We start from the raw sequence: 530,906 nt of genomic DNA, 5'->3' as shown, positions 1-530,906 counted from the left end.
GGAGAAATGGCTCCCTGGTTAAGGGCTTCCCTTGTAGAGCACGTGGGTTTGATTCTCAGCACCTCCATGGTGGTTCTCAACAGTTAGTAATCCAAAGGACCCATTGCTTCTTCAGATACCAGGTATGCCCAGTGATGCGTGTACATACATGCAAGCAAAACTCATACACATAAAAAATTTTAAGACACAGGTAGCTCGCCAGGCATGGTGACTCATGCCTTTAGTCTCAGCACTCAGGCAGCAGAGGCAGGTGGCTCCACACTGAGTTTGAAGCCAGCCTGGTCTACAAAGCGAGTTCCAGGACAGCCAGGGTTACACAGATAAGCCATGTCTCACTGTAGAGAAAAGGAAGAGATTGAAAAGGGGATATGGAGCTAAGCCCTGAAGGCTGAGAGCAGTAGGCAAGAAGAGTGCAAATGCTGGCAGGTGTAATGAAATGGAAGATCCAGGAGAGATGCTTCAAGGACTAGCCAAGACGTTCGGGGGCATAAAGACTTACAAGACACTGCTCAGTTTTGTTGCTGTTGAGATCATTTTTATGAGAATTCAAGTTAAGAAAGTGAGAGGTAAGGAAATAGAAACTGCCCATGAAGAGGAGCTAGCTACTCAAGGGGAGATGCTGTGTTGTTGAACATTCTGTATGCAATTCCTCTTTAAATTGGAGATAAAGCTGTCCATATTAGAGGGAAGCTCTTTATGGCACAGGGTACTTTAAAGGGAAGTGAAACACTCCATCTTGCAAGGAAGCTAGTGAGGACACAAGAGAATATTCTTTTTTTTTTTTTTTTTTTTTTTTTTTTTTTTGGTTTTTCGAGACAGGGTTTCTCTGTGGTTTTGGAGCCTGTCCTGGAACTAGCTCTTGTAGACCAGGCTGGTCTCGAACTCACAGAGATCCTCCTGCCTCTGCCTCCCAAGTGCTGGGATTAAAGGCGTGCGCCACCACCGCCTGGCTGCAAGAGAATATTCTAAGGACAGGGAACACATTCCATCTTTCAGAGGGACATCTTAATTTAAGCTCTAAACAACTCAGAGACTACTTCTACAAGTCCCTAACACTGATCAGATTCCCTAGGGTCCTCCCTCTCCACACATGTATAAGCAGTAAGCACAACTGAGAGACACTCTCCGACTAGCAGAGTTGCCTAGAAAAGCTCACATCAACTGAACTGCCTGGAAGAAGCTAAGCTACCTGTAAGGGACACTACAACCTGTTGAGCTTCCTGTGAGTTGTGCGGTGCAGTTCATGTTTCCAGCTTTCGTGCACTGACATGCTGGAATAGGCTTTTAGCTATACAGTTGTCTTTGAGTCATTTCTGCTCCTGTAAGTCATCTCTATAAAACTCTTTGGTCCACCATGTTGGACTTTGCTTTGGTCTGTCTTCAGTTTTCTGAGATAAGCAGGTGTTTCATAGCTCCCCAGGGAGAGTGTCACACATACAACATGGGCATAGCCTATGTGCTTAAGAAAGTGGGGTTTAACCAGGAAATTATAGCCTCCTGGTAGAAAACGCAAATGATGTTTTCTAGTATTTTTTAAGATACAATTGTTCAAGTGAATAAATGAAGCTTGCTGCTATAAATACCTGCACTGGATAAATCATCATCAGAGATTTGATCAATTATTGATCAATTATGGAGGCTGTGAAGTCCATGGTAAAGGCTAGAGAAGACCACAAATCTTGGGTTTTTTCATTGATGGTGTCTTTTGTGTGTCCTGGTGTGGCAGAGGAGCAAAGGGGACAAACAAGCTCCCTTCATCCTCCTTTATAAGTATAGGGCCCAGGATGCACAGCTGCTATAGCAGGTTCCAACCAAAAGCCATAAGCTGGCGCCGCCCAGGAACAGGCCATCCAAAGGAAATTACTAACATTTCAACCACCTGCCAGCACACACCCATTGCTTTTCACCAGGACACCCCTAGACAAATGTCAGCTAATCAGGGATCCTGAACCTTAGAAATCCCTCACCTCTACTTTGCTTCTATGAAAACCCAACCCCAACTAAGCTCAAGGCTCTCCGATTACTCCAAAACCAATATGTTGGATACACGGAGAGTCCGAGTTTGTAAACTTGTGTAAGAATAAAGGCTCTTTGCCTTTACATACGGTACTCAGTCTCCTAGTTGTTTTGGGGGGAAGTCTGTGATCTGGGCATAAGACATTTTGCTATTTAAAGGATAACTGAAGGGCTGGAGAGATGGCTCCATGGTTAAGTGCACTTGCTTCTCTCATAAAGGACAGCTCTACTGTCCTGTCCAGGACGCAGCCAAAGCCCCTCCTCACAATACTAATACATCTTGCAACGCGTGAACTTTGTGGGTGACAAGACTCAGGTGATGGCACCAAGAGCTGAGGCTCGTTTGATCCCCTTCCTGTAACTGTTGACTTTTCTCCTCACTCCAGTCTTCACATACCCCACACCCTCTCTCTTGCTTATCTTGCCACTGCTTAGTTCAAAACTTCTTGATCTCTTGTGTGGTGCGGTCCTCAGAACTATGAACTGATCCCACCTTAATATGTCCAGTTCATGGCATTGCCAGTGACCTTTCAAAAATACAGATCTCACCAACTTTTCTTTTATTGAACAAATAACAGTGTTGCTATGCCCTGCACTGAAGCCACTGCCATGCAAGACAGTCTCACTTTTTTTTTTTTCCCCAAATGGGGTTTCTAGGGCAGATTTGCCTTGAACTTGCTATGCAGCCAAGAATGACGTTGAACTTTTTCACCTCTGATAGTGCTGGGATTACAGGTGTGGACCACCATGCCTGGCTTATGTGGTGCTAGAAATGGAACCCAGGGCTTTGTTCATTCTTGGCAAGCTCTTTACTAACCAAACTACATCTTCAATCCATCTCACCACCTTAGAACTTAGATAAGGAGATATTCTCACTCACATCATCACATAAGTCTTCCCATTGTGCTTATTCTCCATATTGCTGCCTTCAAACCACCCTTTGTGATTTTTTGTGTGTGTCTTTCTGAATTCCTTTCTTCCAGTCATAATAGTTTGCTTGCTTCTGGAGAGTTGGGAGGGAAAGCTGTGCTATCAGTACCCCTTGTACATGTCTGCATGAAGCACCCACTATACCATACTAGGATTGTCACTGTATATGCTACTAAATTTAGCTCTGAAGTCAAAAGAGCATGCTTATTTATTATTATGGTTTGGTGCAGAACAGTGAATACAGATTCTTTTTGAATGATTGCTACAAAGCATCACAATAATTTAGTGAGATAAAGACCTTTTTGTCAAGTCAGAATAACCATATAGGTCTGGAGAGATGTCTCAGTGTTTAAGCACATTTATTTTTCTTTGGGAGTATTTGAATGGGTCCCTGCACTCACAACGTGACTCACAGCTGTTTTTAACTCCAGTTCCAGGGATCCAGGACCTTCTTCCAACCACTATAGGCATCAGGCATGCATGCAAGTTGCTCACATACATACATGCAGACAAAACATATTTAAAATGAATAAAACTAACTTTAAAAAAGAATAACCATGGCTAGGCGGAAGTGGCGCACGCCTTTAATCCCAGCACTCGGGAGGCAGAGGCAGGCAGATCTCTGTGAGTTCGAGGCCAGCCTGGTCTACAAGAGCTAGTTCCAGGACAGGAACCAAAAAGCTACGGAGAAACCCTGTCTCGAAAAAATCCAAAAACAAACAAACAAACAAAACAAAAAACAAAACCAAAAAAAAAAACAAAACAAAAAGAACAACCATGTAGATACACTTTGATATGTTCTTTGTTACTGTGGACACCTCTGTTGTGGTATGATACTCTTGTACCCTGTAAAGATTTGTCACTTGTATTGATTTAATAAAAATGATTGGCCAGTCGCCAGGCAGGAAGTATAGGCAGAATGACCAAATTAGAATTCTGGGAAGAGGAAAGGCTCAGTTTGCAGTCAGCAGCCAGCCAAAGAGGAAGCAAGATGAGAATGCCTTGTTAAGTAAGGTACCAAGCCATGTTGCTAGACATAGATGAGAATTATGGGTTAATTTAAGTTGTAAGAGCTAGTTATTAATAAACCTGAACTAATAGGCCAACCAATTTATAATTAATATAAGCTTCTGTGTGTTTTGCTGGGACTGAACGACTGCAGAACTGGGCAGGACAGAAACTTCTGTCTACATACTTCAAATTCAATATTCACTGAGTTTGTGTTTCAAGCGAGACTGTACAAAATATTTCCATCTTCTTGAGTATTGTACCTTTTAACTGGCATTAATTTTATTGTCTCAGACCAAATAGTTTAATAAATGTCTACCATTAAAAATTTTACACAACAGTCTCCTGTGTTCTGGTAAGAATCAGTGGTAACTAAGTAGTAGACTCATTATAGTCATAGTTTTCACTTTCTTACCCATTTTGCAGGTTTTTTTCTTGTGTGTGTGTGTGGTGTGTGTGTTTTGCTTTTGGTTTTTCGAGGCAGGGCTTTTCTGTGTAACTTTGGTGCCTGTCCTGGAATTTGTACAGTAGACCAGGCTGGCCTCAAACTCACGGAAATCCACCTGCCTCTTCCTCCCAAGTGCTGGGATTGAAGCATGCTCCATCACAGCCCAGCATTGTTTTTTAATACAGGAATAATAAAAAATAGAAACAACCCCGTGTCTAACACCAGGTAAATGAATAAGCAATGTGGTCTTGGCAACAACTTGTATGGGACATACAGCTTGTTTTGAACTTTCTATGTATCCTTCAAGTGCTGGCAATAAGGTACAAGTGCTGAAATAGATCAAAGAAAAGAAACAAAACCTAATGTTACTGGTGAGTGCTTCCCCCACCCTCTGGAGACAGGTCTTGCTATGCAGTCCTGACTGCACTGGAACTTGCTATGTAAACTCAAAACTCAAGAGACCATCTGACTCTACCACCCAAGTGTGATAGCACACCTGGCCATGTGTGCTGTTTTTTTAGTCTGGTCAAAAAATATTATGCCCCTATGATATACTTAAATGCTAGTTTCTTAAAGTATTATTTATGAATTCATTTTTATATATTAATGTTAAGGGGGTATTTTTAAGCCTTATTTCTCTAGTGTTCTTTTATAATCTTCCAAGTGGTCAGTACTATAAGGGTTTTTTTTGTCTTTATAGTTTTATTGAGGGATAGATGTCATATTGTACTTCAAAATATTTTTATTAGTTTTGTGAGTTGGGCATCTTTAAATACTACTGTCAATCATATTTCACCCATTTTAGGTCATTAGTATTTTTTATATAATCCATATATATTCTTGTACTTAATCACTATTTTATCCCACCTGTGATCAGGTTTTCACTCTTACCCATTTTTTGCACCTTTTTTTAAAAAAAAAAAATACAGGAATAATAAAAAGTAGAAGCATTGAGTGTCTAACATCTGGTGACTGGATAAACAATGTGGTCCATCCATATGTTAGTATTTTCTCTGAAGAAGTGGAACATTCCCTCCTGGAGAGGAAAGGGAAGCAGCTCATGAAACTGCAGAGACAAAGTTTTCAAGACTCACCAGCCTTTCCCCAAGGTTCTACATGCCAAAAATGAGTTGCCAGGAGAGGGCTTTTCAGTGGGGCCACCTATAGGTTGAACAGGGAACCCCAAAGACGCAGCTTTTTTGAGTTGTTGCCTGTGCCAGGGTGGGCTTTTTAGTGTTTTAGCTGCTTTGGAGTCACCCATTCTTCTCAAGTGACTCCAGTAAGCTTAATGTCCACCAGGCTACACCTGGATAGAATCATGTCTGTAGCGTATTGTCAGTGCCCCTGCGTGGGGAGAATAAGTTCACATTTTCCCAGGAAATCACACAGCACCATACAAGGAGCATTTGGTCATTAGACAAGTGAAACACTGGCACACACTGTAACCCAGAACCTAAAGCAAAGCAGAAACCCTGTGTAGGGAATCCACACAGGCCGTGTCAGATGAGCAGTCATCTGAACTACCTAGAATGGGCTCTACCACTGTGGGGCTGTACCACCGCCAAGAGAGCACAAGTCTTAAGTTTTGATTAAGTATAATTCACTGATCTTTGAAAAACAATACTGTGTGTTTTGTTTAGGAAATCATTGCCAAATCTAAGGCTTCTTAATTTTTAATGATTTTACCAAACAAAACCCTAGTACTGTCCTTTAGAGTTCCCTGGAAGCACACTTTCTGTAACAAGATATTTGAGGCCAGACAACTTTTAATAGAGGTTCATTTTTGCTCAGGATTCTGAAGTTGCAACGTCAAGCAAGGGACACACTCAGTGTTTACCTTCTTGTTGCCAGTTCTGAGGTGGTGTAAGGTATCACAAGACAAGAGATACAGCTCTCATAAAACCACCAGGAATTCAATTACAGATGCAGTTCCCTGTGATGCACAGTCTAGTCCTAATCACTTGTCAGAAGCTCTACTTCTATGCACTGTTATTCTAAGATGTCCCCATTGTTTTAATGGTTCACAAAGACATCAAACTTGGACACATGGATGATGTGGGATTCCCCTCTGTATGCTATGTTTTATTACCACTGGTTATTAAAGAAGCTCTTTCGGCCAATAGCTTAGTAAAGTCAGGCAGGAAATCCGAACAGAGATACAGAGAGAAAGTAGGTGGAGCAGAGAGATGCCAGGGAAACAAATGAGCAGTCTCATCCTACAAAACGGTGTGCCAATGTGCGCCACTGCGTCTACAGAAAACCCGAGACAGTCTGGGAAGGAATTCTAGACACAAAAGAACAGAGTTGAGCACAGCTTCTTGGTAGCAGCCTATTTTGAGATAGGCTCTGTTTGCTGGCGGTGAGCAGAGGCGCTGCTCCTTTAAGCAGCAGTCTCCACCTACACACGAACTCCTGGGGGACGCTGAAACCATAGCATGTTTGGAAAATGTTTGGAAAAAAAAACAGTAGTTATGACTTCATAGTACTGTAATCCAAAGAGAGAAACAGAAAATTAAATGCTAAGAATAAATAGGATACCTATGTAAAAAACATGCTCAATTATAGTTTTTGATTTTTTTTGAGCCATGGTCTACACACACACACACACACACACACACACACATCCTTAGTGATCTAGAACTTACTATGTAAATCAAGTTGATGTTGCATTTGCAGCAATCTTTCAGCTTCCTCATAAATGCCAAGAGTACAGGCTTGTACCACCACACCTGGCCTCAAAAGTCATTTTTTAAGTCAAATTGTGCCTGATAATGGAAGGTTACCTCAATAAAATACAAAAGATATAATAAAAAGTGTAAAAAGAATTACACTTTAAATTCTTCCAATTAAATAATAAATGTTTTATTTCTTCAATGACTTTTAAAATGTGAACATTCTGAGATTTAGCCTCAGGCTTTACTTCCAAGTAACTTCTTCATTGGGCCTCAGTTCCCTGTGTGAAAAGAAGGAAAGGAAAAACAGTAAACCATCTTAAAAATATTAAAATTTTATTTTATGAGTATATGTGTGCCTTCAAGTATATATATGCACCATGTGTGTGCAGGTGTCCTAGCATGCCAGGAGAGGGCACTGGATTCCCTGGAACTGGAGTTAGGTAGTTGTAAGTAACCACGTGGGTACAGGAACCAACCTGGGTCCTCTTGAAGAGCAGCAAATGCTGTTAACCACTGAGCCATCTCTCCAGCCACCATGTAAATATTCTTTTTATGAGAGGGCCAGAAGTTTATATTTGTTTACATTCTATCAAATTGGCTTATTTACATTTACATTAGATTCATCATAAACATTCATTCAGTTCTCCCATAAACTTTTACTGTCTCTTCCCCAGCTCAAAGAACAGTAATCTCTTGATTTACAAAGTACTCTCTTCTGAGTACACTTAATTGTTTCTGGATCCTTTGTAGCTCATTTCATCTTTCTTGAAATACCAGTCTTGTGAACCACACCTGCATAGTGACACTGGATGCTACTTAAGTCTTTTTACCCCTTGAGCTTCCAATCCAGATAGCTCTATCCACTGGCAGATACTACCTGGTCTGGTTAGGCACACCGTAGGCCCAGGTAGCTGCTGGGTGTTACCATTCAGTCACCATATGCAAAGCTCTCAAGCAGTGATGCCAAACCATTACCATTTATTTCAGCTATATCATGACTTAAGACATACATGATATACAATAACATATAATGAAAGCACATAATAGGTTTTGGGGAGCTGGCTTAAGTTTTGTTTCTACGCTAAAATATTCTACCCTAAAATGGGTTTTTTTTTAAATATTTATTTATTTTGTATACAATATTCTTTCTGCATTATGCCTACAGGCCAGAAGAGGGCACCAGACCTCATTACAGATGGTTGTGAGCCACCATGTGGTTGCTGAGAAATGAACTCAGGACCTTTGGAAGAGCAGGCAATGCTCTTAACCTCTGAGCCATCTCTCCAGCCCCTCTACACTAAAATTTTGACTTTGTAGAAGGGGGGCACCACGAGGGGAGACCTCAAGGAAAAGGGTAACAATAAAGGGTAATGAAAATTAGAAAAGATAAAATATTGCATGTTTTCTAGCATGCAAAAATTTAGATTTAAATACAAATGACATGTGGGAGAGGAAGGGGACCAGTGAGAGGGGGCGAAAAGTACAAAGATATGCATAATGAGGCTCGGTGGTTGAGTGCTTGTTGCTCTCACAAAGGACATCCACACTGGGAGACTTACAACTGCCTGTAACTCCATCCAGATCCAGGGAATCCAATGCCCTCTTTTGGCGTCTAAGAGTACCCACACACAACATGTGACACACACATAAAGAAAACCATTTTTAAAGTGACTATGAAAAGATTAATAAAGATTTACATTCCAGAGATAATCATACAGTTTCATACAATAACAAGCCTAAAGTATCCATCACTTGACTGTAAAAAAACAGAAACAAAACAAAACACAAAAAACAACACCAATTTTTTTTTTTTTTTTTTATCTCTGGAAAAAAGAGCCCAAACTCCCCAGAACTATGTGAACTAACCTCCGAAATAGCATACTCTTATTCCGGAAGGCAGTTAGCTTTTCGTCATCCCTCCTGTCTAGATAGCATCCAAAGACAAATCCCATAGGGACAAGTATATGAACCCAGTGTTCACGTACAAGCTGAAGCAAGGTCATCGTGGCTGCTAAAACAGAGGGGAAAAAATGATTATACAACTGCTTTGAAATATTGAAAGGTGGATAGGGATCACTAGGTGCTGGGAACAATATACCTTAGGAATGGGGACAAGAGCGGAAGAAGGATGGATATAACCCATGCACGCTACAAGAATGGGGATCCCTTTAATATGTACAAGTAGTATGCTAGTCAATAATTGCCCTTTGGTTTGGAGGGTTTGTTGTTTTTTGAGACAGACTCAACCTTGCTACAGTTACATTCTGGAACCTACTGTGTAGACTAGGCTGACCTTGAGCCTGCCGCAGACGTTCCGCCTCTGCCTTCCTAGTGCTGAGATTACAGGTGTAAGCTACCACACCTGGCTTAAAACAAATCATTTTTTAAATTGCTTCTGAAATAGGAAGACAGCTGTGGGCATGCCATGTTAAAAGCATACCTCTTTAAGTTTGCTTGACATCAGAATGCAATTAAAACCTAGATTAGGCGGTAACGGTTAGTATAAGGTTCACTGTACTTGGGCCAGTGTGATGCATTGTGTGAAGGTGCTTACTGCCAAGCCTGGCTGAGACTGATCCCAGAACCCAGAAACATGGTTGAGGGAGAGAACCACTTCCACAGGTTATACTCTGACCTCCATGCATGCACACGCACAGAAATAAACCTAATAAAAATTATACTGCATCACACTATTCATGAAATCTTACTTTTTTACTTCATCAGTGATTTGATATGCTATTCATGAAATCTTATTTTTTACTTCATCAGTGATTTGATATGCTATAGAGCCAAAAAATGGAGAATTTAAAAAAATTTTACCTGAAAAAATGAGTATTTGCACTCTTTATGTTGCTTCAGAACTTCCACATAGGTAAAATATTCCTAGATGCTCTCACAATGCAAATACAAAGTTAATACTATTTTACTAGGTTTTGTTTGCTTTTTGGGTTTTGTGTTTTTGTTGTTTGAGACAGGGTTTTTCTGTATGTAGCTCTGACTGTCCTGGAACTCACTCTGTAGACCAGGCTGGCCTTGAAATCAGAGATCCGCCTGCCTCTGCCTCAAGTGCTGGGATTAAAGGTATGTGCCACTACCACCTGGCTAGACTTTTTGAGTAAAGATAAATTTATTAAAAGCTATTTTTTTAAGAATTAAAAAAATAATTGACAAGAACATAATGTCACAAGATCAGAAAATTAAATGACTATAAAAGATAAAAAGAGGAGAAAATTTTTTGTTTTGTTTTTCGAGAGAAGGTTTCTCTATAGCTTTGGAGCCTGTCCTGGAACTAGCCCTTGTATACCAGGCTGGCCTCAAACTCACAGAGATCTGTCTGCCTCTGCCTCCCGAGTATTGCGATTAAAGGTGTGTGCCACCAAGGCCTGGCGAACATGCAGTAACTCTTATCCTCATTTTATACGGTATAAAAACAGCTTAACTCGGGACTGGAGAGATGGATCAGTGGTTAACGTACTTGTTCATACAGAGGATGCAGGTTCTGTTCCCAGGACACACATGCAAACTCACAACCATCCATAACTCCAGTTTCAGGGGGTCCAATGACCTCTTTTCACATCCAAGGACACTAGGCTCAAATGTGGTGTACACACAAACATGCAGACAAAACATGCAAAAATAAAATACACTAAAAAAAAACAACGGCTTAACTCAAGTAGCTATTAATAACAAGCTACTATTCCAATTCAGCAAACTCCAAACAATGCCTCCTGTGTCACAGCACACTTTCTCTCCTTGAGTTGATATTTCTCTTTAGCTTTGAACCTTTCCAATGGGCAGTGTTCTAGGAATCAAGTAAAAAATAACAAATGTGTGCTGAATTCAATAAAAACACCACTGAACTGCCAATTTTCTGTTAAGATTTGTATACACAGATGGAACAAAAACACATTCACATGCGAATGAACACATCACGTACAGTGTCTGAGAGGACACGACAGCCCTAGGAGAAGCAATACATTGCTGCTAGAAGTGCTCAGCATAGCCGCTGTTTGTCTTATGTAGATTCCATTCCTGCTTCATCTCCTGATATTGGTCTCTATATTAACACAATTCTGTTTGTCAGATTATAAGAACCTAGTACCTAAAGTCAGTGTTAGACGATAATCATGAAGTTAAACATTGCAGTTACTATATAGTTCAAAAATATGTAATATTCCTTATAGCAAATTCCAGTTTGAACATCACTGATTTTCTAGATCAGTTATGATGTAGCACGTGAGAAGAATATATATTTACAACTTGTCCATCTGTTTTATATTGTAGTCTGTTGCTTAGCACAGCTGAAATTCTCAACCTGAACTACACATCAGAACCACCTGGGGAGTCTTTTTGAACCAGGGAATCTTTGGCCTTACCTCCAGGATGAGACTGGAATAGCAGAGCCATTCCTACTGGCATTCTAAGAGATGGCTTTGGTCTGGCTCCATTCGGAAGAAAGATGAGCTAGGACTATGGGGCTCTTGCCACATAAAGGCTCTTACAGACTCCAGAACAACTCACCCACTGATTTGGATACAAATGCTTCTTGGAGATATAAAAGTAAAGCCAATCTTACTTTATTTCCAAGAAGACAGTGGTTCTCTTCGCCTTTATTAAGTAGCATAGCATATTTAAAGTAGTTCTTGAATGCTAACCAAGGACTCACCAAGTGAACTGTTTACCTGCTTTGTAAACCTGAGCCAGTCAAGAATGGAGATGATAATAAGGTGACGTTACTTTAAAAGCACTTAACTACAAAATACTAGACAAATGCCGGGCGATGGTGGCGCACGCCTTTAATCCCAGCACTCGGGAGGCAGAGGCAGGCGGATCTCTGTGAGTTCGAGACCAGCCTGGTCTACAAGAGCTAGTCCCAGGACAGGCTCCAAAGCCACAGAGAAACCCTGTCTCGAAAAACCCAAAAAAAAAAAAAAAAAACAAAAAACTAGACAATGTTTATATTCATGAGACTGTGTTCAAGTTCAGTAAACTCAGTGGTCACCTACACTTCCCATGCTTAATTGAAAGTTGTCCTCTAACCTCTGCACCACCATGTCACCACCTGCGGCATGAAGGCGCACACACACACACACAAACACTTGCATGCGCACACACACAAATATTAAGTGTTAGCCTTATCGTTTATACAGCTGTTGGACATTATTTTGTATTAATGAGTACTTGCTGATTCCCAGCTCAGAACAGTTTAAAATAAGCTCAGCCACCTGTAGGCTACGAGACATTACTACTGGTATTCTAAGAAACGGGCTTGGCCTGGCTCTATTTAGAAGAGACGAGATACGCTGTGGGGTCTTGCCACATACCGGCTCTTACAGACTCCAGATGTAATGACAGTGAAGCTAAGAAAAGGGTTCTTTATAGAATCCATGGTTGGATTCGATCACCTTGAAGGAATATCCATAGAGATAATGACAAATCTTAGTCCTAGAGAGGCGTCTCATATTACAGCGGTACAGTATACAGTCAACGGGCTTGGGGAGCAGTGCAGTGAATACTATCTGTGTGGATGGTTTCCTGCAGGTAGATGAGCCGGGAGGGCAAAGATGGACATCTGAGTCAGAATGAGGAAGAGGGGAAGTAGAGGAAGGAGCTAGGCCATGGGCCCAAATCCTTAGAGCTTCATCCAGTGTAGACACAGGTGGTAAGGACCTGGACAAGCTTCACTGGGCAAATCTAGATTTTGGGTGAGCTAAGAATTTTATCAAGGGGACAGGGCCAGTTAACTATTTTAAGGAATATATTCCTGGCTGGTACTTAAGGAGAACACTATATTAATCATCACCTTTTACGTATTTAGATTTATTTTTATATTAATTTTTTTTTTAAAGTGTGTGTGTGCATGCACATAAGTACAGCTGCCTGAGAAGGCCAGAGTCAGAACCCTTTGGAGATGGAGCAGTGAGCCACCCAAAATAGGTGCTAGGAATCAAGCTCGGGTCCTCTGGAAAAGCAATAAGCACCGAGCCATTTCTCTAGCCCTATGAGGGCCCATAAAAAGAATTTTGTTTTTATTTCAGAATTTGAAGTAACTGTAGTATTTTGGGGGGATTGTTTTGTTTTGATTTTCTAAACAGGGTTTCCCTGTGGACCACTGGCTATCCTGAAACTCTGTAGACCAGGCTGGCCTTGAACTCACAGAGATCTACCTGCCTCTGCCTTCTGAATGCTGGGATTAAAAGCGGGCACACCATAGTATTTTAACAAAAAGAACTGGGTTTCATGTTAGGACATTAAGGAGTCTTATGTCTTTTCCTCCTGTGGGGAGGGAGAGGAAGGAGGAAGGAGGAAGCTAGGGGTTGCACTTGGCTTTCTCTGTAAAGCACACGCTTCAATACAGAACTGCACACTCAACCCTGGCCATGTATCTTTTAATATTAAAGTGCTCTTTTTTTTTTTTTTGCAAGCTTCTAACGAGCTGAATCTTTTTTTTTTTTTTTTTGAGACAGTTACTGTATGGCATTGTACCCCTCCCCGCCTCATCCTCACAAATAGTTGGAATTACAGATGTGGGCCACTTGTAAGAGGTGTTTCTGCCTAATCACTAAATCATATAATCCTTACCACAGCACTGCAGGTTTGTTAAGTAACAATGTCTCAATGCAGTGGACATTAAGTTTTTTTTTCAGATGAAGAAATCCAAGTTCAACTATGGTCAAGTAACTTGCTTTAGATTACAGAGTGAAGAGTCAGGATTAGCATAATACCCAGCCAATCTTTACCCCGACACGACTTAAACTCTGTGTACTATTGTCTCCATGTATATACAAAGATAAACATTTAAATAACTTTTTTTTTTTTTTTTTTTTGGCAGAGCCTCGCTGTGTAGCCTAGAACTCAATATGTACACCAAGCTAGTTTCAAACTCACGAGCATGCACCTGCCTCTGCCTCTTTGGCACTGGGATTAAAGGCGTGCGTCACCACACCTAGCATTTGTTTGTTTTTAAAAGAAACAAACAACAACAAAAAGCCCACATTTTCTCTGTATTTTTCTCTAACACAATTTTCTTTACCCTTCCAAGAATAAAACAGAAACCAGTGTCTTATTTTGGTGAGTCCACTCCGGACTCATAGACATTTTAAGAGATATACCATGTATCTAACTGGATCCCACAGTTCCTTATAAACACTGCTCACAAAGTGTCGCCTAAGCCATGGAAAACAGTGCTAAATGCGTAGAGCGATGGCACCCTTGAGATCGTGACGTACACAAGCCGGAAACTAAGCATAAAGTCGTGTTTTTAAAAGACAAATGGGTTTCCTATTTAGGAATGTGAAGTTGGGCGAGGAGGCAGGTATCTGGGCCTGTGCAAATGTGCGCTGCTTCTGGTTGGGAGCAACGGTCCCTGCTGTGCCCTCTGCAGTCCCGGCGGTCCCCAAAGACGCTTGGGATAAGGCTCAGAGCACCCTTGGTAAGCGGTGTGCAGCGGGCAGCCAGTAATGGTCCCCCGGGGGCAACCCTGGTTTCCCTCCACGCGAGCCTTCCCAGGACGCTCCCTCCTGCACCACCGCGACGGGTCACACCCGGGCCCCCAGACCCACCTGCAGCCGGTGCCGAGCACGACCCACGACCAAGGGCAGCGGTAGGCAGCTAGGCCACCAGCGCCAGCGGAAGCGGGGACCTCAGGAGCTACCACTCCCCGCGCCAGCCCCGAGGAGAGGGGTGGCGACGTCAAGTCAACGCCTCTCTGTCTTCTCACGAGCGATTCCTCTGATTTTTAAGCTTTCATATACTCACGAGAGGTTCTGAATAAAACTTGGATCGACGCTGAGAAGACTGGTGAGCTTCTGCGCTGTCGTCTTCCCCAACCCGGTCCCCCGCCACCCCCACAGATGGTGTCGCCCGGGTCGTCCCCGCCTCAGCCGCTCGCCTCAGGCCCAAGATGGCGGCCACCACACAGGGGCTCCTGCCGGTCGCTCTCCGCCGCTGAGCGCGCGCCTGCTCTGCTCGCTCTAGAACCTGCGTTTTACTGGGGGTTGGGAAGGGCGGTGGACGGTGCTGGGGGAGCACGACCAGGCAGGTGAGGACGGGAAAAAGAAAGGAGCCTTCGGGTCTGGGTGGAGGTCCTCGGGGGACTGGGTTCCTGCACCGGCCCGGTGTCTCCCTGACGCGCTCCCGCGGTTTCGGTTGTGACCGTCTCCGTGGTTCCTGGAATAAGCGTTCCGCGAGGGGGAAAAAAAGTGAATTTCCACGGGTCGAAACCTCGGGATGTTTGTAACGCTCCTATGGGTCCTCCCTCTGACCTTCCATCGTGTTGGAGCTAAGAGTCTAGCCGAGTCCAGCCTGGGCTCCTTGCCGTGGTGCCGCGGTACCCGCAAGCCTTCCCTACCCTTCTTGGGTTCAGAGACACGAGGCCAGGTGTCCTCTTCGCTCCTTAACTTCAAAGACCCTTGAGATGTTTATGCCTCACCTTGTTAGAATTGTTGCTCGCAGTGCTTCCACGGCCATTGTGTTTCCCGAGACCTTATTCTTATTTTCCTTGTTTATATACTTTTCAGGAAACCAGACGTCAGGCGCTCTAACCCCAATAATCTTCCTGTCACCGGGAGAGTTTAAGCCACTATCTATGCCTACCCTCCAACCTTTAATGTACAATTCCCTTGCGTGTTTCAAAGCCCTTCTTTACCTGAACCACTAAGGAGAGACTTCTCCCACTCTCTAAGCCCCAGGACTAGTCCAGACCCATCTTTGTTCTTGGATTTTGCATACTTCTCATTGGTTGGCCTCAACAGGCACGATCATGCTTGAGAAAGCAAGTATATATTTGGGATAAAGCAGAGAAAGTCAAAATCACTACCCTGGAGGAGTTTCACTGCTTTCTGCTTGCGTTTATTTATATTGCTGTGAGTTGTGAGTGCTGTGCTTGGTTTGGGTGAGGTGAAGAGGACCACTTTTAGACATTCGGCATCCGTTCTGCACGTATTTTTTGTGTCTCCTTTGTGCTAAGTAATCAAGCAATCAGCTTTACCTAGGGACAGTGAAAAAGCTACACCTGAGCTGGAGCAAAAGTAGTTTGCTAAACCCGGGAAAACAAAGTCACTCCTGGATGCAGAACCAGGATTAAAAACTTGAGAAGGTTGGGCATTGTTAAGGGAGATTTAAAAAAAAAAAAAAAAAAAAAAAACCTGCAAGAGTGGTTAGCGAAAACTGAAGGTGAGAATTGAAGGTTGAGGACAGCTTGTGAGGGGCCTTGATTTCCACTTTGGGTTGTATTCAGGTAACCGGAAGCCAAGCCCCTGCATACTTGGGGGGGTGGACATAAGGGTATGGAGGATCAACTTGAGGCTAGAAAACTAGATGAGATTGCAGTCATTCAGGTAAGGCAGCAAGCACCTCCACTGAGGCAGAAAGACCAAGAGAAATGAAGTAAATGCTGCACAGTGGTCCAGCTAGTGAGAACTGATTTGCTGGTGGGGGTGGCTAGTTGTTAGTTGGGGAGACTCAATGCTTGGTGATACCTTTAAAATCCAGTCTGAGACATGTACCTAAAAACAAGGTGGTGCCAACTTTGCTCGTTAGCAGTGGCAAAAACACAATAATTCCCCAGTCTAAAGTATTGATTTTGGAGTATAGACCTCTGCTATTACAGTAACCACTAGCCACATGCAATATTGAGCTCTTGAAATGAGGCGGGTTTGAACAGAGATGTCCTGGAATTTGAAGACAGTACAAAGACGATGGACACTGACTCATTAAGTGACCACATGTTGAAATGATGATTCGGACACTGTTAAATAAAAAATTAGGCTTTTTAAAAAACTTAACTTCTTTATTTTTAAATGTGGCTATGAAAAATTTTAGATTACATCTATGGCTCGAATTATTTTAGTCTAATGATGGGAGAGGGATGAGTAAGGGGGTAAAATTTGATCTAGACCCTGAGAGAAGAATAAACTAATGTCAAGGCAACGTCCTGATGACGCCTCACCCCACATGCCGGTAATAACACTCTGTTATTTATCTTTATCTTCCCCCCCTCAGCCAATATGACATTTTTAAGTTTTTTTTTTTAATTTTAAACTTTGTGTGCACGCGCGCGCACACACACACACACACACACACACGCACGCGCGCGCGCGCGTACCACAGCACACAGATGAAGGTCAGAGACAGCTTGCTGGAGTAGATGCTCTCCTTCTACCATTTGGGTACAAGGGATTGAACTCAGGTTCACGTTAACCACTAAGCTATCTTGCCATCTCTGCCTTCAAGGACTTTTGAGCAAGGGGTAATGTGTGTAGGGATGTTTTAGATGAATCTGACCATTTAAAAAAAAAGCTACAGGGAAAGAAATGGAGAAAGCCTGACCTTGGGGTTTTGACAGGAGGAACAGAAAAGGGATGGTCTATGTGCGAGGTGTTCAGAGGGAGAAAACTTAGAATTGAGAGGGGACAAATTGATATTTCCCAGAGAAATAAAGGGAAGGCCTTCAGCTGTGGCTCCTTAGCGAAAAACTAATGAATTGATAAAGAAATACGAAAATACAGTCAGGACAAAAGACGAGAATCAGCGAAGTGGAGAGAAGAGTTTAGGAATCTAATTAAGTACTCTCCCTTTTCTGTCTGCGTCCGTTAGTGTTCAGTCATGCACGTCGCCTGTTTTCCTCCAGTACAGAGTTGCCTCTGTCGTGCCTTCTTCCTGTTAATGAATTTTTAAATTAAATTTATTATTGCCTGTGGAACTAGATTCAAGGTATCCAGGGCCCATCAGCTGGGCCTGTCCTGCACATTAGGCCAGTCTGTGTTTCTGTGTAAGCATGGCAGGCTGAGTTCTTGCCTGACACCTGTCTCTTGCTTTGTGTTTTGTGTCTTAGCTGATGTTATTCCGAACTTTTGAACATCTTTTCTTTTTCTGCCCTGGCCTTATAAATCTTTAATAAGTAATCATAGTTGTTTTTTTTAATATCAGAAGCAATTGAGAATTTTTAAAATTTACTTTCTACACTGTGTATGTAAGCAGTTTACAACCAATTTAAATTGTTTTATTTATATGTTTTATCCCTTTAGTAAATTTAACTCCTTACATTTGTTTCTCTTTTTTAGATTTATTATTTTATTTAATGTTTGTGAGTGTTTTATCTGTATGTATGTGCGTCACGTATGTGTCTGGTGCCTTTGGAGTTTAGGGCTTTGGGTCCTCTAGAACTAGAGTTATGGTTGATTGTGAACCACTGTGTGGGTACCGGGAACTGAACCCAGGTCTCTATGAGAACAGCAAGTGCTTTTCACTGCTGAGTCCTTTCTTCAGTCCCAGTGTTTCCTTTTTAAAATGGAACATATAGGCCCAGTCATGATTGCACATTCCTGGAATCCTAGCATTTGAAAGGCTGAGGCAGAATAAAGAACCTGAGGCCTTTTGGACTATATAGTCCATTCAAGACCAAACTTCATAGTAAGAACTTGTCTCCAAAACAGACAAACAAAAAGCATGTGCTCCTTCTGATCCTAGGGAAAGACAGAGATTAAAACACCATGGTTATAAACAGAAGTAAATTATATTACATTGCCAAGACTTTTTTTTTTTTAAAGATTTATTAGAAAACTTTTCTGAATTTGTATTTTATCATGTCTTTGGCTGAGATATCAGTAGGTAATGAATGCCTGATAAGGATACGTATTTACCATAAGGACCTACATGATACTTTCCATATGTTGAATTCTGGTCTTTCTGTAAAAGTTTTAATGGGAGTTCATTCAGTTATATCTGCAAGCACTTTGTATTTTGAGTTTATAATTAAATAACACTGAGAACTGAAGTATGTTTAAAGAGTTGGGTGTTTAGCTCAGTACTAGAGCACTTGCTTAACATACATGGAACCCCAAGTTTGAGTTCAAGCACTGCCCCCTCCCAAATAGAAACTTTAGGGGAAATAGTGCCTAGATTATCTTCAAAACTGTATTTATAGGCATTTTTATAGAGTAGAAAATTAAGCCAGCCATAGTGCTGCAAGCCTTTAATATTGAGGCAGAGGAATGTAGATCCCTGTGAGTTCAAGACCAGTCTGGTCTATATAGTGAGTTCCAGGACAGCCAGGGCTACATAATAAGACCCTATCTTGAAAACAAACAAACCAAAAGAATAGAAAATGTATTTGTTTATTTCTCATACCTCAGGTAAGTAAATCAGTAAATAAGTAAGTAAATCAGTAAGTAAGTAAATCGGTATTTCAGAGTTTAACTTACTAGAACAGCTACTATGTACTTCTGCTAATTAATACATCAGATGGGTCAAGTCTAGTCAGGTAGATTACCCAGGCCTATGATCCTAGCATTTGGGAAGTGGGGAGGTAAGTAGGAGTATGAGGCGTTTTTTGCTACATAGAGAGGCCATCTACATTGTATGAGACCTTGTCTCAAAAAGATAATAAATAAACCAAAGAGAACTGGAGCTGTTAACTGTAGACCCCACATTACCTGCTGAGCCATCTCACTGGCTTTTACCAGTTTACAACAACACAACACTCATATTAATCTTTCTGGAAAATATATGGTAGGCATCCCCACATACATTGCATTAGGTGTGTGTTGAGTGCCTACTTTGTGTCAGGTTTTGTTTGTGGAATTGCAAACACTGTCAGAATTAATTGCAAACCTTAAGATGTTTTTCAGTTGCTTACAACGCAGCACAAGTGTCAACATTAGCTTCCTGAACAGTATTTGAGTTTCTATGAGTATATACATTTCATGTGTGTGTGTGTGTGTTGAGGATTGTGGGAGAAAGGAGGAGCCATGGTTTTTAATCAGATTCTCAAGAGAGTCCCTGTATTTAATACCTCTTGTATAGAGAAAAAGACAGTCATCGAGCTAGATAGAGGAAAAACAGATTAGCCTTGAAGACTGAGTTCTTAATTTACTACCACTTAATACTGAGCAATACGGTCTAGATAATTACCACATTATTTGGAATCCTCCATTCTCTGTATATGCATATTAATGCTAATGTTTTATTAACTGGAGCCCCTAGGTGAGGAAAAGTTAATTAACTTGCCCTGAATCATGTAGGAGTTGATTGAAATCTCCTACTACACAGCCACCCTGGGGAGGGTGTGAAGGTCTCTGAAAACAAGGTTGTACTTTTAAATATAGCTGTGATGGAAATGCTAGCTTTTAATCAAACTCTGGAATTGAAAAATTGAAATAATTTGCCTATTACGTGGACTGTGCTTTATGCTTAATTTTATTTTTATTTGTAAGCACCTTGTAGGTAACCATTACTGGACCAGAAGGATGACATCTATCATCAAATTAACTACCCTCTCCGGGGTCCAAGAAGAGTCTGCTCTTTGCTATCTTCTCCAGGTTGATGAGTTTAGGTTTTTGTTGGACTGTGGCTGGGATGAACACTTCTCTATGGACATTATTGATTCCCTGAGGAAGTAAGTTACAGTTTGTAGTTCTAGCTTTTATTAAATCAACTTAAAAAACAGGGTGGTGGTGGCGCACACCTTTAATCCCAACCACAGGGAGGCAGAGGCAGGCGGGTCTCTGCGTTCAAGGCCAGCCTGGTCTATAGAGCTAGTTCCAGGACAGGCTCCAAAGCTTTAGAGAAACCCTGTCTTGAAAAAAACAAACAAACAAACAAAAAAACCCAAACCAAACAAACAAGCAAACAAAGCTTAAAAAAAAAAAAAACCAAACCAGATCCTCAACTTTACACTTTATAATGTCATTCTGATGTTATATACTGTTGCTGTCATTTCTTTAGTTTATAGAAAGTTTTATTTATGACAGAAAGCTAAATTGTAATTGTTGTGATTTTAGTTAATAGTAAGTATGTAAAACAGAAAGCTACATTGTAACCATTGTAATTTGCAAAATTTGGATTGGCTGAAAGTTTTGGTTTTGAAATTCAGTAAAGCTCTGTTGTTACTTTGCTAGTGGACCACAGAAAGTGTGCTATTTAATTTTTGGAAAGAACATGAATCTGTCAAAACCTGAAGAAAACTGGTAGGTCCCCGTGAAAGCTGTCCCCAAATGACATTACCTCACTTTCTGTGTCGCCTTAGTCACTGTTGTAACTTAATTCTTTGAATGGTATCCACCTAAATATGCCAGAAAAAAAACAAGACATTTACATTTGCTGCATACTATTAATAAAATAAAAAAAGGAGAACTTGAAGGCCAACCCCCCAAAATCTCCTTTAATCCTGAGGACTTTCCTGGTTAATGATATTTATGACAACTATCACCAAGCTAGAAAACTGAAGCAAAGTCAGTAACAACTATTTGAGCATGTAAGTCTTGTCCCTTTAACAATCTTGTCGATTCCAAGCTGACTTCTTAAGCTTAATAGCATATGTGGTACCCATCCAAGATCAACTTAAATGTGGCGTCTTCATTTTCTCTTGTGCTTTCAATACAATTCTCAGGGGTCATTGTCTTAGCCTTGGGTTTGCTCTTCTGCCTCAGTGTAGCCTCGAGTAGACCCAAGTAAATGGGTGCATCAGGATGGCAGTTCCGCCCTTTCTGCTTCAGAACTGATGAGCTGCCCTCTTGGTTGTGTTCACAGGCATGTTCACCAGATTGATGCGGTGCTCCTGTCTCACCCCGACCCACTCCACCTTGGCGCCCTCCCATTCGCTGTGGGGAAGCTGGGTCTGAACTGTGCCATCTATGCCACCATTCCTGTTTACAAAATGGGGCAGATGTTCATGTATGATCTCTATCAGGTAATTGAAGAAGTTAACAAGAGCGACGTTTATGCTCCATTCATCATCATTTTTAACTTTGAATTATGTTTTTTTTTAGTCTCGCCACAATACAGAAGATTTTACCCTCTTTACATTAGATGATGTGGATGCAGCCTTTGATAAAATCCAGCAGCTAAAATTCTCTCAGATTGTGAACTTGAAAGGTAATGTAGTAAGTTGGTAGACTAATGGAGTGGAAGTTCTGTTTTCTTTTTTCTTTCTTTTTGTTTTGAGTTTTTTAGTTTTTACAGTGCTGGAATCTAACCCAGAGCCTAAAGCATGCTGGGCAAGGAATTCACCCTTAGCTGCGTCCTACCCAGTTTGGAGTAGTGGAGTGAGTTGCCTTCTGAGAGGATTATATTATACAAATTATAGGCATCGTGGTGTGAGAATAAAAATTAGCACTTTCTGCCAGGAGATGGTGGTGCACACCTTTAATCCCAGCACTTGGGAGGCAGAGGCAGGCAGATCTCTATGTTCGAGGCCAGCCTGGTCTACATAGTGAGTTCCAGGATAGCCTGGGCTACAGAGAGGGAACCCTGTCTTGATTGGGGGAAAGGGAGGGACTAGTACGTTCTACCTAAAATTTCCATTTGAATTTCAAAATATTTCAGACTAAATACTAGTGATATGTTAATGGCTTGGTTATCCTCATATTTGGGTAGGAAGCAGTGTAAAATGAAAAAAGCTAATATGTCTGAATCCTCGTAACTTATAGTTAGGTTCAGGAGACAAAATGACTCAGAGCCTTAAATGTAATAACTAAAGCAAATTAAATAGGTAGAAAATGTATTACTTAATAATGTCAAGTATCAAATCTGCAAGAGGGAATCCTGTTACAGGTTTTCTTAAACTTGAACTCTAGCATTAAAAACATGGCACAGTAGCTAGTGTGGTGCTCATGCCTGTAATCACAGTTCTTGGAGGCCTGAGAGAAGGATCCTGAGTTCAAGGCCCATCTAGGATACATAGCAAGTTCAGGCAGCCTAGGCTGTACATAGTAAAACCCTATCTAAAAAATAAAAATTAAAACGCCCAAGAAAAGTGACAGAGCAGCAGTTGATGCTGATTAAACCACAAAATGACGACTAGTGGTATGGTCTTCATAGTATTGCTTGGGTTTAGCTTTTCTGTAGATAAATTCTTCATTATAATGAGGTTTGAGTTGTTATTCCATCAGTTAGGTTAACAGAGGTGGTAACAACTTGGCAATTACCTGTGCAGTACAAATATCAAAACTTAGTCCTGAGGATGTAATGTAGTGGTGTCTGGTATACAAGGGGCCCTGGGCTCAGTCCATGACACTACAGATGCAGCGTACAGCTGAGTAATAGTGTGCCTGCTGTTCGGTCTAGTCTCTAGCCTTGTGTTTGTGAGCTGCACACAATGAAATGAGAAAAATGATTGTCTCTGTTAAGGGAGTAGAGTAGCTGGAGACATGAGAGGGGGTTTCTTTTCGCTGTAAGCATTTTAACATCTGAATTATATGCCAATGAGCATGTTGCTATTAACATAACTTTGAAATACATCTGTCTTTGGGATTGTGAAAAAAATCTGAGTATTGTCATCATTTTGTTATGTAGGCAAAGGACATGGTTTGTCTATCACACCCCTGCCAGCTGGCCATATGATAGGAGGAACAATATGGAAAATAGTCAAAGATGGGGAAGAGGAAATCGTGTATGCCGTTGACTTCAACCACAAGAGGGAGATGTAGGTATATCTAGATACGCGCTGAAGGCAGCACCACCGCTGTTCCATTCCCTGAAGGAAAAATCAGAAGCAACTTTTTAGTTTCTCATCAGAACTCTACAGCAATTTTAAAATGTCAAGTACTAAGTATTTTCATTGTAGATTGACAGGTTCATTATAGGACATAAGGGTTTTAAGCTTTATATGTCAGTATCTATCCTATAATGCAGATATTTCCCTGGAGGTGTTGAAAGTGGATTTTTTATACATTAAATTATATTTTATATGATCTTGACTTACTTTTTGATAGAACTTTGTGATTCTTTTCTTTGGAGGCTGGATAGTAATTGCCATCTAATTTAATGATACTTGATGACAGATTTCCTTTAAAGGGTAACATAATGGTTATAATTTTACATTATTCATTTGATATTCAGAAAAATACTGTAAATTTTGCGAGTGTGTTCACTGTCCTTTGCTACAACTGTACATTAAATCCGTGGCTATTTTGTGTTAGATTACAGTCATCTTAAGGTCTAAACATTAAGGACTAACAGATTGAATTTAGAGTTGTAATCATGGGTGGATGAGAAGGTCGAAAATGTAAATGAGTAAATGGTGAATGAATTCAACCACTTTAGAAGTACAAGAATAAATTTTAGGCAGTTTTAGAGTTAACTGAAAAAGGAAGCAGTGTTGCTGTGCCCTGCCCACACAAAGGTGATGTGCTTACAAAAGACTGCTGAATTTGATTATATACAGATTTAAAACAGTAACCCACACCATAAAACCATAAAAATACTGTAGTAATTAGCCAAAGATTTACATACATGTAAGACTAGGAATTATTCAAGATATTGTGACATCACCTGGGCTGCATATAGCCCATTCCTCTAAAATCAAATGTCAGGCAGAAGGTTTTTATAATTCTAAAAGTTGGGTTTAGAAAGAAAAATATTAATGTCATGGGAAAAATCCAGAAGAAAGAAATGAATATATAGGAATATCTATAAGATATCTATGTTCTAAATACATATATGGATACACAAGAAAATTTGTGTGTTTAGAGGGATATGTCCAATATATATCATATCATTGGTCTTTAAGTGATCCTCTAGAATATTTTTAGTTTCCTCTAACTTTTCTGAATTTATGAGATTTTTTTTTTAATCAAATACATGGTGCTGGAGAGATGGCTCAGTGGTCTTCCAGAGGACCCAGGTTCAATTCCCAGCACCCATGTGGCAGCTCACAACTGTCTGTAACTCCAGTACCAGGGGATCCAACAGCCATGGCAAAACACCAGTGCATATAAAATCAAGCATGCATAAGTTTATAGTTGGGGGTGCTTAGAAAAGCAGTACTTTTGTAATAGGTTAGCTATCAATGTTCATTAAAAATGACAGGTATTCTTCATCTTTAAACTTTGTTATAGCCACTTAAATGGATGTTCCCTGGAAATGCTAAGCAGACCCTCTCTACTTATCACAGATTCATTTAATGCTACGTATGTGCAGCCTAGAAGGAAACAGAGAGACGAGCAGCTCCTGAGTACGTATGTCCAGTGTTCTGTCGGGATAGCTATTCAAGTGTGTAGACAGCAATTCCTGATTATTCTGTCTAGCTATGTTGGAAGAGATTGGCTAACTCTAATAATTAATTTCTAATTATATCTTTTAAATTTATACAGTGTATGTATGTATATGTGTATGCTTGCCACAGAGTGCATGGAGAGGTCAGAGGACAACTTGTGGACGTGAGGTGTCTCCTCCCACCATTTAGGTCTTCAGGATCAAGGCTTGGCAACAAGCACCTTAACCCACTGAACTGTTTTGCTGGGCCCATAACTCCTGTGGTGTTGGTTTGGTTTGGTTTGGTTTGATATGATATGGTTTGGTTTTGAGAGATGCTAATATGCTAATATGACCATGTCAGGATGCTCTCTCTCTAAACGTTGGCTTCCTTGACACTCAGCACACGGATAGCTCTCCGAGGCAATCGCTGGTCTCTGTATAACATGCATATATATAGCTCCAAAGAACAGTGGGAGGGTACCCAAGAGAGGATGAGAGTGCACAAGGTCTGCTGGCGGCTTAGAGTTAGCTTGACTTTGCTGAGGTGCTTCTGCTTTGACGCTTTCTGCTGTGCTTTGTGTTATTTTTTATAAGCCATAGGTGATGGCAACAGGAAAGCTGTTCCACTTTTAAACATGGGAGCAAGCTCTCTCATCTGTCTACTTACCAACTCACTAACTTTAAGAAGCTCCTCAGTTCGTGTGTATGTGTGTGTGTTTGCTAGGTAGAGTTTGCTTTTACCCAACACTTCAAGCTGACTTTGAGAACAAGGACATCTATTTCTAAGGATGCTTTTCTTCTTGGAAGGGAAAATGTTCTGCGTTTTATTCTACATACATGCGTACAAAACATGTATCGTGTGTTTTATTCTTATACATTTAATCAAGTCAAAAGTAATTATGTTGATTGAACAAGTACTTTTTATATGTGTCCTAGTAACTACTTATACAATCTTTATAAAAGACACTGGGGAATTGTGTTTAATTTTGTTACAAAGCACTTGTTTTATAGGGATCTTCTGTTCTTGTTTAAGCAAATGTCCTGGAAACTCTTCGGGGTGATGGAAACGTCCTCATAGCGGTGGACACAGCAGGCCGAGTTCTGGAGCTTGCTCAGCTTCTTGATCAGATTTGGAGAACTAAAGATGCAGGGCTGGGTGTTTATTCACTGGCACTCCTGAATAATGTCAGTTATAACGTGGTGGAGTTTTCCAAATCACAGGTTTGTTCTCATGTGACATTGAATAAAGAGGTTAAGTGTAGTGTCTTAATTGCCCATCAGATACTATTTTTCTACAATTGATAATAATAGCAGCTGAGTATTAACTGTTTACTGTCCTGTGTTCTTCACATACATTTCATTTAAGCCTAAAGTTTGTATTTTTATCTCCATTTTACAGGTTGATGAAGTTGCTTGTTTTCTAACTCTTGGTTTTCTGATCTGTAAAATGAGGGTAAAAATAAAATATCAGTGCTAGAGTTTCTCTGTAGCTTTGGAGCCTGTTCTAGAACTCACTCTGTAGACCAGGCTAGCCTCAAACTCACAGAGATCTGCTTGCTGGGATTAAAGGCGTGCACCACCACCGCCCGGCCTCATCCTTCTTAAAATGAATTCTTTTCCCTCCAAGCATTGATACCTGGGTTCCAATATTGATTTAGAACACCATTCTCTTCTCAGAAAGATTTAAGCTGACATAGTGAAACACTGCAAATTGTTATTGTTTTTCAAGACAGAGATTCTCAGTGTATCCCTGGCCTTGGAACTTGCTCTCTAGACCAGTCTGGCCTCAAAGTCAGATCTGCCTGCTTCTGCCTCCCGAGTGTAGTGATTAAAGGCATGCTCCACCACACTCAACAAAATTGTTTTTTTTCTTTTTATTTGTTTCTTTGTTTAAGGATTAAAAACTGGAGTAGGAGAATCTATGGGGGGAAAACCTATTAGCTACTTGTCCAAATAGCACAAATTTAATCAACTAGTTGGGGGAAAGACTTAAAATTTGATTATTGTTAAATATCTCACATCTATGACATTTTCTAATTATTGTCATTTTCCTCCTTGTTTTAGGTAGAATGGATGAGTGATAAATTAATGAGATGTTTTGAAGACAAAAGAAATAACCCATTTCAGTTTCGCCATCTCTCTCTGTGCCATGGTCTTTCTGACTTGGCTCGAGTTCCAAGCCCCAAAGTTGTACTTGCCAGCCAGCCTGACCTTGAGTGTGGATTCTCAAGGGACCTCTTTATTCAGTGGTGTCAGGACCCGAAAAACTCAATCATTCTAACTTATAGAACAACTCCTGGGACTTTAGCACGTTTCTTAATTGATAATCCTTCTGAGAAAGTTACAGAAATCGAGGTGAGCACTTATATTCAAACTTTATGTTTATTGTATTTATTTGGCACTGGCTCCAATTAATGTTGCCTGCGTGTGTGTGTGTGTGTGTGTGTGTGTGTATACATATATATATGAATGAATATATGAGTGTGAGTGAAACCATCTACTGAAGCATGGGCAACACGCTTGTGCCATATCCCCGAAGAACAATGATTCTCTCTCCCTCAGCAGCCATCGTAGCTCTTCTGCTAGAGGTGGGCCTGTCCATGCTGGATTTTTGACTGGCTTGATCGTATGCAGGTGACCACAGCTGCATTGAGATCATCAGTGCAACATACATTATATCCAGAAGACAACATTTCACAGCATTCCTCCCTATCCTCCAGCTCTTAAATTCTTTCCATCTCCTTTTCTGCCTGGTTCCCTGAGCCTTGGAGGTGTGGGGTAGTTGGTCTAGGTCTCCCATCTGGGGATCAGCACTCACAGTCTCAGTTGCCCAGCAAAGAGTCTTCATTAACTGTTTCCTTTTGCAAAAAACGTCTCTCAACACAGTTAAGAGCAGCATTAATCTGTGGGTACAAACATAAATATTTGGAAGGCAGTCTGTCAACATGACCATTTAGCAGAGCAACAGTAGGCTCCCCACAGCGGCCAGTGACCTCTCTAGTCAGGGCCTTTTGACCAGTTTACATTGCCAGTTATGAATTCCTTCTTGTAGGACAGGCCAAATCCAGTCAGTTGGTTAGACGTTATAACAGTCACGCCACTATTGCGTTATTTCACCAGTGGCCACATTCATGTAGATATTTTTTACCTGTTTCTGTACTGTGGGTAGGTGTACTTATTCTATATCATAGCCTTCAACCTGTTTTTCTTTCCTTTGCAATTCATAATGTGAGTCATGATGATTTCCTAACCCTTCTCATTTTAGGCATTTATTAATCTTCCTGTGACCCTTATTTCCCATGCTGAAACCAAGGACCTTGGCCGTTCTAGACAGGCCTTGTACCACGAGCCGCTCTTCCAGCCCCATTGCAGACTTTAGACCTTGATTCTTTCAGGTCAGAGGACAACTTTCTGGAGTCATTTATCTCCTTCCACCGTGTGGGTCCTGGGGATTAAAATTAGGTCTTCAGGCTTGACAGCAGGCAACTACACACTTTAGCTGTCTTTATAAAGAAAACACACACACACACACATTTTAATTTTTAGTTTGTGTGTTCACATATACATGTGTCCTATGCAATCACGGCCTTGGTCTCTGTTTTGGTTTTTTCTTTGTTTTGTTTGTTTGTTTCTGAGAGCCCTGTAACTCTGGCTGGCCTAGGGCTCACAGAGATCCACTTACCTCTACCTCCTGAGAGCTGGGATTAAAGGTGTGTGCCTTCACACCCAGCCTCTCTGTATTTCTTGAAGAATACCTTATTTCCTAATGGCCTTTTGTGTACTCTGCCTGGGCTGCTTCCCTGTCTACTTCAGGTGTCTGAGTCCGATCTTCCAGCTGGCTTTCTCTGACTCCAGGGTTGGCAGCTTGTCAGTCTCATTGGGTCTTTGAGTTCATGAACCTCCCCTTGTCCTATGTGTTGTCCTATTAGCTTGGAGACAGTGTCCCGTGAGTAAACACTGTGCTGGCACTGTTAGCAAACCTGCCTTTCCTCTCGTCTGGCCACACCTTTGCCCTAGTGTGTGCCTGCATTCCAGCATCTTTATGCCCTGTGAGCCAACCTTTGTCTTTTTTCTCTTCCAGCATCCCATAACTAACCTAGTCTCATCCATAGCCCATGACCTACTCAAGTATTTAACAGAAAAATAGAAGGGGTCCTACCACTCACTACACTACACCGCCTCTGCACTCTCATCCACAGACAGCTAGCAGAACAATTAAGATGTGGAAAGATTTTGCTTAATAACCAAGCCATCAAATCTGTCAGTTTCCCACAACCAGTATTGACAGAAGTCTATAGCCATCTTTTCAAGTGGGTCGACTCATAACTGCAGGACAGTACATAGTTTTAGATGGCCATTTTGTGTTTTGTCCTTATAGCAGCATTTGAAGGAATATTTACTTTGTGAAAAGCCATACGGTATCCTTGTCTCACATAATAAGTCGTTTAAGAAAAGCATCATTATCAGCAACTAAAGTCTGATAAATACTAACTACAGCATTGCTGATGGAAGAGTCCAAGCAAGCGTATCAAAATAAAACACTGTCTTGGGTTATTTAATAGCTTAGAAATATCAAGTTAAAATAACTCAGAAGTACTTAAAATGGTTTCATGAGAGATGAAATATTGAATATGAAAATTTTAATTACTGGAAACTCAATTAGGGTTGATATGCCATTGAGGAATTAAAAGGACATTAAAATTTGGGAAAAAAAAGAAAAAGAAGATGACATTCCAAAGCATCCTCCTGATATCAGAAGCAATGGGAACAACGTGAAAGGCTTTAGTGTAAAAGGCTACTTAGTGTGCTCAGGTTCTGCCCCACTCACCACCTCCTCCTTCTGCCCCTCTCTGTTCTGCCTTTATGTGGTCGCATCCGCCTGCCTCTGCTTCCTGAGTGCTAGGACTAAAGGGTGTGCACCGCCACACCGGGCAAGCATCCACTATTCTGACCTAGGCACATTCCACACTCTCCCTAACAATTCTGTCTGTAGGGAAGTGGCTGTTTCCTTGTCGTTGCTGTCTGTTTAAAGGGCCCTACTATGAATCTAAAAGAGCTATTTGGTTAGCTACAACTTTGTATTCTTTTTCTTAGTGTTCATTACCACATGTTCTTTGTTAGTTGTCTTCTTTTTGCTACCAAACTGAATAAAGTTCCAGAAGAAGAGGGACCTTCCTAGTGGCCAGGGTAGTGCAGCTGCACTGGTGGCCTTCAGTGAATGTGCTGGTCGCTGTCATGATGACGTAAGAGCGAGGTCATACAAGCCAGTCACCTGCCACATTAGCTTCTTCGTGTGGATGAGCGCCCCAGGAGATTAAGCCTTGTTCATTTGGAAAAAAAATCAGTAATTTAAAAAAAAAAAAAAAAGGTGAACGAAGAACAAACTGGAGGTTTATATTAGGGAAAGGTATCATTTGGAGTGGTACTGTGAATGTGGAGAAGAAATGCCTCATAGAGTTGGTTGTTCCAGAAACTGTTTATAAATATAGCAGAGCTATATTTCAGAGCTCAGAAATGGAATATAGGCCGGGCGGTGGTAGCGCACACCTTTAATCCCAGCACTCGGGAGGCAGAGACAGGTAGATCTCTGAGTTTGAGGCCAACCTGGTCTACAAGAGCTAGTTCCAGGACAGGCTCCAAAGCTACAGAGAAACCCTGTCTTGAAAAAAACAAAACAAAACAAAACAAAAAAGAAAGAAGAAAGAGAACTGGGACAAAATATTTAATTATTTATTTTTGAGGTGGAGTCTTGCTATGTACTAAAGCCTAGCCTAAAACTCACTTCTCCCTCCTGAGGCTCCTGGGTTCTGAGATACAGGCTTGAGCCACTGCATTACCCTAATAACATTTTTATAAAAGGTACATGTTAAATCCGGGAATTAAATACTTAATTAAAATTGATTTTTGTGCAAGGTATCTAAGTTGCTAACAGTTTTTTATTTTAAAACACGTTTTGAGGAAGCTGATAGCCAGATGTGAGATGCCACATTTGTTGAGTGTTTATCACTTGATTTTGGTTTAACTTTTATTTTGAAATAGTTACAAATTTAGCCAAAAGTTGGAAAAATAGTGTGAATACTCCAACGCCCTAGTTGTTGAGGTTTTAGCTGGGTTTGCTGTATCGTATCATGTATCTGCACAGACACAGAATTACACACACATTTTTTCTAAACCATTTGAAAGATTACGGTTATTCCAGCATTACCTTGGATAGTACCGCAGTGTGTGTTATGTGGAAACAAGTGCCGTAGGAAACAGGAGATAAACACGGGCACCATGCTACTATTTAATCTCCTGGCCCTGCCGACTCTAGCTGGTTGGCACAACAGTGCTCTTTTTAATTACCTGCTCCAATTTTGTCTGTGATTCACCGGGGAGTACATGTTGCATTGAGTTGTTATGACTTAGCATTTAAAAATTATCAGGACAGGCTCCAAAACCACAGAGAAACCCTGTCTCGAAAAAACAAAACAAAACAAAAAAAAAATTATTAATTTTTAAGTTAGCATGCAGTGCAAAGTGGTGAGTTGTAATATGGCATTTTGATGTACAAATGCACCAGTACACTTTGTTCTCCTTGATCCTTCCCCCTCCACCGGTTTCCTTCCGCCCCCAGATAGTTCCTCTTTCTGCTCTTACCTAATATACTCTGTTGCTATCTCTGTTTCTTCTTTCACATCTCTTCTTCCTTTCTTCATGATCCTTTCTGAATTTCATGACTTCCCCATATACCAGTGCATATATACATACAATTCAAAATCTCGGCTGTTTACATTAAATATTTTTTCATTATTTCATGTATGTGGATGCTTTTTCTGCTTGTATGTCTATACCATATGCATGCCTGATGCCCATGGAGGCAAGAAGAGGGTGTTGGATTTCCTGGAACTGCAATTACAGACAGTTGTAAGCTACTGTGTGGGTTCTAAGAACTAAACCCAGAAAGAGGAGTCAGTTCTCAGCCACCTCTCTAACCCCTGGGGTTCTTTGATTATATTTTTAATTTATTGTTTATGTGTGAGTTGTGTATACACATGGTGCATACATAGAAGGCAGAGGATAGCTTCCTGGAGTTGATCCCTCCTTCCACAGTGGATTCTGGGGTTAGAACGTTGGTCCTGAGGCCTTCTTGGCAAGTGCCGTTCCCCACTGAGCCATCTCATCAGTTTTTAAGGTACTCTGATGATCAAAGAATGAAAACTAGGAGCTGGAGAGATGACCCAGTGGTTAAGAGCGCTGGCTGCTCTTCCAGAGAACCCGGGTTCAATTCCCAGCACCCACATGACATCTCATAACTGTCTTTAACTCCAGTTCCAGGGAACCCAACACCCATGGCAAAACACCAATGCACATAAAATTAAAAAAAAAATTTAAAAGAATACTTGTGTTTTAAAAAAAAGAATGAAAACTACTAATTCGGTTGTTCCACATTGATGGATTTGCCAGTTTTTTTAAATTTTTTTAAACATTACTGCTATATACTTTTAACATCTCTGTTTCAGTAGAATAAATTCCTAGAAATAGGAAGAACTACATCAAAAGAGAAGCACATTTTTATTTATAGTTTTTCATTTTTAGTTGTTAGCAAATTGTCTTCTAACAGTTTGCTAATATCTGCTAACAGCAGAAGGTGTCTCTTCTCCAGGTAATTTCCAGTCTTGCAAATTAAACAGATTTTATTCACTGTTCTATGTTGCCTGTGTCAATAACCATTCTTATTTTTTAAATTTCCTTTAAATATTTTGTCTTTTTTGATGTGTAATCTCTCTTGATTTGGGAAGTTCTTAGGAAAACAGATTCTGACTGTCATATTACAGCCAATATTTTCACCTTTTCTTTTAGTTCCGAGGGATATAAAATCGGAAAGATGTTTTATTTTCTCCATGTTGTATAATTATTCACTCTTTCCTTATGATTTTTGGCTTTGGGGCTTATGTGGCTTTTCTACTTCAAATTATAAAAATGCTTAACTGTTTCCTTCCCCTAGTTGACTCTGGTGTATTTTAACCAGTTCGATTTAAGTTCCTCTTCTCTAATAACTCGGTTTTAGTACTAATCTAATTAAGATATGTAAGTCTGTGTCATGGAAACGTGATTAATTTCAGATGAGAACTGAAAGATCACTTTAGAGAAGCAGTGTGTCTCACACCCACTACCCAGCTCTCCTGACACTGCCTTTTCTTTGGTCTGTTTTTCATTAGCTGAGGAAACGCGTGAAGCTTGAAGGGAAAGAACTTGAAGAATATGTGGAAAAAGAGAAACTAAAGAAAGAAGCTGCTAAGAAACTTGAGCAATCGAAAGAGTGAGTGACTCACATAAAGAGTCAACTCATAAAGAGTTAACTCATAAGGTTAAGTCTGCATCTAGTGTACAATGAACACATTGTAGGATTCAAACTTTCAATGGAAACAACTGAGATTTTCTTAGGACTCTATGACTTTTATTAAACTTTTTGAATGGCAAGAATAACATCCTTTTAGTGCTAAATAATACCAATTCATTAAAGAAGTTAATGTTATGTTTTTACAAAACATTGATCCACTAATGCTGATTATTATGATTTGGGTTAATGCTGGTGAGTAATTCATTCATAGTTTTGACTTAGGAACATTGTGACCCCGCTGTGTTCCTAAACCTAGGGCAGACATCGACTCCAGCGACGAGAGTGATGTGGAGGAAGATATCGACCAGCCTTCGGCTCATAAGACAAAGCATGACCTCATGATGAAAGGGGAAGGCAGTCGCAAAGGCAGCTTCTTCAAACAGGCCAAAAAATCCTACCCTATGTTTCCTGCCCCAGAAGAAAGAATTAAATGGGACGAATACGGAGAGATCATCAAGTATGTGAGCAGAACAAACTCTTGACTCAGTGACTTGGTCTCTGGTCACCACGTGCTTTGCTCCTGAGTGCTTTGTCTTGAAAGATACAGGAGGCTTCTAATTTGAAGTGTAAAAATAGAAACACTGAGGGGCATCCAGAGAGTTAGTAGTGAAAGGAAAGTCTCTTTTTGTTGCTCAGTTGCATGAAGGGTGATTTAGGCATCCTTTCCCCGATTAAGAGGTAAGGGACATGCTATGGAGAAGACAGGAAAAAAAGAACTTTGGTTAGTGATTGTATTTACTTGGGAAATGACTTTTGATGCTTTTGACTAAAAAGGGAATATGAGATAAAGGATGGAACCATAAAAACACTGAAATCACTTGCTCAAACTGCAGTTTTGAAGACACTGCTAATCTGAGTAAAAGGTTCTGAGGGTTCCCTCTCCCTCCGCGTCCCCAGAAACAGCCAGGTGCCTCAGCCGAATGCACAGTGCTTTATGCTGCTTCCCGTGGTTTCCCTTCCTTCTCTCTCTGACCATTGATCCCGCTTTGGAGCCAGAGTTACAAGCATGTAATTTACACTTGCCTAGTACTTCCATGATGCTGTTGAGCAGATTGTAGACTTAGATCATCCTTGGGCTTGCTTAGGAAAGTTCCATTGTCTATATAGTTCCCTAAAAAAAAAAGAGAGAGAAAACATGGCAATGTAAACAATGCTGGTGTTTGTTTGGTTTCATCTGGTAAGTGACCAGTCTGCTGCTTAGCTGCTTACTGTTGTGCGTACACGCATGTGCGTATGCACACCTCATATACATGTCCATGTGGAGACCAGAGGACAACTTGGAAGAGTCAGTTCTTTCATTCCACTGTAGGTTCTGGAGAGCAAACTCAGGTTATCAATTTGGGCAGCAACTTCCTTAACCCAGTGAGCCATCTCACTGCCCTGGACACTACTTGACTTTGCTGAGAAAGTGGATACAAATTAAATGAAGTTGTAGGAGGTTTTTGTTGTTTTTGCTTAGGGTTTTTTTTGGGGGGGTGGGGGATGGGGGTAGGGCTTTAGTAATCAAACCCAGGCCTTGTACATGCTATGCAGTTACTATCATTGAGTTACATTCCAGCCTGTGAGATTTTGTTTTTAAAGTCTCTAGCCTGGATTCATGCTAAATGTACTTTAAGTGGTTGTTACTGTTATTCTTATTCTGTGATTTACAGTTGGAGATGTTAACTATGGGAATAAGAAGCTGTAACAACCTGGTTGTTAGAGAACAGAGCCTGGGTTCTCAGAGACAAGTGAGAATGAACTAGAAAGTTAGAAGGCTGTTCACACAGTGTTAGAGAATTGTAAAAACAGGTATCTTGCTCTTTTCAGTAATACAGGGAGAACTGTTTTGGGTCACACATACATACATTCACACTAATAATTATAAAAAGAATGCAGGGCTATCGGGTAGTGGTGGCACACACCTTTAGCCCCAACACTCAGAAGGCAGAGGCAGGTGGATCTTTTGAGTTCGAGGCCAGCCTAATCAACAAAGCTAGTTCTAGGACAGCCAGAACTTCAAAAGAAACCCTGTCTCAAAACACCAAAAAAAAAAGAAAGAAAGAAAGAAAGAAAGAGAAAAAAGAAAAGAAAAAAAGAAAGAAAGGAAAATGAAAGAAAGAAAAAGAAAAGAAAGAAGTGCAGGCCCAGATTTCAAGAGTGCTTGTGCTTGTTAGAGCCATTCAGATTGTCTCTTGACAAGTTCAGGGGCCTCAGCAGTCTACAGCATCCTTAAAGAGCACTCCTGGGCTGGGGGTGTAGCTCAGAAATAGCATGCTTGCCTAGCTTTTGCAAGGTGTCCTGGGTTCCGTGCTTAGTACTGCCAGCTAAATAAATAAATAGCACTCTTCAGTGGTTATGAAACCATAATACATGTAATCATCTGATGATTGATATTGTATATTAATTAGCTTTGAGTTAAATTATTAAGTCTTAAAAATACATGAGGAGTCTTTAAATTATGCCTCCTATTAGTCAGTTACATATGTTACATAATGTTAGCATGCCTTCCACATGTCTAATTAGAGACTCTTTGTTTAGACCAGAAGATTTCTTAGTGCCAGAACTTCAGGCTACTGAAGAAGAAAAAAGCAAATTAGAATCTGGTTTGACAAATGGAGATGAGCCCATGGATCAGGACCTGTCTGATGTTCCCACCAAGTGTGTTTCTGCAACAGAGTCTATTGAGATAAAGTAAGTACCTTCATGGGGTTTGGAGATTAGGGTTTAAGATACAGTTTCAAGCCCTTGAGTTATATAACGTACATTGTTTCAAAAGTGAGATTTCAGCAGGGCCTCTAGTTAGTTCATGCTTTTAAAATTCCCTTTTCTGTGAAAAGGTCTGTTAAGTATGGTGATATTCTCATTGATGATCCTTGAATACCAAAGCAATTGGCTTAGTGGTCGGATGGGGAGAAGCTGAACATTAAATTGTACATTTATATGAAGGGACTTTATTTCCGGCCTTTTTAATAAGTCTGGTAGCGGGTGGGAGAACGGCGCAGCTGAGAAGCTAGTTCTTCTATGTTGCTGCTTTTTTCATGGAATGTCCTCCTTGACTTAAACATTTAATGCTCGGGGGTAGAAAGTGTTTCAGGACCGGAAGTAATTGAGAAACTCTTTCCTGCATAATACAGTTTATATTGCCAAGAGGTGATTATTTTAGAATTGGAATCACCAGAGAACAAATGATCTTTTTGTCCAGTGATATCTTTTGTATATATTCTTGGACAGAGCTTTTTGGGATACATACTGTAACATGCATTTCACAGTCCCCTCATAAGTTACGTGCATTTGGGATACACACTGTAACATGCATTTCACAATCCCCTCATAAGTTACGTGCATTTGGGATACACACTGTAACATGCATTTCACAATTCCCCTTCATAAGTTATCTGCATTTGGGATACACACTGTAACATGCATTTCACAATCCCCTCATAAGTTATGTGCATTTGGGATACATACTGTAACATGCATTTCACAATCCCCTCATAAGTTATGTGCATTTGGGATACATACTGTAACATGCATTTCACAATCCCCTCATAAGTTATCTGCATTTGGGATACATACTGTAACATGCATTTCACAATCCCCTTCATAAGTTATGTGCATTTCTTTCCCGATGATATAAGCTTAGTTTTAGAATAGCTTACCAGGAAAGTGAGCTTGAATAATGATGTCTCATTACAGAGCCAGGGTTACTTACATAGACTACGAAGGACGCTCTGACGGAGACTCCATTAAAAAGATCATCAATCAGATGAAACCACGGCAGTTGATCATTGTCCATGGCCCACCAGAGGCCAGTCAGGATCTGGCTGAGTGCTGCCGTGCATTTGGTGGGAAAGATATTAAAGTATACATGCCAAAGCTACACGAAACAGTTGATGCCACAAGCGAAACGCATATCTACCAGGTAAACATGAAGAAGTAGACATTGCTGTTGTACTATGTGCTAGCTCAGGTGCGTTGGGAATATGGTGCATGAGATGCAGCGCTCCGCCCTAACAGTCCCATCGTTGGGATGTTTTAACCAGTCTAATTCCCTTTACTCTTCCTCCTTTGACAGTGTGCAAGATGCTAGAAGAGGGTTCCTCCTCGAGTTTGGAAGTTTGGAAAGGCTTTCTGGAAGAGATGATAACTAAACGGGCTCTTATTGGATGCTTAGCTAGTTTGTCAGTGCAGAGTCGGGAAAGAGTCTTCTAGTTAGATAGACAACGTTGGCCAAAGTACTGATGTGAGGGAATGATAAGTGTTCTCAAAATGAGAGAGAGACATTCATTCATGAGTGACAGGTTCTGGCTGTGTAGCCCATGCTACTCTCAGGCTCGATTCACCTGCCCCAACTTCCAAAGTGCTGCTGGGATTATAGGCATGTTCAACCATACCCGGCCTCAAGGAAACTGTTTAAGGAACTCAGCAGTTGCTCTCCTAACTGAAAGAAATAGAGACAGATACAGAAAATGGCTAGTTAGAAGAGAGATAGTCTTATCTGGTTGTGGGAGATAGTGACTGTTGAAGGTAGGTGTGATGTCTCTAGACGTCTCTATCTGGAAGAAGTTAGAACTTGCCAGGCAGAAAGTTTTTCTGGATTAGTAAGAGAAAGAGATATGGAGGTGTGAAATTACATGGCACATTCCAGAAAGCACAGGCGCCAGCACTCTAAGGCAGCAGACATAGATGCTCCAATCTTAATTTCAATAATTACACTAGAAATACTAGAGGTAACACCACAGTGTTAGTATCGGGGTGGGAGTGGGGACTCCCCGTGATTCTGTTGTGCAGTCAGATTGAGAACCTTGTTATGGAAAGTGGCTAAGGATCCCCAGGCCCTTACAGATAACTATGTCACTGTGAAGGTTGACATCTGAGGAGAGGGGCTTTCAGAGTTAGAAAATGGCAAAGACTGTGTTTGATTTGTTAACATAAACGCTGTAGGTTTTGTTCCTCCCCTCCCTTTGCGTCTCCAGGTCAGATTAAAGGACTCACTTGTCAGCTCCCTTCAGTTTTGTAAAGCCAAAGATGCCGAGTTAGCTTGGATAGATGGCGTCTTAGACATGAGAGTTTCCAAAGTGGACACAGGAGTTATTCTGGAAGAAGGAGAGCTCAAGGACGATGGAGAAGACTCTGAAATGCAGGTGGATGGCCCTTCAGATTCCAGTGCCATAGCCCAGCAGAAGGCCATGAAGAGTCTGTTTGGAGATGATGACAAGGAATTGGGTGAAGAGACTGAGATCATCCCCACCCTGGAGCCTTTGCCGCCTCATGAGGTGAGAAGTCTCTGCTTTCTCTGTCTCGCTGTTTAGTGGTCTGGGGATTGATGGGGCCTCACACATGCTAGCCATGTGCTCTGCCATTGAGCTACATCCCCAGTCCGACTGTCTCCATTTGTCCGCCTGCTAGTTCCCCATTGTGGCTTTAGCTGCTTAAATATTGTGTGGGGGCCAGTGTGGAGTTCTTACAAAGCACTACCCAGGGCATGTGTGTCAGTCTTCGCAGCCAGAGGATGATAATTTAGAGGGCACCTTTACCAAATCTTGTTTTTAGTTATTAAACATTTTAAGTAGAATATATAGTATTATGTTTTATTATTTATTTTTAAACAGAATTTTTTCATCAATTCTCCCTTTCTCTTCTCCTTCATACCCTGGCCCTCTTTTCTGCTTTCATTTCATGTGTGCCATATTACCCTCCTCTAGCTGCTAATGCAGTTGTTTGTGATTTGTGTTTTTAGTGTGGATTTTGAAATACAGAGTCAGATTGTGAGGCCCACCAGTGATGAGATGGGAGTTTACTAACAATGCCATTTTTCTGTCTTGTCAGTTCCATTCAAATCAGTTTGGTTTCGATGCAGTTAAACATCTGCCATTGAGTGCAACTTTAATGCTAGCCTAGGAGGTACATGTTCTCAAGAGGGACCTAGTTAATTAGAAAAGCTCCTAGGCAATAAAATAGAGGAATATTAATACTGAAGAGTCCTACAGGCTTGTCAAGTGAAGTCTTTAGCACACCGTGGAGTTGAGAGAGAGAGAGACAGCGAGAGAGACAGCCCCTTCTGCTGGCTTCTGATATAGCACTACTCTTAAAGTTGGGAGGAGGAGGAATAAGGAGATTTTCTCTGTACTAAAGCTATAGTGCTCTTCAAAGCACTCTCAGAGTAGGCAAAAACACTTGCCTTTCTGGTTCTCAGCCTGTAGCATCCATTGCAGTCACTCTGAGGAGGAGGGAATGTGGAAGTGGGATTAGGGAGGACGTAGACTCTGAACTAAGCAGGGGACTGGGGACCTGGAAATGAGGTTTCAGTGCAGTTCTGCCTCTTGACACTCTAGTTGACCCCTCCAGCAAGTGGGTAGGTGAAGAGCGTAATATTACCTTGAGTCTCTGTTATTAGGAGGCATGACTAATAAAATTGAGAAACATCAGGAAATGTGAAGGGCTTTGTAATGGTAAAGTAACAAACTTGGGATGTGACTTGGTCTTGATGTGAACTGTCAAAGGACTTGAGGGAATAATGAAAATGTCTCAGAGATCATGCTGTGTCCCACTTTATCCAACACACGCTGTGCCTACTGTTTTACTGAAGCTAATCTCTCCCCTCTGACTTTGTTCAAGGTTCCTGGACATCAGTCCGTTTTTATGAATGAGCCAAGACTATCTGACTTCAAGCAAGTTCTTTTGCGGGAGGGGATTCAAGCCGAATTTGTAGGGGGCGTACTTGTCTGCAACAATCAAGTAGCGGTCCGCAGAGTAAGTTTATTTTTTGTGAGGGCTGCATTGAACATGTATGTGCTTCTTATAATTTCATAAAACTGAAAACCAGCCATTTATATTCATAATGATGGCCTTAAAGGCTTATAGTAGGGCCTTAAAGGCTTATAGTAGTGATTCAGATATGTGGTATAAATTTTATAAGTAAATTTTTCTAATTTGAATCCTCTGACATTTATGTGTCTATAAAAACTCATTACTACAATACTGTGTCTGTGTTCCAGAGTCAGGGCACCCGATTTCCTGAGCAGTCATAAAGTGGTCCGTGTTTTAGATGTTGTTTATTGTTTCTGAATGTTGATGAACGGGAGCTATACTAAAGAACTTTTTAAACTGTTTTTCTAGACAGAAACTGGACGCATCGGGTTAGAAGGCTGCCTTTGTCAAGACTTTTATAGGATACGAGACCTTTTATATGAACAGTATGCCATTGTGTAAAGGACATGATGTCAGGAAGTGTCTGCTTGACCTTTCTCAGGAAGAAAGGATTCTCATCTGAGGCTAAACTTTCACTGTCTTGTTTTGTAACATACAAAAAGAATCTGCCAGAAAACGTGAGCATGTATTAGACTTTGAAAAATATGAATCAAGAGCCTGGGGTGTAGCTCAGTGGTAGAGAGCTCTTGCCTAGCATGTGCAAGGCCCTGGGTTTGATTCCCAGTACTGAATAAAAAAAGAAAGAAAATGTAAATAAAACCCATTTTGTAAATTCTCTACCTTGCAGAATGCTAGAGGCCTCATGAAGAGACAGGCTCAGAACTGAAGGTGTTGATTTCCTCTGCAGAGCCCTTGCTCCAAAGGGTTCATTACTTGAGAAAAACAGACAAACAGTGCAACCTAGCGGAGCAGTTCATGGCCTTACAGAAACTGGTGTGGATGCATTCGTGCAGACAGTTTCTTATGTTTTCTGGAATGAAAAGGGAGAATTACATAGAAAAGATGTGCTATAAAAGATATAAACACAAACAAGAAACTGGTGAAACATTTTTAAAAATAGCGTGCTGTGCTGTTCCTCCTTTTTGAACTCTGATATGCAGTTGCCTCCACACGGAGTCTCTGCCCTCTACCTTCATCCTAGTGTGAGGCAGCACACATGTTTAGTTTAGAATAAATGTTTATTTCTCCCATTTCTTATGTATGAAGATTTTTTGTTGTTCAATTTGAATTTATAACTTCATCATTTGAATAAATGTCATCTAAAAGAAAGCCTTGAAGCTGAGTGTGGTATGTATGCCTGTAATCCCAACAGACTCAGGGAGCTGATGTAGGAGGATTGTAAATTAGAGGCTAGCCTGAGCCTACATATTGAGACCCTGTCTCAAAACCTGCAAAAAGAAAGCCTGGTGTGTTTCCAGTTCTGCATATATTTTGTTTAGACACATTTTAACTGTTGACCAAGCAGCTGTATTTGAAACTATCCAAAGCTCTGTTTTTAAAGAACAAATGTTGACCCTCACATTTTTATAAGGTAACAGTGTAATTTAATTAAAGGGTATAAATGTTTTCCTTTCTTAGCTTGTTTTCTAAGTTTATGTAAATAGCGGTTGGATTTTATGCTCTAACTACAGAAATAGTACTTAACTGGGGTAATTGCCGCTCTTGATGTCGTACAAAGAATCCTGCTTAAGAGTAAAAACTGAAAATAGGCAACTCTATTCACTTGAACAATGAACCATGTTGTCCCATTGTAGCCTGTTGCTTTATTTCTTAGAAGGCAGCGTAATCAAGGCAGTCCTTGATGCTCGCTGAAGCTGTAAGCCCTCCTCTCTGCACAGTAGCATTTAGAGAAGTCTCAGTCTTGTTTAACCCAGCGGTCCACTGTCAGACTAGAATCCACCAGTTATTCAGTTTCGTGTGCTGACAGAGCCTCTGTTGTGGGTTACAGCACTGAAGCAAGTTTTGTAGCCTTTGATACTGAAAACGAGATGTACAGCATAGTGTTCAGAGACAGGTAAAGATTGTGCCTTTTTTACCAGTCATGAAACATTCCTGGTTTTCCCATTATGATATAGAGAAAGCCCGTATTCTGTTTCTATCCCAGGGGAAGATAACCTGCACTTATTACATGGTATAAAGTTACCTGTTACATGGTAATATCTATACCTAAAATTATTTCTTGCCTCACCTTTCTGCTGTCCTGTGAACAGGAATTAAATTTTAAAGCAGTGCTTGAACATGGCTGTTCTGCATAATGCCTTCAGAGAACAGCACTTCTGCCTGTGTCTAGATGACAGTATCCCAAGGTTCCCGAAACGGAGACCTTCATCACAGCCTCAACTACGTAAGACAATAGTGAGACAGGTCATGAGTGTAGAGAAGCTTTGAGAAGCGAGGATAAATACAGCATGTGAGCTATCAGCTGATAGCCACAAACAGTTTTCTTAAAAAGAAATTTTGTCTGGGCATGATGGCATGTGCCTGTAGTTGCATTGCTTCATTTAGACCTGGTTGAGGGCCAGCTTGGACAACACGAGACCCTGCTAGAAGGAGGAGAAGAGGGCCTGGCGATATAGGTCAGTGAAGAACACTTGCCTAGCATGTGTGAGGCCCAGGGCTGGAGGTGGGGGTTGCTTGTTGCATTTGTTGCAATGCAGTTATCCATGTCAAGTATTGTTGCAGTTATTTCTATATTTTTGTGACTCAGTAGTTGACCTGAAACAATAGTGAAGAAAACAGTTTTATAAGGTGACTTGTTCACCTATTTTTGTGTTTGTGCAGTTTACATATCATAAAATACTAACTCTTAAAATACACAATTCACTGATTTTGGTGTATCCAGAATGTCCAACCACTACTATGTAATTCCAGAATACTTTTTATCATTCCAGAAAGAAACCCAGTAACCATTTGCACCTCATTTCTCTTCTCCCCAGTCAATCATCAATCTATCTCCGCTGGACATTTCATAAAAAAGAATCATGCGGCATGTGGGCTTTTGTGTCTTCTTTCATCTCACTTAACCCTTCTTTTTCCAGATTCATTAATGTAGTAATGCGTTAGCATCATTTTTGTTTGCTTTGAGACTTGGTCTTCCATTGTATAGCTCATGCTGGTTTCAGACTCATAATCCTCCTGCCTCTAGAATGCTGGGATTATAGGTGTACACTCTCCGTATCCATTTTACGGTTATGTGCTGCTCCGATGTCTGATGCCATGGTCATCAGTTGCTGTACGTTGAGTGGTTCCTAGTTTTTGGCTGCTATATAAAGTGTTGCTTTGAACACTCTTGTGCAAGACTTTTAAAAATATAAACATTTGTATTTCAAATTTTCTTGTGTGTATGCTTAAGAATTGGCTTGCTGGACCATATGGTAACTCTGGGTAACCATATAAGGAACTATGGACTGTCTTTTGAAGTAGCTGTGCCATTTTGTGTTCTCACTGGCATACGTGTAAGGGTTCCGTTTTGGTCACATGTATTCTTGACTCCATCTTCTATTCTTACCATCCCTAGCATGTGAGGAGGTATTGCCTGGAGGTTTTACTTTGTATTTTGTTAATAAACAATGATGTTGAGCATGCTGTGTTTCTTGTGCTTATTGGGTGTTTATATGTCTTTGGAGTAATGTCTCCCAACTCTTTTGTCCATTTGTAAACTGTCTTTTTCATTGTTAGAAGCTTGTATGTTATCTAGATACTTATATATAAGTGGTAAATATTTCTGTGGCTTATCTTCACTTTATTGGTCATGTGATTTGAAACAAAATTTATAATTTTGAGGTCCATTTTTTTACTCTTTTCAATTACCTGCATTATTGGTGTCATTCTTAAAAATCAATCTCTTTATTTTGAATGTTTTAATTTATTTGTTTTAATTTAATTTATTTAATTTATTTATGGAAGCAGGTGGACAATTGTCATAACGTGTGGAGGTCAGAGGTCACACGAATCTGTTTTCTTCTTCCTGGGATCAAACTAAGGTGGGCAGGCTTGGTGACTAGTACTTTACCTGCTAAGCCATCTTGCTTTTATAAACCATCCTTAAGAAGCATCACCCAAAGTTGCAAAGATAGTCTTGTTTTTTCCTAATAGAGTTTCATCTATTACAGGTAGGTTTTTGTTTTGTCCTTGTTCATTTTTTTTAGCCATTGTTGAATTATGAGGTAAGCATCTAATTTCATTTTCTGCACGTGGATGTCCAGTTGGCCTGATGTCACTTGTTGAATTTCCCATCAAATTACTTTGCCTTATTGGAAATCAGTTGACCAAATCCAAGTTTGTGTCTGCTCGCCCGGGTCCGTTTCATTGCTCGCTGTATTTTGTGCCAGTGTTCACACCATCTGGGCGACTCCGTGTTTGTAAGCTGTGAGGTGCGGACATTTGACTGCCCTAGCCTGTTTCCCTTTGGGACTTTCTTCCTCTGTTTGCAGTCCTTTGCCTTCCCATGTGAATTTTGGAGTCAGTTCATCAATTTCTGCTAAAGCTCCCTTTTAATAAATAGGAAAGGAGGGCTATTGAAATGTATTACTTCAAATTTTACAGTGCAGTTTCTAGAAGGGTCTGCGTACAATTTATCTAGTCCAGCACAGTGTTGAATCAACAAAGCTGTGGACTAGGAAGAGTTGTTGGAGAGGCACAAGGTTGGCTAATGACGGGCTGGTTTGGAGTCCAGCTGTGGAGAGTCAGGTCCCCAGAGTCAGGCACAGGGGCCACCCTTAGTTTCTTAGCCTGCGGAGGCTGAAGCGGAGTCACAATCTGAAGCCAGTCTGAGTTCCACAGCAAGACCGGCTCTGAAAGAATTCAGTTCCTCAGTCTGTTTACTTTGCCTAGGGATAATACATCCAGTTTGCTCCAGGAATGGCACCTGGTAGGACTCTAGCATGAGAAGATTGACTTACATCCTTCCATCATGTTACAGCCGTGAAAGGTGAGGCAGTGTCTGACCCTGCTTTCCCTTTAAAGTGTTGAACTGGTCGTCACTTGCGGCTACGGATGTCAGTAGTAAGCACGGATTCATTGAGAGGCAGATCGGTTTGGGGGAGACTAAATGATGGAGGAGTTACTTTCATTTAATAAAGAAACTGCCTTAGCCCTTTAAGAGGACAGAAAATTAGGTAGGCGGAGTAGACAGAACAGGATGCTGGGAGAAAGAAGCCGAGTAAGGAGTCGCCATGATTCTCCCACTCCAGACAGACGCAGATTAAGATCTTCCCTGGTAAGCTAGCTCATGGTGCTACACAGATTATTAGAAATGGGTTAATCTAGATATGAGAGCTAGCAAGTAAGAGGCTAGAGCTAATGGGCCAGGCAGTGTTCAAAAGAATACAGTTTCCATGTAATTATTTCGGGGCATAAGCTAGCCATGTGGGCGGCCGGGTGCCGGAGACGCAGCCCTGCCGCTCTTATTACAACTAAACCCTTCTAGATTTATTTTTCAAATCTTTCTGTGGTTTGTCTTCACCATGTTGGTGAGTAAGGGGGTGAGTGAGTGAAGATGCAGGGGAGCTAGAAAAGGAAGGAAAACTTGTGTGTGCCCAGCCGAGCAGGTTCAGCAAAAGTTTGAACTTTTTCTGTTTTTAGTCTTTCTCTTAAGCCACTTCAGTTATATTTTGAGGAACTACCCCAAATCAAAATATTTGAAACAGAACTTAGGTAAAGGTGATGAGGTAAGGGTAATTAATAATGCCAGTCCCGTCAGGCGGTGGTGGCGCACGCCTTTAATCCCAGCACTCGGAAGGCAGAGGCAGGCGGATCTCTGTGAGTTCGAGGCCAGCCCGGTCTACAAGAGCTGGTTCCAGGACAGGAACCAAAGCTACAGGAAAACCCTGCCTCAAAATAATAATAATAATGCCAACCCCAGGGGATTTGGTGATCATCTGGCCTCTGCAGTTTCCAGGCATGTATGTCCAAAATTATGATTTTCAACATGTATGTAGTGCCCAGTGAAGCCAGGAGAAAGCATCCAATCCCCTGAAACTAGAGTTAGCATGTGGTTATTAGTGGCCTCATGGGTGCTGGGAACAGAACCTAGGTCTTTTGCAGTAGCAGCAGGGACTCCATCACTGCCTCCACTTCCCAGGTACTGGGGTTACAGACCTGTGTCACCACACCGGTCTTTCAGTGTGTATTTTTGAAAAAATAAAAACGAACAAAAAAAAAGGGTGATCCTTACCACACATCACTTCTCTCAGAAAATGAACATTGATAAAACGCTACCGTTTCATCCACAAAGCCCTATCCAGATGTTGCTATTTATTTATTTGCAGCCTTTCTTTTTTCCTAAGCACAAATAAAACATGCCTGTGAGTTGCATGTTTTTTCACTTTCTTCATTGTACAGCTTGCCAGTGTTCGGTAGCTCTGACAGTCAGCTGTGCTGCTGTTTCTGCGCTGGTCTTGAGCACCTAGAGGAAACACTGAGTGATCCCAGCACAGCCAGAGTTGTTCACATCCGGAGTTCTTCCACATCCTGATACTGTGGACCAGGAACCTCTAAGCCACTGGTGGGCATGTGCCTGGTTTTCCTGTCCTATAACCAATGCTGGGCATCAGGATCTGGCCCTTCAATCTTCTGACACCCTGCTGTCAGTACCTCTGGGTTTCCGTCAGTTGCACCTAACTTTGACATATTGGTCTGAATTGTGCTGGATGAACTTCTGGGACCTCTTTTCGACTGTCTTTGGCCTCTCCAGAGGCGGGAAAGCAACCATGATGGTGAATACCTCACAGGCAACCCCAAGGATATAGCTGCCATTGGTTTTTCAAGGACTCTTTTAATAACTCCTCCTACTGACCAGAGTTATGTATGCACCTAAATTCCCTTTAGTCTCCCTTGGTTTCTCTCTCACAGGCCAATTTGAAGAGTGCAGGCCAATTACTTTATAGAATGAGCCTCACTATATATGGGTTTGTGGGATATTTATTAGTGATTGGATTCAGAAAAGCCATTTTCTATATGATGTCAGGAGGTACATGGGTCAGTTTCCCCCATTACTAGTCATGCTAAAGTTTAACAATTGGGCATGCTGTCTTCTTTGGTGTTTGTTTGTTTGTTTTTTGTTTTTGTTTTTTTGGTTGGTTTTTGGTTTTTCGAGACAGGGCTTCTCTGTGTAGCCCTGGCTGTCCTGGAACTCTATAAACCAGGCTGGCCTCGAACTCAGAGATCTTCCTGACTCTGCCTCTCGAGTGCTGGGATTAAAGGTGTGCATCACTAGCAGTTGGCTGCTGTCTTCATCGTATTTATACTAAGGAACTAATGCATGCCTTCCCCCACCCACATGGTGTTTTGATATCCTAAGTGAAATGAGCCCCACAGGTACGTACTAAGGAGGAATAAGTATTGGGGTGGGGGACAACTTTGAGACTGGTAATCTCTTTTTCAAACTTTATGCTCTAGTTTTAGCATCCATTAATGATTCTTATTTGAATCACTTATTGCCAAACGGCATTTTGTCGCTCTACCATTGTGTTCACAGTTGATTGACATTCCATCTGTCAGGTACTTTGATCATCCCATTTGTTCCTATCAGTAGGCAACACTGCTCCCTACTTTGTATCTGCAGGGCTCCTGGGTACTTTCAGGCAAGCTCTAGTGTCCTGACATGATCTTCATGCTCCTCGGAATACTTTGTTACATTTCTGGTACCACAGGATGTCATCCTGAATGCTCCAGTCCTGGGATCACCCATTTCCCCACAGACACCTCGGTTACTTTAGAGAAGAATGATTTTAGAGTTGAGGGCAATGCTGGGCTGAGCTCATGGCCACCTGTGCTGTCACAGCTGCTGTAGCCTTTCAGTGGACAAAGAAACTTATGTGTGAATCGATACCTATTTCTTCACCCATCAGTACCTAGTAAAATCTCCAAGTTCTGGGTTCTAATCTCCTTCACAGAGTTTATTCCAGCCTTCCTAACTACTCCTTAATGTTTAAAGGCTCACCCTCCATACTCATCCATATGGGCTGGGTCCCTCACTTTACTCGGCACCCACCAGCACCTAGCAGTGAGCCCCACAGGGGACATCCTCAAGCTGGCACCTTAAAGTCAGCCCGGTTCACCCAGTGAAACAACATACTGGCTCTGAAGGTTTCTATTCTGGTTCTGTAGTCTTTGGACTTTGTTTTGGCTGGGTTTTGTTGGTTTTGTTTTTAAAGATTTATTTTATCTTCTGTGTATGAGTGTTTTGTCTCTATGTATGTCTGTGCACCATGTGGGTATCTGGTGCCCACAGAGGTCAGAAGAGGACATCAGGTCCCCTGGAACCAGCATTACAGCCATAGTGTGGGTGCTGGGAATCAAACCTGGGTCCTCTGGAAGAGCAGCCAGTGCTCTTAACCACCGGGCCCTGTCTTCACTCCCTCTTTTGGCTGTTTTGTTAACCGTTTTCCTCATAACTCTCTACTCTGTCAGTAAGCCTTAAATTGACTGTTCAGGCAAGCAAAGATGGAATAATGATTGCTGAGGAGGGGGCTTGGTGGAGGAACGGATGAAAGGGAAGGAGCTGTAGTGATCTCGGTCTGGTTTTCTAAGCTAGAAAACCTTGGCAGGTCTTAAGCAGCATGCTAGCATGATTTTATAACTGTCCTTGCCAAAGAACTTTGACTGTCAGTTCATCTGGATCATCCGCCCCCTTAACAAGTTTCAGGGGTGTCAGGACCAAGTGCACTATATCGAACACTGTTCTTTTGTAAAACATTCATGTTTCAGTCTTAACAGTTTGGAGTGGGTGGAATAATATGCCCCTGGACAAATGCTTCCTTAGGAAGCTCAGGATGGAGCCCAGTTACATAACTGATGTGGGCAACCTATGAGAACTTGTTCTTACCTGTGGGGAAAATGGGTTCTATGACCATAATTATTTTCATTCTACAGACTTGGCTCACTAAATAGGAATTTTTTTTCCTTTTTTTTTTTTTTTTTTTTGGAAAAGACAAACAAACGTGAACCCCAAGCCCCTAACCTCTGGTAGCTCTCCTGAATCTTGGTTGTAGCCCATGCTGTGCTAAGGGTTTTACATTGCCTCTATCTTCACAGTTGTGGGCAGTATGGGCAACTTGCAGTCCCTACTGCTGAATGAGGAAAATGAGGCCGACAATCTGCCATTGATTGCCCTCCAGTTCTTACACGTGATAAGCATTTCAGTAGATGATGGTCTTTAAAAATACTCTTTAAAATTGTATTTATTTATGTGTGTCATCGTGCATGTGTGGAGGTCGGAGAACAGTTTGTTGTTGTTTCTCACCTTCCACCATGTGGGTCTCAGGAACTGAACTCAAGCCTCTGAGACACCTTAATGCCCCCAACAGTGTGTAATAGTTTTTTTAGTTTGTTTTGTATAAGACAGAGTCTCCATATATAGCCCTTGTTGGCCTGGGTCTGGATAGGTAGACTAGGCTGTCTTCAAACTCACAGAGAAGTACTGGGATTAAAGGTGTGTGCTACCATGTCCAGCCCAATGGATAATTTTCATGTGCTATCTGAATTCTTCAGATATGAGCTGAAGAAACTACCCCTGGCCATACTAGGAACCAAGGGACCTTATGGAGACAATAATCTCAGTTGTCTCTGAGGAGGGCAACAGGTCTAACAGTCTTTGATGGTACTAGTAAAAGAATGGATTGGCCCTTCCCTTGATGACATACTTTTATGGCGAATGTGGTGTACAGATAGGGAGACTTTTCCGTGAGGATTTGAGTAGCTGTTATCAAAAGGTAGAAGAACATGCTGGGGGGTGTATCTGGAAGTTTTTCTGTATTCTGCCCAATCCCGCAGTGACTTATAAGATAATCACTCAGAGGCTTAATATTAATTATAATTATTTGGCTGTTGGTTCAGGTTTATTTCTGGCTAGCTCTTACATTCAAATTAACCCATTTCCAATAATCTTTGTATCACCACGTGACTTCATGGCATTACCTGTTCTCTGGTCCATCTTGCTGCTCCACTGGCTTCTGATGTCTCCTTGACCCCACCCTTCTTCACCCGTCTCTCTGGTTAGATTTCCCGCCTAGCTATATTCTGCTCTGCCATAGGCCAAAGCATCTTTATTCATCAACCAATAAAAGCAACACATATTTACAGTGTACAGAAGGGCATCCCACATCAGGGAGGCAAGATAAATATCTATCATTCCATAAGCATAGGGTTTGAGAGTGAAGGCTCAAGAGTCAAGGGTTTCAAATACCATGGCCATCATTTTGTGACGCTTCAAGTCAGTGAGGATGGTGGTTGCACTTCCCAGGATCAGTGGTATGAACTACCCAAAGCCCTTGGTATGTGCACAGGAAGCATGCCAACACATGCTCATGATTAAATGCCACGCTCACAGGCATTGCCTCCTGGCTCCAAGGCTAGGTGTCACCTCCGTTTTCAAATTTAAAAGAACTTGCTCTGAGAGGGTCTAAATAGCTTTTCAAAGTCACAGAGCTGGTTCCCGGTGAGCTGGAGCTTTTAACACGCCACTTTGTCTACAGAAAAGCACTCTTAGGTTTATCCTTTCAGCTTCTAGACAAGAGCCTTCTAAAATAACTTCCAGTGGTATCGCTCACAACGTCTCCTAAACAACAGGGGAATTCCTACCATGTGGCCTAATGTAGGTCTAACACATATAATGCAGCAAGTTTTCTAGTTTGATCAGTGAGATAATGCATTCATCTTAAAGTTACTGAATCTTGTCTCTGCGGCTCATTGTATTCTGTTTTCCACAGAATAAAAGAAAATTGCCCTCTGTTGTTCAAAACAGAAAATCCACAGGCTGCATGAGAATCATAAAGCATGTTTACCCAGGAATGTGGTCTCTAGCAGCTTCCCATAAACTCTTTATGGGTGAGTGAGGGATGTGCTGGTTTGGAGTCAATCCGTGGGCTTCCGGTCCTTCCTGCACTGTCTCCAAAGGCTGCTGCTTGGTGGATCTGTGCTCATCTGACTGTGCGGGCTATGGCTTCATCTCCCTTCTCTTGACATTTTTATAAATCCTGGCTGACGACAAGTTACGAAACTTGGCAAATGACCTGCCACGGGAAGAAATACTCCTTGTGCGAGATGCCCAAATCTTGACAAGTTTGGGCAATGGGCTAAATCTAAGAAAATGAAATGTCACCGTCTTTCTAAACCAGTGGCACAAGTATGTAATGTAGTGTTAAATCTTAGGATTATAGATTTTAAACAAGAAGCATTTCTTGAGACTAAAAGTCAAGTATAAATATGGCTGCCAAAAAGTGGATGAGTGGGGGCAGGAGATGGCTCAGCAGTTAAGAGCATTGCCTGCTCTTCCAAAGGTCATGAGTTCAATTCCCGGCAACCACATGGTGGCTCACAACCATCTGTAACGAGGTCTGCTGCCCTCTTGTGGCCTGCAAACACACACAGACAGAATATTGTATACATAATAAATAAATAAATAAATAAATATTTTTTTAAAAAAGTGGATGAGTGGGCCATATTGCTAACAGCCCAACGGACTCTGTAATTACTAATAGATTTTACAATAAAGCTGGACTGATCCTGTTTCATTTTACTGGTAAACCTCCATTTAGAGCTCTCTATTCCGTACCCCTCCTAACCTTTTATTTACACCCAAATAAGTTGTAAAGACTTGTTATAGAAAAGTTTAGGTACAAGAAAACATGAGTAGAAGTGTCCTATATTAGATATAGTGTCCTATATTATCAGTTTGGCCAATATATAACTTTTTTAAAAAATGAAATATTACTACACATACACATATATGTATATATTGTGCTCTTAGGGGGAATTTTCCCATCTTTATAAGCAAATACTTTATCAAATGCCTATAACTTTATTTATTAATTTCTTCCTAATCATTGGATAAGGTTTCCAAATTTTTACTTTGTAACTGGAAATACAGATAGTTGTCAAGTCAGGCAGCATGGTAAAATACATACTAGCAGACAAGTTCAAATGGCTCAAGTACAGCTCTTTCAGAACATTAATCACGGATGTAGGTCAGAGGAGAGTTACCAGCGTATTGGAAGGTCTGGAAACTACATCAAATAGGAACTAAAGATTGTTAAGTTAGATGTACATTAGAACTCATTTGGGAGAGACACCATCCTCCAACGATACAAGCTAAGGATCAGCAAGCCTCCATAAAGCTGATGATCAGGTAAGCTTTACCCCCAGCAGTATCCACCATTTCTGTAGTCCATGTGTAGTAGACTGGAGAAGATAATAGTTTTCATCATTTGACAGCAAAAATGAGAGGCCTGTAGATCAATGATACAGAGCTTACCTTGTACCACCCATGGGTTTTCCCACCTCTGTGAACATAATTCAGATAACTCCTCACAGACACAGAGGAGAGCTGGGAAATGCTGTCTTCTGGAAGCGACATAGCTGCTATGCTCATTAATTCACAGCCCTTGTGGGTTACCTGCACAAGACGAAGCCTGGCAATATTCTTGCATGGACAAGTAAGGGGCTCATGAGGCCCCACCCCAACCTGAGGGGCAGTTGGCAGTTGATAGCTGCTAGAGAGAGAGAGTTGTTTTCCTTGGGAAGTTCGGCCACTGGTAGGCTGCCCAAGCTCCAGTGAATCGCCTCACAGCCGTATGTATATGGGCTGCACTAATTGATCTTGGAGTAAATAAAAATATATTTAAAACAAACAAAATAAACATAAAAAAGGGTGTCCGAGACTGCTAGACCTAACCTCATGTGGCAGTAGGAGCTGAGCATGGTGGCACATGAGGAAGCTAAGGCAGGAGAATTAAGAGATCAAGGCTATCCTGGGCTGCATAGTAAAGATTTTATGATAGATAGATAGATAGATAGATAGATAGATAGATAGATAGATAGATAGATAGATAGATAAATAGATATGGATGGATGGATAGATAGATAGAGATGGATGGATAGAGATGGATGGATAGATAGATAGATAGATAGATAGATAGATAGATAGATAGATAGATGATAGATGATATAGATAGATAGATAGATAGATAAGTAGATAGATAGATGATAGGTAGGTAGATAGATAGATGATAGGTAGATAGATAGATGATAAGTAGGTAGGTAGATAGATGATAGATAGGTAGGTAGATAGATAGATGATAGGTAGGTAGATAGATAGATAGATGATAGATAGGTAGATAGATGATAGGTAGGTAGATAGATGATAGATAGGTGGGTAGGTAGGTAGGCAGGTAGGTAGGTAGGTAGGTAGATAGATAGATGATAGACAGGTAGATAGATAAATACATAGATACATAGAACAAGCACTGGGCATGTGCTCAGCAGTAGAGTATTAACCCAGCATGTGTAAGACCCATGGATTTCATCTCCAGCACCACAAAAAGGAAGGAAGGGAGGGAGGGAGAAATAAGGGAAGAAGGAAAACAGGTTGGCTCAGAAATAGGAACTGAGGGAGGCAATATTATATAGTTGGGAAGATAGGGCTCAAATAGCTCAAAAATTCCATTTCCTACCTTCAGAAAAAGGAACCTCCAAGTTTCTCTCTGTTGGATTGAACCCCAGGATCTGTTTATATCTGGGGCTTTCCTCGTTCCTCAGCTTCTCCACTCACCATAGGAACAGTGGACGTTTTAGTTCAGGCTGGGATTTAATTCACACTCAGTCTCACCTGTTCCAATTGCGTTTGCAGCCTTGTACTTGCTCACCTGTCCCTTTGTGGGCACATTTTTCTGCTGCTGGCAGAGCTGCTGGCAGATTTTAACATTTTGAGATTTCGCCTCTGAAATACAGTAAGGAAAAGACTGATGTCAAACGCAAATCAGAAATCAAGGGAAAACTTACCAGCTCAGAAAGGGCAGAAGCACCGAGTGATTTCTAGGAGGCTTTGTACTGGGACTCATCTCCTTTTGCATTCTGATTCCATCTCCTTGTAGAGGGTGGGGAGGAGAGGGAGGGGAGGATGAGGAGGGAGGAGCTGAGCAGGGAGGCTAAAGGCTACATTCAACCCTCTGGCTGGCACCTGCTGGGCCCTTTAGGTAATATGACTTGGCAACACTGTGGTATATTTAAACCTTCTTAAAAAAAATAATTTAGTTGGGCAGTGGTGACACACGCCTTTAATCCCAGCACTCAGGAGGCAGAGGCAGGCAGATCTCTGTGAGTTTGAAGCCAGCCTCATCTACAAGAGCTAGTTCCAGGACAGGCTCCAAAGCTACAGAGAAACTCCATCTCAAAAAAACCAAAAAAAAAAAAAAAAAAAAAAAAAAGCTTTATATGCAAATGGCCAAGGGAAGATTCTAGCCTCCACCCGTACTGAAAATGCATTGTTGGAGGAAGCCGCTTGTTGGTTCCTGGCCACTCAGTCCAGAAATAAACATACAGAAATTCTATTATTCAAATCACTGCTTGACCCATTAGCTCCAGCTTCTTTTTTTTTTTTTTTTTTTTTGGTTTTTCGAGACAGGGTTTCTCTGTGGTTTTGGAGCCTGTCCTGGAACTAGCTCTTGTAGACCAGGCTGGTCTCGAACTCACAGAGATCCGCCTGCCTCTGCCTCCCAAGTGCTGGGATTTAGCTCCAGCTTCTTATTGGCTAACTTTTTTTTTTTTTTTTTTTTTTTTTGGTTTTTCGAGACAGGGTTTCTCTGTAGCTTTTGGTGCCTGTCCCAGAACCAGCTCTTGTAGACCAGGCTGGTCTCGAACTCACAGAGATCTGCCTGCCTCTGCCTCCCGAGTGCTGGGATTAAAGGCATGCGCCACCACCGCCCGGCTTGGCTAATTCTTATATCTTAATTTAACCCATCTCTACTAATCTGTGTATCACCACGAGATCGTGGCCTACCAGCAAAGTTTCAGCGTGTCTGTCTCCAGCAGAGGCTCCATGGCTTCTCTCTGACTCTGCCCTTTTTTCTCCCAGTATTCAGTTCAGTCCTCCCTGCCTAACTCTGTTCCCCTATAGCTCTGCTATAGCCCAAAGCAGTTCCTTTATACATTAATGGTAATCACAGCCTAGAGAGGGGAATCCCACATCGATGCATGCAGTTTATGACAATCACTACCTTTTGCTTTTGTCCTAGAGAATAAGTACTTTAAGGATGTGACACGAAAATCCTGAACTTCCTTACTCCCCATGCTGACGTACAATGGGTAGAAGCGGTGGTAGAGGAGGTCACGGGGAGAGCCTGGCTACCTTCGGCCTGTACTGTTATTCTTCACCACCTACCCTGTCAAAGTGGCCCCTCTTTGAGAACATCACAATGTCATCTAATCTGCGCCCCCTCCGTTTCTGATTGAGAACCCTTGCCCTTTAAGAGGACTGGATGAGCTCAGACACTAACATGGTTTCAGGAAGCTACTTGAAGGACGTGCCCACTCATGTGACTCATTTGACTGTAGCTGTGTGCTTGCCCTTGCAAGCATGATGAGGGACTACAAACGAGTATCTATGCAGAGTGGATTAACCGAAGAGGTGGAATGTTTGATGGCTCTGGGCCTCTCGGATCCTCGGTGTATTGGTCTGTCAAGTGGAGACGGGGTTGGGGTTAGACCAAATAATCAATAAGACCCCTGTTTACATTCTGATTCTGTCATTTGTGCCACACACACTGGGTTGCTGAGGGCCTGCCATGTTTTAAATGCAACACACTGGGGAGCAGGTAAGGAATGTGAGACCTGGCAGATGAATGCCTTCCTGGGTCCCCGCTGCTGCCACCCTCACTCAGCCCTCCCTCACCTCTTTGCCATGAGCTCCCAGTGAGCATAAACAAATCCTGCATTAATGCAGCTCACTCTTCAGCTAAGGGGGAACCGTGCACAGAATGTCAGCACTTGCAAACAGTGTTCCTATGTGGGACCAGTTTACTATCTGCCTCCCACAGACCTGAACTAGGGACGCTCTTTGTTGTACAAATGGCCATCCCCTGTGGGTAATTTCAGATTGAAACCACATTTTCTTTATAATAAATCAGTTTTATTAGTACTTTTCAATGGTGGTAAAACCGAGGATTTTGACTTAACGTCTAATCATTAGGAAAGGGTAATTAGGTGGCGTCCTTAAAAACTCAGCAGCTACGGAGTTTTAGAATCTCATATAGGGCTTTGAAAAACATTGGGTTCCCCTCTAAAAAGTGTGTGTGTCTGTGTGTGTCTGTGTGTGTCTGTGTGTGTGTCTGTGTGTGTGTGTGTCTGTGTGTGTCTGTGTGTGTGTCTGTGTGTCTGTGTGTGTCTGTGTCCCGGCATTTCTGTCAAGGTTTGCATGTGGTTGGTTGGCAACTTTTGGAATAGGTTTTCTCTTGTGGAGGTCCCATTGATGGAACTCGGGTTGTCAGGCTTGGTGGCAGGCGCCTTTACCCTTCAAGCCATCTTGCCTGCCCCAATTTCCTTTTAAATTCTGTCCTGCAAAACAACCTAAGCAACCGAGAGTCCCCTTGGAGTGAGAGGAGTTCTCTAAAGAGCAGCGGAAGTGATACATCTTTAATGCTCTGACTTCTCTAACATTTGAGGAGAGGGAAATCCATGGCTTCATCTGTAGCTATCTGTCTCCAGAAAGAATGTGGAAATGCCGAAGAGGAAGTTTTTACAGTAAGGGGCTAGGCTAGGAAGAACATTATCAGAAGAGATTATTTAAAAAGCATATTCTGGCCTAGAGATGGCTCAGTGGTTGAGAGCACTGGCTGCTCTTCCAAAGGACATGGATTCGATTTCCAGCACCCAAATGGCAGCTCACAACCTTCTCTAACTCCAGAGCATTTGAAGCCTTTTCTGGCCTCTGCAGCCACCAGTCATGCAGGTAGAGCACAGACATATATGCAAGCAAAACACCCATACACATAAAAATAAATCTTTTTTAAAGCATATTCTGGTAAGCCAGTGGAGGAATGGGTAATGGATCTGACCACAGATCAGGAAAAAAAAAATAACAAAAACAAAACAAAGAACATATTGTACAAAACAATCAGATAACACACTGATTAACAACCCAGAACAGATCTATGTCCTGCACAGTGCTTATGGAATTGCTCCCATTTGAACAATCTATGATTAGAAAAGTTAAAAATAGGAACGGGTAACACCTGTTGTCTTTCGTGCTTTCTAGCCTGTGGAATATTAACCCTCAGGGAACCCCCAAAGAGGGACTGCTATCAGACAGAACAATTTATCAGAAACTGACTCTGGGGAGCATCCTGGGTACTCTAGAGGAGGAAGGCATGAGGTGAAGTCCTAGCTTTGGATGATGATGTGCTAAGGCCATGAACACCGGGCTGGGGATACAGCACAGTGGTAGAACCCTTGTCTTGCTTGCCTTGCGTGGTCAGAACCCTAGGTTCGATCCTCTGCACTGAAGAAAATATTGACAGAGAAAGGAAGAACATGGACAGTGCAGTCTCCTCAACAGATCAGAAAAGAGCAGAGGGATGCCCGAGCTGACATGGGGGTGGGGAGGAGGTCCAATGGCGAGAAAGCATGCCTTGTACAGGATAGCTGGTGCAAGGTAGGGCCAGACTGGGAGGAAGGAACGGGAGATGAAGGAACAGCAGGTGGGCTCTGAGACTTTTCTTTGCCTCCTGGAAAATCTAAAAGAACAGGAGAAGTTTGCACAGTGGCTTGCTTGTCCTTGACACTATCTAGATAAATGGGATGGCAGAGATGGTGGAAGCTCAGCTCAGGATGGAGACAAGCAGGGTTTCTCACAGCAGGTATGAGGGCTGGAGCGGGGCAGAGGCATTGAGTTAAGGTGTGAACGTGGGTTTCTCTCCATCAGTGTGAAAGTGAACTCCAAGATGTGTAGCCACACTTGGCTGTGAGCCCCAAGGACAAAAACCCTTCTGCTTCACTTGCCCGAGAAGACCATGGATGTATATGGACTCATTCCCACAGTTTTTACCTCCTCAACATTAATTTCCCCCTCTGCTAACAAGAACAGTAGGTTTTGCTCTAAGAAACCTGTCTCTTCCCTGCTCTGAAGAGGAAGGACCACACTCTCGGCTCCAGGGCTGAGCATGTGACTGAAGAGTCGGTCACAGTGATTGGTGTAACCTTACTCAGTCTGGAGCCACAAGACTTCAGTCCCAGACCAGAGTTTTGTGTGGATATGCTGGAGACTGACTCTAAGACCTTGTAAGTGGCTTTCAAGGTTGACACTCACCCACTGAATTACATCTCCAGACCCAGACCACATGGGAAAGAACACTCCACTTCCCTTTAGGCTACTGATTTGGTGGGATCTAGTCCCGGGGAAGGGGTCATCTTTACCTCTTCCTGGGGGAAAAGTCTGCCCCAGAGAGAGATCAACACAGAAGAAAGCTAAAAGGGAGGGAGTAGAGAGAAAGCTCCCAAACTGTCTAAAGAAAGCCCACTGCATAGAAACCAGCAGTGGCGATCATCCCCCATTTTATTTGTTTTTTCGAGACAGGGTTTCTCTGTATAACAGCCCTAGCCCAAGTTGGAACTTGCACTGTAGACCATGCTGGACTTGAACTCACAGAGATCTACCTGTCTCTGCCTCCCGAGTGCTGGGATTAAAGGCGTGTGCCACCACCGCCTGGCTGTCCCACCACCACCTGGCTTATCACCCAATTTTGAAAGCTCAGCCCCTCACATCTACAGACTGGAGCTAATACCAGCCCTGCTCATCCCACAGGGCTGCCAAAGAATCAAGGGATCACATAGGACAGACAGACAAGTCTTTCAAAATTATTAAACTACCCCATAACAGCGCCAGGAAATAACCGGCAAGCGGCAGTTCTCACAAATCAAGATTCTTGACAATTCCAAATGGAAAAATTTCAAGCCATGAAACCAAGCTGCTTTAAAATTTTCTTCCTGTCATGAAGAGAAGCAATAAGTAGAGGACTGGGGTGAAGGCTCAGTGGATAAGAATGCTTGCTGTGCAAGCATAAGGAAGGACCCAAGTTCAAATCCCCAGTCCCCACATAAAAAGCCAGATGTTGCGGTACACCTGTAATCCCTGTGCTGTAGGATGTGATGTCTGCTAGCTAAGCTCCAGGCTCAGTGAAAGATTCTGTCTCAGAGAAGGAAGGTACAGAGGGATAGAGCAGACATTGATATCTACATGGGGCATGTGCACATTGTCACACACGCAGATACCATACACACATATACCAGAGGGGACAGAGGAGAGAGAGAGTCAATGCTTGGTCCATACATTCTCACTGAACCTTAGAAGAGAGGACATTGGTGACATGAAGACAGCTAGGCAGGCAATAGTTGCTCAGCTCAAGGATCCTTGTGACTCCTGTGCTTTGGCTCACTTGCCTTCTCCTCCGTCCTTCTTTCTCTCTAATCAGATGAAAGATATCTTGAATAGCCAGGGCTCTTATCTCACTGCAAGGGACATTTTTTCTTTAGAAAAAAAAAGACAAGAGTAATTAAACTCACCCCACATAGCAATACGTTCAGTCTTCTGCTGATCTTGCAAAGAGAAGGAATTCCCAACCTCCTGCTTCCAATGATAGTAAGATCATTAAGATCATCTGAACCTTTGAAACCCTGAAGGTTCTGTCACTCTTCAGTCGCCACTCGACAGAAAGGTATCAAGATAATGACCTGGTAAAAGGAGGTTCTCCAGCGACCAAGTTGGAAAGGTTCTAATGGAGCCCCAACTGTCCATCAAACACAGGCTTCCTTCAGACTAAGAGGGACACTCAAGGCTTATTAACTCTGTCCCTGTTCCATGCGGCTCAGTCATGCTGCAGTTCTAAATAGGAAATAATTTTTCATTTTGTCCTCAAGGAGATTTTACATGTGTGTGTGTGTATATGTGTTTTGCTTGCATGTATGCATGTCCATTTGTCCATTACATACATGACTGGTGCTTGAGGAGGTCAGTATCCACAAGTGTCAGATCCCCCTGAGAATAGTGGGGCCAGAACCAGGGTCCTCTCCTAGAATAGAATGTTCTCTTAACCTCTGAGCATCTCTCCAGCCCCCTTAAAAAGATTTAAAATAATGCCAAACAAAAGTCAACATTTTTAGCCAAACTGAAAATACATATATGTATATATATACATATATAGGTATATATATGTGTGTGAAAATAAAATAGTTAAGTGTTTCTATGATTAATTATATTTATTTTGACTTTTTAAGACAGGATCTTACTATAGTCCAGGCTGGTCACAAATTCTTTGCAATGTTTTGTCTTAGCCTCAAGAGTGCTAGATGGAATTACATGAAATACCTCCATGCCTGACTCTAAGATTTTAACTTTTAATATAAAAAAGTCATGTCTAAGCCAGATATAGTGGTGCACACCTTTAATCCCAGCACTGAGGAACAGAGGCAAGAAAATCTCTATGAGTTTGAAGCCAGCCTGACCTACATAGTGAATTCCAGGACAGTCTGAACTACATAGTAAAACCCTGTCTCTGGGGTGTGTGTGTGTGTGGGGGGGGATGATATATCTAAGTTGCATAGCATAATATATCTCAAAGTGTGCTCTCCAATACCCTGATTCGAAATGTGCAATTTGATTCAGACTCTGTTGCAGGTTCATGGATGCCAACATTTCTGTCCTCATTCCTGGAAATCCTTTAACAGTTTAAGGCTGGGGACCTCCAGGGTTCTAATAATGTAAGCCAGGTAGTGCAGATCTCAGACCTTATTTCTGTGGATGATAAGGTGGGGTCTCAGGTAAACAGTAACTGTTTCAGTTAAGTGTCAAGGTGCTGTACAGGACTGCCCTCTGAGCCAAACTGCCACCATCTTCACTTCTGCTGGGTCACGCTATAAGATCACCACAGCTGGGACTGCTGACTATTTACCTTCCCTCAAAGAAGGGGCAAGTGGGGAGGGTCATGGGACCCTCACCCGAGTATCCAGCCACCCCTCCTAACCAGCTGCATGCAATTCATGTGTTCTTGGGGGAGGAGCTTAGAGGATATACAGGTGGGAATGATGGGGATGGGGCTCTATCTACACAGCCATGGGAAAGTCATTATCCTTGCCAGACGCAGACCTTCCACTGTGGATACTTTAAGATCATCTATTCTCCTGCCAGAAACATCTCACCCACTGCCCTGAAAGTATGTTCAACACATTCTGGCTCTCTCGGTGAATTTTGGTGGAATCTTACCTCGCACTGTCGCTGTAGCTCACTGGTCAGCTGGTCAGCCAGCCAAGCCAGATCATGAGCTCCAGGTTCAGTGAGAGATCCTGCCTTAAAAAAAAAAAAAAAAAAGGTAGAGAGTTGTGCTCAGTAGTTAAGAGCATTTGCTGCTCATCCCAGGTTCAGGTTCAATTCAGTTTAGTTCCCAGCTCCCACAACACAGCTCACAACCCCCCTGGAACTCCAGTTCCAGGGGATCTGATGCTTTTTCTGACCTCTTCGGGTTCCTGCAAGCATGTGGTTTATGTACATACACTCAGGAACACAGACATACACATAAAAATAAATAAATAAAATTTAAAATAAAATTTAAATTAAATTTAAAAATAAGGTAGACTGTAATTGTGGAAAACACCCAACACTGACCTCTGTCCTCTATACACTTAATGTATATACACAAACCCTGGACACACAGGGACACACACACACACACACGTCCATATACAGAGACAGAGACAAAAGTACAATTAAATGTCTTCCTTTGCTGCAGCTGGAGCTGCTGCTTCCAATCCAGTGGAATCCCATATGGGTCCTTTCTCTTTGATCACCTCCCTTCTGATTTGGACAGCGCCTTTACTAGCATGTGGTTGCTTGTGGATCTTTTATTCCAGCCTCCTTGCTTTTCAGTTGGGAAAACATAGGCCTGGAAAGGGAAGGAGACTCGTCCAGGTCCTAGAGCTAGAGGCAAAACAGAAAATGCCCCTCACCTCCCAGGTCCCCTTGCTCCCAGCTACTTGTGGGTGGCCTGCAGAAATGACCAACACTGGGCTTTAACCAGAGACTCACGCTCTCAGGAAAGGGAAGAAAGGCAGAAGAATCTACCCGACTGCTTTAAGGCTCAAAGGAGCCCCTCAGCTGGCCCGAAAACTCCTCCCACTGACACTACCTCTTCCCCCTCCCCCTCTCTGTCCTTCCAAAACACGGAGAGCAGCTGCACTCCGCCTCAGTTGAAGGTGGCACCTATTCCTGGCAGGTGGAGCTGCTGAGCCCTAGCTGGAAGGTTGCTCTAATCCTCCTCTCTCCCACGCTAATTCCCTGCAAATAATCTCCCAGGCTGGCCTTAGCCTACTTCCAAGGTTAGAAGGCACAGGAGGTAAGCCAGTGGCTTAATGACCCGCAGGAGACAAAGACCCATATCACTCCACAGGCACAAACCGGATGATGGGCTGGGAGCTGAGATTCAGCAAGGCTGTCAAGGTCCGGGGCAGTATACTCAGCTTCAGGGACTTGAATTCTGCTGTTGCACCACAGGTCTCCCCCGGGGAAAATGGGAAGCCCTCTGTGTGGTGAATTATGAATGAGTTTGCTCCTGCCTCTCTCAGCGCCCTTCTGCCTTCCTGAAATGTAACTGCGGTGGGGTGACTTTGCTGCAGTCCCGAGGGGAATGTCAGTGTGTCTTCCTTGAAATGACTTGTGGGTCGGTCTGCTCATCTCCATCGCCGAAGGGTTATTTGGAAACAGGAGCCGCAGTGTGGGGCTCTGCCTAGCTCCCACACAAGCTCACGGTACAGGCCAGTGCGTGGGTGGCTGGCTGCTTCAGGTTTCCGTGTGGCTCCCAGATCCCCCCTCCCCAACCCTGTGATGAAAGCTGCAATTCGTTCAAGGCTTGAGGCTCCGTGCTTATCCTAGAGACCCCAGGCTATCACCTGCTGTGTTCCGAATGCTGTCCCAAGAGCCTCACAAATATTAGCTCCCCTAATAAGCCTGAGAAGCGTCTAGTCTTAGCTCCAGTTCCTCCATTTCTAGATGGGTAAACTGAGGCAGGGAGACATGTGGTCACCAAGATCACATAGCAGGTAGGTGGAACTATGATGTGAAGTCATATTAGCAGGGTCAGCCCTCATGCTCCAAAACACCCTGCTGTATAGTCACCGTTGAACGCATGCACCCTGTGTGACCTTCAGAAGGGACTAGGATAGAAATAGCATGACCCCCAAAATGCCAGCTGGAATAAACACCAGAAGTGAAGGGCAGAAAGGGGTGTGGTACTCAAAGCCAAGTACAATCGGATTCTAGAATTGGAGACAGGGACATTTATTAATTAATATGTAATTAACATCAGTCATATGCTTGTTTAGCTTTATTATTTGCTGACATGCCTATTGTCTACAGACGGACAATAAAATATAAGTTTGATGAGCGTAGGAATGTTGAGCCAGGCCTGGTGGCCTGGGCCTGTGAGCTCCACTACTCAGAGGACTGAAGCAGGAGGATCCCGAATTCAAGGCATGCTTTTACTATAGCGTGAGTTCAGGGCCAACCAAGGCAACTAAGAGAGACCTTGCCTCACAATAGGATGTGAGAGGAGGCTGAGGATATAGCTCAGTGGTAAAGCACTGGCCTGGCATTTCAGAACTCCTGGGTTCAAGCCTCAGCACTGAAGCAAGGAGCTCTGAACCGTCTCTGCATCTCCAGCACTGACAGTAACATCTGGTATGCAGTAGGTGCTCAATATTTGTTTGAACTGGTTTGCTAAAGGTGGACATGCATTCGTTGTGAATTCTCTAACTGAGAGGTGGGTCTGCCTCTCCTCACGTTGCATGGAGGCTTACCTCAGTGGCCCACTTGCCTCAATGGCTCGCTCAGTTAACACAACCAAGCAGAAACAATGTTCTAGGACCTCTGAACCTGTTGTAAGGAGTGTTTAGGGTTCGACCTGGAGTTCTTGGAATGCTCACTACTCCTGGATGGCTCCGTTTGAACTCTTCTTCCTCTTCCAAGCATTCCAAAGTCTCAGAAGAGACTGTGCACAGACAGTCAGCAGCTAAACCCAACCCCGGGTTGACTGTCCCTGCCAATGGCTGGCCACAGCAGAGACTGGGGTAGGCACCCAATTTAGATGAGAATTCAGACCATCACAGTCGCAAATATTAGCTTGTAATAACATGACAGATCCCAAGTGAGAGCCACCCAGTGGGGCCTGGTCACTACAAAGAGTCATGGAAGATGGGGTGGAATTTTATATATGTGGATGAAGAGAGGAAGTGAGAACATGCTCGTGATAAAACAGCATGTATATTTCAGGCTCATTCATGTGAAATCATGTACATATGATTATGCATAAAGAGAACCCTAGAAGATGGCCACCAAATAGTTAATGGTTATTAGTCTCAAGATGGAGACATCCAGGGTACCTTTAATTGTCTTCATGTTTTGAAGACTCATTCAGGTTGCCTAGAGTGTGTCTAAGTTATTTATATAATTAAATATAATCATCAAGGTTATTGAAGGTGAGATGAAAGAAAAATTATCAACTCAGAGTTTTTTCTATGACTCAGTGGACAGCCTCGAAGATTGCCATGACTGTTCTTGTGAATATTGCCCTTGTGCAAGGGTCGTGTTAGTCTCTGGATGAGTGGTTTTCAACCTGTGACCCTTTCCCAGGGGTCGCTCGCATATCAGATATCCTGCATATCAGATATCTACTTATGATTCATAACAGTAGCAAAACTGCAGTTGTGAAGTAGCAATGCAATAATTTTATGGTTGGGGGTCACCACAATGTGAGGAACTGTATTAAAGGGTCATGGAATTAGCAAGGTTGAGAATCACAGCTCTGGACCATTCCACTTTTAATATATGTGCTGCTCAAGAAAGCATATGCCTAGTCTTTTGGGGTAGTAAAATTAAGAGGACTTAAAATTTCCACCCCCAACCTTCTCTTTAGACCCTGGGTCAGATGAAATTGAAGAACTTGCCCAGCCTTACAAGACTGCTAAATCAGTCAGAACTTTTATTTGAAACAGAAGCCATCTCTGGTTGATTTAAGCATAAAAGAGATGTATTAAAAGGTCAATGGACATCTATTTATGACAAGAACTCTCAGCAAACTAGGAATAGCAGGGACCTCCTCACCCTAATACAGAATTCCTGCAAAAATCTATAGCTCCTGTTATACTTAATGTCACCGACTGGAAGCTTCCTCTCAAACTGGAAAAGGTAAAGACGTCTGCTCTCACCACTCCTAGTTAACGTGTAGCCAGGATAAAGAGTTGAGAGAAAGAGAGAAGAGGCACAAGGATAAAGAAGACCTTAAAACAGCTAACACTATGTCTACACAGGAGAGCTCAAAGCATTTGGAGTCCCTCTTAGCTCTAGCATGCAAGTTTAGAAAAACGTAAGATACCAGCTCAATGTGCTAAAATGTACATTTGTCATTGCATCCCCTACATGTTAGCAATGAACAGGGGACACTGAAAAAATTCAAATGATGTCATTTACAGCAACCCCAAAACACAAGATACTTGGAGATAAAGAGTGTGCAAGCTTTGGGAGCTGAAAACTGCAAAATACTGACGAGAGAAATCCCAGAAATCTTAGATGAGATACTGTGCTCATGGACTGGAAATAATGAAACTTATAACATGCCAGTACCTCCCCACTCCAGTCTCCACTATCCTGTTGATCTCCAGTTTCAATGCGATTCTAGTCCTTGAATCTAATACGAGCAGGCTTCTGTTGAGAATCAAAAAGGTGATTTTAATATTTTTATAAAAGAGCAAAGTGCCTAAATGGGCCCACATGGTATTGATAAAAAACAAAATTATAGGACTTATAATAATAAGTCTGATTTTAAGGCTTATTGTGGATAGAACTGTAGTGATCAGCACAGTGTGGTGCTGACAGAATAGACACGGGTCAGCACAACAAAGAACAATCAGTCTGGGAAAATGCACAGCCAAAGGCTTGTGATGCCAGTGCCAAGGTAGTTCATAGAGGGAGGTTGGTGTTTCAGCAAAGGACAGGGGAACCATCCCTATTTCTTTGCAAAATGCAGGGAACTTCATGCCACATGCCAAAGCTATCTTGGAACACTTAACTCCAAGAAACTAAAATTATGAAACAGGAGAAAATCTTTGCTATTTGGGGCTAGATAAATATTTCTAAGTACACAAGAAACATGAGTCACAAAAGAAAAAAAAGATAAAATGAAATTGCACACAAATTAGAGCCTCTATATTGAAAGACACTTATGAAAAAAAAAATCAAGCCACTGACTGGAAGAAAAAAAATGTAAAACATATCTGATAAAGGACTGGTACTGGAATGTATAAAGACCTCTAAATAAAATTCAGTAATAAAAAAGATCCTGCAGGGGTTTAAAAGAGAAATATCACCCCTCCCCATGAGTTTGTGTGTCTGAACACTTGGTCCCTAGCCAGGTGCCACTTGCTGTTCCCTCTGGGCCTCCTGAGTGTGTAGGCCATGTGACCAGGCAGCTTCCAGATCCTACCTCTATGCCTTCTCTGCCTGTTGCCACATCTGCCCCACCATGATAGACTCTTATCTTTCTGGAACCAGTAATCCACGATAAACCTTTTCTCTTTATCTTGCTTATAGTGGGATGATTTTTCACAGCAACAGAAGTGAAATGAATAGAAAGATCAGTACAAAATCAGCGAAAGATTTGAACAGAAACTTTGCCAAAGGTTGCGTGGGGAATAATAACAGCTGCAATCCACAGTTACAAAACATGCGTGGAGTCTACAATTACAATTAAGCGAATGCAAGTCAAGACTATAAAGAAAACGGTACTGAAGGTTGAGGCAGGAAGATTGCTTGAGTCTAGAAGTTCAAGGACAGCCAGGGAGCAGAGGAAAATCCTATCTCAAATAAAATTTCTTAATTAAAAAAAAAGCTATGATGAAGTACCACAGAGAGCTAATGGAGTGCTTGACTTTTTCTATCTGATGACATCCAGTGCTGGTAAGGATGCTGAGCAGCTGGGACTCTGGCCGGTGCTGGCAGAAATGGGGTGATCTGGCCATGTTGGATAGCAGCTGGGAAATTTTCTACATAGATATGTAATCCCACCTCTCTATGTCTAACAAGGTGAAGTGTGTGCACCAGGCTCCTATGTTCCTCGTATACAGCCCTTTTATTAAATTCCTGTGCTTTCTTTGGGTGTTTTCTGTGTTCCTGTTGGGCACATCTGTAACAGATAACTTGCTTTATCTTCTCAGTTAGGAGATTTACCACAAAAGGAAAGGTTCCGATTCTAGAGGCTGAGAGGGATTGCAAAGTCCACTATGTCAGTGTGTGTGAAGGGTGCTTCTCAGCTCTTATCTTTCCAACCAAGGCCAAGAGCTTAATTGCCACTTAGCAGGTGGCTATCGACTCTTCACAGGCTCTGAATCAATTAAAAGCCAGGGGCACATTATTGTACATACTTTAGCTGGATCTGCTGGCCTGTCCACCTGAGATGAGAGTCCACCTGGGCCCTGTAGCACACGCGTAGCCCATGGGGGCAGACAGTCTACCCCCAAATAGAGGAGGAGAAGGAGGCATGTCTCCCTACTGTCCCCAGTCTCAGAGGCTAGAATTTCCAGTAGTCTTGGTGCTCTGAAGGAGCAAGAAAGAGGAGACAGAAGCTGGGAAGAGCAAAGGGAGGATGAGGAGAGGCCAATTTGAGGGTTGGAAACTAAATCCTTTTTCCTAAAGTATCTCACGACCCATTCACTGCTTCCTGTCCTGGGCTCTGCATCTGCTGACCCCACCGTCTCCTCAGCACCCTTTCTTCCCATTCCAGAAACATCTGGACTTCTCTGCCCAACTGTCTCCAACCCTTGACATATCTGCTGAATGCTCAGAGGATCTAGGTCCTCATCCACTGTACACCTACGCTTCAATAGCACAGCATCCCTAGGCTGCTGTCTCCACACAGACGGCCAGTTCCCAACCAAGGATGGAATTCGGGAGGATGCTTGGGAAAGGAAATGTGGGAGACAGAAAATATGGAAAGAAGCAGGGAGAGGGGTGGAGGGAAACAGGTGCACCCAGAAAACAAAATCAGAGATGCCCTAAATGAATTATAGAAGTCAGAAAGTGGTTCAGCAGTTAAGATCTCTGGCTGATCTTCCAGAGAACCATGGTTGGATTCCCAGAACCCACTTGGCAGTCTGAAACTGTATGTCACTCCAGTTCCAGGGGATCTGATGCCTTCTTCTGACCTCCTTGGGTATCAGACATGTGAGTGGTGCACAGACATACATGCAGATAAAACACCCCCCACACATAAAATAAATAGTAAGTTTTAAGGAAGGTGGGGTGAATCAGTGAGCAGCTACCTCTGCTTTTCCCATCACTACAGGCCAACTGCCAGGGCCATCACCTAGTTCGCCATGAACTTCTGGGACTGTTAACTCCGACCTGTCTAGAGCCATCAAGGACTTCTGATAAACCACCCCCAGCACCTCTTGGCTTCAGCCACTGTAAGCTACAAGCTCTTCTTTCCCATGAGTTTCCAAGAGCTATTGTTTGTCCTGGTGCAGGGGACACCTTCCAGTTGCTACCTAGCCCTGGCTGCTGGTTGCAGGAATTTATCTCAGGACTTGGTTTTGCTCTTCTTGGTTCACATCCTTAGTGGTGCTGAAATCTCTTTGGACTTCCAAGATGTCTTTAGACTCTTGGTATACCAGCCACCAACCTTTCCTCCGTCTTTCTTCTCCTCCCACAAAGAGATTGAAATGACCAGGTACTTACTTCTTCCCCTCCCAAGCCCATCTGTGACAAACTGGGGGACACATGCTCTTATCCAGCTCTGTGGGACTGCTAAGGAGGGTGCTTTTTAGTGTCTCCTGGGTAAGGTTTTCCTCTCTAAGATCAAGAGTTGAACAAGCAGCGATCCTCTTTTCATGTGTATGTTGCTCTGCACCTGTGTGGCGTTGGACTTGTGGCAACCATTTGTGACCACAGGGACAACACAGGAACAAGCCATTACACCGACGAATGCACAGACCTAGAAGCCCACAGGTTACTAAATGAAAATCCCAGTGTCAAGTGTAGGATGGCTCCTTGTGCATTGTTGGTCAGGGAGGCCCTTGAGGCCTCTGACACAAGACAAGCCACTGCCCTTATTCTTCGTTGTTTACTGGAAGTAGGTGATAAGAGCATGTTTTCGAAGACACCACGTGTTTTAGTTGTGGAACAAAGAGAGGTCAAACCCGAACTGAGGTGAGAGCTCCTCCCATGGGCTAGCTTTTGCAATGCCTTAAGGGCTTCTGTAGGGAGCCAAAGGAGAAAGGTCTTTAAGGGTCTCAAGCAGCTGTTGATTCCCTGTGCTATGATACCAACACTCCTGGACCCAAGCATGCTCAGAAGTGTGTCCGCCATCTTTCATTCTTGAACTATGACCTGGAAATGAGCATGCTCAGGAACACACTGGCCCCATAAGAATATATGTAAATATACACATATGTTTTTCTTGGAATAAAACCCCCACACTTCTGTTAGGAATATTTTCCTAAAGCGAGCTCTCTGCTGATGTAAAATCCCAATCAAGCCAAATCAAAACAAGCCAAATTAAGGAATATCCAGGTTTAATGGGAGTTCTGTGCTCTTGGGTGGGTGGTACTGAGGGGGAACCGGGAGGTCGAAAACACTGCCTGCCCATAGGAAAAGAGACCACGGTGTTCCTCTTTTGGGAGTTCATTTAAATACTCTGTGGGAGTGGTCCTGACCCGTCCGCCCGCCCCAGGGAGGGGTCAGGACCTGGACTGCTGGGATTTGGAGTCCAGACCAATACAACTCTCAGGCCTGGGATAGATGCGAGAGTCTGGAGCCTATGCTCCCAACTTAACAACCTCTTTTTGTTTGGGGAGTGTATTGCCTTTTGTTACTGCTCGTTTTGCTTGTTTGAGACAGGGTCACACTATAAAGCTAAGTTTGGCTTGAGCCTTGGACCTCCTGTCTCCACCTCTCAATATTGGGATTACAAGTGTGTGCCACCGTGGCCTGTGCGGGCATTCTTTGGAAATAACTCCCTTGCTCTCCTTGGGCACTGCAGCTAATAGATCTTTCTCCACTCTTTTATCTCTTGGCTGTGCTATTTTTGGCTTTGTGCTCACAGAGATGCAAGCCCATTATGCTCAGTTTCAAAACTTCTGCTCTAAAAAAAAAAAAGGATGGATTCTGAGCACTGGCGTTACTTCCGACACTCTCCCCTCTCCCTGGAGCCGGCAATGCAATCCACTGGAGACAGACACTGTCAGCATTGTCAGGCTGGCTGTGCTGTCATTCTAGTACGTTGGGGGGTGGAACCTGGGTGGAGTCAGCTCTCCCTTTTCCTAGCCCTCTCGTCTAGCTGTCTCCATTCTTATGCTGTACATTCTGATTAGCGGCAATATAATTATAGATTATAGATAATTCCTATAAAGGATAAGCAGGGTGATACACTGGGAAATATTTGGGGTATCTGGTAGTGAGATGAGGGGGCATTTCAGACAGGAGGATAGCTAATGAAGGCTTGGTCATCAAAGGGTCACATTTGGAATGAGATGCGACATGAGAAGGAGTTATGTCATGGTGTGAAGACCCCAAAAGGTTTTCTGAAGCAGAGAAAGCTGTCAGTGCAAAGGCCCTGTGGCAGGAAAGAGCTGGGACACGGGAGACACTAAACAAAGGCAGCGGGGACAGAAGTACCCTGGGTGGTGCTAAGAATGGAGGAAGCTCAGGTTGGACGGGAGAAGTCAGAGTCTGTCAGGCCACGTAGGCTGTGACAGAGGTTCTGCATATGATTCTGACTGAGAAGTAACTGTTATGTGTTGTTGGACAGAATCCTGCTATATAACCTAGCCTGGCCTCAGACTGGAGCCACCTGCCTTAGCCTCCAAATAAGGGGTTACAGACTAGAACACCATGTCCAGGTCACTGGAAGATTCTAAACAAAGACACAACATAATCCTGCTTGCTTTTAAACTTTTTAAATTGTTTTGATGCAGAGTCTCCTACATTGAACTGTATCTCCAGTTCCCAACTCGCATTTCTAATAATTCTTTCTTTACTCTGTGTAGAAACTGGCACACACCATCCATCCATCCTTCCTTCTTTCCTCTTTTTCCTTCCTCCCTCCCCCCTCTCATATATGTTTATGGGAACACACGTGTGTGTGTGTGCTCATGTGTACATGTATGTGTGTGAATGTCCACGTGGAAGTTCGAGATCCACCCTGGGCATCTCCCTCAGCCATGCTCCACCTTGTTTGTTGAGACAGGGTCTCTCACTGGATCTAGAGCTCACTGACTCTGCTACACTGACTGCCAGCAAGCCCAAGGATCCACCTGTTGTGGACCCCAGGGCTGGGATTATAGGCACCTCACTGTATCGGGCTTTAAGAAAATCCTGGGCACTGGGCACTCAAATCCTTATGCTTTCGTGACAAGCACTTGACCAACTAAGCCATCTCAGCAGTACCTGTGTGAGCCTGATGCTGACTGTACTCCCCAGTTCCCAGTGTTCCAGGGGACTCCCAGCGCCCTGGTTTGTACTGTTCTTCAAGAGCCTTACCCACTGCATCCTTCACTGTGGGGTGAGCTGCATTCTGGGGGCATGGGCAGCATACCTCACACGCCCTGCTTTGAGGAGGAGCAGGTGAGGGTTACTTCCCTCTACCCAGTTTGAAGTACCTCTTCTTGCAGTTCCTCCCATCCACATTCTCTCTTTTCTCCTCAATTGTGACCAAAGAGACCATGATGCATTTCTTCACCAAACCCTCAGGATAGTTTGCATCACCCTTCCTAGCATCTGTCACCTGGGACCTGGCAAAGGTAAAGCAGTAGCTATGCTGTCCAGGAAAGCATTAGGAATACCCACTGCCCACCGAGTTCTCAGCTCTGCAGAGAAACTGCAGCCAAGCCCTGGACCCCATTGTTTGCACTCCTATTGGGAATAATTTTGCCTCGGGTTTCATCAGTAAAAATCTCTATTTCTGGTAGTAGTCCCTTGGCTTTTGCAAAACAGAAGGAGCAACATGCCTGTCAAAGCAAGGTTGTTTTGCATGTACAACTCTCTTTCTTTCTTTCTTTCTTTCTTTCTTTCTTTCTTTCTTTCTTTCTTTCTTTCCTTCCTTTCTTCCTTCCTTCCCTCCTTCTTTCCTTCCTTCTTCCCTTCTTTCCTTTCTCCCTTCCTTGTCTCTCCCCCTCCCGCCCCCCGTTGTTGCTTACCCTCTTGCCTTCCTTTTTTTGCCTTTCACACACCCTGAGGAAGTGTCAAGAGACTCTGATCAGCTCTGTACTCTTTATTCCGGACAGAGGAAGTCTCTGCATTGTAGACGTGTTTTGTCACAGTTCAAGAACGTGAGCTTTGAATGTGAGACGTGGCAGCCCAGGCAGTCAATGTGAGGTGCTTATGTGAAGATGGGCTGCTGCTGGCTGGTTCTGCGCAGAAAGACACTGGCAGCTTCAATGAAGGCTGATTAGACAGCAGGGCAGAAATTGGCTCACAGTTGTCAGAGGTTCCTGCAGAAGTGCTGAGTGTGTAAACCCACCATCGTTTACAAACGAGGCTCTGGCTTCAAAGAGCTCAGCCTCAAAGGGCAGCAGGGAAGCTGGGAGGCGGTGCTCGCCTGTGATCATGCCACACTAAAAGGGTGCACTCACACACTCTCTCTCCAGTTACAGAAGATAACAAATCATGGAGGACTGGTCCTGCTTAGAGCCCGGAAGACTGGCCATGCATGGAGTTCAAAAGATAGAGGGTTTGGGCAGTGGAAAGCCAGAGAGAGAAACCAGAGGACACAGAATGAGGACAAAGAGCAGTGCTTGACACAGCACAGACACACAATTACTATTTGTTGCATGAACATGCACAAAAGGATAAATGGATGGTTAACACACCAGCATTCTAAGGACTGGTGGTCTGTGGACACGCAGTAGAGTGAGATTCCTGCCCTGTGTAGTGGCCATTCTAGAGGCAGGGGAAGTGGACAATCAAGAACATGCAGACATCTGATGCTTCCCTGAAGGAAAGAAGCTGCCAGGGGTAAGGGTTGTAGAAGCGCACGGCAAGTGGGTCTGGAATTCTGCACAGGGCAGCCAGGGCAGGCCTCCACAACAGGTTAAAGAAACAGAAGCAAAATAAAAAGCCAGGCATGGTGGTGCACACTTATGATCGCAGCCCCTAAGAAGCAAAGACAAGAGGATCCCTGAAGTTAACCAGCCTGACCCACTCAGTGAGGGAGAGGGGGTGGAAGGGGAAGGAGATAAAGGGAGGGAGGGAGACCCTGTGTCAAAAAAAAAAAAAGATGAGTAGCAACATCTGAGCAATCATGTAGCCTGCACACCACACACACACACACACACACACACACACACACACACAAAGGAAAGGCCAACTCTATGTGACAGAGACGCCCTGGGTGGCACTCAGCTGTGGGCTGGGCTCTGGACAGTGAGTCGGTTCTCCTGAAATGGAGTGAGATAAGTGAGAGGACCCAAGTGAGAGCATGCTATTCATCAGGCCTGGTGCCTGGTCTCCCTTTGACACGACTGATTTGTTTATCCTGTGTGTCTTTTGTCTTGATCCCAGTTAATGCCCCTGCTGAAAACTTGGATGAAGATTTCTAATGAGGAAAACAGGTCGTCTCGGGGGACAGAGAAGGACTCTGTGACAGAACCCTTGTCCTCCCTTTATTGAAATGAAGCTGTCCCAGTTACCAGGAAGACTGTTCGTGTCGGGGTTTCCCAGGCAGCTGGCTTAGTTAACAAGGGCAGTGCAGCATGGGTTGCTCACTGCTCTTCTGAATAGCCCTTGGAGGTGGCAGCCTGCAATGTTGACTGACATTTGTGACAAGGTGGTTCTAGCTAGGGCCAGGCCTTCTGCCCCGTGGGTTGCCAGCTGGCTTTATCAGCTCAGCAAGATTCTCGGCCCCAGTGAAAAGATGAGTTCCCTGCCTCTGCGGTCCTCACGCACATCTGCTTTACTGGACTTCTTCTGACAACGCAGCTGTGATATGAAGAAGAAACTGGGGGTGTTGATTTAGTCTAGAAAACAGAAGGGCTCAATGAGCACAGTATCTGATAGAGAGGAGGTACTCAGTATATTCTAGAAAGTTTCCGACCCAGGCAGGGGCATAGCTTGGCTTCGTACATAAGCGTAGTCTGGAATAATGTCAGAATGGGTGGTTAGCGAGGAGAGTTTTCCCCACCCATTCCTCTTTTGTGATTGCTATCCTGGGTCAGAGCTCTGCCAAAGGAGCAGGTACTATATCCCCACACACCCTCACCCTGTGCAGCGGATAAGGGGTAAGGTCTACCACCTTACCAAGACCACAGGTCTTCTGGCTGGCTCCTGTCCATCAGTTGCTTTCCCTTGAGAATTTGATCTAGTCTACTGCATGAGGCTGACAGGTTGTGTTGGGGTCCCACATGTAGCTCCTCTGTATCATATACACACATAGCTTTGTGGACATCTGTCTGCTCTGCACAAGGACTTTTGCCTAATACTAGAGATGCATTCCACCCATGCCCAAGGCCAGCCAGAAGCACCAGGGAATGAATGACCTCAGAGCAGCCCTTAGTATGCCAGAGATAAATGTACCCAGCTGCCTTGACACTCAGCTGAAAGAGCAGCTTTCCAGGATTTTCTAACAGGACCCAGTTCAGTTGCCCATAACAGCTGTTCATTTGATAAAGCCCCATTTACCGACTTCTTGTCCCTGCCTCACTTACTCCCTTAGAGATGTCTTTGGGGCTATCTCTCCCAAACAGACAACTCGTCTGAAATTCTTTTTTTCAGAATCTGCATCTTTGATAACCCAAACTGATATGGGATTGACTCTAGGAATTGGTGTAGGTATGAGCTCAGAGACTCTTGAGTCAGATGTTAGTGCGGTACCAAGCCAAGAGAGTCAGTTCAAGAGTAGAGTTACTGAGAGCCAAGGGGCAGATGACACAAGACACCCAAGCAACATCTCTGTCCCTGTCCACCATCCAACTGCTTCCTTCTGCTGGTAACTCTTCCCAGGCCACTTACAACCTGCCAGACACTCCCTAGCTGGTAGATCTGTGCAGTAGCGAAGATTTAGCCAACAAAAATCCCAAGATGCCCAGTTAAACTCAGGATATGCTCACACTAAAAATAGCTGTTCATCTGAATTCCAAATGTGTTGGTTTCTAACTTTATCTGGCAAGCCTATGGCCAGTAAGTCAAATGTTCATCCCATTTTAAAGATAGGAAGTGGAGTAAAGGATCCACACAGCTGCTCAGTAGAGGGCTGGACTGGAAAGTCTCAATCCAGAACTTCCTCCTCTGTAGCCTTGATGGGGTCTTTGCCATCCAGCAGTGATCCAAGCTTATAGGAATCATGTTAGTGTGTTGGAAAGAGAGGCTGTGCATTGGTCAGATAGAGGAGTGGGTGTGCTTGGCCACAGTGCTGTCAATCATCGACAGCGTCCCTTCCCAGGCTTTGCAAAGGAGTGACTTGAGTTACAGGTGATTGTCAACCCCCCTGTTGGAGCTAGGAACCAAACATGGTTCTCTGGAAGAGCAGTACGTGTTCATGACAGCTGAGCTAGCTCCAACCCATGAGAACACTTTAATCTGTGGTCCGGTTTAGATGATTGCTAGCAGTAGCCCTCATTTTCTGTGGTACAAATTATCGACACCCCTTTTCAAGGACAGTATGCAAGAGCTATAGCACATGTGACCGGGGAAAGCTAACTGTTGTCGCTTTGACTGGTATGCAGAAAAAATATTTGATTTGATGCACTGGGCCTTATGGGCACTTGTACCAGTGGCTTGTGCCTGTAGTCTCTGTGGTGGCCTGTGACATCTTGGAGCCATTAGGCTGCCAATGGATGGTATTAGTAGGAAATATGTGTTGGAAAGAGAAGCTGCACACTGGGCAGACAGCAGAATGTTCTTGGCTTCATTGTTACAGCTGTCAGTCACTGAAAGCATCTCTCTTCCCAGTCTTTGCCCTGCTTAGTGATGCTTTCACGTCATCCAGAAAGACCATCTGTCAGCATCCAAAGAACACTGAAATCTGAAGTAAGCTGATGGTGACTGTGGACTCGACACAAGATATAACGTTATAAGCATCTAAGTCACTGACTACATAAAAAGAAGACATAAATCTGATGGCATGATATCCATGTGTGCTGAAAGATCAAAATTGCTAGCATTTGGACAGGATGCCCAAGGAGAAAGGTTTAGCACCAGCAGCTACTGAAAGGATATTTATATAACTCTGTGTACCAGGGATCTTGATTTATCTGAAAAGACTGTTCTTTAAAATTAATCCTGTTTATTTGAGGAGCAAATGAACTGAATAGACATATCTTCAAAGAAGATATTTTGTGGCCAATAAGCACGTGAGAAGATTCGTATCACCACCCACTAGTAAGGAAGTGCCAATCAAAGGTGACAGGAACAAACACATCGTGCTCAAGAGGATGACTGGCATCCAAGTTTGGACCACTAACAAGAGGTGCAGAGCTGAAGTCCCAGTGCTTGAGAGAGGCAGCAGAAGGGTCAGGAGTTCAAGGTCAGACTGGGATCCAGGAGACCCTGTCTCAAAATCAATTGTTGACAAATAAAACAACAAAATAGTTGTTTTAAAGAAGGGTGGAGATGGTCTACCAGTTCCTCAGAATCCTCCAAGAAAGTTAAAAGTACAGCAAAGAATGAGCATCTGCCCCAGCAGCTCTGCCTTTGGGCAAATGCCCCACAGAATAGGGTTAGGGACTGAAGCAGACGTGTTCTGGTTCTGAGCACAGCAGCATTGTTCACAAAAGAGAGAGAGTCGTCCACGTGCCAAGAGTGGACGGATGGATAAACAAAAGGTGTTACCGATACTCCCTAGAGTATTACTTATCCTTTAAAAGGGAGAAACTCCAATCCTCACTGCAGAATAACGAACCCCGAAGACACTAAGCCAGCAGTGAAGCAGCAGCTCTGACATGATCCGACGTGTAGGAAGCATTGTGGAGTAGAGAAATCCCCAAGGCAAGTGTAACAGTGGTTACCGGAAGCTGGGGTGGGGTAGGAAGTAGAAGGAGTTACTATTTCCAGTTAGGATAGCATCTTGATTACTTTCCTGTTGCTGAAGATAAAATGCCCTGACAAAGGCAACTTGAGGAAGAAAAGATACTATCTTGTCTTGTAGCTCCAGGGAGAGACAGTCCATCACCTTGGAGAAGGCACTGTGACAGGGGCAAGAGGCCAGCCAGTCACATTACGTCCATGCTCAGGAAGCAGAGAGTGAGCAGGAAGTAGGGCTGGGCTATCAAGCTTCAAGGCCTGTAGCCAGTAACCCACTTTCCTCCAGTGAGGTTTCACCCTAAAAGGATCAACAACCTTACCAAACAAGGTCACCAGCTGGGGACAAAGTGTTCACACACACGAGTCTAGGGAGACATTGCACGTTTAAACCAGGACAGATGGGGCCAGCAAGATGGCGCAGCAGGTAAAGGCACTTGACACCGCACCCAATCACCTGAAGTTCAGATCCTGGGACCCACATGGTGGAAGGATGATGGAGGTGGGCCTTGTATTTATCTGTTGCATTCATTGGTTAATTAATAAAGAAAACTGCTTGGCCCTGATAGGACAGAAAATTAGGTAGGCGGAGTAGACAGAACAGAATGCTGGGAGAAAGAAGCCAAGTCAGAGAGTCACCATGATTCTCTCACTCCAGACAGACGCAGGTTAAGATCTTTCCTGGTAAGCCAGCTCGTGGTGCTACACAGAATATTAGAAATGGGTTAGATCAATATGTAAGAGCTAGCCAATAAGAGGCTAAAACTAATGGGCCAAGCAGTGTTTATAAGAATACAGTTTCTGTGTATTTATTTCGGGTAAAGCTAGCCGGGTGGCGGTGGGAAGCAGCCCCGCAGCTCTTATTACAACAGAGTGGCACCCAACGTGCTAATGAACTCCACGTAAAACCTGAGAGGGCTTAAAAAGGAGAGAGAGAGAATTTAAGACAGCTTTTTGCTGTTTGTGGGTTGCGTGCGGCAAAGAAATTGTCCTGACTCAGCAACAGGAAAAAAACTGGCTGTTTTAAAATGCCGACTTTCTGCACTGTGCCGCCATTGCGATCTCTGTCTGGTTCGTGCGGGAGAAAGAGTCTTTGAATGGAGCATTTGGAATAAAGTGCTACGATTTGTTTGATGGCAACTAGACTCGCTGTGTGCCTAAAAGGAAGTCATTGCGTGCTGTGGCTCAGGGGCACCAAATGGCTCTGAGGCAGGAGCGGCTCAGCTCTGCCATGCTGAACTGTGCTGGTCTCAGGCAGGAACTACCGTAATTACTGTAATAACAGCACAGTTAAGGTTTCGACTGGGCAGGACACAGGTGGTACCGTATTACCCCTACATGGTGCAACTTAAGTTTTTGAGAAGTGCTTAACATTTTAAGAAATGCTCCTGGATAGTAAAAAAATTACAGATTCACAATAGTACAGATTCAGACACTGTTGGATGAATGTACGTAGGCTTGAGAGAGAAAAATATATATATATATATAAAATAAAGTTAATGTCTTTAAAAAAGAATAAAGTCTTTAAAGAGACAGAGTACAGATAGTTATAGATTAAAAAAATAAAAAAAATAAGCCACGTAAAAATGGAAAATTCACAAAGAGTCTGGATTCTTTATATTATTATGTTTTCTTTAAAATTTTTGACTGTAAAGGAGCTAAGTGCAGAGACACATTTCATTATATGGGCTGCCAAGCTAAACCAGAATGGATATAAGGGTATTATGATTTCAGAATATGGGTCTAAGGATATGATGCTTTGGAGAGGGTCTTCTTTTGTTTTCACAGAGGATGAGACTCTGTGGATTGCATCTATACCAATATGGTATGATAGACCACGCCCTCCTGAAAGGTTGCTGTAAACACCTTCAGAAAATTACTTCACTCAACTGCCGACTGAGATGACCCTGACACACAGGTTACACCATGAAAGATCTGAATACAGCGCCCCCATTCAGCAGGAAGCAGTTTGGAGAAAAAAACTGCGCCCATGTCCCCAAATATTGTTTATAAATGTTCTTTTACATTTAAAGGGGGATATGATATAGATATGAATAATTTGCATTGGTGTGGATTTTAAGGTTAATTTTGTTGTATGTATATGCATTTCTGATATTGATTAAGGTATTGTGATTTTGTAGTTCATTTAAAAATGTAATGTATAATTAGGAAATATAGGGTGCTAATGGATAATCATCAATAATAGTCAACCTTGTAGTTAGATTTTCTAGATATATAGAGATATATTTCAGTTAAATAGGCATTCTTCATATCTTTCAAAGACTACAGAATATGGCATTTTAAATGTTTTAATAATTTAGGGTTTTTCATGGCAATGAGACATGTCTGCTCCTGGCAGCACCAATCTACTTCAAGAGGAAGATGGGCATCGAAGAGGATCCTTTTGGAGTTTGATAGCCATTTGGGCAAGAAACTGCTCTTGCCTGGACTATTGCATAAACTGGACACAGAGAACCCACAGAGAGAGGACTGCTGAACTTGCCTAAAGGTGAGATGATCTTTCGGGGTTCCTGATTTATGAAAGAGTCTATGAGGCATTCTGCAGGACACAGCAGATAGTGACTGAACTGTCTTTGAAATTTCCTGCTTCATGGAAATGTCTGCTGAATACTATGGCCTGTAGGCTGAAGATGGATGCCCCAACGGTACAAAAGAACTTTGGATGACTGTCCAGGCAGCGAGATGTCTCTGTCATTTCTAGAGCTTAGGTAATATTTTATCCTTCTGGAGTCTTTGATGGAGTTGAAGAATGGATACATAGTTGTAGTTTTTCTTAGTTATGATAAAAGATAAAATAGATATAAATATTATAACTGTAATTCTTGCTTGATAACTGTTTTGCTATATATAATTTTGCTATGTTAAAGTGAAAGCCTTTCTTTTTTGTTTAAACAGAAAAAGGGGAAATGATGGAGGTGGGTCTTGTATTTATCTGTTGCTTTCATTGGTTAATTAATAAAAAAAACTGCTTGGCCCTGATAGGACAGAAAATTAGGTAGGCGGAGTAGACAGAACAGAATGCTGGGAGAAAGAAGCCGAGTCAGGAGTCGCCATGATTCTCTCACTCCAGACAGACGCAGGTTAAGATCTTTCCTGGTAAGCCAGCTCGTGGTGCTACACAGAATATTAGAAATGGGTTAGATCAATATGTAAGAGCTAGCCAATAAGAGGCTAAAACTAATGGGCCAAGCAGTGTTTATAATAATACAGTTTCCGTGTATTTATTTTGGGTAAAGCTAACTGTGCTGGCGGCCGGGCACCAAGAATACAGCCCACCACAGCTTCTTACAACAGAAGGAGAGATCCAGCTCCCACAAGTTGTCCTCTGACCTTTATATGTGCGTACACGCACATGTAATTCAATATAGTTAAAACCCGCATACACTCACATGTAATTCAATATAGTTAAAATCCAATACAATAGATAATAAAAAGAACTCAGGGGAAAAAAATCTCCAGAGAGAACGATGAGGTGGAACAGGAATGTGAATTTATTGAACTTGGGTCATCTCAAAGCAGAATGTATGCAGTGCTTTTTACAGTGCTGTGGGTGGAACCCAAGGCCTTGAGCCTGGTTGGCAAGCACCATACCACTGAGATTATCCCCATCCCCATCCAATTATTATGTGTTGATTACAAATAATAAAAACAGATTAAAAATGGCTAAGTGAGAAATTTTGTAGTATGTATATTTTACCCTACATAAAAATTCTCTTTCTCACTTTTTTTTTTTTTACTCCAAGCTTTTCTGCACATGTGCACTGAGAAGTGATCACTGCTAATGTGTGGGCCCCACCGGCAGCACAGCCTCACAGACAGACAGACAGATGGTGCCAACTGGAGGGCAATGCCAGCTGCTGTGCCAAGTGAAGGGTCAGGTAGCTTTAAAGAGAGTTTGCTTTTTCTCAACCAATTCATGGATTCAAAGCAAGGCATTAGGAAGCTCATCCTGCCAAATAAGAGGCATCCAAAGGAATGTAAACATGACCACAGATTTAGTTAAAACACCTGGCATTTGAGATAATATTGGCTTTGTGGTCTCAAATATCCATTTTGGTGGAAGGCAGTTTCATAATAAAACAAATGGTGGCTTTGCTAAATTTAACTGTCGCGTAGCAATGACCCTGGAATTGGTTGTGATGGACTTGTAATTTCTAATTCATTCAGAACAGCTGTGATAATCTAACCAACTGAAATTAAAGCTGCAGTTGTTAAATGAGACAAATATTTTTATATATACCCAGAGTAACTGCAATAAAGCTGAAGTCACATTAAACCAGCAGCAACAACAACAAAAATCTGGCACAGAGCATGTTTGCTTGCTTTTGCTAAAAGCCATTAATCAGAGTTTAAAAATGCTTGAGCTTTGGCAGAAATATAAAATTGAGGAGGTTCCGGGAGCCCCCGTGAACACCCAAGCTTGGGCATGGATGCTCACATCCCTTGTACAAAATGGCAGAGTGGTTGCTTGTGACCTATGTGTTTCCTTCAGCATGCTTTCTAGAAGGCTTACAGCACATTAGCATGGGTGTCTCACTCACCGCCTGTGTGTTGTAATAGGCGCGGCGGGGCTGCGTCCCCGGCACCCGGCCGCCTGCATGGCTAGCTTATGCCCCGAAATAATTACACGGAAACTGTATTCTTTTGAACACTGTCTAGCCCATTTGCTCCAGCCTTTTATTGACTAGCTCTTACATATTGATCTAACCCATTTTTAATATTCTGTGTAGTACCACGAGCTGGCTTACCAGGAAAGATCTTAACCTGCGTCTGTCTGGAGTGGGAGAATCATGGCGACTCCCTGACTCGGCTTCTTTCTCCCAGCATTCTCTTCTGTTTACTCCACCCGCCTAAGGGTTGGCCTATCAAATGGGCCTAGGCAGTTTCTTTATTATTTAACCAATGACCTTCCTCCATCATTTCCCCTTTTTCTATTTAAACATAAAAGGCTTTCACTTTAACATAGTAAAATTACATATAACAAAACAGTTATAAAGCAAGAATTACAGTTACAATACTTATATCTATTTTATCTTTTATCATAACAATGGAAAACTGTAACTATAACTAACCATTCTTCAACTCCATCAAAGACTCCAGAAGGATATAATATTACCTAAATAAACAAGAAATCCAAAACTCTAGAAATGACAGAGACATCTTGCTGCCTAGACAGTCACCCAAAGTTCTTTTGTACTGTTGGGGCATCCATCTTCAGCCTTCAGGCCCATAGTATCCAGCAGACATTTTCATCAAGCAGGAAATTTCAAAGACAGTTCAGTCACTTTTTGCTGTGTCCTGCAGAATGTCTTGCAGACTCTTTTATGAGTCAGGAACCCCGAAAAACCATCTCACCTTTAAGCAAGTTCAGCAGTCCTCTTTCTGCGGGTTCTCTGTGTCTAGTTTATGCAACAGTCCAGGCAAGAGAAGTTTCTTGCCCAAATGGCTATCAAACTCCTTAAGGAGCCTCTTTGGTGCCCATCTTCCTCTTGAAGTAGATTGGTGCTGCCAGGAGCAGACATGTCTCATTATCATGAAAAGCCCTAAGTTATTAAAACATTAAATGCCATATTCTGCAGTCTTTGAAAGAGATGAAGAATGCCTATCTAACTGAAATATATCTATACACATCTAGAAAATCTAACTAACATGACTAAAAGCTTGACAATTATCGATGATTATCCATTAACAACCTATATACATTACATTTTTTAATGAACTATACAATCACAATACCTTAATCAAGATTAGAAATATGCATATACATATAACAAAATTGACCTTCAAATCCACACCAATGCAAATTATTCATATCTATATCACCTGTGGACCTCCTGTGTTCCAACATGAAATCACGAACATTCTTAAAGCATCGAGATTTTCTGGGCATGATGGTACAACACCTGTATACCCAGCTCTTGCTAGGCTGAGGCTGTAGATTTCTGCAAGATCGAGGCCAGCCGGTGTACATAGTAAGACCTTGTCTCAACCAACAAAACACTGGAATTTTTTATTTTTGGCTGTGTGTGTGTGTGTGTGTGTGAATTGATTGCACAGTTCTCAAACTTTGTAGGTGATAACACCATGTCATGATGTCATTCGAACATGCATGCTCTCACAAGCCAAGGGCTGTAGGCTACACTCTCCTGGATTTAATGTATGGCCCAAAGCAGTTTTTCATCCCTTGTAGTGAAGAGAAACAAAAAGGATGGATACCTGATCTAAAATAGCATAAATTCCAAGCCAATAGTTGCTCTAATCACCTGTTGTAAAGAAGGAACAAATAAAACATCTACACATGTTTGGTAAAGACATAGTTCTTCTCTGAAATAGTTTTGATTCATAGTTGGCTCAATCTTTGAATGTGAAACCTATACCTATGGCGGGCTATCTATGCATGTGGCGGGCTGCCTATGCATGTGTGGGCTGCTTGTGCATGTGGTGGGCTACCTCTGCATGTGTGGGCTGCCTATGCATGTGTGGGCTGCCTATGCATGTGTGGGCTGCCTGTGCATGTATGGGCTGCCTGTGCATGTGTGAGCTGCCTGTGCATGTGTGGACTACGTATGCATGTGTGGGCTCCCTGTGCATGTGTGGGCTCCCAGTGCATGTGGTGGGCTGCCTATGCATGTATGGGCTGCCTGTGCATATGTGGGCTGCCTGTGCAAGTGTGGGCTGCCTCTGCATGCGTGGGCTCCCTGTGCATGTGTGGGCTGCCTGTGCGTGTGTGGACTGCCTGTGCATGTGGTGGGCTACCTCTGTATGTGTGGGCTACCTCTGCATGTGTGGGCTGCCTATGCATGTATGGGCTGCCTGTGCATGTGTGGACTACGTATGCATGTGTAGGCTGCCTGTGCATGTGTGGGCTCCCAGTGCATGTGGTGGGCTACCTATGCATGTGTGAGCTCCCTGTACATGTGTGGGCTGCCTGTGCAAGTGTGGGCTGCCTGTGCATGCGTGGGCTGCCTGTGCATGTGTGGGCTACCTATGCATATGTGGGCTACCTGTGCATGTGTGGGCTGCCTGTGCATATGGTGGTCTACCTGTGCCTTGTGAATCAGCCTAAGTCTGGCAATCATACCAGACTTTTGATCTTCTTCCAAGAGTCTCCTCTATATTTTGATCAAAAATTCTTTGGAAATATTTAAAATACTCAGTGTGTGGAACACTAATAAAGCTTTAAAAAATTGCTGATAAATTTGCAGTGACTGAAATCAAAGTGTACAGGACAAAAGGTCAGGGGGTCAGGTACCATGATAAAGTGGCTGCCCTTGAGGCACAGGGTTCAATTCTCAGCATGGGGCAAAGCATGGAGGTGCATCCCTGAGGAGAACAGGGAAGGAGCTGAGCGGAGCTCAAGGCAAGCACATCTGTGGCTCTGCCTGCACTCTGCTCCACACAACCTTAACTTGATGCAGAAGAGCTGAGTGTTTGGGTACTGTGGATAATTGTATAAATTCATATTCTTTACCAGAGTGGGACAGAATTGAGAAAGCTAACACTCTAAGAGTGACAAATATTCAAAATAATAAAATATTTTAGTTGATGATTTTAAAAAAATCTTGTAACAGTATTTATCAAAAAGAGGTGCTCTAAAAGCAGATAAAAGACAATTTCGGTGAAAATACTTGGGTTAAAATAGTTACACTTTTTAAATATGGAATAGGTTAAAAATGAGATCATTTTCCTTGGAGTTCACTAGAAATCTTGATACCTGTAAAACATGTTTTCTGAACTGGCTATGGTTGTACATGTCTATAATTCTGGCACACAAGAGGCTGAGGCAGGAGAATCACTATGGCTATTAGGCCTGCCTGAGCTACAGGGTGAGTTGCTGTCTCAAAGGGAATTCTTTATCAATTAAAAAAAAAAACATGATCTCTAGATAAGAATATTTGGAAAATGTCAACAATTTCAAATTTATTATCAATTCAATGCAAATTTGAAGACAACTTCAGTCTACTTTATAAAATTCTAATAATAATGAGGCCAAAACCCCAAATTCATTCTGTAGAAGCACAATTGTGAGAGGGTATTGAAATCAGATACATATACATCTATATGCATGTATCAGTAATTAATAAACATGAACTCATAAATTTGAAAGACTGCAATAAGAGGAATAGGGAAGGGTCTGGGGGAAGGAAAGGGAGGGAGAAATTATGTATTTATATTATAATTTCAAAACATAAAAAGATACAATGGAAACCCTAGAACTAAGGCTAAGAGTGAAGAGGATGCCTGTGCTGATCTCTGGCCTCTGCACAGCCATGCACTTGAGCACCCATGAGCACAGCCACACAGATACGGACACATACACATGCACATCAAAGCTCCTAATCAATTTTTAGCTTAGAACTCTCCATGATTTTGTTCAAACACGGAGCACCAAAGTCCTAGAGGCTTCTCCCAGCTCAGAAATAACACTAAACAAGACTCACCCAAAAGTCTAAGGACGCCGATTTGTATAGACATGCTTCCTGGGGCTGGAGCGATGGCTGAACAGTTACGAGTACTTGCTGGTCTTGCAAAGGAGCAGGGTTACTTCCCAGCACCCACGTCTCCAGTAAGTCCAGCTCATGAGGATCTGTAGCCTCTGACCCCCAGAGGCACGTGCACACACGTGCACATACTCCCTAAATACACAAAATTAGACAGAAAGTAAATCATTTTTTAAAAGAATATCTTCCTCCCAAGGATCACAAACGTCCTGCACAGGCTGTCTGCACCACCATTCTGGGCTCCTCTAGCCTGGATGACAGATAGTTGAACTCAGGATTTTAATAGGTGTTAGTTTCTCAAATGGTTCTGGTGAGTGCCAGTGTGCAGAGGCGAGGATCCCTTTGCCATCTGAGGAAAGGAAAGAGGGACTCTCTTTTGCTCTGTCAGCACACAGACACATTGAATTTCATGGCTGAGTGACACGTTAGACTTGGCCTTGAGCCCCATTTAAATTTTTCTCTGTTGTAGTAAAACACACATAATATAATATTACCATTTTAATCATGTTTAAGTGTATAATTCAATGGCATTTGCAGTATATGACACTCCCGATCCACCTCCAGAACATTTTCAACCTGTCAGACTAAAAGTGTCTGACAGACTGAAACACGAGCCCTCTAGTCCCTCCTTGCCAAAGCCTAGTAATGGCTGTTTAACTCTTTGCTTGAATAACCTCCTGCCAATTTGTTCTTTGGTCTTCCTTCCGAGTACCAACTAGGCTGGACACTGTTTAGCTTCCAGGATCAGACACATTTAGGGGTTACACCATCAACTATTTGTTCTTCTGTGACTGGATTATCTTGAACAATGTCCTCACACAGCTTGTACCAGAATCTGTCTTCTTGGTTTGTGAGCACCCCGTGTCTTTTGTGAGCTGTGTTTCTGTAAACATGATGTGTAGTATCTGCTCGCGTCCATTCTTTTGGACGTGTACCCAGAAGTGAAATTTCTGAATTATATCTAATTCCATATCTAATTTTGGGGCGCTTGCTAAACCATTTTATATTTTATATTCTCACCAGCAATGTGGAAAGGTTCCAGTTTCTTCCCACCACCTCGTATACTAGTGTTTTGTTTTCTGATAATGACCATCCCTGTGGGTATAAAATGGTATCTCACCGCAGCTTTGATTCCCATTTCCCTCTTCATGTCTGTGTTGGCTCTTTGAGTATTTTGTTTGAAGAAATCCCTATTGAAGTCCTTTGCTCATTTTTAGTTGTTGTTGGAATAATACCTCTTTTTACATAGGAGAAAAATTGATGATAAAAGGGCTACATAGAGAATAAAAGCCCAGGCGTGGTGGCACACACCTTTAATCCTGGAGGCAGAGACGGCAGAACTCTGTGAGTTCAAGGCTAGCCCAGCCAATGAGTTCTAGACCTACATAATGAGACCCTGTTTCAGGGGGGTGCTATGTGGGGACTTAGGATGTAGCTCAATGGCTTGTGCAGGGCCTTAGTTTCATCTCCAGAACCACAAAAAGCACAAGAACAAGCACACACACACACACACACACACACGCCATATACTTTGGGCCTGGAGATAACTACCCGTAAATGTATACCTCTCAGGAGGCTAAGACATCACCAAGTCAAGGTCCGAATGGGTTTCAGTGTGAACTCAAAGTCATCCTGGGAAAATCAGTGAGACACTGTCTCAAAATAAAAAGTTAAATGTGGGCTGAGAATATAGCTCAGTAGTAGAGCGTCAGTCTAGCAAACACAAGGCCCTAGATCTGATCCCCAGCAACACAGATGCAGACACACAGACCACACACACACACACACACACACACACACACACACACAAACACACACGGCCCTGTGAATTCAGGAGGACTATAAATCTAAGATGTCCTGACCTCTCAAGAGGGTTCTTTTGTCTGTTGTTTGACTTCAATCTGTACAGAGGAAGAGCCCGAGGTTTGGACGGTTCAGCACATCACAGGCTTGTCTCGCTTTTTCCTGCCCAATAATCACAGCCTGCTTCTCAATCTCGGGTTATGTATTCAGTCGTTGCTCTTCCAAGTGGAAGAGTATTAATCAGTATATGGAGATAGGGCTTTTAATGAGATAATTAAGGCTAGTTGATACTATACAGTAGAACGGTTTCATTTCTCAGACTCTTCTGGAAGCTCCTTATTTCTCTATTCTTCCTGTCCTTACATGGCTCACCCACCCAGTCTGTCTCACTGCATCATGGATAACCCATTGGCTCTCATTCTGCATGCTGAGGACTCTAATCCAATAGGACCACTGTCCCCATTAGAGGAGACGGACACCAGGAGTGTGTACACCACGGACCACAGGAGAACACAGCGAGAGATACCATCTCCGCTAGACTCACACACACCCTGCTGAGCCCTCACCGTGGACCTCCAGCTTCCAGAATGGAGCTGGTTGGTGACTGCATATCACCCCGCCTGCGATACTCTGCTGTGGCAGACCCTGCTGAAGAGGACGCCTGGATTCCAGAGAGATCTCCTAGGGCAGGAGGATGGGCAGGATCCTCTCTAGGCTGGGGTCATGTTAGATCTTCCTGGAATCTTATAGGCATAATCTGGCAACCAAGTAATCCTCTCCTGGCAGAACCCAACTTCCTGCTGTGGAAAATAACTTAACAATGGCTACTGAAGTATCTCCCAAGGCTTCCTGGATATCAAGGGGCTGTCATCGAAAAGGGACGATTTCAAAACCCCAGGCACATGCCTATTGGATTTCCTCAAAGCTTGTGTGGTTTTACCACGACCAGTTTTCTTCTCCCAACCTTTAGTTTGGATTGCCTTTCCCTTGGCCCCTTCTTTTTTACTATTATTATCATTTGCTTTTATTTTATGTCTATGAGTGCTTTGTCTGTGAGTATGCAGGTATACCACATAAGTGCCTGGTGCCGGCAGAAGCCACAAGAGGGTGTGAGATCCCCTGGAACTGTAGTCGCAGATAGTTGTTGGCCATCATGCAGGTGCTGGGAAGTCAACCCTGGTCCTCTACAAGAGCAGTAAGTACTCTTAACTGCTGAGCCATGTGTCTTGCCCAGAAGATTGGCGCTAAGGATGTGCCTAGGGCAGAGGCAGGACGCAAGGGGGCAAATGCAAAGACTAAGAAAACGTTCCAATCCAGTCCTAGCATTGAATTGGGTACCATCAGGATTGCCCTGCACAGCACAGCCCCCCATGTCCACAGACTGAAGTTTCTGAGTCATCAACTTCTTCCTTTCTGCCCCTCCCCCTTTACTCTTTTTTTTGTTTGTTTTTGGACTGCAGTCCCCTGGCCTCCCTGCCTTCCTTCCTGTTGCTGCCTCGCTCACACCTCTCCCAGCTATATTCTGGGTAACCTTGTGTTTCTTCATGTCTTTGCTTGCTGATGACAGGACTTCACAGGGTCAAGGGCAGGACCCCAGTAGGAGACCAGGACTGACTGAGACTCTCTGGGTTCTCCTGAAGCCAGAACTGAGTGGGATGAGAGCCCTAGACGGAAGGCTGAGGAAGGGGTAAGGCTGGACTTTGCTTAGGAATGAAGATGTTAAGCCTGGTACTCACTTCACTCCATCATGTTCTTTAGTGTGCATCTGGAACTTCATAATACACGGTCCTGCTGGGGCAGATCCAGGGGTGGGTCCTGGATCCTGCATTTCTAGAAGCTCCCAAGAAGTATCATCGCTGCTAGAGGTGCCTGTACTCTAAGTATCAAGGTCCCAAGTCATTACCTAACTGTGCTGGGATTTTAGGGTCCTTGAAGGCAGGAGTGCTTCTCAGCATCATGACCTCTAGGACTATGACCCCTGGGAGGTGAGAAGCCCTGGCCTTCCTTCTGCACCTGCATTTGATCAGGTGTGGGTCTGCACACAGATTGTGCATTACTATGTGTTAGAACCTCTCAGAGAGCAGAACACAGCAGCTACCGCTCCCAGCCTGTGACTCAGGCTGCATCTCGGCCATTTTCCAGCTGATGCTAATGCTGCAGGTTAGAGGAGTGCTGTCACACAGTGTCTGAAACCCGGGTACCACGTAGGCTCTACACGAGAGGATCACACGGACATGGGTATGACACGTATGATGCTGGCTCTGTCTTTAATGCGCAGTGTGATCTGGGCACATCCCTCCGTTTTCCGAGATCCTATTTTCAGGCTTCAGAACCACGATGATGCGCTCACTCTGTGGAGCTACTGAACAGATGGCAGCAAATGTTGGCAGGTACCTCACAAGTGCTGTCCCCACACTGATTATCCAGCCCACACCAGAGAGTTGTCAATAGTGTCACATTAATAAAAAAAACTGCTTTTAGGGGCTGGGGTGTAGATCAGAGTCTGAGCATAGGACAAGTGAGGTACTGGGTTAGATTCTCAGCACCCCAAGACCCTCACCCCACAGTTATTTTAGTTGTTTGTTTTACCCAGTTCATGGATTAGAGTGTAGGAATTGAATGAATTGGTTTTGTCTTGTTTAGGGGCACTGTTTGGGAAGGCGGAATCTAGATAGGGAGGGCGTCTCAGCTCTTCAGGAGCCCACATGGCTCGTAGATCTTCAAATACTGCTTTTCGTGCAGTAGGGCTGGGATGAGAATTTGAACGGTTGCATTTCTAACAAGCTCCCAGGTGGTTTTGGTCTGGGGACCATCTTCAAATATGCAGATTTTTACAATGGGGCTGAGCAGGTGGCTCAGTGGCTAAGAGCACTTGCTGCTCTTGCAGAGGACCCCAGTTCAGTTCCTATCGTCTACATGTCAGCTCATGACCATCTGTAACCCTAGTTCCAGGGTACCCACGCCCTCTTCTGGCTTTCATTGATGCCAGGAACGCGTGTAGTAATACACATCCATCCATGTAGGGAAACACTCAAACACATCAAATTTTTAAAGTCTTAAAAAGAAATTAGGATGATATTAACACAAAAAGTCCACAGACCTGTCCCATCCTACCCTGTGATTTCCTGAGTGACTTTTCGGGAAACAGGGATTTGAAATCTCGTCTCGGTGTCAGCCGGGTCTTTCACTCCGAGTGTACATTGACATTTAGACCCTCGTCATCACTGGCCTCACCTGCTTCAAGGGGCTTTGGGCCCTTTGTTTCAGTCAGGGCTGTGTACCACTGCGAGAACCATTCTAATTGATATAATTCTCGTAAAATAATCTGCTGATCTGTAAAATGGGGAAAATATTATCCGTCCTTGTGATGAGTCACCGCAGATCTGGATGACCTACTGCATCCAAAAGCACTTTGGAAACTGCAAATTTGTAAATATGAGGATTATCTTTTTAAAAAAACAAAAGAAAAAGGCAAGCTCACAGAAAAGTTTTCTGTGCCAACTTCCGAAAAACAGACTTCAAGGACTTTGCTAGGGGGATCATGGGATGGATGCAGACAACCAAATATTTTTGGAGGTGCTCCTGACTTAATCCAACAATAAATTGGAATCTTTTAATTTTGACCACTTCCCAGAAGAAGAAGAAGCTGGGAGTGAACACCCTTTAACGGTTCCACTTAAATGACTGTTAGTTAGATTGTTAATCGTTAAATTGTTAACTGTGCCACATTTACAACAGCTGGCCACACATACCAGCATGCCAGAGCAGAAAATCCACGAGAATGGGGCTGCAAATGCAGGGTGGCCACTGGAGCAGAAGGACCAACAGCAACGTTGCTTGAGTTCCAGCACTAGTCCGGGAGCCCATTGACTTCATCCTGCAGCTAGATCCAGTCATAAGAATGTAACTGTAAAAACGTGCAAAGACTGTGAGAGCTCCCAAAGCGTCTCAAGGTCAGTTTTCGTCCGAAGCCTCCAGCTGTGCTCTGGTAGGATTTTACATCCTTTCCATCTCAAAGAAGAGGAAGCTGAGGCCGAGAGAGGTTAAGGGTCAAGACTATAAAGTTATTAAGTAATGGGAGCGATTGTGGTGGGTCTGCTGATTCCAAAGCAGATGTGCTTTATGGTCTTTTGGAAGAAGCTTCAAGGAGCAGTCCACCTCATCTGGTGCATTGTGGGTTCTGTACTTCTTCTACACTAAGGAAAGGGGGAAAAGCCCTTCAGTTTTGTTTAAGCGATCTTTGGTTTGAAAGTGTCCCTTCCTGCTGTTTTCAGCTAAAATTGGATAAAATTCTCTGTGTGTGTGTGTGTGTGTGTGTGTCTGTCTGTCTCTGTCTCTCTCCGTCTCTCTGTCTCTCTGTGTGTCTCTGTGTGTCTGTCTCTCTCTCTGTGTCTCTGTCTGTCTGTCTCTGTCTCTCCCTCTGTCTCTCTCTCGTATGTGTGTACATGGGTGTGGTGGGTGTGTTCTGGCCCATGTATGTGTGTGTAGAGAAAGTGATTCCAGGTGTCTGCAATCACTCTCTGCCTCATTTTTTAAGTCAAATTCTCTCAGTTAACCCAGAGCTACACAGAGAAAAACATGACCTTGGTCCAGGCAGCCATGTTAACACACTGGAGACCTTATCTTTTTGTATTCAACTATCCCTGGAACGGATAGGTGGCTTAATTCTACCTGTAAGATGCAACTCTGGTTTGCTAAAGAACTCTGGATAAATGGCCTTGCCTCTTGGGGAAAGCAGAGAAACCAGATTTGTTCTCCCCACTTTGCCTTCCTGTCTCTATTTCTCTCTCTCCTTTGCCTGGGGTGCAGGTAGCCATTACCCCAGAGGTCCAGTCTGCACTGAAGGAAAAGAGATCAGACAAGACCCCAGCCTTCTGTTACATCCTTGAGTTTGGGGTGGGGCAGAGGAGAGAATAACGATCTTGATATTCAGACTCCCGACATCAAGACAATCCTGTGGATCAAGTCTCAGCTTGCTTCTGTTTCAGTATGGAGGCATTAGACACCCCCAAACCCTATTAACTTGGATTAAATGGGGGGGGGCTGAAATGCAGCTTCAGTCCTAGGAACACAATTTCATTCTATTGTCAAGTGCATTGTAACTGGACCAAGCTCGGCCAAGAGGTCCCGCTGGGATGTTCAGGGGAGATGCAATTAACATATTGTTGCTATGCCAACACTAATAATTTCTTCTGGGACTTGTTTTCTTCATATAGGCATTGTGGCTAAGTCAATAGTGTAGAGGAGGTAACTGGCACTGGAAGGGAAGGCTAACCTATTTCAGGGAACAGTCTGTCTTCAAGGATTTGAGTAGTGGCCCTTGGCAGGACAGCAGAATGCTAATTGTGCATTTATTAAAGAAGGCTCTGCAACACCAACCTGGCACTGCCCAAATGCCCACAGTTAAGTCTGAGGAACCCTGAGTGCTGCCCTGGAAGGTGACATTGCAAATGGCTGGATACAGGCCTCAATCATTTTCAAAGGCACTTGAGTGTACCCTGGGCATGCTAGGGAATTTCTCATTCTGGGGAGAATGACTGAGTTTGGGCTGCTTTAGCAACTACTGGTTACCAAGGGCTTTTATCTCTCTCAAATTAGATTTATTTTTTAGTCTTTGACCCTTCTTCAGTTCTCCTAAGTGACTTCTCAGATTGTTAGCAGAAACCTCGAAGACAGGAGTAAAATGGGCTGCTTCATTAGCAGAGAAGGGTGGGCTCGCTGTTTACAAAGCTGCTGTATGATCTCCATGTGCATTCAGATACAGGTGGGGAGAAGACCATTTTACCCAAGTAGGAAATGGCTGAGGTCGATCCTCAGCTGTCCCATGTGTTAGAAGTCTCCCTGAGCTCTGTGGAGTCCAGGCTTCTCTCTTTCTTCCTTCAATACTACATCTGGAACACCTGCTTCATGTCAAACATGGAGTAGCATTGACTGTGAAGATGAATGTGATGTAGAGTGTGGTTAAGGGACTCTGAGTCTGATGAGGCACATACAGACATATGTATATCCACACACGGCTCTAGTATGTACAGGAGAACACAGAGTCAGAGTCTTCTAGCTGGAAATTGAAGGTCAAGGTAGGTGGTCTGTGCCCAGCAAGGAAGAACAGACCAAAGGCTTGACGGCCTTGCAGTGTGAAAGATGAGCAGTCAGGACCAGGGAGGGCCTGTAGCTTACAGTGCAGCGATCTTGAGAATGAGTTCTGCAAGTGGTTTAGCTGGGTGTGAGCTCATCAGCACCGTGGGTACATGAACCTGTGTAAGTTTGTTTTCTTGTGTGTAAGAGGCAGAGTGATCATATACACCCGAGGAGGGCAGGGAAGATGAAGCAGCTGAGCAGCACCTGGGCAAGTGGGAAGTTGCTCAGACATTGGTTTCTGTGGGTCTCCCCTCTGTAGAAGACTTGGCTTAGGTTTTCATCTTTTATAAAACACACACACTTTTTTATGAGTGTAGGTGTTTTTCCTGTTTGTGTATCTTAATGCCATGTTTATGCAGTGCTCACGGAGGACAGAAGAGGGGATCGGATCCCCTGGAACTGGAGTTGCAGATGGTTGTGAGCTGCCGTGAGGGTGCTGGAAATCAAATCCAGGTCCTCTGATGAAGCAGTCAGTGTGCTTAACTGCTGAGAAATCTCCCCAATCTCCATCGTTGTGACCTTTTATAAGCAGGTGCTTGGTTTCTTCCTCGAGCTATTTTGGTTCTGTTTGGCAAGTCTTTGCCACAAGAACCGTAGGCCATTTTTTAAAATGTTGTTCAAGGGTTGGGAATAAGGCTTGGTTGGTCAGTAAAGTCCTTGCCATACAAACATATGGACCTAAGTTCATGTTTCCAGCACACATGTAGAAAGCAGGACAAGGCGGCACATGGCTGTAATCTCAGGGCTGGGAAGCAGAAATAGGGAGGTTGCTGGAACTCACTGGCCGGCTGACTTCACAAAATCTGAGCTCCAGATTAAGTGAGAGACCGTGTCTTAAATCCTCAGGTGGGGAGCACTGAGGAAGACTCTTGACAGTAGCCTTTGGCCTCTGTATGCATGCACACATGTGTACACACAACAGAGCACACAGACATGAAGACATGCTCATACCACGAGTGCTAAAAACAAGATTAAGGCTCAGTGAGACACTGTGAAGAAGTAGAACATTCAGTGTAATCTCATGATGTCAAAAATAAATGTGTCTGACTTTGCCCATACTAAACGCCTTACAGTCAGACTTTCTTTTCCTGGATCCAGGGCCTGTGTCTGCTTGCCACCGGCTCCACCATTGTCTTCACCTCTAACCACTGGGCTACATCTCTAGCCCTCCAGTCAGACGCTGACCTCCTTCCTTTCCCCTCCTCCCCTCCCTCTTTCCTTCTTTCCCTTCCTTCTTTCCTTCCTTGACAGAATCTTTAAGCGAATCCCATGGTTATATACCTTTTGTACCCCCTGCGTCCACCTCCTGAGTGCTGTGATTATAGGCATGTACCTCCATGCCAGGGCCAGATTTCAATTTTCCACACTGTCCATCAACAATATCAGGATGACCCTGATGACTCTCCTTACTTGCGTCAAAAGACAAAGGGGATGGAAATTTGGGGATCACTACTTACTGTTATCAGAAGGGAATCATTCTTTCAAAACCACCAGGAGCATGCCCCAGTGCTCACATGGACAAGCCTGACAATTTGACCCTCTCTGAATGTGGTCAGCTGGAGCAAACTCGTGAAAGGCCATGCGTCAAGAACACTATGCAAGTGAGAAAAGCTAGCCTAAGGATTAACAAAAGGGTAATTGAGAGCTTTGAGGATGGTGACACGTAGTAGTTTCTAAGGTTACAAGTCAGCGTATTGAAAGTCGTGGGCAGTTTGTTTCTCTGCGTGTGATGGTTTGTGGTAACCAGGATGTGCATGTGAGCCTCAGCTGTACCTTCTCCAGGAGACAGACCCTGAGAGGCTGACCTTCTCAGGCTTCTGGGCGAGTCAGGACAGTTGGAAAGAGGCTGGGAGTCAGGAAGACTGTCTCTGCCTTCATTCTGCTTTTTCTCCAGCAAATGTGTCTCCTCCCGGCATTGACTCTCTGGCTATAGCTGTTACCCTTATGTGAGATTACAGGGGCCAGCTTCTCCCCTTAGGTGCTGGGGCAGAGACGAAACCCTGCTAAACAGTACTGATCACAGCCAAATGCCATCATGATGCCAGGTAAGCCTTTGTTAGTCTTGTCTCACAAGCACCTTTAGATATATTTTTATGAATGAATGAAACTGCCAGGACAGTCTGTCTAGTCAACAGACTTCAGCAGGTCCTATGCATTGCTCTGCACTCCAGCTACAAGGAACATGCTAACCACAGCTGCTGAAGACCCCTGTATCAGGAGGCGTTGCTCCAGCCAGATCTGCAGCAGCGTGGGAAGCCTTCACCCGATGCAGGACAAACCTTGATAGACTCTAAGTGACCTCATTTCTGGCTGTTCCAGACCTTGACAAGGTGTCTTCTACCAGGTCTGAAGGAGCAAGTACACACCCCTAGTGACTCAGAAAAGGCATGTGATGGACAGATGTGAGGGCTGGACCAGTGCTTGGCTGTGATGGATCTTGGCACAACTGGAAGTGAAGCTGTGAGTGGTGCAAGTTTTAAGTACCACATCTACATGACACACCCATGCTATGCCCCTCTTGGCCCTATAACCAGACAGCCCCATCTACTTTTGGGGTCACCCAGGAAGTTTCTTCTGTGTGGCCCACCCTGGTGTTGCAACTCTTGGCCCCCATAAGAGACTTTCTCCCAGATCTTTTGGTCTCTGCCATGAAGTGCTACTGCCCAGTCTGCAGCAGGGGCAGCATCAGCAACTGCAGTGCAGGAGGGTAGCAGGGAGTGGAGGCAGTGGAGACGACCAAGGGCTGTGGGTGAGTAAAGAGGGCCGGAAAGACTGAGTCTGTGGACAGCCCGAGATAAAGGGCTGCAGTCATAGAGGCTGAAAAAGTTCCAGAGAGCTGCCAAGCCCTAAAGGCTAAGGACCACCCTCTCAGTTACGTTTCTGTTGCTGTGATAAGCACCATGACCAAAGACCACCTAAGGAAGAGTTGATTTTGACTTACGCATCCAGGGGGATGAGTTCATCACGGGTGGTGGTGAGGGGAGGCACGGCAGGCAAGTACAGGAAGCTAACCGATCAGATTGTCATCCACACAGAAAGCAGAGAAGAGCATCAGAAGGTGGGGTGAGGCTCTAAACCCTCAAAGCCCACCCCAGTGATACACTTGCTCCAGCAAGGCTCCGCCTCCTAAAGGTTCCGTAACTTCCCCAAGCAGTGCCCACAAAGGGATCAAGTATTCAAATACACGAGACCATGGGGGCATTTGTCACTTTAACCTCCACAGCTACAATACCCCAAGCCCCAGAGCTGTAACAGGAGTCGCTGTTAGAATTTCCAAATCCCAGTTCTTCCCAGACAGATTGCCGTAACAATGGCCCTCACTTGCTGCTGCCCTGATGACAGATTTAGCAGGTAGAATCAGGCCTCAGCAGGACTGGGCACACCTAGAGAAGAGGGTGCTTTTGCAGGACCCATTGTTCCTCCAGGAACATGGTCTAATATTAATGTTAATAAAACTCTAACAAAAAATGTGGATGTTTTAAAGAACATCAGACCTGCTCAAGATGTTATTACAGTAGAATGGTGTGTTTGACGCCATCATTCAGGAAGCAGTTATGGGCTTTCAGGTAAGATGTTGAGATCAGTGGTGTTGCCAGCAATCGACCCATCTGTCACATATTCTAGCTGTCAACAGGACAGTGTCGAGCCGTAAGCCCCACGGCTTTGTCAGGACTTCCTCTAGTCACTCAAGTATCGGCCACACGAGGCAGACTGGAAGCTTCTGGATTCTGGTCACCCTCCAGCAAAGGCTGCCAAGAACAGAAGATAAGAATCCTAGTATCTTTGCTTCCTGGAAGGTAGCTCTGAGCTGCCTGCATTACCATCTCCTAGGATTCCAGGGAGGCCTGAGTCCTGGAGGCCCACAGGGATGACCCGCTTGCCCTCTGCTCACTTCCCCTTTGAACATCTCATGTCCCTACTTTATCAGGTAAATCCTGGAATGGATTGCCAACTTCAACTCACCCCCCTTTCCACATCTGCTTCTGGGGTACCCCAACCTAAGATATTGTTTTCCAAAATAAATAAATCTGGAGTATTTTGGATTCACAGACAAGTTGCGAAGATCACACAGAGAGGTTGTTAGGTCATTAGTATCCCTTTCCTGGCTCCTCCTGTGGTCCCTCCTGTGGGCCAGTCACCATCACCGAGAGGCCCACACTGGTTTACTCCCACCAACTAAACTAGACTTTATTGGGATATCATCCAAATTTTGGAGAAAGTCTGTTTTCTAGGGCAGGGTGAAGGGATGCAGCCCACAGGCCTCCCTAGTGCCTCTGCTCTATCACAGTTTCTCAGTCCTTGCCTCCAGTGATCTTGGCAGTTTTGAGGAATCACATCAGGTTTTTGTAGACTGTCGCTTGGGTTTGGCTACTGGGATAGGTTTGGGCAAGGTCTCACAGGCCAGGTACTCACCCTGTTCTGTCAGACCAGGGGTGACGTCACATTTTAGAACTTAAAGAAAATGCTTTTAGTCCTCAAGCCATCGCCAACAGCCCCAAGGGACCTGGCTGGAGAGTGGCGAGCGTTTGAATTGTCCCAGCAAGAATCAGTGACCATAATCCTACATTCTCTGTTTGTCTGGGAATATGCTCTCTGTGTGTTGGGGTCTGTTAAGATTCTGATTTTCCTTAGGGATACAACATGATGGAAATGCTAAGATGATACAAAGGCCTGCAAATCAAAACCACGCAGTGAGATTCCATCTCTCCGGTCAGAATGGCCATCATCATGACAACAACGAATGCTGGGGAGGATTTGAAACAGTACAGTTAGTCACTGTGGGGTTGTAAATTAGTCTAGTCACTATGCAAATCAGGACAGAAACGCTGCAAAAAAAAAAAATCCAAAAACCAGAAAACTAAGACTAGAACTTCCTTATGATCCAGTCGTATCACTGTTGGATCAAGAATCAGAGTTGACTTGTTCGGCTCACCTGTGTTTATTGCCATGCAAATCGCAATAGCCAAGTTATGGAATGACTTTAAGGTATCTGTAAACAGATGGGTGGCATCTATACACAGTGGAGTGTGCCGAGCAATAAAGAAGGATGGCATTGTGTTTTGTTTTGTTTAAATGGCTGGGTGTAGAGGTATACAGTTGTAATCTTAGCATTCTGGAAGGCAGGAGGATGAGGAGTTGGTTCAAAGAGAGCCTGGGCTATGTGAGACCCTGATTCAAACAAACATAAATCAAGGTAAAAAGTGAGAAATGAATGTTCCAACTCTCTTTATTTTGAGTCAGTGTCTCACTAGCTGTCCAAGCTGGCTTTGAACTCACTCTATAGCCCCGAAGACATTGGCCTTCAGCTCTTACTGACTCGGCCTCTTGAGTATTATGGGTTTGCGTCACCAGTCTAATATTTTTGGTGTGTTAGTGTTCGACCTGCATCATTTGTGTGCCTGGTGCCCATAGAGGCCAGAAGAGGGCATCAGAGCCCACGGAACTAGAGTTACACATGGCTGTGAGCCATCCTGTGGGTGCTGGGTATTGAACCCAGGTCCTCTGGAAGAGCAGCCAGTCTTCTTAACCCCTGAGCTAGCTCTCCAGCCCTATGTATGTAACTTCTGAGAAGCAGTGGTACCAACCTGACCACGGTCCTCCAATAATAAAATTACAACATACTGGAGAGGGGTCTTTATAGAGAAAGACGGTTTATTTCGCTTACAATTCTGGAGGCTCAAGAACATAGTGCTGGCATCTGCCTGGCTCTGGAGAGGGTCTCATAGTCCATGCCACCACAATAGAGGAGGGCATGCCGAAAACATTGTACAACAAGGGAGATGCAAGAGAGTGAAGAAGAGGGAGGTAAGGAAGGAAGCTCACTGTTTACAGTCAACTCTTTTGGTAGGAGGTAATTCACTCATCCCAGACCTGACCCTTCTGGGGGTGATCATAACTCAGTCACCTCCTACCCTGGGTCAGCTCTCAAAGGTCCCTCAGCCTCTGAACATTGCCACACCGGGAACCAACTTCTCAGCATGTGAATCTTTGGGGACATGAGCCACATCCAAAGCTTAGCATTGACCTAAGATGCAATTTCCAATTGCAGGCTTCCACATGGAATTGGTCAAAGGTGTGGTGTCTTTTGGGACAGTCATGTGGCCACATGCAGGGACAGTGAGTCTGAAGTTACAGGGCATATGTTTAAGTTGCTCCACTGAAGCAATAGAGGACTCAAAATCACCGTGTTCAAATGGAGTCACGTGTGAATTGTCAGCAAATCATAGCGTGCTGCCCAACCTGGTCAGTCCCGTGTCTCCGAGTATAGCTTACTTCACAGGCTGTTTTCCCTTTCTATGTCCACATCCCTCCACGGTCTGAGCATTCCTCCCAGCCCAGCTCTGCCTCGGTCATCTATTAATCTTTGAGTCACCTAGGGCTTGACTTAAGGTCAGGCAGATTGTTGTAAAAATGACTGTGGTGGCCTGGAGGAGGTGGCTCCGTACAGCATTTCCCTGAGCAAGCCTGAACCTGGGGTTTAAATTCCACCTGGAGTCTGACTCTAACTGGAGTCTGAACTGCTTACATAAAAAGCCAGGTGTGGTGGCTCACCTGCGATCACAGCTCTGGGGAAGTAGAGACCGGAGGATCCCCAGGGCTTGCTGGTCAACTGATTCAACTGAATTGGTGAACCCCAGGTTCAGTGAGCCCCTGCCTCAAAAGATAAGGAGGAAAGCTATCGGAGAGGACACCTACCCATACACATGTGTGTGTACCCGCATGCAAGTTTACACACACAGACAGAAACACGCACATACATAACAAAAATGAATATTGAACTCCAAGATATAGCACTTACTTTACATCAAACATAGCTCATTTGCATGTCACCTCGTTTAATCCCCCACAAGGTCTGTAGCATTGTAAGGAGATTGCACACAGCAGATGCCTGGGAAATATGAATGGAAGCAACCGTGGCCAGCATCTTCTACCCTTACGTGAGGTCTGCCGAGGAGTAGAGCTGGCTGAGAAGACTACACTTGTACTTCTAACAAAGCTCCAGATGGCTTCCTGTATTCCTGTACCTTGGGGGTGCAGGCAGGGCTGGACAACACAAGGACCAAGACCCACCTCTTCCACTGCTCGGGAGAGGATTACAGAGTCTCAGCTTTGATGTTTTGAGGCCATGAAGAAGCCAATCGAGCCAAGGACTTCAAAAGCCTCATCAGAATCATCCATGTGTACTGTCTCTGGGAAAGCAGGGTGAGTACTTTCCAGCACTGGGGCTAGAGTGTTAGAGTTTGAACTTAACGTGGAGCCCAGTAATGGTTGCCAAGTGGTCCAGAGCCTGCTGTCCAGACAGGACTGTGATCCAAGGCTGCCACAGATTAGGTAGACATGGGAATGGTTCCTTAGAGACTGGGGAATGTTCAGGGGTAACGGGGAGGTATATGGTGGAGGAATGACCTTTGGGTCAGGCAGCACTGTGTTCAAATCCAGCATCACTGGCTATCAATTGTCCAACCTGTGGTGAGCCGCTCACAGATTCTGTTTGCTTGGGATAGATGTGGAGAATGCGGGCCCCACAGGGCTGCCCAGGAAACGGGAAGCTATGGAGATTTGGAAACAGCATTCTGAACAGGGAATTGGACGCACAGGTGATGGATGGTCTGGGGAGGCCGTGGGGAAAGTAAAGCAAACCAAAGGTGACTAGAAGATAGTTCTGGGCCTGAGGGTCCTGGGAGGAGGTGATGTGACCTTAACCTAGGGTCACACAAGCAAGTATGCTAGAAGCCTGGGGCTGGCCCTGTCACTGCACATAACCCAAGGCACAAGGTCACTTGAGACAGGGAGAAGTCCCTGTCCTGTCCGGGTCTCTGCATCGCACTCTCCTGGCTGAACTCAGAAACTGAGCAGGGAGACTCAGAACCTGCTTGGCAGGCTCAGAGAAGGCACACATAAGACCCAAGATGCCTGGACACATCTTAGGGATCATCAGCCCTAGGGCAAGACCATCCTCAGGAGCCAGCTGGCTTCCTTAAGTCATTGCTGTCTCCTTGGCTGACTTTCTAAAAGTCATTCATTGCCTTCTCTATATCCGTGTGTGGGATGCACCAGTAACATAAGACACCTCATCAGTAGCATTTTATGGAGGGGTTCTTCAGACCGAAGGACCACCAGGGCCAGAGAACTAGGTGAGGCTGGATGCAGAAACATCATGAGAAGTAAGGATTACAGGTACATCTCTGCCTATCTCTGCCTTCCTCTCTCCAAACCTTCCCTCTACGTTTTTTTTTTTTTTTTTTTTTTTTTTTTTTTTTTTTTTTTTTTTGTATAGGAATCTTGCTGCATAGCAAATTGACCTTGAGACTCTTGATCCCACCCCCCAAGACCTGAGATTATAGATGAATACTACCAGGTTTGGTGGAGTGTTTTTTTTTTTTTTTTTGAGACAGTGTCTCTATATTGTCCTGGCTGTTTTGGAACTTACTATGTAGACCAGGCTGACCTCAAGAGGATGGCTGCCTCTGCCAGAGTGCTGGAATTAAAAGCTAAGCTACCACTCTTGGTCAAGCTCTCTTAAAGAAGCGTTTGAACATCCAGAAACCGCAGGCGTATCTAGGAATGCAGAAGGTGTGCCCAGACTGGTGGGTGAGATCCACACACTAACATTCAATTAGAGCCACCAAAGTGTGAGAAGCAGACATCCACTCAAGTTCTCCTGAAGTCAAGGGTCCTTCTCGAAAGATAAAGGGCTCTGATAGGACCAAGTTTAGCAAGTGCACCTTGGCTGCTCTTTCCTTCCGCCCCTCCAAGCACCAGTTCACCCACTCTCTATGAAGCACGCCCTTCCTGCTCCAACACAGCCCTTGGCTTTTGACTTTCCAAGATGTCAGCTGACCAAACTCATTGAGTCTCAGAAGCCTACAAATTCTGCACGTCCTCAACTGGCTCTGTTCACTGGGCCCTTAGGTTAAATGACAGGGGAGGGGCCTTCAAGCTGGCCTTTGGAGGAGCAGGTTGTGGCTGGGCAGGCTATGAAGCATGTTTCCCGCCAGAAGCAATTGCACATCTGGCCCAGGGGAGAGCTGCCTGAAACAAAGGCTTCAAAAGGACACTAGCAACCAAGCCTTTCTGGGTCCAGTGCTATGTCAGCCCCTTTTATGGATCAGACTCTTTCCCATGGTGACCCTCAAAAGTCAGTGTTCTAAGCACTGACACCCCATTTTATACAGATGAGGAAACTGAGATGGACAAGGGTGACCCCTGTGTCTGAGATGCGGGGAAGGGTTCGCAGCTGCTTCTTAAACCTCATGCTTGAGCATCAGATGCTGCAGCTTCCACCAGTGAGGCTGGACATTCCTTCCCACCAATTTCTATGGGATGCTTTTCTACCCACTGCAGTGGGAGACATAGCCCCAAGCGGCAGGCAGCTGGATCCCAGGTTCACAGTGTGAGGAGCTGGCCCCCTAGCTTAGAGCTCACCTCCCATCCCCATGCTCCTGTCCTCTTTTCAGTTCTTGCTTACTTGAGAAAGTCTTTAGTTTCTTTCACTTTTAATGGAAGATTTTGCTGGATATAAATTTCTTGATTGGTGATTTGTTCTCCCTTTTAATACTTCAAGCTCCACTCTTCCTGCTTGCTTGGTGTGTGCAGAGCTGGCTAGCTTTTATCCCTGTTTGTCCTTGCTTTGCTGTATTTTGGATATGTGTGCCTAGCTAGATATGAGGGTGTCTTTGTATTTCTCATTTATTTCGAGCTTATTCTGCCTAGTATATTGGCTTAGGGTTGTGGCCATTATTTCTTCAAAAGCTTCTCCATTTTCTTTTTCCTGTCTTTCTGGCATTCTAATTATTCACTTGCTATGGTTTTTAATATTATCCCAATGCTCTTTGAAATTGTTTTTTACATTTATTTGTGTGTGTGTGTGTGTAGGCGTGCATGTACACACGCACTTATTCCAGAGTGTGCATATGGAGGTCAAAGGACAACTTGCAGGAGTTGGTTCTCTCCTTCCCCCATGTGGGTTCTGGGGATTGAACTCAGATCCCCTGAGTCATCTTGAAGGCCCGGCCCCATAGTTTTTGATGACCTGCTTTGTCTTAACCACTCCCTCTTCTCTTTGCATTCCAGTTAGAAGTAATTCTACTCACCGGTCTTCAAGCCGCCTGAGTAGACTACTGTCAGTCTCCTGATGAACCCTTGGAAGGTATTTCCTTCCTCCTTCCCTCCCTCTTTCTTCCTTCCCTCTTGCCTTCCTTCCTCCCTTTCTGCTCCATTCCCCCTCCCACCCTCTTCCCTCCTTTTCTTTCCTTTCTTGCCTTTTCTTTTTCCATGCTGGTGACTGAAAACGCTCTACCACTGAGTGCCATCATCCCCAGTCCTGAACGCCAGCCTTCATTTCTGTCACTAGATCTTTAATATCTAATATTTCCCTTTGGTATTTTATTAAATTTCCATTCCCTTGCTTACTTAGCTGTATGTTCTTATATGCATCGTGCATGCATAGCAATTATTTTTCTGGAGTTCCCTTGTCTGGCATCCCACATCTGCCCTGTCAGAATGAGTCTGGTTCTGGCGACTGCCTGTGGGTTCAGGGATGTTTTCTTATCTTTGGGAAAACTTGTAACTTCTGGCCGGGGGCTGGAGGTATATTGGAAATAGCAATGGAAGTAAGCAGGCAGTTAGTGGAGGGTTTCTGTTTATTTATTGTCTAACAGTGGAGTGTGCTTAATATTTAAGATGGTTGTGCTCTCTAAACCCTTTAGATTCCTTTGCTGTCCTTGTTTCATCTCCGTTTGACTTTGCGCTTCCCCACTTAGCCATCCTGCTTAGGAGAAAATCCGTCCTGTTGTTCCTGTGTTGGACTCTTGGTGTGGTAGCCTGGCTTCTTATTAGTTTTGTGACTGTGGACATGTTCCTTCACTGAGACTCTTTTCTCATCTATAATATAAAGCAGAAATAATGTCCCCTTGTAGTACTGGCCTGAGGATTAAATGGAATACTAAATTAAAAATGATGAGCGCCGGGCCCAGGATAGACCACACTCTTGATCGAATCAATGGATCCTTCGGGCTCTGAATCGCTAATTGCTACTTGTTGAGCTGGATGCTTGCAGAGTGTTGCTCTGCGTCTTTCAGCTGTGTAGTTAGAATAGAAACTCATCTCTCCTCGTCCTCGTGGCTCTGCCGTATGGATGCTGCAATAGGCAAGTCTCTTAAAAATAAATGAAGGTGCCTTCCAGGTAACCCAGATACTTTAGGCAGCACCTAATGACATATTTAAGAGCAAGACCTGCCGGAACCAGGGAAAATAATAACCTCTGTAATTGCAGACACATCCAAGCTACATTCTCCCATGTAAATAATACGCCCTCAGAAACATCCTAATTAGGTATTTACCTCAGTGATTGCAGCGGCTTCACCTTGCTCCCTAGGGTCGTATTAAACATTCGTGTCAGGGTGGTTGGGACTGAAAACAAACTGGCATCAAGAAAATAAATGGTGTCAAAGATTTTTTTTTTCCCCGAGAAGATAGAGGGCTGGGTTTCTAGTGGGGGAAGTAGTGGGAGTCCCACGGGTGGGCAGCCTGCCTGTGTGTGGAAGCAACTTCCTGTCAAGACTCCTGTAGGGCAGGGAGAAACAGCCCTGTCCCTCCATGTCCACTTTCCAGAATTAGGATTTGGATCTGCAGGGGGATGGCTCCATCCAATCGTGTGCTGGTAGGGAGAAGGGCTCTCACCGTGAGGAAACACTGGTTTGGGAGATGTGAAGAGGTCCTACCAAAGTCCTTATTCTCTTTGTCCCGGGTCATCGTCAGTCCCTGGAGAGACAAGGGAGCCTTTGATTGCTTTGGCTGCAGCTGAAAAGGGACCTGCCCTCCGGATCACTTCTTTTCTCTCTTCTTTGTGTCTCCCCTGTTGCTCCCCTGTCCCTCCCCTCACCCAGACCTCATTTCCTCTCCCTTTATCCCCTTCTGGCCTTCTGCATTTCTTCCTCTTCAGAACCCCAAGATGCCCAGGCCATCATCACTGTCCCCTGGCTGGGAGAAGGCATACCTGGGGCAGATATCTCAATGCTTTGAAAGTAGTGACAGTTTGGGGATATCCAGACAGTTCCTCACGAGGACCTGGCATGTAAACTCAGTTCTTAGAGCCTATTCTGCCACTTGCAGGTGCCATTATTGTGCCTCAGGGTCAAAGCCAATAGCCTTGCTTGCCGGCCTGGCTGTCTGTAGATACACAGTGAAGTCCACAGGACTGCCTGCCATTGAGGTTATCACCCAGATTCTACACTCAGAGGTGTGAGGATTCAGGACTATCTCACAGGGACAGCAGCAGCCACAGTCCAAATGGGGTCCCACAGTGTTTGGGTCTCGCTGCACCCCTGACTTGGGCTGTAATAGCCCAAAGTCTTGACCTCTTTGTTTGCATCTCTAGCACCTGCTATGGTTCTACTATAAAACGTGACTCAAAGGCTCATGGTCTGAGCCAGTGGTCCCCAGCTGGTGGCTCTGTTTTGGGAGTTTCTAGGACATCCAGGACATGGAGCCTAGTTGGCATACATAGGGTGGAGGCTTGTGGGTTATAGGCCAGAGCTGGTTCTGCCCTGAGCCTACTTTCTCTGCTACCTGGTTGGTGCTGAGATGTGAGCAAACTTCAAGCTGCTCTTCCTGCTGCAGCATGAGCCTCTCCCACTGCCATTTCTTCCCTGCTATGACAGGATACATCTCACTCAAACCCAGAGCCCAGAACTAAATCCCCGTTGAGTTGCTTCTTATCGAGCATTTGGTCATAGCAGCAAGAATACTGTATCCGATATCCTCCTTGCCTGCCACAGGTGCCTTGGTAGCATGAGAAAGTTGAAAGGATCTATGGCATTGTCTCACTCTGTAGTCCATGATCCGGGATCTATTGACTGGAGCATTGTATCAGATTGTGGGTGCTGCTATAACAAAACCCTGCGGGCTGAGTGTCTTAAACAACAAAAGATGTATTTCCCACAGTTCTGGAGTCCAAAGGCTCAAGGTCAAGGTGTTGCAGGACTGGCTTTTTCTGAGACAGAGCCCTTTGACCTGATATGTCTGCCTCCCTGTGTCCTTGCACGGTCACCACATTTTGCACACCTGTGTCGTATTCTACTCTTCTTATAGGATTAGCAAGGCTCCACATGACATCACTGAACTATAGCCAACTATTTAAAGTCCCTGTCTGAAGAATCACGTCCTCAGCTACAGAGTTTGGAACTTCAGCATAGGAGGTATGGGGGTGTGTGAGGATGGGGGGGGGTTCATGTACATGCATTCAAGTGTACCTGTACATGTGTGGACTATGCACATGTGCATGCAGGTATGTGTATAAGGTGTGCATATGTGGGAGTGTGCCCATGTGCACAAGTATATATGCACATATGTGGAATATGCATACATGCATGCAGGTGTGTGTATGTATGTTTGTGTATTTGCCTGTGTGTGTACATGCACATGTGTAGGACAGAGGACAAGTCAGGTGTCTTCTTCAGTCTCTCTGTTTTGTTGTTGAGACAGACTCTCTCACTCATCCTGGAGCCAGTGAGCTTCAGAGGCCGCGTGTTTGTGATTTGCTCCTTGCTGCCCACTGGAGTTAGAGATGTACATCTGGGCCTCACGTCAGGGACCCGAACTCAGTTCCTCACTTTGTGATTTGGCCATCTCTGTAGCCCCTAAACTTCAGTTTTTACAAATGAAGAAAGTAGAGCCCAGAAAGGGTGACCCACCCTCTCTTCCCTGTGGCACACAGTGGGTCTGGCGAGGCTGGGAGTGGCACTCAGGGGATTGGGGTTCCTAACTATGTCTAGGCTTACTCTGTTACCTTTGCTAGGTGTTTTCCACAATGGGGACTGCTATAAAGTCACTGGCCTCAGTATGGGTTTGAAAACACCTTCAGATTGCTGAGATACCTCCTGGGCTCCCCAGATGCCAGCCTTCAGTTTTGGCTTTTCCTTCAACAGCTAACCAATTTTGTCCCCCTTCAGAGCACAGTTGGGGAGCACTTCATTGTGCTCACTCCTGACATATTTTGGGGCATCTCAGGGGGCTGCTTATACATGCTACAAATGGGTCCTGTCTCTCATCACTCACCCTGAGTAGTAGAACGGTCAACCTCTTCTGGTCTGCCAGCGGCTTTGCCAGCATTGGCCCTAGACATCCTGTGTCCTGGGTAACCTTGGTCCCCCAAACAACAGGGACGATTGGCTCAACTCTCACATTCCCCCATTGACCTGTCCAGTCTCCTCCCTCTCCCACCATGGTTCTCTAAAGTCCAGCTAAAACCATGGCCTCGCCAATGTCTTCAGAACCTCGGGAACTGTGTTGGGAAAGGGGACACATGGCATCTGGGAGTGGGTCTCCATGCTCCTGGCTGGCTGCCCACGACTCTGGCCAGTAGGCTGTCAGTCTCTCTGGGGTTGCACCTGCTGCTGTTGTGCTCATGCGTGGGTTACCATCCGTCTCTCCCTAGCACGCTTCCTGCCTCTTAGGGTGCCCGTAGCTAGTCAGCATCCTCTCCCTGTCCCGAAACCTCTCCGAGGGGTTCGTTACCTTGAGTACCACCACACAGCTTAGCTTCCAATTCTCACCCTCCCCAACTTGGCTTTCCCTCTGCACAGTGAGAAAGTTCATTGACGTGGATTTCTCAAAGCAATTAGCACTTCCTCCCCTCAGAGGCAGACTGCTACAGGCAGCGTTGAAGCTGCAGTTCATCCTGAAGGTCGGCTTTGCATCACTGTGAATGACGGCCTGATGTGAATGTTATAAAGGCATGTGTGGCAGGCTGTCATTCACCCACTTGAGAGTAAGGACAGCTATCAATCAAGCTCTGCCGTGCTCCCACACCGAGCCGGAATGTGCAGGCACAGAGATGCACGAGACCACATCCCTTGCACTCCAATCGTTCCCTCTCCATCAAGGAGACAGGAGGCCCTCAGCACCTATCAGATGTCAGGGTCAGGGTTCACAATCTACCAAAGACTGGGTGATCTTAGTGGGGATGTGATCATCCTTGCTGAGGGGTGGGTGGCAGGGAGAGATGGCGTGAAGACATTCTCAAACGGTGCTTGGGAACTGGTTGGAAATGCAACTGCCTAGCCCAGCCCAGTCCAGCCCAGGCTCCCTAGATCAGAGCTGCTGGTGTGAGATTCAGCAATCTGTGATGAGAAGTTTCCTGGGAATTTGAAAGTCATCGGGTCATCCCTCAGTGCCCTCAGCAGGTCATTACCACTTACCCTTCACCACAACCCCTGTGCTGGAGAATTGGCCCTGGTAGCAGGCTGCCCCACTTGTCGAGGGGACCCTCTTATGCTTCTACAGCTTCAGAGCAGCAGTTAGGCTGAATGATTGTACAGTTACATTCTCTGCCTCCTCTGTTGAGGAGTGCTAGTTTGGGATGCAGACCCCAACCCAGGATTCCGCATATGCTCAGCCTGTGGTCCCTGTGCTACTTAGCCCCGTTCTGTTCATTTCTGTTTCCCCTCACATCCATCCGTGTTCTGGAGATCAACCAGTTAATTTCTTGAATGAGACACCCTGACTGGGGTTCTGCTTCTCAGAACCAAAGTCATAGACTTCTCTAGGAAAGGAAATCTTTTGCTGGTCCCTTGGCGGGACCAATAAAAACCTGCCAATCAGGATAGCAGAGGACATATATAGGTCGAAGGAATCCAGTGTGCGCGGGCCTGAAGGTATGACCAGCATAGGAAGGTGGGGTTCTGATGGCCTTATAATGACTGCAGTGTGGGTGCCTGGGAAGAGCGTGGGGAATTGGAATGGAAGTCAGGTGGGAACTAGAGACTGACAATGTTATGAACTATCATGAGGGTTTGAATGTCACGGACAATGGGTGGGAGGCCACAGGAGAGGAAGGAGCATGGGCAAGACTAGATATGCATTTTGGGCAGATGACTGAGCTCTAAGGAGAGAGGTTGGAGAGTGGAGAGACAAGAGGCTCAAGCCTCTTGGGAGGAGCATCCAGAAGTCCCTAAATGATTCAGGCTGGACCTTGGGAACTACGGGAGGATCAAGAAGCATTCTGTTGGTGAGAGACACAGCCTGGGGATGTAGGCAGCAGGGGATGGCAATCACTCTGGCCTAGGTGGCTGGACAGAGCTGGCTGGCAGAACTTAGTCCATGGTAGTAACTATTTCTGGAAGAGAACTGGGCTCAGTTATACATCGCACATGGTCAATAGCAGGGTCTGGGGGTAACTTAAGGCATCCACTCAGTGTAGAGCTGTCTCTCAGATTTCTGAGGTGTAGAGGGAGAGGTTTGAAGAGCAGGCAGAGGATGAAAGGGAGACAGACACAGAGCTTGTGTTTGAGGAGCTGGGACGATGTGCTGCCATGGGAATCAGGGACAGAGCAGGAGGTAGGGGAGAGTGGTCATTGGAGTCACAGCCAGTAGCTGACGATTGGCTACTGGCCACCTTAACTGCATGCATTGTGACCTGGGTGTGTAGACAGCCCACTGGCTGTGGATTGAATGGAGGCTTGAGAGGTATAGAAAGGTATGAAAGTAATTCCTCCCTTCCCCCCACTACCATCCTGGAGCCTCCTTGAACTGGTAGCATGTCATTGTCAAGCAGAACAATGGGTCAGCTAGCAGGAGTCTGTACATCAAATCCAATCACAACCTCCTAGATACAGGGAGGTTCTAGGGGTAACCTCCACCTAGAATGCCCAGCCTTTAGCATCTAAGCTACCTGCCACATGGAGGGTGATGATATAGAAATGTGCACACAGGGAGAGGGAGAGGGCACACTCCAGAATTTCTCAGCCTCCCAACTCACCTGGTCTTCGCATCAGCAGAGCAATTTGTATCTCCCTGGACAGATGGTGGCCCAAATTATTTAAACACACAGTTTTCACTTGAGATGCAAATAAACTCCCAGAGGCAGTTGTTACCCACCCCCCCCCCCAACCCCCAGGCTTTGTAAAAAGCCAGGCTAACCAATCACTTCTGATTCCCTGGCTGCCTATTGGAGCCGTCAATCACTGAGAGGCCTCCTGACATTAATGAGAATGCCAGTGAAGCTTCTGTAGGGTTCTCCCAGAGACTTCAGTTTAAGTAACAAGGTTATTATTTCTGACGTGCTATTAAAGCTGTAATCTTTCCCCACATTGCTTCAAAGCTCCTGTCCCCTTGGGATCATGTCTCCCAATCCAGCAATGGGGAGTTGTTTGCCTAAGATTTAGAGAAGAGGGTAGAACTAAGCCAAGATGTCTTTACACAGACCGATTGGGGCCGGGTCTAATTGCCGGTGTTTCCATATCTTTTTCCATCACTGTGCTTCCCTCCCTTGATGTTAAACATTTGTCCTTTCCTCAAGACCTGGCTTCCTCCAGGGATCTGATAGATTGCCAGAGCTTACAAGGAATGCCCCCCAAAGTTCAAGTTTTGGAATTATGGATAATAATGTCTTAGAGCAGGGGGTATATCATTGTTCCTCCCTTTTCCCCTTTCTCTGAGTAATGTAGGAACATAATGTCGGCCCACACTGGTGGTGCCCGGCTACCTCAGTTGGTAGAGCCTGAGATGCTTAATCTCAGGGTCGTGGGTTCGAGCCCCATTTTGGGTACCATTTGTTGACAGAAGTTTCTCTCCCACCTGGTCCCACAACTGTTCAGTCCCAAAGAAACACACAGAGGCTTATATTAATTATAAATTGTTTGGTCTATTAGCTCAGGCTTATTATTAACTAGTTCTTACAAGTTAAATTCACCCATAATTCTTGTCTATGTTTAGCCATGTGGCTTGGTACCTTTTCTCAGTAAGAAATTCTCATCTTGCTTCCTCTGTGTCCGGCTTGCGACTGTGCCTCTGCCTTTCCTCTTCCCAGCATTCTCTGGTCTTGTTGTCCCGCCTATCCTTCCTGCCTGGCCTCTGGCCAATCGGAATTTTATTAAACCAATATGAGAGACAAATCTTTACAGTGTATGAGAGTGAGGCCAGACTTTCCTTTGCATGCTGATCTAATGGCACAGTCTCCGGGAACACTACTCAGAAATAACATTTCACCAGCTTTCTGGTTACCCTTTGTCCTAGAAAAGTTGACACGTGACATTAACCATCATGCCATCCAAGCTCAACTGCAGCAGGTGTTCAGTGAACATGGGCTGAGTGACTGAATGGCTGTGGCTTATACCTTGCTTAGCTTATTCCTCACATGGACCTTCATCTCTTCCTCCCTGGCTTGTCCCCATTGGCTCTGTTCCCTAGGCCCCCACCCCGTCTTTTGAGATTTGATTCATGTATTGTTTCTACCTGTCTCTTGATGTAGTCACTGTTCTGCTGATGTAACATAACACCATGTCCAAGGCAACTTATAAATGAAAACATATAATTGGGAACTTGCTTACAGTTTCAGATATGAGTCTATGACCACGATGGCAGGAATCATGGAAGGAGGCAGGTGGGCATGGTGCTGGGGCAGTAGCTGAGAGCTTATATCTGATCAAAAAAGATGAGGCAAGAGAAGGAGAGGGATGTAGAAGGAGAGAGAGAGAGAAAGAGAGAGAGAGAGAGAGAGAGAGAGAGAGAGAGAGAGAGGAGAGAGAGAGAACATGGGCTTTGAAACCTCAAAGCCCTGCCTCCCACCCCACCCACCCCTGTGACAAGTCCTTCCCGAACGGTTCCACCAACTTCAGACCAAGCATTAAGATAAATGAACCTATGGGTGGTCCGCCATTTCTTCTAAGACTTTAAAATATCTTTTCATTGTTACCAACTCATTTAACAGGTGTGTTCTGGACTCTTAGTTAAAAACCGTATTGGTCTTTTGGAGCCTGGCACAGAGCCAAGCAAGACCAAATGGTCACACTGTAGTGGAGGAGAGGAATGAACAGGGAGTGACAGCCCTGCAGACTGTTTCCCTTGGAGCACAGTCTCAGGATCGCCTGTGACTGAAGCCCCGCACCAAGGTTCATAGACTGTCTCATTGTGCTCACCTCCACAGCCCCTGTCTCTGAACTGCTTTCTCTCTGATACGCAGCTCTTTTTTCTCAGAAGGTCACAGGAAACTAGAGGTGGCATCGAAGATGGCAATTTACACACACAGGATCAACTCTTCTGGGATGTGTTTTTTTGAGACAGTCTTCTCACTAGTCTGGAGCTTGTCAATTAAGCTATGTTGGCTGTCTGGAAAGTTACAGGGATTCACCTGTGCCTGCCTCCCTAATGCTGGGATTATAAGTGTTCTGCTACCATGCTTGTTTTGGTGTGTGTGTATATGCAGTGCATACATAAATGCATGCATGCATGCATGCATGCATGCGTGTACATGTGTGTTATGGAAGTTGACATGGTTCTGGGAGTTCAACTCAGGTCCTCTTGCTTACCATGTAGGCATTTAACCAACGCAGCTGTCTCCACAGGCTGTACTTTGATTTCCTAAACTTTTCATAAAATGACGTCTATTTTCTGTTTCTACAACAAAACACCAGAGGTTAGAAATTATACAAGGAAAAGATGTCTGCTTCATTTACAAGGGTATGGTGCTGGGTCAGCCTGACTCCTCTGAGTTCCCCTGTGGCGGGATCGTATGCGAGAGGGAAACAGGAAGGCAGGCAACAACCAGGAGCCCTGTGTTAATCCCTTCCTAGAGCAAACCCCCAACGGCCTAATGGCCGTCCACCAGGCCATGCCACCTTAATGTCCCACCACCTTTTAACATTTTCACACTCAAGCTAAGCTTCCAATTCACAAACACACGGCGGACACACTTAGGCTACATCCAAACCATCTGTGGTAAAACAGATGGGAGAGAAAGTTTTGACTGAAACAGTCCAGAGTTTTTCCTGACTTTCACCTTGGATGGCTGTAAAGACCTCATAGAGGGCTTCAAAGCAAAGTTCCAAACTGGTCTATAGTCTAAACTTCTAAAGCCTCTGTGTGTGGCCCTTCTGTGCTGGTCCAGCTGTCTGCATTCCTCTCCTTTGGTCCTACCTTTCCACGGCATCCCCTTACAGTAAGAACATAAGTTCACTGCAGTGACTCTTACACTGTAGTCATCTTCCAAGACAGTTCTAAAGGCAGGAAGCAGATCCAACTCAGCGTGTGGGGTTGGCACCTTTGTGCGCATCTTTGCCTTGGGGTCTTAACCACTTGGTAGTCAGCCTGCTTCTCCACCCAGCAGAGCTGTGAGCTCCCAGGGACAGGAACGACACTGCTTAGCTTTGCAGGTGGAGCACATTAACAGAACAGGGAGCCTTGGTGGGACGAATGGGTAGGATCTGAGTGGAGCCATGTGCCGTTCTACCCAAGCAAGCTCTTCCTAACCACTACGTGAGCTACGTGAGCTCAGCCTCGTCCCTGTTACCGGATAGTGAGGTAGCTTGTGGTGTTCAGATCTGCCACTGTCCTGAGGGAGGAACACTATGGCAGTAGGACCTGGAACTCAGCAACATCTCATTGTTCCTTCCTATAAACATTTGTGGCCTACTTGCTGTGTGCTCTGGTGATACTTTGTTTCTGACAAATAAAGCTTGCCTGCAGATCAGAGGGTAAAGCTAAGCCACTGATTAAACATAGAAGCCAGGCAGTGGAGGCACACACCTTTAATTCCAGCACTTAGGAGGGTGGAACTGTAAGATCAGGAGTTCAAGGCCACTCTGGGCCACAGGAGATTGAAACAGTCTAAAGGAGAAACAAAACCAGGCGGTGGAGGCTCACACCTTTAAACCCATCACTAGGGAGGTGGAGACCGGAGGTGGGAGGAGACAGGATCTCGGTGCATTTAGTCTGAGGATTCCTGGAGACATGGTCTTGCCCCCTTGGGTCTGAGGATTTGGTAGAAGTAAAAAGTCTCTCTAGTGCCTGTCTCCTTTACTTCGCTGATCTTTCAGCATCTACTCCAATATCTGGCTCCAGCTTTTTATTAGTAAGCCTAATTAGTGTGCCTCGAAAGGACTGGAGATAGAGCCTGACCAAGCAACATGATAGCTCACCCCCAGAGAGCTGACGTGCTATGTACATAAAGCAAGACGTGCACTGTGTCAAATGGCACCTGTGAGCATGCGTGGGAGAGGGAAAGGCGAGGAGGACAGAGCAGTGTTAAGGGGTCGTGGTTTTCAGCAGAATAAAACAGTTGATCTCAGGGGTAATGGAGCACTGACTTGAGGGTCATGTGGTGAAGGAACCATGTAAGGCTTGGGGAAGAGGAGCCAGCAAAACAAAAGCCCTGGCGTGGGTGGGTGCTGGACATATTTGAGGCACATTGTACTGTGAGTGTGAATGCGGGTGCATGCGCATGGGTGTGGAAGCAGAGGCCAACTCAGTTACTCTCTACCTTTTCCTTTAGTTTTACTTTTTTCTTCCTTCCCTCCCTTCCTTCCTTCTTTCCTTCCTTTCTTTTCCCAGGATTTATCACTGAGCCTGGAGCTCACTGATTTGGTCACACTGGCTGACCAATGAGCTTACTGATTCCCCCATTTCTACCCCCCAGTGCTGGGATTACAGGTTCATGACATTGCACCTGGCTTTTTGTGTGGACTCTGGGCTCTGAGCTTGGGTCAGCGAGCACCTTTACTGACTGAGCCAACTCCCCAGCCCTCAGACTTCACTTTGAATCCATCAGCAAATCTTCTCTGCCACATCCACAAAATAGTACCTGACTAGTTCCCACCGCCCGCTCTGTCACCTCCCCGGTCCAAACCAATGATTTTTTCTTAGAGTAAATTTCTAGTTACACAACTGTTGCCGCCACAGTCTAATTTTAGAACATTTCCGTCATGTCTCCTCTAGCCGCTTGACATAGGTAGATCATACCACATGTGGTCTTCCGTGTCTGGCTTCTTCCTTTACTCATAATGTTCCGAGACACAATTGAGCAGAGCCTTGTGGCTTCTTGCTGTCTATTAAATCATGTTTCCTCCCTGCATCCTTCGATTGAGATCCTAAGCCCTGGTGCAGTGTATTAGGAGTCAGGTGTTTGGGAAACCACTGAGGTCTTAAAGATGATGGAGTACCTTTACTGAGGAATGGCCACTTGAGGACACAGATGTTGTAATAAGGAGCCCACTTGTTTCCAGTCGCCCGGAAGCTCAGACCTGAAATAATCACACAGAAACTATATTATTTAAAACACTGCTTGGCCCATTAACTCTACCTTCTTATTGGCTAACTCTTACATATTAATGTAACCCATTTCTAGTAGTCTGTGTATGGCCATGTGACCATGACTTACCAGGTAAAGTTCCAGGGTCTGTCTCTGGCGGGGCTACATGGCTTCTCTCTGACTCTACCTCCTTTCTCCCAGCATTCAGTTTAGTTTTCCCTGCCTAACTAAGTTCTACCTTGTTATAGGTCCAAAGCGGTTTCTTTACTCATTAATGGTATTCACAGAATACAGAGGGGGAATCCCACATCACACAGACGGAAGGTGCCAGGCATTCTATAATCCAGCAGGACAAATCTCACTAGGACCCAGACAGGCTGGCACCCTCACTTCAGACCTGCATCCCCCAGAGTTGTGAGGGAAAAGGTGTGCTAGATAAGCCACTCATAGTACCTTGTTATGGTGGTCTGAGCTAAGACACCTCTACCGGGAATCTGACCTTTACTCTACACTGGGAATCATGCATATACTAAGTAGATTTCAAATGAATCTGTCTGGCTTCTATGCTCAGAGCTCAGGGAGTTCAGGGAAGACATGAAGAAGCAGGAAGACCCATGAGAGGGCCGTTCCTAATAAGTATCAGACATGATTCATCATTAAGATGGCATCATCTCATACACGTCACAACATGGATAACCTCAGAACATTATGAGTAAAGGAAAAAGCCAGACACGGAAGACCACATGTGGTATGATCTACCTATGTCAAGCAGCTAGAGGAGACATGACGGAAATGTTCTAAAATTAGACTGTGGCGGCAACAGTTGTGTAACTAGAAATTTACTCTAAGAAAAAATCATTGGTTTGGACCGGGGAGGTGACAGAGCGGGCGGTGGGAACTAGTCAGGTACTATTTTGTGGATGTGGCAGAGAAGATTTGCTGATGGATTCAAAGTGAAGTCTGAGGGCTGGGGAGTTGGCTCAGTCAGTAAAGGTGCTCGCTGACCCAAGCTCAGAGCCCAGAGTCCACACAAAAAGCCAGGTGCAGTGTCATGAACCTGTAATCCTAGCACTGGGGAGTAGAAATGGGGGAATCAGTAAGCTCATTGGTCAGCCAGTGTGACCAAATCAGTGAGCTCCAGGTTCAGTGAGAAACCCTGCCCAAACCAAGATAGGTAGATAGATAGATAGATAGATAGATAGATAGATGATAGATAGATAGATGATAGACAGATAGATAGATAGATGATAGATAGATAGATAGATAGATAGATAGATGATAGATAGATAGATAGATGATAGATAGATAGATAGATAGATGATAGATAGATAGATAGATGATAGATAGATGATAGACAGATAGATAGATGATAGATAGATAGATAGATGATAGATAGATAGATAGATGATAGATAGATGATAGACAGATAGATAGATAGATAGATAGATGATAGATAGATAGATAGATAGATAGATAGATAGATAGATAGATAGGAAAGGAAGGAAGGAGCTAAGAAGGAAGGGAGAGAGTAAGGAAGGGAGAGAGGGAGGGAGAGGGGAGAAACAAAAAAGAGAGAAAGCAAGCAAGGAAGGAAATAATGAAACAGAGAATGCCTGAGGAAGACACACGATGTTGACCTCTGACCTCCACACCCATGTACATGTACCCACACCCTCACACACAGTAAAATGGGAAAGGAAAAGAAGAGTGTTGGTTTAATGGAACAGATAGTTAAAGCAACTTGTAACACTTTCTATATCTCAGACCCAGGTCCTCGTCCTTCGTAAAGGTACAAAGACTCCATTCTCTAACAACCCTCTGAAGCACGTCATTTCACAGACGAGAAACAGGAACTCGTTAAAGCGTAGAGTGCTAAGTGACTTACCTGGATCACATTGTTAGGGTGACCCCAGGAATGGAGCTGACAGACGGGCGGATGAAAAGCAGCGGTGAGAGGAGGGCATGCGTGTGGGGTGGATGGGGCTGCATGGGAACATCTGGGAGAGAGAGAGATCAGTTTAGAGACGTCAGCTCCTAGATGGTATTTACAACCATGAGACTTACCCAGGGGCTGCACATAGACAAAGCAGAGAAGGGACCCCAGACCTGATGGTCTCTGGAATTCTCCAAAGTGCTGCTGAGAGGAATGTGTTAGTTGTCTTTCTGTCACTGTAGACGGAAAAAAAAATCAACCTGAAAGAAAGAGTTATTTTGGCTCGTGATTTGAGAAGTTTTGGTCCATGGTCATTTGGCCTTATTCCTTCAGGCTTGGGGCAGCTCAACACTTCATGGCTCAGGAGCACATAGAGGAAGCTGCTCTAGGAAGGAAAAGGAGAGACAGAGAAAGAGCCTGGGGTCCCGGTGCCCTCGATGACCTAACTCCCTTCCTCTAGGTGCCACCTCTAAAGGCCCAGTCACCTTCCAGCGGCACCACAGGCTGGGCATCACGCTTCAAGCAAACGGTCTTTGCAAAGCATGCGAGATTCACACTGTAGTGGGAGAGACGGCCATGGGCTCATCAAAGAAGCTAGTCCAGGAGCCCATCTAAGGCCAGCTCCTGAGCTGCCTGGGGCTTTGGGAGGGCAGCTCTCTATCTGTGGAGAGAAGGGGAGAGAGACCATGTGAGGGCAAGGCTGCTATGCCAGGAAGCCCTGTGAAGCATAGCATAGAAGGTGGTTTGGCTTAGAAAGAAAACGCAGTTTTTCCTCAGGGGGGAGGGCCGCAGATGGGCCCAGGAGACAACATGTGCGCACTCTGGCTTCCACGGGCTACCTGGTTTTCACTCCAACTTCAGGATAAGCAGAATGTGGAGGCAAAAATACTAGATTCTAGACATGAGTCACCAAGCCAGGTGAGCCTGCCAGCCCAGGCGGTGACTAGGGTTCCCTTTTGGTCAAGTAGACAAGGTCTCAACACAGAGATTTGGGTAATTCGTGTAATTTGGGTAATTAATTGGTCTGATTTGCTCTCCTCTGACCACACAGGTCTGGAAAGTGTTTGAGATACAATTAGAGGTTGCTACATGATTTCTTACTGACTCAGCTTGTGGGAGACTCTTCTTACATTTACCTGGTGTGGTGTGAATTACTTCATCTGATTTATACAGTAAACATGCAGTGTCTATATTTTCAGCTCTGCAGTATATGGAGAACAGCAGACGGGAAGCCACAAGACTGACTTCTGGTCATCACAAGGCAATTTATACAGGGCAATCGGGCAAGCTCATCTGCAAAATACCCTATGAGTTTGTTAGGGCTCACCAAACCAAGAACCACAGACCTGACATTAAAGAAGTCTATTTTCTCACAGCCCTGGTGGCTTGAAGTCTGCGTTCAAAGTGTTGACAGGGTGTATTTCTGTGAGGCCTCTCCCTTGGTTTGCCTATGGCGCTTCTCTGTTTTCAGGCCATCTGTGTGAGCCCATGGCCTAATCTCCTTTTCTAGCAATACTAGCCATACTGGATGAGGTCCCACCAATACGACCTCATTAAACCTTAAACACATCGAGGTGCTTATGTTTTGGGGTTTTTTTTTTTTGGTGCATGTATGTTCATGTATATCTGAGTTCATCTGTGTGAGCACACACATGCATTTGTATGAAGGTCAGAGATTGGCATCAGGTGTCAATCTTCAGGTCATTGCCCATCTGGTTTCTTTTAGACAATCTCTTACCGGCCTGTAGCTTGCTAGTTCTAGATTAGCTGTGTAGTGAGCCCAGGGAAGTCTGCTTGTCTCTGCCTCCCTACATCTGGGATTACAAATGTCTACCATTATGCCTGGCTTTTTAAAAGTGTGGTTTCTGGGGATCAAACTCAGATCCCTCTGTTTGTGTGGCAAGCGCTTTGCCTGTATAAGCTGTCTCCTGGCCCTGTAAATCACACTGAATCCCAGCGATGCTGTGAAGGAGGAGGCGCTGAGAAGAGAGATCTGAAGAGGATGCAGGTAGGCTCATAGCACCCATCCTGCCTCAGGATTCTGGGATCCTAGGTCCCCTCTGCCTTGCTAACTTCCCAGGTGGGAACCCCTGCTCCTCAGCTTTCATGGCTGCTCTGCCCTCCAATGGAAGCAAGTGAATCAGGAAATGTCGAAGAAGGGCCAATGAGAATTCTCCAGCTAGGGTCCTTCAAGGGACAGCGCCCCCAAGGGGAAGTTTGGAAATCTGTGGTGTGTGTGTTAGACTGTTAAGGTGGTTGGGCCCCTGAACTTTTAGTGAACAGGAACTAGGGAAAATCATAGCTACAGGAGGGATAGCCCCACACAAAGAGCTGAGCTGTCAGTCACAACTGTCTCTGTATATTCATTCATGTGGTGAGGAAAAAGCTGTTCATAATAATCCAGCATCTGATACTATTTCACATAAAACCAAAAAGTATGGTGAGCCCCTGGTATCCATGCATTCACCAACCTCAGAGACAAAGCATTAGCAGAAACATTGTGCCTGTGCTGAACCCAGGCTCTTCTCCTTGTCATTTTCCCCTAAACAATTCGGTACAAGAGCAATCACATTCTCCTAACATTTACTTTGTAGTAAGTGTCATCAGCAGCGTCAAGGCCACTTCAGGTATCCAGGAGGATGTCTGCAGATTATGTGCAAACACAATACTGTTTTATGTAAAAAAAAGGAGTTGAGCATCTATGGATTAGGGCATCCGTGGGGAATTCTGGAGCCAATTCCCTGTGTAAAGATCATCTTTCCCTTTGCAAACTGTTAATGTCCGCACTTTGTAGACATACCTAGCCAGTCAAACCCGGAGAGGCTGTGTGCTACTTGCTTTAAAACTTTTCCGACACTTACAGTTAGTTTAGGGGACACTTATGTTCTGTGGCGCAGGTTCCTGAAGGAGGACTCTGGCAGCAATGCGACTGTGGTACCTGGTCCCAAGGCGGCTCTCTTGTCCACAGGCATCGTCTCAGTCATGACAGTTCTGCCCATGCCTGCAGGCATCTGCCTCACTGTGTCCTCTGGTTTAGCTGGGACAGGAGTGATTACGATTTCCCCTCAGTCTTCCGCAGTCAACACATGCTGTAGGAGAAGTTTTAAATAGATTTTAAAATCAGGGTTGTGACAGGATTGCAAAATATTCTAAGACTCCATTCAGTGCCTCCTTTGTCCGGGCAGTGGCTCTCTGGGTGAATGACACTTCTCTGCCTGCTTGGTGACTTTCTACCTGGGTGGCTTTGACGCAAGCGGACCCTTCCTGGAACCAGTGTTGTGCTGTCATTTGCCCAGACTGTGACTCAGGACTTAGAGGGTAGACTGGCCACCGCACAGATTCCAGAACAAGCTCTCTGATGTGGCAGAGCTAAGGACGAGGGCAGATATCAGAAAGACTAGGCCCGCTGAACCCAGTTACGCATGCCAAGCAGTTAGTAACAGCCTGAGACACCCGAGGGTCCAGACTGGGGCAGAATGGTGGGGACTGGATTGTCATCAGCAACACCGCTAAGTGGGGCCACGGTGTCCACAGATGCTGCGCTCAGGGACAGGCCAGCTTGTTGTTCCAGTTTTGTCCCAAGCCCGGGAACCAGCCCCTGCCTCACCTTGGGGCTTTGGGATTAATTAGTAACACACATATAAATGAGGCCTGGGTCCCTTGGGGTGGCAGCTTCCCCTGGGTACTGAAGAGGTAGATCCTGTTCCTTCCTCTCTGGCTCCTTGGCCTACGCTCCTTTTCCTTTGTGCACCGATTCAAGACATCATGGACCCTCCACCGGAGGGAAGTCTCCTTGGCATCATGCCAGGAGCCCTCCTTGACATCAGCCTATGAGTGCCGTTGGGTGCCTGTTTGTGGCAAACATCATGAGGGCCCGCTCTCCATCCTTCCTCCTCAAGTCCCACAGGAGACCAGTGAGCGCTACCAGATGCACTGGCCTTCATCTCTCAGCTCTCCCAGACAGCTACTTCCCTGACCCAAAGTGTTGCAGGTCACATCGCAGATTTCCATCTTCTACCACACACCTACGGAATCCCAGTTGCTGGAGCTACAGTCTCGGGATCAGCATTTTGTTGATTTGTTTAGACAGGGTCTTGTCAATAAGTACTTTGGTATGAGCTCCCGAAGTCCTATGTGTTTGAGAGCCCCTGGCTGTGGATCACAATCCCAGAGCCTTCCTGGCACCCATGACATTTACAGTTGGGAGCTAGTCTACCTGTTTAGTCTCCTTTCTCACAACCAGACTCGGGTCGACCTTGGCCTTGTTCCCACCCCGTGTGCTTTCGTGAGCTCCCTTTCCGGAGCTCTCTGTGCATGCTCTGTCTCCTGTCTGGGTGAACTCATCTCTTTGTCCTTCTGGACTGTTCATATATTTTAGGACAAGGTCAACAGCACAGTTTCCGGAAGCCCTCTCTCCCTCCAAGCTGTGTTGCTGCCCAGCACAGTCATACATCAATCATAGTTGTTCTCACCTTCTTTTGTCCTCTTCATCTGGTCCCACACAGCACCAGCCCCATCGGGTACCAGGCCCCCTGGAGTGTAAGGGAAGCACCTTCCCTCTCAAATTCCAGCAGCCTGGCCCATTCCTGGTGTATGCCCACGTAAGTGGTCTCTTTGACTCTGGTTTCCCATCTCTTCTTAATTGGAGCTTTGCTGTCTGCTGTTGGGCTTTGTGTAAACCTCTGCCATTAAAAAGCAGTTCCTTTGTTTTGTTCTGTGTGGTTCATATTTAGCCAAAGAGATTTATCTCTCCAATAAACGCCACTCTGCAGGGCGCCACATTCTTCTGCTCTTCCTATTGGGAAATGAAAGCAAGGCCCAGGATGTACCCAGAACCCCTGTGTTGTTGAGTGCAGGAAAAAAGGACCATGGGAATTTCCCGAAACCTTACTGCCAGCTGGGAATCAAGGCAATGTCCCTGGCATTTATCTAGTTTACAGGGCTACATGAGATTCCAGGTGGAGGTGCTGGTGGTGGTGTGGCATGGAGCTATTTCCTTTGTCCTGTTAACAACTTTAATTTTTAATATGAGAGAAGATGGTTTATGATCTAAGAGATTGACTCACCTGCCAGGGAAGGTAGAACATGGTTTTCAACAAGCCCATCATTCCATAAGGGACCAACTTGGTCCTGCAGACTCCAAGCTACAGAATGACGTAGCTTCAGAGAACACCTATCTCCTGGTAACCCATGATGCAGGACAGTTTCTATCTTCTGTTGTACATTTGGGTACAAGGTCAGTCTAAAGAAGTCACTGGGTTTGAAGTCCACGTGCACATGTGCACACATTTGTGTTACCAGAGAACAACCTTGGATGTGGTTCCTCAGCTGCTCTCCACTTGGCTATTTTTGAGACATGGTCTCTTTCTCTTTCTTTCACCAGCCTGAAACTTGTTAAGTAGGCTAAACTGGCTGTCCAGCAAGCCCCAGGAATCCACCTGACTCTACCTCCCCAGTGCTGGAAATATAATCATGCCACCAGCTCTGGATGTGTTTGTTTTTGAGATAGAATTAAACAGAGTCCAGGATGGCCTCAAACTCTCTATGATCCTGAACTCTCCTTTAAAACTTCCATTTATTTATTTATTTATTTATTTATTTATTTATGTGTGTGTGTGTGTGCGCGCGCGCGTGCGTGTGCATAGGCAGGTTGCTTGTGCCATGAGGTGCGTGTGGCAGTCAGAGGTTAACTTGTGGGAGTCACTTCTTTCCTTTCATGTAGGACCTGGAGATTGAATTCAAGTTGTCAGGTTTGGTGACAGACACCTTTATACCCCGAACCATCTCCCTGCCCCTGGCTTTGTTTTTAAATTTTATTATTTTTATATATTTGAGACATGACCTTACTATATAGGCCTGACTAGCCTGAGACTGGCTATGTAGATGAGACCGCTGTCAAGATTGCAGAGATCTGCCTGCCTCTACCTCCCAAGGGCTGGGATTAACAGGATGTATCACTACACCCAATTGGTTGAAAAACAACAACATGGGGGTCTTGGGATACAACTCCATTCCTTGTGCTTCTAAAACAAGCACTTAGATGGAAGCCATGCCCCCAGGCCTGGCTCTCCTGTCTAAGCATCTCTGCAGCTAAACTGATTGCATAGACGTGAGCAGCTGGCCTGAAGACAAGGTTGTCATAGTCTCTGCCATCTGATCTGCTGCTGCATCAGAAGCATGCAGGAAGCGGAGGCATGCTTGGGTGGCACTCACTGGTCTGGCTGTGTGCTGGGAGGGACACAAGGCGCTGTCTTCTCCCAGCTGTCTAAAGCTTCTGAGTGAGAAGGGAACTTTGAAGATCACCTTGCCTGACTTCCCTGTCCCATACTTGAATTCCCTCTGGACAGCTCCAGCAAATGATGGTTGTCTCCCCCTTGACCAATCATATCTCATGCCAGAAAGCTCATCACCTGCCCCGGTGGCCCATTTCATTTCCAGCCCCCTCTCCCAGCCAGTGTTCGCAGACGTGAGGCAGACTGTTGGTTTCTGTAACTGTAGAGGACAGCAGGCTGCCATGGCCTGTAGAGAAAACCTTCAGATTGAAAGTCCCCCCATTCCTGGGTCCCCACCCACTACTTCTGTGGATGGGTGGCAGGAACTTGTAATTTTCACCCTTTTCACGCACGATGAAGATGCCTGGCAAAGTCACTTGAGGCAAGATTCCTGTGGGAATAACTCATGTCTTTATATTTCCTCTCCAAGGTAAGGACTGCGATCCACACCACCCACACCACAAAGCTGGCTGACACCACCTCGGGACTTGGTGCCATGTTGGGTACCTTAGCACACTCTTGATATGTGTTGAATGGCTACAGGGATAGATGGAGGAGGGGTTGACTGAGTGAATGGTTGGATGAATGCAGAGATTGATGGATGGAATGGAGGGACAAGCGACTTACTAAGAAGAGGACGCCAGCCTGGAAATGCGTAGGGGCAACGACACCTGTGGAACCTTTTCATATCAGTACCAAGATGGGTAAGAGAGCTGAGACAACAATGAAGCTTTTGCAAAGAATATACCTAATACATATCTGAGTGTTGAGAGCAAGCTGAATCTGATTTGCCCCCTCCTGTTGCCTGTTAAAATCTGTCACATAGTCAGTCATGGAAATGGTGTGGGAAGTCCTTCTGTACTTGTGTTTCTTGTATTGGTTAGTGAATAAAGAAGCTGCTTTCGGCCAGCGGCTTAATAGAATTGAGCCAGGATGGAAGAGATATATAGAGAGAAAGAAGACAGAGTCAGGGAGAAGCCATGTAATCACCGCCAGAGAACGATGCCTCTGCTGGAGCCTGCTGAAACTTTGTCATGGTGATACACAGATTAATGGAGATGAGTTAGTTTAGGATATAAGAGCCATAAAGATGCTTTAGTGATTGGCAAAGCAGTGATTTACTTAATAGAGTTTCTGAGTGATTATTCTGTGCTCTGGGCAGCCAGGAACAAACAAGCAGCCTGCCCCAACAACCACTGACATAGAGAAGAGGCAACTGGAAGGCATATTAGTGGCCAGTGGGTTGTACCATATTGTACAGTGAGAAACTGGTGATGGAAGCAACTTCTCCAAATCACATGGGACATTTTCAGTGCCAGAGATAGCTCTGTGGTCCCCGTCTCCCCATTCTTGATCTAGTCCCTCTTTGCAACCACACTTTATTTGCTCGGAGATTATTTTGTTTTACCCCAAATCTCTTCTGTGTTTGTTCCAAAATCTCCACTGAGCATTGATCATGCAGACCCAGGTTTGGATTCTGTAGAAAGCATCCATTTAGCCGTCTCCTGCTTTCCATTTGGCCACACATGGGGACTAGCTATAACGAAGCAGGCTTTGGGAATACACGGATGAGACATGACCCCTTCCATAGAAGAATCTCTCTAGAGAGAATGAGTCATGAATAAAAAAAGGCAATGTGTATGAGGGAAGTGGGCGCTCCAAGGAGAGACACAGAGGAGGTCTTCTCGGTCAGATAAAGTTGTAAAGTTGTCTTACTCTGTTTTGTTCCTCCATCACAGAATAGCACAGACTGGTTAATTTATGATGAGAAGAAGTTTATCCGTCTCACGGTTTTGGAGGCTAAGAAGTCCAAGAGTAAAGGGCTGCACTGGGTGAAGGCCTCAGGATGCAGTATCACCACACAGTAGAGAGCATTACATGATGTGTGTGGGGGCGGGGAGGAGAGAGAGTGAGAACAAGATGGAGAACATGAGACAAACACACTCTTCTTTTATTGATTGATTGATTGATTTCTTAAAGATTTCTGCCTCGTCCCCGCCACCGCCTCCCATTTCCCTCCCCCTCCCCCGATCAAGTCTCCCTCCCTCGTCAGTCCAAAGAGCAATCAGGATTCCCTGTGCTGTGGGAAGTCCAAGGACCACCCACCTCCATTCAGGTCTAGTAAGGTGAGCATCCAAACTGCCTAGGCTCCCACAAAGCCAGTACGTGCAGTGGGATCAAAAACCCATTGCCATTGTTCTTGAGTTCTCAGTAGTCCTCATTGTCCGCTATGTTCAGTGAGGCCGGTTTTATCCCATGCTTTTTCAGACCCAGGCCAGCTGGCCTTGGTGAGTTCCTGATAGAACATCCCCATTGTTTCAGTGTGTGGGTGCATCCCTCGTGGTCCTGAGTTCCTTGCTCGTGCTCTCTCTCCTTCTGCTCCTGATTTGGACCTTGAGATTTCAGTCCGGTGCTCCAATGTGGGTCTCTGTCTCTGTCTCCTTTCATCGCCTGATGAAGGTTAATATTCAGGAGGATGCCTATATGTTTTTCTTTGGGTTCACCTTCTTATTTAGCTTCTCTAGGATCACGAATTATAGGCTCAATGTCCTTTATTTATGGCTAGAAACCAAATATGAGTGAATACATCCCATGTTCCTCTTTTTGGGTCTGGCTTACCTCACTCAGGATAGTGTTTTCAATTTCCATCCATTTGCATGCAAAATTCAAGAAGTCATTGTTTTTTACTGCTGAGTAGTACTCTCATATGTATATATTCCATACTTTCTTCATCCATTCTTCCATTGAAGGGCATCTCGGTTGTTTCCAGGTTCTGGCTATTACAAACAAAGCTGCTATGAACATAGTTAAGCATATACTTTTGTTGTATGATAGGGCATCTCTTGGGTATATTCCCAAGAGTGGTATTGCTGGGTCCAGGGGTAGGTTGATCCCGAATTTCCTGAGAAACCGCCATACTGCTTTCCAAAGTGGTTGCTCAAGTTTGCATTCCCACTAGCAATGGATGAGTGTACCCCTTTCTCCACAACCTCTCCAGCAAAGGCTATCATTGGTGTTTTTTATTTTAGCCATTCTGACAGGTGTAAGATGGTATCTTAATGTTGTCTTGATTTGCATTTCCATGATCGCTAAGGAAGTTGAGCATGATCTTAAGTGTCTTTTGGCCATTTGAACTTCTTCTGTTGAGAATTCTCTGTTCAGCTCAGTGCCCCATTTTATAATTGGGTTGATTAGCCTTTTAAGGTCTAGTTTCTTGAGTTCTTTATATATTTTGGAGATCAGACCTTTGTCAGTTGTGGGGTTGGTGAAGATCTTCTCCCAGTCAGTGGGTTGCCTTTTTGTCTTAGTGACAGTGTCCTTTGCTTTACAGAAGCTTCTCAGTCTCAGGAGGTCCCATTTGTTCAAGGATGCCCTTAGTGTCTGTGCTGCTGGGGTTATACGTAGGAAGTGGTCTCCTGTGCCCATGTGTTGTAGAGTACTTCCCACTTTCTCTTCTATCAGGTTCAGTGTGTTCCGACTGATATTGAGGTCTTTAATCCATTTGGACTTGAGTTTTGTGCATGGTAATAGATATGAATCTATTTTCATTCTTCTACAGATTGACATCCAGTTTTGCCAGCACAATTTGTTGAAGATGCTCTCTTTTTTCCACTGTATACTTTTAGCTCCTTTATCGAAAATCAGATGTTCATAGGTTTGTGGGCTAAAGTCAGGGTCTTCTATTCGATTCCATTTTTTTTTTTTGGTTTTTCGAGACAGGGTTTCTCTGTGGCTTTGGAGCCTGTCCTGGAACTAGCTCTGTAGACCAGGCTGGTCTCGAACTCACAGAGATCCGCCTGCCTCTGCCTCCCGAGTGCTGGGATTAAAGGCGTGCGCCACCACCGCCCGGCCCGATTCCATTTGTTGACTTCTCTGTTTTTATGCCAATACCAAGCTGTTTTCAATACTGTAGCTCTGTAATAGAGTTTGAAGTCAGGGATGGTAATGCCTCCAGAAGATCCTTTATTGTATAAGATTGTTTTGGCTATCCTGGGTTTTTTGTTTTTCCATATAAAGTTGATTATTGTCTTCTCCAGATCTGAGAAGAATTTTTAAGGGATTTTGATGGGGATTGCATTGTATCTATAGATTGCTTTTGGTAGAATTGCCATTTTTACTATGTTGATCCTCCCAATCCATGAGCAAGGAAGATCCTTCCATTTTCTGGTGTCCTCTTCAATTTCCTTCTTCAAAGACTTAAAGTTCTTGTCAAATAGATCTTTTACTTCCTTGGTCAGAGTTACCCCAAGATATTTTATGCTATTTGTGGCTATCGTGAAAGGTGATGCTTCTCTGATTTCCCTCTCTGCTTCCTTATCCTTAGTGTATAGGAAGGCAACTGATTTTTTTGGAGTTGATCTTGTATCCTGCCATATTACCAAAGGTGTTTATCAGCTGTAGGAGTTCTTTGGTAGAGTTTTTGGGGTCACTTATGTATACTATCATATCATCTGCAAATAACGAAAGCTTAACTTCTTCCTTTCCAATATGAATCCCCTTGATCCCCTTATGTTGTCTTATTGCTATTGCTAGAACTTCAAGCACTATATTGAAGAGGTATGGAGAGAGTGCACATCCTTGTCGTGTTCCTGATTTTAGTGGGATGGCTTTGAGTTTTTCTCCGTTTAATTTAATATTAGCCATCGGCTTGCTGTAAATAGCTTTTATTATATTTAGGTATGACCCTTGTATCCCTAATCTCTCCAAGACCTTTATCATAAATGGGTGTTGAATTTTGTTGAATGCTTTTTCAGCATCTAATGAAATGATCATATGTTTTTTTTCTTTCAGTTTATTTATATGGTGGATTACATTGATAGATTTGCGTATGTTGAACCAGCCCTGCATCTCTGGAATGAAGCCTACTTGATCATAATGGATAATTTTTCTAATGTGTTCTTGGATTCGGTTTGCCAGTATTTTATTGAGAATTTTTGCGTCGATGTTCATAAGTGATATAGGCCTGTAATTCTCTTTCTTGGTTGGGTCTTTGTGTGGTTTTGGTATCAGGGTAACTGTAGCTTCATAAAAGGAGTTTGGCAATGACTCTTCTGTTTCTATATTGTGGAATACATTAAGGAGTATAGGTATTAGCTCTTCTTGGAAATTCTGGTAGAATTCTGCATTGAAATCATCTGGTCCTGAGCTTTTTTTGGAAGGGAGATTTTTGAGAACAGTTTCTAATTCTTCACGACTAACAGGTCTATTTAGATCGTTCACCTGGTCTTGGTTTAGCTTTGGTATATGGTACTTATCTAAAAAAGTGTCCATTTCTTTTGCATTTTCCAGTTTTGTGGCATACAGGCTCTTGTAGTAAGATCTAATGATTCTCTGAATTTCCTCTGTGTCTGTGGTTATGTCCCCCTTTTCATTTCTGATCTTATTTATTTGCGTGTTCTCTCTCTGTCGTTTAATTAGTTTGGAAATGGGTTTGTCGATCTTGTTGATTTTCTCCAAGAACCAACTTTTTGTTTCATTGATTCTTTGGACTGTTTTCTGTGTTTCTATTTTGTTGATTTCCGCCCTCAGTTTGATTATTTCCAGTCTTCTACTCCTCCTGGGTGCGTCTGATTCTTTTTTTCTAGGGCTCTCAGGTGTGATGTGAAGTCCCCAATGTATGCTTTCTCCGTTTTCTTTAAGTGGGTACTTAGGGCTATGAACTTTCCTCTTAGCACTGCTTTCATTGTGTCCCATAGGTTTGAGTATGTTGCCTCTTTGTTTTCATTAAAATCACGGAAGACTTTAATTTCTTTCTTAATTTCTTCCTCGACCCAGGTGTGGTTCAGTAGTTGACTGTTCAGTTTCCATGCGTTTGTCGGCTTTCTGGGGGCAGCATTGTTGTTGCCTTCTAACTTTAATCCGTGGTAATCTGATAAGACACAGGTGGACACTGATTTTTTTTTGTATCTGTGGAGGTTTCCTTTGTTACCGAGTATGTGGTCAATTTTCGAGAAGGTTCCATGAGCTGCAGAGAAGAAGGTGTATTCTTTCCTATTTAGGTGGAGTGTTTTATAGATGTCTGTTAAGTCCATTTGCTTCATTACCTCCAACAGTTCTCTTAATTCTCTATTAGGTTTCTGTCTGATTGACCTGTCCATTGATGAGAGAGGTGTGTTGAAGTCTCCTACTACTAGTGTGTGTGGTTTGATGTCTGCCTTGAGTTTTAGTAATATTTCTTTTACATAAGTGGGTGCTTTTATATTAGGGGCGTAGATATTCAGGATTGAGACTTCATCCTGCTGAGTTGTTCCTGTTATGAGTATAAAGTGTCCATCTCAATCTCTTCTGATTGATTTTAGTTTGAAGTTAGTTTTGTTAGAAATTAGTATGGTCACACCTGCTTTTTTCTTATGACCATTTGCTTGAAAAACCTTTTCCCAACCGTTTACTCTGAGTAGATGCCTGTCTTTGTGGTTGAGATGTGTTTCTTGCAAACAGCAGAATGTTGGATCCTGTTTTCATATCCAATCTCTTAGACTGTGCCTTTTTATAGGTGAATTGAGACCATTAATATTAAGTGATATTAACGACCAGTGGTTGTTTACTCCAGTTATTCCTATTGCTTTTGGTAGTAGAGTTTGTGTGTCTCCCTTCTTTGAGTTGTGCTGTTGAAGGGTCGCTAGATGCCTGAGTTATTGTAGGTAGTGTTGGCAATGTTGGATTCCTTGGGTTGTGATTTTCCTTCTATTACTTTCTGTAGGGCTGGATTTGTGGCTACGTATTGTTTAAATTTGTTCTTATCCTGGAATGTCTTGTTTTCTCCATTGATAGTGAATGATAGCTTGGCTGGGTATAGTAGTTTGGGTTTGCACCCATGGCCTCTTAGTTTCTGCAGTACCTCTATCCAGGACCTTCTGGCTTTCATGGTTTCCATAGAGAAGTCAGGTGTAAGTCTGATCGGTTTACCTTTTTAGGTTACTTGGCCTTTTTCCTTTGCAGCTCTTAATATTCTTTCTTTAATCTGTATATTTTGTGTTTTGATTATTATATGGCGAGGGGATGCCTTTTTTTGATCCAGTCTGTTTGGTGTTCTGTATGCTTCTTGAATATTCAAAGGAATATCTTTCTTTATGTTTGGAAAGTTTTCTTCCATAATTTTGTTAAAAATATTTTCTGGGCCTTTGAGCTGTGACTCTTCTCTTTCTTCTATCCCTATTATTCTTAGGTTTGGTCTTTTTATTGTGTCCCATATTTCCTGAATGTTTTGTGATGAGAATTTGTTGGTTTTGTTGTTTTCTTTGATCAGTGCGTTTATTTTCTCTATGGTGTCTTCAGAATCTGAGATTCTTTCTTCTATCTCTTGTATTCTATTGATTATGCTTGTTTCTGTAGTCTCTGCTCGTTGACCTAGATTTTCCATATCCAGCTGGTCCTCAGTTTGTGTTTTCTTCCTTGCTTCCATTTCAATTTTCAGTTCTTGAACTGTTTCCATTGCCTGTTTAATCATTTTTTCTTGGTTTCCCAGGGTATCATTTACGTATTTGCTCATTTCTTCAAACTTTTTATTATACTTTTCATCCATTTCTATGAGGACGTTTTTACATGTTGTTTAAGGGACTCTATTGCTTTCATAAAGTCCATTTTTTCCTCTTCTTCTGTGTTAGGGTGTTCAAGTCCTTGTGTTGCAAGATCATTGGGTTCTGGTGTTTTCATGTTGTTTTTCAGATTGTTGGGTGAATTCTTGCCTTGGCGTCTGCCCATCTCCTCCTATCGATGCTATCTAATGGGTTTGATTTAATTGTAGTGGGTCGATCTGCTCTCAGTGTGGGCTTCACTGTTTCATGCTTGGAGTATCCCATTCCCGCTGGGTCTGCTCGCCGGTGTCTCCGCCGCCTGGGCCTGCCTGCGCCTACCTGCGCGCTGGTGTCTCTGCCTAAACCCTTCTTTTTGAAAGCAGGAATCCACTTTACCATCACAGGATGTCCTAAGTTGTCTTCTAGTCCTGTGGTAAACACCGCGACTGAAGGCAACATGAGGAGGAAAGGCTTGTCTGGCTGACGTGGCCTAATCACAGGCAGGCCAGGAACCTGGAGACACATACCAAGCAAAGGCCATGGATGAATGCTGCTTACTGGCTTGCTCCTCAGGGCTTGCTCAGTCTCAGTCTGCTTTCTTACACACGCCCAGGACAACCTATCCAGGTGTGGCAGCACCTACGGTGGACTGGGTCCTCCCCATCAATCATTAATCAAGATGTTTCATAGACATTTTAATGGAGATAATTTGGTAACTAAGGCCCCCTCTTCCCGGACAACTTCAGTCTGTGTCAAGTTGATAAACTGTCCAGCACACAACATTAAATCTGTTTCACTCATTCAAGTGCCGACTCTCAACACTTTTACGCTGAAGATTCTAACACACCAGAATGGAGGATATAGGTACACCATGGTAAGGACCTTGAAGGACCAATAAGAGTTTGCTAACACCTATAGAGGGCAGGCATTTGAAGCAGAGGAAATGTGTCCTCTAAGGCAGCAAGCTGGAAAAGACTCAGTTTATCTACAGTTCAAGGTCAGGAACAATGTGGGCTCTGACTCCACACAGGAAGCGGGGGTCACAGAGTCCAGAGTCTTCAACCAGGGAGAAGTGTGCGATTGCCACCACCATTCTATGACTGATTGTCCTTGTGTTCTGATGAGATTCTGGGCAGCGAAACCTGAGAGAATGAACACAGTAAAAGGAGAAGTCTCCCCAAAACCTCCTTATGATGTGGTAGCTAGAGTGTGTGTTGCCAGCCTCAACTACTGTGCGAGACATATTGGTTTGCAGACATTTGGAAATGTAGTTTTGACTTTCACTTTGAGCTTTAGTATGGAAGCTAAACAAGTCTCCACTTGTGTACCTTATAAATGAGCAGACAGCAGGCATTTGTCTCTCTTTTTAATTTGTGTGTATGTGTTCATGTACATGTACCTATGTGTATATGTATATGTCCATGTATGTTTGTGTCTTTCCCAGTTGTTCTCCACTTTGGGTGTTTTATTTTTTTGTTTTGTTTTGGTGTTTTTGTTTGTTTGTTTGTTTGTTTTTTGAGACGGGTTTTGCAGCTAGCACACACTGATTCCACCAGTTCTGCCAGCCAATCTGTGCCTCCTGTGTTGGCATCACAGCTATGGACTGCTGGGCCAGGATTTTTCTGTGGACACCGAGTATCTGAATTCAGTCCCTCGTATTTGCATGGCAAGCGCTTTCCCAATTGATCCATCACCCCCTTCTTTCTTTCTTTTTCCCAAGCCCTCTAACAATCTCCATATGGAATCTAGGCTGCAAATTATGAGACTGCGATTTTAATCCAAAGACGGGCCACATCTGACCTGTGACCGATTTCCAGCAGCCATTGTGCCTGTGGGATGGAGAGACATCCAGGGAAGCTTGTAAGTCACCTAACAGAGCACTTAAAAAAATCTAATAAATAAGAAATACAATGCCACCATCAGAGGCTTTCATGGAGGTTGGAGCGAGTCAGAGAAGTAATTTGGGCAATAAATCCTGTGAATTCCCATTACCCACCCCGCTTCAGATGAGTTAAAAATAGAAGCCTCAAATAAATATATATCAGAGGAAGGAAAAAAAGGAAGGGGTGATTTAGAAGGAATTCTTGGTGGTCAGGCTAAGCCAAAAGTGTGGAAATTAGAACCAGATTACGATCATGAGATACTACAGTGCTTTCCTAAGAGGTAGTTGGGGAATAAATGTCACTCTGCCCTCTAGAAACAAATCAAGATGAGCAAGGTGACAAGCCAGGGACGTGTGAGCTGCTAGCTGTCCGCTGGCTCCTTGACACGTTGTATGGAAGTTCTAGCAGGGGAGCAGAGCTACTTTACCCCAGACAGAAGGTCAGTCAGCAGCTCTGGCATAGACACAGGGAGACAGAAGGCAGGAGAGGGGAGTCTGCTGTCTTGGTGACCTGTCAAGGGACATTAACAAGGGAGAGGGTTCATTTTGGTTCACAGTTCCAAGGTATCATTCACCATGGTGAGGAAGACATGGTGGCAGGAACTGTGGAGGGGGGCACATTGCATACAAAGTCAGGTAGCAGAGAGTGATGTTGCTAGTGGCAGCTCTCTTCAGTTCTGGATTCCAGCCTATGAAATGGTGCCACCCACAGCTACTGCTGCTCTTCCCGACTCAGTGAACCTATCCTAGGTAATCCTTCACCGTATGCTCAGAGGCTTGCCTCCTCGGTGATTCTAGTCATTAGTTGTCAAATTGACAACCAGTATTCACTCTCACACCTGCCTAGCCCGCCAGATCCGCTGAACCAATCCTGACAGCTAACAGGTGACAGGTGTTAGCTAGATGCCCTTACTTCTTGGCTGCCACCACCTGGACATCCTATGGTCTGAATACAATTGGTAATGACCACGACAGGGGCATCTTAGTTCTGGTACCGAAACCCATCTATCTGGCTTCCCCATCCACCCATTCAACGATCACTAGTGACCTCTGTTGATGGGGTCAATGGACACTTTCCTTGGTTTTCTCTCCACTGCGTGTGACTCTGCTGTGGGCCCTTCTTTCCATGGGTTTCAACACGCCTTGCCTTACCTGTGTCTCACTTCTCAATCCGTGTTCTCGGTAGCCTTTGCCGGCTCCCCGCCTTCCGCTTGTGCGTGGATGTCATTAGAACACTGCCCTTTACTTTGTTCTTTGCCCTCCAAGCGCCTTCGAGACCCCCGAATTCCTGCCCCCACCCAGTGTATGTCTTAGCTCCTCCCAGATCTAGTTACTCCGCACAGCTGCCGCTAGCCCCATGTGGCTACTCAAATCCCAATTCTTCTCAAAAAATGTACTATTTTAAATTTTGATGTGTATTTTAAAGGATTTTATATACATTTTAAAAATGTGTATGAGTTTTGTTTTGCCTGCCTGTATGCTTGTGTTCTCCATGAATGCCTGGTGCCGTCAGAGGTCAGAAGAGGGCCCTGATTCTCTTGGAACTGGAGTTAGAGGGGTTATGCAAGCGCAAGGAATCAAATCCAGACCCTCTACAAAAAAAAATACGTGTTTTAACCACTGAGCCGTCTCTCTAGCTCCTCCAATACCAATCCTTTAAATAAAATTGAGGCCTCGCAAGACGGCCCAATAGGAAAGGGCACTTGCCACCAAGCCTGATGACCTGAGTTCAATCCCTGGGACCCACATGGTGGAAGGAGAGAACCAGCTCTAGCGAGTCGTTCTCTGACCTCCACACCTGTGCCATGGTACATGTACACCGTCACCCACACAACATACATACATGTGCATACAAAATTAATAAATAAATGCAATTTTTAAAATTAAAAGTAAAATAAATTTGAATTAGACATCCAGTACCTTGGTCATTTAAGCTGCATCTTGAGGGTTTGTTAGTGGCATAAAGCCACTGTGTTGGACAGCATTATGCAGGCTTTATTGCCCTTGGATACTCTGCAAACACCTCGCTGCCATGACTCTAGTATATTACTCATGGAATACTGGGAGTGTGAGAAAGGGGTGCCTAAACCAAGAGAGATAAGAGAAAGGGCTAACAGGTCGGCTTCTAGTTTGAAGTAGCATGCAGCCCACTATGAACCAGCTTGGATCACTAGGGAGAGTTTATTGTGTCTTAAACTAAACAGAGCATGGTTTTTGCTTGAAGCTTTAATCCAGTAATTGGCCAGTGTTTTCAGAGGCCATCTTTCTGCCTGGTCTCTCACACACACATGCACACACACAGGCGCGTGTGCGCACGCACACACACATGCGCACACACACGCACACATACATACACACCACACAGTGTAGACTATTCAAAAGCAAGCATCACCTTGGCCATAGAGTAGCTGCCAGTAGCTCCTGGAGTAGGGCTATTCCCCATTTCATCCTGTCTGAAGAGGACAATGGTTCTTTTTAAATGTCTCCCTGTACCTGAGCCTCTCACCATGGCCCACACCAGGGCCACTGAACGCAGTGTTTGATTCCGTCTTGGGTTTCACTTTGGTCTCTGGAATCATGTATTCTGTAGCTATTTCTGACTCAAAAAAAATCCTTGGGAAGAAACTGGAGGCTGCTGGGAGTGAAAAGAAGAACATGGATGCCAAGGAAGACCCAAGGATACCCAAGAGAGAGGAGGGGGGGTCTGAGAGGAGATAAGAAGTGGGGTTGCACTCCATGTGCTGCTGTTTTAGAATCTGGTGAGGACTTGGCTCTTGGGTCAGCCGGAACAGCCAGTCCAAGGCTGGAGCCCAACCAGCAGATCCAGGGTATGGACGGCTCCTTCCACCTTGTCTGTGTCCTCGGAAAAGCTTTCTTTCCTCAGATGCAGAATCAATGGTTTTTCAAGGTGACCAGAGGACCCGCAAATGGGTGTTTATTTCAACTCTCAAAACACACAGGCTGGAAAGGTGACTTAGCGGTTAAGAAGACTTGTTGCCCTTCTAGAGTACCCGAGCTCAAACACAGTATTACACAGGGCAGCTCAAAACCATCTGTACCTTAATATTCAGGAGACTCGACATCCTCTTCTGGTATCTGTGGGCCACCTGCACACCTGTAGCACGCACATGCTTGTGCACACGTGCGTGCGCTCACACACACACAAATAAAAACATTTTTTAAAATACAGTGATGAAGTTGAGTGATGGTGGGGCACACACCTTTAATCCCAGCACTTGGGAGGCAGAGGCCGGTGGATCTCTGTGAATTCGAGACCAGCCTGGTCTACAGAGTGAGTTCCAGGACAGACAGGGTTACACAGAGAGACCCTGTCTTGAAATACCAAACAGAATACAATGATGAAAAAAGAAGCCATGAATTTGATAGAGACCAAAAAGGCATATATGGTAGGATTTGGAGGATGAAAAGGAAAATGTTTATATTATATATGTAATTATATTTTAATTTTTAAAAATAAAAGGATGTTAGATGTTTTCTATTTTTTCTTTCTCAAAATGTGGAGATACATACAAAGATTCAGGGAAAGAATTGAAGAATTGGGTGAGTGGTGGTGGGGAGTAAGGTTGCTCAGCCAAAAAAGGCATTTGCAGCCAAACCCTACAACCCATGTTTCATTCCAAGGACCTACGTGGCACAAAGAAAGAACAACTCTGAAAGTTGTCCTTTGATGTCCCTTGATGCCACGGCATGCGTGCATGCACAGGTAACACAAGAGAACAGAGTGGTAAACATCTCCAGTTGACACCAAGAAAGAATAAGACCACTCCCATGACGGCATCAGAAGCTAATGATATGTCAGAATGGGAACAGACATCATTTTGGTCATCTTTATTGCTCCTTTGTTTGTATCTGTTTGCCTGAATTCACATCACATCTAACAAAAGCACCATATTCCTTAATGTTCTGGCAAAGACATTCTTCAGTTCTCAGGGCCAAGCCTGGTAAAGCCACCTCTTTAGAAAGTACAAATTAGGATAAGCATTCAAATGGATCGGCATCACAGAATGGCTTCCTGAGCACAGTGTGCACAGAGCAGGAGTGGTTCTGCAGACTCCACCAACAATAGCGACTTTGTTCAGAGAGCTTTATGAACCCCATTTAGCATTAAGTAGATTGTCACACCTGGAGGAGCTCCAACAGAGGGGCTTCAATTTTCTTATAAGTAATACAGAGTACTGGGAAAAATTGGCTTGAGGACATTGCAATTCCTTTGTTGCACAAATACAGAAAAATATTTTTCTTTGAAGTTGCTTAGGGTTATTTCTTTTTCCAAAGGCAGAACATTTGAAATGTGTTCGTGGTAGGAAGCCTTTCTGACAATTATTTACAAACCCCTGGGAATTGGCGCAATGGGAAAGACAGCCACAGTTATGGGTAAATGGAGTCTCTTAGGGAGATAAGTTAAGACGGAAGTCACTGTACCAGTGAAGGTGCTATTAATCGGGAAGAGGGTCTTGGCATATGTTATCAAGTTAAGATGAGGTACTTTGAGTCCAAACCCAGTGAGATGTCTTTATAAGATGAGACCATTTGGATTTCAAGATCTAGACTCAGAGAGGAAAGCAGCGGGCGATGACTGGGACCAATCAGAGTGGTGCAGCTTCCAGCTGAGAGACACCAAGGATACCCCCAGCTACCTGAACCTAGATAGAAACCTAGGAAACAAGACAGGACTCTTCCAAAGATCCTTCAGATGGAGCATGACCCTGTGGCTGTCTGGATCTTATACTTCCAGTCTCTAGAACCAGGAAAAGTGACCCTCTGTTGTCTTGGGCTACCCTGAATGTGGACATCGGTTGGGGCAACCCTAGACACTCTGAATCCTAAGGTATTTTTGGCACTTTTACTTATTTAAAATACACACACACAGTGTTGGGTGTGTGATTTATGTGTCCATGTATATATGTGTAGTATGTGTGCCCTTAAATGGATGTAGAGACCAGAGGCAGACATGTTGTTCTCTGCTTTATTCTTCTTAGACAGGGTCTCTCACTGAATCTAGAGTTGACAATTTAGAAAGACTTATGCCAATAAGCTCCAATAATCTTCCTGTCTCTCTCCCACACTCTCCCAGCCTGGTGTTACAGGCACATGTGGCCATACCTGATGGAAGCTGTTGCTTCTTTTTCTCCTCCTCCTTCTCTTCTTCCTCCTCCTCCTTCTCCTCTTTCTTCTTCCTCCTCCTCCTTTCTTCTTCCTCCTTTATCTTCACTGTATGTGTGAGGATATGAATGCAGGCCCTTATACTGGTGTGGCAAGCACTTAGCCATGGAACCACCTTCTCTGTCCCTCGAAGGTCTTCTGGATAGAGTAAGACATAGAAGCCTTCTCTCCTTGGTTCCTCAGAGAAACACGTCTTCACCCAACTGACTGCAATACCTCACAAATACCTCTCTGTCATTCTGTCCTTCTGCTCACTTCCAACCTCAACGGACCTCCCACTCTCTGAGCACACCCTCATCAACTAGAAAACACAGTTGAGCCGGAAAAAGGAGATTCCAATAGAGACACAATAGAGGATCTGGATTTCTGAATACGAATTCACTCCTGAACCCAAAGAGAGGATGTGCTCTGAGACGTGGACTTCGACAGGGGAGATTTTTATTTATTACACTATTCTTTTTTTATATAAGAAAATAAAGTATCTTTTTCATTTTACATACCATTCCCAGTTCCTACTCCCTTCCCTTCTCCCATACCCTCCACAATGTCCCCTTCCATCCATTCCTCAGAGATAGTAAGGCACATTGCTTTATGCCAAGGTCCCTCCTAATGTATCTAGGTTGAGCAAGGCATCCACCCAAAGAGAATGGGTTCCAAAAAAAAGCCAGAACAAGCAGTAGGGATGTCACTGGTGTCACTGCCAGTGGCCCTGCTGTCTGCACCATCCATACAACTGTCACCCACATTCAGAGGGTCTAGTTTGGTGACAGGGGAGATTTGTGCCACTCACTCTCTGGGGACCTTGCTTAACACAGTTAATTCTATGAACCTCAGGCCTGTTCATTTGTAAAATGGGTCTATAATTCCTGCCCAGTCATTTCTTTAGTCTTGTTTGGGTGTTAAATGAGGGCAGTTATTTGAAAATGGGAATTGCCTATGAAGGCATTGCTTTTTTCCCCAGAGTAGCTACAGAGCCCTGTTTCTTGGGGAAGAACAAAGAGAGGGAGGGAGAAGCAACTAGATTTAACATTCCTGTCTATCTTCTACTCAGTGCTCAGGGCAGAAGGACCAGTCAAAGCAGAGGAGACCTCCAGCCAGAGCCTGAGTCTCCAAAGCTAAGCCCCCACTCTCACCTTCTTGTTGATACTCCCACTCCCAACCTGCTCCACTGATTGTATCTTTACATTATGTGTGTGTGTGTGTGCTATGTGTCTGTACATGTGTATGCATGTGTGTAAATGTGTGCATGTATATGTGTGTAGAGGCCAGAAGTCCACATTGGGCATTTTTATCTATCATTCTAATTCTATTTCCTCATTTCTGAGACAGGGTTTATCAATGAACCTGGAACTTGACGTATTTGCCAGACTGTCTGGCCAGAAAGCTCCTGAAATCCGCATCTTGGCCACCTCAACATTGTACAGACAGGGACACCTGTACTTAACTTTCACATCTGTGCTGGGGGTCCAAACACAGGTCCTCATTGTTAACAGCCTACTAGGCCATGTCCTCAGCTGTCTATAATATTCTTATACCTGGGGAAACATATGACCCTACCCCCTCTCAAACCCTGTACACCCCGCTCCCCGCCCTCCCTTCTTCTCACCCTCTCTCCCTGTCTCAGCCCTCATCACCCCTTCAGAAAGTTTCCAGCAGAATGAAGGCACTGTTCTCAGAGGCCCTGCATGCAGAGCTCACCCTACACTCTGGCAGGAATTATCCCCTTTGAAGAATCCCCTCTTTAATCTCCTCCAAGGCAGGTCTTTGTGGTAAATAGAACAAAATGACACAATGCGCTTCTATCTAAAAGCCTTATTAAGCAGCATTCAGAAAATCTTGCAAATTTCTCATAATTAGAAGCATAATTAATTGGGTGGGTAATTTTTTAAAATAGTATTTGGTGATCAGAACCTCAAATATTTCAGATGGTCTACTCAGCTTCGTGCAGGGCAATTATCTTCCCTAGTGTGTGAAACAGATATTTCTCGACTGAGTTAACCCATGGTCTTTTACACCTGTGTCAAGAGCTTCATGGGGGATTTGGTCACAGCGGTGGAAGCATCTTTCTTTTTCTTCCGGGGTCTCTCCTGATACAATGAGAACATTTAAAGGCCAGCTTGTAAGTCGAGGAGAGAGAGAACCATGGATTAGCAGCATCCTACCTCCCCAGATAGCACCCTAGGCTGCACACCCTCCCTTGCTAACTGTGAGAATTTAGAAAAATGTGAATCACTGGACTCTGGGCAGGAGAGGAGAAGCTCAATGATGCCCTCCCTTACCCGCCTCACCCATTGGAGAAAATGACTCAGAATAGACTTGGAAGCAAGTCACACGTGCATAAATCAGAAGAGATGGCCTCTGTGTGTAGCTTGTGACCCCAGAGACATCTAAACAGGACTGTGGGGGATATTATTGTTTTCTTTATCTTAAATTCCAGGTGGACCCCAACTCTGCCATTCAGGAACTGGTCTAGACATGCACATCTGATATAGTGTGAGTCATGGACAGAAGAGTTGATCCTATTGGAGACTTTGGATGGTGGCGGGATCTTTAAGAGGCAGGGCTATGGGAGGCTAGAACAGGACCCTTCCTGGGGCTGGCTTTCTGCTTGGCTACGAATTCTCTCCTCACAGCAGTTTGTGTCATAATTCTGTCCACCACAAGACAGTATAGCCACCAGGAGGCCTTATCAGACCTAGTACCATGCTAAATAAATGAGCAAAATAAACCCTTTTTCTTTATACAGGTCCCTATCTCATATGCTTTGTTACCGTCATTTTATATATAATCCAACTGAAACTTCTGGTCTTTCTGAAATGCCCTCCATCATTGATTTTGCACCAGTCCTCACAAAGAAAGTTTCTCGTGAGGCTGCCTGGGTCTTGACCTCTCAGCAGGCCAGGCAAAGGGTGGGATGGTTCTTCCTCCTAGCATCCCCAGTCCTCTGCTGCTACACCAGCCACCAGTGCATTCCCACCTGCTGTCCACGGCCAGTGGTCATCAACTGAGCATCGATTTCGCAAGGATGATGAGGGAATCACCCTTTTGCATTCCTGCCTTTGGCAAGAAAGGTCTTGATACCTATTCTCAGGGCACAGACCTTACTCTTGGCAAGTTATTACCAGTTCCAAAGAGCTGAGGAAGTGATGGGAGCCACTTCTTTGGAGAAGATCTTAGACACCAGATCACCTGGGTCGGCAACTGGGAGAACCCTGCTCTGGAGCAATGATGCAAGTGTCCCCTGCAGGGCTGGGTCCTCCCTGGACAGTGGGGGCTTTCCCCTGTCTTCATTGGTACATCATTCTGTGAGGCTAATAACAGGAGAAGCTGGAGGTCATGGTGTCATGGGGAGGCTTGAGGGTGATTCTGCAGGCTTCATGGGGAAAGCCAACCATTTCCACCTGTACCCTTTCCTATGAATGTCCCCCAGATCAGACCAGCCTCTCAGGGTACATGGCAGCCAGCTGAGGCCACACAGTTCTAGACAGTGGATTTCCCAAGGACATTTGGAACACCAGGAGAGGCACGTCACTCAAGTTAGAGCTTATCCAAGGGGCAATAACTAAATCTGGGTTTAAGGATGAAGGAAATATAAGGTTTCATGTGAGCTCCCTCCGCCCCAGCATACATCTGGTTCTTCCAGATTCTCGGGACAGAAGCTTGGGAGCCATCCCAACTCCTCCTTCTTCTGTTGCCCCGGGTTGCTTCCAATCACCAGCCAGTCCTCTCCACTCTGAATTCCTTTGGAGCCAGTGCCCTTTTGTCTAGGTTCACTGCTGAACCTGTGGTAACCTGGAGTTCTTCTCATTTGCCTCCCTGTAATTGCCTCTTCAGCCTTCCTTCTGTGATGGCTGCAGAACGGTTTTCATTTGTGGGTTGTTTTTGTTTGTTTGTTTGTTTGTTTGAGAGAGCATCTCAAGAACTCGCTAAGTAGTTGATGTTCTAGGGTGAGTTCAAGGATGGCCGTGAACTCCTGCTCCTCCTGCTCCTCCCTGCCAAGTGCTGGGATCACAGGTGTACGCCACTTACTATACCTGGCTTCAGAATATATTTAGCGTGTACGGGGTGGGGTGTGTATGTATGTGGGGATGGGTGCACACATGTGGAGAGAAGACAGCCTCAGGCATCATTCTTAGAAATGCCATCCACTTCCAGGGTCTCTCTGCCTGGCTAGGCTAAGATGGAGCCAGTAACAGAAATACTCCTGCCTCCAGCACTGGTAGTGTGTGTGTGTGTGTGTGTGTGTGTGTGTATGTGTGTATGTGTGTATGGATCTTTGGGATTGAACGCAGCTCCTCATATCAGTAAGGCAAGCTTTAGAAACTGAGCCACACCCCTAGCTCCTCAGAAGGCTTTTAAAATGTATTTTATTTTTAATGGATGTACATATGCAAGTGTATGTGCAGGCCCCCATAGAGGCCAGAAGAATGCATTAGATCTCCTGAAGTTGGAGTTACAATAGTTGTGATACACCCAGGGTGACTGCTGTGAACCAAACTCAAGTCCTCTAGAATAGGAGCAGACGTCTTTGACTACCAAGCCCTCTCTGCAGCCATCACACCCCTGAGAAGAGTTTTTAAAAGCCAGATGCGACCGTATCAGTCACTCATACAGAACTCTCTTGCTCTCCACCTCTGTTGTTGGGAAGTCAACAGCATCAGCAGAGACTTGTGTCTGAGAAGCCACCATGACAAGTGACCAGTACCATGAAAGAGGTGGAGGATGGAGAGAGAGGAGCTCTCAGATTCAAGATTTACCTTGTGGAGTCCAGAAGGAGAGTGAGCAGGGTCTAAGATGTTTGGGCAGGCTCTCCCTGGTAGTCCCATGAAGAACAGATGGGAAAATAGTGAGAAGGGAGGGCAGTGGGAGAACCAGACTTTAGAAGCAGTGATCCCTGGGAGACACAATAGATGGACATTAAAGCAACATGGCTGCCAAACAGGACCTGCACAAGGACGACGCCAACAGACACACTAAACAGAGAGGGGAAATCTCATGGAACCCTAATCCTAGACAAAGAACAAAGGCAACCAAGAAATGTTGAGAGTGGAAGGAACAGTCTTCCTCAGGGAGGGTCCCCTAATTGGGTATGCAATACCAAATGGTCAACCCTGAAACCACATACATACATACAAGCAACAGTATATATATATATATACACACACACACACACTCACACACACACATATATACACTGTTATATACATACATATATATATTAAACAGGTTATATTCATATACTTAGGAGTGTGTGTATGTGTGTGTGTGTGTGTGTGCGTGCACGTGTGTGTGTGTGTAACAATGAAAGAAAAAGTAGCCACGAATTTGAAAGGGAGCAAAATGAGGTTCATGGAGAGGTTGGAGGGAGGGAAGGGAAGAGGAAACTGATGAGATAAGAATTCTAAAAAATTAAAAAGTATTTTCTAAAAAGCACAATCTTCCAGCACACCATTAGTAACTAGCAGGGTTGGACACATTTTATTTGTAGAGGATCAGAGAGCAAATGTTTTCAGGTTTATAGGCCTTTCAGTCTTTGTCAGAACTATGTATCTGTTGATATAGTAGCTTGAAAGCAGCTAGACACTTTGTAAGTGAATAGTCATGGCTGTGTTCTAATAAAACTTTATTGATAAAATAAGCATGTTAGCTGATACCTTGTGTGAAATGATACCCAGGATTTTCTTAATCAGAATTCTGGGCCTGCCAGAGGTGAGGAGCTGAATATGTACATCTGAAAGTTGCAAAGCCAGGACCTATATAGGTGTAAATACAATAAAAAGAGTGTGATGCTAAGACCCCTAAAAATTCATTTCAGCAAGAAGACATCCATATTCCTAGGTGTCAAGGGTCAAGAGAAGGAATGTAGTTGGTGCAGCCTGGGTATGAGATGGGGTCTGGAAAAAGGGGTCTCCTGGGAGAAATCCTGACCACGATCGAAAGTGGTTGTTCTAAAGACTGTGTTCAAGCCATGAGGAGAGGCAGACAGGGACAGATACCCTGACCTCACTCTTGGCTGCTTATTTCTCTCAGAGTTGGCATTTGCCTCATCCCTATCCTCTTTGTGATTCATCCTCCTGCCTCCAAGCCTTTATGCATCTTAGACTAAAGAATATCTTTAAGATATCCCCGGAAGGCTGTTTCAAGACCTCGCTTCAGTAACTGTATTAAGAAGACAGGTGGGGGTCTGATCATGAATGACTTTGAATCTCCTGGCAAGTCCATTCAGGTTGGACTGTAGGCCCTGTGGGCACAAGGGCATGAACAAAGGGCCAAGCAATAGTTGAATCAATCACCTTGACTATTAAACATTCGTATTGAAAGCTGAAAAATATCTCTCTCAACCCCTGATCTCCTGCCTCCTTTCCACCAGCTCTTACCTTGACCTGTTCATCACGCAGACACAACCACTGTTCCCCACAGCCCTTTGTCTGATTCAATCTCTTTTTCAACGAAAATCATTTTTCTCTAAACAGCTCACTGTCCATCTCGACTTCTTATAAACCTGCCTTGGGAAGATTTGCATGATGAAAGGGAAAAATGAAATTGTCTTTTCCTTAGGGAAATAATTTGTGCACCTTCCGTTTGGAAATTATTCCAAGTTCATGCTTCTTGGGAAAGTCACAAACTGTTCCCTGGAATGGCACTAATAAACCCATCCGCAAGTATCCTGACCTTCATCTTGGTGCAGTGTATCTAGAATCCCCCATGGCCTTGGGAAAGGGAAAAAGAGTCATAGATCAAGGTCACTCTTGGGCTTTCTTTCTTTCTTTCTTTCTTTCTTTCTTTCTTTCTTTCTTTCTTTCTTTCTCTCTTTCTTTTTCTTTCTTTCTGTCCCTCCCTCCCCCCTCCCTCCCTCCCTCCCTCCTTCCCTCCCTCCTTCCCCCTTCCTTCCTTCCTTCCTTCCTTCCTTCCTTCCTTCCTTCCTTCCTTCCTTCCTTCCTTCCTTCCTTCCTTCCTTACTCTCAGACTGGGTTTTTCTGTGTAGCCCTGGCTGTCCTGGAACTCACTCTGTAGACCATGCTGGCCTCAAACTCAGAGATTCACCTGTCTCTGTCTCCCAGGTGTTGAGATTAAAGGCATATGCCACCACTGCCCGATTTTTTTTTTTAAATTTACTTTTTAATGTGAATTTGTGTTTTGCCTATATGTATGTCTGTATGAGGGTACTGGATCCCCTGTATCTGGAGTTACAGATAGTTGGGAGCTGCCATGTGGTTGTTGGAACTTGAACTAGGATCCCCTGGAAGAGCAGTCAGTGTTCTTAACCACTGAGCCATCTCTCCAGCCCTGTTCTTTCTTTTCTTGTGTGTTGAGGGGGTACATAAGTGCACATGTGTACACATCTGTGTGAAAGTCAGAGGACAGGCTCAGGTATAGTGCTTCAGGCACCTTCCACATTTTTTGTCTGAGGTGGGGGTCTCCCATGATTCTGGAGCTTTACAAAACAAGCTGGCTAATTTTCCTGGCCCGTGAGCTACCAGAGAGCTGCCTGTCTGTACTGGCTATCTTGCCATCTCTGGCTAATGCCACCATACCAGACTTTTATTACACATGTTTTACTAACTGAATTATGTCCCCAACTCTTGTTATTGGACATTTATTATCAATTGGTTAAGGTCCCAACACCAGGTAAGATCTAGGCAATAGACACATGTGTGTATTTGTGTGTGTGTGTGTGTGTGTGTGTGTGTGTGTGTGTGTGTGTGTGTGTAGGGGGAATTCTCTATACAACATAAGCCCAGCACAGAAGGATCTGTCTGACGGATGCTCCTGGCTTATCTCTAAGTCAGAACCTAACACATAGTAGGTGCTTCATCACTCTTTACTAAGTGGATGGATACTTGAAATAAAGTTATCCTGTTTTAATCTTAGCCTTAAATAACAAGAAAGTCAATGTCCTTACCTATAAAAATGATTTGTTCAATCTAAGTAAGAGTTAAGTTCTGTTCCTAAAAATGTCACATGCATGCAGTCACACACCACATCACCACACTTCTTTATCCTGAGTGGGAGAAACCCATCTAAGCAAATGTTACAAGCATTGCAATCTCCAAAATGTCACTATGTCCTCTATGGGCCTCATAAACAGGACAAACTAAGAATTCAACAGCACAGACAGTAAGCGGTAGTATGAATAACTGCTTTTTCATAGCCCCCAACCCTCTTTTTTTGCGTGGCTATAAAGAAGAGCGGGTACAGAGCCCCGCCAGTTCTCCCCCCACCACAGTTATGTGGAGCCAGCTGATGGAACTTTCTCTGTCCCCACTGGCCGCGTAATCAGCAAAATGATCAGCAGAGAGCTCGGCGGCTGCCCCACTCACTGCCCTTGGCTTTTTGGTCAACTGAGCCCTGACAATAGCAGCCAGCAGTTGTCCCAGCTCAGATAATAGGTCCGTGTCGCCAGCCCCACATTTGTTGGCTGACAATGGCTCGGATTCTGCAGGCTGGCATTATCCAAAACCTGCTTCCCCCACCCCCTACCCTTGAGGGATCTGTGAAAGAGACCTCAGTGGAGCTGAGCCAAGCTAGATTGAATGACAAAGGGAACTCTCCTGAGAAGCCTGAAAAGCTCTATTTGTAAATAAAAATGTCAAGTGGATTGATCGTGAAGAGCAGAGGATCGGGGACACATGCCCTGCATGCCTGGCAGAGCTCCGGTTAAGATGTCTTCCAATGGCTGTGGTCACAAGCGTAGGGCAGAAGAGGAGCCGAGAACTGAGAGGTTCCCCTGTTTAGGTGGAAAGTACCATCCTCCTCTCCCTGAAAGCTCTTCCATTGGAGGGGTTAAACTTTGATCCGTGCTTAGCAATTATTAGAGGCTCTGGGTCGTAGGAGTATATTACTGTGACCATAAACTATGCTTCTGACTAGCCTTTACAGTGACAGGGGTCATTGTCTATCTTGTCATTTGACCCAACTGAAACAAGACTCCCACTTCTACAGACAAAAACAAAAACAATAACAAGACAAAACAAAAACCAACCCCCCCACCACCACCAGAAAAGAAACCAACAAGAGAGGGGTTCAACGGTTTGCTTAGAGTTGCCAGCTAATAAACTTTAAAGCCAAAGATGCTGTGAAGGGGACTGACTTGAGTCTCTCATCACCTGAGTCGTCACTTCTATAATATCTCAGTCACCTCCTGTCTGCTAGGAATCTAAACAATGAAGACCTAGTCCCCGACAGACAACTGCCTTACTGTACCGCTGGTCAAACCTCAATCCTGCTTCTCCTTTGCATCACGGAACCCATGTTGACCTCCCTGGATCTTGTGTTCAGTGGTTACTGTTTTTACTTTGACTACATGGGATAGGTCAAGCTTTCTTCTAGGACCGTCTATTTTAGTGTTTGAAGATGAAACACCTCTGAGGACTTCCTCTTCAATCTAAACAATCCCCAAACATCGTTGTTGGTGTTAAGCGTGCTTTAAATTGTTAAACTCAGTTTAGAACGTGGACACCAGAAAATGACATGACGTGCAACCTTTGGCCTGAGAAACAGTGTAGAATTGCCTCTATTGCCTGTTTGGGTTGGGGTCTGTGCTTCCATGGATGACCCCGAGGCCTGCATGAGTTGTTAGGCTTAACCTCCACTTGAAATTATGGTGTAGAGAAGGTAAGGTTTAAGAACCAGAAATCAAGAAAACATGAAATGAAGGGGTTACTGTGGAAACTCCACAATGGGGCCCAGGCAGTGGTCCAGCTGTTGAAAAAGAACAGGACAGACACCAGGACAGGAAGGCCTTGGTCAGCTCCCCAAGCCATACGCCCTCTGCCCTCCTTGGATCCACCAATGCCCTAATTTCAGGCGCCTTATTTTCTGGTTCAGCTGAGTTCAGCCCCATGCTGTTATTGCCAGGGTGACCAGAGGGCAGGTCCGACTGAAGCTGCTAGTGGTCCATCCAAATTTGCCCTCTCCTTCCGTGAGGATGAGATCTAAACTGTCCCCTTGAAGCCATGTGCTAACGTGGGCTCTTTGGAAGTGACTGAACCATGATGACTCTGACCTCTCTGATAGATTAATCTACAGACAGACTCATAGCTGGATAGGCTACAGCAGAAGCTGAGGAGATAACGCCCTAGCTATAGGACACAGATTGCTGTGTTCTTGAAGGGGAGCTCTTGTCGCTGCCCCGCACACTGCTTGCTGACCACCACGAAGTGAGCAGCCTCCTCTGTGTTTTCTGGTGGTCTTAGACAATCCTTGTGAAAGGGTCTTTTGACCCCAAAGGGTTCACTACCCACAATTTGAGAATTGCTGGACAGTACATAGGACATACTTATGTCAGGATATTGGTTATCAGGAACTCCATTGTGACTTGCCATATTGCATTTTATCTGACAACCTAATGTGCTTTGAGCCAGCATAGTTTAGGGTGTCCTGAATTGCAGGAGATTGACCCTCCTCATCCCAAATACAGATCAACCTAGAAGTTGGAAGAACCAGGACTGAGTCCTAGCTCTCAGGCAGGGTCCTCCGCACGTTGCCTGCTTTGGGGTCCCCATGGTAACCACTGTCTTCCTGATCCAGTTCTCTCAGTGGGGCTTGTGAGTTTGTATATTCCAGATCCCACTGCGACAACTGCCTGGAAGCCCATCTGTGACAGAACTGAAGTCATGCTTGTCCCTCCGTCATCGCTCTGCTGCATCATAGTCTGCGCTCATCCTCCGTGCCAGTCAGCTGTTTGCTGGTGAGCCCCAATACCCGAGGAAGTCAGCTGAAGGGAAGAAAAGGATATTTGGCTTGTGGTTTCAGTCTATCAAGGTGGAAAAGGCATTGTAGAACAAAATATGGTCATCATGTTAGAAGAACAGAGAGAGAGAGAGAGAGAGAGAGAGAGAGAGAGAGAGAGAGAGAGAGATATTTACTTACTGGCTTCATCTATCCCTTTAATTCCATCTGGACTCCATGCCATCGGTGCACCCCATAGTCAGAGCAGGTCTTCCCCATTTAGTGACTGTCACACATGTCAAATAACTCCAGAAATGCCTTTACAGACAAATAAGAACTGTGCCTTAAGAAATAAGGTGCTTCTCCATCAAAATCAAGCCAACAATCAAGATTAGTCATTACTTGGGTCCAGTGATGTGGCTCAGGGGATAAAGGCACTTGTCACTGAGCCCAACAACCTAAGTTTAGTCTTTGGAACCCATACGGGGGAAAGAGAGAACCAACTCACAGGTTAGCTTCTAACTGCCATGTACACACTTTGGCATGAACATGGCTACACACACACACACACACACACACACACACACAGCTTGAATAAATATATTTTAAAATGGTTAATTATTATAGTCTCCAATCTTCTCTGTTAGACCCTGAGCATCCTAGGGGCAGAAGCCATCTCTTTTTTAGTTTCAATCTTCTCAGGGGCCAGCACAAGATCCAAACCAAAAGTCACTGGGATGGTTTGAATGTGTCTCTCAAAGTTCATGTGTTAGAAACTTAATCTCTAACTCACATGTTACTGGCTGGAGGTGAGGCCTTTGGGAAACGTCTCATTAGCTCTGCTTTCAGTTTTGACTTGATGGTTCCCTCCAATCAGATTGTTCTGTGGCCATGTCTGTGAAGCATTTTCTTGTTAATTGTAGGAAGACCTGGCCCACTGTGGGTGGTGCAATCCCTAGGCAGATGGGCCTAGGCTGTATAAAACAGGCAACTAAGCAAGCCCCGGGGATTAAGCCACTAAATAGCATTCTTCCATTGGTTTCTGCTTCAAGCTCCTCCATTGAGTTCCTACCTGTAAGCTAAAATAATCAACCCATGTTCTCTCCCCACTTCAAGTTGTTTTTGGCCCTGGTGTTTGTCTTAGTTACAGAAACTAAACTAATACAGGAGATAATTAGGTTTAGATGATGTTACGAGATCAGGACCCCGTGATGGCCTTAATGACTTCAGAATAGAAGGAAGAGATACTTGAGTTGAGTACATTTGTTTTATCTCACCAGGTGATCTGTTGCACCATGTCCTCAGGCCACCAGGAGGTCCTCCACAGGTGCCAGCACCATGCCATTGGATTTCTGTCCTCTGGAATCATGATTCAAATAAACAGCTATTATTCATAAATCACACAGTCTTTGGTGTTCAGAAGACAGACTATGACAGTCACCAGCATATATATATATATATATATATATATATATACACACATATATATGTATGTACATACATACATATATATAATACATACATACATACATACATATATCATTAACAAATGCAGTCTAGTGCCCACTTGGCCTCCTGCTGACATACTGAGGACTCCAGACTTATTGGAAATTAACTTACCTAGACTTATATCCAGGCTACAAAATCCCATGAGGTTGGATCACCCCCAGACACAGTGATGGTTCATTGACCTTGTAGGTTGTTGGGAGGAGATATGAAGTAAAGAAAGGAGCTCCCCGGAGGGAAAGGACCAGGACCCCAGCCCATCCTCTGAAGTGACTCTGTTCAGGTGATAGACGTAGCAATACAGGCCCCTGTAATAGACACCCGGGATGCTGGATGGAGGCAGAATGAGAGAATCAGCGAGGGCCAAAAGTCAAAAGGAAATAGGTGTTTAAATTCAAGAAGACACAAGTCCCAAGCAACGTTGGTGAGTTTATACCCCAGGGAAGCAGTTGGAAAGCTGGAAGCCCAGGCCAGATCTGCACAGAACTTCATACAGGGTATCCCACCTTACTCCTTGAGGGATGACAATAGGTTGGGTGGACCCTACGGCGAGGTAGCAGAATCTGAGCCATCTGTATAGCCTCAGCATCAGGCTCTGCCCACCTGAGGGGCTGCCCAAGTTCACAGGCAAGAGGTGGGGGAAGTCAGGACTGGCACACCAAAGCACTTCTGAGTGATTCCTTAGTCTGAGCCTCCACTTGGCATGAAGAAGGATGAGCTGTGTGCTCTGGCTCCCATTGCAACAGTGCCACTGTCTGCATTCACCTGGGATACTGGGAACTTCCCCTTATACTTGGGGGGCTGGCCACCCCTTTCTTGAAAAGGAGAATTGCCATTTCTCTTGCTACCAGCTGAACCTCGACTGTTAATCCTCACTCTTTCGGGGTGCCTGATGTCCATCAGAGCATAAACCACGATGCAAGCTTTGCTGGAAAGGCCGTCAGGACCAGGGGTTGCCACTTGATGCCTCCGGTGCTCCAAGCACTGGGCAAGCCCTGCTGTGGTCTCCCTCTTCTAATCCAACCACTCCGCCGGTTTCTTCCAAACGGTTAGATCTGGGTTCCCTGGTAAAAGAATACGAGGTAGAATTTGATTTTTTTTATTCTTCATGAAATCCACATGAAATAAAAATTATTGTTTCCCCTTTAACATGATCCCCAAATCTACATTCTGTGTTTCTACACACCCCCTTTGATTTCTTACACTCAAACCTCTCTGGACTTTTTGCTATTTCTTGAGCTCACCAAGTTCTTTATCACCCTAAGGCTGATGCATGGATAGTTGCCTCTGCCTGGAATAATAACCTCTGCACTCTTCAGTAAGCTGCTCTTCACCCTGCGGCTCCTGGATTATAATGTTACTTCCTTGACCTGCTCTCTTTTATTCTTTCTCTGTGATCTTTGTATGTGTGTCCCTGCTCACGGTTATTACGAGCTGTGATCATGTGTTGTACATACGTGTGCCTTTTAAATGCCACAACTGCTTTTGTGCTGTTGCTGTACTTCCTGTCCCCAGCGCATTATCTAGTACATAAAAATGACCCATAAATACTTCAAATGCGTAACAAAAAAGTATTGTTTCCGTTTTTAAAAGGAGGAGGAGCCAGAGAGATGGTTTGTCTAACTTGCAGAAGACCTGAGTTCAGTTCCCAGGACCCATGTGGCGCCTTCTTCTGGCCTCAAAGGGCTCCCGGCATTCACATGCACATGAAAATAAACACATGCTGGCACTCACTCGTACACATAACATAAGATATCTTCTCTTTTTAAAGGCGAGAGCATCTGCTTCGAGAGCTGGTGGGCACTGACAATGGGATAATTGGAATTTGAACACTGGTTGTTTTACTCCAAGTTGTACTTACTCTCTGCCCCCAAAACAAACGCTTTTTAAAACATGAACTGCGGTTGAACATGTGGTACATATAAAGGGGTATATGTAGCACACATGTAGTTATCAGGCGTGACAATAAATGCTCTCCCTGCAAACCTGGCTCCCAAGGGCTCACAAGGCTTCCAAATGAATGGCAGCAGGGACCTGTCGGAGACTAAGCAAATGTCTGTAGCCATTAGTCCCATGACACCCTGAGCAGACATTTCATCTTCAGCATACCATGGAGACACAGAGGTGTTGAGTTGCCAGTCTCACTGTAGTTCCTGGAAGGAAGATGTGGCTGGGAAGTCATGCCTGTTCTTATTGACTCTTTGAGTCCGTGGTTTTCACGGGAGGATACTCCTTCCTTGCTCTGGGGACATCTTTTGGAAATGTAGGTCCCCCAAACTGCCTCACTGACATTGTGAGGAAGAATTCACAGGCCTGGAAGCCCCCACCGCAGGTTCTCCAGATGACACTGATGTAGCTGGCCCACAGGTGGGGGTAGGGCTGTCTCGGCACCTTCCATATTGGGTGACCCGGAGAGGAGGGCAGAGCTTCAGGCTCACCTACTTCTCCTGCTTTGCATCTGGCTTTGGTGCTCGTGATTGACTTGTGATCCGCAGCCCACTGGGGGTCTTCTGGCACCTCCTGACAGAAGCACATGGATCTTTTCTCCAAGCAAAGGGCACACTACCTTGAGGGCTGTCATTGTCACATATGTTCAAGGTCTCCCAATAGGTGAGAATTGAAGGTTTTTGATGTATGGTGTGTACAAAGTCATATACATCTACCTATAGAGACAATGGGAGGCTGCCCTTCAATATCCCTATGACGTCCAGCTGCCACCCAGCTACGGACAGCAAGGACAGCTGGGAATCTTGTACTTTGGGGGAAGGATTCTCACCAGAGTTCAAAGTGGTGTGGTGTCTGGCGGGATGGGCTTCCAGTCTCTGCTCTTCCATGGCATATGGTGCAGTGAATTCAGCAGCAGGTGTGTCATGGAGACTTTAACGGGGCATTTGGCTAACCCAGCTGTGTTAGCCATCAACCATTGGGATACTTTCGTTTTCTAGTAACTAGATTCTGACATTACAGACACTGATTTCCATTTAAGCCATCCATATTCCGTGCAAAGGCAGACCTCTAACTTTATCTAAATTTCCTTATAAGTGGCATGGCATATTGTCACATGGTTCCCTCCCACGGAAATTGGGACTGGAGGGGGAATTGACTGGGGAATCTCTGGTCCTTTTCAAGTGAGTCCTCTGACAACAACATATGAAAACCAGGCATCCAGAGGTTCAACTCTTAGAGCTGGAAGGAGCATCACCTGCAGAACCAGGAGCCTTGGGTTGTTCCTGCCAGCTAGACACACAAGGTAGTTTCTTCTTGTGTTTTAAGAAAAGGCTAGGCACGCAGACAGTGGCCAACTGCCCAGTAACGTGATATTTCGTTTACAACAGCCCAAGCGCGTAGCTTGTACGTGTTAATATTGGATTATTTCTCTTCATAGTTAGCTGCCTCCTCACTTCACTGTTTCCATGGCAACACTCCTCAAACACCACTTCCTACTCTGAATACACAATGTAAACAATCTGCTGTTGAACATTTCCCAATTTAGGGGATTGGAGCCAAAGCTGAGAAGCCTGCGGTTAGAGAGGAAGGTGGGCCACTGAGAAGCAAGGTGCTGGCATTACAACAGAGGTGCCCACACCAGCTTGTGGGGATAAAGATGCCAGACAGTTACACATCACTCCATTCTTTCTGTGGGGGGAAATTTAGTTTAAGAAGAGTTCAGGGGGCTCCTCTGTCTTCGCTTAGGGATGAAGAGTCTCAGGATCCCGGAAGTGACATAAGTTGCTCCTATTATGACAGAGCTAAGACAAGAATCAGGGCTTGTCTGAGAAATGCAAATGTTTCCCCTCCAAGTGAGCCCTGGCAGCCCTCAGCTGCCCTGAGACCACGGCAGTCACTATTGGTGTGTCTTGGCATTCTCCCCTATGGAGCCTCCATACTGAGCAATTCCTCCTAAGGTCAGCACTGTCACCCAGCTGGACACCCCGGCCATGCTGCAAAGACCTTGCTGGGCCTGCGTTCATGTGGTTCTTAGGGATCCCGGAGTTGTATTTTTCTGCTGAGGACAGCTGGGACTTGGTTTGCGTCCCAAGCACATCTGAGGACCCTGCTCAAGGCATTGCTACTTTCTTTTTATCAAGGGAGTTATTTTTGTTTCCAGTCTCACCCACACATAGTAGTGTCCACAATTTCCACTTCTTCAGAAGCAAGGCGAGACTGTTCTTTCTTCTTTTTTCTCCAAGCAGGAAAAAAAAAAAAACCCTCAGACCATTTTCTTTCAACTTCTTAGCAACCCTTAGCATTCTTTGACTTCTGAGCAAATGATCACGTGATTTCTGTGTCTTTAGCAATGAGCCAAAGGACACTCATGGCCTCAGGAAGTTCAAGAAAGGCTCACAGAAGAAGTTGGAAAAAAATGCCAGCCCCAGGGGGATAGGTAGTGTTGGGAGGTGGCAGCGAGGCCCCCACCTAGCTGCTGGCTAGACTTTGAAGCAGCGAGAGGGTGTGGAGAAGCTCATTGTTGGGAGATTTTCAGCAAGTGGCAGCCACCGAATGCGACCCTTGCAGTGCCCAAGGGGCATCTGTGGTCTGCTCCCCTCAGCCACCAGAACATCGCTGCCTTGGGGTGGAGCTTGCCTGCTGTCTATCCTCCTAAGGATGGCTCACCAGGTCTCCCCAGAGACACAAGTTAGAGTCACAAAGAACACTAAGAGGGTCCCCAAGAGGAAGGCCTGCCCCTTGCTGCCTATTCTGAGCAGGTCCTACTGAAGTTGCCATCATGAGCGTCTTCTCAGGCCTTCAGAATATTTCTCATGAGATGACAGTGACAAGTCTGTCAGGCTCCTGTCAGGTTCCCGTTCCAAAGAGGGAACATTAAACCCAGGTAGCCTCTCAGACACAGGGATGAATGCCTTTGTTCTGTTGCTTCCTCTGAGAGGGGCTCAGAAAAAAAAAGAGCTGCAAGGCAGGAGATCAAGCTTAGACATCTGACTCCATCACTGCCTCACTGTGACCCTGAGAAAGTCATGCCCTTTCCCTGAGCCTCAGTTTCCCCATCCATAATGTGCAGGCACTAGTTTGTATTCATATTCCTTAAACACATGTTCTATAGGGATACTGGGTGGTAGGAGGTGATATAGGTTTGGACATGCCAAATGCAGCAAATGGAAGACAGTCTCCCACAAGTCTCGGCCCCCTTAGTACGCCGTCCACATCCCCCAAATGGGCAGAGCATGCAGCGTGTCTAAAACTGTGGAAATGAAATTTGGTGCTGAGGCGTTTGAAGATGAGCACATCCCAGATGACTATGATGTCTTGATGGGAACTACAGGGGATAAGTGACAGAAACGGAAAACATGGGGGCCCCCCTGCAAGCGAATCTATCTCAGGAGGGCCATGGCATCCTTAACTTCTCTCCCAGCCTGGTGTGTGTGTTCGAAAGGCCACAGCATGGCTCTTGGTTAGGAAACTCAGCTCATTGATATTGATGCCCCAGGGCGGAGAGAAAAGTGACTGCCGTATTCAGAAGTCTCTCTCTCTCACAGGTCATCAGGGCGCCATTTATTAAGTCCATCACTCAAGGGCACACATTTCTCTCCTGCTCAGTGATGCTACCTCTGTGCAAACTCAGGAGCCAAGGTGAGAAGCCGAAGAATGGTGGCAAGGGCTTCCTCCCTCCATTCCACAGCACAGCCTTCACACACACACACACACACACACACACGGCTCATGGTGGCTAAGAGAAGGTTCCTAGAAACCCAGGCACACCCAGTGAGAAGTCCTCAGAAGGCAATTCTAAGGCAGAGTTCTGAAGTTCACATGTCTGCCATCTGCTGCCTTTGAAGTGCTGGCCTTTGAGACAGAATACTAATAATAAGTTTATATATTTTGCTTGCCAGCAGCCTGAGGGATTAGCACTCTCTGGGCTTGAATGGCCTCATGACTACGCACATGCGTGACCTACAGGAGGATGGTTTTAGCCGCTGGTGACGAGGAGGACAGGGAGCTATTAGGCTCTCAGAACCAACAGGCTCTTTCCTGTTCCCACTTTGAGATCTCTAAAACACTTGCATTTCTTACCTGGAATTGCTCCATCAAGTAGAAAATAAGAATTTGTTGCAGAATTTGTCTTTTCACCCTGGTTTAAGAGGAGGGAGAGGGCAGAGAGCGGTCCCCAAAGCTAACCAAGAACATCCATCAGAAATCCTTTAAATTAAATTAAAACGCTGAATCATTTGGATCCATCCCATTGCATAACAGCCATTAAAGTATTAACATTACTTTGGGGGTACTCTGTTATGCAAGCTACTGCTAAATCTCCTCTGGGCCTTTAAAAAAAATTCCCCCAAAGAGTTGTTGTTTGCTAATTTATTTGTAAATGGGCTGCATCTGTGTTCATCCTAGCCTCCTATTCAGTGTTTGGTCTCTACGCAAGGATGGCAGAGTGTGCAAATGTACTAGCATTCAAGACGTGCGTGATGTCTCCTTGCTCTATGCTTCTGGGCCTCAGTTTTCCCAACAGGAGGGATGGGATGAGGAGGTTCATTCTTGGCAAGATGATAAGGAACAGGGATCTTGGACTCCGGCTTTGTCACTTCTAGGTGTGTGACTTTGAGCAAGTTGCTTAACTCTTCAGAGCCTCGACCTCCGACATCTGCCAATGATGTTCATGATGGTACTCAGTGCACAGAGTCATGAGGAAGACTGAGTGAGCAGATGCATATCAAGGGCTGTGATGACTCTCTGGTCCAGAGTGAGGACCAAGAAATGTGATCTAGGGTTATAATGGATCTTGTGGAGGCCCCAACAAGATGATCGTGCATGGCAGATGACCCTCCTCTTGTCTTTGGCTTCTTTTCCTATCCCGACAGGCAGCCGTGGCCAGGTGGCTGAGCTCTACCCCTTGAGAGCAGAGGGAAATCTCCATAGCAGATCTGACCCATCAAAACCAACCCCTGAGATTCTTTACGTTTCTCCCCACACTGCAGTCTCTACAGACGAACATGTTTCCCCGGATGCCATATTATTAAAGATGGCACGGTCATGAGATAAAAAGAACAAGGAGTCGGGCCAGGCGGTGGTAGCACATGCCTTTAATACCAGCACTTGAGAGGCAGAGGCAGGCGGATCTCTGTGAGTTTGAGGACAGCCTGGTCTACAGAGTGAGTTCGACAGGCTCTAGAACTACAGAGAAAACTTGTCTCAAACAAACAAACAAACAAACAAAACAACAAAAAACCCAAACAACAACAACAAAAAAAACAACCAGTCGGAGAATAGCCACTTGCTGCACTTCCAGATGCGGCCTCATGTGAGAGAGAAATAAATTTCTAAAGTGCTAAGTCAGTGAGATTTGGGGGTAACTTGGTTTTCCATAGCAATGCCCTGGGTTAGATACCAAGCCTAATGGGCTTGTGACATCTTCCCCGAGGGACCAAACCTAGTTGCAATTGTTTGATTAGTCAACTCCTAGTTTCTAATATTAACAGGGTAAAAACCAGATACTCCCAGTTCTCTAGCTGGGGACACGAGCTTGCAGGCCTGGCAAATGCTGTCCTGGTACCTGGCGAGCTCTCTGCAGATGTCTGCCCAAGCTGGCCGCCTGGGCTGTCTGCCCCCACACTCTGGACAATGAAGCATGTTTCTGCCCAGATGCCACAGGGAACTGCTTGAGTTACCCAGGCAGTAGCCCACGTTCAAATACATTATTTTAGCTTGTAGAGCTTTGTCAGCCCCCTGCCTTCCTAGCTGGGCTATCTCAGAGTGGGAAGGAGCAGGAATTCCTACCTGGGAGCCTCAGGATGGGTAAAATGAGATGTTTCCCCATTAAAACTCGGAATAAACACACTTTCCTGCAAAACACGGGGCCAGGGAAAGGCTCACTCAGCACACCGTACCAGCTCTGCCTGATCTGAGGTGGAGATGCGTCTCTCCTGTAGTCCCACTTTAAAAATTCCCATATGCAGACGTGGCCCTAGGTGTAAAGTCCCCCCAATACTCTCTCGGCCCCTCTTTCCTGGCGCCTTCCCTCTTTACCATACCATCATCATTCTCAACCACGCATTATGTCTCTTCCAGACAGGCCGAGCTTTTGATTCTTGAGCTGTAACAAATAAATGAAGACGTATGAGAACATAATGAGTATATTGGCTAAAGACCAAACCCCCGAGCTTCCCTCGCTTTTGGCTCTACGGGGTACTGATTGTAAAGGAAAGTCTGGCTTTTGTGCCATGTCACAGCTTGTACTGAGCAAGAAGAGACCAGTCGAACAGCATGATCGGGGGTCTAAATAGGAGCCAAATGCCTTGCCAAATGGCTCTTGTCCCCGGGCCCAAGGTCTTCTCCATGCTTTGGTGGCAGGAGTAGAGTGAACAGAGGACCAGCACTCGCTGGGGTCATCTGAGACTGGACGCTCAAGTCTGGACACATCACTTGACCATAATTCCATATCTTGAGTGGAGGTGGGTGGCGGCCCACTTAACGGAAGTCTCCCTGTGCCAAGCTGTTCAGCCAGACTGTTTCCAGTCTCCCTTTGGTAAATAGGTCATGTGACCAGGTGTCCACCAGTGGAATGTGAGGGGTGTTGTAAGTACTGCTGTGTCTGGGACTTATGACACTGCTGGTCCTCTATCCTGCTTCCCTCCACACTCCTGTTGACAACCTAGTGTGGTGATGAGTCAGCTGTGATCCTGGGGCTGGCAGAGCCACAATGTAGAAAGGACGAGGAGCCCCTGAATGACAAACCCAAGCTGCTCTTAAAGAGTACTGTGTTGCGTGTGATGTATGTGTTCATGTGTGTGAGGTTAGGGGCATGAATGCTATGGTCTGTACGTGGAGGCCAGAAGAAGCTTTAAGTGTTGATCCTTGTCTGCCATCTGTTTTACGTTGTCATGATTCTCTCTCTCTCTCTCTCTCTCTCTCTCTCTCTCTCTCTCTCTCTCTCTCTCTCTCTCGTGTGTGTGGTGTGTGTGTGTGTGTGTGTGTGTGTGTGTGTGTATGCGTGCGTGCATGGAAGACAGCATCAGATCCCCTGGAGCTAATGAGGCTATAAACTGTCCAGAGTGGGTGCTGGGAACTGAACCTGGGTCCTCTGGAAGAGTAGCCAGAGCTCTTAACCACTGTTCCATCTCCCAGCCCCACTCCCCTTGTTTGTGACAGGGTCATTATGTATGCCAGACGAGCTGGTCTGCAGGCTTCTGGGGATTCTCCTATCTCCACCTTCCCTCTCATTATAGGAACAGTGGGGTTACAGATGGCTTTACATAGGCCCTGGGGATCCCAACTCAGGTCTTCGTGTTTAAGCAGCACTTACTCTCTGAGCTGTCTCCTGGTCTGACTACAGTTCCCTTTGGCACTCTGGAGCTGACCCTCACGACTGTGGTCTGTAAATCCTTTTGGTTATATATTCTGTGTAGGTTATGGTGTGGAAAGTGGAAAGTGCTCTGTTATTAGGTGTCCAGGCTGTGTTTACTGAATAAATAGTGAACATAGGTATTGGCTACTTCTGCACTTAAATCACAAGGATCTGAGGGGCAAGTTTACAAAGGACTTCACAACCGCCTATCTTCATTTAAGGGAAGCAGCGCTGTCAAGTAAGTTGACGATGTGACTGTCGTAAGAAGAGCCAGGCAGGAGTGTCCGAGTGCACTGAGATGTGGCCGCAAGTCCCTGATGACCTTGGCTGTGAAGGTAGGTAAGTCTGGCCTGGCGCTGAAGTGACAGTGAGCATGGCTGGCAGCGAAATGCTCGCTATCTCCTCTGTGCATAGACAAAGACGTGTTTTCCTCTTCGGGAAGAGCTTTATTAAGCACCTCGCGGGCTGGACACCACAAACTGCAGATAAGATAGCAAGCCCTCGCGTCCCTCACTTACCAGGAGGAGACTGAATTGAGTGACAGACACACTACAGTAGAGATGTCTACGGGAGCCTCTGGAGCAGAGTGGAACCAAGTTCAGCAGAAGGAGGAGGGGCAGGCAGGGACAGTCTCAGAAGGCCAGGAGTAGGGAAGGTCTGCTGCAGAGCTGGAGGCCCACAGCTCCAACAACAACAACAACACGTTTAGAAGTCCCCTCAGCTTGGCAAGACCAGGCCAGAAAACGGCAAGCCTTGTCAATAGGCCACCTCCAGGTTATAGCAACAGTAGCCAGCACAGGAGGCTGCAGGTCCCTTTTCCCTCGGTATGACAGGCAGTAACGTGTGCTGCTGCGGCTGATCTCAGGTACCTGTGTGGCCCCACCCTTTGATACACTGCCCCTGATAAACAGCATGAGCTCAACAGAAACTTTTGTCATTTTCTTTGTTTGTCCTTATTCATATAGTGTAATCTGGCCCCTCAGTTCTCCAAGTGTGAACCCAGGACAGGTAGCATTGGTTTTACTTAGGAAGGTTCTAGAAATATAAATACTCAGGATGATTGGAGCAGAAACCCGAGTAGGGCTCAGCAGGGTAGGTTTTAACAAACCGTCCAGGGGATTCTGAGACACAAGAAAGGCTGAGAACCATTGCCTGGCCAAGGCAAATTAAATTGGTCCTCTTAAAGTGGAGGAACAGAGATAGGTGGGAGGGTGGCCCAGAGGGCAAAGTGTTTGCTGTGGAGCATGTGGGTCTGAGTTCAAATCCACAGCACACATGACCCACATAAAAGTCAGGCATGGTGGCATGCAGCTATAAGCCCAGTGTTGGAGGTAAGAGGGGCAGGAGACATCTGGACCCTGACTCTTACTGATCAATCACTCTAGCTCAAAGAGGTGAGCTCTGGGTTCAGTGAGATCTCAACTCTGTCCGGAAAAAAAAAAGGTGGAAAGTAAAGGAGGAAGACACCCAGTGTGAACCTCTGGCCTATACATGTACCCTGGTGCACACATGTGCACACACATGCATATGTCCCTCCAAAAATACAGAGGTCATTCAAGCAGACTGTAAAAACCCAAGTAAGTTGCTGATGAAATAGCTAGGTTTCTTATGTGATCCAAAAGGGGCCGGGCTGTGGTGGCGCACACCTTTAATCCCAGCACTCAGGAGGCAGGCTGATCTCTGTGAGTTCGAGGCCAGCCTGGTCTACAAGAACTAGTTCCAGAACAGGCTCCAAAGCTACAGAGAAACCCTGTCTCTCTGAAAAGAAAAGGAAAGAAAAGAAAAGAAAAGCGTTCTGAAAGAAATTCAGCGCTGCACCCATCACCCACCAACTGAGCCACTGCCTGGCTGTGTGGACATCTACCGTGTCAAACAAAAAGAAAATGCACAACTACAGAAAGAGACACTCAGCGTCCAGTGGCATTGACGCCAGGGCTCAAGATAAACCCAGGAAAATACTTTCCATTTGTGCCTGTGGTCTAGCTGATTTAGGAAATGCTCCTGAATGCTCTGAATTTGAAAGGTACACAATATCTAATTCTCTCTTCTGCAAGCCGAGTCATTAGCGCTGTTGTTGAGCCTATTTGGTAATGGACACTATTTAAATGAAGCCCCCAAAAAGGTACAATTCCAAACAAATTGCTTTTTAAACTGTCAAATAAAAGGAATCCATTTGTGCATGTGAGATCATTCCAAGGATGCTAACTATTAACTGAAAGCAGTTGAAAAATGTCAAAGAGGAGAAGTGTTCTACTCCAGGGCTGGCTGAACGTTTCCAGGTGGAAACTAACGGCTCCTTTGACCTGATCTGGAATCAACTTTCTGTTTTCATTAGCCCTATGTGAACTTCATGGATGCAAGTTTTAAGTATTAAATATTAAAAACAAGCGGCTGGGTTTATTTATTTGTTTTTTTTGTTTTTTTCCTACTGTTGCTTTATCTAATGTTACCTGAATGCTGTCTCAGATATCAGACATAGGTGTATTATGACATCAACTCTTTCTTATTTCTTAAATTGGGTATCAAGGGCCCTCACCAAGCAGCTTTCCGAGTAATGTATTTAACAGTTTCTTCTTCCTTTTGTTATTAATGAATTCATTGTTGTCTCGTCTAGTCAATGAGAAGGAAAGTCTGAAGCTGTGTGGAAAGTAACTTTTCAATCTCCAGGGTTGGTGCTTAGTAGCTAGCACCAAGATGGAGGATGAGCCCCAAGGATGAGACACCACTACAGACCAGACAGAATTCTGGATGGTTCTACACAAGGCCCACCTCGGCTCCTTCTGTTTCATACCCTCTAAGGCTTTCCACCTGTGGATCAGTTTTGTGTCCATACCTTCAGTATCTTTGTAATGTCCATTACATTGACAAATTATCCTGGGTTGTTTGGGTTCTCTGAGAAGTCGGAAATGAGGCTGTGATCCCCTGCTTCAGACCCCATTAAGTTTCTGTCTCAAGATCCCTTATCTGGGATGGACTGCCTTCCTCCAACTCTGTGATAGGGAGGGGGGAAACAGCAAAATGCCCAAGAATAAGAGCCTTATTCATTGTGTCCTTGAGAGCAGCTAGAAGGTAAAGCCTTTCCAACAGATGGTACTATGGCCCCCTCCCTCATGATTAAAAAAAAATGCCAGCAGTGGGAAGCAAGAGCCAGAAGTTCAGCAGTGGGAAACTCATTCATGAAGAAAATGCTCAACTGGGAATTGCAGTTTGACTGCCTCAGCTTCCCCAGACACGTTCTGCAGGGTGTTTGTAAGCCACGGATTTGGTGATCTGCTGTTTATCTACCTGCCTACCTGTCTGCCTGTCTGCTCCCTGTCCCTTTACTTTGATTTTTTTTTTATAGCTAATGAACTCACCCATTCTCCTGACCATACTGAACAATGTATAGAAAGGAAGATGTTGTTGGAAACAATGATTTCCCCCACCCCACCCCCACCCCACCCCACCCCCACCCCACCCCACCCCCACAGCCCCAACCCACCAGGTACCTCTTACTTGCCTGTCCCCCTGCTTGACTAACAAATGTAAAATGATCCTGTCAATGAAGTACAAAGGAACCTTGCAAGTGGTGGCCAGCAGAAGGAAGCGTTTTCCCGGGCAGTCCCCAGAAGGGAACTCCTCACAAATGACGGTGCCCCAGTTCTCCAGGGAATCTGGTTTAAAAACGCACATTGTTGCTCAGTAGGTCTAGGGTGGAGCTGCGCTGCCTGCAAGTCTCCTAAGCTCCCAGGCAATGCCTGGCTGTTGTGGACCACACTGCGGCCTAATGAGCAGCAAGGGAATGCTGGCTCTGCAAAACACTGACTTTCAGAATCCCACTTAGGCACGCATCTGAGGAACCGGCCCCCTTTGGTTCAGGGTTCCTTGAAAGCAGACACTGGGTCTTAATGCACATGCTTGTTGTTGTTTTGTTTCTTGACTGGTTGGCACTTGGCACGGAGCCCACACATGGTGGGTATGTATTTATTTAATTAAACAGAGTTGGCTTTGATCCAAATATGATTTTAAGTGGACTTAACCCCTAGTAGGCTCTGGGTAAAACCCGACAGGGAAGAAGTCCGAGTTAGAGATCCTTACCGATAAAGGCCCCCTTTATTCTGCACATGACACCTCTGTTGCTCTTCGGAAATTTTACTCCTGTCACATTTTAAACGCGGTTCACACTAGAGAGCCAAGAGGAAGGGAGGTGGGCGAATAAACCTAAACCAGAAAGTACTGCAAAACTGTAAGGTTGCAAAACATCAAAGGCTTGCAACTGTTGCTGGTGGAGCCACAGAACTGCCGAGTTTCTCCCTCTGCTAGATTACCAGCGTTTTGCAGGTCGGTGTTGCGCCCCCGCTACACAGGTCCCTAGTTAGCCCTGAGAGCCCTGCAGAAACCGGTCCCGGCGGGCGATGGTTGACTTGGTGCAACCCTGTTTGTTAGCGCTGAGCGAGCAATTAAGCTGCTTGTGCAGCGGCGACCTAAGAGTGGTGGTGTTGACCTCCTGAGTCGCTTAGGGGGCTCGTGGAGAACCAGGACCCAAGCGAGAGTTCTATAGAAACCCTGATTCTGAGAGTCCCTGGCGATGCGGTAACCTGTTCCACCTTACAATAACCACAGATGCTGAGGACTCATTTCGGCTCCCCAGGGTCAGAGGGAGAAAAAAGGGGGGCAAGGAAAAGGGATTATATTGGTCAGTGGTTGGGCCTCTCCCGGGGAAAGGGAGAAGCGCAAGGGGAGAGCGCCCTAGGGGAGGCGTACACGTGCAGGGGAGGGAGCGTGAGAGGCGGGCGGGCGGGCGGGAGGGGAGGAGTAGGGAGGCGAGAGCAGCTTGCGGGAGGCGCCACGGCCTCGCAGACGCAGGCGCCGGCCGCCAAGGAGCCAGAGAGAAAGTTCCCGGGGACAGTTCGCCCGGCGGAGGGCCCAAGCTGAGGCCGCTGGCCGAGACTGTCTCGAGTCCCGCGCGTGCAGCGCGCAGTTCGCCTGCACGCACTTGGCTGCCCGGGCTCAGCTTTTCGAGAAGCAGAGGAGCCTCGCGGGCGGGCGGGCAGCCGGGGCGGCCGCGACTAAACTTGGACGAGGAGGATGCTGCGAGTGGGCGCGGCAGCTCGGGGCGCGGGGGCGCTCGCCAAGCTCTGATTGCTCCCGGCGGGCTCCGAGCGCGCCGAGGCGCAGTAGGCAGGTAGAGGCTCCAAGCGCCCGGACTGCGCCAAACCTACCAGCCAAGGCCGCCAGCGCCACCGTGCAGGCGTCGTCTCCTCACCACGGAGTCATGTTGCGCGCAGCGCGCACGCCCCGCGCGGAACTCTGAGCTCCGGCGGTGCAGTGAACCCCCTCCTCCAGTATCCCCATCCGAGCTTCCCGCGCCTGCCTTGCTCGCGGACCATGAAGCTATCGCCTGAAACCTCTTGCTTCTGAGCTGTGTACCGTCCCCCTGCAGCCCTAGCGCTGCTGGACCACCGACAGCGCCCCAACCGACCCTTCAATCTCGGATTCTTCTCCCAGGGACGCCGGGCGCTTGGAGATGGCGCTCCGCGAATCCCTCCAGCCGCGCAAAGTTCGCAGGAGGAGAGAGATGCTGCCGCAGCAAGTTGGCTTCGTTTGCGCCGTGCTGGCCCTGGTGTGCTGTGCTTCTGGCCTCTTTGGAAGCTTGGGTAGGTGCGGGGATGATGTTCTCTACCGGGGTAGATAGGGGCCCTGATCTGGGAAGCGTCAGGACAGCCACAGCTCCTTCCCTGTCAGATTGGTCCCCAGGGTTTCCACTCCCGGCCCGGGGGGGGGGGGGTAGTGCGCACCCAGGAGGGTTGAGGCAGGCACTGGACTGTGGCGCCGGTTCTACTAAGCGCCTCAAGCTCCCTGGGGTTCCGGACACGGCTGTAGGTGTGTTTTGCTGGGGCCAAAGCCTGCACCATCTCTCCCTGGAGTGTGCAGGCATTGGGCGACTCAGGGCGGCCCAGAGGTAGATTCTCTCGCTTTAGGGTGTGCGAAACTGAGCAGTCCACTTTTCTGTTCTGCACAGCTGCAAAAATTGTGTTCTGCCCCTTAGAGACCCAGATTCTTAAGCTAGGTCTCAGCTCTCCCCTTGCTCGTGCTCTGATTCAAACGGATAGCCTGGGTTTCCTGACAAGTCCTCCCGATCCCTAAAGGGAGAGAGGCAGTCTGTCCCCGCGGGAGATTGCTGCCATGTTCCCCAACTCCGCTTAATCCCCACGGAAAGGGAGGGCTGGCATGCGCAGCCCTGATCTACACTCCTCTAAGTAGAAGGCGACCTGGGAGTCTGTTAAGACATGCAAATTTCAGGCAGAGTGGGGAAAGAGAAGAAACTTATGAAATATTTATTTCGAAGGGATTTGGGCTCCTGGTTAGTCTTGAAAGGACTTTCAATACTGCCTAGATATTTCAGAAATGGGTGCTGTGAACCTTTTGGGGTCCCCCCATGTAAAATAAATGTTGCCAGCTTAACCACCAAGGCAAAGGCACAGGGGAGGGAGGGCACCTTTTTGAATGATTAGAAAGCCCATTAACATAGCATCTCCGGATCGTGTAGAGACCCGTGCAGTGATGAGAGGAGCAAGTGACACCTGATTAAACTTTAAAAAGAAAAGGACACCACTGTCTTTCAACACCCAAACTGTGATTTGGGGGTAGAGGGCCGAAGAAAGTTTATTTTAAACCCCAATATCCAATGTTTTGCAAGTGGACAATTAAACACAAGAAATAACAAAATGTTTAGGTGTAGGTATCCTGGAGGAAGTATTGCTATCCAACTGAGGCAGTGGGCATCTGGACAGGTAAATGGATACTTAAGGAGCAGCCTGAAGCCATAGCTATTTTTATTTGCTAGATTAGGAGTTAGCTTCGGGTATTTAACTGTCTGTGCTCAGAGGCCACCATGCCCTCTCTGATATGGCTCTGTGTGACCCCTTGGACCACAGCGTGATGACCTGGGAGCCTGATACCATAGACTGTCTCCACTTTGAACCTACTAAATCAGAGTTGTATTTTGACCAGATCCTCAGGTGATGTGTGTGCACACCTGGCCGCCTACCATCAGCTGACTGAGCTCACAAATTTAACCACCTTGAGCAAATTTACTGAGAAGTATTTAATGAAATCTTTTGTTGAGTGGGGGTGGGTGGAGGGAGCTGAGACCAGCTCAATCTTGTCCAAGGTCAGATCACACAATGACCCGTGTGAAACTAGAAACAATGGATTAGATTCAGGGAAACAGAATACTGTGTGTGAGCAGGTGATAGCATTCTGCCAATCACTGTATCACTCCCTACAGGTGCCTCTAAATAGCCAAACCTAAGGCTGGAGAGATGGCTCAGCAGTTAAGAGCATGCGCTGCTTGCTCTTTCTGAAGGCCCAAGGCTGATTCCCAGCATCCCCCAGTCAGGTGGCTCACAAACACCTATAACTCCAGGTCCTGGCAGATTTGACTTCTCTAGCCTCTGTGCACCTGAACTCATGTGCACTTACCCCTGTACAAACAAATATAATAAAACATATATAAATATATATAAATAAAGCATATAATTAAAAATAATAAAAGCCAATAGCCTGTGACTGGCTGACCTAGCTATATGGATGAGTATAAGGTCATTTTTGAGAACTCAAGAATCACATTGACCTGATGGTATCTGTGACTTGGTTTTTTTCCAATTCAGGCCACAAAACAGCTTCTGCTAACAAACGTGTTCTGCCAGACACGTGGCGAAACAGAAAGTTGATGGCACCGATCAATGGAACTCCCCCGGCTAAGAACTGCACAGATCCTGGTAAGATGGAGTCTCCCCTTTCCTGCAGACATTTAACCCAGCCTGGATTTGATGCTTATGAGGACAGATCCAGCCAATGCTGGGAAAGACCATCTTAGGAACCCGAGTGAGAAAGGGTAACTGCATAGTGTTGAAATGAAACCTATAGACATTCGTCAGCCATGCTGCTAAGCAACACGGGGCTTTCTTTTTATCCAGCGACTATAAAGGTCACACTCAAGAGTCAAAAAATGTTGTCTTTTGTTCTAAAGGCGATGCATTTCCCCTGTTCTCGTGATTCTTTGACTTTGCCCTCATGTCTGTTATTCCCCCTCTTTGCCCACTGTGCATTTGATGACCCCCTTGGGACAATGAGTCCATAGCTTGTGGTGGATATCCTTGTGAGGTGATCTACCAGGGTGGGAGCATTCCAGGCTGCTGAAAGGGGAAGTTCCGGGTTGGTTATTGGGCCTTCCTCTCTAATGGAGGTACTCAGGTAGTTGGATTTTGCTTGTCCCGGAAAGCAGTTTTAATGTTCTTTTCAGGAGTATCTGGGCTGGTAGGCTCCCAGGGAGTGATACCTGATCAATTCTGCTTCAGGCAGGCTTCTCAGGAGTAGAGAGCATACCTGCTGATAGCAGGCATGTGAAAGCTGTCCAGGCCTCTCAGAGGGCAGGTCTACGGCATTCACTCTGGATCCATCTCTTGGGGTCATTGGAAGAGAATACAGTGGGGTGAAGAATTCAAAAGTCCTGAGGGAAATGGAAGGTTTTGTTGTAGATGACTTTTCTACTGAGTTGTTGGGCAATCACATAATTTTCTGGGATTTATAACCTATAGAGTAGTGCCTTATAGAATAGTGCTTGCCTGCTCTGGGTTGTTGAGGAATCTGGAGAGGTTCTGCAGAGGGCTGTGTGTAGGAGATGGCACCCCCGGGCAAGGGAGTGGGCTTGGATGTGGAGCGCCGGGCTTCTGGTGCTGGCTTGAGTGAGGCAATGTCTTTTCTAGGTTAGGAAAGGTCTGTGGTAGAGATACAAGTTGCTCAAAGTCACACAACTCGTTGGCACTGAAGCTGCCTTTGGAGCCCTGGTCTGTGTGCCTACATTGTGTTTGGGGTCCATGTGCTCACGAAGCTTTTCGTCATCTCCAAACTGTCTTGCTTAGAGAGAGTTCAGCACCATGAAGCTCTCTTTGGAGAGTGGAGGAGTAGTGAGGACTTTCAAAGCAGCATTGTAACTCCTACTGAGCCTGGGCATCTATTCTGGAATCATCCCACCCATCACAGCAACCCTATGGGCAGTGGTACTTTGCTGCCATTACATTCCCAACTCATCTTCTTAGTTTGGGTACCAGCCTGGCTCCTGCCAAGGGGTTTACTCAATCAATAGCATGTGTAATGCCAGGGATAGGTAGTACTGGATCCCTTCTGTCATCCCAGGGACCTGACATTCTAGAAGTGTCCCCTTGAATTACACAGGGCCCCACTTCTAATGCTAGAGCTTCCTTCTGCTCTATCATGCTCCCTGTATTTTCAGTCTGGTCAAAAAGCCTTGCACGGACACTCACGCAGTGTGTTCTATCTCGCAGGAAGGCACCAGCCTTGTCTTGTGGAGAGGGAAATGCCAGAAACCACCCATTTCTTTAGCAATAATTAACACTCAGATTACACCTTACCCTGACCATAACCACAGTGGGACCTAGCACATGGGAAGGTCCCAGCCAATGAGAAGATGCGGTGAAAGCACATTGTGATATATGACATACAGCAGTCTTCATGGTATTTTTGTAAAGATAGGGACACAAAGGCCAGTTTAGTGGCTTCTAAGACCTTATCTCTGGGTTATCTGACTTCTGGTGCTGCCTTAGTTACTTTTCTATTGCTCTGGCAAAATGCCATGACCAGGATAACTTATAAAAAAATGTTTAATTGGGTGTAGAGTTTCAGAGAGTCCATGATGGTGGAGCAGTAGAAAGCTCACTTCTTGATCCACAAGTTGGAGGCAGAGAGAAAGACACACATACATACTGGTAATTGCACAGAGCTGTTGAAATTTCAAGTCCAGCACACGACACACCTCCTCCAATAAAGCCCATCTCCTAATCCTTCTCAAATAGTTCTACCAATGTGAGGACCAGGTATTCAATGAACCATTCTCATTCAAACCACCCAAAGTGCCATGCCCTTCCCACCCCCAAGTCTTCCCAGGCCAGGCAGGGACTTCCTTCTATGCCTCCTATCTTTCTAGTTTACATCTCAGCAAACATTTGCCATTATTTTATGCCAGCTCCCATGTGGACGCAGACTGTGGCGTCTATGCAGGATACAAGAGGCAGTCTCTGCCATTAGGTACCTTATAGGCAGTGGACAAGATCTGGACCCAGAAAAGCCAGGTAACAATGAAGAATCAGAGACCTATAGTCAGTCCTGCAGGAGACACTTCCTTTTTGATGCACACAGGAGGAGGAGCTGGCCTGCTGGGGTTCTTGGTATAGAGGAGGTTGCCTTTGTTTCAATGGCAGAAACCTTCCCTATTGAGTTTGGCAAACAAGGGGAATGATTGACTTGGTAACTGGAATGGGGTCAGAAGTCAGAGGTGTCTATAACTCAGCTCCCCAAGTCTCTGGACTCAATTGTGTTCTATCATGGGAATATGGTCCTTGCAGGCTCTGAATGTTGCAAAGAGTATATCTGAACACTGAGACATGTTCTTTTGGCTTGGCCTTATGATAACCCTAAGTCAGCTGTTTAGGTCAGATGAGATGAGCTCTGGATTGTCTTAGGCTCAGTCACAGGCTAAACATCTGGAGTGAGCAAGCAAAGCTACTTGTCCAAGCTCTCCCTGGGAGTCAGTGTGCACTTAGGGGTCAGTGCACAACCTGAGAGGCTGTGTGCCTGGGCACTTGGAGGTTGATGTTGCTGAAACACCTATTGGTCAGCATGGCTGGACACGTGGGGAGCAGGTAGATGCTCACCCAAGGCTGCGGCTGTGATAAAGGTGGGCTGGGGCTCCAGGCTAGAAGTTCAGGAGTGTGGCAGTGTCCATGCTCTTCAAGAGTGTGATAGGTGTTTCCAAGAGGAAATCAGAATTGGTGCTACCAAGGCTGGGGCCCAGAGGTTCATTGTAGGGGCATCACTAAGAACTTGCTAGGAATACTGTCTCACCCTCTCGCCCACTAGATCAAAATACGCATCCTAACAAGGTCCCCAGTGAGTCACGTGTACACCAGATGCCAGTGAGCACACATTAGAGTGCTGTTGGACACTTGCAGGTAGATGCTTGAACAGTGTTTGAATGCTAGACTGGAGGTATGGCTTATGGTGGAGCGTTTGCCTATCATGCGCAAGGCTCTGCCTTTGGTTATCCCAGCGCTGAAAAATCATATGTGAATGTTTAATAAAAAGTTAGACTTGGTTTAACATAGTAAATTTCCTAAGTATTTGTTTATTTATTTTTCACATAGGGAAATAAAAATAATTACTTCATTATGGCCAGTGTCGTCTATAGGAAATTCATAATTTTCTCTCAGAAGCTTGAAGGTACGATCTGACCTCCAGGCCTTAGATCTTTCTTTTTGCAGTCTCTACCAATTGTTCTCAATCTTCCTAATGCTGTAACCCTTTAATACAGTTCATCATGTTGTGGTGATCCCTCCAACCATAAAATTATTTTCATTGCTACTTCATAACTGTAATTTTGCTCCTGTTATGAATCATAATGTAAATATCTGTTTTCCAATGTTTTCCCTTGTGACCCCCCAAAGGGGTCACAACCCATAGGTTGAGAATTGTTGGTATATACACAGAGCAAGCACTACAGAAGGCAGGGTACTGGGTGTGTACAAACTCTATACCATAGTAACGCATGACAGAGACCTTGAGTCCCTTCTGGCTGCTCTAACAAAATACCCTAGGCTGGGTGGCTAACCAGATGCTTTCTCACAGTTCTGAGGTTGGGAAACTTAAGATCAAGTTGCTGGTTGCCCTGGTGTCTTGTGAGGACTCTCTGCCTGCCTTAGAGAGAGCTGTCTTTTTGCTGCATGCTCCTAAGGTGGTGAGAAAATATGATGAAGCTCCCTTCTCTTCCCTCCTCCTCCTTCTCTCTCCTCCCCCTCCCCCTCTTCCTCCTGTTCCTCCTTCATATAAGGGCACTAATACCATCATAGGAACCCCACCATTATGACCTCATTTAACACTAACTTCCACCCCATATACCTAAAGACATCACCTCCAAAAACCACCATATAGAAGACAAGGGCTTCAGCATAAGGATTGGGGCCATGGAGCCTATTCAGTCTATAGAAGGAACCAGTGAGTTCCTAGGCCTTTCTTGATGGTAACACCTAGATGCCAAGACCCAGCTCTGAACTGGAAACCAGGCCCAGTGGCAGGTACAACTTTTAAGGCTTCTGGGTATGGTGGCCTCTTTATCTGGTGTAGGTTTCTGCTCATCACCAACACTGCTCATCGCTACTGTCCCAAAGGTTGTCCCTGGCTAGTCCTAAGTGGACCCTCATACCACCCCTGTCTTGTTTCAGCCCCTCACACGTGCCCATCCTGTCCATTGTTGCATTGCTCACTGCTCTAGAGCACACAGCACAGAAGCCTAGTTTATTCTCTGAAGCCATGGCATGCATTTCAGCTTTCCCATCCGCAGCTTGGGATGCAGAAGTAATAATTACATCTGCATTACAGGCTGGCTAGGATCATACACTTTACCACTCATCAGCCCCTTAAGGTAGTGTTTGGCATGTAACACACCCTCTGCCCCATGTTATAGGACTGTTACATGCTTGGTTTTCCACCTGCTCACTCTGGTGGCAAGACGGAGCTGGGGTAGCACAAACACTAGGAAGCCATTTTGTTGATGGAGTTTGATGAGGATGAGTTAACCACACGTGACACCAAACATTGGCTCTTGTCTTGTGGAAACTCACTTTCCTTAGTTTGCTGTGTCTTATCTTCGAAGGATTTCAAATTCTGAGGACAATTTACTAGAACATTTTTACATAGAAAAATGTTTACTTCTTACTTGGGTTTCTTTTTTTTTTTTTTCTTTTAAACCGGGCAGAGCAAGACTCTGCCTGTGCTTCTCCCCACCCAACTTGACATTTGAGGTTGAGAGGGTGCCTCGTTTTCAGCTTTGTTATCCTGTAGTTTGGGTTTCTAATATCCTGCATCTTTAAAAGAAAGGTGAAGGAGAGAGGAGGTTGGTGTGCTCCCCCCCCCCGCCCCTGCCATTGCTGCTGGGGGATTAGATCTTCCTGTAGAATTTGCTGTGTTGTGTTGGGGTTTCTTCTTTTGAATGTGCATTCTGAAATGCCTGCTTGCTGTGTGTCCTTGGGAGGAAGACGGGAGGAGCAGTCTGATGACCAACTTGAGAGAGACTGAAGATGATGGGCCTTTTAGCTTATCAGGGGAGCAGAGAAACTTCTGTAGGTATTGGATGGAGGATGCTCAGGGGGAGCAGAGGAACTTCTGTAGGTATTGGATGGAGAATGCTCAGGGGAGCAGAGGAGCTGATGCAGGTATTGGATGGAGGATGCTTTGAAATCCACTTGCTTTGGGACTCTGCCCTTGCTTTTCTTTCTGTAGTGGAAGGAGGTGAGGGAGAGTGTGCATAAAAGTATGTGGCCATGGGTAAGGAAGGGAAGGACATGACAACTGGACCTGGTACTAGCTGGCCCAGGAAGATGACGTCACTGGGCAGGTGCCCCGGCAACAGTCTCACACAATGCAGGAAGCAGAGGTGCCGAAAGCATGAGACAGGAAGAGGAGGAGGAGGACTAAACTGCAAAAACACACCAGGATTGGGTAGAGAGGTGCTGGGTACAGGCTACAGGGACAGTATCGTGACAGAGCTACCAACCTGGTCACAAGTGGAGGCTGAGGAAGACAGTAATCAGTATTCAGTATGCCCGGTTTTTGCTACTTGAAGGAGTGGGATGGGGGTCAAGGGGTCCAGTGCTTTAGGAGGCAGAAGCCTAGTTCTAATGTCAGCAATGCCAAGACTCTACCTACCAGACTTTGGGCTTTCTCTACCGCTCTCACCTGTGAACAACATGAGGTGGTGCTGGATAGGTAGGAAGATTTCCGGGAGCAAGAAAAGACTTGGGTCTGCCCATCTTGGAGATGGTGGTTTGTGTGGTGAAAGCAGACACTGGGGTTTGAGTCCCAGCTTATGCCTTACCGGGCGATGTGACCTTGAACAAGTTATGTAATCTCTACGTTTCAAGTTTTCCCTTTTGTCACGAGGATAATAGAAGTTCCTACCCACCTTCCCAGGCTGCTAGGAGACTTAAGCCACTTGGCAGATGAAGTTCTTGAGTGGTACCTAGCACATGGCACTGATGCCTTAGAACGTGTTGGGCACGTTCTAAGTATACCCTGCGTCACTTCTTCTAAGAACTCTTTGTACAGGGGATATTAATGCTCCCATTCTGCAGATGACAAGACCAAGGCAGAACAAAAAGCAGAGAGTGGGGTGGGGAGAGAGGAGAATATATTCAATATTTATATTTCTAAAGAAGTTGTAGGTTTATAGGAAAACTAAACAAACAAAAAATATAGAGATACACTTCCCCGGTCCTGGCCCTATAGCAGTTTACACTTAGCTATTTCCACTTAGCCTTAGGGTGTTACATTTTACAAATGAATTCATATTTACACATTGTTATCAATCAAAGCCTGCAACTGACTTCAGCAGTCACTCTGTCCTCCCTTCTGTGGCTTCTGAACGATGTGTGTCCGCTGCTACCGACTCATACTAGATGATTTGACTGCTTAAAAGTCCTTTGTGGAACCAGCTTATAAAGTGTGGACTGGGAATGTTGCTAAGTTGGTAGAGTATCTTCCTAGCATACATGAGGCTCTGGGTTCCATCGCTGGCACTGCCTAAGACTGAGTGTGGTGGTACATGCCCTCCCGAGGGTATATGCCCTCCAGAGGTGGAGGCACGAGGAACATAGTTCGAGATGGTGCTTGGCTCCTATAGCCAGTTCAAAGCTAGCCTGGGCTGTGTGAGACCCTGTCTTTAAAAGGAGTAAGGGGAGGGTGTTGAACTGTGAGCCTATTTCCTGATCCATAGTTATCGTAAATGGGGTAGAAAAAGACAAATTAGGGAAATGAGCCCCTCCCTGCTGGATGCCCTTCTGAGGAATGATGCGTACCCATCCCGGGCAGCAGCAAATATCATTTTGTTTCTTGGTATGTTTCTAGTTTCTAATACTGATTTGTTTGCAATCAAAAACCAGTATCCCCCTTTCTCCAAACTATTGGGGCCATCTGCTAGCAAAGCCTCCTCCCTACTGGGCCATCTGCAGCCCTCTAACTTACAGATTCTCTGTTCCTGACCGATATTCCTGCCACTCTCAGGCCTCCCGCAATCCAGAGCACGCCTACTTGGCTTCCTGTTGAACTCTGAGGAGTGTTCCTATGTGGGTTAAAAATGGAAATGATTAAGCACGTGCTGCCTCTGGCAGAAGCAATCTAGCCATGTGATTCCACACGGGAGTAGCACGCTTAAGACGGGATCTTAGTATGTAGTGTGGTCCATTATTAAGGTAGTATTGAAACATGGCATTTCACCGAAAGGAAGACAAACCATGCTGGATTCTTTCAGTGTTTCTCTTGGGAAAGCTGTGAATATCCTCCTTGGGAAAGGAAGGGGAGTCATTGGTGGATGCGAGAGAAGGAACGGGAGCTCTGTCCAGGGCAGATGGGGCTATGTCCTATTGGGTTGTGGTCTCTTAGCTTCCTTTGATGCTTCAATTAAAAGCATAGCCCTGGCCCTATACTCAGAGCAACTGCAACATAGCACTCATTTCTTAGGTATCCGCCTGCTTGGCTCTGTGTGACGCCCTGAGCCAAAAGGGACCCAATCCTTGCTGCGAAGGGGTGCAGACTTGAACAGAGGAGGCTGACCTCAAAGGCTCAGGGTAGCAGGGAAGGACAGCTAAGCAGATGGCGCTGTTGGCGGCGTTTGAAAGTCACCGTAGCTTCTCTGTACCTGGAGGAATGCTTACCGCAACAGCCGCGTCTCACTCAGGCTGTCCGAGGGGACAGAGAAAACAAACAGCAGCCAGGAGCAGTGGCACACTAGCAAGTAATTAGGCTTCAGGGAGTTAGCAAGCAGCCAGTGCTTGGCTAAGGAGAGAGCCACAGCAGATGACTTCGATTGTGATATTCTGTAGCCAAATGGGTGAGGGGCCATGTCGGTATATGCTGCGGGGCCGAGATAAAGTTGCCAACTGGTTCCCAGCAGCCCTGGTAAGTCACAAGTAGGAGAGATCGCCATCTCAGTTCTCTGCTGGACACAGGGATAGCTCATGGCTGCAAATGAAACCACACAGGCATTTTCTAGTCTTTACCCTTTATCCTTTGACCTCTGTGAAGGCAGGGATCCTGCGCGCTTTGGCCTCGCTTCTGAGGCTGAGGCATAAACTCAGCTTATAGAATTTGGTGACTGGCTGCATAGAGCCCTTTGATCTACCCACTGGGAGCTGTACCCCACAGATGCAGCCTCTGCCTCTCCATGGTCTCTTCTAACCTGTGGATACCATGGGGTAGCCTGGGAGCACACAGGACTCTAGAGACCTGACTTCTGGTCTCTAAGTTCTGCACTTCCTAGTTCTGAGACCTTGAATTCTAGTTATCTTCTAGCCTGAGGGAAGGAGCAAGGTTTGTTTGGCTTTTGGACTAGGACCTTGACTGGTGTGCAGAAGGCAGTGTGTGTGTGTGTGTGTGTCCCTTTTCCTCACTGGGCTATGAGCGCCACAAGTGTTCATATGAGTGGCATTTGAATTTGGGCTTTATTTTGAGCTCCCTACCCCACCCCAAAGAACAGATACCCTACTCTAGTGCTTCTTTGGAGAGGGGAAACATTATTCTGCAGGGATGACCAGAATACAGTGCAGTGCAGTGGTCCTCGGTGAGTCTGTTCTACATCTGGGCACGTCTATGCATCACATGAGTGCAGAGGCACTGACCGCCTATGACTTTGTAGAAGACATTAGTTATCTGGGCCTTGATTTCCTGGCTATGAAATGGGATGAGTTCTGGCACAGGGTGTCTGTCAGGTTTCTACAGTCTCAGTGCAAAGTGTCGTGTAATGCGATTATGACCATCTTCTCGGGGTATTAATACATCTCAAGACCATCCACTCCGTGTGACAGAGAAAACCCATTATTTGGGACCTTTCAGAATTGACCCCATTTATAACTAGGATTTGATGAAAATGTGCCTTCCCGTGTGAAGCAACGATGCCACTGACTTAGAGGAGAAGGATAAAGACCATTTAAACCAGAAGGTTCAACTTGCAGCCTGTGGTATGCTGCATGAGACCCCACGCAGCCAACAATAGCTATGAAATTCTAAGTTTACTTCAGACATGATGAAGGGTGGTGTGTGTGTGTGTGTGTGTGTGTCTAACTTGACCACATGGTTCTTGAGTGTGAACCCCGTCGATGATAACATCATTTCCAATGTTAAAATGTTAGATCCAGACCGTCTGTCTGCAGACTAGCTCCGTAATGTCCACCACCGGTTAATCTCATTCACGCCAGAAGCGTCTGACTTTTCATTATGGACTCCACAGCCAGTGAGAGCTCAGCAAATGCCATGCCAGCTGACTCCGTTGAGGCCTAACATGTGTTACTGAGGTAACTACATATATGTAAAATCTCTGTGAAGGAAGCCTCCGGGGTCATTTCTTTGGAGTAGGAAACCATCTGTGTGTTACAGTATAGCTGCTGGATACATATTGACCTGGGCTAGCTTGTCCACAGAGCCCATAGGGAGATTTTACTGACCTAAGTGTGGATTCTGCCTCCAGGGAACATCCATTCTTGCTAAGGGGGTAGAAATCTGTGGAACGAACCTGTCATATGCACAGCGCTGCACTCCTGGCGGAATGTACAGAGGCGTTAAATCTTCAGTGTCAGCTCCAGAGAAAACAGCAACATGAAAGGAGGCCCCAGATGCTGGAAAGGCAGGCGCTGAAGGTCAGAGAGCAGGCACTGTTCTTAGTGCTTAACGCACATGGCCTTGCCAATCCTGGTCACTCCCCTGTAGGGCAATGGGGTGGCATCCTCGTTTCCATTTTTCCGAAGCTGTAAGTTAGATACAAGGAGGAAAAATAACTTCTCCAAGGTCAACTCTAGCTCAGAGTCGAATCTAAGCATCCTGATCATCACCTGTGCTCCTTGGGTAGCAGGTCGTGGGTGCCCCCAGACAAGGGAATAGTGGGCCTGGGGAAGCTGAGGGCACAAGGCACCTAGATGGGTTGGGTAGTGAATCATCCTATCCTGTATGTTGAGATCGAGAGCCTGAAACATCCAGGGACCTCTGTGCTCTGTCTATGGGCAGTAGGGATTCCTGGAGGGTTCTGAGCAACTCCGTGGCTTTGTGTTGGCAACATGGAGAACTCAGACTGAGATGTATCAGTGTTAGCATGTGCTTAATGTGCTCCCTTTGCTTAGATTTGACAAAAGAAAGGCAAAATGGAGCAACTTGGACCTATGGTAAGGACATTTAGACGAAGATAATGGTTTTGTGTAGGGTGCCATTAGCGAGATGTACAGAATCTGTTGGGTGTGTAAGATGGGGGTGGGCATTTTCAACTCCACCACACAGGTGACATCTGCAGTCCATCACACCACCACTTTCTGAGATGGGAGCCCAGGAAGTCCCTCCCCTGCTCTTTCCTCTCCATTCCTCATGGACTCCTCTGTGGGCACCCTAGTCCAAGAAGGGCTATCTCCTAAACACATTGCATAAATTTTACCTTATACTCCAAAGTGTGTCTCTGACAGACACTCACTGGGCATCCATGCAGGACACTGGACATGCCAGGACTGAGGCATCCTGATCCTCACAGGTTGGAAGGACAAGGTAGACTTATCTTCATTCTGTGCCACCCGGAAAGGCACATGGAAGGGTCTGGTGTGGTTAGAAGGTTTCACAGAGGATGCAGTGGTCAGCTGTCCCATGCTACAGGTGCTTGCTGGACAGACGGGGTGATGATAGGACATGCTGGTGGGTACAATGGCTGCAGAAACAGGAAGGCCAGAGGCACCCTACGGCAAAGGGGATATTTCCAGCCGATGCTAGGTTTGCCTCCCTGGCTGTCTTCGCTGCTTTTCTCCTCACTGTGGCAAACACCTGACAAAATGAACTAAAGAATGAAGGGCTCATCACGGCCCATAGTCTGAGTGCTGTCCTTCACGATGGGAAGGTGCAGGACAGGAGCCTGAGGCAGCTGGTCATACTGCATCTGATTCCTGAGGCCAGAGGGTGGCCAGTCCTCTATGCTGCCCCCAAAGTTAGGGTTCTGCTTGCCGTCTCTCATGGGAGGTTTGAGGAGCAGAAAAGATCACTGGTGTCTCCTGGCGCTGGGCAGATGGTTGGGAGATTCGGAGATGACAGAAAGAACAGTGAAGCGTGAAGCATCATGAGAGGGGATCCCGGGTTGCTCCAACACTTGTGATCTTGCCACATGGCACCTCCCAGATGTGGACATTCAGTGTATTACACTTGAAAGAAGGGATTTATTTTAAGTGCGTGTGTGAGTGCGCGCATACATGTGTGCACACATGAGCACGGGTACCTGGCATCAGGTCTTCCGGGACGGGAATTACAGGTGGGTGCTGGGAACAAAACAGGTGGTTGCTTGGGTTCTACAAGAATAGTGTATGCTCTTAGACGCAGAGCCAACCCCCAGCCCGCTTGCTACACGTGCTACTCCAGCAGGCTTTGCTTCCACAACTGTTCCCTAGAGCGGTGGTTCTCAGCCTTCCCAGTGCTGCGACCCCCCCAACCATAAAATTATTTCGTTGCTACTTCATAACTGTAGTTTTGCTACTGTTATGAACTGTAATGTAAATATCTGATATGCAGGGTATCTGATATGTGACCCCCAAAAGAGTTGTGACCCACAGGTTGAGAACTGCCGCCCTAGACCACTGGGTAGAGATGTTGTTTTTAGAAGCAATACTGGGAGTTCTTAAAGCCACAAGGAAAATTATGGACTATGGAGTCTTGTCTCTAAAACACGACTAGGAAGGGCCTGCGGCCCTTGCAGTGAGGCCCTTTTGTCTCAGGGCTCTCATTCTTGGGTCCCCCTCTACCTCATCCCACTGCACCGCTGAATCTTTTCGGGGGCACCTGGGATGCCTCCTTAGGAGGACCCATGGCCTGGTTGCCTTATGTCTGAACCTACTTGGAGATGAACTCCTGGGGTGAGGGACCCCTGACCCCTTACTGAAATGGCTTCTTCCTGCTGAGGCAATCTTCAGCTCTCCTGTGAAGATGGCTGACAGAATCTGACCCTGGGAACAGCCGTCCAGATTGGTTGCTTGAGTGATGTGGGTCATTGTCCCGTTCTTGAGATGCCAGGGTGAACCAGACATGGGCCTCGCTACCTCAAAGGGCCTCATCTAAGAGAAGCCTGGTTCTAGAAAGGAATAGAGGCTCTGCAGAGGTTCAAGGGAGCGTTGATAAAGACGATTAGTGGAGACTGTAGAATGATTTATGAGCAAGATTAGAGCAGCTAAGAGGTTCTGGCTTATTAGCTGAGCCGCTGGGAAGGAAGGCTGTGTGAAGGGGTTCCTGGCCCCGCCTTGCTGCAATTCACCTGACTGCCAGGCCTGCTCCCAGGGAATCCTAGATCCAGGAGAAGCAGCACCAAGGGCCAGCTTCTTCTGCTTAAAATGCCTCTGGAACAGAACACTGGCTTCTCAGTCAGCCTCCCCAGGAAACCACAGGGAAACCCATCACCTGGGGGTTTTGATTAGACAGAGTGAAGTGTGGAAGCTTTTCAGGGAGGATGCTAAGCGACCAGCGGGGTAGGTTCTCTGCGTCACTGCCTCTTTACACTTCGTAATTCTTGGTAGTTCTTCTGTGGGCCCGGGAGTGGGTAGGTTCCACAAAGAATCGCTTTGAAATCCCTTTGAACATTTAAACATTGCCTGCATTTCCCTTAGCTGGCAAATACCTCAATTTAGTGCGGTGTGACAAGGAGCTAAATGACTTGTAGGCTTTGGCTGACCCATACGGTTAGGAAGAGGCAAGGAAGGGAAGGTGGGGGCAGTGGGTTCCTCATTTGCAGACTGCACACCTGGGAAGGATGTTGCCGTGGCCTCCACAGCCCTGGCTCACCGTGCATCTTCAACTGTGGAGGGGGGTGGCAGAGGAAGGCAGCATGTCCCACTAATGCCCATGTCCACCCGGGGCCCCTGATGAAATGCAGCTGCAGGAGGTCTGTACCTCTGCCCAGCTCCTGGGTGCCAACAAGTTTGTCTGTGTGGCAGTCAACCTCACTTAGGATGGTGGTGGTGTAGTCTGCCTGCTCTGGGTTTGTGTTTCTGGTCTGCTGCTGAGCTGTGTGGCCTTGAACAAGTTGTTTGGCCTCCCTGGGTTTCTGTTTCTTTCTCAGTGGATCTCTTGGCATACGTCCTGGCAACCTATGCCCACTGGCTGCTGAGCTCCCTGACCCACACATTGTTGGAGCTCAGACATTCGGAGTTTGCCCTAGCATCCCCTGAGCTTCTATGAGGAGCCCTCTTGGTCTACAAGGTGACTTCCCCTGGCTCCATCCTCTTCCTCAAGGTACTTTCCATAACCAAATAGTTTGGGTCAAAACCATAGACTCAGTCTTTCTTAGTGACAGGACCACAGTAATGTATTCAAGGTTCTGGGGTGTTTAGCAGTCAAGAAATCTTTAAATTGTAAAAGTAGACATTTTAATTATAGAAACGATTGTAACAAAATTTACCATTTAACTATGTGAGCCTGGTACATTCACCATCACCATCATCCATTTTTGTCACTTTTTCTCATCTTTGTAACCTGAATCTCAGTGCCCATTTCCATCCCTAGCCGCTGACAGCCACCCCCTGCCTGCCTGAGTCTGTTAATGTGACTACTCATATCAGCAGGATCACCCGTTGTTTTTCTTTGCTGTCTGACTTCACCTACTCAGCATAGTGTCTTAAAATCCATTTATGTTGTAGCAGGTGTCAAAAATCTTTCCCTGTGTATGTGTGTATGTGTGTGTTGAGGCGGGGGATTGAGGGAGTGTCTATGGAGGCTAGAGGTCAACTCTGGTGTTGTTCCCGAGTGTCAGCCCCATCTCCCCTTGACTCCAGCCATTTTTTTAAGACAGGGTTTCTCATTGGCCTGTGATTCTCCAAGTGAGTGAGGCTGCCTGGTGAGATTCCCCAGGTATCCATTCATCTCTGCCTTTCCAGAACTGATTACCAGTACGTGCCACAACATCCAGGTTCTAGGAACTGAACTCAGGTCCTCATGCCTGCAAAACAACCAGTTTATGGTCCAAGTTAACCTGCCCAGCCCCAGAGATCCTTTCCTTTTTATAATGATATTCCATTGTATGCACAAACCATATTTTGTTTATTCATCCATTGATGGACAATTAGTTGTTTCTATTTTTTAAATTTTACTTATTTTTTTATTTTAAATAATACCGCTGTGAACATGTATGTAAAATAGGTTTGTACTGTAAAATTTCATAAACTTAATATTAAATCATTTTTTTGCAGGGGAACAAGATCCTTAGCTGAGGTTCTTGGCCCTTGCTGGCCATAAAGACATCTGGGAGCCAGACAAAAATACCCATGCTAGGTCCTCCCATGGACCAGCTGACTCAGACCCTCTAAGGTGGGAACCAGGACACAAGCGTTTCAGTCTCCTAGGTGATTTCCTGATGCCCCAAGGATGAAGAGTCTCTCTGGCACAGTTGCTGAGACTCACAGCCATCAGCAGTTCAAGGTCAGATCAAGAACTGGCAACTCAGCTAGGCAGTAGTGGCGCACACCTTCAATCCTAGCACTGGGAGGCAGAGGCAGGCGTATCTCTGTGAGTTCAAGGCTGGCCTGGTCTATAGAGTGAGTTCCAGGACAACCCCACCCCAAAAGAACTGGGAACTATTGAATGCCAGGATGCCCTATGATGTGTCTCCAGTGTTGGTTTGGCTCATTCAGAGCTTCTACCTGTCCTGGTGTTCCTGTCACAATCTCGGGGGCATAGGGATATGGAGACGGAATGGACAGGGTAGAAGGGGTAGATGAATGATAAACAACAACCTTGGCCTCTGACTCCCGTAAGTCCCCCACTGCTAGGGAGTCTGGGAGAGTCATGGGGGTACACAGCCAGGGACAGGTCTGTATTCACAAGAAATACCAAGCAGATGCAGATGACTGAACGCAGGCCAGCACCCACACTGGGACCCGCCTCTCTGGCTGTAGCTTTAAAGGATCATTTGTTTATGTGGATGATGAGTTTTTGCTGATAGAGGCCCCCAAAGCACCTGAGTTCATATTCCTCAACCCGATGGTGGTGTTTGCCTCTCCTGCCACTTAGAATTCAAGAAACTGGAGTCCCTGACCTACAGCTCCTGACCACACAGCCCATGCTCATGAGTGGCGCCCCACCCTAGAGACAGGGATTTACCTCAGCATGGCTTAACCCCGGAGCCACTGTTTAGTGGTTTGCCAGCCTGTCTGGCATTGTGATGACTGAGCGCACTTTGGTTTGATGTATGAGAGTGTGGGGAAGACCTTCTGTTATTACTTTTAAAGCATAGAATGGGCCTTCATAAAAAACAAACCCCAAAGTTCATTTTTATTCTAAATTAAACCTTCCGACTTCATTGTCTTTCTGGGGGTGTCTGATCCTGGTACCTTTTATAAAGAACCCACTTACCCTAACCTAACAACAAGCTCTAGATCCTAGCAGTGTTTTGCCACATCCTCTGGGCACTCTGGGGACATCTGTTTCCTGGCTCCCTGAGCACAGTTTGCAGGAGCAGAGCTGGTGAACCCATGGTAACGGGGCCCACATGTTCCCTTCAGTCTTAGTTACCAGTCCGCAGGCAGGCTGCCGAGCCTGGGGGTGAGAAAACCTGCTTCCAGTACAGGCTGCCTGACCTTAGTGTCATGAGGCAATGGGCTATCACTATCAATCTTTTTTCACTTGGGGAGAGTGACCAATGTAGTTTGAATAAACTGGCAAAAATCCCCAGGACTGGTGTCCTCCTTTGTGATGTGTGATATCAGAGGAAGGGGTCAAAGAAAAATAGCGAAGGCAATGACTCGTTCTTAACTAGAGCCCCCTTGGGAGAATTCTGATGGGGTGATGATCAGTCAGCAAAGCATGTGCAAGCATGAAGACCTGAGTTCCGTCCCCAGAACCCACATTTTAAAAGCCATGTTGGGTGTTGGGGATACTAAGCAAATCCAGTACACTGAGTTATACCCCTAGACAAAATGCCACCCAAATGCTGTGTGTGCGTGTGTATGCATTTTTATGTACATGCTGGTGCACATATGTGTGGGAGTATGTTGGCACATGCTTATAATCTCAGCACTGAGGAGGTGAACACAGGTGGGTCCCTGGGTGAACTCACTGGCCTGCTAGCTATGCTTAGCCAGTGAGCCCCAGGTCAGTGAGAGACCCTGTCTTAAAAATATCAAGATGGGCAGAACCTGAGGAATGATACCTGAGGTTGACCTGTGACTTTTACATGTATACATACGTTCATGTGCATGCCTCTCTACACATATGTGCACCCGCATGCGCATAAGAATGCATAAACATGCACGCACAGCATGTAGTGCCCACAGAGGCCAGAAGAGGGCGTTGTATTCCTAGAACTAGGGTTACAGATGACTATGGGTTCTGAAAACAGAATCCTGGTCCTCCGGAAGAGTAGCCAGTGCTCCCAATGCCTGAACCGTCTCCAGCCCCCCACCCCGATCTTTTGTTTTTTTAATAGAATATCTTTTATCTATTATTTGACAGTCACCTCGGATGCTCCCTTCCCACTCCCTTGGGAACCCTGTCACACCTCCCCCTACAGTCAGATCTTGAGATCAGCCTTCTGCCTGCCGGCTGTCAGGAAAATAGTGCCTAGTGCCTCTTTTCAGGAGAAATTGGCAGCCAGTAAGGAGCACCTGCAGACTTATCAGACATTTCCTGTGGTCTCCATAGGCTTGAGTGATGCTCACCTTCAAGAACAGCTAATCCTAAAGGCTGGATCTCCCTAACCAGTTTCTCTGGCCTCCTAGGTCAGTGGGATTCTGTTCTTGTCCCTCTTCTGCCCCCTCTGGGTCTGGAGTTAGCTCAGGCATCTGTTCACTACTTAGTTATCCAAGAAATCCTAGAACCTCTGATATGAGGAAGACTTCAGCAACCGCAGATGAACAGAGTAAAGATCACATTAAGGAACGCTCCACAAGAGGGGAAGAAAGGCGGAGTTGACATTGTGAACATGGTGAGCAACATTAACTGCTCCACATTCCCGAAACACACAATCTCTAAACCAAATGGAAGGCTAGATCTCCATAAAGCTCATCCAATCACTAAATGAAATTGCCTTAATGCTGTCTGCAGATGGCTTAGGTAAGGAGATGGGCTCCACATTCAGGGTTCTTAAATTGTCATCCCATAGGAAAGTCAAACCATGAAACACCATTAACTGGAAAGATATGCTTAGAGGCATGCATATCTGTGCATCCTGGGAGTAGAATAAACCATTCCATAATCCAGAGGAGCAGGAGACTATTTTCCTGGTGGCCTCCAGGAGGGATTGGTCTTGAAGGTAAGGGTAATTTGGATACAGTGAGTAGGGAAAGCTGCATGGAGCTTGGCCCTGGGGCTCTGGGGGCTTGTACTGTCATTGACTTATTGACAGGTCTACTTACACACGTGGGAGGGTCCAATTCAAAGAATTGAGTCCCGTCAGAGTGACACAGATATGGCTGTGAGGGGTGAGGCTGGTTTCTTGCAGGAGAGGGACCCCCTCAGACTGTCAGAGAGGATAGACTGGCCCAGTGAGCACTCTCTGGCTGTTCCGCCAAGTGTCCTAGCATTGCCTCTATCCAAACTGCAGCCTTTGTCTGTACAAAAGCAAGACGTCTAGGAAGCCGTGCCAGGAGCTGCGTGGACTTCAGGGTTCTGCTGCTATTTTTGTTAAGGAAATGAAGGTGTGAGGGGCCTGTCTGAGATGGACAGAATGATGGCAGTGAGGGTGAGCCCGTCAAGTGTACTATTCCCCACAGCAAAACGAAGGTATCCCCATGCCGGGATCTCATTGGCAGCGAAACACTACCAACCATCAACCATTCATCAATGATTCAACAGTAGCATGTTAAGAGAGCAGACTGAGCCAGGCATGGTGGCGCGGTCCTATAATTCAGCACATGACAGTGGAGACAGAAGGATTGCCAGTTCAAGACTAGTACTGGTTGCACAATGAACCCTCCCCCTCCTCCAACACACGCAGGATGTGGAGTGTGTTGGCTGGTGTTAAAGCATGGGTCTGCCATCTCCTGCGCTGGCCTCCAGCAAGTTCGTTGTGAACTCTCTGTGCCTCAATTTCCTTATCTGTAGATTGGGGATGAGAACTTGATGGTGAGGTTTTAGTGAGAACTCTCTCTCTCTCTCTCTCTCTCTCTCTCTCTCTCTCTCTGTGTGTGTGTGTGTGTGTGTGTTTGTGTGTGTGTGTGTGTGTGTTATTCTGGCCAGGCACTGGAGAGACCAGTAACGAACAAAGCCTTTTTGTTCTTGCCAGTTTAATTTAGTTTAAGAAAACAGAGAATAAAATAATCATGCAAACAAGTAAATGCCTATCTAGCATCCGTGATAAATACCAGTGGGTAAGGAGGTGGGACCAGGACGGGCTTGGAGAGCTATGGTGAGAATTTGGAAATGCCTCTTGGAGGTCACTGGGATCCAGAGATGGTAAAGAGGACTGTGTAGTTGTCTGGTAGAGAAAGGGAACCATGAGAACTTTGTGCTTCCCATGTCTGGCCAAGGGAAAGGAGTCGTGAAAGCCATGAGAAAGTACGTACTGGTGTCTTCCGGGTGTGACCAGCACTGAGTGAGCTCACTTTGATAGTTTCTCTTCCCTCTAAGGACTTCATGGTCTCTGTATCCACAAGTCTAGGTGTCATAGTATCTGCAGTGCTCTAGAAAATACTGCAGCTGGATGTGAAGGTTCCCACCTGTGACCCTAGCATTTGAGAGGTTGGGACACAAGAGAATAGTCACAAGCTTGAAGCCAGCTTGGGTTGCCATTAAGGCTCTGTCTCTAAAACAAAGCAAAACACAACTCATGAATCAGTGCTAGCCCCGAGAAAGGGTGAGTAAGGTCGAGATGGAGACATCTCCCAGATGACGTGTCAGGGTAAAACCTGAGTTCAGGAGAGAGGGATGGCTCGCTGCCAAAACCGTCTTAAAAGTGGAAAGCGTCTCTCTTCCAGCTGTGGTCTGAAGCCACAATGGCTGCTTGTGGTGGCAATGGTTCCACTGAGAGGAGAAAATGCCCCTGAGGGTTCTGGGACTGTGGTTCTCTATGGTGGCTGCTCCACAGAGATGCCTGGGAGGTTTTGAAAGTCCCTGGTTCCCAAACACCGTAATCCCTGGGCATAGGGCAGTGTGAGTGGATGGTAAACTTCCTCCTTGATCAGAACGTGAGGCCGATGTTAGGAACCACTGAGCTGGGCTGGGTGGAGGTGTGGGCACTCTTGTTCTAGAAGACCCTGGTGGTGCATCTTCAAGATAAGCATCCCTGAGACGAAGACCATGGAAAGAATGGCCTTGAAGTCAAAATCTCTGAAATGAGTGTCGTAGAAAATGGGAATGCTTTACGAAGACCTCTGCTCATAAGGAAAGGGCCAAGGACACACTTTCCCTGGATCCACTATCAGCCTTGTTTGTTTATCCCAGGGAGTCTATGGTAACTCTCAGCTATGGTGGGACAGGGAACCAAAGTGTGGCAGTGTGTGTGCATGTGTGTGTGTTGGGGGGTTGTACCCAGGTGTAAGTATAGAAACATATGTGCATGTGCACAGGTGCACATGCCTGTGTACGCATGTGCAAAGACAAGAGGAGGACAGTAGATGACTTGTTACATCACTCCCTGTCCCCCTTATTCCTTTGAGATAGGGTTTCCCACTCATTCTGGAGTGATGTTGGCAGGTGGCAGGCCCCAGGGATCCTCCTATCTCTGCTCCCTATGCAAGCCCCGGGGTTGATGGCTTTGACTCATGATCATGCCCAGCATTTTATGTGAGTACTTGGGATTTGAACCCAGGTTTTTACACTTGTACAGTGAGCATCCTTAAACACTGAACCACATCTCTGGCCCCAACCTTGTATTTTTGAGATGGGATCTCTCATTGGGACTCAGACCTTGTTGATTAGGGCAGAATTAGAGTACAGTTATCCATCCTGCCTGAGCGTTGCTTCTCCACATTGTAGCTTGACCTTCATCTTTGTATTCTGGTCTAAAACCCTTTTGGAGATATTTGACTTATAAAAGTACTTTCATGGCTGGAGAAACAGCCAGGGACCTGAAATTGGACCCTAGACCCCAAGAGTAACAAAAAATGGCAGCTTCAGCTTGCTGGTCTGTCAGTTTAGCCTAGCTGGAGAGTTCTAGATTAGCGAGAAAACCTGTCCCAAAATAAAGATGCATGGTGCCTGAGGACAACATCTGAGGTTAGTGAAACACACACACACACACACACACACACGCACACACACACACTCTTTTGAAGAAAGGATACCCTGTACCTAGCTATCTCATGGTAGAACAGTTCTCCTCATTTTAAAAAGAATATATGAGGTACCAGAGCCACTTGTACACCCTTGTCATCCCCAGATGAGCACGCAAGAGTGACGACCGAGTTTTTAGAAGACACTGACAGATGGAGCCAGGTGCCCTATCTTCTAAGAGTGTGGGTTCAGCAGATTTTGGCCTCCGTGAGCCCCAGTCCCCTGATTATGAGATGCCAATGAGCCTGACCACGCAGATTCACTAAGGCAGTTGGCCTGGTTCTTCTTCTATTTATTCTTCTCATATAATACATCCTGGCTGCAGCCTCCCCTCCCTTCCACTCCTCCCAGACCCCCTTCCCTCACATCCCCTCTTTTCAAGATACACTGTTCCTCTGTTTCCCTTCAGAAAAGAGCAGGCCACCAACCTATCAAGCAAACACTGCATAACAAGATGCAGCAATACCAGGCACAAGCCTTCATATCAAGGCTTGAGGAGAGGGGCCTGGTTCTTAAACACTGACTTGATAATACTTTTATACTGAGTTTTGCTCTACATAAGGGGTCAACCAACTGTCTCTGTAAAGAGAGCATGCACCTTGTCTGCAGCAGCCGCTCAACCTGGCCACTCTAGAATGAATCTGTAATGAATGCGTTACAATAAAACTTTATTAACACTGAACTGAGGTTCCCAAGCCAATTGACAGTTCTCAGTTTTCAGAGCCTGGGGCTCTTTCTCTGGCCCCATGCTACTCAGCATTAGAAATAGGACTATCCACAGACTGTTTCAGGGTTGACCATTGATTCCTTTTGCAGGTTCAGTTTTCTCTGAGTCAGACTTCAAAAAGTCTCTTAAGAGTTCTTTTGGTGATGGCTTTCTGTAGCCTGGGACCACTGAAGGGTGGAGTCTGATGCTTCCAAACAGCAGGCATTGCTTACAAGGAGCGCTTTGCAAGAGTGGAGAGAGAACTCGGGACAGAAGGCAGACTATGCCGAGGGTGGGTTATGACCCAGTTACAAGGAAAAAGCCTTGTTGGTGGTGACAGCTACCAGAAGCCCATGGAACAGACCCCACAAAGCCCTTCTTCAGGTAAGAAGGCTGGCTTGAGGCTTGCTTGCTGCATCCAAACAGCTCCCCTCAGGCCCCCATTGTCATAACAGCTGGAAGGCATTTCTTGAGAATAGAGGGCATTTCCCCTTTTCAGGCTTTTTAGGCTAAACTTTTCATATTGAGCTGATTGCATAATAGATCATCCATAGATTCATACCCAAGTGGAGGGAATGCTTCCATTTCCTTGTGCTTTTCTTCCATTCCCCAATGGTGGAATTTTTGAAAACTCCAGGGCTCTATCACAATTGGGGTGTGGACAATGGCATAGCCAAGACTCTGAGCACATCTGTCACTTCAAGAAAGATAAATATATATATATATATTTGGTTTTTTCGAGACAGGGTTTCTCTGTGGTTTTGGATCCTGTCCTGGAACTAGCTCTTATAGACCAGGCTGGTTTCGAACTCACAGAGATCCGCCTGCCTCTGCCTCCCGAGTGCTGGGATTAAAGGCGTGCGCCACCACCGCCCGGCCTAAGAAAGATATTTTTTGAGACAGGGTCTCACTATGTATCACTGGCTGGTCTGCAACTGCTGTGTAGACCATGTAGCCGTGAACCCACAGAGATGTGGCCGCCTATGCCTGGGATTAAAGACGTGTGCTCCCACACCTGGTGTGACTGTTGGGAGCCCGAAGGTTGGAAGCATGGGTCAGGTGTATCAATGACTCATGCTTTCAAATGCTGCCTGTAGCTTAGCTGAGTCCTGTTGCTAGTGCCAGCATCGAGGAGCTTCACAAATGAGCATCTTCCTAATGAAGGCTCTTGTGGGTTTGAGAAAGAGCCACCCAATGGGTCCACAGGGAAGATATCTGTCTCTTCACCTGGCAGACACTGGACAAGAGAACCAGGGAACTGACCACAGACATTCTCTTCCCTTCGAAGCAAACAACCTTAGGGAAACTTGCCAGGCTGGGCAAGATGAATTTACTCGTTCGGGCTGCAGGCGGATGGGTGTATGGAACCGGCTACAGTCTTCTCATACGGTCAGCATAGGACAGCGGTTGCTGCTAACTAACCTATGCCATTGATAACATGGTAGATTCAGAACCAGCTGCTTCCCAGAACCTTGACTGCTGGGTTATAAAGAAAGCGTATTGCAAGGGCTAGGGGAATGGCTCAGTGAATAAATTACTTGCTGTAAAAACACGAGAAACATAAGTTCCACCTCCAGAACACACATAAAAACAGCTGTGCATAGCTGGGTGGTGGTGGCACACACCTTTAGTCTCAAGGCAGAAGCAGATGGATCTCTGTGAGTTCGAGGCTAGCCTAGGCTACAGAGCTAGTGCCAGGACAGCCATGACCACACAAAGAAACCCTGTCCCCTAAAAACAACAAAACAAATAATCAAAACAAAATAAGAACAACCAAAAACCAGCTGGACATGGTGCCATACAGTTGTAATCCCGGCACTGGGAGATGGAGTCACCCAGCCCACCTGGCCTAATTGGTGAATTCTGACCTCTTAAGAGACCTATCTCAAGGCACTCACACACTCACACACACACACACACTCACACACACACACTCTCATACACACATACACACACACATACACACATGGAGGGGGGATTATGCCTCACACACATCTCAACATTCTACCCTTTCAGGTACTGTCTGCAACCTGCAGAAGAGAGGAAATCAAGCATGCATCAGCCATACACCCCAATCATGAGCAGCAATTGCACACATGCACTAGGATGCAGCTCACCTCACGGTCAGGCTCACCAAGCCATGAATGGACTCAGGACCATTTGGAGATCAGGCTTTGGGTACCACTGCTAAGGAACAAGGATGCAGGTTTTATCCCTGGTTACCTAACTGAAGATGGTCTCCCAGTTCCCTCAGCTTAGCCATGAATCTCAAATGACATTGATGGCATCCATGAGTGTCTATTTCTAGCACTCACCATGTCCAAAGTTACCTGCAACCACACTTGATTTTTCAGATTAGCAAAGTAGCTGATGCTGACGAGAAGTTGGGTGGAGTTGGGCCAGTCCTATTGGCTTGCTCAGAAAGACCAAATGTTTGTGCCCCGCCCTCAGTGTGATGGCACCTGGAGAGTGATCAGATCATGAGGGTGGACCCTTAAAAATGAAATGTGGGGTCATGGTTTTATTTTGTTTTTTTGAATGTGGGGGCCTTGTTGTTGCATTAGGTTTTTTTTGTTTTTGTTTTTGGTTTTGGGTTTTTTTTTAGTCTTTGTGAGAAAGAACTTAAATTTGAGTGGGTGGGGAGGAGGGGAAAGAATCTGGAAAGACTTGTGGGGAGATATGATCAAAAGATACTTAAATTTAAAATGTTTTAAATAATAAAAATGAAAAACTGGACCTTGGAACATTTTGGATTTTGGACCCACCCATTGGCAATATTCACCTGATAAAGTCTACATAGACATTCCAAAGTCCAGAGAAGTCCAAAATCCAGCTCCTTTTTGTCCCCAGGCACACTGGAGAAGGGAGACTCAACCATGTATGTACAGAACTTGAGGTGTGTGACTGCCCAGATATTTTCTGCTGTGGTGAGAAGCCTGACCGTGGCGTTGTTCAGCCCCTTCCTTCTCCATACTTAGCAGGCCAGCCCTGATCATAAGGAGAAGGTGGTCTGCCCCCCTTCACTTCCTCCCATGCCCAGCATTCTGGGGGTGCTGTCTGCTGTGCTCATTTCACTGGTTCTCTAGTGATCCACACACATTTACACTGTTGCTGCTGTAGCCAAAGAGGGCGGAACCAATGTTGCAATGTTGCATTGTTGCAGAGGGGACCTATTTTGACAGATAGTGTCACATGGTCCTGAATCAAGCTCCCATTGGTTGGTAACCTTGCCATATTTCCGGGGAAGAGAGACCAATTCTTCAGCCCCCACGGTGTTGTCAGTGTGGAGGATGAAGCTTTGGTTACTGCTTTCTTCACTAAGGAGGCTGAGCGTCTTTTCCTATTTGAGCCATGTGGGCGCCCCCTCCACAGGCCGTTTGTTCTTAACACTGCTTTCTTTGCAGACATTTGGTTAGCCTTACCTTGCTTGGGTATTAGAAAGGGGGTTAGGTTGGTCAGGTTGACAAATAGATTCCTCAGTGGTCAGCCTATGCAGCCAGTTCAGGTCTCTAAAGCTGCTAATTGTCCCACCTGTGCCTGCCACAGCCCTCTAGGGCTGGAGTTACCCCACGGTTACCCACTAAGAGAACTGCCTGGGTTTTGTGGCCCTTTCATGAAGTTGATCCTAGAGATTTGCCTGTGGGAAACCCAGAGCCCGGGCTGGGGCCTCAGGGTGCCAACTTGCCCCTTGAAGAGGTGTGTCCAGATCCTGGGCTAGCTTCCACATTACCGACCTGGGCTACTTTTGACTCATTTGTTCCTTATCAGAGGCATGCCTGCAATGTGGTGGACTCTTCTCTGTCTGGAGACACAGCGGTGTTCAGAACAGATGACTGTCTACCCATGACGCCTACAGTCCGGTCAGAAGGAAATAGTTACATTGTTTGAGCTAAGAACAGAGTGTGGAAAGTACAATTCCCAGCTCTCACACCTTTCTGACAGGACAGTGCCTGTGGGACCTGGGAACTCTGATGAGGTGCAGCTCCTGACTGGAGACACTGTGTGTGTGTGTGTGTGTGTGTGCTGAGGTTATGCATGGTGACTAGCAAGGCCCTGAAAACTGTTCCTCAGGGAGAAAAGAGAGCAAAATGAGGGGACCCTCTGTGCCGGCATCTCCCCTAGGCCTCCTAGCAAAGGCCTCCCTCACAGAGAAATTGATATTTGTACTGAAGAGGACATGAAATGGGGGAAGGGGTCTTGAGGGCACAGCCACTCTGTGCAGGCCTAAAGGTGGGTGATTGGGGACTAGCAGGTAAGGGAGGGTAAGAGAGTGAACTCCAGAGGTGGGAGAAGGGCAGGTGTGCCCTAGTGTCACCCATTACAGCAGCAAGAACTGACAGTGCACACGGACACGGACAGCAGCAGCCCCGTGGGTCCTGCTCTCAGGCAGAAGCTACATGGCACGCTTGGGTGACTTACCCAGAGGTGCCAGCTTCCCCTGTAGCCCAAGCCTTCATTCCTAGCATTTACATTTTGAGATGAAGGTGTGGGGACATTTGCAGCTCATGCAGACACTGGTCTGTTGTTATAACCACAGAGTGAGCATCCTAGGGACCAAGAGAGCTTTGGATGATGCTTTTCAGTTTTGAATATTTGCATATACAAATGAGATGTCTTGGGTATGGGACCCAAGTCTAAACAAGAAATTCATTTATATTTTATACACTTTACTCCTGTAGCCTGGAGGTAATTTTATTTAATATCTGCATTTTTACTTTGGTCTGTCACATGAGGTTGCGTGTGGAACTTTACATTGCATTGCTGAAAATGTCTCAGACTTTGGAGCACTTTGGATTTGGGATTTTTTGGACGCAGGGTACCCAAATACAACAAGCTAGAACCGTCCTGGGGGAAAGGTAAACATAGAGAATGAAGCTCAGGCTGGGACGCTGAGCAGTCAGTGCGTGGAAATCCAAGCGCATAGTGCCTGGAGCACCCTTCACGCTCAGGCGTCCCCAGCAACATGGATCATTCCTCTTTGGCCCAGCATCGGTTCTTCCCTATAAACAGAGGACAAAGTTGAGAAAGCCATGGGTGTGTCCAGTCTCACTGGGACCTGGCTCTGTTCCCATTTCCAGTCCTTCTCTCCTCACCAGCCTGATAGCCCAGATATTCTGGGCTCGCTCCCACACCATGAATTGTTTGGCGGCCTCATACTCTACCAGAGCCTTTCTGGGCAGAGCTGATTCACATAGTGTGGCAGGTTGCTAGGGTCACTGGAGACAGGCAGTGGCTGGTGCCAGGACTGAGTACTGCCACCTTCTTCCCATCGTCACCTAGTTCTAGCTTTGGCGAGTATCAGCTAGCACGTTCCACTCCCCTCCAAGATCGTAGCCACTTTCCTTAGTATCTTTAGACGCGAGACATTTGTCACCAAAGACTATCATAGGCTTCCTTGGAAGGATAAGGTTGGGGGTCAACTGTGGCAGGACTTGGCACAACTAAGACCCTAGGAGAACAACTTCGTTGCTTCTCAGTCAACATCCTAAAGGATGGTCGCCCGAAGAATCACATATCCTGGGTCAAGGCAGAAGCTGGTCACCTTTATTGAGTACCGCAAGGTAACCAAGCTACAAAGAATAAATGCTGCACGTCCAGCTAGAAGAAATTGTTTATGGAGTGCTTTTCATTGGGGTGGGGAATTTGTTTGTTTGTTTGTTTGCAAGCACAGAAAAATGAGAAAGATGAGCTTCCAAGGAAGGAGTCAGGCTGAAGCAAGGGTGAAGGTTTTTAACAGGAGAGAGAGAGATTGAGACTGTGTAAATCAGTGTGCATGCGTTTTTGTTTGTGTGAGTGTGCACAAGTGCGTGTGTAGGAGGTCAGAGGGCAGCCTTGTGTGCCTTTTATGAGTTACTTTTCTTCCTTCTTTTTGTTTGGGATAGGGACTCACACTGACCTGGAACTTCACCGAGCAGGCTAGGCCACCTGGCTCCCTCTCCTGTCCCCACCACCACAAGCCTGGGAGGTGCACACCACCGTGCCAGCTTTTCACACAGGTTATGGGGATCTGAGCTCAGGCCCTCATGCTGGCGAGGCACGACTGAGCCATTTCCACAGTCCCTGTTTCTTTTCCTTTTTAGTTGTGTTTTCCGTCAGGGTCTTGCTCTGTAGCTGATGCTGGCCTTGAACATGCAACCTTCCTGTCTCCACTTCCCTAGGGCTGGATTACAGCCATGCTGACCACAGCTGGCCTTAGGAGGGGCATTGGTGCATACATGCTCCTAGCAACCATATTCATAGCAGTCAAAGGGTGTGAACAGCTAGAGTACCTATTCACAGTTGAGCAGATGAGCACACGTGGTCTGGACAGACAATGGACTATATTCAGCTTTTAAAAGGCAATTCTGATTCGTGCTACAGCACAGATGAACCTTGAGGACATGACACTAGGAACAATGAGCCTGTCCCAAACCTGCAGGTTTCCATGTCTCCGAGGCACTCAGAGAAGTCCAATTCATAAAGATGGAAAGCAGAACGGGGGTTATAACAGCTGGAAGAACATGGGAATTTTCTGATGAACGGGTATAGATTCCTTTTGGAAAGACACCCTGTCCTGGAGATTGATGGCGGTGACCGCACAACAGCGCATAGAGTTAATGTCAAACCACACACATGAACATGGTTGATGATGAATTTCTGTGATGCGGATGTTAACATGGTTTCCAAAAATTAAAATATTTGAATTGTATTTCAAAATCATAACACATCAAGGAAATTTATTTCACTCTGTCTTAGCCTATCCAGGGACCCTCCTCAGGTCAAGCTTTGTTCTGAGGCTATGTGGTTAGCTGGCCCAGCCTGGCTGGTGGTCTAGCCTGGTGCAAGATCTTTTTACTATGCTCCCTTCCTTCTCTCTCAATCCCAGTCAGGAGGCAGCAGAAACTCTCCCAAATGTCAGGAGACATTACCACACACAGAGAAGTGTAGGTACAAGTCATGTGGAATAAGCCTGTGACTGACTGAGGTTTCAGGGGCAGCTTTTCCAGCACCCCCAAAAGTCATGTCCTGCCTATCATACCATCCATCTTCCCCAAAACCACAAGCTTACCCAGATATAGCTGGCCCCTGCCTTGTGGTTCCTAAACTAAGTTCAACTTGCTTGATCTTACTTTAAAAAAAAAAAAAGAAAAAAAAAACAACCTTTCTTAGTAACTATAGTCATGCACCTCTCTCTCTCCCTTTCTCTCTCTCTCTCTCTCTCTCTCTCTCTCACACACACACACACACACACACACACACCGACACAGAATTGTTGTTTCCTCTCCTGTCGTTGTAGCTTGCATTTGTTGGGGTACCTCTTTAATGGGTGGAACACTGCCCACCTCATCCCTGTGCGCTGAGGACATGTGGTCTGTTGTTTCCTGTGTACACCAGGTACGCCTGTCACCTGGCACACCTGCTTCCATTTCTGTTGAGTGAGATGTAGAAATAGAGAAACTAACCACTTTCCCAAGCGTCTGCACCAACCTGTGTTCCCTCTAGTGGTGTTCAGAGGTTCTGGTAAATCCAGAATTTCACCTAATGTGAGTTCTGATGGTCTTTCGAATAACAAGCTCACTGCAGCAGTATTTCAGTATGGTTGTGCTCAGGCAGCGCTAAGCTGCTTGTCATCACTGACTGTGAGTGAGAGAGCAAGTAAGGATTTTGTGAACAAGAAATCCTGTCGGGAAATGGCTACATTGTCACGAGAGAATTTTTGTGGGGTCGGGAAGATGGCTCAGATAGTAAACGGCTAAGCGATCACGAGGCATGAATACCTGGGTTCAGCGCCCAGCACCCATGTAAAAAGCCAAAGTGCTGTCACGCATGTTTAATTCTCGTGTTGGGGCAGCAAGGACAGGAGGATCCTTGGGGCTCACGGGCGGCCAAGTTAGATGGATCAGACAGCCGCAAGTCCTAGAGAGAGACCTTGTCTCAAAAGAAACCAACAAAGACCAACAGCTCCTTAGAAATAGCATTCAAGGTTGACATATGACTTTCTTACATCCACTGACCACATGCACACATGCACACACACACATATACTCATGGAATTTTGTGGAAATTGAAAGCGTCATTGATTACACCAAGGCCTTTTCTTTACCAGCACTTATTTGGCGCTCACACATTGTAGGCATTGTTACATAAAAACCCATCCAAAACAGGAACTTGGTTATAGAAACCCTTTAGAGTCAGAATGTGTCATTGTGCCCATTTGGCAGATAAGGAAAAGGAAGAATGGCATTAAATACTCAAGGTCACCTAAGTGGGGCACGGTGAGAATGTGGCTGGAAAGAGTGGGAGGAGAACCATTGTCTTCCCAGGACTCCTGAGCCTCAGAGCCCCAGCATGCGCCAGGGTTGACTGTGGCATTGCCCAGGGGTCTGTCAGCCCGGCTTGTGGTGTCTGGGGGGTGCACATCCGTGCGATTTGAAGAGAAACTATTACAGAACAAACTGCCATGTACTTCAGCACTTCCAGCACCCCCAGTGGCTCCCAGCACCCCTGACTCCTCATGAACACAACTGCTTTCGATATCACTAGTAACCATGTGTTCACTGACCTTGTGTGGAACAGGTTTTTAGGAATAACTTTATTGTAATTTGAAATACATGTGTATTTAGCAATTACAAGAGAAATGCGTGCAAACACGAGTAATTTTTAAAGCTTGGGTACATTTCTTTCCATCTCTTCTTTAATAAATGAAGGTTTTGTGTTTTATTTTATTTTGTTTTACACAGAGATGAGCATGTAGAATAGACTTCCAACCTTATTTTCTCCTCCTTTACCACTTGGTTCATAAATCAGTTTTAACATTCAGAGTTTTTCTGGATTAAGGCTCTTTCCTGGAAGTATAATTATTTGGGCAGAATACACATGATTTTCTCTCTCTCTCTCTCTCTCTCTCTCTTTTTTAACAAAACCCATTTTTTTATTAATTAATTAATTTATTTAATTATTAAAGATTTCTGCCTCTTCCCCACCACCACCTCCCATTTCTCCCCCTCCCCCAATCAAGTCTTCCTCCCTCCTCAGCCCAAAGAGCAAGCAGGTTTCCCTGCCCTGTGGGAGGTCCAAGGACCACCCCCCTCCATCCAGGTCTATTAAGGTGAGCATCCAAACTACCTAGGCTCCCACAAAGCCATTACGTGCACTAGGATCAAAAACCCACTGCCATTGTTCTTCAGTTCTCAGTAGTCCTCATTGTCCGTTATGTTCAGCGAGACCGGTTTTGTCCCATGCTTTTTCAGACCCCGGCCAGCTGGCCTTGGTGAGTTCCCGATAGAACATCCCCATTGCCTCAGCATGTGGGTGCACCCTCGCGGTCCTGAGTTCCTTGCTCGTGCTCTCTCTCCTTCTGCTCCTCCTTTGGATCGTGAGACTTCAGTCCAGTGCTCCAATGTTGGTCTCTGTCTCTGTCTTCTTTCATCGCCTGATGAAGGTTAATATTCAGGAGGATGCTTATATGTCTTTCTTTGGGTTCACCTTCTTATTTAGCTTCTCTAGAATCACGAATTATAGTCTCAATGTCCTTTATTTATGGCTAGAAACCAAATATGAGTGAGTACATCCCATGTTCCTCTTTTTGGGTCTGGCTTAACTCACTCAGGATAGTGTTTTCAATTTCCGTCCATTTGTATGCAAAATTCAAGAAGTCATTGTTTTTTACTGCTGAGTAATACTCTAATATGTATATATTCCATACTTTGTTCATCCATTCTTCCATTGAAGGGCATCTAGGTTGTTTCCCGGTTCTGGCTATTACAAATAATGCTGCTATGAACATAGTTGAGCATATACTTTTGTTGTATGTTAGGGCATCTCTTGGGTATATTCCCAATAGTGGTATTGCTGGGTAGAGAGGTAGGTTGAACCCGACTTTCCTGAGAAACCGCCACACTGCTTTCCAAAGTCAAAACCCATTTTTAATTAGAAAATTCTGGTATGCTTGATGACCCGAGTTCAAGTCTCAGAACCCACACGGTAGAAGGAGAAAGAGAATTTGCTTCCTTGAGTTGTCCTCTGACCCCCCCCCCCACAACCTTAGTATTCGCCCCACATTCACGCCCTACACACAACAACAATAATAAATTTTAGAAAGGAAACTCCATTATAAGTTAGATCATTGGTGCTATGGAATTTCATATGCTTACTGTTCAAGTTCTCTTCCGTGTGTAAACACAAGACAGCTCATTGGCCAAGAATCACCTTCTCTTGTTGAAAGCGCTGTTGGTTCTTTTTGTGGTATTAACAGCTGATGTTGATAGGTTTGGTCCACCAGGGGAGTGTGCAGCTATTGGGGCAGGAGAGTCGACCTAGCTGGATAAAGAAAGACTGATCAGAGATGAGCTTCATCGTGGCTGCTGGGGCTGGAGGTTTAGCTCAGAGCAGGCACATGTCAGTGCTGGGTCCCAGTTATGGAAACTCACCCCCTATGGTCTGAGCCCAGCCACATAGAACCTTCTCTGGATCTAGTCTCAGTTTTTCCTGTTCACAGTTAGAGCAGGGGTTACTGTCCCCACCAAGCTCCTTGTATTTTAGTAGCATCCTAAAGAATCTAAATGTTTGAAGGTCAGAAGGGAAATCCTTAAGTGAAAGGATTTGGGGCATTCTCATTGGTTGAACAGGATGGGCTGGCCAGATGCCTACTCTGCTCTTGACTAACAAAAGTTTATATTCCTGTACTGCGTACAGTTTTTAACATGTGAACATGTGAACATGTGAACATGCTTACTGCTTACAGTTTTTAACACGTGAACATGTTTACTGCATGCAGTTTTTAACATGTGAACATGTGAACATGCTTACTGCTTACAGTTTTTAACATGTGAACATGTTTACTGCTTACAGTTTTTAACATGTGAACATGCTTACTGCTTACAGTTTTAACATATGAACATGTTTACTGCATACAGTTTTTAACATGTGAACATGCTGGCTCTCCCACGTGAGCCTTGCAGAAGCTGTGTGAGGTAGAAATGGAATCTGGCTCCGTCTCTACACACTGACTGATGGGTAAGGAAGCTGCCACACAAGGAGAAGCCAAGAAGTCACAGTTGTCCTCAGCCCCTCTGAGGATATAAGCCTTCCTTCCCAAGTCAGTTGTCTGAGGGTGTGAGCCTTCCCTCCCAGTCCATTGTCCTCTTATTTGTGGTGTGTCCAGCAAACACATTTCGTGTCGCCCGTCCAGCCTGAGTTATGTCCTTGAGTGACCCAGCTAATAAGTTTCACTCTTGACCCTCTCTCTGGATTTGCCATCTGCCTTTTGACCTAACGTGCACACGTGCTGGTGACCACAAAGCCTCCTGTTAGAGTTTCTACCACAAAAAAACCCTTTGGGTCCAGCTCAGATGCACTTTTCACAGGACGAGACATCGTGTGTGCTGATTCAGAATAAACCACCCGAGTCTTCTCAGCACACATTCGAAATGAAAGGGAGGATTTCCCACAAAGGTCATGGTGTCGCCATGTCCCAGCATGCATTGGAGCATGGCTTTCCTGTCAGAGGTGACGGGAAGTGCCAAGTCACAGCTGACCACAGCCCAGTGTGCACATGGCTGTGACTGTCCCCCCACCTGTGTCTCTCTGAAAGATGTTGATTGATTATGTAATAGAATGCTTTTTAGTTCTGAAGATACCGTTTGAAAGTGCAAAAATGTTCCCTGCGCTAGCTATAAAAAAAAAGTGTTTTAAAAACAATCTTCAGCTTCGTGTATTCTCCCTGGAATGTGTCAAGAATGGGGGAAGAGAAGCCAAGCTGGAGGCTTTGGGCATATTTGGAGTAGCTGGGGCAGATGAAATAATTTTTTAATTTTAATAGCTCTACTATACACATTTTTGTTTGTTGAAGACTAAAGCCGCTGAAGGTCAGAATCAAAAGGGAAAGTGTGAAGACACAGACTTTCCCAAGCCAGCAGCGGGGATATACTCATTCTATGACAAGCTCAGGTGTGGGGCGGAGTAAAACAGAATGAGGTTCTTACCCGCATGGTGCCACACTGTGGAGGAGGGGAGGAGGGTGGTACCCAAGTGGGCTGTGTTTGGGAGAATGATTAGCACAGCCGATCGCTACATCTTAAATGAGGGTGTCTAGGTGGCTGTGGGGGTGGGGCATGAGAGCAGCTCTGCTTTGGTGGTATGGGCTCTGAGGTCCCCATGATTCTTCCAGGCAGGATCAAGTATCTAGTTAAGAGACTGAAAATGGAGCTTGGGCATCAGATAGGTCCGAGGCTGTCGGTGGTATCTTGAGGTGGGGTAAAGATTGTTCTTAGGGAAATACCCAGTCTTGAATTGTCATTCCCCACCACCCCAGAAAGACTCCAGAACAATGTCTGTCCCCATGTGCTTAAGAGAGATGAAGCAATGTGTGGGACCAATGGCCTGAGCTTCACGGAGGCCATAGCAGGCCTGGTTCCTGGGCCTCATGTTTGGGAGACAAGGCCTGGAATTTTCTGTCCTTCCTTGCTTGGTTTAGAATGTAAACCTCAGGCTGGGCACTAATAGTCAACTAACCATAGCACATAGCGTGGCCTGGGACAGTGCTGGGAGGTGGAGTCAGTCATGCTGTGAAGTCACCTGAGCAAAGTGAGTTAACCCAGCACAGAGCAGGAAGGAGATGCAGACATGGGGCTGCCTGGTGCATGCCCACAGGCCTCTGGTGGTTCAGATCTGTGCCAGACTGGCCCCTCTCCTGTCTGGCTTCCCAGGGCTCTGGAGAAAGAACCCAGTGCTCCATTCCCGGGTGAACCTCAGCCACACCAGCTCCACATGTCCAGCTCCTGCTCTGTGAACCTCCTACCCATCCACCCTCTCCTCTTTGGGGGAATCTCATCTGCCCCCACCTGCTGCCCCTCTGTAGTGTACTGGAAGGTGGGGTAGATAAACCAGGTAAGCCAAACCCTCTGTGGTTTACATCACCTAGCCCTGACTCAAAGGGATACCCACAGGAAGAATCTGAGTCCATGGCAGGGGAGCTGATGTCCCAGGAGCTGCTGGGAAAATGGAAACTGGTGAAAAGGGAGGGAAGTTGTTTCAGAAGCCGGTAGCCCTGCTACAGCGATGGTCTCTGGCAGTGCTGGCTTGCTTTCTCCTGAGGCCTTAGGCCTGCATTCCTCTCCCTGCTGGGTCTACAGAGCGTTCCACTCCTCGCTCTGTGCTGGGTCAACACGCTCTGCCCACATAACTTTGTGACATGAATGACCCACCTCCCAGGGGCTAACGCAGGCCATGCTTTGTGCTGCAGCTAGTTGGCTACCGGTACCTAGCTGATGCTGGCTACTGGTCCCGTACTCCTCTGACATTTGAGGCACTGATTTTACCGTGTCAACAATATAGAGAAACAGCCTGATGGTGGTCAAACGTTGCCTGCCATCCTGGCTTCTGAAAATGCTTGCTATCCACCTCTGGCCTTTGGTTATAGTCTCCAGACTCTTCCATCACCCTTGGAATGCAGTAGAAACTTCCAAGCCTGCGGTCTGTCCATCCACTGTAACTTCATTTGCATAGGATCCCTGCCACGCGTGACACCACCGTGTCCTTTTTCTGTGGCACTTCGGGTGCTCCCTGGCCTCTATGCATCTTCAGGGTGCTTCTGGCTCCTTCTTTATCCAGCCCACACAGCACCTCCCCACAGAAGCATTCCCAGTTTGCTCAGACAGTGTTATTCTGTTTTCCCACTGCCGCTTTCATGACATAATTAGATTATAATTATTGGTGTGTCGCATAATTAGCTTATCATAATTAGCTGTCTTCCTAGACAGGCTGTGAGTGCCGGGGCTCACACAAGCTGGTGGTGGATGCACACGGTCCCTAACCTCTGTGGAGGAGACTGTTGGTACTTATGAACAGGGGGTTCTGTTAGCCCCCCACCTCCACTCCAGAGAGGAGGGAAGGCCAAGAAACCAGGTGGCAAAACCTTGCCTGGGAAGGAGGAGGTGGGATGAGAGCTGCTTTTGAGGGCAATGGACAGAAAGGGACGGAGAGGCCCAAAGAGTTATCCGTAAACACACAGGGCAAAGATGGCATAGACACAGCAGATGTCAGGGAAGGGGACAGTGGGTGTGGGCACAAAAAGTGACTGTGGGAACTAGAGAAAACAGTCTTTCCCTTGATGTCACTGTGATCATGGGACGGGGACGGGGAGGGAGGAGAAAAAGGAAAGGAGGGAGGGAAGGAGGGAGAGGAGAGGAAGAAAAGGAGTGAGAGGGAAGAGAGTTCCCTCTGCCCAGAATTTTCCTTCATCTCTACACAGTCCCTGCCTTATTTCAGATTTCCTTTCCATGATCCGCACAGAAACTCAGAGCCACCCCTTATTCCTGCTAGATGGCAAACTGCACCAGTGACCAGCATGGAGGCTCCCATCTAAGCGTGTAAAACAGACAGTGCCGGACACAGGCTTCATGTGGACTGATGGGGGCTCCTCTCCTGCCCTCTTCCCTCCTCCTAGCGACCTGCTCACGTCCCACATGCGCCCTGGAATCACTCTGTCCCTGCTTTTCTCTCGCACCTGACCTCCTTGCCCGTTCCTCTAGTGGAGCTCACATGGTTCCCCCAGAGTCTTTGGGATGCGCTGCTCTGAACGGAGCTGTCCTCCCTCAGCACAGCCAAGCCTCTTGGTGTTGACATCACCTTACTCTGCCAGTTCCCTCCATCCCATGCTACTGTCCTGTCTCGAGAGCTGCCAAAGCACCAGGCCCACCTACCTGATATTCTTGGGGTGAAAAGTTTGAGGTCAGTTGGAAACCTCTTGGCTAACTGCAAAGACAGCCACCTAAGCTCTTAAGAGACCTGCATGCCAGGCTCTCACCCTCGCTTGGAGCAGGGCCTTCAGTAGGTCTTTCAGCTCGTGGTCATAACCATGTATGTGCAGCCAGCCTGCGTGGGCTTATCCTGACTCCCCACAGTCTTCCATGGCCCCAGGTATCGGGAGCTCTCTGAGCTGTGAGGACAATTAAGCTCTGGGTTTCTCATTCCTGATTCTTTTCTTCCTAAGCCCTCTTCTGAGCTGCATATCCGTCATGGCTTATCTTACGCTGTGATATGTTGGGAATAACCAGCCAGACTTCCTTCCTAGCTTCTTAAAAAACACTTGGAGTAGCATGCATACAAGGTCCCCGAGCAAAGATGACTAGGATGTCAGTTCCTGGCCAGCAATTACTTACTATGTGTTGACCACCGTTCTTGGAGTTTAATGTGTAATAACCATTTCTTACAAGACTTGGGGAAACTGAAGTAGAAGGTAAAAGAAAAAATGATTTTGCACAAGATCACATGGTAGGAGTGGCAGAAATAGGATTGGTTGGCTCGGTGCTGGTGAGAGCCAGAGGTCAGAGGTAGTTCTCACGTGCTTCCTGTGTGCCCTGTGAACTGTGGTGTAGTATGACGGGCAAACCAAGGCAGGCTGAGGTCCACATTGTGCTGTTAGTGAATGGTGAGTCTGGGACAAGCACTCAGTACTCAGCCCTCAACCCTATGGATCTGGATCAGGGGTGGGATAGAATTTTGTTCCCAAGAGCATGATCCCCAGCCTGGTTTAGGAGGGAAGACATCCCTCTGAGCTGTTATGTTCCACCTGGAAAGTGACTGAGAACCAAAGGTAGCAAGGAAAGCGACCAGCTGTGTATGACTGAGAACCCAGGGTAGCAGGGAAAGCGACCAGCTGTGTAAAGCCGCGACAGCAGCCAGACAGAGATGCTAACAAGCGCCTCCGGGAGAGAGAGGACCCAGCCTGCTGTTGAGGTTGTTGACCCAGGTGACTGATGTGTGCTGGCATGCAGGGGTGGTTAAGGCCAACCCCTCCATTCTCTACAACATGGAGAGCATCTGAGGCTGGAGAGTTGCAGGAGATTGATACACACGAGAGGCGATGATGCTGCAGCTTGGGTCAGGCGGAGAAGGCGAAAGGAAGGAAGGCTGCCTGTGGTTACTGAGCCTGTCAGATAAAACCCAGGGGGACTTAACGGGACAGTGGATACACATGTGCATCATTTCGGCTTTTTGTATAATGCATTCCTCAAAGTGGCAAGTCCAGGGACAGGTGCTTCTGAATTCCTCCAGCAAATGGGTGTGGGATTCAGTTGCTATTTCAGTATTAAAGGCCACCAGCTTGCTGTTAAACACAGTGAGCTGAAATGCATCCTGACCTCCATTGCTCCTCAGAGGCCCATTTCAGAAACGAGAAATCAACTAAAAATTTAAATCCAGGAAGTCAAGAAAGCAAAAAGATCAAGAATTCTGGAAGCCAGAAAGCAGAGGTTAGAGAAGGAAGTTGGTTGTCTAGAGAAGGCAGCAGCAGGGGTGTGGCAGGGATAGGCAGGGGTGTGGCAGGGTGAGCAGGGGTTCGAGCAACAGAGGGTTGGTGCACCAGTTGGAGATTTTTGTCAGTGTGGCAAACATCCAAGAGAAACATTCTGCAGGAGAAAATGTATGGTTTGGCTCATGGCTGTAGAAGTGTCAGCCTGGGTTTGTCCATTGCCAAGGGCCTGAAATGAGGTCGAACATCCTGCAGGGAGTGTATGGTGGGGCAGGGAAACTTACTGCATGGTGAGCGGGAAGCAGAGGCCCCTCTGTACTAGCTGGATATCTTTCTTCTCCCTCACCCCATCCAGGGTCTCAGCATTCAGACTCATTCTGTTGGATGGTGTCACCCAGGTTCAGGGTGGGTCTCTCCCCCCTTGGCTGTTTTTGGAAATGCCCCCACAGCCACCAAGAAGTGTGTGTTACCAATCTCCTACATGTCTCTTAATCCAGTCAATATTAACCAGCACAGCCGGTTAAGGTCCAGGCCCCCTTGACCTGTTATCACTATTTCTGCCTTCGGAAGCAAATGAGGGTTCACTCTAGAGAGAAGGAAGTTGAGGGTATATAAGAAAGTAGTTAAGAGGGAATGGCTATTTGAATGCCAATACCTGTAGCCTCTGCCCCATCTCAGTCAACTAGTGGCCAGTTCTGGCCCCCCATCAGGAGACTAGAAAATTCTTCTCTGAGGAGTCTGCTCAGCCTGAGTATAGTGCAGAAACCCCCGAAATCTTTTCATCACCCTACTACAAGGTCTGCAGCCATCAACTTGGCCCACAAACCTAGAGCTGGCTGGAAGTGCTCCGTGTGTCTTCATTAAAAGACCAGACAGATGACCAAGAAAGGCATGATCTTATGAGTTCAAGATAAACAGCTTTTATTCATTAATATGTGCATGCCATGGGTAGAGATCAGAAGGCTTCAGAGCACCCCTCAAAGCCCAGTATACCCCCAAGTAATCACCCAACATAACAACTGCATTGAAGTTGACTGCTTTCCCCATCTCCCCACACACACATTGTTATGACTTCTTGAAGGCAACCAGGGGTGAAGGTAGGGACATGAAAACTGGGGGAACCACATACTGCCTGAAGGAATGCGGCTTCGCCTTCCCCATGGAGTACCCTTGCAAGACTCTGACAAACCCATGTGTGGGTGCTCTGCATTGAACCGGCCTGGAGACTTTGAAGATGTCAGTGAGAAGAATAAAAATGATTTCTGGAGCAAAAGAGCCAATAAATAGATGGGTGGTTGTCAACCTGTGGGTGGAGACATGGGGGCCAAGTATCAGATATTTACATTGTAATAATAACAGTAACAAAATTACAGTAATGAAGTAGCAATGAAAATAATTTTATGGTTGGGGTCACCACAGCATGAGGAACTGTATTAAAGGGTCACAGCATTAGGAAGGCTGAGAACCAGTGCAAGAGAGCCATACCCCCCCAAATGCAATGGTTACCTCTAGACCAGGAAACATTGTGCACCAGTAAATCTGCTTAGAACAGTTCAGCAAAAGGAATGTGTGGTACAGAGACAATAACTGGCAAATATTAACTCACCCAAGTAAAGGACCCATGACTATATGCTACATCTGTCTCCAGACCAATTAGAGAAATCTGACTGTGACTGTTTGAGATAATGTTGTATTAAAATTAAATTCCTTGGCAGTCATAACAGTGTGTGTGTGGTGGTGGGGGGCGAATTCAGGCAGCTTCAGTGCCTTTGTTAGGTGGTATGTGATTATTTTGTCGGGGGCTGGTCTGAGCTTGAAAGGCATCCTCCTGCCTCCTGGTCTCTATCCACAAGATGCCTGTAGTACAGTTCCCTTCATATCTTAATAGATAAAAGCATCTCTAAACCCTTTAAAGGTTTCCTTTGGAGGTAGATAGTCTGCTGAGGCCCATTGAGATGGAAGGGAAGAATTTTATTCTAGGGAGAAAATGGTAGTAAAATATTGAGTGTAGTATTGCATGTACTAGCGATTGCCTTCCTAATGGCTCAGCCAAACAAGTGTGTGGGAGCTTGGGGAGATGGTTTAGTGCCCCCAGTTAGAATCACCAGCACCCACATAAAAGTCTGAGAGTGGCTACATACACACCTGTAACCCCAGTGCTGTGGGAGAGCGCAGGGACAGGAGGATTACTGGGCCTTGCTGGGTGCGATCCAGCTCCAAGGTCAGTGAGAGACAGACCCTATCTCGGGGGAATAAGATGGAGAGTGAGTGACAGAGCAAGACACACGTGTCGTTTGGCTTTTGCATGCACATGAGTCCATGCTCCCACATGAGTGCTTGTACAACACACCCACACATCACACATGCACACTCACACACACAACACCACAGATGCACAAGCCTGTGATAAAGGCAGCAGCCGTGGCTTCTCTAGGTAGAAGACCCTGGGTGTTTAGACTTTAGACTTTTACTTGGGTTTGGGAATTCTGCAAAAATGTCAGAAAGGAGCCCACAGACAGAAGTGCAACTGAAGTGGATAGCTCAAAAGTGTCCCAGATGGTGGAGCCAAATATCAGAGATGCAAGGGGAACAGGTGGTCAGCTGTGTGACTCTGGGACATCACCTGAGCCTGTGAGTCCTTTGTCACAGGATGGGAAGCTGGGCTCTCACTTCTGCCTGCCTTTCACACAGATGTAAAATAAACACGGTGCTGCTGTCTGTGTGCTTTTTACTCTTGATTGCATTTGTTGGCCTGTTTTATATACTTATTTGAGGAACATTATTTGAAAATGTGTGTATAGGAATAAAACATTTATTTTACTAAAACAACCGTGAAAGAATAGAAATGATCAGAAATGAGAGAATACCATCAGAAGGCCCAATGTCCAAGGTCCAATAATAAGAGTATTCTAGAAAAGGGGAAAAAGAGATCAGAATCATACAAATTAATCTGAGACTATCTGGAGCTGAATTTCCAGACGACATATTTAAGTCTGCAGTATGGGCTGGGGTATTACTTGGTTGGTAGAGTGTTTGATTGGTACTCACCAGGCCGTGAGTTTGACCCAGCACCACATAAACCAGGTGTCCTGGCAATGCCTATAATCCCAGCACTCAGGAGACAGAGGCAGGAGGACCAGGAGTTCAAGGTCAACCTCAGCCAGATAGAGCGTCTGAGACTAGCCTGAGCTACAGGAGATCCTGCCTCCAAACAGTCAAATCCTTAGCAAAAGCCAAATCCGGGCCTTGCCAATTTGGCAGGCCTTTACCGCTGGCAGATTGTGTCCAGGACTGAGAAAAGTGAGTGGAAGTTTCCAAAGGGAGAGAAGGAGGTTGCCAACAGAGGACTCAGAAAGTGGCGTGGGACTTCCTAGCAGAGGTGCTGATGCTGGAAGTCACTGGGTGAGTCTCAGGAAAACCCCGAGGGCTTTACTTAATGCACCTGTATGCTGAGCCTCCATCGTGATTCAAAGCAGAGGGAAATGTGTAAGCCCTCACGGAACATCATGAAGACACAGTGGACCGCGGGCACCCAGCGTTCACCTCCCACTCTGGTTCCTGGTGGCTGTCCACAGTCTACTGTGTGTCCTTGACAGGAAGGACTCAGCCAAGATAGCCTGGCTTCACCTCTCCTCTGCCCTCCCTGTCTGCCATTAGTCAGATGCTTGCTGACCACCCAAGTCCGGGTCCCCTGGTCCCCAGAAGAGGATACCCCACAGTCTCTAGACTCTGCCCAGTGCCACAAAGTAGCCCATTAAGGTGGTACATCCTCCTGTCTCACTGTCCAGATAGCAACAGTCAGACAATGGTGGTAAGAGGTGATGAGAACAGAGCCGAGCCCTGTGCTGATGGCGTGGCCCTGACCTATGACATCCTGAAACAACGCGGGCTCTGGATGGGACACAGGCTGCAGGAGGGGAACCAGCACACACAAGAGCAGCTAAGTATCAGCCAATAGCCAGAGTGTCTTGATTTCCTGCCAGCCTCTGAGACCTAAGTAACAGGTAAGTGAGCTCACTGAGCAGGCTCACCACTCACTTCCATGCCTCAGACCCAATTCGAACAGCAAGTAGTCAGGGACATGACCTGTGACCTTTACTAACTGCTTCCCACAGGTTTCTAAAGCTGGGCTTGAGTCTGACCCTCCAGAGAGGACAGTGTGTGGGTGGGCATCCCCCACTGAACACAGTGAACTGTGTGCTTGGTCCCCAGCGTGTCTGAGAGACAATGGAAAGCTATCACCAACCACACTGTACATGTGGATGTGTGTGCTGAGCCCGCCGGGGGCTGCCGAGCCGGGTGTGGCAGCATCCTACAGTCCAAGTGCCCGTGGGTGAATGTTCTGCAGATGAATGACTCCCCCACCTCAATCGGTTACTTTCCGTTACTGTAATTAAACTCTGTGACCAAGAGTAACTTACAGGAAAAAGGGGTTATTTTGGTTTGCAGTTCCAGAAGGGGAATCCATAATGTCAGGGGAGGTACACGGTGGCAGTCAGCTGGAGCTGGAAGCAAACAGGAAGTAGAGAAGGTAAAGCCGTTCAAAGCTTGCCCGAGTGTAGTACTTCCTTCAGCAAGGCTATGCCTCCTAATGGCCCCATAACTTCCCAAACAACAGCCAACAGCTGAGGACCACGTACTCAAACACCTGCATCTCTGTGGGACATTTCTCATTCAAACCATCACTATCTTGTCCATCACACTGCTGTACCTCACAGTCAGCTTCATGGCCAGTCTCTGATGGATTCTCCCTGAATTTGCTTCTTCCTAAATCCCTTGGTGAAAAAAATCCCACAAGGCAACCCCACTTTCCAACTTCAGTACAGATTTCCAATGCTACTGAATGTTGTGACTACCATGCCTGGGAACCTCTCTATTCAAACCTGGGCTTAACAAAGCTCCAAAGCAGAGAGAATACCCCAATGTCATGCACTTTGCTTGTTCAAAGTCTTGTCTTAGAGACTTGGATCAGTATATGTGTGAGCCCACCAAGGTCCAATGCCCTGCTGCCAGCCCCAACTGACGCCTACGGGGAAGGAGTCTGCGTTCTCCTGTGTGAAGAGCCTCAGGCAATGCAGCTGCCACCTAAACAAGAAGATAAAGCCCCAACTTGTCCTGAGGTTTCCCCCAACAGTGATTCTTGGCCAAAAACAGAATTCAGGGTCACCTCTGTCTGGTCATCAGCCTGTGAGTGGTCACTTCCTAGAACGTTGTCAGGAAACAGAGTTGATCTGTGACGGTGGAAGCTTCTCTCTGTGCCTGAGGTCACCACATGGGTGTCAGTACGTGGGCTGAGCGTCTTGCCCACACTAGTTGAAGTTCTGGAGAAGTTACACAAGATTCCTTGCAAGGAGCAATTTGTCTTGCCCCAATAATTCCCTTTTCTCAGATCTCCCCCATCCATCTTTGACATTTCCTCGTTGGGTTCAGCCATTGAGATCTGGGCCTGGATTAGAAACTCTGCTCTTAGTATATTGAGCCTCCAAACAAGCAGGAAGTTTCTGCGCGTTGTTACACAGTTGGAGTTAGGGGAACCTTTAAATGGTGGGTGTCTCGCTTTGTGGTTTGCTTGCTTGACCTATTTTTGTTAATAGGTCTTTAATTCTCTTTAAATTTGCCCCATCCTTGGGTTTTATTAAATTCTGGAATGCATGTTGTATTGCAGAGTCCTCCGGGGTAACAAAATGTCAACAGATTAAAGAGTACATTTTTTTTTTTTTATTGCCTGAAGCCCTCAGGAATAGAACACCAACCTAAATCTCATTAGAAAGGAGACTTGCCCCCTGCCAGTCCTACCCCAGAACTTCTGATTACAGGACTGGGGAAACCCGAGAAATTAAACCAAAGATTAAGTTCTCCTCCAACAATTCCAGCATTTACCAAATTCTTCTCTAGGGATTGGATTTAACAGGATGAGGTGAATTTTAACCCTATGCTCCTCCAAGTGAGCTATAACATCTAGAATTAGGCTCACTGAGTGCTTGATCAGGGAGGAGATACCAATTTAGACCCACTGGGGTGTTCACGATTTAGACAGAAGCACCAGGAAGGACTTGGAGACGCTGTCAGCCCTGTGTGTTGCTGGCGGGAATGTAAGATGGTGCTGCTTTTGGGGAGAGCAGCATTGTAGCCTCTGTGTAGGCTGAACAAGGAATGACCTCATGACCCAGCAATTTCACTCCTAGCTTTCCACTCGGAATAACCACACACAGATGCCCAAGCAAAAAATTGCTGATAAATATTTATAGCAGAAGTATTCACAGTAGCAAAAGCTAAGAAATGAATGAAAAAAAAAATGTGGTCTATCCAATAAAATAAAGTATTGCTTATTTATAACAAGGAATGGGGCACCGATTGCTTCAGCAATATTAATTGAGATGCAAAATATTGTTCTAAGGGAAAGAAGCCAGACATTAAAGAAAAAACACATACGGAATGATTCAGTTTATAAAAAATGCCACAAATAGCCAGATTCATAGACTCGTGGTTGTCAAGGGCTCTGGGGGGGGGGTGGATAATTAGGTAATGGATATAGAACATTCAAATGAGGAAAATGTTTACAACTAGAAGATGTGTCCACGTGACATCACAACTGTTAAATGTCACTGAACTTATGGCTCGTGAATATGGTTGTATGAATTAGGCATCACAATTGGACTTGGTGGCTTTAAAACCAGAGTATGTGAAGTTGGTAGAAAAAAGTAGTGGTGGAGGATCAGGGAGGGGTCGGAGGGGAGAGAATAGGTGGCAGACATGATCCAAACACACTGTGCGCATGTATGAGATTCCCAACAAATTCATCGGGAAAATAAAAACGGGAAGGGGGATGTAGCTCAGTGCCACAGCCTGTGCTTAGCATGCACAATGCCGTGGGTTCAGGGTCCAACCCACACATACATTTAACACACATGAGCACATGCATCTGGATACTGTGATGCTGGCACCCTACACACGGGCAGAGAAAGAGAAGCAATCTGGGCTGTCATCTTCATTGTTCATCTATGTTCCTGTTTGTTAAGCAAGAGAATCAGGGCTTCTGCAAGCTGGTAGCTTGTATAGCACAATACAGCGGCAGAATGGGCTCTAGAGAGAGGTGGGCATGGTTCAGTTCTGGCTCCTCCATGCAGTACGTTGTTAGGTAAGTTACCAATTTTCCTCATATGCAGCATGGAGTGGCCCATGGGATCCATCTCACAGAACTGCTGGGGACACAGTGCTGTCTGGGAAGAGTGGCTTTGCATCCCAACTTCTAGTTATCTCTTCTACATGGGTGTGAACTGTTCCACTATGTCCCTGACTCTTCTCTTCTACATGGGTGTGAACTGTTCCATTATGTCCCTGACTCTTCTCTTCTACATGGGTGTGAACTGTTCCACTATGTCCCTGACTCTTCTCTTCTACATGGGTGTGAACTGTTCCACTATGTCCCTGACTCTTCTCTTCCACATGGGTATGAACTGTTCCACTACATCCCTGACTCTTCTTTTCTACATGGGTGTGAACTGTTCCACTATGTCCCTGATTCTTCCCTTCTACAAGGGTGTGAACTGTTCCACTATGTCCCTGACTCTTGTGTGAAGGATCTCATGGGTGGAAGGACACTCTGCATCCCCAGCCAGTGGCTCTCAGCTTCAGGGCGGCATGAACCACAGGTGCCCAAACAGAATTTATTTAGTGTGGTGTATACGTGTATAAGTGTGTATAGGGGGTGTGCTCACATGCTTGTGTGTGCATGTGTGGTGGCTACCACTCTTCACCATAGTTTTTTTTGAGACAGGGTTTCTCACTGAACCTGCCTCTTGCTATTTTGGCTAAACTGGCTGACCAAGGAGCCCCCAGGACCCGCCTGTTTCCACCCCAGTGCTGCCCCAGCACTGGGATTACAGGCACTCACCATGCCTGGCTTTTGGTGTGGATGCAGGGGATCCAATCTCAGGTCCTCACACTTATGTGGCAAGCACTTTACCTATTAAAGTATAACCCCATTCCTGTCCAGGCAAATGTTTAAATATGGCTGGCTTGCCTTTCTTCTGGGACCTGGCTACTGTACACTGCCCACAGAAACCTGCCCCAAACTCAACAAGGTCTCTGGAACCATCTACCAGGTGCTGGAACAGTTTACCTACTAGCTCCTTCTGGGAGGCAGCACAGGTCACAAATTTTTCCACTGGGGATTATATCCCAGCCCCAGGGCCAACTGTTAAAGCTGCTTGAACATGGATGTCTGGAGATTTTAGGTCCCTGGGATCAGACTCTTAAGTCAGTGGCTCCAAGGGTTCACTCCACAGTGTTAGTGACATCTGGGGTTTCCATGCCTGGATGTCGGCATCCTGCAAGGCACAGGATAGCTCAGACAAAGCTGAGTGGCCCAGAGTGTCCATAGTGCTGAGGCTGAGGCCCCTGGTCTTGGTGACTGTGTTGCCCAGAAACCTCCCCACCAAGCTCCTACCTTGCACACCACCTCCTCATCTCAGTGGCTGGGAAGGTGTCACTCTACCCCATGGCTGAGAACAGTTAAGGCCCACAAGAGATGAATGACTTGTTTGAGACCCACAGATACCACATGGTAGAGCTAGGATCCAGACTTAACTCTGTCTATCCTGTTGATTTAATCATCTACTATTAAAATGAGGGAAGGACTCCTACCTTGTGGCCACACCAGATCAAACAGGACAAAAAAAGACTCTTTACTTAGATAAGCCAGGCTTCCTGAGTGCCCTTTCCTTCCTGAGAGTTGTGTAGGACAGTCCTTGTTCATGATAGTCCTTTGGGGCATCGTGGGGAGGCAGGCAGACGTCCAAACAGACAAATTAAACATGCCGTGCTAAGTATGAAGAACCGAGGCAAGGGAGACCTGCTTCCTCACATTGCAGGGCTGATACCAGACTCTGTTCTGAATCTGGGCCTGGCAGCACATGGAAGGGCATGGAACAGCATCAGCAAAGGGATGGCTGACCAGTGGTACCAGCAGAGAAGCGTGGCTCTGGAGGAGAGTGGTCCTTCCCGTAGAGTCTAGTTCTGCCTGAGGAATGGGATGGATGGGGGAGATACTACGTTCTGTCTATTTGTCAGGTTGCCCTATGGCCCTGAGGGAGGGCCACGGTTGTGCTGGAGAGGAGTGGCTGTACCTAACGGCAAGGCTTTGAACCACTGTGGGAAACAAGCTTGGTTTTCTGATGGGGAGCTAAGCCTGGCCTTGGAAATGGGTGGGCTAGGGCACCACATCACTTGTGAGGTCCCCCTGGAGGACCATGTGTAGCAATGTCTCCCTCACCCATAGAAGGAACACGAGTAAATCACCCTATGCACGCGACTGCTGGAGTTTGGGACTATTATGGGCAATGCTGCCATGAGCACCTTTGCACCTGTGGTTTGAGGGGCATGTGCATAATTTCTATCGGGTGACAGTAGGTAGAATTATTGGACTGTAGCCATGTATCTGCATCATTCATAGACAGAGCCAAATGGTTTCGAAGGCCTGTCGTTTTATGGCCCCACCTATGAGCATAGGCATTCTGGCTACTTCCTGTCACCACCAACATCTTTGTTCTTGGATCTGGTAAATTTAAGGTGCATTCCCTGAAGATTTGAGGTTCTGAATGACTTTTTAAAAAAAATATTTATTATTTTTAATTATGTCTATGTGGGTGTGTTATGTGCATATGAGTGTAGGTGCCAAGAGGTCAGATCCCCGGGAGCTAGAGTTACAGGTGGTTGTGAGCGGCCTGATGTGGATGCTGGGAACTGAACTTGGGTTCATTGAAAGAACAGTATGTATTCTTAACCTCTGAACCACTAAGTGCCTTTAAAAAAAATAAGTGGTGTGTGTGTGTGTGTGTGTGTGTGTGTGTGTTTGTAAGTGTGTTAAGTGGAGGACAGAGGGCAGCCTTGGGTGTCATTCCTCAGGACACTATTCACTTTGTGTTTTAAAGACAAGTTGTCTCTCTGACCTGGAGCTAGGCTAGTCTGGCTGGCTAAAGAGCTCCAGTGATCTGCCTGTCACTGCCCCAGTGCCAGGGTTATGAGCATGCAGCATGCAGCTCTCTCGCTGCCCCAGTGCTGGAGTTACAAGCATGCAGCACTGTGGCACTCTATCTGCTCCAGTGCTGGGGTTACAAGCATGCAGCATGTGGCTCTCTCACTGCCCCAGTGCTGAGGTTGCGAGAATGCAGCACTGCAGCTCTCTCGCTGCAGCACCAGTGCTAGGGTTACGAGCATGCAGCTCTCTCACTGCCCCAGTGCTGGGGTTACAAGCATGCAGCACTGCAACTCTCTCACTGCCCCAGTGCTAGGGCTATGAGCTCTCTGGCTGCACCAGGGCTGGGGTTATGAGCATGCAGCATGTGGTTTTCTGGCTGCACCAGGGCTGGGGGTTACGAGCATGCAGCACTGCAACTCTCTCACTGCCCCAGTGCTAGGGTTACGAGCTTGCAACACTGCAGCTCTCTCACTGCCCCAGTGCTGGAGTTACAAGCATGCAGCACTGTGGCACTCTATCTGCTCCAGTGCTGGGGTTACAAGCATGCAGCATGTGGCTCTCTCACTGCCCCAGTGCTGAGGTTGCGAGAATGCAGCACTGCAGCTCTCTCGCTGCAGCACCAGTGCTAGGGTTACGAGCATGCAGCTCTCTCACTGCCCCAGTGCTGGGGTTACAAGCATGCAGCACTGCAACTCTCTCACTGCCCCAGTGCTAGGGCTATGAGCTCTCTGGCTGCACCAGGGCTGGGGTTATGAGCATGCAGCATGTGGTTTTCTGGCTGCACCAGGGCTGGGGGTTACGAGCATGCAGCACTGCAACTCTCTCACTGCCCCAGTGCTAGGGTTACGAGCTTGCAACACTGCAGCTCTCTCACTGCCCCAGTGCTGGGGTTACGAGCATGCAGCATGTGGTTCTCTGGCTGCACCAGGGCTGGGGTTACGAGCATGCAGCATGTGGTTCTCTGGCTGCACCAGGGCTGGGGTTACGAGCATGCAGCATGTGGTTCTCTGGCTGCACCAGGGCTGGGGTTACGAGCATGCAGCACTGCGACTCTCTCAGCATTTTTAACATAGTTTCTTGGACACACACTCAGTTTCTTGTGCTTGTTCAGCTAACACTCTACTTACTGAGCCATTTCCTGGACCACATAGTGCCTTTTTTTAAGTACTTACTGGACATTCAGATATCTTTGCCCAGTTTTCTTTGTCTCCAGCAGTTTCTACCTACCATCTTGTCTGTTGTCCAAGCTGGCTCTTCCAGCTCTTCCCATGACTGGCATTAATTTTCTCCCCAGTCTCTTTCTGCCTTGGAACCTCAGCATTTGCTATTATTCTTGCTGAAACATTCATCCTGGAATTTGATGGTCGTTCAATGCCTCAATTACTTGTCATCTCTTCAGTGAAGCCTTCCCAGACTTCTAGTCTCCAGCAAACACACACACACACACACACACACACACCTTTGCTGCACAGACACAACACAGTCATGCCGGGCCACACTGCCCTTCACAGCTTTGAGGCTGCTATGGTTTGACCTATTGATTTACTTTAAATCAGAAGTGCTGAGAGCCAGCCCCACTGGGCACGCTCACTGGCTCCCGTTGCCTGGCATGCAGGAAGTGGCAGACAAGTACTGCTTGACTGTGCACAGGGTTGACTGTTTCACGTTGACTGTGCACTTTGAGTGTTTGCAAACCCTTAATGGGTTGATCCATGGCAATTCCTGGTCCTGGGGTGGAGTTGCTGATCGAGGCCTGGGCATGAATATATCCACTTGCTCTGTGTACGGTAAGCATCTGCATAAAAAAAAAAAAAAAAAGCAGTCTGGGTGACTTTGGGTTGCTGAGGGGCTGGGCATGAGGATAGCGCCCAAATTGTTGTGCACAATTTCAGTTCAGAATCATAAACACAGCTCTCAGCAACTGAAGGTTCCGTATTTGCAGAGCCAACCAACACCGGACTGAAAATATTTCTTAAACCCGCAGCCATACAGAATGTGCTCTGACCTTGTTTCTCGGTCTCTGACAATACAGTGCAAAAACTGCTTAGGCAGCGTCTAGATGGCATCAGCTGTAGCAGGAGTTGTAGCACACAGGAAGACCGCATGGGTTGCATGGAAACACCGCAGCATTTCCTGCAAATGACGTCTGTGCCGTTGGGTGTTCATGGGGTGATTATCCACAATTAGAGGATGATCTGAAAAGATTCAGGCTGCAAGCTGAGGGTCAGTGTCTGAGTGAGCTCCAGTTTCTTCTTTGTGCTCATTTGATAGTTTGATTTTTTTTTTCCTATAGCAAGCACAGATTTTCTATCCCTAGGAATATTAAAATTTAAAGGGAGATTTCTGTTTTTCAGGATTCTTTATGCCTTCGATAGAAAGGGAAAATGTGTTAAAGAAAAATGCACATACACACAAGTGCATGTGCATTCACAGAAGCACATGCATATACAGATGTGTGTGCTCACATGTACGTGCTTATGCATGCATATACACACAAGTGCATGTGCATTCACAGAAACACATGCATATACAGATGTGTGTGCACACATGTGCATGCTTATGCATGCATATACACACAAGGGCATGCATACGCAAGGGGATGCACACACACACACATGTACACACACACACACGTATGCGTATACACATAATGAAAACTCCTCCAGATTGAAGATGGGTTCACCCTTGCTCTACAACCCAAAGCTGTTGGACTGCAGGCAAATCAGCTAAACCCTGTGAGCCTTGGTGGCTCCCTCTGTAAAGTGGAGGCAACAGTCACATTTGTAACTGTTCCTAGCATTACAAACATGCCATTTGTGTCATCTGGCTGTTGGAATATATCAGAGGACTATGTGAGGCTCTGCTAAATATAGTATCATAACTGTTTAATCCCCCCACCCCCATCCCACTGAATTTCTCTGTGAGGAAGGGGCAGTCCATTGACAGAGTAAGAACTGGACACGGACCCAAGCTATCTCCTCCATAGGCCATTGAGTAACCATTCCTGGTTAATTACCAAGAACCAGCCCTGTGACTCCATCCTGGAGAAGCTGCTGGGGAAGCTGACGGACCAGGCGGCGGGGATATTCCTCCAGACAGGGACTCTGACCCAGACCTGCCTTGGGCATTCTGCCCTCTGGTGGAAGATTATGGAAGTGCAACTTTTCTACGGTGCAGCCTCCCTGTTGGCTCCCAGTGCTGGATAGGACAGAAACCCACATCCCTGTCCATCTCTGGTCTGGAGCTGAGAGGCCATTGCTACTGCTTCTTAGCCATGCCACCGGGCTCACGTTTCCTTCCATCTTCCTCTGCTGACCCAGGTGACCAGGGCAGTCATGGGCCAACTGTTTGTCTCACAGGCCCCCAACTCTCATTCACAAGGCTTTACGGTTGTCCTGGTAACCAGCAGACTGGTTCACATCACGTCCATAGGTAAAGAACTTAGGGGAAGTCCTGTTGATCAAAGGCCTAAGATTGAGGTGTGCTGCATACCTGGCCCCCACCCTGACCTCTAGTCTCATCTGGGGACTTCCTCTCCCGCATGCATTTCTTCATAGATCCGGAGAATGCGTAGAGAAATGAGCTTGCATGTGCAATTGAAGCTGGGTGGGGGAGCTGCACAGATTACATCAGAGGGAAGACTAAAATCCTTGGGTATTACTGGCACCGTGTGTGCTGCCCCTCCCCCGCCTCTCCCTGCCCATGCCTACGCTTCCTATAAGATACAAACATGTCTCCTCTTCTCTGAAATATTCCCTCTGGGGCCCATACCATCTTGACACAGAGCAAGCGACTTGTCCCCCAGCTTTTGCTGTAGTTAGCCCTCCCCCTCCCTCATTTAGGGATCCCCTATCCTGAACACATTCTTGCAGGGCTCCTGAAGGCTCTAAGAGAAATGGGCTCCTAACGTGAGATTAACAGCTACAGGCTCAGGCTAAGGGCAGTGTGGTGGTGGGGGGGGCGTGGAGGGACAGAGGACCCCATTCTTCCTGACTTCATATCCAGTCAATGGGACCACTGTCTGACTAGCTCTGGATGGTGCTAGCTTAAGGGGGTTGATACTGTTTATGTCAAGATTTGCGAAGAATACCACATCCATGAAGCCATCTAGGATCACCTGGGAGGCTCCAAACTTACTGTGCTTACTTGAGCCCCAGCGCCTGTCTCCCCAATCCACAGCTGTGTGCTCTGTGGCTCTTACCCAAGTCGCCTTTCTGTCCCCACACTCCAGGCATAGATCAGTCTCCAGCATGCTGAGAGGGTTTCTGGACATTAGGATGAGTCTTAAAACCCCCCTCTCCATTAACCTCCCTTCAGAACCACAGGCTCGCGAATATGGTGGATGCTTTGCTGTTGGCCCTCGCCCCTCAGCCTTGACCAATGCAGCCGTGAAATTGAAAGCAAATTATAATTACTGTCTAGAGCCAAGACCACTGCTAGATCAGGCCTGCCCCTTCCATTCGCCTGTGAATTATTTCCAGTATTGCTCTGCCTCAAAGCTCTGCCCCCCGCCCCCCCCCCATCTCCCCCAGTCCTCCCCACCCCCCACCCCCGTCTCCCAGCTCTTCTGAGGACTTGCCCAGCGTATTTCATGCTTGAGTTGAGGGAAAAAACATCAGGCAAGACAGAAATATTCGCAATGCCTGAGCAGTAATCAGAAATTCATTTCGCTCATGTTGATGGGTTCATGTCTCTTTTGAGTCAAGCCAGAGTCATTAAACTCTTCGCTACAAACTAATTCTGGCTTATGTACTGGAAACTCTCCCCATAACACTGGGTCTGGGACAGACAAAAGGGCAAGTGGTTCCAGAGGCCGCACGAGCACGGAGCTGTGAAGATTGTGAAGGCAATGATGTTGAAGGGTGAGAAGCATCTTTCTCTGGCTTTGTTTTTGTTTTTTGTTTGTTTTTTGAGACAGGGTTTCTCTGTGTAACAGCCATGGTTGTTCTGGAACTCACTCTGTAGACCAAGCTAGCCTCAGAGGTTCACGCAAGTGCTGGGATTAACGGCATGAACCAGCACCGCCTGGCTGAGAAACATCTCTCATCCTTTCCATATCCATCCATCCATCCATCCATCCATCCATCCATCCATCCATCCATTCACTCACTCATAGACACTGGTCCCTTCCTGTGTTAAGCATGTTGCTGGGATAGGAAAGGCTCCTCAGAGACATGCCTACTGCTCCTTTGACAAGGTCCCAGTCCAACAGGAAAGGCAGAGTGAGAAGTCCTCACACTTCCCTTAGCCTGAGCCTGCAGCTGTCAACCTCACGTTAGGAGCTCATTTCTCTCAGAGCCTTCAGGAGCCCTACAAAAATGTGTACAAGATAGGGATCCCGCTGGGCGATGGTGGCGCACGCCTTTAATCCCAGCACTCGGGAGGCAGAGGCAGGTGGATCTCTGTGAGTTCGAGACCAGCCTGGTCTACAGAGCTAGTTCCAGGACAGGCTCCAAAGCCACAGAGAAACCCTGTCTCGAAAAACCAAAAAAAAAAAAAAAAAAAAAAAAAATAGAGATCCCTACCTGAGGGAGGGGGAGGGCTAACTACAGCAAGAGCTGAGGGACAGTCACAGCACTGTACCAGGGTGGTTTGGGCCAGGAGGGAATGTCTCAGAAGACAGGAGACTTGCTTGTATCTTATAGGCAGTGTAGGCGTGTGTGGGGTGGGGGCGGGGGGGGCAGCACACATCTGTTTCTGCAAGACCTGGCTCCAATTGGCCACTCTCAGAGAACTTGAAGAAGCTGAGCTCCATGGAACTGACTGCTTGCATTTGAATCCCGGCTCTCACCTCCACTTGCTGTGTGATTTTTCGACCCTGAGCTTCTGTTTCCCTGACTGGAATGCATTGGGGTACAAATTATACCCAGGGAGTGAGAGGGTTCCGAGTGGTAAGAAGGTAGTCCATGAGATTTAGAACCCTGCCTAGCAGACAGTAGTCAGTCAGAGTCACTCAGCCTGGAGCCCTGGACAGCTCTGTCCCTTGGGTCCTCAGGAAGAGCAATGGGCCCCTGTCTAGTGAGAATGAGCTAGCCATGCCACAAGGACTATATTCTCCACCCTGGACTTCCATGTGCTTTTGAGCTTGATGTTCCAGTGTCTAGACCAGCAAGGGAAGACAAGGAGGCCAGATGGCCAACCGCTTTTGGAGGAGGAAAGACTGCAGATGGGTCTCTTGACCCAAGTGGTTTGGAGCCTGCTTGTCCCCACAAGGTGCTGGGCCCTGCCCCCATTTAAAGGAAAGCCGTAAGAGAGAGCCCCTAGGACGGTGATTGTCTGATTCCTTAGGCTGTGTGGCTGTTCCCCAGAATGGTTTCACGCTTTCTCTCCCATAGATGTGTCTAGTCAGTGGAGGCTGTTCCGGAGGACAGCGTGACCTAGGAGGGAAAGGGTGGCATGGGGTGTGGCAAGGCTTTCTGGAGTGGGGTTGGTCTGCCTCTGTAGCCTGGACTTGGCCTTCGCTGTCGTCTCAGCTATGAAGCAGGATGAGGACAGATCAACTCTGACGACCCATATACCCAATGGAAACAACTACAGGGAGAAAATAGTGGGTTCCGGTTCCCCTTGGTGGGGGTCGGGGCAGGGTCAAAGAGCACAACTGGAGCTGCAGGGGTGGGGAGCAAAGGTGGTTCCCACGGCAGCACCAGGAAGCAGAGAGGTGGGCACACAGATCTCTGCTGACCTTCTCCCTTTCTGCTTTGCAGTCCACCCAAACCCTCAGCCCGCAGGAAGATGTCAGCCACATCCAGGGTGACTGTAGCCCTGCGATGGGTCCTCTGTCGTAGCATGCTCCTAGACACACCTAGAGTGGACCACAACCTTCCAGATGATTCTAAACTCAGTCAAGCTGATGGTGAGCATCAGTCTCATGCATACCTACCTCCCGAGGCTACTGTGCAGATTCTAACACACAGCAGAGGGCTCTTGACAGTCCTTCAGCAGCTTCTGGAGAACACAGCTGCTAGGCCCCCAGCAGCATGCTGTTCTGAGATCCAGCTGGGAGCAAACAGCTCAAGCCCCTGTCCTGGGAGAAGGGCTGACTTTTAGCCCTGTTTAAGCCCAGGGTCAGTCTTAAAGGAGGAGTGTGCCGGAAGTGTTCTAACCAAATGAGTAAAGTCAACCCAGCTCTTCTGTCACGCCAAAGATCAGTTAAGCCAGCGCATGCCAGAGCAGAACAAAGGCCACAGTGTGAGCCATCCTGCTGAAAGGTTTTGTGTGGTATGGGCAGTCATCTGTTTCTGTAGTCTACTGTTTGTGTGCAATGCAACAGGGCGAGTGGAGCACGGGAGGCTGCAACAAAGGTAAAAAGAGACAGGGGGAGAGAGAGCGAGATCCCATCAGCCCTGCTCTCATCAGTCTTTGCCTCAGTGGTGTCTGCACCATATTCTCTGAATCCCTAGGCTCCTTTTCTGTTTTCTGCATGAAGTGATGCTGCCCAGCACGGCAGCCGCAGTACTTCAGCATCTCAGCACAGTCAGGGTGGACATCCCTTATGCAATATTCCAGGCCCAGGCCCAGGCCCTGGCTGGTGGACCAGTTTCCTATAGTCACTCAAGGACCCCTTCCTGCTTGTGGCTCAGCCTCCTTTGGTAGAGTAAATGTATATGCTGCATGGCTGGTGGACCTGGAGGACACATGTCCCTGAACTAGAGAGAGCAGGACGTCTGTCCCCATAGACCAGGAGAAGAGCCTGAGAAATGTGCAGCCTTTTCTCGCTCTTTTCTTGGGAGCAAACTGTTGTCTCTTGTCTGCCTCTTTCCTGTGACCACACCCCTCCCTCCTGTCATGGCTCACCATACACAGGCAACAGTTGCTGATGTGTTAGTAACTAAGGCTTCCTGACACTTTTTCCAGATCGTGGCTGAGCTGGGATCTGATTGAGACCTGACTCCCAGACTCTCCCTCATCCTCCGCAAAACTGTTGTCGGGATGAATGGTGCCGGGCCCTATGGTTGTGCAGCCCAAGCTAACATGGCCCCTGGAATCCACCCAGCTTCTCTGGCCTCCCTTGTGGCTTGGCCCATCTGCCTCCCCTCCCTGTAGCTCCTGTCTTCATATTAAGACAGAGTTGACTATACAGAAAGTGGAGTGGGATGATGGCGTGGCTCTGGACACCACTCGACTCGGGGATAAAGCTGCATCCCCTTTGCCTCCTTCCCACAATCTCCATCCTTGCTCCATCCCCCAAAGCATAACCTCCCGCCCTCACCCAAATCCCAGGACTCCTCTGCTCATTAGCCACTGCCACTTCCTGTACCTTCCCTGGGCTCTTGAACTTTGCTGCTCAAATCTTTGTTGGCCCTTGGGCTTCCTCATTCCCTGAGAGTCAAATTCCCAAGCACCCCCATCCACTTGTTTTCTTCCGGTTGTTTGGTTTCATAGCTGGTGCCTTTCTGCTTTTTTGGTCTGATGCCAGCAAGTCCCTTTGGTGGAGCTGGGTGTCTTTCTTCTCACATATGTTGGCGGGAACCCCATAACATAGGATCCTTCCCTCTCCTTGTGCCAGGCTGCCCTGCTCTTCTGGACCTGTCTTCCCAACATGCATTGTCCCTGCTGTGCCCAGGCCAGTGTGTCCTCTCCTGGGTTGTCCCTACCACTGTCCTCTTCCTCACGCCGGGGGCTGAGAGTTTCCTCCTGGTAACAAACGAGTACCCACATCACCACACTGGGTGGGCCTGACCACCTGGTGTGTGTCCCAGGCACAGAGGGATCAGCTGCTGACAGCCAGCACCTGATACCCTCACCTCCTCAGTGTCTCATGGGAGAGGCTCAGAAACACTTCTCGCTACCTCTGCCCTGTTTCCAGCCTCTCCTAACAGAAGATCTGCCTCTAACCATTTGACTTCCCCACTTTAAGATATAACATGGACCTGATTGGCATGGTTTCTAGAACTTCGTTCCTTTATAGCCTTTGGTGTGAGATGAGAACAAGCAATCACACTCTGTGGCTTTGCTGTTCCCCAGCCCCTCCAGACCATGCTTTCTGCCCCTTTACTCCTTACCTCACCCACACCAACAGCTTTTAACCCAAATAGCCTGGAAGTATTATGGTTCTAACTTCAGGAGCCACAGGGGGGATGTGGCCAAGATGAGGTGATGCTACCCTGTGTGGCAGGCGTTCATAATTCAGCATCTTAGTGGTATTTCAAACTGGGTTCCTGGAGGTGGAATACCCTCCTTATGGTTACCTAAGGACCCAGGCTCCTTCCCTCTTGTGGCTCAGCCTCTTTGGTGAAATAAGCATCCTGCTGTCTGGCTGGTGGATCTGGAGGGCACGTGTCCCTGCAATGGAGAGAAGAGGGTATCTAGCCCTGTGCACCAGCAGTGAGAAAAATGTAGCTGAGAGAATGAAGCTTGGCATCAATGCTGTGGACCAAGAGAACTGCAGCGGGCACTGGAGGGCAGCTGAGTGTGTCTGACACATTTGGGAATGGAGGGGAAAGTGGAAGCGTTGCCATGTGACTCAGAGTCTGCCCTGGCGCCCCCTGCTTGTTACCACTGGAAAGGGAACCCCAGAAAAAGAGAGCCTCAGTCTCCTGGCTGCTGCCTATGCCCCTGTCATGGGTGCCCAAAACATTACGTAGTGCCCACTCTGCTGCAGTGTGACTCTGCCTCTTTGTCACGTCTACGTGTGACTCCTGATCAGTAGGATGTGACAGAAAGGGCCGTGTGTGTCCTGGAGACTCTGTTCGCAGCTTCCATCTCTCTCCTAGGACTCACAGCAGTGCAGGTGACAGAGTCAGGGTTCCAGCTGATTGTCAGTTCTGGCCGTGTGTGTCCCACGCCGAGTCAGACCTTCAGGTGGCAGAGACCTCAACACCATCCCACTGTCACGGCTGAGACCCCCAGGTGCAGACGGTATTGCCTCAGCTCTGTGTTCTCAGCCACCTGCTCTAGCAACAGGAGGACCCTGTGGCTCCTTCCTCAGTCAGCTCCTTTCCCTTCCCTATCCCATCCATCATCTTGCTCCCTTCCTTTTAATGGCATCAGGGACTCAAGCAGGAAGTCTTCCAGAGATAATGCAGGTGCCATAGTTAAAGTTTGTATTGCTGTGAAGAGACACTATGACCACGGCAACTCTTATAACGTAAACATTTATTTAGGGTGGCTCGCTTACAGTTTTAGAGGCTCAGCCTGTTATCTTTGAGGTAGGGGCATGGCTGCAGGCAGGCAGATGTGGTGCTGGAGCTGAGAGTCCTACATCTTGCAGGTAACAGGAAGTCAGCTGACTGTCACACCGAGAGAAGCTTGAGCGAAAGAGACCTCTAAGTCTGCTCCCTCCGCCCAGTGACACATTTCCTCCAGCAAGGCCACACCTCCTAAAAGGACCATTCCCTTTGGGGGGCCATTTTCTTCCAAACCACCACCGTGGAATTTCCAGACTCAAAAGCCCATGTGAAGAAAAGGAATGTGTCGAACTGGCAAACATATCTAATAGCTGATGGCTCACGGGTAACTTAGAGCGAGGGAAAGATGTGAGCCCTGAGTTGGGTCAGCCTGGCATCATTCTAGCCTGCTGTGGTCTCATAAGGTGAACCTTGGCTCATGAAGATTAGGACTGCGGTTGTTACAAGACAGACTGCTCATGTCTGGGTGGTGTGGGCAGATTTGGCTCCGCAGCTGTCATCCATCGTCAGGACTCGTAGCAGCAATGTAATCCAGCACACTCATAGCCAGTATTTCCTCCCACATCCTTCCATAGCCTCGGATAGGAGCTAGTCACCTGGATGCCCTGGTTTGGTTTAAATGTTGGTGTCATCCTCATCAAAATTCTTGTGTTGGTATTTAATCTCTGTGCAGTAGTACTAAGACGGCGGGCCTTTGGGGACATGAGGGACCAGCATCAGGCTTGAGGGAATCCTGTTTGCCTGTCGTGTAAGGACACATCAAAGAGCTGTCACCGATGAGGATGCTGGTACCTTGATCCTGAGCTTCTGATCCTCCAGAACAGTAAATTCCCGTTGCTTTTAAGCTGTTCGGTGTGAGCGTCTGAGGGGACAGCAAAGCCTTCTGTGGTGTGCAGAGGAGGTGTTGAAGCATGGAGGAGGTGAAAACTATCGGCCAGGGCTCTCTCTCCTTGCCAATCATATGTGGACTCCAAAGTAGCAGTAGCAGTACCTCATCTGAGGTTTCTGAAGGACAGTTGCTAACTGGAGGTTCTGGAAGGTTCTGTCATTGTCCGGCTAATAACCAACTGTCTCCTCATGGACTACACAGGGAATATGATCAGCGGGCATTGCCATCTGAAGGCCACACAGTGACACATGGAAAGAAAGAGCCCTATTGTGTCCAAGTCCATCTAGAAAGCCAAGCTCTACACAGAGATCACGCTGCAATGACCCCTAAAATTTTAGTTTTCTTCTTAGTCTGTATTTGTCACATTCTTTAAATAGGGAGGTTTTCTTGGTTTGCAGAAAAAATCATATCCATTATTATTATTATTATTTAAATGTGTATATGTAAGAGAGAGTGGGAGATGCCTCTGGAGGTCAGAAGACAACTTTTTGGAGACTCGCCATTCTCCTTTTACCGTGTGGGTTCTAGAGATTAGCCTCAGGTTGTCAGCCTTGGTCTTTACCCATGAGACATCTCATTGGCTCCAAGATATCTGTTTTATAAAATAAAATTAACGCGTTTCTAGGGCAGGGTTCCTTAGGAAGTCCGGATCACCCTGCTGTGGACACTTCCAAGGTCTGTCTGCATGTGTGAGCATAAGGAGTTGAACTCCCTGGTCTGGAGGCATGTACTTTGCTCTGTGAGGGCCCTGGTCACTGACTGTCTTGCAATGGCTCTCCTCATTTGAGACTGCCTCTCCTGCTCTTCAGTCTTAAGTAAAACACTGTTAGCGTCATTTCTGGCTTCCTTTGGTGACAACCTGTTGGGATGAAATCGGCTGCATATGCATATCTTGGTTATCAGTTGCTAAAAATTAGACTAAGGAGCTGAGATGACTCAAAGGGTAGAGCGCTGGTGCTAGCACGAGGACCTGAGTTCAAATCTCCAGCACCCACATAAAAAACTGGGCGTGGTCATGCTCGTGCCATAACCCTAGCACTGCAAGGGCAGAGACAGTAGGATTGCTGGAGCTTCCTGCCTGCCAGCCTAACTCTAGGTCCAGTGAGAGCCTCTGCCTCAAAGGAATAAGGAGGAAAGTCATAGAGCAGGACACCTGACATCATCCTGTGGCCTTTGTGTCAGTTGCACACCCATGTGCACATATACCACAACACACACACGTGCACACGCTTGAGCTTCATTGCCTTTATGGCCCTTTGCTGTGGTACTTCACAGTTTGTTCTCAGCTGCTTGTCGTTGGACCTAGTGTGAAATGCTCCAGGGTAGATGACTGAGGTTGTATTTGGAAGGCAGAGGTGTCTATTCCGAGACTCCCACAGCACAGGCGCCGCCTTCTGTGCCCAGCACCTGCTGTTCCCGCCTGGCTCCCGCCTGAGTCACTGTGCTGTGGCCATCTGTGACTAATTGAACCATCACGGCCTGGAGTTATTTGGGTTTGTGTCTTTGGCTTGAAAATGAATCTGTAATGAGCCAAGTGTAGCTTCCGTCACTTTCTTGCCTACTGGTGATGAGGGAAGAGCTTTTGCCTGTGAGAAGCTGGCCAAAGCTGTGGGGCCTGGGCCCCCTCTAGGCTAACATCACTTGAATTTTCTTTATATTTTGGACCAGGAAGGATCAAACCCAAAGTCTTACGAGTGTTAAGACAATGCTCTGTCACAGGGCTCTCCCACAGCTCCCAAAGGGGGTGTATTTATTTATGTATTTACTTGCTTGGTTTTAATCCCAGCTTTTGTTATATGGCCCAGGCTTGCCTTGAACACCTAGGTTCAAGCCCTGGGCTCAGGCAATTCACCTGCCTCCGCCTCCAGAGTGGTCGTGATTATTGGTGTGTACTGTGCTCCCGTTCCAAGGAGGATTAGATTGACAGACCCAGAAAGGGCAAGTGAGCAAGCATGAGGATCAGAGACAAGAAAGTGGGGTGAGAGAGAGGGCAGTAAGGCTTGAGGGAGGGGTACTTTGAGAGCAATAGTGGGGCCCATGTTTGAAGCAGTGACGATGGTCGGTAAGAGTACCCTTTGGAGCGACCTGGAGTTGACATGCTGAGATCCAATAAAGGTAACATAAGACCTCACCTGTGCAGAGGTCATTCCTACCAATACCAAAATTCTCATTCTAAACATTGGTGCGCTAACACACTTGTATTTCAGACCTATAGGATATATGGAATTTGTCTCCCAGTAGGCCCTGACTCCTCGGCACCCTCTCTGAGATCAAGCCATATAAACCAAACTGAGTAATGGATGGATGCCAGGTGCCCATCATCTCAGGAAGACACATCCCAGTTCTCCACATATTCCTTGGTCTACTCAGGTCAGCATCCAAAATTGGGCATCAGGGTTGCCAAATCTGTTGGAAGCCAATGGTCACAGGCTGGTTTGGTCCTGAAGGGATGCTGTCATCTCGGGTCAGTAGAATCCACAAAGGGCCTCTGAGGAAGAGCATGGCCCAACCACATTGGACCTAAGAGAGGAGAGACTGGCATCTGCCCACAGCTGGAGTGGGCATCACTGGGGAGTGCCAGAGATGTGGTCACCTAGGAATGGCTTTGGAGAGAGGATGTATAGGAGGATTAGATGTGTAAAGGATGCATAGAGCTGACAGCTCAGTGGTAGAGTGCTTTCTTCCTGTGAACAAGGCCCTGGGCTTGATCCTCAGCGCAGAAGGGAAAAAGAAAATAGAGATAAAGGTAGAAAGACAGACAGACAGACAGACAGACAGACTAAAGAAAGGGTCAGCCTCCCAAAATCTATTCTCATGAACATCTCCTTTCTGCAGTTGCCAGCGTCCTACTGCAAGGCGGGCTAGCCTCTACCCTGTGTTCTGAGGGCCAGCAGCCTGCTTCTCCATCTTGGGTCCTCACAACTGCTGTGGTAAAACCCTCACAACTGTCCCACCTGCTGCTTCCCACTGCTTCCCCATGGGGAGTGGCTTGCCTGGCAACCTTATGGTGTTTGAAGGTGATCACATATATAGTTTCCAGGGGTCTCCAGCAAGATTTAGGGTCTTACTATCTCAACAACCTAAGCATGTGGAGCATTACCCTGAAAGCCCTGCCCACCGACTGAAGGGTATCTCCTACAGCTGTGGGGTTCTCTAGACCCAGGTGCCACAAAAGGATTTATAATTTCATGGTCGCTGGGTCAGTCACAAGTGTCATCCTGTGGGGCTGAATTGCTGTCTCCTTGTTCTGCCAGCTGAATATCACCTCACACTCAGCACTTAGAAGGTGGGAGGAGGGATTTCCCATCCACTGTGACAGATACAGACAGGTCAGGCCAGCAGCCCTCGGTCAGCTTTTCCCACACCCAGCAATGGGGCGAGGAATGTTTCCAGAGGATTAGGAAAAGACCACTGGGTTTTCAGAGACTTTATATAGAATGTTGCTTTATAGTCACTTTCTGTGTATGGTGAGGAAGGAAGTAGGTTCCACACTGTGGTGGTTTGAAAGAAAATGGCACCCAAAGGGAGTGATACTGTTAGGAGGTGTGACCTTGTTAGAGGAAGTGTGCCACTGTGGGTGACAGTCAGTTGACTTCCTGCTGCCTTCTGGTCAAGATGTAGCCACACCACGTCGTCCTGTTTCCCTCATGATGATAATGGACTGAACCTCTGAAACTGTAAGCAAAGCCCCACAATTAAACGTTTCCCTCATAAGAGCTGCTGTGGTCATGGTGTCTCTTCACAGCAATAAAACCCTAACGAAGACACACACCGTCACATTTTAAATTTGGTGCTGCCCATGTTTTGGTGGCAGCTGCTCTATTGCTCATGCAATCTGGACGCTTCCTGAGCTCCTTATGCCAGCCTTTAGGGCAGGAATTCAGCTGGCCACCAAGGCCGTGAGCATGGAGGAGAGGCTCCCTCACTCCTCAGGGGGCTGGAGGCTCTGATAGGAAGAGTTCTTGTGGACTGGAGAATCCAAATTTGTTCGCTGAGAAAGTGGACAGAGAAGAAGCAGTGAACCGTCTTCAGTGAGCGTGACCAGGAAAGAGAAGCTGCCTGGTTAGAGATGTCTCTGGGGAGGAGTGTGTGGCAGGTGGGACATGAGCTTCAGCGGAGTAGCACTGTGTCTGTCACCATCTCTGACCATAGTGGAGACAGGGAGGAGCGGGCGCACACTGATGTGTGCCGCTGGCCATTGTCCCTTGCACAACCCTAGAGGGTACCGTGCAAATGGCAAACATGGCTTATTTTTCTCTGTGTTATAACAGTATTCTGGCAGATGGAAGCAGATGCCTTGAGGGAAAATTTTCTTTCTATGTCCCCTCCTTGGGCTAGTATTGCTGACATGTAGAAACAGGGAAACAATAAAAAGACAGCGGTACAGTGACTTCAGTAGGTTTGCACCCAAAGCTGAGAGGAACTTAGAAGCACCATCCATGTGCCTAAGAGAGTTGTGGAGGGCTCCTTAAAGGGCCACCCTCATTGGGAAGAGCATTCCCCCACACAGAGGGTCAACTGCCTGAGTTCAAATCCCAACTATGCTGCTTACTGTGTGACTCGGGTAAGTTATCTAACCTTTCTGCGTTCTGCCTGAGTTCCTGTTCTTTTTGCAGTACCCCCAAGGTGGGCATGTCCAGTCAGGTAAGTGGTCATGTAGGAAGGAAGTCTAGAGAACAGGAGAGTCACAGTCCTATAGAACAGTACTCTCCCTCCTCTTCCCCACAAGGTTCCAGTTTCTCCCCGAGGTCAAATGCGTTCAGTACAATCTGTTGTTTCTCCCTGAACACTAATGCCTATGGGAGAAGAAGAAACACAGAGTACGCACAGTCACAAGGTTACTGCCCAGTTTCCCGGCTGGTGGGCTGATAAGTGATGGAAGACATGGCCTCTGGAACCTTCCAGAACTTTATCAAGGGCTGACTACAGTCCCTGGGTGACTGTCGACTCATGGGGTGAAGATGAGCAGTGTTTGTGTTTACAGGAACAAGCGAGCTGTTTGTCTCAAACGCCGTGTGGTGTGTGAGTCCTACAGAGCTAGAACCCTGGATTCATGTTGTTACCACCCTTGGTCCCCAAGTGGGTTATTATATTGTCATTATTATTATTATCATCGTAATTATTATTATCATCATCATCGTTTTGAGACATGGTTTCGCATAGCCATACTGGCTTTAGATTCCCTGTAGCTAAGGATGACCCTGAATTCTGATCCCCCTACCTCCCATTCCTCCGTGCTGGGATGACAGCCTGCCACCATGCCTGGTTCATACCATGCTGGGAATTGAACCCAGGGCTTCATGAATGCAAAGCAAGTATTCTGTCAACTGAGCTATATCCCCAGACCCCAAAGTGAGCTAGTTGAGCATCCGCATCCTCCCCTCTACCTTTTCTGGGTTTGCATTCTTGGCAACCACTGGAAAGGAAGCTCTATCCTTTCAGAAATCACTCCAGGGTCCCTTGCTGCCATCAGAATTGTGGTGGGCAGTGCAGGTGGACCAACAAGCCATTCCAGACCTGTAGAAAATGGTGTGAGGTCACAGCCATGGTGGCTGAAAAACCCAGAGGTCACCATGCAGCCTTCCAGTCTGGGTGCCTGACTGTAGCCTCGACAGAGATGCAGGGACCTGGGCTCCTGTCCTGAAGCTCCACTAGCTTCCAGAATGGCTTTCAAGAAGTAGGGCAGAGCTGAGGAGATGCCACTGCTGCATAGTCGGGGACAGAAGTGACCTGTGGATGCAGATCAGGGATGCCTGCCTCCAGGCAGCACCTCTGCCTCGGGACACAGGGCCTTTGGTAGTAATTCTCCTACCCTGCAGCCCCATCTTGCCCCAGGATGAGGTAGTGCCTTGCCCCATATAGGTAGTCCTCTGTCACCAATTTCAGATGCTGTTAGGGCCGCTTTTCACCAGACTGTGAGGTGACATATGTTTGCTTTTCTCTTTTACATTTCTCTAATCTCTTCTCTACCAATTCTGTGGCATGTATTTGGCTGATGGTGTTACTCCTTGGGAAATAATTGCTGCATTTTAAAAAGAAAACATCTGAACCAACCACTCTAGTTCAGCCACCACCAGAAAAGAGGGAGTAGGTGCCCTTGTTCCTGTACGTGACCCCGGAAGAGACAGGCTAGTAACAGAGGGCTGACGGTCTGGGTAAAAGCCCCAACTTGACTGCTTGCTGTGGGATTTTGGCCAACTTACCTAACTTCTCTGTGGCCCTTCACTTAGCTATTGTAGAGGTTTCTGCAACCTCCCAGGATGATGTGCGCAGGGCCAAGCAGACTAAATTGGTGGGGTAGCCCTCCGCCCAGAGGCCACAGTTCCTTTGGAGAGAGATCGGGCATGGTACAGAGCAGACTCAAGTGCTGCTGGCATTCACAGAAGGGTGTTGTGAACGAATGGCAGAGCCTCCCTTTGACCTATGGTTGGAGTGACAAGGAGGTGTCCTTGACCTTGCCACTGCGCATGAAGGATGACAACATCAGGGTGTGTGTGTGTGTGTGTGTGTGTGTATACACCCACAGGGGAATGAGTCAGGATGGAAATACAAAGCAAATAAAGTGACTAAATTGACCTGGGACTTGGACTCTTGTGCTCAGACTATGGTTAATGCAGTCTTATGAGGACATCTTTAAGGAAGTGCCTCGCCCGTGTGGACTTGGCCATCCCAGAATAGCAAGTGACCTGCACCCCTGGGCTGGAAACTATAGAGCAGTTGCCGTAAGCCCAGGAGCTGATTCTCCAGAGCCCATGGAGGACAGAAACTTCTGTTTCAAGATTGGAGCCACAACGGGGGGAGCGGTCAAAGATAGAGAAGGCACTGGCTGGGAGCTGTCCCCTCCACATAGGATGGCACAGACCAGTCACGGAACCTTTCCCAGCCTCTCTTCTCACCCACGGATTGGGGCTAGCGGGCTCTTCCCCAGATGGATAAAGAGGCAGAGTTAAAAGTGGCTTCCTTCTTTTCTTCTCTGGAGTTGAGTGTGTGTTACCTCATCCCTTGTCCCATTGTGGGTCAGTCACTGTTTGTCCCCCATAAGAGAGTTTCCCTGGGGAAACTGAGTCATGAAGGTTTATTTCTATGCCTTCCACCTCTTAGCCACCAGGGAATGCAGGGAGCTTGTAGCCTGGTGTCTGTGAAGTCCGAGCTACTGTTGTCAATATTCCGACCGCCCTGGACCGGAGCTCTCTGAGAAACCACCCAGGTCTGAAGGGGAGGCCATGTGTGGGTGGTTCTTGGTGTGCTCTGTGGGCAGATATGGGCCAGGCTTCCAGCCAGAGCCAAGAGAGCTCAGCTATAGGTCTTCCGAGAACTTTCTATCGGACTGATTGTGGCTCAGTGTCTTCCAAGAACTTTCTATCAGACTGATTGTGGCTCAGTGGTAGAGGGCAGGGCATGTACAAGGCCCTAGGTTCCTCACCAGCACCAAAATCCTAAATATAAGAAAGATTTCCTACCTGGCCAAAGAAGTCTCCCTTCATGGCTGAAGGTGATTATTCAAGATGGTGCTGGTCAAGGTGCTGAGCCAAAGATGATTGGCAGCTCAGCATTAAACAGGACACTCCTCACTCCCTCCAAGGTTTGGGAAACATCAAGGGACAGGGGGCTGTGAAATGTTGCTTTGGGTGTAGCCTGGCTTTGTCACTCATGAACTCACAGCAGCCATGGTTGCCCACATAGGGCCTGCTCAAGACTGAGCTATAGAACAGTCATTGTTGCGGAGGGGCAAACAGAATGCACTATTGCAGGATGACAAGCACAGAAAGTATAGTCAGCATTTTGTCATCTGAGCATACAGTGTCACATGTCCAGGCCAAGTAACAAATGCCGCCATCCGCAGAGCACCTAGTTCCCATTGTCTCTGTACCCTCCCCAAATAACCCCATCTTTCTTCTAAAAACAGACCTGGGATCCTTTTAGGAGGACACCTCTTTAAGGTAAATACTCCCCTGACACCAAGAGAGACTGTTATGGCCCCACTGTCCTTGTTCAGAGTTGCGAAAGTGGAGTGTCTCACCCAGGACCAGGACCAGGACCAGGACCCTTGCTTCACCTCCCATGTGCCCCCCATCCCTCAGTCTGTGCTGTGCCCCGGGAGAGTGCATTGCAATCTCTGTGCATTTATGCTAGCTTTCCCAAAGGTGGGCACTCTATATCAGAGGTTCCGTCACCCCACCTCGGCAGCCCTGCCCACTGCTCTGCATCCTGCTGGCCGGCTAACTAACCAACCTCTCTCTGTTCACATCCATGGAGTTCATGATTGAGTACTATGAGCAACCCTGGCCTAAGACCCCCCACTCTGTCTCCCTAGCATCTCTCCATACTCTCTACCAGCCTAGCACCCCCAAAATAGGTCAGAAGGGGAGACAAGAGCTTTCTCTCTTCATTTGTTCCTACTGCTGCTAGGAAAAGGCATGTGCAATGCCCCAGTCCTGCCCTTCTTTGAGAGCAGTGCCTCCATCCTTTCTTAGGCATTTACCCTAAAGTCCCCATAACTGGTACTAGTCCCACTAGCTGCTACATCCCAGCTGAGCCTGTCCTTGGGGCATGAGACAGTTCCAGATCCCAGCGGCTCATGTTGCCTGAATCCATGTCTGCTGAGAACCCCATACTGCCTCCTGAAGTATCCCTCCAGAGGGCGTCCCTCGCTCAGTATGTATCTCAGGATATCCTTGGACCCAACTTTTCCCTGAGCTATCTGTTCCTAGCTAGAGTTCATTGTTCATTTTCCACATCCCATAAAAGCCTGGTTCAGCCTTCTCCTGTGGCCTCATGTCTTGTTACAGTCACCATTAGCCACACATCTGCCTCTGCCTTCCCAGCAGACTGCACAGCGAGCCCAAGCCAACTTTGCTTCCGTAACAGCCGTCAGCACAGAGCTTCCTGGGAGTTCAGTGTGCGCTGTACTTATGTCGAGGGATAGCAGTGAGGCTCTGGCTTCTGAGAGTTTTCTGCTCCCAGGACCAGCGTGCTGGCTGTGTGCTGTCAGAGAACCACAGGGGGCAGAATGAAAGGATTAAGGAAGGATGAATAGGAACATGTTGTCATTCTACACTGTTCAAAGGCAGCTCACTCACACAGACCAAAGATGTGCCTGTCATGAAAGATGGGGCTTTAGGTTGACTTAACTAGATGTTAAGAAATGGACCAGAGGTGTGCGAAGTCACGGAGCATTCTTATGTATTCCTAGCTTCCCAGGTAGGTGGAGGACCCCTCGGGGAGTGCAGAGCATGCGTTCTGTATTCTGACAGTATATAGAGAGGTCAGTAAATCGTCATGGAGATGGGACGAGTCGGGCATTAATAAGAAGACGAAGTGAGGCCAGCATCCGCATTCAGTGTGAGAAGAAGGCAGCCACATTCCAGTTTGTTTGGATTCTGGGACAGGTTTTCTCGGCCAGCCATTGCTGGCATCTGGAGCTAAGTAACTCCTGATGAATTTAAATAGGATTTTTAGCAGTGTTCCTGATCTACCTCCCTCCTCTCCCTCCCTCCTACCCCCCTCTCTGGGTAGGCAGGTCAGAGGTTGGCATCAGATAACTTCCTCACCTGCTCTCCACACCTGGAATTCACCATTGGCTAGACTGGCTGGCCGCCCAGCTCCAGGGAGTCTCCTGTCTGTCTTCCCCAGCACCCAGCTTTTCCATGGCTGCTGCAGATCCTAAGTCAGGCTCTCATGCTTGTTCAGCAAGCGCCTCACTCACAGAGCCATCTCCACAGCCCTGATGCTTTTGACTTAGTGTTTCTCGTCATCTTTGCACACTGATTTTTCCTTCCAGCATGTGTATTGGGGGGGGGACCTGATTGAGGCATGGCTGACATCTGGTAGGGAAGCCGATTATGGCCTCTTCCTTGATGAGCAGCTCTGAGTGGACCTGGCTTTTCAGAACCTTGCTAGGGAGAGGCCACAGTGGTATCTTCCCATCATCACCTTATGCAAGGGGGATCTGGAGTAGTGCCTATTTGTTGTATAAAGGTCACTTGTTCATTCCCAGCTGCCCAGACTCAAAATAACCACCCAGAAACTATATTAATTAAATCACTGTTTGGCTTATTTGCTCTAGCTTCTTATTGGCTAGCTCTTATATATTAATTTAACCCATTTCTATTAATCTGTGTATTGCTGGTTTACTGGTAAGGTTCTGTCCAGTGTCTGTCTCTGGTCGGGCTACATGGTATCTCCTGACTCCACCTTCTTTCTCCCAGCATTCAGTTTAGTTTTTCCCACCTAGCTCTATTCTACCCTATCACAAGCCAAGACAGATTCTTTATTCATTAACCAATAAAAGCAACACATATACAGAAGGACCTCCCACATCACCTAGTTGTCATAATCTTATGTGCTGTTTCACCTCACAGTCATTTCCCCAAGTTGGTAGCTTTGGAACTGAGGGTCTTGTGGCAAGTCCTCTGTCAGCTCCTCCTTGGAGACAGGTGGGTCATATTCTGCATTCTGTCCCTGAATGTATTTTACCTTCTGAGTTTGTTGAATGTTTGTTTTTGGAAATTTAATGTCTTTGCCTTTTGTTCTATGACCCAGGGAGAGAAGACATGAAGAATGCATATGCTTTTAATTCTAAACCTAAAACAGTGTAAAGGCAGAAGTACCTACAATCTTTGCTGGACCAGGAAGGTGTGCTGTGCCCATGTGCATGGCATGTTGTAATATGAGTGGCAGGGCTGCGTCCCCGGCACCCGGCCGCCCGCATGGCTAGCTTATGCCCCGAAATAATTACACGGAAACTGTATTCTTTTAATCACTGCCTGGCCCATTATTTCCAGCCTCTTATTGGCTAGCTCTTACATATTGATCTAACCCATTTCTAATATTCTATGTAGCACCATGAGCTGGCTTACCAGGGAAGATCTTAACCTGCGTCTGTCTGGAGAGGGAGAATCATGGCGACTCCTGACTCGGCTTCTTTCTCCCAGCATTCTGTTCTGTCTACTCCGCCTACCTAATTTTCTGTCCTATTAAAGGGGCCAAGGCAGTTTCTTTATTACTTAACCAATGAAACAACAGATAGAAAGATGACCCACCTCCATCATTGGCAGGCTGAGGCAAGCATATAGCTAGCGACTTTTCACATCGTCATCTTTCTTGACTGTTTAAAATAGACAGGAGATGGCTGTAGGCCTGATGAAGAATTCATAGTATTGAACAGGAAAAGAGTAAGACAGAGGCACCAGGGAAGCAAAGAGGTGGCTCCCAGTCCAGAGCAGCTTCCTGCTGCTGCTCCATGGGAGGGAGAAGAATGAACTTTAACTGGGCAGACATGTATTGAGACAGCTCGCAGATCACTGCAGGCTCTCGAGGCCAGCTCTGGGTAACAGCACTAGCTGAGCTCTCCTGACAGTCCTAGCTGCCTAGCTTCTGTGATCTTGTTGACATGTTTGAAGGGAGTCCCAGAAGACATCTGAAGGAAGAGAAGGCCACTAAAGGGGCCGGGTGACCCAGTATGGCTCATCTTGAATTCTGCTCAGTGGTTCTGTAAAGCCTGCTCGTTGTGAGCTGAGAGGCTCCTCCAGCTTGACAATGCCTGCAGGGAAAGCAGAACTAAACCATCTCCTTTATGCTTGTGAAAGAAAAGCCTGGAATAAAACTTAGACCCTATCATCTCTCTTAGAAATGCTCTTTACAATTAGATCCAAAGATGAAAATCAGCCCCAAGCCTAGAGAAGGCATCACACAGACGTTTTTTGTTCTTCTGAGATTGTAGCAGTTGGCTGCCCAAATCCTGATGTCGTTTGAATGTTAGTGACATGCCTACTGTGCATGGTTCCACTTGGAAATTGTAGGGCCCGTCAGCGTCTTCTCTCTGTGACCTTGCTTCATGCTCTTTGGTGAACCCCAGGGGGTAAATGGCCTCATTGGAAATATTCTCAAGGACCGTGTGTCTGCCAGCCAGTGCTCAGTCAGGCCCTCTCTGCTCTAGGTAAGCAACTCTGCACAAGGGCAGTGTATTTATCCTTTCCATAAAGGTCTCAGCAGACCTCCCAAATCTGCCAAGAGAAATCTGCCCCTCTGTTTCAGTCAAGTCCTGGCTGGAGACTTCTTGCCTTGAGTCTACTGAGAAGAACAGGAAGGTAGGAACTTGGTGTAGGAGGCAGGCTTGAATCAAGGACGATGGTGCTATGTGATCAGGTAAGCCATGGAGACTGAGAGTGTGAAGGATGGGCAGCCTTGGCTCACAGCAGTGGCAGGCAAGTCTCTCCAAGAACTCTCATACGTTTGCCCTCCACTAGGCTGATCGCCTAGTCCTGGCTTATTTGAGGTCACGGTGGCTCCTCATGCCTCACAATCCCAGCCCAAGCCTACCTGGCATGGTCCAGAGTAATGCCAGCTTCTCCAGAGAAATGGAGCCAATAGGTCTCTCTCTCTCTCTCTCTCTCTCTCTCTCTCACACACACACACACACACACACACTCACACACACACACACCCTGTATCACTCCATGCAGCTATAAATCCATCAATCCTTGTAAGATGGCATTTGTATATAGTGTATTTATCAGTTTCCCATCACTATAACAAGCGACCTGAGGCAACTGATCAATAGAGGAAAGGTTCAGCTTTATCGCCATATGACTTTGGAGGCCCTGGCCCAAATCCAGTGGTCTCCATTGGTTTGAGCCTCTGTGAAGATGACGCATGATAACAAGAGCGATTGTTAGACGGAATGGTTCTACACATATGGCAGGAAGCGAGAGAAGAAGAGCAGGAGATCTGGCTCCCACGACCCCCTTTTGAGGGCGTACTCCAGTTACCTGGAGGCTTCCCTCTGGGAATTTCCCTTCAAAGATCCATATCACCTCCCAATTACATGATCCAGGAGGCCAATCCTTTAACACATGAATCTGTGGGGGGTCACTCATTCAAATCACAACCGTGTGTGTGTGTGTGTGTGTGTGTGTTTGTGCGCGCACACACACAGTATATTTAAATCAATGGCTTACAGGCTCATCATGACTGGCAGGCAGTAGGGAAGTCACAGGCAGTAGCTGGGGTGCTGTCTGCAGTCAGATAATCTTCTCCCCAAAGTCTTAGCTTTGCTGTGAAGTCTTCAACTAACCTGAGCGGAGTTGAATGCACACCCAAAGTACTGGGAATAATCTTGTTGACTTAAACTCAGCAGATGGTAACTGTTAGCTGCATTTATACAACAAGCTCAGAGCGAAGCCTAGATTTGCATATGATTAAATAGCTGGTTCTGACAGGCTGGTCAAGTTGGCACGTACAACTCACATGGCAACCAGCTCTCAGCTTCCTGCCCTGAAGACCAGAGCCCGTGAGAGGACACGAGATCCAGTCTTCATTGTTCCTCCCTGTCAGAGGGAGCCTGAACCATCACTCCTCACACACAGATTGGGGAGCCCCTGAACCCACATTTCCATAACTGTCTTTCACTGAGTGAGACTGGACCCTGGGTCCCTGGGAATCACAGAGATCCTTCCTGGCTTATCAGCCTAAGGCGGTTTGAACTTTCCCAGTGAATTGGGCTGATTTTTACTACAGCTCAGCATCCTCTGAAAGAGTAGTGCACCCCACAAAAGATATCAGCCAAATAGGGATGCCTTAGAGTGGGACATTGTGACCTCACTAGATAACAACTATGACTCAAGACAGTGCCCATAGATCATAGGATATGAAAGACCTGTGTGTGGTTGCTTGTACCTATAATCCCAACACTTAGGAAGCTCAGGCAGGAGGACTGCCTTGAGTTCAAGACTGGCCTGGGTTGTATAGCAAGTCCCAAGACCTAGACTATAGAACGTAACCACAACCAAAGGCTGTTGCCGTGGTCCAGCACTTGTTCACACAGGTGCTCTGGGTACTCATGTTCTGTGAACAGGGTTAAGAGGGTCAACAGATATGTATACAATGTAAGGTGACTTGTTTTCTAAAGCAACCACATCATAGTCCTAACCCATATGACTGTGCAGTTGCTTGGAAACAGGAACTTTTTAATCAGTCAAAGTGAGGTCATGCTGTGTAAAGGTGGGGCCCAAAGCCAGTGCCTGGTATCCCTTTGAGAAAGCTATTTGGAGACCCAGCAAGAGGAGACTGCTGAATAAAGACAGAGGCTGGCAGAGGAATGATGTGTCTACTAGCCAGGAAATGCCAAGGACCTTGGCCACTTCACTACCAGGTGCTGAAAGAGACCTGGAACATCTGCTCCTGGAGGTTGCCATGGGAACTAGTTTACACCCAGCCATATTGCTTGCTTTTCATGTTGTTATGACAAAATATCCAGCAAAAGCCACTTACAGGGATACAGGTTTCCTTTAGCTCACAACTGTGAGGTTACCGTCCATCATGATAGTGGAGTCACCACCATCCAAGTGTGCCTGGTCACATTGCGTCCTCAGCTAGGAAGCAGAAAGAGATGTTGGAGCTCAGCTCACTTTCTCCTCTTTATTCAGCTGGGGACCCCAGCCTGTGAATTGGTGTTCCCCCCACATTTAGGATGGGCCTCCTACCTCAGTTAACTCAACCTAAAGACCCCACCACACCTGTGCCCAGGCTTGTCTCCAATGTCATTGTCGAGCTGGTCAGGTCAACAGAATTAACCATCACTCAGTCTTGCCAACTCCTCGATTCTGGATGCTTGGAAGTGTGATGGATCTTACCTGAGACTGGTCTCAGCATCGGAGCCTCCCTAGTGTCTCCTGAGGCTCAGGCAGCTGACTTCTGACCAGTGGAGACTCGTCCATCTTCAGGAAGCAGTGGCCGTGGTGACCCTGTCCATCACGCTCACGTCTACCCGTGGGATAGGTCCCAGAGATTTAGGTGTGTGGCACTTCGCTTCCATTCACAGTCCTAGGAAACTCTGCTGGTGACACCCTGCCCCGAGTGTCCAGATCATGCCGAGTTTGGCACTGAGTGGCAGGAACACATCACGACCCACAGCTGAGGCAGCTCCCTCTCAGGCGAGTCCAGCCTGGGGACTTTCCACAGCCCGCTGCCATCTGGCCCTTGCCAGACAATGAATAATTGTTTCTGCTGGTGGAGAGACAGCTCCAGTTAACACATGGCCCGGATTCACTCAGGCAGCCACCTCTGCCAGTCAGGAATGTGTAGGGAATGTGTGGGGCCTGGCCCAGCACATTGAGTTCTGTCGTCACCGATGATGACAGAGGCAGCTTGGGTGACACCTGCAGTCCTGATATCTGGAAGACACAGTGCACATTGACAATGGAGGTACATCCATCTTCAGGAAGCAGCAGTATGATGATCGTGTCCATCAAGGTCACATCTATCCGTAGATGATGTGTGTCCTGTGCACACGTGGGAACTGGGTGCTGGTCACCTGTTTGTCCTCGTCTTGAGCAATATCATGCCTGGAAGCCTGTACTCTGTCAATAGTGGTATGCTTCTACTCACTGGGCTGTGGTATAGATAGCTCTGACTTTTTAAGGTTTTATGTGTAGTGGTGGTGTGTTTGTGTGTAGCTGGGACTCAAACCCAGGGCCTTGTTCACACTAGGCAAGCACTCTACCACTGAGACACATCTATCTATAGCCCCTATGAAGTATAACTTTTTTTTTTTTGCAGCAAAGACTCATGAAACCAGTAGAAAGTTTATTGTGTTAAGTCAGTAAATGAAAAGAAACTCTGGTAACCTTTTCCCTGTCTTACTGATTGGCCACTCCTCTTCCCATAAGTCAGACGTTGCTGATTGGCCACTCCCCTTCCCATTTTGGCGTTCTCGACATCTTGTTCCACAGAGCCGGTGCAGGTGCAACTGTCTGTTACTATTGTACCTCTGTTTGAAACCCATCTGTTCTTCCAGGCTATTAGTAGTCAACATGGATGGATGGTGGGACTGAAATTCTCGTGTGGTAGTTGTATGGGATTAGATCTCTTTAAAATAGTGAGTCTTCACTGAGCAGGAAAAATGCTGTGACTGAGACCTCAGGAACCCGAGAGACTGTAGCTTTTCTTCGCTCAGTGCAAACAACAACTTTGACAACCAAAACAAAGCTGACGGACTCCATGGAGGCTGGCGCTGAGCTCTGTGTCATGGGATGTGGGGCATGTTGCATTTCTTTGAGGTCACAGGTTTTTTAAATTTTTATTTATTTATTTATTTATTAAAGATTTCTGCCTTCTCCCTGCCACCACCTCCCATTTCCCTCCCCCTCCCCCATCAAGTCCCCCTCCCTCATCATCCCTAAGAGTAATCCGGGTTCCCTGCCCTGTGGGAAGTCCAAGGACCACCCACCTCCATCCAGGTCTAGTAAGGTGAGCATCCAAACTGCCTAGGTTCCCACAAAGCCAGTACGTGTTAGCGATCAGGGAAATGCAAATCAAGACAACTTTAAGATACCATCTTACACCTGTCAGAATGGCTAAAATAAAAAACACCAATGATAGCCTTTGCTGGAGAGGTTGTGGAGAAAGGGGTACACTCATCCATTGCTGGTGGGAATGCAAACTTGTGCAACCACTTTGGAAAACAGTATGGCGGTTTCTCAGGAATTTCGGGATCCACCTACCCCTGGACCCAGCAATACCACTCTTGGGAATATACCCAAGAAATGCCCTATCATACAACAAAAGTATATGCTCAACTATGTTCATAGCAGCATTGTTTGTAATAACCAGAACCTGGAAACAACCTAGATGCCCTTCAATGGAAGAATGGATGAAGAAAGTATGGAATATATACATATTAGAGTATTACTCAGCAGTGAAAAACAATGACTTCCTGAATTTTGCAGGCAAATGGACGGAAATAGAAAACACTATCCTGAGTGAGGTGAGCCAGACCCCAAAAGAGAAACATGGGATGTACTCACTCATATTTGGTTTCTAGCCATGAATAGGGGACGTTGAGCCTATTATGCATGATCCTGAAGTATAACTTTTATACAATAAAATGCAGCCTTTCAAGTGCACTGATTGCGTTTTGACACATGTTCTTAACGGGATAACTACTGCTCTAGTTGCAACCTGGAAATCTTATTATTCAAGAAGTTTCCTTGTTATCTTTTTTCTCCAGTTCCCCCTTTGCCCGAGCATTCTGATTCCCCTGTTTTGACAGTTCTTGGGCCTCTTGGTGTGGGAAGGGCTACGCTGTGCCTTCCGGCGCTGGCTTCGTTTATACATTGTTGTACTTTTTAGTGAACACGCAATGTAAGAGGTCATCTTATGGCATATTCATATGTCCTTAGGTTTGACTTTTAGCACCCTGCCCCCTGGGCCTCCATGTTTTCACTCCCAGGTTGCATTGCCCTGGCACCCTGCGCTATTCCCTCTCACTTCGCTATCATATATATTCTAGCACTTCCCTTGCCTGTTTTCTTGAAGCCTTTTGCTCTCTTTTTTAGGGCCACATGCATCACCTTCACCCTTGAGTCTTTTTTATGAATCATAGTAAGTTGGCTTAATGTTTACAATGAAAGCCTTGCGGTGAGGGGAGGAGTCATGGAGAATCCTTTCCGTGCTGTGCCTACCTGAGTCTCTTTGGGTCATCTCCAGATCTTTGCATGGGCTTCTTCGTTCACAGCTGTAAATAAACCACATGTGACTTGCGTGCTGCTCTTTAGAATTTGTAGCAGCAGTTTCTGGTGCTTCTTGTTCAAGGATGCAGACCCTGAATCAGCAACAGTCCCGGGACTCGCGAATGCCCAAGGAGCAGATAGAGGAAAACGTCATGACAGCTTGACCGTGGTCGTCTTCCCGGACAGCTGGTGGCTCCCACTGTCTTATGGTTAGCAGTACCAAGCGCCCTTGTGTATGGCTCCCCACCCCCCACTTGAAATGTTATTTTTAGAACAAACACCAGATGAAGAATTGTTGGAGCAAGAGGAGCAATGCTCCGTGGTTCTTGCTGTACAGTCCAGTCTGTTGGCAGATTGCCCTTCAGAGCATGGAGCTGATGGCGATATTTCACAAGTTCCTTAAGATGCTGGGATGTCAGGCAGAAAAGGCCATTTGTCAGCTTTCTGCTGCTGTAACGAAATACCGGAGGGGATTCACTTATAGAGAGGGGAAGTTAATTTTGTCTATATGCAATTGGCCCTATTGCTTTGGGGCTTGAGGAGAGGCAGTACCTGGTGGGAATGAAGGCCTGGTTAAGCAAGCCTGCTCACCTCAGGGACAGAGAAGAAAGGTAGAGGAGTGTCCTATGGCCCCTCCAGGGCACAGCCTCACTGGTTTAAAACCTCCCACTGTGTTCTACGTTTTCAAGTCAGTGTCCCCTCCCCACAGCACCGTGCTTGTACATAATGTACTTTGAGTCGAGTACCCCACCTTGTTACTCTTTTTCATCCCCTTTCCCACATTTTCGTGGACGCTTTTCTCTCCTGCAGCCCAGATATTTTCCTCTTTAGCCACATCTTTCCCCCAGCTTCCAGATATTAGGGAAAACATGTGGCAGATGTTTTTTTAGTCTAACTTATTTCGGCTATAGTTGTAAGGTTTGGTTCCTACCCATCTTTCTGCAAACACATGCTTTGTTTTATGATGGAGAACTCCACTATGTCCGTGTACAGCACGTTTTCTTTATCTGTTCATCCTCTGTGCACCTAAGCTGCTTCCATAATTTGGCTGTCATGAACAGTGCAAGAGGCACAGGTGTCTCTCTAGGAAGCTGTGTCTATAGTGGCTTTCATTCTTTGGGGCATATACCAAATACGATTTGACTGGATCACACACAGAGTTAAAAGTCAGCCCACAGAATGGAAGACAATTTTTTTTCAATATTCATCTGGCAGTGGATTACTATCTAAAATATGGGAATAAATCAAAGAATTAAACAACAAAAGAGTAAACAATACAATCAGTAAGTGAACAGTAGAATTCAGAAGAATGAAATTGTGTCATCTCGTGTCCATCAAAAGAGAAGAGGGAGGGGATGGGATTCCACAATCCCCTTTGAAGTCAGGTTCTTGATAACCAAAGAATTTCCCACTAGAGCTCCCTTTAACGCCTCCATGACCTCTTGATGGGACTAAGGCTTTAGCACATGAACCTTCAGAGGACACTCAAGGTCGTGAGTTGGGGCTAGTGGCCACTGAGACTGAGCCCCAGGCACGAGGGCTGATGGCTACAAAACCATCGTCCAGGGACTTTAGGTCAGATGCACTGGCTTGTCTGGGATTCCCGCGGTCTGTGCTCCGACTCTTGAAGTTCTATCGCTACCTGATTGGGTTGAGGAGTGGAACAGCTGACCTCTCTGGATGCTGACATTCCCTGTAAGGCTGGGGGCTGATGAGATGAGACCAGCGACGAGTGCTTAGCATCTTTGGGGCTTCACAGGGTGACTCAGAGTCCACAGCTCCTTGACCCCTGTGAACCTTCATTCCTTTCTGGGTGGAAATCAGCAAAAACATAGTAGCCGAGCAGCATCGGGTATAAAATTCCATGTTTCCAGGAAGGAACAATCCTATTGCTGAGGTTTTCAGTCATATTTTATTTTTGCTAGTGCATAACCTATTTTAGCAATGTAAAAAGACTGGATTTCAAGCCCCTTTTCATGCTGTCTGGAGGCAGCACCTTCATCTGATTATGTTTACTCCTGTTTGAGACAGGAAACAGTGGTATAAGACCCTAACATGTGAACTATTGCCCATGAAAGGCATGAGATTTTCAGCAAGGTTATTTTAAACCGACAAATTAGGGGTGAGGGAATCTTGATTTCTTGGCTTTTGACTCCCGGCGCCCGAGTGGTTTCTAAAACACATACCTTATGTAAGTTGAAATAATGGAAATTTGAAGCTATTTAAATGACTTCCCAGCCTCCCAGTCTCCTTTTCATAGTTTCATAATAAACGTCATGGCTTAGAACATGGGTTATTTTTACCAGAAAGCAAAGAAAATGGCATGTTTGGAGGCAGTTTCTTAAAAAAAAAAAAAAAAAAAAAAAGAATTCACTTCACAGTTTACATTCCCTAAAGAGAGTCAACTAATTGAAAGGTTTGGGAAAGATTTGCATCCAACAGAAAGCACAGCAGCTCTGTGGGCTTTTTGTCCTGTGGAGGGGCACTGTGCAGTGGCCAAGACCCTAGTGCCAGGGATGCCAGGCAGGCCAGACTCACAAAGCCTCTGGGCAGGGCTCTTCAGTTACCCTTCAGTTAGGTAAGAGGCTAAAGGCACCTCCTGAACGCTGGCCTGGTAGCATGTTGTGCCAGGACCTGGTGGCGTGAGTCTAGCCAGCATGGCTGGAGATGAGCACGCCACCTTAGCGTGATCCGGGCCGTATAGGCAGCCAGGGCCAGACAGTACCGAGCTCGGAAGGTCTGGACCAGCTTCGGCATTTGTCTGCTGTGGATGTCGAGAAGCTGCTGGATAGGAACACACAGGAGGCTCTCTAGAAGATGGGGGTGGTGGCCCAGCAGGACATGCTGCAGGAAGTGGAGATAAAAAGGTGAGCGGATTCAAGAATGGTTTGAAAAATGAGTTTTCCCAGTCCCTGTGTCAGCTCTCAGGGATTCTGGCAGCATAAGTCAGCTTAGTACAGGATATAGAAACCACGTTAAATATTTTACACAGAAAAATAATTTAATATAGGGTATCAAGTACTCAGAAAAGTACAGGAACAGCTGAGAAAGAGGTACCATGGGCTAAATGTTTGGGTCACTCCCGAACTCATATGAGAAACCTTGCTGGTTGTGGTGATATATACCCATAATCCTAGCACTCGGGAAACAGGCAAGAGTCACAAGTTTAAGGCTAGCCTGACTTATGCAATGATATTCCCTCTGAGATAAAGAATTGCAAAGAATCTTAACCCCCCCACCCCAAGTGATAATGTTAAAAGGTAAATTCTGGGAGTTGGCTGGGTCATGAGGACTCTGTCTCACCATTAGGGCTAGTTAACATCCCTTAAAAACAAAGCTCTGGCAAACGTGGTAGTACAGAGTATAAAATCAGCTACTTTGGAGGCCGAGTCTAGAAGATCCTCAAATTCAAGGCCAGTTAGACCTTAAAGCAGGTTCAAAGTCATCCTAGGCAACTTAGTGAGACCTTGTCTCAAAATGAAAACAGCAATGGGGATATAGATCAGTTGTAAAATACCTGCCTAACATTCATAGTATTCATAGTTCAATTTCTAGTACCATTGTGGGAGGGGGGCCTCTGAAGCCCTACCTGATCCCATCCATGTGTGGACACAGAGAGATGGCACCTTCCATGACGTAGGAAGCAAGGCCTTGATCTTAGACTTCTGACCCTCTAACACTGTGAGCAGTAAGTTTTCAGCATTTAGTAAGCACCTTGGGTTAGCATCTTTTGTTACAGCAGCACAGACGGACTGAGGCAAGCAAGAAATAGGATAATTAAACCCCCAAATACCCTGCTCAGAATTCAGGATGTGGGACTGTCATCAGTAGAGCCTGTCAGTGTCTGTAGCCGTGGTTGCCCATGGAAACAGCAGCGAGAAGAAAGTTGACCTCTTTTCTGCTCTAGAAGTCCCCGTGGTCAACAGGACCTATTTCACATTCAGAACCATAGCACGAGTGAGCCAAGGCTCATGAGAACACAGCGTGTGATGGTATATGTGACTAGTCCCCTGTGAAGGTTCATGGAAGGGAGAAAAATGGGATCTGGATGCACATGGTCTTTCCTATATTGTAGGATCTGAGGGAACAGGAGACATCAGGGACTCTGCCAGGATTTCCTTCCTACAGCCCATGCAGATGGTGGACCATTCACTGAGGATGGGTTTGGGGTGCCTACAGGATTGCCAAGGTCCGTGTTACAACTGATGCTCAGAAATGTTGAAGCTTGGGAGGCATCTGCAGAGATTAGAAAAACAAAACCACAGAGAATGAGTAGAGAGCAAAGAGGGCTAGGGAGGAAGCCCTCAGAACACAGCATTCGGGGGTCCGGCCGCGGACACGGTCCCAGCCAAGCAAGATGAGAAAGGAACAAGAGGAGTCAAAGAAGCTAAACAAGGAAGCCTGAAGAGGTGGGAGCATACAAGATATGTCTCTTCAAGCACTTTGCTAAGTGAAAGACGCTGACTGAAAAGTTTCCCTGTAATGGGAGTCCATTGATAGGACTGTCTGTAAAGGGCACACATTAACCGCTAGTGGCCAGAATTTGGGAGCTAGGGAGGTATTGATTACAAATAATCAGCACAAGGAACTTTGGGGGTAGGGGAACTATTTTGTCTTGAAGTGTGATGGTGGATGCATTGTCAGGCTAGTCCTGGATCATCAATTATTTCTCGGACCAGCAGGGAGGCGTGGGAATAAAGACACAACTCACATCTTTTTATGGGGAGGGAGTTTTTAGTGATCCCTCATGAAATCCTGAGTTTACATCCTGAAAATTTACCCACGTTTATTCTCCAAACAGCTTTTATACTAAAACATAAACTGAGGGGTAAATTTATGAGCATTCTGTTTCCTAGGTAGCCGGGCGAATGACTTTGGTCATGTCCACACCTTTTCTTATGTTTGTTCTGTCACGTCTTTCTATCTATGCCTGCTCTGTCACGTAGACTGAATCAGCATCTCTGTCCAGATGATCTACCAGAATTACAGAGAAGGAGCAGGGCGACATTAGCGTATCCTGACCCTTTATTCAGGATGGTGTCTGTTTGTCTCAAAAAGCTAGGTGACCACCTCCTGTGTGGCAGGTGCAAACTGGCCTGAAATTCTGGCCACCATACAAAGTAGAAATATGGGCCTGTATAATATGGCCCTACAATGCGTGACCTCATGCATTTCTAAAACTCAGAACTAGACACCACAAAAAATAGACTTTATTGTAAAGAGAATGGAGAGATAGTTGTCTGGCTGGCTGGATGGATGATGAATGGATGATGGATAGATAAATGGATGGATGGATGGATGGATGGATGGATGGGTGGGTGGATAGAGGTGGATGGATGACAGGTGGATGGATGGATGGATAGATAGATAGGTAGATGAATGAGTGGATGACAGGTGGATAGGTGGATGGATGGATGGATTGATGAAGAGATGGATGAGTGGGTGGGTGAGCAGGTAGATGAATGACAGATGGAGGGATGGGTGGATAGATGACAGGTGGATAGGTAGATAGATGGATGGGTGGATAGATAACAGGTGGATGGATAACAGGTGGATGGGTGAATAGATGTTAGGTGGATGGGTGGATGGATAGAGATGGATGGATGACAGGTGGATAGGTGGATGGATTGGTGGATGGATGAAGAGATGGATGAGTGGGTGGATGGGCAGATAGATGAATGACAGATGGAGGGATGGTTGATGGCACACACACATATATATCTTACTTAATTGCTTTCTGCCTTGTTTACCTTTTAAGATTTATTTTTTTACATGGGTTGGTGGGTATTTTGACTATATGCATGTCTGCACATCATGTGTATGCCTGGTGCTCATGGAGGTCCCCTGGAACTGTAGTTACAGATGGTTGAGTGCAATGTAGGGGCTGGGATAAACCCAGCTCCTCTGGAAAAGCAGTCCAGGCTCTTAACTACTGAGCCATTTCTCTAGCCCTCCACCTTGCTTTTTCGAGACATAGTCTCTTCCTGAACCTGAAAGTCACCCTGATAGCTAATCTAGCTGGTCTGCAAACCCCAGAGATCTACCTCTCTCCATGCTGTCATATCTCACCTTTCGCATGGGTGCTGGGAATTTGAACTCAGGTCCCCATGCTTGTACAATAATACCTGCCCAGTGAGCCCTCTCCCCATCCTGAGAAGCAGTCAGATCTATCAAATGTTCTAAGGAGACTGAGGACTACCTGTGCTGGGCTTCCCCTGGATCCATGGAAACTTGACCTGTGAGATATCAGGCAAAATCCTCTTTCCGGGAGCTCAGTCTCTTGACGTGGCCCTTTGAGACCACAGAAAAATGGAGCCTGCCCCTCAGATAAGAGGCCTTGGCCCTAAGAAGATGCTCAGCTGAGGAAAGTCAGGTACTGAGCTTCATCTCAACCTCTTTGCCTTCCCCTGTTGTAGCTGTATGATTGCAGCTGACTCCTTTACACTTGAAGTGCCAGAAGGGGGAATGATGAGCTTCTTGGGACTGTCTGGGAGGTTGAGACTTTGAAAAGTTGGCAATGTGAACTTCAGGCCTTGACATGGCTGCCCTTCTTTCTATGGATCCACTTCGTGTCCTCCCTTCCCCCAAGTCAGTGGTGGCTTGCTCAGTCCTTTGGTCACTGTCCCAGAGGCCCTTCACCACTGCCCAGTGTAGTGGTTTAAATAGGTATGATTCCCATGGACTCATGTGTTTGAGTGCTTGGCCTATAGGGAGTAGCACTGTTAGGAGTGTGACCTTATTGGTCACTATGTGGGGGGAGGCAGACTTTGAGTTCTCATATGCTCAAGCTATGCCGAGTGTGGTAGACAGTTCACTTCCTATTGCCTTCTGATAGAGATGTAGAACTCTCAGCTTCCTCTCCATCACCATGTCTGCCTGCACACTGCCATGCTTACAGCCATGACAGTAATGGACTAAAACTCTGCAACCATAAGTAAGCCAATTAAATGGTTTCCTTTATAGGAGTTGACATGGTCATGGTGTCTCTGCACAGCAATAGAAACCCTAAGACAGTCTGTTGTTAACTTGTCCCATGCACGGTGCCTGAGACTCAGCACCCTGCTTGGCATTTGGTGTGGAGTAAACACTCAGGGTACAAGTGTTAACTCCTACTCTTTCAGGATAGGGGTATTCCTACATAAATAGAACTTCTGCTTTCTCAGTAGCTTTGGTGGTCTCTGAAAGTAGGGTCACCCTCCAAGATGCAGCCGCTGTACTCAGGGAGACTCCAGATACACAGAATATTATTCACCAGATCCCAGAGTATGGGTTCACAGAGTGGGGGTTGTGGAAATGCCCACATTCAGACATTCTAATGAGCAACACCCCTGGTGAAAGTGTATCTTGGGAAGGACGATGCTGGCAGAAAATCCTGTGTGCACAATAATGCTAAAATGTTCCTTGTGGACTTCAAGTGGCAGTCTGTAGGTGCTGAAGGAATTGTGGGTATTAATAGACCCAGGGTCCATAGGGTCTGACCTTCAGTGCTCACAAAGGTAGGTAGCAGGAAAGATCTCCCTAAATGTCCTGGGTCTCACATGCATGTCAAAGCAGAATGCAAAACAGGTAGATAGTGTGTATAAGGATGCCTGAGTATGTCCAGAATCAGGAGCGATAGACCTTTCCTTCAGGGGAGACTTCCTTTCATCACGCTTGCTCCCTAGCTCCCTCTTCCTGGTCTCTGGGGGTTGCTGGCATCATCCTACTTCCCTGAGCTTCGGAGCCTGCTGCAGGGCCTGCAATCAAATCTCTCCTCCCCCACACCTGCCACCAGGGATTTCTGCAGCTTAAAAGCTTAGGTGTGACCTCAAAAGTCATGTGTGTGCCCTGTTGATCCCTCCCTCCTCGCTGTGGTGGATCTGAGCATTGTGGGTGCAGTGAACCCTCTCAGACTTGCAAGCCTCACACACTTGAACACGGTGTGGGTTCTCCTCATCCTGGCAAACCTCAGGAAGGGAACCGGGGATGGCAGCACTCCAGCAAGCAGGCTCTCCTTTGGTCTGTACAGTCCGTGACTTGCTCTGGCTGTCTGTTCTCTAGCCCCTCCCACCCCACACAAAGCCATTATTATTTCTCTTACTTTCACAAGCCAAGGCTGCACATCACCTGCAGCCATGGAGACAGAATGTGCTGGGATGTGAAGCCATCGGGGCTACTACCTGTCTTATACAGAGTCTGTTGGGATCACACACGCAAGGTAACAGCCCCTGAGGTGCTGTCAGCTTGCTAAGGTCACACAGGTCCTAGGAGACAGAAGTGTGTTCCAAGACCTCAACCCAGCTCCTCTAAAGACAATGGACACCTGAACACAGGACATGTCTGCAGGTCAGAGTTGTTCTTGGTGACAGGGGTTGACTAGTGCCATGCCAGTTTCTGAAGGGTTCAATCCTGCAGCAGGGAGTGGACTAATCTCAGCCAGTAGCCAACTGGGAGGGGTGGCATGTCCCTCTGCCCACTGTGGCCTTTGCTGTCCAAGCCAAGGAGTGCCATATCTATTCACCAATCTACTGTTTTCCACAGTAGATTGTCCCTGAAGAAGCAGAGGGCCTTTGAGGTTAGGTGACGTTTCCATGGGTAGGTGGGTTGGTTTCTTTTCTGTTGCTGTGTCAAAACATCACAACCAAAGGTGACTTACAGAAGGATAAGGGGGATGAGGCTCCATCATGGCCGGGGGGACGCATGGCAGCAGGCCAGCATGGTGGCCGGAACAGGAAGCAGAGAGATCGCATCTCACCAAATAGTATCAAGCAGTGAGAGTGGAGGGGGCAGGGCTTAAATTCTCAGTGTCCATCTGGCATGATGTGCTTCCTCTAGCAAAACTGCACCTCTCAAAGCTACCTAAACCGACCAACCAGGGACCCCGGGTTCAAAGGCCACCACCAATGGGGGACATTCCTTATTCAAAGCACTGAAGTAGATGATCCTGAGTCCCTGAATCCAGAATCTTGGATTCTCTCACCCAGCTCCTTCTCTATCTAAGGCTAGTACATGCATAGCTCAGCACGTATATCCCAGTGTGTGAAAAGCTTTGGGTGGGCATGAGAATAGGGGCCATAGCGGCTGGGAGCTCTATAGGTCACCTACTGATACGCTGCCAAAATTAAGGCTTTGGCTGATAGTCACTGTACCCTGCAGCCTTCCAGCATGCACTTAGGGATGCAGGGAAGGCAGCATGACAAAGGTATTTATGTAACCCACAGCCCCATCGTGGCTGGAGGTCAGATCGCATGTCCTCCACCTCAGAAAAGCAGAGGTTTACTCTCATTCTCAAGATACCCCCAGGAGTGTGTGAATCGGCAGCTTTCCTCACACTGGCTTGAGAATCAGGAAATGTCTTGAAAGCTCTCGGCAGAACCTCCATTTAAGGTCTGTGCTGCAAAGCCCCAGAGGTTTCCACTTCCGGAAACAGGCTCCCGGCCACAGGGACACAGAGTCTCTTCCTCCCCAATTCCCCATCTCCAAGCAGCTGAGGCAGGCCCTTGAAATGGTAGCTGCAATTCTTTAATAAGAAGTTTGAGGGCTGGAGAGGTGGCTCAGAGGGTAAGAGCACTGGCTGCTCTTCCAGAGGTCCTGAGTTCAATTCCCAGCAACCACATGGTGGCTCACAACCATCTGTAATGAGACCTGGTGCCTTCCATGCCAGCAGTACATTGTATGCTTAATAAATAATTAAATATTTTTTTAAAAAAAAGAAGTTTGATTAGAAAATAAAAATATAAAGAAGGGAATGAAGATATTTTTCTTTAAGTACTTCTTGTTTCAGCGTGAACGGGCAGGCTGTCTGGTGCCTGGATAGCTGCCAGATGCCGTTTCTTGTCAAGTGATTCTGATGTTAAAAAGGGAGATTTTATAACGTTCGTTATAAGCTTACGAGCTTAGGGCCACGTATTTAGAGAGCAGCATTTGTGTCTGGGACATCTATTGCGTGTCTGCTGTAGACCAGCTCTCCTTCCAGATACCTGAGGGCTGGCAACTGCGCCAGCCTCCGAGTAGCATGAGATAATACGAAGCAAGAAGGGACCGTTCCTCCGTTGGCTTTGGGCATTCTGTGGCAGATGGGGTGTCACTGGGCATATTGTGTCAGTATCTGAAGAGCTCCTAAAGCCACCTATTTCTCATTCCACCAGCAGTGTGTCTGTCTTTGGAATTGCAGCTGTCCCAGTGTGTGTGCCGTGCGGTATACTGTCTTTCAAGACACAAAGCAGAGCTCAATTCCAGTCAGCTTTCAAGTACCAGAATGTCTGTGGCTAATCCAGCAACCAAAATTCTCCTAAAAGCTCCAGTCTGCTCCACACTGAGGTCTAGCTGGCCAGTCAGCCTGAAGCCAGGGGCCCCTGAGCTCCTTGGTGGACTGTGGGTCTCCAGTGGGTTTGCAGAAGGTGCACTACCACTTAACACCCTGCTGTCTCTTCTCTTCCAGCGATCCACGAGTTCCCCACAGACCTGTTCTCCAACAGAGAGCGGCAACATGGCGCTGTCCTACTACACATCCTCGGTGTAGGTATCCTCAAGGGCCAGGAGCCACTAACGTTCTGACGCAGGAGCTGCATCTGTATAGTATATAATGACCATAGAGCAGTGGTCCTCAACCTTCCTAAGGCAGTGAGATTTTAATATAGTTCCCCGTGTTGTTGTGGCCCCCAACCATAAGGTTATTTTGTTGCCGCTTCATAACTGTAATCTTGCTACTGTTGTGAATCGTAATGTAAAGATCTAATATGTAACCCCCAAGAGGGTCACTCCCCACAGGTTAAGACCTACTGCCCTGGAATGTCTGAGTTCTTATTTACTCCTTGCAACAACTTGGGAAGAGAATAGACATTAGACTATCTTTCCCCAAAAGACTCTTTTCCTAAGTGTCAGGTGACTGTGTCCAGTGTCACCTAGCGTGTCCACTCCCAGCACAAGCACGTGGTTCTTTTCCTGTGCCTCACTTTCTAGTTTCATGAAACAGGGGTGATGGCCCTGCATCAGACTAGATGTCAACCGCATCAGACACGGTGTGGTACGCGGGTCCTCTGTAAGTGCTTGCTGCCGTAGTTACTGTGTTTGCTTTCCAATCTCCTTGTCACATTTCTTGTTCCCCCTTTACATTCAAAAGAGATCCGGCCCATTCAGGGTGGCTGGCCACAGACCCCTCCTCTCCATGGTCAGCCAAACTCTGATGGCAAACAATAGAGCAATAGCAACTTAAACAGGAATGTAGATTGCTGTTCTTGGACAGAACAGACCAAGTCAGATTTCAGCTCCCTGCCTATTTTTGCAAAGACTTGTTCGCTTGTCTATGTATGTGTTCATTTATTTGAGATAGCATCACCTATATCCAGGGTGGCCTCAAACCTCAGGGTAGCTGAGGATGACCAAAAACTTCTGATCCTCTCCCCCAACCCAGCCACCCTCCCACACGCATCTCCCAAGTGCTGGGATTATAGGCGCGTGCCACCTCATCCAATTTACGTGGTACTGAGGTAAACTTTTGACCTTGTGTATGCTAGGCAAGCAGTCTACTCAATGAGCTACAGCCCCAGCCCCTATTAGGTAAAGTTCCTTATTAGAAGACAGCCACTCCGTTCATTGCTGTGCTCTCTGTGGTGGTCTCGAACTCACAAAGATCCACCTGCCTCTCGCTCCCAAGTGCTGGGATTACAGGTGTGCGCCACCGCTGCCAGGCTTCTGTGGGTACTTTTGAGCTCCAGTGGCAGGACTGAAAAACTGCATCAGGGCACATGGTCTCTAGAGCCTAAAATGCTTTCTGGCCCTCATGGAAACCAACAGAAGACTCTGTTGAATGTTTGCCAGAAAGTGAGGCTGGTCACGGTCAGCTTCTTTTTGCTTCAAATCAGCCCCAGCAAATTCCCTCCTGCTCAACAATTGGACTGCCCAGTACTGTCTGCTTATAAATTTAAACTCGGAACCACTAGCTTTTTTCTCGAGGTAATTTAATTTTCTGGTGGAGAACAAGGGCCAGAAGATGACGAAGGAGTTGTGACTGGCATGATAAACCACTAATAAAAGTGGTGGCTAGAATGAGGATTGTGGGCAGATTTTGAACTGTGAGCCTGCGTATTATTTCTAGGATGGGGCTATTATCTTTCAGACATCCTGGCATTCACATTCTATCCCCTTTTACTAGGAGATGTAAGTTTTCCCCATAGTTCTGTGACTCTGCCCTATAAACAAAACCTTTATGGTTGAACCTGAGAATCAGTACCTCGGGAATTTGGCAAGAACCCTTCAAAGTAGTAATTACCAAGCTAAGACTGGAGGACTGAACGCAGACAATTATTTGATTTTTATGAATAAAGTTTTATTAGAACACGTGCACACCCATTCCAGGGATGCTTTGGTTTTGTAAGTGCGAAAGTATATAGCAGAGACTAGTTAGTTGACCTACAGAAGCTAAAATATGACCCCCTCCCTCCCCCACTTCATGTGTGGAGTGAGTTAGTGGGTTTTTCCCTCTCCCTTCCTTTTTCCCCTTTACACTCAAATGAGATCCATCTCTCTCTTTTGCGGCATGTATGTGTTTATGTATGCATGTATACATGTGCAGATACATGCTTATGGAGGCCAGAGTTCTAGATCTGGTGTTTTGCTCAATTGGGTTTCAACCTGTTTTTTGAAATAGCTTCTCTCACAGAACCTGGCCTTACCAATTCAGCTAGACTGGTTGCTCAGCAAGCTCTGAGAATTCTACTGTTTCCACCTCCCCCAGAGCTGGGGTTCCAGGCATGACCCACCACACCCACTTTTTACAGAGGTGCTGTGGATCTAGGCTCAGCTCCTTGTGTTTACACAGTAGGCACTTTGTCAACTGAGCCATCTTCCTAGCTCCTCTCTTCTATTTTTGAAATATGATCTCACTATGTATCCCAGGCTGGCCTAGAACTTGCTATCTTCCTACCTTAGCTTCCTAAAAGCTGACACTGTACGCATGTGCCATCCTTCCCAGCTCCGGATCTGGATCTCTTACTCTGTGACAGTACTGGGAGGAAGCACAGGCCCGTGTGGCCTGGATTTATGACTGTCTGCTGTTCAGCACTCTGTTTCCCCATGATAAGCCTCGGATCCCATATCAGGGAGGATATGGAGAGAACAATTCTTGGTTGCTGGGGCTCTCCATCTGTGCTTCTGCCTGCCATCACTGAACCCAGCTTTCCCTTCTCAGGCTCTCTACATGTTCTATGCCCTGGCCATCGTGTGTGATGACTTCTTTGTCCCGTCCCTCGAGAAGATCTGTGAGGTACGTGGAAAGGACCTGGGACCCTCCACAAAGCCCTGGGTGACTAGGGGCGCCTGTCATGTAGCTGACAAGACCAGGAAGGCTGGGCTAGGAAAGCACTCTAGCAGAGAAGACCATCCTACAGCCACCTAGTGCTGCACCGAGTCAGTGTCAGTGATGACATCCTGTCCTGAAGATCAGCAGACGCCACCCTCCAGCCATTATCCCCTAGGAGCAGTGGTTCTCAGCCCTCCTAATGTGCTGATGCTTTAGTACTGCTCCTCATATTGCGGTGACCCCCAACCATAAAATTCTTTTTCCTGCCACTCCATGGCTATAATTTTGCTACTATTATGACTCGTAATGTAAATAGCTGATATGGGACCCCAGAGGGGTTGCACCCCACAGGTTGAAAACCTCCGTTCTAGAAGCCATAAGGTGTGAGTCAAATCTGGCTAGCCAGGGAACAGGCAAGCCTGGAACTGGCTGCATTGGCACATTTCCCACAAACCACAGATGGCAGTCCCAGAGAGGACCTGGGTTGCCTAAGTGCTCCCCTGGGCGAATGCTGAGCCATGGTGACAGGCGTCCTCTCTGTCCCCACTTACATCGCGTTCTCCCTCCAGCTATATTTGCTCATTCATTTTCCTTTGCCATACACAAGACCCCAGGCTCCCTCTCTGCCTTTCTTGTAAACTTCTAATCTAGTAGGGGAAAAACCTTTTGTTCTCAGTGCTTACCATGTGCAGCCCCTTGGGGATTGGCCACCCCTCACCTTATGAAGTCTCCCAGCTCTTTGCAGCCATATTGTCAGGGTGAGGACAGATGGCTCTTAGAGACAGATGCCTTCCTTTGGTTCAGCTTGTTTCTGGGCACAACCAGGAGCAGTGTGTCACCACACAGTAAGGAATGGCTGCTTTAGAACCTGGATCCCCCAAATTGTGAGCTTGAAGAAGTGCTCCGGGTTTCCCCCTCTCTGACTTCCCCCACAATGGAGCATGGGGGATTAGTGCAGAGGGTTTTTATCTCAGAACCCTAAGGATAGAGGTTGGGGGACAGTGGTCCCTACACGGGTTCTGTGTCTGAAAGCCGCCCCCACCTAGGAACCTTGTAGCCATGGCCCCTAACTTAATGTGAGTTAGATCTTTTTCTCTGACAAGATAGCTGACATCATAATTTAAGGAAGAACACACTTGCTTAACTCGTGATGACAAGGGTTTAAGTACGCGCTGGCTAGCTACATTGTTTCTAGGCTGTGACGGAACAGACACCATGGGGGGGGGTGTTGATGGAACAAAGCTGCTCCCCTCATGGTGGCCAGAAACAGAGACAAAGAGAGATGGATGTTGAAGACAAATCACCACCCCAAGAACACACTCCTAGTGACCCGCGGTTTTCTATAGGTCCCACCTCCAAAAGTTTCCAGTGCCTTCAGATAATAGCATCAAAACTTTGACTCCATTGGTGGCTTAATCCAGATCCACTGATGAGGTCAGGGCCGATGGGATCCAGTCACTTCTCAAAGCCCAGCTCTGAACATTGTTGCACTGGGAACCAAGTCTTTAAGCCAGGAGTCTTTTGGGAAATAGCTTGTATCAGACTAATGTATATTGAGTACAGATCCACACCCCTCCTAGGAGATAGCTTTGGAAAACCATAGCAGTAGGTTGGAGCCTTTTTGCTCTCTGGGGTTGAGAGAAATCCAAGGAAATAGGCTAGGGCTGCAAACTTGGAGGGCACCAGGTGCTGCTAGGGTTGCCTGTGACCATAAGGACCGAGGGATGAATAAGGTGCTGGTCTTAGTCCTCCTTTAAGGGCCTTTGATAGCAAGGAGCTAGAGGCAGGGAATGCCACTGCTGGGGAGAGGCCTAGGAAGGCTTCTTAGAGGAGGTGACATTTGTCCAGGCTGGGGAGGTAGGGAGTATTTCAGCAAGCAGAGGGGAAAGGAGCTGAAGGGACAGCAAGCAGCATGGCCTCAATCCTGCGGAAAGTGGCTGCAGATGCTCGGTAGGGCGCCTGCTTCCTCTGCAGACTTTTTCCGTTGGAGGCATTAAAGTGGGTGGATGTTGGGGAGCAGTGCTATGTCCCTAGTCTGTGTTGAGCCCAGAGCTCTGACCCTTCTGTAGCTAGCTGATCAATGGGACTGACCCCAACCTTCCCGCAGAGCTCAAGAGCCCAGACCACCTAGGGCTACCTAGGGGTCCCCTGTCTTTCATTTTGGATCAGAAGTTGGGCCTCTATGGCGGAAACATGGCCTTGCTGAGCAGCTCCTATCCTTGTCCTGGGGACAGACCCTCTTGGATGTCTGAGACTCTGTCTGGGTGCTAGGTTTGCCACAGAGAAACATCCAGAATATAGGAACCAGGCATATTGGGGTTCAGATCCCACAGCCTCAGGACAGTTTCCAGACCCTCACTCTGTACCACTGTGTACTCCACCTTATCCTGACCTCTAGGGACCCTCAGTGACAAACGCTAATTCTACCTTCATGGTCCAGAGGAGAGGGTGAGTATGTGTACTGCAAGCCCTCATCACAGAATCTGTTTCAACGAGGATTAAACAGATGGGGCCTGAGAGGGTGTGGCTGGCCCCGGGGATGCGGGCAGAGTTTCTCAAGAGTTGTGGACAGCAATCCAGGAGTGTAGAGAAGTAAGAGAAAGCAGATGGGTCAGGTGGGAAAGGGAAGTTGAAGTCTGGCAGAGGGCATAGGTTGTGTGCTTTGGGAGGAGAGGCTATGGCTGCGGAGCTGGGCTCAGACCAGCACGATGCCACTGAGAGCTTCCTGCTGCCAGCCAGCACAGCGACTATGTCTACCCCACCCTTGCCACACCCCAGTTGCCTGTGTCCTCTCTGTTTCAGAAACTTCATCTGAGTGAAGATGTGGCTGGTGCCACCTTCATGGCTGCTGGAAGCTCGACACCAGAGCTGTTTGCTTCTGTCATTGGTAAGGACACCAGGCAGCTAGGACACAGTGCAGAGAGAGCCAGCTCTGAGACTCAATTTCCCCCACCTGTAAACCTAAGGCGTCAAGAGGGGCAGGGAGTAGACGGGTGATTTCTTAGAGTATGGGATTCTAATCGGTACTGGTCCTCTTATGAGATGAAAATGTTCTAAAATTAGATTATGACCTGTGTTGTAAAATTTTGTGGATCTGCCAAACGGCTGGACTGCATCGCTAGTGATGATAATTATGTCTCAATAAAGTTATTTAAAAACATGGGCTTTGGTCATTGAGATGGCTCAGCCAGTAAAAGTTCCTGGCATACAAGCCTGAAGGCTTGAATTCAATCCCCCTAAACCCAAAGAGAGAGCCCACTACTGAAAACTGTCCTCTGACTGCCACACATGTATCATTTCACACACACACGCACACACACACGCACACACGCACACACACACGCACGCACACACACGCACACACGCACGCACGCACACACACACGCACACACGCACACATGCACACACACACGCACGCACACACACACACGCACAGACACACACACACATGCACACACACACACGCACACACACACACATGCACACGCACACACACCATACATATAATAATGACTTAATGGCAAAACATAAGTGCGTGGGAGGGGCGGGCTCCCAGGGCTGCACTGTGGCTTGGCCATCACCACTTTCTCATTGCAGGTGTGTTCATCACCCACGGAGATGTCGGTGTGGGGACAATTGTAGGCTCTGCTGTGTTCAACATTCTATGCATTATTGGAGTGTGTGGACTCTTTGCTGGACAGGTCAGTGGAGTTCTTTTCTCTGCCTGCTGAACCAGTCCCTGTAAGATGGAAGTGAGCTTCTCCTGAGATAGTTGGGGTAACAACGGGGACACCCTGGTGAGGCTGGTCATGTCGCTTATCTATGCTCTCCTGCGAACCCACGTTCTCCCTTATACAGTGACCTTGACACTCCTTCCCTTCTAATTAATGGCTTGAGAACCTGAAAGGCTAGAGCTGTGTTTGGGAACCTGGCCAGTTTATGGTGGGCATTTAAGAAGGATCTCCTTGGACCGCGGTTGGAGTGAGGTCTTGGAGCCATCTGGGCTGCTTGCATCCTCTAACAGACACAAGGCTAGCTGTGGTCAGAACCCATCTGAGACAAGGTCAGGGTCTCAGGGAATGTTAGGCTTGCCTCACAGCAGAAGATCATGGCAAGGTCCTACCCTGCTCAGGATGGCAGAGGTAGGCAGGCAGCTGATAGTTCATCACACACACGTGTGTCTGCCTTAATGGCCAGCTCTTGCTATGAAATGTGCCTGGCCACCCCCACTTTCTGGCTTCCCCACACCTGAGAACTTGACTTGGGTTCTGTTGCCAGCACTAGTGGTAGCCAAGAGCTAGCAGTAGCTGAGGCGGCACCCCTAGGCCCATCCTCCCTCTGGGCAGCTGGCCCGGTCCCAGCCTCTCGGCAACAGCAGCTGATGACTCCTCTCTGACCTGGCAGGTGGTGCGGTTGACGTGGTGGGCTGTGTGCCGTGACTCTGTGTATTACACACTCTCTGTCGTCGTGCTCATAGCGGTGAGTCAGCCCTCACACCCCAAGGGTTGGGTGGTCAGGGCCCTGTGAAGGCACAGGTGCCCGCCTGCCTGTTCTTGACCCTATGGCAGGAGAGGTCACAGCACTGACGGTGGAAGGTGTTGACCCCCTCTCTGTGTTCACATTGAACCCTCACACTGCTTATCACACTGTGCCTTCCTCTCTAAAGACCTCAGCCTTGGTCCCTGCATAATGGGATTAAATCCAGGACCATTTTGATGCTTAAAAGCCTTGCACGAAACAAAATATTCAATGGAAGTTCAAGCATGTATCCACATGAGGCCCTTCCAACCCTACATCTTCAGACCCACTTCTAGGAAGCAGGTGGCTAAGCAATAAGCCTAAATACTCAGGAGACTGTGGCTGAAGGACCATGGTCAAGACCATCTTCAGCAGTGTGGGAGGACCGTATCTCGAGTTGAAAACTATAGAAATGAGAAGATGCAGCTCTGTGGTTGTGGGCCAGCCCAGCATGTGCAGGAAAGGGCCTGTGTGCAGTAGTGCCCAGTAAATAATAAGAAACCAGTGTCTAGGTTCTGCGACACTGCAGAGCGGGGGGGGGGAGGGAGGGGGCTCCTCAAAACTATCACAGCGGGCAGCCAGGAGCCCGGGACAAGAGAAGGGATAAAAAGGCAGAGGAGCCAAAAGAGGACCCCTTTGGTCTGTTAGTGTGGAATGTGCCCCCTAGACCCCAAGAGCTGGGGTGACATTGTAGTCCTTACAGTGAAGCACACTATCGTGTGTGCCATCCATAGAGGGGCAAAGTTGGTCTCTGCAGTGCTGCACAAGGACAGATGCCTGTGACACGCTGGATTTCAAGGAAATGTGTGACCGTTTCTATCTGTCCAGACCCAAGAGTGTGACTACTGTTTTGTAACAAAATTCCTCCAAGGCTGGGCATGGCTAGGGTGCACCTGCTGTCAAGGGCCAGAGGTATGGCACCTGGGAAGCTACAGGAAGAGGAATGTGAGTCTCAGGCAGTCTTGGCTGTTATATAGTGAGATGCTGTCCAAAAACCCCAAACCTACTAGCTTAAGACAGCGAGCACTGACCCCACAAGTAAGAAATCTGGAGGTGGCTGAGCTAGGAAGAGAAGAGTCTCAGGACACACAGTCCGGTGAGCCCCCTCTTCAGGAACACTCTAGTGGCTGTCAGCTGACACCAAGGCCTAGCAGGCCATCCCACAGGGTAGCTGTGCCCTCACAGCAGAGGTGAGGAAGTCAGGTTACAGAAAGGCTTTGCCTTCCACCTTAGAAATGGCCAGCAAGTGAGCACCACCCCCTCCATGCTCAGAGGGGGCATAGATAATCGGTGGGACAACTGAGGCCAGCTCAGAAACTGCCCACCACACTCAGAAAATGGCATGATTAGGGGAAACAAGATACCTATGTGAAATTTCAAATAAATAAATCCACAATACCCTGAACATACCATAAATGGGCAATAAAAATAGCTCATAAGAGACTGACGTTCTTTTGGTAATCATTTTGGCAGACAGTCCCTGGAATATCCAATGATGTCATCTGTTGCTGGTCCAGAAACTACCAGCCCTCCACAGCAAAGGCAGGCTGGTGCCAGTGTTTGGGGCTTGACCCCAGGGGTGCTGCCCCTCTCCCCACTGTGAAGTGATTTCCCAGATAATGAATTATTCCTCATAAAACTCTGAAATGGCCAAGGAACATTCATCAGTCTTCATAAGAGTAAATTTCTCTGGTTGTGAATTAAGTATTCACTTTGAACACTTGGATTTATACAATAAAGTCAAGGTCACTGTTTTCCTGCTGCCTGATTTTGTTGTAATATGTTTACTATATATTTTATCTATTATATGTTTCTTATCCCAAATTCGAAGAAAATTTCACGGTGTAGAACTGTCTCTGTCTCTTGTCCTCCTCACATTCTTGCCGTCATTGCCTGTAAATGCCAGTAGCCCTCCTTTGGGCTCTATAAGCTAAAAATGTCCCTGTAAAAGCATCTCAGACTCTCCCTCTGTTGCGTGGTCTTCCTCAGAGTCATGGGTCCAAAAGGCTCCCAATGATGTCTGGCTAGGGAGCTTGAAGTAACTTCCTAAGGCAGTGCCTGTGTGTGCTGCCCATTGCCACAGACGGTAGACCCAAGTCCAGACAATAGCCCCTAGCCTCTTCTGGTACCATATATAGGGAGCCTTTTGTTTCTATGGTCTGGTTGGGAGCATCCCTGCTACCTCTTCCTACACTGAGCTGTTGAGTCCACCCCTTCTCTTGGCCACAGAGCATCCTTCATGTGTGTCTTGTCCCAGAGATGCTGGGTGGGATACATACTATGTGGGGTTGTACAGGGGAAAAAAAGAACCAATAGGTAGATGAAGTGATAGTAGATGTGAATAGAAAGACTGAGAGATGGGTAGATGGACTGATGGATGGAAGGGCAGATGAATGGATGGATGGAAATGCTTTGGGGAATAAGCTCAAGTGATCTTAGATCTTGCCACCTGCAAGCTAGAGACCCAGGGAGCTCAGTAACATAGCCCAGTCCTGGACTGAAGGCTTGAGAAACCATGGCAGTACTGGCATAAGTTGTAGAGTTAAAAGGCTGAACGTGGAAGGAGAAGGAATGGGGTCATGTTTACCATCCTCTGGCTGCTTTCCTCTGAGTCCTCAGCTAACTTTGTGGTGTCCGCCCATATTGAGGAAGCCTAGCTCCTTCCTTCTCAGTCCACTGATTCTAATGCCAGTCCCTTCCACAAACATCCTCACAGACACACCAGCAATACTATTCTGCAAAGCACCTGGGTACCCCTGAAGCCAGGCAAGATGGCACTTAAGATTAGCCTATGTGTTGAATTATATCATTGTCTCTCTACCAGCTATCTCCCCACGCACTCACCCTGCCTTCATTTGGACAGCTGGACCTTGGAATTCCAAAAGGGGTTACTCTTTTTTTTTTTTTTTAAGAAAACTAGCCCCTAGGCCACACACACATGTGATATACATGTAGGCGCAGGTGTATAGCTATCTTCCCTGAATTCTCTCCAATTTTAGCAACTTTATTCTCATAGCAGGGGAAGCTCCTGTCAGGTCTACCCCAACGACTACCTAGGCTATAATAAAACATAGGCCATCTCACTTGGGATGACCACATTGAGCCAGTGAGCATCTCAGAGTTACAGCAGGTTCCCACTACAACCGTCTCAGAGCTGCCGTAGGTTCCCACTAAGGCCTACGTGCATATTGGATCCAGGCCTGGACTCTGCTTCCCTTGTAATCAGTGTATCCCTTTGTTTTTCCAGTTCATATACGACGAGGAAATAGTGTGGTAAGTTTTTAACCGTTTTCTTGTTGTTGCTAACTGCCAGTATCTATGTATGTTGGGTTGCCAAATCATTTTCAGATTTTGTTTTGCAAGCATAGATCCGCTAACTTATGAAAGTGATGGGGCTATCATTCCCAGCAGCCTTGTCTTTGTCCTACTAGAGCGACAGAATCGTTTCCCCTAAGGTTCCTGCCCGGCTGCTATCAAGATACACATAAAACTAGACTAATGAGGGCACCCCTACTTCCCACAAAGATAAGAAAGAGGGAGAAAGGATTTGGTCATGGGTTTGTTTCTGGGAGGGAGAGGTAGCAGAGGTGCCCTGGCAAGGCAGTGAGGGAGGGACAGGGTCCCAGATGCCACCGAGACAAAGGCATGTCATGCAGACCCCTCCCTTGTGACTTGTAGAGGAATCAAACTCAGGGAACGTAGAGGTCTTACTACAAAAATCAAGAAGCTGGCAAATGCCTGCCTCACAAGCAGTGAGGGCCTGAGTTCAGATCCCCAGCAACCACATAAAAAGCCAGGTGTAGGGACATGCATCCTAATTCCAGCACTGCGGGGAGAGGCAGGAGAATCCCCAGGGTTGCTCTGCCATCCTGTCTGCCCAAATCAGTGCACTCCAGTTAGAGTAAGAGACCCTGTCTCAAACAACAAGGTGGAGAATGACTGGGAGAAGATCCCCAGTGTTGACCTCTGGGCTCCACATACCACACGCATGTAAGTGTGCACGTGTATGTACGTATGCACATGTCCAGACACATATACCACATGCAAACGCATCAAAACAAGCACATTTTTAAAAATAATTTTTAGAACAAAATACTTGTGATACTAAACAGAAGTTAGCTTTCTTTTTTATTTTTTTATTTTTGGAATTGACTTTCTTAAATTGAGATTCATGAAGTACAAACTTCTAAGGAATACGCTGATTCTTCTACCCTACTCCTTGGGGTATGATGGCATCTCAGTTCATATGCCACACAATTGCCTGGTCATTGGCATCATCCAGAATCTGCATCCTTCAGGTAGCAACTTCTGAGAACAGCAATTGCTTGACAAGAGTGACGTCATGCCCAGCACCCAGAGAGCCCTGGCTAAAGGCCACACCTGGTCTCATGTCTTCAGCTGTAGATGGATTGGGATGGGTTGTACTGAGATGATCTGTAGGTCCATTTCTGGTCCATGAACTGCATGTTAACAAGGAATGGGCTCCCAAAACGACTGGCCAAGCCCAGTATACAAAGGTTTCACCACATTGTCAGAGAAGCAAAAACTGTGTGGCTTCTCAAGTTTGCGATCACAGATGCAACCTCACTCTCCACGCAATAGTTTGTGGGGTTGGGTTATATCCACAAGACAGCAGTAGGAGAACATTCCAGAAAGACAATACCACACTATATCTGGTAGATGGCCCAAAAGGCTTCTGTGTCCCACCATGTCCCTTTCCCAGGGATTGTGCCTCCCTGTTCCCATAGCCTCTCTGGTCCCTGACAAGACTCTAGAGAGGGCCTAGGTTCTCTTAAGGCTAAGGCCATGGGATTTGGCATCTGGGGGTGACAGCTGGGGGTGGGGCTCTCCTTAGTCCTCTAGACTGCTATGATTGAGAAGACCCAAACCCAGCCTTCTCTCAGTTACCAAGAGGATTCTCAGTGACAAGCAACCCTATTCTGGGGTGTCCCACCTGAATTCCTGGGACAGAGAAGCGAGGCTATCCCACCTTGCCACTAACCTTGACCATGCCCCAGCCTGCGGGTACCATGGCCTCCTGCGCTCTAACCACACTCTCCTTTATCTCTCCAAGGTGGGAAGGCCTGGTGCTCATCATCTTGTACGTGTTTTATATTCTGATCATGAAGTAAGTGGCCTCTCCCTTTCCCTGAGACCTGGAGGCACCCTTGCCTCCATATCCTACTTATGTCCTTGCTCAGAACAGGGAATGTCCTCAGTCCCACCTTTCAGTTTCATTGGGGCAGCCTTCATTCTCTAGTGGACATCATCAGGGCATCCACCGTGGGGAAGTGGATCAGACACTGGTGTCGTTCTTTCCCAGGTTAGGGGACAATGCTGGGTGGCTGGTGTAGGGCAGAGAGATATTGCTTTCCAACAATGAGTCTCCGTGTCCCTCCCTGCTCTGGGCAACTCCTCTGCCCCAGGGTATAACCACTCTTTTGCTGTTTCAATAAGTCTAGCAACAATCCCATCCTCAAGGCTCATCACTTTAACCTCTGTCCCAGGCTTTATCAAATGCCAATTGTCAAACCACTGCTTATCCCGGCAACAGAGCCCCACTCGTAATTCTGGGGGTGTGTTCTGAGTTGGAAAACCTTGAGCCACTTGGGAAGTTGCCTGAATCCAAATCACCTTAAAACTACCCATGAGGAAGACTAGACAGCCACAAAGATGGAGTTCTGACACATGCTTCAGTATGAATGAACCTTTTAAAGCTTACCAAATAGAAGCAGCCATTCCCAAAAGGCCAATGTTACATATAATTCAGTGTTCACAAGGTATCCTGAAGGGTCAAGTCCGTGTCACATAGATTAGAGGTCAGTGAGAGGCTGGAGTGATGAGGACTGATTAGCGGATGCAGGCTTGCTGTTGGGATGGTAAAAAAAAGTTGGGGAATTATTAATGATGATTGTATAATATTAAGTATAATCAATATCATCAAAGTTCTTAGGACATAGGAAATAGCTATAGGGATAAATTATATATATATATGTGTGTGTAATACATATGTATTTATGTACATATGTATATGTGCATATGTGTAATTCTACCAAAAAAATAACTATTTATGAATATTTATGAGCCTACTGCATGCAGGTTTCTCTTCTCTCAAGTGATTAAAAAGAGAAGACCATGGGTGTTATGAGAATCCTCACCTTTACATGAAACATCATATTGTATAAATATCTCACAAAAACATATTTTCTAAAATGGGAAAATTTAAGTGCCTAGCAGCCCGAGAATCCTTTAGTGGCTGCGGTCGACAGCTTTTTAGTGAACAGCCAGCATCTGAGAGATGAAGAGCCACTGTCTCCTCTCAGAGGAGGGCTGTACTGGCCTTGAGTGACATGGGAGGTAGATGGTCACCAAGCAGCCCACTTGAGCAACAGTTGCTCTCTGGGGAGGGAAAAGGTATGGTGGGGATGCCACCTTCGAGCCTGTCCTGTCGGTTGGGCTGAATTGCTTTTTTTAGGATAAGCTCTAAGAAGCATTAAATGCCTTGGCTGTAAGGCCTCTGACACCCCGAGGAGGGCACTATAGCCCAGTGGAAGCAGGGGCCTCCAGACTGCACATGCTCCCAACATTCCTGCTAGAAGCCTCAACTGGTTACCATGTATGCCCAGCAACCTGTTTGCCTGGTGCCCCAAGCATCTGGTAGGGTGAGACCCCTCCACTGCTCTGACCTCCTGCCTTACCTGACTCACAGGTACAATATGAAGATGCAGACATTTTTCACAACCAAACAAAAGAGCATTGCAAATGGTAACCCAGTCAGCAGCGAGCTGGAAGATGGTAATGACCTCTATGACGGTAGCTATGACGACCCTTCTGTGCCATTGCTGGGGCAAGGTAAGGCTGAGCAGACAGGAGCTGTGGACCCTTGTGGAAGCCACTCTGCTTCACAACACACACACACTGTCACCATAAACCTTTAGTCCTGCACACCCCAAATGAGGAAAGAAGACCCATGTTTGAGATGTTACTCAGATCGACAGTTCACTTAGATGAGAAAGGATCAAAGGGGGAAATCCCATTTAAAAAATACATGAATTAAATCATAGAAATTTCCCCATGCTTCCAGAGGCAGGTGGGAAGTCTGATTGACTTTAGACATGCAATGTTGTTGCCCAAGAGAAAAGCCCAGAATAGGAAGCTTAAGTGGTAAAACCTGGGCCTTCCTGTGCATCTCAAGTTCCAGGTCCTGACCCTGGGAAATCCATTCTGGACAGTGTCACCTCCTAGGCTTGTGAACATTTGCCTAAAGGGACAACCTTGGAGCATCACAGTAGCCCAGCCCATCCCAGAGGCCTGCTTGGAGGCCCATTGCTGATAATAGCTTCACTGAACCTAGATAACAATGAGGACTCTAAGGGAGACATACATGGATCTAATCTACATAGGAAGTAGAAAAAGACAAGATCTCCTGAGTAAATTGGGAGCATGGGGACCTTGAGAGAGGGTTTAAGAGGAGGGGAGAGGCAGGGAGAGGAGCAGAGAAAAATGTAGCGCTCAATAAAAATCAATTAAAAAAAAAAAAGGAAAGAAAAACTTCATTGCCCTAGCTCTTCTAGTAACCGGCAGCCTCTGGAGCCAGGCCCTATCTTCTTGGTCACAGTCTTTGAATTGTCTTAATCTGAGAGCTACTTTTTTGGGGAATATCCTCAATTCTTAATAATCCGGCCAGTGGTCAGGTAACACCCCTGCCATGGGTCAGCTGTCCCATCCAGACCAGCTTTAAAGCCTGTGAATGGTACTTGTGTTGGGAAAAGGAAGTCCAGGCTGGTGGCAAAGAAGAAAGATCTGAGTGGAGAATCAGGATGTGCCCACTTCCTGATGCACTGTCCAAATGCTGCCTCCTGTCCTGAGGCTGGCAGTGGATGCCCAACCCTAGTGCCCTGTGGGAGCCCCTGTGTGTGAGATCCTCAGCTCTAACTTTACCAAGCCTGCTGCCCACAATCATGGCCCTTTTCTGGAGCCCTGTGGTGACTCTCCATCAGTTTTGTGCCCAGAGACAGTAGAGCTTCATGGGTTTAATACCACCATCTCTACATCCAGGGAAACTTCTAGAAAGTTGGAAGACTGGTCACTGAGCTGGCCCAGGCACTGGGACTGAGGGAGAAGTGCGTCTCTTACCCCTTATTAAACAGATGTGTTTATAGCAAAGGCCACGGGAGGAAAGGGTCCTAGAAGGTTGGATAATGAGGCACAGACTCTGACTTCTGGGTTTGGAGAACCTACCTAGATGTGTGGACTCAGGGACTGCATCCAGTCTTTACTGTCCCCAGAAGACACGCCCTGGAGCCATTGACAAGTTGTTACAGCATAATTTTCCCTGGGTAGAGTGGGAGGACGAGCTCCCAGTGACACCCCAGGACTGAGATGACTAGGACGTCCCGCTTTGGTTGTCTGACAAGGTTGCCATGGCAGGAGACAACATCACATCCTTTCCCCCATCCTCAGCCTCCTGGCAGGTGACTCTCTAGTCACGGTACCGAAAAGGGTGTCTGAATCACCTCCTGACGTTTCGAGGAGTCCCTTGGGCTGGGCTTGTAGCTCAGTGGTAGGGTGCTTGCTTAGCACACACAAGCCTCTAGGAAGAATAAATAGGAAATAAACTGCTCTCCCCAACCCTGGATTTCTCATATAAAATCCAAAGCTTAAAGCTCAGCTTATTTGTAGGAGAAGCAGGGAGAGGCTCTGTTGTACTTAAATATTCTTAGACACCATGTAACTCAACTCAACGTTTCGGTCTTCTGACTGCTTCTCTGGTGGCCTTGTTCACAGCCTTGCAGCCAAATCTAGCTGGCCACCAGGTCACATATTGGATGAAGTTTATCTAGCTCAGAGAGCTTCTCCAGGAGACCTTCCCAGCTGCCCTGATGTTAGTTAGACACAACCTAAGTTTAGGAAGAGATGGGAGGGGCAATACCAGTTCTTGGATGGAACTGCCAGGAAAGCATCTTGTGGCTGAGTACCCTCTGGCCTACCACTCTCAGCTTGGGCGTGATGTGGGCAAGAGAGCCAGGTGTCATGGCTCCTGCCTCACAGGCTGCACAAGCTTTTGAGAGCAAGTCCTGTCCATGGGGTACCTGTAATGAAGCTGGTTCTACAGAATGGAGTATAGTACCTGCTACAGGGGTTTGCTGGGGGCCCCTTCCTCTGGCAGCCCAGAGTATCGAGGCTCCCTATGGAAGGAGCCTGCTACTAACATCCTCCTTCATGCAACCCCCCGGCATCCCTACCAGCAAGAGCTCTGCCCCCAGATTCTGCCGCCGCACGCTAACCCACCTGTGGCCATCTGTGCCAGCCTCTGTGTCCTTAACTCTTCTTCTAAATTGTAAGTAATCTGCTCTCCTCCTGGCCATAACACACGCTTTTAAGCAATAAACACAGTCCATGAGCCAAGCCCCACACTGTCCACCTCTGTCAAGGTTGGTGTCCATCTTGGACGGGCGCATGGGCCTCTGGCTGTTTCTAATCCACCTGCCTCCTGTCTGCTGAGCCTTGCTGCCTGTGTGGGGTGTAGTGTCTGTGAGTGCATTTGCCTGGGCAGGGGGGAGGCTGTTTGCTGTGCATTTTGTGCGTTTTTATACCATTAACTTCTGCATGAGTTTGCCCTCTGGACCTGCTCCTTGGTCACTCAGCTCTCCATGCGGGATGCCATGGGATCTGGGAATGGGTGCAGAGAAACACCATACCTCTTCTTAGCCCCTTCAAGGGGACGTGCTACTTGCTTCAAGGGTGCTGTGTTTGTGAGTGGTTTGATTACTTTCCCTGGTCTTGGAATGCCATGCCGAGTTCCTGTGGACACAGGCACAGGACTGGGATTATGTACTGTCTCCCAAGGGAAAAGAAAGAGTTGGAGAGGGGAGCCAACCACATTGAGGATGTCAGGGTTCATCTAAGACACTGAGCCCAGACGGCAGCATATCCTCTAGGACCCCTAATGTCTGGTCTAGAGCATGGAGCCACATCTTTGACCACCCAGCTTGCCTTCTGGGAAACAAAATTGAAAGCAGCCACCCCAATAGCAGTGAAGATGGCCCACCTCAAGACAGAGCAAAGACCCCTAGGAATTGTTAAAGTGATACTGTCCTCTGTTCCCAGCATTTCCACTCCTAAAGACCCTTATTGACTTGGAAAGTTTTATCCGAGTGTCTGAAAATCAAGATGGTGGTAGTGGGCCTGTCTTTTTCATGAGTGACAGATGTAGGGACCTGTCTATGGCATAGGGAGGTTGTCCCAGTGAGTCTTAGGCAAGACACTGAAAGACCCTTGCAGCTAGCCAAGGCTGAACCCCCACCCCCCAGAAGACAGGGATCTGAGAGAGCCAGGCACCAACCATGGAGAAGCCAGGTGTAGTACATGGGTAGCAGGGCACCTGATGAATCTGTCTAACTTGCTGCATCATGGGTATGTCAGAAGTAAGCCACACTTTGAAGAGAGATGCTGAAGCTAGGTTTCTGACCTCAGAGTAGCTGCCAGCTACCAAGCATTGCCCCAAGATGTTGGCCATGAGGGAAGTGAGTCCCTATCACTAGGGCACTGTCCTCCAAGGAGTCAACACTGATCATGAGCTGTGCTCTACAGTGAAGGAGAAACCTCCCTACAGCAAGACCCCAGTGGTGATGGTGGATGAGATTCTGAGCTCTAGCCCTCCCAAGTTCACCTTCCCGGAGGCCGGCCTGCGCATCATGATCACCAACAAGTTTGGACCCAGGACCCGACTACGGATGGCCAGCAGGATCATAATTAATGAGGTAAGTTAACCCAACACACAGGTACAGCCTGTAACCCTCAGACTGCATGTGGTGGAGAGTAGCTATGAATGCCACCCAACACAAAATTGTAACCTTGCCTAAAACCGAATTTTTTTTTAACTCAATTACATGCCTCTTAAGCATGAACTTTGCAGATGACTAGACCATGTTGCATGTCAGAAAGGCTGGGTACACTGGCTAGCAGAACGTGAATAGCCTTGGGTGGATCTGGCATTTCCACAGGCTCTGTCCCCTTAGGACTCTTCCTGGAGTTTCAGGCATGGGAGGAAGGAAGGGTGGGGGCCCTGCAGAGGCTTGTCATGGAAGCTTAAGCAGAAGGTGGAGGAACCCCACGCCTAAGCTATTTCGCTATTTGTCAGTTGCTAGAGCTGAGCTAACTAGAGAAAGGGGAACCTGCAGTATGGTGGTTTCTTCACAGGGTTAATTAGAGAACCAAGCATGAACACAACTCCCATTCTCTGCGGATTATGACCCTTGAAGAATCACCAGTTGTCTTAGTGTTCTGTTGCCGTTCACCATGACCAAGGCAATTTATAAAAGGAAACCTTTAATAGGGAGCTCGCTTACAGTTTCAGAAGATTAATCCATCATCCTGGCAGGGAGCGTGGCAAAAGGAAAGCAGGCATGGTGCTAGAGAAGGAGCTGAGAGCTCACATCCGATCCACAAGTTGCAGGGAGGGGTAGGGAGGGGTATCAGACAGAAGGAGGGAGACAGACAGACAGAGGGATACAGACTGGGTCTGGTGTGAGCTTTTTAAACAGCCATTTTTATCTTTTTGCCATGGGGCACAAGTCACAGCACAAGAGGGAGGAACTCCTGGAGGCAGATTTCCTCCTACTCAGCAGGAGATTAACAACTTGGGGTGGAGGGGACGAACTCCAAAGTCTCCCCCCTCACCCAACACTTTTCTTTAAGACTTCTACATTCTTGAGGCCAAAGCCCACCCCACTGACACACCTCCTGCCACAAAGCCGCACCTCTTAATTCTTCCCAAGCAGTTCCACTAGCTGGGGACCAAGCATTCAAACACATGAGTCTATGAGAACCATTCGCCTTCAAACCACCAGACTGGTGAATGGAGGTGGCCTCTGAGGATTTGTTCTTCACACCTGGTGTTCTGAGTGTCTCCTCCTTTGGAAACAGTAGTCAGAACTTGGCTAGCGCTCAACCAGACTGCAAAGGTAACATGGCACGTTACCCAGCAGCTTAGCCTGTTTCCAGGCCTTGCTTTCTAAGTGCATTCTAGATCTTGCTGGCTTTATTCTCCCAAGCACGCAGTGGTCAGAGGACAAAGACAGTGAAACTTAGCACGTGGGTGTCTGCAAAAGCATTATTCCCCAGAGACTAAAGATTGTCTCTTTGGGACACTTATGCTTTGGTTTATTGTTCAATGTGTCATATGGGTAGAAAGCAAGGGGAATGATTTCTGGACTTTAAGTCATTCTGGTCTATATTTGTGAAATTTATTTCAGGGAACTTTTATAGAATCCTGACCATTTGTCAGAAGCATGAGAATCCCACCCACAGAGTGCTGTGGGGAGTGTGGTAAATAACTCTAGAAGATTGGGGGCAAGGACTTTATAGCGTCTTTTATCACATAGGTTTGAAGTTGTTTATTTGTTTGAGAAAGCTAGGCTGGTCTTGACTTCATGGTGCAGTCCAGGCTGACCTAGAACTCAAGATCCTCCTGCCTCAACTTCCTTGCACTGGGCTTACAGTTATGTGCACCACACCAGGCCGAGTGGCGGTTTTGATGAGCTGGTAAATACAAGTAGTTGGTACCACAAGTGTTTTCAGCTGCCGGGGTTGCCCTGCTCTGTGAGGTAGCCTGAGAGCCACAGAGTCTGGGCTCCGGAGAAAGGAAGTGAGTCCTGATCTCACACCCACCACTAATCTCTGCCTCCTTGGTCTCAGTTCCTGTTTGAGGTTCCTGGACAGGGTGCTTCCAGCTTTCAAGATTCATCCACATGCATGGGAGGGTTGCGCCTGGGGCCAAAGCAGTGACTTTAAAGACGGTCGTCATAGGATAGAACAGAAGAGAACGAAACCCACAACATATCTGGGCTTATTTCTTGAGACGCTCTGAGGAAGTAGCTCAGTCAGTAAGGTGCTTGCCTCGAAAGCATAGGGACCCGAGTTCAATCCTCAGAACTTGCATTTTAAAAGCCGGGCCTGTTGGCGTGTACTTGCAGTCTCAACCCTGAGGTTCGGCTTCAAATAGAAGCAGCAGACAGCTCTTAAGGCTAACCCATTGTCCTCCACATGAGTGGTCACCCATTGCATGCACACCTACACGTTTGTGCTTGCATATATGCACCTGCATTAGTATGTGCACATAACCATGCTCTTGTAAACACACAAATACACACACAGTCATTTGCGCATGCGTGTATGCATATGTATGACACTGTGGTCTCATTTCCTCAATCATTTTAAAGATTGTCTTTAATTTTCATTTTTAAGTATGCACATGTGTATGGGATGGGGGTAATCCTCTGTTGACTCTGAGGCCAGAGCTCCAACCCTCTACAGTCTTCACCTTCATCCTACCGTGGAGCGATGGCCCTGCCTTTATATTCTGTCTCTGCAAAAATGGGTCTTTTTATATTTGTCTTTGTTTGTTTGGGATTTCATGGACGGATTTTCATCTAATCCCAGCTAACTAACCAAATAATGAGTGTTTTGGCCTGGCTATCAGACAAAGGCCCCTTTGCTCTTTTTGGTGGACTGTGGTAAGGGCTGTTTGTAGAAAAAAGTTGAGACGTACCCCTCATCCCAACACATACACACATGTATCCACCTCCCAACATGCACACACACGCACGCACACACTTGCATGCATGCACATGCACCACACTTTTCCTGGCTTAGGAATCTTTGTCTCTAGCCTACGTGAAGACAGCTCAGCAATCTTTAGAGCAAGGGTGAGCCTTTGTTATGAGTGGCAATGCCTCCCTCCATGAGACCACCGGAATGGATGCTGGGCACCCCATTATGGAAGTTTGTCGAGAACCACATCTCTGCCCCTGAGTCTCCTGATGAATTGGTAGGGAAGGATTTGCATGTTACTGTGGAATGCCCATGACCCACGGGGCTGACCCATAAGGGAACAGGTGAAGAGAGCTGAACAGAGATAGGGCCCAGAGAATGTGAGGCCTTGGAGTTTCTTATAGCCCAAATTGTTCTCCAACTACATGAGGTAGCCAAGCACAATCCCTGATTATGATCATACTGCCCTCCTGCCTCCAGTCTCCAAGTGCTGGGGCTCCAGGCATTTGCCACCAGGCCTGGTTTATTAAGTGTGGTGTTCAAACCCAGGCCTTCAAGCATGCTAAGCAAATAGTCTACCCTCTGAGCTATGTCCTCAGCCCTGTTGATTTCATTCAATATGCCTTCTGTTTATGCCTATGTTCAAAGAAGCCATGGACTACACAAAACCAGCCTGGCTAGGATGGCTCCAAAGTTGCTTTTGTCATTAGCCATGTCAATGGGTGGGGATGGGTTTGGTGGAAGCTGCTGGCTTTGGAGAACCCACTCATCAGACATGAACTGAGATTCAGAAGGACAGTCCATTGACCGAAAACCTAGTAAGATGTTTGGAGAATTGGTTGTTGGAGATGGGCTGATTGAAGCTGGATTCCGTACTAGCACACACCCAGAGTGGGTGAAGTGGGAACTACAGCAAGGTTTAGCAAGGATTGGAGACAACCAATGGCTGTTGTTAAAAGGGGAGATTGTAAGACAGAAGACAATGCATGGTTCTACGTCACTCAGCTTGGTGTCTGTCTTGCCTCCTGTCCCACAGCGACAGAGGTTGATCAACTCGGCCAATGGTGTTAATAGCAAGCCACTGCAAAATGGGAAACATGAGAACATAGAAAATGGAAATGTCCCTGGGGAGAACCCTGAAGACCCACAGCAGGGCCAGGAGCAGCAGCCGCCGCCACAGCCACCACCCCCAGAACCAGAGACAGTAGAGACGGTCTTCCTGTCCCCCTTCTCAATGCCTGGTGAGTCTGGGGGTGCTGGTCTTCTAGCCTCGCTTCTGTGGGTACCTTTGGAACCATGCCTGGGTCTTCTGGATGGAGGCCCTGATCCTGGAATGGAAGAGAACTGGTACAGAGGGCTGAGATTAGGTCACCAGGGTGCCCTAAGGCACTGGATAAGCATGCTGTCAGTAGTCCAGGGAAGAGCTAGTTAGATACAGACATTGCTGAATGTGGTTGCAGCCTGAGGGCCAGAGAGAGGCCATCTGGCCTAAAGGAAGCACTGGTAACTCCTAGCGACCACACTTGAATGCTCTGGGCAGCTGGTCTGTCTTATAATAAAAAAGCAATGACCAGTAATACTATTTCTATGGATACTAGTGGTGAGGGTATAGACCCATAATTAGGGGGGTTGTTACATGGACCCATGCACTGATGCAGGGGTCCAAAGAAGGTGGCATCAGGTGTCACTCTCCATCTTATTCCTTTGAGATAGGGTCTGTCACTGAATCTGGAGCTAGGCCGGTGGCCAGCAAGCCCAAGAGATCTTCCTGTCTCTGCCTCCCACAGCGCTGGGGTTACAAACTCATACAGCTGCACCTGGCTTTTTATGTAAGGGCTGGAGATTCGAACTTCGGTCTTCCTGCTTGCATAGCAAGCACGTTTACTGGCTGGACCACCTCTGTGGACATCCTTACACTCCTGCCCTTTGTTTTCATGAGAAGGACACTTTAGTCCACATGTAATCTCACTTCTAGATAGGATAGTCTAAGGTGAAACTGCTCCTTACTGGACACATCTGGATGCACGTCTGTAAAGAAGCCAGGTCAAGCCACAGGCTGCCTCAGGTCCTCGAGCATCCTCCCACCTCTCTTGGAGTCTGCCCTACAGGTCTAGGGTCATCCAACTGCTGAGTCCTTGCTGAATTTGCCTGTTCTTTCCTCTCTGGTCCCCTTGGCTCCAGCCACACTGGCATCGTCACTGCCATCCCTCAGACACGCCACTCATGTTCCTGTCTTTACGCTCACACTGCCCTTGCAGGAATGCACTTGCCTCGGTTATCCGCATGGCTCGCTCCCTCGCTTCTGCTCTGGTGCCACCATATCAGTATGGTCTTCCCAGGTCACCTCATTGTAAATACTTTATATAATTTTTTATAAAGATTTATTTATTATGTATACGACATTCCTTCCATGTCTGTCCACACGCCAGAAGAGGGCATCAGATCTCATTATAGGTAGCTGTGAGCCACCATGTGGTTGCTGGGAATTGAACTCAAGACCTCTGGAAGAGCAGTCAGTGCTCTTAACCTCTGAGCCATCTCTCCAGCCCCCTTTATATAACTTTTTATCTTGCGTTTCTCCCTCCACTAAACTATCAGTTCCCTTGGGGCGGGCATCTTTGTCTATTTGACTTATTTCTGTATCCCAGCACCATATCTGCACTCTTGGAAACCTATTGAGTGAGCAAACTCAAGAGTTTGCCTGTGAGAGAATCCAGAACCCACCCCATGTTCACTGTACTCAGCTTTCCATGAGTCTCTGCTATCCTAGGTGGGGCCCAGAGTCGAAAGCACTGGGTTCCATTCCTGGGTATTCTGTCCTTCTGCATACTACCCTAAGAGGCAGCTGAATTCTGGAACTTTCCTATCCAAAGTTTCATATTGTTCTAATAAAAGTTCTGTGCTGAGCACCTGACTCACTAAGCACCTGCCCTGCTTCGGCCACCTCTGTGTAGCTGGCCTGTGCCCACCAGTCTGGAGCCCTGGGCACTGTGTCTGGAGATACAAGCTCTCCTGCGACCATAGACTTCCCTAGAGTTTCTGGATCAGAGATTCTCCATGCTATGTGCCTACTTCAGCTCCAAGTGTAGTTGGATTTTTCTTTGGACCACCAGCTCACAAATAATGACATGGAGACTTATTATTAATTATGAAAACCTGGCCTTAACTATTTCTTATAACTTAAATTAATCCATTTATTTTAATCTATGTTCTGCTGTGTGGTTTGTTAACTCATCTTTCCATACTGCCCATGCTGCTTCCTCTGTGTCTGGCTGGTGACTCTGCCTTTTCCCCAGAGTTCTCTCTCTGGCTGGAAGTCCCGCCCATACCTTCTTTCTAACTATTGGCCATTCAGCTCTTCAATAAACCAATCAGAAAGCATTTTGGCAAAGACACATCTTTACAGTGTAAACAAATATTCTGCAACACCAGGCTCTTCCTCAAATTCAGGGCCTAGCCTTGAGCCTGGAACAGGGCCTGGAGGGCGCATGTGTTCATGCTTCTTTAGGGTATTCCAAGGATTTGGATGGATTAGGAATTGCTAGACCTGATCAAGCACCTTTTTTTTCTATCACCAAAAACAAAATCTGACCCCTTCCTGAGGTCTCTGAGGAGATCAGTCCTGGGATCCAGGCCCCCTTTGCCATCCAGATGGCCCAAAGGAACTGGTGTCTGGACCATCGGCGATGCATCCCTGCATCCTGTATCCCTGTGGGACCTTATGCTGTGCATGTTCAGCCCATTTGGCTGGCTAGGATGAAAGTCACACTAGTTTGGCAGGAGTTGTCCCTGAGTTATCTGAGACCCTGAAAGCCAAAAGGAGTGGTCCTCTCCAGATCCAGGTCCGCAGTATGTTCCTGTTAGGACACACTGATAGGAGGACTTCCATAGGGCCTAGGAGAACAATCCATCCTCCCAGAGCCAGCTCCAAGGCCAGTAGACCAGGATGGGCCCTGGGTTTATAAGAGACAGGGACACAGGCCTTGGGTTACATCCTGGGTACCCATTTAAAGCCCTGTGTCACCCCACCACCAGACCCATTCCTCTCCAGGGTCTATGGGGTCAAGTCAGGGGACACAGAACTATGGTAATCAAAGGACCAGTGCAAGGTGGGTGGAGGGGTTTGGAGCAGAGCCATAGCAAGAAAGGCACAGTCTGGAACCTGTGGTGACGATCCCTTAGTCATCTATGTGTGGCACAGTCTGGAACCCGTGATGACGGTCCCTTAGTGATCTATGTGTGGCATAGTCTAGAACCTGTAATGACGGTCCCTTAGTTGTCTATGTCATGGTCTCCAACTCTGAGAGGTGAGTATGAGCAGCTCTGTGCTTCCCTCTACTACTTGTTGGCCACTTCATTGTCTTCCTGGTCTCAAGATGTCCAGGAGGCTACAAGAGAGACACATGAGGGTCAGCTCTTGCTCTGTGAAGTCAGGTAGCCCCTTGGAAGGATGACTCCCAGCCTCGAATTTGGCCGGAGTAAATGGAGCAGCCCCTAGGACTTGCCCCTTTCCCCTACAACCAGATCTAGGCCACTTCAGGGGTATAGTTGTAGGGGTCTCTGGGTAGGTCACTACATAGGATGGTACTAATTCAAGAGTCACCCCCAACTGCCTCCTAGGTGGCTGCCTTGTGAATCCTCCCTGAGCCCTTTGGGGAGCTCTGGCCTTCCTCTGTAATTGGCTCACCTTCTTTCTTGGTTCCAGGATGTTCTTGGGTGTGGCCTTGACCTAGCCAAGAACAGCTTCCTCGGCTTCCGCTTGGTGCTGGCTCCCTGCTCAGGATCTACCCTGCTTCCCACATCCAGGGGAAGCTCCCTTTGTGTAGCAGAGGTGTTGACAGGGTTGCCGTGGAAACTATAGTCCCTTTTCCTCCTCCCTGGGAGCAGAGTAGCCATGGAAACAGTACAGGGTGATGGTTGCCCCTCTAGGTGTGGACAGGGAAGGCAGAGGTCAAGGTTCACAGGAAGTGAGAGGAGGCCAATGAATGCCACACCCAGGACCTCAGTTCTGGGCCTCTTTGGTCTCCTTTCAGTCCAGCTCTGCTGGTTTCACAGGCCTAGGGCCTGTGGCAGCTCTGAGATGTCCCCTGGGGGTCCATGAGGCTGCTGCTCTTGGGAATACAAGGGACTGGGGTCTTTAGAAAGGGAAGAAACTGTCCCTGGGGCCAGCTTGGAAACAATGTGGCTGTATCAAAGGCTGGAGAGATGCTGGTGTTTTTTGTGCTATTTCAGGCAGGATTGTGGGTAAGCTCTGGAGTCCAGGGTCCTAGATTTGAATTTCAGTCCTGCCCTTCCACAGCACTGACCCTGGGCCAGCTGCTCACTTCCCTGACCCCTACTCCTTACCCACACAGTAGGGTGCTGGCACTTGTATTCTAAGCAGTTCATATGGTAATATCATCAGGTCTTGCATGGTCTAAAGCATAGTAGACACTCCAAAGAACTCATGTGGACTGCAACATGCTCCATCCACATAGCATGTGTTGTATGCAGCTTCCATTCATCCTGATTAGACCGCGGGCAGTGTTCTAGAAAAGTCACGGGCTTGAGAACCCCTGTGGACCTGGGCTTGCCTCAGTTTTGAAGGTCAAAGGTAGAAAATGGCCCGTACTGAGTGCCTGTTGCGTGCCGGCATGGGGCTACAGACCGTTCGCAGTTATTCTTCTTGTCCGTCAACATCTGGGCATGAGTTGGGACTGTTCCCTAGGAGCTTATAGGCTTGCCAGGCAAATCTGAGGAGATGACCACAGGATGTGTTTTCTATCATGTATGTTCAACCTGAATGTAGCCCAGGCTAGCTGTGAATGCAGCCATCACAAAATCTACCTACCTAAAACATCAAGACTTTTGTTTTTAAACTGGGCAGTTCTCAATCATGAATTTTATAGATAACAACATTGTGTTGCAATGTCACAAAAATAAGAAACTCTGCATGTGTGTGTCTGTACCTGTCTCTGTGTGTGTGTGTATACATGTGTGTGTCTGTGTGTGCGCGTGTGTATGTGTCTGTGTGTGAGTGTGTGTCTGTGTGGTGGTAGTGGTGGTAGTGTTATAACCCATGGGGCTCTAAGTTGGACATACCTGGAATTTAATGTATGACCCAAGAAAATTCTACTTTCTCCACTATAGCCTGAGGGAGCCCAAAGGCTGGCCACACATGCCCTGTTTCCCTCACTATAACTGTCCAGAATGGGGCAGAAGCCCTATCTTGACCATCCAAAAGCTAGGGTAGTAGTGCCCAAGCCTCCCTATAGCCTGAGTCCATCTTATTGATGCTGGTTTCCTCTACCTGCTCCTCCCCCAGCCCCCAGAAACTAGGGTGTGGTCTCCCAGGGAAGAGGAGCATCATTGCCTCTTGTGGAAATCAAGGGTCTATAATCTTTGCTCTACCCTAAACAGTAGGCCAGTGACCCTGAACCCTGGCTAGGGGAAAAGCTCAGACGTGAGTTGCCTGTAGCTGGGTTATGATCTGGAATGTCCTGTGTGTCCATGGGAGCCTTCCTGACCCTGTAACAGAACCTTTCTCTCTCACTTCCTATTGTACCTACCAGGAGGACCTTCCTGTTCCACCACAGGGTCAGCTAGCATCTACCAGGATGCATGCCAGGGGCCGCCCAATATAGAATTCCTCTAGCTCCCTATACTAGTCAGGGTACTGAAACAGACACCACACCCTGGGCCCTGTAAGCAACAGAACCTCTCCTCCCACAGTTCTGGAGGCCTGAAGTCTGCCATCAGGGTGGCAGCATGGCTGGGCTCCCCCCACCTAGGGATGGTCTGCTGGCTGCTCATTGCATGCTCAGCTGCCTGTTTGGTGCATACACCTGGAAAGAGAACATTCAGAATCTCGTCTCCAGCACTCTGTGTGTCTATGTGAGTGTCCATGTGAAGGCCAGAGGTCAACCTCACATGTGTCTGTGTGTGTCCATGTGAAGGCCAGAGGTCAACCTCACATGTGTCTGTGTGTGTCCATGTGAAGGTCAGAGGTCAACCTCACATGTGTCTATGTGTGTCCATGTGAAGGTCAGAGGTCAACCTCAGGTGTCTTCCTCAGTCATTCCCTACCTTGTTTCTTGAGATGGGGGAGGTGGGGTCTCTCATTGACCCAGGGGCTTGTCAGTTCAGCTGGCCAGTGAGCCCCAGGATCCTACCCATCTCCACCTCTCTAGTTCAAGGATAAAACCAACACCACACCTGACCTTTCTTTTTTTCTTTTATGTGGATTCTAGAGATTGAACTCAGGTTCTTATCCTTACACGGCAAGTACTTTACTTGCTAAATCAGGCCCTGCTTCTTCACCGTTAGGAGCTCATTGAACCTGAATTGCCCCCTAAATGACCTGACTCCAAATACAGTTACTTTGGGGTTAGGGCTTCAGTTTTCAATTGAAGTAGCAAAAGGTGCAATTCAGGACATTCCAGGATTTCTCAGGGCTTCTACCCTTATACCCCGCCTTCCTCTGCTTGGTGGGGCTTCTGATAGTGTGCTGGTCGGGATAGCCTTTGGGTCCTCTGCCCACACCCCAGATGTGCACAGCTCCACCTCTGGTTCCTCTGCCCAGGCCCCAGAGACTGTTGGAACTTTTGTCGAAATAACCTTGCTCCCTCCTTGGTCATGAGAGCCACCAGAGACATCTCATACTCAGTGAGCAGCCTGTAAGCCAGAGTCATGATGTCACAGACTTGTCCCTCCAGTCACTCTCCTGTCAGTCACTCTGTGCACCCCTGAGGCATCAGCTCACAGACCGATAGGAACAAATCCTGGCCCAGCACTTTTATTCTTGACTACAACCACTTTATCCGGATACATTCACACCTTTTCATGGGTTCGTTAAGTTGTACCCCCACAGTCATTATGACAGAGTTGCCATCATTTCCCTAAAGAAATTGTATAACCATTGCAGCCCCCCAACATTGGCAACAGCTAACCTACTTACTATCTCTTTAGAGAGCTATAGCCTGCATATTTTATAATTATGAAATCATATGAGGTATAGCCTCTTGTTCCAGGCTGCTTCTACTTAGCATAGTGTTTTTAGGGTTTATCCACACTGTAATGTGTATTGTACCCTTTCCTTTTAGTGGATATACCACACTCCTAAAGACGTTTGGGTTGTTTCTACCTTTTGACTTTAAGTAGTTTTGATATAGTTAATTTATCAATTGCTTGTTATTATTAGTGTGCCATGCTGGGGATCAAACCCATACCCTTTTGCATGCTAGGTAAGTGATCTACCACTGAGCCATGACTCCAGTCCTGTAAGTGGTTGTTCAAAGAGCTAGAAGAGCCTCATGCTCCGTTACAGGAGGCTCGCTAGCTTTTCTCCAGTGAAAGCAGTAGTTCTCCGTGGTTAGCAGCAAATAGTCTCTGAAGGTTAAAGTTCGAAACACTACTGGGAACTTTTAGACTATATTCCAAATAGGAAACTGAGTCAATGGTTTACCCAAAAGGAAATCTCTGCCAGGCCCAAACCCAGCCTACATCATGTTCATTTTCTAGGAAATCCCAAGATGTCTCCTATCTGCCAGATCAGAGCAGCACTGGCCGGGACACCCAGGACACTGTATCCCTGAGCCCGGGCCTTTTCTGTGATGCCTGAGTTTGGCAACAAAGGCCACACAACTCCTTTTGCCCAAAGAGGGTTGTTCAGAAGTTTGCCAGGTTGTGCCCAGTGCTGTAGCAAATGAAGCTCCCTTGCAACCTGCTCCATGCTCATGAACCCAAAGCCACAGAAAAGGGGGGCCCCCCACCTCTCCTTGCTTCTGCTTTTCAGATTGAGGAACCTTCTGGGAAGTCAGAACTAGGAGGAGGATACCTTTTTGCTTTTTTTTTTGCAGCCTCTGCTGGGGGTGGGGAGGCACGGACTCAACAACTTGCCATCAGAGATTCTAAAGGCCACTTTAGTACCCTGGTGTCTGTGGGTCAGTCATGGTGAAGTTGGAGAAGCAATAAAGCATCTTCACTGCTAACCTAGACCTGAGGGAGGAGGCAGGGGGAGCCTGGGGAGTCCATAGGGTCTAGTGAGGCTGAGGGAGGGGTGAACAACACAACAGGGTCCTTCCCCACATGCAGTGGTCCCTAATATCCACTAAGCATCTCATATTTATGCTTGGACTCTGCCAGTGGCCCTGCTGGGAGGGCTGGTGGATTCCCATTTCCCCAATGAGGAGTCTGAGATTAGGAAAGCCCCATGTAGGTGAATAGGAGCCACAGCTGGGTCTGCCTGTCTGTAAGTGGTTGCCTCTGGCTATGCCCTCTTTTGCCTTCAGTGAAAATGGTAGGGACGATGGGAAGGGAGGACCTGCTGCTAGGTCTGCGGCTGATAAGCACCAGAGACCACTCTGCTGAGAGCGCAGGATGGGACCAGCAAGTCCTCACGATCCCTTGGGGTTTCTCACACTCATCAAACAATTAACCCACTCTAGGGCCTCCGAACTCAAGGCAAGGCCCTCAGAGGGAGAGCCTTCATTTGAATGTTCAGCTTTCCTTAATAAGCCTGAGGAGCCTTGAGGAGGTGGGCAGAGGTGGACAGGGGGTGGGCAGAGGGTGAGCAGGGCCAAAAGAAGATATCAGATCCTCTGGAACTGGAGTTAACTGGCAGTTGTAAGGTGCCGTGAAGATGCTGAGAAACAAACCTGAGTCCTCTGAAAGAGCAGCCAGTGATCTTAACTACTGAGCTCTCTCTCCAACCCAAAAATAAGTATCTTAAGTAACAGCTCCCTGTGACTCCAGCTGCTACAAGCTGAGTGGGAGGAGCCAGAAGTTGGAGGCCACCCTGAACAACATAGGGGAGATCCAATCTCTTCTGAAAAATGCAAATTCTCAGACCCTTCATCCAGACCTTCCAAAGCATCAGTCCTGTAGGCAGGTAAGATCCTTCAGAGGGGCTCTGTATTTGAGAAGCAGTGATTCTGTCTCAGCCATGTGGACGCTTCGCTCCAGGGCCCAAGAAAATCTCTCCCGCAGCCAGGGGTGCAGTCCACCCCCAGGACCACACAACTTAGCCACTCCCTTAATTGAAGCATCCAATTAGTGATCCACCCAAATGAGTGTGAGGTTTCCATCGACTACCTACATGTGCTCGTGTCCCTCTGGTGTGACGGGCCATCTGTTCTGTTACAGCTCATTTTAAATAGTTTCTGTCACATAATTAAATTGCAAAGTTCTACTTCAAGAGAGAAATCAGAGACTTAGGGAAAGAAATGAGATGTCCTTGGTGTTGACATATCCATCAGTCTGTGATGGTGTTTGCCCTGGCAGTGCATGAGAAGGGAAAGGCTGGGCAGTAGGAGGGGCTTCCAGCAGCACTGAGGTAGCTGTCACTGGGAGGTAAGAAGGCTACCACTGAACCATCAGTGTTGGATCTTCAGGGACGGACATGGACATTTTTCCCATCACCCTGTGGCCTCACAGCCTTTTAAAATTATTTCTTGGTAGTGCGTGCTTGTAGTCCTCATACTGGGAAAGTGGAGGCAGGCTCAAAGGCTAAGAAGCCTGGGGAAAATGGCACCCACTTCAGACAAAAAGCCAGGTTTGACCTGCAAGGTTGACCTCTGGCCTATCTACTCACATGCATGCACGTATATGTGTGTGCGTGCACGCACAAACACACACACCCTGGTTTCATGGAATGATATTCAGCTTTCACTCTGTGTAACCCCATTATTTTCCCATTTCTTTTTAAGGAGATGCTGGTTTCCACCCACTAAAGTGAATTTTCTAACCCACCAGTATGTGACACCTGACTGTTAGAAACCACAGCAGCAGAGACAGGGTCCGCTAGAGGATTGTTTCCTAGGAAACCAGTGGTGGGTGTTGATGCTAGCTGTTGGGTGAGACCTGGATGATGACAGATGTCAAAACAATATGCAAAGCCCATACCAGCAAAAGGACAAATGCCTCATGCGATTTGGTGTTTATGAGAAGAAATGTGTCTTCCACTCTTTTTGTGTCTGTCTGCAGAGAGGTTCCTGGGTATTTAGGTGGCCAGGTCACAGTTCCCCAAAGTGAATAATCCTCCTGTGTATGGAACCTTAGAATGTCTCAGCCTGCCTCAGCAGCCCAAATGGGTTGGGGTATAGTTGGCAAGAGGGGAGCCTGGAAGTTGGGACAAACCATGGGACAGAAGCCGTTCTCCTGTTTATGCTGGAGGTTCCCAGTATGGAGAGGTCCCTTTAGAATGAGATAGGAGACAGAGTTTTCTGATTGCATCATCTGGGGATAACCAGCTGGCTTGCTGACCTCGAGCTAACCACATTCTCTTTGCTCCTTATAGGCAGTGTGGGTTAGTCTGTTGTCGTTGTTGATTTGTTTTGTTTTTGTAAGCAAAAACACTTGAATTATGATTATTTAGGAAATTATAAAGTGCACTTAGACAGCTGTGAAACTGATGAGCTCCAACCTGCTCTGCAATTTAAAAAACTGAGACATAATTCATACGCCATAAAATAGACCCTTTATGGTACATTTCCCTTCAGTGTTGAGAACAATATGACCACCATCAGTATATAATTTCAAAATATTTTGTTAGATTAAAAAAAATCACCAAACACACCCACAAGCAAAGATTCCCCAGTCCTGCCTCTCTCCCTGGTGACCACTGGGCTTCTTTCTGATTCTGGACATCTCATCTGGGTGGAGCCTAGCACTATGTGGCTTTTGTGTCTGACTTCCCCCCTTGTCATAATCGTTTCCATGCTCCTCCCTGCTGAGGCATGCCTGCCTCCAGATTTCAGTTCTTCCCCTGGCCTTACAGACCACAGCTGGCTTATGCTTTCCTCACCGGAGTTATCATTGGGTTGTTTCCATTTCGGGGCGACTGTGAGCATTTGTCTTCATCTCTCTCGGGTGTGTATGGGGGAGCCAGATCCAGAGTCAGCTGTGATGAAATATTTTTGAGACCGGGTTTCTCTGTACCTTTGGAGCCTGTCCTGGAACTAGCTCTTGTAGACCAGGCTGGTCTCGAACTCACAGAGATTCACCTGCCTCTGCTTCCCGAGTGCTGGGATTAAAGGCATGCGCCACCACCACCGGGCTTCTGTTGAACTCTTTAGAGGACCTGTTAGACTGCTTTCTAACATTTTGTGTTTGCTCCACCAGTATGTGAGGGTTGTACTTTTCCACATCTTTGACAATATTTGTTATGTCTTTTTACTACAGTTACAGTTATGAGTGTGAAATAATTTTAATTGTATTTGGTTAATGACTAAAGAATATTACATGTATGTATGTATTTTTTTAGTTTGTGTGTTGGGCATTATAAAATAGGTTTAATGGCCATTTGTATGTGTCTTTGGAAAATGGGCCATCCAAAACCCTTTTCTCTCGTATGTGCACACAGGTGCACATGTGTGTAGGAAGTGTATGTGTGTGTGGAGGTCAGAGGTCAATTTTGGGCCTCATTTCTCAGGAGCCATCTACCTTGTTTTCGAGGCAGGTTCTCTAGTTTAGCCAGCCTGTCTAGTCTCAGGCCCCAGGGATCCTCCGAGGGGCTCTCCTTCCTTCTGCATTCTTTTAACTTAATCCTCGCTTCTCTGTCTTGTCTTGGGAGGTGCATAATGTCCTGGTTTTAACTGGTTCCCACTTCAACATGGGCATTTACAGTTAGAAGTCTCCTTTGGGCCTGTCTCCACCGCATCCTGTGTGTTTTGACATTTTACATTTTGTTTTCTGTTTCTTCCAGTATTTCCTAATTTCCCTTGTGATTTCTTCTCTGACATGTCATTGCTTAGGACTGTGCTATGTAACTCCCCCATGTTTACAAACCTCCCATTTTCCTCCCAATACTGAGTTCTAATTCCATTCCTTTGAGGTTGGCAAGCACACACTGCCTGATACTAAACTCACTGGGTCTTGTTTTACAGCCCCACACACAGTCCATGCTGGAGAACTGTCTGTGGGTACTCAGGGAGAGTATGTATACTTTGTAAAATATCTGAGGGCCAATAAGATGGCTCATAGGGTAATGGCTCTTGGCGTCAGGCCTGATGACTGAGGTCAATGTCCCAGACCCACGTGGCAGAAGGAGAGAACCAGCTTCCACAAGCTGTCCTCTGAACTGTACACACCAGCTCTGGGACATACACACCATGTACCCAAACAAAATAAATATATACAGAAATATGTGTGTGTGTGTGTGTGTGTGTGTGTGTGTGTGTGTGTGTGTGTGTGAGAGAGAGAGAGAGAGAGAGAAAGAGAGAGAGAGAGAATATTTTGTTTTTGTCATACGTGCACACGTGTGTGAATGCAGGTGTGCTCGTGTTGTATGGAATTAGAGAACCATTTTTAGGAGTTAGTTGTGCAATAAGTCACTAGAGTCTTGATCCACAGAGCCATCTCATTGACCCCAACATGTGTCTTTCTTGCACAAACACTGATGCTTTCCACTAGCTTCGGGGTCTTGCACACAAGCTCTCGGTGTGCCTTCCAGCTTCTGCTCCCTCCTCCTGTGTGCTGGGCCGTGTGCCTAGTGCTTCCCACACTCTTTGTTACACTGTTCCTGCAACCACCAAGACAGAGAGAATGTTCTTCTGAACAGATGAAGACAGCAAGATGCAAAGGGCTCAGCAGGCTTGCCGCACTCCACAGGCCAGTTACTATGTTGCTGTTGTCCTAGTTTGACACTTATCCTCAGAGGAATAAGCAGAATTGATGGGATCACTCCAGCTGTCTGCTCCCAGAACTCATGTCCCACCTCCTCTCCCAGCTCCCTGGACCGGCGTCATCCCTGCTTAGCTCACCTTCCTTGTCTGGTCAGTGTAAGGATTACAGTGGACCTAAGTGGGTCAGTCAACAAGCGTTGAGTCTTCCTGCTACTTGCAGGTGACACGATAGAGGACAATCCCGTGGCCCCGGTTGCTTAAAGTCACACCAAGTTTAACTTGAAAACAATAAACCGGGAGTGGACAAGAAATCGTGTAACCCAATGTCTTTCTCTTCCTCCCCTTGTTCTACCTCCAACCCCTTCGCAGAGGCCAAAGGCGACAAGGCTAAGTGGGTGTTCACTTGGCCCCTCATCTTCCTCCTCTGTGTCACCATCCCCAACTGCAGCAAGCCCCGCTGGGAGAAGTTCTTCATGGTCACCTTCGTCACGGCCACACTGTGGATCGCCGTGTTCTCCTACCTCATGGTGTGGCTGGTGAGTGACGCCCCCGCCCCCAGCCTCTCCTAAGCTTTGGTCCTCCCTGTGGGCAAGTCCCTGGCCTTACCGACCTCAGTGTCTTTCTCAATAGAGAGTGGTACTAACATTGTGCCCTGCTGTGTGCCTGAGAGTGGGCACCATGCTTGTTCTGAGACGGAAACAAACATTGGGAAGGGAGACATACAAGAAGCCGCTCTTGTGGGATGGGCAGAGTAAGGGGACACCAGTGGCCCCCTCATTTCTAGGGTCCTCAGAGGAATGTAAAGCCCTCTGTCGAAAGCTACCCCTTTCTGTGTGCCAGACACACAGGGCAATTTTTTTTTTTTTGATTTTTCGAAACAGGGTTTCCCCGTAGATTTTTTTTTTTTTTTTTTTGGTTCCTGTCCTGGCACTAGCTCTTGTAGACCAGGCTGGCCTCGAACTCACAGAGATCCACCTGCCTCTGCCTCCCGAGTGCTGGGATTAAAGGCGTGCGCCACCACCGCCCGGCCAGACACACAGGGCAATTTTATAGAAGCCCCATTTGGCCTCATAACATCCCCCATGGAATAAATATTTTTAGTGTCCCCATTTTACTGGTGGAGAAACTGAGGCATGAAGAACCCACAATTGTCTGAATAGCTGGGGCTAATGATAGAATTGGAAAATGCCCGTTTCCTGTAGGGGGCTTAAGAGGGGTCTTGGCTCCAATATGGCTGGACAACCATGCCTTGTGAAGCTCATCTGTCAGTTGCACGCAGCTCATTAAATCATTTCCTTTTCCTCTTCACGCAGAGGCCACATCAGGGAAGGTGAGCAGGGCTGGCCTGACGAGGCAGTGGGGCCAGGAGAGGTTCTCCCCAAGCCCGGGGCCTCTTTTCCTGCTCTCTAGAGGAAGGATGCAGTTAGCCGGAAGGATGAGCTGTGGCAAGTTGTACAGGGCCTTGCATACGCTAGGCAAATTCCTGATACTCATAACCTGCCCAAGAGAACAAAGTTGAAGCCTAGTTCTTTCTCTTAAGACCATTGCAACTGAGCAAGTGACTCACTGACCCAACGTGAGCCCTCCTATGAAGTTGGGGTGACCACCATTGCCTCTCAGGCCTGTTGGCCCATTGTTAGACACCTGCTCCCCAGCCAGCCACCATCTCTTTTCCCTTCTTCCAAGCCCTGTGTGTGGAAAGCCCAAATGTTGGATCCTAAATGGCACGTGGAACTTTTTTTTTTTTTTTTTGGTTTGTTTGTTTGGGGGGCCTTGTTTTCTTGCATTGGTATGGAAAAAGAGCTTGAAATTGTTTCTACCCGCATCCCTAGAAAAGATGATTCTCAAAGACAACAGCAGCCACACCTTAAAAGAATTGACTCTCACTTCTTACTTTCCCGGGGTAGAATGAAAAAAAAAAAAACAGCCGTCTTTACATTTTAAAGGGAATCATGATGTTTCTTACGAAATCATAGACCCAAAACATGACAAGTTAAAAAAAATAGAGTATTTTGTGACATTTGAGTAGGCGCGGGGATTAGGAAGGTCAAATTAAAGAATTTGTGAAATTCTTTCTTCTCTCCTTACGGAAAGGGTCAGCACTGTTCAAGGAGCTCCAGGTGGCAGTTGGATGGGACACTCCTACCTTCAATGTCTTCATTTACAAATCCTGCTTTTGTTCTGAAAACCAGAGTCCCAGCCCAGGTTTGACTAGGGCCATGGGAGCCACACTGCTGGGCCAAGCTGACCTGTGGTATATGGCCCTGAGTGTTGATGGCCACAGTTGGGGCCATAAAGAAGACAGTGCCTCTGAGCTCACCTTGGTCTCTACGGTGTGTCTGCTCTGGTGGCCAGTGCTTCCTCCATTATGTCCTCATGGGGCACTAGGGAGAAGTGAAGTCACGAGGCTACCCCCTGACCCATCACCTTTAAGGCTGTCACTTCTGAGGGGTTAAGAAGAAACCCTTGCAAATGTCAGAGGTGCACACCTTTAACCCTAGCACTCAGGAGGCAGAGGCAGGAGGATCTCTGTGAGTTCAAGGCCAGCCTGGTCTACAGAGCAAGTTCCAAGGCAGTCAGGGATACAAAGAGAAATTCTGTCTCAATTTTAAAAAAACAAAACAACAACAAAAAAAAAAAAGAAGAAAGAAAAAGAAAAAAAACAATGTCAGTGTCAAGCAAAGGGACCTTCAAATGGACTGTTCTTTCTAAACCACAATTGGGGAAACTGAGGAACAAAGAGAAGCTGGGAATGTGGGTCTGCTTTCCATTCAAAGCCTGCATATCTGGAGGCTTGGAACTCCTGGAGTTTGAGTTCAGGGTAGAATAAGGTCTATGTGACGTCCTTCAGACTCTGAAGTATGTGGACATACCTACATACCGTGCCCATCTTCTGCCCCCCCCCGCCCCACTGTTTCTTAGTCACACGGTTCAGTGGTTTAAGGAGAGTCAATTCTAGCAGCTCCACGTGTGGTAACTCAGTTACTACCCTTAAGATGGCCAGCATCACCAATTCAGAACTCATATGTCACAGCCAGTGGCTTGTGCAGACAGCTCTGGTCAACAGTGTGAACTCAGTGATGATGGACCAGTTGTTCCTTTATCCCTTTCCTGATCCCTCCTTCCGAGTCCAGGGCATGTTAGCTTTGTGCCTCTGTCTGATAAAATGAAGTGTGTCTGTCTGTCCCTACTCAACAGGAGGGGCACCTGGTAGGGTGTTGAACCCTCTGTCAGTGTGGTGGACAGTGTGTTCAAACTCATCTCTTGTTCTTCTCCTGGGGCTGTTTCTGTAATTTCCACATAGTGGTGAAGCCTGGCTCTTGGGACGCCTGGCTCTCTTTAGTCTGGGGCTCTCAGAACCTTGAAATCTGATTGCTCTCATTTTCCTGTCCCCATAGAATACAAACAAATGATTGAAATAGAAGGAAACATTGCACCATGGCCATGTGGTCCTGGCCAGGTATTCACATTACACTTCCTCATTTCATCTTTGCCATGAGCCCACGAGAGGGCTTCGGCTCAGAGAAGTGAGCCTGACTGTCCAAAGTCATACAGCAGTTTCTAGGACTGGAACCATTAACCAGTGTCCCAGTTTCATTACTATTGAAAAAACACCTGGACATAAAGCAACTTGAAAGAACTGAAGACTGCTAACCATCACATGCACACTCAAGAACAGAGAGGGAAGTGAATGCGTGGATGCTTGGGGCTCAGCTTAGGTTCTTCCTTCACTCTTCTACAGTTCAGGACCCAAGCCCAGGGAATTGTGCCACCCATAGTGGGCTGAGGCTTCTCATATCAATTAACACAATTAAACAAGCCCCCCCATGCCCACAGGCCAACCTCATCTAGACAATCCCTCCTTGATACTATCTTCCCAGATAATTCTAAAGTTATCTTAGGATTTCTGTTGTTATAATGAAAAAATATGACCAAAGGAACTTGGGGAGAAAGGGGTTTATTTGGCTTATGATTCTACATCACTGTTCATCACTGAAGGAAATCAGGAACACAAACTAGGCAAGGACCTATAGGCAGGAGCTGCTGCAGAGGCCGTGGAGGCTGCTTACTGGCTTGCTTCTCATGGCTTGACCAGCCTGCTTTCTTATAGAACACAGGACTACCAGCCCAGGGATGGCACCACCCACAATGGTGTGGGTCCTTGCCTATTAATCACTGACTAAGAAAAGCACTACAACTATATCTGATGGACACATTTTTTCAAGTGAGGTTTCTTCCTTCCTGATAATCTAACTTGTGTCAAGTTGACAATTAAAACTATCACAACTGAAATATGATCAGTTCTGAAGGGCACCACTGCTAACGGTCTCTGAAAAGAGGCAAGCTATAGCCAAGGGGTAAGCTAGGGTGGTCCAAATGCCTCTAAGATTTTCTGTCTTGCTGCCCCAACGCTGCTGCTAATAGCCCCAGCCAGCTCTCCGGTGTCATTATCTCAAATGGCATTCACTGGCGACTATGTGACTATGCATTCAAGATCTTCTTGAGAAGTCTTTGATCCAACAGGTTTGTGTCTTGGAGTTTCTCCTAAGGAAGTAAAGAGATAACAATTCAGAGACTGACATACAGACACATTGATGAAGAGGAGATTGGAGCATTTGGCTGGGAGTACATGTTCTGTTGCAAGCATGTGCCCATGGGCATTGGTACTTAACTCTCTGGTTCTTATTTGGCATAACAATAGTGTCCTCCTCACCAGTAGGCAGTGTCCCACATGGTAATAATGGACTCAATGTCTGAAACTGTAAGCCACAACAATTAAATGTTTTTCTTTATAAGAGTTGCCATGGTCATGGTTTCTCTTCACAGCAATAGAACCCTGACTAAGACAGAGAGTAAGATACTTTTGTGGAGTGCCTGGAATACAATAAATCCTCGATAGCGATCCAATAAGAAGTCATCGGAATATTAGTGAGGGATGAATTATAATGCACAGGCCACACAGTGAAATCTAAACATCATTGTAAATTGTGTTCAGGTGATGGCTGTGTGTGGAAACGTATTCGTGGGATATTATTACGTGAAACAAGTAGTTACAAAATGGATAGTGATAATATGATCTGACCTCCCTTTTCTCCTGATATATACTCCAAAAGAATGGTCAAGGATGTACAGATATCTTCAAATGGTTCCCAGACCAGCAGCTTCAGGGTATTAATCACCTGGAAGTTGTTAGGCCTCATGCTGGGACTCTGGGGTGAGACCTGGTGGTCTGGTTCTAACAAGCCTCCAAGGGATTGTCTATGCCCTCAAGTTTGGGACCCACCTACAGATGTGATGTGTTAGTAGTGGTTATTGGTGGCTCTTAAAAAATGGTAGTTAACTGTCATTTTCATCTTATTTTATAAAAAATGTTTAATGTGGGGCTGGAGAGATGGATAAAAACAGTGGATTGATACACTGGCTACTCTTCCAGAGGATCCAGGTTCCATTGTCATCACCCACATGACAGCTCACAACCATCTGTAACTCTAGTTCCAGCAGGGGACCTGATGCTTCTTCTGGCCTCCCTGGGTAGTACATGCATGCAAAACTCTCATACATAAAAAGTAAATAAAATGAAAAACAATTTCAAAGAAAGTTTTTAAAGCAATAAGCAGTTAATGCCTGATCAGGGGAAAAAAACAAGCAAAGATTTCCTTGTTGAGCATGGTTGCACTCGCCTTTAATTCCAGCGCTGGGGAGGCAGAGACAGGAGAATCTCTGAGTTTGAGGCCAGCCTGGTCTGTATAGTTCCAGGCTAGCTAAGACTACATAGTAAGACCCTGTCTTAATTTTTTTCTTTAAGAAGCTAAGGTTGTGGCTCCATTGGTAGAGTGCTTCTCTGGCGTGCATAAAGCCCAGGGTTCAATCCTCAGCACTGCTTAAACCAGGTGCGGTGCTGTGTGCCTGTAAGCCCAGCTTTTAGGAGGTAGATGGAAGCAGGAAAACTCAACGTTCAAGGTCACCCTTAGCTACATAGCATGTTCAAGGCCAGCCTGGGCTCCATGGAATCTTGTCTCAGAAAAAAAAAAAAAAAAACAACAACAACTTTAAAAAACCATGTTCAAGGTTTTTCTTCTAACTACAACAATATCACATTTAATTTAAAGCACACAGGGTAAGGAGAGTTTCCGGGGCTGCACTGTGAGTTCACCCCGATTTCTGACCTTGTCCTCTTCTGCAGGTGACTATTATTGGATACACTCTTGGGATCCCTGACGTCATCATGGGCATCACCTTCCTGGCAGCAGGCACAAGTGTTCCAGACTGCATGGCCAGCTTAATTGTGGCAAGACAAGGTATGGACTGAGCCTCAACGCCTGCACTCCTGGCCAGCTCCCCGCCTCCACTGGCTGAGTTAGGGCTCTTACGAGGGGCAGTTGTCAGGTTCCGCACAGAGGCAGCTCATGGTTTCTAGAATTTGCCATTTATTAGATTCCCTTGTGGAGAGACTCCTGTTGTGTCACTGTTCCTGAGGAGACATGAACAAATTTCTGTTTATACCACATAGGGCACCCGGGACAGACTAACAAAATGATGTCATCTAAGTCTAGCTTGGGATCACTTACAGAGCATGGGTGAGCAAGGGGCTACTTATAGGAACATGGGAAATCTCCAAACAGCTGCACTGCTAGGAAGTCCCACCCCGCCATGGATGACAACCTCATGATGGAAGTGCATCACAGAATCCATCCATCAGTCCTTCCTGTGTCTCAGCTGTGCAGGCCCTAGTGGGGAGGGAGATGCTAGAGCTGACAGGCTTTGTGTAGCTGGAAGCAGGGGGTAGTGGTAGGGAGGGGGATGCTAGAGCCAATATGCTTGTGTAACCAGGAGGCAGGGGTGAGTGGTGGGGAAGGGGATGCTGGAGCCGATAGGCCTTGTGTAACCAGGAGGCAGGGGTGAGTGGTGGGGAAGGGGATGCTGGAGCCGATAGGCCTTGTGTAGCCAGGAGGAAGGAAGGAGTGGTAGAGAGGGGGATGCTGGAGCCGATAGGCCTTGTGTAGCCAGGAGGAAGGAGGGAGTGATGATAGAATTCCTCTCCTGCTTGAGAAGTCAACCATAGGCCCAACTGTCACTGTATTGTTCTCCTCAAGTCGTTGTCATGACTACAGGGCCAAGGTTATCTCTGTTCCATGATGGATATGGAATGATCTTGATATGCCCAGAAGAAAAAGCCACACTACCCCTAATACAAAGATGGACTCCCCTAGGTCTTTCGAAGGGTCTTCCTATGTGGTTATTTTAAAGGAGACGTGTCCTGAGGTTACCGTATGAATTGGGAACGGAGCCTCAACTTGGAAGTCAACAGCAAATAAGCGATTATATACATTAGTTACTTTTGTAGCTGCTGTGGCCAAATTATCTAATCAAAATGACCTAAGGGAAGAAAGCGTTATCTTTACTCCTGGTTTCCTGAGAGCTCAGCCCATTGTAACAGGGGCTGCAGGGTAGAACGTGGCTCTGGACGTGGGTGGTAGCTAGTCTTCACATCGTGGTGGATTGGAACCAGGGACCGGAAGCAGTGACTTTCACAAGTTAGACTCCACTTCCCAGTGGCTCCACGGTGTCCCCAAACAGTGCCACCATCTGAGGAACACGTGTTCAGGACATGAGCCTATTGGAAACGTTTTAGATTTAAGCCGTAACAAATGAGAACCATGTCTGTCTCCAGCAGGCACCATGAAAATCCTAGACAACGGAACTTTCCTGTTCTGCATTCCAGAAGTTGGGAGGCACTTTGCTTTGTATATTGGTTTTCTTTTGGGCTTATGAAGTGACCCAGGTTGAGCAAAATGGGGAATGACTCACAATTCTTGATGGCAAAACCATAGAGGTGCTAAGCCTGCCCTTTCGTCCTTAAGTGCCTCTCTACCAAGGAGAGAGCATCCCATACTGGGATAGCACATGGCTTCCTGGGAGGCAAGAGTTTAAAAGTCCATGGGAGGGGGAGGCCAGACAGCAGGAGTATCCTCAGGAGACAGGAGAAGAGGGAGCACCATGGAGAAAGGTTGGCTCTGGAAATAAGGACACATTCCTTCAAGACATACAAAGGTTGACAAGACAGCATGAAGAGAAGGCGGCTTGAGTCCGTGATGTAGACAGGGGCCTGACAGAGAGTTAGAGGCCATTGGAAGCAGCAGCTGAGGGGAATGGAATTTAATTGGGTGGCCTTTGACATTAGTTTTTGCTTCCTAGGGCAGATCAACACTTATTCAAAGTCTGAAACCTGGGGCCTGGGGCCTAGGGCCTGTGAGGCCTGCCTGCTCTTCATGGTCCAGGAAGAGCCTGCTTGGCTCCTCCTGTGAACTGCAGCTCTTTGGCTTCCTGGGCCTGTAGCTGTACGCCTTAGGCTGTTTCTGTTGTTACAGGCTGTGTTTCTGTAGCCACGCTGCCTTCTTATAAGAACAGTTGTCGCTGGATTCGAGCCTCCTTGGTTCTGTATAACTTCATTCATTTGATGGCATCTGTAAAAGTCCTCGGTCAGGGGCTTTGGGTGACCGTGAAGTGGAGGCCGGGTGGGGGCAGCTCCATACATGAATACAGAAAGTGAAAAGAACGCTGAGCAACGTGGGGGCCTTGCTGGCATTCAGGCACATGAACCTGGGCAAAGTCAGTCTCATGTATACTCCACAAGCACACCGGTGACAAAGTCAGCCCTGAGTGGGCACCAGGGAAAGACAAGACAGAAGGATGCTTGGTTTAAACCCTGACTAGGAGGAAGCATTGCCAATGAAGGGTCTTATTTAGGAACAAGGGACGAGCAGAGTCCTGTTGTAGGATGCTGGCTCCCTCTATCTACAGCGGGAGAAGTGTGAATGGGGCCGGGGCTTGGGGTGCAAAGCTGTCATGAGGTAACAGTGATGTGATCCACAGAACCCGGAGGATATGGCCAGGGTTAGAAACTTCTCTGTGACAAAGGCCCCCATTCAAAGAAAAGTACGTGAAGCAGGAGATCACACAGGGTTTCTGACAGGAGCGTCTGCACCAGGCCTCCCTGCAGGTATTGACCGGGGCGCTCACATTGCACCCAGACCCTCAGGCCCTGCGCCGGCCCTGCAGGTTACAAAAGCCCCAGGTGACTTGTGTGTTCATTAAGGTGTACACTGGCCTAAGGCTCCCAGTCACCTGTGCAGCTCAGAGAGATGCACTCATCCCTCTCTCCCTGCTCCACTCCCCCACCCCCACTTTCTGTCTCTGAATTCCAACATCTTTAGCCTGTCCTCACCAGGTACAAGTAGTTGGTCCCAAACAATCACTGTACGTTGCTTTTAGTTGCTAGAGGCTAAGAGCCTAGTAGTCCAGGGTCATGGAGATCCAGACCTCAGAGCCCTAAGCTGCCAAGATTCTGAAGTTCTTACCAAGGAGGAAGAGGCATGTGCCGGGGGTCATCAGAGGACAGCAGTGAGAACGAGGGAGAAGGAGTGGCTGGGCAAACTGGAGGGTAGTGAAGAGGCAGGTCTGGATGCTGGACAGACTTGATGATGAATGTCACGGCTACCATCATGTCTATATTCCTAGACATTCGTGTTTCAGGCTTGTCCCTTCTGTGCCCACATTTGTGGATGCCGGCTTTCAATGTCAGAGTTCAGTCGACCTGAGTCTTTTCTTAAACTTTGTTCTAATTCGTGATCCCCCACCTCAAGAGAGGAAGTGCCTCAGCTTTGTGACCAACAGGATCTTGGACAGTGGGGCAGGAAGGGAAACAATGGCCACTGATTAGAAAGAGAAAGGTCAACCTTCAGAAACCACTGGAATGTAAGAGTTGATACTATGTGGTCCCCAGATAAGGTCATGGATGCCACTATCTAGGCACAAATATACATCATGGCTTCGTAGAAGGATACTAGACCAGCATCCTGAGTCTGATGAGCCTCTGGCAAAGTGTTAACCCTTGGTCACCTGCCACGTGAGAGTGGTGGTCCCACCCAAACCCAGCGTAGATGGGGGAACCAAAGGAGGTAGGGCCGGCGGTGGGCCCTTGACAATGGCAGCTGAACCTGACAGGAGGAAAATGGAGGAACCTGTGTTCTTCTGCTAGAATCGGTATTGGCAGGGGGCAAAGAGTATTTACACCTCCCATTTCTGGAAGCTAGAAAGTCAAGGTCAGGGGTGGGCAGGGATGGCACCTTCGGCAGCTATGAGGGAGACTCCTTTTCCTCTCCTAGCTCCACCTGGCCCCCTTTGTGCTTGCATGGTTTCCTCCTGTGTACTGTTGATACCTGGGTTTTTCCTTTTCCTAGGATACCAATCATCATAACCTTCATCATAACCCATTCCCTCCAAATAAGGCCACTTCCTGGAGTGGTGCTGTGGGGTTGGGACGTCCACATACGGATTTAGCTCACAAATCGGTCCTGTAGGTCTCCTGATAAAAAGGGGAGTCTTAGACCTCACAGAAATTTTTACATAGAGTTCATGAAGGACTCCCTTCCCTTGAACAGCACTGATAGAGGGGTTCAGAGAGAGAATGGGGGTTCCCTGAGACCAACTCCTGATGGAAGGAATGTGTTGCTTATCCCCCAGGCCTTGGAGACATGGCAGTGTCTAACACCATCGGAAGCAACGTGTTTGACATTCTGGTGGGGCTTGGCATCCCGTGGGGCCTGCAGACCATGGTTATTAATTATGGATCCACAGTAAGTCCTGCCACTTCCTAAAGAAGAGCATAGGTATGTTTCAGGGGGAGGATGGTGCCCACCCAGTTCCAGCCTGGAGTTCTGGAGAGATGTGTTACCCTTTGTCCTTAGCTCCCGCTCTCTTTGATGGCTTCTAGAACAGCCTAGTCCTGTCTGCAGGAGGAGTCCATGCTTACTACATGCTAATCGCTGTCTCTTGCTTTGGCTTAAGCCCACTAGCACCTCTCCCCATCCTGGGCCACTTCCTGATGAACCCTGTAGACTTGAACCTGTGGCTCCCCCTTGTATGAGGTCCTGACCATTCCTGCATGCTCGTCTGAGGAAGCCCTGTGTTTCTGAGAGGAGAGAATGAATATTCTGAAGAGGGCTGGGCTTTTGGAATAGACTGGCCAAGCAACTCAAGCTTTGTGGCCTGTGTGCTTCGCTTTCCAGGTGAAGATCAACAGCCGAGGTCTCGTCTATTCCGTGGTGCTGCTGCTGGGCTCCGTTGCTCTCACTGTGAGTTTTAGCTTCCAATGGGACCATCGTGTGCATTCCATTTCATCCATCTAGGGTGGTGCACACCTATACATCTTATTTGGCAAATGTATACATCTCTGCCAAGGAGATGTGTATGCTCAAAAATCGCCAAAACCTATTCTCTCTATTCTCTCTCTCTCTCTCTCTCTCTCTCTCTCTCTCTCTCTCTCTCTCTCTCTCTCTCTCTCTTCCAAGAGCAACTGCAGCCACCATGGTACTTCATCCTAAGCAAATAAGATGTCACCAGGGAGCCAGGGCAGTGAGCTTGGTCAGTGAAGGCCAAGGACCTGAGTTTGAGTCCCAGAACCTATGTTGTTAAAATAAGGGGTCCTAATGATGCACACTTGTAATTCGAGTGCACACTTACAATTCGAGTGTAAGGAGAACAGGGACAGGCAGGTCCTTAGAGGCTCTCTGGCTACCCAACCTAGCCATTTTAGAATGTTGCAGGTTCAGTGAGAGACTTTATCTCAAAGGGAAGTAAATAACATTTGAGAAATGGTAGCCAAGATTGTCCTCCAGCCTTTACATGTACCCACATACAGGTATGCATATGTGTGCGCACACACACATACGAAAGTGTCTCTAGGGTTGTCGTGTCACATGGTTACATTTCATTTCTTTCTGACTGGTCCAGTGAGAGAAAATTCTCCTCATATGCTGAGCTGACAAACGGGGGGCATGATAGTCCTCGGAATAACACGTAACGACAGCGCGATCCTCCAGGCTCTCCTGCACAGACCTATGCTGTACACTTTTTCTCTGTGGCATTTGATTCAACCCTTGCCACTCCTGATGAGGAAGGTACTATTATTCCCATTTTGCAGAAAAAAAATTAAGGCTCAGGGTTGAGCAGTTTGTACAAGGTCACGGAGTTAGCAAGCAGCAAAACTGTGGTTTGAAGCCAGGTTGCTCTGTCTTTACAGAGCTCTATGCCCTGGGGAGGCAGCTGTGGTCCATTTCAGAAACGAGTCAGAGGGAGCTTGTTCCCCCAACATATGCACAGCAAAGCGACAGGGAGGGGGCAAGCAGAAGTTCACCCAGAATGGCTCAAATGTGCCTGGGAAATGTGCTAAAGGGAAACAGTTATAATGCCAAGTTCTGAGGCAAAGGGGAAGGTCTGGTTTCCTTAGAGAAGGGCCATGGTGAGGACATGTCGTACCGTGAGGAAGTAGCCTGTGTCCTAGTGGAGGGACAGTGGGAGACTGGCGACTGTGGATTTAACAAGAGTCTAGTCTCAACTAGACCAGAGTCTTGAACATTCTATAAAATCTGGAGTCTACACTGTTAGGTATGGTGAAAAAAGGCCTTTGGGTCTCTCGGCCTCACCAAGCCTAGCTCTCCACTTGTCTCCTTCCAGGTCCTTGGCATCCACCTCAACAAATGGCGCCTGGACCGGAAACTTGGCATCTACGTGCTGGTCCTCTATGCTGTCTTCCTGTGCTTCTCCATAATGATAGAGTTTAATGTCTTTACCTTCGTCAACTTGCCCATGTGCCGAGAAGACGACTAAAGCTGAGCTGTTGCCCGGGAAACTGCTGTGGCCACCATGATGCTGGCATCTTCTCTCTCTCCTTCTCCACACAGGTCTCTCCTGCCTTGGCAGCCGCTGTCAATTCTTTCATGAGCTGGAAGGAAGGGCAACCATGGTTTTGGTCATGGGCCCGGCCACGGGGCATCTGTTTCTGCATGTCAGGGGCCAGGCATTATTTGAGCAGCTCCACAGACTCTCTTGGCTGCCGACTGTGGGGACACACTGTGTCTCTTCTCTCTTGCACACTTTAGTCACCAGGACTTCCGTGTGCTGTGTGTCTTTCTGTTCCATGGGCTCAGAACTGAGTCAGTCAGTGAACAGGTGTCCTAGATGAGCGCATAGTAGGACTGTGATTGGCAAGTGTCACCTCTGGGTCCGAAGAAGGCAGAGTGTGTCACCATGAGCATCCAGCTCTGCTGGGAACACTGGAACTTGGAAGAGACAAGGCATTCACCTCCAGGGGATTGAGACCACTGCAGTTATAGAAAAATAGGAAGTGTGGACACATCATTTCCCAGTAGAGGAGAGAAAAGCAAGCAAATACTGTTATCCTTTTTCATTGACACACTCAAAAGAGGAGCAATGAAATATTAAAAATAAAACATCACATAGATCATCATACTTGAAGAATATCATTCCACAAAAGGATCATTGGCAGGGACCAAAACAGTTACCCTTAGAGGAAAGAAAAATGAACCTTTCTGTGTCATCTTGTGCTGGCTCCAAGACGATTTGGTTTGGAAAATAGAAAAAAGGTGGACGACCACACAGAAACGGGTGCTAACTCAGAGACACAGTGGGGAATGTGGTCCCAGCGACACATTTCAGACCTTAGGATGCCACGCACCGCCCCTTCGGGCCTGTCAACTTCTCTGTTAATGCTCTACTTCCTACACCACCCTCAAGGACCCAGTTGTTTCCATGCCCAGCCAATTGCAGAAGTGAGAAGAGAGAGAATCCACAGACCCCTCTGTCCTGGTTGGCTGAAGCCAAGTATGAGAAATGGACCGTAGAAGTTTTAGAGCTAAGTGTTTCAGCTTCACAGGCAAGGCCAGGGATGGGCGATGGACCCAAACACAGGCAAACATGGAACGATGCTTGACTGCTTCATAGCTCTGAAATCTCTGTGTGACAGATTCGTGACTATAAACCATTCCTGGATTCTAATGAGAAAGCACAAATTAATTTTATATAGTGAGGTTATTATTTTTTTAATGTTTCTATTGCAAAAGTCTATCAGGTCTGATGCACTTTGAATACTGAGCTATTTTGCACAGTAGAAGGCATGGGGATGACCCAGGGTAATGAGAGAGGGGTATTTAGCAATTTTAACCTTGGTGGCCACTGCAAATCCAGCAGCAGAGTCCTTCTGGGCCCATGGTGGAGTCTGTAGCGATATTCTCTGCATTTCAGGGGATGAAGTATTCAGGCTTGTGCTCCCTTAGGCAGAACTATGATGAGACCTCGCTCCCATTACTAGCCTTCAATTCGAGGTTCACATCAGTATTAGAAGGCTCAACTGAGTCCAGGCTTTGCTTTCTGTCTGTCTGGATAAGCTCGGTGGTCTTCAGAGTGAGACAGCAGAATTTCTAAATAGCTAAACCTGAGGGAAGGAGCCTGAAGGTGCGCCTCAGTATAAACTCAAGCTGCAAGAGGCTTCAGAGTTACTCTAGGCCCTAGTAGCTCATACACACACACACACACACACACACACACACACCCCTCCCTTTCACAGGCACGTGTTAGCTCTGAGTGCTTGTTTCTCCCCTTGGAGCCCCCTAACTGCTCTAAAATGTAAGCTTGGATTACTCTCATTTCATCAGCAATTGCCGTCAAGTAGATCTAGTTTAGCTGCAGGATGTAGCAAAGCTGGGGCCAAAGGTACCTATCACCCCTCCCAAGTTAGCTAGGACCCCTGATTGGCCAGGCTGGCACAGTGGCATGAGACTGACATTGAGATGTATGAATCTTAGTTCTTGGCTCAAGACCCCATGGAATATTTAATTTACCTAGAAGTTTCCCAAATCATATTCCCATACCTGCCCTTATTGAATGTCCCTAGCTTCCCCCCCTAAAAAAAAAAAGACCAAATGCTCTTTCTTAGATGTTGTTAGAGCACAAGCCACAGCCTCTGAGGGTCTGCACTGTGTTTTGATCCTCTGGGTCCTCGTGTGGCTTTCAGAGAACACCCCAGCCTTCCCCTTCCTTCAGAATCTGCTGGAAGCTGGAAAGTGTCTCACAGCTGCAGTTAGAAATGGAGAACTGTGCTCTCAGTATGTAGAGCACGCATCTGCATGTTGCCTCTGGTCTTTAATGTGCCAATGCACCGCAAAGGCTCTGGGCATCTCTCATGTCTAGGAAACTACAGGCTGAAAGTCAAAAGTTCTCTGTTTTTAACCAAATACTTTTTCCTCGTGAGTTTAAATATTCATTTGGTAATACAGGCCTTCTTTTAAAAAACATGCTTCCATTGCTTTACAGAATTACTTTCTTTGTTTTATCCCTAAAGTTAAGTTAGCGTGGTGTAATTATTTTTGCTTCAAAAGAAATACAGTTAAAAAAAATACGCTTAGCTTCTTGTCTCTTCGGAGGCAGAAAAACAAGCATAAATTTCTATGTTCAATTATGTCTGTCTCTCTCCCAGCCTCTCTCCTCCCTGAATCCTTTACAGGTGGGGCAACCTGTGGACAGAGAGACAATGGGGACCAAGAGGGGTTTGGATCATTTCTCCTGGGAAAGCGGGAGAGAGTCCAACACAGCACTGGCCTCCTGTGGCCTCCCCACTCCCTTGGGTGTAAAGTTGTACTGCTCTTGTCCCATACTAGATCAGTGGCCTTCTAGTCCACCTTGGCTTGTCTCCCCCCGGAAATCAACCGCGAGTAGTACATACCTTTGAACCCACCAGGGCACTATGTCCACTTGCACACTATCCCAACGCTGCCTGGGCCCCTGGGGGAAGGCTTGATCCTCTCTTTGCCACCTGCCTTTCTCTCCTTGTTTTGTAAGTTAGCCTTGTAAATGGATGGAAAACATGGCTGCTCTCTAGGTAGGTGCTTACTGGACCAAGAACTTGCTGGTTAGAGTTAAAATTGCCAGGAGACTGAACCCATCAGCCAGGTTTCAAATGCTTGCCAGAGGAGCTCTGATGTCTCCCAACACAATCTCCATAGGGGTTATCGTTCTCTAGGGCAGTGACCAGATGTATCCAGGACACATCCTGAGGGGATCCATTCCCTGGGATAGAAAGTTCTAGAAATTTTTGAAAATGTTCTCCTATTAACTCTTGAGTGACAAGAAGTCCTGATTCCTACCAGTTGACTACCTAAGGCCCTGTCTCCCTGAGCCCAGATCCCTCTGTCCCCATGTAGACTTTCTCCAGGTGTGACCACTTCACCTTGGTTCTCTGGTCTCTGCAGCTTGTCACATCTCATGAGCCCCTCAAAACTCATACCCCAACTAGGCTTCCTCAAAGTCTAGTGCAGCAGTTCTCAACCTGCGAATCTCAACCCCTTTGGGGGGGATCAAATGACCTTTTCACAGGGGCCGCCTAAAACCATCAGAAAACACAGATATTTACATTATGATTCATAACAGTAGCAAGATTGCAGTTATGAAGTAGCAATGAAAATAATTTTATGGCTGGGAGTCACCACAACATGAGGAGCTGCATTAAGGGGTTCATTAGCCATAGGAAGGTTGAGAAGCACTGGTCTAGAGAAGGGGGCCTTCCTATTTTCTAGGCAACTCTTCCCACCGTCAGCTCTGTGGGCACAGGAGAGAGACGTTTGTGGTCTCTGCCCACAGGGCACAGAAGAGGGGACTCTGTGAACACAGCCTGCCTCCTTCCAGTCTTGCTTGCATGAGGTTTTGCTTTGCTGCAGAGCACGGATGCCTAAAAGGCACGTTCCCAGGGCACAGTCAGCAGGGTGGTCCATGGTTGGCATCTCTGAAGCCACAGCATCAGCTACAGAGTTCACATACATGTTACATACATGCTGTCATGTTATCAAATATGTACAGCATATACCCAGATACACACACACACACACACACACATATATATATATATATATATATATCCCCAAATCTCCTAATGTTTTAAGTAGGTTTACAAATTGCTGTGCCCCAGGGCTGTGCGTTGGGCACTGCTGATGGTTATTTTATTTTTATAAAAGCAGCCTCAACCTGAGTACTAGCCTTGTGATTCCCTTCATGTCTGGACTCAGGACAATGTCCCTTCGTCACAGTGCCACCAAGTACAAGCAAATGCATGCCTACATGCAGCTGGGAAATGGGGCACGTTTCTCCACTTCTGCCCCCTAGGCGGGGCAATCATTTTAGGGAAGCCAGCTGAGTGATCTAGAAGCTTTGGTCACCCTGGGGGCAGTGGGGAAGCATAAGCAGTACAGCTTTTCAGCCATCTTTGCCTTCCAGTTTCCATGCGGCTGACTCCTCAGATACCCACGCCCACCCACATACCCACACACGCACTGCTAAGGAGTCAGGGCTCCCTGTCGAGGCGTCTTTTACCCTGTGCTTCTAAAGCTCTTCTACCCCCTCTCTTTCCTGTCCAGTTGTCCAAGTTACATCGCTTCCTCCACGCCCCTCAGCAGGGCTGAAATCCAATCTCCTCTAGAGTGCCCTGGTGTCGTCCTGGGGCTCTGGGAAGTGTCTAAGCATTGAGAACACAGTCTCCTTCTGTGAAGGGCAAGGCTGTGGCTGGGTGGCTTGTCTGTCCGTTACACTGACAGGGCCAGGGCTTGCCTACTCCTTGTAAAAACCCAGGAAGAGATGCCAGCGTGACCCACATTTTTTTCCACAGCACTGTCATAAGCCAAGCAGTGGCTGCTCAGGCACAATGCTACTTATGGCTTTTCCATCCATGAGCTCAAGAAAATCCTTGATCCTGGGCCTTCCCTGCTCCGTCCTTAGAAAACAAGTTTATCTGTTGCTGTTTTTAGCTATTAAATAGAAGAGACCATGTGGTTTTGGGTTTGGTGTGATCAGTTTTTGTCTACTATGGAAAGGTCTAAGACAACACTCACCCTTTATCACTCTAGAATTTCCTGCAGGGAAGTTTTGGGGTCCAATCTAGAGGAAGCACACAGTCCTCTTCCAGAAGGACTTTCCTACTTCTGACCGTGCCTGGGACCTAGATAGGGTCACTCTGTTCCTTTAAGTGAAGTGGGTGCTCTGCTGCTGGGTGTCCTGCCTCACTTTGAGCAACTACCCCTCTGAGCTGTGGACCCTGTGACTACGTTCAGGCTTCTTCCACCTGACCTGCACCAAGCTCATTTGGGGACCTGGCGGACAAAGCCGTGGCTGATTCACTGTGGCTGACTTTGGGGGATCTCCAGTCTGTGGAGGGTTGGCTGCTAGTCGGTGAGGCTGAACGTGCCATTCAGAGCATTCTCTCCTGGAAGGGTGCCCTCCCCACCGTGTCTCCAAAGTCCTTCCTGATGTCTGATTACACAGAGGCAACAGAAGGCTGCCAGCCAGCTACGCCAGATCCAGGGGCAGAGGTAGGACTGCCAAGCGAGCTGGGCGTGAGATGGCCAAGAACATCCAACATGCCAAGGGCCAGGCTGGGCACAGTCTTCCCAGGGGATTTGGACCTTTTCTCAAAACAGCCTCGCCTGACCAGGTCACAGCAGATGGAGGCAGAGGAGTCTTGAATCCTAAAAACACTCCAGCCCAAGAACTTCTGAGGCCGTCCATATGCCACCGAGTACCCGCAAGACATCCGTGGCATGCTGGGCTGAGCAGCGCCACCTTTGATCATTCTCTAACGGGCAGAGCAGGAGCAAGGGGTTGGAAAGCTGTAAATAATAAATATATTTATGCCGCTATTTATTTTTTCAATAACTGTGACCTCCTGCACTGTGAATGCTCTGTGATATGAGATTCTTAGTTTAATAAACTGTCATTAAATTTGAATGAATTGATATTATTGGTTCCTAAGCACTGGCATGACTTACTTTTGCTGTGAAGAAAAACAATCTAGAGTAAAATATGAAGCTAAACCTTTCTAAGATGCCTAGCAGTCTGTATTATGATGCAATATATCAAAACCCTGGGCACGTCAATACAGTAAACAAGCACAAAGCCCCCCTCCTGATAAGCCTTCCATCCACATTTCCATAGACACAGACATGTTTTGCATTTTTGGATTTTTGGAAAGAATTACATTGGAATAACAGCCATTGGAAACCATTCCTATTTGCATATTGAGAAAAAATAAACTTAAAAAAAGGATGAGAAGTTGGAGCTTTTAATTACAATGGTTGGAAATGAAAATAATGAAGTTGGGCTTGTGGTGCCCCTAGACCAGCTGGGATGAGTCCAGGAGGCCCCACCCTTTCCTAGTGGGGGCTGAGTCACACACTGTGTCCCACCACGCACTTTACAGGGCTTCAGCTCAGTTGTTACCATCTTGAAATTCATGTGTGTGCGTGTGTGTGTGTGTGTGTGTGTGCTGCACATGTGGACACGTTTGGGTGTGCATGTGTGCATTTGGAGACCAGAGACTGACATCAGATGCTGTCTTCTGTCACTTCCCACCTCACTTTTTGAGGCAGTATCTCTCCCTGAGAACAGCATTGCTATAGGGCTGAGCCATCACACAGAGATATCTTTTAAAACAGTTTTATTATATTTGTTTACTGGGGAAGCGACACATGTACACACCACAGAGCCCACGTGGAGAAGACAGTTTGTAGGCGTGGATCCCAAAGACTGAACTCAAGTTGCCAACCTCTGCAGCAAGTGCTTGACACACCAGACCACCACACTGCCTCGCAGAGATGAGTATCTCTGTGTTATGTGTGTTCGCTGTTGCACTGTTCACAACAGCAGGGAAGTAGAATCAGCCTAGCTATTCATCAAAGAATGAATGGATAAAGAAAATGTGGCATAAATTAGTGGAATTTCAGTCATAAAAAGTTTATAAAATTTGAAGGAACTGTAAAATACACTGTATGTTCTCTCTCACATGTTCTAGCTTCTAATATTTATTTATTTATTTATTTATTTTTCATGAGACAGGGTCTCTGTGATTCTGGCTGTCTTGGAACTCCCTACATAGAACAGGCTTGAACTCAAAGATATCTGCCTGCCTTTGCTTCCCAAGTGCTGTATTAAAGGCATGGACCACCACAGCTATATATATCATATATAGTATTTATGTGGGATGGGTGTGTGTAGGGGCCCCCGAGAGGGGGAAGGGAGTTGAGGAGGTGGAGGGGGTAATGAGCACTTGTGGAAAGTTGAAAGGGGTGAAAGGGTAAATGGAGTGGGGAGGGATCAACCTAAACAACTTATCTATGAAAACACCATAATGAAACCTGCTAGTCAACGTGGTCACTAAATAAGCATGGGCTGAAATACTCAGCAGTTACGAACACTTGATGCTCTTGTAGAAGACTTGGGTTTGATTCCCAACACCCACCTGGGAGTCAACCATCACCTGTAACTCTAGCTCATGGGTTCTGAGGCCCCTTTCTAACCTCTGAGGGCACCAGGTACACATGTGGTACACAGACATGCATGCAAGCAAATACACTCATAATAAAAATAACTCCCCCAAAATTTTTAAGAAGTGAATGAAAAAGCACATTTGCCACGATGCTGCTACTTGGCAGGCAGTAACCTTCACGTACAGACTCCTCACGAGCTGTGCTGGACACCCACCTTTTAAGGAATTTGCCCAAGGCCACACAGTAGGGATGAAAAGAATGGAACAGAGGCTGGACCCTGTCGTCTGAAGCAGAGAAAGCTGCTGTCTCCTAGCAACCACACACCCTCAGCAGCACCAGGAGAGTGAATCCCCATTTGAGGATCCTTTTACCTGAGGACCCAGGGGTCTCAACTGAGAGAACAGCAGAAGCCCAGGCTGGGATCATGGCCTGGTGACCACCAGGTAGGACTAAGTGTTCCTTCATCCTGCCCAGCTTACTGTCAGTCACAGCTTCACAGATGCCTCCCTGGTTCATGTAGAAGATGACCTGAGGACACCACAGTGATTCACAGAGAAAGCAGACATTCTCCCGAGGAAGAATGAGCTGGACACTAATCAATTCCACAGAGTGAAAAAGAAGCAATCACTGCCTCCCCCAAGCAGTTAAGGAACAACCAGCTCCTCGAAGACACAAGGCTCCCTGCCTTAGACTCTAGGGGAAAAGGCCTGTGAGAGAGACTAGTAATTCCAGAAGTTTCCACCATGGGCACTCAAGCTATTGCAGGCTGTAATTCATTTTTTCCCCCATCTCTAGCTAAAGATGGAGATAGGGTCCTGTTTCTAGGTCTTTCCATATGCTGGTCTATTCCCTAAAGATGTTCCATTTGAAACCTACTCCACGGTTTATGTGATGGCATTATAGGGCAGCTGAGGCAGGGGGATTATGAGTTCCAGGTCAGCATGGAGGATATTAGGGAGACCCTGCCTAAACAAACAAAACAGCTTACTCTAGGAAACCATGACTGAAACGAGGTGAGAGTTTGCTTCTTGTTCATATAGATGAAAAAGTTCAATGTGCTCCTTGGTACCCAACATCCTTCTAGGCTACTTCCTCTTCCCCAGAGTCCTAAATGGCTACCTGACTTCATCTTGGCTACAACCTCATGAGCAACCTTGAGTCAGAACCAACCAGTTGAGCTGCTCCCAAGTTTTTAGCCAAGCAAGGATCTGGTGGTTGATGGCTCATATCCTAGCACTTGAACAACTGGGGAAAGAAGACCTCAAACTCAAAACCAATTTGGGCTTTGCAACACCATCTTAAAAAAAAAAAAAAAAAAAAAAAAAGACATAGATTCATCCTGATTCATAGAAATTATATAAAATGGGGGGGTATTGTTTAAAGGTGTTATGTTGGAGGTGATTTTTTTTATCCCTCAGTGATAACGAACATTATATATACAATGTTTCCACCATGTATCCCTGAGCCTCTAACCCAGGAATGCATGGGTGAGGGAGAAAGAGCTACAAATTGCCTACACAAGCCTGAGGGAAGAGAAACGAATCTTGTCACATGTGTCCTTGTCCCTGTGTCGGTGGCCCCAGCAGTGGACACAGCCAGGAACTGCGGCTAGCATCCTTTAGGAACCTCCACTCAGTTAACGAGGGATCCTTGACTTTGCCACAGGGAAGAATTCTAGAATGAGCCATTTTTAAGTAAAGTTGAAGTTTATTTAAAAAAAAATAGGAAGAAAAACACCCAGGGAAAGAGCAGGGCACACCCAAGAACATAAGTGTGTTTCTCAAATAAGATGGCCTAGTGGTGACTGTCTATAGGATTTTAGAGACTTGGAACTTCATTGCTTAAAGGGCTTTTAAGGGGCCCTCTGTTTCTTAAATAAATAGTCTCTATTTATTTAAATTTTTATTTTTATCTGTCTATCTATTTTGATAAATAAAGTTATAGGTTGTTCCTAAGGTGCCATAGATGAGACTACAACCTAGTAAGGTAAAACCAGGAGCCACGAGGACTGCAAAGGAGATCAGAATGCACCTTTTACTATAAACTGGGTAGTTAGGAGAGTCCTAGAAAATAGCAGGTTTGGGGATGGGAAGGGAGAATGGCCTGAAGGAAATGTTAACTGTGCTGAAATCTGGCTTTCAACTGGCAAGAGGTTTCAGTCTGACTTTATTCAAATAGTCTCTTCCCAAGTTGCCATAGTTCTCCATCTTTCTGATGTGTCTCCCTTCCCTCGTCCCGGGCACACAGTAGGACTGCATTTGCCTGGGTCTAGGTGGGAACTCAGCTCTCCAGGATGAGCCTGACCTCCTGGCTTGCCTTCTGGCAGATGAGGCACCTCGGAGAAGCTGAGCTGCTTAATATGTAACCACTGGCCTCTTGTCAAAAATGTAACTCAGCTTTCCAGAGGTCACTGTTGCAAAGTCTCTTTTCCATCCCCTCATTCTCAGGGCTGCCAAAAGGAAGGCCCAGCTAGGCAGGCAGGGGAGAGCCTGCCTGAGCCTACAATCAGCAGCTAGTGTACAGTCAGGGCTGGGTCTGTCCAGGCTTCTCTGTGGCTATCCTACATTGTCAGGAGGGGCAAGAAAAGAATCTTCCAGAAAAATGACTCTCTGCGCTTAATGTTTGCAACATTGTCAGCAGCTTGAATGACAACAGTGAGTCAGGGCTTTGATTTTTAATGATAATAAATTACACAATACTCTTCCTAATAAACTCAGGACAGCATGTCCACAAGTCGTTCTTGCTGATTCGTTTTTTTTTTTTTTCAACCTCTTGCGGCTGTAACAACCTCTTAGCAACTGATAAATGACATAAATACTATAAATGAACATACTTTTGTTGACTACCAAAGGGAAATCACAAAGGTACAAGTCAGAATTCCATCCCTGGTCCCATGGACACTCTGTTACCAGATAATGGTTTTTGAAAAAATATAAAAGTGATTGTTTTGTTTTTTGCTTTTTACAATGTAACAGCCAAAATGGCACTTTTAAAGTCAGCACTTTGAAATCTCATCTGCCCATAATAATCCTGTGCTTAAGCATATATCCTGGTGAGTCCAGATGTGTGAGCAGCCCTGCAATATTTACCACCACGGAGCAGTGAAGTGACTCACTGTGTTAAAGGTGCGTGCCACCAAACTTGACAACCCAAGTTAGGTCCCTAGAGCCCACGTGGAAGAAGGGGAAAACCAACCTCCCACAAGTTGTCCTCTGACCTCCACACATGCTCCGTGCTGCAAGCATGCCCACATCCACACATAGGTGCCCACACACCAACACACAAAGTAAGTAAGCGAATAGACACATGAATGTAATTTAAAATAGTTTTAGACACCACTATTAGCAAGACGTTGAACATACTGATCAGTGTCCTCGTGTGAACCCAGCTGTGACACAGCTGAAAGAGAAAGTGACGAAGTCTGCATAGTTCTAGGCTAATGTCAGCGTCTTTTTGTCTTTTTAATCACGTTTCAGCCCCTCCCCGATTTGATTAAGGAAAAAGTCACACACACACACACCCAACCCTCAGGTCAAGTGTGAGTTATATTGCTTCTTAGCAGTAAGACCCTTCAGGGTCTGGCATTATCCCATTCAGAGGACAGGCATGCGACCACTGTCTAATTGCACGTGGAGTTTCAGTCCACAACAAGAGGTTTTTTTCCCTTCCTGCAGGACACGTGATCCTGATTGTTCTCAGGAGCGACCTTGGAGTCATAGGAGAACTAACCATAGAGAAGCCAACCCCAAGGTGGACAGAGCAGGGAGAGGGATCAAATATCAGTGGCTGATGGCACCACCTAACCCTGGCTCCTTCACATATGGATTCAGCCACATCAGGTAGTTTCCAAAGATGGCTGGCTGTTTCATGCATGTTACACACCTGAGTTGGTCTCTGACAACACAAGGTAAGATGCGACCTCTGTGACTAGATGTCACCTCTGTGATTAGTTCGTGTAAGACTGGGACTTCCCAGCTTTGGTGCAAGAGCCCTCCCCTGGTGGCCCTCCCAGTCTGAGCACACTGAGGAGTGTGAGGAGCTAAGGGAGGTGACTGAGGTCCTCAACACTTTAAGGAACTCAGTCCTGCCCATGCACCTGCCTGGAAGCAGACTCCTCCCTAGCTGAGCATGCAGATGAGACCCCAGCCTGGCAGCGTTTAGCTACTGCCCGCAAGACAAGAATATGGCTGCAGAAGTGGCCCTCAGCATGTGCCCAGACTCTACTTCAGAGATACAGATGTGTGTCTCAGCCCCTTGTGCTTCCTGACAGCTGCTGCTTCTCCCAGCAGAGCCTGGTGGCACATCACCTCAAACCCTTCTCAGCCAGGACAGAAGTTTGTGTTATGTATGGCCATGGCACAGGGCTGGTTTAGCAATAATAGCACGTCCATACTCCAAAGCCTCAGGAAATGGAAGTGTGGGAACTTGTCGGGCATCAGAAGAAGGTGAAAACCCACAGAGCTGCTTCCTGCCGACCTCTTTCTGCTGAATGAAACATTCTGAAGGCCACTCTGCCATTGTTTTAGTTTTTCTAGTCAGGTGTTTTGACCTGGCTCATCTGGTGACACTTCTATCCCATACAACATCAGCAGAGGCACCTGAGTGGCAGTTATCCGACAGCAGCCACGCTAGCATGTCCAGTGCCTTGGTTACTCTGTCCAAAGCCCACAGCCAGAAGCCCCAGGGTCTGATCTCCCCTCCCCAACACAGACCAAAGGACCCACAAGCCTGTCCAAGGGGCTGCCTTGTCCACTCCTCCAGCTTCCAGTCACCATAGTCACAATGGGTCAGGAAGGAAACTCATGCTTACTTCCTGGTTCTTCCCCTAGGTTTATGAGGAACCTCTGCAGGGCACAGCCATTTCAGGGTCTGTTGTGGAATATTTGTTTACACTATGAAGATGTGTCTTTGCCAAGGTGCCTTCTGACTGGGTTAATAAAGAGCTGAATGGCCTATAGCTAGGCAGGAAGTGGTCAGGCGGGACTTCCAGGGACAAAAAGGACTCTGGGGAGAAGAGAGGTGAAGTCATCAGCCAGACACATAGGAGGCAGCATGAGGAGTATAAAGAAAAGGTAACTGAGACACGTAAAAGAACATAGATTAAAAAAACAGAGGTAGTTTAAGTTATAAGAGCTCCTAAGTTATTGACAAAGTTTTCATAATTAATATTAAGTAGTCAGACTTAATATTAATTATGAAATAAAAATAAAATAAAAAATCTGCCTACAGAGGTCTGGTGAGCGGTCAGCCTTCAGGAGGCCTCTGTTGAGGTAGGAGGAAGACCTGGGACTGATCTGTGGAACTCAGGCTCTTAGGGTTTGTCCAGAGTCAGAGCTGTGTCCCACAAGGAAACCTATGGGGTCTAAGCATGTCTTATCAGCCTGAAGGGCCCGGCCAGCTGCTGTATAGGACGGTCCACCAACCTAGGTCCAAGGACACCTAAGAGTGACTTGCCTGCTTATTTGAGGAACAACAACCAAAGATTCCTTCCTGAAAGGGGGGGGGGGCTTTCTTCTGGCCTCATGTGTGTTCCCTCTATTACAGATGAGCAATGGAGGTTCTGAGACAGATGTACCCACTACTGCCCAGCTAGTCCTGGGGTTGGATTTGAACATGTGGCTGACCTCTGTGACCAGCTTCCAAGCAGGAAATTACAGGAATTATTGAGGGAGATGGCAAAAGAGATGACTGTGGCCCAGGGATGAGTTAGCCTTGGAGAAGAGATCCCTGCAGGGCCTGGTGGTGGTCTGAGAGGGAGGCTGCCAGCAATCTGAATACAGAAAGGGGAAGTAGCATGAGCTGGGGTGGCTTTCTGGAGACCACACTTTTTGTGCCTTTCACAAACAAAAACTAGTTTGATTGGGATGCAATTCAACCAGCCAAAGTGTATAATTTGATGGTTTTCATAGAGCCACAAAATTGTGCAGCCGGCACCACAGTCAATTTAAAAACATTTTCATCACCACCAAAGAAACACCATAGCCACTGCCAGTCTGCTCTCTACTCTACTCTCCTCCTCCCCAGCTTCTAGAAACCACCAGTTTATTTTCTGTGTCTGTGAAATTGCCTATTCTGAACACTTCATTCAAATGGAATGTAAGTTTAGCGACTGGCTTCTGTCACTTAGCATTGTCTTCAAGATTCATCCATGTAGCTGGGCAGTGGTGGCGCATGCCTTTAATCCCAGCACTCGGGAGGCAGAGACAGGTGGATTTCTGTGAGTTCCAGGCCAGCCTGGTCTACAAGAGCTAGTTCCAGGACAGGCTCCAAAGCTACAGAGAAACCTGTCTCAAAAAACTAAAACCAAAAAAAAAAAAAAAACACAAAAAAAGATCCATCCATGTAGAAGCGCCATTTTTGGGACCCCATTCATTTTTGTGGCTGAATTATATCCCCTGATTAAATATCATTTATCAGGTGTACTCATTCATCGGTTGGTGCATGCTTGATTGCCTCTACATATTGGCTACTATGAGTAGTTCGTATTTCTTTCTGTGCTGGGGATTGAACATAGGGCCTCACATACACATGCTAAGTGAGCATTCTACCACTGAACTCCTGCCCCAGCCCTGGATAAAATAAATAGGGCTAGTATACACAGTCATATATAAGGTTTTCACTGGGCACACCATGATGGATAGCTTTGTCAATCGACGCAACCTAGAATCTCTGAGAAGAGTCTCAATAAGGGATTGTCTACATTAGCTTGGCCTGTGAGCAGGCTGTTGAGGGAGTGTCTTAATTAAGTTATCGACGTGGGAAGACAGCCCACTGTGGGCAGCACCATTCCCAACACGGCGTCCTGAACTATTACGAGTGGAGAAACTGAGTTGAGCACAGGCAGATAAAGGCAAGCATGTGCACATTCATTTCTCTCTGCTCTTGACTGTGAACGTCACGTGACCAGCTGTTTGACAACCCTGCCTTGACTTCCCTACAACGATGAGCTGTAACCTAGAACTGAAAGCTGAAACAACCCCTTTTGGATGTGCAATTGAGGGTAGGATCTCTGGATACTGGGTAACCTTTTTGAGGAACTACCAAGACTGCTTCCCAAAACAACTGCCCCTGGTTCCATTCCCAGCAGGAGGCTGTTAACGATGCTTCTCTCACTTCCACAGGCGGGTTTGGAGGAAATGATAACAGAGAAGTAGAGGTAAGGGGTGTGCGGACACTGTAGCAAAAGTGTGTAACAAGACAGGGTTATGTCTCTGGTAACTAGTAGCCAAGGATGTGGATGGACGTTGGTTACTCCTATAATGCATAAGACAGTCCCAAGCACAAAACTTACATCTGTCCCCAGTTGACTAAATAGTGCCCAGGCTGAGAATGAATCAGACGAGGTGGTATTTTGAGGTCTGCTGTTACCTGTTCTCATGGGCTTGGCAGGCTCAGGAGACATTTTTGAGTGACTGGGCACTTAAAGGAGAGGCCTCAAGCCTTGAGGTTGTTGTGTAAGCTGGCAGGTTTTCTTCCTCTGCTTTCCTCTGGGTGTGGTACCTAGCACAGGTGCGTTAGACGGCAGGCTTGACAGAGGCAGGCTTGACAGATGCTATCTGCCCCTTTCCACAGTGCGCTTATCAACACGGGCAGCATCAAAGGAAGACTGGAGCGGCTAAGTGTCAGGGATGTGGAGGAGGTGCCCGGCCTTGGGAGCTGAGGGTAGGCTGTGTGGCTCCCTCTGGGATGGAGGAGCTCCCAGTCGTGCCCTGGGCCTTGTCACCTGCCGGCCCTGAGCGCCTCGCTGCCCGGTGCCAACTTGGAGACTTTCCTGTAAGTTTCCCTCGCAGGTTCCCCGCGCGGGCCAAGGCAACAAGCCCGCGCAGCCCTCGACCCCGGCACCGCCCGCCGCCAGGCCCGGCCCCAGGGGCGCGGCCCGGCTTCCGCGCTCCCCAGGGGGCTCCGGGTTGCAAGCCGCCGCCGCCGAATGGCTTCTGACAAAAAGCCCTTGACCACCAGGGCCGGCCTCTTCCTGCGAGCCCCGCGCTCTGCGATCCAGGAAGTGGAAGCCAGCGGCCCCGCGCTTCCCCACTGGGCGCGCGGCTGGCGGCGGCACTTGGCCCGACCCTCGGCGAGCGACAGCGCCAGCGCCACGCGGAGGTCGCCGCGCCCCTGAGCCCGGCAGAGCCGCGTCCCCAACTGCGGGCCCCACGATGCGACGCGCCGAGGCGCCCGCGAGCGCCCACCCCTCCGGGTAAGTGGCAGCCCGCGCCCGCCTCTCCCCAGGTGGCCCGCGTCCTGCACCTTTGCTCTGCTTGGTCACCGAGAGTCCTGGCTGCTCAGGAGGGACCCTGGGCTGCGGACGTTTGGGTGTCGTTTTGAGATGCCCCCCCCCCAACCCCTGGCCCAGTAGGGACCAAAACCAGACGGGGGTTCTACAGGGAAAGGGGGCGGCACTGGTGAGTGCAGCACTTGGCCAAACTTTCGAACTCAAACTTTTTTAACTGGAAAAGCAGCGCACATTCCCCGCGGCTGGGCGGATTTGGTTAGAGTATATCTGTATTTGTACATGTTCGAGCCCGGTGTGTCTGTGTAGACATGGCTCCTGCCCGGGCTGAACTTTGGATGCAAGCATTCGTTGTCCTGACGCAGCCAGCCCTGTGCACCCCAGTGTACCGCTGTTCTGCCTGAGCCCCAACCCCCCTTGCACCCTCCTGTCCTGGGGCTAGGAGGAGAGTGGGATGGTAGATCAAAGACATCTACAACTTCAGGAACCCCACCAAGCAGCCGATCCTCTGCCCTGATTGAGGCGACACCGGGATCCCCTCTGCTAGCGGGCTGGATCGTCAGGGACAGTAACCTTTGGACTGTCCTCTGCTTCTGCTAAGCCTGGTGTGTGAGGAGGGTCTAGGGTGCTCGGGTGCATATGGTTGGCAAAATCCCAGGGCACAGATTCATCATGAAGTGAGTGAAACTAAATGGCTTGGGGACTGCTACTTTCCTACCACCCCCCCACCCCCACCCCACGAGAGATTAGCTGGGGAAGGGGAACTGAGTAGGAAGCGATTTCTGTGAAAGCCTTCCAGGACTTTCTGAGGTGCCATGGCTGATGGGCGCATCTAGGGCGCCATACCTTTGTATTTTCATTTAAAAGTCCCGGGCCTGGTCTTGCGGCTGGCTGGCTGTTTTAAGTCTGTGACCTCATCTCCCAGGACCTTGGGTCTCCACTCTGTAGAACAGGAATTCTGTACCTATCTTATGCGGGGGAGGGGGGGGGACGGGACGGACGGGGGGGGGGGGGCCTGGGAGTGGCCTGTCGGGGCCCTTAAGTCATGTAGATCTGACTGTGTCCTTCCTCCTACCCCCAATCCCAGCTACAGCCACAACCCGGAAATTCTGTGTTGATGCTTCCTTTGCTGGGGAACTGGGAATTCTGATGGGGAAGGGACTCCTGGGAGCAAGTATCTGCTGTACCCTGGGTGGGAAGGTTAAGCCAGCTAGAAAAGGAGGGTGAGAAACCAGGCTATGACCTCATCTACTTCCATTCCCCACCCCCAGCCCCACCCCCAAGATGACCTGGCCTGACCCATTTCCTTCTGCTTTTCCTTATTCCTGCCAGCTCCAGTGATTTAATCCATGCCTCGGTTTACCTACAAGGATAAGCAGCCGGGCAGTGGTGGTGCACACCTTTAATCCCAGCACTTGGGAGGCAGAGGCAGGCGGATCTCTGTGAGTTTGAGACCAGCCTGGTCTACAAGAGCTAGTTCCAGGACAGGCTCCAAAACCACAGAAAAACCCTGTCTCGAAAAAACAAAAAAACAAAACAAAACAAAAAAAAAGGATAAGCAATCGTCACTACTCTTCACAGGCTGTTTTTAGGGTTAAGTTAGTCGAAAGCATTACGCAGACTGGCTGGGAGGCCATGTCCTCGATAGTTATTATGATCATTGTCATCTGTTGGGTGGGAACCTTCCTTTTGCCAACTGGGTGATTGGGACAAAGTGCTCTGACCTCCGCCTCCTCTGGACATCCTCCTTCACTAGGGTTGGAGTGGATGGATTGTGGTGTGTAGAGATGGGGGGGTATGAGCTGGTGTGTGTGAACCTGACGCTCATGTGTGGGTAGAGGCCAGGCACTGGTGTCATGTGTCTTTTTCAGTCGCTCTTGGTCTCAATTTTTTTGAGACAGTTTCTCACTGGACCTCACTGATTCAGCTTCCCTGCCTGGCCAGCGAGCTACAGAGGTCTGCCCACCTGGTGTTACATGCGTTCTGGAGAAGCAGACTCGGGCCCTCGTGTTTACACAGCTTACTGACTGAACCTTCTCGCCAACACCCAGATGAGTTGTATCTAAGCCTGTTTATAGGCAGTATAGGAGCTAGGCCACTCTCTGACCTGCTTAGGACAGTGCCTGGTTCATGCTAAGCACTCTTGAGCAGAAATTTGCTGCGGGAAATGCTTGTTACTTTAGGGGCTCTTGAGCCTCTAACTGACAGCTGCTTCTAATGGTCTCTGCTCAGGGTTTGGTTCCTTCTAAGTCTTGGGAGGGTACTTTCTAACACACCCTGCCCTGAGCTACACATCTAAAAACCCAGAGGCCTTTCACCCCAAGGCATCCCTAGGCCCTGCTGCCATCAGGAAAGCTTTCTGAGTCTCTTTGCACCCTATTGGCCCAGAACCCTCTCCTTTCTGGAGTGGGAGGCATTCGGATAGCTGGAAATGCTACCTGCAATCAGCCAGGATAATGTCACTTGAGTTCTGACTCCTGAACTAAGGGTCTTTACAAGCAAATTCTGTTCCTTCTTGAAATGGTTGACTGGGAGAAGAGAAAATGCAGAGAGTTTGCCGGCTACGCTGGGGGCAGCCATTTTTTCCCACCAACTGTTGTGGGAGGGATACACTTAAGACTGTTCACAACCCCTCAAATAGGCTCTGCACACTGACTGGTGTTCTCAGAGGACGTAAGTTGGGCAGGAGGAACCCTCAGAGCGTTCTAGACAGGTGGTCAGGGGAGGTCACTGGGACGAGAGGACATTCAGCAGAAGCTAAGACAATCTAGAACATTCTAGGGGTGGGGCGATGTGGTTAGCGGGAGCTAGGGCTACAGAAAGTGGGTCTTGCAGGGGTTGAGCAGTCTTGAGTGAGTGCTCAGGACCTAGCTGAGGTTTGCACAGAGGGTGACAGACAGCAGCTGCGAGGCCCCGTACAGTAGCCTGGTAGTCAGGTGTAAACAGGATGGTCCGGATGGACCATTGAGGCAGGAAAAGTAAGAGTGGCAGACTTTGTTGATGGATTGAAATTAGACTAACGAAATAGGGGATAAGGGGCAACTCCAGAGGCGGAGCTGGTGGAAGGCAGCTGTGTGGAGTCCTAGGAGATTGAATAATGGTGCCCCTTAAAGCCTGGGAGAGCTGGAAGTTTTCTAGGTCCAGGGGAGATGTGGTAGGCACCCCACACCGCCCTGCCGTGGAAAGCGTGCCCTATGCATTTTCCCAGGTTTGCTATGTTGAGGATTTATGGGTTTATTTTAAATTGTATTTGTAAAAGAATTCCTTTCTTAGAAAAAATTGGGTGGGCCCTGACCCAATCTGTCCTCAGTGTTGCAATGAGGAAACAGAGACCCTGAAAGAAGAAGGTGAACTTGGGTCTCTGAGCCTTTGGCCTGACATGATACAGGGGTCCTGTTAAGGCCATGCTGACCAGTCCTTAGTCTCTCTAGGCTCTGAGACTCAGGGAAGCTCCTGAGCAGGGCCTCAGCTCCTACAGCTCTGCTGTCTTCTCTGACTTCTTGGCTTTCAGGGTCTGATGTTCTCAGGTCGCCTTGACTGGCATCCACATCCTGACAGAGATCCTGGCCTGGGGCAGTGAAGGATTTTCTTACCAGGGATGTGGGGGAGGGATGCAGCTGGCATGGCACGGAGGAGTCTAGGCATACCCATCCCTGCGGCCCTCCCGGACTCTCCTTTCTCTCTTGACGCCTACATGTTCTGGTCCCAGGTTGGACAGAAAACTTAAGGTGTTACCAGGCACTGGCATTCTGACACAGATGGAGTCTAGACATCATGAGTAGAAACTCCTATAGAACATCTCTGCTGGAAGCAGAAGGGGGACGTGGATCAGAGGCAGGTCCCTTCCCACCCTCCCCACCTCCCACAACTAGTCTGCAGAGGGAATGAGAGCTGCCCTCAGGGTCCCAGAGTGACTGCCGTTTCTTCCCTCGGGCCCTCCCCCAGGTTCCACCTGTCATGGCCAGTGAATCATCTCTTGGTTTGTGTCACTAGACAGTGACAAATGAGCTGAACTGGCAGGCGGCCATGAAGAAGAGCGGGGAGGCAGGTTTGGAGAAGCGAGGAGCCGGGAAAGGCTTGGAACTGGAATCCTTGGCAGGCCCAGAAGGGAGGGTGTAAGGGAGGGTGGCCCTGCACTCCCCAAAATATGAATGGCCCTGTAGTTTCTCCAGTGACTTTGGAAAAAGAAGACATTGGCTGAGGTGGGAGGGGTTGTTAAATGGAAAAGATACTGGAGGTGGCTTCCTAGCTACTGCAGGAGTTTGAGAGAATCGTGTGCCCAGAAAGAACCCAAGCACAGGGAAGGGGATCTAGAAGAACCCCTGAAATTCTTATGTGCTTCCCCATCAGCCCCTTATTAGTGAAGGAATAGGTGACTATGAGTCACCTTGTTCCCAGTTAGTGGATGATTTCGTTAGGGTTTCTATGGTTGCGAAAGAACACCATGACCCCAAAGCAACTTGAGGAGGAAAAAAAAGGTTTTTATTTCATCTTACACACTGCATCCCAGTCCATCATCAAAAACAAAGACAGGTCAGGAAGTGGAAGCCACGGAGGAATGCTCTTACTGGCTTGCTCCTCACGGCTTGCTCGGTCTACCTTTTTATAGTACCCAGGACCTTCGGAACTGCCCACAGGGTACTGAACCTTCACGCATCAATCACTAATTAAGAAAATACCACACAGGCCAATCTGGTGGGGGCATTCTTTCAGCTGAGGTTCCCTCTTCGAAGATGACTCTACCTTGAGTCAAGCTGACGTAAAATTAGCCAGCACATTGGGTTCGTGCAGACCCGACGACCGATTCTAGGCCTTTCGATCAATGCACCTCCTGCCCAGAACTTGCCTTTTATTCTTAGAATCAGGAAGTTGCACTACTTTGTCCCCAAGGGAGGTCTGGACCGTGGAAGTCTCGACTGATGGACCTACGTATAAAACCACAACTGTAGTGGCTTTTCCCTCCTCTCCTCTGTGGCACAGTGTTGCCAATTAGAAAGAGGACAGTTGTTTCAGCTGCTTGGAGGACTCTCAGGCCAGGCAGGGAGAGCAGCATGCCCCTCCAGCCCTTGTCACCATCAGGTGTGTGCTTACCTGTCTAAAAGGCCCCTCGAAGGAGTGCAGACCCCAAGGTCTTTCACTGTCCCCAGCCTGGAGGGCAGAGGGGGCTGGATACCCAGGACCTTATGTGGGGACCCAGCTGAGCCCCATTCCACCATGGTCCTTACTGACAGGATGTTATGAGCCCCTCTCAGGGATGGGCAGAGTGGAACATCCTGAGCCTGGAAAACAGATAGACGGGGGTGGAAGTTCTGGGGTCCCTGGCTGCCTCACAAGGCTTCAATTGCAGATCTCTGAACTCAGAGAAACTTAGAATTTAAAGGCACTATTGTTGGGGAGGGTTGAGGTGCTGGAGGGGAGCCTGTCTTTCTTTGATCTGAAGACTGTGCAAGGTCTTGCATATATAGAGATCATCTGCAGAGCTAATGGGCATCCTGGGGTCCTGTCCCCTCTCAAGTTTGGGTATTGGTTTCCTAATAAACAATTCTCTGCAGCCCTGGTCTCCAAATATCTTATCTCTGAGCAGCTGTTCCAGTAATTCCCTCCAGGGCTGGCCCATGGGCAGCAGGAATAGGGTTCTGCAATAAGATTAGGGAGCATCCTTAGGGCAAGCAGTGCCGATCACTAGAGAGGTGACCCACAGAATAGTCTAGAACATGCTATTCCCTTTCCTAAGAAACAAAGGCAGACTCGGAAAGGAGGCTTCTGGGCCACCTCTCTGTTCAAGCAGCTAAGGGGAAATACTTTCTCATATTGTGGGGTTTAGTTGACAAAACTGGTCATGCAAAAGAGCTGAGTCTGAGCGCTCCCGTGACCAAGGCCAATGGTTTCCTAGTGGGGCTTTGACTGAGGGTGGGTGGGAGGGCTTCTCCAGGAAGGGTTGGCATCAGGCCGGTTCGAGAGACCTCCCAGCCACCTTGGGATAGGGCTGAAGGGGAGGGGAGAGGCAGGGAGGGGAGCAGAGAAAAATGTAGAGTTCAATAAATATCAATAATAATAATAAAAAAGAACAGTAGGGAAATCCCAAAGTTTTCAGTTGCCTACATGGTGTGTAAGTTGCCTGTGACGTTAACCTTAGACAGGGTGGAAGGATGGAGGTCAGAGGAGACCCTGCCTGGGAAGGGTTCTCTAGCTGCCTACCAGAGTAAGCTCTCACCACATTCCCAGGCCTTCTTCACGTCAGTCAGCCAGTCTCTGTGTGGGAGGCCAGAAAGTGACTCTGTGTCTTCCATCTCCATTCAGTGTGTGAGAGTGTCCTTGAAGGAGAGAGAGGTGCACAGTCCAGAAGAATATTTCTTCAGATACCAACAAGGCAGAGGGAGGGCTTTCTCAGCTCTGTATCTCTCAGGCTGTCAGACTCAGCTTTTCACGGAAGAATCTGGAAGAACCTTGGTTTCCACTTCAGGGGCCATTCCTCTCCCCTAGATCGAAGCCTGTGACGGCTGCTCCAAACCTGATACAAGGCTGATAGTCAGTAATCACAAACTTAGAAAGGGTCACAGAGCCCCTCATGCTGTCTCGCCAGTTCCTGGGATGTTCCCACTCTGTCAGTAGATTTAAAAGAATGCACCAGCCCGAGATACAATTTTAGTTCCTTTCAGACAAAGAGGCCCACCTCTAGAGGGTTGTGGTCAGGCTTGTCTGTGTCTGAGGTAGCTACAGTGAGCTCAGGCCACATCCTATAAAGCATTGGCCCCAGGCTCTGGGCCAAGACTGCATCTTCCTATTCAGGGCCAGGTGGACTGAGGGTCCTCTATTTCTGGCCTAGGAAGGAAAGAGGGCCTTAGATAGGCTGTCCTATTAGACGCTGCCCCCTGGAATGCTGGCCTCTTATTATTGCCGACTCTGAGATCTTCAAACAAGCTAAGAGCTTGTTTTTCTTAGATGAGACTTGAGATTCCCTTGCCACTCCACTGATGAGTGGGGCCCAGTGGGGATGCTGGAGCCTATGGGAGGAGCCTGTTTTCTCAAGGGCTGGGTGGAGTGGGCTAGCCCAGAAAGGAGGACCTCTGGCATTGGGAAGCCCTCCTCTGTAGGCTCCCTGGGGCTCCGAGGCTGGTGAATGAACAAGCCTGGCTTCATCCAGACTGATGGTCTCTGGCTGATGGATCAACTAGCAAGACAAGATTTACCCAGTTCTTTGCCCAGGCTCCTCCCTCTCAGCTCTCAGAGGCTGGCCATGTGAATGTGTCTAGGACATTAAGTCAGCTTCTAAGGATGGCATTTGATGACACTGTCGGTTATACCTGTATCTTCCTGATCTGTGTGTTAAGCAGAGCCTCCTTCTGAAGCACATTCAGGCATTCTTCCTGTTCACTCATTCACCCATTCTCCTCCAGCCACCTATCCATTCATCCATCCCTAACCCACGCAGTCATTCAGACAGCTAGCCATCTGTCTCCCACCTGTTGATCCATCCGTCATCCACCCATTGTCCTCCTGCCACCAGCCAGCGTCTGCCACCTGTCCACCCTCCGCTTGCTCCTTCATATAGCCACCTAGCCAGAAGTCCAGTCCATCTATGTTCCATCTGTCCATCCACTCACCTGTCTGTCCATTCATCCATCTATTCATCTCTCCACTTACCCAATCATTCATCCTTTCATCTCTCCATCCATTCCTCCATCTCTCAGTTCATCTGTCCCTCCATCTGTCTGTCCATCCATCCATCCATCCATCCATCCATCCATCCATCAGTTGGCCACTCACTGAGCAGTTAGACGTCTAGACGTTTCCAGATCCACTAGGAAACAGAAGAGAGGCATGCGCAGAGCTGAAGTACTAGGTACTCTAGACAAAAGTACCTGAGGGGGTACTGCCATTGGCTGTGGTGAGCAGAGAGGGCATTGGCAGTCATAGCTCTGGGGTCATGTCTTCAAAGGTGAGGTATGTATTAACTACTAAGATCAGGAATACAGGGAAAGGAATTCAATTAGAAGTTGGATTGAAGTAGAAAAATTGGTACCAATAGGGCATATGTGTGGAGCCCTGAGGAGTCTGGTGTGGAGCAGGGAAAGGGGCTGTGTGTGAAGGCGTGGAGGGGCTTCTACTTGGCTCTCTGTGGAAGGGATTGGGGTTTATTTCCCATAGTGATGAGCAGGGCCTGTTCCTCCACTCAGGGCTCAGCAATGGTAGGCAAGATGCTGCAGCTGAGCCTGCCACAGCACCTCCTTCCTCTGGCATGGCTAACGGGGTGGCAACCCCAGCTCCCACAGTGTTGTCATGGTGACCAGAGACAGTGTTCTCAGCCCTCTGGTCTGTGAGACCATTAGGAACTCTGTGTGCATGCGCACATGTGTGTATGTTTGTGCATGCACATACATGCTGTTACGCGTGTGGATACTATTGATCCTCAAGAACAATTTTTGTTCTTCAAAAATTCATGGACAAAAATAATGAAATTGAAAGCAAACATTTGACTCTTAATCTGTACCCTGATCAAATGTGTATTTGTATAATTTTAATCGATGTGTACGTGATGACTTGTGTTTCTCTTTTTTCACCAAGGGTTACTTCCTTCCATGTTCCTACATGTACTGGGGACGTGTGTTGCCTGTCAACCATCATAGTGCCATGTAATGTAAAATTACATTTCATATGTATGCCATGCGCACAGTGGAGATTAGAGGATAACTTCTGGAGTTGGTTCATTCCTTCCTTCATGGGTCCTGAGAGTAGATCTCAGGGCATCAAGCTTGGTGCCAGGCACCTTACCCACTGAGCCATCTCTCTTGCCTATGTTATGGTCCATAACAGAGTCAGCTTAGTCGTTGCCTGTGTGGACTGTTCATCATCATCCCGAGACTCTGTGTTGAATGAAACCTGTGTGCAGGTCTAAGGTTTGGGGACTCTTGATTTCCTCGAGAGTAGTTCTGGTCTCTATCCAAGGACCTTTGTGAGAGTAAAGAAAGCCTTCATGGTGGGCTCCTGCATTTTAGGTGTATAGAACTTTTAAGCCAAATGTTTCGCAATTTTATTGCAAGTAGATTATAGTCATTTGATTTTTTAAGTTCAGGACAGAGAGGTGTAAGTAGAAAGTGAAGTTTGCCCTTACAATGAAAAGATTTGTGCTTCCTATTGGCTGAAATGCAGCTATCACAGCTGGAGCTGAGGCAACCATCTTGGATTCTGAGGTAAACTAAAATGCAGAAGCTGTGCGGGGTGGGATAACAATATAGTTAGGGTCTCAAACATAGTTGCTGTGGACTAATTATCCAAAGTCACACACGTCTCTTCAGATGAGGGAGGAGCACATTCATCTTGTTTAAATCACTGCAATTTTACTTTTTCTAATACAAATTCTATTCCAAGTAACAGAGTTTTCTACCTTTTATCCATACCCAGAAATACTAAACTGAATTTTTAGTACTATTTTTAGGACTGCTCTCAGTGGGGGCAGAAAGGAGAAAAGGAAAGAGAGAGGAGAGGTCACCCCTCCAGGACTAGATTGCAGGCATGCGAGTTTTAGACTTCGCTGGAAGCTTCTGGAAGCTTCTGGCTGTTTATTCTGGTTCACGTCTGACTGGTGCTCTGGGATGCGTCATACCTCCTCAAGACTGTTGCATGCCATGGCGCAGGTTGTTCACTGGCTCAGATGTGCCTGGCTGAGGGTGTGCCAGTGGGGGAGGGTGAAGAAATTGTGTTTTACTCAGGCTGAGCGTCCTGACAGTTATGTGGGAGGTGGGGTGGGCTCGAACTGCTTCTGGGGAGAGCAAAGAGCTCCTTCATCCTTGTACAGAGGCATTCACTCTGTGGGCCACTGGGGACCCCCAACCAAAGAAAACAGTAATTAGCATATGTAGGGCACATAATACTCAGCCCAGAGGAAACTGAGAAACAGTGGCCAGGGCTGGGAGGAGCTTATCTTCCAGGGCTCAGAGGGTATGCACCCCCTGAGTGAGGGATGTCAGCTCCCATGGGTCCACCCAGGCCTGTAACCACTCACTTTGGTGCCCTTCAGTTTTCCCTAGAATGGACCCAGTGTGCTCTCTGTAAGCAAGCTGCAGCTTCCTAACTGGATGAATTTGAGGTCCTCTGAGCCTTGGGGCTTAGCAGGTATTTCCTGTTTTCACTTGGGATCTCACTGGGTTGGTATGCCGGTTTGTGTATCCAGGTCCTCACAGCCCAGGCGATGGCTTCCAGTTGGGGTGATCACAAATTCAGGCACCACAGATGTCTGTGCCCAGATGTCCATCGTGGAACCCACATGGCTGTCCGAGCTGATAGATAAAGAGAGTGGGTGGCCCCAACTGTGGAGGCTACTACAGACTGAGCAAGGCTCACGGTATGGACCAGAACTTAGCAGAGGATACAGGGTGCAGCAGGGTTGCTGCAAGTATCCTTAGAAGGGAGAGTGCTTGGGACCTTACGGGAGCTGTGTGTGCACGGCTTAGGTGGGGTGGGGGCTATTACCTAGGCTCCTCTCCAGGCAACTCCTCAGGCACAGGGCAGCCATGGCTCAGTGTACTCTCAGTGAGGCCTGGACACTGTGGTCAGAGAAGCAGGGCCTAGAGCAAGCTGGCAGGACATACTTTCCCATTTCTGCCTCAGTTTCTTCATTGTACAAGTAAAGTCATAACTGTTTCTAACTCACGGAGTTATTGGATTTTGTGAGTTAATACGTGTTAGCAGTTTGAACAATGTTGAGCATAAAGTAGGTGTCCCATGAGGTGTTTTTCTGAAGGTTCCTGTTCCTCACGCTCATGTCCCTGTCACTCAGCCTTCTGGCAGTAACCCAGCTCATAGGGTTTCTATGCCTTGTACAAACTGGTATCTAGTTCCTGTCCACAGTCCACTTTGACTTGCTTTGAATGCTTGGGATGGATGCTTGCCCTCTCTGGTCTTCACTTCCTTTGTGAATGAAACACGGAAATGCAGAGGTCCCATGCGCTCGTCGCAGAATAAAGTTAAGTGGTGAGTGACCTCATAGCCCTCTCACAGTGACACTTCGCAAAGACTCATGACCCCTCCATTCGTGGTGGGATGAGAGGCCTGGGTGCATGCTTCTTGGAAGACAGCCCCCCTATGACAGCTGCCACTGGCCAGTCCTCCCTTTTTTTCCCAAGTGCATCCTCTGCCTCCACTGGGAGCTGAGAGCAGGCTGCTGCCAGGCTCTGTATGGAGAGCCCCTACCCTCACCTCCCACCCCCACCCTCACCCCTCTGATCCCCACCATACACAAGTCTTGGTTTCCCCAGGGTCCTGTGTAGAAGCCAGGCTCACAATGGCTACCGCTCGTATCGTAGCATGAGGACATTTCCGGTGGATCCTCATACGTCATGGCTTTTGTTTGAAAACCTGCCTGCTGGCTAACACTCACGTGAAATTCTCTAAGAGTGCCTGCCAAGAGCTAGCAGTCCTCTGATCGGAGGGCAGGTGGCAAGGTGGACATGTGTCCTTCCACGGTCTCTCCACCTCACGTTATAGACAGATGATGTCCTTGTCAGAACACCCTTCACATCAGGTGTGATCTGATTGTACCTGTTGTTGTTGTCAATGGAGGTCATTTTATTGTTCCATGTGGCCCCAGAAGCACTGAAAGGTCTTGTCCCTAGCACAGGAGGCCATGATGTGCCTGGAGAAGGTCTGTGGGCTCTGCAAGCTTCTGATGGGCGTGAACTGTCATGTCGTGGCGTGTGTTTGCTAGTAATGAATGGAGGATGTGTGTTCACTCAGCACAAAACTGAACTTCAGGCTGGCAAGAAGCCCTGAAAACAGGCTTCAGTATTGTCTCTGAGTAGCCACAGGAGTAAGACTCTACCCTCTGAGGATAAGCCTGCCAGCTCCCTCTGTCCTAGGCCTCCAGGCTGTGGAGTGTCCGTTTTATCTGTAGTCTGCCTAGAAAAGAAAGCACACACTGTTTTAGGCCCTGCCTGAGGCCTGGGACTTCTCTCACCTCCACTGAAGTCTGAGTTTAGGAGGTCAGCAGTCACTGCAAGTGGCTTTGTTCTGTGACTCTAATAGAAGAATTCCTGAGAGCATGGATATTTGTGTGTCATTGGGACAGGGGCAGGGACTCTGGGCACTCTTGCCTGTACCCTGGTAACCCCAGCTTGCATCCTGAGGATCTACTTCTGGCCGCACAGTTGAGAATTGTCCCTATTTTCACCATCTTCCAAGGCTGGAGTTCTGATGCCTCTTGGCAGGCCACGAGACAATAGCGTTGGAACCAGAGTGAAGCTCCGCCCCAGCCAGAGCCTCTGCTTAGCCACAAATCCCCTGCATTCTGTATCCTGTGCCACCCCTGAGGCTCACACCTGATGCCCTTCATCCAGGAATGCCCTGGGTCCCATCTCCCCAACCCCACTGCAGGGTGACACCCAAGTTGGAAGGTACAGAAAGGATGTCAGGTCCCTACTTGCTAGTTTCACCTTTGACACCTACAGGCCACACTCTGTCCTTGGAATTCAGAGGCACTTGAAACGGATGTGTGGGGTATATGCCTGAGTGTCTTCCTACAGCTCCCATTCTCCCCCACCTCAGTACTTCACCCTGCCTCAAGTTCACTAGCCAGGATCTTGCCAGCTCCTGCTGCTATGACAAAATGCCAGCGCCGACACCTTTTAAACAACAGTGGTTTCCTTTTAAACAATGGTGGAGGCTATAAAATCCAAAATCAAAGTGCTAACAGGTTCGGTGTCAGTGGGGCCATTTTCTGTTTCTCACAGGCTGCTGGCTCTGTCCTCACATACAAGAAGACCAAGCTGTGTTCTGGGCCTCTATATGAGGCAAAAAAATCCACCCATGAGACTTCACTCTCTTCATGATATAATCCCTTCCCAAAGGTACCATCTCCTCATACCATCATACAAGGTAAAATTTGCCTTGAGCATCTGAAACACACAGACATGGGTCTGTGACAGCCAGTGTCTTCAGCTTCTTCCAGCCTGGCGCTTGAACACTCAGACCTGTCACATGTCCCCTCTGTTGGGGTAGCTGGGCATATATGAACAGGGAGTAACTGAGTGGCAGGGTTCAAGGCCTGGGCAGGCAACGCTGTTTGACTTTTGGAGGTTGCCTGGGAAGTGACTCCCTTAGAATCGGCAGGAGAGTCAGCCTGGGGCGCACACATGGTACACCTGACACCCAGTAGAGGAAATGTGGCCACAGCCGCTGCTTGGGAGGGTGTCAGGTGACTCAGTGTCACAGATACTGGAGAGACGTGATGCTTTGATGGTTTGTGCAAGATGCGAGTCAGGCCTGTGTCCTGTCTGCACCCTCTCGTTCTTAGCAGTGACCCAAGGAGAGGCAGCTGCTGGAAGCCAAGCTTCCGTTCTGAGTCACCTCTCCATTCAGAGGTGGGGACTCCTTTGTCAGAGGACACTTCCTCCCTCCCCCCACTGGCATCCATGCCCTGTGGAGCAGATGGGGGCTTGTAACCTTTTTCTTGTTTTACTATGGAGGAAACCTGGATTCAGAGCAAGTCGGTAGCAGAGGCTAGACCAGAGGATTGCTCCCTTTCCAGGACAGAACTTTTCCTACCCTACTCAAGTAGTACCCTGTGCAAGTTGGGTGGTGGCCATAGCTGACCATTTGTTGAGCCATCTCTAAGCTCCAGACGCCCTGATTCTGGTGTTCCCCCATAGCAGCCCTTCCAGGTCAGCCAGGGTTGGTACTCTGACTGAAAGATTGATATGCGAGTCTCAGTACACTGCAGGCAGGTGCCTGGGAAAGAATTTGGTCTCTGTCCTCTTCTGGCATGAGTTGTGTGTCCCCTGCTCAGCTCCTGTGTCAGTGCGTGGTGGGGTGCGTGTGTTGTCTCTGCCTTCCTGCCACCTCAATTCCAGATGGCGAGACCCCTGAATAAACACGCAGCTTACAGGGCCAGAGGCAGGGTGGCAGTGTGACGTGAGAGACACTCCGTGCTATACTGCTCAATGCTAGAATAGCCCGTCTGGGTGGGGCCCCCTCTCCTGGCTGTGGGCACCTCAAGCCTCCTTGGTCCAGTTTTCTCAACAGCTTTCTCTGTGGGAAAAGAAAGCAGCAGAAACAAGGAGGGCACCAAACTTGGGGGTCAATAGAAGCCCAGGAGCCCCAGGGCAGCTGGGGTCAACCTGCTAAAGCCGAGGCCTGGTGTCCAGCCTGCCCCATGGCAGCTCCTGGGAGAAAGCCATCGCAGGGTGGAGCTCTTTCCTGAGCTGCTTTCCCAGCAGGGCTGTGCTTAGGGAAGGGACTCACAGCAAGAATGTTCTTCTCTCTCCTCGGCCCCCTTTGCTTTCCAATCGAAAACAAATTGCAGGTGACGCAAGGTCACAAACACCCTGAGAAAGCCAACCCTGGAGAGGTCCAGGTCTGCCAGATCCCCTGGGGTAGCTGCTGACCTCAGGTACCTATCACACACCAAGAGAAGCCTGTGAAGACTGCACTGGACAGTAGGTCTACCAGTTGCCCCATCACCATAGCTTCCAGGAGACAGCACTGGCTGCACTACTAACTAGCAAAGCCAGCAGCCACTAACTAACACTTGGGATGAGTTGGAGCCCTTGGGACCCATCTTCTGTACTGATCCTTTTGTGGTGTCCTGTAGACAGCATTCCCGCACTTGTCCAGCCCCACATGCACAATCCTGTCTGATACCCCTGGCTTCTGGCCCTGTGGATATATGAGGGCATTTTCCCTCTTTTTTTTTCTCTCTCCAGAGGAGGGGTCTGAATGTGCTATCTGGCTTGGATGAAATACCTAACGATTCACTCAAGGAGGAAGGGTTTGTTCTGTCTCACGGTTTCAGGCTCCCATCGTGGTCACCAGGCTCAGTTGCTTTGGGGTCTGTGTGTCCAGGCAGAGCATCGTGGCAGGAGTTGTCTGCCTCACCGTGGCCAGGCAGTCGTGAGAGAACCGACTTGTGAAGTAAAGCCACGTTTCCCAAAAGCTCAGGGAGCCATGGTCCCCGGTGAATGACCACACAGATGAGGTTAGGTCCTTGTGGCCTGTCACCTCTCACAGACCTCCCTCCCTTCTTAACTGCACTACCGTGGGCCCTTCACTCACAGGTTTTGGGGAGACACTTCAGATCCACTCTGTGATGCTGGAACGCAGAGAAAGCAAAGGGCCTCAAGTGTGGGGAGTGGTGGCCCAGTCTTCCCCTGGCACCATCAGGGTGTCCGAGCTGGGCTTTTGAGTGCCCCAACCCCATTTCTGCCCTGTTTCGTACAAGAAACACAGATAGGCAAGTAGCAAGCAAGTCTGGGTATTTTTTCTTTCATTTTGTGTGTGTGTGTGTGTGTGTGTATCTGTCTATATGTCTGACTGCGTGTGTTGTGTGGTGTGTATGTTTGTGTATGGTATGTGTATGTGTGTGTGTGTGCGTGCGTACATCACCTATGTGTGCTCTGTATGTGGAGATCTGAGGACAACCTTGGGCTTGGGAGCCTTCTGCTTTTGGTTTGAGACAGGGTCTCTCATTGGTCTGAAATTTCACCAAGTAGGCTAAGCCAGCCGGCCAGTGAGCTCCAGGGATGGCATCTCCATCTCCCACCTCTGAGATTGCAAGCATGTGCCGCTGCGCCCAGCTCTTAGGTGTGTTCTAGAGGCAGAACTCAGAGTCTGCCGTTCTTCAAGGTCAACTTCTTACTGACTGAGCCTTCTCAGCCCTATTCATCTGTCTTCGTAGTATCCTGTTACTTTCTGGTAACAACAATTAGTATTAATAAAACTTATAAAAATACAGTCTGTGCAGAAAAGTATAAAGGAGACAGAGATCTTGGTATCTTGATGTGAAGAAACCCATGGTGCCCAGTGCCGTCCCCATGTAGAGGCAGGGCCAGGTTCCCCTCTCCCACTCTGGGGGGAGGGGTGCTGTGTCTGTCTTCATGGTTATCCCTAAGTGCTAGTCAGATTTTTAGCCTTTCCCTCCTCATCCTCTCCCTCCATTCTCCACACACCGCCACTCCATCCGACAGAGACACTCAGGACATACTGTTCCGTCCTTTGTCACTAGCCACTTCCGGTCACCCTTTCCGTATCAGTACACAGCCTCCTCTTTTTTTTTTTCAGTTGCATAGTTTGTCCTTCATTTTCCTGATCCCTTATCAATGGGCACAGAGGTTGTTTTCAGCCGTGTCTCTGTGCAGACAATGCCCCAGTGGCTCCAGGGAGCACTGGATGTTTCAGGAATCATGTTGCACATGGCAGCTCTATCTGCAAAGATGACTTTCCTCAGTTGCGGGGTCAAAGGGCATGCACGCCTACAAATGTGCTATAAGTTACCCTCCATGGAAGCTGTGCTACCCAATGTTCCGGCCAGCTAAATGTCCCTTGGGAACTTTTTAATGGCTCTGTATTTTTTCAGTGTTTGTACTAAGTTCAGCATCTAAAGTTGCTTTCTCTGTAGGTCAAGGATGGATGGATATTGCCAGCTGCCTGTAATGCCGATATGTCTTTATCTGCTATTCCTTTTTTCTCCTCCACCCCTGCTCTGTGCTGGGCCTGGGCTGTAGACATCCTCAGCACCAAACACAGACAGGGAAGAAGAAGGATCTTCATGGGTGAGGGTGGGACACCTTCACTGTTTGATTTTCCCTGTTTTCCTCAACTGTGAATCCTGCCCCAGAAAACACTTGCATTCTTGATAGATCTCCTTGAGGTAGGTTCTAAAACAAAACGGCCTACTACAGATACGCTTAGCCCAAAGAGAGCCAAGCCCTGAGTGGGACCGCATGGTGCAGCTCGGGACTCCTCCTAAAGAAAACTTGGCTTGCTTGGAGTTTCCAGCCACCTCTGGTGTATCCCCAACCCATAGCATAGTCACGGGACGATTCAAAATCAGAAAGGACAGCTGGGTGCCCTGGAAGGTCCCCCCTCTCTCCGCCACCAGCTCTCTGTCCCCTCTGGGCACCTCGTGGCCACCTTTCTCTCTGTCTCTGCACAGGTATCCTGAGATCATCCTGATACGAATGTTCAACACATGTGCCCAGAGCTTGTCCCTGCCACAGGGACTTGGGTCCTGTGCCTTTGAGGCTTTTAGCTTCAGTCCTGGCCAGTACATGGGTCGCTGAATCCTGCCTTCTCCAGTCCTTTTCCACATCTAGTGATGCCTCTGGGTGTCTCTTTGGGGTGGGTGCAGGACGCCAGCTGCTCTTTGCTTTAATGCTTTATTTCTAGTTATGTGTATAGGCATGTGTCTATGTGTAGGTATATGCACATATGAGTGCTGGTACCTAAAGAGGTGTCAGGTTCCCTAGAACTGGATTTACAGCTGCTTATGAGCCACCCAGTGTGGATGCTTGGAACAAACTTAGATTCTCTGCAAGAACAGTACACGCTTTAATAATGGAGCCATCTCTCGAGTCTGCCAGCAGCAATGCTTACTTCAAAAGTATTGTGATCAGCCTAGAGTGAGCAGGTCTGTAGCAGAGCTGAATCAATACGATGGATGGATGGATGGATGGATGGATGGATGGATGGATGGATGGATCAGCGGTTGTACCAACATTATCGGGCATTGTTTTCACTGAAGCACAGCCTCAAGCTCTTAGAACCAGAATATAAAGTGCTAAGGCCCTCACCCCCACTTAAATACATGTGCAGAGAGGCAAAGACAGGAGCAGTCACTGGGACTCTTTCTGCAGGCTGCCTGGTTTGCAAGCTCATGCCTTCGGCAAGTTAGTTTTTTATCAGTTTCACACCTCCTCTAACAAAGCCACACCTCCTAATCCTTCCCAAATGGTTCCACCAACTGGGGACCAAGTATTCAAATACATGAACCTATAGGAGCCATTCTCATTAACAAACAAACAAACAAACAAAAAACCCACACAGCCTCCATCAGAGTGACCTGTAGACAAGACTGTGTGGCATTTTATTGATCAGTGATTAATGTGGGAGGCCCTAATCCACTATGGGTGGTTCCACCCCTGGGCAGGTGGTTCTGGGGTATATAAGACAGCAGGCCAAGCAAGCCATGAGGAGCAAGCCAGTAAGCAAGCAGCTTTCCTCCATGGCTTCTGCCTCTGCTCCTGGTTTAGTTCCTGCCCTGACTTCCCTCAATGGTGGGCTGTAATCTGGACCTGTAAGTCAGATAAGCCATTTCCTCCCCCAAGTTGGTTTTGGTCAGTGTTTTATCACAGCAATAGAAAGCAAACAAGACCACACCCTAAGCACCAGGCAACCCAGCCCTTGTCATACCGATGGCTAAGAACCAGGACAATCACCCGCAAACTGGGACCTGATGGGAGTAGACAGTCCTACCCACAGTGAAGAGAAGCAGCCAGGGAGAGAGACATAGAGGGTATAACACTGTGAGCAAGTCAGAGCATCTGAGAAACAGGGTTAGGGCTGGCCTGTCATGGTAGGGCTGCCATCGGAAGAGCCTGGGCACCGAAATCATTGCCTCTGTGGACTTCGTGGGGCCCATGTGAGGGGTGAGTTTGAGTCCAGAGGGAACGCTGGAATCCATGGTAGATTCAGGAAGGCAGGGCTGGGAACAGGGCTGGGATTACTGACTTAAGAGAGACAAAAGCCTCTGCAGGCAGACACAAAAAGCTTGAAGGCTTCTGACTTGCCAGACCCCTTGATGTGGGCTGTGACGCATGAACTGAGGTGACCTGGTCTGCTCTCTTTATTTCCGGGGGCCGGAAGACCTGCTTGAGTTGACTTCCCTTCTGAGGCTGTGGGCAGCCTGCAGAATTGGTCAGTGCTGGGCACAACTGTGAAGGGTCTATCTTATCATACAAGTCTTTCAGTGTTAGGAAAAGGAAAACTCCGTAAAACATGGGCTCTGCTCGTTGTCCTTGAAATCCCACGTGCCTGTGGGTACTGGCCTGCACCTCTAATAGTCATTCCATGCAGGAAATGGGCGGCCTGTGTCTGTGGAACACCAGTGGAAGAGGTCTGAATCCAGCTACTTCTCCTCTGTCCTACAGGCCCTGGAGCTCTGCTTTGGGTCCTGTGTCTTTACAGCTCGGGCCAGCCCAGGAAAGAAGCAGCAGCTGGGGCCGAGCTGTGCACACTCAGGGAAAAGGATCTGGCAGAAGAGACAAGGCTGGCCTGGCCGCCTGCCTTTTCTGTGCTGTCTTCTGGGGCAGGGCCAGCCCAGCTAGAAAGAGAAGCCTTCAAAGGCCCACAGCCAAGGGTCAGATGAGACACAGAGACATGGAATTTGCAGGGTTGGAAGGACCTTAGTCTTTGGCCTGAGAGAGGCCCAGTCAGTATATAGAGCAGCAGGCACAGCTGTTCTCCCATGTGGAGCACCCCACAGACATTACTAGTTGATCCCCTCGTTCTTGTTCTGTGGTACACTCGGCGTAACTCTCTGAGCACTGCCAAGCAGCTGGAGTTCATGTGGAAAGAGTCAACCTACCAGGCATCTGAGGTTGAGCACAAACGTCTCCTTTTCCTGAAGATGTTGTTGAATAGAGAGAGGGGAGGGGTGGTGTCTGGGCCACGATCAGACTCCATGTCCAATGCCACACCCGTTCTGCCAACAATGGCATTTGTTCTGAACCACTTGATTCATGAGTCCTTGTCTTCCTTCATGTCTACGATGTAATGTCACCCACAGACAAATTACTTTGCTGCAATTTCTGCAATTATTAATGATCTATAGGAAACTGATTCTTGCCACCTTAGGTCTTGTTAGCAAGAGTTGAATGGATACCTAGAATGTGGTCTGTCCATAGAAAGCAATGTGGTCTTTCGATAAGAAATAAAAGGTTGCCGGGTGGTGATGGAGCACGCCTTTAATCCCAGCACTAGGGAGGCAGAGGCGGGTGGATCTTTGTGAGTTTAAGGCCAGCCTGAGCTACAGAGTGAGTTCCAGGACAGGATCCAAAGCTACACAGAGAAACCCTGCCTCAAAAAAAAAAAAGAAAGAAAGAAAGAAAAGAAAAAAGAAAGAAAGAAAGAAAGAAAGAAAGAAAGAAAGAAAGAAAGAAAAGAAAAAAAGAAAAAAGAAAGAAAAGTTGATTCAGAAGCCCTGGTAGACTCTGCTAGTCATCACACTCAGGCTGGTGGACCTCGAGAATGTTCAGCAAAGTGGAAGAAACTGAACAGTGCCCAGGTCCACTTACAGGAAATACCTAGGACAGGCGAGTCGGTAAAGAGCGCAAATGAGTAGAAGCTGGTGACGGGGGATGGGGACTGGCTGGTGACTAAAATATCCTAAGACAGCTGCACAGCTGTGACAATATTAAAAACCATAGAGTTGGACCCTTTAAGAACTATTCCAAAAGAGACTGATTGGTCAGCATATTTCTCGAGGTGGTGTGTGCCAACGTGCGGCTCATTGTCTGTCTGGAAGAAGCAGTGGACAGATGTTCCCACTGAGTGCTGTTCAGTCCGGATGGCACAAGATCCTAAGTGGGAGGTACACATTCTGTCATCACGAAGTCGTTGGGGGAGGGCTGTATAGGGGCAGGAGGTTGTCACCACAGCCCTGCAAAATGCAGGAGAAGCAGAGTCTCTCAATGAATCTAGAGCTCAGCAATTGGCTAGACTGGCTAATAAACCCTGATCCTCAGCACTGGGATTGCTGGTGCACATTGCCACCCCCAGCTCCGTCCCAGTCCTGCCTGTTGTCCCCTCAGCCTCGCCTCCCTCCTGACACTGGTCCGGGGACCTCATCACATTTCGCGGTTGTAATTTGCCCCATCAGTGATGGCCTGAGTTCTCGCCTGTGCTGCCTTCGTTAGTTCTTCACTCACCACTAAGGCAGGTTGTATCGTCTCCTGGTTATACCAAGACTGTGAGGCTCACAGGGTGCAGTGGCCTCAGAAGGAGGTTCTATCTTCCCTGGGACTGTGGCCTGCCTTATGCTACTGTGAACATCCTACGTCCAGGCCGTCAGGTCTGATGGCCTTCAGTATCGGCTGCTGCTCTTTGACCCAAGTTCTGTAGCTGTCACGGGAGAGAGGAACAATCCCCAGTGGCCTTCTTGGGTTTCTGCCACGATGTCCTAGAGATGGCCGCCCAAGCTGCTCCCTAAAAAATGAACTGAAGTCCAAATCTCTGGGTGGCCATGGACTGCCCCCCAGGCTGGGCTCTCCAATTCCTTCCTAACATGGATGTGCAGGCTTCTGACCTTACTTCATAGCTCTTAGGAGGCAAAGCACAGATGTCAGCCACAAGGCAACTGAGGATAGCGGCTGCTATCAGGCTGCCCGGGAAGGTGGTGAGCCCCTGTCCCTCCCATCTGATGGGGTGAAGGGCTGTGCCGCCGGAGGAAAAGATTTGGGTTCCTCAGACTACCTTCCCCAGCACCTCAGAGAAGGAGCGCAAGCATATGGGCTTTTTGCTTTTTCAAACAAACGTTGGAGCGCAGGGCTGGCGAGGTGGCGCAGCAGATGAAATGCTTTGCTGCCAAGCCTGACGGCTTTAACTTTGAGCACCAGGACCCACGTGATAAAAATAAAGAACCAACCAAACTCTCACAAGTTGTCCTCTGCCCTCCACACTGGTGTAGCAGATGGGATCCACATCCACACAATAAATAAACATAATTTAAAAATTTAAACTATTCCAAGAAACCTACAGAAAACTTAGCGATGCCCTGTGTAACTGCAATCCAGCTTGTAACATTTCATCGGATTACCATTTCTGCCTTGTCTTTCTTTTTAGTAGTCTCAGAACTCTGGTTGAAGGTTCCCTTACCTCTACTAGGGAGTACCCTTACCCCCACCCCTTGCCAGGAAGTTCCTTTACCCACATACACCAGGGAGCACCTTTATCCCCCTGCCCCGTGCCAGGGAACACTCACGTCCCCTTGCCAGGGAGTTCCCTTACCCCACATACAAAGGGAGCACTCTCACCCCCTGGGCCAGGGAGCACCCTTCCCCCCTCACTAGGGAGTACATCCCACCAGGAAGTACCCTTACCCACATGGGTGAACTGTGGCCACAGAGGAGACACACAGCTGTTGTGAATGCTTTGGACTCGGTATGCAGTTTGCTTATTGCTCTTCGTATTCTGGTGTTTTCATTTGTTTGATTTTAGGACTTTCTCTTTGGGCTTCATTCCAGGCTCCTGGGGTAACTGCAGGAACAGAACAAAGAATTCCTGTGGCAGCTCCTCTCTTATGGATGTGAACACTGTGTCTCCCTCCTCCTCCCCTCTTCTTTTCCCTGACTCAGCAGAGCACTAGATTTCTCAGGCCTTGTTTGTTTTCTTGTTTTTATTTTGTTTTGTTTTGCCTAACAGACCTCAGTGACTTAGTCTCAGGGCTGAGGACATATGTCCCTTTCACCTCTGCCCCAGAGATGCAATGGAAAATGAACACCAACTCAGTCTTCAGGCTTCTGAGATTCTGTGCATTGGGTGGTGTCAGTTGCCTTGCGACAGCGGAGGGCTGGAAGCTTATCTGTTCATTTCTTGTAGACTGGCACTGTGTGTGGGATGCCCATGGTATGTACAGGTATGGTACATGTGAGCAGGTGATGTATATGTGTTCGTGTGTACATCCATGCATGCTAACATGGAGGCCAGAGGTTGATGCTGAGGTCTTTCTCCACCATTCACTGCCTTATCTTTTGAGAATGGATCTGTCACTGAACCTGGTGCTTGTCATTTTGGTTAGACAGCTGACCAGCCAGCTCCAAGAATCCTCCCATCTCTCCCTTCCTCCAGCACTAGGCTACAGGCACGTGCTTTCACACTTGTCTCTTATATGTGTACTGGGGATCTGAACTCAGGTCCCCCTGCCTGCACAAAAGGCGTGTTACCTACAGCCAGCGTTCTGCCCTGGAATCCGCTTTCCTGGTACGTGCTGGTGGTGGCCTTTGTCACCATCTCTAGCAGAGGAGGTGCTGGGAAGTGTGAGTGACGATGTCTCATCTCTCAGATCTGACAGACTGTCATGTGAGCGGGCACAACCTTCGGGCTGTTCTATTCTTAGGGTATGTCCCCCTGGTGCTTGCCTAGCTTTTAGGGCCTGAGAAACGGTCCTTCCTAGCCTCGGTCTGCTACCTGCTTTACTTCCCAATAAGTGAAGCACAATGGACATGAGGAATGGGGTGGATCTGGGTAAGACGGACTGGCAAGTGACTACAACGTCCAGGTATCCCTGGGAGAAGCATGCGTGGCCAGCAGCATCACTGCCTAGAGTCCAGGTGTCCCTAGGAGAAGCATGTGACTACCACGCCATTACCTGGTGAAGCCTAGCTGAACTGTTTCCATGGGCCAGGCTTCTCCAGCTCCGTGGAGCAGATGAAGAAACTGTTGGTTTAAGACGATTTTCGTCACGGAAGCAATGCGTAATCAAAATGATTCGAGCATATCTCAGAACTGTCTTTAATGATGCCTTGAGTGCCCATCTGGAAATTATTCCTTGTGCATATTTATATGTTTCTGTATGTATCTGTTTCCAAATAAGATTTTTTTTAAAAAAAGATTATTGAATTTTCTTTGCCAGCTACTACAAGGGTATGCAAATGTAGAACTTTAAAAAATCACCTTTTTCTAAAGTTAAAGGTTTTAACTTGTTTAAAAAAAACTATTTTTATTGCATTGATCCTTTAATTACTTATTATCTGTGGGGGTCTGTGTATCATGAGGTACGTGCGGAGGGAGGTCAGAGGACAAGCTGTAAGGGTCAGTTCTTTCGTTCTACCATGTGGGTCCTGGGGACCAAACACAGATCTTCAGACTTGGCAGCAAGCCCTTTTACTCACTGAGCCATCTCGTTGACCCAATTTTGGGGAACTTTTTAGTGCAGTAGTTAGAAACAGATTCCAGAGCCTGACCCCAGGAGATTTCATCTTAGGACCCTTACCTTGATTCCGCCTGGCAAGACCCTTTCTCCAAGTCTCTACATGGGTACTGGGGTTGAGATTTAGACTCTCTTTTGGGCACACAATTCAGCCCCGTACAGCAGTCATGAGGATGACAGAGCTCACATCACCTCTGTGAAGCTCTTCCTGCCTCCTCTGCCTCCTTGGAGCCCTGTGCAGAGTATCTGGGCTTTGCCAGAAGGTGTACTAATAGGTGGAGTGGCATGGCTTTTTCCTGGTCCTCCCATCTCTCAAACCCTCCAGTTTCTATCCAAGACTGCACAAGAGGTCTCAGTTCTCCCAGTAAAGTTTCCAGGAGCTCACCAGGCAGCCAAAGCCCCTGGCTCTTGGCCGGGAAACTTCTGTCCTCTCTTCCAGGTAGGTGGCAGTTAGCCAGAGCCCAGGCTGCCATCCCACTGCTCTGACCCCCACAGGGTTTCTGAATTCTTCCCACTTAGGTTTATCAGGCCTGTGACAGAGCCCAGACCTTCTTCACTGTTCCAGGAGCCTGCTCTCTCCTTCCTTCCGGACCAGAGTTGCTCAGAACATCCCAGAGAAACTGGGTGCTGAGGGGCACTGTGGACTTCTCTGGAAACTGACCACAAGCACATGAGGCAGCAGAGTGTCCCTGGACAGCTGTGGGAGGGGAAGGCTGTGGAGCCACTGGAGCCATCGCTTGAGCCTTGCACTGAAAGAGCATCTACTTGGAGGGCTTCTGTTTGCGGCATAGCTCCTGTAAACCCTGGCCTATTTCCTTTCTGCTGTCAATTCTGTTCATGATGGCCCTGTCACTGTTACATGTCACGCCTGCTTGCTTCTTTATCTACGATCAAAGATTTCAGGGTACAGTGGCCTCAGCATCTACTGTCAGGAGGGAGGGCGTGGGTGTCAGAGTCTCTGCTCTGCCAACCGATGACAGGCACAGTGCCAAGAGGGTTCAGCCACAGTCACTGACAGCAGGAGTCACAGTCACAGGCAAAGCTCAGAGTGGGCCAGCTCAACATGTGAGATCATACCTCCTGCCTATCCCCTGTGGACAGTTGAGAATTCAAATTTCCCATGTGTCATCTGTCTTTAGCTATGACAGATACCATGTGGCTCCACTCTTCCAACCTCGTATAAAGTCTACACCTCCCTGTGGCCTTTGACATCTTACAGAATTCTCTAGGCCAAAAAACAAACAAACAAACAAACAAAAACTAAGGACTCTGAGAGCCAGCCTCTGTCTTGTTCATGCTCAGCATGGACCTAGAGAGGCCTCAAGGAGCTGACTTGCCTTGTAAGCATCTTTGAAGCCCGTGCTGAGTCCATCCATGGTGCTTGTCACTGCCAGCCGTGGGGACTACCCCAGCCTTGCCTGTCTGTCCACCAGCTGTCCTTCCGGCATGAGAAGAGTTCTCCCTGTGATTTGTTTCTTAGTCAAGAAACTTGAGTTTTCTTGGCAACTGTGTCTGTGTTCATGTCAGGCTGCATGTTTTCCGTACATTTGAACTCATTGGTTGCCCCCCTGGACCAGATGTGAGCAATACACAGATGTGAGCACCATTCACTTCAGCCAAATGTGCTCCTACCCAGTCCACATAGTGGGAGATGGTAGCAGGAAGAGAGGAACGGCAGCGGGAGAGCCCAGGCATAGGAACCCAATCGCTAGCTCTGCTGGATTACAGGTAAACACTGCTCCATCTTCAGCAGACTCTGCAGCAGACTGGCATAGTAACTCCCACAAAGCAAGGACATATTTTTCTTTTTAAAGGTAATTAAATTGAAGCCCAGAGAAGTAAGATAAGGAGCCTAAAGTCACACTGCCTGATTTCCAATCTGGGCTTCTAGTATAGCAATTGGACTTCATCTGAATGGCTTTCACAGGATGTGAAGAATTTTATCTCAGTTTCCTGGAAAAGTAAAGTTACATATTAAACATGCAAAAGAGCAGATTTTGCAGTGAACAGTCATATCTACCACTTACCCTTAATGTTTTTCTCTGTTTACATTATTGCATGCCTTCATATATCTGTAAATTCACTTTATTTTTGAGCATTCCAGAGGAAATTCTAGACCTCCCTGAATACATTAGCATATGGGGTGTTACCTACAGAGCTCAGTATTAGGTTACGGTTCTTTGCTGCTTTAGTACAAAATGGATATGAGCAAAGTAAGCACGCAAGTGTAAGTAAACATGTGTTTGGACTTCACATTGATTGATGGGATCTGTTTTCTTTTGCCCCTGGCTTTGATTTAGTGTGGACATTTGTGATTGGCCCATGTGGTTTTTCATCAGTGGGTCTCTTTATTGCTAGCTGTTCCCTTGTGTGGGAGTCCAGCCTCTTCATCCTCCTCCCATGGATGAGTACCTGGGCCAGTTTAGAGTTACTGCAAGTTAAGCTGCTGTTACCAATTCCTTGCCCATCTTCTTATGGATGTGGCCTTTTGTTCCTTTGGGGAATGTGCCAAAGAGTGGGACCTGCCATGGAGCCTGTGTGTTCTGGTTATGACAACTTGTCCTGTCATCTTCCAAAGTGGTTGTACCAATTTACATTTATACCAACAAACCTGAGAGCCTTCTGGTACCTGAGCCACCCTCAGCAAAAGGGGTGGGAGTGACCCTTATGTCAACTTCGTTGCACTATAGTATTACCTTGTGCTTTTAATTCACATGTCCCTAATAACGAAGGATTTTTAGCACCTTCTCACCTGCCTACTGGTTCACACACATTGTCTTTGGAGAATCTGTTCAGATCTTTGACTTCCCTTTTTAATTGACTTGTTTGTTACTCATGAAGTATGTTTTGCAAATATCTCCCTCCAGATCAACGGGCAGAGGCGTGTGCATGTGTCTGTGTGTGCATGCATAGGTCCACGTGTGTGTGCATGTGTCTGTATGTGCATGCATAGGTCCATGTGTGTGTGCATGCGTCTGTGTGTGCATGTGTCTATGTGTGCATGCGTAGGTCCACATGTGTGTGCATGTGTCTGTGTGCATGTGTCTGTGTGTGTGCATGCATAGGTCCACATGTGTGTGCATGTGTCTGTGTGTGCATGTGTAGGTCCACGTGTGTGTGTCTGTGTGTGCATGCGTCTGTGTGTGCACGCGTCCGTGTGTGCACGCGTCTGTGTGTGCACGCGTCTGTGTGTGCACGCGTCTGTGTGTGCACGTGTCTGTGTGTGCATGTGTCTGTGTGTGCATGCGTCTGTGTGTGCATGCGTAGGTTCACGTGTGTGTGGAGGGAGAGGACAAGCTCGGGTGTTGTTCTTCAAGCGCCTTCCATCCTGTTTTTTGAGTCAGGGGCTTGTGGTTTGAATACGAATGGCTCCCATGGGCTCAAATATTTGTCATGTTTAGTCATCATGGAGTGGCAGTACTTGAGAAGAATTAGGAGGTGTGGTCTTATTGGAGTGGGTGTGGCCTTGTTGGAGGAAGTGCGTCACTGGGGAAGGGGGTGGGCTTTGAGTTTTCAAAAGCCCAAGCCAGGCTCAGTGCTGCCTGTGAATCCACATGTAGAACTCTCAGCTACTCCGCCTGTACCATGTCTGCCTGCGTGCCAACGTATTTCCTGCCATGATGACAATGGACTGAGCCTCTGAAACTGCAAGCAAGCCCTAATTAAATGCTTTCCTTCGTGAGAATATCTGTGGTCATAGTGTCTCATCACAGCAACAGTAACCCTAAGACAGATCCGTGCTTGCCTGGCTGATGCTTTACCTCCACTCACCCAGACCGGGGTAGAAGTCTTCAGCTCTATTTTTTTAATACAATAGTTATTTCCAACATTTTGTCTCACACTTTTGTTTATCAGCTGGAGTGAGTCAAATTCCCGTGGGAACTATAGGCAGACAGGCAGTTCAAGCAGGAGACTGGAGAAAGATATGCAGGTTCCATGCGGTTGATGGACAGCTACCTTTCAGGGGAGTCCTTTCAGGATGAGAATGCCTTGGATATTAGGGCACTGGCCTCAATTCTTTAGGAAGTGGGAGCCGCAGAAGCTTTTAGAGCAAAGAAGCATAACATGAGGTCCCCATGACTCAAGTTAGAGTCTGGAACAGTTTCCAGTTGGTCACCCGAGAGCAGCAGCCTGCAACTCATGGTGTCGTGAGGACCAAGGGGAGAAGGAGTGCATCCGCCTCTGTCTGCAAAGATGGCAGGCTTAGGAAACCCGAGGTGTCAGAGGGCCCCTCCCTCAGTGCTGGGACTCTAGGGAGCTGCTTGACTACTTAGAGAAATGGCTCTCTGGCTCTAAAACTCCTGGGGTCCCCTGCCCTCTCTGACTTCACCTTCCACGTGCATCCCTGTCACCTGCCCCCAGCCCTGAAGTTCCTCCTGGACACCTCTTTCCAAGACACCTGCAGTTTTCAGTGTAAAGTCACTGTGTACTGGGGTCCTCTTTGACCTTCCAGGCCCCCTGACCTTCCCCTGCAGTTCCACTGCCCAACCTACTGCACCCATCTCTTTTCTCTTTGGGTGGTTTATAGGGCTCCCTTCTCTTTCTTACCATTTTGCACATTGTGGGCACCTGGGCCTAGGATGCTCTCAGTCTATATTATCAGTATGGATCAGTCACTCTTAACCCAGTGACCAACATGTGGCAAGTCACACCGAATGGCGCAGGTCTCTCTCAATTAAAAGGTTTCAAACCCTTCTTCAGGGATCTACTCAGATGCCACCATGCTTGCTTGAGTTCACCTGGGCTGAAATTAGCCACGGTGTCCACTCTACTCCTGTTATTTTTAGTTTCTTCTTGCGCCTTAGCTGGCTGCTTCTGTGTGTGTCTTACTTGCTATAATGATACATGCCTTAGATGGAGACTCATCTATTGATATCATTCCCCAAAGGGCCCTGGCCACATAGATGTTAAATGAGCAAATAGGGTTGATTCAGCCCCTACTCATTGTTCACCTTCTCGCGGCTCTCTGAAGAATGCGCTGACGATTTGCTTCTGCATCCTGTTTTCAGTCCTACTCCAGATGCTGGCAAAGGAGACGGAGAGGAAGACGAGGAGAAAGACAGCATGAGGCTTGGTCTGCTCACCACCTCAAAGAACTGCATCCCACGCCGGGGCATTAGTGTCCTGGAGAAGCTGGTGAAGACCTGCCCAGTGTGGCTGCAGCTAGGGCTAAGCCAGGCAGAGGCTGCCAGGATCCTGCAGCGGGAGGTAGCTGGGGTAAGTCAGTTCTGTCCACCCCAATGAAGGGAACTCAGGATGCACCCCACTGAAGTAGCTGCATGCAAACAGCTTCTGTTCACTCTTCTTCTTGCCTCCCTCTGTTCCTCTGTCATGGTGTCTGTCTGGAATCAGCAGTGGGGAGGTGAGGCGTGTGCTAGCGGTGCCTTCTGGGGTATTCAGACACCAGAGATACAGGACTGTGCTGGCTTTCTCTGACTTTGAGGGTTGGGTCAATGACCAAGGACAAAAGTATCAGAGGAAACATGGTTTAGATGCCCTTTGTTTATGAACAAAGTCAAGAGGCCATGTGGTTTCATCAGCAGATGTTTTGGAGTTGGGCTTTGAGGTGGTTTCTGGGACTCATTGTTTTGTTTCTTTGAAATGAGAGCTTTAATATCTTCTCTCCACATGCTGTTCCCAGTACACGGGAAGTGAGATTGAACGGTAGATGGTGAATGGGTGGATGGATGGGTGGGTGGATGGATGGATGGGTGGGTGGATGGATGGATAGGTGGGTGGATGGATGGATGGATGTGTAGTGATGAGGAAAGCAGGCCTGCTTTTCGTCCTGCCCGGCTCCCACACAGCTAACTTTACACCCGAAATAATTACACGGAAACTGTATTCATTTAAATGCTGTCTGGCCCATTAGTTTTAGTCTCTTATTGGCTAATTCTCACATCTTGGTTAACCCATTTCTAATAATCTGTGTAGCACCATGAGGTGATGGTTTACCGGGAAAGATCCTAACCTACATTCATCTCAGGTCAGAGAATCATGGTGTATGCCTCACTGCCTTTGTCCACCCAGAATTTTGTTCTGTCTACTCCACCCACCTAAGGGCTGGCCTATCAAAAGACCAAGGCAGCTTCTTTATTTAACCAATGAAATCAACAGAAACAGAAGACCCTCCTACATGGATGGGTGGATGGATGGATGGATGGATGGATGGATGGATGGATGGATGGATGGGTAGATGAGTGGATGGGTGGGTGGGTGGGTGGATGGATGGATGGATGGATGGATGGATGGATGGATGGGTGGGTGGGTGGATGGATGGATGGTTGGGTGGGTAGATGAATGGGTGGGTGGATGGGTGGGTGGATGGATGGATGGATGGATGGATGGATGGGTGGATGGATGGATGGATGGGTAGATAGGAGTATGAATAGATAAGATGATGGCTGGATAGACAGAGATGACCAGATGACAGTTGACAGAATGAGTCAGAGCGCCTCCCCTGCTCCTGTCACCCCCACACATATTTTCTCAAATGCTATTCCCTTTTGAAAACAGCATGTAATTTGTTTTAATTATAAAAATGATCCACATATGCATTTGTTATTTTTTTAAAAAAAAAAAAACAAGCTGGACAGAAATGAATAAAATTGTCAGAAGTAAAACGTCTATTAAAGGCTTTTCCACCTACTCAAGGCCAATTCACTCCCTAGAAGACTTTAAAAAAAAAAAAAAGTTAAAGCAAAATACACATCACATCAAAACAGACATTTACAGTGTACCACAGGCATTTGGTGTGCTCTGGGCACTGTGCTGCTACTGCCTCCATCTGGTTCCAAGGCATTCTCTTCACCTCAAAACAGCCCTGTCCCCAGTAAGCAGCTCCTATCCACGTCCCCTCTCCACCCAGGACCCACTGTGCTTCCACAGTCATTTCGGCAAGGACCAATGTGGCACCCTTCAGTCATCTTTCACACATGTCCCACACCCTAGCAGTCGTGTTCCCCAAGGAGTCGCCCTGTCTTCTCAGGAATGAGCCCTGACCCCCTAAACTACCTACGGCAGCTGTTGCTCCTCCTTCCCAGGAGCCACAGGGAGGCAGTGGCAGAGCCAGGATTGACCCTGGGCTGTCTAAGTGCTCCTAGAATCTATCTCACTGTGTCTGTTTGATACTGGGGACTTCAGCTTCCTAGCTGTTCTCATCTCATCTGTCTCCCGGGAATCGTCCTCAGTCTAGGACTTGAGGCTCAGACTCTCTTACCCCAAATATATAAGATCTACAGAACTATCGTTTGTGCCGGAAATCCAGGGTGACTGGAAGCCAGGGGACCTCTAGCTAGTCCCAGCCACCCTGTCACAGGGTGTAGGGCTGGGAAGGTAATAATATCCCTGAGCCCACCCAGCCCACCCCAGCTCACAGGTCAGCCTAAGTGTCCATAGATGCCTCTTTTCTGCACGGCAGGAAGCAGGGAGGCAGAGAGATGCTGTGGCCCAGAAAACAAACCCACTGTTTATTCCTCTCTAAAGTTTTCTAGTCCTTCAGTGACCAGGGCCCACACAGCAGGTACCCCTAGCAGCCTGTACCAACCTCTGTGTCACAGGGTTCACCCTCCATTCTGTGAGGAAGCAGCTTACAGGCGGGTCAAGAGCAAACCGGCGGCTGGTGTATTATTTGTCCCTTTTCCATTGCTGTGACAAGCACCGTGACCCAGGCAACCTTCAAAAGGAAGAGTTTATTTGGGCTCACGGTCCCAGAGGAATGAGTCTGTCATGGAGAAGTGGCAGGAGGCTTGGTGACCGGAGTAGCCAGCTAAGACTTAACGTCTTACCCACAAGCACAGGAGCAGAAAGAGCAAACTAGACTAGGGAAGACTTTTACTCTCAAAGCCCACCCCATTGGCACACCTCCTCCAGCAAGGCCATGCCTCTTGAACCTACCCAAACCATGTCGCCAACTGGGGACCAAGTGTTCAAATGCCTGACACTATGGGGGGACATTTATCATTCAAGCTGGCCATCAGAAAGGGTGTGTCCAGGGTGTGTAAAGGTGGGTCTAGTCACTGAGTAGGAAGGAACAGACCCTCCCCACCCCCAGCCCCTGGAAGAATACTGTAAGGGTCATACCACAAACTGGGGCAATAGAAGTTGTGGCCTTGTCAGAGTATTTCTGTGGCTGGAGCTAGGCTTAGTGGTGATGTAAATGCTGGGTTTAACAAGCATCCCCATTCCCCCGTACCATCCTTTCTTGGCATCTTCCCAGTCCCTAAGGTTCTGTTTGGGGTGTTTGGGAGCATTGTCCCTGTGCTGTCCAGATGCCATCTTGTTGCCAAGCAGGCTCTGCTTTTATCGTATTTCAGGAACCCTGAGGAGGCCTGAGCTGTTTCCTCAGCACCAGCCTTTTAGAGCCACTGGTGTGCTGAAAAGAGTCCTCAAGAAGCTGCAGAAAGCGAAAGAGGTCAGCAGAGGTTATAGACACTGACTGAATCCCTCTGGAAAGGCAGTGTGGCGCACACACCTCAGGGCTCTGTCACCTGACGGTCGGGGAGCTTCATGCTCTTCATCAATCCATCACTATTATAGGGGCTGACAGCTCATTTTCCAGCCCTTTCTCTCGGCCTGTTCTGTGAGAACAGTCCCCTGCCAGGAGCAGCCCTGAGGTAAAGAGGTGTGGAGCTGACTGCAGCAGGCAGAGCTGGAGTCTAGGAGTCTAGGGATGGCCCAGGACTGAGCAGGCAGCAAGACTGCTAACCCTGGGAAGTGAGGTCACCGGCGTGAGGTTACGAGGCCAGTGAGTGGTGGAGCCAAGTCCAGGTAGAACTACCTGAGACAGAGTGAGGACTAGACCAGCAAAGGAGAAACAGAAATGAACCAAACACGGTCAACCCCATGTCACCATACTGTACCTGCACATTAACCACGGATGGAAAATGTTTGAGGGACAGTTGCCCCTGCACTGAGCAGTGTAGACTCTAAGTGGTGCAGCATAAGTCCCGTTTACACAGCACTGGCCTGGCCCAGAGATGGTCCCGGGCTGCTTTAGAGAGTAGAGGAGGATGCGAACAGGTTGTATAGAGATTCAGGTGTGTTAGCTAAGGACAGGGATATGTTCCGAGAGGTGATTACCAAGTTATTTTATTGTTGTTGAGCCAACGACCCAGAACATTCTTACATAAGCTAGGATGGTCACTTGCCGATATTATTTGGTCCCTGCAGCCGTTTCTGTCAGCTAGGTATAATCAGCATCCCCCTCTCCAGACGAGGAAGTTGAGGTACAGAGATGTTGACTCATTTGTCTAAAGTTACACAGCTAGGAAATGTGGGGCTGGGGAATATAGCTCAGTGAGTTCCCGGCCAGCTTGGACCACAGTGCAAGAGAATCTTCCAAAGAAAAAGGAAAGAGAGGCTCATGGTGTAATCTTCAAAGATGCTGGGAAAGCCCTTTGCTGCACAGTGTGGTTCCCAGAGAACCAGTGCAGTGATGTCATTATTTTGAAAAACACAGACACCATGGGTGGTCCCTGTACTGTAAGATACCCAGAGATCTCCTGGGTCTTCCTCCTGAAGCATTGTGAGAGGCAGCCTTTGTCATGCCTGGAGCCAGCCCTCTTGTCCCCAGTGTCTCTGTGGCCTTGGCCACATCTACTTCTTCCCCAGGACCTGCTCCCAGCCTCTTCTCTGATAAGAAGTTGGGAACACTGTGGCCCCCTTTTTAAAAGAAAAAACAATTATATGTATCCAGCAACAGGGCAATTAGAAAGTTGCCTTTATTAGTTCTGCACTCTAGCTGGTTTGTTATTTTAGCTAGAATAGTTTTAGAGTTATGGAAAAGTTGCAAGCATAGAACAGAGAGTGCCCTGTACCCTGAGAACAGAGCATGCCCTGTGCCCACCCACACGCAGGCTTCCCCACTGACAGCAGCCAACCAACACTTGCCAGTTACTGTGCTGGTTCTGGTGCATTCGTGTCAGCTAAAGCCTGGACTCGGTCCTACCTGATGTCCTGGCTGTCCCAGGACCCTCTCCAGGTCACATATGCCATGCAGTCATTGTACCTCTGGACTTCTCTCGGTGGGGACAGTTTGTTAGACAGATTTGAGGAAGACGGATTGAGGACTTAGCAGAATGTTCTCCACAGTTTGTCTAGTGGTTAGCCACGGGTTGACAAGTCTCAGTGAAGTAACAGAGGCAAAGCCAGGGCCAGCCCATCTTTCGAAGGTCCTGTGTTAGTCAGCCCAGCACCCCTCTGTAGACAGGAAGTAACAGAACGAAGCCTATCACCTCATGGTGGACAGGAAGTAATAGTGCAAAGACCATCATCTCATGGTGGACAGGAAGTAACGAGCAAAGTCCATTATCTCATGGTAAACAGGAAGCGACAGAGAAAAGCCTATCACCTCATGGTGGACAGAAAATGGTGGAGCAAGGCCTATCACCTCATGGTGGACAGGAAATGGTGGAACAAGGCCTATCACCTCATGGTGGACAGGAAGTAATAGTGCAAAGACCATCACCTTATGGTGGACAGGAAGTAATAGTGCAAAGCCTATCACCTCATCGTGGACAGGAAGTGACAGAGCAAAGCCCATCACCTCAAGGTGGACAGAAAGTAACAGAGCAAAGCCTATCACCTCATGGTGGACAGGAAGTAATAGTGCAAAGCCTATCACCTCATGGTAGACAGGAAGTGACAGAGCAAAGCCCATCACCTCATGGTGGAAAGGAAGCGACAGAGCAAAGCCTATCACCTCATGGTGGACAGGAAGCAACAGACCAAAGCCTATCACTTCATGGTGGACAGAACACACACAGAAAGGAGCCAGAGCTATATAGGGACCCTCCCCCAACTGACCTATTTCCTTAGCCAAGCCACACCTCCCAAGGTTTCCAGAGCCTCTGAATTAGCATTCTAAGATAGAGACCTTGGCTTCAAGTCTTTAATACATGACTCTGCTCGAACACATGATTTGAATCACAACAGGTTCCAAATCGCAATGCGGCTTGTCCCAGTGGTGTTGGCCTTGCTTGCCCACTGCCAGTTGTGACGTCTCTCTCCCTCACCCTCGTTCTGGCCCTCCTCTTCCCTACTGCTCTTTGGAAGGAAAGTCATTCTGCTGTAAGGAGGGACGTTGCACCCTGCCTCCTGAGTGACAGGGCTCTCGAAACACTGGAGTTCTGCATAAGATTCATCTCTTCCCCCTTGTCTGCTTAATCCCATGCATCAATATATAACCCTGAGACTAGCTTTATACTTCGGGTGCAAACTAATTTGCAACCTTGTATTTGGACCCCTGCTATGAAGGCCAGAGGTCAACCTCAAGTGTTGTTTTTTTAGGCTGGTTTTTTTTATTTGTTTGTTTATTAAGACAGTCTCTCTCATAGAACCTGGTATCACTGTACCTTCATTAAGGAGGCAAGGCTAACTGGCCAGTGAGCCCCAGGAATCCTCCACCTGTGTCTGCCTCCTCAGTGCTGGGATTACAGGTGTGTGCCACCACATCAGGCCTTTGTTTGCTTGCTTGCTTGTTTTGTTTTGTTTGAAACAGGGTTTTATTGTAGCTTTGGAGCCTATCCCGGAACTAGCTCTTGTAGACCAGGCTGGCCTCGAACTCACAGAGATCCTCCTACCTCTGCCTCTCGAGTGCTGGAATTAAAGGCGTGTGCTGCCACCCCCCCGGCCACACCGGACCTTGTACGTGGGTTCTGGGGATCAAACTCAGCTCCTAATGCTGCAAGTCAAGCGCTTTACCCACTAAGCTATCTCCTAAAACCCTAATATGCAATTTTTGTGGAAAGCTGTCCACAGAAGCTTCTCAAGTGGATTATGATGGTTGGGTTTTATCAGCTTGACACGTCTAGGGTCATCTAAGGAAAGGGAGCCCCAGTTGAGAAAACGGCAGCATCAGATTAACCTGTAGGCAAGCCAATGGGGCATTTTCTTGGTTAATGACTACTATGAGAGGGCCTAGACCACTATGGGCGATGCCACCTCTGGGCAGGTGGCCCTATGTTATATAAGACAGCAAGCAGAACAAGCTTGTAATCAGTATGACTCTGTGGTTTCTGCTTTGAATCCTGTGTCCAGGTCCCAACCTCAAGTTCCATGACTTCCCTCAATAGTGGACCATCAGCGATCAGATGACATAACTTTTCCTTCCCAAGATACTTTAGGTCACGGTGTTTGTCACAGCAATACAAAGTAAACAAGGACATGGCTCTTGTGTCCCTTTGACCCCAGCACTCTGCAGCAGCGAATACAGGTGTCCTTGCTTGCATTCTGTTTGGGGCACTTACTTGTTTCCTGGACATACAAGATGCTGTTATCTTGTGTGTTCTGCCTCGGCCCAGGCACCAGCCACATCCTGTGTCTCCAAGGGACTCACTCTCCTAGAGGCCAAGGTCTGCGTGGGACCCGGATCTGTTGCTATTGAGTTGTCATCATTTCCAGGTCAAATGACAATTGTCATTTATTTATCTATTTATGGGGGCGAAGGTTTATCTATTTATGCCACTGTGGGTGTGTGGAGCTCAGAGAACAGCTTATGGGAATTTGTTCTCTCCTTCCAACATGTGGGTTTTGGGGGTTGTACTCAGGTCATCAGGTTTGGTGGCAAGTGTTTTCCCCTAACAGTCTTCAATGAGTGAAGTCTCTGTGGTAGTGAGGGATTAGCTTCAGAGCTGTGGGAATGTATGTTGTCAGACAGACTGGCAGACTCACAAGAGTGCCAGTTCCATTCTGACAAGTTTCTTTGGTAATACAGAGAAGTCCTCTTTCCCTCTGCATGGGAGGCTGAGGCCAGGAGAGCAGTGGCATTGACAATGGTGGGGAGGCTCAGCTCTGGTCCCGCTCTCATCCTTGTGGCAGCCATGTAATCAGGGCCACATTCTGCATCCACACTTTGGAAACAACGTTGCAAGGGGAACACGTGGCCTGAGTTTGGCTTCCAGTTGTGGCACCTTGCTTGATTTCATCACTGCCTGCCTTCAGAGGCCCAAAACATTACAGCATCAGCCTCCAGACCAAATGCTTAGTCCTTTGACTTGACTTAAAAAGCTAGGATTCTTCTAACGTCCTCAGACCTACTGGGCCAGAGTGGAGGCACTCTGTGTGGGACTGGGACATTTGGATCTCTCCCTTTAATGCTTGAGAAGCTAACCCATCATTGGCACCAAGACGTGTTTCTCCTCTATGAAAGAGAAGCCGTTGGCACACTTTAGAAGCTCCCAAGGTGACTCTAAGTGGTGGCCAGCCTTGAGAAATGCTGCCTGGGCCTTTCCATGGCCATGTTGTAAGTCAGAGGAATGAAGAGGGGCTGTAGTTTCCCCATGTCTCATAGACGAATCTTGGTCATTGTGTCCTTCTGTCCACGATTCCGAGGTCTCCGATCTTCTGTGTGCAGTACCCAGCTCTGTTGGGGTGGGAGCCTGGGGTGAAAGGACCATGGCTGCAGGAGAATTGCTACAACTGCATGAGCCCAGGATGCCCACTGGGCTGCCCATCTCGCCCTGCAGTTTTTGCCTTGACCAAACTAGACGCATCCTCATAGGCATGACGGGAACGTTCTCCAGCTGCAAGCAGCTCTGGTCCAACATGAAAGATGAAAACACAACCATTTTTAGAGTGTGTCTAGATTTGAGGTTTTATTTATTTGAGGGGATTGCTGTGGCTGTATACTTCTTTGCCTGAGTCTTTTCCATCCCAGGTGTTGCTAAAAACATTGGTCTGTTCAAAACCTATCTTATCCTATCCCAGTACTTGGGAGGCAGAAGCGAGGCAGGTGAATCTCTGTGAGTTCAAGGCCACCATACCCTGTTGCAAAAAAAAAAGAAAGAAAGAAAAAGAAAAAACCCACGAAAATCAGACATCCTAGCAGGTTATGATCTATGGTTGTACATGTCTGCAACCTCAGCACTCAGGAGGCTGAGGCAGGAGAATCACTGCAAGTTCGACATTATGCTGGACACCATAGCATGCTTGAGCTACTTAGCAAGACACTGTATCAAAAAACTAGACAGCAAAGTACTCCATACTAGCCAAGACAGACAGGGAAGCATCCTGAGTCGTCTGCACCAGCCTCAGAGATTGGCTCAGTTCATCACAACATGAACTCTCTTGTAGCCTTGCCCGGGAGTCGTGCTGGGAAGGCCCCCAAAGTGCTGGAGCAAGAAGAGTTTTTTCTACAGGAAAGCTTGGAATCCCTCGTTGTTTCCTTTTCTACAAAGCCAGCTTGGAGAGTGACCTCCCTGCCAGCCCAGAGCAATTCTGCATCAGAATTTAGAAGGATACAGCTCTCCAGATGCAGCGTCCGGGGCTCTCACCATCGTCTAATCCAGAGTTCAGCAGGAGGAATCCTAACTGTTCAGATGTTAAGCCCCTTTGTGGAACGATGCTCAGTGGCTTATGCTGTTTGGGGAAGGCCGTCCTGCTGTCTAAGGGTTCCTATGGCTTATGTTGGGGGAGCTGATGAAAAGAGGACTGAGAAACCAGACAGCCGACCCAGATGTCAGGAGGTCAGGTAGGTGAGGACTCTAGGACCAGCGGGATCTGCTGGTAGCCTGGTTAATCAGGGAAATGACTCAGGAGCAGGCACCTTGGCATTGTGGGCAGGAGGGTGTCAGGCTCTGTGACTCGTCACCCTGGTGAATGTCCAGGAATGAGCAGAAGTCCTCAGTGCCTGCTCCTACCACCTGCATTCCCAGGTTGCTCACTCTGGCTTCTCTCCACTCAGAGCCGAGACCTGAGGGCTGCAGCTTTTGGAATCAGGGCTGCTTGGTTCTCTTGCTACAGGTGCTTCCTGCCCACCCTGTCACTTTTCTAGTTCAGAGATGCTTAGGTGGACCGAAACAGCGGAATTCCAGACCTGTGCTACCGGAGCTAGCCAGCAACATTCTAGGGCGGTCTCGTTGCCTGGGCAGGAATGAAATCACAGACAACCCTGCTCACCTCCCCCAGGTCCAAGATGGGGCCAGCAGGTCCAGGATAGGATCCCTTTTCAGTCCCTCTCTGAAACCAAGGGCCTAAGAGCCTCCTGTTAGCATAACCTCATGCCTGGTCAGAAAAGGTCCCTACCAATGACAGATGCCCCTGCCTCAGGAAGTTCCCAGGGTTTTGAAGCTCTGCAGCAAGAATTGGAAACAAAGACCAGCTGTATTTCCCATTGTACCACACCCACTCACACACTCATTCACATGTATTTCCTCCAGCCCCGCTGGTTCCCATGGATCTGTGGACCAGGAGGCGAATTGACCTTGAACCTCTATCGAAGAAACAAAGTGACTTCATATTTGAGAGACATCGTTGGGACAGTTAAAGTTCAGTGTCTCAGCTATTGTCTCTGGGCAGGGAGTGAGGTCTAACAGGAGCATCTAGAAACAAGCAGACTAGCAACTCCTCTTCCCTTCTCTCCACTTCTGCTTCTGGTTCTCATGCTCTCTCCACCCTGCCCAGAAGAAAGAGACTGACACCACCCTCCTCCGCCTTCCCACTTCAGCTAACTTCCAGAAGGGCCATGCGTGCTCGTGAAGAAGAAATCTTTTAAGAGCCTGGTGAGATATGGGAAGGTCATGCCTGGGACCTAAAGTCAAGGGGCTGAATTTAAAACCCATCTCTAGCATCTCCTGTGCTGTCTTAAGCATTACCTTGCTCTTCTTACCTCTGCTTCCTCATAACCACACCCCCTGTAGATTTCATATGAGAAGATGCAAGTTCCAGCTTGGGGCCCACTGGGGAGACATACATGTCGGCTGCTGTGGATCAGGAGCAGTGAGCTCACTGTGTATTTTATTAACAGCGCTGCACACATGCCTAAGATGATCTGGCAGTGTCGTGGTGGGATTAGTAACTAGTAGCCGTGGCAGCAGAGTCTGGAGGCCAAGGAGAGGTCTTCTCCAGAGCCTCCCACACTTGAGGTCGTGTCCTCACGCTTGGGGATGTCCTGCTGTCCTTGCTCCTCAGCCAGCCCTCAACAGCTTGGCCACACTCCTGGTCTTGGGAATTCCAGCTGAGCTATTTGGGACCTGAGCCCAGGAGACATAGTCCAGTGGCAGAGTAGGGATGGAGGGAATGGGAACACTGACTGAGTGCTTCCCTTCCTTTGACAGTGTGTTCAAGGAGGCTGGGAATATTCCAGAAGGCGTTCACCTGGGAAGAAAGGGTGAGCCTGAGAAGGGCCAGCTGAGCCTGAGAAGGACCTTAATAAACAACAGTTTGTAACAAAGGAGAGGCTTCTCATTGTGACTGCACCTGGGAGGCCACTGCCTCTGGGGACCACACGGAGTGGAGCCACGGCATGGTCAGAAGTAGTACAGCCTCGGAGTCTATAAAGAGATGGTGTCCCTCCTGTGTTCGTAGTGTCCGGGGTCAGTCAGTACTGCCTTAGTAGAGCACAAACACACGTTCCCCTGGCCCAGAGGGTTGTCTGTTGGCTCTGTCAACTCACAGGGGATCTGCAGCAGAAGAAAGCCTCAAAGAACTTCATTTCAGGTTAAAGCGGGGAGCCCTTGCATGGTGAAGGTCCTGAGTATACTGAGACTGGATCCTATTCAGTCTCTCACAGCCAGGAAGACATGACTAAGTTTGTGTGTGTGTGTGTGTGTGTGCATATATGTGCATATATATATATATATATATTATACAGTGAGGCATCTCTGTTGATACACACACTGTTGTTTTATAAGGTCCTGACCAGGCCAACCTTTCTGAGTTCACCCTGTGGTCCAGGCAGGCATTTACTCAGTCACTACACCCTCCCAGAGTAGCGGGCAGTGATGGTCAGGGTCTCTTCATTTCTCACCTGGGGGCAATAACAAAACTCACACCATGTGGTGACAGAGAAAATTAAGCCAGTGAGTATATGATGTACCCTGACAGTTCCTGCCACAGAGAGTTTCAAGTTAACTGGTTGCTATTTTTAGCAGGGACTGATAGCAAAGGTGTGTGATCCCAGCTACTCAGGAGGATTAAAAGTTCAAGCAAAGCCCATGCGGGCTAAAGAGTGTGTTCAAGTCCAGCCCGAGCAACTTAGTGACACCTTGTCTCAAAGAAAAATGGAAAGTGGGTTGGGGCTGGAACTTAGTGGAAGGGCCTTGCTGCTTCCCTGTGTTCAATCTCTAGGACCATAAAGTCCAAACAAAGCATTATTGCTCTATCATCTATCTATCTATCTATCTATCTATCTATCTATCTATCTATCTATCTACCTATCTACCTACCTATCTATCTACCTACCTATCTATCTATCTATCTATCTATCTATCTATCTACCTACCTACCTATCTATCTATCTTTCTATCTATCTACCTACCTATCTATCTTTCTATCTATCTACCTACCTATCTATCTATCTTTCTATATATCTATCTCTCTCTATCTCTATCTATCTATCTATCTATCTATCTATCTATCTATCTATCATCTATTAGGTCAGGTTTCTCTGGTAGTCCTAGTTATCCTGAAACTTGCTCTGTAGACCAGGCTGGCTTTGAACTCACAGGGATTTGTCTGCCTCTGCCTCCCAAGTGCTGGGATTAAAAGCATGTGCCACCACCGCCTGGCTGCTATTTCTGTTTTTGCAAAGGGAAAAAAAGTATAACCTTTCTGATACCTAGGATTGTTTCCAACAGACATTCCCCACCTCCACCCCACCCTTCTCCACAAAACCTGGGCGCTAGAGAATGAGTTGAAATTCAACCAACTCACAACTACCAGGGCTTTTCTGAGCCTGGATCCTGGACCACCCTCATACCAAGCCACCCCCCCCCCCATGCATCAACAGTGGAGAAACTGAGACCTAAGGACCTCCAATTTGGGTTATGGGTCAGGTTCACTTTTCTCAAGGGATGTGTGACCACTTCCCCTTCAAGTTCGTTTCAGGTACTCTTGGATGATTTCCACCCTACTGCTCTTCCTCTTGCTTCCACCAAAGCTTCTGATTCGCTGAGCCTCCGCTTCTGCCATTTCAGATGTTCCTCGTGTGCCGAGACAGCAGCCTGAAACGCCTGGTGCTGTGTGTCCACTTTCCTTCCCCGAAGGACAGCTCCACTGAGGTCCTGGAGTACCCCATCAAAGAAGAAAAATCTGGTAAGTTCTCACCTCACCTTCCTCCGTCCAAGCGGCAGCAGCAGAACCTGCTAGCCACAAACCCTCCTTAAAACTAGAATGGGAAAAAAATCATTTTTAGAGTTGGGTCCAAGGTGACAGTTTGGGTTGGGTAAGCGTTTGAGAGGAGACATGTGTTAGCGCATCTCCTGTGTCCTCATTATATGGACGGGGCCTTCCTTGACCAGGCTTGTTTCAAATTCAGTTTATCATCAAACGTTAAAATTGCCAGGCATGGTAGTATGTGCTTGTAACCCTAACCCCTATGAAATGGCGACAGGAAGGTTCACTGCAACCTGAAGGCCCACCCAGCTACCACAGTGGGTGTCAGGTCACCAAATGTCAAGTTAGAAGAGCTCTATTTCAAAACATTAAGCAAAGTCACTGTTTATTTTCACTTTCTATGCTCGCAACTTGGTTGGCTTTGCTTCCCAGTAGCCGTAGTTGAGCTCTCTCCCGTGTGTGAGCACAAAGGATGATAGCAAAAGGGGAGGAAATAAGACGCCTGGTGCTGGGCTCCAGCGACATAGTAGTACAGTCTCAAATGGTGATCCAGTGTGTGTCTTGTAGTCTCTCAGGCTTTTTCTTCTGTCAAATGAAATTAACGATCACTGTCCTATCTCTGTCTCAGAGCCTTTGTAAGGGTCACACAGGCAAGCACTTCCAAAGGCAAAAGTTCTGGGTGTACACAGAGCTGGGGGGGTGGTGTGCTGAGGGGACCGGTTTGGGGGTCTCTAATCCAAGCTGGCCTCAAACTCACAAGTCCACCTACATCAGCCTCCCCACTGCCAAACTGATAAGTGCACACCACCACGCCTAGATCCCAGGGTGGGTTTGTAATGGTAAAGACGTTTCGGTTTGGGCCTCTTCTGACCTAGGCTCACCCGTCTGAACCAGCTTCTGCATCCTTTCAAAGACCATGTTCCCATGTTAAGTTTTAAAACCCAAGAAGCCCATGACAAGCATCCATAGGATAAAGCTGGGTGGTGGTGGCACACACCTTTAATCCCAGAACTCAGGAAGCAGAGACAGGTGGATCTCTGTGAGTTCAAGGCCAGCCTGGGCTACAAAGAGTTCCAGGACAGCTAAAGCTGTTATACAGAGAAGCCCTGTCTCAAACAAACAAACAAACAAACAAGCAAACAAATAAAAAGAAATCATAGTACAATTGAAGCACCAGCTGATTCCCATAGAACAATTCCAGGGTGTTCCCTGAACCTCGCCACCCTCGTCAACCACAGAGTGACAGCAGCTAAGGAAGCTGCAGTTAATATTCCCATGCTTGTTTTTCCAGACACTGAGAAAGTACATAGATGAGTGAGATGGAGGTCCTGGCCTCGGGGCGCTCCAGTCAGGTTGGAGGGTGGGGGCTACGCTAGAGCAGAGCCCTGTCTTGACATCGCTTGACAGGTGCTACTGCAAGGGACTCCTGGGGAAGGGTGTGGCGGGCCCAGAGCCCCCCTTCTGAGGGAAGAGTCCGGGCGGGCATCTGAAAGAAGCAGGCTTTAGGACCCGGTCCTGAGTGTGTGGGGGTGCTTGTGTTAGTTCTACCAAAGGAAAGTAGAGCACGTTCCCCATCCTGCTGGGAGGAGGTCTTTCCAGAGACTCAGACGCGTGCCCCATGGTATACTTTCTGCATAGTTAAAGAGTGTGCTTCTATGGCAGGAACACAGGGCACCTCCTTCTAGGGCATCAAGTGGGATAAGAGAGAGTGGAAAGGTTTGACTGGCATGGGAATGTGATCATGTAGAACACCAGCCGACTGCCACAATACCGAGAAATGGCTTAGGGTTGCAGGCAACGAATTTCCAAGCATAAGCGAGAGTCCCTCCCTTAGGGCCCCTGCATGCACCCTGCTGCTCTGAGACCTCCAGCAGGTGACCTCCATTTTTTAGGGTTGGGTCCAAAGCAACAGTTGGACTGAGAAAGGAGTCTGGGTGTTTCCTGTACCCGTAATTTAGTGGCTAAAACTCAGTCACATGAGCAAACCCAACCGCAAGGGACCCTGGGAAATGTAGTCAATCATGTGTCCAGGAAAGTAGAGCTACTGGATTTGAATGAACGCTGGGAGTGAGTGGCTCCCTGAGTATGAGGGTAGAGGTGTGGATCTGGGAGAGACCGTGGAGCCAGCGCACAAGGATGGAGTTCTTAAAGAGAATGAGGGGGTGCGTAAACTAAACCACTGGGGTACATAGTGTCCTTTGATGACTCAGGAGGGTTGGAATTGTTTGGGTTGTCTCCTGTTTCCCAAGAACCTGGGTCATTTTTCTTATGGCCGGGAAAAGGTGACCTTCACAGTGCCTGGCACACATGGTCCTGGATGTGTTTGTGACCCCTAGGCCACAACCTGATGGTCTGGGATTTCAGGATAGTCCCGCCTCTACTGAGAGTCTTGACTTCCCAGACTAGGCTGCCACACATTGGTTACCCCTGAACTTTTAGGGACCCAAGGGCCTTGAGTGAGTTTTCGCCTGAAGGACTGGCAATGTGCACAGGTGGGGGTGTGCCCAGGGCCCTGTGGAGAGAGTACTGGTTCAAGGCAGGGTTCATAAGGTTTTTGGGGTGATGGGAGAGAGTGGAGCTGGCCCAAAACTGGAGTTCTGCTCTGTTCCTTTGTCCTCTGTACCTTTTCCACTTGCCTGCTATCACCTTTTGGGGCCATCACATCTAAGTCTCTGCACCTTAAACACAACACATCCCTTGGAAGGCAGGATGGTGGTTTGATTTCATGTCCCCTTTCCAAACAAGAGTGGGACAGTGGTGACGGTGAACAGACCCAGTTCAGAAGCATCGCAGCTATGGAAAGGAGCTCTCGGTACAGAACTGGCCCAATCCCGATTCAGCTTGCACAGGTGGGGATTACAGTGAATGGGTGATTCAATGGGGTGCTGGCTGGAAGGGTATGGGTATAGATGGGTATAGATCAGAGAGCCAGGGCACAGGTTCCTGCCACTCTTGAAGGGGTTATTGCTAAAATAGGAAGTACAAGGAGGGGCTCTGAGAAGGCCCAGGAGCCAGTGACAAATAGATCCAGTGACTGTCCCCAGCAAAGTCCTTCCTCAGGGTTTGACATGAGGTTTCAGTTGAGGGTAAGAGGTCCGTGTAACTGAGCAGTCCTGCTAAGGGGTGTGGTCACCACTGATGTGTTTTCAGTACTGCGGAGTCTCTTTGCTGGAAATAACCCTCCTCTAGCTGGCACCAGGGCCCCAGCCTTTCCCTTCCCCTAGTGACGTTTCAATTCCTTGGAGACAATGACTTCAATAGTATGAAAGCCCAGAGAAGGGGCACCAGTTTCTCAAGAATATCTTCATTTCTGCCAAGATGATTCCATCAGACCACTCAGAAACAGGAACTCTAACATGTCAGGTTCTTGGTTTCCTTCCAGGGCCACATGGTAAAATTCCCTGCATTTTAAGGATTTAAATAAAGTCAGTGTTCAGCTTTGCCCTGAAGGTGAACAAAACACAGACCAAAGTCATCCGTGTAACCTGGTTCTTCAGTCCTTTCTTCTACACATTGATCCCAAACTCAGAGCTGCCCGTGGTCTGTGTATTCTGTTCTCTCTTTACATTACTCTGCTGCTCAGAAGCCTTTCCCGTGAGGTCTGCAGCCAGAGCGAGACCAGTGGCTGCTCCCTGCCTCAGAAAGTCTAGGTCCCGCCTTCCGTTCTCTCTTTTAATTCTGTGCAGTTGCTGTCATCAGGGCTCAGAACAGACCAGGGAGTCGCACAGCCTGGTTGACTCTCACCTCTACCTCCTGCCACTTGGGTGACTGGGGCAAGAAGCTCCGCCTCTCTCTCCAGGCCCTGGCACCTGAGATAGGGATAATGATGGTGCCTCTGTCAGAGTCCTGGAAGGAATTTGTTGTCCAGATGATGTAGGATGTGAGACTCTGTGACTGGGTGACTGCGCTGGAGTGGCCTGAGGAGGAAGCGGGAAACGCAAAGGCCCAGGCCTAGAATTGAAGCCTTCTGGGTTTCCCCACATGGAGTAGAGGGAGGAGACCAGGGGGTGCCCCCAAAGCACCCCCTGGTCTTGCATTGACCGCAGCTGTGTTTTGAAACACTTGGAATCCCTCTCTGATTTCTTTTTTCTGCCTTTGCCTCCACCACGGCCCACCTTCCCTCACTGGTTTCTTAAAATAAAATTTTCTTTGAAAAATCCTAATTCTATCAGCTGGGCTGAGCTTGTAGTGGTAACAGACTGTCCTAAACCTTAGTCCTAAGCACACACACAAAGCATGAATGTACCGTAGTACACATACGATTGTGACACACATGTACAAAGGAACGCGTGTGTTCTCACTGATAGGACACAAACGCCCTGCAGCTGGATCTTTTCACACTGCTGCTGAGCCTTGCGCATCAGGAATGAGAGAGAAAGCAGAAGTCTCTGCCGACTCTGGAAGGTCCCACTCAGGAACGGCAGCCACCACTTTCCTGTAAAACTCAGTAACCAAAACAGGCCTCATGGCCAGGCTGGAACCCAGTGGGATGGGAAGAATATTCTCCCCTCGTACATGCGGCCACCAGGAGGGGAAGTGACTCAGAGATTAAGCAAAAGAGGATTTACACCAGGATTGCACCTATTGAAGGAGCAGAGGGAAGGGTGAATGGGACTATGCCAGCTTCTGGGGGCAACCCCGCCCTTGATGGTTGCTATGCACAGCCTGTCCTAGAGGACCTTGTATCAGGAGCACCCTTCATCCTAAAGGTTCGAGCCAGGAGGGTGGCAGACTTGTGCCGGATTGTGAAGTATTTGCATGTGTGTAGCGAGTTGCCCTGGGGCTGAGACCTAAGCCTAACCGGGAAACGTATGCTTCATACACACTGTATACACATAGCCTGAAAGGGACTTTTTTCTTTTATCATCTTTCCAGTGCACCTGCCTTTTAACCCTACTTGTCAGTTGACATCAGGTGTAGAAGCTCTCGCGCGTGGCATGGTGTCGGTGGACCAAATAGTTTTGGAGTCTGGAGCATTTCTGATGTCAAATTTCCAGATGAAGAATGCTCAGCCGAACCTGCCCTTTCACTAACACACACAGAGGTGGTGAGGATGATAAGCATTCATGGGATGGCATTTTCCAGAGCAGCCCTGGTGGTAGCCAGGCCCGTGTAGGAAGTGGGCTATGCCGTACACAGACCTGAGCCACAATTCATCACTGCCAGCCAGTCCCTCTGGCCCCTGACGCTTGGCTTTGGAAAGGTCTGTCCGCCAATACTGAGTAAATCGTCCCTCTCAGGTGTGAGTTTTAGGTCAAGTTGGGTACATCAGCACCTGGAGAACAGCCAGTCTCCTCGGCAAGTATGGTAGATTCTCACGCTGATTGGTGTGGGGATCACCAAAGATGCAAGGAAGCCATCTTGGGGTGTGTCTTCCTGGGCAGCAGAGATGCATGTGGGCATGGCAGAGTTCTGCCAGAATGCCCATATTCTTGAGTATGATTGCCACCAATGAAACCGTAGGATGAAATCTGACCTGTTTTGAATGGAGATGGCATAAGTCCATGAGCAGATGAGAAACTGTTATTCATAAAGGAGGGATTGGTGTAGAGACTCCATATTTTAGCAGGAAGGAGGTGAGGCAGGTTTGATTGCCTTGTGGGAGATCTTGCAAGCTTGTCAGTGCAAATCCCCCTTTTTTATTTTTAGATAAAATAAATCTTGGAATTTTGGATAGGGTGACTATAGGTTCTAGATTTTTATTCTTGTGAGATCAGGTAAGACGTCTGATGTCCTCGTTTACAGTTTCTTCATCTGTGAGTTGAGGGGATCTCCCGAGCACAGCTGTGGGCAGATCCAGGAAAGAAGCTACAGCAGGGAAGCAGTCAGCATCTTTGTATCTAAATGTAGACATTTCTGGGAAGAAGTCCTGAGCCCCACGTGTAGCAAGTGCTCAGTGCACAGCAGCAGTTATAATTAGCAACCTGCAGCTCACACCTCACAACCCCTCATTTCCTGTGCTGCCCGTCCTGAGGACGGCTCGAAAAAGCAAATGTGGCCCTGGCTGCTCAGTGGCCACAGGAGTTTGGGCTGAAATAGCCATACTTCACTTCTTTCTGTCTTCATCATCCCAACTCTGAGCTTCCAGGCCCGGAGTTATGTCAGGATGAGACAGCGAGGTCAGGTTAGCTCTAAGAGTTCTACTGCAGAACCTTGGGAAACTAACTTCCTCCTCGCCCTCCTCCCTCCTCCTCTCTCCTCCTCTTCTTTTACTTCTTAGTTTTTAAGATCTCACAGGGGCTCTGGGCGATGGTGGTGCACGCCTTTAATCCCAGCCCTTGGGAGGCAGAGGCAGCGGATCTCTGTGAGTTCGAGACCAGCCTGGTCTACAGAGTGAGTTCCAGGACAGGCTCCAAAGCTACACAGAGAAACCCTGACTCCAAAACAAAACAAAACAAAAAGCAAGATCTTACAGGGGAGTTCAGGCTGGCTTCAAATTTGATCTCTTCCTGCCTCAACTTCCCAAGTTTTGGGATCACAGGCATGCACTACCGTCCTCCCTACTCTCCATATTCCTGCCTTTGTATTTTTTGAAGCCCAGGCTAGCCTCAAATTCTTGATCTTCTGCCTCCTGAGTGCTGTGATTACATGCCTAGCTTTTTCTTTTCTGTTCTTTTCTCTTCTTTCAATTGATTTTGAACCATGCATCCACTGCTTACCCTTCCATTTCCACCATCTTATTTTATTATGGGCTTTCTCAGCTCGGTGCTGCTAAGCATGTCAAAAAAAATGTATCCCCAATTAAATAGCCACGGAATGGGTTTTGAGGGAAGACCCATATAAGGGACTAAGACATAACCCTGGTCCTGGACCAAGCGAAAAGAGGCACTCACAAGCACAAACAAGCCCACTCCTGAGTCCTTTAACTGTGCTCTTGAGACTCAACACTTTTTATTCCTAGGGGAGATCACTCGGTCCCTTTGGGTGGGAGGAACTGAGAAACAATGGTGAGGAAGAACTTTGGGGAACAGGCTTGAGGCGCTGAAGCCACAGTCTTCTTGTCAAAGCTCAGAAATGAGGAAGCGGTGCTGGTCAGGAGGTAATTGAAGAGGAGACAAAATCAAGGCTGCCAGGTGAAACTGACTGGGTCTCCAGCAGCTGTGACAAGCATGCCACACTGTTAAGGATGGAAAGGTTTTGAGCCGGAAGTAGCCCAATGAGATGGATGCTTTAGGCCCCCCTGGGCTGTGTGGCAGCTGGCAGGGACAGCAACCAATCCCAAAAGGAGAATAAAGGGGGTTGTAGAAAACCGCCAACCCAACGGTAAAGCTTGGTGGCTGTATAGGAGTGGCGGCTGGACAGCTGGAAGACAAGGTTGCGGGTGGGCCCTGGAGAAGGTGAGCACTCGAGTGGTCATGGGAGCACTGTGGGCAGGCAGGAGAGTCCAACAGGTCAGAAGAGGATCACTCGGCAGTGCCTCGTGAGAAAACTAGGGGAGCAACACTTCTCCAGTAAACGTGAACGTGGGAGCTAGAGGAGTTTGTTTTGTTCTGAGAGAACTGAACTTGGGAGATGTTGACAGAATCTGAGAAAGATGGAGAGCCCAGGGTCTTCTTGGTGGTGAAAGAAAAAGATGGTGAAAAGAGGTTGGTGTTGCAGTGAGTGGTCCTGGCCTGTGTGGGGTGGTCCCCATCTGCGTGGGGGTGGTCCTGGACTGCGTGGGGGTGGTCCTAGTCTGTGTGGGGGTGGTCCTGGCCTGCGTGGGGGTGGTCCTGGTCTGCGTGCAGTGGTCCCGGTCTGCGTGGGGGTGGTCCCGGTCTGCGTGGGGTGGTCCTAGTCTGCATGTGTATGACTGCCCACCCTTAAGGACTTTGCAGCTTCAAGAAACCCATCTAAAGGACAGAAGCTTGACTCGGCTGTTTCTAGACTAGAAGCGTCTACTCAATCCCCCTTCTTCTGAAGGTCGTTATAGAGGTTGTCTAGGCCAAGCCCTAGGGTCTCCTGACTTGCTGTCTCAGGCCTGGGTGATCTTGACTCAGCATGTGTCTAAGTCTATCTGTGCTGCTATAACAAATAATTGGGGTTTGGTATGGTCTAAAAAGAGACATTAATTTCTCACAATTTGGGGAACTAGGAGGGCCAACATTAAGTCATGGATAGGTTACATTGTCTGCTGATGGCTGCTTCCTGCTCCAGCATGGTTCCTTACTGTCCTGTCCTAAGGAGGGGTGGAGAGCTGTGTTCTCCATGGAAGGAGGTGGAAGGGCCAGTGAGCCAAACCCTGCTTGAAGCCTTGTAAGCACTTAAGACTGTGGTACAGTTTAGTGGTAGAACACTCACCCAGCACACACAAGGCCTGCATTTCATCCCAGCATCACACATTAAGTCAAATAAAATAATTAAATTAAGATATGAGAATGTGGCTACATTGCCTAATATACATAAAGCCCTGGGTCCAAACCCCAGCATTACATAAAACCAGGTGTAGCCCATGTGCTTGTACAAATTGAAAAAGACCATGTGACATTTGACCCTCATTCCCATCAATCATACAGGGACCCATTACACCTCCAAAGAAACTGTAGGCAGAAGAGACAAGAAATGTGTGTGAACGTACCTAAGATGTACTGCTGTGTGTCCCTGTGTTCATCTGCTCATCTGTTCATGAGTACTTAGCATTTATCGGGGCCTGGATGGTGATGAGAAGGGGTTTCCTGTCTTCAAGTCTGGTCAGGGAGGCAGAGCAGACAGTTACAAATAATAGGATTGGGGCTCTTGTGATCAGGTAAAAGGATAAGGGAGGGTCTTGATGGGATGGTGTTATACTATAAACAAAGTCCCGGAGAGAGCCCAGATGTGAAGCTGAGCCAGAGTTGTCTCCTAAGAGTCACTAGGGTATCTGAGTGGATGGGAGCAGGAATGGACAAAACCAGACAGTGGGCTTGTTTGTGTCTGTGGTTCTCAGGACATCCCTGTGTGGAACACCTGACACAGAGAACCTCCCTCTAAGGAGAGTCCTAGACCCTTAGCTCTGGGGAAGTCTGGGGAGGTTGATTGCCACCTCGGCACACATCTGGCTCACTTCCCAGGTTTGCTTTTGCTACGGGATTTTCCGGGCAGCACTACCCTAAGAAGAATGAGCAGCTGTAGAACCATTGTGAGCTTGGACAAACCCCTAGGTGTGGCTACCAGTGAAGTGGGTTCTCATCAGACTTCCCCTAGTAACTTGCTATATGTCTTCTGTAAGCCATTCAATTCCTCTGGGCCTCCTGGGAAAGGGGACTCCTAACTTCCCCTGGCAAGTAATAGATTCAAAGTGCCTGGAAGAATAAGGCCCCACACCTTTGCCCAACAATCCATGTCCGCTACTTAGATTGGAAAGCCTCCCCACAACCTAGAAAACATATGTTGCTGTGTCCAGAGAGCCTACCTGCTTTTGAGGAAGTCTTATTAGTGTACCTTTCTCACCAACAGGGCCAAGAACTTCTGGAAAGTTCCAAAAAAAGTGTCTTCTGTGGCACGCTGTGCCTGTCTCCCCTCACTTGTCAGAATCAATGAATGGTTTGTCTTGTTCTTTGTGGTGCAATTGACTCAACCTTTATTATGTTTATTGCTCTGTCTTGGTTATCATAGTGTCAACATTTAGGGAACTTGCCCTAGAGGAATTTCCCCTGCTGGAAGGTTCCTTTTATGTAGTTCCCTGTCCAAGACTACCCTTGGCACCTCCAGTGATAAAAGCCTCCTGTCAAAACTAAGTCCTCATCAGTGGGCTCTGAAATCTTAAACCTTAAACCTCAATTGTTGGGGACAGTGCATGGCCCATCTTCTGTCTTCACCACCTCTGAAGCAAGTCTTAGCATCTTCTCTTTGCAGCTGAGCTATTGGCATCCAAGGATATTAACCGGGATTCAGACGAGTCAGAGATGCATGGCTCTTTCACCGGAACCCAGTTGTTTCTGGTCACGTCTCTGTGTTCTTCACTCCGTGGACTTTCCAAGGGACAGAGGAAGATGGCAGAGAGGGAAACAAAGCAAACAGTAGTCCAGTCAGTCATTGAAACTCTCACAGTTGTATCATTGTTTTCTTTTCGTGTTCCTGACACAGAGCCAGAACCGGGCAAGGGAGCAGGTAGGGCTGTGTGGCCTTAGGAAGGCCATGGGGATGGAAGTTCCGGGCCCAACCCTGACAGTTGAACATAAGCAATTGTGTTCTGGGCAATGACCCTGGTAGTGCTAGACCCAGTCAGACCCACTGGGGAGAGCTGGCTGTGCCTCTTCTTAGCTAGGTAGTATGTATATCATGAAACTGGCAGGGGCCATATCCAGGGTAGTTTTCCCTGGAGAGCTGATTATGACCATCCTCACTGCTGCTACCAATTCCCATCTAGGAAACTAGGGTGTGAATAGCCACCCTTGGGCCTTGTCTTGTATGTAAACATCTTACAAAACAAAGCATGGTGTGTGTGTGTGTGTGTGTGTGTGTGTGTGTGTGTGTGTGTGTGTGAGAGAGAGAGAGAGAGAGAGAGAGAGAGAGAGAGAGAGAGAGAGAGAGAGAGAGAGAGAGGGAATCTGAGCACACTACGATAGGATTATAGTTTCTGGAGAAATGGATGACGGGTGATGAGACTCAATTACTCATGGCTAGCTTTTGCACTCTCAAGGAACTTTCTCAGAGACATCTAAGGTGCTTCTTTTTGGCTTTAGCATCCTGAGGACCACAGCCTGTTATTCACAGGAAGGATGACGTGGAGATTGCCCATGCTTTTTCTTGAGAAATATCAATGGCAGGGGCCGTGAAAGAAAAGTCCAGCACACAGGCTTAACTTTGAAGTTCAGTGATCACAAATCATGTGGATGAACCCGTGATCCGTGGAGCCTCCCTATAGCAGACTTTGGGGGAGACCCTTAAAGAAGAATGTGTGAGATTGTGGGACCATCTGGGCCTCTGATTTTGGATTCCTACCAGTGTCCGGACTGCAGCAGGATCCCAAATTTGTGGAATATGGCTCATGGATTGGTACAAAAATCTCCCCCTTCTAGCCTAGCCTAAAACATTGTCCATATGCCTCATCCTACACAGAATTATGATACAAAAAGCATTTAGTGAGACTTGGCTGCTTGCTGGGCTTTCACTGGGTATAATGGGATTAATGAAGGATGTTGTATAATAACAGTCATTTATTAAGCATTTGGTATGAATTATTTATTTTTCAGTTTTGAGATAGTCTCTCTCAACATGGCCAGACTGGCCTTAAACACACTATTCTCCTGCCTCAGCCTCCTAATTTCTGAGATTACAATTTAATCTGCTTTAGGATATGGCACCACACTGTGGCAGATTAAGGTATTTTTTTATTTTTTTTTTTTTTATACTTTTTCCTTCTTGAGGTGGAGTCTATTGCCCCTCCCTTAAGTCTCCTTTGGCCTGTGACTTCTGTGGTCAACAGAATAAGCAGAAATGGCTCTAGCCAGTTCCTCTCGGGTTTTCAGAGAGCTGCCATTTCTTCTTACATGCTCAGAGTCGAGCTGCCTCCACCCTGGAGAGAGAGGCCTGGGAGGGAGATGGACCTGGCTGACTGTAGCCTTTTAACTTTCCCTGCCAAAGAACTACATCTAAGGGGAAACATCTTGGATCCTCCAAACCAGGCCAGGCCCTAGCTTATACCAGTCAATAAAAAAGTTGGTTCTGGTACTCAACTTCATATGGAAAAGCAAAAAAAAAAAAACCCAGGATATCTGAAACAATCCTGTACAATAAAAGACTTCAAACTCTACTACAGATCTACAGTACTGAAAACAGCCTGGTATTGGCATGAAAACAGACAGGAGGACCAATGGAACCGAAGGGAAGATATTAATCCACATACTTTCGAACACCTGATGTTTGACAAAGAAGCAAAAACTATCAAATGGAAAAAAGAAAGCATATTTAACAAATGGTGCTGGCATAACTGGATATCAACACATAGAAGAATGAAAATAGACCCGTATCTATCACCATGTACAAAACTCAAGTCCAAATGGATCAAAGACCTCAACATAAAGCCAGCCATACTGAACCTCATAGAAGAGAAAGTGGGAAGTACACTTGAACGCATTGGCACAGGAGACCACTTCCTAAATATAACCCCAGCAGCATAGACACTGAGAGAAACAATTAATAAATGGGACTTCCTGTAACTGAAAAGCTTCTGTAAAGCAAAGGACATGGTCAACAAGACAAAACAACAGCCTACAGAATGGGAAAAGAGCTTCACTAACCCCACATCACACAGAAGTCTGATCTCCAAAATATATAAAGAACTCAAAAAATTGATCATCAAAAGAACAAATAAACCAATAAAAAAAATGGAGTACAGACCTGAACAGAGAACTCTCAACAGAGGAATCTAAAATGGCTGAAAGACACTTAAGGAAATGTTCAACATCCTTAGCCATCAGAGAAATACAAATTAAAACAACTCTGAAATTCTATCTTAAACCTGTAAGATTGGCCAAGATCAAAAACACTGATGACAACTTATGCTGGAGGGTTGTGGGGAAAAGGGAACACTTCTGCATTGCTGGTGGGAGTGCAAGCTGGTACAGCCCCTTTGGATATCAGTGTGGTGATTTCTCAGAAAATTAGGAAACAACCTTCCTCAAGACCCAGTAATACCACTTTTGGGTATATATCCAAAGAGTGCTCAATCATGCCACAAGGACATGTGCTCAACTATGTTCATAACAGCTTTGTTTGTCATAGCCAGAACCTAGAAATAACCTAAATACCCCTCAACTGAAGAATGGATTAAAAAAAAAAGTGATACATTTACACAATGGAATACTATACAGTTAAAAAAATGATATTTTGAAATTTGCAGGCAAATAACTGGACCTAGAAAACATCATATTGAATGAAGTAACCCAGAACCAGAAAGACAATTAATATATGTACTCACTCATAAGTGGTTTTTAGACATAAAGCAAAGAAAACCAGCCTACAAATCAGAATCCCAGAGAACCTAGACAACAAAGAGGACTCTAAGAGAGACATGCATGGATCTAATCTACCTGGGAAGTAGAAAAAGACAAGATCTCCTGAGTAAATTGGGAGCATGAGGACCATGGAAGAGGGTTGAAAGGGAGGGGAGAGACAGGGAGAGAAGCAGAGAAAAAATGTAGAGCTCAATAGAAATCAATTAGATAGATAGATAGATAGATAGATAGATAGATAGATAGATAGATAGATAGATAGACAATCTGTTCCACAAGGAGCAGAAATGTCACCCAGCTGGACACGTCCCATTCCTGGCCCACCAATCATGAGCTGTAAGAAGATGGTTGTTATTTCCAAGTCTCTCTTCTGTTTTGTCTTCTGTTACACAGCAGTATATAGCAAAAATCTAACGTCATTTTTCGAAGCTGATGAAGACCAGAATCACACTTTACTGACAGCAAAGCCAGGATTTAAAGCCCAGCAGCCTGCTCCTGGCACCTGCTCTTACTACTCCATGGTTCTGTTTTTTGGCCAGTGAAATGGCTCCGCAGGCAAAGGCTCCCACTACCAAATGTGACAAATGAGTTCCAACCCCGGGACCCATGCACATGGTCAAGGAGAAAATCAGCTCCCATACTTGTCCTCTGAAAGCCACAGGGGTACTGTTGCCATGTGCACTGCGGCTTGCCGCTCCCCTGCATGTAAATCAATGTAATTTATAAATCCAAAAATAAGTGCTGCTGAGCTGCACATGTAATCCAGCATTTGAGGGGCTGGAGGAGGGAGCAAAGACACGCATGTGAGGCCGTCCTGAGCAACAAAATGAGACACTGTCTCAGGAAGAGGAGGAAGAAGAGGAAGAAAGGGGGTAGGAGGAGGAAGAGGAGAAGGAAGAAGAAAGAGAAAGGAGGAGTAAGAGGAGAAAAAGGAGGGGAGAAGAAAGGAAGAAAAGGGAGAGGAGGAAAAAGAAGGGGAAGAAGGGGAGGAAGAAGAAGAGAAAAAGGAGGAGGAGGAGGAGGAGGAGGAGGAGGAGGAGGAGGAGGAGGAAGCAGCAGCTCCTCTTAGGAAGCTTCTATCCATGAGGAATCACCCATTTGCCATGATTAGAGGTTTATTTACCTTGGTTCAATTGTTTATTCAATTCAAGTACACTAGGTCCAAGGTACACATGAAAGACTATACTAGAGCAATGTGAAGAATCCACCAAACACTGGTGATGGGTAGGTAGGTGGGTGTGGACATGCGGAGTGTCCTAAAGGACAAGGAGAAATGCCCGATTTGCACCAGAGAGGAAGTGCTTATGAGGTGGCAGGACAGCTCATGCAGAGTGCCAGGGTACTGGGTGTGTCCAGGGGAAGTTCAGAGTGGGCAAAATGTGAGCATGTGGAGGGGGAGGTGAACAGAGACCCAGATGCCAAGGCCCACAAGGCTGTCCCAGAGCTGTGCACACAGGCCTTGAATGAGCTCAGCCTTTGTCCAAAGCCCTCCGGACCCACATCATCTGATGTGCCTTTTACAGAGAAGTTGCATGTCTTTCAAAGTGTATGTATGTGTGTGGGAAGAGGGGTGGGGGTTAAAGGCTAAAATGCAAGAGAGGCCCTGAGGTTGAAAACTAGAGCATAGTCTACAAGAAAAGTTAGGGGCAGCCTGGTAGAACCTGACCTGGCAGTCTTGGTGGGCACTAGGAGAAGGAACATGTTCCAGAAATACCTAATAGAACGGGCTTGCAGGAGGCAAATGAGCTGAGGAAGGGAACACAGCAAATGGCATGGCTCACCGTGGCACCTGACATGGGATTGGCATGCAGTCGGTGCTTAGCATATAGTTGCCAAATAAAGGCTAAATGAATTCCCGGTCTAGTCCTCTAGGACGAGGACAGCATTTGGGGTGCAAATTGAGGGTTCGTAGCAAAAGGAAGCAGCTCTCAGGATAAGAGGTTAAAGTGTACATGTCTTTTTGAGATATTCTTGCCCTTTGGGACCAAGAGGCCCTTTCATCCCTGCAATTAGAGGACAGTCTGATCTGCCCTCCTAGGGTGGTAACTTGACACCAAAGAGAATTTGAATTAAATGGCCTGCTAGAGAAATGTGAAACCCAAGTCTGCCTTTGAGGACTGCCAGCTAGCTTCCACCTGACAGGTAGAAAGGGAATGACTTGGGATTGCCTCCAACAGCAGTGGTACCCTGTCCTGACCTAGAGCTGTGGGAGGGGTGAATTAGAAACTGTGGCCTGCACCTGCAGGGTTATGGGGAAGGCAGGGCTCTGCTCTAGCAAGGATATTCCCCACTCAAAATCTATGCCCAAGTAGACGTGGTGAAGATGGATGTACTCATCAGACTGACCAATAGCTAGACAAGGGGATGTCCCCACCCATACCTCCATCAGCCTTGTTCCCCAGAGCTGCAGACTCCTGGCTGAGCAGGGACTCAGTCTGCCTGAGATGCTAATGGCAGACAAGAGGAAGTGGATGTTTATGATAATCTCCTACAAGCAAAGTACCAGTTGCCCAAGACTGGCCCCTTGTTCCTGATTCCTGATTCGCGCTGTGGCTCTGTTTCTGCATTGCTAGTTTAGGAGACGGGAAACCAGGCCCTCTAGGGCTGAGGTTCCTATTGAGCTCAGTTACAAGCTTTGATGTTGGAAGCCATGTACGCACCAGCAGCAGACTAGGAGCTGCTATCCAAAACACTCCCAGTCCCTTCCAGGTGCTCCAGGACACGCACCAGTTCCTATCCAGTCCTCCCTTGTTGTAAGAGGCTGTCCTGGGCTTGTCAGCATTCCTGACCTCTGACCACTAGGTGCCAGCAGCGCTATCTCCTGAGGTACCACTGGATGTACCTTGCCAACTCTGGGGGACCAGTTTGCTCCCAGGTAAGAACCATGCTGTGTCTAGTGCGGTGACTCTCAAACCTTAGAAATGGGACTGAATGGCTCTAAGATTGAGCATGAGTGCAAAGCACACCCCAGATCGTTCAACCCCAGACCGTTCACACTTAGTATGGAAGAGAGAACACAGAATGTCTGCTCCGTGTTGTCTTCGTATATTAAGAAGCTAATTTCCCTTATATTTGTAAGATCCTAAAGTCAAAGAGGTGTTCTCTGGCGATTCATGGTGAGCCCTCCATAACACTTGGAGCTGACCTCCCTATCAGGGTGGCACTGGGGCCACCGCCCTCCCTGCTTGCCCCTTTTCATGTGTGGGCGATCACGAGACCCCTTTGGCTGGTTCAGTGTGGCAGGGAGAAGGGATGGTTTCCCAGGTCCACAGCTCCCTCAGCATCCCCACATCTCACCTGTCTCCTCCCAGAAGACCTCCATGTCCTAGCCTTTATTTAGTCTTTCCTGAGACTTGGCAATTCACAAATCTGTCCAGCGTCCCCTTCCATTTTGTCATCTGAATCTATAAGTAGTTTCCAGATGAAGCCCCGTCTACGTTGTGACAGTTCATCCTGTGTTCCTCTTCGGATTCTTGAAGCCTCTTGTTTGCTCAAGAAGAATAAGCAGCCTTTAAAAACAGGAGCCTTTTATTTAAACAAGAATGGTATAATAAGGGACAGTGCAGCTGCCCCTATGGGGCTCTGTATGCTATTTCACAAATGCAAACTTGGGGAGCATGAAACAAGAACCCCCAAAAAGACCCTAGAGCTAAGACGGTGACAAGAAATGAGGCTCAGTCAGGCCCAGTGTTCTTCATGCTTAGCCCAGACTGAGCCTGTGACCCCTGTGGCATGGTGACATCTTGTTCTAGAGTCAGAGGGGTTAGCATTCTGCCCAGGAAGGCCTCCCGGGTGCTGTCTTCCAGTATCAAGGGAGGGAGGCTCTGTGCTGACACCAGGCAGGGGGCAAAGGCTGATTTCCTGTGGGAACTCTCGTGTATCTTCCTAACCCCTATGCCTTCTGCCAATGCCACAAGAAAAAAGTGCCTACTGAGCTTGCTAGTGGCACCTACCAGGACCTGACCACACCTCTGGGCCAGCTACTGAACCTTCCTGGCTTCCTGCCTTTAGCAATGACCAAGGCATTTGGAAAGGACCCACATTTCAACCTCTGCCTGGGCCTCCTTGGACCTGTCCCATTAGCTTCCAGCTGTGGTACCCGCAGGGCAAGGCTCATTCTGTCCCCCACAATGCTCCAAATCCTGCTGGGTCCCTGGTTGGTGGAGAATTTGGACCCGAGGAAGATTATTATATCCAAGGCCAGGATCTGCAGAGACAGGCTGTGCCGTGAAGGTTGGGCTGGCTGACGGGAGCACAGCGGAAGTGCTCCAGAATCAGCCAGGCAGTGGACCCCCGGTACCTATTAAACAACATTCTCCCAACTGCCCAAGCCTCACTCTGTGCTACCTCCGCACCCAGGTGCTGTTACCATAGAAATGGCTGCTCTCCTTCACCCAGCCTCAGGAGCATGCCACTCTGACCTTTGCACATTGACCCTCGGGGCCTAGGTCAGCCACTCTGGTTCTCACCTTCCCTCCGAATGTGAGTCTCAGAAAGGCTTGGCTTCAGTCTGTGACTAGAGATGGCTTGGCTGTGTCAGCGTATACAGCCTTGACCTGTAGTGAGAAGTACCTTTCCCAGCCTCGCTCCAAGCCTTCCCCAGAGGAGACAGGAGCTTTTCTAGGTTGGGATTGAGGTGAGAGGCTGGTTAGTCCTTCTCTCATCCTGACTGCTTCTGTTCTGTAATAGCCCTGTAGCTGGCAGCTCTGGTAACAAGGGACTCTTTTCAGCAGGTTCAGGCCTCTTCTCCTGGCTCCCTGGTGAGGTAACTGCACTACAGCAAGGTCTCAGTGCAAGTGAGACCTTAAACTGTGGGGACCCAAGACTCTCCTCCCTCACCTCCACTTCTCCACCCCCACCCCATAAACCCCTGCCCTCTCTGGGAACAGGGGAAGCAGCTTTCCTAGGTTTTACCAAATTGAACTGAGAAAAACAGGCAGTCCTTCCTCTATGGCCAGCCACAGACTGGCCAAGAGGTAGTTCCTGTGGCAGTTACAGTTACTGCCCCACAGCCTACACACACGCACACGCGCGCACACACACACACACACACACACACACACACTGGGACGGAGCCCACTCCTTGCAATGTTCCGAAGGGGACACTGTGACTGGGAATGGGATGGTCCCTGAAAGGCGCACGGAGTAGGGAATAGGGGGGATGTTTCCCTTCACTGGGGGGGGGGGTTCCCTGCAGGCTTTATTCTCTCCCTAGTCCCCAGCCTCTTGTCTGTCCTTGGAGTCTGCCTTTTCCTGCCAAGGACTTGGTCAATGACATAGTGTCCCCTTGAAGTAGGGGTGTCACAGTCCACCAGGATTAGATGACCCGACCCTTTCTGGATGACAGGAGAATTCAGAGATTAGCTCCATAATTCTTCTCTAAGCCTTCTACGAGGTTAGTCTCTCCTGGGGGAGGGGTGTCCAGCTTTCCTGAACCCCCTTTCACAACACTTTCCTCCTGGGGCAGATCTGATCCATTGCTTATGCACCGCGAGGCCTGGCTGCATGCAGGATGAAGCAAATTAACATCTCTCCACCCGCCCAAGCCAGATTTCAATCTTCCATAGAGAGCAAGCAGATCGCTACATCAATGTCTACTTCTAGGAAAAACCTCCTGACGGGTCCCCAAACCGTGAAGACGAAGTCCCCGTGGCCCTTCTGTGAGGTTCATGTCGGTTTTCCTACCCACCCAGCCTTTGTTTCTACAGGCCAGGCTAGGGGCTGACAGTGACCAAGCCCTTCATGTGGGCGTCACAACTAAACATTTTATTAAGAGCTCCTGTTGACAGCCTGTTGGAAGGGAGATCTCCAGCCAAGACTACACAGAGAAAGCCCATCTCATGAGAGAGAAAAAAAGAAGTGAAATATCGCTGGTTAGTGGAGCTGTCTAAATGTGGAAAGCTGAGTTTCTGTTTCCTAAGTAAATGTGTACCCCACGCATACAGTAATCTTTGGCGAGCTATATCCCCTTTTGATGTTTTTGTATATTCTCATCAAAGCCTGGGATGAGGGTCCCAGCTGCTCACCCTTCACTTAGTGGTGACCCTTGTCACTTAGTGGTCACCCTTGTCACTTAGTGGAGGCTCTTATCAGAGCTCTCGCAGGCTACCTTAAAGAACACAGCACAAAGGACAAGCTTTCATTTGTTGAGTACACTTGCCTCAGCCCCTGCGGATTTGTAGTGATTAAAACCAGGCATGGTCTGGGGCTGACTTCCAGACCATCTATGAAAAGGGTCTCTGAGGAGACCAGTATGGATAAGACCGCAGGAATGACAGTGGTTTAAGTGAGAATGGTGACCCATTCAAGTCCCACAGCATACTAACCGCCCTGGTTACCTTTCTCCTAACCGTGACAGAATTCCTGGCAAAGAAGCAGCTGAAGGAAGGTTGGGTATGTTTTGGCTCAGGGTCTAAGTGTAAGGGTACAGTCGGCCATGTTGGGAAGGTGCAACGAGAAAGGGAGGCGGCTGGTCCCTTTGCATCTGTACTGGGGAAGCAATGAGACCCATGCCGGTGCTCAGCTCACGTTCTCCTTTCTGTTAAGTTGGGGACCCCAGCCTACAGGATGGTTCTGCTCACAAGTGGCATGGGTCTTCCCAGCTCGGTTAAACCTCTTGGGAAACACCCACACAAAAATGCCCAGAGGAATTTCTCCTAGGTGACTCTAAATGCTGCCAAGTTGACAGCGAAGTGAACTTCTAAGTAAACTGTTTCAGAGGGCAGATGACTGACTGTTAATGGGAGCTGGCTAGATGCCAGCTGGGCATCTCTAATCTAATGGATACATTTAGACAGCATTCTGTCTTTGTTCGTTCGTAAAGCTTTAGAAAGATAAGTTGGATTTGGGGTGAATGTCTACAAAGCATAGATCTGACAAAAGGCGTGTGTCTAGACTTTATCTCTCAAAACTCATCGTCAAAAATGAATAATCAAAGCCGGGCAGTGGTGGTGCACACTTTTAATCCCAGCAATCGGGAGGCAGAAGCAGGTGGATCTCTGTGAGTTCGAGGCCAGCCTGGGCTACAGAGCGAGTACCAGAACAGGCCCCTTAAAGCTACAGAGAAACCCTGTCTCGAAAAACCGAAAAATAAAACAAAACAAAATGAATGACCACTATGACTGGAGAGATGGCTCAGCTGTTAAGAACACTGACGGCTCTTCCCGGAGTCCGGATCCAGCATCCACACTGCAGCTCACCATCTGTTACTCCAGTTCCAGGAGATCTGATGCCCTCTTCTGGCTCCCCTAGGTACTACATGTATGTGGTGCACAGACACACATGTGGGCAAAACACCCATACCCATAGAAATAAAGAATTTTTTTTTTAATTTTTTGAGGCAGGGTTTCTCTGTCTAACCACACTGGCTATCCTGGAACTCACTTTGTAGACAAGGCTGGCCTTGGACTCAAAGAGATCCACCCGCCTCTGCTCCTGAATGCTGGAATCAAAAGTGTGTGCCACCATGTCTGGCTCAAGGGGAGAAAGTTTTAAATGAATAACCCACACACAGTCAATAAACACAGACAAATGCTCAGCCTCACCGATCTTTAGGAAAAGGCGAATGAAAGCTACAGGATACACTTTAGGCCCACTGGGATGGCTGCAGTCACGTCAGGCAGCGAGTGTTAACAAGGGTGTGGAGAAACTGGAACTGCCATACCAGACTGATGGGAATATAAAAGTGATGTCACTGTGGAAAATAGTTTGATAGTTTCTTTTTTTGTTTGTTTCTTTTATTGATTTTATTGAGCTAAACATTTTTCTCTGCTCCCCTTCCTTTCTCTCCCCTCTCCTTCAACCCTCTCCTATGGTTCCCCGTGCTCCCAATTTACTCAGGAGATCTTGTCTTTTTCTACTTCCCATGTAGATTAGATCCACATAAGTCTCTCTTAGGTCCTCCTTGTTGTCTAGGTTCTCTGGAATTGTGATTTGTAGGATGGTTTTCTTTGCTTTGTGTCTAAAAGCCACTTATGAGTGAGTACATATAATATTGTTTTTCTGGGTCTGGGTTACCTCACTCAAAATGATGTTTTCTAGCTCCATCCATTTGTCTGTAAATTTCAAGATGTCATTATTTTTCTCTGCTGTGCAGTACTCCACTGTGTAAATGTACCACATTCCTTATCCATTCTTCAGTCAAGGGGCATTTAGGTTGTTTCCAGGTTCTGGTTATGACAAACAATGCTGCTATGAACATAGTTGAACACATGTCCTTGTGGCACGATTGAGCATCCTTTGGATATATACCCAAAAGTGGTATTGCTGGGTCTTGAGGAAGGTTGTTTCCTAATTTTCTGAGAAATCACCACACTGATATCAGTTTGCACTCCCACCAGCAATGCAGAAGTGTTCCCTTTACCCCACATCTTCTCCAGAATAAGTTGTCATCAGTGTTTTTGATCTTGGCCATTCTTTCAGGTGTAAGATGGAATCTCAGAGTTGTTTTAATTTGCATTTCTCCAATGGCTAAGGATGTTGAGTATTTCCTTAAGTGTCTTTCAGTCATTTTAGATTCCTCTGTTGAGAGTTCTCTATTTAGGTCTGTACTCCATTTTTTATTGGACTGTTTGTTCTCTTGATGACCAATTTCTTGAGTTCTTTGTATATTTTGTATAGCAGTTCTCTGTCTGTTGTGGGGTTTGTTAAGACTTTTCCCATTCTGTAGGCTATTGTTTTGTCTTGTTGACCATGTCCTTTGCTTTACAGAAGCTTCTCAGTTTCATAAGATCCCATTTATTAATTGTTTCTCTCAGTGTCTGTGCTGCTGGGGTTATATTAAGGAAGTGGTCTCCTGTTCCAATGCATTCAAATGTATTTCCCACTTTTTCTTTTATGAAGTTTGGTGTGATTGGCTTTACGTTGAGGTCTTTGATCCATTTGGACTTGAGTTTTGTGCATGGTGATAGATATGGGTCTATTTTTATTCTTCTACACGTTGACATCCAGGTATGCCAGCAAGTTTGGTATTTTCTTGAATGGACAGATAAATTTTGCCTCTCATATGCAATCAAGAGTACATGAATATGTCCATGCAAGCTGTACACAAAAGTATTCACAGTAGTATTCTTTATGCCAAGTGTTGGGGGTACTATGCCAAGCACCATGCCAAATACTGGAGGTACTGTGGAAAAGAAGAGAGCCGTAATAGTCTGCCTTTTGCAGGACATTATTTACAGAGTGACCAAGTGAAATTTCTTTTTTCAAAAGATACCTAATAACTTTCAGGTTTCTTATGGCTGTTCCATCCTAACTTTGGTATTGTAAAAGTCCAGAGCCAGCTTGGTACATCTCTACCTGCCCCCAGCCCAACCCTGATGGAGGGTGCTAAGGTGAAAGGCTTCCTTCTCTCTGAGAGGCAGATTCTGATTGCGTCCCCTGTGGCCACCTCAGTACAGACTGACTCCTACCGGCTGGCATAGAGCTTCACCATGTGAGGTCAGATCTTTGGACTATTCTATACTAAGGCTCTCACTGAGAAACCCTGGAGAGGGTAAACACTGTGACAGTCTACCATAACTGATTGGCCTGGTGTCTTTGTCAGGAGGGACAGACTGGCAGGCTCTGTGCTGTAGGATGTTGCCAAGTGCAGAAGTGGGTGCTGGATATCCCTAAGGCCATGTAAAGGCAATGTGAGGTGGTAAGGTGACATGGCCTCCTGGCAGTTCCAGGGACTGGGCACTTGTCAGTTTGGGGCAGCTTCTGAGGAAATACTAGGAAGCAATATTTAAGGAACACCTTTGCCAAACCCCTACTTATAGAATTCATCCTCAGGGTTAGAGAGATGACTCAGGCGTTAAGAGCACTGGCTGCTCTTCCAGAGGACCTGAGTTCAGTCCTCGGCACCTACATGGCCGCTCACAACTGTCTGTAACTCCAGTTTCAGGGGCTCTACTGGCCTCTTCTGGCCTCCACAGGCACCAGGTAAGCATGTGGTGCACAGACATCCGTGCAGGCAAAGCATCCATACACATAAAAATAAAATATGGTATTTTTCACTAAAAAGAAGTCTTCCTTGCTCATTATAAAAATCCCACCAAAGCAATGCAGGAAGGAGAGCTGAGTCCACTCTGTAGAGAATCTTCCTCATGATAAAAATCCCACCAAAGCAATGCAGGAAGGAGAGCTGAGTCCACTCTGTAGAGAATCTTCCTCATGATAAAAATCCCACCAAAGCAATGCAGGAAGGAGAGCTGAGTCCACTCTGTAGAGAATCTTCCTCATCTTCTTTAAGTAACAGCTTTATTTCAACTTTATTTAGATGTGTTCATTTGCTGCACTTGGTATCATATATTGGCCCATTTAAAGAATATAATTTGGTGGCCTTAGTGTATTCAGAGTCGGGCAACCGTCACTACTGTTTAAGAATGTTTCACCACATCTGAAAGAAACCTCGCGTTGCCTAACAGTGTGAACACACACAGAACTGCTGAACTTGCTGAATAGGCTGTCTATAGTTTAGCACAGCACCCCTCATCCGAACCTCCCCCACTTTCTACCACCTCACCCGGCTCACACACACCATCCTGAGCAACTACCCGTCTTCTCTCTAGATAGGGTACGTTCTCACTTTCCACACCAGAAGGCCCATTCTACCCTGTGCTTTGTGGTCCCTGGCTGTGCGCCTGGACTAGTGGTATGCTGGGCACATGGGCAAGAAAGCAAGACCTTCCTGGTCTCTGCCGGTCCTGAGCCTATGGAACCAGCTGAACCTCTCCTGGCTGTATGTGGTCCTCAGAGGGAGGGATGGAAATGAGGAAACAAGGGCTAGGGACAGAGGGTAGACTGAGGGCTGAGAGCTCTGGAGGCTGGAAGGCAGAGACAGGAGAGAGGACTGAGGAGTGTATGAAGGAAATGAAGGCGAGGGTACAACCTTGAAGCTGTACACGCACCCGCGTGTGGCCATGGACTCCTCCCACCGCCAGCAGCCTCTCTGAGCATCTTACCCGCTGAAACTACCATGTGGGACAGTTACTGTTGTCTTAAGATGCCGTGTGCTATCAGGGGCAGCTCCCAAGAATTGTTTTAGTTCATGTTTAAGAGGTGGCACATTCCCTCTTTTCTGCAGCAACAAAGGTCACAAACTGGATCGTTTTCAGTAACAGAAACTTACTCTCTAACCATTCTGGGGGCAGAGACCTTGAACAAAGGTGTGGGTAGACTTGACAGTTTGTGAAGCCTCAGATCCAAGTGTGTTCCTGGTCGCCCAGCTCCAGCCACAGCTCCTGTCTTCCACAGTCATTCCTTCTCGGTGCCTTGGTGTCCTGTGTCTTCGAAAAACCATTTTATTTAAAACAAACAAACAAAAAGGACACCAAACATGACAAAGATTTCCAAATATCATGTTCTAAACATCAGGACTTCAATACATCTTTTTTTTTTTTTTTTTGGAAAGGGGAGCACAGTTCAGCCCTCCACAAATGGGTACACTGTAATGCTGGTTCACAGTTGTAGAAACTGAGGCATAGAGAGCCTGTGCAACATCCTGATAGAGACCTAATGCTCAGATGCCCACGCACGCCCCCAGCTGGTGCAATGTTAAAGGTCTTGGGACGGAAGGTGGTTCATCCCATACCAACTTCTATGCTCCGCAGCTCCAGAAGGCTGTGAGGCTCTGTCCAGACCAGCTCGCCTGGAGTTCAGGGCCCAGACCAACTCCTCAGGTTCAGGGTGCCCAGACCAGCTCCCCTGGGGTTCAGGGCCCAGACCAGCTTCCTCGGGTTCGGGGTGCCCAGACAATCTCCCTCGGGTTCGGGGTGGCCCTTTGGGCCTCTAGGGAGAAGAGCTGTGAGCATATGTTGGAAGATCTAAGACCATAGACAAGATAGCCTTAAGATTCCTAGATGGAGCCACAGGGGACATTTCTAAAAGGCAGAAACACCAAGGAAAGTTTTGTTTTGTTTTGTTTTGTTTTGTTTATCTCTTTATACATTTTTATATCTAACCAAACAGGAAGTCATGGTCTGTTTGTCATTAAAAAAAAAAAAAAGATAAATGTGATTTTTTTTTTTTTAATTTTTTTTATTTTCGAGACAGGGTTTCTCCGTAGCTTTTTGGTTCCTGTCCTGGAACTAGCTCTTCTAGACCAGGCTGGCCTCAAACTCACAGAGATCCGCCTGCCTCTGCCTCCTGAGTGCTGGGATTAAAGGTGTGCGCCACCACCGCCCAGCTTAAATGTGATTTTTCTTTAAAAAAAAAAACAATCACATGAGCTGCTAAGAACAGTACTAGGTTATAGGAAGGTCGGGGTGGGGTGATTGGAATATGTATATTTGTGGATATGTCACTCTCTGCGCTGTGGGAAACTGGTCCAGACTTTGCCAACCGCATAGCAGGCTGCTGTCACCTAAATGATAGTGTCTTTAGGGTTTGGAGGGCTGTTCTCTTGGAAGGTGGGGGAACTGAGGCACTGAGAGGCAAAGGGATGCCTGCAGAGCCTGATTGTCAGTTCCAGGGTCAAAGCTAAGCCTGGAAGCCCTGATGGACCATCCCTTTCTCCCGTATCACACAGAAAACGTGCTGGAACTTAGTTCACATGTTCTTCAACACCAGAAGCCCAGGGAAGCCCAATGTAGATGCCTGAGATTTGGGAGCAAAACTTGGCAGGGGCCTGAGATTTGGGCATCATGAAAGCCAGTACCTACTGAGATTGTCATTAGCAGCTGGCTACACATGGCATTCTACTTTTATAATCTAGTCTCCTGGTCACCAGAAATGATGACTGTGTTTTAGTTGAGACCAGACACAGTAATTGGTAGTCCTTGAACTCTCTCAACACAGTGACACCTTGAGCCCCGCTTCCACTGCAGTTGGCAGCTGATACATAATGGGGACCCTTCAGGAGGCGCCAGAACCCACAGAGGACATGCAGGCGTGTACCACCTTCCAGATCTAGGAGAGCAGCCAGCCCCTCCCCTTGTCAGCAAAGGATGCTTACAACGGCCTTTCTTGTCTCTCCCCAGTATTGTACCTGGAAGGCTCAGTTCTCGTGTTTGAGGACATCTTCCGACTCATTGCTTTCTACTGTGTCAGTAGGTGAGTAACCTGGCCCCAAAGGAGACTGTGGGGGAGGCCTCCCTTCCTGTCCTAACAGAAGCTCATTTGTTGCGATACACCCATCTGGTTGCAACAGACATCTATGCAACCTTGGGTGTGTTTGTGGCATGGCAGGGGACAGAGTCAAGAGGGAGAGCATGCAGTGAGAAGGGACAGTCCCTTGTCTTTGCTCTGGTAACCACAAGAAGAGAGATCGGCTCTGATGTTTTCTGGACTCTTCTGGGAGGACTGTTCTGCTAGCCACCTGCCCATATGGCTCTCATTAATCTTTCAATTTCTAGTGTTAACAGCACCAGGGACAGTTTGGGACCCTTGAGACCAACTGGTGACGCACAGGACAGAAGGAACTTCCTATAGAGACAACAAGAAGGGCTGATGCTCCTTGGTGGGTGGGAGCCTGGGATTGTTCAGCTGGGCAGACCACCGTGAGTTCCGCTCCACTCACTCAGAACTGGTTTCCGATCAGCAAGAATTTAAAAATACATTTGGTGCCATAACCCATCAGCTGAAACTACAGGCCCTGCACAAGGGCTGACTCGATGTTTGGTAAGATGTATTGGGGTCTTTGACTCCAGGCTATGTCTGCCAAAACACATGCTCCACCCCTCCCACCCTCCAGGCCAGCAGAGCAACACTGATCATTAGAGCTGATGCTGGCGCTCCTGCTGCCTAGCGAGGGCTTCTCCAGCACTCAGTGGGGCTCTGGAGGATTTTTATACCCACTACTTTCTTTCTTTGTTTTATTTTGTTTCTAATTAGGCTTTTTCTGTATAGCCCTGGTTGTCCTGAAACTTACTCTGTAGACCAGGTTGGTCTCGAACTCATAGAGATCTGCCTGCATCTGCCTCCCGAGTGCTGGGATTAAAGGCATGTGCTACGACTGCCCAGCTCTACCCACCACTTTTAAAGATTTTTTTTTTAATATGTCTTAATGTTTGCTTGCAAGGCCAGAAGACAGCATCAGATCCCCTGAGACTGAAGTTACAGACAGTTGTGTGTCACCATGTGAGTGCTGGGAACCAAATCCATGTTCTCCATAAGGGCAGTAAGTGCTTGTAACCACTGAGCTATCTCTCCGGGTCCCTCCACATTGTCTTTTAAAACCTTGCCAACAACCCCAGAAGGGTTGTTCCTGTTGCACAGATGAGGAAATGAAGATGGGTAAATGGCAGAGAAAGCTCTACCACCAATGAACCCTGAAGTAATTCTGTGCACTGGCTTGGCTCACTAGAATCACAAGAAAATAATTGCAGAGGTCCCAGACCTTTATGCTTTACAACACACCCAACTGTGGGAAGATGGGCCTTTTAGAGTTAGTTAAAGGAGCTCTGTCCAGTATTTGGCATGGTACAATGAATGAATGGTCAGAAGGATGATTGGGTAGAAGGAGAGAAGGATGGATGGATGGATGGATGGATGGATGGATGGATGGATGGATGGATGGATGGATGAGAATACAGACATTAAGCTGGATATATAACACCTCAGAGCCCCAACTTCCTCTTTCATAAAAGGGAGTGCTTTGATGTGGGAGGAAGGCTGAGTTAATGTCCGTGAAAGAGAGCTGGGACACTGCCTGGGACCCCATGGATTCTCATTCCATCTCTGCCATTAGAACTATAGGAGAGTTTTCTGGGCTTCAGCTTGGTGTCCAGGGAGATCAGAAGCCACAATCACCAAGCTTACCCCTGTCCCTTCCCAACCTCTCCTCTCTGACTGCTACTTCTCCACAATCCAGCAAAGCAGGTACCTGTAGTTCTGGCTTCATCCAGAGATGGGCCTGACCATGTTCTTTGGGAGGTGCGTCAGGCAACAAGGCCTGAATGCTGAGTAGCTCAGGAGCCAGAGTCCCAGGCCTTGCAGATGTGTGACTCTAGGTCCATCACCTGACCTCTCCAGGTACCCTGTCTCTCTGTCAGGGGACATTAACAGTTAGGTATGATGGTCTGCAACTTTGAGATTCTAAGATCCCACTGGCAGACTCCTTCAGAACCAAACCCCGGAGGCAACTGAAAATGCACTGGAGATGCTCTGTGTAGCTTTGCCCCATCCAAGGGGTGTACTGGTGAATATTTGTCCAGTCTATATTTTCATTAGAGCTGTGACCCAGTCACCACACTAAACCCAAACCCAGCCCTCAGCAAGCCCACTGGTTTTTTCCTCTACAAAGGATGCTTCCCACTGGGCGCCTGAAGTCCCTGTGAGCTGGTGGCTGCTCATACAGACATCCCCAGGATAGCACACACTAGCCCTAGAGCTCAGTACACAATGTACACTTCAGCAGAACCGGAATCTCAACCTTCTCACCCCTAGTGCCTGACAGATTAGGATCTCCCTCTCGGACGCTTGTTTGTGAGGGTCACAGGTGCCAAGGCCTTCAGAAACAACCCCCCTCTCTGGAGACCCCAGTTCTTGCAAGAAGCTCCTGAGTTTTGACAGTGCCCAGCAGCTCGGTGAGTGTGCAGAACTGGAACGGTGACAACTGCCTGAGCGTCTGTATGCTCGGTGCTGCCTGCTCATCTCTTCCTAACCCTATCGCGGCCACACATGACAAGGCTAGGTAGTTAGTGGTCCTGTCCTCGGAGCTGTGCTGAAGATGTTTGGGCCTTAGCAGAGTAGCGGGTACAGGGCAGTACTCAGAAAACCGTGCTATGTGTTCTTAGTGATGTTAGGGATGAGGAAACTGAAGCTGGGTGCGACTGACCTCAAGTGACACAGCCAAGTTCTGAAGTCAGATTTGAGCCCTGGCCCTGTACCAAGCTCGTAGAGGAAAGGACACATCTGCTGCTTCTCTTCAGTCTGTCCCTCTGTATATGGAGCTGGGGGAGCCTCCTTGTGAAGAAGATATGGGAGGCCTGCCAAGGGGGGCAGAGAGACAATTCCAGGCAGAGGAAACAGGACAGGCAAAGGGTAGCGCCAGGTGGTGGCGGCGCACACTCAGGAAGCAGAGGCAGGAGGATCTCTGAGTTTAAAGTCAGCCTGGACAAAAGAGTGAGTTCTAAGACAGCCAGAGCTACATGGAGAAACCCTGTCTCTAAAAACAAAAAGAAAAAAAAACAAACAAAAAAGAAAAAAAGAAAAAAAAGTAAAGAAAGCAGCCTCTGTGGAGAGGACGGGACAGAGTCACGCCTGGAGTTGCAAGGGCTCCCTTTTGTAGCTGCTGTGAACCACATCGTCTCCCATGGTTAGACAACCCCAGACAGAGCGATATGGCTGCAGCAGGATGTGAGGTTGAGGGGAGAGAAGAGACAAGAACAACCAGGGACCACTGAAGTCTTCTGGAGTCATGAAGAGATGACACCCAAAAGGGAGGGGGCAGCCAGTGAAGAAAAGAGGCATGGCTGTGGAGATGGGAGACACTGGGGCTTCCTTCCTAGTGATAGATGCTTAGTCCCATTGCTTCTTGAGCATATCCATGGTGCCAGACGCTCAGCTAAAACCCTTACCAGGATCGTGGGGTCCAATCCTCAAAACAACCCCAGCGCAGGGTCAGTTGGTAAGTGCCGTTGCACAAGATGAGGAAGGAAGGAGTTCTGTGGGCCCATCCTTCCTCAGATATGCCCCACACGGTGGCTAAGCCACCACCCTCCTCAGGGAGTGGCTCATTGGTCACTCCCACCTCTGAAGATAACTATCATCACCGTGCATGCCAAGCTCTATTCCCCATCAGTGGCTCAGAAGTGCGGTGGTCCAGGTCTTATGACTGGCATTGGAAGTGGGGGACCCCCTGGGAGTTACTGAGCCTTGAAGTCTACAGAATCTGATTTCAGTTCCAGGTAACTAATATTGGGACCAAACTAAATGATTAGGTGTCTAGTACCTAGGGGATGAGAGAACCGGATAATGGCATTAGGATAGAAAATCCATTTTGTGACTTTGTATGTAAGAAAGAAAGCTGGGCTATGTTCTCCCGAAAAGTGTCCTATGTAGGTGGAGTAAGTATTGTGTTGCTGAACTTGTGTTGTGTGTGCGTGTGTGTATACTGATTTGCGTTTCTTACATAGGTAAAAGGCTTTGCTAGAACAGGGGCCTTCAGAGAAGGGTATAGGTACCCAGAAGTATACAAGCTGGCCCTCAAAAGTGAGAGGGAGTTGTTAAAACATCCACTCTGAAAATCCCACTTTCAAAATCTTTATTTCTCTGGTGCCTTTTACAGGGCTTTATAGTTCATAAGGAAATAGATATTAAGGTGTACATACAGAGCATCTATAAGTTTGATTCACTGTTTGATAGCCCTTGCTTTGGGGGGAGGTCTATGACTCCCATCCACATGATCCCCACCCAAGCTTGTGCTTGTTAAGATTTACTTGTGAGCTGTGTAGAGATGCAGGTTTCATTAGTAGGGCACTTACCTAATATCTTGAGGCCTTGAGTCAATCCCCTACACACTCCATGTGTGTGCCTGCTGATGTCGGCCCTCCTAGGCCCAGTGATGTTCCCCTTGGGCTTGGACAGAGGAGCCTGCACTTTTGGCCTCTTCCCAGGGGTTCTGATCAGGGACGTCTGCAGAGTACAGACAGACACTGAAAGCCTGGTAGAGTCCCTCCGAAGTATCCAGGGTGTCTTTGGTCGGTTGTTGGTAGATTTGTGGATAGATGCCCACTGACCTAGCACCTCATCTGAGGGTTATCCTGTCGTTACCCCAAAACCCAGGGACTTCACAGTTTGGGTGTGACTACGCTTGTTTTGGGGCTGCCTGTCTTCCCCACCTTCACACGATGCTAAGGCTTCTTTAGCTGGCAAACCACAAACTGGACAATTTGCATGTCATTGTCACTGACAGAGGCCACCACTAAGTCCATGAAAGTGGGCTGCTTGGTTGTACTCAGGACAGGAAGGACAAAAAGTACCATAATCTGGGGACCATTTCTGTCGAGGTATGAATGGGTATAAGCTTGGGGAAAGAGTAGCAAATGTGATCTTGAAGTATTCTATCCCGTGGCCTATCAGGCTTACTAGGAATCTACCCAAAAGAAATACTAGCCCGGGGCCGAATCACCAGGAACTAAAATTCTTCCTAGCAGTGTTGTTTGAGTCAATGGCAGTAATGCAAAGAGGTTTTTGTTTGTTTGGTCGGTTGGGTTTTGGGGTTGTTGTTTTGTTTTGTTTTTGTTTTATTAAACGGCAGTACAGTCTAGGAATGGAAGAATCTGACCTTAGACCCAATCAGCATTCAAGTTCATACACTGGCATTTACTTTTGAAAATAGTTGGGTGTGTATACGCACACATGCACACATGCAGAGAAGATGAGGGAAGTAGTCACACCCTAGAATCTTGACAGTGGGACCCTGAAGAAGAAGGACAGGAATATCTTATTTTAAGCACTTGGGTAATGTTTAATTCTTACAGCAAATATGTCTTTGCTTCTAATTTACGAAACAAAAACAGACCATAGGGCTGACCTGTATGTAACTCAATGGTAGATCATGTGCCTACCATACGCAAGACCCTGTATTCCATTCCCACCCCTTACCTTAATCCCCACCCCTTACCTGAAAGTCTAACATCTTTATTACATTTATCTGTCTGTCTGTCTGTCTGTCTGGGTGCACATGCCATGGTACAGGTGTGGAGGTCAGAGGACAGTTTTGAGATTTGATTCTCTTCTTCCACCTTGTGGATCCCGAGGGATCTAACTCATCATCCTTGGCTGCAAGCACCTTTGCCCACGGAGCTGTCTTACCAGCCATCCAATGTCTAGAATTAAAAACAATGAAGACAACAGTAGTGTCAGTATCCCAGGCAAGTTATGAGGTCTGGATAGGAACCAGAGGCTAAATAAATAAATAACAGGTAAATAAATAACAAGTGATTTGTGGTGCTAGGTAAAGGTATGTTTTCTAGCTGAGTGGTCTTAGGCAATTATCTCAACCTCTCTGACCACCCCCCTCCCCCGTTACTGATTGTAAAGCTACCCATGCGGTTGCTGCGCTCTAACAGTGTCCTAGTGATGTTGTATGATGTTGCTCGGGTAGCTGCCCCATCCTGTGTGATGCCCTAGATGGAAGGAGTGACCCTCCAGGGGGAGGAGGAGGGAGCTGGATGATGAAACCATTGACAACCAAGTCTGGAAGGAAGAGGCCTATGGTGTGACTTTAAAGGGTACGTGTAATCTAAGCAGATACAAGTAGAGGGTACCGGTCTAGGAATAGGGTGAATTCACTACGAGGTGCAGGCAAGGGGTGGGAACATTTAAAGAGCTTGCTGCAGAGGTGGAGCAGCCCAGGCTGTCTCCTGTATACTGGGGTTCGAGGCTAGGTCCACATAAGCATCCTAAGAAAGGCAGTGAAATGACGGAGTTAGATTACTGGCAATATGAGAATGGAGTGACTTCTGCTGGCCACTGTGATAGACGTTTTTCTGGGCACAGGAACCATCTAAAACCACACCAACAAACTAGAGAGTCAGCCAGGTAAATTGAGATAATAGCAGATGAGTTTTGTCAACCGTTGTAACTGGAGGTTTGGATAAGGGTAGTGAGGAGGGGAGTAGGACCCCGAGGACCTATCCAGAATGTTTCGAGCCAGACTTGTGTAGAGGGATGGGCAGTTGACATCACAAGGCCTCAGGTTCATAGTGGAGTCACATGATGGTGGCTGGAGATGCTGCAGTGCCACCCGGTCTAACCGTGAAAAAGCCACAGCCACCCCCTCAGCAGTGCTTCCTTCCCTGAGGGGAGCGGCAGACACTAACAGAAGCCACTAGCAGATTCACCTAGCAGAGAGCCTCAGGCAGGTGTAGGGTGGTCTGGGGCCCCTGCCATGAGGACCCTCCGTCAGCCCCATCACAACCATTGATGCTGTTCTTTCTCCAGCTCAGTGTCCCACTGTGAACAGGTCTGTTAGTCGCCATGGTATTGACGGTACACCATAGGGTTTTCAAGACCAGAGACATTGCCCCACTCCTGCCAGGAACTGGAAGCCCCCAACTGAGGGTTACAAGGAAAGGAGAGACAGAGGAAGGCAGTGATGGACATAGGTGGAGGGAGATAGCTCTCCAGGCCAACAGGGGAGGCGCCCAGTGAATGACAAGTGGATGGATGAGATTTCTTTGCTTGGGATTGGGTTGGAAAGGAGGTGGGCAGGGCGTGGTGGAGCAGATTACTAATCTTCGTATCTGTTTTTCAACTGCCATTCTGTGCCCTCCTGGTCAATTTCTGCCTTCATGGAGGAAAGACAGGCTAACAGGGGAGAGAGGAGGAGAGAGGAGAGAAATGGCTGGAAGATGATAGGCAGGCCCTGAATGCCAGCATAAAGCATGAAATCAGGACTAGCCATCCTGGCTGCAGAGGCAGTCTCTGGGCTGGAGTCTGGAGGACCAGGATCTAGCACCTTCTACCCACAGCCCATTACAGCCTGAGAAAAACCCTTTTTCCCTTTGGGCCTTAGTTTCCCTCTGTCTGAATGGCTGCTGAAGATCTCGGTAAGGACTCTCAACAGTGTCCCAGCAGATGGCAGATGGTGCTGGCTAAAGGCTCATCAGGGCACCCTCTGTGCTTGCCTGCCTACCTCTAAGTGGAAGGCCAGGGTCAGAGGTCACTAAATATGCTTAAAGGAAGTGTGGACCAGGATGAGAAGAAGAAGCAAGGGGATTCTCCATGCTCCCAGGGCCCTTTTTCCAGGTCTCTGAAACTGACCCAAGACCCGGATCTTGCTGGCAGCTCCCTCAACTGCAGCCCTGTCCCTTAACCCTAGGGAAATGCCCAGGTTACATGAAAACCTAGCAGTCACAGGATGTGAGACGGGGATCTCTCTGGACGTCTGGATGCCGGAGAATGAGAACTCTGACCCCTCTAGTACCTGACCTACACAGCCTTCCTGTCTTCACAGAGACTTACTGCCCTTCACGTTGCGGCTGCCCCAGGCCATCCTTGAAGCCAGCAGCTCCCTGGACCTTGAGACCATCTCCAACCTGGGCCTGGGTAAGTCTTCCCTGTAGAACCAGAGTGGGTGGGTACTGAGGTGAAGGGATACTAGGATTTCCTCTCTTGCATTAATCAGAGTTCTCTAGATGAACAGAACTGTCTTAGTCAGTGTCCTATGTCTGTGGAGTCACCATGACCATGGCAACTCTTATAAAGGAGAACGTTTCACTTTTAATTGGGGCCAGTTTACAGCGCAGAGGTTTAGTTCATTATCATCATGGCAAGGAGTGTGGCCTCATGCAGGCATGACTTGAGCTTCTGAAACCTCAAAGGCCACCCCCAGTAGCACACTTCCTCTAACAAGACCACACCTACTCCAGCAAGGACACACCTCCTTAATTCCTGTCAAGTAGTGCCACTCCCTAATGACCAAGTGTTCCGAATCTATGAGCCTATGGGGGCCATTCCTATGCAAACCACCACAAGAACCAACAGAGTAGCTTCCACTGAAACAGTAGCAACAGTCTCACACACGAGAACCTGATAGTTGCTTGGTTTGGGAGGCCCGAAGCCTTGGCAGTCTGTATGATCTGCAGCGGCTGCCTCACTCTGGAGAAGTCAAGAACCCAATAGTTGCTCAACCCACAAGACTGCATGCAGCAGCAGTCTCGGCTGTCACCAAGGACCTGGAGGGTTCCTGGAGAGTCCCTGGAAGCCTAGAGACTCAAATTCTGATAACTGCCCAGGAACCAAAAACTGCAACAGGGGAAACCAACTCAGCAGCCAGAGGGAAGGCCAGGCAAGCAAAGATGAGTGATCCTTCTTCTGCCATGCCCTGTTTCATCTGAGTGCTACCAGAAGGAGCCGCCCACATTTGGGGTGGATCTTCCCGCACCAATTAAGGCATTGCTTGATAAGGCTTCCTCCTCAGGTGATTCTGATTTGTAGCAAATTGACATTAAAAACTGGCCATCACACCAATGATCTCTGCAGAGATGTCCTTGGGTGACACCAAGCTGGATCCTGAACTTCATTTTGGGAACCCACCACTCATGCTGAGCCACTGAATAGGAAGATCCTCAGGGCCCCCTGCATTGCCAGGGACCATAACCAGGCTGATCACATCAGAGGTGGCCCCGGGAAAGGCAAGACCAACAACCAAGGCAGTTCTGTGGGCTGGCCGACATCAGCCTTGCTTCTCCTGTCACAGCCCTGGACTCGCCCAGGCCTCATCAAGAGGAAAATCAGTAGAGACGCTGTCCTGGCTGGGGTGACCATTGCCGTGAAGAAACACCATGACCAGAAAGCAATCTGAGGAAGAAAGGGTCTGTTTGGCTTTGGGTTATTCTTCATCGTCACTGTTCATCAGCATGGAAAGTCAGGACAGGAACTCAGACAGGGCCTGCAGATAGGAGAGGATGCAGATGGGTACCAGGGAGGGTGATGCTTACTAGTTTGTCCCACACGGCTTGCTCAGTCTGCTTTCTTATAAGACCCAGGGCCACCAGCCCAGGGATGGCTCCACCCACAATGGGCTGGGCCCTCCCGTGTCAATCATTAATTAAGAACATGCTCCAGAATTGCTTGGCTACAGCCTGATCTTATGGAGGCATTTTCTCAATTGAGGCTCCTTTGTCTCTGATGACTCTAGCTGTGTCAAGTTGATATAAAACTAGCCAGGACAGATGTGATGGGGATCTAGAGTGTACCCCTCATGTCCTTGACCTTCTCCCTGCCCAACCAACCAACCCTAAGGTCGAGTTAGGAGCATCTCCAACTTCCATTCTTTTGCATAAAAGAATGCATTAACGGCCCAGACTTCCTGGACTCTTCCTGGGTGTCTAGCCATACTGAGGCCTCTGCAGGCATAGGTTTGGTTTGATTGATGCTGACCTAGGACTGGGCCTCATCAATGCTGGCTCTGAAGAAGCCAAGATCTCCAGGCTGGTAGCTTCTGGAACACTAAACCTACATGTGTTGGGGACAGGAATTCTTCTGCTTCTGTGTGGTATAGAGTAGCGTGTTTAAGGCAGATGTTTCAACAGCCTCTGTGGCCAGTAGTGAGGCAGAGGCCCAGGACTTCAGCACCCAGAGCCAGGGCATGTCTGTAGACAAAGCATCTTTATTAAGACTCAGCAGCACACAGGACACTGTCTGCAACTGACTCCCAGAACCAGAAACACCAGCATGATCGTTCCAGTGTTGACTGAACAGAGGAAAATTAGCCCAGTCAGGTCACAGAAGAAGCAGAACAGAGAAGGCATCCCCCCACCTCAGCTCCAAGGCCAAGCTCTAGTCTTCTCCCCAAGGGGTCTGGGGACAGCGGTGTGAAAGAAGAGCTCAAACCCATTCCACACCACCCCTTAACGGAATCTGCTGTACTGGTCCATCGAGTAACTGGGATGGGCACTGAACTTCACATATACTCATCGGCCCTGTTCTGAGACTCAGGCACGAGTTCCTGGGGCTGATATCCAAGACTCCCTGTAGGTTCCTTCTGGGAGCACTTGCTGGATGGAAATAAGCCACTCAATTTAGGAGAACCAAATTCCTGACTGGAACAGAGAGGCCTCAGGCATGGAGTAAGCTAGAGATGGAAGTCATCATACAGGAAGCCAAGGGTGGTGCAGACTGGCCTGCCAGCAGCTTCTTGGGGAATGGGGCATTAAAAACCAAGTGTGCACACCTAAGGAACCACCTAGAAGGTTTTGATCGGATGAGGTCTCCCAGGTGCTGAAGACAGAGTCAGACTTGGCAGATTGATGTTTCCCCAGAGCCAGGGAAAGGTTGACTTTCCAGTCCATTTCCAGAACAGATGGAGACCTGAAACCGTCAGACGCCTGGCCCTGGCACATGCATGCTGCAGCCATACCAGGCTTTGTGTGCTCCGATGATAATTGCAGAGAGCATCTGCCAAGGGCCCAGGCACCTAAGGCATTGTGCTGAGCCATTGCGTCACTCCTCTGCGAAGTGTGTCCAACCTTCTGACATTGCAACAGGAGGTGGTCACCTGCAGAGTTCACACAAAAGAATATGCAATCAAGTTACAAAAAGAAAAAAACAACTTCATAATGTTTTAAGTAACTTTATAGTTTTGTGTTGGGCTGCATTCATAGTTATCCTGGGACTCAGGCAGCCTGTTGTCCAAGGATTGGACATACTTGTTGAAGGAGAAACCTGAAACCTACTCAAACTTGTATGGAGAATTCCTGAGAAGTGGAGTCCAGGGCCATCGGGTTTTGTGAGCAACAGCCTCTGCTCTGTACCACAACCTGTTGTACCCTGCAGCCTGCTCAGTCAGAGCCCTGTTCCTTAGCCCACCAGCCTTCCAGGCTCTGCCTCCAGCCCCAGCCCACCTAGCCGCTATTCCTCAAGAGGATCTCCAGGGAGAACTGGGATAATCATTACCAGCTGCAGGGGAGGGGCTTGAGGGCAAGTGTTCTCTTGATCTAATCAAAAGCTTGATGGAAGACAAATTCACCAACTTAGGTGCATACATTCATTATTAAATTATACACACACACTTAGCGTTAATCTAATTAATCTTATCAATAAAAACTGGGAATCAGATATTGGGGGTAAGTACCTGAAAGATCAGGAAACAGGGAGCAACCACAGTCACTTCCTAATTCCTACCATTCCTCCACCAGAATGGGGCTGAGAGCTTCTCTCGGCCCCATCTTACTACTTCCTGTCCCTCTCTGTCTACAGTCCTCCAAACCTCTATGGTCAGCCAGTGGCTAGTTCTGCCCTCTGACTCTAAGTAAGCTTTATTTGTCAGCACACAATCAAAATATCACACAACACACATTACACACACATCACACACACACTCATACACACACCACACACACATTTTTTATAGGGGAAGCCATGGGACTCAAGGTGTCTAAAGAGCTTCCTCAACGTTAGCAGAAATGAAGCTCTGGCTCATGGTACCACATGGATTGAAACATGATGTTTAATGAAAGAAGCCAGACTCAGAAGCACTTGTGAAACTCACTTGTAAATGTGCCCAGCTGAGGCAAATCCACAGATGTGGCAGGCAGGCTGGCGGTCACCAGGCTGTGTTGTTGTAGCAGTCGAATCCGCTGGGAAAGACCAAAGACTTAGACTCAGTTCAAATTTAGATTAAATGAATTTATTCTTACTGCTAGCGGAAGGACGTAGAGCCAAACAGTGTGTCATACCGAAGGGAGCTAAAGGAAGGGTTTATAGAGGTGCATATCAGAGATGTTATCAAAGGTGTGCAGTGACCTATGGGATCCACAGCTGGGCAAGAAAATTGCTTTACTCCCTCAGTTGTTTCTCTTTCCCCTTGTGTAGTAATAAAAAGACCACTTTATCCCAGTCCCACAGAGATAAGTGAGTTTACAAAAGCAGAAAGTGAGTGGTTAGATACCTCACAGTAGAAACCCCATTACCCTATTCTTAGCTCAGCTGCTGGCCACTAGATATCACATGCATTCCAGGGCAAAGGTCAGCAGCCCATAGGGATGCCTGGTACCACATTTTCTCTCGCCATCTCAGGGGAATTATGTGTAAATTATTACGCAGGTCTGAGCACTCTGGGGGAAGTGTCACTAATTGCCTGGGATAGAGCAGCCAGGGACAGAGCACCATCAGGTAGAGCTGGCTATCACATTGCCAGACCCGGCAGAAGCAACGTAGAGGAAGAGAAGCATGTTTGGGCTCATAATTTGAGTGGATACTGTACTTTGACTTTTCTGTTCTGCCAGCCAGTTCCCAAATAACTACACAGAGACATATTATTAATCATAAATGCCCAACTGATAGCTTAGGTCTATTACTAACTAACTCTTACATTCTAAATTAACCCATTTCTATTATTTTACTTGCTACCATGTGGCTCGTGGCTTGTTATCTCATTTTGTATGTGTCCTGCTTCCTCTGTCTCTGGCTGTCAACTCCCAAGACTCCACCCTTCTTCTTCCCATCATCTTCCTGTGATTGGCTCTCCTGCCCAGCTATAGGCCACTCAGCTCTTTATTAACCAGTGAGAATAATGTGTATCTACAGAGATTGTTCCACAGCAAGATACAATCCATGGTAAGAGTTTATGTCAATGGAATGTGTGTCTGGGGCATCTCACATCTCCACCAGGAAGCAAGAGAAGGCTAGAAATGGGACCAAGTTATAAAACTGCAGGCCCACCTGCCAGTGACCCACTTTCTCCACCCAGAATCACTGCTGGGATCCCATGCTGAAACACCTGCCCCTCCAGGGAATATTTCACTTTTAATCCACCAGCTGGGCAGTGACTGACAGCGGGCATGGAGTTTCCTGGGATGGGGGGGTGTAACTAAAACACCCTAGCAGTTATTATAATGACAGTTGTGTAACATTTTTGAATAGGTGAGTTATGTGGATGATATTCCTGTTGATGACAGAGGGATATGGACCGTAAAGCTTCCTGTAAGAGGATGTGATAGGAGCTGATTCGCACCCGGGGCTTTCTCTGTGTCTTCAGCTGTAGCCATTGCCATCACATCCTTTCAGCCTGCGCACTGCTTCCTGATCCTTAGCTTCCTCCTCCCCGTGCTCTGGCTCCAGCGGAAAATAGCATGGTACCCTTTAGCCAAGGGAAGGGGCTGTGTTGGATGTTGAGCCGGGGAGAGCAGCGAGCCCTCCCTCTGCACCGTACCCTCCGTGCACTTCTTTTTTTAAGACATCTTTTTCTTGTTATGAAATCCCAGCATCTTGTGGGTTTCTTTTTAACTGACAAAACCAGAAAAAGACAAGGCTGAAAATCATACACGATCCCTCCACTGCTGCAAAAATACAGTTCTGCAGTATCTTGCCTCCCGCTGGTGTTTTGTGTGAACATAGGTGTGACTTTTAGTTGTTTTGCTCACACCCAGAGTCAAGAAGTGTCTAGTCAACAGTAGATTCACTGGGTTTTCAGTGCACCCAATGGTCTCACAATCATTCTGAGTTTTTGAAACATATTTCCTTTCTCCGTGTCACTGACTATTTTATTATACTTGCTTTGTTTGGTTTTAATGAGTAGACTAAGCTATTTGGACAGGGATGATGTCACCAAAGCAGAGCTATTCTCTTGCAGGCTCAGCACCATGGGATGGCTCTTGAGTGTTTGTTTATGCGCTGACACAAGAAAAGCCAAGTTTAGACTTGGAAACACCACCGTTCAACAGTGCAGGCTCTGTAGAATGTCATCCTGGGTGCAGCAGGGGCCACAAAACTAACGTGGGACTCAGCTGCTTGCAGCTAATTCTAAATGCAAGAGGGAAGATGATTCCGTGTCGTGGCTCTCCAACATGCCTAAGGCGAGGCATGTAGATGGCTCTCCAACATGCCTGAGGCATGTAGATACTAGTGGTTTAAAGAGAGGAAAGTCACACACTGTGTAGCTCTTCCGAGTGTGTGTGTGTGTGTATGTGCCTTGTTTTTTCCCTTTATAGCATACAGTGAGAATATTTCCTAGTTAATAAAGATTTGTTAAAAGTTTGCGATCAGGGGACTGGGGAGACAGCTACATCGATAACTCAATCACTAAAGCGCTTGCATGTAAGCATGAGGACCTGAGTTGAGCTCTAAAAGCCACATTAAAAAAAATGGGCGTGGCGGCTTGACTTGTAATCCCACCACTGAGGAGATGAAAGCAGGTAGGGTCCTGGCTAGCCAGACTAGCTCATTGGTGAGTTCCAGGCCCTCAGAAAGCAGGGTGGTCTCACTCCAAGGTTGTCTTCCAGCTTCCACGTGCACACACATGTACCTGCAGGTGCCCACATACACACCAAGAGAAACACTGGAGTTTGAGCGAAAGCCCAACAGCCCATCTTTGGATGCTACAAAGATATGCGTTCCCTAAGTTCCCAGAGCTTCCCAACCATTTCCATGGTATGTGAATCATTACTTTGCCCTCGGGTACCACAATCCAGCACCTGGCACATCACAGGTCTACCAAGCACTGCAGGGATTGAAGCTGGCAAGACATGCCCCCTATCCTGGTTCAGAAAGCCTTGGTACCAGCAAAATGGCTGCCTCAGTGTCAGGGTCCAGTGCCAGCCCGGACCATAAATTATTTCTCCGGACCATAAATTATTTCTCTGGACCAGAGGGGAGGTGTGGGATTAAAGACACAACTCACATGACTATATTGGGAGGGACTTCAGTGATCCCTCATGAAGTCCTAAATTCACATCCTGAAAATCCACCCACATTTATTCTCCAAACAGCTTTTACACCAAAACATAAACTGAGGGGGAAATTCATTAGCATTCTGTTTCCTAGGTAACTAGGCAAATATCTGAGGTCACATCCACACCTATTCTATGCCCATTTTGTCACGTCTTCCTATCTTCCTGCTCTGTATGCTAGCTCTGTCACATAGGCCGAATTAACGTCTCTATCCCAGGCATCCTCCAGATTATAAAGAAGGAGCAGAACAGCATTGGCATATCCTGACCCTTTGTAGCGGCCTTCTGTGAGGCCAGGTGCAAACTATGGCCTGGAAGTCTAGCTGTCATACAATGAATATGGGCCTGTATGATATATGGCCCTACACCTCAGTCAAAGGGACAGGTCCTTCTTCACCGGAACTTGGGCGGCTGAGCTAAGACTTGGCATGGTGTCGCCAGTCCCTGCCAACTGCCGGAATTGCATGACAAAGGTTCTGCTTCCCCAGCCTTGGCTCTCTGCGAGCTGCAGAAAACTTTTCAACTTCCCTTTTTTGTTTTGTTTTGTTTTAAGCATAAAACCCTGAGCTGACTGCCCCATTGCTTCCCTTACACAGTTGCAGGCCCTGACTGCCCCATTGCTTCCCTTACACGGCTGCAGGCCCTGACTGCCCCATTGCTTCCCTTACACAGCTGCAGGCCCTGATATGTGGCCCCTCAGTGCCCAGCATCACCCTCCCCTGGAAGTAGTGTTGCCTTGAAAGCCTGTGCCCTGTTAATTGTCCTGGGGGCAGGCAAGCAGCAGCCTGAGCCCTGGACCTCAGGGGAGCCCCCAGTGCCTGCTCCACACTTGTGAGATACTATCAAAATATGGAGCTGTGTTCTTTTATTCTGTCCCTGCTAGGGACCAGTCCTGCAGTCCAGTGATAAGCTGGCTGACAATCCTTCCCCACCTGGAGCCCCTCTGCTTTCTTTTTCCCTCCTCTCTCACTGTCTCATCTCCTCATCCTCCCAATCCTCAGCTTGTCCCCACCTAGCCTGCCAAGTGAGACTGGCCAGTGTCCCATACCCTAGAATGCTGCTCTGCTTTGACTAAGCTAGTTTACTCGCTAGTGTTGGGTGCCGATGCCTGGCCCCTGCTCCCTGGAGCACCATCCTGGAGCCTGTAGATGCACAAATGGAAGAGGCCCCAGTGCTGCCTCCTAAAGCCCAGAGTGTGATGGAGCACTCAGACAAAAGCCTGGGATGGCAGTCTGATGCTGGTCCCTGCTGTCAGAGTACCCAGTAGGACTAAGGGACGAAGGCATCCTGCACACATCAGTCTCCTAAGACTTAGAAGGCCAGTCTTAGAAGATTAGCAAGAACCTGGCAAGGAGGGAGGGACTCATTCTAAGCAGAGGGAACAGCACCCACTCAGACTCAAGGGTAGGGCAGCACATTTGTCCAGAAAGAAGTGAATGGAAGATGAAGACCCAGTAGACAATTCTAGAAAAGAAACATGGGGCGTATCTCCCAGGCCTCGAGTGTCCTGGACATCAGTTACCCCATGACTTTGTCCTTCGTCCACATGTCTTACGGGACTGTGACATGAGCATGGAGGGAACTGAGCTCATCTCCTGGGACTCCTGAATAGTTCACCTTCCCGGCTGCCTGAGGCTCCTTGCTAGCAAGACTTCAAGGGGACTGAACTGCTCTGCTGGGCTGCTAGAGACTTGGGTACAGTGTTTACAACGTTTACTCCACAGAAAGCAAGCATATGTGTGTTCTGGGTACTCACAGTTGGTCACTAAGAGGTCGAGTGCTGTCCTGGAAAGCTAAGCCACAGCCTGGCTATCATGAAGAGTGGACCTCAGGTTATGGAAAAAACCTAACCTGGTCACGTCTTACTCTGTGGCTGCGATGTGCAGGGAGGGAGCTTTGCATGTTATAGAAAGTCACATGAAAGGCCATCATCTTGTTATTGTGGTGACAGCTGGGTATTCTGGGCTGGCTGCCAGGTGCTACAGAGTCTTTCTAGAGCCGAGCTCCATGGTGAGTAGCATGTTTCTTTGGTGCTACCACGGTTGGATAGGTCACAGCTTGCATTCTATCATGGGGTTGGATCCTGCTCACACTGATGGGCATACAACCTCAGGCCACCAAGGTCTTTGAACATGTCATCAATAGAGCTGGCTCTGCACACCCCTGCCATGTTCTGACTTCTCCTTTCACAGTCAAGAACCTGTGGTGGCCATGCCTGGTAGTGCAGGCCTGTCATCCCAGCTGCTCTGAAAGCCGAGGCAGGAAGATTGAATGTTCATGGACAACCTGGGCAACTTAAGACGAATAAAGTGTATGGTCTAGCATGGGCAGCCCATGTATGGAGGTTCTGTTGAACTTGTCCGTATTGGGTTTCATGGTCTAAGCTGATGAGGACAACTGACCAGGTCTCTTCCTCAAGAGGGTACCTTAGTGAAACCCTTTCTCAAATTTTGAAAACGTTAAGCCACGCGTGGTGGAGCACCCCGTTAATCCCAGCACTTGGGAGACAGAGACTTGAACTCTGTGAGCCTGGTCTACAAAGCGAGTTCCAGGACAGCCAAGGTCACACTGAGAAACCCTGTCGTGGAAAAAACAAACAAACAAACAAACAAACTAAGGGTAGGGATATACCTCAGTGGTAGAGCACTTGCCTGACATGTAGGAGGCCCTGGATTCAATCCCCAATACCAGAAAACAAAACATAGGTGCTGCTATGTTCTTAGCACATCTCTAGCTGGGGCAAGAGCCACCGGCCACCCACTGATAGGCAGAGCAACCGAGGTGGGAAGTGGTGCAAGTTCCTCAGAAGGAGGCAACGGGTTAGTTTGACCTCTTCAACCTCCAGCACTCTGTGACCTTGGTGAATACATTTTAGCTGCACCACTGCCTTCATCTGTAAAGTGGGGATAAAGCCTATGCCTGGGGCTCATCAAGACTGCAGCCCTCGTTCCTTGGTGACACCGTTAGCACTCCTTCACATAGGCATCTTACTGAGGGCCATGGGAGAGAAGCCGTGTCCACCATTCTCCCAAGAGTCCTGCGCAGCATGGCTCAGGCTCTTCCTTAAATGAACTTAAAATGAACACATTGAGCAGGACCTGGGTCCCATGCTTCTCTCCAAAAAGAGCCACTCTCATGAGCTCAGGGTAGCCTATTCTCCAGAAGTCAGAACGCTGTATCTTTTGGGAAGCTCTGAGCATCCCTGAGTGAGTGCTGGTATGAGGTACCCAGAGGCCAAGCTCTCTCAAACCAGGCCTTGCCTTAGTGGCTTCAGTCACAACGAGGCTATAAAGACTGGTTGGTAGATAGCCAGCAGGGCAGGGCTTGCTCGAAGGTAGGAGCTGTGTCCTCACTTGTCCCATAGTCTAGCTCCTCAGTGTCAAGACCCTCCCAAGCCACAGACAGCAGCCTGTAGTGGACAGCTATAGGTCCAATTATATCACCCATAATTCTCTGGTTCCCTTTTCCTGTGTGTGCCAGCTGCAGTGGCAATGAGTTCTAGCCCCTGCCTACCATAGGGTTCCCTGCCAGCACCCTGTAGTGTTACTGCTGAGACACCCATTGGAGAGTCAGCTAGAACAAGACCTAAGACACAATCTGCCCAGGGTACCCGGCTGGAGAGCTGCAGGCACAACTCTGTCCCCACCATGCCCACAGTCAATCCCACCCGAATCAGAGTTCTCCATGGCAAACTCTCACATGGGCACAGAACTGAAGCTGGGCTTCTCATGTCCCCGCTCAGCTCTCCTCCACCCTCTGCTGGGGGGTACACAGGGGACTTCCCCTCCAGGCAGGAAGTGGTGGGAGAAGTTTCAGAGTCCAAGAAGGGAAAACAAACCTACACAAAAGCAAGGGCCCCTCCCCCACTGCTAGGAGGACTGACTGCCTCTGCTCTGCTTTCCCTCAGGCTTCTGGGACTCCTCGCTGAACCCTCCAAGAGGTCCTGTTGAGCCCCTCAGAGGCCCAGCCCCTGGGGCCCCTGCAGCCTCCAGCGTCCGGCCCACAACCCATTACACAAACTGTTCCTGTGAAATCGAGCTGTCTGTGGGAAATGACCGCCTGTGGTTTGTGAATCCCATTTTCATCGAGGACTGCACCCTACCGACTGAACCACCACCTGTCAGCTGCCCTCCACGCCCTGTGCCTGCCACCTCGGATGCTACCTCACCCACCTCTAAGGGATCCCCACGCCGTCCCCCACCTCCACCCCCGGTACCCACCCTTCCTCCAGCAGGCCCTGTCCGGCCTCCTGTGCCTCCTGTGCCCCCTGCACCTGCTGGTCCTTTGCCCAACTCCCCACTAACACCCACCTCTCCTCTTGCACCCCATGCGCCCGGCCCCCCAGGTCACCCAAACAAACCACCCATGACAGCCTGTGAGAGTCTCCCACCTCCAGCTGTAGGCCTGGGCCCCTTTGGGGAAGAAGAGATGAAGCCTGGAACAGCTCCCAGCCCCTTGCAGCCAGCTCCTCCCCCTCCACTGCCCCTGAAGAAGGCTCTTCCAGCAGCTCCTCCCAGACGGCGCGTCTCTGAAAGGGTGTCTCTGGATAGCCAGAATGTGGGGACTGCAACAGACAGGGACCACCCAAGTATTTCCAGGACAGCCTCTCTCAGCCTACCTCCCAAAGGCACCGTGAGCAGTCTTGGGGACAGGCCTTCAAGGACCACAGAGCAAGGCCAGGAAACAGAGACCAAAGCCAGCCATGCTGACAATATACCAGTGCCTCCTGGGAAGGCCAAACAACCCCCTATTCCGCCACCCAGGAAGAAGCGGGTCTCTCGACAGCTGGCCTCCACCCTTCTCAGTCCCTTGGAGAGAGCTGAGCACCCCACACGAGAGGCATCCTCTGAGAAACCAGCACCTGGTGCACCTTGGGAAGGCTTGAGTCCAGCCCCGCAAGCTGGGATGCAGCACCCCCATACCCAGGCCAGCACCTGTCCCCATGGCTCTCCAGAGTTCAAGGGCTCGCTGGCCTCACTCTCAGACAGCCTGGGTGTGCCTGCCTCCGCCACCGACCAAGACTCCTACTCCACCAGCAGTGCAGAGGAGGAGCTGGAGTTCAGCAGCCCCAACGTGAAGAAGAAGCCCTCGATGATCCTGGACAAGGCCCGCCACCGCCTCAGCTTCGTCAACTTCGCCAGCGTCTTCCACGCCTTCCTCTCCAGCGACCGCAAGCTGTATAAGAAGGTGGTGGAGCTGGCGCAGGACAAGGGCTCCTACTTTGGCAGCCTCGTGCAGGACTACAAGGTGTACAGCCTGGAGATGATGGCCCGCCAGGCATCCAGCACCGAGATGCTGCAGGAGATCCGCACCATGATGACCCAGCTCAAAAGCTACCTGCTACAGAGCACCGAACTCAAAGCCCTGGTAGAGCCCAACCTGCACTCGGAGGAGGAACTCGGTCAGTGCCAGCTTGGGGGGGAGGGGTGCGGTGCATCAGGACCCTCAGGCAGCCCTGGGCACAGAACAGCCTCTGGAGCTGCTTGCCTAATGGCCTCGTTTTTCTTCCTCTCCTACTGCCCCACAAATCTGCTGGGCCCAAATCCCTCTCTCAGGCTCCACTTCTAGGGAGCCAACTCCAGGCAGCAGCCCACTTTCCTGACCCACCAACAACAACCCTCCCCTCCCCCACCAGCCTCTAACCCAGTAACCTTCAAACCTCTCTGAAATTAGGATTCTTGGTGATGGGTTCCCTGTGGCATGTCCACAGCTGTGTATTTACTGAAAAGACTCAGGCAGACCACACTGCAATAGCTGGGCATGACCTGGGTCTACCTGTAATACCAGCACTAAAAGTGGAGGCAGGAGGGTCGCGGGATCAAAGCCATTCTTGGCTATATAGTGAGTTGGAGGTCAGCCTGGACTCTCAAAAAGCAAAACAAAAAACAAAAAAACAAACAAAAAAAACTGTATTAAGAAATTTGGGGATTACCTGATAACCATTACTGCCCCTGCAGGCACCGACCCCCTCCTTGTGGTCCTGCACCTTTCCTCCTTTACCCAGTAATTAAGAGCATCAGTTTTGGCTGGGCGGTGGTGGTGCACGCCTTTAATCCCAGCACTCAGGAGGCAGAGACAGGCAGATCTCTGTGAGTTCGAGACCAGCCTGGTCTACAAGAGCTGGTTCCAGGACAGGCTCCAAAGCTACAGAGAAACCGTGTCTCAAAGATGCTTTGATATTGCAGGATGACGATTCATAGTGAGAGGTCTCTAGGAAAAGAGACTATTAAGCACCGCCTTCCCTGGAGGAGGCTGGGCTTCTACTGCTGGCTCCTGAGGACTGATACAGTCACCAGGCCACAGTATTAGGGCACAGGAGTAAGGTGGTGGGTGGTATGTTGGGGTCTAAGACTGGCGTTGTGTCCTCGGGAGGCTGTAGCTATGTGTGCACCCCACTAAGATTAAAGGGCGCACCTGGGCAGGATGCTCAGGGTGGTACATCAGAAGGCCACCCACACAACCCCTGACTTTTTCCACTAACAGTTACCACGTCCCCGAGGCCCAGGCATTACCCCACAGAGCTCATCTGGGGAGGAAGTGAGTTATATAAGTAGTTTGACAGAGCCCTATGCCTCCATCTCCTCACCTGTTGTACTGGGAAATAATAGCGGCAGGCTGATCACAACGTCCCTCCTAGACTCAGGGAGCTCTCATTGTGACAAGTGTCAGGTAATCTGCAAGAAAGTCAAGAAGCCATGGTGTCAAACAGGCAGGAAGTGAGGTTTAGAGGCCCTGGGAGAGGTAGGTCACAGCATCATGGCCTCCAAGGTTTAGCATTTCTGGAAGGGACCAGGCTGTGGCAGGTTCAAGGCAGGAGGCCAGGGCCTCATGTGTGCCCAGCATGGCTCTGATCCTTGAGCTGAGGAGGAGCAGAGAGACTCAAGGTGAGCAGAAGTACTGTCATGACAAGATGCACTGGGAACAGATAGGTGGGACAGGCACCCTGGGCACAGATCTAGTCCATGGAAGTGGGCAAAGGTCTGACTGGCCTCATATGGGCTCTGAATAGCTAGTGTGAGCATTCCCGGGAGACCAGAGGTTTGGTGTCAGAGAGATGGCCTCCCACCTCACTGAACATTCAAGAGGGGGCAAGTGGAGGCTGCTGAGGCTGAGTCTAGAGTCAGGAAGAATGCAGGCTGATGGCAGATGTCTGGAACTCAGTCACACACAAACAGCTACAAGACTATAAATTAGACCGTGCCCAGGAAGATTGTAGGTGGTGTGCAGAACAGGAGACTGCGAAAGGGCACAGAAGAACATGGAAGGACATGGACAGCTCAAACAAAGCAACCCAGAGACAGCTGTGGTCAGCCGTGCATGCCAGAACGGAGGAGAAGTGGGAGGGGTCAGGCCGTAGAGAGGATGATGGGTGGAGCTTCTTCAGGGCAAAGGTGGGACACGCAGGAGGATGATATGGCCGCTCATGCCAGGCTGTGAAAGTCAGGCTAAGGTTGGCCTGGAAGGGATGGATCCTGAGGCAAGGAGGAGAGCTATGAAGCGGGAGAGGTGATCCAGAGTTATCCTGGTTCTGGACTGGGGCGGGGCCAGTGGTATTAGTTACCCATCTGTTGCTGTAACAAAATGTCTGACGAAAACAACTAGAGGAAGGAAGTGTTTGAGGGTACAGTTCTTTGCGATGGGGAAGTCGTGGCTGCAGGAGGCATCTGGTCACCCTGCATCCACAGTCAGGAAGGCAAGAGTGATGAATGCTGATGTCCAGCCATTTTCTCTTCTTATTTATCCTAGGACCATAGCCCAGAATGAAAGGTGCTGCCCACATTTAGGGTGTATCTTCCCTCCACCTCAATTAACCTAGTAAGAGCCAAGCTCACTTAACTCCCACCCCACGGGTGGATCAAGACTACAGCTTGACTCGAGTGATAGCGGAATGGCGAAGGGCAAGCCGTGAGAATAGCTGTGTAGCGAGGGGAACGTGAGACGCAGAAGCCCAGGGACAGAGGCAGGCCTGGCAGTCTGGAGGAGCAGTGTGGGCAGGAAAGCAGGAGTGAGTGACGAGCCAAGTTACCTGGGCTTGAGAAGGGCAAGAGACACGAAGAATAAGCCTACCTTGAGCTGGAGAGATGGCTCAGCAGCAAAGAGCACTGACTGCTCTTCCAGAGGAGCCGGATTCAATTGCCAGCACCCACGTGGCAGCGTACAGCTGCCTGTAACTCCAGTTCCAGGGCATCTGGCACCTTCACACAGACTTACATGCAGACAAAACATCAGTGCACATAAAATAAAAATAAATTATTTTAAAAGGATAATTCTACCAAGCCAGGCGGTGGTGACACACAACTTTAATCTCCAGCACTCGGGAAGCAAAGACAGGTAGATCTCTGTGTGTTTGACGCCAGCCTGGTTGACAACGAATTCGGGACAGCCAGGGCTATAAGGAGAGATCCTGTCTTGAAAAACCAAAACAAACAAAGAATAATTTTACTGGGCACCCAAACCCTTAGTACACAGCTGCCCAGGTTGTCCACTGCACAGCTGCAGTGTGCCCAGAGCCTTCTGAAGTATGTGCTTCTGGGCCGGCTCTATTCCTGGCTCTGGGGGAAACACTGCAGTGGAGAGACCAGAATATTAAGCATGGGAGGTTCTGGTGCCAGTGCCTCTGCAGTGTGTCTCTCTGTCTTGCGTATCAGAGCTAGGTAAGAACCAGGGACGGAAGGGCTGTGTTGCCAGGCAGCAGAGCCAGGTAGCAGGGCCTCCGCAGCTGCTTTCCTCACCTTCGCACTCTCATCCCTGCCCCTCAGAGGCCATTGTGGAGTCAGCCTTGTACAAGTGCGTCCTGAAGCCCCTGAAGGATGCCATCAACTCCAGCCTGCTGGAGATCCACAGCCGGGACGGCTCACTGCAGCAGCTCAAGGAGAACCAGCTGGTGATCCTGGCCACCACCACCACCGACCTGGGCGTGACCACCAGCGTGCCTGAGGTGGCTGTCATGGAGAAGATCCTGCAGAAGCTGAGCAGCATGCACAAGGCCTACTCGCCCGGGAAGAAGATCTCCATCTTGCTGAAGACCTGCAAGCTCATCTACGACTCCATGGCCCTCGGCAACCCAGGTAGGCAGGCTGGGCCCCTCCCACAGAACTAGGGCAGGACAGGAGTGGGAAGCATTCCCTGGTGACGTGGGCAAGGCGGAACCGGTGCTTCCTGCTGCCCACAAGGCAGGGAAAAAGCTGGTCGTACCTGTGCCCAAGCACATCAAGAGAAGGTGCCCTGTGTACTGAAACATGGTGACTCAAACCCAGAACCGCTGTGCCTCAGCGCTGGAGGGTAGAAGTTCACGATCAAAGGGGTGGGGCTGTGCTCGCTCTAGGCACTGGGTAGGATCTGATCCAGCCTTGCTCCAGTCTGAAAACCCAACAGTCTTCACTCAGTACTCCCCCATGTGTTCCGTGTCCACATTTCCCTCTTAGAAGGACATAGGACACAGTGGCTCAGGGCAGCCCTACTCCATTGTGATTTCATCTCAGCCAATCACATCTGCAATGTGCACTTCCAAGAGGTCGCCTTCTTGGCTCTTTAGCTTGTGTGAACTTAGAGGAGACGGGTCCAGCTATGCTAGTAACTCCCTGTACCAAAGAGAAGCTGGTCTAGACTCACTGAAGTCACCGGGAGCTGCCGATGGAAGATGACCAGGCCCCACCCAGGTGGTACCTGGATGTAGGCTCTCTGGGTGAACCTTAGACCATAGTATCTTCATCCTCCAATATGTTGTCCTAGGCGTATACCTGTGGCCAGCTGGAGCCCAGCATAGTAAGACCTGGCATCATGATGGCATGGCACTCTGACCTGTCAATATTGCATTGCAGGGGGTCCAGGGAAGAGGAGAAGGAGTAGAGTGACCAGGCCCTTTTGTAGTCAGTTTACCACAGCACTCCTCTAGGTACACGGGAAATGGAACCCATGCTACATAGGTAATAAAATGCTGACTAGAGTTCATCCCACACCCGTACCTTTAGCTAGATGCCCTCTTGCTGACGGCCTCCTGTGTAGTTAGTTGTACATGGGCCCTGGCAGATGACGGTAGGAAGAGTATCACGCCACAGTTGTGACCTCCTAGACTTGGGTTCTGATTGCCCTTCACACTTGTAGGACCTAGAATGAGTCACTTATCTCTTTGAGCCAGCCCATCTTCCTCATGGGAAGAGAAGCTGGATTCTAGGGGGTCGGAGCCACACTTAAATCACTTGCTGATGTTAGAAACAAGCTGTGACATTTGACCCTGGTGCCTAGTACCAGCAAGTGCCATATCTGGGGCTAGCCGAGAGACCCTTCTTCCTCGGCATGTTCCTTAGGAATGAGCCACCTGGCAAAGCGGTTGTTGGCGTGGCACTGGGGCATGGAACGAGGTCCCCTCACCCAAGCCAGTTTCCCTCATGAGCCTGGCAGAGGCTGCAGCTCCAGGTTGGAAGCCCTCTTTTGTGTAGGACCAATACGTGTCCTGCAACTGAAAGAGAGCAAATTGAGGTCCTGGAGAGCAAACGCCACACGGGGATGAAGCTATGTGATGGCTGTGTTGCCATGGAGATGTGTGGTGAGAAGCAAAGGGACGAGTTTGTTCTTTGGAGGCTGGGGGTCTTGTGTAGTGCTGCAGACCAAGAAACAGGCCTAGGCTGGGGCTACAATTGAGTCCTGCCTGAAAATGGCAGCAACAGTGGGAAGCCTCCAGGATTCCGAGCCTTACTCTCAGGCTGCACAGTCAGCCCCAGAGGCCCAGGACCCAGGGAAGGTACCCAGTACTCCTGATGGCGGCAGTGGGAAGCTGAAGGTCAGGGCCCCCTCGTGGCTGATGAGACAAGCTAGGGATGTCACACACTTTCTCTTCTGTGACAACAGGGGCAAGGCCTGGGGCATCCTGCTTGAGTGTGGGGGAAGCAGTGTGCTGGGTCAAGTCAGAGAGGGCAGGGGCGTGCATAGGAGCCCAAATGTCTCTCTGGGCATCTGTGCCCTGATGCCTCTAGTTGCATGACGGTCCTGGTAATGCAGGCACCAGTCTCAGTTTCCTCCTGTGTAGACTGGTGTAGGCTCTGGGGCTCAGGTGGACTGTGACTAGTGCGCCGCCGGATGCTCACACTTGCTAACTGCCCATCTGGCCTGTGGCTATTTCTAACTGAGGGGTAATTTCCACCCGGCTTTCCAGGACTGGGGTGAAGTCAAAACTGAGGACTCTGCTGTTTCATTCTCTGAGCCCCAGTTCCCTGAACACCATGGCTTCATGAAATTCTTTTACAAAGCCAGACGCAGGGACAGACATTCAGACACCATGATCATTGCTTAACTATGAATTCGATGACTCAAAGCTTGCCCTGAGAGCAGGGAGGAGACTAGCCAGCTTTGAGGAAAGCAGAATGAAGATGTTACTGTAGAAGGGGACCAGCCAGATACAGCAGGAAGAATGCAGAACAGAGCCAGTGGGACCTGAGATGACAGGCAGCCCAGGCCAGAGGTTCTGAGCCATGAGGCTCAGGCCAAGGTCTAGAAACCCCTGGGACTAGAAACCAGTGGGCATCTCATCAGGGGACACTGAGTTCCCATCCACCAAGGCTAAGCCCTGAAATGGGAGCCCAGTTGCTGTAACTCCATCTTGGGCTGCCCCACTCAGACCCTCAGCATCTTCACTTGGGAAGAAGCAGCTCACCCACTCACATGGTTCTCTGTTTGAATTCCCACGTCTGTGCCCTAATTTTGTATGGTAAACCTATGGGACCTCTGTGTGGGCACCATGTGGGTGCTGTACCCAGAAGCTGTCGGGTTAGCCAGGGGCTGTGGAGTTACCTACCACTCAACCTCAGTTTCCCCATTCTTAGGCTATGTGGTCCCATGTATGTTTGTTCTGATGGTGGAATGCAGAGGCCACTGTGTCTGTCCACCATGTTCCTGGGAATGAGAAGGTTGGGTATTATAGGCATGGATCAGAGACCAGGAGACACCCACTGAGACTTCCGGGTTCATATATGCTGAAACAAAGAATTGAACCAGGACACGTGAGTAGTAATAGAAACAGAGACAGTTGGTTAAGAAAGGGTACTGTCAAGAGTCCAAGGATGGGAATAGGCCAGAGAGCTGGGAAGGGTCCGAGGCTCCAGGCCCCGGGCTCTGAGCATCCCTGTCCTTTACAGGTCGCTTACATAGCAGCACCTTCTCTGGCACTTGAAGATCACTGCGCTTTTCTCCTTTATCATCCCAACTGAGAGAGGGGTTTCCATCCTTCCTCTGTCATTGGCTTCTTGACATGTCAGTTTTGATGCCTCTGAACCCTCCTTCCCTATTCTACCCTCCTACCTCAGAACCACACTGTAGATCCCAACCTTCTGTGAAGCGTCTGGGGACTTAACAAAGGCGGGACACAGACACCTGCGCTCAGGCTGGCCACACCCCCACCAGTTTCACACATGGTATTCTGCATGGGTTTTGTCTGAAATAAAATTTCTGGGAGTGTGTCTGTCTGTCTGTCCCCGTACATGTGCACTAGTAGAGGTATCTTTTTTCAATTACTACCTGCTTTTTCATTTTTTTGAGACAGTATCTCACTGAATCTGAAGCTCATCAATTCTGTTTGGCTGGCCCACCAGTGTACTTCAGGGATCCATCTACTTGTTACACACACGCGCACACATACACACGTATGTGCACACACACATGCACACACATACGTGTGTACACACACATGCAAGCACACACATACACACGCATACACACATGCATGCGTACACACATGCACACACGCACATGTACGTACACGTACACGCACATGCGCGTACACACACACACCATGCTCAGCTTTTGCCGTGAGTACTGGGTAACAGCCCAGGACATTTTTAACCTGTCATTTGAAACTGATTTAAAATTTAAGATCTCTCAATGGAAATGGCTCACTGAAACAAGGATGCCCAGGTACACTTGTGAGTTTTTATCCCAGCAATTGTCACGTGCTTTCTCCTCCCCAAACATACACAGTTTCTCTCAAATCACATAGGTTATCTCTCTGGACCCTTGCCCAGTTGGTGCTATCCTGAGTCTGTTACAGTCTCTGGGAGTGCTAGACAGGCTGCAGAGCTCTCGTGACAGCTGTGGATGTGTCCCTGTGTAAGCTTCTACAGATACAGCATCTCTAACTGGGTCACAGGTTGTCACCTACCTCTAAAGGTTCTCGGGAGCTCAAAAAGGCTTAGAAATTAACATCTAACAACCGCTATGTTCAGTTTCTCTAATGTGTTACATTTCAAGGGCCTTTCTTTTCTTTGTCTACACTGATTTTCTATTATTTATTTTTATTATCTTAATCATGTGTTTGTGTGTGTATCTTGTGCTGAATATGTCCACATGAGTATAGATGCTCTAACAGAGAGACAATGGGCCTCCTGGAGCTGGAGTTACAGCCGCTTGTGAGCTGCCTGATATGGGTGCTGAGAAGCAAACTCCGGTCCCCAGCAAGAGCAGTGTGCACTCTTACCTGCTGCGCCATCTCTGCAGCCCTGAGGCTGGCATCTGAGAATGCAGGTTTCCTTTCTGCATCGCTTTTACCTAAGCCGCAGTTTCTCGTTTCGTGTTTGTCACGCTTTCCTCACAGTTGCTGACTCAGTTACTTTCTAGCTGCTTCGAGCAAATTCTCTGACCAAAGCAGCAGAAGAAAAAATGGGGTCTTTTAAACTTAGAGTTCAGGCTGGGAGATGGCTCAGAGGTAAAGAGCACTGGCTGCTCTTCCAGAGGACCCGAGTTCAATTCCCAGCAAACACATGGTGACTCACAGTCATCTTTAATGAGATCTGATGCCCTCTTCTGGTTTGCAGGTATATATGCAGACATAACACTGTATACAGAACAAATAGATAAATTTTTAAAAAAATAAATAAACAATAAACTTAGAGTTCAAGGTCCAGTCCATCTTGGCTGGGAAGTCATGGCAGCGGGAGCTTGAAGCAGCTGGTCACATTGAATTCCACAGTCAAAAAAGAGAGGAATATATGCTGGCAGTGCTCTGCTCACTTTCTGCAGCCTACAAGGCCCAGGTCTCACCCAAGTAAAGATGATTCTCCTCATCTAATGTGAGCAGGTCCTATGATTGACTTACCCAGAGGTCCACCTCCCAGGTGATTGTAGATTCTGTGGAGTTGACAGCTAATATGATCACAGTTACATGGGGGTGATATTTTCTTAGCTGCATCTCAAGTGACTCAGATTCTCTTCAGACTTGACACTGGTCAGTTTCAAGACTTGGCTCCCCCATGCCTCCATTCCCTGCCCCACTGCACTCCCTTCCCCGTTCCCAAAAGCTCATGCTGTTGGGTGTCAGGCTGTAGCCTTATGACTAAAGTGTTATCTACACACCAACATCCCTGTGCTGAAGGCCTGGGAGCCCTTCGGCTACAGCCATAGCCTGTGTTGAGCTCATCTCTACCCTGTGTTCAGCAGAACCCCACCACACCTGCCCAAGCACTGCTCCTGGACCTCAGGCTCCCCAGACTTTTGACCCCTAGACCTCAGACTAGACCTCTGACCTCCTAGGCTTCAGAGTACCTAGACTTTGGGCCACTTAGGGCCTTCGATCACCTAGCCCTCTACCCACCCTGGGCCTCAGGCCCTCTTCTCTGAGGAAGAAGCCCACCACCTGCCTCTCCTGCCGTCACCACACAGGGAAGAGAAGCTCATGCCCAGCCTGTAGGTCCCATTTAAATAGAAATACAACAGCTTGACTGTGGGTGGGAACAGTTGAGCCAGCAAGAAGAGGGCTACACTCAAAGTGACAGGAGCCAGACGTAACTGGTCACGCCATCCTTTCCTGAGAGATAGCTGCTGTCACACCAGTCTAGACCTGGCCAGAATGCATCCCTGGAGCCACATCATGCCAGACTTATCCTGTAATCACTGCACCAGCTGGTCATTCTGCGCAAGCGCCAGCTCTGGGGATAGCAACAGAGCACAACTTTGAGGGTCCTGGGTCAGGCAGGCTGGGAAGTTAAAGAGACAATGACTTTGAATAAACTTGGCATCTGTCATACCTGGGAGCTATGGGGTTTCTGCAGACTTTACGAAAAATGGCAAGAGCTGTTGGGCTTTTAGATTCATATTCTGTATGTTTGACAACGAAGCCATTGGTACCTCTGAACCATCAGAACTAGTCAAGGGAATCCATTCCTAGAGCGGGAAGAATGACCAAAGCACCCTCAGAGAGGAGAGGACGACAAGAGGGTACCCAATTGAAGATTCTGACCAATGTACATGCAGAAGACGGGGACTAGAGAGATGGCTCAGTGGTTAAGAGCACTGACTTCTCTTCCAGAAGACCTGAACATGGAATAAAAACAAAGTACAAGATAGATAGATAGATAGATAGATAGATAGATAGATAGATAGATAGATAGATACATACATACATACATACATACATACATACATACATGATACATAGATGGATACATAGATCGATGGATAGATGGATGGATGTAAAAGGCACAGAAAGGGAAAGAGCTTGGAAGGTGCAAGGACCGTCCTCCATGTCTTTAGTAGTGAAGTTGGGTTTGACTCTTTAGAAGCTGCAGTAGGCTTTGACCAAGAACTGGATTCATAGGCCCAGAAGGTGGGATGTAAAGCCAGTAGCTTGATAATGAAAACCAACTTCCGTCATCATCTAACTCCTGACAAGGTCCACATGACCCAAGAATCCACTGATGGCTCAGGCTGGGACAGTAGCTGGAGAACTGCCTGGGAAGAGGACTCTTAATGCGGGACGAAGGGGCCTATGGCACAGCCTGCGTGTGGAGGGACACTGAATTCTACTGACCAAAGTCACCCATCTTTGTTGTTGAGACTCATCATGCTGATATGGCTTTCAAATGTCCCGGGCATTGACATCTGGAGTGGCAGTTCAAACCCCAACATCTGATGCCATCATGGGCCAGGAAGGCACAGAAAGTGGGGTGAGGCTCTGGGTATCCAGGTGTTTGCTGATCTGAACCAGGGGAGGAGGCTTTTACTTCATCTTCCAGCTCTGGGTTGGGTTACCGTCCATTGTTGCAGGGCAGTGATACCAAGGCAGACAGCAACTGAAAGCCTCACATCCAGGGCCAAGAGCAGAGAGAACCAACGTGAGGATCCCGTGCTCAGCTAGATCTCTCTCCCAGAGACAGTTCTAGGGCCCAGCCCATGGAAATGGTGCCACCCACCTTGAAGGTGGGTCTTCCTACATTAGTTGACCCTTCAGAGAGTTTCCCCACAGACATACCCAGGGACTGTCCAGATCCAGATAATTCCTCGGCCCTACTCTCCTTCCAGAGAGTCTGTGGGTCTCAACCCCCTTAGAGTGGAATGTCCTTTTCACAGGGGTCGCCTAAACCCATCAGAAAATACAGATATTTATATTACGGACTCATAACAGTAGCAAAATTCATTATGAAGTAGCAATGAAAAATCATTCCATGGTGGGGGAGGGAGATCACCACAACATGGAGAACTGTATTAAAGGATCGCTGTGTTAGGAAAGGTGAGAACCACTGGTTGTGGCAAGTTGACATTTAAAGCTAACCAGCACAGTCCTTATCCCCTTATCACCGAGCCAGATAAAGCCCTGGCATGCGGAGGCTGACACTGGTGCCAGAGAGCTGGGCAGGCAGGAGACTCAAGGAATGCCCTGCTCTGCTGTGTCTCTGCCTCCAGCTTTGAACAAGTTAACAGAAACACCAACCCCACCGGCTGAAGCCAGCATGGGCTACTGGAGCAAATGAAGTGGGGTGAAGGCCCAAGGTGTCCAGGTGTCTGTTATCTGGACCCGATGCTCCAGGAAAGCTACCCTTTGTTCCCATGTGATGTTAATTTTCCCAGTATTTCATGACAGGACCCAGAAGTCCATGTTTAAGGGCATCAGACCTAGTGGTGGGGGTCTTCAGGGATGACTTCCAGGAGAAACAAAGGTATTAGAAGCCACAGTGATGTCTGAGGGCAAAGGTCTAAACAATTTAGTCATGAGCCCCACGCTGCCCCAAGGCTGTTGCATCAGCTACCTGCTTTCAGGAAAAGCCCACTCAGCAAAACCAGGGAGTTGAGAGAGAGAAGGTGACACACTGCTGAATCCTTCCCACTAGCTCAGCGCTCTGGAGGCCACAGTCTACCCCCGTTCTGGCTGGCCCCTGGTTCTCTGTGTGTGCTTCTGTTTAGGCTGTATCAGTATATTTGCACAGTGTCTGCAGCCACTTTGGTAACAGAGCTTCAGTTGAATAGCTGGGAATGAGAGTGTATGTATGGCCTAGGAAAACAATAATGTGCCTACCTGGTGCTATATGCTACCTTTCTAAGAGATAATGCCCCCAGATGACTGTACTTAACGTAAGCTTCTCTTAACGATGCACACCACACTCCTGAGTAGCAGACTGAGTTGATTATTGTCCTTCAGTGTTCATGAAGGCTTGTCACAGCCTCAGAGGGGTCTAATCATACAGAGCTAGAGCAACTGAGCTAGGGTCGTCCTAATTACCTGTCCCAGTCTGCAGGGTACCCAGATGAGCACTCTTTGACTTATTTTTCTGAGGAGGTGTTTACTCTCAGCCCGGAGGTGGTGGCCCACGCCTTTAATCCCATCACTCAGGAAACAGAGGCAGGCAGATCTCCACAAGTTCAAAACCAGCCTGGTCTACAGAGTGAGTTCAGGACAGAGGTGGGAGAGAGAAGAGAAAGAGTTCACTCTCTCTAAAGTCCCCCAGCCCATAAAATGTGCAGAAGGTCTCTGCCACCTCTTGGCAGTGTGATTAGCTCATCGTGTGCCTGCAGATGGTGAACAGATGGAACTGGGAAAGACAGAAGCTAATACCAGGAAACACTGGCTGACATTGGCAGGGCGTGAGCTCTGATCCATGCAAGCCAGGTGTTCAGATCACAGGGGAATCATTTCACAGTTACACCCATCACCCCAGGGCATACTGCCTACCACTTGTTGGACAGCTGGAAGAGTCTAGGAGCTGCTGGATGTGTTCCACCTATGCTCACAGCTTGTGCTGGTCCTTAAGCAGACATCAGGCCTCAGTGCCCGTGTACATGCTCCTTGCCTACACCACACACACACACACACACACACAGACATCTGATCCCAACAGTGACCAGCACAGCCAAGCACAGGCTCCCAGCTCTGAGCATTGCCCTACCCTTCGCAAAGCTGGACCTGTTGGTGTCCTGGAGACAGCTGACACAAGCTGGGGGGTGGGGAGGGAGCTAGTTACGCATCTGCTCCCATCTCCGTGTTCAGGTCTGCAGTTTGAACTTGGTCACTGAGGAAATGGTTACATTATGGAAATAGGCCAGCCCTGTAGGCCAGTTTCTGTTTCTGCCTTTCCCTTGGAAAGTCTATCATGAAACCTCTTTCCACCAAGTCAACTGAGAAAACACATGGGGCTCAGTTTGGACCACTGGTAGTGGTGGATCTCAGGCACAGCGGTGCATCTTGGGGGTAGTGACTGATCTCGGGCAGTAATAGATCTTGGTGCAGGAATAAATCTCAAGTATGGTGATGTTCTCAAGGGATGGATCTCAGACACCACCTTGGGCGGGAGTAGATCTCAGCAGTGGATCCCGGAGCAGTGGTAGATCTTAGGCAGGGCTGGATCTCAGGTGGATCTCAGAGGCAGAGGTGGATCTCAGATGGTGCTAGTTCTTAGACAGGAGAGGATCTCAGGTAGAGGTGGGTCTTAGGGCTAATGATGGATCTCAGGCATCATGGTGGATCTCAGGCAGAGGTATCTCTTGGGCACAGGGTTGGATCTCAGTCTTTGCAAATGGGAAAGAATTTTCCCTGAAAAAGCCCACGCCACATTAGCGGGGCCTATGATGTACAATAAGAACTTAATGACCAAGCAAGCAGCCAGGGATAGCCGTAGGAGAAGAATGAGGAACGAGCAAGAAACCAGTTTTGTTGCCCCAGCCTAGAGCTTTCTCAGTTCCTTCTTGATGCCCTGTACTGAGCCACAAACCTCAGGGGGCTGACCCTAGGAACTGTTAGGGTCCTCGCTGTTGAGCCATGAGAATATGGAATCCTAGCTCTTCCAGGGTGCCCCCCATCCCTGAGTGGTTCACAGGCACTTGGCACTCACAGCTTTCACCCTCTCCTTGCAGGGAAGCCCTACGGGGCCGACGACTTCCTGCCTGTCCTCATGTACGTCCTGGCCCGCAGCAACCTCACTGAGATGCTCCTCAACGTGGAGTACATGATGGAGCTCATGGACCCCGCCCTGCAGCTGGGGGAGGGTGAGTCAGGGTCACCCCACACCCACCGCCGTCTCACGCCCATCACCCGCTCCCAACAAGGGCTTCTTCGGTAGGGCCGGATTCAGGTTAAGGCTAAGGGACGTGCACACAGGCCCTGCCTATAGCTTGTTGATCAAGAAGACAGAAATTGTCACCATAGCTTGACAAAACTGGGATGGTAGGAAGTTCAGAGACTGGGAGCAGGCGATCAGACAGCGCAGTCACGGAGGGCTTCTGGAGGAGGTGGTACCTGAACATTGGAGGGCGAGTGGGAGCCAGCAGAAAAAGAAGAGGAAGGAGCTGGTCACAGTGGTACACACCTTTAATTCCAGTATTCAGGCAGCAGTAGTAAGTTGATCTCTGTGAGTTCAAGGCCAACATGGTCTACATAGTTAAGTTCTAAGCCAACCAGGGCTACATAGTGAGACCCCGATTCAAAAATAAACAAATGAAAACGAGGGGGGTTGGCATTCTTCCTGGAGGGCACAGCAAAGTTGGTGGTATAACGAGAGACTAAAGGGGAAGAAGGTGTCATGTGACTAGTAGAAATCAGGTCTTAGATGGAGTGGCCCCTGGGACTCAGCCCCTTGTTTATCCAACCCTGGCTAGGACTTCTGTCTGTAGGAGGAAGTTGCTGAGAGGTTAAGGGTTTTGTACTCCCTGGCGGAATGAAGGAGGGGTATGATTTGCTGCCCCATCCCTCGGTTTCCCTTCCCTGTCCTACCCACCATTTCCTCAAGCTAGGACCTCAGCCACCCCTCCCTAAGAATCCCTTGAGATACAGCAGCCCCGCTACAGGCTCTGAGGGACCATGACACAGCCTCTGGGCTTCCACCCTTGAAGAATGGAACAAGTGTCCTAGGCACAAGTGTCCCCTCTGGGCTTTGTGGTTCTTGAGAGAGGCTGACCGCCTTTGCATGTGTTTGCGTCTGCCCACCTCTGGAGGCAGAAAGCCTGGCCTAAGTGCTTCATTGAGGCCTTCACAGCTGGGGACCAGGGAAAACTGAGAGCTTTGCTGTCATGTGTAGCTTCGGGCTGTGGCTGTGACACCTGGAGCTTGCGTTTTTTCCTCTTTAGTTAAGTGTTGCCTGTCATCGGAGAAACTTATTTCCTGGGAAGCCCAGGAATTCAGAAGAAGTAAATGTTTTTCAGTCCATCAGTACATCCGTCCACCCTTCCACCCTCTACCATTCATCTGTCCGTCCACATGTCTATCCATCCATCCACCTACTCATCCACGCCTTCATTAGTCCGTCTACCTAGCTAGCTAACTATCCACCAATTCATTACCTATCTATCCATCTCTCCATCCTCCATCCATTCACCAACCCATCCATCCACCCATCCGTTTATCTATTCACCTGTCCATCCATCCATAAACTTACCTACCCATTCATCAATCCACACATACATACTTGTCATCTATCTACCCATCCCCCACATATCCATCTAGCAAGCCGGCATCATTGAAGCACCCATGCCAGCCTTGGGGCTGCTGTGCAGAGATGGGAGCCTCATGAGAATGAGCAAGCCCCTCACTCTGCACCCACACTTACAACCCCCTTCTCCTCGAGGCTTCCTCTCTGGTTTCCATGCCCTGTGAAAGCACTGAGATTGAGGAAGTTGGCAAGGATCTCTAGCCCAGATGAAAGAGTGACACCCACCCTGAGACCACAGCCATGAAAGTCCTGGAGACCAGGGGAAGAGGTCCAAAAAGGGGCACTGTGCAGGTGTCTGCGCTGGCTCACCCCCTGCCTGTGGAAACACTGTATCTCCTATCTGTTCTCCTGACCCCTCCAGCCTGCAGTATGCTGTAATTTAGCACAGCTCTGGTAGCTGGGTCCCATGGTCTTTGCAGCAGGCATTTGTAGTAGGAGGGATCAGGGGGTTCCTGTGAGAAGCTGGAAGAGCTGGTGGGACCCTCTTATATTCACTCCTTACCCCGACCCCATATCAGAGGAATTGCCTAGCTGGAACCAACCGAGAAGCCAAACCTCTCCCACAAGTGTCTTCAGAGACCTTTTAGCTGATACACCCTCCCCAGGCCTGCTGACAGCTGCCTGTGCACAGTTAATCTCATCAATGGAGATTTCCAATTAGTCCACCACATACTGCCCAGGAACCATCTACAAAATTCACAGTGGTGTCACCTGCCACCTAGTGCTCATAGCAGGTACTACATAGTCTAACAAAAATAGCTAGAAGGATGTGTAGGGCTTAACCTGGCAAGAGAGCCCCAACAGGGCTTGGAGTTCCTCCCTTCTGCCTTTGAGAAGACCAGAAATCCCCAGAACTGTTATCTGAGCTCATATAACTGTATTACCTACGCATGGCTGAACCCAACACCTTACACATTGAGAAGCCAGTGGCTGCTTCAGGGTGCCCCATCTTCCCTGGGACTCAGAAGCCGAGCATGCTTAACCTTGCCCTGCTCTCCATGCCACAGGGGAAGGACCCAGGGCTGTGCCTGCACAGCTGAGCCTAAGGAGTCTGGGAAAATGAGCATTTTCAGGTCAGGGCCACTTCCTCAGGTAACAGCGGAGTTAGGGTTGGAAGATGGATTGGGGTGGGTCACTGACAGAATCAGCCTTATGTCCAAAATCATTGTCCTGGCCTTAATAGCCAGGAAGAGCAGTCTGGGAGTGTTGGGGATGTGTCTAGGCCCCGGAAGAGAGCAGGATGAGAGAGGAAGAGGGGTGGTGGGCGGTGTACTGTGTGATCTTGGCCATGTCAGCCTTTCTGGGATTCAGCTTCTTACCTTTAAAGCAAAAGATCTCCACACAGTTCTCAACTCCTAACAAGCTGATGAGCAGATAAACATCTGCAGAATATCGCCTTTGAACTTAAAATTCTAGCCAGCCAGTGGTGGCCTACACCTTTAATCTCAGCACTCTGAGTTTGAGACCAGCCTAGTCTACAGAGCAAATTCCAGGACAGTCGAGGCTGCATGGAGAAAGCATGTGGTTTGTAGAGCTTGAAATACCTTAAAAGCTCAATTAGAGGAAACGTTAGAGATTAAGGATATTTTTAAACAAAAATTTAAATGGGCCAATATTTTGGTGGGTGACTCAGTGGGTAAAGGCAGTTGCCGCCAAGCTTGGGGACCCCAGTTCAATTCCCACAACTCATGTGGTGGAAGAAGAGAGCTGATTTCTGCAAGTGACCCTCTGGCCTCCACACGAGTGTGCCCACAAATATATGTACACATGTGTACACAAAATAAAGTAATAACATTTTTTAAATGGACAGTATCTCACTTTGTAGGTCTGGCTACCCTTGAACTTGCTAGAAGACCAATCAGTATCCAATTCAAAGATCCACCTGCTTCTGCCTGGGTACTGGGATTACGGATGCCTAGCATCAAAATTTCTTACTATTTTAATCCTTAAAAACTTCATGCAGTGAAAAAATTTCCTGTACATCTTTGAAAATTATTTATAGCCGGGTGGTGGTGGCGCACGCCTTTAATCCCAGCAGAGGCAGGCGGATCTCTGTGAGTTCGAGGCCAGCCTGGTCTACAAGAGCTAGTTCCAGGATAGGAACCAAAAGCTACAGAGAAACCCTGTCTCGAAAAATCCAAAAAAAAAAAAAAAAAGAAAGAAAGAAAAAAAAAGAAAATTATTTATATCATAGATAATATATATACACAATAGCTAATATGGGGAATATATTCATGGATGCTACAATACATATATACTACATGAATATATGCATATGCATGGATAATACATAATACACAAATGTAGATAATATATTCATGGATAATACATAACACATACACATATTTTAAAGCATGTGTATGATACAGTGAGAGAGTTGCCTCCCGGTGCCTTCTTTCCCCACCTGAATCATCCCTGTCTCTCAGTTTTTTATGCATCCTATATATTTTAAAACACTTAAAGCCGGGCCGTGGTGGCGCACGCCTTTAATCCCAGCACTTGGGAGGCAGAGGCAGGCGGATCTCTGTGAGTTCGAGACCAGCCTGGTCTACAAGAGCTAGTTCCAGGACAGGCTCCAAAACCACAGAGAAACCCTGTCTTGAAAAACAAAAAAACAAAACAAACAAAAAAAAAAACACTTAAAATTTTATTTTAAATTTAAAAACTTATTTTAAAATATTATTTTAAAAATATTGAGTTTGAATGACAGACTTGGAGGCGTTGCCAGGTCTCTTTGTCTTTTTTTTTAATTATTTATTATGTATACAGTGTTCTGTCCACATGGATGCCTAGGTCAGAAGAGGGCACCAGATCTCATTACAGATGGTTGTGAGCCACCATGTGGTTGCTGGGAATTGAACTCAGGACCTCTGGAGCAGCAGCCAGTGCTCTTAACCGCTGAGACATCTCTCCAGCCCTCTCTTTGTCTTCTCCTCGATATAGTCACACTGAATAAATATCCTCAGCCAGGTGTGGTAAACTATGCCTTTAATCTCAGCACTCAGAAGGCAAAAGCTGAATGATCTCTATGAGTTCAATCTAGCCTGGTCCCAACCATGAATTTCAAGCCAGGGCTAAGTAGTAATATATGTTATATATATGTGTGTGTGTGTGTGTGTGTGTGTGTTATATTAAATATATATAATATGATGTAATAATATAAGATTTATATAATCATTTTGTTTTATATTTATATAATATGTATTATGTGTAACAATCATATGTTAAATGTATAATTATTTAATATATAGTTGTTATTCATTGTATATTTATACATAATTATTTAATATATTTGTTACACGTTATGTTAATTATATATAAATAGATGTTATATATGAAATAAAATGTATATTTTCCAAATGATTCCTTCTTGAAAGGGGCTAAGGAAAAAATATGAGCTAGTCTATACTGTAAAGTAGCAACTGGTAAGGCTGCCCAGTGCACTACAGTTGTGTGAAGCCTCTGAAGCAGGTTGTGAAGTGTGGATGCCCCCTGGTGGCTATGGCAGGAGGGGCATGTCGGAAGCTGGGAGCTGCTCCCTCCAAGTGTGGGGGGATCCAGACCTTCCTAGCTCAGCCTATGTCCTTGACCCTACAGGTTCCTACTACCTGACCACCACCTACGGGGCCCTGGAGCACATCAAGAACTATGACAAGATCACAGTGACTAGGCAACTGAGCGTGGAGGTGCAGGACTCCATCCATCGCTGGGAACGTAGGCGCACGCTCAACAAGGCCAGGGCCTCCCGCTCCTCTGTGCAGGTAACGCTGGGGACCATGGTGACTGGGGCCCCGGACTGTACAGATGCCACCTGTGCTCTGTGTTTGGCTGCTTTGGCCTGCCAGCCTTACTCTTAGGGTGAGCAGTGGGCCTCCCACAGAGGAATCCAAAGCCTGAACTGTAAATCTGCCCACAGCGGCAGATCCTGGGTGGGCATGGAAATGCCACCAGGCAGGTGTTATAACCCAGTGGGCAAAGTGGTATGGGAGGAACAGTCATTCCACACACCCCAGGCTGCATCAAATCTAGTCACCCACTTGTCCCCGAACAGCCCACATCTGCTCCCTGCGACCCAGCATCTGCCCAGGCTGCTGTGTCTCCTTTTCTTTACTGACTGTCCAGTATCTCCAACAGCTCTCCTCTGAGGAGCTCCCCTGACAGCCCCCCCAGTACACACACACACAAACACACAAACACACACACACACACCAGTCCTCTGCCCTGCACTGCCTGCCATCGTGTCCCCATTACAGCGCCCATTGTGCCATGTTGTTAATTCTCTGTATGAAGCTCTCATGTTGGGGAGGACAATGCCCACGGTTCATGTGTCTCAGACATACATAACCCAGAACCTGGGACACAGCAGGGCTGCCATGCATAGAAAATGGAAGGAGTTGGACCAGGCAGCCAGACAACCCTCCAGAACTATTGATGGTTGTGTAGACTACGCATAGAAAATGGAATCCAGTCCTCTGAGGCAGGAGGTCTAAATTCTGGACCCAGCTTTGAACTAAGAGTTGAGCCTATCCATCCATCCTCTTTGGTTTAGCAAAAGAGAACATAAATAAGCCTCTGTCCTAGAAAGTCCTAGGTTAATCATTCAGGGGTAATGGTAACCCAGACTTGCTGTGTGGTCTCAAGCCCCCTCAGAAACTCCATTTCCTAGTCATGTCGGCTAACTGAATGGAATGAGTTCTGACCCCATCCATGTTCTGAGCTGCCAAACCAGCAGATTCTTCTCGAATCAACAGCTTCTTAGAACCAATGGGGAGGGAAAAGAAAGTTCTGGCCTCAGCTTCTGCCACTTCCCATGGTGTAAACACTCCCGGCAATTTCAACTTGCATTGCTGAACTCAGAGTTAGAAGGAGATGTGTACCATAGACTGCCCCACGTTGGTGTCTGTTGGCATGAGCCAGTGCCAACCCAACAGACCCACTCTCACTCCCAACAGACCTCTGTCCCACCTTTCCCCTCTGGAAGGGACAGAAGACCCTGGCACCCTGTAAGTGCACACCTCCCTATAACATGGTCATTGGTATTTTCATGGTTGTGACTGATATTGCCACTCCATCCACAGTAGGGCAGCTACACACACCGTTTCACACTGACTTGGGGGCAGCGTGTGGGTCTTGCTACCTTGCAGTTGGGACTGCCCTCCCGTGGGCAAGTACAGAACAAATGATTGGACCGGGAGTGACAAGGGAGGAATGGTGGCTGGCCGTTGGGGTGGGCAGAGGGGGGCAGTTGTAACTCCCTTATTGCCATGATTTAAAATGATTGAATCAGCCAGAAAGTGGTGGGTTAGTTGGTAAAGGTGCTCGCCAGGCAAACTTAACAACGCAAGTTCAATCTCTGGAATTCATGTAAAGGTGGACGGGAGGGAATCACCTCCACAAAGTTGTCTTGGGACTTCACATGGGCATTTGGGGCATACACATACATCATGCATATACACAATAACTAAATCAGTATTTGAAACATGACTGAATCACCCAGGGTAAGTCCAGTGGAGAGGTAAGACCCAGAGAAGGAAGTTACCCTCCAGGCTCAATGGCAGCTTAAGGAGGCACAGATGCCCCAACTCTCAGCTTCACCACTGTTTGAGACGCCCCCCGCCCACGTCCAGGGAAGGCAAAGACAGGTCCAGTGTCATGCTCCTTTCTGCTGGCTCTAGCTCCCGATGTTGGGATGAGGGTGACCCAGGATGCATTGGCCAAGTCTGGTGACCTCGAGCCTCCTCCATCTCGCCTACAGGACTTCATCTGTGTGTCGTACCTGGAGCCTGAGCAGCAGTCACGGACACTGGCATCACGGGCAGACACGGAAGCCCAGGCATTGTGTGCACAGTGCGCCGAGAAGTTTGAGGTGGCGCAGCCCCAAGACTACCGACTCTTCGTGCTGGTGGATGGACGCTGCTTCCAGCTGGCCGACGAGGCACTGCCACACCGCATCAAGGGCTATCTGCTCCGGAGCGAGCCCAAGCGAGACTTCCACTTCGTGTACCGACCCCTGGACGGTGGCCGGGATGGCTCAAGCCAACCTTATGTAGTGGTGAGGGAGCCCAACTTCCTATGAGATGGCCCACCCTTGAGCTGTGGTGGCAGGATCTCCTTAGACTGGGAGGATAGAGGGACAAGGACTGGACTCTCAGTGGCCACTCCCAAACTCAGTCATCTGAGTGTCTGGCCACACATACTCCCAACATAAGTGCCTGTGTTGGTCACACTGGTTTGCCACCCGCTGAGCATGCCTAAACCAACAGGGCAGAGTTACAGCCTGAGGCACCATGTTCTTCATTGGACAGTAAGGAAAACAACAACAAAATGAGGCTCAGGAGGAAGAGGCTCTCAAGTCAGCTGCAGCAAACAAGCCCGACCCTGCTCACCCAGCCCCTCAGACCATTCCCCCACCTTCCTTCCCCAGATCACATCCCATTCCCTTCTTTAGTCCTAGAGAAGAGCTCACTTTCCCCAGGACTGGCTGATGAAGGGGTTCCTGGCCCCAGCCGCTTGCTCCCTGAGCCTCAGGTTGGAGCTGAGATGTTCCACACCAGCCCAAGATCTCAGGAGTTTCTCCACGTGTGTGCTGAAGAGAGCCCTCACAACATCCCTGCCTCAGAGCTTGTCTTCAGCTACCAGACTACTCAGGCTGCCAGGGCTCCTGAGCCCAACTGGAAGCAGCCAAGCCAGCTCCAGGGAAATGGACAAGTTCAGCCAATGCCATAAGACTGGGGAGTGGGGGTGACTGAAGGACCTATCTCCTGATGCAAACACCATGGGTCATTGGTGCTGACAAGATCCACATGGGGGTTAATAAAAGCCCTTTTGCAAATGCTAAGTCCTCTGAAGGGGCCAAAATTCTGCTCACCAGTCCAGCATCCTTTGTTCCCGTCGCCCCAGGCTCTAGATGGTTTCTAGAACCATCCCTTCTACCCTCTGCTATTACTCTTAGGAATTCTTTCGACCTCAGCTCTATATGATCCTTCAAAGCCCAGCTCCAGGAAGCCTTCCTTGACTCCCAGTGTTAGTCCTCACTGACAAACTAGATCTGTAAAGACAAATAGCTGGTCAGAACTATCAACAGCCAAGGACAACCTTTAGCATCCGGAGCCTTCCAGGACTGCTGGGAAAACAGATGTACACCATCATGGCCAGTTTATCTGGTGCTGGCCCAGGGCTAAGTGAGCTACACCCTTGGCCCCAGTGATGCTTTTCACCTTTGCTTTTTCCCCCCATCCTCTCTCCCTACCATCCTTCCTCCCTGCCATCCTCTCTCCCTACCATCCTTCCTCCCCACCATCCTCTCTCCCCTCCATCCTTCCTCCCTGACCCCCTCCCCCCCATCTATATGACCTTTTTTACAGCTGTTTTTGAGACATGGCCTTGCTATGCTGCCCCCACTAGTTTTGAACTCCTAGACTCAGCAATCCTCCTGCCTCAGCTTCTCCAGTGACCAGAACTACAGACACACACTGCTATGTCTGACTTTTACTCTATTGAGACTTAACTCACATGCCACTTAATTCTCCTGGTTAAAGCAAACAATCTAACCTCCTGAGCATTTGAAAATCTGCATAGAACTCTATGACATTGTACTTTTAATATGTGCATGTATGTGTCAGGGGTATGTACAGGTGTATATAGTGCTGCAGGAGGCCAGAAGGTGTCAGAAGCCCCTGGAGCTTGAGCTACGGGTAGTTGTAAGTCTTAGGTGTTGGGAACTCAATTCAGGTCCTCTGCAAGTGCAGTTTGAGCTCTTAACTACTGAGCCATCACTCCAGCCCCACAGTATATAACATCTGACAACCTCAAAATATAACTTGCAACAGCCCACTGTTGACCTTACCACTAACATAGTAGACCATAGCATAGGTTTAGGGGGTTTCGTTTGTCAATGTTTTTTTTTAATTATTTATGTGTATAACTGTTTTTGCCTGGATGTCTGTCTGTGCCCTGTATGTGTGCCTGGTGCCTGTGGAGCCAGACAAGAACATTGGGTCCCCTGGAACTAGAGTTACATGCAACTGTGAACCTCCGTGTTGGTGCTGGGAAATTGAACCTGGGTCCTCTAAAACAGCCAGTGCTCTTACTAACCAATGGGTCATTTCTCCAGCCCTGTAGCCCAGGACTTTTTTTGTGTGCTGTATTTGATGAAAGGGGTGAGGGGGCAAGAAATCACTCTTCACAGGGAGGTGAGATCAAGTGAAGAAACAGATAAGCTCCGTGTCCTTGTCCCAGGGTCCTGAGTTGGAGCTGACAGCCGGCTGGTTTTGCACCTACGAGGCAACACTATCTTACTGTTTACATATCTCTTTATTGTTGACGGTAGCAGGTGGGGTGTGTGTGTAAATATTTTTTATTTCTCGGTTATATGGGTCATCTGTGTTTTCAAACAAATCTCCAAAAGCAACCTCGCTCCTTCACAGACCCACACAGTTCAAACCCACGGTGTCTGAGGCTTCACTGGGCTCGCATCGCTGAGCCACACAACAGTTGCTTCCTAACCCTTCCACTGTCTCTGACGGGAAACTGAACCAGGCATGAAGGAGCATGCCTGTGTCCTGGCTATTTGGGGACAGGGGCGCTGAGACAGGAGGATTCCTGGATTCTAGGCCTGCCTTGCAACATAGTGAGATCCTGTAAGAGGGGGCTGAGGGAGGCTTACACCATCAGCAGTCACCCGCAAGCATTCCCGCCTCCACCCCCAGCACCAATAAGCTTCTATGAGGATTTGCCTGTTCTGCATTTCACATAAACAAAGCTATGATACATGGTTTTGGGGGTTTTGGTTTTTCAAGACAGGGTTTCTCTGTAGCTTTGGGGCCTGTCCTAGAACTAGCTTTTGTAGACGAGGCTGGACTCGAACTCAGAGATTCGCCTGCCTCTGAATCCCCAGTGCTGGGATTAAAGGCATGTGCCACCACCGCCCGGCACTATGGTACATGGTTTTAGCAACTGGCTTCATAAACTGGCCTAATTCTGTCCCCTGTAGAGATTTCACTCCTGTTTACTGCAGCACAGTATCCCCTGAATGGATACGGCAGTACTGATTTCACATCTCTTAACAAACCCATCTCTAGAGCTTGAGTGTGCTGCGCCAGAGAAAGAGTTGGGGTGGCCTCAGTCCTAGCGAGTTCACCTTCTCCAGGGGCATGTCGCCCCCCTGCTTTGCACCTGACCAGGCCGCTAGAGAGGCATGACGCAGACGGCCCGAGAATGGCTTGCTCGTGACGGTGTTTCCGGGTCAGTCAGGCTGTTTCATCATGGTGAACATCATAGGGGAGGGAGGACTTACTAATACTTTGCTTCACAGTCTCTCTGGGTTTGGTGCGCGGTTACTTGGGTAGAATATCATGGTGGTGGGAATGCAGTATATGGCAGACAGAAGGGGTTCAACACCTCTCAGTGGGCAAGAAACCAGGTGGGAGGAAGAACCCTGGGATCAAGCACACCCTCCACAGTACATCACCAGCGGCCTTCCTCTAGCCAGGCCCCACAGCCTGAAGCTTCCAGAACTTCCCAAAACAGTGCTGCTAGTGAGGGACCAAACAGCCAGCACTGAAGCCTGCTGGGAACATTCCCCATTCAAACCATAACAGGTAGGGAGACGACGAGGGAGAAGCAAACTTAAGGATGAAAAGGCCCCTGAAGTTGAAGGGGAGGAAGAACTGAACATTCCAGAACAGGAAAAAAACCAGAGGGCATTGGGGAGGTGTGCGAGTTTACAGAGTGTGAAGCAGTGGAGAACAGAGTGGGGGAGAGGAACAGGACCCACCACAAGGGTGAAACACAGACCATGAAACCAGAGGCCAGGAACAAACATCTCACGTCACTTGTTTTTTTAAAACATCCATTATCACAGAATAAAATACAAAAGCAATCAAAAATTATATTTTCTAAAAATAATTCTCCTTAGAGGCTCACACCCCACTCAGTAAAATCACTGTGAAGACAGAAAGTGGTTTCAGCTTCGAATTTCTCAGGAGACTCCTTCAATGGCGACAGACGCCGCAGTGAGTTTGCTCTTGAAAGCTAGCAGACAAAAAACAAACAAAAAAAACCTCCTCGGAAGCAAAAGTTCCTTTCTCCAGAGTGCTTTACCGCCTGAACTAGCTTCTTAGGGGGTCAGTATCTTCAGAAAGAAAGCCCTGGGAGGGGCTGGCAGCGTTCCAGGAGCTAGACTTAGCCGCCTCTGGCTCCACCCCTTCAGTCTCAGGTCGGTGCACATTCCAATGGACTGTGTTCACTCTTCACGAAGCCCTGGGAAGGCAGCTGCTCAGTAGTGACCAAGGCACACCTTGTCCATGGCCATCTTTATCCTGGAAGAGACAGGAAGATGGCTTTGGTGAGTTAGGCCAACCCTGAAGAAAGCAAGACATAAATCTATCCTGGGCAGCAGTCATTTAGGACAAAGTCCCTGGTCATCACCACTGGGAACCCAGCCCCCCTCTGATTCTACTGACGAGGGGCCCAGAACAAAACTGGGCCATGGTCTATTGTCTGTCTACTGAGGCCAAGTCTTCCTAGGTCCGTGGCATGCTCCAGAGCCATTCAGAATGATGCCCATCTTCCCCGCGCTGTGTTGCTTTACCTGTCAATCGGATATGGCTTTTCACAGAGGTTGGCCAGCACGTACAAATGCCTCAAGGCATACTCGTACTGCAAGAGAACAAAGAAGCACAAGTGAGCATCTCGCCACGCGTTCAAACACAAAGCCATTTCCTTCAACCAGGGGTTGGTTCTAGGTCTGTTTAGGTCAATCCCGAGAGAGATGCACATCTATAAGGGCCACACACAATCTCAGGGAGCTGGTGGGCCTGCTGAAATGCTGTCAAGTCTCAGGGTAGACTTAGTGGCAAAGGCTGATGGTGGGGGAACTTGCCTTTGATTCTGGGAACCTAGCTGAAGAGAGAATGGCACACAAACGCCAAAATGGATGGCTAAGCAGGCTCTTCTAGGGCTTGGTCTACAGGCCACAGTTTGCCTCCCTTTCTCCAGCAGAATTCAAGCATCCCATTGGAACCCCAGAACTTTTTAGGGGGCAACTAGCTGACTGATACTCTACAATTGGCAGAAGCATCATTCTTCCCTCTCAATGGACCAGGGTGTGCTCCAATAATAAATCTTGGGGAATGGTCAGAAGTCACGAGGAGAAAGAAGCCTATGTCTGGCAAATGTGAGAGTCAGGTGAGGGGTGGGGCCACATCATCAAGAGAAGCAAGGACCCTTCAAAGTCAACAGAAAGGGGAATTGTCACCTGTGATTCTGGCAGACTGTCTGGGACCTAGACATATAACCATGAACCTGGGCATCCAGGTTCCTAAGGCCCAGACGGAACCTTCCACAAGCCAATGCACCTGAGTTTAGCTTTCAGATCTCAGCAGCAGGGAGGCCTGAGGACCTGGACTCACCGTGGGGGAGTGCCAGTTAAAGCAGTGTGTGCGGAAGTGGGTCACAGCCTCCTGGTAGCAGTCGTGTGCTGTGAGCAAGGCTCTGTCCGACAGAAGTCTCTCAGCAGTATCCCCAAACCCTGCCAGCAGGGAGACAATCTTCTGCACGGACTTCTCAATGACGTGCCTGGCCTAGGAAGAAGAGACACAGCATTTTAAAACAGTTCTGGCTTAATGTACTCTCTCTGGGCCCTTCAGTAAGAAGCACATACAAGGAAGTCTCCTGGCACAGCCTTCAACCCACAAAGGATTGAAGCAGGTCGATAAATGCATTTGGGAAAGATGGAAAGTGTGCGTGGTTTCTATGACACTGCAAAGATCTGGCCTTCTTGACCTCCTACCACCATGGAAACACTGTTCCCTGACACCTGGAGAAACGGCAGCCCTTGCCCAACTTACACCAGCCTCCGAAGCACACCGCTAGCCTCCTCATTTGATGCAGTGCTTTGCCTGCCCAGGAAACCACAGCTGGTGGCATAGAAGGCATAGGGGCCCCATGTTCCTCCCAGAAGATAGAGTTAGAGCTGTGAAGAAGACATTGCTGAACCCAACCCTGACTTCTCTGTCAACATCTCTGACCCACACAGTGTCTCTCTCCTTCATGGCTGAATGCATCGCACCTCCCACTGTGTGCTGGGCCCACGTGTGGTCCCGGATACAGGGTCCCTACAGCTCTGTGAACCCTGTAACGGCTTTTCTATGCTTCAGCCCAAACCCCAGAGCCACAGAGTAAACATCAGCACAGTGTCCAGCTGCCTCCTCTCACATTGGGCACAGAAAAGTCTATAAATGGGATGCAATGCTATGCTGCACACACACACACAAAGTGCTTTTGTTTTTGAAAAGCGGTTCTTTTTAGAAAATATACAAAGGCACAAAATGAGTTTCTTATGGTTATTTCTGAATAAGTTAAATGGGTTTTTATCTTGATTTTTTTAATTCTTTGTTTTATATAAAAATATAACAGTGCAATAATTACCAGGAAACTGTTGAACCCAGTAAGTAAGTGTGCAGACTTAGAAATAGTTTTCAGATTCACAGCAGACACCAGAGAAATTCTACAATGTACACAATTGCTCAAGCCAACACAAGGAAACTCTGGTTTAGTTTCTATGACTACCCAGAGGATAAAGACAAAATGCCCTTTCACGACATTGTTGTTTCTTTTGCGACAGGGTCTCCTGTGACCCAGAATGACCTCTAATCACTAATTTAGTACTCCTGACCTCCCTGCCTCCACCTCCCAAGTGCTAGTATTTAAGACATGGGACATGTTGCCTGAACCATTTAATTCTTGAAGTAGTAACAATAGATATAACAAATAGATATACCATAGACAAAATCTCCCTAGGGCCAATAAATAAAAGGTATTAAGAAGCCAAAGATTAGAAAGTAGAAGGGCAGTTATTTCCGCTGTGTTAGACACCACTTAAAAACACATCCTGGCCGGGTGGTGGTGGCGCACGCTTTTAATCCCCAGCACTTGGGAGGCAGAGGCAGGTGGATCTCTGTGAGTTCAAGACCAGCCAGGAAAAAAAAAAAAAAAAAAAAAGACCAGCCAGGTCTACAAAGCAAATTCCTGGACAGCCAGGACTGTTACACAGAGAAATCCTGTCTGAAAAGAATAAAAACAAAAACAAACAAAAAAACACATCCTAGCTACTCAAGTTGTTATTTTCATGGGGGGGGGGAAGACAAGTTTCCAAAAACAAAAATAATTAAAGCTAAGCATTTAAAATATATATGGGAGCCGGGCGGTGGTGGCGCACGCCTTTAATCCCAGCACTCAGGAGGCAGAGGCAGGCGGATCTCTGTGAGTTCGAGACCAGCCTGGTCTACAAGAGCTAGTTCCAGGACAGGCTCCAAAACCACAGAGAAACCCTGTCTTGAAAAACCAAAAAATAAATAAATAAATAAATAAATAAATAAATAAATAAATAAATATAAAATATATATGGGGAGTGGGGATGTGGCTCAGCTGGTAGAGTGCTTGCCCATATGCATGAAACCTGGGTTCAGTTCCTAATCCTGAGAACCACGTACACTGGGGATGATGGGACTCCGCACTCAGGTGGGAGGAGACTCAGAAGTTGGAAGCCATCCTCTGCTATGTAACCAGCTGCAGACGGACAGCCTGGGACACATGAGACTCTACTTAAAAAAAATAAAATAAAACAAACACAGATTTTTTTTTTAATCTGTCCACGTTTCCATCAGAGTGCCATGTTGACTGGGGACAAGTTTTAACACAGTGAGTTTGTTGGAACAGACGGGAACAAATGAGAGCTATGATCGAAAAGATCCTCCTGCCAATCCCATCAACTTCTGAACATAGCAACAGTTGTGAAGGACAGACAACAGTTTCAGCAAGTGACCATGAGACAGCTTGATTTTATAGATTGGATTAAAAACAAAAAGACTGACTAAGTCAAGAAGTAGTAAGATAGAAACGTCTAGAAGGGATCACCAAAAGGCCAGAGTATCTTAGAAGGATTCTGAGAAGCTGGACCGCCAATCCTTTCCTTCCTGACACTCAAGAGGCCAAAGTCATCATAAAGAATGAAGACAGCTTACCGCTCTGCTGTTTACTCTGCTTTCCAAGAGCAAAGAGGCCGTACTCCTTTCTCTATGGGGGAGGAAGCACCCCGAGTTCTAGGTGCTGGTTGTGTGTATACCAGGGGTCACATGCACACACACACACCCCTTCGGTCTAAACTGGCCCGGCCTCTCAGAAGAGTCCCTTTGGCCACTACTTACATCCAGAAGCTGCTGGATCTGCCCGACGAGATTCTGGGATTGCTTCAGGTCATTGGTGCGCAGCAGCTTTCTCTTCAGGATGGCCAGGGGCACCTCTGGGCTGGGGGTGAGGTCAAGGCGTGTGACTGGAGGCAGAGAGATGGGGGAGCTGGCTCTGTGTTTCATACCCTGAAACTGCATCACTTTCATGCTAGAGATAGACTGGAGGAAGGAGAGAACACAAACACAAACCGTTTGGTCAGGTAAGAGCTGTGACAAGCAGGCTAGGACCACATGGTCAACTCAGGCAGAGACAGATGGGCAGTCACATGTGTGGCTGAAACCCATCACTGAAGAAAATACCCAGTGTGCTTTGCAGCAAGAGCTCCTCCATGTGCAAAGCCAGCAGCAGATCCACAGTTTTAAAGTTTGTTTCAACTTGGGGAATCCTGAGTGCGCTTGCTCATCGCCCCTGCTCCCCTGCCTGTCCCCAGCGACCAGCAGCAAGGAGGTTCCAGCATCTGTCCAGGCTGAAGCTGAAGTTTGGGTCCCATGAGAATGGCAGAGCTAGGGCCATGGGCCAGGCTGACACTGGGCCTCAGACGCTAACAAAATGCATGCAAGTGCCCGTCTGTGTTTGTCAGACCTAACCCCGGAGGAATAAATAGCTTAAGTTTTCTCATTCTCAAAGCAAGCAACGTTAAAGCAAAACTTAATCTAAAACTGAAACCAAAATACAAACAGAAAAACAGAAAGTTCCAAAAGATCCACCATTCACAGAGAGACAGACAGACGACAGACAAGAAATGAACACTTGTACTGAGACTGGAAAGCTGAAGGCAAAGCCACACAGCAGGGCATGGCACCTGAGTCACCTGTCTGGCTTTCACCCTGTCCTGCTCTCTCCCACGCCCATCCAAGTGCCAAGCCAGGGCAAAGCAACCTGGCTACACTTGTGTGAATTTTCTTCTGGAACGCCAGAGCTTGCACCCGAGAACAGATCCCAGCTGGCAAGTTCTTAGCCTGTGGAATGGCACACGGGAAACTCCATTTTAAGTTTTTTTTTTCTTTTAATTTTCAGCCAAGCTACACATCCAAGACCTTCCCAGCCAAGGCTCAAGCCTTCTGCATGCAGCCAGAGAGCAGGTCCCCGAATACTACTATCTGACCATGTTGGTCCAGGCTGGACAGAGTTAGCGGTGGGGTATGTGTGAACAGTCTCCAACTTCCAGCCAATGAGAACTAATGACTGGCAGCTTGACATGCAAAATGCGGGGTTCAGTGGGACAGTCATGAAACAGAATGCATGCTTTCAGCCTCCATCGTCTCTTGCCACGTGACAGGCCCTTGCTCAGTGCTTCTCCCTCACAACCTTGTCTGGTGTACCGGCTACTCTGAAAGCAAGGGATCTGGCAAATGAGGAAGGACACAGGTCCAGAGCTCACACTTAACGCCCAGATCTGTAAGTGCAAACCTGGCACGTCTGGTTCCTGAGCATGAGACCCCAGAACAGAGAGGCTCCATGAGGCATTGCCATGCTGAGATCATTCCACACCTGAATCCCATTTCTCTTTATCAAGAGACAAAGTTCTGAGTGAATCTGCTTGAGGCGCCAAGATTAGGGTGCAAGGAAGTGAGGCCCCACTCACTTTGTTCCCATACTGCATGACGTGGCTGGTGTTGGTGTGCGACTTCACCAGGTGGTACTGCTTGTGGAGCGTCTCCTTGGTCAGATCCTCCTGCGGGAAGACAAGCACAGAAGCCCTTCGAGGACCTGCAGCCTGAGGGCTACTCCATGGCGGGCTGAGCGGCCCTGACAAAAGGCCTTACCACGTCCGAGTCTTCCATCCAGTTGACACTGTACCAGTCCCCCAGGTACGTGTTTCTCTTCTCGTCATAGTAGCAGGCATAAGACGACTCCCTGGGGTTGGCGGCGGTAGTTGCATAGACTACGGGAGAGTAAAGGTGTATGTGAGACATGTTTTACTCTGGCCTCGGACCACCCTTGAAACTGGGGTCCCTCCTTTCCGCTGGCGACGTCAAAGCTATACTCAATACAGGGAGAGCATGTCTCTGTCCATTCTGAACAATAATTCCTCTCAAACATGGAGGGAAGAGAGCCAAGAAGGGACTCTTATTGCAGCTATGAGCAAAATCTTGTGTATGTGTGTGTTCAGAACACAACTTCGGGGAGGGAAGACGGCTGACAGGTCTTAACAAACTGGGAAACGCAAAGAACATGGGTCCAGTTTAGTTTAGGGAGGATTGACAATTATTTAGAAAACACTGAAACGGGGATGGGGGGGATCAGAGGCTTGCTGAGCAGGGATGAGGCCTGCAAAAACTGAACAAAACAAAAAAGCCAAGCATGGTAGTGCATGCCTGTAATCCCAGCACTTGGGAGGTAGAGGGAAAAATCAGGAGTTCAAAAACAACCTCAGGTATACAGCAAGTCTGAGATCAGCCTAAACTATGGGGACTCCATCTCAGACAAAGCACTCTGCTGGGCAGCACCTTTAAAGTGTCTGCATTTAAGATGTCACTCTTAACACGCAGGCAGTCACTGTCCCCATGTTCAAGGACCAAGTCGCCTACCTGCCTGAGATCAGACAGACTGGGCGACCAGCACATAGCAAAGGAACAGAGCTGGTCCAGTTTGGGCAGCATTGGGAAGCTTGCAGAGAGACTCTTCTTGATAGCATTATTTTGGGGGGTTGTTGTTGTTGTTTTTAGAATTGCTTTACTTTTATTTTGTGAGTATGGGTGTTTGCCTGTCCATGTGCCTTGAACACTAGGAGGCCAGAAAAGGGCACTGATTCCCCTGAAAGTGGAGTTGTAAGAGGTTATGCACCTCCGTGGACCCAAACCCAGGTCTTCTACAAGAGTAGACAGTACTCCTGACCACTAAGCCAGGTCTCCAGGCCCCACAGAATCTTTATTTTCTGAGCCGGGCGGTGGTGGCGCACGCCTTTAATCCCAGCACTCGGGAGGCAGAGGTAGGCGGATCTCTGTGAGTTCGAGACCAGCCTGGTCTACAAGAGCTAGTTCCAGGACAGGCTCCAAAGCCACAGAGAAACCCTATCTCGAAAAACCAAAAAAAAAAAAAAAAAAAAAAAAAAAAGAATCTTTATTTTCTATGAACACTTACTTATAGAGCAAAAGAAGCCAGATCTGGCCACAAGCATGTCCCCCATCTGCGTAGCAGGCCACCATCAGTGTCCCTGCACAGGGGAAACACTTGGTCTCCAGCGGGCAGTAGCAAAGGACAGCCACCTACCATTGATGTCATCAGGCAGGTGGTTCATCATGGATCCAGACTCACATGCTTCAATGTAGAACACCATCTGCAAGGATCCAGGGCAGGTGAGCGCCCAGCAGGCATTGCCGGCCATCCCTGCCCACAATCCTTTGCTCTGGGATCAGGGAGCCACTGTCGCTGTACAGAAGTGGTTGCCAAAGGCTACAGAAGCCATTTGACAATCACATTTCTTCACTAATGGAATCGTGACTGAGTCAGCAGAACACAGGAGGACTGGAGCTGCCCAATGATGAAGACGCTGGTTCTGGTATCTGAGCGGAGCAGCTCCAGAGAGCCAGGCCGCACGTCGGCCATCTTTCTGTGTTAAGATCATGTCAACCCCCTACAGCTTCTACAGAGGGTGAGGAGCAGAAAGGGCCAAAGCAGACAGAGAGTAAGGTAGTAGGTGTTCTTCCCCAGCTGTCCCACACTGGGGCAGTCTTGGGAACTGTTCTCGCCTGTGCTCTCCGGACCTGCAGCAAGTAATTCACAGCCCCTGCCAACACCAAGCTGGGGTGAGGCCCACACCGTGTTGTAACAAGCTCTCTAAGAGGTACAGTGAACGCTGGGACACCACTGGTCAAAGCTGACCAGGCGAAACCCAGAAAGCCCAGCAACCTGTCCAAGAGCCAGCTGTGCCAGTGTGGGCTTCGCTCCTGTACCTTCCTCGGGATCCTCCCTCCCCAAGGCACTGGGGAACTGAAGTTACCTTCTGGTACATCTTGTGTTCATACATGTAGCGAATAGTCTTGTTCAGGTCCTTGACATGAAGCTGCAAGGTAAGAAGTTGGACATTTGAACCAGCCAGCATCCTAGAGAAGCCACCAACACCTTATAAAGTCCTCTTCCCAAACAGTAAAAGAAACCAGGGTGAGCAGTGAAACCCAGAAGCCATCTCAGGCCTTCCATTTACATAGTGACAGACAAGAGAGGACGCTTCTCTGTGCATAGCTTCCTCCTCAGCATTTGGAGGCTTTCTTAGACCTTGTCTGTGATGTACTCAGTCATGACTGACACTGTGGCAGGGAGAGAAGCAGCTAGAAAATAAAATACAGCCTTCCAGACGCAACCCTTGGTCCCCACTCCCTACCACAGCACCGACACCAACCCTGGTGGAACATCAGAAAACACGTCGTAGGTTTAATCTCAACACACAGGCCTTGTTTTCTACTTTCCTTTAAATCTTAAAGGCAAATAAAACTATCCTTTTCATGTATCTTAAAGAGTTAAGAAGGGGGCAGTGAGACGGCTCTGCCAGGAAAAGAGCAGGCTGCCAAGCCTGATGGAGGACCTGAGTTTGATCCCCAGGACCTGCAGGCTGGAAGAACTGACCCCCGAAAACTGTCCTTAGACCTCCACATGTGTGGTGTGGCACATAAAATAGATAAATGTAAAAATCAATGTTTAATGTTAAGGGCATAGCTCAGCGGTACAGCACTTGGCTAACACACACAAGGCCCCACATACAATCCCCAGTACCCAATAACAATGGCAACAACAAAAACCCACGATCAAAATGGTAAGCAGAACTCACATCATCACTAGGGAACACCAGGATTCCAGTAGCTCCGTGGTCAGTGAAGTAAACGAACACATGATCCCGGGGACCGCTGCCAAGAAAGGACGGAAGAGCATGAGCCAGAGACCCCATAGCTTCCCCTTCCTGTTTCCGTGTCCATGTCCCCGAAAAGCTGCCTTCATCAAAAAGTTAAGAGGTTTGAGCAGGGCCTGGCAGCACATGGCTTTAAAACCAGCACTTGGAAGGCTGGACACAGACTGATCTCTGAGTTTGAGGCCAGCCTGGTCTATTAGGGAGTTCCAACTCAGTCAGAACTACATAGCAAGACTCTGTCTCTAAAAGGCAGAAAGGGGAAGATACAGGCATATGCACAAATGCAAGCACATGCTAACTCTGGAGGCTGAGCTGGACTACAGGTTCAAGGGCAGCCTGGACAAATTAAGTGGCACCCTGTATCAAGAAATAAATAACGGGAAGGTGTGCTAGGGAGGCAGTCGTCGGGGAGGAGTGTGTGCGGGCAGGCGGGCTAGGTTTGGAGCTTAATGGTATATGCATGAAGTCATAAGGGGGACAAAAACATGAGAGACCCTGGATCACAGGGGTGTGTGGCACAGAAACAGACCAACTGCACATCAGACTGTGTGGCTTGGGTCAGGACAAAGCTTCTCAAAAGTGACAGGAGCGAAGAACTGTGCCCCTTCAGGTCCTCTAGTACAGCTGCGGCTCTGAGAGTGTGGAACCCATGAAACAGGCGGTACCTCTTCAGGACTTTTCCAGACCCCTTGCCCCTCACAGCCTCTGCATCGCCTCTCAGCACGGCAAGGAAGTTCTCCGGGGTCACATCCTACGAGGAATCAATCGGGAGTCAAGGCCAAGCAGCTATCACTTCTGAGCACAGTTCACAGCCTGTGTCAGGCCCAGGGCACCCAGCTCAACAGCCAACACTCCCACATCAGGAGGGAAGACATTCCCGGAGCCCCGGGGTCTGTGAACTGTGAAAATGCCATCTTATTTGGGGCAGGTGGCAACTCAGCGAGCCTTTCATTTCTTCTCAATAACTATGAACTGGGGGGCCACCCCCCGAAAAATAGAAGAGTCTGCCAGAACAGGAGGAAAATACTCAAAAGGACAAAAGAGGAAGTGAAGGTCTTGATTTGCCTCCAGCTTGCAACCTCAGATCTGAGTCCCAAGGATACTAGAAGTCCAAGGACACTTGATCACCAAAACAAAGGCAAAAGATAGAAAAGGGGGGGAAAATCACCTACAATTCTACCATTGAGGATTTAAAAATATCCCTATAAACCTATAAAGAAAGAAATTCTCTCTTAGGATGGGATCAACTATATTGCATATATATTAAATTTCCATTTGATTTTAAGGGACCATAAAGTGAAACAAAACTGAAAGAAATGCTAAGCTTTGGGTCAATGTTTCTTTGCCTCCTAAGACATCTTTAGAAAGTTAAAAAAAAAACAAACAAACCAGGCAGTGGTGGTGCATGCTTTAATCCCAGCACTCGAGAGGCAGACACAGGTGGATCTCTGTGAGTTCGAGGTCAGCCTGCTCTACAAGAGCTAGTACAGTGAAACCCTGTCTCGAAAAACAAAAATAAAAAGAAAGAAAGAAAGAAAGAAAGAAGCCGGGCGGTGGTGGCACATGCCTTTAATCCCAGCACTTGGGAGGCAGAGGCAGGTGGATCTCTGTGAGTTCGAGACCAGCCTGGTCTACAAGAGCTAGTTCCAGGACAGGCTCCAAAACCACAGAGAAACCCTGTCTCGAAAAAGCAAAAAAAAAAAAAAAAAAAAAAAAAAGTAAGAAAATGAAAAAAAAAAAAACGCTATCTTAAAAGTTCAGAAAAAGAGCATAAAAAGACCATAAATGTCAATTTATACAATATTAATAAAATAGGAGGAAATTAACCATTAAGTGAGGAATGTATCAGAATATTAATTTTTAAAAACCTATCTTCCACAATCCCAGAGAACCTAGACAACAAAGAGGCCCCTAAGAGAGACATACATGGATCTAATCTACATGGGAAGTAGAAAAGACAAGATTTCCTGAGTAAATTGGGAGCATGGGACCATGGGAAAGGGCTGAAAGGGAGGGGAGAAGAATGGAGGGGACAGAGAAAAATATATAGCTCTATAAAAACAATTTTAAAAAACAAACAAATAAAGGAAATCACAGAAAGTAGATGAAGGTCAATAAAGCAAAAAGGTATAAAACAAATAATAAACTAAAGCCCGAAGCCACAGGCTTCAGGGGAGAAAGCCCTCACCTCTCCAGTGTAATCCTTCGGGACTCCTTTATACACGTCTGTGCCATTGGGTCGGTTGATCACAATGCCTGGAGTAGGGTTGCTGAAAATTAAAGGACACAGCTGTAACACAAAACGTGTCTCCCTTCAAAACACACCATTACAGGAACAAATAGCAGACAGCTCTGTTCTTGAAGACACTTTCTGTTGCCTGGATAGGCACCACCGCATGTGGTTTGGGCAGCTAGGGATCTCGGCTACCTGAACCCAAGTGCTCCTGGTGGGAGCAGAGAGGAAAGGAGATCTTCAGACCCAGGGGAGGAGCCGAAGGGCAGGTGTCCTGCCCCTGCGGGAATCGGAGCACCTTGGCATAAGAGCATACAAACAACACTGCTCTCAGAAAATGTACACGCCAGGTGGCACACACCTTTAATCCCAGCACTCGGGAGGCAGAGCAGGAGGATATCTGTGAGTTTGAGGCCAGCCTGGTCTACAAAGCGAGTTCCGGACAGTCAGACAGCCAGGGCTGTTACACAGAGAAACCCTGTCTCAAAAAAAACTAAACAAAAAACAGTCAAGCGGTGGTGGCACACACCTTTAATTCTAGCACTCGAAGGCAGATCTCTGTGAGTTCAAGGCCAGCCTGGTCTACATAGCTAGTACCTAGAAAGCAAGGGCTACACAGAGAAACCCTGTCTAGAAGAACCAAACGAATAGAACACAAAGCAAAGCTGAACACCCAGGCTCAGTTACCACAATCAAGAGGGACTCCACCCAAGAGCCCAAGAGCTGCTTAGCTCGGGGACATACCTGTCTTTTCTCAGTTCCCAAAACACTCGGGCAAGTGTGCAAGAAAACACAAGCCAGCAAGGAGCATGGCAGGAGACCCTGCACAGACTGGAACCTGTACAGGCGGGTGCCTAGCTCAGTGCAGAGATTAAGGACAGGCTCCCAACCTCAGGGTTCAGCGCTACAACCCTCTCCAAGTACCTCCTTTTGCACCCTAAAACATGCTGAGAGCTCAACACATGACATCCCTGTGACTTTTCGCCTGGGGCCACTCCCATTCCCACAGTGCGTCACTGTCCTAAGGAGCCCCATAAGCCTCAGTGTTTTCAAATTCCATTTCATGGCCAAGTTCAAAGCTCCCCACTTACTCCTCAGAGTTGGCAATGTCGTCATACATCATCACTATGATCTGCTCATCAGGAATCCCATTCCGGTGAATGATCTGGTAGGCGTGGCATGCGTCTGCCTGGAAGAAATAATTCCCTCGGCTTTTACACATCTCAGGGAATGAGGCCATCACGGGGTATCTCTATCTTGCAGAGGACTCCCTGTGACTCATTCCCTACTGGTCAAGGTTTAACATCATTATTTTTTTAAAACATTCATTTTCATTTTTAACTTCAACTTTAAACAATCCCCAATCTTATTACTCACAGTTACCTGATAGTAACTCTATGTTTAAGGTAGTACACACGGGCACAGGGGTGTAAATACACAGGTACAGGTGTGCACACACACAGGCACACGCTGTCACACCTACAGGTTAACAAGGGCCCTTGAAAGTCCTAAGCAACTTGTTTTCATATTTCAGACCACACGACAGTGCAAAAGCATAGATTCAGGTCTCAAAGACCTAGATGGACAAAGCAACATGTTCACAGCTTCTATTTCATCCAACAGTCACTGTTAAGGCAAGTGTGATGTCTCAAAGTCCAACTCAGAAGCCAGACTGGTGACACACGCCTGTAATCCCAGCTCTCTGGAAGTAGTCCAGGAGGAACAGGAGTTCAAGGCCAGTCTGGACTACACAGCAAGTAAGTTTGGGGCCTGCACGGGTTCCTGAGACTATCTCAAGTAGACAGAGGATAGAGAGGATAGATTAGATAGATAGATAGATAGATAGATAGATAGATAGATAGATAGATAGATAGATAGACAGACACACACACACACACACTCACATACATAGACAAAGGAGCACAGTTTGGGAAATGATGACGACAGTTAGGAACGTAGCTCAGTTGGCAGAGTGCTTGCCTAGTATGCCAAAAGCTCTATGTTTAAGTATACCACCACACAAACTGGGTGTAGTGGGCATACTTGCATTTGTAATACCACATTTTGGGGGAGGTAAAGGCAGGCAAGAAGATCAAAGTCATCCTTAGCTATGCAGTGACTTTGAAGTCAGCCTAGGCAATATGAGATCCTGTCTTATTATTATCATAATTTGAAACAAAAGAAGGCCATCAAGGAGAACAGAAGCCATCCCTGTAGGAATGCCTTGTTTCAGATGACGCACACTGCACTCTGTGCACAACAATTGAGATCAGGGATGAATCAGGTTGCCTAACTTTCCACTGACAATGTCATTCCAGGAACCTGCGCAAACACGGAGAGATGCTGTGGCCAGCATCAACATCCTTAGGCAGGCACTGCCGTATAGCCCGTCACTGCACACAGTACCCCATGCAGCACAGCAGGTGATGAAGGAAATAAAGCATCCACAATGCCCGGCTTCTGCCTGCAGATGTCCATTCAGATGGACCTGTGTGATGGCGAATACGTGTGTTTAGCATCCATTTGCTGTAACTGTAGGAACCATGTATGGGTCAAGCACTCAGGAGCTGATGGACAAGAGGACAGCTAAGTGTGAAACCTTCAATTTGCCTTGGACTGACTTCAGGACCCTGTCTCATTAGTCCTAAGGTGAGAAAGGTCTTACAGCTGGGGCACAGGAGGTCACAGAGAAAGAAGCCAAGATCTTGATGGCTCTTCATGCAAGAGCAACAGAGAAATTCCCAAAGAGAAAGCAAAGGGCTAAAATCTAGACAGAAACAAAACAAGTCATCAGTCACCACACACACAGTCATGTAGGATCTGAGAATGACATCACTTGGAGATTCTGCCCAGGATTCACACAAACCAAGGCAGCTATCATGTCTAAGCAGTCAATTTCTGTGACCAGAGTCACTTAAGCAGTCTGCCCTGGGACTGGAGAGATGGCTCAGCAGCTAAGAGCACCAGCTGATCTTCCAGAGGACCCAGGTTCAATTGCCAGCACCCACATGGCAGCTCACAACTGTAATTCATGTTCCAAGGGATCCGACACCCTCACACCAAAGTACATAAAATTAAGTTGTTGTTTTTTTTTTTTTAATAAAAAGTCTGTCCTTAGACAGGCATGGTGGTGCCCAGCACTCTGGAGGCAGAGACAGGTGGATTGCTCTGAGTTCAAGGCCAGCCTGGTCTACAGAGCGAGTTCCAGAAAGAAAAAGAGGGGGGAGGAAGGGAGGGAAGGAAGGAAAGAAATAGAAAGAGAGAGAGAGAGAGAGAGAGAGAGAGAGAGAGAGAGAGAGAGAGAGAGAAGAAAAATTTACATGGAATTGCACAAGACCTACAGTAGCCAAATAATTAGGAAAAAGAACAAAGGTGAAGGCCTTTCATATCCTGATTTCCAAGACACACTAAGAAAGGAAGGATCTCCAAAAATGGTGCTGGATCAGATGAGACAGCCACATGCAAAAGGAGGAACCGTGTCTCACACTGCACACGAGGCAGCCCAGAGTGGATCACGGCTAGAAGAACACTTAAGTGACACAAGAGACAATCTTTAGGACCTTGAGTGTCAATGACACAGATATGACACCAAAAGCAAGGTCCATAAAGAAAAGAATGAACAAATTAGAGCTCACAGAATTTAAAACTTAGTGCTTCAAAAACATCACTGAAGGAAGGGCTGGAGAGATGGCTCGGTCAGCGGGCCCGAGTTCACTTCCCAGCACCCATGTTGAGCAGCTTGTAACATCTGTAACTCTAGCTCCAGGGGAGCCTCTGGCTTCTGTGGGAACCTGTACTCACACGCACGTACTGACACACAGACACACACACATACAATTTAAAATATAAATAAGTCTTTTTTAAAGAAATGCTAGTGAAGGGGTAGAATGTTAATCAGTGGTAGAGCACTTGCCTAGCACACACAACTATGGATACCATGCCCTGCACTGAAAAAAAAAAAGCCATAAAGAAAACATTATGAGGACCTGAGAATAGAGAAGATCTGCAAAGCCTACGTTGAATAAGGCTTACATATAAAACACAAATAATGTCTGACCCTCAAGAGTTTGCAAAGGCTTGAAAAACAGCTTACCCAATAAAACAATGGCTCTAAGTCCACGAGAAAGAAGCTCAGCATCATTAGTCACAAGAGAAACACATGCCGTCACATCCCAGCCAGACAGGCAATAACAAGTACCCAGTGAGGACCAGGAGCTTTCAGATACACTCATGGGAGTGTACAATGCCAGTCACTGTAGGAAGCCTCTGCACAGTTAACAATATCTCTAGTTACCTTTGGTGTCCATCCAGGAGAAACAAAACACTCATCCTCATAAAGACCATACATACGTGAGCTCAGCAAATTGCTCATGGGAGTGAAATAAGAAGCAGGCCCAATGTCCATCACCTGACATGGACAAGCAAGCTGTCCATCATTTGGACACAGTGGAATGCTATGTCCCAACAAAAAGGATGGCAGTACCAACACTTGCGGCACTGTGTACTGTGCTCCGTGACATCATCTAAGGGAAAACAGAAGCCAAAGACTACCCTGCAGACTTCTGAATAGATAAAGTTCTAGTGGGGGTCTGGGGGTGTAGCTCAGCCAGTGGAGTGCTTGCCAAGCATTCAAGAGGCCCCAGGTTCAATCCCTACCACTGCATAACATTGACTGCAACAGGCACGCCTGTAACCCTGGTAACAGGATGATTAGAAGTTGAAGGTATCTTCAGCTATATAGTGAGTTCAAGGTCAGCCTGGGCTACACAAGATCCTATCTTTTATATAGGATCAGAAAGGGCAACTTATGCATGAGACAGAATGTAGATTATTAGTGTTTGCCTAGAACTACTCTAGGGGACCATATGGGGTACATGGGGTGATGGAATTGTTCTGGTGCTGGTTCATGGTAAGATTTGCACGACTCTGCAAATTACTAAAATAATGCGGAGTTGTGAGTCGGAAGTAGATAGGATGGCACAGAAACTATGCCTTGGTCAAGGTAGAGGCCTCGGGGTGAGTTCTGTGTTGGTGCACTTCAGGGCTACCTCGGGCCTCAGGACCATCCTGACAGGCAGCCACTCACTCCATTTATAAGTGGGATGAGATCAAGGTTTGAACCCAAGTATCTTGCTCCATGCCCCGCCTCCAACATTCAGTGATTTCCAAGTGAAGTTGGGGCTGGCTATATGCAGGGTCCTCAGAAGTACTCAGCTGCCTATACCTTAGGAAAATCAAAGGGTTCTGCACTGAGTTAACATGAACTAAAGCGGAGTTCAGTGAACTCAGATAATGTGGAAACAGCAGAAAAGCCACGGGAGGTGATGCTGGGCTGATCGTGACCTCATTACAGGGCTGATGGTGACCTCTGCAGTAAGTGGGTGATCGCTGTGACTCAGCTGATTTCAAAGCTGACACTGGGAGTTGGCCAGGCTCACTGAGGGATCCCGTGACCTCCCGATACTGAAGCCTCTCACAAAGTCACATGTACCGTGGGCACCACCCATCACCACCAGCAGTAAGCACCCGTAAGCACAGTAAGACAGAGCGCTCGGAGTGAATGCTAAATACAGCTGGCGTGTGCTATATTCCCCCTCATGAGAAAAGGCTCTCTGACCATGCATGCTTGCTGGGCAGGCGCTTATGAGCTCCTCCCCTCCTGACTCACATCCTGCCTTCCTGGCTTCTTGCATCCCAGCGCAGTGGTGGGGAGGTGCCAAGCTGGGGTTCTGCAGTGCCTGTCCCAGCCTCCCACCAAGTTCAAAGGAAGAGGCTGAGATGTAAAGTGAGCTGATATCCTTTGTTCCCGACATACAGCGGGGACCCCAAACTCTCCCGTCTTCATCAGTGTTGGGCCCAGCAGCCCCCTATCCCAGCCCTTCCCAGTGCTTCCAAACTGTCTCCCTGCACGCCGTCTTCAAAGGATGCTTTGTTCCAGGAACAAGCAGCTGACCGTTGCACCAATGAGGACTAACTTCCAAGACATCAGCCTAAGTGAATAGTTTGTCTAGAGGACAAACTGTACGGCTGGCAGTCTGCTCCCTGCCACTTCCCCTCCCCAACTCCTGCTACCTGGCTCCTGTCCCCACCAGTGTCCCTTTTGCCTGTCTGCACTGCAAACACTCAAATTATTTACTGCCTGGCCCTTCCTGGAAGGGTCTCCTGACTGGTCCTGAGCCAGACAGCCGTAATGTTGCGCTGGGTATGATTACAGTGAAGGGGCTAAACAGGTTCACAGGGTTCAGGGTGCCACACCCCTGAGGGGATAACCCAACTTCTCTATCAAAACAGTTGTATTAGCCAGGCATGGTGGCACACACCTTTAATCCCAAGTGGATTTTGTGAGTTTGAGACCAGCCTAGTCTACATAGTGAGTTCCAGACAGCCAGGGCTACATACAGAGATCCTGTGTCCAAGAAAAAGAAATGTTTATTAGAGTCTCACTATGTAACCCCAGCTAGCCTGGAATCACTATGTAGACTAGGCTAGCCTCAAACTCATAGAGATCCATCCACCTGACTCTGCCTCCCGAGCACTGAGATTAAAGGCGTGCACCACCCACTACAGTCTCCATCAAATCTTAGCTGCCTGGTCCTGTCAAAATGAAGAAAATGAGGCTTTGTAAGTTGTCCTTCTAATACAGCTCCCACTCTCCCCACATCCCTATCCCAGTCTCTTCACTGTGCACCATTCTTGCATAATCCCGTCAGGAACGTCTCTGAGTCAGACCCAGAAATTCCCTTTCCTTCTCCAGGAACTGATGCTAACACAAGCGTGTGACATGTGATGCAACTATTGCCGGCCAGGGAGGGCAAAGTCCCCCACCGACTCCCAGGAGAAGGCTTATCACTTGCGAGAGAGCCAGATGGACAATGGGCACAGGTGGCCTCTTTTTCCTCTACAGAGTTTTTGTTTGGAGGTGACACCTGGAACGGCTGCAACCATTTTATTACAAGGAGCACTTATCTGGAAAATAGAATTGTGTCAAATGGATCTTGAGTTTAGGTGGCCAGACGAGGGCTCTCCACGCTTGCCATGTAAAACACTCAGGGGGTTCTTGGAACCTAACAGGCTGGCTCTTCCCTCACTGTGGTTTTGTGTTGCCAGAGTTCACATGGAATACTCCAGAGGCTTCCTGTTTGCCCTCAGTTCTAGAGGCTAAACACAGAGTGACCAACCAGTGTCTCAAGACCAGCCCCCACTGCTCCCATTCCTGTTTGGAAAACAGAAATCCAGTTTGATCTGAAAAAGACCAGGCAGAAATAACCACCATAGTGCATATCAGAACCATTGGCAAAGATGTGAGACACGGTGTGAAACCAAAGCAAGAGCTGGGAAGGGGCCTCCTGTCGATCCTGCGGAACCTCAAGCCTCTGTAAACACATCAGTTAAAACCTGCACGGGAATAAGGGAGAGTTCCTGGCTGATTGAACCTCCAGTGCTGGGTCCCACGCAGTCCACCAGGCACGGAGGCACCCACACAGCCTCAGCTCCATCCTTCCTAGGTGGAGACAGACTCACAGCTCCAGCTACATCTGGACCCTTTCTTCCTTTCCTCCTAACTCAATATTTCATATTCTTCCAGGGAAACCAGCAGCTCTCCCTTTTAAAGAACATGTTTCTGGGAGCAGCTGGGCATGGTGGCTTCTGACTGCAATCCCACACTCAGGAGGCCGAAGCAGGAAGATTGCTTTGAAGCCAAGGCTAGCCTGGACAACAGTGTGAGACCCTGTCTTGAAGAGAATTCCATAAAGTAGGAGGGTGGCCCTGAGTTAGAACCAGCTATGGCTAAGGTGCTGAAAATGTTTAACAGATGTGTCCCTGAGTTGGTTGTATAAACACCAAGCAGCTGCTGAAGCAGCAGGCTTGCTGCTTGCGGTCTGTGCTTAACTTATATTTGCCCTCAAAGGGAAAGGAATCGGCGATGATAACAACCATTAATCAGGCCAAATTTCCTTTCTGGCCAGCACACATAGGCCATTCAAGATGAGTCAGAACTTCACCTAAGCCAAACTCCTTGATGACTTACAGACAAACCCCAGACACACACAGGGACACAACTCCGTCTGTGCCAACCACCCAACAGCCAGCCACTGTTGGGAGGCAAGTCTAAACTTAGACACGTGGGACTCACATACAGACTGGATTTCAATGATTTAGCTTCAAGAAAAGACATAGGGGCCAGCAAACTGGCTCTACTAACAAAAGTACTTGCTGCCAAGTCTGACAACCTGAGCTCGATCCCCAGGACCCACATGGTAGAAAGGGAGAGTCAACACCTCTGTCCTCTGTCCTCCATGCACATGCCATAGTATGCTTGTGCCCACACATATACACACATTCACACACACACACACACACACACAAATAAATCTGAGGAAAACTTCTTTAAAGAACATAGTCTAGCTGGGCGGTGGTGGCGCACGCCTTTAATCCCAGCACTTGGGAGGCAGAGGCAGGCGGATCTCTGTGAGTTCGAGACTAGCCTGGTCTACAGAGCTAGTTCCAGGACAGGCTCCAAAACCACAGAGAAACCCTGTCTAGAAAAAACCAAAAAAAAAAAAAAAAAAAAAAAAAAAAAGGAACATAGTCTATCAACAGTATATTAATTACATGGTGAGTTGATATTCATTTGGATATCTGGTTTAAATAAGATGTCAAAATTAATTCCCTATATACATTTGTGTATAGAGGTGTGTGTGTATGTGTGTGTGTGTGTGAATGTGGAGGCAAATGAACAAATCTGGGGTATTGCTTCTCAGGTGCTGTGGTCTGAATGAGAATGGCCCCCATATTTGTATGCTTCGTCCGTAGTTGGTGAAATGCTTGGAAGGGTTCGGAAGTGAGGCCTTGTTGGAGGAAGTGTGTCACTGGGGTGTAGCAGGCACAGTGTCTCTCCACCTGCTACATCCAGACCATCTTCCCTGCCACAATGATGGACTAGCCCTCTAAAACTGTACACACGCCCCTTGTTAAATACTTTCTTTTATAAGCGTTGCCTTGATCTCGGACGGGTGCTACTCTATTTTTATTTGTGCGTGTACATGTCTGCATGTTTGTATGTACATGCATGTGCAGTTTCCCAAGGAGTCCAGTGGAGTTGCAGGAGGCTGTGATGTGGAAGCCAAGTCCTCTAGGAGCAGTGAGTGCTACTATCCACTGGGCTACCTCTCCAGGCTACCCCCCAAACAATACAGACCCCGTTTTTGAGACACGGTCTCTCATTGGTCTGGAGTAGACGAGGCTGGCTAAGTCCCGGGGTCCACATAGCTCTACCTCCTTATATCGAATTGGGAGTACGAGCGTACCCCAAAATTCCACGGTTTTGTTTTTAAGTGCATTCTAGGGGTTGAACTCAGGTCCGAGTGCTATCATGGCAAGCATTTTACTGAACAGACTATCTCCTCAGCCCTTCCTCCATATTTCAAGCTTTGTCAAATGCGGCTGCTAGTTTTTCCATGACTCATGCAGCTCGTACTGGAGCAGGTGGCTCTCAAGCCAGCTGGCTGGTTCTGTATCCTGCCCAACCCCCCACCTCGGAGCCCCGCCTGCCAGCTGCACCACACTGGGCAAACTGCCGGCCACCTCCATTCAAGTGTTGTGGATAAAGGGGAATACGAGCAGGCTGGGTTCCACACAGCCCCACCAGGAGGATTAATGGACCTCAGAATGCTCACAACATGATCCTGTGGCAATCTATGCATCTTGCAAGAAAAGTCTAAATCCACTTTTTTGTTTTGCTTTTGTTTGTCAAGACAGTTTCTCTATATAGCCCTGACGGTCCTGGAACTAGCTCTGCTCTGTAGACTAGGGTTGGCTTCAAACACAGAGATCTGCCTGCCTCTGCCTCCAAGTGCTGGGACTAAAAGCATGTGGTACCACACCCGACTATATAAACCTTTTTAAAAAGACAGCATAACCAGTCACATAGAAGACTGCCTTTAAAATATAGTGCGGTACTTTCTAGTTCACTACCAGTGCAGTCCTGGCCACTTTCTAATTGGGGAACAGTCTCACTACCCCCAATTCTTTGAGCATCATTCCCCAGTCTCTGCTCGGCCCAGCCTTTGCTGTCCCTGCAGACTTTCTTAGTCTGAAGAGCCATTTAATGGACTCATTAGCTGTGTGGTCTTTGTGACCGGCTTCTTTTAGCGTGTGTTTACAGTTCATCCATATTGAAGCACACGTATTTACTCTGCCCCTTCTGTGGCCTGACCATGTTCCTACTCACATGTTCCTACTGGCTGATATAAGTAAGGCTGATACTAGTGCAAGATTTTACACAGACATTTTTTTGTTCCTTTAGGGCCCACATCTTGGGGTGGGATCTCTGGATGTGGGGTAACTGTTTCTTCACCCTCTCTCCCAGACTGCCAAGCTGCTTTCCCAAGGTCACCCCTTCTTCCCGGCAGGAGGCTGACTGTTAACTGTTCTTAGTTCTCACTTCCACAGGAAACACCAGGAGAGATAAGGTAAGGACAGACACTCGGAGGACTGTGTTCCCAGAGCTTCAGCCCTGCTTGCCTTCCATGGGGCCTCAGTTAGGTCATCTCCCCTCTTTAACCTTCAGTGTCCTTTCTGTAAATGAAGGTGTTAGCCCAAGGGCTCTCACCTGGCAATCTTGCCCCCAGGATATGTGGTGACGGTAACAGGCAGGCAAGTGATGCCGCCATCACCTCAGACACAGTACAGACCCAAAAAGTGAGTAACACCTGGTTCTGAAGGCCACTGCTGAGGGAGGCAAGGAAATCCTGCATCAGACTAAGGCAAAATTGTCTTCCAAAATGACCACACCACTTTGGGGAGGCAAAGTCAGTGATAAAGAAATTTCAGTTTCTTACCTGGTGCCGGTAATTATACCAGCCATTGGAGCCCGCCACAATCACCACCCAGTGCTTGCCGCCATCCTCGGGATCATCCACACCCACGGGAAGAGCACCCGCTCCCAGCACCAGGCTGAGAAGCACGGCCGCGGTCCAGATCATTCTGCACCCTTCTGCACCCCAGTATCAGCTACCGAAGGCTAGAAAGGAAAATGCAGAGCTGGTTATAAAGGGAGGAGGACTTCCGGAGATAACATCACAGCAACTGAGTCAGAGGGCAAACTGCTTAGAGGAATGTGCTGAGGTAACAATGAAGACGGAAGGAGAAACCCTTGGAGCTGCGGTCACTCACTGGTGGTGGGCAAAGGGCAGACCAGTCAGGTGTGCCGCAACCAACCAATTACCCAGAAAGCACTTAGGCCAACTTCTCAAGTTCCTATCACCACCCAGAATGCAGCAGATGACATTCCAGCAATCCCGTGCTGGTGATAAGTCCACAGCACACTCTCAACTGTTTGTGCAAGAACACACAGGACCTCGTGGCGCATAGGAAAATCTGCAGAGCTACATAAAATGGGACGGGAGTTTCTTTTCCTGGGTGGTGGGTGGAAGAGGGCAATCTCTTAAACTGCCTCTTTTATTATAAAAACTGTTTATTACTTGCCAAATGTATTTATATTTTTTATTTATTCATGGGGGTGGGGCAAGTACTGCCGTGTTATGGAGGCCAGAGGACAACTTTGGGAAGTCAGGTCTCTCCTTCCACTCTGCATCCCAGGGAATGAACTCCAGTCAGCTGGCTTGGCAGCAAGCGTCTCTACCAACTGAACCATCTCACCAGCTCCAATGTAGATTACTTATAAAGTTTGAAAATTCAGTACAATGACCAATAGTGTGAACTCGAGTTTTACAGGAAAGAAGCACAGGGGAGGGGGGGTAAAGAAGGCTGCACCTGTGTTAAAGATTCTACAAGACCAAAGGACTGGGCTTCAAGATGATGGAGTTAAAATGTTGCAGACTGGAGCCAAATTACCTTGGGCTTCTCCTAGCCCTTTGAAAGACATCCATTGTCCTTCCTCCCCTGTGTCTAAACTAACATCCTTGTAACTATCAAAACGTTTCAATGTAGGCTACTAGATTCCAACAGTTCAAAAGCCATGAATGTCCTCAGTTAGCATCTAGTCACTCCAGAAGTGACTCCTTTGCCCCCACCACGACATGTGGTAAATACCTTGATTAATGACTTTCTTTGTTTTGTCCCTAATGAAAACCACATACAACCACTTCTACATGGTATTTGTGTTCCCTGGGCCATGGTCATTCATCTTTAGCTTCAGAATAAACTCTGTATCCCCTCTGAGGTGAGAGCTATGTTTTTGTGTCAACGCTAGTGACAATGGTGATGGACAGTTTAAGTGTGAAACATCTGGATAAGGTATAGTCCAACTTTCATCCTGTCTTGTCTGACACTCAACAAGTACATGTGTCTGTGCACCAGGTGGTGCAAACATTTTCATGAGTTTTACCAAAGGGGAGGTTAAGAGCATGGACCAATCATGCAGAGGAACGGAGCTCAGTTCCTGGCATCCATGTTGGGTGGCTCACAACTGCCCTTAGCTCCAGTTCCAGGAGTCTGACACTCTCTGCCAAGCTCCACCGGCAACTACACTCATGAGCACATACACACACACACACACACATACATGCATATACATAATTAATAATAAAAACAAGTACTGCTTTTTAAAAAAAAAAAGGAACGAAGGGAAAGAGAGCAGAAGAGGGTCTGAAGTGGCACAGCCAATGTCTCTGGAGAGTTATTCTTTGGCCAAAGACCTTGGTGTTCTAGATTCCTGTCCCATTAGTTTCTGCCCCAGAGTTCTGCATCTCAAGACTTTATGCCAAGGAATTACCCAGCCTATATTATACTTTGATGCCAAAACTTGTTTTGTTTTAAAACAAATGTCTTGATGTGTTTCCCAGGCTGGTCTTCAACACCTGGGAAACAATCCTCCTGCCTCAGCTTCCAGAAAAGCTGGAACTACAGGCATGTCCCACCACACATGCTAATGCCAAAACTTTAAAGACCCTTCTAACACACGAGGTGTATAATAAGGCCATAGGCTGACCACCACCCATTGTGACATTAGCTTCTCCCTGTGTCCTGACTGTGTGTATTCTGAAATGGCACGCCCAAGCCTGTAACCCTGTGATAAGAGGTATGAGGTCTCAGCAGAAAGGAGCCTGTGGGGCAGGCTCTGCCTTGCTTCCGCCCTCAAGAAAACACACAGCATCGGTCTATCTCTAAGCTAAAGAAGCTCATCCTCTGACCTAACCCTCCCAATATCATATCAGAGAAGAGACAAAGAAGAGAGGAGAGGAAGGAGGCCCTGTGTCTGCAGAGAGAGGGGAAGGAAGCCAGGGTACCTGGGGCAGAGCCTCTAGTGAGGCCACATCAGGCACCAGTCCACAGGAGGGTCTCACTAGGTACAGACTGTGACCATGAAGGACCTGCATTTCTAAAGCACTCCTGGGTACACGGATGCAGCCAGCCTTGGATTACACTTGGATGCAGAGACGTCAGGCACGAGCCCCACAGGCTCCCATCGTCCTGGGCCCTAAGCTCAGCATCCCGGCACTTGGGACTGGAACACTTGGTCACCACAAATCTACCAAATATAAACACCAGATCCTGAGTCTGTAAGCCTCGAGGAGTGCAAATTAAGGTTCCTCTTTTCCCTACCTCCTTCTCTTCTACCTCCCCCACACCTTAGCATTCCAAGCCTCCTTAGCAACTCAAGTTCCGAGATTACAGCACGCACCACCACGCCCTGCTTAAATTCCCACTTCTTTCACCACACTACAGCGTTCACCGAGAAGTAAGTCTACGAAATGCTCCCAGGTTTACTGTTTGGTCACTGGGGTGTGGTAGAATGGGGACTATGGATCGTAACACACAGGGTTAGAGAGCTGCTGAGGTGGTTTCAACGCAGGGACCTGTTGATCTGTTACTGTTAACCCTGATTAGGGCCATCGCGAGGCGTATTTGGACTAAGGACAAGCAAGAGGACACCAAAGAGCAGAAGCTCCTGTCCCCAGAGCTCTGCAGAGCCCCACCGGAAGGTCCACGTGAGCACCAGCAGCACTGCCTCACCCTGGACTTATCTGGCTTCACTTCAGCTGCCCGGAAGCTTTCCCCAAGGCCCAGTCAGCAATGCTTCTCTGTAAAAGGTCAGACAGTAAATATTTTTGATTTTGCAAGCCAGACCATCTCCAACATAATCAATCATGTGATCCAACCAGTATTTCATAAAAGCAACCATAGACAATATGGGAAGGAATGAATACGGCTGTTTGAATAAAACTTTATTTAAAAGAAAAAAGGTAGCAAGTTTGACCTATGGGCCAGTTTGCTGACTTTGCCCTCAAAGAAACAGAATGGGCTCCTTTGGCCCCAAGGACAGTCTGAATGGCTATTATAATCTCCCATCAAAATCACCAAACTGGTCACTGGTTTATATCAGACTCTGCTGAGTTTGGTTCGTGTGACTTAGTCCCAAAGATGGACTCATTCCATGGGTGGCATTGATATGTGATTTTTTTTTTTCTCCTCGTATTTAGGAGGAAAAGAAATCAAATCCACATGACTTTCAATGTCCAAAGTCTCCAGATCCACAAATTTAACCAAGCTTGGATCAAAATCGGGCGGGGGGCGGGGGGGGGGGGCAATCTACCATTCATGCATGAGGATCTAAGTTTGAATCAAGAGAATCCACTCAAAGTTGGGTGTAGCCGCGGTCACCTGTAGCCCCTGCACTCCTACAGTGAGACTGGAGGCAGAAACAGGAGAACCCTCAGAAGCTCATGGGTCAGACGGCCTGGCGTATACAGCAGTGAACCACAGAGATTCTGTCTTACTCAAACGGGAAGGCGGCAAGGATCAACACCAGAAGTTGCCCCCGTGGCCTCCACAGGCACCTGCAGCTTGCACACACCTGCACTGGCACACACGAATGTGTGTACACACACATACAAATAAACACATCACATACATCCGGTATATATATGTACGCATATGGGGGCTGCATCTACGCTGAATGTGTCACTAACTCAAAGCACAACAGGATGACAACTAACGTAGCACCTGGAAGAGTTCTAGGTAGGAGGCCGTCCACTGAGGAATTAAAGTTACAAGATGGTAAGCCTAGGGTCTATACAAATGATGCCTTTTCCAGAAAGGACTTACTAGAGCATCCTATTCGGCATCCAACCTTGGAAGCAGACCCAAGGACACCCAGATGGCTGTCCACCCTGACTGTGAGCAGCAGAGCAGACTCAGCCAGTCTAGCTACCTCGGTTAGCGGGCAGTGCAACAGCCATGCAAACCTAGCCCTTCCTGGCTGCTTTCAGTTTGTCTTCCAGTCCTCTCACGCGTGCGTCACTGCGCTGTAGGAAGGAGGAGCAGACAGGCAGAGGTCACTCATCCTCACAGTAGATGAATCTTGTGAACCTACATCGCTCCTTTCTGACGAGGAGGAAACCGAGACTGGGAGCCGGGGAGAAACCTGCAGATCGGGGACATGCATCGGGCTGAGTGGGCTGTGCCTGTCCTGTCGCACCACCTGAGCTGGAAATCCTGGTACATCCATGACCACAGACACCGACAACAGCTCCAGCCTGGGGCCCAAACAGAGTGGGTCTTCAGACCTTCCCGGGGCCACCCAGGACCTCTCAGGTGCCATTTCAAGGCATTAGTAGAAGCACTTGTGTGTCCCACCATGGAGACCTGGAGCCACACACTCCCCAAGTCAACTGACAAACCTCATGAACTCTCCCAGTTCCCAGTTGCTATACCACCATGACACTGTTCACCAGCAGGGACACTAGGCCAGAAAGTCAAGTTCAGGACTTGACTCAACTTCAAGAAACATATCATCAAACGGGCTTAATTCAGGTAGGGATACAGGGACAAGTGAGCATTCCAGATAAACTGTCGTGAACCACAGGTAATAAAGGCAAGGCAGGGGGGGGGGGGTCATCTAAGTAGAGAGGTCAAGTTCAAAGCCAGGTATGACACCTGCCTTACCACAAGTGTGACCTCTCACTGGCAGCTACCACTCAATACTGGCTCTGGGTCAGATGCAGCAAGCCAAGCCAAGAAGCTAGTTAGCTAGATGATGATATTGTTGAGGAACTTCCAAACAGGCAAGTCTTCACCATGCTCTGTTCTCTGGGAGGTTAAAGTAAACAGCTCTGTAAACAGTGATATGGACTATGAATGAAGAGCCTGTCTGGACTGTCTGCTTGTTTTGTTTGGGTTTGACACAGGGTCTCATTATAGAGCAAAGATTGACCAGGAACACACAATCCTTCTGCCTTCAACTCCAAGATAATGACAGGTGTGCATAACTCCTTCCGGTCAGCTAGGGCTGTTTCCTTATATCGAAATGTTTTACTGTGTTGGCTTTCTGTTTTCTTTTATTGTATTGTATTCTGTTGTATTTTGAGACAGTCTCAGGTAGCCTAGGCTGGCCTCAAACTCACCATGTAACTAAAGATGACTCAGAATTTCAGATTGGCAGCCAGGCTCGGTAGCAAACATCTTTAATCCCAACACTCAGGAAACAGAAATAGGCAGATTTCTGAGTTCAAGGTCAGTCTGATCTACTGAGTTCCGGGATAATCAGAGTCACACAGGGAAAACCCTATCTCGAAACACCCCTCCTCCAGCCGGGCGGTGGTGGCGCACACCTTTAATCCCAGAACTAGGGAGGCAGAGGCAGGAGGATCTCTGTGAGTTTGAGGCCAACCTGGTCTACAAGAGCTAGTTCAAGGGCAGGCTCCAAAGCTACAGAGAAACCCTGTCTCACAAAAACAAAAGAAAAAAAAAAAAAAGAAGATGCACCCCCCCTCCAAAAATATTCCAGATTCTTCAGTCTCCACCTCCCAAGTATTGGGGTGACAGTGTGCCTCGTACCCAGCCTTGTTTTCAGTGCTAGGGATCAAACCTGGGGTCAGTGCCAGGCAAACGCTCAGCCCTAATTTCTCTGTAAAACAGGACCCTCAGCTGCGACACAGGGCCACCACTCCAGCTCTAGTAGGACTTGAGTGTCCTGTGAGTGTCCTGCTGGAGACTAAGGTAATTACATCCTATCTCAAACAGAAAATGTCCTACTCAATGAGTATATTATCATTTTCCTCAACTAGGAGAACTTGAGATTTGGTGAGGAGCCAGATTCCATACAATCGAACCTAACCAGGCCCACCTAATTCTGGTTCCATTGAAATTACCGTCTGCCTACTTCCTGTGGATAAAGGCCATGTGTGCAAATAACTCTCCTGCAGACATGCAAATGTCCCAACAAAGGGAGGCTATGCTGACTTCCTTTGGCCCCAAGCCACCCAACCCCTTTCACATGCCAGTATTTCCAGGCTGCAGGCATGGCTGCACTTTGGAGCACCCTTTGAACTGGCTATAAGACCTCAACAAGTGTTCTCATTAATAGGTTGAGCAAAACCCTTAGCACATGTTCATTTTTAAGAGCTGTACAGGGAGAACTTCGCCTTTAAAAAAAATAGTGTTTTTTTACCATTAGAGAAACCACAAGCATCTAACATACTCCCAGGCAAACAGAACCAAAGCTCTCAGTAGGAAGCCTCAGGAGTCCAGTGACATAACCTCCAATGATTGGTTGAGTTTCTTAAGACTTCCATTTTTAATGCTTAGTTGAAATTTGAATTTTTTTAAAACAATTCTTTAGTTTACATTTGTTTGTTTGTTTGATGTATGTTGGTGTTTTGCTTGCATATATGTCTGTGTGAGGGTGTCAGGTCTCAGCTACAGACAGTTGTGAGCTGCCACGTGGGTGTTGGGAATTGAACCCAGGTTCTCTGGAAGAACAGTTAAGAGTCCTCTTAACCACTGAGTCACCTCTCCAGCCCCTGAAATTTCAATTTCTTAAATCATGATTATTATTTCCAAAAATGACTAAAGGAAGCTTTCATAGTTATATGTTGGCTCTAAGGTTAGACCTTTTTGTTTGTTTGTTTGTTTGTTTGTTGTTTAATTTTATTTAAAGAAAACCCTGGCTGGCCTGGAACTCAAAAAGATTCGCTAGCCTGTTTCTGAGTGCTAGCACTAAGGGTATGCACTACCACACCCAGCCTTGAAGTCTGACATTTTTGTCTGTGTGTGTGTGTGTTTTTCAAGACAGGGTTTCTCTGTGTAACAGTCCTGGCTGTCCTGGAACTCACTTTGTAGACCAGGCTGGCCTCCAACTCACAGAGATCCACCTGGTTCTCTCTCCAGTGATGGGAACATTGGGTTTTTTAATTCACCCTTTTTCCAAGTGGCTACTTTGTTCTAAGGCAGTGGTTCTCAATCTTCCTAATGCTGCGACCCTTTAATACAGTTCCTCATGTTGTGGTGACCCCAACCATAAAATTATTTCACTGCTTCTTCATAACTGTAATTTTGCTACTGCTATGAATTGTAAAGTAAACATCTGATATGCAGGAGACCTGATATGTGACCCCCACTGTGGGGGTTGCAACCTATACATATGTTGGGAACCACTGTTCTAAGACAAACAGCAATCTCATTTTTTTTTCATCTTTTTCTTCTGATGGCATCAAAGTTTACATTCTCTAATCTGGATACATAATTATCTAATTAAGCTTTTCTGGCTAAAAAAAATGAGTCTCATCATGTGTTTATTTAATCATTCGGATTTCAACACCATCAATGCTCGTGACAACTTACTCATCATAAACTGAGATTTGAATTTTGGTCTACTAAGCAACTTAAAAAAATTATATGAGAGGGTCATGGAGATAATTCTGTGGATAAGGATATTTGCCAAGAAAAGCTCATGGCCTGATTCCTAGAACCCAGGAAAAAAAAACTGAGTCATGCATCTGTAATCCCAGAACACCACTCAAGGAGGAAGAAAACAGGAGAATCACTCAGATACTGGAGGACCAGCTAGTCTGAAGTAAGCTGTGTACTCTGATTGCCACACACGAGCCATGGAACAAATACAACTGTGTACACACACACACACACAGAGAGAGAGAGAGAGAGAGAGATACTGGAGGACAAGCTAGTCTGAAGTAAGCTGTGTACTCTGATTGCCACACACAAGCCATGGAACAAATACAACTGTACACACACACACACACACACACACAGATACTGGAGGACTGTAGTAAGTCTGAAGTAAGCTGTGTACTCTGATTGCCACACATGAGCCATGGAACAAATGCAACTGTGTGTGTGAGCGCGCACACACACATCAATTAAAAAAAAAAATAGTGCCAGAGGCAAGAGTGTTATCACAATCTAAAATCCCAGCATTCTAGAGGCTGAGGTGGGAGAATCACTGCAAGTTCAAGATCAGCCTGGGCTACAGAGCAAATCCCTGTTTCATAAAAATAACAAACACACCAGGCAATGCTATCGTGCACACCTTTAATCCCAGCATTTGGGAGGCAGAGGCAGGTGGTCTCTGTGACTTCAAGGCCAGCCTGGTCTACATAGCTAATTCCAGGACAGCTAGCGGTGTTACACAGAGAAACCCTGTCTCAAAAAAGAAAATTAAATTAAAATAACAAACGGGGCCTGGAGTAGCATACATCTTTCAGCACTCAGGAGGCAGAGGCAAGCCTCTCTCTGTGAGGCCAGCCTGGTCTACATGGGGAGTTACAGGGCAACCAGGACTACATAGAGACATTTTCTCAAAAATATAATAATAATAACAACAACAACAACAATGAGCATATCTCCAAAAGAGAGTCATAGGAAAATTCCAGAAAGAGTTTTCCCTTCAACACTGTGAAATGTGACTGTGTGTTTGCTAATGGCGGCCACATCACATATACAATGGAGGACCCAGAAGAGCAGGTGCAGGACTTCCATCACTGGGGCTGTCACAACACTGTGACTCATGTGTTCCTGGCGACGCTGGTAACAACAAACCACTGGGCTGCCAGTCACCTATAATTATGTGCCTGGCATGACCCTTCACCGGTTACTCCAGAGAGTCCTCCCAGCTACCATAAAGAGAAAACACTCTGTGAGACTGCAGCCAGGATGGCTGGGCAGCACACCACATCATCTCTAACCAGACCTCGCATGCCATCCAGCAAGTGCCCTACACCAGCCAGCTCCCTGTGACAGCCCTCCATGGTATAGGCACAGCAACACAGACTGCTGACACGTGTCACGGAACACATCCCCATCAATCAGCAATGTCCCGGGCATCCTGAGGACTACTCCCTTAACAGGTCTCGAATCTTCCACAGTCGTAACTCCCCTGGGGGTTATTGTGGTGCCCTTCTGGTCCTCAGTGTGGCCACCTCTAACACTTTTTACCCTACAAACACTTCAAGACGAAGAGAAATCTACAGCCGGGTGGTGGTTGCGAAGGCCTTTAATCCCAGCACTCGGCGGATCTCTGTGAGTTCAAGGCCAGCCTGGTCTACAGAGCTTGTTACAGGACAGGCTCCAAAGCCACAGAGAAACCCTGTCTCAAAAAACCAAAGAGAGAGAAATCTACACTAAAGGCAGCACCCAAATTTCCCACCCCACTAAAGGGCCTTCAAGATGCACCTGCCTCCCCTCCTGGAACAATTCACTCCCCACATATAATTCCTTATTCCAAACAGACTCCACAATTCCAGATCCAAAGCACTGTCCACAACTTCGCCTTGCTGTTTTCCAGGTAATGTGAACTCCTCCTCGACCTCACTAGCCACTGCCCATCACCCAACGCTCCAATTTCACTTCACTCCCTTCTGCACGAAGTCCTTCCTCCTAAATGAAACTTGAGTATTGCTCTGTACACAAAAGACACCTCTATCCTTGGCAAAATAAACTCGCCCCAAAAATCTTAGCAAACAATATAGCATTGGTGGCCCCTCCTGTAATCCCGGCCTGCGGAAAGATGAGGCAAGGAGGTCACTGAATTCAAAACCTGCCTGGGATACACGGTGAGTTTGAGGTTCTGTCTCAAAGCCAAAACCAAACAAAAGCCTAATAAATGGCTGCTTTGCAGCCTCAGAATAAAGAATATTCCAGTCGTTACAGATCACAGAGTGAGTCTCAAGCCCTGACCACTCATTTACATCTATAAAACGGAGCATGTGACATAAGTTCCATCCTCCAGCCCTCAGTGTCTAAACCGCTGGGCCAAAATAATCCTAACCTTAACAGGGACCTGGGACCACACAAAGCTAGCTTTCACTTTCAAGATGGATATGAGCCGTCCTGAAACTCAGCAGCTCTTCTCGGAAGGAATATTTGGGGTATTTCTACAGAGGTGTTTTTGTTGAGATCGGGAATTGCCCCTTTCCACGAATGCAATGCTCCGAGTTAAAAACATCAACAATCACCTGGAACCCTGCCAGGCGCTGCCCGGCAATGGGACCTCAGCTAATCGACTCCTCCTGCTGCCTCAGTTTAGCCCTCCAGGGAAACCCGCCGTTCCAGCAAAACACAGTCGCGACACAAACAAGCCTCGGACTGGGTGGCCCCAGGAGGGAAATATTACTCAGAAAGGGTCGAGGGATGGAAAACCTACCCAAGAGCGTAGGTCCTCCCGGGGGCCCGCGATTACCTGGGCGGGTGACCGCCGCTGTGACTGCAGGACCGTGGGAACTCCGGGCGTCGCGCAGCCTAAAACCAACCACCTCCAGAGTCCGCCCCGCTGTGATTGAGTTGCACGGCCACCGCTCGTGAGCTCGGATGCCTACATACCCTGGTTGGTGCGATCTCGGAACGTGGCGTTTAAGAAAACCAATAGAAGCTGAGATTGAGGCCGGCTAGCCTGAAAGACTACAAATCCCGGCATGCGTGGGCGGGGCTTCAGGGTCCTGTGGGCGGGGCTCAGGGTCCTGTGGCCAGGGTTGGGCCTTTGCTCTGGTATGATGAGCTAGGCTTGAGCACCTAGGTGTCTGGGGACTCCAGAAGCATTGAAGGATCACGCAAACTCACTGGTCTCCTGACTTGTCAGTGTCTGAGCCTCCCGAAACTCCCCTGACGTCCACCCCCAGGACTGTTGTGGTTCTGTTGGTCTGCCTTGACCTGTGATCACAACCCCGAGAGATGGATGACCACTCCAACTTGACAGACAGGACACCTGACAAAGTCATGGAGTTTAATTGTTTACCAAGCTCCCAGAACACTTTCAGGGGCAGAAGCAAACCACAGCAGTCTCGTTCCTGAATTCAAGATCCTAATCTGCTGTTATGTCTCAAGTGTTGGGCGTCACCGTGAGCTGGAGAAAGAAAATACTGTGTACAAATGTCGCTGTCGCTCAGTAAATAGAATCGATGCAGTCCTACATGAGTATATGAGCATATCAGGACCCAAGACAGGGCCACCTTCCAGGGATCTGTGTGTGTGTGTGTGTGTGTGTGTGCGCGCACACACACACACATACCTGAAGGTGCATGTACACACTGTGCATATGAATGTAGAGGTCAGAGGTCAACCTCAGGACCCATTCACCTTATTTTTGTCTATGTGTGTTTTGGTTTGGTTTGGTGTTTTGAGACAGGAGCTCTCTAGTCCTGGCTGTCCTAAAACACAATATGTAGACCAGGCTGGCTTTGACCTCAGAGAGATCTTCATGCCTCTACCTCCCAGTGTGGGTATTAAAAGCATGCTTCTCTATGCCCAGATCTACCTTCACTTTTGAAACAGGATATCTTGTCTGGCCTGGAGCTTACTGACTGGGACGGCCTGCTGGCCAGTGAGTCCCAGAAGTCAGTCTTTGTCCTCCTCCCTAAAAGTCAGTTTACAAGCATGCCCCATCATACCAGGCTTTTTTTTTTTCTTTAAATATGTGGGTTCTGGAGATCAAACTCACATTCTCATACAAGCAAAATATGTACTTTGCCAATTGAGCTATTTCCCCAGCCCTGAGTTTTTTGGGCTTTGTGTTTTGGTTTTTTGTTTGTTTGTCCCAGTAAATCTTCAGACCTACTCCCTGTCTTGATTAATAAAAATGTATAAGATTACAACCACACCTGTCTGCTTAGTATTATCTCTGGTGATTTTTGAAAACAAGGTAACCTTGAATCGACTGTAAGGGTTTCGACTTGAAGATAACAACTGACCCTTTGTCACACAGCTCTCTGGCCTAGGTTCAAAGCTTGAATGTGACCTTGGGCTTCAAGTCTAACTCATGACCAGGCATGCTTTCAGTTCTTCCACCAAGAAAATGCGAAGCTCATTCATCTCCTTCAGTGTATTTACCAGGCCCCTTTAAATGCCACATGTAATGAAGTACTGAGAGAAATAGGATTTTGCTTCTTCCCCTTGGGAACTGACTGTCCTGTTGGAGATACCAAGGTGCGTCCTTAACGGCTCCCTTTCACCCACAATAAATGGTGGACTTTGACTGTTTAATCCTTAATGATGAACGGAAAGTGGTGACCTGCAGCCTGATATGTTTAGACAAAGAGTCTGGTCCAGCCCCTTTGCATTCCCTCAGCAACAGTTGAGCTGAGTGGACCAGAAGAGTAGTACTTGTCAGTGGATATCCAATGGGAGGAGCTTCTGGGGGTTGCCAGGGTGATGGTCAGCCCAGGAGACCTACAAGGTGACATCAGAGAGGTGTGGGAGTGCAGGTGAGCTCTGCTTTCAAGTTATCTGGATTTAGATTTCAGTTCCACACCCACTGTAAGCTGCAGGACCTGAGTAAGCTCTCAGTTCTGAGGTTTCTCCATATTCGGCATCGACTAAGTGTGTGTCCTGTAAACATTAGCCACCACTTAGGCTAGGTGATCCCTTGAGCAGTGGGTGTAACTTGAGAATTTTTTTTTCTTTTCTTTTTTTTTTTTTTTTTTTTTTTTTTTTTGGTTTTTCGAGACAGGGTTTCTCAGTGGCTTTGGAGCCTCCCCTGGAACTAGCTCTTGTAGACCAGACTGGTCTCGAACTCACAGAGATTCACCTGCCTCTGCCTCCCAAGTGCTGGGATTAAAGGCGTGCGCCACCACCGCCCAGCGTAACTTGAGAATTTTAATGAGGAAAACAAGGTAGCTTGGTTTGACGGAGCATACCTGTAAATCCCAAAGCAAGGGAGACTGAGGCCTGGGGGATTGCCTTGAGTTCAAGGTCAGCCTGGGCTACGTGACCCAGTTTCAAAAAATAAAGAGAAAGCAGTGGAAAAGGAGAAGGAAGGAAGGAAGGAAGGAAGGAAGGAAGGAAGGAAGGAAGGAAGGAAGGAAGGAAGGAAGGAAGGATAGAAGGAAGGATAGAAGGAAAGAAGGATAGAAAGAAGGAAGGAAGGATAGAAGGAAGGAAGGATGGAAGGAAGGAAGGAAGGAAGGAAGGATGGAAGGAAGGAAGGATAGAAGGAAGGAAGGAAGGATAGAAGGAAGGAAGGAAGGATAGAAAGAAGGAAGGAAGGAAGGAAGGAAGGAAGGAAGGAAGGAAGGAAGGAAGGAAGGAAGGAAGGAAGAAATCTGTGACCTTGAGAACTGCCACCACTCTGGTGCTCACTCGTGGAACAGCAGCACAAGATCGGTGTTGAGCCAAAGGAAAGCACCACTGGCTTGAGTAAACACCAACACAGCACACACACACACACACACACACACACACACACCGGCTCCAGGCAGGCTGACACCAGACTCCCAGCAGACACATAGGCATGGGAACCACCACAGCAGAACTTCTGCCAGAAAAGTTCTGGTTGTGGCTCCAGCTATCATCTTGGGGTCAGAGGTTGGTGAGACAGGATGTTAGAAGGTAACATCAGAGTGTGGCAGCCTCCTGGCTCCCCAGAGATACCCGCACGGAGTCATTCCAGAATAACTTTTGTGAAAGACAATCAAACAGTGGGTGATTGAATGAGAGACTGAGATTATACAGAAGAAGAGGCAAGAGGACTTCTGTAGTTTCAAGGCCAGTCTGCTACACAGCGGATTCCAAGACAGTTGGGAGTACACAGCAGTAGTTCCCAACCTTCCTAGTGCTGCGACCCTTTAATACAGTTCCTCACGTTGTGGTGACTCCCAAGCACAAAACCACCTTCATTGCTACGTCATTCCTGTAATTCACAGACTACTGCTGGGCACCGTAATGTAAGTATCTGATATTCCACCCCTGGGAAAGCATTGTTCAACCCACAAAAGGATCTTGACCCACGTTTTGAAAACTACTGACACAGAGAGAGGCAACAAAAGATTATACAGCAGCAGGAGCTGGGGAAAGTATGAAAACTCTGGGTTAGGGTGAGAGCCCTTTCCCTAGCCCAGCACCATGGACATTTGGGGTATGCAATTCTTTGGGGAGAGCTGTCCAGTGTACTAGAGGATGCTTTCCAGCATGCCTGGCCTCTAGTCATTTGGTGCAGGTAGCACCCCTCCGCCAAGTTGTAACAAACCAAAAAATGTTTACAGATGCTACCAAAAACTCTCTAGGAGAGGCAATACATACACCCACGCACGCGTGCGCACCACCCCTCCCTGTTTAGACCCACCAATTCAGAGAGAGGGCTGAACACACTCATTCATGCATGTTTTTAGCCATTCATTCTGTCTGACTTATGGCGTGAAGGTGTGGACTCTGGGCCCCGACTGCGGGGATCTCAATCCCAGCTCTAGGACTTCCTGCTGTGCAACCTCAGACAATCCTTGTCGCTCACTGAGCTCCAGTTTCTGCATTTGTGGCTTAGCAACATCAACCACAGTTCTCTGCTTTAACCCCCACGGGACAATGCTAAGATATGCGGGTCTTTAAAAGTTCAGAACCCCTTTAATCCCAGCACTCAGGAGGTAGAGGCAGGCGGATCTCTGTGAGTTCAAGGCCAGCCTAGTCTACAAGAGCTAGTTCCAGGATAGTCTCCAAAGCTACGGAGAGACCCTAAGAGAAACATACATGAATCTAAACAGGAAGGAAAAAAAACCAAGATCTCCTGAGTAAATTGGGAGTGGGGGTCACGGGAAAGGGTGGAAGGGGAAGAAAGGAGTGGAGAAAACAATAAAAACAATTTTTTAAAAAAGAAAAAATTGTTTAGAACCCAGGCCTACACAGAAAAACCCTGTCTCAAAAAACAAAAACAAAAAAAAAGAAAAGAAAAAAAGAGGTATGTAGGTTATAGACCTGCAATATGGGAAGTTATGCTCTTCTCTTAGGAGTGAGTTGGTTCTTGTGGGAGGAGGTTAGTAATCTTTAGAGAAAATTGCCACAAGAATTTGACTTTCTCGGCTTTCTCTTGCTTCACTTCATACCACATGAGCTCTTCTTCCCTTCCACCACATCCCAAGATAGCACAACGCCCTCACCAGAAACCAAGTCACAAACCAAGATAAACCTCTATTCTTTACTTTTCTGTTGGTCTCTGTGTTGGTTTCCCTCAGGGTTGGGGCCCCTGGTAGATTGTCCATGCTACAGTAGACAGTCCTACGCCCTTGTGCATTCAGGCAAGACTAACTGGAATCTGCTGGCATCTGCTCTCTCTCTCTCTCTCTCTCTCTCTCTCTCTCTCACACACACACACACACACACACACACACGCACATTTTTTTAAAGACAGTGTTTCTTTGTATAGCCCAGGCTGTTCTGGAACTCACTATGTAGACCAGACTGGTCTCAGACTCAGAGATTAGCTTGCCTCCCAGCCTCCAGAGTGCTGGGATTAAAGTCATGCATTACTGCTGCCCAGTTCACAATTTGCTTTGTTTTGTTTTGTTTTTCAAGACAGGTTTTCTCTGTATAACAGTCCTGGCTGTCCTGGAACTCGCTTTGTAGATCAGGCTGGCCTCAAACTCACTGAAATCCGCCCACCTCTGCCTCCTAAGTACTGGGATTAAAGGCATACGCCACTACCGCCTGGTTTATACCCATTTCAAAAAGTGTGTTCACTGGCATCAGTGACACCCACATGCTAGTGCTACCATCACCATTATTTCAAAAACTTCATATCACAATCTCCAACGCAAAACCATCTGCATCCCTCCAGAATAATGGGTGGTACTAATATCCCATGATCCCAGGTTCTTCTTGTGACTTCATTTCCTGCTATTGCACAACTGGCCCAGCTCCAGCCTTTGCCTCTATGCAGTCATCAGTTCCCAAAATATCTTTCCACTTTCGGTCATCAGGTTTCTATGATCATGAGGGTAACCCCTCCTCAGAGCATCAGTTTGGAGCCAGTTGACTTAAAATCACCTATATGCCTTTCTTTATCTAGCCTTCAGTCAACTTTGCCATCTTAGTATCTAAGTTGGAGGTAAATAGCTGTAATGCCAACTCTAGGAAGGCCGAAGGGAATCACCACATGTTTGAGGCCAACCTGAATTGAGTTCCAGAACAGTCTAGAACAAGACCCTGCCTTAAAAATTGAAAAGGGTTGGAGAGGTGGCTCAGTGGTTAAGAGACTGACTGCTCTTCCAGAGGACTCGGGTTCCGTTCCACATGGCAGTTCACAAGTGTCTGTAACTCCAGCTCCATGGGACCTGACCCCCTCACACAGACATGCATGTTGGCAAAACACCAATGCACATAAAAATCAAAATAAATAAGTAAATAAATATTAAAAAGAAACGTAAAAGGAAGGGAGAGAGGGAGGGACTGGAGATATAGCCAGCAGGGAAAATGCTGCCATGAATGTGTGAAGCCCTGAGTTTGATCCTCAGCACAGAAAGAAAGAAAAAAAGAAAGGAAGAAAGGAAGAGAACTAAAGAGAATAACTAAGTCCGTTAGTTTTTGAACTGATAGGCAAAATTTAAATTGTTTGATGACAAGGACTTAACTATTTATTTTCTAAACCTTCAAATTGAAATAGTAACTACTGTCACATAGTAGGTGCTTAGTAAAAAATATATATTAATTGAATTACATATTCAATTTAAATTAATTGAATTAAACAGACAGGCATGGCTTCCTATGCTTATAATCCAGGTGCTGAGGAGACAGAGGCAGGAGGATTAGTAATTCAAAGGCCAGCCTGGCCTAGATGAGACCTTGTCTCAGGAAAATTAACTAAATAGATTGTTACAAGGCTGGGTAAAGCTCGCTGTAAAGTCTTTGCCGAAAAGGCTTATGTGGAATGCGGGTAGTTTGCTGTAAGCCCTGAACTCGTGGCAGGCTGTGTTCTGGGTTCCTCCAGTAACTCTCTGTTGGGTCCTCACGTCTGAGACCTCGGAACACAGTGAGCCAGCCAGGCCCCCGCGACTGTGTCCAGCAGCAAAGGGGGACCAGCAGGACAGTGAGCACTTCAGAGGTGGAGAGTTTTAGTGGCTGGGAGTAGAGGGTTGCTGTAGCCTTGATGAGGGGACCACCAAGCATATGCAGACAGGTGTGGGGAGCTAAAAGCATCCCCTACCTTGGAAATGGGGACATCAGCCCTACAATCTTAGGAAGCAGAATTCAGTTGACAACACAAAGGGAGTTGAGAGGTGGCTCTTTCCCAGAGCTTCCAGTGACCAAAGAAAAACAGTAACTGCTTGTGCATGCTAACCCCATTTTGCAGGTAAGTGAATAGACGGGCCTTAAAAGTCAAAGCTGGACCTAGTGGCCAGCTTGGTGAGGTCCAGGGCAGCCAGGGCTGCAGAGGGACCTTGTCTCTAAAACAAAAGCAAAAATCCTAACTAAGGTCAATGAGAGAGAGAGAATGGATGAATCTTGCCATCTGATCAAGTCCATTTTGGTCTCCATTTTAGACTGGCCTGGGTTTGATTCAGGGTTCCACTGCCTATTAGACATTCTTGCGATAGAAACAAAAATTAACTTTTTAAAATAAGGGGATGTTAAGATTCATCCGAGCTGCTCAGTCATTGTCCTGTTTTTCTTCTTCATTCATCCCCATTGCTATCATTTATAAAGACAAGTGGGGGACCAGACCCATGCGGAGCGGAGGCGGGTCATCTGAGGCCTCAGTGGGAGACAGACAGATAAGCCAGGCAGAGAGAGTTTGGGCATAGAGTTTACTTAGTGGGTTATGGAGGGGAAAAGGAAAGGGAGAAGAGGAGGGTGGAGAAGAGAGAGAGGGGGAAGCTGCCTCTCCAGAAAGAGAGAGACAGAGACAGAGAGACAGAGAGAGGTCGCTTGTCTTGGTGGAAGGGGGAGGCTGGAAGTGGGCGGAGCTTGTGACAGACCAGGCCAGCCGATTTCAACATTCCCATCTTATAATAAAAAAAGTGGGGAGTTAGGCATAGCAGGTTGAAGGAATTGGGATGGCGGATTCTCACGACTGCTTCCTGCTTATTTGTGGGTGTCGAAGTCTTTCTTGAGGGGGCCTGAGATAGCTGAGTGCTGGTCACGTCCTGGGGCCGCTGGTCGCTTTACTCCTAACTGTGGAACTGTGATGTGAAACTGTCCAGTGTCTCTTGGGCCTGGCAAGGTGTTGGCAGAGCAGAGAACAAAGTTAAGTTTAATAAGAAAAAAAATTTTAGGACCAGGGAATTGAGAGGAGTGTATCTTACCTGTTTAAGGTGAATCCTTCAATTCAGCTCCCTGGAACTCACAAGAATTCTTTGAGTTTGTGAAAGTGTAAGTTTTAGACACATACATTGTATAAACAGCAGCATATTTATGTCAGAATGACTGTGACAGATGTTTTTATACAATGAAAAGTATCTTTAAGACTATGAAAGGCAGCGTGAGAGAGAAGTTTGATAACATATTTGTTCTCAAACCTTTACAATTTGCAGGTACACACCTTAATAACTCATATTTCTGTTTTCCTGAAATTTGTTTGGTGAGGTTGTCCTTTTAAACTAATAAAACCTCTCAGTTGTCAAACTGCATCAGAGATTTTTTGGGGGGGGGGAAGGAGGAGTGTTTCAAGACAGGGTTTCTCTGCAGCTTTGGAGCTGAAAGACCTGGATAAATCCAGACCTCTCTAGCAGGAAAAATAGAGCCAAAAATCTAGGTTAGCTGCAGTGACTCTGTTTCAGGAACTAGCTGAAGATGAAGTTAGATTATAATCTTGAGAATAATCTTGAGAAACAGGGAGTTACCCCCCCCCTTGTGATTATCACTGGTATTTTCGGAATTTTCCAATGATACTCTCCCTATCCCCTTTGGATTACTGGGTTGTGGTTTTTTTTCCCTTAAATACCCCTTCTCTCAGCTACTTGGGGTCGAACTCTCTACCCCTGTGTGGGAAATGAGTTTCGGCCCCAGCACACTGGTTCCTGTCCTGTCAATAAAACTTCATGTGATTGTAGCAAGGACGGTCTCTCATAAGTTCCTGTAGCAAGGACGGTCTCTCATAAGTTCCTGTAGCAAGGACGGTCTCTCATAAGTTCCTGGGGGGTCGTGTTATCCCGAGACTTGAGTGAGAGTCCTGCTCCGGAGGTCTTTCAGAGTCTGTCCTGGGATTAAAGGTGTGCGCCACCACTGCCCAGCAAGACCTTTTAAAAGGGTAAAATTTTACTTGGGTTATTAATAGATTTTAAAAATGACAGAGAACTTACTCGATTGGCTACCTAGAGCCATTCCTCAGGATCCTCCATGGTCATTGAGGGCAAAGGCATCAGGACTAAATGTCTTCTGTTGTTAGAAGCAGGACTTGCAGATTATAACACCCATCCCTCCTCCTTAGATACTTCACTTCAAATTCCACACAGTGACCAGAGTGTTTATTTGCTAATGTTTGCATCACTAAGGCCTTGTGCGTGCTAGGCAGACATTCTGCCTCAGTCCCTTAAAAAAAAAAAAAAAAAAAAACAACCTTATTTATCTAATTTATTTTGGTTTTTCTAAAAAGGGTTTCTCTGTGTATCTCTGGCTGTCCTGGAACTCTCTGTAGACCAGGCTGACTCTGAACTCACAGAGATCCGCCTGCCTTGGCCTCTAGAGTGCTGGGATGAAAGGCGTGCGGCCTCCACCGCCCGCAATAGCTAGAGCTACATAGCAGGTGGCAACAGGGGGTAGGTTCTCTTTCCACTCCGGGGAGGGACAGGGTCGTCGGGTTTGACAGTGGGCACCTTTATCTGAGCAACCCTCTCTCCAGCCCTAGAATAGCATTTTTCAGTTTTTCAATATTCAAACTTCAGATTACTTATCTGCTCAAGTCAAGGCTTCCTGTGGCCTCTGACCTCCCTTCCCAGCTTTCTCTGTCACCATTCCCTGTCCCCTGACTCCCACCTACCCAGTCAAATCTGCCTCAGGGCCGAAATTCAAACGTACCAAGTTCATTCTGCCTGAGGTTCACCCTTGAATTTTTTCCTAAAGGGGGGCTCTTTACACCAAATCCCCAAGGTCTGTTTGTTTATTAGTGTTTGTTGTAGGACGTGGCTGGGCAGTGGTGGTGCACATCTTTAATCCCAACACTCGGGAGACAGAGACAAACCGATCTTCATGAGTTCGAGGCCAGCCTGGTCTACCAAGTGAGTTCCAGGACAGGCTCCAAAGCTACAGAGAAACCCTGTCTCGAGAAACGAAAAAAAAAAAAAACAAAACAAAACAAGAGTTTAAATCCAGATCTATTGCTTATTGTTGGCTTTTTTTTTTTTTTTTTTTTTTTTTTTTTTTGAGACAGTGCTTCTCTATAGCTTTGGAGCCTGGAGCCTGCCCTGGAACTTATTTTGTAGATTATGCTGGCCTAGAACTCACTGAGATCTGCCTGCCTCTGCTTCTCGAGTGCTATAATTAAAGGCATGTGCCACCACTGCCCGGCCACTAGCAATCTTGAACGTGTTAATTATCTTCCTGTGCTTAGGCTTCCCTGGCTCAGAAATGGGACTAATGATAACACGTCCCTTCTCTGTTTTGAAGATTAAATGTGTTCGTATCTGTTGGATGAAGCTTACAATTGTGTGAGACTCGGAAACGCCGGCATTTGCTCTTGTCCTCTCTCACGTACTCTGCTGTTTTCCTGAACAGATTTTTCTGCTTCCCGAAACCATGTCTGGTTCAGAAATCACTGCTTAGCCCACAGTGAGGTTCCGAGATGCGCTTTCACCCAGTTCCGCAGAACATCCTGTGCCCTTAGCAAATGCTGACTGAGTACCAAATGAGGAGCTGACCTGAAGAGCCCTCTCCAGTCAACTGCTGGTGACTTTTCTAGAATAGACACCCCCCCGAACAGTTCTCATGGAACCTAAACTGGCCTCAAACGCACTGTGTAGCCAGAGAAGGACCTTGAAGTTACGATTCTCCTGCCTCCACCTCCCAAGTCCCGGGATGACAGGCGTGTGCACCACGTCTAGTTTTAAGTGGCACTGGCTAGAAAAGCGCTACCACTGAGCCACGTCCCCAACCCTGAGTTCCCTTTCTGACTTTTGGTTGTATAACTTTACCGCTGGAATATCTTTGGCCATGAACAGCCCAGGACCTTGGTTTTTCAAATACACGAATTGAGCCCTGAAGGATACAAGCTACCTTGGCTCAAGCAGTGAAGGCCTAATGAGCAGCTGGCTCACAACCAAGACACCCCAAGGTGGGAGAAAGAGAAGCTGAGAGGCCAGGCAGAATCTGAGCCAACACACCCTGACTTGGTGGATGAGATCCTATTATCACTAGGCCTCCTTTTTTGTTGTTGTTTTGTTTTTTGTTTTTTAAGACAGGGCTTCTCTGTGTAGCCCTGGCTATCTTGGAACTAGCTCTGTAGACCAAGCTGGCCTTGAACTCAGAGAGATCTGCCTGCCTCTGCCTCCCAAGCGCTGGCATCAAAGGCATGTGCCACCACATCCTTATGCCAATCCCCGGAAAGATCTTACTTCAGATGCTTTGACAATACCAGGATCATTTGCTTCAATTTGATACATTTTTTCTTCTTTTATGATGTTGGCTGTGGCTTCAGGTACAATAGTGTAAGGCTCCTTTTCTTATGCTTCCTTCTCCAAAATTACCCTTCTTTTTCAAATGTAGAATTTAATACATCCCAGAACTACTGCCGATATTATCTCTTCTTGTTCATCCATTTCCAGCCCCTTATGAGTTGGAAGAGGGTTGGTGAAACCCCTCATTGTTTCCTGTTGATGTACTGGAACCCCGACTTCCCTACCAGGGTCCAAATTGCACAAGTAGTAAGACTGGCTTGTGGTGTTCAGCAAAATGCACACACGATAGCAAACATCAGCTCAAAAATAAAACAGTTAACGTGAGAACTGAGTTCCTCTTTTTTTTTTTTTTCTTTCTCTAAAGCAAGCATCTGTTTGAAAGTCAGAGCACTTCTGAGGAAATACAAACTCAAAACAGGAAGCAGAAAATGTCTGGCAATGCACTATGCTCAGCAAAAGACTCTCAACCCAGTGAGACCTGAATCAACGTGAAACTTAACGGCCCATGCTGCTGTAGGCAGACTCAACACACCCAGTAAGGACGCTTTACGGTAGCAAACACCCAGGGTCCTCTCCTCTTCCGTCATTCAGGCCAGGCCCTCACACATCTTTATCATATTCCGGAGCCTGAGCAACTGCTCCTGTTGTTGAAAAAGAAATAAGAATAAAAATTTAAAACTTTAAAAAAATTCCTTATGCCAATCCCCCGAAAGATCTTACTTCAGATGCTTTGACAATACCAGGATCATTTGCTTCAGTTTGATACATTTTTTCTTCTTTTATGATGTTGGCTGTGGCTTCAGGTACAATAGTGTAAGTAGGGCTTGTTCTGGATTTTTTTTTTTAAGGAATCATTTGTTATTGGGAAATATTTCAAAACAAGACCACAAACTCTCTCTCCTCTTCTCTAGTCCCCTCTCCTCCCTTGTCTATACTGGCTACCATCTCAACTTCCCCACCCCTCACTTCCCATGAGCAGTTTCTGGCCTAAAATCACGACGCCGGGAGACTGTGGAGACAAAGTAAACCTTTCTTCCTCCATTTCTAGGCTCTATCCACGTGTACACAGGTAGACTTCTTTTTTTAGGATTTATTTTTTTTTCTTAAAGGATTTATTTATATATTTATTTATTTACATGATCATTTATTTATTTATGCACCATTCTACCTCCATGCATGCCTGCATGCCAGAAAAGGGCACCAGATCTCATGACAGATGGTTGTGAGCCACCATGTGGTTGCTGGGAATTGAACTCATGACCTCTGGTAGAGCAGCCCGTGCTCTTATCCTCTGAGCCATCTCTCCACTCTCCCTCCCCCCCCCCAAGGATTTATTTATTATGTATACAATGTTCTGTCTGCATGTATGCCTGCAGGCCAGAAGAGAGCACCAGGTCTCATTATAGGTGAGCCACCATGTGATTGCTGGGAATTGAACTCAGGACCTCTGGAAGAACAGCCAGTGCTCTTAACTGCTGAGCCATTTCTCCAGCCCCCACATGTAAACGTTGCAAACAGGAAGACCTAAGTTCAATATCTAGAACCCTCACACAAACTGGGCATGTAAAAACAAAAACAGGCTTGACTGGTGGAATCCTGGGGCTCACTGGACAGTCTGTCTAGCTGAATTGGTGACCTCCAGACAAATGAGACCTTCATGTGTGCAACACACATATGCACTAAAACATTTGACAGCTCTTTTTTTTTTTTTCTTTTTTAGTATTTCGAGACAGGTGTAACAATCTTGGCTGTCCTGGAACTCACTTGGTAGATAAGACTGGCCTCAAACTCACACTCCCAGGTTCATCACTGAAGGAAGTTAGAACAGGAACTCAGACAAGGCCTAGAGACAGGAGTTAAGGAGGAGTGCTGCTTACTGGCTTGCTCTACATGACTTTCTCAGCCTGCTTTCATATAGAATTCAGGACCACTGACCCAGGAATTTCACCACCCACAAAAATCTGGGCCCTCCCCATCAATCACTAATCAAGAAAATACCAGCTGGGCAATGTTGGCACATGTCTTTAATCTTTAATCCCAGAACTTGGGGGGCTGAGGCAGGTGGATCTTTGTGAGTTCAGCCTGGTCTATGGAGCAAATTTCAGGACCCTTTCTTTTCTTCTTCTTCTTCTTCTTCTTCTTCTTCTTCTTCTTCTTCTTCTTCTTCTTCTTCTTCTTCTTCTTCTTCTTCTTCTCCTTCTTCTTCTTCTTTTGTTGTTGTTGTTGTTGTTGTTTTTGTTTCTCGAGACAGGGTTTCTGCCCAGCTGACAAACCCTGTCTTGAAACACCTCCCCCTGCCAAAAAAAAAAAAGGATCATGTTGTATGCATTTTTTAATTTTTTGAAAATGTTTTGGTTTTCCTGGCTGTCCTGGAACTCACTGATATCTGTCAACTTCTGCCTCCCACCCACCACCCAGCTCCTAGAGGCTTTTTAAAATTAAGGTTCCCTCCTCGTGGATGACTTTAGCTTGTGTCAAGTTGCCATAAAACTATTCAGCACACACACATAATAATAATAATAAAATTATTTAATTACAAACATTCATAAATATACTATCAGTGTTATTGAATCATAAGACTGTATCCTATTTGTTTTTGACTCTTAAAAATCAATTGGTTTGCCTGGCAGTGGTGGTGAACACCTTTAATCCCAGTATTCAGGAGGCAGAGGCAAGTGGCTCTCTGTGAGTTTGAGGCCAGCCTGGTATACAGACTGAGTTTCAGGACAGGCTCCAAAACTATAGAAAAACTCTGTCTCGAAAAACTAAAAAGTAAAACAAACCAATCAGTTCAATAATTACCCCTGTTTTATATGTATTTAGGCCATGTGTATCCTTCTGTAACTTTTTGTCCATTAGTTGATTGTGTATGTATGTATTTGTGCATCTCCATGTGTGTTCACACATGCATGTAAGTCCATGTGTGGGTAGAGGCCAGAGGTTTGTAAATGAAAATTCCTGAAAGGAAGCTGTGGCTGAACTAAAAACTGCCGGTAGGAGTATTTGTGTCTGCTGAGACTGAGGGACCAACTGGAATTCAGTGCTGTGGAGGGAGTGGAGTTTTGCAGGTTTAAAGGCTGATTACTTTATCTTAGGCTGGTGTTAGCCCTCTGGAAAAGCCATGTCTTACCCCACTCTGTACCTGAACTAACACCTTGTGATAATAATTTCACAAAAAAACAAACCTCTCCAAAGCTACTAACTTGGCAGAACACAAGCTTCTACTGAGCCAAGAGCCAAGAACGCGTCAGATGGCACCTTAGACATATAGACTAGCTCCTGCCTCTCACCATACCTACCGCCTCTCTGGGGCACCCACCGATGGATTGTAAACTCACCTTGATTCATGACTTTCTTTGTTCTGTAAAATCATACAAAAAAAAAAAAAAAACGTGAAAACTGCTTCCACATTGGGACATGGAATTTGGGGTAACCTAGATCTATGTTCCCAGGCCGTGGTCATTCAAAAGACTCCAGAAAAAAACAGTGGTTTTTACAGGTTGATGGTGGCATCTTCCTTATTTACTACCAATATATTCCTTTTTTTTTTCCTTCCCTTCTTTTTTATTTTTTTTATTTTTTTGTTTTTGTTTTTGTTTTTGTTTGAGATTGGGTCTCACAGAGCGTGGAGCTCATTGATTCAACAGACTTGGTCAAGACGGGGCGGTGGTGGCACACACCTTTAATCTCAGCACTCGGGAGGCAGAGGCAGGTGGCTCTCTGTGAGTTCAAGCCTCGCCCGGTCTACGAGAGTTAGTTCCAGGATAGGCTCCAAAGCCACAGAGACATTTTGTCTCGAAAAACCAAACCAAAACAAACAAACAAAAAAGACTTGGTCGGTGAGCTCCAGGGTCCTCCCGCTCTCCCTTCCCAGCTCTGGGACTTCAGGCATCTACCGTCATACCCAGCCTTTTCTCGGGTATAAGGATCTGAATTCAGGACCTCATGTTTGTGTAGCCAGTGTGTTCTCACTGAGGCATCTCTCCAGTCCTGTGCATTGTTTTGTTTTTGTCTGTGTTTCTTTTTTGAAACATGGTCTCGCCGGGCGATGGTGGCACACACCTTTAATCCCAGCACTCGGGAGGCAGAGACAGGCAGATCTCTGTGAGTTCGAGACCAGCCTGGTCTACAGAGTAGTTCCAGGACGGGCTCCAAAGCCACAGAGAAACCCTGTCTCGAAAAACAAAACAAAACAAAACAAAACAAAACGTGGTCTCAGTATGTAGCCTGCTTAATCTAAAACTCTCTTTACAGACCAGGCCGACTTCAAATTCACAGAGATCCACCTACCTCTGCCTCCTGGGGGCTAGGATTAAAGGCGTGCCTCACTGCAGTCGTAAATTATTTTTAAATAAAAATGATTATGCTAGCCCCCTGCCAATCTTGACCAGCTAGGCAAGTGTGTCAAGGAGCTTGGTGACCCAGAGGAACGGTGACCTTGGTGGAGCAGCAGTCCCTTCGCCGTGGCTGACTGGAACACCCACACCTACTATGGCATAGTCTTCATTTCAGGTTTTTATTGAGAAAAATCTCAAGCACGCTAAAGCAGGCCGTGTGGAGTATGGGAGTGAGCCGGACAGGGGTGGTCTAGTCCAGGGGTTGTCAGCTTTCCTAACGCTGTGACCGTCTAATACAGTTCCCGTATTAAATGTACAGTTGCGGTGACGCCAATCATAAAATTAGCTTTGTTACTACTTCATAACTGTAATTTTGCTACTGTAATGAATCATGATGCAAATATCTATGTTTTCTGATGGTCTTAGGTGACCCTGTGAAAGGGTCATTTGGCCCCAAAGAGGTCTCAGCCCATAGATTGAGAACCTGGTTTAGTCTCTGGTTTAACAGACTCCACTTTCTCCTTCCTTGTCTCTTTTTGCTTCTTTAAACCCTTCTGCTGAGTCAGGCCTCCAGTTACCGGGAGTAAGGACAGACTGAAAACTCACTCTAGCATCCCCAAACCTAGCAGAGCATACACAATTAGTCGTAAGGCTACCCCCTGGGGCAAGAGTAGCCACATTACAGGAACTGATTCCTTCAAGCAATGACGGCACCAACTCCTCTAGAACAAAGATAAGGGCTAATTCTTAACTGAGAATGTGCAATTATGCAAACTTCTCATTCCACTTTCCGCTCTACTCTTGAGGTACCATATCACCATATCAGTACCACAAAAATGAAATGGGGTCGGGGGCTGGAGAGATGACTCAGTGGTTAAGAGCATTGGCTGCTCATCCAGAGGTCCCGAGTTCGATTCCCAGCAACCACATGGTGGCTTACAACCATCTCTAATAGAATCTGATCCCTATTCTGTCATGCAAGCATTCATGCAAATAGAGCACTTATATACATAAAATATACTTAAAAAAAAAAAAAACTTGGGCCAGGCAGTGGTGACACACACCTTTAATCCCAGCACTTGGGAGGCAGAGGCAGGCAGATTTCTGTGAGTTTGAGGCCAGCCTGGTCTACAGAGTAAGTTCCAGGAGGATAGTCAGAGCTACATAGAGAAAGTCTGCCTCGAAAAACAAAAAAAAACAAAAACAACTTGGAAGTGTGTGGTCACAGGACTGACTGAAAAGTTTCTGCACCCCGATAAGCCCCTCTACCAACACAATAATCCAAATAAGACCGAACCAAACCGAATTAGAAAAAGTCCAGATTTAATGGATGCAAACACTCCTGGACGACTTTTCAGCGCCCCCCATCCCCAGAGGAGAAGGGGAAGGAAGACCGGAAAACCACGTATTTGTTATTGGGGGTGGGGGGGCGTTTAAATACGCTGTTCCAGGACTTCTTTTCCTCTTTCCAAAGTCGCTACGCTGATTAAATCTCCATATTCTGACTTTCGCCACTACTTATCCCTTTGCCTTATGATACGTGCGACAGAGCCTAGTCTGGCTCACACAGTCTCTGTCCTAAAACTGGTGACACAGCTCCGACTCGGTGGCTCTGTATCGCCATTCCCCTAATCAGAGTATTCTAGCCAATTACTAACGTTTTCTCTTCCGTGTGGTACTGTGCTCAGAGCGGTGCCTGATCTTCATCCTGACGCTCAAAGCCCCGGAGTACTCTCCTGCCGCCCAGAGAAGGGGACAGTCTGTGAACTCGGTAGACTGCAGTAGAAGCGTTGCGTCCCAGGATGGCCCTCAAAGACATTATGGCTTCTTTGTTGGTCACAGGGATGGTGTGCTGAGGAAAACAGGTGATGGGCAGCTCCTAGAAAGCCAATTTTAGGGACATATTTGTTCTCAGATACTGACTTCTCTTTCGGCACCACTCGTTAGCAAAGTATCCTGGCTCTGGCTGAAGAAGCAGTGGTAGTGGGGAGACACACCTCAACGATGCCCCCAACAGTCCGAGGATCTTCCTTCATGTAAAGCAGGATCCTTAACTAAGGTGACAGAGAAGAATTTTAGAGGCTAAAACTCTGTAGAGCACTCCCCTGGTATGCGTGAAGCCTGGAGTTCAAGCCCCTGCAGCACCTAGAGCACGGTATCCAGTGTAAAGTGAGGTACACCAGTTATCTCACCTGGGATGCCCAAGGTCTTATCTCAGCAGAAAAAGAGAATTTCAATACAAGTCATAATGAAAGAGTACAGAGTTGATTAAGTAGAGTAAACACTTCAGGTGGGGCAGGGGAGGGAGGGAGAGAAGAGAGAGCCTTTGGGTGTCTTCATAATCTTCATATTTGGTGTACACACACACACACACACACACACACATTATTCTGTTTTTAAAAGTCAATTGCTCCTAAAGTACAAGTTAAAAGATTAAGCAAAGTTTAGAAATGAAGAACAAAAGTACAAGCTGCTTCTCTTATCTTAATAGATTTCCTTTGTAAATGAGGTTTGCGGGGTGTCTAGGGATGAGCGGGTGATTGCTGATGAAGCTGAGTACTAAGGTCACACACATTCAGCTCACACTGGGCCCTGAATAAACACAGTTTGCTGTTTTCAACATTTGTGCCTGAGATGTCCGCAGGAAAATCAAACACTGTCTCCGTAGGCGATTTTGATTTTTATCGGTCCTGCTGGTTTCTCTCTGCTAGATTTTTGAACGAGGGGTGTCTTTCCCTTTTCGTGACTCCTTCACTTTTCCTGTCTTTCTTCATACCTCAGATGCATTAGGATGCTGTGAAATGAAGTCTTTGAGGAGGAGAGGGGCAGAGAAGATGGTCAGTGGTTAGTATCCTGTACTGCTCTTCAGAAGACCTGAGTTCAGTTCCTAGCAGCCACATCAGGTGGTTTGCAGCTCACTGTTAACTCTAGTTCCGGGGAGATCCAAACCTCAAGGCTTCTGTGGGCATCTACACATACAGACATATACAGGTACACACAATTTTTAAAAAATTAATCTTTAAATCAGATGGTGGTGGCGCACGCTTTTAATCCCAGAACTCAGGAGGCAGAGACAGGCTGATCTCTGTTAAGTTCGAAGCCAGCTTGGTCTAGAGGGAGTACCAGAGCAGGCTCCAAAGCTACAGAGAAATCCTGTCTTGAAAAAGAATTAACCTTTAAAGGTAAAATAGACCTTTGAATTTCTGTTGGGTCCAGGCATGCGCAATGATGTGTGTGTGTGTGTGTGTGTGTGTGTGTGTGTTGTGGGGGGGGAGGAGAGACCAGACCACCAAAGTATAGTAGACCAGAAGCAAGCTTTATTCCAGAAAAAGAAAAAAATCACCATGGGAAACACAAAGCTTATGAGGTATTGCTGTGGCCACAGCCAGAGATGGGCTGTAGCTGTGGCAATGGGTGGATTCCAAACTTCCCTTTTTATAGCAAGAAGCAAACACTAAGCATGAATAAAAGAATTTTTACAATGTCAAGGGAAAACTCAGATACAAATTGCTTTAAAAAAAAATTTCCATTAACAGGGTTTTTCAGTTAAACTCGGGTTTGTATTTAGCCAGTTGTTTCTCTCTGGCACTTTCCGACGGTGTTTCCCCAAGCTCTGCACTTTCCCTGCCTGACACAGCCAGTTGTGTGCTTAGCAGGGAAGGGTATGGGACAATGAACATCCCATCATTTAAAGGTTAACTCAGCTCACATCAGTTGTTGGTCACGAGCAGTCAGGGGGTATCTAAAAGCTGACTCTCAGTTTGCAGAGGGCCGCTTCAGCCTTTCAGACGGAGCTACCGGTGATAAAGCAAAGTAACCCAGTGTTAATAGTTAATAGCTGAGAAAACTGCTGACAGTCTGCCCTCCTTCTCCCAGGCTTATAACTTGGTATTTTTGTATTCCTACAGTCCTATTTCTGGAACCTACATTTTAATATTCTTGGACTTTTCAATTTCCACAATTTCCTACACACACACACACACACATGTACGCACACGTACGCACACCTCCCAGCAATAAAGCCAGGCTATTTTTCACAGAGAGTAATAACTTAGAGGGTAGAACAAGAAGCTTCAATCGGGACACAAACAATGTGCATCCCGTGTTGTTCCCCCTCCCCTCACCCACGTCCCGTGTTGAGGTAGGAAGATCTAGACCAACGAGCAGTAGCTTGCTCCACCACTGTGTGCAGGGTCAGAGCAGATAACTGACCTTTTCTTGAGTTCCTTTGTGTTCATGAGGGTGTGCATAAAAGGTGTGCATGCAAGTGTGTGCACATGTGTTGGAGACCAGAGGGAGATATTATCTTCCTCTATTAATCTCTCCACCATATTTTTTAGACAAGATCTCTCCCTGAGCTGGGAATGTGCTGATTTGCCCAGACTGGCTGGCCAGTGAGCTCCAGAGGACTCCTGCTGTCCCTGCCTCCCCATGTGGAGGACAGGAAGGCACCATCACACCCAGCTGGTTACAGGTCCTAGGATCTTGATTTCTGAGCCTCATGTTTATGCATCAGACCCACAAATCCATCTCCCCAGCGCAGATAACTAGTATCTTTTCAGTTCATAGATTTTCATGTTGAGCAATTGTTCTGAGGAAACAATGTGATTTAGATTGTAAGCTTCTGCACCTTGTTGAACACTGGTGGTGTGGGAAGCTCACCAGAAATGACCTCTCAGAACAGTTTACAGCCAACTGAACATCTTTATTCCAGCCATCTGAGAATACACTCAGGCCCTCCCGGACCTACGTGTAGCCCTGAGTGTCAGAGCACGTGGTTTTGAAGACAAAAACAGAGTCCTGGCGTCTGGGTCTATGACTGCAGGGGGTCTCCACAGAAGCAAGCGGTGTTAGGGAACCCAAGCTAAGCAGCTAGCTGGAGGGCCTTCTGCCCAATCAGATATTTTAACAGAAGTGAAGACGGCCGGGGCATCTTGACCTCGGGTTCCTAGAATAGAGTGTGGTAATTTCCCACTAGATTCTCCATTACAGAGATCAAATTCTAGTTAAACCTGAAATGGTGTCAGCAAGAATACAAGATGGAGGAACACTGGCTTGCCCTGCGACCCTGGCATGAGATGGCTTAGATCCTGGGAAGTAACAAATTGTTTTGGTTGTTGTTTGTGTTTTTTTTGTTTTGTTTTGTTTTTTGAGGCAGGGTTTCTCTATGTGGCTCTGGCTGTCCTGGAACTCGCTCTGTAGACCAGGTTGGCTTGAACTCAGATAGATCTGCCTCCCGAGTGCTTGGACTAAAAGGCGTGCGCCACGGTGCCTGGCTGATGAATTTATTTTTTACGTCAGAAGGACTGAATAGTTGGAGACGACAAGAAGGCGGCCTGTGGTAGGCAGCCTCCCAACCACAAAAGCTGTGGACAGTTGCTGGAGACACACCCCCCAAACACCTGCCCCCACACATCACAGGTTCCCTCCCAGACCCACGTCACGCACAGACCACATCCAAACACCTGTTTTGACAAAGAGATCCTTTTTTTTTTTTTCCTTTGGTTTTTTTTGAGACAGAATTTCTCTGTGTAACAGCCCTAGCTGTCCTGGAACTAGCTCTTGTAGACCAGGCTGGCCTTGAACTCAGAGATCTGTCTGCCTGTGCTTCCCAGGCACTGGGATTAAAGACATCTAGCCTGAAAATCACCCTCCCCCCCTCCCCCCCCCGTGAGATTCTTTTTTAAGCGGGAAGAAAAGTTAAAGTGACTGCTTTCAGACAGCAGCAAATGACTTGCAGGTGTCATTTTTAAGAGATAAAACGGAGGGAGGTCTTTGTTAGGTGTATATTCTAATTGGGCATATTAATTAGGTGAACCAAAGGGGGGTCTTGATTGCTAGACTTTAATACTTTGATAACTGTACGCTGGCAGTAAATCTCAGGAGGAGGAAGTGGCCAAATAAGAGAATAGACCTTGGGGGCTAGCCTTAGGAATGTAACTTAACAGTTTTTAGCAAGGCCCAGGGAATGGGGGAGGAGGGCGAGGCCAGAGTCCCTTCGGTGGTAGTAAGACTCTGTGCTTTTTCGTTTTCGTTTTTCATGGCAGGGTTTCTCAGTAGCTTTGGAACCTGTCCTGAACTCACTCTGTAGACCAGGCTGGCCTCAGACTCACAGAGATCCACCTGTCACTGCCTCCTAAGTGCTGGGATTAAAAGTATGAGCCATCACCACTCAGCCGACTGTGTTTTGATAGCTGATCATGGATTAATAGAAAACTAATGTACCAGCCATAAATATTTCAATAAAACAATGTCACAGTATGTGTCTCTAAAAGGCAAGGGTAGCCGGGCGGTGGTGGCGCACGCCTTTAATCCCAGCACTCGGGAGGCAGAGGCAGGTGCATCTCTGTGAGTTCGAGACAAGCCTGGTCTACAAGAGCTAGTTCCAGGACAGGCTCCAAAGCTACAGAGAAACCCTGTCTCGAAAAACTAAAAAAAAAAAAAAAAAAAAAAAAAAAAAAAAAAAAAAAAAAAAAAAGGCAAGGGTATAGCTTAGACTTTAGCTATCGCCAAGTCCCCAGTGTGGCCCCAGTGGCAATCGATGGAACATTAAGGAAGCAGGGGACCTATCAGGAGGTCTGTGAGTCCCTGAGGACATGCCTTCAATGGGTTTATGGCACTTGGGCCCCTTCTCCTTTCTGCTCTGCCAATGATTTAAGTGGCTATACTCTATCAGGTGCCTCCACAGTTACCACAACACAGGCCCAAAGTAACAAAACCAGCTGGGCCAAGATCAGAACCTCCAAAACCATGAGTCAAATGAGCTTTTGTCTTAAGTGCATCATTTCAGATATGGTTATAGCATCAGGAACTGACTAATATAGGGATTGTATGTGGACTTTTGCGTCCCACCAGCCAGCTCCCAAATAACCACATGGAAGACATTAATTATAAATGATTGACTGATAGCTTAGGCTTGTCTTCAGTCAGCTGTTACAACTTAACCCACTTCTATTAATCTACGTGTTGCCCCAAGGCTTCTTTACCCCTCATCTATGAACTTCCCAGGCTGCTTCTCCCAAGTCTGGCTCAGAAACACTTGTGAATCACTGACTCCACCCTTTTTTCTTCCCAGCATTCTCTCTACCCCCAAAATCCTGCCTAAGCTCTTGGCCAACCAGCTTTATATAACAATGAGAACAATGAGAGCAATACATCTTCACAGTATACAAGAGGATTATTCCACAGCAAGGAATTTTAATTTTTCTTTAAAAAATGTTGTATTAATTATTGTGTGGAGAGGTGTGTACATATGCGTGTGTGTACATATGCCTGTGCATACGTTATCCTTTGTATAAGTGTAGGCATGCATGCTATAGCGTGCACTGAAGGTCAGAGAACAACTACTATGAGCTGGTTTTCTCCTTCCTTTGTGGGTTCTGGGGTTGGACTCAGAACAGCAGCAAGTGCTTCTACCCACTGGGCCATCTCACTGGAGCTAACTGAGATCGCTATGAACTCACAGGAATGTCTAAGGTCAAACAGTTAGAAATTCAGAGTACTGTTCACACAGCTTCTTCCACTATCCAGGGCTTACATAACTGTTCAACATCAAAGTCAGGACATAAATAAAACAGAATAATGTTCTCATCAAATCTGGGAAGTTTGGGGCCCCAGAGTTCGAAGCCTAAATGGTTGGGAAAGGCAAGCCAAGTGACAACTTCGATACGTGGTAAGTCTTACAGAGGCTTAAGGAATGAATGCGTTAGAGAATTTGTGAATGAAGAAATCTGGCAAAAGTCTAAAAGTTGGTGCAAGAGAAGAGAGACAAAATTATTTCTTTAAGAAGTTGGCTCCAGCCAGGCAGTGGTGGCGCCTGCCTTTAATCCTAGCACCCTAGCACTTGGGAGGCAGAGACAGGTGAATCTCTGTGAGTTCGAGGTCAGCCTGGTCTGCAGAGTGAGTTCCAGTATAGGCTTCAAAGCTATACAGAGAAACTCTATCTCAAACAAACAAACAAACAAAAACCAAAGAAAAAAGAAGAAGAAAGAAAGAAAAAAAGAAAAAAAAAAAAGAAATTGACTCCAGCAATAGCTAACCCATGCCTATGATAAAAACATTAATTCACAAATTCTTCCCTGGTGACCTAATCTCTTGTTTTTGTATTGAGACATGGTCTCTCCTAGGCCAGACTGGTCTTGAACTGGCTATATAGCTAAACTCCTGTCCTTCCTGCCTCAGTTTCCTAAAACTGTGATTACAGGCCAGTAAACTGATGATTTCTTAAAGGGCCCACCCTGAGCATTGTTACACTGGGGGTTACATTTCCAACTCATGAATCAGAGATATGATCAAACAGTACCAGGGTAGGTCTAGTTTTCCTCGGGGGCTCAGTGGTGGAGTCTCTCAGAGCAGTTTAGCCATGAGGAAAGCAGCAGAGTTACCTGTCACATCTGGGAATGTAAAATGTCACTCGTGGACACATACTCTGTGATCCGTGGACAAAAGAATAGAACAATGCTTATTTCACTTGGCAATCCCGATAGAAGGCACAGATGGATGTTTAAGTATCGAGAGCCCTCTGCTGTTAGTAGCTAGAAGTGCACAAAGAGCGTCAGTTCCACTGCCCCAGCCCCAAAAGGGTTTCTTTGTAGTTTTGGACCCTGTCTTGGAACTTCCTCTAGATCAGGCTGGCCTTGAACTCACAGAGATCTGGCTGCCTCTGTCTCCCGAGTGCTGGGATTAAAGGTGTGCGTCTCCACTGCCTCGTGCATCCATTCCATTTTAAAAAGATTTTTGTAGGGCAGTGGTGGCACACGCCTTTAATCCCGGCACTGTACTTGGGAGGCAGAGGCAGGCAGATCTTCGTGAATTCGAGGCCAACCCGGTCTACAGAGTGAGTTCTAGGATGGCCAGGGCGACACAGAGAAACCTTGGCTTGAAAACAAACGAACAGTCGTGCTGGCCTTTAATCCCAGCACTCGGGTGGAAAAGGCAGGCAGATCTTTGTGAGTTCAAGGCCAGCCTGGTCTACAAGAGCTCGTTCCAGGAGAGGCTCCAAAGAGAGAATAAACAAAAGATTTGTTATTATTGTGTGTGTATGTGTGTGTGTGATAATAGGGTATCACACAGATCCCCTGGGGTTGGAAGAGACGACCAATAGGAGTGCCGGGAACTGAACTCTGGTCCTCTGAAAGAGCATCAAGTGCTCTTAATTGCTGATCCAGCTCCTCATCTCCCTCAATTTAATTTTCTTTCTCTTTTTTCTTTTCTTTTTGTTTGATTGGAAGTGAGACCCCAGCCCCCTGACACCCCTGTATCCAAGGACTCTGGGATGTTTGTTCAAAAGTGAGATCCCAGCCCTCTGACACCACTATATCCAAGGAGCCTGGGAAGTGTCACCTCAGCCCCTGGCCTGGGAGTTGCCTTAGATCAGACTCTACCTCCAGAAAAGCCCATCAAGCGCTGCCCCATCCCCAGAGAGGGTCAGGACCACACCCACAGGCTATTTAGGCTGCCTCTGAAAAAAAGAACACGTGGTCTTCGGGTTTTGCATGGCCCCCCTTCTATCTCCCCCCTACACCTGGCCATGCTTTTCCTGTCACCAGGGAGCACTGCATTGATTGGGTCTAATCTGGCCTGATTGGAATTATTTGCGTCAGTGGAGAGGCTTGTTTTAAGATTATTCCATATAGCCGGGTGGTGGTGGCGCAGGCCTTTAATCCCAGCACTTGGGAGGCAGAGGCAGGTGAATCTCTGTGAGTTCAAGACCAGCCTGGTCTACAAGAGCTAGTTCCAGGACAGGCTCCAAAACCACAGAGAAACCCTGTCTCAAAAAACAAAAAAAAAACAAAAAAAAAAAAAAAAAGAAAAAAAAGGATTATTCCATATATATATATATTTGGTTTTTTCAAGACAGGATTTCTCTGTGTAACAGCCCTGGCTGTCCTGGAACTCACCTTTAAACCAGGCTGACCTCGAACTCACTGAAATCTACCTGCTTCTGCCTCTCGAGTGCTGGAATTAAAGGCGTGCACCACCATCACCCGGTTTCGATTTTATTTTCTGACATCAGGTAGAACAAGAAAGTGGAATGTATTGAGAGCCGAGTAGATGATGTAATGAGAGCCGAGTAGATGATGTAATGAGAGCCGAGTATGAGAGCCGAGTAGATGATGTAATGAGAGCCAAGTAGATGATGTAATGAGGGCCGAGTAGATGATGTAATGAGAGCCGAGTATGAGAGCTGAGTAGATGATGTAATGAGAGCCAAGTAGATGATGTAATGAGGGCTGTGCATACTTGGGGGGCAGAGGGGAAGGGCTGAAGGCCTTTGACCTTCATGGAGTCACAGAGCAGACCTGTTTAACTTCATTTGTCACAGTAAAATGTTTCCAAAGTAGCCCATCACACTCACACTCCTGTCAGGAATGTCCCTCTGTTCCAGCAGTTCCACATCCTCTCTGTCTTTTTATTTGGTGACTATGGAGGGAAACTACAGCATTTTCTCCTATTTTTAATTTGCACTTTTCTGGTGACTAATAATTTCACACACTTTTTCATGTACTTTTGGCCAATCAGATGTCGGAAGGACTTGATATATATATATATAGTCTAGGGGATCTTGAAATGGTGCAGTCTTTGGGCTTGGTGGGTTTCATTTTCCCTAGCAGTTAAAGAACTAAAGGGCAGGACAGACCTGAAGCACAACAGTGGCAGAGAGAAATGCCAGGCACCGCAGACAGAGCTAAGGAAGGCATTTGACGGGGTGAGGAAGCACACACATACAACAGACACACAGAGATAAAGACCCTCTGCTAAGCAGAGGCTGAAAAGTCCAGTCTCCTCTGGGGTTCTAAAGCCTCTCTCATAGAGTCGGCCAGTTTGAAGGAAGCTAGGATGATAGATTGGCCCAGAACTGTGGACGGGACATATCCTAATTCAGTGCTGAACTTGTTGAGCCTGCCCATCGGTAGGGAGCCTGCTAATGGGAGACAAAAGCAGCCAGGCTTTGTCTCAAGTCTCAAGGTTGAGCAAGAAGCTGGCCATCTTGGAGATTCCGCTTTTCTTACCTAGCTATGGCCCCTCCCCATCTGTCTGCCTTCCAGGGAGTCTAACTCCCACCCTCGCAGACTGTTCCTGTTTTTAATAATTAACTAGTATAAGTGGAATTCGGGTGTGCACACCAAGAAAAGTTTCTCTGCCTCTTGACTTTATTCTGTCTCTCTCTCTCTCTCTCTCTCTCTCCTTTAATCTGAGCACTCAGGAGGCATGTGATTCTTTGTGAATTTAAGGCCTCTTTTTAAAAATAATTTATTTTAACTTTAATTTATGTGCATTGGTGTAAAGCTACAGGCAGTTGTGAGCTGCCATGTGGGTGCTGGGAATTGAACCTGGGTCCTCTGGAAGAGCAGCCAGTGCTCTTAACTGTTGAGCCATCTCTCCAGCCCTCAAAATTAATTCTTAATTTTTAAAATTCAAGCTTGGATCTGGAGGGGTAGTTTAATGGTTAAGAGCTCTTGTGTTCTTGCAGAGTGTGTGTGAAGGGTGTAGTAAAGAAACTGCCTGCATGGCTGCTCCATTGCTGGGATGTTTTTTATTATGAATAAGAGAGGGAGAATATCCAGAGGCATCAGAAAGAGTTCAGCGCACAGAGAAAAGAAAGCAGATTGAAGATTGCCAGGGCTGAGGGAGTGAGAGAACAAGATAGCAATAGATGGGGAACAGAGCACAGTGAGAAAAAGGATAGCAAGAGAATAGGGAGGGGAGGATAAGAGAGGGGGGGACAGCAAGGGATAGAGAGAGGATGAGAGAAAAGCAAGAGTGGGAATAGAAATAGAGAGAGAACAGTGAACACATCATGTGGACTATAAGGAGGATGGGAAGCTGAGGGAGGGAAGGGCAGGTTGGTCGGATGGTCTTTAAAATGTATAACAGGGGCCTGGAGAGATGGCTCAGAGGTTAAGAGCACTGCCTGCTCTTCCAAAGGTCCTGAGTTCAATTCCCAGCAACCACATGGTGGCACACAACCATCTGTAATGAGGTCTAGTGCCCTCTTCTGGCCTTCAGGCATACATGCAGAAAGAATATTGTATACATAATAAATAAATAAATAAATATTAAAATAAAATAAAATGTATAACAGGAACTTGATACTGAGGGAACCTGGAGGCCAGCATGGGCTTTGATCGCTGACAGGCGCCACAGGTAGTCATATGTCCCTTTGCCAAAGGTAAGGGAAACGACTCCTCTTGGTAGGTGGGAACAGGTTTCACAAGCTCCTGAGGAATGCTAGCTTTTATCTAACATCCAGAAATAATCCTCCTGTAGTCCAGCTTGAGGTCACTTCTGGATATATGGACTACCTGGGACCTAATACAGAGGACCTGGGTTTATTTTCCAGCACTCACATCTAGGGGATCCAGCACCCTCTTCTGGCCTCTGTAGATAGATAGATAGATAGATAGATAGATAGATAGATAGATAGATAGATAGATAGATAGATAAGGGCTGGAGAGATGGCTGTGGGGTTAGAGAACTGACTGCTTTTCCAGAGGTCCTGAGTTTAGTTCCCAGCAACCATACGGTGGCTCACAACCATCTGTAATGAGATCTGGTGCCCTCTTCTGGCATGCAGGCATACATGGAGGCAGAATACTGTATACATAATAAATAAATAAATCTTAAAAATAAATAAACAAGCCGGGCGTTGGTGGCGCACGCCTTTAATCCCAGCACTCGGGAGGCAGAGGCAGGCGAATCTCTGTGAGTTCAAGTCCAGCCTGGTCTACAAGAGCTAGTTCCAGGACAGGCTCCAAAACCACAGAGAAACCCTGTCTCGAAAAACCAAAATAAATAAATAAATAAATAAAATTAAAAAATAAACAAATAAATAAACAAACAAAACAGATCTATGTTTTCAAAGTTCAAATTATAATCTTTCAGGGCTTGTTTTTGTTTTTGCCTTAGCCTGAATAAAAGTGCTTTGTTGGCCTCAAGGTCACAGAGCTGTTACCTTTGTTAACTGGAGGTTTCTTTTCTGCCCACCACCAGTTCCTGAATAACCACTCCAAGGCTTAATATTAATTACAAACTGTTTGACCTATTAACTCAGGCTTATTATTAACTATCTCTTACAACTTAAGTCAATCCATTTCTATTATTCTATAGTTTACCACAAAGCTTGTGACTTGTTACCTCACATCTTGCTTCTTCCACAGCTGCTAGCATCTTCTTGACGCCACCTTCTTTCTCCATCTCTGTTTGGATTTCCTGCCTGGCTCTATTCTGCCTGAATATTGACCAAATCAGCTTCTTTATTAACCAATAGTAATAAAATATCCACAGTATACAGAGGGGCATCCCACATCCTCCCCTTTTTCTGCCTATTTAAAAAGGAAGGTTTTAACATAGTAAAATTACATATAACAAAACAGGTATCAAGCAAGAATACAGTTATTATATTTAGACTATTTGTATTTGATAAAATTAAAGAAAATACTCTATCATCTATTCCATCTTTGTGAGTCTAAAGCTTCATATAAAAAAAATAAAGTTTCATATCTAATTTATCTTTTATCATAACTAAGGAAAACTATAATTATAACTACCTAGTCTTCAACTCCATCAAAGACCCCAGAAGGATAAAATATTACCTAAGTAACCAGGAAGTACATTCTAAGCAACTTCCAAACTCTAGAAATGACAGAGATATATCTGGTTGCCTGTAGAGTCACCCAAAGTTCTGTAATAAAGTTATTTACTTTGCATATTTTGACATATCTTTTTGGAAATATTTTGTTAGTTTGTTTTACTTTTTTGAGGCAGGATTTCTCTCTGTGGCCTTGGCTGTCCTGGAACTTGCTCTGTAGAGCACCCTGTGCCAATATTTTATAAGCCAGCCACTGGAAATGATATATAAGCAATTTCCTCAATCTGTAGTTTACCATTACATGAATGACATTTTACTATCTGATTCAAATGTAGATACTTTAGAAAGAATATTCCAAAAAGTAAAGACAATTTTTTGATTTATTGGGGATTAAAAATTGCTCCTGAAAAAATACTAAGCGGAGATTCTGCTATGAAGGTCCTGGGTATCTAAATCAGTCCTTGGGTTTGGCAGCACACAAAACCATTTTGCCGGCCCGTCTCAGTGTATATTCATGTTAAAGAATTATTGTTCTGAGGCCAAAACAAATCAAACATAAAATTTCCTTCTGGAGTGAATGGCTGCTTCACTTTATTTTTTTAAGTCACTTACAGGTCAGATCAAGATCGGCTGGTTAATTTGGGAAAGATGCTGACACAAATATCCTTCAGGATCAGCTTTCCAAACTGAGAGAACCTTGAAACCATGGTTGTTATAGTCAGGCCTAGAGGTGGGACAGGGTTAGGACAGCATTAGGAGACAAGGTTTCTCTGATGCTCTGCTTGTCCTGGAACTCACTCTGTAGACCAGGCTGGCCTTGAACACACAGAGATCTACCTGCCTCTAACTCCCTGAGTGCTGGGATTAAAGGTGTGAAACCACCATTGCCCGGCACTAATATTTTTGATGAGGAAGATTTGGTTCTGTCTCAACTGTTTTCGTTTTCACCTTTCAGTGGTTAAAAACATTGCTTTAAGCACTTCCGGGGTCACACTAGCCTAGATTTTAAATCTCAACTGTGACATGGTATGCTTGGTTTGAATGAGAATGGGCCCCATAGGCTCATTTATTTTTGAATGCTTGCTCTTTATCTGATGGAACTCTCTGAGAAGGATTATGAGGTGTAGTCTTGTTGGAAAAGGTGTGTCACTGGTCACTGTGGATAGGCTTTTATGTTTCAAAAGCCCATCCCATTCCCAGCTGGCTCTCTCTCCCTCCCTCTCCCCCCTTCTCTGTCTCCAACTTTCAGACCAACATGTAAGCTCTTAGCTACCGGACCAGCGCCATACCTGTCTGCCTACAGGCTCTGTGCCATGACGGCCATGGGCTCGAACCCTTTGGAACTGTGAGTCCCCAAAATAACTGTTTTAATTTGAATCACAGTTGAAAAGTTTCTGCACCCTGATAAGTCTCTATGTCAACACAATAATCCAGGTCAGACCAAATCAAACCGAATTAGAAAAAGCCCAGGTATAATGAATAATACCACGCGCCTGGATGGTCTTCCAGCCCCCCACCCCCCCCAGAGAGGAGATGGGAAAGGAAGACCAAAAAAACCACGTTTGTCTTCTGGGGGGGCAGTTTAAATACCCTGTGGGAGTAGTCTTGAGCATCTCCGGGGAGTTGTTCTCATTTGGCGAGCTTTCTCGGGGACGGGGTCTGGACTGAGGCAACTCCATCAGCAAAGATGGGTCATATGATCAAACCAACATCAGAGGAGCTGGAAATGATATCGCCATCCTGGGATGTGTTGCAGTCACGTGATGATAAATAACCCTTAACAGGAAGAGCAGCTTACTAGCTGAGAGCTGCAGTACCACCTGCCACTCAGTAAGAACAGTGCATTCCCGAAAGCGCTGTGAGAATTGAATGAACTCTGCTCGAGGATCCCGGCAACTGTTCTCCATTGCATAAGGGCTCTAAACACAGAGAGCAACTATCTGCTTCTGCTGCTCTTCACTGGGCTGGACTAAACTGACTCGACAGGAAGAAAATGGTTTGCAATTACTCCTAATATTTAACTTGGAGTCTAGGAGCCCAGACTTTGGAGTGAGATGGACCCCCCTTTTCAGGACACACAATCTTGGACAGATTAACATCTCTGAGTCTTAGTTTCCTCAATGCCTGAATGCACACACTTGAGAATATATTGTAGACACTTCATTAAGATCATATTAGCTTGTTCTGTTCACCCAGTAGATACAGCATCTAGTAAGTTGTTGAACACAGATTTTATATTGAACAACGATTTCAGAGTCTGTGAACTGTAGGCAGAACATAAATATAGTACTATGGGAAGTCCTTTTCTCTGTCTTTTAGGTCTCAGCTCAAGTTATCGCTTCTTCAAATGATAGCCTGATTTATTTTCCTGCCTCTGGTCATTTCTCCCTGTTTTTATTGATTTACAACTTGGTAATGCTCTGACATTATTGTTCAATCATTGGTTTAGCTAATATCCACCTCTGCCCCTTGAAAGCAAGCTCCATGGAATCAGAGGTCAGGTTTTCTATTTTAAATTATATTCTTTTTTTTTTTGTTAAATGCTGCTCAGTTTCACAACAAAGCAAATTTATTTAGTTTAACAGTCATGTTCCTGGAATGTGCACGTGCACATAAGTTTCATGAAAATGCCTTTGAGCTTATGCCTCTATCTTATTTAATAAAATTACTCTCATATCTTTTTTTACTATGTAAACCTGACAATGAAACATATCTCCAACAGGACCTGCTGAACACTGTGCTGGAGGATCTCGGGCCAGGTCATTCAATTCCTTGTGGATTCTCTTCAGAGCCATGGTGGGAAACGGTGGCGACGGCCCCCGGGGCGGGGACGGGGGAGGGACGGGGAAGGGGCGAGGGGGGGCCTGAGACCGCCCGAGCGGTCGCGAGTCGGCCGGAGAAGACCGGGAGCTCCGAAGCGCGGATCCGACGCTCAGCTACTGGGCCTGCCGCAGCGGTCACCGCATCACCCGGCGGCAGCCCCTTTATGCGCTGCTGCCACAGCCGCCGCCGCCGTAGCCGCCTTTAATGTGTGTGTGTGTCTATCTCTTTCTACTATGTGGCTGGGACTTAGGCCGTGGTGAGTAACAATTTGTATACAATTTGTATACTGAAACATCCGACATGCCCAGGGCTCACGTTTTCTGTGTTCCCAACCTCTGTTTCAGTATCCTCATCTATGAAACTTTTGGATTCCAGAGGGAGGAGGAGTTTAGAGGCCTGGGCGGGCTCACCAGTTGCTCACATCCCACCCACTTCAGTCCGGACCCGCCCCTGTCATTGACGTAACCTGTGACGGGCCACGCCCCCTTCGTAGGCGTGACCCTCAATGTTGTGCCAGCCGCGTGCAAGCGGGAGTTACGTCACACGCACGGTGTTCGTGTGCGACCAGCGGGAGAGGGGCGTGGCCAGGCACTAGGGCCCCGCGGACGCCGTTGCCGCCGCCTGAATGGCCTGTTAGGCGGCGGCCGGCGGCGCTGGGCTCTCCGCCGCTCAGGCAGCTGGGCGGCCACTCTGTTTTGAGGTCCTCGCCGCCCTTCCACGTCTCCCGGAAGAGGTAGCCGGCAGGTCCGGGAGCAGCCCGCTGCTGTGGCGGCCCGGGTGGGCGACCAGGCAGTGGCCTTGTCTCTCGGCTTCCTCAGGTGAGGCGCGACCAGGCCGCGGTCGGGACGGCTTGGCATGTGGGACCCGGTCTCCGCCTTTCCCGAGTGCCGTCGTGCTCGGTCTTCGCCCAGGGCCGAGGGAGGGGACGCCACAGTCCCGTAGGCTCCGGCCACCGAGGCTGACTGTCCCCCCCCCTCGGAAACTTAACTTGTGTGGGGGCGCAGTGGGTCGTGTCATCGCCTGCCGGGCACCCAGGGTTGGTCAGACCGCCGGCCAGACAGCCGTGCCTGACCGCTGACCCCTGACCCTGCCTCTGTGTGACATCTGACCTTTCAGGTTGCTTTGCGCCACCGAAGTCCCCATTTGGAGTCTGTCACCGAACGAAAGTCCAGGCCCTAGCTCGGTGTCTATAATCCATGTGAAGGTCCCCGGTCGTGTTTTAAAGTCCCGTTAACTTTCAGATGGGAGGCAAGACATTAATTGATACGTTGTCTTTAGGCTTTTTTTTTAATTAGGAGAGTTAATTTTCTCACGCTCATCACCAAATTTTACTTTACGTTTGTGTGGAGTTTTATAAGTGGGAATGCATGTCACGTTAACGTTTTTATTTGACTTCTCGTAAACTGACATACACACCTAATGAGTTTCCTGAAGAATGTGTTTAAACAGTGAACTCCCTGACGAGGTTAGATGTGGAGAGAAAGGGGTTAAACGGTGGGCTTGACACTGAATTGACTTAGATTTCAATGTCTGAGGTGTCATCTAAGCTCTGGGACCTTGCTAAACTATATCCATGTTTGTTTTTTAGAGGACATTGCGATCTACCACATACTGTAGCTGAGAAGGTTATTCGTGATGGTGTTTGCACAGCACTTGGCAGATAAAGATGAATTGCCTCAGTAGTGTTTCTAGGAGTGCCTGTGTAGGCTAGACTCTGGGAATTCATTAGTGAGCCAAACAGAGATTGTGTCTAGCCACCCACCCCCCTTCCCCCAAGAGCGAGAGACAGATGTTTTAAAAGCAACAGCTATAATAACCAGAAGCACTGTAAGGCAAAAGAAGGGCGAAGGGCATGCACACAGAATAAAAGGGCTTAGCTTAGATGATAAGGAAAGATAACTCCGATGCTAGTGAAGAAAGCATTAGAGTTGACATTTCCAGGGCAAAGGCATGCTAACTACATTCATCAGTCATTGTTGACTTTGCAGTTTACTTTATACTATAGCATGAAGGCTAATTACTTCATTGCCTTCACCTATGTGGCACCTATAAGTGTCCAAATGTGTTGGATAGATAGTCATTTAAAAAAATTTGCACGCAGCTTAACATGCACATGGTGGGTACTAAGTATTTATATAGTTAAAAATTTGCTTGAGACCCTGTATTCATATATAAATCACTTTAACAGTCATAACTTTTGTAATCATCAGAAGGGGTTTTCTCCCCAAGTTCAGCCCTTTGAAACAAATTTCAGAGAACTGTTTTTATTTGGTTGTAGTGGAATTTTGCTAAGCATGTTCTTTGTTGTTTGAATCCTGTATGGATTTGTTAAGGCATCCATGAAAGTGTCCTAGGCTGAATAGATGAGACCATAAAAGTTGATCTTTCTAGCTTTTCTAAGTCCGAGATGAAGGTGTTGACTTTGTATATATATTTACTTATTAGTTGTGTGTGTGCTTGGAATTGTGTGGCCAAAGGACAGCTTTCTTGAGTCCTCTGTCTTGTTCCCCTATGGGTTCCAGGGATTGAATTTAGATTGTCAAGATTCAGGGCAAGCACTTTTGCCAGCCCAGATGCCTTGCCTGAGGCTGATTTCTGAGGATTCATTTTTGGCTTACATATGACTATCTTCTAGCTTGGTTTTACCTTCTCTCTCTTTATGACTGTTTGCGTATATGTTTCTTCTAATACAGACATCAGTTTAAATGACACCTTTATAGGCCTCACGTCCTTAAAGTCACATTTTGAGGTCTCTAGGTTTGGAGTTAAGTATATGGACTTTTGGGGAACATAATGTAGTCTCTCACATATGTTTTTGCTATGTTAAGATTTGTCCTTCATTGAAATAATAAGGAAAATAGTAGTAGTTGTAATGATGATAGCAGAAGTTACTAGAGGGGGTTACTGTATGCCAAGCATCTCAAAAAGTATTTTCCCCTATTGTTTGATTATAAAGTCATTCTGAGCTAGGTATGGTTATGAGTCCCTGTAGCCCCAACTATAGATAGTTCAGATAGGAAGACCGTTTGTTCACAGTAGCTTGGGCAGCACAGCACAAACCCATCACAGAACATTTAAAAACATTCTGTAAGGAAGTGTACCTGCTGTCCTATATTTTCAAGGTAAAGTTTCTCATCTTCTATTAGTAACTTGTTCAAAGTTGCCTGGCTAGTAACAGGCAGGTTAGGATTTCAACCCGGAACTCTTTCCAGATGATAAACTGATCATATCTTGTCCTTTTTTTTTTTTTTTTTTAACATGTTCATCAGTAGGATTATCCTGCTGCCATCATGTCTTGGTTTGCTGATCTTGCTGGAAGGGCAGAAGATCTTTTAAACCGAGTTGATCAAGGGGCTGCAACAGCTCTCAGAAAGGAAAATACCAGCAACATCTTTTATAGCAAAAATACTGACTATCCTGAACTTCACCAGCAAAACACAGATTCAACATACCAGACTGGACCTAAAGCTAACTACATTTCCTCAGCTGCTGATAACATCCGGCAACAAAAAGCCACCGTCATAGCTGGCACAGCAAACGTGAAAGCAGGATCCAGGCCATCCGGAGAGGCCTCCCATCCCACTGAACATGCATCTGTCCCTAGGCCTTCGTCGCAGTTTGTTCGAAGGAAAAAGTCAGAGCCTGATGATGAGCTGCTGTTTGATTTTCTTAACAGCTCCCAGAAGGAGCCAACGGGGAGAGTGGAGATCAAGAAAGAGAAGGGCAAAGTGCCCGTGTTTCCAAGCTCTCAGTCCTCAAGCGTCAGTTCTGTGGACACAAGTGTAACCACCACCAAGCCCACTGAAGAGAATCCTGGGAGCCAAAGTCCTGGTAGTTAATCAGCCCTGTTTCTTTCAGAATCAAGCAGATTGGATGTGTCATCCTAAGTTAAAATGTTTGAATAATATTCTTTACCAACTATTGTAGGATCTATCCTCACAGGTGTAAGACAAGGATCTTTGCCAATGTGTGGTGTAAACAAGGGTGACAGCGTTGTCTACATTAGTCAATACTGTGTTAGAGTAGGGATTGTGAATGTTGTCTGCTGACCTTTGCCATACCCATGACTAAACTCAAGCTTACATACACTAGACAGCCATTCTTCCACCAGGCTGCATCCCCAGTAGTTTTGCTTGTATTCTGTTTCCTATCCTTTTTTTTTTTTTTTTTTTTTGGTTTTTCGAGACAGGGTTTCTCTGTGGTTTTGGAGCCTGTCCTGGAACTAGCTCTTGTAGACCAGGCTGGTCTCGAACTCACAGAGATTCACCTGCCTCTGCCTCCCAAGTGCTGGGATTAAAGGCGTGCGCCGCCACCACCACCCGGCTCCTATCCTTTTTTGTGTTAGATGTTACATCTTTTTTCCCCTATGAAGCATTTGTCTATGTTACTCTAAAAAATACTAACATACTTTTATCACCTTAAAATTTTAGTAGTTCGGGGCTGGAGAGATGGCTCAGCGGTTAAGAGCACTGCCTGCTCTTCCAGAGGTCCTGAGTTCAATTCCCAGCAACCACATGGTGGCTCACAACCATCTGTAATGGGGTCTGGTGCCCTCTTCTGGCCTGCAGGCAGACACACAGACAGAGTATTGCATACTTAATAAATAAATAATTAAAAAAAAATTTAGTAGTTCTTGGCCAGGCACAGTATGTAAGCCTATTATCCTAGCTACTTGGGAGCCTGAGGCAAAAGGATAACAAGTTCAAAACCTTCCTGGGATACAGAATGAATTAAAGGCCAACCTGGAAAATTCTGTGAGATCCTGTCTAAAAATAAAAACTAATAATTAAGGTCTGTGTATAAAACTAAATAGTGCAGCACTTGCTTGGAATGCAGGAAGCCTTGGTGTTCAATCTTATACTACAAAATAGAAAAATAGAATTAGTAATTCTTTAATATTGAGTCAATATTCTGATTTCCTGTTTGATCATATTTTTAAGAATTTGGAAGAGGGGTTTAGTGGCACATCCATTTAATATTAGCACTTGGGAGGCAGAGGCATGTAGATCACTGAATTTGAGGCCAGCCCAAGTCTATTCCAGGACAGCCAGGACTACACAGGGAAACCCTAGAAGAAAAAAAGGTGTCTTTAAGACTCCAAAGAAGAATTGAGGTTTTTTTTTTTTTTTTCAGGGGCGAGGTTTTGAGATCTTAATATCATTTTTATCTTTAGGCTACCCTATAGTCTTTGTTTTGCAATTTATTTATTGACTAACATGTAGATTATTACAAATTATGTGTAAGTGATAAATACACTCTAAATTTAATTATGATTTTTCTTTTGACTTTGAGCTACTTAAAAAATTTCCCTTGGTTACAGATATGAAATTTTCCATTTTTTTTTATAAATTTTAACTTGATAACTTTGAAATCAAATAAAATAGCCTGTGAGTTTTAGTTAATTCCAAGTGTGTGTTTGTGTGTATATGTGTATGTGTGCTTGTGTGTGCTATTGTAGATGCTCATATATCTAAATCCTTGCATTAAATTTGTAAATTATACTTTCAGATCTTTAACCCACTTTTTTTGGACCTACTGAAGAGCTGTCAATATTTTAAAATATTTATGTTTATTTTCTGTAGGTGTGTGGGTGCACTTATGCACAGAAGCACATAGAGATCAAAGGACAGTTTGAAGGATTTGTTTTTCTCCTACATGCGTTCACTCCTATGTAGGTCCTGGGGATTTAATTCAGATTGTCAGGCTTAGCAGCAAGAGCCTCTTCCTGTTGAGCCTGTAGTCAGATATTTGGGGGAAATGTCTTTCTTTACTTATTTATTTGTTGGGTTTTTTTTTTTTTTTTCGAGACAGGGTTTCTCTGTGGTTTTGGAGTTTTTTTTTTTTTTTTTTTTTTTTTTGGTTTTTCAAGACAGGGTTTCTCTGTGGTTTTGGAGCCTGTCCTGGAACTAGCTCTTGTAGACCAGGCTGGTCTCAAACTCACAGAGATCCGCCTGCCTCAGCCTCCCAAGTGCAGGGATTAAAGGCGTGTGCCACCACCACCAGGCTTATTTGTTGGTATTTTGAGACAAGATCTAGAGTTTGTAGTCATCCTGCCTCATCCTCTTAAGTTCCTCCTAAGTGCTGAGATTACTGGCATGTGCCATAAACCTGGATCTTATTTGTGATATTAGTTTTGAGAACTATTCTAGCCAAGGTTGGCCTTGATCTCATAGATTAGCCTCAATCTTTTTTATTTTGTGTGTGTGTGTGTGTGTGTGTGTGCTTTTCTGAGACAGGGTTGCTCAGTGTAGCCTTGGCTGTCCTGGAACTCTGTAGACCAGGCTGGCCTGGAAATCACAAAGATCTGCCTGCCTCTGTCTCGCTGGTGCTGGGATTAAAGGCATGCACCACTATCACCTGGCTGGTTAGCCGCAGTCTTACAGTGATCATTCTGCCTCAACCTCCGAAGAGGTGGGATTACAGTATGTACTACCTGGATTTCACCTTGTTATCACTTGTCCATCTAACCTTGTGAAAAGTTCCCTTCTGCCCACGTAATTTAAAAAGTAAGTTAAATGTGGGGCTGGAGAAATGACTCAGTGGTGAGAGCACTGACTGCTCTTAGAGCACCTGGGTTGGATTCATAGCACCCACAAGATGCTATGGGTCACTACTGTCTGTAACTCTCTTCTGGCTTCCATGGACACAGGGCATTTACAGGGTGTACAGACAGATATTTGTACATATTAAAAATATGAAAGTAAGCGGGGCGGTGGCAGTGCACACTTTTAATCCTAGCACTTGGAAGACAGAGGCAGGTGGTCTCATTGAGTTTGAGGCCACTTGGTCTATGGAGTAAATTCCAGGGCAGCTAGGACTACACAGAGAAACCCCGTTTTAAAAACAAAACAAAACAAAAAATTAAAAGTAAAATAAGTTATGTGTGAATTTGTATCAAAGTTAATTAAAAACAAGATAGATTGAACTCATCCTTTGGAAGGACCTTTTGATTTCGGTTTGGTTATCATAAATTGCTGTGACCTATTGTACTAATCTTATTGCCTTGAACCCCACAGCTATTCTGTTGTGCCTTCTCGGTGTTTTTAGTGTTAACACTTGTATCCCCTTTTTTCTTTTTTAGTTTTTTGAGACCGGGTTTCTCTGTAGCTTTGGAGCCTGTCCTGGAACTAGCTCTTGTAGACCAGGCTGGCCTCGAACTCACAGAGATCCGCCTGCCTCTGCCTCCCAAGTGCTGGGATTAAAGGCGTGCGCCACCACCGCCCGGCTTGTATCCCCTTTTTTCAAAACCATTTTAGAAATAAGGAAATCCAGTGTTTAAATTATTTTTGGCTTTCTCCTTTCCAGAATTGTTTTTATATTCTGTTCCTTTTCTTCCAGTGTGTCCAGAGGTTGAAGATCCTTGCAGGTCTGTAGACTCCATTTATGAGAATAGATTTTTATTAGGAACTAATGATATTTTTATGGGATCCTAACTATAGCAACCAACTCACCAAGAGGCATTCCAAAAGCAAGTGAGTCTGCTTACATAGTGACAGTGCTATTGTACCGAAGTGTGTTCTTGTTTTGCAGAAGTGAATAGTTCTGATTCAGTGCCTGAAGGCCACCAGGAATCCTCAAAGGAAAGCATGGCATCTGAGGCCCCCAGCACGGAGCACAGCCAGGCACCCCCTGATGGGAACAGATCACATGAATTATCTAATCTCCGCCTGGAGAATCAGTTGCTTAGGAATGAAGTCCAGTCTTTAAACCAGGAAATGGCCTCACTACTTCAGAGATCCAAAGAAACTCAAGAAGGTAGAACCAGTTCTTCTATGAGCACAAAACAGAATTTTGGCTAGTTCAGATTTTTAAGACATCACTAAATTAAAAAAAGGGAGGGGGGGGAACAGAACGTTACACTGTAGCCTAGGCTAATCTCAAACCTGTAGCAATCTTTCTGTTTCAGCCTAACAAATACTGGGTGTACATGTGTAAATTATTAATTTAAGAACCAGTAGAAACTAGATATTAATAAAATCTAATTATTCACTTTATTTATTCTGGATTTTAAGGAGAACTATTTCATGAACCAAAGTTGGGGTTAAGTGCTAGACTCTAGTAGGCAGTGTCACAGTGCTGCCGCTCCAGGAACCATAAATGACCATGGGATTCTATGTGAAAAGTGACATGACTGCAAGTAGATAATCCCTAGTTCTTTAGAAATGATTATTTAAAAAACATTTGGGACTGGAGAGATGGCTCAGTGGTTAAGAGTATTGGCTGCTCTTCCAGAGGATCCAAGTTGTATTCCCAGAACCAATAGGATGGGTCACAACCATCTTTAACTTCAGTTCTAGGGGATTCAGTGTCCTCTTCTGACTTTCAGGTACACTGGCCATGCATGTGATGCACATACATACATGCAGACAAAACTCCCATACATGTAAACGTAATTCTTTCTAAAAAATTAATAGCTGGGTGTGGCACATGCCTTTAATCCTAGCATTCAAGAGGCAGAGGCAGGCAGATCTCTGAGTTTGAGACAAACCTGGTTTACAGAGTGAGTTCAAGGACAGTCAGGACTATACAGAGAAACCCCGCCTTGGGAAAAAAAGAAAACAACGTGTCTGTGGTGTGGTAGCGACAGAGAGGATGCGAATACTATGACTGGCTGAGGAAGAAAGGATAAAGGAAATGTCTACCCTGGTTCCTAGGGCCAGTGAGAGCAGTGTGATGGAACAATGGGAAGTTTTATTTACCACTGAAGAAGGCAGAATAAGATTATTAAAAAGACTAAAAAAAAAGCTTTGGTTTGCCTGGACTAATACAGACATGAAATGTTTTGAAACTAATGTTTCATGAAACCCTATGAAGTTTATTTCGATACTTTTAAGATTGTTTTTGGTGGCAGACTACATATATCACTAAGCATATCATAAAAAGATGTATTCTGTTTTGCTTGAGTACAGAAATTTTATTTTTTTCTAGAATTAAATAAGGCAAGGGCAAGAGTTGAAAAATGGAATGTTGACCATTCAAAAAGTGATCGAATAACTCGGGAACTACGAGCCCAAGTTGATGACCTTACTGAAGCAGTGGCTGCAAAGGATTCCCAGCTGGCTGTGCTCAAAGTGCGACTGCAGGAGGCTGACCAGCTGCTGAGTTCCCGCACGGAAGCACTGGAAGTCTTGCAGAGTGAGAAGTCACGGTAGGTAGTTCTGCTAGTCAAGAAGGGCAAGCTAGAGTACACGGATGCTAAGATTGTAGTGTTTGCAACCTATGAACAGTCAGCATCCTTAGAAATTCACAAGAGGGAAAATTTCTTGTAATGTTGGAAATGTGAGTGATTAAAATGGATTCATTTTTTTAACCATTGAGATACATTGTTAGAAAACTTGAGAGTATTTGAAAAGCATAGTGCCATCCATATATTTAATTTATGGTATGCACTTATATTTGTCCTAAAAATACAAAAATATTCTGTTCAGAATGTCTAGGTTGGGGCTGGAGAGATGCCTTCAGAGGTTAAGAGCACTGGCTGCTCCTCCAGAGGACCTGGGTTCAATTCCTAGCCAACCATATGGTAGCTCACATTGTCTGTAACTACAGTTCCAGCGAATCTGACATTCTTACATCGACATACATGCAAGCAAAGCACCAGTCAATTAAGTAAATAATTAAGAAAAAACAATGTCTTAGGCCACCTATTTGGTTTGACTAATTCAGATGCTCTAGGAATTATGGCACCTAATTGCTTGCTCTCTGTGGAAGTGTGTTCTTTGATGTGATCATTTTCTTTTAGAATAATGCAGGATCACAATGAAGGCAGTAGTCTACAGAACCAAGCTCTGCAAACTCTTCAGGAGAGGCTGCATGAAGCCGATGCCACTCTGAAGAGAGAGCAGGAGAGCTACAAACAGATGCAGGTCAGAAGGAGATACTGCATTCTTCTGTTGCTCAGGCAGGGGGTCGCCTCTGTACTTCATAGTACATTCATTCCTCAGCAGAATTCTACCATGCATTTGTCAAACAGAAGCCTAGATACTTGAAAAAATTATCTTAATTCTTGCTAAATTAATTTTATGTATTAGAGAAAATTAAAATGATTAATGTTCATTAGAGTTGTGTATCTGTCATTGAATTTGGTTGTAACAACCATTGCCAATTCAGTAAATGCCAGCTTGGGGTATCTTGTTTATTTTTATTTAACCTTGTCTAGTTCTAGTTTAACCTGATTCATTTATTTCAAGAGAAAATTGTACGTACTTTTTACATCTCTATTATTTTTGTTTTATTTTGTTTTGTTTTGGTTTTGGTTTTCTTGGTTTTTTGAGACAGGGTTTCTCTGTGTATCAGCTCTAGCTGTCCTGGAACTAGCTCTTGTAGACCGGGCTGGCCTCAGACTCACAGAGATCCACCTGCCTCTGCCTCCCGAGTGCTGGGATTAAAGGTGTGCACCACCACTGCCCAGCTGGGGGATTGTTTTTGTTTTTGTTTTGTTTTTGAGACAGAGTCTCACTTTGTAGCTCTGGAAGTCACTAAAGACTTCACTATGTAGACCATGCTGGCCTCAAAAATTGCAGAGGTCCACTTGCTTCTCCCTCCTAAGGACTGGTATTCGGGGCATTCAACACCATGCCCGGTTTAATGGTTTGTTTTTATAAGACTCAAGGATGAATCTATTGGACAGTCAAGGTTTCAAACTCTTATTTTGCGTCTGTAAACATTCTAAAATCTGAAAAAACAATTCTGAAATACTTCTGGTCATGGGGAACTTTGAATAAGGGGTAAACAACCTGCTCAACTTGTAGTTCATATTAGAAAATATTAATGAGAGGCCAGGTGGTGGCAGTGCAGTCCTAATCCCGGCTCTCACGAGGCAGAGGCAGGTGGATCTTTGATTTTGAGACCAGCTTGGTCTGCAGAGCAAGTTCCAGGACAGCTAAGACTACACAGAGAAACCTGTCTCGAAGAAAAATATATATTAATAAGATATTTTACATTGTCTTCTGAGTTTTTAAACACGATGTACTTACTGGGCGGTGGTGGCAAAAATCTTTAATTCTAGCACTTGGGAGGCAAAGGCAGGTGGATCCCTGTTAGTTTGAGGCCAGCCTGGTCTACAAGAGCTAGTTCCAAGACAGCTAGGGCTGTTATTCAGAGAAGCCCTGTCTCAAAACAAAAGAAAGAAAGAAAAGAAAGGAAAAGAAAAGAAAAGAAAAAGAAAAAGAAAAAACACCCAAGCAACAACAAACAAACAAAAACCTCGTGTACTTTACACTTACAGCATATTGCAATTCATTCACTCAGCTATTGAAACTGTCTTCAGGGATATTTGGTTTATATTTAGATTCCTTAAAATTTAGTCACGTACCTAATTGTTCTAAAAAATATTCAAAAGTTTTTCTAAGAACAGGCTGTTCCCCAAGAAGCTAAACATAGAGACATAGAGTTCCTATAATTTAGCAGTTCTACTTTACATATCTCCCCAAGAGATTAAAAATGTGTGTTCACATAAAGCTTGCTGACTGTGTAGAGCAGTGTTCGTATCTGGGCAAAGCTGCAAATACAAATGTCGCTTGCTGCTGGGATAAACAACCTGTGGCATGCCCATACAAGGAAACCCTGTTAAGGCCATAAAAAATAATGAAATGGAGGCTGGGGAGAGGCTTTAGTACAGTGCGTGCTTTGCCAGCACAAGGACCTGAGATTGGATTCATGTAAAAAAGGTGGGCATGGTAGCACAAATCTGTGACCTCAGTTCTGGGTGGAGCTCTCTAACCAGCCAGTCTAGCCTTGGTGAGAGAATCTGCTCAAAATTAAATAAAATAAATAGTTGCTTTCACTGATCTGCTGAGGGTTGCTTCACCTTTGTGGCAATTCTACCTCTGCCTCCCAAGTACTAGAATTAGGTGTACAGCACCATTTCTGGCACATTTCTTAGAAAACAGATCCCCAGCACCAAAATTGGAAATTCCATTTCCCTAAGCCTCAGAATAGACCTTGTTGCACCTTGAACAAACTCCTAGTTAACTTTAATGCATTGCTGTGCTTGGGTGCCACAACTTTATGTATTTTTCTATTCTTTTTCACCTTACTGTTGGTTAGAGCTAATAAATCCCTTAAGATATCTGAATGCATGGATGTAAATATATTTCAAACTAAATGATAAGTATAATGTAAAATTTACCACAGAGTGAATTCTCTGCACGCCTTAATAAAATGGAAGTGGAACGTCAGAATTTGGCAGAAGCAGTTACTCAGGCAGAAAGAAAGTACTCTGAGGAGAAGAAGAAGGTTGATGAGCTCCAGCAGCAAGTCAAGCTACACAGGTCAAGCTTGGAGTCTTCTAAACAGGAATTGACTGACTACAAGCAGAAAGCTACACGAATACTCCAGGTAAGCATGAGTGTACACTCTGATGTACCCCTCACTGGGAGGCACCAGCACCCTAGATACTGTGAGGTGATGTGTTGGCTGTATTGCCCTGCTGCATTTGGGACCTTTTGGAAAGGGTAGAAATTCTGAGCTTACCACTGCCTGATTCACATCTTCAGCTTGCTACCTTTATCTCTTATAATGCTATTGTTGTTAAGTAGCTATGTTATATCCCTTTGGTGGTTCCTATAAAAACTGCAGTCACCAATGTAGCCTTCAGCTTCTCGTCAGAGAGCAAATGTGTGCTTTTGCTTTTATTTAGGATGGTCTGTCTGTCTATGCATGGGTTCCATCCACCTGCTTCATTTTAGTTGCTTCTCATACATCTCTCTGTTCTTATGTGTGTGATTACTGCTGCTGTGTCCTAGCTCACGGAAGCGTGTGGTCACTTAGTGGAAGACTGAGGACTAGATTTTGGGACCTCCTTCCAAAGAAGAAGAAAAATTAAGATTGTTTTATGTTTTGCTTTTTTTTTTTTGAGCTGTTCCCTGTTTTGTCTCAATGTCAGATATATCAGAATGGTTTAGGGCTATGCTGTCTTCACTTATTAAGAACTTATTTCCCTTGCTCCATCATATAATTTCTACCTATTACATTTCTGAACTTTTCTTCTCTGAAAGGTCTATAATGACCTGAATGTGTATTTGCTGTTATATTTTGTTGTTGTTTGCATATACTTTGACTTGGATGACACAGCCAGCTCTCACCTTCTTGGAGATCCAGTCTTCTGTGCAATACAGCCACCTTACCTTCTAGTATGTCTTCTCGTGTCCTTGTTTCTAGTCCTCTGGGGTCCTCTTCCTAGTCTCCAAAGAGTAAAGGTCCCTTTAAGTCTGTCCTAAATCCTCTTTCCTACCTTGTATTGCTGTCTGCTCACTCTGCTTATACCTGTCCCCTCATGAGACTTCAAGCATGCCTCTAACCCTCACCTCCTGACCTCAGGTTCTTGCTGCTTGGTTCTTTGGGTGTTGAGAGCCTCAACTCCAAACCAGCTTCTTTGTTGTTTTGTCCTGGAAAACATTGCTGTCAGCTAGCAGTAAAACATGCACCCCTACCACACACACAGTTGTTTACAAAACTTTATTTACTTATTTGTTTATTCTTTTTGATTTAAGGGCACATTCAGGTTAGCAGATTTTTTAAAAAATCAAAATAGGGGGCTGAAGAGATGGCTCAATGGTTAAGGGCAATGGCTGCTCTTCCAAAGATCCTGAGTTCAATTCCTAGCAACCACATGATGACTCACAACCACCTGTAATGAGATCTAGTGCCCTCTTCTGGCCTGCAGGCATACATGCAAGCGGAACACTGTATACATAATAAATAAATCTTTTAAAAAATCAAAATAATTTACAGGGTAAAGTCATTGATGCGGTACAGTAGGACTTGGAGAGAAAGGGATGCCAGTGTTCACTGCACTGAGCTTACACTATAAAGATAACTGTGAAGGGGGAGCAGGGAGGCTCACACAGGGTAGAGATTTAGATAAAGAAGCCGTGCCAGAAGCAGGGGTCCAGAGAGAACACAGTATGCCTGGGGAACTAGTGCCAGAGTTTAGGTGATGGCGAAAAAACCCAGTGACGGGCTGAAACCAGATTGTGAAGGCCCATTCAGGTTTTATCCTGTAGGTGATGGGGGAGAGGTGCTAAAGAAACTGAGTAGCATTATAAGATTTGAAATTAAGAAGCGTAGCAGCAGTGAAGAACTTAGGTAAGTTTGGTCTTCATTGCATCCTAAAGCAATATCTGATACTCAGTAGATGTAATGAAAGGAGTAAGTGAGATGATGAGAGCAGAGGCAAGTAGATGCTAACAGGTGATTATAAGACGTGTTAGGGCCTGATCTAGGTGTGTAAAGGTGAGAATGGCTAATGGGATAACTACTAGGTAGAAGATAGAATATTTGAGAAATTTAAATTGGAAATTTAATTGGAGGGGAGGGAAAGAAGTCAGATAGAATCTGGGATGACTCAGGGTATCTGTTTGCATGTAAGGGTGTTGTTTCTTGTCCTCTGAAAGGAACAAAGAGGGATTGTGGCATGTTAGGGTTGAAGGCGATTATGACAAATTATGAGCTTGAAAAATTGATAGGACATTGATGTGAACATGTCAGGAAGGTAGTTAGAAATTCAGGCCTAAAGCTCAGCAGAAGGTCTGGGTGTTAGCCACAGGAGATAGCATCAATTAGGGTGTAGGTAAAATCAATTGTGAATAGCGTGCAGCTTGCGGGGAGAAGGCCTAGGACTAATTATACAGTTCTAAACATCAGCATGTACAAATTGGGAGGAGAGCAGCCAGAGTTTGGAGAACCAGGGAGAAGTTGGGCCAGGGGAGAATGCCTAAGGACAATGATGGGCAGTTAGGCAGCTTCTGTGATGTGATGAGGACTAGGTAGAGTTCTTGGATTTGACCTGTGGAATCCCTGGGTTTCTCAGAAAGGGGAGGTTCAGTGTACTCTGGGAGATAAAGACATAAAGACAACGACAGCTTGACTGGCGACATAATGAAATGCAGGTGTGAGAGTTGCCAGGCTGGAGTCTTGTGATTGGATGGGAGGTGGCATATAAATGGTGATGTTCAAATTGAAAAATAAAGTTTGCAGAAAGAAATGAAAATGCCTACAGTTCCTCCACTTAAAAGGAAAAATTCTTTGAAAGGAGAATAACTTTAAAATTTTGTATTCAAGATGTAAAAATTGATCTTTACTGGTTGAGAATTGGCACTTTATACATTGATCTTTATAAGTCTTAGGTCTCTTCTTCTTGCTCATCCTTCATGCCAGATTTTTCTGTAAAGGATCAAAGTAAAATTTTTTTTTTTTTTTTTTTTTTCAAAACAGGGTTTCTCTGTGTAGCTTTGGAACCTATCCTGGAACTCAATCTGTAGACCAGGCTAGTCTCAGATTCACAGAGATCTGCCTGCCTCTGCCTCTCGAGTGCTGGGACTAAAAGTGTGTGCCACCCACTACCTAGTGCCCAGTAAGTATTATATATTCTATGGGCTAAAATGGTTGCCACAGTATATTCTTTGTTTTTATTTCTTATAATCCTATTGAAATGTGAAATAAACATGGTTAGCTTTTGAGCTATACAGAAACAGGCTACCAGATTGACCCATGGACCATCATTTGGACACCTGCTATACAATACTTCCCGATCAACCCTCCTGAAATGCATCTTGGTGACAGCACCCCCCTGCCCACTGTCTGGTAATTTGATTTAGCCTACCAAGTCAAATGAGATAATTTGGTCTCCAGATATGGTGGCACCTCCCTGTTACTCTAGCACTTAGAAAGCTAAAGTAGAAGAGTTGCCACAAGTTCAAGATCCACCTGGGCTATAGTACAAGACTCCATTTCAAACAAAACAAAACAAAAGTTTAACCTGGCATCCGAAACTCTGAGCTGCCTCATACAGTGCTTTCCCTCACACCACTGTGCTTTGGGGTTTTCTCTGTATGTTTTAAAACAGCCGTATTTTAATATCAGTGTAAACGTTGACTTTCAAGTGAAACCTTCTCTCCTCCTCAGAACTCTGCAATAATCTGACCATTTCCCCTTGCTTGAGTTCATTGTATTCTTCTACTGGGTGCTTTTAATTTCCTGTTTAGTTTGTAAGGCAGAGGGCGCTTTCCAGAAGGGGACATGGTCTTCACTACAGTGCCAAGCACATCTTAGACGCTACCTAAGCATTAGTTGAGTGGAGTATGATTGGGATAAGAAGAAAATAGTAGAAAAATCTTAGAAACATTTGTAACCATAACAAGATCTTGGGGTCTAATATCCAAGGACAGGACAAGTGGTGGTAGCACGTGCCTTTAATCCCAGCACTTGGGAGGCAGAGGCAGGTGGATCTCGGTGAATTCCAGGCCAGCCTGGTCTACAAAGTGAAGTTCCAGGACACCCAGAGCTGTAACACAGAGAAACTCTGTCTCAAAAAACAAAACAAAAGTAAGTATCTCTTGTAATTTTATCCCTGTGGCTTTAATTACTTGTGGATTTCCTATGGATGAATGTCTGGTGGCTTTGTTTCTGTGTGGTGAGATGACACTGTATAAGCTAGCGGGAATAAGGCTCAGTGAAAAGTGTGCTTAGTATGTGTGCGGCCCCGGGCTCATTCTCTGGCATCACAAAAAATGAATAATATGAAATGAAGTAAAGTACAAGCTGGGAACTGGGTAGATGATTCGGAAATTAAGAACATTTGTTACTCTAAGAGATTAGTTAGTTCCCAGTGCCCAGGTGGTGGCTTAGAACAGTCTGTACTAGTTCCAGAGGATCTGGTGCCCTCTTCCGACTTTTGTGGTTATCAGGCCTTCATGTGGTACACAGACATACTACCAGGCAAAACACTTATACACATAAAAAGAATAATAAGATAATATCATTTTTGCTTAATTATACTCTCTGTTTTACAACAGTCTAAAGAAAAATTGATAAACAGTTTAAAGGAAGGCTCCAGTTTTGAAGGCCTTGATAGCAATACTGCTGGCAGCATGGAGCTAGAAGAACTTCGGCATGAGAAGGAGATGCAAAAGGAGGAGATCCAGAAGCTGAAGGGCCAGATACATCAGCTGAGATCGGAGTTGCAGGTAACACTCACTGCTTAGCATCCCAGACAACCATTGGCTCCAACCGCATCAGTTTGAAGGGTTATGCTTCTGCATTAAGGGGAGCTGGCATATTGAAACAATGTGCTTTGTTCTGCTAGAATGTTAACTACCATGTAAATCTGTATCTACAGCAGTAGGTGTCCTGTCTGTTGAGTAATTGTAACTCTAAGGGGTAACAAACACAGGTGAAGTACTTACCACATGCTGCCCTGTACATAAAAGCCTGAACTGTACCAGAAAACAGACAAGAGTCTTTTTTCTTTCTTTCTTTCTTTTTTTTTTTTTTTTTTTTTGATTTTCGAGACAGGGTTTCTCCATAGCTTTTGGTTCCTGTCCTGGAACTAGCTCTTCTAGAACAGGCTGGACTCGAACTCACAGAGATCCGCCTGCCTCTGCCTCCCGAGTGCTGGGACTAAAGGCGAGCGACACCACCGCCCAGCCAGACAAGAGTCTTTAACTGTATGGATCTTAAATTCTGCCACTTAAAAACAGATTAGTTTGGGGTTTTCTATCAAACTGAAATGTTTCCTGATATTAGCATGTACTCAGAAACTAATTATATAGTTTTATGCATAGTCTAATAAGTGCTGTGTTTAATCTAAAAGTAACAATCTGGGATTATGATTCAGTAATAGTTTGCTTGCCTCGCATGTGGGAACCCTCAGTCCAATTCCCCTAATACAAAACAGTAAATTAGGCCATTTATTCTACATGAATATGGGGTCTTTGACACAAATAGCATAGGAGGGCTCTGGTAATAGGAGATTAAGTGCAGGGTAATGAACATTCTAGTCTTTTTTTTTTTAAAGTGGAATCACTTAAATTTGTAAATAAATATGAATTCCAAAGAATTCAATCACATCTAGTTAGAAATTGTGTAGAAGCTAAATTTATTCATGTCTGTTTGATGCTTTTGGGGTAAGAATATAAAAATGACTTTTTTTTTTTTTTTTTTTTTTTTTTTTTTGGTTTTTCGAGACAGGGTTTCTCTGTGGCTTTGGAGCCTGTCCTGGAACTAGCTCTTGTAGACCAGGCTGGTCTCGAACTCACAGAGATTCACCTGCCTCTGCCTCCCAAGTGCTGGGATTAAAGGCGTGCGCCACCACCGCCCGGCAAATGACTTGTTTTTAACATTTCGTGCCAGTATTATAAATGACACTGATCTACCTTCTTCCCTGCGCAAGAAATTTGCAAAATCTGTAGTAGGCTAGTGAAATAAGAAGCTGTTAGTAGAGCTGGCTCAGCATATAAAGGCCCTTGCTGTGCAACCTTGATACCAGTGTTCAAGCCCCAGAATTTACGTAAAAATGGAAGGAAAGGCATTCCCATTCTGCTTCCCGAATGGCCATTTTGAAAATCTTGTTGATTCTGAGAAGCCGGAGCAAGAACCTCTGCCCTCGCACTTTCTCATTCTGGAGTGGCCTCCTCGCGCACCCAGCACCTGAGATCTCCAGCTGCCTAGGGCGGCAGTGCTCTCTGCTGTGGAGGGAGAGGATGGCCCAGCGCATTCAGCGTCCATCCGAGAAGGAGCCCAAAATGTGGGGCCCCAGGGAGGAGGGTGAGGAGAGGGAGGAAGAAAGAGAAGAGAGTCTCACTGTGGAAGGCAAGAGAGAAAAGAAGAAAGTAGAAAGATTGATGACAATGCAAGTAAGTATCTTCCTTACAAAGCCATTTACAATTGCACAAAAGAAGGGTCAGAAACTTTGTGAAATTGAAAGAATGCATTTCTTTCTGAGTAAGAAAAAAAAAACAGATGAACTTAGAAATCTACACAAACTGCTTTACAACAGACCAGGCACAGTGTCCTCATTAAAGAAGAACGTAGGTCGGTTCAGTGGCTTTCTGTTTAAAAAAGGCAGTACCCAAAAAGTTTAGAAATACCATGTTAAAGAGCATCTGTGCAGCTCTTGGTTTAGATCAGGCATGAACTGCAAACTAGTGAAGAGGATCTGGAATTTCTTAATGCATCCAAAGCCTTCTGGCAAACCATTACCAAAATCCAAAAAATCTTCAAGCAAAGGTAGTAAAAAGAGATGAAACAGTTCTGGAACAACAAGGAAGTCAAAGCAAAACAAATGTCCTGAAATTCTGTCAGATGAATCCAGTACTGACGAAGATGAGAAGAAAAATAAGGAAGAGTCTTCAGAAGATGGAGAGAAAAAATGTGAAGAGGAGCAACCACCAATAAAGACAGCTAAAAAAGAAAAAACAAAATGGAAGGTGCTGCTCAAAGTAACAAATCTGTAGAGAGTGCTAATGTTAAGAAGGCAGATAGCAGCTACAGAGAAACCCTGTCTCGAAAAATCAAAAAAAAAAAAAAAGGCAGATAGCAGCGCGCCACCAAGAAGAATCAAACCACTTCCAAAAAGAATCTGAATCTGAAGATAGTTCTGATGATGAACCATTAATTAAAAAATTGAAAAAACCACCTACAGATGAAGAGTTAAAGGAAACAGTGAAGAAATTACTGGCTGATGCTGACTTGAAGCAGATTTGCCAAGGGGTACATGAAAACTATCCTGCTTACAACTTAACTGTGAAGAAGATTTCATTAAAACAACTGTAGAAGAGCGAATCTCTTCAACTGATTGGAAGATGGGATTTATGTTAGCAAAGAGAATGTGTTTTCTTTTTTAAGTCTATTGTTGGTAGACCTCGCTGTTGACCCTTTTGAGTGTTATATATTTGAGCTTGCTGATTTAAATTGCATTTCCTTGTAATTTTCAGTTTAAGTCTTGCATGACAGTAATTATTCCTTGTTTTATAGTTTTCTTGGGTTATTTTTGGTTTGTTTGTTTTCGAGACAGGATTTTCTCTGTAGCTTTGGAACTTATCCTGGAACTAGAACTCAGAGAGATTCGCCTGCCTCTGCCTCCCGAGTGCTGGGATTAAAGGCGTGCACCACCACCACCTGGCTTTCTTGCTTTTATAATTGTACATTTTGGATTTCTTTATTGTGAGGTCATAGATTTCTGAACTGTTGTGGATTTTAGTGTACTTAATGTTAGCTTAAGACACTTTTAATCAAAGCAAAAGCTATTATAAGCAGCATTTATATGTACAGAGACTATTGCAGTATTTAGTATATGAAATATTTTGAATACACCTTCTGTCAGTGAAAATGTGGCAGTTTGTTCATCATATTAGAGCACAGATGACGAGTTGGAACTTTCTGCATGTGTATATATGTCAGATTGTCAGCATGACAGAAGTGACAGATGTTACTTTTGTATTTTTTAAAAACCAATTTGTTTTATATAATTTCTTTTGTGCAGATCAATTTTTTTTTTTTTTTTTTTTTTTTTGGTTTTTTCGAGACAGGGTTTCTCTGTGGTTTTGGAGCCTGTCCTGGAACTAGCTCTTGTAGACCAGGCTGGTCTCGAACTCACAGAGATCCGCCTGCCTCTGCCTCCCAAGTGCTGGGATTAAAGGCGTGCGCCACCACCACCCGGCATGCAGATCAATTTTTAAACTCATGTAGGTAGGTGTCTTTACGCTTGTAACTAAAGAACGTCAGTGTTCATTAGGTAGCATGATGGAGCAGTCAGTTCAGTGGTGGCAGCACTGAAGGGGACTGTCCAGTTCTGCTTTGCTCTGATAGTGTCATCAACTTGTTGTATGTTAAATGTCAAAGAAATTTTTTTTAATTTTTAGTTACAAACTGATTGGCCCATTAGCTCAGGCTTCTTATTAACTCTTATAACTTATATTAACCCATTATTCTTGTCTGTGTTAGCCACATGGCTCACTACCTTTTCCAGCGAGGCAGTCACATCTTGCTTCTTCTGTGGCTGGGCAAGGACTGCAGAGGATGGGTTTCCTCCTTCCCAGAATTCTCCTGTTCTCCTTGACCCACCTCTACTTCCTGTCTGGTTGTCCCGCCTATACTTCTTGCCTGGCTACTGGCCAATCAGCATTTATTTAAAACATAATTGACAGAATATAGACCATTCTCTCACACCACTTCCCCCTCTTTTTTTTTTTTTTTTAAACAAAGGAAAATATCCATAATCCATTTTTGGGAAATGTGGGTATAGTTTTCCAGGCTAATTCCTGCTGGTTGGGGGCACTGATAATCTTATGAGGACCTATAGAAAATTTAGAATTATGATCAAGTCCTGATTGGAGTATACTGTGAATCTTGATCTCGGGCAGCAGTCTTGAATCTGTTCTGGATGTAGAACTCAGACATCTGGGCCATTTGTTCCTATTGGAGATTTCTCAGGTGTCTTCCTTGATCAAACCTGATTTTTCTTACCTCAGAATGAATCCACAGCCTCTCATTTTCTGTGAAAACAAAAGCAAAACCTCTTCTCCAAAGTAACATATCTTTTGACTTCAATTTTGAAGTCAAGTTATTTTCAAAATAGTTATCTTGGATTAATTCAGCAGCATTTATAAACAAATATCTTTATTTATTTATTTATTTTTATAAACAAATATCTTTTAGCAGCTGTTGCTCCTTCCTCGGCATTAAAACATAATAACATACAGTATCCAGACTCTCTGTGTGTTTTTCATCTTTATGTGGCTTTATTTTAACCTCTATTTTATTTTTAATTTTAATTTTTGACTTTTTGAGACAGAATTTCTCTGTGTATCTTTGTCCTGGAATTTACTCTGTAGATCAGGCTGTCCTTGAACTCACAGAGATCTGCCTGCCTCTGCCTCCTGAGTGCTAGGATTAAAGGTGTGTGCCACCACACCTTGAATTCAGAGATCTGTCTGCCTCTGCCTCCCAAGCTTGGGATTAAAGGCGAGTGCTACCATGCCTTGAACTCACCCACAGGTCTGCCTGCCTCTGCTTTTTAAAAAAAGGACTTTAACCTTTTTCTTTTCTCTCCCAAGCCTGCATATATTTTTAAACACACTGTAAACCATTTAGAGTTTTTTTTTTGTCTTTGAATCTATCTTTACTGTATATCTCTCTCTTTTTATGACCACATGAGTCTTTAATTTGCTGAGCAATATGGGTAGGATTAAAGCCGTGGGTTTGATGGCTAGATCCAGCCTATTCCTTAGCTTTCTGAGATTCTAGCCTCATGGCTGAGGTACTATGTGTTTATTGTCACAACTCTATGGTGTTTCAAGGTCCCTGCCATCAACAGAAAGCATGTGGTCAGCTTTTCATCCACACCATTTAAGTGTTTCGTGGCAAGACCTCTTTAAAGAGCTGCAAGGTTTTTCAGCTAAAGCTGAGTCAGGAAGCCTCTCTTAAATGAGAGCGCTTGCCTCTAGCAAGCAGAGCCCACATGAGAAAATGCTGCTATCAATAAGCCATGCTTAACTCTATTCTTTTCTATCTAGAATTACTTCCCAAGCTCTGTCAGGCTTTATGTGGATGCAGTTGTCCACACGTTGGGCACCATTTGTTGTCTGATGTTTTCTTTGTCTTGCCTGATTCCCTCAGTCATTAAGTCCCAAAGAAATCACACAGAGTTCTACATTAGTTATAAACTGATTGGCCCATTATCTCAGGTTTCTTATTAACTCTTATAATTTGTATAACCCATTATTCTTATCTGTGTTAGCCGTGTGGCTCAGTACCTTATGCCGCAGGGCAGTCACATCTTGCTTCTTCTGTGGATGGATCAGGACTGCTGTTGTAGGAATTTAATATTGAGTATAAACCAAAATGAATACATCAGAGTTTCAAAAACTGGGAGAGGGTGGAAAGGGTAAGCACACTTGGTTTATGTATAAGTAAATTGTTAGTAACGGGTAACTAAACTTCTTTGACCATTATAATAATTATGGTTAAAAGTGTCAGATGTAATGCCAGAAGATGGTGTGTGGGCAGTGTAGATATCTGATTAAAAGTATCAGATTGTAATATTGGCAATGTAGGTATTTCTCAAAAACCATACATTAAATTTCTTTGAAGTATTATAGAATGAAGGCAGTTTGATTTTAAATTTTGATCAATCAAGTAAATATGATCTGCCCCTGAATTTAAATTTCATCTTTGACTGTCCTAACAACCTATTTCTGAATTATAAAAATAAGCTGTGATTACAGAGTGATAATTGATGTACTAACTGAGTGTTATTAATTTTTGCATCAGCCGGGCGGTGGTGGCGCACGCCTTTAGTCCCAGCACTCGGGAGGCAGAGGCAGGCGGATCTCTGTGAGTTCGAGACCAGCCTGGTCTACAAGAGCTAGTTCCAGGACAGGCTCCAAAGCTACAGAGAAACCCTGTCTCGAAAAATAAAAAATGTATAATTTTTATCATAAATCAGATATATTAAAGTAATATTGAGCATTAACAGGTATCTTCACATATTTAACTTTAGTATGCGTAGAGTGAAATGGAACAAGTAACTAAATGGGGACTAAAAATTGGCCTTTACTTTTAAATAATTTGTTATAAATCTTGGCAATAAAGAATAAATTGATGTTTTAAATGTGTTGTAAAAAAATGGAAGGAAAGAGCTGACTCCACCTTGTCCTCTTACCTACAGACAGATACACATGGTGACGGGCATACCTACCACCATTCAAAAGCATCACAATAATTTTTTAACTAAAAATAGGTATACAGCTGGGTGACAGTAGTGCACACCTTTAATCCCAGCACTTAGGAGGCAGAGGTAGGTGGATCTCTGAGTTCAAGACCAGCCAGGACTGTAAAGTGAGTTCCAGGACAGCCAGAGCTGTTACACAGAGAAACCCTGTCTCTGCCTCCAGAGTGCTGGGATTAAAGGTGTGTACCAACACTCCTGGTTTCCTTTTGAATTTGAAAAAGTGAGAGTAAGAAATATGGGGAAATATGCAGTTGGGTAGCCGAAGTAAAGCTGGAAGCAGCTCACATACTAACCTTGCTGAAGTCAGTAGTTATTCTCTCTGTGTGCTGATTAATGGTGCACACACTACTTACAGTGAAACTTGTTGGACCCTAGAGTCCAATCGCCGAGGAGTCTCCCCAAGAGACCATCTCTCACACCACAGCTGATGTAAAAGCATGAGGATTTTATTGATTCTGTCATGACGGGGTCTTTCAGCATTCGGGAGGCTAGAAAGACCCTGAATGGCTGGTACAGGCTATTTTTAAAGGAAAAAGCCACAGAAGGAAGGGGGTGTCTGGGGGTTGTTCTTTAAGTATTATGATTGGCTTATTCAAAAGGGCTATTACCAATAATTGGCTGGAGAGCGGTTGCCAGATTAGATGAGGTAAGGGAAAACATCTGAGGGTCACTTTACCCCTTTCCCAGGGCCTAAGTCAAAACATCAGTAACTGAGTCAACACCTAAGGGTTATCTTGCCCCTATTCAATAACTGAGTTCTATTTGGAGAACATTCACAAGGACTCAGGGAGATGATGGAAAGTTCCTAACATTTCAGTACATGTGTGGGCAAATTGTTAGGTCCTTGGTTCCCGGGGGGGATCTGAGAGGGCTCAGAATTGTCAGAAATGGCTTCAGAATTGTGTTAAAGTTCTACAAACTAATGTAGTGGAGTCTCTTTTGGCATCATACTTCAGCTCTTTGGAAGTGTTCACTTTTAAATGGAGGCATTGCCTAGCAAACTACCAGGCACTAATAAGCTAGATGGTTTGTGGGCCAGACAGCTGTGGTATCCTGGTCATTCCCTCACTCCTAGCCAAACTGCATAGTGAAGATAGCTGATTTGATTCCCTGTGGGAGCTGCAGAGCCCTGTCTACAGCATGTGATTGTTGTACAGTATATGTTGAACAGAACTGTTAGTTTTTGCTTTTATGTACATGATTCTTCTTAGGATGTGGAGGCTCAGCAGGTTAGTGAAGCGGAATCAACAAGAGAACAGTTACAAGATCTGCAAGACCAGATAGCTAGGCAGAAAGCCTCTAAACAAGAGCTGGAGATGGAGCTGGACCGGATGAAACAGGTAAGGAGAGGGACCTCTTCCCAGGAGAGTTGATAGCACAGGCTCAAGTATTAGTGGTAGGTAGGAGCTTGCCAGTTCCTTTTGCTTTTCCATCCCACCTACTTTAGTTTTTTTTTTGTTTTGTTTTTTTTGGTTTTTTTTTTTGGTTTTTCGAGACAGGGTTTCTCTGTGGTTTTGGAGCCTGTCCTGGAACTAGCTCTTGTAGACCAGGCTGGTCTTGGTTTTTTTTTTTTTTTTAATGGATATTATTATTGTTTATGTGCATTGCATGATGTGTCAGTATAGGCACATACATGCCATCTGTGTGCCACTGCTTGCTTGTGGAAGTCAAAGGACAACTTGTGGGGTTGGTTTTCTCCTTCCACATTCACATGGGTTCTAGGTATTGAACTCAGGTGGTCAGGCTTGAATTGTAAGCACTATTACTTACCAAGCCTTCTTTTATTTTGTTGTTGTTGTTTTGTTTTTTATTAGGGAGGGTCTCCTGCCTCTGCTCTCAAGTGCTAGGATTAAAAGTGTGCACCACCACTGCCTGACATGAATTTTTCTTTAGAACTTATTATGGAAATAATAGTTAAAAGTAACGGTTAAGAGAAAAACCAGGCAGAGACCTGCAAGGCATGTGTGTTGCAGGCTGTGTGTTGCAGGCTGTGTGTTGCAGGCTGTGTGTTGCAGGCTGTCTTAGGCAATGCAATTGTAAGATTAGTTGTCCTTTCAGAATTGCATTTCAGTTTATTCAGAGCTGCTGCGTATTAAAGAGCAGCAGTTTCAAGTACTTGGTTTATTGTGGCAGATGTTTCTCTGCACCCTCTCAAATGCCATTTGTAAAGGATGAAGTAGAGGAGCATAAGCTGACCATAGCTGCGGGCTACTCACTCGTCAGAGATCCCAGATGTAAAGTATTTAATTTTAGGATTAAATGTGTACCTTATTAAGTAAGTTTAGCCTTGAATTTGTAAAGAGTAGAACATGGAAGAATTCTTGTAACACTCCTAGTAAATCTTTACTGGGTTGTCAGCCTTGTATTCACCAGCCCTTATTTCATATTTTTAAAAATCATTTATGAACATTAAATTACTGACAGCATCAGTCTTTATCATAGATAGCAAATATCTTCTTCAGTTTGTTGTCATGATCAATAGTAATATTCTGTAATAAATCTTACATTCACAAATGATGGTGCAGTCTTTCTCACTGCTGTAAGGTAAGAATAGCTTGTATTTTCTGAGGATTTATCCTGTTAGCATGTATTTCAGAGGCAGTGTTCATAACATCATGCTGACCTGTTTTCATCAACCCATCCAAATCCATGCCTGGTCCATTCTGTGTGGTTGTACTATGGAATGAGTGCTCAATATGAGTCAGTGTGGGGTTTGGGCTCTGGAGATGGCATGGAGCATGCTCATTGATTTATTCATGCCTTACACTAGGAATTCCATTACATGGAAGAAGATCTGTATAGAACAAAGAACACCCTGCAAAGCAGAATTAAAGATCGAGAGGAAGAAATTCAAAAACTAAGGAACCAGGTAGGAATGAGGGAAGTGCGTGACCTGAGTTGCTTCAGTAAGGCCTTCTCATTCCATGTCCTTCAGGATTTTATGTGAGGTTTTGAGCTGCTGTAGATTTTTCATCTTAACACCACTTGAGTCTTCATTTGCAATACACTATGGCTTTCTTCTGTAGAAGTAGCCCCTTTATCTGAGGCTGGACTTATCTCCAAAACTGCATGACTTCTGATCTCAGTTTGAGCATGCTGATTATCATGTTGTTTCTTTTTCCTAACAAAAAATTGGCTAATCTTTGTAGTATCAATTAGTAGGATATCTATAAAGTCATGATATTTTTCCTAATTCTAAAAATGTAAAAGAATGTAATATAATATATAATATAAAATAATAATATACTTTCCACGCTTTTAAAACTATTCTGTGGAGTAGAAAAAAACATAGAAAAAATAAACCTTAATCATTGTCCCTTTTGTAAAGTTTACCACAAAAAAATTTTTTTTTTAAGACAGGGTCTCACTTTGCTGGTGTGAAACTCACTGTATAGATCAGGCTGGCCTCTCAAGCTCATAGAGATCTATCTGTTTCTGCCTCCTGAATAATGGAATTAAAGGTTTGTGCCACGATGACAAGCCTCAAAAAGTTGCCTTTTGATGGGGGTGGGCTTAAACTATAAGGCCTGGAAAGAAAATGCCAGTTACCTTATGCAACTTAAGAGAAGAAAGGTTTTTTTTTTCTTTTCTTTCATTCTTTTCTGTTTATTTGTTTTTGTTTTTCGAGACAGTTTCTCTGTGTAGCCCTGGCTGTCCTGGAACTTGCTTTGAAGATCAGGTTGGTCTCAAACTCAGAGATCCACCTGCTTCCGCCTCCCGAATGCTGGGATTAAAGGCATGTACCACCATTGCCCAGCTAAGAAGAAAGGTTTCTTAGAACAGGCACAACAGGCACAAGTCATAGAAAACAAACTGATAAATTGAATTAATCGAAATTTAAGTTTCTGCTTACAAAAGAGAAAAAAAAAAGGCCGTACAGAAATGAGAGGAGGACAGTCACTGACTGGAAGAAGAGGCTTCTTGCACCTCCTCAGCCTTCCTCATGCTTCCTCAGACATGTCATATATGGCCCAGCTTTGGGAAGCAAACAGCCACCATAAGGACAAAAGACTTGAACAGACCTTTTCCAGAGGGTTAGATGAGTTTGTGAGTAGCTAACAGGTAGCTAGGATGTGTCCCACTCACTCCCAAGATAGGGGCTCAGCATTCAGGTTAGAGCAAGCAGCCCGTGCTGCTGACTTTTGCACAGCATTGGAGAAATGGGCTCCCCCTTTATTTTATTATCTATCTATCTATCTATCTATCTATCTATCTATCTATCTATCTATCTATCTATCTATCTCTACCTACCTAACTACCTACCTATCTATTTTAAGACAAGGTCTTACTGTTTTGTCCTGGCTGACCTTGAATGCGCTGTAGTCCTTCTACCTCAGTCTCCCAAAATTGGGGCATATGCATGGTGGCTCAGCAGTCATCTGTAATTCTAGTTCCAGGGAATCTAGTACCCTCTTCTGGCCCTCATGACCATTAGGCATGAATACGGTATGCAGACGTGCATGTGGGCACAGCACCCATACACATGAAATAAAATAAAAACAAAAAGATAAAATTGTATAGAATGATGTGGCAGCTTAGCTAAATCTGCTCTGTATTCCCCTGAAACTCCACTTCCAGGAAACCCAGGAACAGGTAAAAGCAAACTTTTAAAAGTGGGTTGTGTCTGGTGATGGAAACGCCCTGTTCTGTCCGAAGTTGTTTGGTGAGGGGATCATAGAGCTCATTTTTCAGGGTGCCACACTATTGAACTATGGATTTGGAATCCCACTTAAAAAGTTTGAACTGTGGCTTGTAAACTTGACCATGTCAGCTGCAGTAAGAAATGCAGTTTACAGTGTGTCTTCATGTCACATTTGCATTCATCCCGCAAAACCAGAAGAGAAGCTCAGCTTGGTGCTACCTGCCTATAACCTCAGTATTCTGAGACTGAGGCAGGATGGCCATGAGTTTGAGGCCAACCTGGGCTATGTAGTGAGTTCAGAGCTGCAAAAGGAGACTCTGTCTCTTAATAACAAAGAAGTTAGCACAATAATACGCATATACGGTGTGTTATATACATTCTAGGAAATATTACATTCTTTGTTACATTCTTTAATTGCTGGTGTGCGACCTACTGATGTGGTTCAGAAATCACTTCTAGCCAGTGAGAAATCTCTATCACTGTAGAGATTTGAAGACCCAGTTCATGTTCTTTTGTCCTTTCTATACCATGTACCATTGAGCCTATGAACTGATTAAGTGAACACTTTCCCCTGCAGCTTACCAACAAAACTTTAAGCAACAGCAGCCAGTCGGAGCTAGAAAGCCGACTCCATCAGCTGACAGAGACAGTCATCCAGAAGCAGACCATGATAGAGAACCTCAGCACAGAAAAGAACTCCTTAGTCTTCCAACTAGAGCGCCTGGAGCAGCAGGTGCACTCTGCCTCTACCGGGCCCAGCAGCGGATCCTCCATTAACATGTCTGGAATTGACAGTGGTGAAGGTAACATGAAACATGAAAGAACATGGCAACAAAACATAATTTTGAAAAATTACAGAAAGACCATTTTTACAAGGATCTGTGATGATTCTTTTCCTGGTGTGAGACCTGGTCCCTGGGCTGTTAGTATAAACCCTTAGAAAGATGTATGTGGACTTATGCCTCACAGCTGTCAGACTTGGAGAAATAGGGCCTTGGATTGGGAAGCGTGTTGGAATAATAAGACACTTGACAAGCAAGGCAGGAATTCCGTAGCTTAGAAATTTCAGGACATTTAAAGGAAATGTGTTTTCATGATCCCTTAGTAAATGGCTATTAGTGTTGAAGTCTGTATTAATTTGCATGTTTGTCCATGCACTTTAATAATAACAAAATCTGAAGATTTTTAAGATGTGTATTCAAAATAAGTACATCAGCACCAATATCAGAATTTTAATCGTCGGGCGGTGGTGGCGCACGCCTTTAATCCCAGCACTTGGGAGGCAGAGGCAGGTGAATCTCTGTGAGTTCGAGACCAGCCTGGTCTACAAGAGCTAGTTCCAGGACAGGCTCCAAAGCCACAGAGAAACCCTGTCTCGAAAAACCAAAAAAAAAAAAAAGAATTTTAATCTCATGACTTCATGAAACCCATATGCAATCATAGAGCAAATTTTTCAGTTCTTTGACTTTAACACTTCTTTAAAAATTAAAAAATTTAAAGAGGATGCCATGTATGAGGATCAGTTGTAATGTAAGTAGGGTGGCCAGTGAAAAATCAGTTGAAAAGCGACATGTTATTAAAGTTCCAAGTGGAGCCGGGCGGTGGTGGCGCACACCTTTAATCCCAGCACTCAGGAGGCAGAGGCAGGTGGATCTTTGTGAGTTTGAGGTCAGCCTGGTCTACAAGAGCTAGTTCCAGTATAGGCTCCAAAACTACAGAGAAACCCTGTCTTGAAAAAAAACAAAAACAAAACAAACAAAAAAAGTTCCAAATGATGAGAATGTGAACTGCAAGGAGGCATGGAGGAAGTGTTCCAAGTAACCAGAAGAATAGATGTAAAAGCATCGAGGGCGTGTGTCCCTGATGATTCAGGACCAGGAAGGAGGGAGTCTGAGAAGTAAGGTGAATTCAGAGAACTTAGAGAAGGCTGTATAGACCTGCATAAAGACTTCACTCTAAGTAAGATAGGGATCTGATTTGTTCTGTATTATGATGTCTGGGTTACTCAGACCTGGCATGGTGATGTGGTTCAGTGGTGCAGCATTTGCTAACATTCAAGAGACCACACCCCATCCCAAATCTTAAATTTCAGAGGGCTAAGAGCAGGAAGAGAGGCCATGGTGTCCTTACATTAATTCATGTAAGGGATGGTAGTTTTGGTCAGAGTGGGATTGGTGGGGGATGGAGGGAATATGAGAATTTATTTGAAAAGTGAGCTGGTAGAGTTTACTGAAAAGCTTGCCAAAAAAAAAAAAAAAGAGTGAAGGATTTTGGCTTGAGTGGATGGAAGGGTGGAATTGTTATATACCAGAATGGGAAGACACCAAGAGAAGGAGTTGGCTATGGAGAGATAGAGACTGGAGTCATAGTTGGTACATGAGTTGGTGTCCTTAGTGATCCAGAAGAAAGAGATAGTTGGATGGTCGGAGTGGGGTGGAGCTGGAGTGCCCATCTAGGAGCCAGCGTTCTCAGTGTCCAGAACCACTGACCTCTCTCAAAGTCAAGACCCAGGAATGTTGTTTCTTGCAAGCACCAGATATTGTGAACTCTTTAGTGTCTAATAAAATTTTGTGGAAATTGAAGCATTTTCTGTAGTTGATCTGTGTTATAATTTCTTTTACTCTAAGGCAGTGCTTAGAAAGTTGGCCTTGAGAAATTCTTCCTCATACGATATGATACATTTTCAACTCTAGTTTTCTTAGAAAGTCAATTTTGCTATCAGTATGTTAATCTGTTCTCTTATTTAACCAGGGACACGCCTGCGAAATGTTCCTGTTCTTTTTAATGACTCAGAAACTAATCTGGCAGGAATGTATGGAAAAGTTCGCAAAGCTGCTAGCTCCATTGACCAGTTTAGGTAAGCACTGCCACTCAGGATGAGTGACGGCCTCAACTATTTTATTTTATTTATTTATTTTTTTAAAGATTTATTTATTTATTGTGTACACAGTGTTCAGCTGTTCAGCCTCCTTGTATGCCTGCAGGCCAGAAGAGGGCACCAGATCTCATTACAGATGGTTGTGAGCCACCATGTAGTTGCTGGGAATTGAACTCAGGACCTCCGGAAGATCAGCCAGTGCTCTTAACCTCTGAGCCATCTCTCCAGCCCATCTCAACTATTTTAATAATGTCTTCCAGGTAGTATAGCCACCCTGAGCCCTTTGGCCTAATATTTATTTTGGCCGTAATATTTAAAGTAGCGGTTCCCTTATTCCTTTGTGATACTCCCAAGCTGTGAAGTTGTCTTAGGCAGTCGTCCAGTGCCTAAGCATTGTTGAACATTTTCACTCCTGGCCGTCCTCTTCCAACAAACTCTACCAAGAGCAGTAGGTAGATTCACTTCTTTCTCTCTTCCTTTCCTTTCCTTTCCTTTCCTTTCCTTTCCTTTCCTTTCCTTTCCTTTCCTTTCCTTTCCTTTCCTTTCCTTTTCTACCTGCTCCTTCCCCGCCTCCCTTCCTTCCTTTCTCTCTTTTTTTTTTTTTTATTTAAATTCTTCAAGTCAGGGTTTCTCTGTAATCCTGGCTGTCCTGGAACTCACTCTGTAGACCAGGCTGGCCTCGAACTCAGAGATCCACCTGTCTCTGCCTCCCAGTGCCAGGATTAAAGGCGTGTGCCACCATGCATGGCTGAAGCTGTCATCACTCACTGAAACCAGTCCCAGCACTAAGGAAACAGATAGGATTATTTGAGCTAGTGAGATCAAGACCAGCTTGGACCATATATTGAGACTTCCTCAGAACAGCTCACTGAAAAAGTGTCCTTGTGGTGTCTCATTCAGTTCTTCATCGTGGGTTTGAAGATGCTCACTATAGAGCTGAACAGTGTGCGATATAACTTGTTTTATGTATGCCCATAAGTAATATTTAGAATTTATGTTATGTATTTACATACAGACTTTTTATACTTGCAAGCATCCACTTTTCTTTTTTTTTTTTTTTTTTGGTTTTTTTTTTTTGGCGCACGCCTTTAATCCCAGCACTTGGGAGGCAGAGGGAGGCGGATCTCTGTGAGTTCGAGACCAGCCTGGTCTACAAGAGCTAGTTCTAGGACAGGCTCCAAAGCCACAGAGAAACCCAGTCTTGAAAAACCAAAAAAAAAAAAGAACAGGCTAACCTCAAACTCAGAGAGCTCCTTCTGCCTTTGGCTCCCGAGTACTGGGGTTAAACGTGTGCACCACCACTGCCCAGCACAAGCATCCACTTTATAAAGAAAATATTTTAACAGTTTACCTAGAACCTTGATGAATTTCATATCTAAAAAACCCTCTAATATGCCAATTTTCCTCTGAGTGTTTATAGTTAGACTTGGTCTTAATGGATTGTATGATAAGAGTAATGTTTTCTTAGCCTTTCTGAATCAGAATAGAGCTGTTTTGTTTTGTTTTTTAATTGTATAACTATTTTTGAAAGAATATTTATTTTTAATATTTTTTAGATTTATTTTATATGCATGAATGCTATATCTGCATGTACACCTGTAGGCCAGAAGAGGGTGGCAGATCTCATTACAGATGGTTGTGAGCCACTATGTGGTTGCTGGGAATTGAACTCAGGACCTCTGGAAGAGCACCCAGTGCTCTTAACTGCTGAGCCATCTCTTTAGTCCTCTATGCTGTGGTGTTAATAAATAAATAAATAAATAAATAAATAAATAAATAAATAAATAAATAAATGCTGGGTGATGTTGCGCGCCTTTAACTCAAGAGGCAGAGGCAGGCAGATCTCTGTGAGTTCAAGGTCAACCTGGTTTACGGAGTGAGTTCCAGGACAGCCAGAGCTAAACAGAGAAACCTTATCTCAAAAAGAGAGACAGAGACAGTTCTGAAGCCACAGGACTTTAGTCACTGTCGGAATAAAGCACATGTATTCAGCATAGCACCTGTAGAAACTTCCCTGTGTGTGAGCACTAGTGACAGTAAGAGGAAGGAAAGGAGCAGCCTGCAAAGAGCTGTGAGCAGAGAGGGTGGATATCACACTGCTTCTGCCACATTCATGCACGTGTCTGCCTGAGTTTTTTTTTCTGTTTCGTTTGTTTGAGACAGGGTCTCACTTTTTAGGTGTAGTCCAGGCTGGCTTCAAACTCACAGAGATCTGCCTGCCAGTACTGAGATTAAAGATGCTTACCACCACACCTGGCCCTCCCTGAATTCCTATGGTTTAATCCTCTTGGGAAAATGTATCTATGCAGAAGTTTTTAAATCAGCATTCCCAAATAAATGCTTGTACTGAAGTTTTAATAGCTAACTTCAATAATAATTGAAGTATTTGTGTGTCCTTCCTGTGTGGTCATTTTATGTGATCATGTGAGCCTATAATAAAAATTTCCTCTGTGGTAGTCACAGGAATAGTGTGAATGAGTGATTTTTAAAAGACATCGGCTAGAGTGGGTGGCGGTGGTACAATCTTTAATTCTAGCACTTGGGAGGCAGAGGCACGTGGACTTCTATGAGTTTGAGGCCGGACCGGTCAACAAAGCAAGTTCCAGGACAGTCAGGGCTACATAGTGGAAAGCTGTCTCAAAAAAAACAAAACCAAAAACAAAACCAACCAAACAAACAAAAGCATTGGATATTAGCCAGGCAGTGGCAATACATGTCTTTAATCTCAACACTCGGGAGGCAAAGGCAGGTGAATCTCTGTGAGTTTGAGGCCAGCCTAGTCTACAAAGCGGGTTCCAGGACAGCCATGGATGTTACACAGAGAAACCCTGTTTCGAAACAAAACAAACACACACACGAAAGGAGTCAACTCAAGAAGATTTGCTTTGAGTATAATTCCTTTTTTCTTACCTGTTTGTACAGTATCCGCCTGGGAATATTTCTCCGAAGATACCCCATAGCACGAGTGTTTGTAATTATCTATATGGTGAGTAAATTTATTTGAAAAAGTAATGTACACTTGATTTCTGTCTGTTGTTTTGGCTGCTAATTTTATTCATATTTTACTAATTAACTTTGAAAGAGAATAGAACTCATTTTTGGTAATTGAACTTTTCTTAAGTTAGCCATTTATTATGTTGAGAACATAAATTGCTCAGAGGCTTTTTCTGAAGATAAAGTTAGCTGTAATGTAGTTTGTCACCTCCATTTTTAAGCCTGTCTAATGACAACAAAAATACAGTAAAAACAACTGATTTCATTTTTATCTGAACACTGTAAAGTTGCTTTGATTATTTTCATGTGTTTTACTTTATTTTTCTAGAAGGATCTCAAGGCTGATTTGTTTTCTTCTGGGCTGTTTAGTTGCACAGATCCAGCTGCAGTAGTTGGGTTCTGGTTCATGTGTGCTGTGCTGACAAGCCACTTACTGTGCTAAGTGGGGCATCTCTAAGAGGTTAGGCTGACTTAAGGGCCTACTTTGAAAAGAAATTTCTATGTGATCCACTAGAGGGAAGGAAGAGTTATTCCTCAAATAAAAAGGTTTAGGAAAGATGGATGGGAGGGGAGGAAGAAAAACAGGAAGGACATCAGAAAGGATTCAAAGTGCACCGCACAGGGGCCGCCTGTCCAGGCACCTGCCACCGTGAGTGTTGTGGGTACCAGTCGGTATTAGATGCTGTGTGTGCTGCCTACGGAATTTACACATCCCAACTAATGGAACCTCATGTCATTCATACTGTCCCAGAAGTTTGTCACAAATTCAACCTCTGCCACTGATTCATTGCTCCTGTCAAGAGTACTTTCCCATCTCTTCACCAAAGCTGGCTAAACTGTCTCAGATCACCAGTCATTAACTTTCTCACCAGGACTTGCCAGCCAACACCTGTCTGCCTAACAGTGCTTTCCCAGCTCTGCACATTCACCTGCTTGGTTGTTCCTGCAGAATCATGCGAGTCACAAGTGTTTGGTGTTGAGGCCTCTCCTCTCAACTAGGAGATCTGCAGTTTGCAGCTCTGTTCCTGAGCTCATTGGCTCCTTTGATCAGCCAGTAAACATGTACCGAGCCCTGCTGTGTTTCAGACTCTGTCCTGGAGGGGTACAAAGACAAGGCATGGTCCCTGTCCTCCCTGCACAGTCCTTAGAGACTGACTGATTGGCTGACGCATGAATTGCTTTTCCTCCCTCTAGGCTTTGCTTCATCTCTGGGTCATGATTGTCCTGCTGACTTACTCACCAGAAATGCACCATGACCAACCGTATGGCAAGTGAGCTGAGCCATTGTCCAGAGCTGGGATCTGCAGGAAGACCAACACCTGAGACTGCTCGGAATAGTGCACAAGATGGTTTCATGGTGGAAAGCTTTTAATTTTAAGTTATTACTCTGGTGTCTGACTCTCCCTTATTTCCATGAGAGTCTCTAAATGCAGACAGTAATTTGACAAATTCAGCTCTGCTTTTTCTGAGTACAATTGCCCTAGATATGGAGAGAGAGAGACCTGGGGTGGTTGTTCTGTAGAGACATTTCTATATTTTAGGTGACACTGATTATAGGTTATAATCAGGGAAACTAATTATATTTAAGAAAAATAAAAAGATTTCTTTTTAATAACTTAGTGTGCTTTATATTTTCATATATTTAACTGCAAATATTTAATTTTTACATTTTAGATTCCTGATTGGTATAACTCTTTTTAAATACATAAATAAATTTCACTGTGCATTTTTCTTTTAAATAATGATTTTTATCCCTGTTTAAAGAAGACCTCTCCAATGGTTAGTAATGAGTGGGGCTGGAAGCCACAGCCACGGTCACTGAGTGACAGCGGTGCTTCCGTGCTGTGCTCCTCTCTGCCTCTGTGTTGTCTTGCTTTTCCCCAGCATTTATCTCAGAGTCAGTTCATGGGTGTTGTAGTTCCTGCTTAGAGCATGTGCAAGATGTCTGTTTACCAACACTATAGCTGGACACCATAGTTAACCTTTGAAAGGG

General features: G+C 46.9%; 6 protein-coding genes and 1 pseudogene across 14 annotated transcripts; 5 read left to right on the top strand and 2 right to left on the bottom strand.

Moving 5' to 3' along the window:
* Positions 1-7,248: 7,248 nt before the first annotated feature.
* On the bottom strand, positions 7,249-14,772 carry Ndufb1 (NADH:ubiquinone oxidoreductase subunit B1). Of its 2 annotated transcripts, none has more exons than XM_057782342.1 (3): positions 14,640-14,772; positions 8,944-9,088; positions 7,249-7,355 (listed from the first exon to the last, which is right to left on the bottom strand). In XM_057782342.1, exons 2-3 carry the CDS (start codon positions 9,078-9,080, stop codon positions 7,319-7,321), a joined length of 174 nt encoding a protein of 57 aa, XP_057638325.1. In that variant the 5' UTR covers positions 9,081-9,088; positions 14,640-14,772; the 3' UTR covers positions 7,249-7,318. The 2 variants fall into 2 exon arrangements, with proteins under 2 accessions (XP_057638325.1, XP_057638326.1); XM_057782343.1 differs by having other exon boundaries at positions 8,944-9,085; positions 14,640-14,717.
* On the top strand, positions 14,750-43,692 carry Cpsf2 (cleavage and polyadenylation specific factor 2). Of its 3 annotated transcripts, none has more exons than XM_057782339.1 (15): positions 14,750-14,877; positions 20,292-20,473; positions 21,607-21,766; positions 21,846-21,951; positions 23,371-23,500; positions 24,915-25,030; positions 26,087-26,274; positions 27,118-27,408; positions 33,255-33,355; positions 33,693-33,893; positions 35,957-36,109; positions 37,115-37,340; positions 38,395-38,694; positions 40,037-40,171; positions 40,538-43,692. In XM_057782339.1, exons 2-15 carry the CDS (start codon positions 20,325-20,327, stop codon positions 40,628-40,630), a joined length of 2,349 nt encoding a protein of 782 aa, XP_057638322.1. In that variant the 5' UTR covers positions 14,750-14,877; positions 20,292-20,324; the 3' UTR covers positions 40,631-43,692. The 3 variants fall into 3 exon arrangements, with proteins under 3 accessions (XP_057638322.1, XP_057638323.1, XP_057638321.1); XM_057782340.1 differs by lacking the exon at positions 14,750-14,877 and adding an exon at positions 14,962-15,118 and having other exon boundaries at positions 20,302-20,473; XM_057782338.1 differs by lacking the exon at positions 14,750-14,877 and adding an exon at positions 14,962-15,118.
* A 120,872-nt stretch (positions 43,693-164,564) lies between these two features.
* Positions 164,565-307,292, top strand: Slc24a4 (solute carrier family 24 member 4). 3 transcript variants are annotated; one of them, XM_057782406.1, is made up of 17 exons: positions 164,565-165,332; positions 167,349-167,459; positions 253,876-253,952; positions 256,624-256,698; positions 259,537-259,621; positions 260,332-260,435; positions 261,139-261,213; positions 264,500-264,525; positions 266,327-266,380; positions 267,962-268,104; positions 271,846-272,015; positions 275,843-276,047; positions 288,777-288,943; positions 294,592-294,706; positions 298,932-299,044; positions 299,477-299,542; positions 300,924-307,292. In XM_057782406.1, the coding sequence occupies exons 1-17, from the start codon at positions 165,203-165,205 to the stop codon at positions 301,074-301,076; spliced, it is 1,869 nt and encodes a 622-aa protein (XP_057638389.1). In that variant the 5' UTR covers positions 164,565-165,202; the 3' UTR covers positions 301,077-307,292. The 3 variants fall into 3 exon arrangements, with proteins under 3 accessions (XP_057638389.1, XP_057638391.1, XP_057638392.1); XM_057782408.1 differs by having other exon boundaries at positions 164,566-165,332; positions 267,962-268,065; XM_057782409.1 differs by having other exon boundaries at positions 164,567-165,332; positions 267,962-268,047.
* Positions 307,293-316,504: 9,212 nt separating this feature from the next.
* Rin3 (Ras and Rab interactor 3) lies at positions 316,505-427,097 on the top strand. Of its 2 annotated transcripts, XM_057783312.1 has the most exons (10): positions 316,505-316,766; positions 345,504-345,711; positions 358,410-358,527; positions 384,425-384,497; positions 392,350-392,441; positions 403,473-404,966; positions 408,325-408,633; positions 418,673-418,804; positions 423,841-424,004; positions 425,999-427,097. In XM_057783312.1, exons 1-10 carry the CDS (start codon positions 316,726-316,728, stop codon positions 426,317-426,319), a joined length of 2,952 nt encoding a protein of 983 aa, XP_057639295.1. In that variant the 5' UTR covers positions 316,505-316,725; the 3' UTR covers positions 426,320-427,097. The 2 variants fall into 2 exon arrangements, with proteins under 2 accessions (XP_057639295.1, XP_057639296.1); XM_057783313.1 differs by lacking the exon at positions 425,999-427,097 and having other exon boundaries at positions 418,731-418,804; positions 423,841-423,964.
* Positions 427,098-430,058: 2,961 nt separating this feature from the next.
* Lgmn (legumain) lies at positions 430,059-463,164 on the bottom strand. Of its 2 annotated transcripts, none has more exons than XM_057783249.1 (14): positions 463,012-463,164; positions 452,414-452,595; positions 442,664-442,761; positions 441,528-441,609; positions 440,005-440,090; positions 439,262-439,337; positions 438,437-438,499; positions 437,707-437,773; positions 436,260-436,378; positions 436,079-436,168; positions 434,451-434,651; positions 431,655-431,825; positions 430,835-430,902; positions 430,059-430,562 (listed from the first exon to the last, which is right to left on the bottom strand). In XM_057783249.1, the coding sequence occupies exons 2-14, from the start codon at positions 452,555-452,557 to the stop codon at positions 430,520-430,522; spliced, it is 1,308 nt and encodes a 435-aa protein (XP_057639232.1). In that variant the 5' UTR covers positions 452,558-452,595; positions 463,012-463,164; the 3' UTR covers positions 430,059-430,519. The 2 variants fall into 2 exon arrangements, with proteins under 2 accessions (XP_057639232.1, XP_057639233.1); XM_057783250.1 differs by having other exon boundaries at positions 462,976-463,147.
* A 32,331-nt stretch (positions 463,165-495,495) lies between these two features.
* Golga5 (golgin A5) lies at positions 495,496-530,510 on the top strand. 2 transcript variants are annotated; one of them, XM_057783278.1, is made up of 13 exons: positions 495,496-495,705; positions 498,160-498,718; positions 502,418-502,642; positions 503,816-504,035; positions 504,630-504,753; positions 507,023-507,226; positions 511,684-511,854; positions 519,611-519,739; positions 521,170-521,268; positions 523,619-523,844; positions 525,793-525,898; positions 528,842-528,905; positions 530,108-530,510. In XM_057783278.1, exons 2-13 carry the CDS (start codon positions 498,178-498,180, stop codon positions 530,186-530,188), a joined length of 2,190 nt encoding a protein of 729 aa, XP_057639261.1. In that variant the 5' UTR covers positions 495,496-495,705; positions 498,160-498,177; the 3' UTR covers positions 530,189-530,510. The 2 variants fall into 2 exon arrangements, with proteins under 2 accessions (XP_057639261.1, XP_057639260.1); XM_057783277.1 differs by having other exon boundaries at positions 498,157-498,718.
* On the top strand, positions 513,370-514,512 carry LOC130882676 (protein DEK-like; annotated as a pseudogene).
* Positions 530,511-530,906: the final 396 nt, after the last annotated feature.

The sequence above is a fragment of the Chionomys nivalis genome, chromosome 10 (genome assembly GCF_950005125.1).
Source record: "Chionomys nivalis chromosome 10, mChiNiv1.1, whole genome shotgun sequence".
Lineage (NCBI taxonomy): Eukaryota > Metazoa > Chordata > Mammalia > Rodentia > Cricetidae > Chionomys > Chionomys nivalis.
The sequence above is the reverse complement of the archived record's forward strand: the minus strand, read 5'-3'. Positions and strand labels throughout refer to the sequence as shown.

Bases quoted from the DNA above. Each gene is read 5' to 3' on its own strand.
- Ndufb1 (XM_057782342.1), bottom strand. From the start codon at position 9,080: ATGACCTTGCTTCAGCTTGTACGTGAACACTGGGTTCATATACTTGTC. The intron at 7,356-8,943 runs GTTAGTTCACAT...CTTTTCACACAG, and splicing joins AAGAGTATGCTATTTCGGAG to GGAACTGAGGCCCAATGAAG.
- Cpsf2 (XM_057782339.1), top strand. From the start codon at position 20,325: ATGACATCTATCATCAAATTAACTACCCTCTCCGGGGTCCAAGAAGAG. The intron at 33,894-35,956 runs GTATGTGAGCAG...CTCTTTGTTTAG, and splicing joins GAATACGGAGAGATCATCAA to ACCAGAAGATTTCTTAGTGC. The intron at 40,172-40,537 runs GTAAGTTTATTT...CTGTTTTTCTAG, and splicing joins ATCAAGTAGCGGTCCGCAGA to ACAGAAACTGGACGCATCGG.
- Slc24a4 (XM_057782406.1), top strand. From the start codon at position 165,203: ATGGCGCTCCGCGAATCCCTCCAGCCGCGCAAAGTTCGCAGGAGGAGA. The intron at 261,214-264,499 runs GTGAGTCAGCCC...TTGTTTTTCCAG, and splicing joins CTGTCGTCGTGCTCATAGCG to TTCATATACGACGAGGAAAT. The intron at 299,045-299,476 runs GTAAGTCCTGCC...TTCGCTTTCCAG, and splicing joins TTATTAATTATGGATCCACA to GTGAAGATCAACAGCCGAGG.
- Rin3 (XM_057783312.1), top strand. From the start codon at position 316,726: ATGCGACGCGCCGAGGCGCCCGCGAGCGCCCACCCCTCCGG. The intron at 316,767-345,503 runs GTAAGTGGCAGC...TCCTGTTTTCAG, and splicing joins GCGAGCGCCCACCCCTCCGG to TCCTACTCCAGATGCTGGCA. The intron at 408,634-418,672 runs GTAGGCAGGCTG...CTCTCCTTGCAG, and splicing joins CATGGCCCTCGGCAACCCAG to GGAAGCCCTACGGGGCCGAC.
- Lgmn (XM_057783249.1), bottom strand. From the start codon at position 452,557: ATGATCTGGACCGCGGCCGTGCTTCTCAGCCTGGTGCTGGGAGCGGGT. The intron at 436,379-437,706 runs GTAGGTGGCTGT...ACTCTCCCGTAG, and splicing joins CCTGCCTGATGACATCAATG to TCTATGCAACTACCGCCGCC. The intron at 434,652-436,078 runs GTGAGTGGGGCC...TCCTTCCTCCAG, and splicing joins TCATGCAGTATGGGAACAAA to TCTATCTCTAGCATGAAAGT.
- Golga5 (XM_057783278.1), top strand. From the start codon at position 498,178: ATGTCTTGGTTTGCTGATCTTGCTGGAAGGGCAGAAGATCTTTTAAAC. The intron at 507,227-511,683 runs GTAAGCATGAGT...GTTTTACAACAG, and splicing joins AAGCTACACGAATACTCCAG to TCTAAAGAAAAATTGATAAA. The intron at 523,845-525,792 runs GTAACATGAAAC...TTATTTAACCAG, and splicing joins TGGAATTGACAGTGGTGAAG to GGACACGCCTGCGAAATGTT.